This window comes from Labrus mixtus, chromosome 15 (genome assembly GCF_963584025.1).
Source record: "Labrus mixtus chromosome 15, fLabMix1.1, whole genome shotgun sequence".
Lineage (NCBI taxonomy): Eukaryota > Metazoa > Chordata > Actinopteri > Labriformes > Labridae > Labrus > Labrus mixtus.
In genome coordinates, this window is record NC_083626.1 from 7,617,682 (window position 1) to 8,194,397 (window position 576,716).

At 41.3% G+C, this 576,716-nt stretch overlaps 11 protein-coding genes, 1 long non-coding RNA gene and 2 other non-coding genes across 27 annotated transcripts in view; 8 read left to right on the plus strand and 6 right to left on the minus strand.

Annotated features, from left to right (window-relative positions):
* The first annotated feature begins 20,845 nt into the window (after window positions 1-20,845).
* trnar-ccu (transfer RNA arginine (anticodon CCU)) lies at window positions 20,846-20,918 on the plus strand. Its single transcript has one exon. It is a non-coding gene; the product is annotated as a tRNA-Arg (tRNA).
* Window positions 20,919-32,613: 11,695 nt separating this feature from the next.
* LOC132990072 (protein-glutamine gamma-glutamyltransferase 2-like) lies at window positions 32,614-44,416 on the minus strand. Of its 8 annotated transcripts, none has more exons than XM_061058110.1 (18): window positions 44,284-44,416; window positions 43,796-43,990; window positions 43,207-43,443; window positions 42,754-42,872; window positions 42,548-42,676; window positions 42,268-42,445; window positions 41,300-41,435; window positions 41,046-41,149; window positions 39,943-40,182; window positions 38,959-39,000; window positions 38,811-38,849; window positions 38,188-38,235; window positions 37,216-37,263; window positions 36,244-36,291; window positions 35,395-35,616; window positions 35,111-35,271; window positions 34,769-34,908; window positions 32,614-33,263 (listed from the first exon to the last, which is right to left on the minus strand). In XM_061058110.1, the coding sequence occupies exons 1-18, from the start codon at window positions 44,318-44,320 to the stop codon at window positions 33,107-33,109; spliced, it is 2,280 nt and encodes a 759-aa protein (XP_060914093.1). In that variant the 5' UTR covers window positions 44,321-44,416; the 3' UTR covers window positions 32,614-33,106. The 8 variants fall into 8 exon arrangements, with proteins under 8 accessions (XP_060914093.1, XP_060914092.1, XP_060914098.1 ...); XM_061058109.1 differs by having other exon boundaries at window positions 35,395-35,619; XM_061058115.1 differs by lacking the exon at window positions 37,216-37,263.
* A 2,598-nt stretch (window positions 44,417-47,014) lies between these two features.
* e2f1 (E2F transcription factor 1) lies at window positions 47,015-60,506 on the minus strand. Its single transcript, XM_061057146.1, has 7 exons — window positions 59,178-60,506; window positions 58,507-58,606; window positions 55,869-56,088; window positions 55,291-55,443; window positions 53,964-54,078; window positions 53,595-53,877; window positions 47,015-51,437 (listed from the first exon to the last, which is right to left on the minus strand). Exons 1-7 carry the CDS (start codon window positions 59,427-59,429, stop codon window positions 51,196-51,198), a joined length of 1,365 nt encoding a protein of 454 aa, XP_060913129.1. The 5' UTR covers window positions 59,430-60,506; the 3' UTR covers window positions 47,015-51,195.
* A 531-nt stretch (window positions 60,507-61,037) lies between these two features.
* znf341 (zinc finger protein 341) lies at window positions 61,038-70,205 on the plus strand. 2 transcript variants are annotated; one of them, XM_061057624.1, is made up of 16 exons: window positions 61,038-61,181; window positions 61,742-61,852; window positions 62,943-63,133; window positions 63,301-63,450; window positions 63,605-63,916; window positions 64,414-64,597; window positions 64,718-64,811; window positions 64,904-64,994; window positions 65,384-65,582; window positions 66,790-67,046; window positions 67,150-67,358; window positions 67,693-67,789; window positions 67,910-68,042; window positions 69,102-69,213; window positions 69,316-69,386; window positions 69,605-70,205. In XM_061057624.1, exons 1-16 carry the CDS (start codon window positions 61,151-61,153, stop codon window positions 70,162-70,164), a joined length of 2,802 nt encoding a protein of 933 aa, XP_060913607.1. In that variant the 5' UTR covers window positions 61,038-61,150; the 3' UTR covers window positions 70,165-70,205. The 2 variants fall into 2 exon arrangements, with proteins under 2 accessions (XP_060913607.1, XP_060913608.1); XM_061057625.1 differs by having other exon boundaries at window positions 64,721-64,811.
* A 2,504-nt stretch (window positions 70,206-72,709) lies between these two features.
* Window positions 72,710-97,162, minus strand: itchb (itchy E3 ubiquitin protein ligase b). The gene is made up of 24 exons (XM_061058703.1): window positions 97,020-97,162; window positions 91,620-91,711; window positions 91,178-91,319; window positions 88,825-88,949; window positions 87,840-87,974; window positions 87,503-87,554; window positions 87,227-87,408; window positions 86,648-86,864; window positions 85,575-85,670; window positions 84,351-84,525; window positions 84,004-84,073; window positions 82,795-82,879; window positions 82,578-82,706; window positions 80,032-80,104; window positions 79,649-79,720; window positions 79,319-79,407; window positions 78,965-79,124; window positions 78,746-78,879; window positions 76,844-76,984; window positions 76,598-76,718; window positions 76,383-76,487; window positions 75,911-76,007; window positions 75,548-75,620; window positions 72,710-74,877 (listed from the first exon to the last, which is right to left on the minus strand). The coding sequence occupies exons 2-24, from the start codon at window positions 91,687-91,689 to the stop codon at window positions 74,778-74,780; spliced, it is 2,643 nt and encodes an 880-aa protein (XP_060914686.1). The 5' UTR covers window positions 91,690-91,711; window positions 97,020-97,162; the 3' UTR covers window positions 72,710-74,777.
* A 2,766-nt stretch (window positions 97,163-99,928) lies between these two features.
* On the plus strand, window positions 99,929-130,517 carry calcrl2 (calcitonin receptor-like 2). Of its 2 annotated transcripts, XM_061057145.1 has the most exons (14): window positions 99,948-100,060; window positions 100,274-100,376; window positions 116,565-116,622; window positions 116,762-116,930; window positions 119,895-120,002; window positions 120,096-120,208; window positions 121,096-121,187; window positions 122,097-122,226; window positions 122,649-122,802; window positions 124,942-125,002; window positions 125,332-125,398; window positions 125,909-126,127; window positions 126,970-127,011; window positions 127,851-130,517. In XM_061057145.1, exons 3-14 carry the CDS (start codon window positions 116,569-116,571, stop codon window positions 128,115-128,117), a joined length of 1,476 nt encoding a protein of 491 aa, XP_060913128.1. In that variant the 5' UTR covers window positions 99,948-100,060; window positions 100,274-100,376; window positions 116,565-116,568; the 3' UTR covers window positions 128,118-130,517. The 2 variants fall into 2 exon arrangements, with proteins under 2 accessions (XP_060913127.1, XP_060913128.1); XM_061057144.1 differs by lacking the exon at window positions 100,274-100,376 and having other exon boundaries at window positions 99,929-100,060.
* Window positions 130,518-131,507: 990 nt separating this feature from the next.
* trnaq-uug (transfer RNA glutamine (anticodon UUG)) lies at window positions 131,508-131,579 on the minus strand. Its single transcript has one exon. It is a non-coding gene; the product is annotated as a tRNA-Gln (tRNA).
* Window positions 131,580-163,655: 32,076 nt separating this feature from the next.
* LOC132990305 (vitamin D3 receptor A) lies at window positions 163,656-252,247 on the plus strand. Of its 3 annotated transcripts, none has more exons than XM_061058481.1 (10): window positions 163,656-163,746; window positions 164,682-164,852; window positions 219,751-219,898; window positions 221,388-221,518; window positions 233,529-233,713; window positions 234,581-234,680; window positions 235,878-236,055; window positions 239,024-239,175; window positions 240,752-240,868; window positions 242,363-252,247. In XM_061058481.1, exons 3-10 carry the CDS (start codon window positions 219,753-219,755, stop codon window positions 242,614-242,616), a joined length of 1,263 nt encoding a protein of 420 aa, XP_060914464.1. In that variant the 5' UTR covers window positions 163,656-163,746; window positions 164,682-164,852; window positions 219,751-219,752; the 3' UTR covers window positions 242,617-252,247. The 3 variants fall into 3 exon arrangements, with proteins under 3 accessions (XP_060914464.1, XP_060914465.1, XP_060914463.1); XM_061058482.1 differs by having other exon boundaries at window positions 163,683-163,746; window positions 164,605-164,852; XM_061058480.1 differs by lacking the exons at window positions 163,656-163,746; window positions 164,682-164,852 and adding an exon at window positions 199,173-200,302.
* On the minus strand, window positions 251,831-414,929 carry LOC132990309 (uncharacterized). The gene is made up of 2 exons (XR_009676041.1): window positions 414,827-414,929; window positions 251,831-252,050 (listed from the first exon to the last, which is right to left on the minus strand). It is a non-coding gene; the product is annotated as an uncharacterized LOC132990309 (long non-coding RNA).
* LOC132990374 (histone deacetylase 7-like) lies at window positions 284,237-352,189 on the plus strand. The gene is given in 27 exon segments (XM_061058613.1): window positions 284,237-284,436; window positions 305,214-305,282; window positions 330,504-330,694; window positions 330,824-330,911; window positions 331,548-331,668; window positions 331,999-332,102; window positions 332,407-332,529; window positions 332,832-332,941; window positions 333,677-333,708; window positions 333,710-333,752; window positions 334,304-334,475; window positions 334,917-335,116; window positions 335,665-335,868; window positions 336,560-336,779; window positions 337,346-337,479; window positions 337,823-337,943; window positions 338,548-338,597; window positions 339,215-339,322; window positions 340,970-341,025; window positions 341,432-341,519; window positions 341,921-342,040; window positions 342,170-342,267; window positions 348,195-348,313; window positions 348,696-348,829; window positions 349,853-349,934; window positions 350,034-350,172; window positions 350,263-352,189. Coding segments are annotated over 27 exon segments (2,988 nt in total). The 5' UTR covers window positions 284,237-284,417; the 3' UTR covers window positions 350,306-352,189.
* Window positions 359,103-360,543, minus strand: LOC132989968 (twist-related protein 2-like). The gene has a single exon (XM_061057924.1). It carries the CDS (start codon window positions 360,074-360,076, stop codon window positions 359,432-359,434), a length of 645 nt encoding a protein of 214 aa, XP_060913907.1. The 5' UTR covers window positions 360,077-360,543; the 3' UTR covers window positions 359,103-359,431.
* LOC132990303 (E3 ubiquitin/ISG15 ligase TRIM25-like) lies at window positions 368,590-374,740 on the plus strand. The gene is made up of 4 exons (XM_061058476.1): window positions 368,590-369,417; window positions 371,044-371,183; window positions 372,699-372,866; window positions 373,414-374,740. Exons 1-4 carry the CDS (start codon window positions 368,800-368,802, stop codon window positions 374,120-374,122), a joined length of 1,635 nt encoding a protein of 544 aa, XP_060914459.1. The 5' UTR covers window positions 368,590-368,799; the 3' UTR covers window positions 374,123-374,740.
* On the plus strand, window positions 375,084-439,613 carry chchd6a (coiled-coil-helix-coiled-coil-helix domain containing 6a). Of its 2 annotated transcripts, XM_061058485.1 has the most exons (9): window positions 375,084-375,289; window positions 377,456-377,549; window positions 378,699-378,804; window positions 380,004-380,148; window positions 399,947-399,970; window positions 402,362-402,445; window positions 409,722-409,792; window positions 418,566-418,701; window positions 438,951-439,613. In XM_061058485.1, exons 1-9 carry the CDS (start codon window positions 375,206-375,208, stop codon window positions 438,972-438,974), a joined length of 768 nt encoding a protein of 255 aa, XP_060914468.1. In that variant the 5' UTR covers window positions 375,084-375,205; the 3' UTR covers window positions 438,975-439,613. The 2 variants fall into 2 exon arrangements, with proteins under 2 accessions (XP_060914468.1, XP_060914469.1); XM_061058486.1 differs by lacking the exon at window positions 399,947-399,970 and having other exon boundaries at window positions 375,086-375,289.
* Window positions 439,614-488,720: 49,107 nt separating this feature from the next.
* LOC132990301 (plexin-A1-like) overlaps window positions 488,721-576,716 on the plus strand; it is a 261,264-nt gene continuing 173,268 nt past the window's right edge. For both annotated transcript variants that reach the window (XM_061058473.1, XM_061058474.1), the window contains exons 1-3: window positions 488,721-488,911; window positions 526,423-527,823; window positions 546,128-546,310. In XM_061058473.1, coding sequence (XP_060914456.1) covers window positions 526,654-527,823; window positions 546,128-546,310 — 1,353 coding nt within the window. In that variant the 5' untranslated portion in view covers window positions 488,721-488,911; window positions 526,423-526,653. The remainder of the gene's footprint in view (window positions 488,912-526,422; window positions 527,824-546,127; window positions 546,311-576,716) is intronic.

Here is a 576,716-nt window from a genome sequence, read left to right on the forward strand (position 1 = left end):
CACTGGTGTGTGAGGAAAGGAGAGGAAACCAATTACACAGCTGGCAGGACAGCTATGTTAGCAGAGGATGGTTTCAATCCATCGACCTCTGGGTTATGGGCCCAGCACGCTTCCGCTGCGCCACTCTGCTGTAAACTACCTGAGACGGGACTCGAACACTCAATCCCTGTCTTAGGAGGCCAGTGCCTTATCCATTAGGCCACTGGGGCTTCACAGGACCTTGATTTATCAGTTCCGTCCACATACGGGGACTTCCACAACAAAGCAACAACATGGGAAGCATAATGGGTGCTTTCAAATGACATAACAATGCCCTCTCAGGCCAGTGTGGTAGTAACAGAAACCATGGAGGAGCTCACTTTTCTCAACCATCCTACTCCAATACAGTATGTCCCAGCTTTGGGCAAAGCCATCTACCCTGAATTTATCAAGAAGTATTTGACGGAAATCACACTGTCGCTCGAGATCCTTCTCAGGAGGTCCCGAGCTGTCTTGTTTGGGCTACGCCTTTTGAATAGTAAGAGTACACAGATTTTGCATACAGAATGACACTGGTCTGTGAGGAAAGCAGAGAAAACCAATTGCACAGCTGGCAGGAAAACTGTTTTAGCAGAGGATGGTTTCAATCCATCGACCTCTGGGTTATGGGCCCAGCACGCTTCCGCTGCGCCACTCTGCTGTAAGCTACCTGGGACGGGACTTGATCCCACAATCCCTATCTTAGGAGGCCAGTGCCTTATCTATTAGGCCACTGGGGCTTCACAGGACCTTGATTTATCAGTTCCGTCCACATACGGGGATGTCCACAACAAAGCAACAACATGGGAAGCATAATGGGTGCTTTCAAATGACATAACAATGCCCTCTCAGGCCAGTGTGGTAGAACCAGAAACCACAGCTCACTTTGCTCAACCATCCTACTCCAATACAGTATGTCCCAGCTGTGGGCAAAGCCATCCACCCTGAATTTATCAAGAAGTATTTCACGGAAATCACACTGTCGCTCGAGATCCTTCTCAGGAGGTCCGAAGATGTCTTGTTCGGGCTACGCCTTTTGAATCGTAAATTCTGTTTGAGTACACAGCTGTTGCGTACAGAATGACGCTGGTCTGTGAGCAAAGCAGAGAAAACCAAATACACAGCTGGCAGGAAAGCTGCGTTAGCAGAGGATGCTTTCAATCCATCGACCTCTGGGTTATGGGCCCAGCATGCTTCTGCTGTGCCACTCTGCTGTGCCACTCTGCTGTAAACGACCTAAGACTGGCCTTGAATCCTCAATCCCTGTCTTAGTAGGCAAACGCCTTATCCATTAGGACACTGTGGCTTCACAGGACCCTGTTTTATCAGTTCCGTCCACATACGGGGACTTCCACATCAAAGCAACAACATGGGACGCATAATGGGTGCTTTGCCAATACACTTTGTTCATCTTCATCTTGGCTCATTTTCCAACACCATATAAGCCTTTTCTTTTTTTTTACACTACTGACTGTTTAAGGGACCAAAGTAAGTTATTGCTGTCCCTGCTAGAAATGCCCTAGTTTTTTAATTACCCTATCACTATTGAAAAGACAGAGAAGATGAATTTTCCTCTGGTATATTGAAGGTCTTAAAAAGTAATTAATTTAATAATTATCAGGAATATTGTCTCTCAATCTTCTGTTTTCAAAACTTGAATATGTATTACAGCTATTAGCACACAATAATTTTCATAGGTTGTATAAAACAATTAATTTTTTGGATTGTGCTCATTTAATGTAACTGACAAAATATATTTTTACTGAATAGGTGGATTATTGTTAACATTATGTGTTGCTGATAAGAAAGAAGAACAAGTTCTTAGAAATGTTTTTAAGGAAGTCAGCAAATGTCTAACAGCTGATCTCTTCATTGTCTTGTATTCAAACTTGACACAGATAGAGGCCGGAGTCTGATGCCTAGTCCATCTATAACATGGACATGGAAAAAGACGAGAGATAGAAGGTGGCAAGAGGCAGGACACAGAAGATAAATATGCGCAGGAACAGTCTAGGAGGGAAGTAAAGGAGGAATGGAGAATTACAGATAGAGGAGCTCGAGAGTAGCAGGCAGAGATAGAGGAAGGGGAAGTAAATTAATTTTATCTACATTTTGAATATGATGGCTGCGTTGTACTTTAGTGGTGGCCTGCGCCTTTGGGTGATAGTATGCCAGGGTTAGTTAATAGGAGCCCCTTACACACAAAACACACACACACACACACACACACACACACACACTCTCTCTCTCGCTCTCTTTCACTGGATAAGCCTTCTGAAACATAATCTAGAACAAAATTTGAAAAAAAATAACAAACTCAAAGGATAGTGATACTGATGAAAACGTTTTTGGTGAATAAGGCCGTGTTCACACTTGACTTCTTTTTTCAACTGCCAGCGCCTTTTTTACATACAAGCCTATGGAAAAATAAAAAAGTATGACGCCTTCTTAAAAAGCGGACACCTTTTCAAAAATTATTTGACTTTATTATTGTTATTATTTCAACTTTTTAGCAAAGCGCTGGGTGACGTCAAGTGCCTTTCTGACAGCTGACCAATCAGGACGAGTAGTAACCTACGTCCCTAGTTACCTGTGCCCAAAAACGGCAAACTTCCACCAGATATGTGTGCATTTCGTGTCCGCTCTGGTCTGTTACGGGTCCATGCATCCTCATCCGTCAACACCCACCGGCTGCGTTCTCAGTCCGCAGCACGGAGAGCACAGCCGGACAGCTGGAGTACAGAGACAAAGGAAATTCTGTGGTAATTTAACAGATTCACTCGCAACAGCACGAGATAATACGATGTTCGTGGTATAAAACTCAATGAAAACCTTATAAACACATAAACAAACACACAAACGGTGGTTTTTCTGAACCGTCAAAACGGAGGGTGTTATTCTGAAAATAAACCGGATGTTTTAATGTTGTATCGGTGTCTGACTTCCCGTCCCGCTTGTTCTTTTTTGTGCTAAATTGATGCGTTGTGTTCCGGCCGGCTGCGGCACAATAAAATAGGATGGATATTAAAAAAAATTATTAATCTGCCAGCCCCCCTGTGTGGTTAGTGAAAAGTCAGTTTAAAGACATACAGCTACCAAAAGCAGGGGACGTCTCAATTTGAAAATAATGGAACATTTCGATTTCGGACGGATGTAAGTGATAGGTGGGTCGGGGTATTGAAAACAGGTGTGGCAGTAAGAAATGTATTTAGGCCTTGCTTGAGTTTCAAACAGTGTTTATGTATATGTACTCCACTCCAATATACAGACTCCAATATACTACACAATTTTACCAGACATACCAAGACAACATCTGTGGAAGAAAAGCTCCAACCATTTAATCTACCTAGATGTCTGAACCATTAGTAAACGTTTCATGTAAGCACTTTGAGATATAAGCATTTGCTCACAAGCTCCTCTACTTATCAGCTTTACAACTATCAGGACACTACTGCAACAACATGCATAAATGTATTTCCTCAGGCAAGGTGTGTGTGCATGTGCAGGATGTCATCTCTCCCTCCCAGACACCCTGAGGTGGTATAAATAGTTAATGCAAAGAAACCGCAATACACATAAAGCCAAATAAAAGCAGAAATAAAACAAATCAAACTGCACACAGGAGACTCAGCATGTAAAATACTTGTCAAAAAATGTGATACCTGTGAGAGAACAACTTGCAAGATGGGATGTTTACTGTCACTGTTGAAGGACGTAAAGGACACAATCTGCATTTAGGCGAGGGGAAGAGAAATCCAATTTCACTGTGTATACCGCAGTTGCATTTTAATGTCAGGCGTAAATGTACTCCAGCTGAATCATATCCAGAAGCAAACTAGATGTGAGAGGAATGTTAAAGTGGAAAAAATAAAAATGTTACTGCCTTCTAGCATACAATGGCTGTTACATACCTACTTTAATGATAAAGGCCTCTGCACTTAACAAGCATTTTTTCTTTTCTGTGACAATTTCACTTCATTTCAATTTCAATTTATGCGGAAATTGGACAATCGACATTATCTAAAGTGAAAATTATTTAATGCCAATTAACTCCGGGAGAGTTGGTGTCTGTCTGCATGTCACACTGACAGTCTGTCTGTCCTTCTGGGTAATCTCTACCTACATTTCTCTGCATTAGTGAGCCACAGGAGGTTGGCCTCTCTCTGTATGAATCTGATCCCCACCGCCTGTGAAGTCAAATGTTGACAGAGCATCATGAACCACATCAGAATACTAAAGAGGCTAGAGAGTGCCTTTATGTGGAAGAGAGAGAGATAAGAAGAGCAGGAGGGAGATTGTGTAAGTGTGTGTGCGTCTGTGAGTGCGCCCGGGTTGTAGTTGTGTGTGTCTGTGTTTTTATATTCCGGCATTGTAAAAAGTTACAAGCTTTGCAATGGTTTGAGTTGCCGCCATAACTTTGGATATCTTTGTGCAATAAAACTGCTGCTTTTCTCTTCAGTTCCACAAATTTTACTTCAGATGACCTCGCTCAAGGAAAACATTTGTGCAATCTAAATGGATTTGTATCATGCTTGGACTCTACAGTAGATTAAAGCCTGGCCCACATTAAAATAAATAAAGTGAAAAGCAGAGTAAAGCTGATCAGGACAGACATGAAAGGCCAGTGTTGACCATGGTGGCTGGGCTGCATGGCTTTGTAGTTTCTGAAGGGTGCTTTGGACTCTTTTGCAAATGGGCTCACATCTTATCAGCTCTCCTTGACACCCACGTCCAAATAGCGAATACTCGGCTATAGTGCTCGGGTGCGCTTGATTTGGTCTCTCTGGCACATCGAAACCGCTAGATTGAAAAGTCCTTAGCCGTAGTCACAATAAGAGTCAGGCTTAATGAAGTGTGTGCAACATCGAATGAAAAGATGTCAATTTTGTGCATAAAGATTTTGCATATATCAACAGTATTTTTCAGCTGTGTCAGAGTTTCATTTTCAGTCTTGGGTGAATTTAATGGACCATTAAGCAAAAGTTGCAACATGATCATGCAAAAAAAAGCACAGAATTGGACCTGTAAGAACAGTGTCTGTGTTTTTCAGCTGTGAATCTGATAACTATGAAGAGCTAATTATGCACACATTCACATCTGCTCAGCTGATGAAGATAAGCAGATATTAAAATACAGTTGTTATCAGGACACTGCAGTTTAATTATGTAATAATCAACAGTTATTCTTTGTTTTAAATTACAGCCATTATCATGTTTTTGCAGAAGGAAAAACAATGTTATTGTGGATTGAAGAATTAAATCTAAAGTAAAATAATTTGTAGCTTGGAATAATCTAGTTTTTTTTGTTCCTGTGTTATTGTTGATATAGATGTGAACCTTTTTATGGAGGGTAATTGCAAGGTCAGGGGATAATACTCTGTACATTTCTCTTTGCGGGAAACCTTTCACTGTACTGAACACTAATAGATTACCTTTTTTCTTTTTTCTGTCTTCGTGGGGTCGTAGCTCCATCTTTACCAGCTGTATACCAAAGTGATGAACAGATTAATGGATCAATCATTTAATGCAGTAAAATAAAACAAAATCTGTAATGAGCTATTCTGCTCAGTTTAAAAATCTTACTTATGATAAAAGCATATTTTTCGAAAATAACATTATGCTATTTATTGATAATATTATCAATATAGTTGTGAATGCAGGACTTGTAACACTGCGCTGTGTACTATTCTTAGGAAGATTTTCTTGGTGCATTTCCCAGCTCTTAAATCAGATTTCTCTAGAGTACTTAGTTGAAGAATACCTATGACTTTAAATTATTTTAAATACTTCTTAATACACAAAATGATCACAAAAACTCAAATCTTTTTTATTTTTTATTTTTTTATATCTTGTAATAAGATGTTTGTTTAGACTCATCAGATAAAAGGCCTCAAGTTTTTGCATTAAAATTAAAATCTTACTTAAATCAGGTCTCATAAATCTGGAGGTGCAAATACTCCACAAGTTTGAATGAGCATGACACGTGTGAGAGACAGAAATTAAATTAAACTTCCAGGCTGTAAAAACAGACTGGCGTCATTTATGATTGAAAATACGTATAAATACCTAAATGTTAATCAGCACTGTCCACTTAGTGCAGACATCTTTGTTGTCCTGATGCACTCTTACTGTTCCCTCACATGTCCTCCTCATTGTGCTCTCTGTATTCTGGTCGTCTTTCTGCAGTCATCCCTTATCCTCATGGCAATCATTTAACCTTAACCTTATCTTGAGATCACATTGATTTTCCCGCCGCTGTTATTGCTATTAAAACATCTACGTGAGGAGACTTGAGTCAATCTATGTGACATTTTCGACGTGAGAGGATGCTGCGTGGTTTCCCTCCTGGACGCCTCTTTTCCCCTGACATTATCCAAACTAAGGAGTTTGTTTACTAACAGAAAATGTGTGTGTGGGGTGTTTTTTTTTTCCTCTTAAAAATGACTGAGTCATTGCTTTGCCCTGCTGATGAAGTGAGCAGATTGGAAATGGGAAGGTTAATGAGATTTTCACAAAGTGTCCGTCTAGCGGTTTGAACTTAGATTAAATTGACACACTCTGATTAAAATTAATTGACCTGTGAAATGAGTGTGTCCCTCAACAGTTAAGGATTGATGGATATCGCGGAGGGGTCGAGAGGGAAGAAGACAGCCGTGGTTTAAAAAAGAAAATTAACTTAGGTTGGTGTAGGATGGACGTAAAGGAGAGATATGCTAAGAGACAGCTCATATTCCTTACTAATGATTAAACAGGAGAGTAGTGCTATAGTAGTAGTAGTAATATATGTCATGTGACCTTATCATGATAAAGTTTGATGAAGCTAAATGTGCTCTACCCAACATTTCGAGTGACAACGCTAAGAGTCGACAACAAGAAGCGGACATAGACAAATTAAAGTCAACCGACATTAACTGTTTTCTCACCAGTTGGCATCATCAAGAAGTCACAGTTGTAATTGAAAACACAATCAAATCATGCAACAACAAATAACTAAATCTAAAATAATAATAATAATAATAATCTAATCTTCAGTCATCAAACAAGCCCTTTAAAGGGTATAATATTGGACTCTTGATTTGGTACATGTTGCACTTTAGCACCAGTCTCTCAGATCAAAACGACCACCTTTAATTTCCTTCAATCTGAACCCTTCATGAGGAAGAGCTGGACAGACACATTTATAGAAATACCTCTGACCACAATAAAATACTGTTTGATTGGATTTTTTCTCGAGATAAGATCATCTTAACATGAACCCTGAAAAGTTTGACGAATACTTCTAACCCATTGTTCCATTTTCTCCCTGAAACTGATACTTGAAAATATAAATCCTTGGCTGCATGGGCGGTTCTAGGGAGGGGCCAACAGGGGCCAGTGCCCCTGTAACACTGAGCTTGGTCCCCCCTGTGGCCCCCCCTCCAAAAGGAAGAGCCCCCCTAATAACACATACACAACTACCGGACTCACATCTAGTATTAAATTCTGTTACTGAAACAAATATAAATCATGGTATTTAATGATGTGCGCCATTATTTGGCATAAAAAAAGTGATTATCTTTGTCTATTTTTCACCTGAGTTTAATGTTCCCCTCTGACAAAACATCTGGCCCCAGTTTGGCCCCCTCAGTAAAAGTGGTCTAGAACTGCCACTGCTTGGCTGGCGTAGCAATCACACATTTACATTAATATCTCAACATTCAGTCTATGTGAGGTTGAAACAGTCTTAGACATCATCATCATCATCATCATCATCATCATAACAGCCCAATGATATCCCCTGAAGTCAAACCCATTTTCTCTTCCTGAATGGCTCTCTTTGTGCGAAGAGTTGACTGCAGTTCATAGACTTCATTGTTGGGCTAATTCACTCTCGATTCAAAGTGATGGAAACTCTAATTGGACAACCATTAAGACAGTAATGAGAAAGCCACTTGAGGAATTAACTGAACAGAAACAGAGTTGGATATTTAGCCTGTGAAGGGGGAGAGAGTTTATCTCACTGCAGATCAAATGTTTATCTGAGAGATTGTAGCTGCGTAATTACAGTATTCACTCAAAGATATTGTCCTGGTTAAGACATGAGGCCGGTTTAAAAAAAGACGAAAGATGCTTCAAACCTTCCTGAGAGCAGCGGGGACATAAAAATCAATGTTCCTCGCGGTTTGGTAAGGCCATGCCTCACAAACATAACAAGGATGCTGATGGTAGTAGTGACAGTCCGATGAGTGGGCATTATAGCTGCAAGGACATAACTGTGGTCCACTGGATGGATGGCAGTACAGAGAGAGTGTCATGCTTGGAAGACTTTATTGTGTTTTTCCTGAAAGGATGTACTGCATGACTAGCAAGGGTCAGACAGGTTGATACAGCAGAGATGTGACTGAAATGTTCTGATACAAACCTCGACTTTTCACTCTGGCCTCTTATCTGTCTGCACAAAGCGCTCACCAAACGCTACTTCAATTCTCCCTCACACAGCCACTTATATTATACACACATTCTATTATCCAGCATTACACCGCCATTACCCACCATGTAACTTGTTAATATGCAGATCACCTTCCTCGGCTAGCTCGGTTGTGACACTGCATAAAGGGAAACGTAGCATGAAAATACAATTACCATGCAAATAAGTCATTTAAATGACACCATCGTAGGAAAGCTGCAGTCTCTATCACTGCCGTCCAATCTCATGGCTAGGAATCAATTCAGGGGAGGCGGTGATCATAAATTTATAGGTAAGTGTTTTAAACTCTGTCCGAACCTACAATCTACAATCTAAATCTTTTTTCTTTGAACATTGTATTCATAAAATGAAATCTAGTGTGCTAAATAGTTCCATTGGTTGCAACAGAAAGACGTTGTTTGTTAATGCGTCTTCACTTTTCCTTCAACACTCTCATCTTCCATCTCACTCCATCATTCCTTCCCCTCTCTCACTCCTACATTTATCCCATCTCCTCCTTATCTCGATGACCTTTTTTTGTACTTCTCCTACTCCTTCTCTATCTCCTTTCCTTCCCTTCATGGCCCCCCTTTCCTTAGATCACTGCTCACCAATTTCAGTTTTTCAACAGCAGTTCAAATGCTGAGTTGGCGAGGAAGTTTCAGAGACGAGCATCAAACTATGAACACGTTTTCTGTCCCCTTCTTTGTTCTTCTTTCCCCAGTCTTACTTCATGCTTTTTTCCATCTTTCTTTTCTTTGCCTCCTACTAGTCTTACTTCTTATCCCTTCCTCCCTCTATCTCTCCCAGGTGTGACTGATGTTGTATCGAGGTGAGGCGGGCTGACGGCGGGTGAGGGATAGCCCCTGCCAGCCTCTGACATTGGGCCACATTCAGGCCGGGGAAATGATCGATGTTAAATCTAATTTTAAACACCCTCAGTTTAACTCGGGCAGACAGACGGAAGGAAGAGGCTGGCGTCTGGCGACACAGCTGGGGCAACCTGATAAGACCTGCGGTTCAAGTCTACCTGCAGGCGTGTTTGTGTGCACAGCTTACTTGACACAGAGGCCATCTGTCCTGCACTTTAAGGGGAGTTTCTCTTAAAGGCGAGCCTACTTTATAGACCGAGCTGATGCTAAATCTATCAAGCTACACACAATTTACAAGCGATTTTAAAAAAAATGATGGTGCAACTTATTCCAATTTACAAAGAATTGGGTTATTTATTGGACCTTGACATTTTCTTTACAAATAATTTTGTCATGCCTGACTCTGCAATTTTTTAAAGAAAGAAGGAAAGATTTATGTTGCAGGAAAAAAAGCATTATTTATTTCTGCACACAGCAGCAGAGTCTTCCCCAGGAGGATAGGTGAGGCCACCTAAAGGTAAAGTACCCAATATGAGGTCTTGGTGGGTGAGTCACAGGCAGAGGTGACTTTCATGCTGTTTGCCCGTCATTTGAGGTTTCTAATCTCTCTGCAGGGCTGGGATGATTTCAGGCACTACCGGTATATGAACAGGCATAAATGTTCCAGACTAGACAGAATGCATATATACTCTGAAAGGTTGTTATTTTAAGAATATACTCGGTACAATTTTGTAGCTCCGATTAATACCAAATGTAATCTCAAGATACTTTAAAATTAGAGCAGGTCTGTGCACAGGGCATTGCTAGTCTATTGGCATTTTAATTCTGCTTCTTTTTTAACATATATTGTCCAGTAATCGTATCACTAAAATCATCAGTTATTGACATTGGTGTCAAAAGAGTCCTTGTGTATCTTGCAACACGTCTCTCGGCATCAGTGTAAGCACTTCAAAGTCATCTGAGGTTCACATGCAGATTGGAAATGTATTGGTGACAAAGGGAATTGATTTTCAATATGAAGATATCAATTAGTGAAGATAATTCTGTACTGTTTCATACTGAAATGTGTATTATGATTAGGCCAAAGCTGAATCCAGCACTAAGAACACCATTGCAAGCTAATGCTTACAAGAAGACATTATGATGCGTATTATGACATTAAATACGGAAACTCTGGCAGAGAAAGTGAGCCCCTTTGAAATCGTATTTTCTAACACATGGAGGTTTTTGGGCGTGAAGCCACACACACGTGTCAGGCTCAGACCAGCTGTGCCCAGAGATGTTTAAAAGAAATGTATCTCATCTTCTTTCCCGGTGAGAAACCAGCCAAAATGGCCGTTAGGTTGAGTTTCTAATTAGAGATTACAGCTGAAATCCAATTTGCCCATGTTGTTCCTTTCTTCAGCCTGTAATCTTTGTTACTGTATGCCAGCTGGTCCAAAGACACTGATGGCATGGACTGTTGAAGTATAGAGAGGAGGGATTTCCAGCACATTAAGGGAGTTCAATATAACCCTTTTCATATATACACTACTGCTCCGGATATTCTCCTGATCTGGCTGTTCACTTAAAGCTCCTCACAGCGAGAGACAATCCCTGTCACATCCAGAGGCAAGATGTAGTGTAAAAGTTGACGAGTTTTTATGCAAGTGTGAAAGCCTATGAGAACATGGCATAACTCAGTGTTTTATTTTAGTTTTTAAACAAACAATACATTTTTCTTAATATGTCTTCGGGAGAAGATCGGGAGAATCCTGCAGCTCCTTTATCAACAGGTGAAACTCTCATTGAAACTCTCCTCGCTCTTATTTAGTTTTCAAGACTAAGACTGTTTTTTTTTAAGGAGTGAAAGAACCACAAAATTATCTTCACTGCTTGATGACTCCATTTTGTCTTTCACTGCGAATTTTCGCAATTAATAGAAAAATAAACACAGCGGACTCTGTGCGTAATAGTTTTTTTTTTTTTTTTTTTTTTTCCGGATTACAGATCCAAAATAAACTGCCTCTGTGTGCAAAGGCCTTTAATGTTGAACTTAAAACTTTCATTTTTTTCATTTTTCAAGCACCACTTTAGGACTTCAACTCACCACACACTGGACCATGTAATTGTTTTATTTGGAGAAATAAAAAACATAGTTCAACTCAAACACAGAAATCAGAGCAACAAGCTTTTCCTGAATGCAGCATTGACAAGAGTTCTGGTGTTTGTCTGTGATTCTCCTCCGAGCTTTTCTAACTGCGCCTGATGATGATTTATGGCTAGCTGGGCGAGCTGATTAAATCACTGAACAGAACGCCAGGTAGCATTACCACGGCCCTCACCACTCTATGGCCGTCGCATGGCAACCACTATCTGCCTGTCTGTCGTCTGAACTGCCTGACTGTCTCTAACGCTTGTTTTTTTTATTGCTCCCCTCTCGCTGCCTCGTTCTTTCTCGACAGTCCTGCCTGCAGAGACAGCCCCGGAGAGTCTAATTAATCTCCATGGATACAGCACGACACTGCTGTTTTTATAATTGTATACTGTAATTTTGCACAGCTCAACAAAAGAGAGCAATGATGTGTGAGGGTTTTTAAATAGGGTTTACATGTCTGAATTAGTCTGACATGCAGGACTTGAGCAAATGAGACCATCCCGGCCTCAAATCCAAGCCTGCAATTACCCGTAAATGTGATGAATCTAATTCTGTGTAACCTTTTACAGTTCATTCTTTGTGTTGCTGCGTAGGTGTTGCATGTCTTGCATTCCTGTCTCTTTTCTGCCTCTCCTTGTTGTTCTCAGACAAAAACGCAGCTCAAATTATCGTCTCTCAACCTGAAACCTTTGCTTAAAATATTTGCATTTCAAGAGCCATGCTTAACGTTTTGAGCATTTGTGTTACACACTAAATCTCCATCAATTTATTCAACCCGGGTCCCAAAAGGCAGCATGACAACAAACAGCAGCAGAATTAAGTAAAATATTTGAGGATTACATTCAACTGTAAACACAATGCAGCTCAATATCAAAGGTTTTCCTAATGTGATGCACTCTTTGTGTTTTAAACGGCGGCTATACTTGCTGTAAAAGCTCTGTCATGTCAGACACCTAATATACCGGTTAAACAGCCTCCCAGCAGCCCCAGCAGTTGATGGCCTGTAAATTGTTGATCAGTGGCTTGGCACAGGCAGGGTAAATTGATTCCAGGAGAATCCACCAGGAGAAAAGCTGTCTCTACAAAGGCCAAATATACAGCCATGCATCAGAATGAGATGCTGGGGAGAGGAGGATAGAGAGAGGCTGGGTGTAGGTGGAGTAAGGGAGAGAGAGATAGAGGAGAAAGGAAAGACGAGTGAAAATGTCAGTGATTCTGTGTGTGTTGGAGGAGAGATATGCGCAAGAGACACAGAGGAGTGCTCACCAAAGAGGAAGAATAACGATGCAGAATCAAAGCAGTTGTGTATTTGTGTGTCTGTGTGAGTGAAAAAGTGATAATGTGTGAGTCAGAAGTTGAACATGCCAGCGGAACAAGAGCAGAAACATGTGAAATGAAACAAAGCAACAAAAAAAATCATATTTTTCCATAAAGAGAAAAACAGGTTTCAGATCAATCAGTATGAATTGTATACATTTTGTCAAATTCTTTCTCCCAAAAGTTACTTGAAAAGATCTTTCAACCTCATGTGCATTTTTCTTATACTTCTTTTTATTTTTTCATTGCAGAGTACATTTTTCTTTTGGACATTTATTTGTTTTTCCAATGTTCATGTTTAATTACTGAGGTTTTGTTTGGATAAAGCCCAGATAACATGCTGTTACACAGAAACTTCCCATCCATCCAACCATCCATCCATCCATACATCCATCTAACCATCCATCCATCCATCCATCCATCTAACCATCCATCCATCCATCCATCCATCCATACATCCATCTAACCATCCATCATCCATCCATCCATCCATCCATCTAACCATCCATCCATCCATCCATCCATCCATCCATCCATCCATCCATCTAACCATCCATCCATCCATCCATACATACATCCATCTAACCATCCATCCATCCATCCATCCATACATCCATCTAACCATCCATCCATCCATCCATCCATCTAACCATCCATCCATCCATCCATCCATCCATCCATCCATCCATCCATCCATCTAACCATCCATCCATCCATACATCCATCTAACCATCCATCCATCCATCCATCCATCCATCTAACCATCCATCCATCCATCCATCCATCTAACCATCCATACATCCATTCATACATCCATCCAACCATCCATCCATCCATCCATCCATCAATCCATACATCTAACCATCCATAAATCCATCCATCAATCCATCCATACATCCATCCATACATCAATCCATACATCATCCATCCATCGTCCATACTTCCAACATCCATCCATCCATCCATCCATTCATCCATCAACCCATCCATCCATACATCCGTCCATACTTCCAACCATCCATCCATCCATTCATCCATCCATCCAACCATACATCCATACATCATCCATCTTTTCATCCATCCATCCATCCATCAATCCAACCATCCAACCATACATTCATACATACAAACATCCATCGAAGTTGCTCTGACTTTGCTCAGCAACCCAAAGTTCTTCCATCAACAGTAGTTCTAATGTAACTTTGTGTACATTTTGCATAGCAGCTGATGGTAGTATAGTTTTTTTTTACTTTTGACTTTCTTTATGCTAAGCTAAGCCCAGACGTGTCCCAGCTAAGCTCCATAACTAACACTGAGCCATGAGATTTAACATCAATCTTCTTATCTTTCTTTTGGAAAGGAAGCATGAAAGCATATTTCTCAAATTGTTTGAGGACAGTTTTCTTTACACAGTTTTTGAAAAATACCGGAGAGCAGTGGTGATGTGCATCACTTCCCTGGTGACATCAAAATCTGATCAGCAGTGTTTGGGATTGCGTTTGTCAGTGCCAGATGGACGGATGAATGAAAACACAAATGAAAAGCTATCCATTGTCCTGAAGCAGAACAGGGAGAGAAAGATAGTTGTTGTCTTTATTATATGACACTGCATTTAATATATTTATCTATACCTCTCTATATTAAACATTTATAGGTTTTAAACCCTTAATGAATGTACTCTTGTATTAGTAAAGTCTGCAGGATTCAGATTAGAAGAAGAAGTTCACTGCTGCACGTCCGGTTGCATAAACAAGTAGGCACAAAGGCTGTCTCTTCTCCAGGCCTTTGCAGCCAAAGCCTTTCCTCTGCTGTTTGCTTGTGTTTCTTGTTAGCTGGCCTGTTGCCTTTCTATCGTGGAGCCCTGAGTCAAGACTGGCCTTAGCTTTCAAAGCCGAGTGAGGAAGTTGGAGGAGTGATGGTCCTCCTGTTGATCTTCTGCTGGCTGGCTTTAGACAAATATGAACGTGTGTGGAATCTTGTTCTGAACATTGTTTATGAGAGGCAGTTTGAGGTCTAATTGTAACAGTAGGACAACCCCTCCCCCCACCAAAAAATGTGTTTGTCACAATGACTTCATGCATGAAGGAAACTTATTGTTTTCCTGTGTTTGACATATCGATATAAACATGATAGCAACATTTCAAAATACAGAACAGGTATATGTATATGTATATAAGTTTTGTTTGATTTTTTTTGGCACAAATATGATTCCATAAACAGGGGGGATAATTAGTCTCAGAGGTTCTCATGCCATTGAGAATCCACTAGGCAGTGACTTGGCAGCAAAATGAAATGACTAAATTTAATGTAAAGAGACGCATACATTTCAAACTGTGCAACTTGTCACTGTGATATCCAGACTGCAGGCATGCAGTTTCTCAACCTGGGAAGTCATCAGACTCAGGCCTGCTCACAGAAATGGCTGGGCCCCTGACAGGTAAGGTAAATGGTTCCCTCCCCAGATGTCATTTAAGAATATCAGCGTGTGCAAATTGGATCAGTGGCACTTCCTCTTGCCTCCTGGCTAATCTTCACATCCTGCATCCTGGGCCTGGCTGAAAACAGCTTTTTAAGCTGAGTGAAAATTAGTTTGTTGCAGGTCCTGCCATGGTTTATACAGGCCAACATGACTGGTTTTAAGTTCAAAGGGGCTGCCAAGGTTCACATTACAAAACTAACTAACAAAGAATGCATACCATTTTCAGAAGGGATGCGATGGTTAACATTTTGAAACAGCCAACAAAAACGTGTTTTAGTTTATTTAATAAGTAATGGTGTGTTTATAGGTAAATTAAAATGTGGTTATCATGGTTTAAATTTAGTTTGGACCAGGTCTTTGCTAAACTCCATGGGCCCCCTCCATGCAGCTTGGCCCCAGAAAGCGTTCCCCCTTTCATCCCCATTTTGGGCGCCCTTAAATATAGACACAACTTAATTGATCACAGGTTTTCTAAATCAAGCGAGCAAAGAAATATTAGATTTCCATCGTAAGGTTTGCTAGAAAACATTTCACAATATTGGTTATGATTTAGTATCAAAACTCCTGCTAATTAGCTGTGTAAGTCCTGAGGTTTTTTTCCATCCATTGCTCTCCACAACTAACCTTGGCAAACTTTTCACGCTGCAACAATTTCTTATATCAAAAGTTGACTTTATAGAGAATGAAGCAGGGAAATTTGAAATGGCTTCTTTTGCAACAAGTAATTACATCTTAAATGGCATTGCATTTTTCTTGAAATCTAAGCTTTCCCTTTTAGAATACAAAGCATAGATAGATAGATAGATAGATAGATTTCAACAACACTTTCCTACAGCGCCCTGTGCGAAACCAATCACGTCTAAAACTCACCAATTAAAACCTCGGGAGTTGTGGGACTGTGCTCATTACCGTGCAAAGTTTTGGAACCAAACAGAGACCATATTCATCAAACAAAAGTTTACAATGTTGTTTCTGCAGCGCCTGTGTAATTTATCACGTTTAGGGAAGCTGTCACCGGTTAAGTGGATTGCCAGTAATTGTGGCTGGCCCACCTCTAAGCAGACGACCAAAGCAGCTCATCAGGGACAGCCTGGTGAAATGGAGGGGAGCGATCTCTTTATCCCTGGGCAGAGAATTGAAGGTGGCAATCTCTCTTTCTCTTTACTTGCCTGTCTTTTCCTGTGCACTGTTTTTCTTTATTCTCCGGCTCCCTGCTTAATGTCTGACAGCTCTCTGCCCCATAAATGTAAAACAGATGGATCACTATGGATTACTTTGTTTTTGAAATTCTCTAAAAGAGTCACTAAATGCAGCTGAATTTCTCCAAACATATGAACTTTAACCACCCATACGAGCTGCTGCTCATAATGCAGCAGCATTTATCGTTATTACCTTTTTGTGCTACTATAGATACATTCTGTCTTTACCTTTCTCAGAGGAGAGGAACTAATTTCACTGAATAAGTAAATGAGCTTCTTCTCAAAATGGCTTTGTTTTGCTTATATAAGCCAGGCTTTGTTGACATGAGGAGCAGAAATGTGATTTCTGACATTTCATCTCAAGTCTCTGAGCTCTTTGTTGTCTGCGCGTTCACACAGACTCGGCATGTTTGCATAATTTTGAGGAAAATTAAGAATCCAAAGCACGTTGATCTCTTCACACAGCAGCAGGCTCTCAGACAGGCAACCGCAGCGCTTGATTTGTCCTGAACAAGCCCTTTGATGAGGGGCGCCTGGGTGCCTGTATTAAAACAAACACAGATACAGAGCTTCACTCAGGCCTGCTTCAATTGCTATTAATTCAATTTTCATCTTGCTTGTGAAGCAGCACAACTGTCCACACCTAAAAACAATGTGAAGTTTGCTTAACAATTTATCATACTGTTATATTGAGGCAAAGGGTCCAATGACAGTAACCCAGGGAGTTTTCTCCAGGAACTAAAAAAGGTCAACACATTTGAAACCCAACTTAAACCATTTTTCAACCGTCCCAAATTCACTTATTGCATGATTGTTTGAGCATTCCTCCAAAGACTTTTTCCAGTCGTTGATGAAATCTCGTTGACGCAAAGAGGTAATTTCAACCCCTTTTCATCTTCATGTAAAAATCATGAATACAGCACTTTCTGGGCTGTGGGATGTGGTCAAGAAGGTTCAGAGGACAGTTTTTAAAATTCTCCGCAGACAAAGAAAAAAGAAGACCAATGCATGCGCAGGTGAGGCTATACAGCTCTGATTACCTGGACAGAAAAGACGTCGGGTTGTTTTGTTATTCGATACCTGTTATCACAGAAAAGTTGGTTACTGATGGTGGGGAGAATCAGACTTAAATTGAGGCAGCTGTGAGTTTGAAACCAGGTCCACTACCACTGTGTCTTTCGTTGGTCACTGTGATTCAATGATTAGTTTTACAATCATTTGAGGAGCTTAATCAATGAGATGCATCTTCAAAATATTTGTGTGAGAATGTGTGATGAAGCTGCAGAAGCTGATTTTTCAGTTGAAATCTGGTTTAATCAAAGTCGTTAAAAAAGCCTTTTTAACCAGTTTGAACATATTTTAGAAGGTGGCCATTATTTTCATTGAAACATCTTTTCAAAGGAAAAATGCTTGCTGGTAATGTAAGTGTCTGATCCAAAATAGACTTGACAAATCTAGTGATAAAAACTGAAACTGAAACCGGTACTGAACCAGTCCATACCATGTCCCTTTAAAGCTGAGTTGAAAATTTCTAATTTTGTGCCGAACAAGGGATAATGTGTTTTTTAATGATTATTTCTTGTGAAAACAGGACATTACCCACATTGCACAATTTCAAACACTGGTTCTTTTATTTCTCATAATTAATCTCTGTATAGCAACACTTTGGCCCTCTCTGGACTGTAAGCTAAATGCTCTCCCTTGTATACTGTCTGGTGTGCTAGTTTCAATGTGTTTTTGGATTTTAACATCCTTTGAATTGAAACATTTGCAAAGCCTGAGTCATGTGATTATGTGCAGTATGTCACATTTCCTTTTTATTTTAGGATGCAACTTCAGGCTGCTTGCTATATAGGATGAAGGCAGACACAATTGAGTGCCAATTGCAATGTGCATTTTGAAAAAGTGAGCCAACAAAACAAGCTAGCATGAGAACTGAAAACAGCTGTCGGGACATCAAGCCTCTGCCAGGTGGAACACGAAGAGAAAAAGAAAGTATGTTTAGACTCTGTGCAGAGAATTTGAATTGCAGAGTCTGTCGGTGTGCTTTGCAGAGAAAGTGTGAGGTGGTAATACCTGACTGCAGCTCTCTAAAGTGATTTAATTCCCCTATGTCATTACGCTGGCATTGAGGGTTGATTTGCTTTGTAGTGTTTTGTTCTAGCTCAGAGAACAGTTTGTTCATCAGCCTCTCTGCAGCCAGTTTTAACAGAAAGCTTTGTTTTCTTTGGGTTTGTCGGCGTGCATGTATGTGTGTGTGTGTCGCTAACACAAGTTCGAGATCTGAGCAAACTTCACAGAAAGACAAAGAAACAGACTTTCTGCAGACCTCATTTCTTTTGTCATCTCTGCTATATCGTAAGACTCCCCTTCAGCAGTCCGTGATGTCTGCATGCGCTGACTATCACACTCAATAATGATCTAAATTATTTCTGTTATGATGCAAAAAAAAATCCATAGAAAGAGAGGTGAAGATTGTAAAATAATTTAGGCTTCACATAAAAGTCCCATTGCAGTTTTATCTTAAAATTGCTCTCCACTTGAAGAAAAAAAAAGAGAGCTAGATATGCGCTCACATATAGTGCCCTCACTAGATCACACAGATAGAGAGACGAGGGCTGGCTCTCAGTGGACCCAATATAGTTTGATTTACCTGCGGCCGTTTTAAAAGGGGAGCACAATATTCCCCCTAATGTGAATTGAAAAGCACTGGAGGAGAAAATCATTTCATCACTCTATCTGTGATGGTGTCAGCAGAGGGAGCGTGGATTGACTAATATGTGTGTGTGTGTGTGTGTGTGCATGTCTGTGTGTGGCAGACAGTCGTTTCGGTGGATCCACAGAGGATAAATGATTACCTCTGTTAAGATGGAGCTTTGAGCTGAACAGACTGTGTGATGCTGCGATATTGAAGGCCCGGTGTGAATCCTATCGACCACACTGCATCATCACCCACTCAGGCTACCTTCATATAGACCTGTTAGCTGCATAGTGCGTGCAACTCCGTCTTCATATTGAGTTCTACTTTCTAGTGCACAACTAAAGTTTGCAGAGCTTTAAAGACTTTGCTTTTATCAGGATTTGAGTCCCCCTAATCATTCTTGTGGATTTTAAGAGTGAATAAATGTTTTTGCCCCATCATAATTTGTATACTTTAAAGGCTATATTTCTACTTGGTGCAACTACATTACTAGCACCAAATAGAGAAAAACCTGGTAAATAAAGGGTTAAGCCAGCGTACACTGTACAATTATGCAGAATTTGTGTCAGAATACTAAAAGCAACTGCAACTATTTTACCCCCTTGCCCCAAGTGAAGGAGTTTTAGTATCTCGGGGTCTTGTTCACAAGCGAGGGTAAGATGGACTGTGGGATTGGCAGGCGGATGGGCTCAGCGTTGGCAGTGAACAACGGGCGTTGTTCACAACCGTTGTGGTGAAGAGGGAGCTGAGTTTGATGGCCAAGCTATTTACCAGTCGATCTTCATCCCAACCCTCACCTGTGGTCATTAGCTTTGGGTAGTGACGATAAGAATAAGATCACGGATACAAGCAGCTGAAATTTAAACATTTAGCTGAAAAGTGTTGTGCTAAACATCTTATTATGAGACCTTACAGGCAAAAAAAAACAAGGCATGAGGAGCTTGTAATAAGTCAAAATAAATCTGACAATGGGGCAGTGTCTTGAAATAAGTTATCACATTTCATTTTAAGAAAGGACTTATCATGTAAATACTCTGCAGTCTGTCAATTAAATTTCCTTTTACTTGACAAAATTGACAAAATATCATAAAATAGAGCAGAAAATTCAACATCCTAATAAACCTTTGCTAACAGAAAGCAGTAAAGGCACGTTAGAGTGAACTCAGTAATATACTCCATCCTACATCTGCTGCAGATGTAGGATGGAGAACACCTTGTAGTCCATATCTTTAGTCTGCACTCTCGTCTCCTCAGGCTGTGCCTCAGGGAACGATCATTTCAAAAGGGCAGTGACCAAACAAGATACTGTATGTAGCTCTCCGCTGATGTTACTATAGCAACCCAGCCTCCTGTAGAATGTGTGCTGGTGCATCTCGACGCCTCTGTAGGATTGCGCATACTATGATTTGTGACTTTTTATTTGCCTTTATACAATTTGTGCGATTACATACTGTATGTATTCATTTATTGTATGAGCGTGCATGTGTGTGGTTAGTGTTTGTGTGTGTGCAGCTGAGAGTGAAGTTGTGTTCTGGCCTTTTGTTTGACATCACTAAAGGTTTCTGTTACTACCACACTGGCCTGAGAGGGCATTGTTATGTCATTTGAAAGCACCCATTATGCTTCCCATGTTGTTGCTTTGTTGTGGAAGTCCCTGTATGTGGCCAAAACCAAGAAGCCCCAGTGGCCTAATGGATAAGGCACTGGCCTCCTAAGCCAGGGATTGTGGGTTCAAGTCCCATCTGGGGTGGTTTACAGCAGAGTGGCGCAGCGGAAGCGTGCTGGGCCCATAACCCAGAGGTCGATGGATCGAAACCATCCTCTGCTAAAACAATTTTCCTGCCAGCTGTGCAATTGGTTTTCTCTGCTTTCCTCACAGACCAGTGTCATTCTGTATGCAACATCTGTGTAATCAGAAAGCAGTTCCCTGATCAAAACGTCTGTGAACAAAGGAATCATTTTTCAGATTTTGTTTAACCAGGGAAGAAACTTTTCAAGTGCGTCCTGGCATAGACAGGCAGCGGCACAATTAACAGAGTTTCAGACAACATGGTCAGGGTCACATTCTTACAGATCAAGCAGTCGAGAGGCGAGAGACCAACTCAATAAAGCTGTTTAATGCCTCAAAAGTGAGCAATCAAGTGGCTTTTTATAAACGTAGACACAGACCCACCGCTTTAGAATCAAACTGTGCTTCAAAGGAAGGCAGTTTAATCTCTTTAAGACCTTTTGAGTGGAATAATACCTTCTACTGTTTAAAGCACAACCACTTTCTTTGCTGAAAGACTTTTTCACTCCGGGTCCACTCTACATAAATGCTGCTTTGATGATTTTGTAGAATATGTAAAACAGTGAATATAAAAGCAGTGGTTCTAATCCAAACACAGGTATCACTGGTGATAAAAAAAAAAAACTGGTTTTGTTTGCTGCAATAATTACCTGATAAGTCAATGTCTGAATTTCCTTGTCATAAAAAGATGTATCTAATTTCAAGCCTGCCGACTGATCATGTTAGGTACATGCATACCTTTCAGCTACACTGGCTCTCATATTTGAAAACGCGACAGGTAGATAGGAACAGAACCAGACAGGGGATGTTGGATGAAGACGTTAGAGAGGAGAGAGGTGACATTTGTGTATATGTGTGAATTATCTCTGCTGTAATTGCTTTCTCACTTGTGCATGTAGAACATGTTTCTTGGTGCTGCACTTGGTTTATAAAGTCATCCATCATTGTCCTGTGTGTCATCACGCACTTTGTGGCACATATTAAACTTCAAAATGAGGCAGTGGGGAAGATGGATGCACATTTTATTCTGATGTCTACAATTTTCCTCCTTTGTGTGTCAGGATGGTAGCCTGATTGTGTGTGCTGTCTGCATTGGTCTCTTTGCAGTCACACTGTTGTGGTTCAGCTCTGTTTTGAATATCTGCAGAGTGAGAAGAAGCTGCAAAGTTAAAAAGCGAATCATGTATCTATGATGCTGCCTTTCATCTCATTGCATCATCCCCGAAGAAGAAACGGTTAGTGAGCAACTACTTTGGAAAAGGAATGAATAATGAAATAAGAATCAAACGTCAACACATTTGGTTTTAATGAAGTTTCATCTCCACTCAAACCAACTTAAAATGTTTTTCAGCAGCACTGGAATTTCATTTATAGTCTTTAACATGTATTTCAAACACACTGCAGGTTATAAAAAGGGAAAATCATCTCCATTCCTTTGTAAACATACCAGAGGTGGGCGCAGTAATCAAAAATTAAACTCTGTATTCTCTGTGTCTTCAGTGTTTCCTGTTTTATTTTGCAGTTCTCGTCCCCGGTGTTTCTTCTATTACTTCCTCTCTTTGTCTGGTTTCCCTCCAGTTTTGATTGCCCTGATTGTCTTCACCTGTGTCGTTAGTCTCACCTGTGTCTGATGACCTCAGTGTCTATTTAATCTCATGGTTACTTCCCTCTTGCTGTCAGTACATACCCGGTCATATGTATACCTTCCCTGTGTTTCTTTGTGGATTTTTCTTGTGACCTTCCTGTGAGGTTTCCTGATTTCCCTGTTTTCACACAGATTCTGTTTTGCTTAAATGTCAAGTTTTGAAGGACATTTTCGTTGGACTTGAAAGAAAGCTCTTGTTTTTGCCTTTTGCTCTTTTTGTATGGGTCCCACTCGTTGTTTTTTATGTCACTACATGGCCTCTCTGTGAGGATAAAAAAAAATGAGGGAAACAAGCACTCTAGAGTCTCAGTAGCACAAAGACAAACATCCGACACTGAATAAATGACATTTTTTATCCAAAACCAATTTCAAATTATCTCCAATCAATTTACACAAAACACAATCGAAACAAACCATTTCTCCAGTTCTGTTATCTTATTTTCCCTCTCTTCCCCATTGTTTATGAGTAGATCGACTTTAATTCTCTTTGGTGTGGTGACTTCTGGCAGAAAATTAAACTTCATACGTTCTCTCTCTGTCTCCTTCTCCGCCTCTCTTTTTTTCCGCCCTCTTGCTGGTATTGAAATGCGTTCAGCGTGAAATTAAAGCCAATGCATTTCTGACTCCGAAAATAAATTTGCCCCACTGATGAGGTTGGAGTTGATCCAAAGCTCGGAAACATTTTTTTTTTACACTCATTTTCCTTCATAGAGGAATTATCCACTTAGTGTTGTTCAGCACATATTCTTCTGATTTACAGGAAAAGCTCAAAGAGAAGAGAATAGACAATCCTTGTGAAAAGTCTATTGTTTGCAGCTGGAGTTTCAAGGATTTGACACAGACTACACATGAGCATGCTTACTCTGCAGAATTATAAAAGTACTTGAGCTTGTATATTTCTTTTCTAGTCTTCTGACTACTCAAAGCGCTTTTACACCGCAGGTCAAACCTACACATTCACACACTGATGGTAGAGGCTGCTGTGTAAAGAGACCATCAGAACTAATCCATTCATACACCACGGGAGTAATTTGGGGTTAAGTGTCTTGCCCGAGGACACATCGGACATGTGGCTGCAGGAGCTGGGGATTCTCTCAACTGTACCTTCCAGTTGAGAGATGGCCGACTCTACCAACTGAGCCACAGTGGTAATTGAAAAGAATAAAGGTAGCAGATCGAGTTGACTCGAATCATTAAAAATCAGAACCAGTCAATCAAACCCGACCTGTGCATATCTATAAGGTGACAAGGAGACGTTAAATGGGGTAAGACAAAATAAGCAGAGGACATTGTTTTGGTGATACCTGACAATCACATCACTAAAGAAATAGATAATTTAAAGAGAAAAATTCTAATAATCTCCCCTGAATCAACATAAACCAAGAAGATGCGATGCACTGATGTTTTGAGTGTACGATTTGCAACCAGCATCTTCAGGGAGTGCGCTACAACAACTAAACAAACACTCAGATTAAAGAGATTCATGCTTAAATCAACAGAAACAAATAAAAACAGACTGTTTGGGTGAGGACATGCAAAAATGTGTTCCGCTTCGCTCCAGTGTACATGTTGGAGTGCCTTGTAGTTTAATAAGCTTTCAAATTACAGCTGCCTATTTTCAGATTGGAAGGAATCGCCCGACCCCCAATTTGGGAACTATACTGGCTTAGCCTGTAGGGACTTGGGTTGAGAACCGGGGGGGTTGCTGACATGGAGAGGAACAAAATATGGAAGGTGGTGAGGTGCTCGGGCACTTTCAGAGTACTGCCAATGTACCCTTGAGCAAGCCACCAAACCCCCAACTTCTCTAGTGCCCTCCCTGTGCAGCAGCAGCCCCACTCTGACATCTCTCCACTAATGCATGTCCACAGGACCTGTTTGTGCATGTAGGGACTAGATGTCTGTGAGAATTGAACCTGTCTGAAAATATCTTTCCTGAGGTCATTAAGGACACGGTGTAATGCATGCTGTGTCTACTAAACTAAGTAACTAGAATATGAACAGGAAGTTTTCTGGTTTCTCTGGTGGAGGCTTTTGGACAGCTGTGGATTTAAATCATCCTGTAAACCTTCATCCTGAAATGACACATTCTCTGCACTGAGAGGCAGCGGATGCAATTTCCGCGCTGTGAGCAATAAGTAACAGTTTGAAAAGTATGAAAGTGTGTGGGGGGGGGGGAGGAGTTTCGGTAATACATTTAAGATATTGAGTTTCAGAATTGCTTCCTCTGAGGCAGCTTTAGTAATCGATCTGCTTTGAAAAGTCGAATAGCCAGACTCCGAGATGATCTATCCTGGATTTTTAGATGAATAAAAATGAGCTGAAAGGAAATTTAAATTACTCTGTATCTCATGGAGTATTGATTATAAAATCTTACAATTTCCCTGCACTCAAGGTCTACCCAGCCTTTTGAAAGCAAGGAAGAAGAAGTGTAAAGAATTACGGCCAGTATCTTTTTATTCATCACTTTGATCCTCATAGCCCCCGGAGGAATCATTATTGTTCAACTGGCAAATAACCGTCTCTGAACTTTTTTCCTTTTCCAATCATTCAGAAAAACAGTCCATAGATCATCATCCTCCGAAGGCTGAGAGAGTCGGGACCGTGTTTAAAACTTGGGGTTTTTATCCCCCCTTTAATCTTTGATGATTATGACTCACGCTGCTCCGCTCCAGCTCTCTGATGATGATTATTCACACACCGGCCCATTTCTCTCCTGGCTGAGGTTGCTCCCAGTCCAGTCGTATTAATCAAACGTCGCTCTAATTGACTGTTTAAGTCATGTCTCAGAAAGCCAAAATGGCTGACTGAATCATTAAACTGTGACATATATCCTGCTCGCAAAATGGCTGAATGCTATCCAATTTCCCCAGCTACTCTTCCCCTCTATCTACTTTTATTCCACAGCTTTTTTTTTTTTCTTGATTTGATGGCGAGCACCTGAGTTAGCAGCAGAATATCGTCTACACTGTCTCAGTCATGCATCGGAATTTCTGGAACTTACAACATTTAAAATAATTATTTGTCTTCCCACCCTTAAGAAACCAAATTGCGTTGTAATGGGAAGGCTGTTACATACTCATTCATACATTACTCTTCCTTCATGTCACTCCCTCTCTCATCCTGCTCAGGTGATCAGCTGATTAGGGCGTTTAACCCTTTAAGAACTCAACCAACCAGATTCTGCCACGACCACTCATCATGTTTTGTCATATTTTAAAATCTGCTTTCCTCTCTTTTGCTGTCAGTTTGTCATTTCAGTTTGATTGCTGCAACCCTCCTCCGATCATGTCACCTCGATTCCATCTCAACAAGTGTCCGGTTCCAGCCCCTCAAAGCCCACTCCTCATCACATCCTGCAAATAGTTAAGTCTCTCTTGATTAAATTCAGTTTTTACTTACAATTTAACATGACTTTGTTTCACCAGCCACATAGGAGGATTCTGATGATATACAAAAGTTTCACCATACCGGACTTATTATGTAAATACCAAGGTGTCTCCGGACATGACATGCAAAAGAAAAACAAAAACATAAAACGTGAATGCTGCATGCTATTTGACATCCTGGTGAGCAGAAAAGAGTATGAAGCAGCTTCGTCATGTGCACGAGGATCGAGTCTGTTTCTCACCAGTCGCAATGTTATCATCACCTCCCACTCACTCATTCGCTCACTGTGGTAAATTTTCCTGAATATCATCATCTGCTGCAGCTCGAGGAGGCTTGCATCCCACCTAAAAAAAATTGGAGTGCGTTGCAATAAATATGTGAAAGGGACCTGACTGAGTTGACAAAGTAATCTGTCCTAAAAGAGAAATAATAACATTCCCAATGAAACAAAGTGCACCTGCATGTTTGACTCTCAACAAGTAGTCACTGAGTGAACATTTTATATATCCTGCAGGCACCAGTAACAGCAAGTCTAGGATTGATTTCAGGGCCACAGTAATAACTATTACACCTGACAGTATTATGTTGATGAGTGGATTACCATTCACAAGATTTTTGTACAACTCCCCATTTCCTGTTCTCTGAATATAAAATATTTGGATATTCATGAATGACCTATGGTTCTGTGGTGAAATAATCAATATGTTTTCATGGGCCTCGGTCCCGGAGTGAGGATGAATTCGTCATATGGTCCCAGGCTGAAAAATAAGGCCTGCATTAGAGAGAAAATGTGTTATCGCCGAGCTGCCAAGTGCCTGCGCAGGAACCTGCTGGGGCCAATTCATTTATATTAGGATGCCCCATAGGCAGCAATAGGAAGGGTTTGTCCACGGGAAAAGGCAGCGACATCCATCTGCACTGAGCTAATGAGGCAGAGCCGGTAAGTGTTGGTCATCGAACACACTCACACACTTTCTTGCTCATGCACTCATGAACAAACACACTCAAACAAAGGATGCTGAAAAGGGACAAAATGATTGAACTCATGGAGAACAAATCACAAAAGCTTTCAAACCGGAGATGTTGCTTTTTTATCTGAGATCTTTTTTTTTTTAAATGTTCTCTTCTCTGAAACATTTTATTTCTGAACAAAGTGGTTTATGAAATGCAGTTTTTTAAACAAACAGAGCGGTTGTAGAAATATATTGACTTGGATAAAAACACTCTTTTACTCATGCATTAACGAACGGAAACCTAAACAAAGAGAACAAACACTTGACCAAAAATGTGCAGGCCCAGGGCGTAGATGGCCTAACGGTTAGGTTATGCCCCATGTACGGAGGCTATAGTCCTCCAAGCAAGTGGCCCAGACTCAAATCCGACATGTAGCCTCTTTCCTGCATGTCATTCACCACTCTCTCTCCCCAGTTTCCTACTCTATCCACAAGTCCCCAAATACAAATATGGAGGCCCTTTAATGCAAAAAAGTCTAATTTCTTGTTGGATTCAGGGATGGTTTACAGCTCATAAACTTTTATATATTCATGGTAATGTTGTATTTTCTTTGTTTTTTTCTGAAACGTGTTTACTGAGATGGTGTTTTGTTCTGAAATGTCCTGTTTTGCATATTGTTGTGTACACCTTCGCACACATTAAAATACAACTTCACACTCAAGGTCAAATCTTTGACTGAATATCAGCTGCTGTGATTCTCCTGCAGTGTTGTTTCTACAACTGAATCATACCAGTGCTGATATTCAGTAAAACATCACTCCCTCTCATGTCGCTCAATATAGTTTTTTTTCAAACAAAAGTTTAACAAATTGCAATCTTTTAGAATCTGTTTGTTTCAGATTGCAGTTCAGATTGTGAGTATCTCTATTTCTCAAAGGTATCTTTATTGTTTACACTTCCTGGTTTCGGTGCTGGTATAACATTTATTTGAACAATACCGAGCCCTGTCCAATGAATGAAAAGCACTGATTCATGCTCACACACACAAAGGCATGCAGCCCCCCATTGTCCCTCAGTGGTAATGAAACCTACACAGATCAATAGTGAAAGGCAGGAAAGTCAAGCAGCAATTCAACAACTGGTGAATAAAAAAACAAATAGCCCCAGCTGACCAGTGCACCTCCGGCTATTGTGGGCTACAAAACAGAGCAGCATTAGCCCGCTTTGCTAATGAGCTATTACAGCAATGACCTTCAGGACAAACTCATTACCAGGTGACAATAGACGGCAGACAGAAGCTAGATTCATTATCATAATTATCAGCGGCGCCTTTATTGCAGCTCGCGGGGGTTGCTGGTCGAGGTGCATGCTAGTGTGTTTGTGTAATGGAAGCAGAAGACAGAGAGCGTTACAAGCAGTGAAAGAACATCTCAATACAGTGAGAAATGATCTCCCTGAATATGTAATCGCTTGAACCATTTTGACTAGAATTCCCAAATTTTATATGTTAAAATGAGAAGGCCCGTACTTTGGAATGACAATTGGAAGAGTCCATTTTGCCCTCATAAAATCTCGAATGAATCTCTCTTTTTTTTTTTTCTTTTACAATCTCACGTCAAAGCTCCAGCTCTAAATCTGATGTATAGACCCCATTGCAAATCCTGCCTCGGATTGCTCACACAAGTTTGAGGATGGACGGCCACTTCAAGGCTTTTGCAGCTGTTCCATCTGTTCAGTGGTATCCATCAAACACACATCCATCAATCTGCTCCCTCGCTGCTTGCTCTCTTGTCGACTTGCAGCAGGAAGTTTACAGACTTCTGCTTCTAAAGGCAAGACAACAGGAGGAGCACCAAGCACTTAAGTATTTGCAGACTGTTTGGATATCAAGTGGTCAAGTATTGAAGCTTGGCCAGTCACCCAAGGCAGCAAAAAAAATGACACTTCATCCCCTGTGTCATTTCTTGTCACTGATCTGAAGAGTATTATTTTGATGTGCTATAATTTGATATTTAAAATAAAAGTGTGCTATGGTATTTAGCACCAAGACTTTAGCAGCAGATCCTTTAAGTCCTTTAAGGGTGCGGCCATGCATCAGACTTGGTTGTCCAGCACATCCCACAGACGCTCTAGTGGATTGAGATCTAGGGAATTTGTCGATCAAGTCAACACCTTGAACTTTTGAGCTTCATCCAGGCCACCATCTTCTCACGCACATTGTAGGTGCTTTCAGCAAAATCGACAGGGGGGTCAGCATGCGCACCATCCCCAGTATGCAGCTAGGTAGCCCTATATGCAACAAACTGTCATACCCTGTGTGTTCTGACACCTTTCTATCAGAATCAGCATGAACTGAAGAAGCTCTTCTGTTGTATTTGATCACACAGTCTACGGCCCTTTCTTTCCAAGCACATCGGTGAGCCTTGGCTGCCCGTGACCTTGAAACCGCTTCATTGATTTTTCATCCTTGAACAACTTTTGGCAGGTGCTGACCACTGCAGACCTGTAACAGCCCACAAGAGCTGCAGTTTTGGGGATGCTCTGACCCAGTCGTCTAGCCGTCACATTTTTAGCCCTCGTCAAATTTGTCGACATCCTTACCCTTGTCCTTGTCCATTTTTCCTGCTTCCAACACATCAACTTTGAGGAGAAAATGATCACTTGCTGCTTAACCTATCCAACCCACTGACAGGTGCCATTGTAAAGAGATAATCAATGTTATTGTCTTATTTAACTTCACCTGCCTGTGGTCATAATATTATGGTTGATCAGTGTACGTCCACTTGGGTCAAACAAACATTACATTCTCATCCAAAAGACCTGGGTTTGTAAGAAGTTAACTTTCTTATTAACTTACCAAGGTTACATTAGGTAACTGGCATGTGTTTACTAATACATATTTAAATCCAAACCAGCACCTTTCTCCTCCTTAGCCAAGTGCTTTTGGTGCCTAAATAACCAATCGTTTTGCACCGTAAACTGCACGTGTTAATAATTGTTGCAAGTCAGAAAACAACAAAAACCTCTTGGTTTTGGTGAGGAAACATCATCGTCATCCTTTTTTAAAAAAGGAATTGCAGGTCTGCAAAGGAATGCAAATTAATGTCTCCTGTATCAAATTCACACACCAGCAAGCCTTTAAACTCTCCATCCATGAAGGGCATTGGATGTAAAGTGTTCAAACATTGTTTCAAATCCTTGAGCGTTCAGTAAACCAGCATAACCAACAAAATGTTTTGCTTGTCTTTGATACTATATGAAAGAGGTAAGAGAGGGTAGGAGGTGAAGAAGAAAACACTTTGAAGAAAAGGAGACATAAATGGTTTAAAGATAAAGAGGTAGGGTAAAGAGATGGAGGATGGAATGACAAAGAAAAGGAGGGATATGCAAAAGAGGAAAAAGTGATCAAGATAAAGGAGGGAAGAGGTAATGAAGAGCAGCTGGATAGGAGGGATGGAAATCAGTGAAGTCAAAAAGGAGGCAGCGAGGAGGGGGGGGAGTGAGGGAAACAAACCTGGGAGACAAAGGAGGGAGGAAGGACTGATGAGAAGAGAAAGTGGTTGGCACCGATTAGGCAAGAAGGAGAGAAAGGAGAGAGGAGAGGAAAAACAAAGTGAAGCAGAAGTTTGAATACCACTGAGGAGCCAGGAGCGAGAGATGGATGGAGAACAGGATGGTTGAAAAGAGCGAGGGATGAAGAGAGGGAGGCCGTGACGGGGAGCCATTAATAATTTATGATAGCCTCAGCTTTTCAAAGCAGCCCAGCGGTCCCGCTCTCTGCTTTCCCCTGACGTTTAATTTGTCTGAAAATCAGCGAGCGTGGAGTCTGATTATCGTCTCCGTCTGCCAACGCCTCCGCCTCAATCTCCCTGACACCGAGGTGAGATCACAAGCTGTTCGGTACACACATGTCAGCCCAGCATACCTTGGGTGAAAACAATCCTTGTCTTTAAGCTGCAGCTGTACAGACACAGCGAATCTTTGTAAAGCAACTCTCAACCTCCTGGAATTAAATGTCCAAATACAGACCTCAGATCTTCTGTATCATCCCATTTATAAGACTGTAACATTGACATGCACTGAAGTGGCCCCTCTATAGTTTTACAGGCGGTTTGATTGGCCTGTTTTCTGCTTGTTGAAGCTCCCTCTTGTTAGAAAACATGCTCCAACAGTATAAAAAAGCAAGTTTCCCTTTTCTAAACTTAAGCTGAAAGTTAGAGAAAATGTAACTATGTGAAATCCCACTAATAGACGGGTCATAAAATGTTGAATTAGGACTCAAAATACCAATCTTACCAAGTGTTTCAGCCAAATATTACATTATTTTATTCTACAACGGCGGTTTTCAAATCTTAACAGATTTTAAAAACGAGGGAGACGTCAGACATGAGGACAGTTTCAACCGATATTTAACACTAAAGTCCTCTGATCGCACACACATATGACGATTCAGACAGACCCCGAGACCTCACACCTGCGCACCACAAACCATGACTCTTTAAAGCGTATGAGTGAGAAACAGGGTCTACTCATCACAAATGTTATCTGTCCTTCCACAACAAATCTGACTAGTCCCTGAATCAACGACTTCAGCTAATGAGCTCATCGTGTTTCTTTGTTTGATTGAGATTAAGGGAACTCTTCTTCACGTCTGAATTCCATAATTATAAACTAATGTGTATATGTTCTGAAAATGTTTGATTGAGAAGTTATTGCATCTTTAAATCCCAGTAGATCGGTGTCCTGACGTCTTCATGATGACATTTCAAGGCTGCATTGTGCCTTCAAAGTTCACTTGGTTCTTTGAAGAAAATACATCGACAAATGAGGTCAAATGCTTGTCCACCGTGTGACATCAAGCCCCTTCTATACAGATTACGATCCCAGAACCCTGACTGCTAAGAGTCATTTCAGAGCACAAAGTGATATTTTTTTTACACTTTCTCGTCTCATTTTCAGTCTCAGTGTTTATCAGAGAAAGTCGTCTGACATGGACAAATAAGATACTGCAATGCTGCCTCCTAGTGGTGTTATTTTGTATAGCAGCTCAGATCAGTCTGAGCCGTAAAATGACATTACAACAATTTACACATGATAAAAATAACTTAATTTACATCACCTGTGATCTCGTATTGGTTTTAGCTGAACAGAGAAGGACGGAGCACAGCAAATGTAAGTTTTGTAACCATGGTTACAACAATATGTAACCCTGGTTCTCTGAGGGTGGGGACTATCTCTCCAGCTCCGTTACATATTCCATAAGTAGTCAAAGCATTTCTGATTCTGATGTAATATTATTGATTAGTCCACGAGTAGCCGAGTATTCTGTGATACTGAAAGGATCTTATGAAATTGGGCAATATTTTCACGATTGCTCCCTGGGTTGTCAATGAAAATGGTCTGTTTTCATAATAATAGGGGAAATGGAATCAAAGTTCTTGTATTTTTATCGTGACGCGTGTTGTTATTTCTAAATAAATATTTCTCAGAAGTCCAACAGCTGTGTGACAGTGCATGTTTCTGTGGCTTAAGTCTTGTAACTCTTACTTGTTGGACAGGATTATGAATCTAGACTTACAGTACATTTGGAAGGAAGTCAAAATGTCCTGTCATACATGAGATACTAAAGGGTTAAAATCTCCTCTGACAAAGTTTGCACGATTGCTCTCTCAATCCGATCGTTGTGATAACGTTTTATTTTAAGGTCACATGAGGACAGAAGTGTTCTTTATACTGTTTCATATACACATTTTCTTTTACCTTTTTGTTAATACATATCTTTAATGTACCAAAAAAATCTAGTTTTATGTTACTTCCCTTTCCCCCCAACAAGCTGGGTCATAACATGTACGAGATGAAATAATAGCTTGAAAAAAAGAGTTTTCTGCCTATTTTCACACACATCATGCTGTGTTTAGTGTTTTAGCGTTTTAGAATGTGGAAGACTTAAACTAGACAGATGACAGTGTTTTATTTCCTATATTAAACATTCATTTATAAAAACACAAAATCAAGTATGGTTAAACTTCATCCGTTGTTAAGAATGGATGTAGATGTCGTCTTTGTTGAAGGTTTGTTACAATTACAAAGTTATTAAAAATAAAAAAGCTTGTTTCTGTTTCTTGCTGTTGATGCTTTTGGGAGGATGCCCTCTTCAGTGTCAGTCGGTCATGACGGACACTCTGTGGAAGTTTCTGGAAACAACACCGGGGCTGTTGCTGTGTGAGAAAGTGGCCATCAGTACTTTCGTCCCAGGTGAAGAGGCCACAATGGACACCTGCTTCTCTATCTTCTCTCCAGGCTTCAGAAAAACGAGGCTGGGAAAGACAAAAGAAAAAATCGTTTCAGAATGATAGGATTAACCAAGGCACACAGAGAAGCTCCAGGCCAGCTCTGACACAGTCTGGAGACTGACTATTTGCAAAGGACTCGGTTTTAATATTGGAAAACAGGCATATCCAAAATAACTGAAGTTTCAAATTACAAAAGAGTAAAGACAAGTGTGATACATGTGGAAAATGGTAAATGGACGTGAGCTTTTAGAGCAGTTTTCTAGACTTCTGACTACTCAAAGCGCTTTGACACCGCAGGTCACACCTACATATTCACACACTCATGGCAGAGGCTGCTATGTAAAGTGTGCATCAGTATGAACTCATCCACTTATACACATTCACAACTTGGGGTTAAGTGTCTTGCCCAAGGATACATCGACATGTGACCCCCGACCCTGGTCAAGCAGGTTTCTGCTGGTGGTTCGAGTGACACCAATCTGATGATTATCGTCAGTAACTTCACATCCTGCTGAAGTCTGCAGGTGCAAACTTACACAAAAAAACAGACATGTGTACATGCACTTTCATTTCCTTTAATAAGTACACATATTGAGGCGTCGGTAGCCTAGTGGTTAGTGTATGTGCGCCCCATGTACAGAAGTATAGTCCTCCAAGCGGACGGCCCAGGTTGGTTACCAACCTGTGGCTCATTTCCCAAACTCTCTCTTTCCCAGACTTCTGATTCTAAATAAAGGCATACAAGATTAAAATAAATAAATACACATATTAAGTGTATAATTAAGTCTTTTTGTGGGAAACACTGAAGCTGAATATTTCAAATAACCACATTTCATAAAGTATTTATATAAATGTGCACTATGCAGTTTTGGTAAAGAATTGCAAAAGTTGGAGAAATGTACAGATTATGTGGTATATGTTCATAACTCTTCACACAATCTGTCCTCAGAGGAAAATTTGGTCTCTGAAACACTGTTTGAAGATAAAATGCTGTGCGAGAAGTTATGGTGGGGGGTCCACAACAGACCGTAACTCTCCTGGTCGCTTTTTAACTCTAAACAGTGTTCCCAGAGACCCAATTTTCATTTGAATAAAGTTTGTGTATTAAGTTCAGAATCTAAAGCATAAAATTGTTTAATTTCTCTAACTTTCAAATTTCACCACCAAATCTACATAGAGCACATTTAAGGAGGGATGTCAGGAGGTCAGCTACAGGACAAAGAAATTAGTTAGAAATAGGGAGGTAGCTGCTTTTACTACACAGCTATTTGAACGCATTCAGATGTAACAACAATATTGTTCTTTCTGTTGCTGCAAGAACAAACCTGGCAGCATTCCCAAACCACATTCCTCTGACCGACATACTGACTTATCTATCAGCAAGAGCATGTGTGACATAACAGGAATGTGAGTGTCTTACCCATTGTTTTGTTTTCTGTCCTAAGGGGCTATGATTGCAACAACTAGAGGTGTGCCTTGACAATGAGGATTTACTGTATCTCTTTGAGTCCGGATGTAAAAACATTTACCTGGCCTGGTGTTTGCCCTTTAACAGACCCGATCCCTCTACAGTCAGCACGGCTCCATTCAGAGTTTTGGGAAACGTGTTGATGAAGGAAACCTGAGCAGTGTGCTCGTCCTTCAGCTTGATAGTGTCCCCTCCGTCGATCTGTGGATAAAACCAAATGATTAGACGGGGAGGTCCTTTCTGGCTTTGGTCTTCATTAAATAGTACCTTCATCTCATCTTGTATGAGTTACATCAATGGAAGAGGCCAAAGTGCACAAAGAGAAGTAGGAAGAGAAGAAATGAAAAACAATGCTTTATACATAAAATGAGCTGAAGATAAGGGACTCTAGATGTTTCCGTACCTCTATTGCTATCTGAGGTGAACTTATGTTGAACTCCTGTGCAGCCAGGATGCTCTCGTTGGTCTTTAAGTCTTTTATCACCACGGCAACGTTCACAATGTCATCACCTGCCAGGTACGCCTCGTACTCAGAGGTGGGGATAGTGTGCTTAAGCTTCAAAACTGCAGAGAATGTGCAGGATTTAAAAAAATAGAAAAATTAATATTGGAAAGCAAATGTAAACAGAAAGATGAAAATGATCGCTGGTGTTTGTTGCTAGGGTTTAGTCGAGCAGGACTCCTCACCTTCCCCGGCCTTTATATGTATCTTTTTGTGTGTTTTCCAGAAGCTCTCTTGTGGGCTTCCGTTAAATTCTTTGACCTGAGCGTTGAGGTGTTCCATCACGACTCTGGGGCTGCTTGACTGGTTTGTGAGAGTCACACACATGACGATACTGTTGCCCACTGATGGCACCCCATCTATGTTGAGGGACACCTCCAAACCTTGTGACAATCCTTCTGGAAACCCTGCTAGTAACACACAGCAAAACGTAATCAAAAGTGTATCTGTCTAACCTTAAACCAAAAATATCTTATTACACTTATCATTTCACTTTTTATGAGATGAAAAATGTTCACTAAAACAACGGACTGCTGCAGGAATAAAGGACCTCCTGAGTCTTCAAAGACACGCAGGTTACAGAGTCGCAGGCAAGGGGGCGGGGCCTCAGGAAGGTTGGCATCATATATATCCAAATGTTGACTTTGCATCAACCAGCAAGCAAAATTTACTTGGGTATCTTAAAATGAAATATCTATATCTAAATAAGTTTGTAAATCTCATTTCTAGACACTCAACAAGTAAACCTTGCTAACTACTGTTTTTTTTCAGAGCGTGCAGATCAATAAAGTTTTCTTATCTGATTTTATCTAATCTCGAGCTTTATTCTCAGGCACAACTCAAATGGGTGTAACTTTGGAGTGCAACATTGTTTTCTAATGCTACTTTGACTTGCAGCGCTGCAAAGATCCTAAGAGATTACAGGCCTCTGTGAATGGAGCCCCAGATAATGACAGTGTTTGTACTTGTACACTGTAAATGTCGACATTAACCCAGTGTGAGAATGAGGCAGTGTGAGAGGAATCAAAACGTACCTGCTCCATCCTGCAGTTGGCTGGACTGCATTGAGCTACAATACGCCACTGTAAGAGAGAGTCTGCGTTAAATGGGGAAAAATGTGATCGGTATTTCAAGAAGATAAATCATAAGTTTTGGGTTAGAGGGAAGAAGAACAGGTTTAACATGAATACATGCTTTGAACTTATTATAGGCTCCGTTCACATACAATGGACCAGGTCATACAGCTGAATTTATTGAAATGCAGAACTTGTTTCTGTTAGAGACGCACCGATTGGGAAAATCAGGGCCGATACCGATGTTTGTTTCAAGACTTCTTTTGGTGTAAGACTCCCACAATGCAACATTTTCTCTCATGTTTGACATGAAAACAAGTCAGAGTTTGTTCACCAGGTCACTTCATCTGCCCAATAACAAACCTTTACTCTGAATCAGAAGTTTGGTGTACTAGATGTCAGCATTACATTGATTTGGTGCAACAAATAAACATTGGATACTGACACTGGCTCAACAGGGTCAATATCGGCTGATACCGATGTTGATCTGATGCATAGGTGCATCCCTTCTTTTTTTTCTTGGGGGGGGGGGGCTTTTTGTGCCTTTATTGGAGAGATAGGACAGTGGATAGAGTTGGAAATCAGGGAGAGAGAGAGTCTGGGGAATGATATGTGGGGAAGGACCCACAGGTCAGATTTCAACCTTGACTGCCCCCTTCAAAGACTGCAGAGCGTGCAGATCAATAAAGTTTTCTCATCTGATTTTATCTAATCTCGAGCTTTATTCTCAGGCACAACTCAAATGGGTGTAACTTTGGAGTGCAACATTGTTTTCTAATGCTACTTTGACTTGCAGCGCTGCAAAGATCCTAAGAGATTACAGGCCTCTGTGAATGGAGCCCCAGATAATGACAGTGTTTGTACTTGTACACTGTAAATGTCGACATTAACCCAGTGTGAGAATGAGGCAGTGTGAGAGGAATCAAAACGTACCTGCTCCATCCTGCAGTTGGCTGGACTGCATTGAGCTACAATACGCCACTGTAAGAGAGAGTCTGCGTTAAATGGGGAAAAATGTGATCGGTATTTCAAGAAGATAAATCATAAGTTTTGGGTTAGAGGGAAGAAGAACAGGTTTAACATGAATACATGCTTTGAACTTATTATAGGCTCCGTTCACATACAATGGACCAGGTCATACAACTGAATTTATTGAAATGCAGAACTTGTTTCTGTTAGAGACGCACCGATTGGGAAAATCAGGGCCGATACCGATGTTTGTTTCAAGACTTCTTTTGGTGTAAGACTCCCACAATGCAACATTTTCTCTCATGTTTGACATGAAAACAAGTCAGAGTTTGTTCACCAGGTCACTTCATCTGCCCAATAACAAACCTTTACTCTGAATCAGAAGTTTGGTGTACTAGATGTCAGCATTACATTGATTTGGTGCAACAAATAAACATTGGATACTGACACTGGCTCAACAGGGTCAATATCGGCTGATACCGATGTTGATCTGATGCATAGGTGCATCCCTTCTTTTTTTTCTTGGGGGGGGGGGGCTTTTTGTGCCTTTATTGGAGAGATAGGACAGTGGATAGAGTTGGAAATCAGGGAGAGAGAGAGTCTGGGGAATGATATGTGGGGAAGGACCCACAGGTCAGATTTCAACCTTGACTGCCCCCTTCAAAGACTGCAGAGCGTGCAGATCAATAAAGTTTTCTCATCTGATTTTATCTAATCTCGAGCTTTATTCTCAGGCACAACTCAAATGGGTGTAACTTTGGAGTGCAACATTGTTTTCTAATGCTACTTTGACTTGCAGCGCTGCAAAGATCCTAAGAGATTACAGGCCTCTGTGAATGGAGCCCCAGATAATGACAGTGTTTGTACTTGTACACTGTAAATGTCGACATTAACCCAGTGTGAGAATGAGGCAGTGTGAGAGGAATCAAAACGTACCTGCTCCATCCTGCAGTTGGCTGGACTGCATCGGGCCACCAACCGCCACTGTAAGAGAGAGTCTGCGTTAAATGGGGAAAAATGTGATCGGTATTTCAAGAAGCTAAATCGTACGTTTTGGGTTAGAGGGAAGAAGAACAGGTTTAACATGAATACATGCTTTGAACTTATTATAGGCTCCGTTCACATACAATGGACCAGGTCATACAGCTGAATTTATTGAAATGCAGAACTTGTTTCTGTTAGAGACGCACCGATTGGGAAAATCAGGGCCGATACCGATGTTTGTTTCAAGACTTCTTTTGGTGTAAGACTCCCACAATGCAACATTTTCTCTCATGTTTGACATGAAAACAAGTCAGAGTTTGTTCACCAGGTCACTTCATCTGCCCGATAACAAACCTTTACTCTGAATCAGAAGTTTGGTGTACTAGATGTCAGCATTACATTGATTTGGTGCAACAAATAAACATCGGATACTGACACTGGCTCAACAGGGTCAATATCGGCTGATACCGATGTTGATCTGATGCATAGGTGCATCCCTTCTTTTTTTTTCTTTGATTAATTTACTAACTGGAAAATCAAGCTTTCCAGAACAGACGAAAAATGTTTCCACTGACCACTGCACATGTTCATCATCACTGTGTCAGTTTGCCGCTCTGAAAAACAACAGAAAAAAAAGTGTTAAAATGTTTTTGACACTCATGAGAAAAAATATATGGCAGAGAGGGAGGGGGGGGGAGTATGGTACTCTGTAACACATCGTACCACTTCTTGGTGTGCATCTTACAGCTCTTGTTGGTTGAACTCCTGAGAGAGGGAAGACATTGGAAAATAAGTTGATCACTTAAACAAATTGCTTGTGTCAGTTTGGGAAAGTTGTGTATAGAAAGTTAAATAGGCTGTTAGGATACAAACACAGACCTCAGGATCTATTTTTTTTTAAATATAAAATCAAACTCTTGAACGTTGTCAAAGGATAAACCAGATGAAGAGGTACATTTTTATTTTAACTTAAAGGAGCAATATGTAAGATATCTACTGAATGAAATGATAAAGTGATCTTACTATATGTTCAGACATTAAGGAAACATGCTATGTTGAAGTGCTGGCTTCTCTGACAACAATGCAGCAGCCAGTATGTCCTCCTTCTAACTTTAGATTCTGCTCCTGAATGATCTGGATTTGTTTGGACCAGAGAAGGTAGACGCTTTTAAGGCACACCCCCACACAGCCGTTTTGGACGCCCCTCAGTTTGTCAGATATGAGAGCAGTTATCAGGTCAAACCAACAGGTGTTGCAGCGATGGAAGCGGGCAAGAGAAGTGGTTCAGATAGAAGTGATTGTACCCAACCTAAAAAGCCTCTGCATGTTTCTAATAAGCTCCACGAGCAGAAACGTGCTCAAACTGTGATCAATATTGGAGATGCTTTTGAAAAATGGAGAGAGGTTAGAAGACAGAAAGGTTTACAGACCAATGCAGAGCTGGCTAAACACTGAAGCTTCAGAGTCCACCACATGGTGACCTGCGTGAGCATCGACTCTAAGGATGATACAGGTCTCTCCAAAGGTTTGAATCTGGACTCCAGTACCAACTTCTAAAAGCTATGTGTCAGTTACATATTGCTCCTTTAATTTAACTCAAACAATTAAGTTATTTGTCCTTATCTTTTGAACTTCATGTGAATCTGACCTATTTCTTATAACACTATAAATGAGAGGAAATCTTTTTCTAGGAGGATATTGTCTTACTTTTCTTGCTCTTATACACAGCTGTCAGATTCTCTGGTCGGTCTGAGCCGATGCTCTTGGTGTAGATCAGCTGTCCCACTGCCTCAGTGTCCACCGTCCTCCCAACCACCAGTCCATCATTCACAATCAGACGTATGATGTCAGCATCAACTGAAGCACTGATAAAGCCGGTGTCGTAGAAGGCGCCCAGGTAACGTTGCTGGATGGCAACAACAGGGCAAGGGCCACAGCAGTATATCCCTGCAGAGTAGGATATGTTCATTGTTAAGTACTTAGTGTTTTACACAATTATTTTTCACTTTGTAACTTGAGATCGTTGTCCAAATATGGAAAAATATTACAGAATCAAAGAATCAAATTCCAAATAATTGATGAAGCCAAATATTGTATAAATAAAAGACACATCCACCATGACATCATCCACTGGTTTGTGGACTATGAGTCTGAATCAAATAGTGTGAGAAAAAAAATAGTTGATTCTGTTAGTGTAACTGCTCATTACGCCATAAAAGGTCATATATATTCAACTTTTTTCAACAACTTTAAATAAGTCTCCCCAAAACATGTCTGTGAAGTGTCTTGTTAAAAATCCACTCTGATCCTGTACTTTATAATGACTATAAACCCCTCTATTTCAGCCCTGCTCAGAACAGGCTGTTTCTGTGTCTGTAGCTTTAAATGTAAATGAGCTGTGTCTGACCACGCCCCCTCTCTGGAAGGGGATGTGGCTCTGGCTTTCTTGCACCATGCCCTATTGTTTACGGGGAGAAGTACTAAAAATCTCCAAACGGTCTGTTTGAGTACACATTTTCAGAAAAGTGGAGCAGGCAAAAGATGGAGAGGATGGACTTTTCTCATAATTGGGGGGTTTGTAAACAGACTAGGGGGACATATTAGTGTTTGAAAGATCTTGTTGAAGTGTATATTGCATAATGTGACCTGTCCAAAATGTGTATGAACAATTCCCTGAAAAGACAACAACACTACTAACTAAACATGTGGCCAATTGAGGTACTGCAGTTTCTGACACATCCACCAGGTTGGTTTAATATTCTAACTGTAAAGGTTGCTGTTCATTGATGCCAGATGGTGCAGGTACCAACCTGCACTCTTCTCCTGGGGTGTCGGGTCCACCACCTGCCAGCCGTCAAACCCAGAGCCGAGGTCTGGTCTCCTCATCCAGCACTCCACCCACACATGGAAGTTCCTGCAAGAGGACGAACAGACATGAACAGCTGCACACATGTATTTTAAACTATCATATGATAAGTAAGTAAGCATTTTGAGAGAGCAAGACTTGAATATACTATTCATCCAAAATTAATGTAGGTTTAATTTGGAGGATTTTGAAACCTACCAAACGCTGTCCTTTGACAGGTTAAGCTTTTCCCCTGTGCTCGTGTAATATTCTTCGACTGACAAGCTGCCATCACCGTCATGGGCTGCGTTAAAAACTGTCACCACCCTGGAGGGAATCCCCAGCACTCTCATCACTAAGAGAGAGGAGAAAAAACACGATTGTGAAAACTAGAAAGAAGACGATTTTGAAATAATCAAGAGAGGTACAAAATGTTAGGCCTAATTAGTAAAAAATAAATATGTGGGGAAAATTTAAATGGAGTTCTCATGATCATGATGATCAGAATTAGTGATTAGTTATCTAACTAGCCATGCAGATAATTTGGAATTTCTTTGTTTTACTGCATTGCATCACATCATGACCTAGACAAAGACACACTCAAAGTGATAGATACACAAAGGAACAAACTTTTTAGATTTCTTATTGTCTTATCCATTATTTCCCTTTATTCCCTTCATCCCTTCAAATGCATGACAGCTCAAGTAACAAACCTACAATATTTGTCTTAAAATGTTGGGGTGTGGGGGGTTGTGGGGGAGTTGCTTATATACAATACCAAACCGATGACAATCCCATAGATTAGTGGTTCTCAACTGGTCTAGCCAAGGCCCCCCACCAACTCCCTCATGAAAATTGGGACCCAAATTTTGGATATTTTTTCAACCAATCAGATTTATTGAATGAAAAAGTGTGCAGCATGGACCTCCGACGGTACGAAACATGTGACGGCACAAACAGAAGGAACAAAACGGATTAATAGTGTTATTTTTCTTAAAGGATTACCAATTTACCGTTACAGATATCACAGATTAAATAAAAAGATGTCTTAGAGTTTAGTTGATCCTATCAGTAACCTGAACTAACTTTCTGAAATCCAAGGGACAGATGGAGAACACTTGATAAACCCAAATGTCATCCATGCTTTTGGCACTAATACATCCCTGAGTCCCAATTATTTAAAGTACCTGTGCAGAGGACAGAAGCAAAGACCCAGCACTGTCCGTAGCGCACAGGCTTGCAGCTGGATGTGAACCATTGGTGAAGGATGTCAGCGCTGCTGCTCCACTCTGTAGGCTTGACGCCATCTTTATAGCTGCCCTGCCACTTCCCCATCAAAATCCCCAGGTCGTCATTACAGTTTACCTTGGAGGAGACACATTACTGACCGTTTTAGGGGGCAATGATGGCAAGTACTGTTTGAGCACATTTACAGCACATACAGTAAATACATTATTTGTCTCTCACCATAGCGCAGAGCGTCCTGCTGAGGTACACAGGGTCTGCTCGCAGAGCGTAGTCTTCGTTTTTGTCCCTCAGGTGCTGTGGGCTGACCTGTAGGAGCTGCAGACATGCCTCCAGGACCCCAGGCTCATACTGCACAAACAGAACCCCATTGTAGCTCAAAGGTGTTATTATAGGTGATCTTTTTATTTAAAAAATGTGTGGCTTACCTGACCGAACGACCAGGGTTGGCTACTGATGTTGAGAGGAGTGCCCATGTACAGCATCCCGTAGTCACTTTTAATGTACTCTTGTGTTTGGACACCCAGGGGCATGTACACCGGGTCGTCTGAAAAATAAATTCAGTGTATTCACATGGCGGCCATTTTCCTCTGACATCATGTTGAGGTAGGAAAGTACAAATGCTGCTATAATGTAACGTTTAATCGTACTTCTGGGTCCTAAGTCATCACAATTTCACTGCTTCTTGATTGAATTGGATCAAAAAGAGGAAAAGTTGTGAAATCTTAGAATATATTTTTCTTCAGATTCCCTTTGTTTATATGACTTCTGAATCCAGAACCCGGCCGTGCAACATCAAGCATTTGATCTCCCAACCCTAAATGCAAAATAATTTCTTTGACAAGATGAAGAAGCAGAATTATGATATTACATGGACCGACCTTTCAGCCAGGGGTTGCAGAGCAGGACAAATGTTCCCACTAGGTAGCTCCTTCTGGTCCGTCTGGTTTCTATGTGGAGAAGGAGTTTATAAAGAGCCACTGCGGAAAGGACCGGGGAGCAGATGTGGACCGTGACTGACTGAGGATGCATGTCGCTTCGGTAGATTTTGGCTGACCATCTTAAAGGGTCGGACCACTCGTCGGAGAACTGGACTCTGATATTCTCTGACACATCCCCTGTAAAGAAAAATGAAATAACAGATAACTTGTGGCACCTTGAAAACACAAATTCAAAGTAAGTAACTCTTTGTTTCATGTCATTTGTTTGTGTTTTCTGACATTGTCTGTTTTGTCTGTTTTATCTTTCCTGTCTTTGCTCCATACTGTCCCTGGCTCTGACCCGTGTCTACTTTACAATTCCATAAGCTTTATTTCTTTGTGTGCAAAAAAATCTAAACAAAACTGAACTGTAAAAACTCCACCTCTGTCTCCTCATCCAGGGCCCCGTTTCTAACACAGGAACTTTCCACCAGAAACACACAACTGCTTCATTCAAAGGATTTAAATGCATGCTCAATCTCTTTGCTACCTAGCCAAACCTCCAGGACCAGGCTCTCGATATGAGGATTCCACGGCCGGTCACCAAACATCAGGGTGATTTTGAACGGTTCCCCTCGTCGCACAACCAGGTGCTTTCTGCTGAGCCCCTCCGTCTCATGGGAAATGTGGTTCTCGGGAGCCTCATAGTTGACCAGCTTCAGTTGGCACCGGCTCTCAACAGTAGCTGAAAACACAGATTATGAAAACAATGCTGATCTAGAATAAAATGCTGGATAAAAACAGGTTGCATGAGAAATTAGAATGATCCATCATATACTTGAGAAGTGCAGCCGGAGCTGGAATTAACATTAAAAAAGGGCAAATTATAAGAGGAAAGTTTTGCAGATAAAGGTTAAAAAAATGACTAGCAATATAAGTTTTACTCATCATGTGTCATTGAAAACAAAAACAAACAATAGTTCTTGACTAAACAATGTTTAATCCTATTATTCTCTCTCCTTCACATTGTAAACTCACCATAAGGGTCGTGTGTTTTCTGCTGCACGCAGTCCATGATCTGACACAAGGATTTACAAGCGTCTGAAGGAATGACAAGCAGGCTCCACCTTCACACTTATAAACATCTCAGACTCCCTCTTTTTTTTTTTGCTGTCTCTATCTACTGGTAATACTGGTCCTTAGTGGCAAACCAAACCTATCAACAGCAACATCGTTTTAACCACAGGAATGAAAGAACGAATGAATCAATCTTTATTTTCATATCCGACCACTTCCTTATGGGATGATTCAGACACATTAAAAGAAAAACATTTCCCACAGTGCCATCACACTGACAGAAAAAAACAATAACGAAATGATGCAAAAGTTACTAATTCAACCACAAAACGCTGGTATAGCACAATGAATACCTGATGCAAAAAGAGAGAGAAAGAGCGGAGAGAGAGAGACAGAGAGAGAGAGAAGAAAGAAAGAGAGAAAGAGCAAGAGAGAGGTCTTCTTCACTTCTTCAGAGAGGGAACGCAGGCGCTGTAAGAGGTCATACACAAAATATAATGAGAGAATACCAACTGACGAGAAGCAAGTGGTTGTCTCAGCAAGTGTAAAATGTTTGGTTGACTCTAAAAAAGAAGCTGCACAGTGTGTCAGGGACGTGGCCTTTCAAAGACCCAATCAGAGGTAACAAGTCAGCTCTCAATCCTGAGAGGAAAATGAAAGAAATGGGGGCGGAAATGAGTTGCGATGAGCAAAACGATGATCTGACAAGACAATATCAGTCTCCAAGATTTTTGGTGCAGCCAGACTTAAAACAAGTCAATTTGGCACAGATGGCCTAGTGGTTAGGCCGCACCCCGTGTACGGAGGCTGTAGTCCTTCAAGCAGGCGACCCAGTTGGGTATCAGACCTCTGGCTCCTTTCCTGTGTGCCATTCACCGGTATCTGACTCTATCCACCGTCCCACCAAAATAAAATAAATCTTAAAAATAAAACAAAAAAGTACATTTGGGAAACTGCAGGAGAATATTTGAGATATATTTGTTCTTACAAATTCCCAAAGTGTCTTGAAAAAAGGCTTTATGTTTAAAGGAGCAATATGTAACTCTGAAACCCAGTGTTTAAAATGGGTACTGCACTCCTTTAATACATTAGTATTTAAACCAGTAAAGCTACACTAAAAAAACAGGCAAAGATTTCTAGATTTTGTAAACAGATTAAGGAAATGTATTCTCACTTTTTTAACAAAATGTGGCTGAAATCTAGCATCACATGTAATCATCTTAAATTTAGGACATGGTCTTCTTTCAACGACTCTGATGCAATCACTTGACTCAGAACAGTCAATACAAAGGAATAAAGGCTTTTTGTAATCACACTGATTTTCACACGATAGATGACTCAGTGCACACGCCTTCAGTGATCTCACACACACCCTTATCATTTATTGGAGGGATCGTGTGCATACCTTTCCTCTGAAACAAAAACCCTTTGATGTTCCTTTCTTTGGAAAAATCACTGAGGCATTTCCAATGAATGTTCAAAGACTTGAACATTTAATTATTTATTTTTCTGGTGGTCATCCACCGTCATAGCAACATTTTTGTGTTATCTTCTGCAAACAATTGTCCATACATAGCCAGTAATTATTTTTTTAACAATGATTAAACTGGTACTGTCATGTGGGGAACATCAGCAGCCAGTGAAGGTTGGGCTTTAAGAGAATATAATCCCAATGCAATGACAAATTAGCTTTGAAGTCACTTAAAAAGCAAAAGTGGCTGCAGAGAGATATTTTACAAAGCGTATTGCTAAATGTGACTGCGAGGAAGAAAAAGGGAAAAAATCTGAAATAATACCTTCAAAGAAAATAGTTTATAAATTACATCTCAAATTCAACAATAATAGTTAGAAATGGTGGGAAATATTAATTTGCTATTGTGGGAAATATTTCAGCCGTTCGTTTTTATCACTTGGACTTTTTATGAATTAAAAAACAAGAATTCAAATCATTTGAATAGTCAATACAAATATTTGCTCCAGAGGATATTGTACACAAAACATCTAACGATTCATTAAAGACCTCAGATTACTGGAGGCTCTGTATCACAACAACGCTGATGTTTTCAAAGACTTGAGATGTCCTGATGACTCATTTTTTATTCTCTTTACGTCCACAAACTCACTAGAGACAGATTTGATTTGTATGACAGTTGAGATATCAATAAAGCTTTGTTGATTAGATTTTGTTTTGGTTGATCTCCAGGAATGGACTGAGGGACTGAAACACTTCATTCAGTATAAATCAATAACAGGAAACATTTCTGTAATGAATATGAATCTAAGGTCGGTCTATCAGCTGAAATGTTTTAATGCTTGTTTGCTTTCCTTGTTGTACAGTGTCAGCTGAAGAGTGCCCTCTAGTGGCAAAGGTGAGTAACTGTTCATAGTGAAGAAAACTGCAGGAAATGAGTAATGCACCCTTTTATGTTGATTTATTTTCTGTTTCATTTCCTGCTGTGCTCCCAGCTCTTGAGTTTTATTATTGTGCTAAATTGGGAGATAATTTTGATTAAAAGTTGTTTTTAATTGTGTGTGTCCCGGTCTCTCTCAGCTCCCCCTCCCCCTGACTTGATTTATCATCTAAATTTATTTAATTTTTCCCAAACCATCTTGCACTTATTCCTCCTTTCCTGGTCTGACACGTGTTGTATTTCTGTCTGTTCTTCAGAGACAGACGCTGTGTTTCGGAGGATCAAATCAAAACAATCCCTTTTTATTTTTGTTGAAGAAATCCGATACAAAAGGCCAGAGTGGGGCCAATTAAGAGTTCATAAGTACAAAACCTGCTTCTTTTTTTTTTTGCCAGTATGTAACAACAAAAATAACATTTTGTAAAATAACAGAGTAAGAGTGAATGATTGTTACGTGTTTCTTAAAAGCACTTTGAAAAGAGACTCAGTCAGGGCTGGAGTCAATTCACCTTCGACCTGTTAAACCAGGAAGTCCTGCCACGAGATCACGCTTGTAAACATTTTGTTTTTCTTCAATACATCATGAGACACCTTTGTATCAATTTGGAAACCGTTCAGAAGTGTAATGTAGCTGATGGTCGTTTCAGAGGATCATTATTATACCTCCTTACAGATTCTTTTTTTTGTGCATTTTGACTGAAGGTGATTTGATTTCAACCCTGGTGTGAAAGTTACTTCTTTATTCAAACAAAAAAAACACACAAACCCTGAAAACATTGCATTCGTTCACCGTGACCTGACATCAAACGACTTCCTGATTTGAATGAATTATCCAACATTTCACTTGAACAAGGCACTGCATTTGTCCTGCAGAGAACCAAAAATCAACACACACACATTTCACACATCAACTGCTCACACTCTGCAAATGAAAAGAAAAAAAAAAGAGGCTGGGATAGACGGATTATAAGACACATTATAAAGGTTACCATGGTAACAAAAGAAGCTGAACATTTTGAGTTGCTGTCAGTTGAAAACTTTTCAGATACGGACGAGATTTCAGGCTGGATTCGAGGAACCGAAACAATCACTTGAAAGTAGTTTGAATAATTTACACATACAGGACAGTCTGAGGCACCCAGGGGTGACCACGAGAACACATGTGCAGCCTCGGATAAGCAATGTTGCCTGCAACATCGAGATGTCTGCCATCACTAAGACATCTGTATTTGTGACGTTTTTTTGGGGGGTTTTTTTGCACCATTAGCCAATGCAAAGGTTGCACATGCTCAGAAGGAAAAACAGAGGAAAGGTCATTAAAGTAGAGGATTAAGAGGTAAAGGTGCTAGTAATGAGAAGCTAATTATAGACACATCTCCTCCATTGAATGACACATGAATCAGTCGGGAAGAAAGAGCGATAATCGCTTCCTGTCAGAAAAAAATCTATGAGAAAAACAAACAACAAACTGTACCATTCCCCATTAAACCCCCTCTTTTTGAATAAATAGAAAATTCAACAAAAAAAAAAAAAACATCGTATTTGTCACACATGCACCCGTACACACATCAAAAACTTCAGGAATGCAAAAAAAAAGAAGAGAAAAAAGAAAGTTAGCTTACTTAATTTAGAACAAGAAATCAAAAGATTTGACGCAGATGTATGTAAATATAACATTAAACGCACAACACATTGCAGGACACTTTTCTCCTCTCACACACCGAGTACATGATGTCTGTTACTTCAAATGAAAATCAATTAGCCACGTAGACGCATGTAAAGAAAGAGCCTGATGTGACATGTTGTAGAAAAACAGGGAGGGATTGATCCTCTATAGGGGCCACGATAAGATAATCCAGGTACCTCCTCTGCACACAGTAGAGGTCATTGATTTAAGGCATGAACATTAACTTTCTGAACTCGTATGAAGTGCATATAGCAGAACGAGGCGAGAGATGAACGAGCTCTGCGCTGATTTGATGAATGAAAGGATGCAGCTGAGCTTTGAATCTGAAGATCTGCTGAAGTGTATCTGTGAGTGAGGACCTGCTGGGAGCTCCTCAGCATGACAAAAACAGTCAGTCAGGGGACAACGATTTACAGGCATCTGGTGAAACTTTTCAGCTCTGAACCCTCGGCTGAGGAAAGTTGCAGGACAGTTAAAAACACGTCTAAACCTAAAATCAACCTACACACAACCCACGCACTGCATCTCTAACACTGGAACTCTCGCACGCTGCATCAACAAACATGCATGTAAGACTTTTCTCTGAACACCTGAATCTAAGGCCTAGGTCACTAATAGACAGCATTAATTTTTTTAACCTGCTAGCAGAACTGCAGCGGATTATTATCAACTTGTTTCCAACACAATAACGAACATATCTTGAGCCTTCAAATCTACATTATTCGTCTCCCTGTGGACACTTTGCCGTCCCTAAGATGGCTTTGGAAACATCCAGCGGCACAAGACATAACAACAACTAAAGACCATTGTAAAGGTCACTCTAACCCATCTTAACTTTTATTTGAAGAACTATGAAGGCAAAGCTCCCTAAAAGCATCTCAGCTTCTTGCCCGTGTTGATTTTTAACATGAGCAGCCGGGTAGAGACAGCTCATCTGTTGCTCAGCAGGGTTTGGAGGGACATTATGAAATGCACCTTTATCTATTTGAATAGACTGTTAATAAGAAGTGGACATATACAGTATGTTTGAATGTGGAAGGTCTTTACAGCTGCATTCTTTCCTATAACCAGCAGGGGGCGGATCCAAGAAATCTATGAAAAATGGAGCTCACTTCCACTAGCTTCAGTAAACTTCTTCCTGATAAGTTTATGGCAATTTTCAAATTGTTTTAAACACAGCGTGGTGTTCAAATTTGTACATAAAAGTTAAATTTACAGTGATATATAAGAGCATTTTTCAATTTGAGGTCAAAGTACCTCCTCTGGGTACTTTGGAAAACTACTGGGAGGTACTTAGTTTTTTTTTAAGTACATTTTAAAATCATTTCAGTCAAGCATTATATACAAATTAGAATTATTAAGATCTAATTTCAAATTTTTTGAAAAATACAAGTTAGTTGAACTTACAAATTGTATTTGATGAACTTATGTATTGCAATCGTAAACGGCTGTAAACTGTCACAAGTCAGCGAACGTTTAGCGGGTCAACAATATCTGAGCTTGTAGAGTTTGTTTACATTTGTGCAAAACAAGTTTCCATGTCAAGCCACATTAATCAGAAAGATGGATTTTGTGGTTGTAAATTAACAGTAATCCAGCCGTAAAGCGCTGTATGCTTTGGTGCATGAGAACTTGTGAATGACAAGTTGAAACCACAGCAACCAGAATGTGACTTTGTTGTTACACTTTGAGGACAAGGCAGCAACGTTTCTGTCTTTACATTTTGTTTGAATCCTGTTTTGAGCTAAGATGAGCTTTCAGTTAGTTGTGGCTGCACCTTGCTAACTAAGCTAGCAGTGGCTAAATGTTTGCTAACGCCTCCATCTTTACCAGCTCAAAAAAAAGAAAGAAAACGGTGACACCAAAGATGTAAACTTCCGTCTTTTTTTAAAAGGTAGTTCCACATAAATGAGTAATGATTAAGGTGGCTATGTCCACTTCTTATACACAGTCTCTCTGTCATTATAAACATTTAATAATCCGCCGTGGAACACGTGCAAATCGAGTCGTTCGATTGGGCAATAAAACCTCGAATTTCACTCCAGTCTTTAAGGATTCCAGTGTGTTTGACAAATCTGATTATCATGAAGCTTTTACCTTTGTGCTTATGATCATCTCTGTAGTTGTGAAAAATATATATTTGAAACTGCACCAAGAGACTTCTGGACGGCCCATCACTGAACCTGCACTTCCTGTGATGCTGGTTCCATAGAGGCAGCTTCTGTTGGGTGCAAACTCTCCGCCTTTGCCGAAAAATGCAACCTTACAGAACACAACATGGCCCGCAGAGACGAGGAGTATAAGTACTTAGATTTGAGCCAATCAGTGTTAAGGAAAAACCAGCCCTATGAATCCATACTCCACACACACACATATATACACACACACACCTACCTGCGCTCTCCACTCGGATATAACATCATCAATTATAACAAAAAAAGCTCACTTGGTACAAAATATCAAAATAGCATTCGTATAAATAATTTAAATAGCTATACTAGAGCTCAATTCTTGGTCTAAAATGTTGCAATGGCCAAAAGAAGTGCTAATAGTGTGCTGTACAATTTGGGGCCAGTTTGAGATTTGGGTGGTTGTTGTCGGGTTCACCACGGTAATAACTACACGTTCTCCCACAACCCACGCTTAGAATATGAAGGCTGAGATTTTGACAAAGATTTGTCCTGAAATTCCTGCACTCCTTGAGAAGCCCCAACAGAAAGAAGAAAGTCCTAAAACCTGAAGCCTGCAGCCTCCTCCTCCTCTTCTTCTTCTTCTTTAACTGTCGCCCAGAACTTGTGAAAGGTCTCCAAAGTCACAGTCAAACAGTTCACTGATGCCTTCATTGTCCTCTAGTCCAAAGTGGTAATCATGACTGTGAGGGGGGGATAGGTTGATGAAGCCATCCAGCGGGAGGGGAAAGCCCTCGCCGTTCAGGAAGTCCGAGGAGGAGAGGGGTGAAAAGTCAAAATCGGGCATGTCTGCGAGGCCGGAGAACGGGTCGCCTCCAAGGAGGGATTCTGTTACAGAGGTGAAGATGTGAAGTCACAGTGACAGTTTTAGATCAATAAATAGTTACACACAAATTAGGCATGCAACAATTCTCAATAAAAAAATTTAACCGTTCGGCACGGCATCCACGGTTCAATACTGACTTGTGAATTGCGGTTTTAACGGTTTGGCATTTAACTAGTTTCAGTGCGTTGTATTTCTCTCTAAATTGGCTCTGTCTGTGTGTGTGTGGGTATCTGGGTGTGTCTGTGTGTGTCTGGGTGTGTCTGTGGGTGTCTGGGTGTGTCAGTGAGTCAGCGTGCAGGGAGCCAAGTGAGTTAATAGCCAATCACCACGCGCTAAAGTTTGGTGACGCTTTACAACATTACTTTTAGCATGGCGAGCAGTGAGGAGCAGCCAGGCCCGGTGTGGCTAATCGGGAGAACCGGGACAATTCCCGGTGGGCCGGGCTGCCTGAAGGGCCGCCAGGGCCGGTACACTGACAGTCTATAGATCATACAGGCTGCAGTCATGGCTCAAGTAGCGTTACACTATAGACCAGTTTCTGATAGTGTGAAGCGAGCGTGTGCGCCTGGAAAACATGTACTGCGCAGTGTTTCCCACTCGTCCAGGTCTATTAACGGCCGCAAACGCCCTTTTTTCAAAAGCCTCTCTCCCTCATTATGTCAAAAACACGCATTAAAAGATAACTGTGGGTCTGCGAACGTGAGAGGGAGAGAGAGCTATACGGGTGAGCGAGAGTCGGGGGACGTGCCATTACGCATATAAGTGGACGGACAAGAAACAAAAAGTGAAATTGATGATCTGCTCTACAGTTTACATGTTAACCAGTGAAGTATGTGAACTACATGGCAGGCTGCTGTCTGTTAACTAACTGATGTCTTTCAACATCAACTGAGTGCTCCTCTGCGTCTGCGCATCACCCTCACTGCTCTTAATAAAAACTCTAAACTGGTCATAAAACACGTCTGAACCTTCAGTGTGAGGTTTGATGTCTTTTGAAATGTTCTTAAATCGTTTGAGCTGCTGTTAAAACTCAAAGTATTTACAATACTGAACATTACAAGAATAAGAGAGGAGCCATAATCGTAACTAAAAGAGAAATATGACAGTATGCCACCAATGCACTTTTTTGTTGACATTCATTGAGCTAATTGTAGTTTACTTCATGTTCAAATCTAATCTGACTTTGCAATAGGCTGAAAGGAGAGCACCTGAATTTGTTTTGCTTCAAAGTAAAATAAATAGCTTTAAAATGAAAAAAAGTAGCTCTTTCTAAATCCCTTGATGTTCTGTAAAATTTGCCTAGAACACTTAACACTGGAAACATTTTAACGGCCCGGCCTGTCAGAACCGAACCGTGAACCGTGACCAAAAAACTGAGGTACGTATTGAACCGTGGGCTGACTGTATTGTTGCATCCCTAACACAAATACTAAATAGTATTGAGCACGACTTTTGCTTAAACGTGAATCACATTTTTTCTCTCACACAATTCATTTGATCTTTTTAACTTCTAAGGGAAAACTGAGGATCCAACCTCACCACATTAAGTGTCTGCCTCCTTCCTGCTTGTCTGCATGTGCCACTATCTACACCATGAGTGGTTACTATAGTAACGGTGACTGACTGAATGGGAGAGGTGATTTGGTTGTATGGCGGATCAGAGGCTAGTCTATGACCTGATCAATTAGTTGAATGCGTGAGTGTGACTGATAGGAGTCTGGTCAATGTTGTGGAGGTGCACAGCTTTGTGTTGTTTTCTACAGTGGCCTTCCGCCCCGTCAGCGTTTTACTCCAGGAGGCATGAAAGTTTTGGTTGGATTGAAAATTTGCCAACATGACAACTAGAGCCAAGAAAAAGTAAAAAAAAGAAAGCTCAAACTTTTTCCTCAAATTAGCAAGCCAGGCTTTCTATATTTCACTTTTGTAGAAGTAGAATTTAAAGCTAATAGGGCACCCTGATGTTAAATGATATGTACGTCAGCGAGGATGAGGTTTAGGTCAGTGTTGCACAGAAGTTGGCTTCATCTTCTTGTAACACACTTGGGATATTTGTATATACCTAACATGAGTTCATATTAACCAGAGCAACACACATTTACAGTGTTCTTTAAAGTACTTCCAATAGATACAAACATATTTACAGACATGTGAGCACTCACCTGTGTCCCCTCCTAACACCAGAGACGACGGGTCCTGCTGGGAGGCTGCCGTCACCGTGGACGACGTGGACGCTGGTGATGATAAACCCACATCCAGGGCGTTTGTGGATGCTCTGGCTTGTGATTGGTCTGTGGGTTGTGCAGGAGGCGGGACAAGAGGAGAGTCAGCATTGGGTTTAGAGGGACTGCCGTCTGTCACTGGGCTGCAGACGCCGGAGCTGTCTTCTGGACAGAGGAAGACGTCGATAGCACCCCGCGTGCTCTTCAGCGACACCTGGTAACCCTGGGAGACAAATACATGCACAGCCATTTAAAACGACCTGGAATAAAACATGATATATGGAGTTAAGTAACGGACTAGGTCCATACCTTGCAGGGTTCTGAAACTTGCATCTGGGTCTCTGGTGGAGCTCTGATCACCATGACCAGCTGATCAGGGGAATCAAAGGATTGCCTTAAGTCCTGGCAGCGCACATAGCCCAACGTGAAGACCAAAATGATTAAGGAATAAAATGTATCCACGTGGAGACTGTGAGACTTAGAACAGGAAATATTTTCCTATTTCACAACCCTTTGCTCCCCACAGTGACGGTTTTGTAATACGCTTTCTTGTAGTTGAGAATATGTCTGGTAGAGGGGTGTAAATGGCGCTGGTGTGGTCAGCCAGTTGTCAGTTTTTATGGAATAAAAAAGGGAAAGTTGTGTGTGTGCTTTTCTCAGCGCCTGTTGATTGATTAGTCAAATTATTGTAATGTATGTATGTAAAAAAACACAAACACTACACAACAGCTGTAGTTAAAAATATATAGAAACAATTAAAAACAAATAGACAACAAACAAAATAAATGACAAAGTTGTCTGAAAAGAAGGAAAACTTATTTAATCCCACCCCTTTAATCTTTACTTTTCTTGTGCACAGCCAATCAGAGCGATCTGTCTCACCCAAACATGCCTTAAATTCACCATGACCCCCATCGGTGAAACAGCAGCGGGCACGGTTCAAGCCGAGCTAATGACGCATTAAACATCACCAAACCACGGCCTGCAGAGTCACCATTAACCCGGTGTGTTGGCGCTTTTGGACTGAAGAGTCTGGGACTTCATCCGTGTAAAGAAAAAAACCCCATGCCAGCTGGCAAATTAATTAGTAATGTTTGAGAAAGAGAATATAAAAATGAAAGAGGACAAGAACATGAACTCATGAAAAAGGCACAAACATGATGCCTGATTAGCTACACAGGCTGATACACTTAAGAGAATACTGTTGTTGTTTTCCCCTCAGCTACAGATGTCACACTATATAATATATACATGCTTTGATTTTCTCTTGCTCAAGGGCGCCATGGCAACAGTATCTGACCTGCCTGATTTGGTCTAACCTTTGACCATGCATCTGTTGCTATCTCTGTGTTTTGTACAGAAGACGTTCACTTCCTGACTAACATGTGCCATACAGAACATTTGCATTGAGTTTACATTTACTTTACATTAACACAACAACTGAATGCAGTTTGCAGTCAAGCCCCTTTGTTGCGTATAGACTCCCTTTCCATTCATCCCATCATGGGTCATCACGAGAACATACGACCTCTTATGTGTTATAAATCGATGTGTAGCAAAACGGATCTAGGCTGCTGTTGGTTTGTGGTGAGTTTAAGCATCAGTGAATAAACCTACAGGCGGTCAAAAAGGATATTTCTTGTTCTGTGGCTCCTCTGTGAGCAGCCGCAGCTGCAGGTTGCATTTAGTAATGAGCTCGTCCAGCTGCTCCTCGGCATCCGTGAGGTCGCACACCTCCCTCTGCAACTCCTTATGGCGGGCAACCTGCGCTGCATCAACTCGATTACCACTGCAGGGGGAGGAAAATGTAGAAAAATTAGAATGAAATTGAGAAAGGAGCATCCTCGGGGGCACACACACCTAGTGGTTATGCTGCACACCTAATGTACAGAGGCTATTGTCCTCGAAGCAGGAGTCCTGGGTTTGCCTGCAACACTTTACCCGTGTCATTCCTCACTCTGTTTCAGACTCAATCCACTGTCCTTCTCTACAATAAAAGGCATAAAACCCCCCCCAAAATAATCTTAAGAAAAGAGAGAGCACATCCTGCTTATGGGTTGTAATTCATCTTTTTGTTCTCTTGATTTGCCCTGAAATGTTTTTGTGTGTTTTACACAAGTCAGATGTTTTTTTTTTTTTTATAAGTATTCTTCATAAAAACTATTTTTATAACCTCATAAATGTTTCACACACGCATGGCCTTCTTGTACTCACAGCCATTGGATGTTGTTCTTAGACTTCTTAGAAATGAGCTGGATTCCCTCCAGGACATTGGTGATGTCGTAGATGCGCCTCTTCTGGACGTCAAGGACCTGCGAGGCCCAGTTCAGATCCACCACGCCGTCAGCAGACTGGGACAGCAGGTTCAGGAAGCGCTTGGTGGTCAGGTTCAAGGACGTGTCATAACGGGACTTCTCAGTCGTGATTCGAGGAACTGCGGAGACGGGGGGGGGAGAGAATGAAACAGATTTAGAAAAATATAATTCAACATCTTCCCAGCAACGAGCTCCTCCCTGAAACATAAGGCCTTTGAGGACCTTTAAATCTGTTTGCAGGAAGTCAGTGATGACACAATCCTGTCAGTATTTGGTAAAACCAACTTGAAACACAACAACAAAATGAAGGTCACTGTGGTGTGACCTGTGTGTTTGCTGTGTGTGGTTTGTTTCATGACATTGACAGAGATGGGAGAGAGACATAAGGACTTCACTTTTACTGTCTCAGTAAATCTTTAAAACAGGTTTTAAAGACGACTCGTGTTGACCTAATCAACTTCTGTTACATCACTCAGAGTTCCTCTTGTGCTGGGAGAGTCTTTCCTCTGAAGCAGAAGATTAAAAAAAAAAGTCATTTTAAATGGTCTTCTAAGAACATGTATGCTGATTTTATCCATCGTTGTTTTTTAAATGTTGATTGTTGTACAGTGTCCTTGTGTGTCTTGAAAGGTGCTTATAAATAAAATGTATTCTTATTATTATTATTAACATCAACCACTCCCAGATCTGTGAATACGAGAGGAGAGGCGGGGTCCTCCGACTACTCTGCCCGACTGGGACAGAGAAGAAGAGCAGTCGTTCTCTCCTTACTGAGGGATTACGGAGCGACAGGACAGGAATGATAACGCCTCTCTTTATTTGAATTATCCATCTATCATCTATACAGCTTTCCCCGTTTGGGGTGGAGAGGGACTTGAGCCGATCCCCGCTGTCATTGGGCGAGAGGAGGGGTACACCCTGCACTGTTCAATCACAGTGCTGACATATAGAGACAGACAACCAGCCACAATCATTACTCAATGACTATTTGTGTGTCTTGTTAATGTTTTATGTTAAATGTACACACATGAGATTCAATACCACACCATCTACTTCCAGGAAAAGATCTTTAATACCTCATTCCAGTTTAAACTAACCTACTGTCACACCCGTGGGTTCCTCCCCTATGTGATGTCTTAAGCCATTTTCCTGTTTCATAATAAATAAACAGTTTTGTAAAAAAAAAAAAAAAAAACATTTCCCTCCTTTCACAATCAGACTCCTAAATCCACAATGAAAACGTCTCTTGTGTGATCCGTCAAAAAAAGGTAACTAAATCCAAAATGTCAAAAGTAGGCTACTGTACGCTTACAGTTTGAAGTTAATTTCCTGTCACACAGAATGTTATCACTCAGACTATTAGTTCTTGGATCAATCTCAACCATGACAGCAATCGGCAGCTTTCTTCAAACTAACAAATAAACTTGTAAATATTTTTGTCTTTTACACTCCAGGTCTATCTAATAGGCACAGTTGGGCACCTTTTTCTGCTTCAATCCTCATTTAATGTATTAATGTCCATCAAATGTTCACATTATTTAGTGCTGTGGCAGAACTGAGCTGTGACGACTCGCACACAGTTTCACCGAGAACACTGAAGTCATTTTCAATGTGTAGGTGTTTTACTCAAGACTCAAGAGTTACCGATCATGGAGCAGGAGGTGTTTTAAATCAAGCCAGCTGTTGGTATGGCGTGTCTCCTCCTCGATCTACAGATATAACTTTAGCTCCACCTGGGTCTCTGTAGTAGAAGTATGTTAAGCTCTGTGCTTCGGTCTTGTAAGTTTTGCTTACTAAACATAAACAACAACTCACCACTTTATTCTTGTTGTTAAACTCGAGCAGAGGAAGCAATGTCGGTATTTCTGAGACAGAAAGCTCTCGGCTGAATGATCCACTGTCTGTGTTTGTTGACAGCGCGCAACGTTCTGTCTCCCAGGATGCTGCTGTCCTGTCGCTAGTGTAACCTCAGCCGCTTGTTGTCTGCCGTTTCAAATGAAGTGATGAGCAATAAGTGCTTTTAAATGTCAGTAACTGTTACAGATATTTCAGTCTGGAAGGTTACTAATTTGTTACCAGCACAAATAGAAGTGGCATTACAGAAACGTGTTAGTCCCAACACTTCTTAGAGGATCCCATTAAAAGAAAATTCTGGATTTAAATTGTGAAAATCAACAACTTACATACAGTAATTAACACATAATGACACGTTTTATCTTCCTGTGTGATTTATTGTATCCTTTGTCATTTGAACAGACCAGAAGTTTAATTACCAGTCCGCCCAGTGAAGACTCAGGCGTGTTGGCAGGCTGTTGTCTGCGCTCTCAAAAGGACAGCTGTTTTTTAGGACAATGAGGGCGGGAGCAAAGGTCACCGTGTGTGTGTATGGATGCATGAATGGATGTATGGATGTAAGCCACGTGTGCAGCTGACGTGTTGCTTCTCCTGCTGTGAATTTTCGGGGGGGGGGGGGGGGGGGGTGAAACAATGAAAGTCAGCAGAATAAGCTGGTAGCCGGTATGTGGTTGCGGCTGTACCTCTGGGCGGGGCGGGTGTGGAGGGCGGCGCTTGGCCTATGGACGGTCGAGTTGTGCTGACATACTGATGGTCACTATCCAAGTCCAGCTTCCTTTTTACCTGCAGAAATACAAACAAGTTCAAACAATACAATCTCTGTTATTTCAACGTTTGATATAGAATCTAAAAGTTCAGAAGCAGAAAACACTTCTTCATGCATCATATTTCTAACCAGGAGATAATCGCACTGTCTGAAGTGTACTAATATATTGACAACATATTTGTGCAATTTAGACAGTGTGCAAGAGTTAGCATGCATTTTTGGTCAATAAAAACAAGAAAGAAATGACCCATTATGGGTATTATTTTGTTGTTGCGGCACAGGAACAGATGTTGATGTTGTTCGGTTCTTAAAAGTATCATATTGAAGTTTAAAATTCTGGTTTCAGGACAACCCTACAGTAGACAGCATAATAATAAACAAGATATTATCACAATCACGTGTTTTCTATTTGTTAAGAGGTGGAAATGAAAGTGAGACGTCTTGAAGCAACAGGTAGCTGGACTTTGTAACACAGGGCGGAAGCACAATCAGATCGAGATTTCATCACAATGTGATTCAGGAACTGCCAGCTGACCGCTTCTCTTGTCTCTCTTTCACTTCTTCCCACACACTCCCTCCCGTCCTCACCGGAGGTCTCCCCAGAGCTGGACGTCTCTTGTCCTGGATCCCCACGTCAGCGGGGCCCTGCGGGGTGGCAAACAGCAGGATTTCCCCCGTGCTGGTGGGGGCGGCGGCCGGGTGGAGTCCCTCATTGCTGGGGCTGGTGATGATCACTATCTGGTGGTCTTCGCTCAGGTCGATGCTCCCAGAGTTCAGCAGAGTCTCAAAGTCAGCCAACAGATCCTCGGATGTCTGCCCTGTTATCAGAGTCTCTGACATGGCAGTGTGTCACTATGAACCCTTTAAGTTTGATCTGAACTACCAACGCCTGATTGTACTTGCTTTACTCAAAGACTTTAAGGCAGCTTTAATTTGAGGCAGCTTGAGCATTTCTCCATGAAGTTCCCTTTTCTCTAATGTCACTCTGCGTTTTAACAAGCAAGCTACGACAAAGACATGATTACTAACATGATCAGTAACCAGTCAGCCTGTAATATTCCTAATGTAAGCTGTGGGCTGATAATGACACGACAGCACAGGATGTTCTGCCAAACAGGAAATTTGGCAAATAAAACTATATTGCTAAACACATGCCAACTCAGCGACTTGAGGCTCAGCCGCTGACCGATTATAAAAAACCAAAAGGGTCGCAAATCATCCGTGGGAGGTGTACAATGTTGAGTTATTAGCGAGCTAGCAGGCTAATCTTTTGTTTTCATCTCTCCTGTCAGTTCAGAACAGACGTGAGGCCTGGCCACACTGTCCCCAACACAGCTACCGACCCCTGCTAACGAGCTAGCTTCTTCTGTCTAACAACAAAGAATAACAAGTGAACAAACAAACCACAAAACTACCCATGTGAGGGTAAATAAATGTTTAAGGTCTACGTACACATAAGAGAGAGCTTAGTTAATTGGCTATTAAAACTTTATAAGAGCTTTCCAATAAGTGAGCTATCGAAATAAAATACGTACTAAGAGTAAAGGGCATCGCCGCATTTAAAAAAACACACATATAAGAGTATAAATAATAAAGCGATAGTTAGATTAAATGAGTATACAGTTGTTTCCTTCAATGTGAGAATATAGGGCAAATTAGCACGCTAGCTAGCTAAGTTATTAGCCGCATTTCTTCTGCCCCCTCGTTTTGTTGGGGCACGCAGGAAGCAGTCCGACAAAACTGGGAAATGTGAGGAAATAAATCGGTGAAACACCGGCACCTTCTTTCCAAAAAGGAGCCGTAGGTCCTTCGGCGGATCGCATCGGGTGCGGTCCGGGTGTGAAAGTGTCTTCCGGACCCCGTTTTCGGTTGTTCTTGTTGTTATTGTCCCAGCTGATCTACATCTAAACAAGGGTCGGGACGGTTTTCGCGCGAAATCTTTTTTGCCGCGAAACAGACACGTGCGCCGATTCGAAGGTTCCGATTGGTCAGTGAGATGTTCTTTCCGTAGGGCGGGATTTAAAGGCTTTTGATTGGTGGAAACGGCCGCCTGTCACTTTATCGAACTCAGAGTCATCGCTCACATGATGCGTTCAGGATCTACCAAAAAAAAATTATTAGTTAAACATCGATTTAAATTGTGAATCCCATGCTGAGACTGTCATTCAAATGTTTACATATGTACTACAAAATGTTTGCAGATTTATTTAAGATGAAATTATTTATAATTTTGAGCTTCTTCTTATATATTACATATCATTGTATTCAAGCAAAGGTTTATATTCATTAATGTACATTTACATTAAAACACTTTAAAAAAATATAAAACGATACATCAAATTGATCACTTCGTCCAAGACAAAGAAAAAAGCCCCACAACTATTACATTAATTTCCTTCGGTCGGATTATTGTTTATGTGATAGTAATTTATAAAATTTCGCTTTTACTCAGTCTCTCCTTGTTATAGTTTTTGTTGTCTGTCCTCCGAGGTGAAGGGAGTGTACCTCAACAGGCAGACTCTGCTAATCGAGCGCCGATCGCGCAGCAGAAGAGCTCCAAGATGGCGCAGGCAATATTTGAAGTGCTTGAAGGTAGGAACAAAATTGTAAATTACCCCTTAAGTACAACTATAATTAAACGAAAATGTGAATTGTTGACAGAGTCGGCAGTAGAGGAACATTTCAATGTGCAGAGGACGATGTTGATGCTAACATCTCTGTTATAACAATGAGAATAGCACAGAGAGGGAAGAGGGGCTGTGACTGTAAACAAACACATTGATTATTATTCTGAGCTTATGTGACTCCACATTGTCCTCATCTTATTGCACTGAGGCAACATAACGACATGGATAAATATAAGTCGACTGAATGATAATGTTTTTGCAGCAAAACATTTTTGATAAAAACACAATTTATGTTTCCTTCATTATTTTAAGGACTGATAATAACTTTGTGTTAATCGTACAGGATTCACAGCAAGCTAAAAGCATTGCTTGTATATGGCTATAACAGCAATAACATCCCCCCCACAACCTACCCCTCTTCTTCTTCTTCTCCTCCTCCTTCTTCTCCTTCTTCTTCTTCTCCTCCTTCTTCTTCTTCTCCTCCTCCTCCTCCTCCTCCTCCTCCTCCTTCTTCTTCTTCTTCAGGCATGGACAACCAGACAGTCCTGGCGGTCCAGTCTCTGCTGGATGGCCAAGGCGGAGTTCCTGACCCAAACAACCAGAATGTCTCTGGGACGTCCACCATCCAGTCTATGGGTGTGTACAGCAAATACAGTCAATGACAGCCCAGCGGTAACAACTTACCCCTCTGATGTTCTGTCATTGTTGGTGTCAGAAACGTTTAAATCGAGCGTGTTTGTGGTCACACTCAACTCAGCTTTATTTTTTGTCACACCAAAGTGTTCCCTGAGGATTGAAACTAGACAGGAGACAAAAATACAATAGTTCAAAATAATAGTAATATAACATTTTATTTAAAATGCACTTTACATTTGGAGCAAATCTCAAAGTGCTACAATTTGAAAAATAATTAAAACAACAATTAACTAACGGGTAATATCAGGCAGAGGTAAAAACATGAGCATAAAACATGTAAGAGCAGTGACTTTTTAAGAGAAAGCTCTTTTTTCCCACAGTCTGTTGGGCCCTCAGGTGGTCAGGGAGAGAATTACAGAGTCGTGGGGCAGCAGAATAGAAGACCCTGTCCCCCCATAGAGCAGAGCTTAATCAGGGGGGTTCGGGGGGAGGTTGGTGTCGGCAGATCGGGGGTGAGCAGTTCAGAAAAGTTAAAAAGAATTATACATTTGTACGGTAAAACAACAAAGTATGCGGTAAACAAAGGGTGAGATATTACTCCAAATCAAAAGGCACATTCAAACTTTTTCATTTTAATATAAAAGATAGAGAGCTTGTAATTTGAGTGTCCAAAGGGAGCGAGTTCCACATTTTAACGCCATAAAAACAAAAATTAAAACGGTCAGTAAAAGCACCATGCTGTGTTGTTTCTGCTCTGACCTGATCTTTGATGATTCCTGCATTGAGTCTGTTTTACTTCTCTTGATAAGAAATACGTTAATATATATATATAAAACATAATTTAAAAAGCACCTTTAGTGCAACGATGCTTCCTAAAGTGCTTGACAGAACAATAAACACAATAGATGATATAAACACACAACAGAAAACCAGATGTCTCTCAGCAGAAACCAGCTATATAAAAACAGCAACCATAAATACATTTATTTGAATATTTCAAATATGTGAATAAGTTCTGCAGGTTGTGACAGTTCACAGGCGCTGAGAGTTTGTTATTCTAACTTTCCCCTCTTGTTCGTCCGCCCTGCAGACGACGAGGACGTGTTTCTGTGCGGGAAGTGTAAGAAACAGTTCAACTCTCTCCCGGCCTTCATGACTCACAAGAGGGAGCAGTGCCAGTCTAGCGCCCCCTCCCTGTCCACAGTGTCCTTGGCCTCCACGAACGCGTACACCCCCGTGCCCTCCATCAGCTCCGTACCACAGACTCCCGCAAACAGACAGGTAAGGAGGACTGTTGTTTTTTATTTCTCTGTATGATTTTACAAATTGTTTGATCACTACTGTTTTTAATGATAATTCGATCAGATGGTTGGCTCATACATTGGGACTGAAATTATTTACAACTTAAACATTTTCTGTATTTTTTCCCCATCCCTCGTCTCCATCAGGTATCGACCTACATCACGGTCCCTCCCTCTCCGCTGACACACACTCTGGTCCAGGGCAATGTGCTGGTCAGCGACGATGTTCTCATGTCGGCAATCTCAGCTTTCACCTCCATCGACCAGCCCATGGCCAGCATGCAGGCGCCCATACAGGTAAGACGGAGCGACACAAGCAGCAGATGTTTGGACTTCTCTCACATCTGTATGTCCTTAACCTCCATGAAACATCACATCATGATTCCAGGTTTATTTCTATTTGAAGCTCACACACTTAAAAAACATGCTTCCTTCTTTTTTTGTATTGCAGAGTAACCTGAGCATGCACACAGCTGGTGTGTCTTACCTGCAGCACCATCATCACCACCACCACCATCATCACCAGCAGCAGCAGCAGCACCAGCAGCACGCCTCCCACCCCCTGCCCTCCAGTCAGACACAAGCCCACCCCCTGCCGACTGGACAGCCGCAGCAGCAGCAGCAGCAACAGCCGCTCTCTTCACAGGTGCCATCCAGCCACAGTAACTCTGTGGTGCAGGTGTACAGCACGCTGCCCCACATGGCCGGCGGTGGCGGTGCAGAGATCCACACCCTCGGACTGCAACCTTTTCACCCTGTACAAGTGAGTTAAGCTGTTTTTTTTATTATTTCTTTTCTTTTTTTTTTGGTAGGAGTAATATGAGTTGAACAAGCTTGTTGATTGGCTTGTTCTTAAAGTCCCTCGAGCTTTTACTGAACGCGGTAAATCAGAAAACTCTAAGGATCGGAGTTCGTCCCTCTCTTCCAGAGTTTAGAATTTTGATGTTCCAGCTACTTTGTTTCAAATTGCTTGTAATGGATCTCAGTGGTTTTTGTCACTAATTCTGAGTGTTTGTTGTGTTTTTGCTTTTTTTTTTACTGTGCTTGTAATGTTGAAGGTGTCTCAGTGTCCTTTGGAAAATAAATAAAGGTTTGAAAATGTAATTAAATTAAATTTTGAACATGGCAAGTATGACAGAAATGTTCTGCATGTGGTCATAAATGAAACAGGAATTTGAAGAAGAATTTAAGACAGCTCGCATATGTGATCAAACAAAGGTAGAACAATGAAAAGTTCTGTGTCTGTGTTTCTGTCTTCAGGTTCCCAGTCAGTGTGTGGAGAGCCAGTCGTTCACCACCCCTCCCGTATACAGTCCTGGGAAACAATGCACCAAAACAAAGATCTGCAGCATCACCACCAACCTGACGGAACTCGGCGACTTTGAGAAGGTCATCATTCCCAAACGGCCGAGGAGCAGCAAAAAAAGCCCTGATGGAGCCAACGGTATGTGAGGATATTTTAAATGTTCTTTTGATCCAACAACTTGAGGACAAAAAAAACCCACAGATGGTCATAGATGTGAATAAAGTTCATAATGATCACAGATACATCTTCTCTCCTCAGCAGAGCAGCTGAAAGGAAAAGGACCGAAGCTGAAGTGCAACTTCTGCGACAAAATCTTCTCCAAAAACTTTGATCTTCAGCAGCACATTAGAAGGTGACTTTCATGCCAGCACATCAGACTGTATCTCTCTCCTGATTGGACGAAGAACAATTCAAACTTCTAACTCTTTTTTTTTCTTGTCAAAGTCACACGGGAGAGAAACCGTTTCAGTGCATCGTCTGTGGACGAGCCTTTGCTCAGAAGTCCAACGTGAAGAAACACATGCAGACACACAAGGTTTGAAATATAATCAGTTTTCTCTCTTTGCTGTACTCTGCACAAAAACATCATCTAAGCGAGCACAAAAAGATTGTCTTATGTCATATACAACACCTCAAGTATGAATTAAATTGACAATATACATCCTAACAAAGAAGTTCACTTCAGATATCGGCAAACGGTATGTTACCCGCCAATGACTGTTTGCTGATTCCCACCTCACTTAATCACAGCTGCTTCACTTGTCAAACTTTAAAACCACATTACCACATTTACCTCGCTGAACTCAGTAGGATTAGACCTGTGATTTAAGAGAGAAGTGGACAAAAACAGTTCAAAAAGATAGATACTGATGCAGCCAATTCCTAAAACACACTCACAGCAGCTGTCTTCTTTTGTTTTTGAAGGTTTGGCCGATGGGTGTAGCCAGCACAGTGTCAAGATTACCGATCACAGTGAAAGTGGTACCAGTGTCATCCAATGAGGAAGAGGGAGGCGGAGACCATCATCATCATCATCAGCAGCATCAGAGCGAATCTGAGGAGATGGAGGCGTCTCAGCAGCAGAACATTCAAACACAAGCAGACGAAGAAGCAGCTCAGACAGGTAATGTGATGTAACATTATCCAATCTGTGTTATTTATACAGCAGGCACATTTTAAAAAAACAACAAAGGTTACCAAAGTGCTGCACAGTGATTTAAACTATACGGACATAAAATGCAGAAAAATACATGGAAACAAATAACTGACAGATAAGAAGACTGTTACATATCGTTAAAACTCGGGCTGTCAACATTTCCGCGTTAAGGCATGTAATTCATCTTAAGCAAATTAGTCATACGACTTTCCCGCTTCATATGCAAATTTACACAGAGCGTCATTCACCTTAATTATCAATGAAATCATTAAATGAAGAGGACGAAGCAAAATGCAGACTCAGCAGGGAAAGCGATAGCGACCAAGTGGATCGTTCTGGACCAGAGTGATGACGTGAAATAAAAAGACTTGCTGGATCATGAAGCCTCTGCAGGGATGCTCCTCAACAGTTCTGTTGACTGTCAGTGAAATCTAAGACCTGCACTGCAGACTCGAGTCTCTTTTCATAGTGAAAAATCAAATGATCAGCGTCATTAACTCACAGATCGCCATTATGAAAACATCTGTAGTGGTGTGTGTGGTGAGCTGGAGGGATGCAGGATCCTTTTGCAAGGGGGACAAGGGGAGATCCAGGGGGTTGGTCTGGGTGGCCTGGGACCCACTTGAAATCTGATGTTGCATCCCAAATCCCAAATCAACTATTTGGGCTGTGTTGCAGCAGCCTGCTGGTGTCTTTCTTTGCATTTTAATGTGGCACATCTTTGAGTGTTTTAAAACTTTAAAATTTAAATAAAAGTATTTCAAACTTGTGATTCATCATGATAGACTTTTTTTTAATTTATTGACTGTAAAAAATACATAAATGACACATGAAAGCCCCTGCACACCCACTCAGGTGTTTTTAATGACTCTATATGATTAGACAATTTATGATGTAATAAATTTGAAGCAACAAGTAAGATAACAGGTCATCAAGTTCTCCTTCTCAAACTGTTTCTGCTAAATGAACAGGGAAGTGGAGCTGTCTCCACACCCACATATTCCTGAGCAGAGGTCTAACCACGGTCCCACTGACACCTGTGTGGGTGTGCAAAGGCTTTAATGAAGAAAATAAAAAAAGATAAGATCAGCATATACAAAAACAATAGCAGCTGCAGACCCAGGATCAGATTTATGCCTCCAGGTTTTAAAGCTAACACAATGTGTGATTACAGAAGCTCCGGGGGAGTTGGAGGAGAGCGCCGCCGAGGATTGTGCTGGTCTGGAGGGCAGCCGGGGGGAACCCGTTCAGAGCGGGCCTCCTCAGCTGCTGCAGCAGCAGGTGCAGTCCAACCAGAACCAGCAGTGCCAGGCTCAGACCAAACAGGTAGTAGTCGTGGTCGACAGCTCCTATCAGTGCCAGTTCTGTGCCAGCAAGTTCAAAACCTACTTCCAGCTCAAGTCCCACCTGACGCAGCACAAAGGGGAGCAGGTGAGTACAGAGGAGCAGACGTAATAAAACACCATAAGCTGTAGGTTTGTGGGTTTTTTTTTTTTGCATGCCAATAAAGACAGCCACTTCTACTTCTCTGCAGGTTTATAAATGTGTGCTGAAGTCCTGCTCTCAGACCTTCCACAAGTTGGATCAGTTCCTGGAGCACATCAGGACGCACCAGGAGCAGCTGACCTATCGCTGCCACCTCTGCAGTAAGGTGTTCCCCTCGCTCTTTGAGCTGGGAGTGCACCAGTACTCCCACTGCTTCTGCCCACAGCAGAACACGCGCAAAGAAACCGCCATCTACAGGTCAGCTCCAACACTTGTTGTCATGTTTTTATTGCACAGTTGTAGAAAAGAGGGGAGAACACCTGCATCCTTTTGCCCCGGTGTCTGGACTGCAAGCAAATAAAATAAACACAAAGTTAATGTGGAATAAGAGACACTGATTTACTACTCTCATCTTTAATTTGCAACCTAAGGTATTTGTTATTCTAAGCGTAATAAGTTTACCACAATCCTCTATGCATGTAAGGGTTTAACCCATTTTTATTTCATTAAAAAATCATTTATTTTAGCTGTGACAAAATCTCTTTCTGTAGTTGCTCAGTACACCATGTTCCCCCCTTATGTTTCTCCTCAGGTGTGTGAAGTGTCAGAGCAGATATTCTACCCAGGAAGCACTGGAGCAACATCTACTGACTGCCTCACACAACTATCCCTGTCCACACTGTCAGAAGGTATCCTGCACACTCACTTAAACACGTTACTGTTGTCATCATAGCCTTCAAGTGTGCTCTCACATGTTCAGGGTTTTTTACTGTCCCTGTTTGAGACCTGTTCTCTTTGTGGAACATCAGGTCTTCCCTTGTGAAAGATACTTCAGACGCCACCTCCCCACACACGGCATTGGCGGGAGGTTCAAGTGTCAGATCTGCAAGAAGGCCTTCAAGACGGAGCACTACCTCAAACTGCACACGAGAATTCACTCAGGTGAGAGCGGCTTCTAGAGGTGTCATCCTTTTCCCTCTGGTTTTGATTTTTTTTGAACAGGCTGGTGTTGATAGTTTAGCCGGTGATTCTCTTTTGATGTCTGAGTTAACCCTCAGGCATCAGTTTAATTTACTACCCTCTTAAATCACTGAGGACAAAAATGTCCACCTTCAAAAAACTGCTTTAAAAATAGAACAGATTGATATTTTTTTTCTACTTTTTTTTTTCTGCATACATCTCTTAAACAACTTCAGCCCTGCTCATGCCAGTTGATTACATGATTTTGGCAGTTTAAGGGTTAAATTCCTGATAATTATTCAATATTTCATAGTTTGGAGCAGGGCTGGAGTTGTTTAAGAGATTTATGCAAAAAATAAAAAGTAGAAAAAAAATATTAATCTGTTCTATTTTTATAGCCGTTTTAGTAAATTGGACATTTACGCCCTCCAATGTCCAAACAAGGAACTACATTTGAAATCTGATGCTACACAAAAACTAACAATGCATCAAAGTCAATATTTTGGATAATCTTTGACATATCCAAGACTGATTTTAAAAAAAATCCCCCAGCCACCAAATATTTGTTATATGGAAAATAAGTCATTTTTGTGTTTTTTTCTAAAATAACAACAGTGACATCATGTAATCAAACTGGCATTTAAAGGGTTAAATTCATAAAAATGATTGAATGTTTGGTAGTTTGAGCAGGGCTGAAGTTGTTTATAGCAGTTTTTTAAAAGTGGACATTTTTGTCCTTAGTGACTTAAGAGGGTAGTAAACATGTTTCACAGTGTTCAATTGATCTATTAAAAAAAAAAAAAAATTGCATTCCAAAATGTGTCAAGAGAGAGACTTTCTTACAAAAATGTGTACCATATGCACTAACACAGACACAATGATGGCCAGATAAAGAGGAAACATTTGCCCAAATGGACAAAAATGTCCATAATGATGCATGAGGGGTGTAAGTCGTTGATATTTTTCTGGACATGGTATCGTCATGGTTGTCACTGTCAAGTCCTGCATCACATCAGATCAACTTGTCGTGTCATTTTGTAGGTGAAAAGCCGTACAAATGTTCCCTCTGTGAGGCGACGTTCAACCGGAAGGACAAAGTGAAACGACACATGCTGATCCATGAACCTTTCAAGAAATACAAGTGTCCCTTTAGGTGAGACTTTTGTTCATCATATAAACCTCTCGGACGTTTCTTCACTTGTTCTGCTCGGTGTGTCGTTATTTGATTTGATTTTAACGTTCCTTTGTCCCTCAGGTCACATGTAGGCTGCACCAAGGAATTCAACAGACCAGACAAACTCAAAGCCCACATCCTGTCACATTCTGGTAAGAGAATAATACAAATAATAAAAAAGAACGACAACAGCAAACGTATCTTGATATATTTGTGATGGTCTGACATTTTGATTAGATTTAAATATTTAATATATAATATTTCTCGTCAAATGAGCCTGGATAAATTTTTTTGTATTCTTTAGAGTTGTTTGTTTTTAAAGGTCACATATTCTCCTCCTTTCCAACCAACTTCTTTCTCTCTTCTCCAGGTATCAAACCCTACAAGTGTCTGTTCTGTCAGAAGGCGTTCAGCCGCAGGGCTCACATGCTCGAGCATCAGCAGTCCCACACAGATAACTACCGCTTCAGATGCTCCACCTGCAACAAGGGATTCACCAGACAGAGTTATTACAGAGATCACAAATGTCCCGCAGCGGGGAACGGGACGGGAGCTGAAGGAGGCACAGAAGAGGGGGAGGAGGACGAGGGTGAAGGAGTACCAACGAGTGGGGAAAAGGATGAAGAGGAGGACGGCAGAAGAAGCAGGTTCATGAGAAAAGCAAAAAGGACAGAGAGCGAGGAGGGAGACGGAGAGGAGGACGGCTTAAAGGAGCAGATGGACACACACAGGGGGGAGGAGGAGGAGGAGGATGAGGAGGATGATGAGGAGGAGGAAGAGGAGGGGGGGAACGATGAGGGCTGTCAGGCTGCGATGTCGATCACACACACTGAAGGACAGACGGAAAGAGGGGAAGAGGATGACGGCATGGAACAGAGTCAACAGATTCAGAGCAATGACCAAAACTGTTTGCAGCAGTCATGTTTGTAGTTTCAAGCATCATCTTGTAGGAAAGTTCCTGGACACGGACCGATCACACCCAGTCAAACATAATTTATTAAAAACTGTCAGCGTCTGGGAATTTTCTAGGTACTTGTTTTAAATTAAAACATTATTTAAATTATTGCACTGTTTTAACTTTAATTACTGTGAATGAAAATGATTTGGAGAGGAGGAGGAAGAGGAGGAGGAGGAGGAGGAGGAGGGGGGGGGCTGATGTGAAGCTGCAGTTGTTCAGTTAAAGTTTCATGATGTCAATGGCAACATTTTCTATGATTTATGTCGCAAACACTAAATTATTATATAAGCTTACACTTGTGGCAGTGTTTCTTTTTCATATTTATAAATTCATTTTACTTGATGTTCAGTATCCGTGCAATTTATTCTATACGTTAGTTTACCCTAAAACCAAGACCACGCTAACCGAGACCAAGACATACCTGAGACCAGAGTGCTCAGAGACCGAGACAAGACCAAGACCAAGAAATTTAGGGTTCGAGATCGAGTCAAGATCAAGAAAAAGGCCGGGCGAGACTGAGACAAGACCAAGACCATAAATGTCACAAAAAAATCATCATGTGTTTAGGGGGCGTGTCACTCATTCAGATCGTGAAAATGGGAAGGTAACCGGGGGATAAAAATCTAACTATGAATGAATTTAAGTTATTTGTTCTTTTAGAAAGAGGAATTTTCCTTTTAATCACAGTGATGATGTGGACAAATAGCCTATCAGTGGTGGTCTTGATTTACAATCTGAAGTCTTCCCAATCCGAGACCGAGACGAGAACTAGACCTTCAAAAAGTGGTCTAGAAACCAGTATTTAGACAAAGACCGATTTATAGTACTACACTAGTTTACCCACCGTCCCGTAACTATCCTTTTCAACTGGGGATGCACCGATGTATCGATTGAACATCCTTATTGGTTAATATCGACCCTGTTGGACCATATGAAAATAATGAAGCATGCACAGATGTCAGTGGTCGATGTGTTTGTGTTGTGCTTCATCAGTTACATGCTGGTAAGCTTTTACATCTTATCTGTTGATTCAGCGAAGAAGTCACCTGATGGACAAACTTATCAAAGTAAAAGCTTTACGTCCCTTGAACTTGCAGAGTTTTTCAGAATGGTAAATCATAAATCATGATAAGAAACATTCAGGGACGATACACAATGTCTGAATGCTGACACTGGTTCCTTCATCCAAGACACGCACACACACATTTTTTGATTTAATTTATTAAGGTGACAATTTCTATATTACACATCTTTTTCATGTACATCAGAAGTTAAACCAGGGAAAAGAAAATATAGTGTTATAGCATTTAAACCTCTTATTAAAACCTCTCTTTTACAAAAGAAACTTTGTTATTGACACCATTTACAACTTGTTTGCATGTACAGGAAAGTGACAGTGGTTTAGTTTTACACTCTGGAGCAACTTCATTATGATATTTACACATGTTCTTATTCACTACATCCCAGGATTTTAATATGTGATCGACCCCAGAACAAGATTAAAACAGCACAGGGTTAAAAAAAAAACAAAACAAAGAATGTAAAGAGGCAACTTCACCGATTCAGTTTTCATCACGATACATTCATTTTGATCACACTCACTGAATCTGTCTCAGTAGTTGTCCTGCATCTTAAATCACAGTTTAAGCCACAATTCATCAGCTTCACGTTTTCTAGATTTGCAACACTGGTGCAGTTTCTTCAAAAGAACATGTCATACTCCTCGAGGTGTGGATACCTGACGACGCCTGAGGGTGAACATAAGGCTACCTGAAGGCTAATGACGGACGCGACAGACCACCTCGGTGGGCTCGTGGAGACAAAAGCACCCAGAGAAGGTGGAGGGAAATGGCTTCTCCTTGACAAACAATCAGCACCTGAGTTTGATGTTCCTCAGTAACCACACCTGTTATTTTCAGTGTTTGATTAACCCAATTCAAAAATAGACGCTCCAAAATGAGCAACCACACAACCGGCTGTTCTTCATTTTACATAAATAAACCGTGTTAATCTTCTTATTGAATGTTTCTGTTGATTAGAAGCATAGGGCCGTATATAAGAAGTGGATGTAGACTCGCGCTTTTAAAAATAATGCCAACGCTAAAGTGTCTAAAAATTGCATTATTTCTGTTGGCCAGCAGGGGGCGACTCCACTGGTTGCAGAAGTAGTCGGATTTTATGCAGAAGATAACACTCCTTCACTTGATTAATAACCTCAGAAAACACTTTTCAGGAGAGTTCAGATGCTAGTTTCAAGCTTTCTTCATGATGTTAATTCTGTAAAATAAATGATAAAGCACAGATGCTTTCGGGCGTGACCACACTGTGTATGACAGATGACTATCAAATGACCTGAAAAATGCCATATTGAGCATTTGATAACTTTAGGCTCCAAAAACGTCAGACGTTGGCGACATCCACCTCTTATATTCTGAACAGGATCAGCTGTTGTGTAAAGACAGATAAACCAAACGTCATGTTTTTGTTCTATATACTGTTCCACAGTCAACACCACAGTAACAAGCCTGACCTTAGTTCTTTAATATTGCTCGGGGAAAGAAAAGTGTTAAAAGAAGAAAGTCTGCCACTAACAGTTTCTAATGCTACATGTGTACAAGGAGCTCGTTTTTTTTTTTGAAGAGTTTTTGCAAAGTTCGCATTCAAAGTGTCGTTTAAAATGTGACCTAAACTGAAGAGAAGGGATTTGGTTTCACTTACATTTGGTTGTTTTTTTGTTGAACATATAAAGTAAGGTACTGAATACGATGCATTGAACACCTTCATTATAAAATACTCTCTCTCTCTCTCCTCCTCATAGATTTCCACCTCAGACCAAACTAAGATTTAAAGAAGGCTGATATTAAAACGTATAAGTTAAAAGTTTCTCCCCGAATACTTGAATCCAATTCTGCACCACAACAACTCCAGCCCTATAAAACTAGGGTCCTCTCGAATGTCCCTCCACTTTTAACAATGACGCTTTAAACACTTTTTCACCATCGTTCAAGATGGAGTCAGTAGCTTTTTCCAAAAAATTTTAATATAGACATGTACAAAAATAATGCCGCTGAGTCATCACTTCTGGGCCTCGATACATGTGTGATAACTGTCTGCAGAGACCCGGGCCTCTGTCTCACTTTTTTTTTCCCCCAGCCAATGACAGCGTACAGGTGAGTGTAGGAGTGGATACAATTCAGCGACATTCAAACCGGACCTGGACCTAGCCGCAAATAAGAGAAAATGTATAATCCTAGTGAGGCAAAACGGCAAGCTCATAAAGCTTGTTCTGGGGAGCCGGTGGCCTGGTGGATGGTGCGCATGCCCCAAGTGCAGAGGGTTCGAGTCTGACCTGTGGCTCCTCTCCCACATGCCGTTCCCCGCTCTCTCTTTTTGCACGATGTCTGGCTCTATCCACTGTCCTGTCTAAATAAAGGCATAAAAAGCCCAAAAGCAAACCTTTAAAAATATAGATTTTTAAATCTAAAACAAGGGTGAACCTTGTGATGGCTTTTGACCGCATACGCAGATGTTTTAGACAGGCAGGTACCAAACACCAACAGCTAGCTTGTGCTAGTGTGGGGTAGCTTGCAGAGTAGGTAAAAACATTAAACGTACACACTACGTCCTGCAGTGTGTGTGTGCTTCAGGAGGAAGGGCTCAGTTTGAATGTTGTGTTTATAAACTGCAGTGAAAAATGCTACTGACTCCACCTTTAAGATGATTCACAGATCAAATACATGACAACCAGAAGCTGTTATATGAAGCCTGTCATCTCGAAGAAGCACCGAGATTGTCTGTTACTAAAGTGTTAAGTTGGAACGCGCCACTCTCGTAAATTCAGAAGTTATATTGTTGCATTTTTCTTTGTTACTGCGTCATTAAAGACAAAATGCACCCTCGTGCCAAAACAGTGAGAAGTTTGAGGATAGGACAATGAGGTGGATAGAAAAGTAAGATGCAACTAATTCAAATGCAACAAACAATCTTAAAGCAACATCAGATTTTTTTTTTGGTGAAACTTATACCTGTTTTTTTTTTGTTTTTTTGTTTTAAGAAATCACATCCTTTCAATCCTGCCTCTCTTCACTTCAGACGCTTTAGTACAGACACACTTAATACAAAGAAATCAGTTTGTCAAAGACGCCTCGACAAGACACTGCTGTGAGATTCAGAGTCCAACACAAAGCCTACCCTGTTGCCTGTCATTAAATGATCACAGGTATGGAGGACACATCTACTGCATTCCCAGATGTCAGAGGGGGAGTTTTTCAGGATCCCATGCATAATGTGGCGCACATTCTGAGACCCAGGAGCAGCGTCGGTGTTTTTGGTTTGAAGAATGTGAAACTCTCAGACCTGCTGCAAGCACAGCGCACACAGTAGACGGAAGAAAAAAAAAAGAAATCCCAGCTCTGCTTTGCAATAACATGCAGGCCACAGTCCGATACACGCACCCGTGGAGGTAACCCTACAGGTGTGTGCATGCATGCAAGCATGGGCACAAACACATCAAACACCACCCGCCTCTTCTGCAGAGGCTCCCTGAATTAAACACTTGTGGTATTTTATTCCTTCAGATTCCTTCTCACTCCTGTCCGAAGCCTTCCGTCTCCTCAATGGCAAACATCAGCTTCTCCTTCAGCTGCTCGTAGCTCTTGTAGGGGGGCAGATCCAGCCTGTTGAAGCTGGGGAATGGAAATACAAAACGTGCTTTAAAATCAGCTTGACGTCAGATTTATAGTAGTCTGGTGGAGGATAATTAAGATGTCCTCTAAACATCACAACACTGTTGTTGTTCAGGGTCCACCATTTACAGACATTAGCCGTTTTCACTAATGCATTCCTGAAAATGTCTGAAGAGTTTCAGGAGAGGCTGCCCCTGACAAGCCTGTTCACATATTCACCACACAGCTAGGAGACTTTCCCTGTAGGACAGCACGGGCAGTCTCAGGAGGTAGGACAAGATAAGGAGGGCGTAGACATGGTGGACAAAGCTACAGCGCCCGACACAATAATGACAGTTTTTTGCTTCTATATCAATGCGATGTGTAATTGGACAAACTCACAGCATCGACCAAGCAGCTTCATTTTAACACAATGACCGAACGTCACAGAAATGTCATCACCCCACCTGCTTACTCACAGTGAATTCTCCTGAATTTTTTCTAACTCACAAATCTGTTCATCCCGACTTCATGCAGACATTTTACATGTGGGCTAGGGTTAAGTCGGGGTGAAAACATAAAGAGTTTGCATTGACACATGCAGCACAACCCGAACATCTTTGCGTCTATATGAAAACACCAATAGACTCGGCTCTGTCACAACCTCAGCAGAAAGTTTGCTTAAACTCACCATGTGTGACTTCTGGGGAGCCAGTTCTCTTTCCCCACCTTCTCAATACAGAACTTCTGGGGACCGTTGCTTCCTGCAGGGAGAAAAAGACAACAAACAGTCAAGGATCTACTTTGTTAAACACTGGCCCGCTTGGAGGACGATAGCCTCTGTACGTGGGGCGTGCACACTAACCACTAGGCTACCAGCGCCCCCCTATGGTGCAAATCTAAGTTCTTAATAAACAAGAGAGAAAAGGTGATGAGGTACATGGAAAATAAAACATAGTTAAAACATTGTCCAGCCAACAGCTTATATACATTTTTAATCGGTGTTCAAACTCAAATGCTAATTTCATAAAGATAACATTGCTTGATATTTTACCCATGAGGTCAGCAAAGCCTCCGACAGGCAGGCGACAGGTCCCGGAGACAAACTGCAGCAACCTCATCCTCTTCTCGTTGTCCATCTCCTTTATAAACTAAAGGACACAAGAACACATTGTGTTAAAATAAATAACTGTCACAAGACAGATGATACATATCATCAGGTATGATTTAGATAAACAGTATAACGGAAAATAAGTGCTGAAAGATGTGCTTTTTAAATCTTGTTTAATGCATCAATAAGCTGTTTTTAATTCATTTCTTTCAGTTTCTGTATGTTCTTCATATCTCACAATCTGCATAACTTAAGAAGTTTCACTCTGCTCATTCACTTTGAACATGGATACCAAATGATTTATATCCCAGATAAGGGTTGCTTGCAGGATGTCTGTTACCTGTACATAAACCCTCAGTATATTTCTGATATCTTTAACGTCTGTTCATTGAACTTAAGTTTGGTGCAAACTAACCTGCCAGAACCAGACGATCTGTTTGCTGCTTCGAGCATAGTGTCTGTAGATTGTGTTCCTCTGCCAGTCTGCAAGGTCGATCTCCTGCATACCACACAGCATCACCTGCAAAAAGACACAGGTTTTCACATTCAGACAACCTCTTAATCGAGCTCAAAACAGTGAAATCAGGTAATATTTCTGAAATAGGAATCCCTCTTCCAAACCGTCCTCACCTCCAGCTCTTTGGCATCAAAGTATTGCAGGTACTGCTGGGGGAGGACCTCGTTGAAGCCTTCAAAGAAAGCCTGCGTCTGCTCCTCCACTCCTCGCGACAGCCGCCACTCTGCTACCATCCTGCAGGGGGAGACATACAGCTGATGACTCCACATCATCAAACACACAAAACCCAACAGTTTTCTGCTCAACTCATTTTAAAAAAAAAACTCCATTCTATCTGAATTCAATCCAAACAAACCCACCTGATGTACTCCTCTTTGTTCTCCTCTGTGACCAGGATGTCTCCTCCTCCTGGTTTCAGCTCGTGGGTGGAGATTTCTCCCAGGATCTCTTTGTCGACAGAAAAGAACATCTCCAGCCCGCACTCCTCGATGTCGTTATCCCTGAAGAAAAGAGTGGACAGTTACAGCCCAACTCTAACGACCAGGGTTGACAAGATCGCAGGATTTTAAACTTACTGGTACCTGTGTTGATACCACAGCAACAAAAAGACAAGTCCTCATTTTTCGGTAATTCATTATTTTTATTTCCAAAAAATTGCAGGCAAACTCCTGCACACTGTCTAAATGTCATGTTCCGAAACACGTTGGCTCTCTCCAGCTTGCAGCAGCCTTTGTTTCAAAATGTGACTGAAGATCTGATGCCATAAGACCATTAAAGTAACGGAGGTCGAGTCGTTTTACAACACATGCTTCTGAAAAGAATCACAACATTGTAACATTTTGACAACCATGGTAACAAACGCAGTCTGTGAACTGACCTTCAGGTAATTAAAAGTTCAACATTAGGTCAGCTGCACATGAGAGCTCAGAAGGTCACGGCCTGTATCTTTCAGAGAGATAGAGCCGCTCTCTGTCTGTTTGGGATTAACAGCTTCCCTGATTGAACACGACTTGCTCTGACTCCCAGGAGATCGAGGTCTAAGATCGATACACTGCTTTTCTACCCCGACTCTCCTCCTCTGACATGCACTAGTTTGACCCGAGACACACAACCCGACAAAAAGGTGAGCTAAGGGAAGCGTGGCTCTTTGTTCAGAATCCAATAATCAATATTAAGCTGAGAGAAGAAGAGCCTGATTTGGACCAGCAGTAAAACCTACACGTCAAGTGTAAGGATGGAGACTATTTATCTATTTCCAGGACGAGAACCGTTAGATATAAGAGGCACTGCTTCATATCAGTTCTCCTCGGCCGAGCTTTAATACTTCTGTGTATGATACAGTTCTCCTGAAACTCATTCCCTCACAAGTTGAAGAGGCACTGAAACACTTAAAAATGATTTTCTATCATTAATACAAAGTCAGTCATTAATACAACTAAAACGGACAAGCACTCAGTGGAGACAGAATTCAGACAAATGTATCTCCAGGTCTGTAGTTTTAGGATAGACTTCATTTTGTTCATTTTGTTTATTGCAAGTTCAACTTTCCCCCCCAAAATATAGACAAACATGGCTACAAATTCAGAGTCAGACGTTTAACCTCCAGGCCATCTAGGTTTTTTTTGGAGAGGTAATTACCCAGAAGTCATCGTGCTGTTGAGCCCTCATACTCTGCTTCACTGTCTTGGTATCCCCATTATAAAAAACGCTGCCTCAAGTGAAGAAAATCTTCAGCACAATTTCTGCTTTCCTCCTGCTTATTGGTTACTGAATTTCAGAAGCAGGTTGGATCTTTAAGATTTGGGGAAGACAAACAAGAGGGTGCCAGATAGTCTAGTGGTTATGTTGCTCGCCCCATGAGGAGGCTATAGTCCTCATCGCAACAGCCAAGGGCTTGAATCTGAACTCTGCCCTTTTCTGCCTGTCATCCCCTACTCTCTCCTCCCAACATTTCCTGTCTCCTTTTCCCAAAAAAGGCAAAAGGCCCAAAAATATCTCTTTAAAAAAGACAAATAATTTCTGGATTAAATGGACATCAGCAGTGAGCAGCGCTTATACAGATAATTCAAATCAGACTTATACAGTCAAGAAGAACTCTGTTGTGTTTAAGAAAAAAAAAGACAAATATCTGAGGTTTCTTTGTTTTATCCAAGAAAACTCAGAGTCAGCCAGCCACAGGTCAGATGATCCACTGAAGCTGCTCTAGGTATATTAAATAATAAAACCAGCACTTTGCCGTCCGCGTGGCTCTGTGTACTCACTTGATCCAAATGAGGGAGTTGTAGAACTCGGGGTCCACTGACTCCAGGTCTTTGAGGGCCAACGGCTTGTTCAGGATGCGCTTGTAAAACGGCAGCGAGAAACCAGTGTCGATGAACTTTCCATGGAAAAGAGCCTGAAGAGACAGAAAGGGTTTTTTTGTTTTTAGATGTTGTTGGGTTTTATTTCAGGAGATGATTCTCTGAATAGAAATAACTAACCATGGCAATGAAGCGTCCTATGAACTTGAAATACTTGAGGTGGTCGGGGTTGATGTAGGAGGCGGGGTTAATCTGGAGGCAGTAGTTATCTTTACCGGCGTATTCGAACAGGCAGTACATGGGGTTCAAAACCTCGTGTGACAACAGGAAGAACCACTCTCTGGAAGAGAGGACAACAGACATGAGACACAGACTCAAAATCACAGATATCGTTTACAAAAGATCTGTGACATCATTCAGAGAACTACCACAAACACAACATCTATGAAACACAATAACACATGTTCTCCACCACGTGAGCACACATTTGAAACCATTTGTGTTCATGGATTTTTTTTTTTTTTTTAAACTCACCTGGCCACGCCTCCGTAGTCGAGGCCTTCTTCTCCAGGGAAGATGATCCAGAGTCTTCTTCTCAGATCCTGAGCGTTGAAGCTCATTATCTAAAACAGAGATTTCTGGTTTAAATACACAACTTTCTTCTCTGGTGATTAATTCAGTCGTTTGTTTGACTCATTGACTTATGACACTTCTATAAACACTCAACACATCCACAGCCAATCACGTCACTTGTCCTGGAAAAAGGCTCTTACTCGAGCAAAACATCAAACTCCGTAAAAAGCAAAAAACTTCATCGGCAAATGTATAATCACAACGTCTGCGTGTTAGAGCGGATCAGTCTACCTGCTGGAAGGAGTCCTCAAACAAGGTTTTTCTTGTCACCGTGATCTTGATGTGTTGAGGCATGGACAGTTGCTAGGGAGAAAAAAAGAAAAAATATCAGATGTGCTTTTAAGCTGATGAACCCAACAAGGTGACAAAATCAAATACAATCCAAGGAGGCTGCAGTGATATGAAGAGCTGTAGTCCTCCAGTGGTAGTTTCCAAATGAGTTTTTAAATGCGTTCGTCCTGCACCTAGGCAGAGTATATCTGTGCCCGGATGGCAGCAGCTTGTACTCTGTATAAAGGAGGTGAGTACAGTCATCTAGGTAACATGCATCGCTAGATTTAATAGAAACTCAGAAAAAAACGATTTAAGGAGAAAAACTCTTGTCATGATCTCACCTGGCACCAGAATCTGAAGTACTGTACTTTGGCTTTAAAGTCTCGAACGTAGGTGATGTGAGGTCCGTTTTCACTGCGAGAGAGAGAGAGAGAGAGAAGCAGAGACCGACTTTTACAATGGTTTGAACATCTTAAAGCATCAACATTATTCTGCTGAGGTAAGACGTAAAAAAAAAAGACGAAGCGCAGAGTCCGCTATATGATGCTATGATGAGAATATCTGCCTTTTTATTCATGCTAAGTATAGTTCAACAGAATCACAATGTCAACAAAAGAGCGGAGAAGAACATCTGTGCAGCAGTCACTGTATATAAACATCACTCCCCCCTCCTATTGGCTCGAGGTGAAATCTCATAATATCCTGCTGCATTCTCACATCAGCTCACTGACTTGCTTCAGAAAAAATACCAGGGGTCTGGGAGGAGAAACTCCGGGTGAAGTCTGAGTGAAAAATGTGTCTGTTTGCGTTCTCACATGCAGCTCCTCCGGGTAATATCAGGTGTTTTTCAGGAGATTTCTGCAAGTGTGAAAGCCCTAACTTCTTAATGCTCACTGATGAGTGTGCTTTTTTTGAAAACCTGACATGATAATTATTGCCATTTTAAAACTTTTCTCTTATATTTGGTATAAAGTATTCAAGCACATGTATATTATTTAAGGTTAGGTTAAACATGTCAGGAATGTTTTGCCCATTGTGCATTGTGCTTCTCTTCCCGTCACTTCATGCGGACACATTCTTCTCTAAAGTCATCAAACCGGTTCATCCGCCCCTGAAACCAAACCAAAGTAATTACCCTTGAGTCATGTTCTGCACATACATTATTATCTTGAGTTATCTGACGTGTTACATCAGAGAGAAGGACAGAATGAAAGCAGGTGAGATCAGGATGACGCGTCATGTGATCTTAAATAGAGACAGAAGAGGTGACGTGTTTCGATTACAATCTGCTGAAACTAAACTACCTGTTGAAGAAGAGTGACCAAGTGAAGTGCTTTATTATTGCTTATTAATATAATTATTATCAAACACCCATTTAACTTAAGGTGATTTTAAATAGATTTTCCCAACACTCTTTTTTCAGGGTTTATTCTTAAGAGTACGTTGGCATTAGCGCGAGGTGGGTTTCCCTGACTGGAAACACATCACTGAATCATCTGTGGCATGCAGACGTGCAGGAAAAACTCAAGCTAAATGTTTATTGACAGCGACTCCAGGCAACGTCCCTCCGAGATGTTATAGTTAATAAGGAGCTACTAATGCACATGACCTCCCTAAAGAAGAGTCTGCTGTGTTTGTCCACATGAATCTGTGGTTTTGGCTTCTTTTGCTGTTAGAGAGAGCTTTAATTTTAACACAATTTATGCAATTCATTTGGGTCCTTATTTAGTGGGCATCCTGGGCTTTTAAGTACAAACAGAGATGTTGATGAGAAAAATAAATCTACCAAAGTGGTCTTGCAGGAAACATGTTTAATGGTATTAAGGGAGGTAATTCATCTAATTCCTAAATGTTTATTGCTTTTTTTCTTCAATGCAGCCTACAGTACTTCCTTCGTGGAGGACAGCGGCTCTTAGCTTCTTTTGTTTTTCCACCTCTGTTTCATACTTTAGGAGCTGGTTACTTCTCTTTGTTCCTCTTTTTGTCGGACAAGGTCACTGACATTAACAGAAAAATGGCATCCATGATCCATGATGCTCTTTTAACCTCCTAGTTATTTAATCACCGGTGTTGCTAAGTAACCGCACTTCTATTTGCAGCAACTAGAAACATATCTAGTTACTTTCAAGATGCAATAATGATGTAACAGTTACGGACATTTAAAAGCATGCGTTACTAGTTACTTTATGTGAAACAGCAGACAACAAATGAAGGTGAAATGACATCGATTCAGCGCATGAGGTTATGTTAATGTCAGCACAGCAGCATCCTGGGACAAAGGGTGTAACACATTATTTTCCCCATGCTTGAGTTTTACATTAAAATTAAGACTGTAGCAGTGAGTTGTCGAATGTGTGCAGGAAAGAAAACTTCTCTCACAAGCATCATCGAGCTAGCCGAGAACGCTTCTACTAAAGTAGCTGACCAGAGACCCAAACGGTGACATATTTCATATCAACAGTTGAGTCTGTCGCCTTCAGAGATCTAATCAGTAAAATACCTACAAACTGAAAATGACTTCAGTGTTATTTGAAATGTGTGCAACACTAAATAATGTAAAAAATGAATACGAGGAGTGAAGCAGAAAATGTAGCGCTGAAGTTACTTTCCCAAGTTACTAGTAACTGTTAATCACACCCTGTTTTTATTTAAATGTGCTTCATCCAGTAAGATAATTAATAATTTATCTGATTGTCCTTTGAAAGCACGCCATTTTGTTTGATTCTGCTCTGAAGTTTTAGATTTTTATGCCTGCTTGGTACAAAGCAGCAGTCCATAAAGCCAACCAATGAATGGATGTCTCTTTAAGTGAGAAAGTTACACTGAATTGGCAGCTTCACATCTCAACCTTTCGATATAGCAGAGAAGAAAATGTTAGAGGACTTACAGCGAGGATTTTCCGGTGCGAGGGTCGATGTAGGTGGTCGTTCTTCTGTTGTGGTCTACGAAGTAAGGGATACCGTCTACAGTGAACCTCATCTCCCAGCCCTCAGGTAGAGGCTTATCATTGAGCAACCTGAAAGAAAATTCAATTACATTGACATTAAGTAAACTGTCACATTAAGCGAACCCCCCCTCCAAAAACACAACACACACACACTTACCCTTGTGTTCGTGGGTCCTCCCACTGTGTTGCCCTCGTAGGGTGATGTACAAAATAAACTCTGCCATTTGAATCAGTTCTCTTCTCTAAAAATAACAACAAACAAAAACACAGTCACGATCACATAATAAGGGTTCAGACAACTGTTAGGCAGTTCATTAAAATAAATTACTACCTTTAAAAAGCTTCACTTATTCAAAGATTGTGAAGTTTTAAGATATTACACTGCAGGAGAATTTGGGTAGCATCACACACATCCTAACAGATATTCTTCTCCATGATGCCAAGCATGCACACACTACGAGATATGGAAATCATGGCACATCACAGAATACAGGATTTCACTAAGATGATGGTACCCATTGGAGGAACACACCACCTCAAGTGAGGTGTCTGCAGTTAAATTTGCATTAATATTGTGTTGTGTAGAGAGGACTAAAACATTAAAAAAAACAAAAAAAACAAAGACGTTTTGGTGAAGAAATATCTCTCCAATGGATACAGTTGTCCGGTGCACCTGTGTGGGTTGCATCTTGCAGCCAGTCATCTCTACTGTCCTCTTATTAATGTCCTGCCTCGTCTCTCGTGGTTATTGTAGTCACACATGACTTCCTCCAGACCCTTTCATGGCTTTATCGTCCATATTTTAAATCAGAAAAATCAAACGTGTTTCAAATAATTTGGAGCATCCCCAATGATCTCCGAGCAGATCTTTGACGTTAAGATTGGATCTTTAAACGACTCACACCACAAGGTAATCTGGGAAGATAATCAGTTCGGAGCAGCCTTGAGTCGGGAACGACCCCGGGAGTGTTGGGAAGGAGGAATCAGACCTCAAATCAGGACTATCCTGCAGTCTGAGCCAGATTAAAAAAACCTTCATTTTATCGATCCTATGATCCTATCCTATTTTATGACCGAGGAGGGAAAGGGGGACATGGCTTCCTGTTTTTACATCACACATTTCATATCTTGTTAGTTTTTAAACTTTTACTCATGTGTAAGATTATAACCTGGCATCACTCCTTAATTTAGCAATCCATGGCTGAGATGACTTTGCACAAAAGGAGGTCTAAAGTTACACAGCTTCTAGAACTTTTCCGAAAATATATTTCCTTTGCTACATTTTAAAATAAGAAAGTTAAGTGGATTATTTTAACACACACGAGTAAAATCAAAGTCTCAGAAGGCTCTGCATTAAAGATCTTACCCCATCCATGTGGCAGAGGCCCGAGAGGATCAAACTCCTTATTCTGAGTGGCTGCAGCCTGGTCCTGTAGCTGCACATCGGAGAATCAGAATTATTGCCATGAATCAGAATGACATGGATGACAGCTGAAGTGTTTGAAGTAGGGTACAGTGAGCTTTGATGGCAGTAAATGTTTGAGGTGTCATAAAGAGTCCAAGAGGTCTCGTTTGCAAAACTCTCTTATGGTTGTGATGCATTTCGTTTTATCCATAACAAAAACCAGCAGGCTGATGAGTCAATGCTCGTCAGATTATAAACGCCCACATGACCTCGTGGTGTCACAGCAACAGATACAAAGGAAGTCTCACCCCAAATATGAACCTCTGGTTGAACTGCTGCATGGCGCCCTGCAGCTGGCTGCGCTGGTGCTGCCACTGCTCGTAGTTACGCACCGACTCCACCGTGGGGCGCTGCCACGTGGTGGTTCTTGTGATGTGATCGACAAAGTAGACCCGCCCCATCTGGTCGACGCGACGCTCCCACCTGAGGAGGAACGACAGGATTGTTTCAGCTACTAAAAGCTTTTCAGTTTATGTGAGTCATCATGTAGTTGAAACACACAGATACTTTGAAAATGAAGAACTTTTGAACGGCTATATTTAATTTAAGATGATCCCTGACAACTGAAAAGATAACGGTAAAAGTTAAGCATTTCCCAAACAGACAGACTTTATCTGCCTTCAGGTCGTAGATACAGGACTCTGACATGGAAGAGGGCATGTTTTAAAAAAGAGCTTTGTCCCCTCTAACTTTTAAAGCTCTTAACAAGCTTCCACTCTGACTGTTGTTTTGGCTTCTTTGATTTCTGTAACACCGTTTTTGTGATTCTTCCTGTTACGTGTTTATATGTGTGTCCATGTGTGTCCACAATGACAGGATTAAGCTCGTGATGGAGGGTTAAAAAAACAGACAAAATACGGTGTTATGGCATCCACATTAACTGATTCAAGCAGGAGGGTGTCGGACAAAGCTACATCAGTTCATGCGTCACAGCTTAATAGTCACATAAAAATTTTAATGTAGTGGGTGAACAGGTCACAGAAACTAGCTGCATAGTGCTCCGAGTTAATTATATCCACAGGTTCAAAATGAAAGGTAAAATATGGACCTCATGACTTAGAGTTCAGAATTTTACAGCTCAGATAATGACCTAACACAACAAACATGACTGGCAGACCGCCTGTGAAATGACTTTATGCCTCTCCATGTAATAAAACACTTAAAGAGTACACAAAGCATGCCATCAAAATCCAGTGATGTTTTAGAGTGAGGTAGAGATGATGAGGATTATTCTGCTCAGGTGTGGTTAGCAAAACTGGTAGATGCACAATATGTGTGAGAAAGTTGAAGGACACAGCTTCTGTTATAATCATTAATAAAAGGCATGATGCAGAGTCTTTTTATCTTTACCATGAGAAACTGTTTTCATTTTAGAATTAAAAAAGGGTGGGAGGGGGGGGGGGAAACTTGCCGAAATAAACTACCTGTGTGTGATTAAACAGAGAAAAGACGGAAGGGGGAGGAGTTTTTACCCAGGGGGCAGCGGGTCAGGGCGTTCCCACGTCGTTCTCTTCTCCACGTGATCAACGAAATACAACCGTCCGTTCTGATCCACCCTCTGCTCCCACCTGAGATCAAACAACAGCAGTAAAACATTATGTAACGCTAAGCCATTAAGGTTATCTGTGGATGTCAGAGCAGCCATTACATCATGAGTCATCCTCCTAAAGTCACAGTGTTGTCACGGTGACGGCACTGACACAGCAGTAATGACACTGGAGTCAGTTAGACACAAACGTAGTGACAGTGTATAATGGCGTAAGTGTGTTGGGTTTACTCATGTAAGGACACAGCTGTGTGGTGTTCTATGTACTTGAAAGCCACATGTCTGTCGTCCTGTTCATAATGACGAGCTCTGCGTGTCCGACAACATGTTTCCCACACTTGTCAATAACCCTGTAGTCCTAGCTGCTTTGTTAATATTTTCATAAGGATTTCAGCAAAGTTGAGCAAACACTCAAAGTGAAATTGAAACCAAACCAACTGGAAAAGCAACATTATTCTGGTCCTCAGCGTTCGTCTCTGTGCGTCTGTCTGTGCATTAAGAAGAGAGCCAAAAAGAAGCGCTCAAAGATTCTGTCTTTTTGTAGCGTCAGATTCTGTCTTTTTGTAGGGTAAATTTTTTCTCAGTATGACTTTTTGCTCAAAGATTAGCTTTTTATTTAGGATTTATTTTGGGGGGTTTTATGCCTTTATGTTAGAGGTAGGACAGTGGATAGAGTCATAAATCAGGGACAGAGAGAGTGGGGAATGACAAGCGGGAAAGGAGCCACAGGTTGGATTTGAATCTGGGCCGCCCGCTTGGAGGACTACATTGGGTGCGGGCTCTGACAACTAGACTACCTGCAACCCTCGAAATATTACCCTTCTTTGAGCTCTACTTTTTAGCTTGTCCTGTGTCTTTGCCATGCTGGCAATCCTGTCTCAGTCTAACTTTTAGACAACGTAACAACAGGCCAAGCGCCATCCTGTCAGCTACTTACCTAACTAGGCGTAACTTGTATCGTTCATAAACGGAGGGAAGGATGAGTAAATGAGAGTTTACCCAGGGGGCAGCGGTGCGGCATTGACAGCGGGGACTCTGGGAGTGACAGCCGGGGTGATGCTGCTAGTTGGCTGTCTGGTTGCCGTGGCTCCAGAGTTCCTGTCTGATCCCGGCGATGGACTCGAGTCCGGAGCTGATGAGGCCGCCGTTCGCACGGGTGTATCAGGAACTGACTGACCATCACTAGTATCAGCAGCAGAGCCGTTACTGGATAATGCTGGGGAAGGAATAAGAGAGCTCAGGGTCAAATCTTACATCCTTAGACCAAGAGAGTAAATACAGATAAATAACTAAACAAGAGTTAGACACAAATATAATATCATTTACCAAGGTGAGCTGGCTGCAGCTTCATTTGTCTTGATGTTAGACCAGTGTTTGTCTTCAGAGACTTAATACTACCATATTTTTTTCCAGTAGTTAGCTGTGTATGCTCCAGCTGAATAAATGTTTGTCATTGGTTGGATTGTTGTAAAGTCAAGAGTCGGCGCAGCGAGACGAGCACTTGATCTTTGATTCTCTCCTGTCCTGAGTTGAACAGTGTCTGAACAGATCAAACCTTTCCAACAGTAAAAGTCTCACCTGGTGAAGAGTTGGGTCTTCGGGGGGTTGGAGGAGGAGGTCTTGAGGGTCGGGGAGGTCTGAGAGGCCTTGAGCCCCCTGATGACACAGAGGGAGACCCTGTGTTGCTTGCTGACCTCCGACCTGCAGGAGATGACCTGTGCTCTACACCGTCAACGGCTGGAGAGCTGTCTCGACTCCGCCTGCAGGGAGGAAGAAGGGAAAGAAAATGAGGAACAAGGACTGTGATAGAAAGTCTAGCAGGGACGGGAATCACATTTTTTTTTTTGTTTTTACCTTATAGCATGATCGTCGTTAGGTTCATTCAGGGTTTCCCCATTTGATGTACCTGAGGTAAAAAATGACAACAGCACTGATTAAGCAGAAAAAAAAAATTTTTGTTCATCCTGATGATATGGAAACAAACTTTTGCTGGTTTAACAAATAAATGATACCAACCATTTTAAATACACTCATAAATATCCTCATGTTCTGTCTACCTGGGAACCCCACGTGCAGCAGAGTAACTGTTGTCACTGTATTTTTAACAGTTAATCCTGAACTTAAAATAGTCACGCTTGCCTGCTCCTGCATGCTTCTATAAGACTCAGCTCAGCTCTGCTGTGTGACTCACTGTGATTGTTGGCTTCGGCGGTAGCGAACATCTCGGGGTCGACGGTCATGCCGTCCAAGCAGACAGACAGGTCGCCCACCACGTCTGTCTGCTCTCTGTCTGCACACAGCTGTAAGGTCTGCACCACCTCAGAGACTGCAGGGAGGACACAAATAAAGGATGGTCAGAGAGTCGGGGGAAAGATGACAACTGAAATATATCGCCTGCTATTAATGACGCTGGTATAACTTGAGCCAATCTGTATTCAGATACATTGTCCCTTCAAATCTAATCTAAAAAAAAATGTCCTTTACCTCGCTCAGTGTAGAGAGAATTTAAATTACAATCAAATTGTCTGGATTAAAGACAGGTACAAATACTGCTTCTGCTCTTTTCTGATTGAATGTTAATCATTAGTAACAAATACAAAACATGTTCAAATCTGAAAAACAAACATTTAAAGTGCAGACTTCTGGGGATCAGTGTTTACATTCATGATCTGACATGTACCATCAGACACCTCTCTTGACATGTGATTGTTACCCAGATTTCACTGTCATTAGCACTGCTGGAGAGCGTCCATGCATTAAAAGTGAGGAGGCACAGAAGTGAATGGAGTCTTCATGAGAATCAAGAGCTATAAAAATACCAAAGTAAAGAGGGTGACAAAAGAGCCTCTTCACAAGAGTTGAGTGACTCACTGCCTCTTTGTGTTAGTAGAAACCACTTCTGATCTGTACATGTTCTCATTAAACCGTCTGTATTTTAGCTTTGCTGGACTGCTGCTTCAATTTATTGCTTCATTTGACAACATTTACAACCAACACTGATTGGAAAGCTGCCTAAAATGTGACATTTCACCTTCAAGGGTTTACAGGACTAAAAGAGGCATTACATCCTTTGTACAGCGCAGTATTCAGCTGCTTAAGGCAAATTCCCCTAGGGGCAATAAAGGTTTCATTCATGACACCCTGTGTGTGTGTGTGTGTGTTTATCATTGACTTACTTTTCATGTCGTTGGACTTGAGCGTTTCACTGATTTTCAGTGTGGCCATGCCGAGCATCGCGTCTGACTTCAGGGTCTGATGACTCCACACCCGGAACACGAGTTTGCTGAACGGGGTCACGATCCTGTGCAGAGGAAGAAAGAAAAATCACCTGATTGCACAATGTACTGACGTTCTAAGGAGACAGAAGGAGCGACGCTCTGCTCCTCTTAATTTCTCATCTAACTATCAAGGAATTGAACATTTCCTACATCACAGTTTGTGTCAGCGCTATTCCATCTTTGATTTGTTTTAAGATGTATTTTTGAAGCATTTTGAGCTTAAGTGATGGACAGGACAGTGGATAGAGTTGGAAATCAGAGAGGGGGAGAGAGAGAGACAGAGACAGAGAGAGAAGGGAATGAGTTGCAGGAAAGTAGCCACATATCAGACTTCAACTCAGGCTGCCCGCTTTGAGAACTACAGCCTCTGGTCTGTACATGGGAGAAGTGAACTAACCACTAGGCCACCGGCGTCCCTATTTCCTTTTTTCACCACAACACGATAATGTTAAAGGACAACATTTTACTCATCAATACAGCAGAAATCAAGTATATCCAAATTTGCTGCAAAAAAGGAAAATCAGCAGCTATGATTTGAAGGCATTTATGGGCATTTCCTCTGCTGTCTTCGTTGGTGTTTCAGAGTTTGATAGTTTGCAATCAGCAGCAGAGGCTGATTAAAGGGAAAGTGTCGTTATTTTCCTGAAAGCAACTCCCTAAGACAATAAAGTTCAAAAGCTATTCGAGGACAGCAAGTGTCCATGACCATCACTATGACGGTCGTTTAGATAACTGGCACCCTCAGCAGCCCCGGGACAAAAACATTTGTGGACACACGGGCTCAGGTCGGATTACATCCCATAGTAAACACTTGTTATGTAATAGCTCTGCACCCGTGGGTCCAAGAGAAACTGTAGGAGAAGTCTATATTAAGATGGACGCTGTGCACGGCAGAGGATCGTGGACGGGCTAAAATTAAGAGGACATTTGATGTGTGAAAATGTTGGGACTGTGCGAGTGCACTCAGTGTGCAGCATATGTTTCGAAACAGGATTCCTGTAGATGAACCGGACACACTCTCTCACCAGCGTGTTGCATTTTGCTGCCATGTGCCAATCACTCAGAGAAAACATATCTGTTCTTAAAACTGTTCAAACACAAGTTATCCTGCACCTGAGTGACACTACAGACAAAAAAAATAATCTTTCTGGGAAACACAGCGAGGATGAGTCAGTCAGAGAGAAAATTGCTGCAGGCCTGACAACGAGACAGATCACATCTTACACCAGCAGTTTTGCACCATTATAAGGAAGTTAACTTTTGATATGCTCTGTAGAAACTCCCCTTTTCTGTAAGTGAGTTATGAAATGCAACGTTAAACTCCTGAGTCAGCACTGTCATCCAAGAGATGTCTCTTCCAAACCTCCAAGCCAAACCTCAAAATAACCACACTCATTATGATAACCACATGATCCAAACTCTGGGGGGGGGGGGGGGGGGGGAACAAGAAACCTCACAGCTTACACAGTTCAAACACCAAGACCCTCAACAGATTTGAATACTGTAAAACTTACCCTCTACCATCAGGGTGTGAATGTGTAGGTGTGACCTGTGGTGTAAAAGCACTTTGAGTAGTCAGAAGACTAGAAAACAAATATACAAGCTCAAGTCCATTCACCATTCACCAGAGTCTGAAGGATGTAAATATTTGCTGCCATGCACTGGTGCTGATTATTGAGTGCTGTATACTCTAAAATATAGTCGTAATAATCTTCACAACATTCAGGAGAAGAAGACATAAAGCTGCTGTTACTGATAAAACTTCTTGTTCTAAAGCCTTTAACTCCAGTGTGTCTCGGCTGCTGTGTCTATAACGCTCAGAAGCCCAAGGACAAGAGTTTTAGTTCCTAGAACAGTGGGTTCAATTCACCATATGCTGTAATTAAAAAGAGACAAAAGTCCTGATATTTCCTTTCAAATCTTTAAAGTATAAATGTGACAGCTTCTGTAAAATAACAGAGAGTGATGTTTTGAGCTTCCTGGAATACCAGACAGGTGACATTTAACAAAACAGGGTGACTAATAAGAAAGGTTAGATGTCTATCAAGGCTCAGGAAAGGTTTCTGTTCAAAGTCATCATTGTGTTAGAAATCACTTTGTGATTTGTAGGATGCAGGCTGCAGAACAAAGTCTTCGACACAGATCTGGATGTATGAAAAATATAATCTGTTTGCAGTGAAGTACTGAGGGATCACAAATGTGACTGAATGTCATGCGGGCTTTTGGTAATCTCGGCTAGACTTTGACTCACACAGTGAGCGGCTGCTTCCATTTGGGACTGTGGGTGTTGTTGCATTTCTCTGTTTTCTTGGACTGGCCGTCGACCGTCACTTCCACATACGGACTGGGACCAAACCAGTTCTTCTTGTTCTCTTTTAGTTTCGCTGATAGCACTGAAACAAGAAGATATGGAGAGGAGAGAGGGCAGAAGAGGAGTCAGTCACGTCGGAGAGAAAGACGAGGAGGAAACAAATAAGTCAAGGAACAAGGATGCGACATGTTTAACACGTTTTGTTTTCAGTTTAAAGCAGACAAAGGAAATGAAAGCAATGAATCCAATAGAGCTTTCTCATACATACAAAGGCCGGTTTGTATGATTAAACAAAAGTGACCTCACTTTGAATGCGAGCTGAAAACTGTGTGAAAAACCACAACTACATGTTTTCATCTTGATGATGCCTACAAAGACTCACCGATGATTTGTAGCTGCGCCTTCATTGGGTGTCCATTGGAGGTGCCCGGCTTGGTGACTCCACTGGCCATGACATAGGGCTGGGTTAAAAGCCTGCAGCACAGACAAACACGTCATTAGCCGGATGACAAATTGGCTTCTAACGCTGCCTCCCATTAGCAGAAAACACATTAGGTCATTTAGATCATGGTATGACACACCTGTAGGAATATTACAAAGACAAATACACGTTTCTACCTGTACTGTACCTACTGTAGTCAGTAATAATACAAATTTCTCCTTCATCAGGGACAACAAATGGAAATTAACTAGTTAGCTAAATCTGGTATAAAGTATCTCTTCTCTTCTTAGACTAATGGGTTTTTTTGTACACTGTCCCTGATTCAAATAAACTAATGAACACAAACAAATCAATCAAACCCCCAGTTTAATTTTGGTATAACAATGACGCATGATTCATCTTTCAGAAAAGAGGGTCTGCCAAATGAGCGTGATATAAATTATTCTGAAGCATGAACTCTAATAGATGAAGAGTCTACAATTAACTATATTGTGTTACGTACCTGGAACTGTTCCTGAACAATAAGTCAGATAGACTGAATCAACAATATCACATCGAACAACATGGCTTCTCTGTTACAGTGACTTTGTCAAGGTTGTCATGTGACAGACAGACAGGGGAGGAAGAAGACAGAGGAAGGCTGAGGAAGACGCAGGAAAGTAACCGAAGCGTCATTTCAGGCAGTTTTTTTTTTTATCATCAAACAAGAGACAAAAAAACAACAACTTTGCTGCACTTTCAAGTTACACTTGGAATTCATTGTCCGTCATAATCCTCTCGGCAAAGGAAGAGGAAAAGAACATTTATTTTTTATCAGAGATCTTCTCTTTCAATAAATTTTAACAAGGTGCACCCACTTAGTTGTGTCTTATCTGCTCTCTGTTTTCTCCAGACCTGGCGTTTTCCAGTTTATCTTTGTGGGGAGCGAAAAGATAAAAGCTTCTCAAAGGAAGGAAAGAGGATGATGCATTCCCTGTGCCGAGGGCTCTGTTGACCCCGGGTCACACTGAACTGCAAGCTGACCTGCACGCCGAGAGGAGATGAGACTTTAGGAACAATCATCTGACTATTGACTCTTACTGACTACTCAAAGTGCTTTTACACCGCAGGTCACACCAACACATTCACACACTGATGGCTGCTGAGTAAAGTGACCATCAGAAGTCACTAATCCATTCATACACTCATCACATACGGCACGACAAAGCAGCAGGAGCAACTTGGGGTTAAGTGTCTTACCCAAGGACACATCAGACATGTGGCTTCAGGAGCTGGGGATCAAACCCCCGACCTTCAGACAACCGACTCTACCACTGAGCCACAGCCGTGCTCTACAACCTGTGCTCATGTTTCTGCTCTGTGTCTAAACCAAATACACCTGTCTGCAAACTCAACTGTTTACACAACTGTCAACAACTTCATTAACAGAGGTTGTACCTTTGCTTGTCTGAACAGTATTTACTTTGTATTGTTAATCGGACCTGTTCTATAACCTTGCAAGGAGACATTTTAATGATTACGGTATGTATCAGCATAACTAAAATCCTCTTTGCAAACACATTTTTTAAATAGCTGTCCACACAGGCTCTAAATGTTCCTCCTCCATCCTTTATCATCAGGTTTAGCAGCCAAACCAAGACTTCCATTTCTTCCCTAGTTTGTTATCTTCCTACATTTCCCAGAATGCCACAAAGAAAACCCCATAAAGGATCACAGTTCAGCTGCAATGAAATGTGAACATAAAGCTCTAAACATTGGAAATAACTTTAATCATCGAGGTTGCTTTGCTAATTCAGAGCTAAAGGGGACATTTAAGTAAATGATAAATGGACTTGAGCTTGTATAGCTCTTTTCTAGTCTTTTGACTACTCAGAGCGTAGAAAAGTAACTAATCCCATTCATACACATTCAAACACAGCAGACGAAGCAGCAGGAGCAACTTGAGGTTAAGTGTCTTGCCCGAGGACACATCAGACATGTGGCTGGAGCAGGGGATCAAACCCCCGACCTTCTGCTTGAGAGACGACCGACTCTACCAACTGAGCCAGTCGCCCCATTTATGTTGAAATGTGTGTTTGTATTCTCTTGTAATGAATTGTTGGTGGTTTAACAATTTCAGCTGGTGTAGCCACAGGTCTCACCACCTACTCCCTCATGAGAAACCACAAAACCAAGTTTCTGATATTTTCCAACCAATCAGATTTATTTAAATGAAAGATTTTGCCGTTTGGACCTCAGACAGTGATTGACCTGTGGCTTCTTTTCCTGCATGTCATACCTCACTCTCTCGCTCCCTGATTTCTGACTCTATCCACTCTGAACTCTTGACTCTCTTAATTAAAAGGCATGAAAAGCCCCAAAACAAACCTTTAAATTACAAAAAATCAGCTTGACAGTAAAAAAAAAAAAAAAAGTCTTGTCAACAAATGGGAGCTCTTAAAATACAATGCGCCGTCTTGCAGGTTGAGGAATCAGGTCCTGCAATCCTACCTAGAATCTGGTCTGCTACCTTGATGCGTCACTGAATAATGAATGTTCCTCAGTCTGTCTCGTCCACGATGTGCATGGCAGAGCAGGAGAAAGTGACGAGCTTCTGGGTAAACTTTCCCCTTCGGCTCCTGCTTTAGTCTCTGTCAATAATTAATTGCAACTGCTGACACTGCAGGCCTACAAGCAGGCGGACTACGTCTTGTAGATGAAGGTGCTCACTAACAGAGCTGAAAAACACCTCACCAAACACAGGCCTGAAAATGGTGACTGGTGAGGCAATGAGGCATTTTAAATCAAATTTAGGCTCAAATTACTCTCTACTGAGTATGTTAATAAGATTAAAGGGTCAAAAAGGTTCCTCTCTGTGATGCTTTAAGGAAACCGCACCGAAGACATTGGATATCATCGATCACTCTCCACACTTTGGGAACCAACAGGTGCATTCAAAACATATGGGTGAAATGTGAAACCAATCAGTAGTCGTAGTCGTAGGCTGTTTTACGGATGCAATAAATTCATTTTATTTTTAGCTGAAACCAAATATGGGCTTCTCATGGTTGTTAGGAATAATATAACCTATCATTTTGCGTTGTGGCATAAAGGCAAAGAGATGGGCGATGTAGTTTCTCACAGCTCTTTAAAGCCTGGTAGATCATGTTTTTTCATCGTATTGTCTTCTTCTGAAAGTGCAGGAAACGTGCACATCCTAAAAACATGTCACCACAGCAATCACAAGCTGCGTTCTGCAAGACAAACTATTTAAAACTTCATTTTCTTTTGAATGAAGCATCTATATTCTGCAACTTGGATTTAAAAAATGGAATTATTTAATATATGCACACATCAGAAAATAAGTAAACTGCAACAAAATAAACCCGATAGAGCTATCGGTACACAGATTGTGAAAATCAGGGCTGACATCAATAAAGAAAAAATAACTACTAAGCCGATAACTATATGTCACTTGAACATGTCTTACAAACTGCATGTTGCTGATCTTTGTTTGACCATGAAAACAAATCAGAGTTTGTCCAACAGGTGACTTCTTCTGTCCAATTAAAAAACCTCTTCTCCCCGAGCCAACGGTTAGCGGGACTCAACACAACAGATAAACATCAGCCACTGACATCGATGCATGCCACAAAACTGGCCCATGGGCCGATGCCTGCCAACAGAGCTGATTTCCTCCATATATTCTGGTCTCAAATAACCCATCCCTTATGGGACACATTTACAGAAAACATTTCCTAATGACGTCCCACAGACATGTAAAATCCGCCGCCAGGGGGCTCTCAATGAAAACAATAACAAAAGATGATGTTGAGTCTGGCGGGGAATCATGGGAGTGATTCTCTCTGTTGTAAACATTGTTAGATATTTTGTAAAACATTTCCCACAACAACCTGGCTCTTAGGACAGCATGCCGGCCTCCCCCTGTTCAGACAACAGTGGCAGCCGAAGACACAAACCAACAACACAGCCGACCTCGCCGAGTAGACGACCAACGACTGTGACAAATAGATCTTTGTTTTCTCTCTTCCTTTGCTGATCTGTTTCTCCCACATTACTTTCACAATGAAGCAAGGAGACAAAAGTATGCAATCAGAACAGCTGCTGCTTCCAGGACACTAAAAAGAAGGATGGGTCGTACTTCACAACAGGAATGTAGACAATAGACATCGAGCCGTTGTGCTTGAATCAGCAAAAATATTTCCTTTCAACCGGTTCACTCAATTCTACCATGAAGATATATACGATCCTTCTTAGTAACTTATGTTTACTCAAATTATTTATCATAGTTTCGGGGTGGCTCCAATTATTTTCTTAAAGTTTCTTGTTTTGTGTTTTGTAAATTGTGTAACTTTAAATACAAAACCAAACTTCTAGTTTATTCATATCTTAGATTAAATCAAGTTTGACTCTTCATGAGAGAACATGAAGCTAGCTCAGGAACATACGATCTTTTATGAATGGGATCATTTTGCTGAGATATACAAAATCCTTAAAGAAGATAACTGGTTGGTTTAATCATTTAGAAGTAAAAAGGAGAAGTTACATCTTTAAATTATAGGATAGATAGAAAATGAAATGCTGCTTATTTTAAGTAAAAATACAAACTTTTTAATTCAAAAGGACCAAACGGAAACAATGTAACTACAGAGAACAATTCTGAATAACATTTAAAACACTAAATTGGGAATTTAAAGGGACAGAAAAGTGGAAAATTAGAGAAAACTGTTGAAATATGAAAATATTTTAGTTGTTCTCTTTAAATTTTAGGTATAAAACATTTCTGTATTAATGCTTTGTGTCTTTTCCTGAGTTTATGATGCCAAACATGAACATCACATATCATAAATGCTGAAATGAACGCGTGACTTTAATAGGATTTTAAAAAGATCTGAGAGAAGCAAATGAAAAACAACTCCAGATTTAATTCACCTGAAGTTATTGACAGCGATCACCTGTTAGTAATCTGTGTCCCTCTACATGTCCGTCGTGGTCTGTTGATCATTTCATTATTACATAATTTAATCTCACTGGAGAGCGGGCTAGCTGAGTTAGCCGCGCAGTTATGAGCAGTATGTGCTGGTTAGCTCGCAGACATCACATCTACAGGCTGTTTGTTGTCAGTGTTTATATTTACAGTCTCTCAGGAGTTTCTCAGTACGTGTTGAACATCAGCTGGGCAACACTTCCTCTGACAGCCTGCTGCCATCACAGTCAAGCTAACTCCCTGTTAGCATGTTAGCTCGTGTCATCATCATGGCTGTCTGCTAAATCTAAAGTCCAACAGCTGTGAAAAACAAACAGACCACACACGTGGTAAACATGGCGTCTGTCACGTACCCGAATCCGAAGCGGAGTTGTGAAAACCAAATCCCCAGCTGTCGGTGTGCAGAATGTTTTTTTGGGGTTTCACTCTCGGTCTTCACTTTGAGGAAGAAGAAACTTCCACCATCTTCGTAGGCGCACGTCACTCGCGTCACGTGACCGAAACAAGGTGGGGCGCGACACTTTTGCCCCCGCTGCGCTGTGATTGGCCCAGAGTTGGGTCAGGATGGACCAATAGGTGAGCAGTAAACATGCTGATGCGTTTAAGGCCCGCGTTCGAACCATGTAAATGAGATAGGCGTGAAAATCGTGAATCGTTTTAAGAGTCAATATTTTAACAGTCTGACCTCAATAGAATAAACAAATATATATTTAAATAAACAAAAAATGGTTTTACTCGTTTTACTACGAAAAATGCCTTTTTTTTCTTTCAGTGTAATTTAACTAATTAAGTAATTTAATTACTAAACTTTTTTATTTTTTCTTATAAGTTGTGCATTTAAAGCCAAAGCTTATTGTATTAATGGTTATTGCTAGTGATTAAACTATTACGTATCATGTAGGCCCAAACTCCAACGGTGGTAAGGTCAACCATTTTTATTCCACTTGGGATAAATTAGAATAGAATAGAATAGAATTACTTTATTGATCCCAAACTGGAAATTGTGGCGTTACAGCAGCAGGTTATCCAAACACACAATATTAGCAAAAAAACACAATATTAGCAAATTTAAACACAATATAATATTAAATACAAAGTAAATAAGCACTAAAAATATCAAAACTAAGAATGGGAATATATACAACCAGGATTTAACTAAGCATTACTAGTTTTAAATATGAAAATATTAAATACAACATACTTTGCTGGAGATAGATGTAAATGTGCAAAAACAGAGTTGTAAATGGACCGTATTGACATGGGGAGCTGTCCAGAGCTGTGCAATCAGTGATACACAAGTTAAAGTATGTTACTTCTTAAATGCATTTTATTTGAGGGACTCTGAGGCGCTATAAAGTCCCCCTGGCAACTAAAAATGTATTTAAGAAGTCATGTATCCCAAGTGCATTAAACATCCTCAATTTTACAACTGATGAGAACTGAACTTTGATATGAACTGTTTTTAATGTGTAAATGTAGCTGCTATGTTTTTCTGTGTTATTGACTGCCTGAATGTCTTGTATGCTGGTCTATGTATCTGGGGGGCTTGAGGCAAATTTCCACCTCTGGTGGACAATAAAGATTTATTCTATTCTATTTAATTTTAAGAGTCATTTTTGTGACTGAGTAGTGGAATTACAATTCAACACACCAATTTATATATGTATTTGCTACAGAAACATTTAGGGAAAAACACAAAAGCAGAAGAAGACAAAGAACAAAAAGATTGAGCTGGCTTGATCCCAAATAATTATGAAGGATAAAGGGGCAAACCGATGAAATGAGATGCCCCTCATAGAAGTATAGTTTCATTCACGGCATTGCAGCATTTTGGGTTTGTTTGTTTGAATGATTTTGCTGCAGTGTTCATGTAATTCATTGTAATTGTATTTATTGTAGGCTAAGTCATGTTTAGATACAAACCTCTTTCATCATTATGATCATCTTTGAACCGTTTACCAGACTTTTGACTGAGATAATATTCTCTTCTACAGGTTATACAAACCCTATAACAGAGTTCAAATAAAAACATTTAAGCAGAATTTGTTTATGTGAAAATTAATGAGGTATTGTCAGCTGAAAAAGTAACATAAGAGTAACAACTGATCTCAGCAGCACATCAAGGCTTCTTTAATTTATATAATCCAGATAGCAAATGGCACCTTTTTTCAGTGTATGAATTAATAATTATTATTAGAGATAAATATGTTAGAGAGAAGTAATGTGAAGGCAAATAACTCAAATTACAATGTTTTTGTTGCACAACGTCACATTTACGTCATGTCAAAGGTTTTTATTTTGCTATATGCTGCGTTGTTGGACATCAAGCCAACTGCTACCAAGAACAACCAGCAGGTGGCAGTGTTGTACTTCGCGGCAGTACTGCCGGTTTCTCCAGAAGACTATAAAGTGAATAAATCATTGCGTTCGCTTCAATCATTTAACTGATATAAGTGATTCAATATTAAGAGTTGTTCTCCTTTAATTACACATCCTCTTGAATATAATTCATCACTATTAATGGATGTATCACATGAAGATGATTTCTTTAAGATGTTTTTAAAAAAAAATTAAATTTGAAGTTAAATAATGAAAAACAGCACATGTCTGTCTGATCTCTTGTTATGATTTTCTTTCTTGTACTAAATAGGTTTTGAATGAAGCAAAGACTGAGTTTTGTGATTTTGTAAAGTTAGACAAACAGGAGAACCGGAAAATAGCAGCATTTGACGCTGATAGTAAAAAGAAAAGCTTCTGAATGTGTCACGTAAAATAATTGGTTATAATCTAGGGAAGACTATAGAGCAATCTCGATAACTTTAAACTTTCAAGGCTCACTTGTATCCATTTATTTATTTTTCATTTCAAGAACCAATTTCTATCACCCAAAACAAATTCCCAGAATAAACGTAAAAACGTGTAGCCTAAATAAAACCTTTTGGTGTAGCAGTTTGCTGATAATGATGTTCATCTTTAGCCTGTTACTTCATATTTAAATGCAAAGATCAAATTGAATATCTTTGCTTATTACGTTTTTCCTGGGCTTTATTTCTGAACATGTTAAAAAAATCCTTAACCCTTGAATTTCAAAGTAAAAGCTTCCTCTATTGTCCTTTTTTCTATAGCCGGATCCAAGTACCTTTAATAAGTAGCCTACGTAATATACAGTATATTCCAACCTCAAACTGCATCGATTCTGTTCCCTGCTGGTGTCTTATTTTGACAGTATTAACAGGAAGCTTTGTGAACGCTGCTCTCAGTCTGACTGTAGCTGTGGTGGTCGCGGTTGGTCAGTGCTGTCAGAAGAGCTGCATGAGACCCTTCACTGCTCGGATCATGAAAACACGGGGATGTTCGGAGGAAAAGACAGTTTGACATCTCACTCAAAGAAAAGGTAAAACTACACATCTCTTTTTTTTAAATCCAAAGACTGCCTGAAAGATACTTTAAACTGTCCCAGATGTCAATTAATGCGGTGTTTCATGAAGCTTCACTGGTGTGTGTGTGTGTGTGTGTGTGTGTGTGTGTGTGTGTGTGTGTGTGTGTGTGTGTGTGTGTGTGTGTGCGTGTGTGCGTGTGTGCGCGCGTGTGTGTCGTGGTCACTCAGGATGTGATGCGCTTTGCTTGAAATAACTCTGACAGTGCAACAAGATGAAATGATTACTCTACTACTTCAGAGACATACCATGGAATTTATTTGATTGCAAAGTGTAAGTGGACAAAGAAAACTACAGTTTTTTACCATCACAATCCATATAAAAGTCTTCAAACAATATTTAAAGTTTGTATTGTGTACTACACGGGGTTCTCAGTGTATCATTGAGGATGAATGCAGGTTGAGGGGAAGGTCACACCCTCAGCTGGCTGCTTGCCTGCTTCTACTGTTGCAATTCTGAGTAACATATGAATAGAAATAGAAATAGAATAGAGTAGACCATACACTGTGTGCGACTCGGTGATTATCCACAGGTGGCTGATGAGTCCTTGGTCAACATGAGGGAGACTAGACATAAGTCAATACCGTGTTAAAAGTGACTGACCTGACAGTAAAGGTGGTGAATCAGTTATTTAATGGATGCTGATGGTTTTCCTTGTTGGTAGAGGATCACTTCGAGCTAGTCAAAAAAAAGGTTGTCAGAATTTTCATTACTTTTTCGATACCACATGTTTTAAAACAATACAATTGCCGTTATATTGCAATAACCTACTAGAGTATCAAAAAGTACCAAAGCTTTTAAATAACTACGTAAATTCAGTCAAGTTTTTAACCCAAAGCTGCTGCTGGTGAACGACAGAGAGAGAACTGTCAGAATTTCACAAATAAATTGGCAACCGGTACCAACATATTTGTGCAAATTGAGACAGTGTGCAGGAATTTGCTCGCAGTTTTTGTTGAAGTGTTGACCGATTGCGCTGATGCCAAGTTAAGTCGAGTTAAGAGGACAGCAGCTAAAATGAAGCGTTTCAGACCAAGACTGAAATTAGTTTTTTTACTGACACAGAATAAAATAAATAAGGAGTTTTTTTGAGCTGCAAATCATGCAAAGCTGCTCTATAGGTTTCACAGACTGACAACATGAAAGGTTAACATGGGATCTTTAAAAACTAGAAAATAGCAAATATCTGATGCCTAGGACTTGCAGTGTTATCGAAACAGGTATCAATGGAATTTGATTTCTACTAGAATCATATTGAAGTTTAAAAATCAGGTACTGTGACAACCCTAGGTCGTGAGCAATCCCAAAGACTCTTGAGCACTCTCTCTCAGGGACTTCTTCAGCTTAATAAACTAACAAATTGAACAAAGAAACAGGATTCCAAAGACTGAAACAATCATTTAATAGACTTCCTATAAGCGCAGACAGGGAGTAAAACAATGCAGAAACCTGGCATGGACATACAGTACATCATGAGCCTGTTTCCAGCAGGCTGGATGTCATGGAAAGTGCTTTGTCATTGACTCTATGTATTTGCATTTGTCCTTGGTGATTTTCATTCACTTTTACATGCATGGTAGCCGCCACCTGCAAACCCTGCAGACCTGCAGTATCTGTCGTCTTCATAAAATGATATGATGCCGCCCGATACGTTTAGAATAGGAGACCAATGTGCTGTTTATTTGTTTATGTATTGTTATTCCTTAGTTGTCACTGTCTGTAATAGATCCAACACTTGCTAATGTTATTCTAATACCACCCTAAGCCTCGTAGCTGCCTCTGCAATATTTGCAAGGCAGCTTTGATTTCACCAGCAGAGGCTATTTCCATGTCAGCTTTGTGTGTTTCTATCTGTGACTGGCTCTGTTTCAGCAGAATGTCTTCAGGAACACCCTTTACCCCTCTTCCGTCTGTTGCCAAGTTGTAATCCTCACACCCAAGACATCGATCTCAGACCAGCTCCTGACTTTAGGACAAAACCTAAACCGTGTGTGTGTGCCTGTGGGAAACTTTCACCCCCATCCCACAATCGGCCCAGCAGCCTTTGACTAGAACAGCCTGCTCTTGCCACGCAGCTATCTGTGTATTAATAGGCGCTGTGGCTGCTACTTTGGTCCCTAACCCCCCACCTCACTCTTCACTTATCCCCCCTTTCATAACACAAACAAGCCAACATGCACCGCCCCCCCCCCCCCTCTCTCTCCTGTGTAAAAACATGTGGTTATTTTAGGCACAGTTGGAGATAACTCACGCGTTAGGGTTTCACACTAATAGCTGCAGGGCTGCGGGGGGTTGAAGCTGTAAATTCAGGCAATGTTTGGGAAATTATGTTGCACAATTTTACAGTAAGTGACAGGACACTGGATTAAAAACCACAGCTCCCTTCATGTGCTCGGTATATCATTATCATGCATTAAGGTCATGTCATGCGATATAACAAAAAGTCATACATGTGCGTCTTTGGAAGAGCAGATTGTAGAATTTGATGGCATCTGCTGTTCTTGTGTCATGTCATTGACTTTTCAACCCGACCTAAACCTCATCAAGTAGCTCTGGATCAGACATTTAAAGTTCTACATTTTGTTTGAAAATACAGAATCTTGAGGAGACAGGCATGATGTTTGGTGTTGGAGAGTTCTGGTTCCGTTTGTCGTCCATGTAGTGTTGTCCAATAGTGTCTCAGTAAAAATTGGCTGCATACAGGTTAACAGTCAGTGTGGGGAGCAAGAGAGGCAGAATGTGTCAGCTGTGATTCAGTCCTGAAACCTGTCAGCCATCAAAATATTCAAAAGTTATCTGATCTGATTAAAGCTATTATTCAATCAAATCTTGAAAATGTTCAGATAAGACCTATCTAATCTTAGTTTGTATCTTGATAAAAACTTCCAGTTTGAGATGCTCAAAAGTTTTTAAAGAATATCAATAACTTTGATCGGGATTAACCTGACCCCATCTGAGAGAGGGCTGGGTTCAGGCCGGGTTACAGGAAACAAAATGTAAAACTGAGAAACCAGGTCAAAGGTGAGCGGGATAACCTGATCCTGGATTGCAAAAAAATTGATTCATTCACATCTGGATCAGTCACATACACGCTAAACCTTCTAATCAATGGAGCCCTGATGATCATTCAGTTTTTTATCCGTCCTTTTAAACAGAAATCTAAAGTTTCTCTTCGGTCTGTAATCAATGGCCGTCGATACGAAGAGGAAGTCTAGTCCAGAAAACATATCTGAATAACCACTGGCTACACCGAAATTCTCCAAAGGGATACAAGATTGACTAACCCTTACCGGTAAAATGGTTGCATACTGGTTTGGTATGTAAATTAGATTTAGGCTACATCTAATTTTTTTGAAGCTGAGAGTGGTTTTCATGTGACACGTTGAAGAAGGAACATGGAGTGTGCTCATTCTCAGCGGGAAACTGAGAGAAGACCTCAGTAGACTGAAATGAGAAAGGAAAAAAGGGAAAAAAAGGAATAGTAAATGCTTTTGTGATGAACGCAGTGTCAGGCTGACCATATCTTGGAGCCGTGTCAGGTTGTGCTGACTCCCACTCTGATTGATAAGTGGGGAGAACACTTGAGCTGGCATGGTCAAAGTTGTGCTGATCTTGTTTTCTGTCCTTGTAGCCTGCGGGCATCCGCTATAAGCCGCCTGCTGGCTGAGCATGCTCTCTGTTTCGGAGGAGTTTTGGGAATTGAGGGGGTGTTTATATCATTGGTTGACCATCGTTTCTAGGGAGCAGTGTCTTTATTTTCCCTCCTGCACTGCCTGTTGTCCTTTTATTGCCCCAGAGACAAGAAAATATAAGCAAAAAGTCAAAAGACACCACATGGCAGAGCTCCAAGCTGGAGGAGCTATTTTTGGGTCCGACTATGGGAAAATAACCAAGTCCTTAATCACTCATACATGGGGGACTCTGTTACTACAAACGCCGGTGCTGCTGGATCTCCTCAGTGATTTTTCTGGATCTGGACAGTCCTAAGAGAGCCCAGTTTACAGAACTCAAGGCCAGGGACGCTGGAGTTTTACACAGGGGACAGAAGATGTGAGTCAGAGTGAGAAACAGATCCAGATCCCCAGAAGCAAATGAGGGCTGTGCAAAAACTATATGAAACCTGAGATCAAGTGTCGCTCCAGTCCAGACACATTAATGTATGTCTCTTAAATGGGTTACTGGGAGTATTCACCCATACTGATTTGTTCTTTGAAAGCAAAGTGCACCCCTTCTTATTCGGTTACCCCCCCCCCCCCCCCCCGCCTGCCTGCAGGATCAAGCACTCAGTCTGACCTGTAACTGAACCTTCTTTTTGTCATTGCATAACAGGATCTTCTGTGTTGACTGATGTTTGGCTCTGAAAGTGCTACATGCTCGGTTAGCAAAGTTTTTATAAGTTTTCATTTCAAAGTGGATTGCAGTGTTCTGTGTTTGCGTTGCAGAAACATACTTCTTTGTGTTGCAGTGGTATAAAACAGTCACCATTATGGATGACTCCTCCTCCTGCATGCACTACCGATACACCAAACAAAGTGTCCTAACAGCTCAGCTGATAATGACGATCTCCTTGCTTTGAGGTGCATGTGTGAAAGGCAATTCCAGAAAATATCAGAGCCTGACTGTCCTGAAGTTATCTAGAAAATGTCGGGGGGTTCAGCTCATGTGTGACAGGGGTTGTGAGCGTCATGGCTCTCAGAAGCAGCTGGCGGCTTATTTTATGGAAAATGTTGCCAGCGGAGAACATCCAGCTAAGTGGTTTAAGATTGAAGACTTATTATTAAACCTGAGTTAATGATGCGACCAGAAACCAGATTATGGAAGAACACTGAGTCGATCACATGGACTTGAGTATCCAGGTTATGATCATATTCGGGATATGGCGTTAAAAACCTGGTTATTCATATCCCTGTATGATAAATACGAGTACAACCACAGTTACTGATTACTCGGTCTTATTTGTGCAGGATGTCTGTGATGTTTCTTTTTTACAACACAAACTGCAGCAAATTTGAAATAGCAGAAAAATGAGACCACTGTGGCTTATTGCGGGCTTAGCACTATTAAATGCCAACATCGCTTTGCAGATATGGCGTATCCATTTCATTTCCAGCAACGGGAGAAGAGAACGACAGCAGCAAATATCAAACATGTCCTCACCTCTGACTGGTGAAAACCTGTCACTGCCAACCGACCGAAAGACAAAACTCAGTTTCTTCTCCGCTCAAGAAGTAAGACACTCTCCACCGTATTTGTTTTGCTGATATTTCCCTTAGCCTAGGCCGCACCTGCACAGATTGTGGGCAGCTGCCTGAAACCGCTGTAAGGCGTATACATGCCACAGTATCCCTTATTCCAGCTAGCATAATCAGGATTTTTACTATCGGGATCAGGGCCTATCCCGGTTTCTGAAATAGGGATATGATGTTTACATGCACTAACACAACATTGGGATACTTAAAAAACCCAATCTGGGACACTCAAGTCCATGTAAAGACACTCACAGATGTTGCTCTGGATGTTTTTTTTTTTTAAGGCTTCAGTTTGATTACAACAAGTGCAAACAGCTGAGGCTGTGTTTATGATGCAGGAATGTATTAATCCAGCATGGACAATCCCCCATTATGGACTTTATGGACTGGATGTGCTGCGGTGTTGACAGAAGAAAATAAGGCTGGGTTTGAACTTTCTTGAAATCTTTATAACTGAATTGTCACATAGCTGTCTTTTTATGTTACAGAAGAGAGTAAGAGGAGGACTGTTAGAACTGTGCTCCAGCACCAGTATCTATTTTCGATTCAAAATGATTCTGGATTCATGATTCAAAGTCCATTTTTGAATCCAGTCATCTGTGAGACTGGCTGAATTTCTTGCTGCTCCATTTGGCATTCTGCTAAGTTAAAGAGCTAGCCTTAGCAGTTAGCAGGGAGTGACTGATTAGCCAAAAAGAAAAATAGATTTTTTTTAAATCTCAGAAGATAAGAATCTCTACTTTTACACAAATCAATTTTGTTCCCACCTCCCACCCTATCCTAGTTTATTTCATTTTGGCTTGATGTTGACATCTACTTTTGAGTGTTTCAGTAGACTTCTTTAGTCTTATATGTCGTTTCAAGCTGCGACTGTGTACATCTCTGTGACGTTTCGTCTTCAATCTGAATGTCGTGGAGACGTAATGGGGAAACAACATTTTCCTCGGTTTTATCCGTGAGGTCATCTTTGGAAACGTCTTTTTTTAAGAGAAAACTCTCGGCGGACAAATCAAAGCTGCTTCATTAAAACATCATCAATGATAAGAACCCTCATTAATTGCAGCTCAACTTCACTCATAAGTCTTTTAAAGTAATCCTGTTCTTCCTGACCTCTCGGTGTCCACCAGAGTCTTGTCTGTGTTGGTATTAAAAGGCAGTGAGGATGTTCTTTGTGTCCCCCTCACTATGAAAGTCCCTTCCATGTCCCTTTGTTTATGTGTAACAATGGCTTATTTTTAACCTGTTGGCCTGTTTAGAAGTGGACAGGGGAGAGGACGGAGGAAGTGGTCACAGGATGACAGAGGAAGATAATAGCAGCCTCCTCGGCCTTCATCCTTCCTCTGTCCTCTCTCAAAAGCAGACATACAAACATACACACACTCCTGAGGTCTGTGCTGCTTCTTTGTGCTTCCCTGAAACCCCACTGGAATACAAATCAGTTCAAATAAAGTGTGAGCTGCAGATGAACACAGACATGAAACAAAACACACACAAAAACCCCCCTCCTCCTCCGTGGACAGCTACGAGAAGCTCTGACAGTTTGACCTCTGAGATAGTGAACCAGGGTAAATAATAAGAGGGAACTTAGATGAACTCAGTGTGAGTGCTGAAACCTCAAGTAACTCTAGCTGAGACACTGAATGAGCCCAAACCATTTTCTTTTACTTTCTTATATGAAATCTACTAATCACAAGATGGAGGGTGAAGAAACTGTTTAGGGCATGAAATGAGGTGTATCAATGATTTAAAGTGCTGAAAGGAACAGAACTCCTTTCCTCCAGCACGCTCTTTAAGTACAATTTTGAAATATTTAAATTTAAAGGGGACATATTGTGAAACATCCACTTCTACAGTGTTTTTGAACATATATTTGGGTAACCTGAGTGTCTACTGACCCACAAAATGTGAAATAAACCCATCCAGTCCTTTGTTTGTGGTCTGCATAAGTCTTACAACACAGAGAAAAATGCTCCGTTTCAAATATGCTTCTTGTGATGTCACAGTGGGATTCTGGTAAAAAATTCCCTCCCCTCTCCTGGTGTCTCCACTCATGGACTCCACCCCCAGCCTAGAGCAAAACTTGTGCGCAGGTCCGTCAATTTTATTCTCTCTACAGAGAGACACATACACCAAAACGGAGTGTTCTGAGAGAGCTGGTTCATACAGGGTCACAAACCTCCTCTGGTGCTTGATTCATGTTATATTTTGACCAAAGCCCAGCACAGATGTTTCATTTAGACCACAGGGGGACTGTTTGAAAAGGTGGAGAAGGGGGATAATATGTCCTCTTTAACATACTCTTTAATGAGTATTTCTCATTTTTTTCTACTTTACATTGTACCGTTCACCCCAACTTCACATATTTTAGACATTGTTGATGGTTAGTTAGTTTTCCAACTCCATTAATCATCTTGTGTGTTCCCCCCTCTCCCCCCACACACACAGATTTATCCTCTGACCCTTTGAATTGACCTGAAAGTTGGTCATCTCTTGACTACTTTATCTAAAGTAGATAAACTACCTCCAGCTTGACCTGCGACAAACATACATTTCCACTGACATATTGTTGCGTCAGTATTAATGAACCAATGATGTCATATGTTAGAATATAAATGTCGGGTTGCTGTGAAACTGCGCTATATCAAAAAATTTAATCTCAGGGGAGCTTGTGCTGGAGGAACATTTGAAAATATGGCAAAGGAGATAACCATACACCAATTCAACAGCCACAAAAAAGTCCTCAGACTGAGATAAATGCAAAAATAGTCTCTTATATTAAGACTTAAGTGGTCGAAAACAATAAGAGCTCACAGTGCCACAAGGTGAATAAAAACAGCAGCAGTGCTTTGTTGAGGCTGATTGGAAAGATTGGAAAATAAAACCCAGTGAATAATACAAACTGAACTAAAAGGATACACACAAGTTTTAAATTAAAAAAATGCCGCAATGCAGAGCAACGTTTTTTAAAATGTCTCGTGTCAGGAAATAGTAAAGTAAATGTATTTCCAAACAGTTGAAACTATCTGAAGATCAGACCATTATTAGAGAACCAACACATAAATGACCACTGAATATTTCATCTTCAGTGGTCATTTATATTCAGCCTTCTTTGAGATCTGGGATCTGCGGGGGGTTTAAATCCGCTGTCTTTCTTCACAGCAGCGGCCTCTAGCATATCTCAATAATTGCTTAAATTTCTAATGTTACCAATCCATCACTGCATCACCATGGGCAGTTTGAAAGCGACACAGCACAGCATTTAAATGAAGCTGAAGGACATTATTTCTCTATTTGTCAGCCCTGTGTGTTTCCGCTCCCACTGCTTCTCTGCTTTTCTTCTTTTTTTTTTTAATCTTATCTCTGCCAAACATTCCCGTCTGCAGGACAACACTCTGGGATGTTTCATTTGAGTCCTTAGTGTTTGACTTTACTTCAGTTTTATCTTTAAAAAAAACGAAGTAATTATAGAAGCGTGTTTTGTCTTCTGTTGTTGACAGCTGCAGCTGAAGAATTACAAACAGGTTTTTGCTCTTGAGACTGCTACAAAGCTTTTCATTTTTTATTTTAAAGATTTAAGTCCTGCCTTTTGTTCTGTTCTTTCTTAAGCAAATGTTTTATGAGTGTCTGGATTTACTCAAAGTAGGTGCAACATTTTCAAAGTCAAATAAATTGAATTGGTTTGTCAGTACAAGTTTTCATCTCCCTATAGCCAATATCTATGGCTCCATCCTGCAGAAAAGTTTAAAAATGGTGCATATTCAAAGATATGCATTGATATTTTGTTTTAATAGTAAAGTCCATGTTGTAAATTTCTGCAGCTTGTTCTGTTGCTCAAGTGTCAGGATGAAATCCGGTTTAACGTCACAGCAGCATCTGCAGTCCATTTATCTGCGTTCTGGGGCCAATAAACCTAAATCTGGTGACACAAGACAACAGTGTTTAGGTTTCCCATCATTCTCTCTGATGACCCGTGATCCCATGAGAGCAGTTTGACTCTAAGGGTGCAGAGACGTATTTATTCCCAGAAAGACGGGTCACCACTTAAAGGCACAGCATATTAATTCCACCACCAGGGGCGCTCAGTGGAAACAATAACAAAAGGTGACGTTGCGGCTGACGGGGATGCATGGGAGTGATTCTCTCTGCTGCTCCCCCCCCCCACCCTCGAGGAAAACAAACTCCTAGTTAACTGTAGTTAAGAGGAATGAGCGAAACCGACCTGAGGAAGAGAATATGTTTGCAGATGAGCTAATGTATCCAAGCATCATTTGCATGGCGTTTTTATCACAGCAGCACATACAGCAACAGTACGCCAGCTTTCAGTGGTAGCTCCAGTGGTCTTTGACGTAACATCTGATGTTTCCACGGCAACGATAAATATGTCGGGGCTGTGACAAGACACGTCCCCGAACAACAATAAGGATTTCTCCGGCTGTTGGAAATATTTGAGGTAATCTGAGTACTTAACAAACATATATATATATATATATATAGATAACAACTTAAGGTTTTTGTAAACTATTTTAGATATTTTAGTGGAAAAATTTGACATATTGTGTCTTTAAAATTAAGAGTAGCTATCCACTATGTCGGTTAAAGATAAAGATGACAAAAGATATTTGAGCTAATTGTTATGAACAGTGACTATAAGGACCCAGATGCAGAACACAGAAAAAGAGGGGTTGACTTGTAATGAGGTTTATTGCAGAGAAAGGGAGATGGAGATGGGTTGATGATTCTGGAGGTTTTCAGATGGCTGACCAGAGCAGAGTAGGGGTGGTAGCGTTGCTGATTGAGTGGCTTTAAATCCAGAGGGCAGGTTAATACAGATGGCTGAGCAGGAAGGCAGGAGGCTGAGTGGTAAAAAAAAACAAAAAACAGGATGAGAATCAAAATAAAACTAGCACGAGAAACTTTTTGAAAATCTATCAAAATCTTTACGATAAGCCTGCGCCGTTGTCTTACCGCAGTAGCTGAAACAACAATCTGGGGATGAGTGGATGGAAAGCTGGGGTATAGTGCAGAGTTGATGGAGAGCAGGTGTGCAGCACTGAGCAGGTGGAGGGAATGAACAGCAATCAGGAGGGAGCCACAGAGTGCTACTGGGAAAACCACGTCGTCACAAACACACACACAAATAAAGTGGATTCTGATAAAAGACATTTCTTTGATTCAGAAAATCTTTTTTTGATGCCTCTGTGTTGTGTAGATAACCAGTCTCTCCACCTAGCAACCTGAAAAGACAGAGGTAGTAAAACACGCTGTGTTCAGTCCCTCCTCTTCTGGAGTCGTGCCCTGCTCTTCAATTCTTTTTGGGGCACTGGTTTAGCTCAGTCTGTAGAGCAGGAGCTCCATAAACAGAGGCTACAGTCCTCCACACATCGGCCGCAGGTTTGTCTCCTGGCAAACGTTACTCCAATCGCTGCTCTCTTCAGCTGTCATGTCCAATAAAGGAAAATTAGCCCCCCTGAAAAAATAAAAACAAATCCCTGCTACATTTCCCACCAACACTTTCACATCCCACTTCTTCATGGAAAATGAATTACCCTTACTTTAATGTTGTCCAAAGGGATTATGGGAAACGTTGGATGTCACTAATTGATTCAAAGGCAGAGACGGTGGGTGTTTTAATTACAGCTGCTCTCCAGTAAATAGTGGTTTGCTCTATTCTAACATTTTGCTCTGTCACTGTGACACTGTCCTTTATGTTGTCAGGAGTGTCGAGTCCATGTCGGACATTATCGGTCAGAGTTTCAGGATGGCGTACTGAGCAGTGCACTTTGTATTGGACCACAGTAAAGATGTGTTAACATGTTATAGCAACAAATATATATCCTTCATTAATGACCGCTGCACCTCCCAGCAAGAAGACTGTCTGCACTGCCTCCTATACCACACTCAAGCTTTTAGACAATTCTCTGGGTTTTTTTGTTTGTTTGTTCTTTCGCCTGCAGAAGAAAACAATAAGGAGGCATCTTTATGTGATGCAAAGCACAGCCAACTGAGAGCAATCACATTCTTCTCCCCTCTGAGGTGGGCGAGACTTTATTGCTCTCTGTCTCTGTGAAAACTTTTCACTCAAGAGATTTGATTCATTCACTCGGCCAAGGTTTTTCTCATTCAGGATGCTTCTAAATATATTCTAGAAGGACTCTAAAGCACAAACAAAAAGCCTTCCTAGGCTTTGTTTCTGATTTGTATGCCCCCTTTTTGATCAAACAAATCAATCAAAGATGCACTGACATACTGAGTTTTTTAGACGAACCTGTTAATTCTGCCATGAATATTCATGTAATTCTTCCTGGAACTATACAACATCGCTGCCAATCTTTGAAGCTTGGCAGTGTGGTTTTTTTTTGTAATTTGTGGATAATGGACTGTTTCTTCATTGTGATTGCTGCGCGTGTGTCATTAGGCGTGTTCGATTTCTGCATACAAAAGGTATTCATTCATCAGGAACATGCCTTCCTCTGAGAGCTTCAGTTGCCAAGAGACACCGCTACAGCTCCGTTACTCATACGTCAGAAGAGCTGGCTTTGACAGCAGGTTGTATTACACAGATGACCCTTTGTACAGAATCGAATTAACCTTTTTTGAACGCTGATATTCATGTTAATATTTGCTAATAAGGGCCACTCATAATGTAGTTTTTTGCTCCTGCAGATTTGTTCCTGCAGCTGTTACCCACCGGACAGATAATACATTCCAGTTAGACAATGAGCGCTCTCAGACCATCTAAACACACCAGAGACAGAAGTCAGAGCTCCTTTAAAGGAATGAACTGCACCATCAGGAGAATTATCAACAGACACTAACAACTCCTCGCGCTGATCTCCGACAACATTGTGTGCTGTGTTAATAATTCTTCAAGAGACACAATGTTGGCTTGTACTGAAAAGCTGAGAGAACTTGTAGAATCTCTGTGCAACTGAATTTGTCGGTGTTTGACATTAAAGAAAATGTCTCACAATGGAAAGTTCTGACAGATTTGCTGCGAGAGGCACACAGCTTGCTCATGGAGGCACAAAAGTCTCCTTCTAATGTGCCGTCTTCAATACATCAATGTGAATGTCCAAAGACGTGTTGACGGTGCAGATGACACCGGTTAGTGTTCCATCTTTACAACTCTACAATTCACTTAACAGACGCTTTTATCCAAAGCGATGTACATCAGAGAGTAAGTACAACACAAGCAAGGATCTAGAAAAAAAGGGAACAATGTCAGTAAGAGCAAACGATCAGCTTTGAGTCTGATTGGACACACAGGTGCTGACAGGAAGTGACCACAGGTGCTGACAGGAAGTGACCAGAGGCAAAGCACAACATTGACGGCAGTTCTTGAGAGCTCTAATCAGTATAGAAACCATCTTATAAGTCGTCGTTATCAAACAAAAACCATCGTCACTACCATCATCATCATCAATAATATGGAGACCATCATCATTAAGTTAGTAGGTATTCATGAAAGAGCTGGGTCTTTAGCTTTTTCTTAAAGGTGCAGAGGGACTCTGCAGATCCAATGGAGTTTGGAAGTTCATTCCACCACCGGGGGGCGTCTTAGGACCCTCTTAGGACCTCTTTGAAACCAGAGGTTAAAGACATTCATGGTTCTCCTGAATCCTTCCAGAAAAGTTCTATCTCCGCTGAAGGTTTTAAATTGTATTTCAAGATCAGAGAGCGATCAGATCCAGCGCACACCAGGATTGTTCAGATTCACTTCAAAGTTGAATGCATATAAAACATCGGAGCGGATAACGAGTTTCGCATAGTGTCTTGTAGAGAGTGAACCTGAGGAAGCCACTATGCAAAACGCGTTGTTCGCCACAATGTTTTATATGCATTCAACTTTAAAGTGAATCTGAACAATCCTGGTTTGTGACACGGTGTACAGACATCACTGCCATGTGTGTATTTATGTGTGTGTTGTGTGTGGCCGTGCATACACGATGTTCCACATAGCTAGAGTGAACTGTGTACATGACAAATAGAAAGTCATCCTATGTTTGCTTCTTACTGAACGATAATGTGATACTGTGGATGTTTGTGTTTGTTTCTGCGGGTGGTGGTGGTTGTTATCAGTGAAACTAAAGGAGGAAAAGATGTCTGAGTGCAGTGTGAGATTAAAAACATTATTTATGCTCTCTCCGTCAGGCTGTACCTTCATTACTAAACGTCTTGAAAACCTTCTAATGTTTTGTCTGTCTGTGTTTTAATAACAGAGGGCTCCTGCAGCACATTATTGCTGTGTTGTGTTTCTCAGAGAGGAAACTATTTAAAGATCAGATGAGAGGTAATTGCAATGGAGCTGCAATGAAGCTGCAAATTTAAGGTTTTAAAGGAAAAACCACATTCTCAACTTCACCTACCTGATGGATAGATAACTACCTCACAAGGCAATAATAATGTAAAATAATTGTTTACAGTGAGAAGGCAGACTCAGAGGGCAGAACGAACACATAGCTGTGGGAGTGTCACCAACCTGGGGGAGGGGCTACTGCCCTTTGTGATGTCATGAATGGAAAATCTCCAAACGGCCTGTTTGAGCACACATTTTCTGAAAAGTGGAGCAGGCAGAAGACCGAGAGGATGGACTTTTCTCATCATTGGGGGGTTTATAGACAGACTACAGACACATATTAGTGTTAGAGAAACATGCTGAAGTGGATATAGCATTATATATGACCTTTAAGACAACAACAAAACTCAGCACCAGTTAGCATTTTTCGCATCAGAGTGTTTAATAGAGAAGGAAACAATCACTCTGCTGTGTATTTTATGAAGCATTCTTTACATTTGTGGCATCAAAGCACAGATCCATGCCGACAAGTTTGCATAAATATTGCATTCTTTAACCCTTAGGAATTTTATACGACACACCGCAATGCAAATGTTTATATAAAAAGCTTTGTGTCACAGGGTGAGCCACATACGCTTCCTTCCTTTACAACCTCTGTACATTTCTCCCTGAAGGTTTGAGGCAGAAAATCACAGCACATGATGCATTAAAAGCTTTCTGAAACATTACTTATTGAAATGTTCTGTGTCCGTTAAATCTGGGTTACGTCTTTCCTCTCTGTCATCACACGCATGTGCTCTGTATCTCTGGCTCTGTATTCAAAGCACGGCTCCCCGACACCCTCACACCCCTGACGCACATTTCCACTTAATCTTCTCCTTTAACTCTCCACTCATCTTTCCAGGAATCTAAATGTTTTTATGTTACCCTGGACTCAACGAAGAAATCCTTGGCATCATTTTAAGATGTAACCACCTTAGACAAATATGTAATAATAATAATAATATAGCTTTAAGCGCCATAATGCTCAGGCTTCCAGGATACAACTTACATTTCCTCCACACTTATCTAATTAATTACTCTTTCTGAGTTTGAAAATTGCGAACCACCTAAAAGTTAACAAAAATGTGTTTGTGTATTTGCCCTCATTGGGTCATTTTTCTTTTGATTTTCCACTTTTCTTTAGAAAACCAAATACTGTTTCAATTTAAATATTAAAAACATGTTTTAAAATCATGGAAAAGAAAAAGTTCAGTTTTGTAGCATGTTGTGTTAAAAGGAAGAATGTGCGACTTTTTGATCCAGTAGATGTCGCCCTTGAGCACTAGTATGAAACCAAAACAAACACACCTCCAACCCCTGTCCACTCACCTTCCCACGAAGGAGTCAAGCAGCGGACAAAATGGTCCCTGGCTCGAGCTGCAATTACCTGTGGTCTGCATTGTTGTGTTAGCAGGCTAATGTTAGCACACTTTGGTTAACTCGAAGCTTCACATTGCATGACAAACTCTTACATGACATCCAATGAGCAGTGAGTAGGCTATGTTTTTCTTGTTTTCTCTAGTCCTTGACTAAAACAGCATTTATATGTAGGCTAACTAGAGCTGCCAGCCGTCCCGTCCATGTAAACACGGCTCTGACAACAACACAGCCAGCGAGACTCGAGCTTCTCACTCATTATAGACAGTCATGACTCAGAGATATTCACAGAGGATATATTTGATTTCTGCTTTATTGATGTGTAAAATGTTGCACATACTTCTGATTTTCGCCTCTCATGCCTCCTTAGTCTACATTTTTTTTCACCTTTGGTTGTTTCATGGGGCTCTAGAGGAAACACTAAAGGGAATTTGCCGCGCCTTTAGCCTAACAGGGGCCAAAATCATAACAAACACACATCTGTGTGTGTGTGACCCTGAGTGGACAGTGGAGGGGAATGACTGGTGGAGTATGAACTTCCTGTTCTGATTCATGAGATTCAAGTACCTACGCTGTAAATAAACACACATAAAGACACTTGTTAGGACACTCAAAACTTCTTGAGAAGCTAAAACTAAACCTGAGGAGTAAAAGTTGTGTACGCGATTGTATCCAGTGAATGGAGATTAACAGTATTGTGTGTGATGTAAGTAACTCCAAACTTCTCACAATTATTTAAGGCAGTGGTTCAATTGGTCAAGCCTCAGGACGCATCATCATCTCCTTCATAAGAAATCAAATCCCAAATTTCATTTTTCAACCGATCAGATTTATTAAATGAAAAATGGTGCGGGTGAACTCGGCAGAATGAAACAAACCTGTTTAAAAAAGTGCTTCAAAATCAATGATGAGGTGGTCACCTTACATGCACGGCCCCACAGACTGTGTAAAATATTGACGTACTCTCATTGACGTCATCTACTGGTTTGTAGTCCCAACGATGGCGGTCTTCAGTCATCTGATTAGGATGCCTCCTGGTCACCAGAGTCCACTGGAGGGATTATACTGTACATCCCTTCTGGCCTGGGAACGCCTCAGGTTCCCCCAGGAGGAGGTAGAAAAGATTACTGGGGAGAGGGCCAACTTCCAGGTCTGCCAACATGACCCAGCCCGGGAAGAGCGGAGGAAAATGGATGGACGGACATTAGTTCAGTTTTAATCATCAAATGACTGCCATTGAGTGTAAAAAGAGTTGGACTGAACTTGTTTTTTTTATTATTATTATTAGGCTTTTTTGCCTTTATTCACACAGGTCAGTGGGTTGAGTAGGAAGAGAGAGAGTGGGGAATGCTGCCTGCTTTTAAGGATGTTATGGTGCTCTGTGTTTGCCATTATTACCAGTTAAATCTACCTATAGATACATGTTTAACTAAAAAGTTTCTTGACGGTCACAAAGTTAAATAACTGTATTATCTGTGTTTCCTGTATTCCTTTTAGAAACATGTGGAAGACTCTAACCCTGACATGGATAGTTGCACTGGCGCTGGGTACAGAGGTGAGTTCATTCACATGTGCAGGCTTGTTGAAGTATTGCGTAGCCCTCCCTCGTTTATTCATTGACAAACCTTGAAATGTTGGAAGAGATATTTTCTGTCTCAGCATCTCTAATATGCAGATCACACATTTCTCCACAGGTGTCTCGGTCAGAGGATGTGGGGACGACGGGGGCTGTCGGGATAACGTTGGAGGAGCAGAATATCAGCAACGTATCAAAAGCGCCGGGAATGTCCCGACAACAGATCCTCGCTGCTCAGTTTGAGTGTTACCTGAAGATAATCCGTGATCCCCCTCGCACAGATAACGGTAAAAGAAACAAAAAAAAACAAAAAAAACTGCTCCTATTGTTTTCTCTGTATTAACAGAGAGTCGTCCCTCTGGAGCTAACACTCCCTAATGTTATTAACACGTTTTGTTTCTGGCGGATGGAGACAAATTGTAATCACATAATTCGCTCACTCCCTCTGCAAGTTCAGTCACTTAATGTACGAGGGGAAATTCAATCACAGGATATCGTTTTACTACTAATTTCATTTTCATTGTCCTCGTTCTGATAGCCTCGCCATTTATTTTATGGGCTCCGTCTTTAGCAGCCACCATGTTTAATTCCATTAGTAGCCTACAATGTGTCTCCTAAGTTAAATACAATTTTAAAATCATTTGTACATTTTCTTCCTGCATAAATGATATACTGCTCATCCAAAGGTTGTGTTGTCCAAAAACTACTAAATTATTATGAGGACATTTGGGGTCCCAAGGTGATCAGACAGACTTTGGCATTTCTCTGACTCTATGGTGTTACCACGATATTAACAGTGAGCTACTACAATACATATATATCTATAGTCCATGTGTAAATACAATGTGACACAACACTTCATGCCCCCTTTTAACTGCGCAAACGCATGACATCAGCCTTTTCAGCGTATCCTGCGATGTTTTGGAGCGTTGGTTGTGCACGTCGTCAGAAATGAACGCTACACATTTACAAGATGCGCTGGTGGCACAATGGTTAGTGCTCGAGCCCCATGTACGGCGGCTGTAGTCCTCCAGGCGGGCGGCCCAGGTTCAAATCCCACCTGTGGCTCCTTTCCCCCGCATGTCATTCCCCACTCTCTCACTCCCTGATTTCCGGTTCCATCCACTGTCCTATCTCTACATTAAAGGCACAAAAAGCAGTATGCATTTAACCACTAAGAGCAGTGCAGAGTTGTATGGTGATTACCAAATTTCCCTCTGGGATTAATAAAGTATTCCTGATTCTGAGACCAGAAATGAAAACATCGGAGACACCAGAGAGCTGCTTTCACAACAGCGGAAAGTTTCATTGCTGTGCCAAAATAGCTGGCGACAGATCATCTCTACTTCTGTGTTTAACGCTGTCTGATTTACGTGGTGCTCCCTCGAGAGGAATCCTCCAGTAACACTCATTGTACAACGTTTATGTTCACAACGCAGCAGGTTGTCTATGCATGGTTCAAAAGCAACAAAAAAAAGAGCCCTTAGAATGATAATAAATATACTCTCCTTTGACTCTTCATCTAATCAAAATTCATTCATCTCATCAAATTTGTATATCTCTGTACAAATCGGGTGGTAATGCTGCCTTCTTGCAGTCCTGACTTGTCACCCGTTGTAAGTATTTGGTGCATCATGAATCGTGCATGACGACAAAGGAGACCCTTGAACTGTTCAACAGCCGAAATCCTACATTAAGCAAGACTCGGACAAAATTCCACCTTACATATTTTATTTATGGAAGGTATACTATGTTTGTGTTTTAGCCCATTCATGCCAGTGTTGCTGGCAAAATCGGCTGTGGCTCAGTTGGTAGAGTCGGTTGTCACTCGTCCAAAATTGGGGGTTCGATCCCCAGCTTCTGCAGCCACATGTCGATGTGTCCTTGGGCAAGACACTTAACACAAAAGTGCTTTCTGCTACTGCATCAGAGGTGTTTGAGGTGTATGAATGGATTAGATAATGATGGACACTTTACATAGCAGCCTGGGGTAGGTGTGAGCCAATAGTCAGGAGACCTGAAAAGCGCTATAAAAGTCATTTAGCATTTCCCAAATCTGTGTGCTGCTGTGACAACCAGTGTCTTGATTTATTGCACACTGAAATGTTTACAAAAAAAACGGATTCTTTGGTATTTGTGTGCTTTGTTTCTCTTTATTCTCAGGTTTGTGTGAATGCAGATTTATTTGTATGTGTGACTGGTTGCACCTAATAACAGAGTTTAGTGTTTGCTGCGATAAGAGAGAGCGAGGGAGGAAGTGAGTTTGAAAGAAAGGAAACTTGCCCTTTGTCTCTTTCCCTCTGACTTTTCAACCTGCTCAGTATTCACTGCTTTGAAATGTTATTTTCTGCTTTGTTTCCCAACATGCCATGGTGCAACCTGGTACCGCCAGGTTTCCGTCCATTGTTGACAAGCTTTGTGCTCGCGGTTAGAGACGTAGTTTATTTAAATGTGACCCACCACTTATGTTGAATAGATAATTTATGTGATTCAACCTGCCACAGAGTTTATTAAGTATGTTAAAAAGTTGACTATCTTAATGATTGTCTGTTAACATGTGAGCTTCTGATAGCATGGACTTATTAAACAGATGTTACCTTTTTTTTTTCCAGATTTATTTTTGGGGCTTTTTATGCCTTTAAGTGGATCAGGGAGTGAGAGAGTAGGGAATGTCAAGCTGTAAAGGAGCCATTGGTCGGATTTGAACCCGGACCACAGCCTCTGTACATGGAGCGCACGCCCTAACCACACTGCTGCCAGCGCCCCACAGCTGTTACTTTTAAATGTTAGATTATAATTCATTACAATAGACTTTAAAACCTTTAAAATGTATTTGCTTGATTAACGTTAAATACATGAATCATATGATAGGGATTCACTTTTCTCGTTTGCTCTAAAGGGTTCACTATGATGAGGTAATACTGTTTGAATATGTCGCTCAAAATATGACATCTTCCATCTTTCATATGAAAACAGAAAGATAGAGTCAGTTTAATTATAAAGTAATGTAAACGTGATATTTCTATCTGTTTCAAAGATTCACTTGAATACAATTTTCGCCTTGTAAACATTTCTTCCTGAAAGACAGATAATAATAGTTCAATAGTTGGGAGTTTATGTCCACAGAAGCGATGTATTTTTGTTTTGATTTATGCTGATTTTTTTTGATTGAAGACACACTCACGAACACGTCTGTAAAGTTTAGAGTGTCTGCAAGCTTTACAAGTTCATGCGCGTGCTGCCCTCTATAGGTACGTTCTGTAACCGCACGTGGGACGGCTGGCTGTGCTGGGGGGATACAACTCCAGGGACGGTCATGCAGATGTGTCCAGAATACTTTCTCGACTTTGACCCTGCAGGTGAGGCTGTAATACACACACACATACACACTCACACATATTGCACAAACACATGTACTATATGTCATTTTGTATTTATAATGTCTTCAACAGAGAAAGTAACCAAAGTGTGTAATTCTAATGGCCAGTGGTTTCACCACCGGGAGAGCAAGAGAGTCTGGACTAACTACACCCAGTGCTCCGCCCACACCAAAGACAAACTCAAGGTAAACACAAAGCAGTGACACTTCAGGGTAGAAAAAAAAACAAGGATTTTAAATGTTCAGCAATGTGGAACATTTAGTTTGGCTCTTTTGACCAACGTTTCTTTTTTATACATTTTAAAATAGTTAAGATTTTGAAGTTTTATTGGGTCATATAAGATTTGGCTGTAGCTCAGGAGACAGAGAATCAAGTCGTCCACTAATCATAAACTGAACAGTTCAAGTGGTCCTCCTGTCTCATGTCTACGTGTCCTCTGGTGAGATACTGAATCCTAAAGTTCTTATCCTGTCTTGCAATTATGTATTCGAAGAGGAGTGTGTGTGTGTGTGTGTGTGTGTGTGTGTGTGTGTGTGTGTGTGTGTGTGTGTTTGAGTTCTCTCTATGGCCTCTTCCATTAGCGGATAAGTGCATGCATGATCTGTAGTGCTAAGCTCTTTGATTGGTCGGGAGACTAAAAAAAGGTGTCATAAAACTGAAGTCCATTTATTGCAATCAGAGCACTGCAAAACAAGACGCTTCAGTCGTCTACAAGAGGACTGATGCTTCATGATAATAAACAGACTTTCATCGATGCTTTCAAGTGCGGCCTCATTTTAACAGCGTAGGATTTATTTTCTCATGTGCATCTTTATTCTCGACCATTCAGGAAACACTCTGAATTTCCCCAGAAGGCTCTTGTCCTCCACAGATGTTTCCTTTGCTTCCTGCTTCATGCTGCAAAGAGGCACCGATGAACATGCCATAAAATCTTAGCGATGCACCAGCTTTACTGTGCTGGAGGTTACAACCTTTAACTTTCAGGGTAGCTGTTCTTAATCGGTGGTGAATGTATGTGTGTGTCTGTGTGTGTGTCTTAAATGAATCCCCCTTTTGTTCTTGTTTTCTGCAGTTTGCCTACAGTCTGTACTACCTGGCCATGGTGGGTCACTGCCTCTCTATCATCTCCCTCATCATCTGTCTCATCATCTTCTCCTACTTCAAGTGAGTCTTTGGGTTTTTAAATGTCTGATCGTAACTTAACACTCCATCGTTCTTCACATATTTGACCTACACGTGAGCTGTCTGTGTGCAGACACATTTATGGAGGAAATAATGTGGTATCGAAATCAGATCTGCTATGGTCAGAGATGTTCCCATCATATTAGGAATATCACTTTGATTCTATTTTAACTGTATGACAGAGATCTATAATTTCCAAATGGCTCCATTTCTACAAATGTTCACGGTCTTAAAGGCAGGGATGGTCATTTTTGGTTGAACTTGTCTTTAGGTCCTGACAGAAATTAATAACTCATGTTCTCTGAAAAAGGAACGAAGAAAATCCGTCATCTGTAGCAGTTTGTAAGCCTGTAAAAACGTCGACCAATGTCTGCCATGAGGTACCAATCTGATAAACCAATCACAGGCCTCCCTGTCTCCCTGCTTATTCTCTACCCCGTGCATGAACGAGCCCACACTCAAAGAGCGTCACCAATGACAGAGTTTATACTGTGAGTTTGTCGTTGGCCGTTGTGAGTGGTAATATAGTGAATGCATTTTAACACAAACACAAGTTTAGTGTTTACTTACTGCTGAATGAGACATGAGACGACGTAGTTTCTACACAATGTAAGAGATGAGCTGAGGTCCACTTCTGGAGCAACGGCGCTCGTGCATGTAAGTGAGGGGGCGTGGCTTATGAGGGAGCACAGAGGGGATAAAGGGGTTGTAGACGGAGCACTGAGGGAATGCTATTTTCAAAATCATGCTAGTTTTGGAAAATTGACCAACCCTGCCCTTTAACAGTACAAGTGAAGCATTACTTTTTGTGAACATTATCTTCACCAAGACTTCAAAGAAACATTGGCTTTGATATAAACCTTACCTTCCCCGTTTTTCTCTGTCTTCCAGGAGTCTCAGTTGCCAGAGGATCTCGCTCCACAAAAACATGTTCCTCTCCTTCATCTTGAACTCCATCGTCACCATAATCTGGCTCTCGCTCACTGTGGCCAACACCCAGGCCCTACATGCCAGCAACCCCGTGAGCCACCTTTCAGCTGTCTTTTTTAATCTGAATACACAAATTGATTTCACTTTGATTGCCTCATGTCCTCATGGTTAAAATGGTTCTACACTTAACTTTAAAGCCTTCAACAGCTAATTCATGTTGATACGTTAGTCCTTTGCACATAAATACATTTGCTATAAGTGATTTGTGTGCTCCAGTACTTTCTTTGGATTCTGCCTTTTTGAATGACATTATTTTTGACATCTTCCGTCCTTCTCTGAGCGCACCGACCTCCATCTGTGGAGGGGCTGAGGCTCAAGAATGTCCTTCTACTCTTCTGATTGTAACCCATGTCTTCTTGCATAACTCAAACTGAAAGTATTTAATCGTACTTTTAAGGTTTAAAAACCTGCATCGACTTTATAAATTGATGTGTCGTCATCTCTGTCCGTCAGGTGAGCTGTAAAGTCCTGGCTGTGCTGACTCAGTACTTGTCCACTTCAAACTACTTCTGGATGCTGTGTGAGGGCATCTACCTCCACACACTCATCATAGTGGCCGTGTTTGTCGGGGAGCAGCAGCTCTTCTGGTACTACGTCCTGGGATGGGGTGAGTTCAAGAGAAAACGCATTAACATGAAAGAGGCTCCTCAAACAATGAACCACCTTGTAACCGTCTCCTGTAGTACAATACAATAAATAAGGAAGGCAGTGATTGGAATCAGTCACAGATAATCAAATAAATCAGGAAGAAATTTTGAGAAAAAAAAACAAACTGTCAAAATCATCGTCAAAATCTCTTCTCTTTATCGGGGTCATACTGCTGAAGTGAGCCCGAGTGAAGCCGCAGTAAAGCTCAATTCTACCGCTGAAGACTCAACAGATGAACGGGTGCTACTCTGGGATGTTACAGACAAAGAGTTAAAGGTGTTAACATCGCAGACGTAAACGCCACACGGACGAAAGGTCAGGTCTGGAAGTCGTTAAATGCTAGAGAAATTAACGGTGTCCGTTTCCAGAGGCGCCTATCGACTATAAGATGATGATTGCAAAGTACAGGCAGATTTTATTTTCTAAAATATACAAACGATTCAAAACTAATCATGATCTTTTTTTTTAAAGAGAAAATGCATTACCATCAACAGATCCTGTTTCTAAGCTGAATGTTAATTGTGCAAAACATTTATTGGAAAGTTCACCTCCTGAATATGTGAGAGCACTTGGCATTTGTGACTACATTTTAGTCTTGAATGTTGCTGTTGCATTGAGAACATCAGTTTTCAACCTTTAGTACCTTTACCCTTTATTTAATACAAAGATGTGACCTTGAAGCCTGCATGTCCCTTTACATCGATGAGTGGGCGTTTCATTTTCTGCACTCATTCATGCATGCAGCTAATGGATCCTTTCATGTCTCTCTATAGCTCACATCTCATTTTCTTTATATCTGACAGTATAGCCTGCCTGTAAAGAGTGTCATCATGTTCTACTGTATATCTTACATTTACTTTTTATCTCAATTTTGAGGTTAACAGTTTTTAAAAAGCAGTGTGTCTAAAGTCAGAAAATGTATCTTGAGAGTGTGCTTTTTAATAACATAACCTTGAGCTGTTTAGTTGTACATTTTACATTTGGTCAGAAACAAACAGGCCAAAAGAAACGTTGCTGAAAACATAAAAATGTTGGAAATGTTTTTGTTACATGTAATTTTAAGAGGATAATGAAGTAAAGAACACAGACTCGGCTCTAGGTCTCGGGAAATATTACTACCGACTACCACAACAGAGAAGATTAAAAATGACATGTTCCCTGAGCTGTCTGCAAGTTTTATAAAGTGAAATGAGCCACTCAAAGATGCAGCAGTGTCTTTCTCTCTGCCGTGTTTGTGAGGTATAAAAGTATGCAGCTTACTGCCCTGACCGACACAGGTTCACAGGCTGGGCCTACTAATAGAAAAAGAACGCTGTTTAACAATTCACCTCAGATTGTTATCCCAAGGATTCAGGCTCACAGTTTGTTCCGTCTGTGTCGATTCACAGCTCACAGACTTCCAGATGCCCTCCATAGGGACAGCTCAACTCTCACCAATTATAAGAGACAAAGCAGGTTGCCATGTGGTGGACACTGAAACTTCAGTGTTTATCCAGCTCTGCATGGGTCTGTAAACCTTTCTGTGTTCTAACCTCTCTCCATTTTTCAAAAGCATCTCCAATATTGATCCTAGTTTGAGCACGTTTCTGCTCATGGAGCTTATTAGAAACATGCAGAGGCTTTTTAGGTCGGGTACAATCACTTCTATCTGAACCACTTCTCTTGCCCGCTTCCATCGCTGCAACACCTGTTGGTTTGACCTGATAACTGCTCTCATATCTGACAAACTGAGGGGCGTCCAAAACGGCCGTGTGTGTGTGTGTGTGTCTGTGTGGGGGGGGGGTGCCTTAAAAGCGCCTACCTTCTCTGGTCCAAACAAATCCAGAGCATTCAGGAGCAGAATCTAAAGTTAGAAGGAGGACATACTGGCTGCTGCATTGTTGTCAGAGAAGCCAGCACTTCAACATAGCATGTTTCCTTAATGTCTGATCATATAGTAAGATCACTTTATCATTTCATTCAGTAGATATCTTGCTCCTTTTAAGTCCTAAATAACTGTGTTGTTTATCAAAAACACATTACTAAGATTTTGTTATGTTTCCATGGAGATTCAGGATATCTCTTTGATATTTGTGTCTGTCTCTCTCTTTTCTCAAAGGTTTTCCCATCGTTCCTGCCGCAACATATGCTGTGGCACGTGGAGTCCACTTTAATGACCAGTACGACGCTTACTCTTCTTTTGTTGTCACGGGTGTGAAGCTTAAATTGTGCAGCCTGGAGGTTTTTTCTTTCTTCTCTGTCCCTCCTTTGACTTTCTTTTACTGTGTCTGAGCACTTTGACACTGAGAGGAAATGAAAGATATTGATTTGCCCCATCAAGCGGTATTAGTGTGAGCCCTTTATTTATTTTTTTTGCGAAGTCAATAATACCCCCATGAATAATTCAGACTTTAATCACGCCGTCAGGCTTCGGTGTGCCCCTGTGCATCCGAAACGTAGCAAGAAATGTGTCTGTGTTTTCTTTTCTCACTTTGGTGTTTTCTTCCAGGTGCTTTATCAGCTCTAACACACAACTGGTCTATATCATTCATGGGCCCATTCAGGCTGCACTGCTTGTGAGTAATCATCCCCGGCTCTTTCGTTGCCAGCTCTGACCTGCAGCAGTACTGCACCCTAGCATCCACCTGTAGGCTCATACTGGAGGGTTTAAGATATCATCCCATCACGCCTCAAATTTATGCATGGAAATTAAAAACTGGGAGGAGTTATTAGGGTGGAGCCTAGACACCAAACACAAACTGGATACAAACATGAGTTGTCTGACTGAAGTGAGGTTGTGTTTATAGCAGGGAACACATGTTTCCTATTTTGGGCCCAAATTGGTTTAATATTTCTTTACACAGGATATTGAAAACAAATACTCATCAGGATGAATATGGGCTTTTATCATTTAAATTGCATGTTGAGTTGCAGGAGAAGAGGCAATAAGGGACTACCTTCCTGTAATTTGACTGTGTTGTTATAGTGCCACCATGAGGCCAGTCATTGTAACTGACTGCAAAGATGTTGCCCTGTGTTTAAGCTTCACTATACAATGAACTGTGTTCCATCTCTGTCTGTCCCAGGTGAACTTTTTCTTCCTCCTGAACATCGTGCGGGTCCTGATCATGAAGCTGAGGGAGACTCACTGCGCCGAGTCCACGGTCTACATGAAGGCCGTGAGAGCCACCCTCGTCCTCATCCCTCTGCTGGGAGTCCAGTACATCCTCTTACCCTGGAGGCCCGAGGGACGCATCAGCCGGGCCATCTATGAGTTCTTTGTGAATATCTTCTGCCACTTTCAGGTACGGTCAACAACAAACTGCACACCAGAGTTTTTGATTTAAGGATGTTTTACTTTGCAACTGATTCTCCTTCAAATCAGACACAAGTTTTATAAAGTCAACTTCACTTGTACAACCTGGAGGTTGTCAATAAAGATATTGATTTAGAATAGTTTTGTTGGGATATGCATGGCGGAGATCAAAATGATGAGCGAGGTTTGATTGAGCAGAATATTGAGGGTGGATGGATGAAGGGATGAAGGCTTCTTCATTTTTCATGCATTTACTTAGAGACAGGACAGTGGACAGAAGAGAGAGAGAGAGAGAGAGAGAGGGGAATGACAAGCAGAAAGGGGCCCACAGGTCGGACCTGAACTCTGGCCGCCACGTCTAGAGGACCACTCTCTGAACATGGGGCACATGCACCAACCGCTAGGCCACATTGAATTATTTTAACCCATCTGTCGGTTGATATCCTCTGTTTATAAAAGCCTAATGTGGTTTTGCCCGTCGTTTGTTCTTATGGTCCTCTTAGTTGTAGCTTTCCCTTTTGTTGTGCGTATTTCATATTCATGCCGTTTTAAACAAGATTTTGTTTTTTACAAATGACTTGAAACAATATACAATACAAGGCATCATAGAGCCACTCTTGCTTTCTAATAATAGACATTCAGAGCCTTGTGTTAATATCAGCTAAATTGGCTACTTGTAATAGTCACTGTCACATGCAACAAGCAGAGTAAAAGAAACCATGTGTGATTTGTGCGTACATTTCCTGATCATCTACATGAATTATTTAGTGCATCATTTCACCGACATCTGTTCCCATATTAATATTTAATCTGTGTCCTGTTACTTTGCAGGGACTCCTGGTGGCTATTATATTCTGTTTCTGCAACGCTGAGGTGAGTTGAAACTCAGAAACATCATATCTAGTGTACATAAAATACAGAAGTTAAGAGACCACTCCACATGTTTCTTAAATCAGCATCACTACATGCATGGAGGCATCTCTCGCTCCAGTTAAATCTCAACACAAGCACAGCTCATTTGATTTATTGAGGGAAGGATTTGTTCAAGAGTGGAATAACGTTGCCCAGCAGCAATGTGAGAGACGGGTGAAGAACATACCAAAAGACGGGAAGCTGTGATTAACACACACATTAAAAGGATAAGAGTCACTTGTTGAAAAAATGGATGTGAACTTTTTCACTGAATTGTTGCAGCCTGATTAATTCTGCATCTATTTGTTGCCTTAACTAGTTGTCGATTTCTGCAAAGAAAACACAGAAATGAGAATACTTTAATTGGAAGTTGAGAGAAAAACTTTTTTTTTTTGTCACTCGAACACAAACTTAGTAATTGCAGAACCAGAGAAAAACATATGTATTTTTTTTTCATAGATACATTTTTTGGCTTTTGTATTTATTTTGATTAAGGAGTTGATAGAGTAGGAAATCTGTAGAGAGTGGGAAATGACATGCAGGACAGGAACTGCATATCAGACTTGAACCCAGGCCGCCTTCCTGGAGGACTACACCTCCGCACATGGGGCACAACCCAGCCGCTAGGCCATTAGCAACCCGCCATAGCTATACATAAAAACTTCTCCCAAAAATTAAGAATATAGTTACATTAGTTAATGGAGCCTCACATAGATCATGTAAACTGTTGTGTCATATTCAAGTAAAGACATGTATAGAAGTCTAAAACTAACATTTCAATCATGGTTGTTTACATTCAGGCGCAGACAGCTCTGAGGAGGAAGTGGGCTCAGTGGAAGTCTGCCTGGGGTAAAACCGGCTGGGGAGACACGCCCATCACCAACAACCACTACAGCTACCACCACAACTCCTCCATCACAGAAACCAGCCGGGTCACCATCAGCCTGGAGAAACCTGCCGCCTCGCCCTCTGCGGGACACGTAAACAGCGACGCCGTGTCCGAGGAGCAGCAAAAGAGCAACAGGGAAGTGGACATGCTCAACAAGCTGGAGACCACCGACATCTGAGTGAGGTGAAGACTGTTGTTCAAGAAACACACAAACACTCGTTCACTTACATGTTGATGCAGAAAGACGGAGAGGACGGAGAAATGGAAAGGTTGTCTGTCAAAAAAAAGGTGAAGCACACAGGGCGGTGTTGTACAGTATGTACAGAATATTTGAAAAGCACTTAAAAGTCATGTGATGTTCACACATACACACAATGAAGAGAAAGCAGTCGTGTGTTTTTGTACATGCATTTTGTAACGAGGGTGAAGTAATCCTTCTTCCTTTCTTTCTTTCTTTCTTTCTTTCTTTTTGTTTGGCTTGAAGAATGTATTTGATGTTAGAATTGAGACAGGAGCAAAGTTCCTAACCTGCTGTTTTAAATATCAAAGATTGAAGAGCACAGTGTTCAAATTTTTACAGTTTCACAGTTTTATAATGAGTCATTTGAGGTGTAGAATGAATTTAAAAAAAAGGCATGGTAGGGAGACGGTGAGCACCCTCTCTGTTAGAGAAAGTAACGTAAGTTAAAGCAGGAGAGATAACACATTAAACATCTAGCTTGTGAGGGAGTCACAACTAAAGGCTTAGCTGAAGGCTAACCATGGCCTGTTGACACTGTTAATTAGACTAAACCACTAAATTACTTGAAAAGTAAAAAAAGCTGACACAGAAGAACAGATGAATAGTAGTGCATTTACCCCCGGCATTTCTTGAGTTGTAAATACTACAGGCTCAATGAAAACAAATGTTCTGGGTGCTAAACAAGGCCTTTTAACATTTCTGTCAGTTTAAGTGTGTCCGCCAAATTAAAAGCTTTAAAGGTCACATATTATCCTCCTTTTCAGTTTCAAGAAGTCTCAGAGCTCCCCGAAACGTCTGTAAACGTTTTTGTTCTAAATCCACTCTGGTCCTGTATTTGATCATGTCTATAAACCCCTCTATTTCAGCCCTGCTCAGAACAGGCTGTTTCTGTAGCTTTGAATATGTAAATGAGCTGTGTCTGACCACGCCCCCTCTCTGGAAGGACTTGGGTGGCTCGGGCTTTCTCACTCGATGTCCTATTGTTTACGGTGAGAAGGCAGACTCAGAGGGAACATCGGTATTTCTTTAGTTTGTGTTTTGGTCGGTAAAATAATAAATAAAAGGAGATTATGAAGTTTGGACACTAATCCCAATACTAACTCTGTAAATAAGTGTGTTAAAGACTCTGGTCACTGTGTAGGCCATGTTTGCACCAATCTTAAGTTTACTCTATTAAAAAGACCTCATTACAAAAATTGAATGTAAAATGTAAAAAAAAGGGCTTTTGACTTTCTTTATTTACATAGTTATTTCCATGTAATTAAGTAGGAAATGAAACGGCAGCAACATGTATGTTACACTCTCTATAGTATAACACCCTGGCTACCACATACTGCATTTATGTGATTTGTATTCATGCTTCCTGGAATTGAATTATGTGCTGAACATTGTGCATTACAACTCTACTCATTCAAACTGTGAAGAGAGCTTTGAGTACAAGAGAATTACTGGTGCAGAGATAATGGAGCCGTGGAGTGCTGCAATCTCAGTCTTTCTCGTCATTCAGTCCATTAAAGACAAAAGGCCGGGAGATTTTTTTGCAAGAACAAAAAAAAAAATGCACACTGAACAGACTGAGAAAGAAACAGGTGAAATAGTGTTTGTGTTGAGTGTGTGCACGTGTGCTTTTAGAGAAAAGAATCAGTTACATAGCTTTAAACACTGAAACTTTAAAATCAAAACAGAAACAAAACAGAGCTACACATTTGGTTTTATACATTTTGATATATTGTTGTGGTGAATGTATTTTATGCAGACAGAACATTTAAATTTAGTGAAAAAGTGAAGACTGTTTTCATCATAGTGTTCCGACTGCTTTTTTCACATGATGCATTTTTATTGTTTTGGCTGTTAAAATGTGTTTTCAATGGTATGTACTGTTATTTTTTGTATGCTTTTTTTAGATGAACTGAAATGTGCCACCACTTCATACATTATTTAATATGTTTTTCCGATGCAAATGTACCATGCTGCATGCACACCTGCAAGCAACGCCAAAAGAATCCCCTGTTCTTCTGAAAAGTGATGTAGCTGCATGTATATGATGTTTGTTTTTACATTTGTTCTGGAAATACAGATGTTGTAATGTGAATACTGCAAGGCCCGCCCTCGAAAAGAGAATAAAAAAAGATGAATAGGAGGGGAAAGGTTATATTAAAGAGCGCTTTACAAGTATCCCAACCTGCACACTAAAACAGCTTTCATGGATATTTATGAATAAATTTGAGAAACATTCCAATAAAACATCAAAATACATTTTTAGTCAAGCCGAAATTCACTGTAAATAAATGTCAGCACTGCCATTTATGTGTGGAAATAAAGTTGTTTGAACATTCACATTTGGTATTCAGTTTGAATGTATTTCGTAGAGACGTGATGAACGTCTTAACAGCATTGTCAGAAGTTAGTATGTTGCCACTGCTGCTTTAGATATGTGAGGAAAGTATTTATTTATATATTCAAAAACCGGCTGTAACTGTCATTAAAGTTTTTAATGTTGATATTAGACTGATCAGTTTATTATCGTTTATTATTATTGTTACAGCTTATACGACACATACTTTTATCAATTATAACTGGTATTGTAGCTATAGGCTTACATCTATTCATCTCTCTTCCTGCATCTCCCTCTGTCTCCTCTCAGCCCCAACACAGTTTCTGCAGATGTCTGTTCAACACGAGTCTAGAAGTAAATTAAGAAGTTAAAATAAGCTCGAGATTTTACATAGTCATATTGCTCAAATAAGGTATACGCTCTTTGCACTTTTATCAGGGTATGCCCCGTGGTGTAGTGGTGCCTGAGGAAGTAGGTATACTCTTTTTTTCACCATTTATTTAATTTTCCCGTCCAGCGGAGGACAAATGACCTCTGTTACAACCGGTGACATAAGACTCCTCTTGCATATTTAGAAAGTTTGCCTGCTAGCCAATTAGAGACAGAGTAAAGAGGGTCAGTCCTTCATCATCCTAGGATTTGCAGCATCACATACTGAATATGGTCAATCAATTAATGGTGTGATTCAGAAGAGATTTAGAAGTGGGTATACCCTATGGACACTGAAAAATAAGTGGGTATACTCTGGATAGTTTACACTACACCACTGGTATGGGGTCATGGGGGGCTGGCAGGACCTATAGCAGAGAGGTCAATCTGGGGCATGTTATCGTTTAGATAACTGGTGTCATTTAGGAATTTCTCCCCTTAGCCAGAATATAATATGAAGAGGGAGATACATGTTGTCAGAGGCAGTGCTGTGGTTATTGGTGGATAAGATTTCTGTTTATAAACCATTGGTTCGTTTTTCGGTTTTTATGGGGAAAAGGATGAGGTCCCACCGAGATTTGAACTCGGATCGCTGGATTCAAAGTCCAGAGTGCTAACCATTACACCATGGGACCGGATGGTACCGCCATCACGACGCGTGGTAAAATAAACCAGGTGATGTACCCTACGTTATTTAGTCCATAAAACGATACAAAAGCCAAAAAGTGTGACATTAGAGTAACCTATCTGATGGATAGTTAAGATAATTATGTGAAAGTTAGCTTTAGCTTTAGCCCTGATGACACGAGCTAGCAGGGTGAAGCAACCACTCTTATTAGACGCTAACTCTAAGATACATTTAAGATCACACATTAATATATCCATTACTTGTTTTTAAACGTCGTAAATATTGATAAATGTTTCAAATGAGAGTGACAGCACGACGAACTACTTCGCCCCTGAAAGTGTTGACTTAAAAATGCCTGGGTATTGAATCGTGTTATTGTTTCTGAGTTGTAGTAATTAAATTGGCCACACGGGGGCAGCAGATTGTCTACTTACAGTAAACTCTGCCTTACTTTTCAGCTCACAACCATTACATGTAACTGCATGCTTGCGACCCCCAAATTGAGTGATTTAGCCTAGTACAGACAGGGTATACTGAGTAAAGGCCTACTCACTTATTTTTCAGTCTCCATAGGATATACCCACTTCTAAATCCCCTCTGATTCACATCACTGATTGAATGACAATATTCAGTAGTAAGCTGCATTGTTTTTCCTATGATGGTGAAGGGATGACCCTCCCTACTCTGTATTTAATTGGCAAGGATGCAATAATTAAATATGCAAGAGTAACCTTACATGTCACTGTATTCCACTCCTTTAGGCACCATACCGCTGCTGGTAGGCCTTCCCCCACTGTCCCTGAAAGTATTTAAGGCATAATGTAGGCTAGTGCACTTTTAGATCTATCTTAACACAAAATGACAACACAAAAGAAAACATGAGCGTAAAAACCATAAACTTATTGTATATAGAGTAGTCATTTATTGCAAGAAAGGTTAGAAGCAGAAAACATGAATACAATTTTGACTTTTTCATATTTATTTAAGATGAGTTTAGATTATTATTATTATTTTATTTTTTTGGAAGGCATCTAAAGTTCCTGACCTCCCTAAGCGGTCCACATCCCCACTTTTGGAAACAACTGGTCTGTGATATGACCCTGCCTTTGTTTGGGACAGGCCAACAAAACTCATGCACAGCAAAGATGAGAATGACTATTGTGAATTTACACCAGAAAATAATATTTAATTAGATACAAAATTAGGATTGATCAGCAAACTATTTCAACACTAAATGCACTGAGGCCCCGAATTAAGACCTGCCTGTATTTGTCAAAACATGCGGCAACACCAGACGAGAAAAAAGAATTGGGCCTTAAATTGGGATGGTCTTTTAATAGAAGTTTAACAGTATCTAGATCTATCTATCTAGGAGAAGCACCCTGCACTCTTTCTTGTATGTTGTATGTTTTTTCTGCACTGATGTAGTGGATGTAAACGTTGGCCTATATATCTTTAAGCACGTTTTTTTCTATTTCAAATGATGGCTGTATACATTCAACCTAAATCTTGCTTTACTGTTATTCAGACCATATTGTTTTCCTTCATGGCAGCGATTAAAGTTGCGTTTAAATCTTTTCTAAAATAAATCTGATTGTCATGGTCACTGAACCTCTGCATTACAGTCACAGATGCGTGAGAGCCTCTCTCTCTCTCTCTCTCTCTCTCGCTCTCTCTTTATGTATGTCCCATACGGCTCCATCCAGCCGTATACTAAACAGAGAGGTGCTGTGAGGACACGTTAACCCCATGTCCCTCAGCTTAGTCTATACTAACAGCTTAATGCACACACAGCCAGCCGTGCCGTCACAATCCCTAACACGTGAGCAGAATACTCCCGCTTGACCCGCCTATCCTTCAGCCCCATTAAAGATCAGCCGACACACATATGCACACAGACACAGAGATGATTAAGCACGCACACACTAACACATACACGGACACATATTTGACCAACTAAGATGGGTCGGTGTTAAATCAATGAATACACCCTATTCCTAAACAATCAATCTGGCCTGAAAGCAAGAGCAATTTCTTTTTTTTTCCTGTGATGAAAAATCTAATGATTCCTTATTGTGACAGAATAATGCGGTTCAGGCAGAATTATGAAACGGTTCATGAAATGGAGTGAAAATGTAAACTTCTTTCTGGCTTTTATCAGCAATTTCCTGTTGCTTTGTTTTCATGAGAATTGTCAAAGGTAAAAAAAAAAAAATATATATATATATATATATATAGAGTCCAAGTGGAAATCGGTCTTAAAGATGTATGCATATATGCAAATCCTCATAAACACACACAAGGACACATTGACCCACCCACATGTAATCCCAGCCTGACTGCTAAATCCTATTTTAGAGATAATCTCAACTTTTGCCTAATTGTTAGTCAACAACAAGTCCCAAGTCCTGCAGGATCATGTGGATTTTGTGCTTTACAGTACCCCCCACGAGCACACACTCAGAGCAACAGAGACGCAAAGATACAGCAGAAAGTTAACGATGTACCACATTTACATTTTTCTTCTTTTCTATTCACATAGTGTATATTTGTGTTTCTTGTATTTAAATGTCCTTGATCTTCGCTGCGTCAGTTGTATTTCTCTGAAATTCCCTGCGCCAAATATATAATGCAGATCATTTTATTAACTGTTTAATAAGGCTTATATTGTGTTGACTTTAAATCATTTTTTAGAGAATGATTCAAGTTATGGAGGGGAAAGCGAGTGTTTGGGAGTTAGGCTTTTATTTTATTTTTATTGCAGGTGATAAGAGACATGATTTTGTTCTGGGTAATGTTCAGTTTTCTATCTTGACTGTTAATATATTTTTCCTAATTTGACATGGAAATCTAATTTCTCTATGGCTTAAAGGAGCAATATGTAACTCTGACACCTAGTGTTTAGGTTGCCATGTGGTGGACACTGAAGCTTCAGTGTTTATCCAGCTCTGCATGGGTCTGATCACATTTCTGCTCGTGGAGCTTATTAGAAACATGCAGAGGCTTTTTAGGTCGGGTACAATCACTTCTATCTGAACCACTTCTCTTGCCCGCTTTCAATGCTGCAACACCTGTTGGTTTGACCTGATAACTGCTCTCAAACTGAGGGCGTCCAAAACGGCCATGTGGGGGTGCCTTAAAACCGCCTACCTTCTCTGGTCCAAATAAATCCAGAGCATTCAGGAGCAGAATCTAAAGTTAATTCAATAGATATCTTACACTTTGCTCCTTTAAGATTTATATTTTGGACTCTTTAAATCAGAGTCTGTAGACTTTAAATATATGTTTTTATTTATACTAAAGAACAGTCTACAGGCCTTCAGTTTCAGTGAAACAGTCAGTGTAGGATGTTTGGAAATTAAGACATGCAGAACACACTCCCAGAGACCATTCTGAAATAACGGCTGAACATTTTGACCACCGTGGTTTTTAAAACTACCGCTTACAAACGTGAGATTTTGTTGGTAACTACTTATTTATTGACAAAATAACTTCATTTTGTCACATAGATTAAAGGTTTGGGGTAAGTTACGACCACGTGCGAGTTAAATATAATGTTTCGCAGCACGTTTGAGCTGCTCTGGGAAAACCTCTTCAGTGGCGAGATGAAAATGTTTTGAGAAATGTTCCAAAACAGCAGAGAAAAAAAACAGCAATATGAGATGATACATTTCGGCAGTATTACATTTTAAAGGAACTCGATTGAAAATGACAACACCAGGCAAATCCAGCGGAAAAACACGAGTAAAGAAAGATGAGAACATACAGAAGTTTGAAAAGATTGAATATGCAGAATAGTTAAAAGATTTTTAAAACACAATTTTTAAATAAATGCATGAAGTGATAAATGCATCTAGTGAAGCTAGAACTTCAGTCATCAAGTTCATTTAAAGCAGAGAACTGCCAGTCATTTTTTTTTATTATTCTCAAAATCACAGACTGAACCATTAAGATAAAAGCAGCGGCCTGACAACTAGAGCTCCAGGTAATTACAATGGACGGGGAAATTTGAAAAAAAGAAAAAAGAAAAGTGATTTAGTCATTACGTGCACATGATAAGACACGACAGTTTTAAAAGCTTGTCAAATGCATGATGTGACTCATTCAATGACATCCCTCTCTCAACACGTTTATGGTTCTCAAGTCAAATGGCTGAAGTCGTTTCAATCAATTTAAATGAAAAGTACATCAGGGTTTTTTTCTCCACTTGTTAACTGACACAAATGTCATTTTATTTAATTTCAAACCTTTATTTAAGCCTGGAAAATCAATGACAAAGTAGAAGAGGACTTATCGCTGTTGTATCGAATCAGGTATATAGATATTGTTTCATGTTGGATTTTCAGGATGAATGATGAAGTTGAACTATGTGTTGTGTGATTGGTGAGGCTCCCTTATTGGCTGGATCACTTCTAACACAGAATAAGCACACAGAAGTCCTCTATCGCCTTCATATCGTCTTACCTGTACACCTGCAGCCGCACAGGGTACATTTTCAGAAATTGGCTCTCGTCAGATGGAGGCGGATAAAATGCATGACCGCTCAGAGGGCTGATATTTGGACACGCTTCACTGATAATGCCAAAGTAGGAGCGAGTCTCTTATCAGGAAGATAAAAAGGCTGCAGGGTTGTAAAGCAGTCGGAGGGAAAAGCTTCAGAGACACCTTAAAGCACACCTGGACTCAGTGATGGGGGTTATGTGAGGCTAATTTAAGTTCAGCCGAGGACTCAAAATGTCTGAATTCTGATCTGTTGTCTCTCTGTGTTCGATGTCATTTAGCTCAAACCCCTCGCTCACTTTTATCAGTGAATATGTGTACCAAAGAAGACAACACACTTTCCATGTTTCATCAAACGTATCACTTAACTTTTGCAGTTAAAGTTCAGTAATTTGAATCTGATTACATTTTGTGTGCACATATTGCATGCTTTTGTACCATGCTGCGCCCATCAGCGAAAATACGTTCCTGCGGGCATGGGCGGGGAGCATGCTTTACTGAACAAGTGGCTGGCTCGTTGGTATAAGAAAAATAAATTATCCAGTCTTTTAATGAAAACAAACTTCGGAAAATTACAAGTTAAGAAAAGACTGTGCGGATAAAAAACTAGCCACAGCTTAAGTTTCTGATATACTCTGTGTCTGGTTTCATTTCCAATATAAATGGTGTATTCAATAACAAACATTCTCAGCGGTTTACTAAGAAACCACCTCCACCACCTCCTGTCAGTCTCATTATATCCAACTCAAACCAGGCAAATCTCAGCGAGGTGCTTCGGCCAGTTGCAACCTGTGAACTTCAATTTAAGGTAAAGCTGCTGTTCTCATGTAAAGTGGGAGAAAGTTCAGCTGGAACAAACTGAAAAGTGATCCCACAGACGATGACATGCAGCTTTAAAGTAGCATCGTAATGAAACCCGGGGTTCCCCGTATAGGATTTGAACGTGACATTAAAGCCTAAATACCATCCAGGAACATCTCAGATGAGTTACACTGAGTCATATCACGATATAAGACGATGCTTTAAGACACACTAGCCACACGGCTGAAGGAGTGAAAAGCCATCATTGGATCCGTCCATCCATTTACTGAAATGTCGCCTTGAAATATCTGAGTGACGTGGATTCGTTTAGCAAAGCAAAAAGGAACCCCGATCAGATTTTCTACAGGGTTTTTATAGCCAAAAAGTCTCTCTTTTTTCAAGATCCTGTAACACCTCAACAATGCACTTTCGCAGAAACGTGATGCATCCACAGGTCATACCAAGTTCATAACATAGGTGATACCAAGTTCATATGTGGTTTCAGCTCGAAGACCGTGAACCGAGCAGATACACAGAAGGGCTGATACTCAGAAACACTATGCGCCTACGAGCTCCTATGTGGCCTTGCTTCAATGTATGGCACACTTATCTTGACATCACAGAAGCGTAGGCACTACGAGTGTGTGTAAGTTTAACAGGAAATGTTGAAAGCAGAAAAAGGTTATGACTTTATGACCTATGTATTAAATGATGAAAGAATTAAATGATAAATAAAAGAAAAAAACAAAAACAAATTCAACAATTGCATAACTCTTTCTGATCTTTCAACAAAGGCTTAATAGCAAGTTTATCCTGCTAGCGCACTGAGCTAAAATGGGGACTTGTTAAATTATTATTTTGCTCAAGGTCATCGGATTGACCTTTTTTTTTTTTTTTTTTTTTTTTACAGAGGCCATAAATAAATCTGTTTTGTCATAGTTGTTTGACAGAAAGAAAAAATAAATATCCCCTGAAAACAAGCGTCAACCTCCAGTGTTGAAAAATGAGGCCCAAATCCTGCAGTTCCTCGAGTGTCCACTTGAGGCTGGCTCCAAGTGCACAAGAAGTCACATACACACCACATTTAAAAACAGTTTTTACATGTTTACAACTTGGTAAGAAAACGATATTGGTCTGATTAGTTGTTGTCCTTATGGGCTGTACGGGGGGTGGACTTTTTTTAGTAACACATCCGTTTTGATATTAACAGTACATGTTATCAATAGTGACCTGCTGACCTGATTGACAGGTGTAACCGTTTGTCAGAAGGCTTAAAACTCATCTCAGCTCTCAGCCTGTCGTTAGGTTGACTGAAAGTTAGGATTTCCAGCATGGCGCCCCCTGCATTAACAGATGGATGACTTTACTCAGGCTTCATCGATTAATTTTTACGGTCTATGCTTGAAAGAATGGACCGATAAAATGAAATGACCAAAGGCAAGTTGTGCAGTTTTTCAAAAGGTCAACTGCTCCTGTTCTTCTGGATCACTTCCCACTTCTTTCCATCGTGTAGACGCTACATAAACACACGTCAACCCTCTGCCACACGGTGTTTCTGCAATGGGGTCACCAACTCTGCAGAGCAGTTTGCTCGCCTTGTGTTGAACCCCTTGTTGTTGGGCTCACCTTAATTAACTGTATCATGCTTATTATTGGTGTCTCCTCTTGGCTGTACAAGCTGGCCTGGCTGTGAATGTGACCCTGCATGCTCTGATTGGATCATGCAACCTGACTTCAACCTGGCTCCAAAGCAGGGACGTGTTTATGTAACACACACAGCCACAGATATGCACCTTCGCCCCCCCCCCCCCCCCCCCCCCCCCCCTTGGCCTCGCTCTCGTAATCTCTGTTGATCTCTGTCTCTCTTCGACACCTCTCCTGATCGCTTTTATTCTCTAAGCAGACCGATTCTTCATGCCATCCTATATCTAAGGCCAGTTTGCTTTTTTCCTTAGAATTGTTGTTTTTGTGGTAAAAAAAAATCCTGTATATGTGTCTTAACATACAGAATTTGAGCCAATGACAACCCCCCCCTCATTCCCCTGGGAGGTGACATGTCCTCTGTTCCTCGTCCTCGCTCTTTTTTTTTTTCCTGCCTTCCTCTCCCTCCACGCTGGTTGACATGCAACGTTCCTTCGCTGCAGCTCTGTCACATGTGATCTAGTCACTCGGTGTTCACGCCTGCCTGGCCGTGGTGAAAGTCACCCTCTTGGGGTTTCCGCAGAGAAAGACAGAAGCACTGAAGAGCAAACAAAAAACAGTCACCTGACAGCTCTGGAGACCTGATTCGTCGAGGAAGTCATTGCAAAAACACATTGTTATAGAAATTCCCCTCATACCCAAATTTCAAAATGATTCCTCGAGATTTTCTGAATCTCGAGGAATCTTTTGGCTATTTGTGCTGGGATCATTTAAGTGTTGTTATTTTGCTTAGTGCTTTGTTGCTCAACAGTTGTTTTTTTTGTTTTTTTTGTATTTGGCTTTGATTGAAAGAACCAGCTGAACTTTAGTCACAGTCAGACACAGGAACGGTGTGTTCTGCTATTGACAACATCAGAAAATGTCGCTGACAACTGAGCAGAAAATAACCGGAAGGGAAGCTGGAGGCATGTTAATCATTTTAAACCTACTGCGTGAGGCTTTTCACCGGTTAAAAAACAGTTTGAATTGCACAATAATTACACCTTGGGAACGACAAAAGCAAATCAGAGAAGTAAAGTGCCTATTCACTTCTGCTGCCGTCAAGGCCCATTCTTATCCACAAGACATTTTTTTCTGTTACTTTTTCACAGCCCTCTGCATCTTATTCAGATGCACATGGTACCCACACCTCTGTAGTTAACAAACCCATGGAGGTATTAGACGCATGGAGCCACTGCACCCACCCAGGACCTTCACCAAGGACATCTATTTTTAATACTTAAGAAATTGTAAGTTAAGATTTGCTACCTAACAGGAGGTATCCACAGGATATCGTCTCTGCCATAAGCTCGTACCCTATACCACATGCATTGGGTCTGTTCCTGAAGCGCAGCTGGGTGCAGACATGAGCAGCTGGACTTGCAAGTTCACAACATCACACACAAGAGCCACGTGATCACAAGATGTTTCTGGAATAAGCGACAATGTGCAAAAAAAATAAAAAAAAATGTTACTTCTTCTTTCTGGGTTAGATTTGCTCTTCATTCAGTGCCTGTTGACGTAATGTTGACAATGTGATGGGAGTCTGTGTACTATATGTTTTATTTTGAAATCGACCCCATGCTCTATGCGTTCCCTTGTCTGACTTCCTGTCCGGGTCGATCTGCTCTGTTCTAGCTCGCCGTGTGCTTGCAGCGGGCCCTTGTTATTGAGGCTATCACTGTGACCTTTCTATCAGGATAGAGGTGTAGCAATGTTTATGCTGTCCCAATATTGTCACTTTTGCTTCCAAAACAAACAAGACGATGGCACAAAAAAGAAAAGAAAATGAAACAGAACAACACAAAACTATACGTGGTTGCATTAGCATGAAGCTATACTGTTAGCTTTTGGCAAGGGTTACAAAAGGAAGACATCAGTAAGGTTTATTAAATTTAGAAAACAACCTTTGTGTCACCTCTATCTGTTACTTCCATCATCATGGCTTTTAACAGGACTTAAGTCTGATCCAGGTCCACATATTGGAAATTCCCCAGTTTCCTCTAAAGATTCCAAGTCCCTGTGGAAATCGCTGTGGTAAAAATGTTGCTTTAAACACCATCTGTGGTGTTCCATGACATTACAAATTCATGCTCTTTGTGTACCTTGTGCCCACGGATCTGCAGCTTTTCTGTTTTTTTAAAAAGTTACATTTATTTATTTCATCCTCCAGACTGGAATCAGCAGGATGTAGCTCACACTGATGATGCAACAAGGAAGAGAGGGAGGGCAACACTGATTGGCTTCCCTTCCCCAGAAACAAAAAGGTCATGGAGGCGTTCTGAGTCATCAGTTCATATCTGTCACTAATCTCAACCAGGAAACCCTTCACAGCAATCTGCTGCTGCCAAAACCCAGACACATTTAATTCATGTCCAACAACAATGGTTATATATATCATTCCTAGGACAAATGTATCAGGGAAGATGTGTCGCATATCCGGAAGGTTTCCAGAGAGGATGAGATGAGATAGACTTTGTTGTCTTGGTGAGAAATTTGCCTCAATAAGTGGCAATAATTGTCTGCTTGAATTATTTGCAACGTCACAATACCAGATCTGTATTTTAAGAAAGATCACAGATCTGGCAAAAGACATCATAGGCTTATTTCAGGCAAGTGCATACAAAAGATACAAAGTAATGTGATTATATTATCTTTACCGATATAAATAACTATCCCTTAGGGCCCTAAAGGATTGGAGCATAAGGAGAAAATTTACACGAGGTGTTAGCATGTTTATTGATATTGTATATATATATATATATATATATATATATATATATATGATACTATATCACAATAGTAGCCAAATCTATTGCAGATTAAAAATGTGCAAAATGAATAAAAAAGCACATCTTGAGTGGATTACATTTGCCAACATTTAATTTTTTTCACAGCTGGGTATTCCTTTTTTTTCCCCGATTTCTTTTTAAGGTCCAATCTGATCATTTTCAGGAATATCTGAAAATATAATCCCTGAAAGATCTGGTGTGAAATCTTGCAGATATTCTCCTTTTTTCTCAAGACCACAAAAATGTATTTATTTCAGAAATGACTACCAATTTATTTTCTGCAAAAAAAAAAAAATCCATTGTCCTCCATCGCAAACACAAATGAAGGAATAACATACGTTTATATAGAGTTTAATCATTTTATTTTTTTGATCATTTTCTTTTAACGTTATTACACTAAATGAGTTCATGTGCGTTTATTTATGTCTCAGTTTTATTTGTCTGACAGTCTTGCTATTACCCCTCATACACACACACTCACACACAAACCCGCTCTGGTAACAGTGTCAGCTTGTCTGTGGGAGTTCTCCTGGGTACAGTACGCAGTCTGTGGGTTTCTATCAGAGGTGTCCCACCTGGAGGGAGTCTGGGAGTAAAAACACGGCTTCAGACAGATTTAGAGCTCTTTCTGCTCCACAGGAATGAGCGAGCCGTGTTTGTGTTGTGTGGTGTTTGAACAGAGCTCTTTTCGGAGAGAGAGCCTCCCATTGGTAAGTGGCTCCTGGAGTGTGAGGATGCATAATGACGCTCTAAAATGTCGAAGAGAATTTAAAAAAAACCCAACAACAATAGGACAGACGCTTAGCTGTGTGTTCTTTTTTGATGAAACTTCATCAAAAGTTGGTGTTAGACAGTTCCTGAATGCACCTTTTTCCATTGATGACAATGTTTTCTGTAAAATGTAAAGCACTCCCTGCAGAGCTCCAGCTTTAATGGACTCAAAGACATGACTGATGACGGAAAGAAACGCTGCTGAATTCATGTTTTTTCTTGTTCTGGGGGTCATTACTCTTCCCCCTGTAGTTCCTTTTTCAAAACTTTTTGTTTCCTGGGTTGTTCAGCTCTCAATTTAATGCTGGGAAAATAGGCCACTTAAATGTGTCAGTTTAAGCGTTCAAATGAAAACACTGTGAACTGGAGCTCCAGGCATGTATCTATATATATATAATAATAAATGTATTCTCTGGGTGGATGAAGCAGACATGTGCTCAGCAGCTGTCTCTGTTAGAAAATTGTCTGTCTTCTTAAAATATAGCTCAGGACACCAGAACAAGTCACAGACCGGCTCAGCACAGCATGAATCATAATGAATGAAGGCAGACCGACTTTGAAAGCAAATGTAAAGCAGCAAGAATAAAAAAAACTTCACCTTGGGTTTGTTATCCATACCTTTGAACATGTGCTTGAATGTTTATACTTTTATGTAAAGCATGTGTCCTACCCATTTAAGAACAACACACGCTGTAACGTTTGAATGTGTGGGCAACATGACATATGGATTCTATTCTGAGTAACACATGCTTTAACTTATCATACAGTGATCACTACAATGTAAACAAAACACTCCAGATACACATCATAACATCTCATGACGTTACTAATATTCTAGAAAATAACATATCTAATGGAAAACAAACCTAATCCTGTGAATGATTAGGGTAGTGTGGTAGTCAGGACCACACTAACCGAGACCAAGACCCGAGACCAGAGTGCTCAGAGACCGAGACAAGACCAAGACATTTAGGGGTCAAGACCGAGACAAGACCAAGACCAAGGCAGGGCGAGACCGAGACAAGACCAAGACCATAATTAGCAATGAATCATCTTGTGTGCAGGGGCCAGGGGGCATGTCGCTCATTTTCTGCCCATGGACAACATTTGGAAATTAGCTAGTTAGCTAAATCTGGTACAAATCATCTCTTCTCTTCTGAACTAATGTTTTTTTGTACACTTTCCCTGACTCATATAAACTAATAAACTAAAATTTAGATTGAACAAAGGGAAGGTAGCGGGTGTAACCGGGGGATAAAAATCAAATTCTGAATGAATTGCAGTTATTTGTTTTACTTCTAATCACAGTAATGACGTGGAAAAAATACCCTGTCAGTGGTGGCCATGACCGGTCTTGATTTAATATCCGGGATCTGGCCAGTCTGAGGCCGAGACAAGACCAAGTAAAAATGTTTCGATCAAATGACAAGCCGAGCAGACTCTGCTGCAAGTCCAGGTCCAGCAGAGTAGTGAAACAGAGTAGCTCAATTAGCACAGGAAATCAAACAAGGGACCTCAAAGAGCATCTGGTCAATTTCAAAATAAAAGACAATGTACAGACTACTGGTCATATATCCCATCACTTTACCATCAATCCTTCATAAAATCAAAACGGATGAGTTATCAAAACATTCCCCTCCCTGCAGTGTTTGCTGATTGAGACATGAGCTAATCAAACCAATATCATTTTTTGATGTTAATTTCTGATGTAAAAACTGACTTTTTTGAATGGGGTGTGGATGTGACTTCTGGAGCTTCTGCAGCCAGCCTCAAGTGGACACTCAAGGAACTGCAAGATTTTACACTTCTGCATTGGCTTCATTTATCACTGGAGGTTGCTGAGTAGGGTGTTCATCCGGTCAACCTCAAATTCAGTCTGCATATTGAAATGCTAAACAGTGAGCGGCTTTGAGAAGCTTCACAGTGGATAAACCTTATCACTGTGATTTAGTAGAAAAAAACATTGTTTTTTTGACTGATGAGATTTGTTGAGGTTGAAAGGTATTACTTTACAACCTGAGAACCAAAAACACACACAATGAGTTGTGTCAATGCAGGTAGAAAAAGATCCTTTCAAAGAACAGCAGCGATCTATTATTCAAGATTGATTAGAGCGCAGAAGGTAAGTAGGCGAGACAGACTGAACGAAAGAGATTTGAAATGCAGGAGCGGATGTGACAACAAGCAGTCAGGCAGGAACTAAGGACGGTTATGAGATGATTTAAACATTGCAGTGAGAGGAGTGTGTGTTGTGTTTTCAGTTTTATGTTGTTATTAGATAATCTGTGTGGTCCTCTCAGTGCGGCTGCAGCGCTGTCGAGAAAGGCAGATGACACAACAATAAACAGAGATAAAGTAACATACTGAACACATTCATTCAGCAGGGAACAAAGTGTCTCACAACACAGAGCTGAACGTATCACAGATTCTCATGATTTCAAAGTAGGATTTTGGTCAGTTGTCAAGATAACACATAAACTGTGATCCTAGCATGAATTATAGAAGTACTGCTCACTACCATTAGTCTGAAATAATATGAATATATATGTTTATCTGAATATAAAATAGACTTTTTGTGATTGTAAATGAGTCATTTTTAAGCTCACATATTTAGCATTTTCAGGTAAGTGTTTTTTAAATCAAAGCAGCGAGTAGGAACTTTTATTTTGGCGGGTTTTGGCTCAGTTGGTAGTCGATCATCTCCTATCTGGAAGGTTGGGGGTTCTGTTATGACTATTTTTAAGGCATCATTAGTTAAGAAATGAACAAAACGCTGTATTAAAGAGCCCATATTATGCCCTTTTTGTGGTTCGTATATTTAATCTATGTACCTACTAAAGTATGTTCACAATAGCTAAACTTAGAAAAAAGTGTCTGTTTTCATGTACTGCTGCTCCATGCACCGGCTCGCTTCTGACTCTCTCTCTAAGGCTCTGAAGTGCCCACGTTCAGAGTCCCCACATGTGTCAAGTCTGATCTGATTGGTCGGCCTGTGGGCTCTGCCGTAATTGGTCAGTTGCTCAGCATGGTTCTCGGAAATGTCCCGCCCCTTTTACCATATTGGGAATGCAGTCACTGGCTCCGTCTGAGGGGAGCATAAACATTAGCACCTTAGCACTACTGTGCTACCGCAGGCTACGGCATATCGTGGGCGTGCTACAGAAGTTAACGGGCGTGCAACATGAGCTGCAGGGCTTGCCACAACGAGCCAATGGGCTTAGATCAGTGATCTCATAATATTGGACCTTTAAAGGTCTCTACCATGTACTACAATGCACTCTACCATGGATTTCTGTCCCTATAGCCTGTCCCTCCCCCCACCCCCAGTTATGACAAATGGCCATCCTCTCCGTCTTCTGCCTGCTCCACTTTTCAGAAAATGTGTGCTCAAACAGGCCGTTTGGAGATTTTCCCTTAATGACATCACAAAGGGCAGTAACCCCTCCCCCAGGTGGGTGACACTCCCACAGCTAGGTGTTTGTTCTGCCCTTTGAGTCTGCCTTCTTACCTTAAACAATAGGGCATGGAGGCACACACGCCCTTCCAGAGAGGGGGCATGGTCAGCACAGCTCATTTACATATTTAAAGGTACAGACACAGAAACAGCCTGTTCTGAGCAGGGCTGAAATAGAGGGGTTTATAGGCATGATCAAATACAGGATCAGAGTGGATTTAGAACAAGAAACTTCACACACATGTTTTGGGGAGCTCTGAGACTAATTTAAACTCTTTGAAAAGGAGGCGAATATGTGACCTTTAATGAAGAATCTAAATGAGCACCAGGACAGAATATGTCATTTCAACAATGTGTGATGTACAGATAATCACATCTCTGTGAACTATGACACTGCCAAAAGATATTTGAACATGTGTATGAATTAAACATGTTGATTTGGTTCCTGGATCTAGTTCCATATTTAGAGTAAAACAAGTGATTTTCCTTAATGCAAATAAATATTTTCATATGGCAAACATGGTCTTTAAAATGTTGTGTATTTATTATTTTTTTCACATCTGCTCAGCCACTAAAAGCAAACCATGACATCATTAGTTTTTAGGCAAATTATGCAGTTTCCAACTCAATCAATCATGCAGAACTCCTCCTGAAAGTATGGCTCTTCACACTTGACCTTAGCACTTTGAATAATATAAAATAAACACAATCTGAGCCCTGAGGGGAAAACATTTTGTCAGCCTCTTTCCCAAAGTTTCAATGATTTCTTCTCCTGTTGGAATCCAGGCGTGATAGTTCCTCTGGGGATTCCCGTCGTCTGATGGGCTTAGAAAGTCTTGGGCCGTAATCCATCCCAGGTTAGGGAGCGTTAAGTGGTTTGCCAACAGAAGAACAGCGTTAATGTTCTCATTTTAGCACTTAAAGACTTGTGCGACCACAGTGGACCTCATGCTCTAGATTTGTAAGAGGGCCATGTACCAGTCTGTGGTTAGTCAGCGCCCTGAGCAAAGACAGAATCTAACCGCGATTAAAGATTTTTTTCTATTTTTATGCCCCCAAATTACAAGAAGTGACTGTGTTTCCTGCGCGGGCGGAAAAGCCTCTGGAGCAGCATGTAGACCATCATGAGACATTAACGTTCCACTGAAACCAGACTAATGAGGCCTCTCTATTGCTGGCAGCTTCTTCAGGCAAGGGTGGGTGACCTCCTGTAACCATTTAAAGGAAGGGAACCTCTGCAATGCTCGATTACTAACCAGATAATTAATCCCTATACTTACAGGACTATAGTATTACGAGTAGACCCTCTGTGATTTAGAAAATGACCCCCATCTCTGTGTTTGGTTCTGTGCTTTTGTAAAGTCCTAATTTTCGTTTAATTTACTGACATTATCCTCCAGATTTGATGTCCAGGTTCTGCATGATAGTCCCTCTCTAACTGGCTTTCACATCAGAACAGTTCTGTTGAAAGATTGACACAGTTTCTTACTTCACGCTGCTTTGCATCACATCCATCTTTTCAATCATTTGGAAATGTTTTGATAGATTTAAGCTTCTTCGTTCAGTCAGTCTGTCTCTACTTTCGGCAGAAAGATTAACCTAATCCAAAATGTTGTTTTCCTTTATAGCCTCGATACCTCACAAGTTCTAAGTTAAACAACACAGAAGGTCCTTCTTGGAGGCCCCTGTGGTTAATGAAATGTGAGTAAGTGTTCTCCAAGGTGCCCTCTTAGTGAAACAAATGTGATATTTTCACTGGCTTCCTCACCTGTGCATCTTTGAGATATAAATGATTAACTAGTTTCTAGTTCCTGGAGTGTTTTATTACAGAAGTATAGTAGTTGAACTCATTTGCTATAAAACATTTAATCTTAACCAGCGTTTCTAACTATAAATGTATGTATACCGTTTTTGCCCCTGCCCCTCAAACATCCGGCAGTGATAGAGCATCACGTCAAACTTCTTTCTTTTTTGATTCTATATTTCAACATATTTTGTATTTTTATTAGGGCTCTCTGCATTTTGGTTAATCGTGATGTGATTAAGGTCCAAACTTTTTTAATCAAATTTTAATCACTCAATGAGTCAGAAGTAATTTCCTCCTCGTGACATCAAATAGTTCACTTTTATAGTTCCCTTTAGCAGTTTTGAACGGTCCTTAATTTCATTCAAAATAAAAGATGATAAAATCCAAACAGGAAGTAGGCCTACATAAAACATAGTTTAAGATAGCACAAAATACAAAATAAAAGCATTACAAAACTGACATTTCCAACATGCCATTAAACATGTGATTGATTTATGATTAACTGTTGAAATCCAACGATTAATCACGCTTTACAAATCGTTTGACAGCCCATATTTTTTGAATGTCTTATTTTGCTGCAGCTGGTCCTTCTCTTTATGCTCTGTGTTCTGTTTTTAACTCTGTAGAGACATTTGAATTGCTGTAAGTATGAAACCTGCTTTATAAATGAACTTGCCTTGCCTTTGATATAGGAAGTGATTAATCATTTGCAGTCAGATTATTTACCACAGTGTGTGATACAGTCACATCCTGCAGAAATGGAAGACTGACAGTCTTAAGATCACAGATGGCCTCTGCTATTAATTAAGAATGATTAGAGATCCCAGGGTGAAAACTGGTCCTGTGTGAAAAGGGCTTAAGTCTTATTACACGTTTTATAATCCCTATCACCACTGGCGCTGTTGATTGTTACGAAAGCAAGTACATTTGCATTGGGAAAAAATTGTCTTGTCACCCTTTGTCACATGCAGGAAATGTTAAAAGGGTATGAAATACTTATACACAAATTAATAAAAATCTTGGTTTGTGTAGAGGATCTAATTTGAGAATGAAGAAGATGACAACTTAATGAACTCAAGATGGAAGGATCTTGTAAATTAAATATATGGATTGGAAAAGATTACCATGAAAATCAGAAATCAGAAAGCAGAAAGCAGAAGTCGGGTTCATACCTTTGAAGAGAGATGGGAAAAATGGGCGACATACACACCTTTAACGAGCCTCTGGTCAAATGATATTAAAGTATTAAGTGTTAAACCTTGTTACATCAGCATATCGGAGATAGAATTAGGCGATACCAATAGTCACATGATGTGCTTATATCGGCCAATTTATCGGTCGGTTTGACAGCCCTGATCGGTTGGGCTCTATTCAAAATTGAGAATTTTGCAGCTTGAAGGAATGTGAAATGACAGCATATCCTGACTGGATTAAAGTAATTCTGCTGGTTTTACAATACCCTGGAAACATATTTGTGGTTTAAAATGTGTTGTAGTATATTGTATGTTATTGGAGACATGTCTGAAATGAAACATCTTTGCCTTGGAGTTATATTGGAACCATTGTGCAAGTAACAATGTAAGAGCAGGAGGAGGCCTGTAAATGTATTTTTTTTTATTTCAGACACACACGACCAAATCAGCCTAGAGAATAAGCTCAAGACAAAACTCAAATTGTTAAGATTTGTTGTAGTGCACAAAGTAACTGCATGCTAAGAAAGCACAGAATTGATGAAGCGGGAAACTAAAGTGACAAAGTACATAATGTAAGCATGTGTATAGTCACTGTAGCTAAGTGCATGCAGTAAGTGAGCAATACATTAAGCGTGTAAGTGAGTAAATAAGTGTGTGAAAGAGTAAGTGTGCAGTGAGGTGGGTGGTGAGTACATACAGGAGTGATTGAGTAAATAAAGAAACCATATAAGTACGCATGAGCTCAGTAAATACAGTGTACGCACAGTTTGAGCGGCCGTAGGAGGAAAAAGAAAATCAAACAGGAAGTCTGAGAAAAGTTCAGTTTAGGTTAATTCTGTGCGTGCTGCTCCCGGTGTCTGATTTCTTGGTGACATCAGAGTGTCCTCCCCCTCTCAGGCCTCCTCTGCACACTAGCGTGCAACAAATGCAGCGAGCAGGGACACTCTTAGTCAAACATTTACCCAAGGCAGGTTAAGGAAGCTCACAGCGCTGTCTGGGGGGGCCCTCAGCAGCCCTGTTTCTATTCTCTCTCTGGAGTCGGATTCGCCCGCCCACACATTTTAAATGTACTCTAAATTAGTCTGCATCAAACATTCATGCACAGGAGCGTAAAAGTTCTTTAGGCTGCTTTTGCTTTTAACCTAAACATGATGATTTATAGATAGTTTTGAAACATTTATTCACAGAATCGTGTGTCCTGCATGTCACACACACACACACACACACACACACACACACACACACACATAAACAAACAATTCCCTTTTCCCCGCTCACATGAAAGATTTAACCTGGGCATGTCAGGGAGCTTATTGCTTTGCCTGGAGAGCTCCAACAATACTTTTCCGCTCTCACCTCACAGCGTTTTAAAAAGCCGACCTTTAAAAAATTAAAAGCGAGTCGGCTTGCATTGTGTAATGGTTTAGTGGTTCTGTAGCAGCAGAAATACATCGGGCGGAGTAAATATTGAGACTAGGGCTGAAAGGATATGAAGATGTTCTGCTCATGTTGCCAAAACAAAAGTATAAGATATGTTCAATCAGGCCAATACATGCTTCACTTAATCTGACAGATATTTATTTTTAATGAGGCAGATTTATGTCAGAACATATCACTCCTTTCAGCTTGTTCCCCGTCATTATCCATCTATATATAGAAGGTCCCATATTCAGAAAAATACACTGAACCATTTGTCTCTAGTCTGTCTACAAACCCCCCAATGAGGAGAAAAGTCCATCCTCTCCATCTTCTGCCTGCTCCACTTTTCAGAAAATGTGTGCTCAAACAGGCCGTTTGGAGATTTTCCCTTCATGACATCACAAAGGGCAGTAGCCCCTCCCCCAGGTGGGTGACACTCCCACAGCTAGGTGTTTGTTCTGCCCTCTGAGTCTGCCTTCTCAACATAGACAATAGGGCATGGAGCAAGAAAGCCAGAGACACCTGAGCCCTTCCAGAGAGGGGGCGTGGTCAGACACAGCTCATTTACATATTTAAAGGTACAGACACAGAAACAGCCTGTTCTGAGCAGGGCTGAAATAGAGGGGTTTATAGACGTGATCAAATACAGGATCAGAGTGGATTTAGAACAAGAAACTTCAGTTTGTTGTATTTCGAGGACCTCTGAGACTTATTGAAACTGGTTGAAAATGAATATAATATGTGATCTTTAAGTTGTTACAGAGGTTTATTACTTCAAAGTGACTAAATGATTCTATTGAGAATTATCAGTGGTATACAACCTGCTTCATCAAGTTCTTGTTTTATGCATCCTATCTCTAAATTATTCAAATTTTAAGATCATCTCATTAGAAAATAAAATGAACTGATTTAATGTTAAATGCTTCCACAACCTTCCACTTATTTTTCCCCCAACTGTTTTGACTTTTGACTTTTTTTTAGTTCTGACATTTTACACTATGCTGATTGTTTTTTGTACAATGAAAGTCAAGGACGTATCATCCTGTCCTCACTCATTTCTGAATCTTTATCATTTGTTTGGGTTATTTATTTGACTGTATTTCATTAGCGTATGCATCTATGTGAAGTATCCCTCTGTCTGAGAGTGTGTCTTTGTATCCTTGTGCTGCAGGGTTAAGCAAAGAGGCGTTGGCAAACCAGTGTGTAATTTTCTATGTTTAACTCTGGCTCTGAGGCATTACGCTCAGGGTTGCCAGTTTATGTTTTTCTTCCGTTTTCTTTGAAAAAGAGATCCGAACAAACTCCACACACAAAGCAGAAAACACACACATTTTTCCCAGCTGTAAACACGTGGATTCAGACATATATTCTAGCTTGAGTTGTAGTTTTTGTCATGTGGCTATAGGAAGAACAATGCCACTTTTTTAAAATTCTACCAATTACCTTATTTAATCCTCCCTCTTTCCCTCTGGGGAAATTATGAAGGATATTGTAAGCAGATGAGCTCATACAGATTTGCACCTGTTTGTGGAGAAGAACACGGCTTTACTTTACAGAGGTGTGAGAGAAAGTAGAGGGAGGATAATCTCATGTACAGGCACATGCAAACACCCCCGTATAGACAAGCAAACACATGCAAACATGAATCCAAGTGTACTTATAGACCTGCAGTGTCCACACATGCAGAGGACGAAGACAAACAATCCTGCAATGTTTGCAAAGATCTCTTGAGTGTGGCTGCATCAACCTTTTATTAATTTATAGAATACCCATAAATGTCTTTCAGTTGTTTGACTAAATGTGTAGATACGTTACACAGCTAGCATACGTTAAGCTACAAGCTAACTAAAGTGTGGAAACAAACTTGCAGCTCGAGCCAAGGACAAATTTGTTTCCCGCTTTTTCTTAATAGTTCTTAATCATGGTGCGTTCTGTGCAGGGGGGAGTGGCGCTACTGGCATGCCCAAGAGAGGACGCGATCAGCTCCTGAGTGCGCAGTGCGGATGGAATGCGGTGCTCATAGATCCTGTGGAAACTGTTATATCAACCGGTGCACAGGGAAGTCTGGGTCAGCCTGCCAGAAATATTCAAGACATTTTCAGGAGTGCATTTGTGAAAACTGCTATACAGCTATGAATTGAGTTAAGTTCCACTCAATGAATAAAAGCTGTTATCCATTCAATTCAATCCGACCTCTCTACTGTTTGCTCTCTATGCTTCACAGCTTCACCTTCTTCCACAATATTAACTGCTGCTATTAAGAAACAGATATCAGCAGTGTGTCATGAATACACTCATCAATAATAATCCATCTCACCACCTTTGCTTTTCTTCTCCTCCCGTATGACCGTGCAGTCACATGCTTCATGCTCTCTTTACCCTCCTGAGAGCTTAACATGTGCTTCAGGATGTTATGATCTGTGTCACATGCGTCTGCTCATGAACGGGCTCATGCTCGTGCTAGGAAACAGAGTCATACATGAAGAGCAGAGGAAAATATATGCGAGGAGGCATCCGTGTGGTCGCACTGAAACTGTCTCCTGTTGTTTGTGCTCTCGTCTGAACAGCGGTTTGTCCAAAGTAAAAACGGGGGATAATTTTACAATTCTGCAGAAATCATCAAGAGCTGGGACTAAGCCTCTGAGTGGAAAAGGGATTTAAGGTTTTATGTGTGTGTTGTTCAATGAAAAAATGTTCATGAAGGGAGAAAAAGTGAAGAAATGTGACAACGGTGAATTCTGCAGTATGTGAGCGTGACTGGTGATACTCTCCCGGGCTTTTTGGGCAACAGAAAAGAGAGAAAAAACACGTAAAATGCAGAATAAATAGAAAGGAAATGGCACGACACAGCCACTAAGCCACTATGTCAACAAAATATAAAATAACTAACAATTGTAGGTTGAAATTGAACTTGTTGAAGGGAGAATGGCACCGTCCTCGTCTTTTGAATCTGCTAGTTTCCAGCTGTGGGGAACAAGTGTGGGATATGTGGTGTACTCCATAAAAAACAGATTGGTAGGAAACTGTCAGCATTGAGTGAAAGTGTATGATTTCATAGTTCACTGAAATGGAATCAAAAAGGGACAAAAAATGCCACGAAAAATCTAAAACGGGTGCCAAGAAATGCACTCTGAAAAAAAAAGGCAAAAAAATCATACCCTCTGCTGGGCAGCGCTGCTCGCTCTGTGTTCTAAAAAGGCAATCCTCATCTTTAATGCATGATGTTTATATTTTAGCATCAGTTGTTGAGCTTGTTCTGACTGCAGGTCCTCTTGAGGAAACGTGTCGTCTGTGGACCTGCACTTCTAACTTCACAATCGCACTCCTGTCATGCTGCCACCATTTTTTGGGGTTCTGATGAAATGCTGGAGAAGCGTTAACATTACAGAAATATGAAATCAAGCCATGATGACAGATTTTTTTTTTTTTAAAGATAATTATATGTGGTAAATAAAAGGGAAATCCTTGAGGCGTCGTCGTGCAGAAGAGGGCAGCAATTAGACTCTGATTATAACACGTTTCATTGTTTTAAGAAGTGATATATGGGACGCTGATGGCCTAGTGGTTATGTATGGAGGCTACAGTCCTCCAAGAGGGCGGCTCAGGTTTGAGTTTGATCTTTCCCGCATGTCATTCCCCACTCTTTCTTATGATTTCCTACTCTATCCTGTCTAAATAAGGAAAAAAAAAAAGCCCAAAGATAACCTAATCTAAAAAGAAGTCAAATGATATCCTCCCTGTTGGCTGTGGGAAGAGATCTTCAGTGTTTCCAAACACAGAAGGATTCATTTGAAGCTGTGATTTAGGCTTCCTCTTCACAACACTCGTGATGAATCCCAGTAGGGCAGAGGTCATGAGGGAGCGGAGGGCGATGGAGAGAGGGGGAGGAAAGAAAACAGCAAAGCGAAGAAAGGAGGGAGACCCTGCATTGTCCTCTTTAACTCTATAAATCTTCAGCCAAATGAGAAAAGGCATGTGAACTGAGATCTACTCTGCAGCATCGAGCATGAAGGAAAGTCCTCAAGACAACAGGAAACTCTCTGAATACTGATGTCATTTGATATTTCTTGCACAGGTTGGCTCTATTGTCGCAGTTTTGTGTTTTCACAACAGCAGGAGTAACTTTTGCCGTGCTGACCGAGCAGAGCGATAAAGACAGAATGCATGCAGGGAAGCGAGAGGTGAAGCAAGAAAGGGGGACAAAAGGAGAGGGGGGTGTGGTGTTGCGCAACAGCTTGACATTGATCAGGGTTGTCGAATGGTGACGAGGCAGCCTATTGTCTCATCAGTCTGCGGTGTGCGGACTCTCCCTCTCTGGTCTGTCTGCTCTCTCCTCCATTACATATGACAATAACACAGACTGCAACACAGAAACTTTTGTTTTACATTTGGTCAAAGATACAAAATCAATCGAAACTTATAACGGATAATGTAGGCCTTAACTTTCCAACATTTGTATCTGTAATTGTTGTGACGACTCATACTAGAATTTTATCTGTCAGGAGAGCTTTCAACGCTGTCTTCAGCGAATAGAAAACACTGATTGTTGTCTCTTCTGTTTCCAACATTTATAAACTAGACATTTCTTTGGATCAAATTCACCAAAATGCCACTGGTCTGACTTTAAACTTGTTGATTTGGATCAACAAATGCAAACACACATGTTAGAGCACGTCAGGCTTTCCCAACCTCGGGGACCCAACACCATGTGGGGTCGCCTGAAATTTGTATTTATTGTAAATATATTGAACACAGGCTGCAGTGGGCCATCGCCAAACGCCAAAACAAGAAACTAGCAGAGTCTTTGTCTGTCTGTCATCCATTATGCAGGAATGTCATCCCAGCCTTTCTTCCTCTGTGCAGAATAATTTACACAAAAAAAAGACTAAATGAATGTTTCATTTCAAAGCAGTAGAAGAACCATTACATGATTAAAAACAAGTTAATCTTTACTAAAAAAGCTGTATGTGTTCTGGATGTCTGGGGGCGGTCGGAGTTTTGTGAAGTCAAAGTGAGGTCAAGAGCCAAAAAAAAGGTTGGGAACCACTGACATACACTGTAAACAAATAGTTGATGCAACTGAAAAAAGATGGAGTCTGAGCTGCCTTTAAATTATAGATTGACTGAATATAAAGTTCTATATATAATGTGTATTCATTCATTAAAACCAAACCTTTCTTGTCAAATTAACTTGTATTTGTAATCCTTCAGTTCACTAAACATGTATTTATGATTTAGGCATTTTGCAGCTCAGTATTTCCTTTTCTTTCAGGGCTGAACCAGGATGTGAGTTTAAGAGTTTCTAACTATGAGGCGACAGCGGTAACTAGTGTTTTTAAGGTCTCAGTCTCATCTCGGAATCAAAAGCAATTTTACTGGGTCTTGTCTCGGTCTCTGACAGGGCGGACTCTGGATTTTAAATCAAGACCACCACTGACAGGCTATCTGTCCACGTCGTTACTGTGACTATAAGGAGATGCCCCTTTGTAAAAGAACAAATAACTTCATCTCCCCGGTTACGGCTGCAACCTTCCTGGTAAGTGAAGTGACTCGCCCCCTAAACACAAGTTGATGACTTTTTGGTCCTGGTCTTGACTCGGTCTAGATCCCTAAATGTCTTGGTCTTGTCTCGGTCTCGAAGCACTCAAGTCTCAGGTATGTTTTGGTCTCGGTTAGCGTGGTCTTGACTACAACACTAGCAGTAACCATTGCACTTTGTATAACCACTTCATATAATCTTGATTATATTTGTATATTTGTGATATGAAGTTTTTCCTTTCCTTTTTCCTTTTCCTTTCCTTTTTTGTAAGTTGGAAATCTTCACACCAATATTGAGTAATCAGAACATTTGCACTGCCTTCTAGTGCAACTGATAATGAATTCAGAGTTACCATGACTAATTGGAGCGTTTAATAAGCCCCTCCCACTCCCAAGGCAGACGTTTTGGATGGCACTCCGGTGGGGCAAGCCAGCGCACAAACAGAAGGTGTGCAGGGAGTGGTTTGAGACACACCCCCCAAAGAGACTGTATGTTCCTTCGCCTCCTTGCCATGTTTACTAGTTTGCAGCTTCCTGTTTGGTGCTGGTACAACCACTCCCACTGGCTGATGACAATAGTCATGTTACTGGAAAACACAATTTGCATAATACAGTTAAGGTCATGAGATGTTGCCAACACAAGAATAAAAGACCTGCCTTAAAATAGCTCAGACTTTATGCTTTATGACCAATGTATACCAAACGACTGAGATCACAACAGGAGCCACTGCAACTCAACAAAACTCCCATGATTTCATTCCAACCGAATTCTGTTCTTTGGTTTAGACATACAGTATGTACGCTTGTCAGATTTTTCTATATATATTGGTTTAATACAAATATTTATGGTCCAATGAAGTGATTTTAATGCTGACTTACATTTTGCCAAATTGCCTTACATACAGTATGTTTTTCCATTACTTAGCTCTCTGTTATTCATAAGCAGCTTTATTCTAACTTTATTGTTTTTTTAAAGTGATATCAACATCAAAAATCAAAGTCATCTTTATTGTCAATGTTTTTTATATGTACTGGACATACAGAAAATCATTTAATGAATAATTTCTCTCCCATCAAAAGTGCAAACTGTAAAAAAATGTGTTTTTTAAAATTAAAATATACTCATTCAGTTATTATTATACTTTATTTGGTAGCTTTAAAGGTATAGCATGTAGAAGTGTATGACAATGTTTACATTCAAATATCTAAATTAAATAGTAGCAGAAAGAACTCCCATGATTCCCCGCCAGCCTCAACGTCATCTTTTGTTGTTGTAATATTGATTGAGAGCCCCTCATACTGTGCGTTTAAGAGACATGTTTTGGGCCTTTTTGCCTTTTTATTAGATAGGACAGCTGGAGAGAGACAGTTGGAAGTTGGAAGGTTGAGGCAGCAAAGGGCCGAGGTCAGATTCGAACCCCACAGCCGCTGCGATGAGGAACACAGCCTCTGCACCTAGGGCATGCGACATAACCACTAGGCTATCATGTGCCCAAACTAATAATGTTTCTGTTCTTTGACTTTTAAGGGGTTCTGTTCACCGTTGTGTAGAAATGTTAAAAGGCTCTAAATACGTCCTCCGATTCTGGACGAGATGTGTTGTATATTAGATCAGAAATAAGTGAATATATAGTGAATTGTTTTCCACAGTGAAGGAAAAAAACATATCCCTTCATTCTAAAAAAAAGTAAAATTCTTCACATTCCTCTTTTCAAAAAATGATATAAAAATCCTTTATTTTTTTCCTTACAGTTCTTGGGAAACCGATGGAAAGTATTTTTGCTGACACTTGCTAAACACAGGTGGTGTATTGTGATTGAGCAGATTTATGACCTGTGTGTGCAGTCAGTCAGGCAGTGAGTGTCGGTGCTCGCTGTGTATCCTCTCTGCAGCCCAGACACTTCACTTTTAGAGCTGCCTCAGGTGCTAAAATGAGTGGAAATAATCCATCAAAAAATACTTCCCCCTCAGCCAAGTGGATGTTTAACATTGGCAGCAACGGAGACATGGAATATTCTTGAATGCAATAGAAAACATGTCTAATTGCTTCAGGGGTGTGGGAATATAAAGTGAACACAAAATAAGGTTTAATTTGGAGTCTGCATCGGTGGAGAGACGAGGGAAATGGCACAACAGCATAATGACTTTGACATTTAAAAATCAGAACAGTGATCTTTTACAGATCAAAGAAAAAGTTCTCTTAATGGCTGCCAGAGAAAGAAAAGAACAACTCAACAGCTCAATGTTCAAGACAGAATCATTCATGTAGAAACATTAACTGAACAAGATATGAAATACAGTGAAGTAGACAGAGCGACGTCACCCATTGGTTACTGAAGAGGAGTTTTGAATGCGCCAGTCAGATCATAAGTTCTCATCCCTAAATATGAACAAGTACCTCATATCCCATTCTGAAAAAAACCCAACTAACTATCCCTCTAAGCCTGCATGTTTTCTTAATACTGGAAGGGGGGACTCCAATGGTTGGGAATATAAGCTCTATTAAAGCAGCGACCTACAGTGATGAAAATATGAAGCCAACCTGGAGGTGCAAAAAAACTGCAGTTCCTCAAGTGTCCACTTGGAGCCATCCTCAAGTGAAAATACCCAGCAGCAAATTACAGCAGAAATAAACAGGTTAACCGCCTGGTGCAAAAGACAGTTTTGTCTGAATATCTCATGTCTTCATTGTTACACACCATATGAAGACTAAGAGTTATGGTAATAAGTGTATTAGCCACAAGAGACGCTGGTCAGATTAGCACTTTTATTGAGAAACTAGCCGTAGTGCTATGAAGCTAGGCTATTCAGTGCTGTAGACGGGGCCATCTGTACCACATGTTTTAGCTCATTTTAAGGGAAACAGAGACCTAAAAAACATACTTGATGTACGTGTAGGCTACCATTCTCAGCGCTTTAGATTTCTGCAAGCATGCCACATATTTGCATTATTTTTGAGCCACACATACTGTATGTGTTCCTCTGCCTGCAGCGCTCTGATTGGCTGTTCTGCTCCACCGTGTATGACTCAGATTGGATTTCAATCAATCAATCAATCAAACTGTATTTATATAGCACCTTTCAGACAAATGAAATTGCAGTTCAAAGTGCTTTACAATAGTGCAGAAAAGTTATTGACGAAAAAGTAGTTTATAAAATCATTGATAAAACCGCTTTTAGCCAAAGTATAGTTATATTGTAAATTTAGATATTGCATCCCAGACTGAGATAATTCACTTTTTTTGAAACCAAGAGGTTAATTCCACGTGAGTAAAACATTGCAGCCTCAGGTATTTCATGTGTCCTCGTGGCCTGTGTGTTCATGTTCCATAAAGTGGCCTGCGGAGTCAGTGCAGACTTGTTGGGCAGCACATATAGTTTTACTGCACCACTGGTGTCGAGCTTTACAACTTTCTTCATGTGCCTTGTTAGGATTCAAGCAGAGCAGAGAGAGGGGGGTTGTGTTAAACAGGTGATGTCTGAAGACTTAAATGCTCCTTCAGGTTTTTTAATAAGTTTTAGTGCAATGATGGGCCGCAGTGTTGCGTGCCAGTGTTTGACCGGTGGAATGACGGGCTGCAGTTGAGGGCCTCTTTAACTATAATGTGCTCTCCTATATGCTGTCGATGTTACATTCCTAATGTGTCCACATTCTTGGAACCTTTCCAGCAACTTGTATGTCTTTTTGATGTATTCCCACCTGCAGGAGCACAGGTAAGGCAGAGAACAAGAAGAAGAACGTGTGCTATGAATGTGGAATAGCATCATGCAGACATGTGCTCCTCAGTTTTATTGTGATTTTGAATACATGAATAATTAAAAAAAAAACATTTAAAAAAGATTTTTAAAAATCTTCCCAAGTTTTTTTTCATTTACTTCCTAATTTTCAGAGGATGCTTGATATTGTTTTAACTCTGGAACAGATTGATTTTGAAAATCCTGCAATCCACAATGTATTTCACTCGGATCCTTATAAATAACATCTATACGCAAATTCAATCCACACACAAGCACTTCTTTATAACATCACAAAATTAAACCTTAACAAAGGGGAATCTATCAGCTGGAAACTGTACGGACTGCGTACAGTATTTTGCTGACTTACTGACCCAATGTTCCAGTGTTGTTCTGCTATCAAATTCCCTCACGTCTGATCGGAAAGAATGCAGCTAATTCGTTGAGAGCATGGGTCATGTTTATTGGTGTTGACATGACATTGTTAAGGAGCATGACATTTTCTAATAGGGGACAGAGGAGAGGTCTGGTTGTTGCTGGACTGTGAGATCCTCTGTGTGGGCCATCGCTGCCAAAATATCCCAGAAAAACTTGTGGCACACGAGGGGTGACGCTGCTACCAATCATCTCGCCGCACACTGCGACGTTGATCAAAGAGTGTGTTTGCCAAACGCTGCAGCATTCCTTTAGGTTTGTGCAATTGCAACGCTCCTTGTGCTTTTGGGCTGCAGCTGAAAAATCAGTGTGAGGACTGCATTCATCCAAGTAAAGGTCCAGTCATGTGTGAGAGCCAGTGGGCCCGGGCTCGGCCTGCCTGCGACTATTTGCTTTTCCAGCTGTTTCCTAGACTCACCCTGTGAGAGGGAGAGAAAGTGGTGTGTACGTGTGTGTGTGTGTGTGTGTGTGTGTGTGTGTGTGTGTGTGTGTGTGTGTGTGTGTGTGTGTGTGTGTGTGTGTCAGTTTGGAGGTGGGGAGGAGATGGAGAGATTCCGGGAGTTCAAGGAAGCAGGGTAGTGAGGAAGAGAGAGGTGCGGAGAAAGTGTATCCGTCTGCAGAGTGTTTGCACAGTGGAAACACCCCGAATCAACCCTCATACAGAGTGTGCTCCCTCTCTCCGTCTCACACACACAGAAACGCAGGGGAAGATATAGAGTCCTTAGTGCGCATGCCCGTCACATAAACACGCCCATATGCCTGGCTGCCCCTCGTATAGACTGATCCGCCTCTCAGACACAAAGCCACAAGGGATGGCCTAGATTCCAGCACATGCACACACAGGCAGGCTGCGAGGAAAAATATCAAGCACACATATAGATGTCAGGGTAAATAATTATGCACTCACTGTCAAACCGTCTTTTATGCATTCAGTCTATTACAACCAACAGAGACAACATTGATTTATGCTCAATCCTTGTGTCTAATGTTCATTAAGGCTGGAGTGTCGCAGGATCTCAAGGGGACCGAGGGGTGTGAGCTGTACAGACGGAACCTCGCTGTTTTTGAATGGCAGTTCTGCGTTTATTGTACTTTAGTTTCCAAGGGTTTCTTAAAGCTGTGACAGCTTTTTGTAAAGCCACAACTACTGTATGACTATAACTTACTTGCCCATTGCCATTTTTAAGTATGACATTTATATTTGATTGCAGCCGTTAATGATTGCAGCAGTCCAATTGGCCTCAAGGATGTTAAAAATGAAAGACAGAGAGCTCTGAGGGAGAAAGTAGAGAAGAGGTCGTTTCACACACTTGTCATAAACAACTATGCAGATCATGCTTGTTACATTTTGCTCCAGGGTTGCTGCCTCGAAAATTTTCTGCCACAACACTACAGTTAAAGATTGAAAGTTGTTTCCACTGTGAGCGAAAAAAAGAAAATGAAAAAGTGTCTGTTTGAATTTGTTACGATGGTTTGATTTGGTTGAACTTACCCTCTTATAAAGTACAACCTTTCATTTTGTCTATTGTGGTCAATTCAAGTCATGAATGTTATATTCTGGCATATAAGGAAATGATGAGGTTTAGTTTAGTGTTGTATAATACTGAATGGTAACAAAGTCTAGTTTGTGTATAACAGTAAAGAATCACATCACAGTCTACTCTAGTTCAGATAAGCACAGCACCGATTTTAGTTTAAAAATATGATATAAGATGAGGTAAATTATGTAATTGTTTAGTATTTTGTAGTTTTCTCAATGTGGTTAAAGTATTTCTTTTTTTTAAGTGTTGTGGGAAAAGTCATGAGGAAAACCAGACACTCCAAGCATGAAAAAATATTAAAACAATAAGGAAGTAAAACCTTCAAAGACTTTCATAATAATGTCTAAATCATTTTAAATCATGTTGGCAGACATGGACACACGTGTTGGCTTTTTAAAGTCTATCAGAGTAAGTATCATTTATCACAGTTTAATAAATAATCTTTAATAGATGTAGGAGCCTGTTAACTGTGTGTTTATGTATGAGTTGTATTTCAATGGTTTTGGTTTATATGTTTATTTATTTACTTTATTTGGACACTAGGTGGTGATAATTGATCATTTGGGTTAATTGGGCAGGTGGTATAGTTGAGTGTTTATAGGTCAAAGGTTGAACAGGAAATGGTTGCATAGGTGGTGGGAACATTTGATTCTTCTTACCGTAATTAATTGAGCATAACGTAATCGAACGACAACAAACATTTATAATCTCAGTATAGTATAGCATAGTGTAATGTAGCATAGCATATAATAGAGTAGAGTATAATAGAATAGTGTAGCGTAGAAAAGAATAGAATAGAGTTAAGTAGGGTAGTTTAGTGTAGTGTAGCCTAGGATAGAAAAGTGTAGTGTTTTGTAGCATAGCACAGCTTAGCATATAATGGGATGGAATAGTCTAGTACAGTAAAGTATAGTAGCATAATGTAGCATAGAATAGAATAGAATAGTGTAGCGTAGCATAGCATAGCGTAGAATAGAATAAAGTAGTGTAGCTTAGCGTTGCCTAGAATAGAATAGAATAGAGTAGTGTATTGTTGCATAGCATAGCATTGCATAGAATAGAATAGTAGAGTGTAGCATTCTGGGATACTGTAATCTGCAGTAATCAGTCTACTCTAATGCAGTTTCATGCAGTTACACACGGGCATCAGGAGAAAGTTGAAAACAGCTGCTGGCCACAATAGATGTCCCATGCATCCAATTGTGATATAATCTTGTTGATGTTACTGTAACATCAAACTCCATCTATTATGAATACATCCTCACTGCCTGACAACAGCCCATTGCAGCCAGACAAACACTCATAAAGGTATTCTTAGACATGCAACAGTGCTATTCTGAAACCATTCACACTGCCTTACATGATGAAACCGTTGCTCCTTTCCATGTAATGACAACATGCGGAACAAGAACGTGGCATCTTTAAAGTGGCATTGGCATGAAGTGAACAAAACATGGAAAAAAAACAACTCTAATGCTTCGAGGAAAGCAGCTGTATGATGTCTGACTTGTTTTTTTTATCATTGCCTGAAGCAAGCTATGGATTGCTCACTGTTGACAGCATGGACCTTATTGGACTACAGAGGTCATAGGTCAGATACTTGTACAACTAAATGGCTTCAAGTCCTGTTTGTGAGCCTTTGATAAAACAGAAAGAAAGAACAAAACTCCTCCAGGCTGGCAAAGAATAAGAGATGGATAAATAAGAATACAATAACTCATAATGACAGACTGACAACCTCTTATTCACACTTCACAATACCTCTACTAAGTGAACAATTAGCACTGCTGTGTCTTTACGAACACACTATGGACACCAATCAGGAGGTTTGTGACATACATTTTCACTAACTTCTCATGTTCTTTGTGTGTGTATACTATCAGTTACCACCCGTTTCCAGGACTAGGGAACCAGAAAGAGAGAGGAGATGATGCTGGAACTTTCATATATTATGTATAGGTTTATCATGAATAATTCATGATGAAAAAAGTGGCCATACAACGTATATTTAACCGGCAAAATAAGCAGTGCAAAACTATACATTTGGACAACACAAAAATATAACAAAAATAACAAATAATTATTTCCTTTTTTGTACTATCTCTCTAATTTCCATAAAAATACGCAAGTAAACGCTCCCCGCATCATTTGCTGGAGATATCAATACACTAAATTTTACATTTATTAATATTTATTGAACCTTACCTTTTTATTCCGAAATGTTTCTTAGGCTGCCTGCAACGTCACGACACACCCCTATATGGCGAGGAGACAGCTGGAGAGACAACGTGAGACTGACAGGCGGCTCGACCAATGGGAGCAGACTACATCCCAGAGTGGAGAGCTGTGATTGGTTTACAGTGGGATTATACATGTATAGATTTGCCTGGGTACCCAACCGTGGTGGGCGGGACTTATGTGGTAGTGCACTCCTTCTATGTTGATTCAGATCTAAAGAACTGGACTAACCGAGTGTGTTGCTTTACGTTGCTCTCCACATGGACTAATGTAAGTTATTTTGCTCTTCTTGTACTTTTTGGGAGCGTAGTGAAAGGTGTTGCAACGCTGTTTTATCGTGTTAGTTTCACTCTTTTTTTTCTTTCCCGTGTCATTTTGCTGAGAAGTGCTTTCAGGGCCGAGTGGCACACGCGTCGTTCAGGCCAGCAAAGTGTGCGTAATGTAGCGTTAGCGATGTTTTGACATTACGCTGACGCAAACAATGCCTCGGTGTAACGCTGTACTGTTACATTGTAACATACAGTGGTCATGTCGCAGCCTTCCCTGCTAGAGTACCACTACAACAGTAAAAGGGTGTGTGACTATTAAAACGTCCGTGTTGTAAGTACTGATAGCTGCTAGTGTCCGAGCACGGTCGGTCCGCTCGCCCGCGGAGGAAGGGGACGGCGAAGCCCCTCTTTGAGAAGTCATAATTGAATAAAGCCGACTGTTGCTGGAAAAATAACAAACATAGTAACATGCATGCAGACATAGAATAAATGCTTTGGAGACACTCTTTAATTCGGCGCTTCTCACATTGTAATTATCGTTGTATTATCACCATGGAGAGCGGCACACAATGTAAACATTTATAAATCTCAAAAAAAAGTTTGGTTTGGATATCGACTTTCACTCATGGCTCTGTCGCCTTAACTTCACTGCCGGATATATTTCGTGTCAAAGAGTGATTCTCTCTCTAAAGTCTTGTCCTCAGCGGTGTTTACTTCTTGCCTGAATAAGGCTAACTATTGAATCGCCAGATTTATTGAATGACGTTTGGCGTAACATAGTGTCCATGCGAGAAATAACTGGCCGTCACCGCGGGTCTAACGTTACCCCCTCTCTCTCTCCCCCCCCCCCCCCCCCCAGCCCCTCCGGACTGACCGTAATATAAGCACGGCCTCATCACTCCTCCTTTTTCCCCCTCTCTCTCTCTCTCTTGACAGTTTTGTTTTATATACGGAGGAAAAGTTTTTCAGCCTGGGAAAAATTGTTAACAAGCCGCCTTCAACTCCACTGGCTCCGGAAAATCTGGCGCCCTGGCTCCAACATTTTGGGCCCCCCCACCCCCCCTCTCTCTGCTACTACACAAAGTGAAGGTTGATATGCCACATCAGGTATGAATAAAAACACTCACTATTGTCTTGTTTATGTTGTCAGTGTGTGACAGAAACGCCTTACTTTGGTTAGCATGTGGTGTTGTGGGCTAGCAGCTCTCTCTCTCTTTGTTTCCACGCTACAGCACGTTTTTTTTTTCTTTTTTTACGTGCGTTGAGGCCACATGGCATTTCACATCGCAGATTGATTTCGCATTTCAGCACAACTTCTACACCAGGTTCTGTTTTGTGCATGGTTGTTATTGTTAAAGGCGGGTGTGCTTCCCTCCACATTCCACATGTGTATGCCTGCTCTGCTCTGGCTGCAGCGGGGCCAGTGCGCAAATCCCCTGCAGATCCAACAACGCCGATAGGGAAAAATAAGACGAAAATGGAGGTCTTTACGCGGCATGCATTGAATGAACGCCTATCCATGGCTGTCTTTTACAAACTGATGAGCACATGTGATCGTGGAATCCTATAGAAGTCTTTTTTACATGCCTCCCGTCCCGGAGGTTGTCAGTCTCTGGAGGCTGCAGGAGGAGAAGACAAAGGACAGATCAGCATGGTGCTAAGTGGAGGAGAATGGTACCAGGATGGATAGACTTCAATCAGCCACAACAGTTTAGTTTAGTCCAATTTAAGTCCATCCCAAATGTCAAAATAAACATGGTAAATAAATGCTGAACTTAGCTAAAAGACTCATTATTAAATTATGTTAAAGACAGTATAATAAGTAGGAGCTTATATAGAATCCACATTGCAGGACTTATTGTGAGGATAAAGGGAGAGTTTAGTGCTGTCATGTATTATTAACAATCCATCGTTTTTATTTGTTATGTTGACATCTGCTTGGTTGTTTGATGTGATCTGGGATTAAATTCCACTCTCTTGAGCTTCTGACCGATCAGGCTGACTGACTAAAGACACCTTTCAGTGAAATAGGTCTTATAGACATCGTGATGACATGTTCAGTATCTCTACAAGTAGAGGGTGGAGATAAGCGATGGTTGACTTTGTGTAAGTACGACTCTACATATCATCCCAATTTAATTTGGAAAGTTATTGAAGTGCTTAAGTTTCCCATCTGTTACACGTTCTGTGAAATGTGTTTACTATCTGATAATTGCAACCATCAGATGAAGACTGTGTAACATCCAGTGTGAAGACAGGGGGCATTTGGTTGTGCTTTAGTATTGGTTATATGAGATTATTGTTGATAATTCAAACCATATCAAATCATGTTTCTCTTCAGTGGTTATTGCCTGCTGTCATTATGTAAAAATTAATCGTTATGCATTCCACTTTGAACAGAACCATCAATCTTGCTTTGGTGAGAATTTATGTTTTTAAAAAAACTGAATTGAAATAGTGGCATTAGTTTGGACACTGATACTTGTTCCCTTGAGCATTACTCCTGTGTTAGTGGTCTGAGTTGAATACATAGGGACAGTTCCAGCCCCCCCTTTTTTTTTTCTCATGTTGATTCTGTTGATATGATGAAAGACCGTCGTAGCACTTTGGGCAGATTTGGGGCAAAGGCGACCACACGATAAGAAAGTTAATGTTTTATTTATTGAAGAACATGCTGTGTTGTATTTTGCTACATTGTGGGTTTGTTTCACTTTTTGTAAGTTTGCTTGTTTTGGCACATTGTGATCTTACCGGGCTGCTGCTGCTGCTGCTCTCCTGTGTTGTGAGTAAACACACCATGCTACACCCTGCAATAACATGATTCACTGACCACTTACCTCCCACCGCTGCTCCACCAGAACCCTCCGTCTGAGAGAGAGAGAGAGAGAGAGCATGGTATCATGTCTGAAGTAATATACACTTTCTATTTCTCAAGATACACATCATACACTGAATCTACAGAGTCAACAAACAGTTTCTCATTCTGAAGAGGAACAATCGCTCTGTCACTTCACTGTGTCGACTCCTTCAACTAAAGGTTCCTCCCACCCAGCTTGTACCTCAGTGGGATACAAAAGCTCTTTTTCTGTAATGAGAACTTTAGTGGGGCACATTGTGCTCAGGAGGTTTGCTCTCTGCTGAGTTACAGGCTTGTTGTAAAATGATAACAGATGCATGTGGGCCTCAAGGTGCAGCACACTATTTTCAAATGTAAGCTGCAATATGGAATGCATGTGTGCATTATGAGAGCATACGAGCGCAGTCACAGTTTTTTTTTTTTTTTTTACATTTGAGTCCACACTCGCTTTAAAAGTTGTTTCTGAGCGAAACGTCTCGAGTGTGCTGGCTGAGTTCATTGAGTTCGAAGTTAGTGCGGCTTCTTTTTCGCCTGAAAAGTTGATCGCAGTGTTGTCTCATTACAACACAGAAACACAGTTTGCTAGATGACTATGTTGGTTTGTTACAGTGGTTCACAAAATATAAGGTGCAATACAGGAAGAGTCTTTGAGCTACGGGTGGACAGTTTCATAAACTGTGGTTGGTGAAACCGTTATTACAGTAGTATACCGTAATAACGGGGATGTTTAACAGGTCTGCAGTTTAAAACTGTTTTCAGTGGCATGGATGAGTCTGGTGAGTATGTTCCTTATTAACTGACTATTTGTTTGATCTACAATAGATCATTATTAATTATTAAATTGTCAACCATTAAACAAGTCAATGGCAATTTGTGATGATTCGTTAATTGTGGTTGTAGTTATTGCTTAAAAACAAACAAACAAACAAATCCTCTGATTCCAGCTTCCTGGAGATTCTCTGTTTTCTTCACTTTGCTTTGATAAAAACTGGATTTCGTTTCTCTGTGGATTGATCCAAACATTTGAGGTGGCATGTTAGGTTTTGGCAACCAGCGATCAACACTTTAAACCCTTTTTATGACTTTTGTAGGACCCAACAGCTTGTTGATCAATCAAGATGATAGTTGACAGTGTAACCACCCAAGAGTTGTGGCTTGAAATAAATACCTTTAAAAGTTAGCAGTGATGCCAAAATAGAAAGTGTAATAAAGCAATCTTGATAATCGATTTTTGCAAAGCGAACCATCGTGGGAAAATCTGTCCTGAAATCTTCAAAGAGCAGCTACCTTTGTCAAATCAATCATGTTTTTTTTTCTACTAAATTTTTTTTATTTTCACACTGAATAGATCTTTGAATCACTAACCCTCCAGGCAGAGTACCACTTTTGACCTACTTCTGGGTTGACTGTCTTCGTACATGGTGTGCAGGCTTTCCAGTGGGAGTGTGCCGTGCATTTCCATGAGATGTAGAGCACCCTGTTTCCAAGTGAAGGTGGAGGCAGATGCATGACGCTGTTGTCTCTTCACTTTCCCCGTGCTTGCTTACATTGTTTGGGGGTATTAGGAGGTCATTCAGTAATGTATTTATATTTGGCAAGTTTAGATGCTGCTTTGGCTCGGTGTGATCCTGAATCAACACTGTGAAAAAGGATTTCACCAGACAAATATTTGGAGACTGCTTCCACTTAAATCTCCACTGTTGGCAGATTTAGATGATTCCTTTGTCGTAGACAATAAGCTCAGGTTTTGGTTAGCCAATCAATGATTTAAATCAGCAATCATTGCGTCGGGATGTGCACATGAAGTTGTTTTCTTTTGGCTCTTCATCCTGATCTGAGTCCTTCTTATCGTTAGCTTTCTGAGTCTGATCTGATGCTCCTTCTCACTGAGATGATAATAACTCATACTGTATCCATCACATCAAAAGGTTATTCATGAAACGTTTCAAATAAACATCCACAAAGACGAGTGCTTGTTCCTTGAAGATAATTGCATTCAATAAATTGAATGTTTTGCACACCGCCCTTTGCAACTGATAAAGACGGAGCCGAGATGATAAATTGTTGGATTCTGACCTGATTTCTTTTTCTTTCTTTTTTTTTTTTTACCACTTAGGCAATCTTTTTTTCACATGCAGACTAAGATGGAAAACACAACAGTGGATCAGAACTTGATAGCCTTTATTTTTGCTGATACTGGTCCTTAAAAGTATGCCTGGAATGGCTCCCCTTGATCACAACAGCTCTGGTAATGCATCGAACAGAAGTCATGTCAGCAGTGAGAAATATCATCATCCATCAGAGATTTTCAACTGAATGCGCTCCTCACAGAGAAGAGAGGAGACATTCTTATTACAATACCATAAAGAGACATGGAGATAGACTTGAAGTAGAGTGAAAGTCGCTCTAATCACTCTTTCATTTTTTGATCGCTGCTCTGCACTTCTCAGCTCTCCTGTCCTGTCATTCAAACAGCTCTGTTGTCTTTCCTCTTGAATTTTCCCTTTTGTCTGTTGAACCACGGTGCTCACACCAGCCACTTTCTCTTCTGCTTATTTCAAACAAAACGCATCACTCCCTGTGTGTGGTGGACGTTTTGTTCCCAAAGGAAAAAGCCTACCAGGCACCAGGTGTTTGCAGTGACAAAAAAGTCACACGCTGTATGAACTTACCGGAGATTGGAATCAGCGTTGAAAAGAAATAAATTAGGGAAGGAAAAGTGAAAAAACAGATGCGTGTTTGCATTGTGACGTTCACATGTAGCAGATTACTTCATTTTTATTGTTCTTTTGTTCCCCCTCTCCTCCTCCTCCTCCCTCCTTAATGTGAACAGGGGCTAATGGATTCCTTATGAGGTGTAATTGTGTAGCTACAACATGAATGTAGTGGAGGCTCTGGTGTTGTGGCTGGTGTGATTAGGTCTCGTTTGAAGGCCCTAAGGGGCTTGGCGAGATAAACGTCAATAGCGGCTCACCCCGCAGTTTGAGGTCACAGGAATTTGCTTATAGAAATTCAAGTTCTAATGTTTCAACGACCGAACGGCTCCGTGGTGGTGAAAAGAGGCTAAAACCACATGAGATCATGAGGCTGGAGCTGCATGGGGTGGTCTAGGGGAGCTTAGCACAACATGGGCACTGACGGGGTTTGAGGTTCAATTTCCAGGGGGTTTGAAGGTTACGCATCATTGGAAATATGTTGCACATGATGTAGGATTTTATTGCAGTGAATTTCTTACAGATTACTCCTGACCTGTTAGTCATAGATAGTGTGTAGGGTTGTCACAATCACCAGATCTTTAAAGCTCCATGTTAAAAGTCACTATATCAATGCATGTTTCAGCACTGCAACAACAAAAATAAAAAGTCTTAGTCATCCAAATGCAAGCAAACTCATGCATTTTCTAAATTGCACAATCAAATTAGAATGTGTCTCCTCTTCTGCTCTCTGTTTGTTTGTGACATCAATGTAACCACGTCTTTATTAGAAACTTTTTCCAATAACCAGTGGAGCCAAATCTTTACTAATGACATTTTCTTGTTGGTCAATTGCAATAGTGACCAAGTTGTCCCTCCAGGCACAGAGCAGCCAGTCCTTCATAATGTTCATCAGCATCCATTCAAACTGTCAGGCTGACTTAAGATAAAGCACAGGCCCCACTTTTCTTTGAGCAGGGCTTAATGCGTCCAGAGAGAAGCTTAAATGCTTAACAAGAGTCTAAAATCACCAACAGTCTGTCTTTTTGGCGAGTAAACTGAGACAGGAGATCTTGATCAGCCTTCAATTCAGTATATTTAAAAAAAAGTTATTATGCTGGCCCAGGCTGCGATTTATTCCCCTTACTTTGCTTGATGCTACAGTAACCCCGCGTGAAGAGGTTAATTGTTTGCATCACATTTTATGGTTTACAGTTTTTCTGCCAGAAAGGTTTTTAATCCTATATTCATCTAATGACAGCACTGACTTCGGTCGGTAGTTTATTAGATAGAAGAATGGCAGGGAATCATGGCGTTGAAATTAAACATTATCACATCCTAAAACCTTTTCTCCCAACATTAGGTCACTGACTGTACACTTTAAGATAGGACTTTGTCCCATGTTCAACAAAATAAGTCATTTATTCAACACCCATCAGCGATGCTCGGCTGTGCTTAGGACGAGATGCACCGTCTATCCGATTATGTTTGAATTTTTATTGGCTCAGTAAAGCTGTATAGAAGTCTCTTCTTTTCCCCATCACCTCCAGGATTTGGCTGCATAAAAAGAAAATGGAATGGAAGGAATTTTTTTTGTCAACGTTAACGCCTTGAAATAATCCCTAAATTAGTTCCACAAAGGATGTTTTTATGTGACTGAATGGCGAGCAAACTAAGGTTGCAGTTTCATCAGAGGCCACTGGTTCGTTTTTTTTAACTACCCAATTCCACCGCAATTGTTGTTTATAAAAAAAAAAACATAATAGAAAATGAATTTAAAAAAAAAAAACCTGATGATTAGGCCCTGTACGAGTCAATTTCGAGGCGTTCTTTTGCAGAGCCCGGTCTGCAATATATTGGCATGCATGCTGATGAAGTCGACACATTGAGGCATGTAATCTGTTTTTTTAAATTGCCAAAAGATAATAATAAGAAAATCAGTTCATCAGCTGTGGATACAGTCACTTCCTGTTGCTGATTTGACCTATCACCACAACATTTTCCTGTGCAGTTAGGGTAAGGGTTAGAAAAACAAATTGGATTTCTGAAATTTTGCAACATGGGGGAATAACACCCCAGGCAGGCGAAAACCGCCCAGTCAACTTTTGCTCTGTGACATGATGGAAAAATAAATGGAAAATGTCTTAAAATGTGACTGTCTGTATCAAGCAGGGATCTCATTACTATACCACTGTCACACAAACAACAGGCATTTAAAACATGAGATAATCAAAGTCTGCCTCTGTTTCCTAATGTGAACGGCTCGCTCATTGACTCTGACCTCAGTTTAATTGGAATCAGACTACCAAGCTCCACGCTGAAGATATTTCCAGAAGGAGCCAAAAGTCACATTGTTACCGTCTCTGCCTTTCTGTGGGCGAACGCACTCGGTTTCCATTGATTTTTAAACAGGGGCCTTTTAATTAGACTGATGTGAGAGTTAACTTGAACGTGTTTTACTGCAACATTTAAAGCATGACTGCCTCATTAGTGCAGCCACCCATTAAACCTGAAGTGTGAGTATGAATTGGTCTTTGGTGGACTCGCAGCAGTGCAGGTACTTCAATATTCTGCTTTGTGGGCCATGAAAGAGCAGAAACGTAAAGTGACAGACAGATCATAACTTCAAACATTAAATCCAGCATGAGGAGGGTTTTGACTTTCAAAAGGTCGATGTTTTTGCATCATCATAAAGACTTTAAAATGCATGCATCATCATTAACAATGAATCAAATCTCCGACTTTAACAGGAAAGTGTTGTTAAATTTGGTATTTGAAATTGTCAATTCCCTCTAAAAGGCCTTCAGTCTACTGTGGTTCTTATTGAAATGAAAAATAAAATGTGCATCATGATATCAACAAGCATGCAGCATCAACTTCAGTTAGTCTGAAGTGAGTAATTTTAAAGGGGACATATTATGAAAAAATCCACTTGAACAGTGTTTTTGAACATATATTTGGGTAACCTGAGTGTCTACTGACCCACAAAATGTGAAATAAACCCATCCAGTCCTTTGTTTGTCTTACAACACAGAGAAAAATGCTCCGTTTCAAATGTGCTCTCCTTGTGATGTCACAGTGGGATTCTGGTAAAAAAAAATCCCCTCCCCTCCCCTAGTATCTCCACCCATGGACTCCACCCCCAGCCTAGAACAAAACTTTTGCGCAGGTCCGCCATTTTTATTCTCGCTACAGAGTACCAGGAAAAGTCAGGGGGGCTCATTGCATTTAAAGAGACACACACACCAAAACGGAGCGTTCTGAGAGAGCTGGTTTATACAGGGTCACAAACCTCCTCTGTTGCTTGATTCATGTTATATTTTGACCAAAGCACAAAACAGATATTTCATTTAGACCACAGGGGGACTGTTTGAAAAGGTAGAAAAGGGGGGTCATATGTCCTCTTTAACATTTTTTCAAGGACTAATTCATCCAATATGTTTTCATCTGTCTAATGATCTGATCACTGTAACACTGGTCACTTAAAGCTGATTTCACTACACTAGACATTCTTATGGATGTCTTTTTTTTAAACCAAAAAGCTTACCTACAATTGTGAACATTTTCTGTTTACATCTCCACCCAGTCACAGAAACGTGCAGCAAACCTGCAGAGCGATTAACTCCTCCATCACCTCCTTCTCTTGAGATTTGCCTGCCATGCTCTTAGTGTGTGCCACTCTGTGTACAATGACACTGTTGAAAGAATATTTTTGCTGTGATTAAACTTAAACCATATGAAATCCATACTTGACTGATGATTCATGTAATCAAGGTGGGTGAGGCAGCCCGAGATACTCTCTCACGTGTCATCATTTGGAGCTCCATGATTGTTATTGTAATGTGTCTGTACTTGCAGAGGAGACAAATAAGATATGTCTTCATAGGGAAAGTGAAAGCTCCATTTTTCCCTCCTGCCACACGTCATCTTGTGGCTGTCATCATTTAATAATGGTCTCCCAAAATGGCCTTTTAAAATTTCTACATTTTACAGGGAATCGCCCCGAAGTGCGACGGAAACATAAAACACTGGAGAATGAGATTCAGCTTCTCAATTCGCTCTTTCTGTGTCTGTCTGAGGCCCGGTGCAAGGGGCTCTCAGTGAGCTACTAACCCCTCTCAACCTTTTTTTCCCTTCCCTTCCCTTCCTCATTTTCTCTTTTTTTTTTCCCTGACGCTGTAGCTGAGAGAGAGAGCGAGGGCGAGAGAGAGAGAGAGAGAGAGAGCGAGGGCGAGGGCGAGGGCGAGAGCGAGAGAGAGAGACAAGCCCACAGAGAGTGATTGGTTGTAACACAGCGGGCCCCCCACAGAAGGCTCCTCCCATCTCATCCTGTTTGTGGGACAATTAGTCATCTAAATGTGATGTGGATGAGCGATCACCGCGCTGCATGCCCACACACACACCCTCTGAAAGCGCTTAAAGTCAATACCCTTTATTACCACTGCCATAAATATAGAAATATTTCATGCCTCACTGTCTTCCTGTAATTTCTCTTTCCTGCCTGCATCTTTTTTGACACGTGTACACGCGCACATTGGATGCAGAGTAAATGTAGAACAGCGGGCTAAAGCTGACGGTACAGGACCAAGCATGTTTCTCTCTTTCTCTCCCTCCTACACACACACACACACACACACACACACGTGTTTTCTCATAGTTTTACTGCCAGCATGCAGCTTTCTATAAAATCTAAAAGTCTTAAAAGCCACATTAGGTATCCCATTTTCACCATGGAACCACAGGTGCTTTTTGTTCTGCAGATATCTTCCAGATCCGTCAAGCTCAGAACAAACTTTTATATTCTGTGTCTTGTGTGCTTCACTAAAAATAGCAGGACTTCATGTCCTGTATGCAGAACACTCCTAACTACATAACTGTTCTCACATGGAGATCAGCACTGCGACTTTTGGAATTAAAAAATAAATCATATTTAACATTTACTTAAAGTGCGCATGTCTGTTTCTATCTCCCTGGTACTTTTAGAAACTTCTCTAAAATGTGTAAAAACTGTGACTTAAATCGTAGAAGTCTCTCTGATCTTTGCTGTTCTCCTATTGGTTTATAGTTCTGACGACACTGTAGCTTAATCTGAAACCTTTCTGTCAACTTTAAGATTTATTATTGCTCTTTAAATCAGTTCCTGCTGGAATTACAAATGTCTTGGAGAGTCCTAAAATTGGCATTTTGAATCCTGGTTTCTTTTTTATCTCTTTAAATAATTAACGTTTACAATTCTTGACTGTATCTCAGTGTCTACCTAATTTATAATTTCCTGTCCTATTAGTCCATCATTACAAATTGAACTACTTTATAAATTCAGGACGGCTTAAAGATCGACAGCATATGTGAATGAAATGATGTCTAATTAATTTCAGAGACATGATGTCTTAGTTTGTACCATTGATTAATTTGTTTAATGTCCTACATCAGTGTTTTTCACAGTGGGGGTTGGGACCCCCCACAGGGTTGCCAGGGGGCAATGGGGGGGTCGTGAAAAAATTGGAGGGAAGAGGGGGGGAAACGGAACAAAAGAAAATCAACTACATTATTTATAACATTTAGATTTATGTCTTTTTTTATGTTACTCTTTCAATGCAATCATTCAGTTGTTCTGACCTTTATTTAAATCTCAAAGAATCACTGAGGGAATTATCAAAGATGTCGAGAGTTCAACAAAACTAAATAAATACGCACTAAGAGAATAAATACAAATAATGGCAACAACATAAATAAAAACAGTTACATTCAAAAATCTTAGTTTGTAACTCACCCAAATTATTAAAAGACTGCTGCAAAAACGACAGAATGAAATACTGATTAACAAAATGATTAATTAATTATACAAAATAAGCAAACAACGAGGAGCAGTGTATGGTCCTTTAATGGTTTTTAGTTGTGTAGCAGTATATGGTCCTTTAATGGTTTTTAGTTGTGTAGCAGTATATGGTCCTTTAATGGTTTTTAGTTGTGTTGCAGTATATGGTTTTTAATTGTGTTGCAGTATATGGTCCTTTAATGGTTTTTACTTGTGTTGCAGTGTATGGTTTTTATTTGTGTTGCAGTATATGGTCCTTTAATGGTTTTTAGTTGTGTTGCAGTATATGGTTTTTAATTGTGTTGCAGTATATGGTCCTTTAATGGTTTTTACTTGTGTTGCAGTGTATGGTTTTTAATTGTGTTGCAGTATATGGTCCTTTAATGGTTTTTACTTGTGTTGCAGTATATGGTTTTTAATTGTGTTGCAGTATATGGTCCTTTAATGGTTTTTAATTGTGTTGCAGTATATGGTCCTTTAATGGTTTTTACTTGTGTTGCAGTGTATGGTTTTTAGTTGTGTTGCAGTATATGGTCCTTTAATGGTTTTTAGTTGTGTTGCAGTATATGGTCTTTAATGGTTTTTACTTGTGTTGCAGTATATGGTCTTTAATGGTTTTTAGTTGTGTTGCAGTATATGGTCCTTAAATGGTTTTTACTTGTGTTGCAGTGTATAGTTTTTAGTTGTGTTGCAGTATATGGTCTTTAATGGTTTTTACTTGTGTTGCAGTATATGGTCTTTAATGGTTTTTAGTTGTGTTGCAGTATATGGTCCTTAAATGGTTTTTACTTGTGTTGCAGTGTATGGTTTTTAGTTGTGTTGCAGTATATGGTCCTTTAATGGTTTTTAGTTGTGTAGCAGTATATGGTCCTTTAATGGTTTTTACTTGTGTTGCAGTGTACGGTTTTTAGTTGTGTTGCAGTATATGGTCCTTTAATGGTTTTTACTTGTGTTGCAGTGTACGGTTTTTAGTTGTGTAGCAGTATATGGTCCTTTAATGGTTTTTACTTGTGTTGCAGTATATGGTCTTTGGTTATGGTTATGGGGTGTGTTGAAGATTCCAGTTATTTTGTGGTATTTGTTTTATTTTGCATGGTTCTTCAATGGCCTTTTGTTGTGTTGTTGTATCTGGTCCTTAATGGTCTTTGGTTTTGTTTTTTTTATCTTGTGCTGTTGTATCAGTATCTGGATCTTTTGTGGTATTTGGCAGAAACATTGTGATCGGTTTTGTTGTCTGTATTGCGCAGCTTGTTTTCCGAATTCTACTCGCATGCCAAAGACTTTAAAATCTATTTGCATTTCCTTTTCTTTAACTCTCACTATCTTGAGCTCTTAAGGCCACTGCAGACATGCTTTTCTTTTATTATGCACATTATTCGACTTTAATGAAGTGCAGGAACAAGTTTCAAGCATTAATTATATTATCAGCTGTAGCTGTGAAGCCACTTCAGGGCAAATGAAACGGGAATGAAGGGATCAGGAGGTTAATGTTTAAACAGATTAATTTAATGTTATTTTAATTTATCCCCCGTCTCCTTTTGTAAGATATCTTTTCACTTTATGATCATTTGAACATCTATATATACTCCTTGTTCTCTTCCGTTTCTGACCGTGCTCATCAGCTGTTTGTCCATCGGCCTAAACACAGGCTGTGTGTGTGTGTCCTCTGGAGTGTCGTGCTCTACTGTGTATTATCAGGGAACACAGGGACAGTGTATGGAAAATGCACTTAACCCAGACTTTAATGACTCCATTATCCAGATGTGTATCCCTGATGATTGAGTTTTTAAGGTGCTTCGTCGGTGTGTTTGTCCCTGCATATAGTACAATCAGTACATACTGAACATACTGCGCTGAGTACAGTATGTACAGCAGGGATTACATAACGCTTGAGCTCAATAATCCCTGCAATATTCATTTAAATTCAGAGTCAAGGTGACGTTAAAGTCCAATAATATTGATTACATTGTAATTAAATGGTATGGAGATTACTGTTTTGGCACAACAGAATTCATTGTAAACCAAATATTTTTATTAACAATGCATAAAAAATGTAATTTTGGCATGCAAGGATTTTCATTGCAATCCAGCTGAATTTCGCAAAGATTAAAATAGATTTTTTTCCCCCGTATGTTGTTGTCGTGTCTTTCTGGATTCCCCTCAGGTGATAGGGCCGAGTTTTATTTGCATACTTTGTCCACTATATAGAACGGGCTTAATGCATAACAGCTTTCCCCCTTGTTTTTTGTTTAGTTGTTTTGGTTCCTAAATTCGCTCTTAAATCAAATTCCTGGTAGCAGTAAAATCTTAATTTGCCTTTAAACATGCTCTGTCTCTGCCTCACTTCCTCGCGTTGCCCTTCTTCTCCTCCACTGCCAGCATTTAACGCTTTTTTTCTCCCCTCTTTCTACGTTCCACTTCTCTTTCTCTCTCTCCCCCTCCCTCTCTCTCTCACTCCTTGTTTTGCATTGTTTTTTTGTTGTTGTTATTTTTCTACTGTGTTGCTCTACCCGATTCTCCTTTGTGCTCCTGCTGTGTGCTGCATTGTGTAGCGTTTAAGACTCTTATTTTACTCCTGGCCGGGGCAGGAGTCAGCTCGGGTCAGATTTGTTTTAGTGTAACGCTGATTGTGGCGTGCAGTAGGCCTGTATCCAAATGCCCCAGAGTTTACTGCAGAAGAAGAACGCATTCATATGTAGTCGCTCTCTTTCTAACACATGCACACTGCAGGCCGCCTCGTCCTTCAGACTGAGCCATTCTGAAAAATTATGCAACATGAAAACAATAAAAAAGATACATGCTTCATTTTCCTCAGACTAGACGCGTTCTCCTTCACATGGCTTGGCCGTTCCCATCAGTGTGTGTGTGTGTGTGTGTGTGTGTGTGTGTGTGTGGTCTACTTTGAATAATATGTTCCTTTATAACAGCATGTATTCAGGTGTGGTGATAGTGGGCCGTTGCTTGTGTTTCTGCTTTGAGATAGTTTGATTTTGTGTGTTTATGATTAGCTGATTGTTTTGCATTACAGCTCCTGTAGACAGTGGCTCTGTAGTTTATCATCTTATGAAGTTATAATAATGACAATGAAATGCACCAGTGTAGAGGAATTCATTTCAGTGAGAGCTTGAATCTTACTTTAATTAATTATTTATCAAGTAGAGCCAATAGATTGAGCATGCTTTATGTCTGTTTTTAAGGAATTAATATTTAGTAAAAAAGAACATGTATTTAGTTAATTTAAATTCATTAAATCTAAAACTTAAAATACAGTTAAAGTGCTCTAAAGTTAAAACAGCAGCAGAGAGGACAATCAGAGGCACGGCAGGAGTTTTTAATCTCAAACTAAAAGGGATTAAAAGTTTGAGATCATTTGATTTTATTTGTTTTTCTGACTAAATTAAACACAGAATAAAACATTTGCACTTTTGGCTTATTTTTGTGATGGAATCAGAAAACATAAAATCAGATATGCTCATTGCTAAGGCTTTTAAATACCAGAAACAACCCTGCTTTAAGAAAAGAGAGATGGACAGTGCTAAAACGGTGAGCAGTTTTTGGGGGAATGGCAGTAGTTCAGTCTGTAAAGGGACCGGAGGTTCACTTCTCGGGTTTGGCATTTACAGTCATTTTGATTCTTGAGGGCTCTCCTTACCTTATTTACATGCACTCAGGTACTCGCTGTGTTTATATTCTTTACTGTAAAAATAATGTCAGATGCAGACATCCCTGTGGTACGCACAGTTTTGTCTTCTGTGTGTCACTCATCAGTCTGTGTGTCTGCAGCAAAGTGGTCTTCAAACCCCAGTTCTTAATGAAATGACAAGTGATGGTAACATATGGCTCAGTGGTGAGATCTGTCTGTCAGTCTGCAGTAACAGACACTTTGCTGTGCTGTGCAGTTCTGCTGCATCTTTTCAACTCCGGTAGCTGTTAGCCGTGATGGTGACTTCTTACTCTGTATATTCAGTTGAGCAAACCCAGAAAGTAATAATGTAATAAAAAAAAAAAACTAATAAATCTCATACTGACCAGCAGCCTAAAGTCTATTAAACTATAAGCAGGCAGCTTGCTGCGTGTCTGCGTGTGTGAGTGTGTGTGAGTGTGTGTGAGTGTGTGTGTGTGTGTGGGTGCATATATTGTTGGCAGTCTTGAGGGTCAAGCCGTACTGAGAGGAAATAAACTGTCATCATTCTTAATTATTTACTACTTGCAGCTGCGACTGAGTGCCGTCATAAGCGCTGAATATCTGCTGACCCCAAAAACAGAGCCAAAAAAGAACAACAACAACAAACAGAAACAAACTACCACAGAGGCTCTGTTTGTAATCTATGTCGATTCCCCCCCCCCCCCCCCCCCCCTCCTCCTGTATTTACATGGCGACCACAACACAGACCGCGTTGTGATTTTCTCTTGCACCTGCTGCAGGTAAAACCGCAGGCCTATTGATTCCAAACCACACGGCTCAAAAGGGATGTTGCGATTACATTCATTGGCTTGAACAGTTGCATTACTGGTTTAACTTTCAGGCCTTAAGGCAATACCTCTATGATCTTCCCACAGAATGACTTATGTGTCTACTTAAACTATTTGTGAGACTATTTAACCCTTTTTCTAGTCGGTTATTTTTTTTATTTGAACATTTTAATTCCACCTAATTCTCTACCTATTCAGTGTTTACTCTTAACTTACTGAAAATCTGCTCGGCTCACCTCTCATTGCCCTAAAAAAACAACCCACTCAAAAATCTGTTATTTGGTTTTCAAAACAGCCGATAAGCCAAAAATAAAAAGGGATGCCAAATATGCTTTGGCGGCATTTAATCACGCCTGCTCAAGTAAACTTTGTGTTGAAAACATAAATAGTATTTTTTATAATAGTCGTTTATTTAAATAGTATCTGTGTCAGGTCAGATCTCTTCTGCACAGACTCGTCTCTCTCTCTGGCCGCTTGCGGGAGTTATGACACCAGTCATTTCAACTCGCTCCCTTCCTTTTCCAAAATTAGACCTGAGAGGTGCAGATGGCCCATTTAACAGCGCCAGCGCTTCAACACTCCCATCACTCATCCACCATCCATCCTTCTTTTGTTTGCTCGGCACGTTCCGATTGTTTGGTCAGATTTGGGATGCATGGATCGGTTGATATATGGTCCCATCTGTCCACGTCGATGCGTGATGTTTGCTCCGCCTGTCTGTGTGACTCACTTTTAGAAGCTGTCAAAACAAAGTCAGACGCTCCTGTGTATGGATGACATTAATGTTAATGCCGGTGGCTCTAGGCGTCTGATGGATGCCGTGTGCAGCCATGTTCTGGTGCCAGTCTGCGTGTGGGTCAGAGGTATCGCAGGGGGAATGCATACGTGTTTGATTTAGTCCGTTGTGTGTGTGTGCATGAGGTGTCCAGTGTGCACGCTGAAAGCTGACACAGCTGTTTCACAGTAAACCACAGTTTCTCCACACTATCTACAATTTCACTCCCTGGCTCTGCTCCAATCAGCTCCGGCAACTTCTCTCCACCGCCGTTTCCCTCCCTCTCACTTACTCAGATTCACTCTCTCTGTCTGTCTGTCCTCCCACACTGTTCCACAGATCCACTGTGTGGGTTTGTTTGTTGCGCGTTTTGGTGTGTTTGCACATTATTTTGTTCTTTTTGGTCAGTGTGTGTTGTTTGCCTTTTGTGTATTCACAGAACTGGAAGTTTCCTTTTAGTCTGTAACTCTTTTCAATAGACACTGTTTAGCATGGCCACTTCAAAATGTTACACTCTTAAGAACAGTGTTTTATCAAAGTTAGTTTATTGTTTATTTGATTCTTTTTTTTTTTACATGAGTCTTCTCCGTTGAAGTGAAAGCAAACCAGCTGGCTCGCTCAGCCTCTGTACTAAATACTGCTGTCAGATAGAGGACTAAAATACATGGGGCTCCCAATCCGAAAGTTGATGTTTCAAGTTGAATCTGTGCCTTTTTAATTGTTGGCTGCAAACAGACAGAGCAATGCAGGAGCAACGGCAATGCATTTCACTTCAAATATATGTTCATTAGACTTTTACTGACAGCTGAATTAAGTGGTGAAGCCGTGTCTTCAAGAACAAACTGATAAAGTGATTAAAACCAACAAGAACACTGGATAAAATATGTGTTTCTCCAAGGTATTTTGGGGGGCTTCAGGTGTTAAGAGCAGCTTCTTTCACTGATCTTCATGTCCAGTGACTATAATCCTTCATTCACTTAAAGGGGACATATTATGAGAAATCCTCTTCTACAGTGTTTTTGAACATATATTTGGGTAACCTGAGTGTCTACTGACCCACAAAATGTGAAATAAACCCATCCAGTCCTTTTTTGTGGTCTGCATAAGTCTTACAACACAGAGAAAAATGCTCCGTTTCAAATTTTCTCTCCTTGTGATGTCACAGTGGGATTCTGGTAAAAAAAAATCCCCTCCCCTCCCCTGGTGTCTCCACCCATGGACTCCACCCCCCAGCCAAGAGCAAAACTTTTGCGCAGGTCCCCCATTTTTATTCTGCTACAGAGGAGTGATGTCTACGGGGAAAACAGGGGGGGGGGGCTCATTGGATTTAAAGAGACACACACACCAAAACGGAGCGTTCTGAGAGAGCTGGTTTATACAGGGTCACAAACCTCCTCTGGTGCTTGATTCATGTTATATTTTGACCAAAGCACAGCACAGATGTTTCATTTAGACCACAAGGGACTGTTTGAAAAGGTGGAGAAGGAGGCTAATATGTCCTCTATAAATGATAAAGTTATAAAGAGGTAGAGGAGGACGCTGTGCTTCCAGAAAACTCTCATAAAGTGCATCTTGAAAAAGTTAAACTCTAATTGGCTGAATTAATCATTTTGTGTTGGGTTGAAGGCTGAGTAGAATAAAGCACTAAAATAGTAAAAAGCAAGTAATTGTTTAATCTTCCCATTCATCAGCCAAATCCAATTTAACTCAAAACATTGTACTCTACAATAAGGTAACCGGTTTTAAAAAAGCCCACATAATGTGCATCCGACCTGATGGCAGAAAATATTACCGAGAGTAGTGAAGGGTTTCAGAGTTCGTTTCAGTGGATATAAAAAAAGGAGAAGCTTCATTGTGCATCTTCAATGTATGAAATGTTTCCAACTGCAGGCCTTATGTCATTGTGGTGGAAACAAAACAAACCTTTTTTTCTGAGATCTCAAACATCTTTGGGCATTCATAAAAAAAAAAAAAATATGATGCTGTGTTGAGCAGCAGTGGGTGTGGTGGGATGGTGAGCTTTACAAAGCCTGGAGCCTGTGGGCCTGACAGAAACACACTGTTGAGTCTAGAGCAGCACCAAATCATAGCAATACATTTACTGCTGAAGCTCTATCCAGCTGGTGAATTGTACATTTCTCAGGCAACCGTTTGAAAGGTTTCAGGGAAAAAAAAGAACTGTAATGGATTTATTTAAAATCTGCTTGAAACACGAAACAAACAAATGTAATACTGATGTATCGTGTGGGTTAAGTAGCAGGGGAAAGGATGCATTTGTTTCCTTTTGCATGTTGACATGTCATTGATACAATGAGTATTACATTTCATCCCAACTTTGTTTAAAGCATTTCACATCCACATTGGGTAAGCATTTTAAGGCTTGTGTCCTTTCAATAATGTAAAGTTCTGAATTTTATAACAATCCAGTAGGAGAATCACGGTAAACAGAGAAAACAAACTATGGACTATTTGTTCTTGTGGCCAAAGAGAGGAATGTTTTTGACTGGTCGAGTTAGGTCGCCTGACCTCAGTTCATCTAACCACGTTATTCACTGGAAACCAGAAGTCCTAACACACAAACATTATGGTATGGATCACTTGGGGGGACACATTTCTGAGAGGATGTTACAGACTTTATTACTTAAGTACTTATCTAAAAACTAGTTCTGTATCATAGACTAGAAGTAAACATAACTTCTTGGACGAAGCAAAAAGGAGTCCAGGTTGTATTAAAGCAAATGAGAGAATCAGAATCAGCTTTATTGACCATGTATGCTTTGACACACACAAGGAATTTGTCTTTGGTGACTGTGCTCTCAATGTACAAAATATTAACATTAAATATTAACACAATATAAACAAAAAAGACTAATATACAGTATACAAGGCTAAATAAGATAATAGTAGTGCAGTTGTGAGTAGTGCAAAAATGAATGGCCTCAGTGTCACGATAATACAAGACATGCGATAAAATATCTAATTGAAAGGTATAACTTGGGGCAGGACTACTTTGTCATTGACAAGTTGCTTCCATTGCAACCTAAAAAAATGTCCTCTACTGCGTAGGTTGTATTTAAAGTCAAAGTTACTTAAGGTTCCTTACTCTTGATCACCTTCAGTTTGACCGTCTAATTTTAAATATGGTCACTTTTAAGCTCCAGAAAACGTAGGCCTCATTGTTGGTACATTCACTTCTTATTAATTTCTTCATCAACAAATACACTGAATAGAAAGTTTGATCAATTATCAGTTTTTGTATTCTCTCTTAATTTCCTTCACTTAAACTTAAGTACATCTTTGAGTTTGTTCAAAGACCTTTTAAACGAAGCGATGTGGAGTGACTGAGATAGATCTTTGAGCCTCACATTGTCCAGGCCGAGAGGCTCCTCAGCTGGCTGGGGGCCAGGGGCAGCAGGGAGGTGAGGTATTTTAATTCACCTTAGCCTGGAAAGGAAATTGTTTCGCACCAGAGTGAATTAAATACTGGAAACCACTTTAGAGACAGTACAGATGCTCTCTTACAGAGCTAATCTGACGGAGAGCTACAAAAACAGTCTAAGATGTCTCATTAAAACCTGTGTGGTCTGATAAAATGCAAAAAATACTGATTGAGCAGAAAAAAATAAATTCTGAATTTGAAAACATCATTATAAATACAGTTTTAAGAAGTACCCACATCAGAAATCTAATTTTGACCCTTCGTTGCACTTTTGGACAGCCAGACACTGTGGTAACTGCCAAACTGGGATTTGATTCAGCAGCTTTTCTACTGATCACGTATTAAAGTGCATGCCAACTAAGAAGTGTGTATAAATTATGAACAACTTCGCCCAAGAGATGATGTTCCTGATGCCTTAAAGGCGTTCATTCAAAGCTCTCGTGACAAACATGAAGTGTTACAGTATGTCAGTAATGTGGACAGGCACGTTTAGATATGATCTGCACGGTGTTCTGTGCGGCAAAGATACAAGCTGTGTTACGATCAGTTATATCCTTGTTGTGTCAAATATGCTTCTGACATGGTGATGACAGAGTTAATATACCATGAAGAAATGCAGTTATGATAGGAGATGAAGATGTAAGAAAACAGTTTTTGATGTAAGCAGTCGGGCGAGACATGCTTGTTAACATTTTATAATTTAAGGACATGATATGAAATGCATTCATATCAACAGTGAAGTGTAATTCAGGGTGCTCAGGGCATATTTTACTGTTGTTTATGTATGAAAAGACACTTTCAGAATTGTGTTTGAAGGTCACGTTTTGCAAAATACACTTCACCATGTTTTCAAACACTAATATGTGTCTCTAGTCTGTCTACAAACCCCCCAATGATGAGAAAAGTCTATCCTCTCCATCTTTTGCCTGCTCCACTTTTCAGAAAATGTGTGCTCAAACAGGCCGTTTGGAGAGTTTCCCTTCATGACATCACAAAGGGCAGTAGCCCCTCCCCCAGGTGGGTGACACTCCCACAGCTAAGTGTTTGTTCTGCCATCTGAGTCTGCCTTCTCACTGTAAACAATCGGACATGGAGCGAGAAAGCCCGAGCCAACCAAACCCTTCCAGAGAGGGGGCGTGGTCAGACACAGAAACAGCCTCTTCTGAGCAGGGCTGAAATAGAGGGGTTTATAGGCATGGTAAAATACAGGATCAGAGTGGAGTTTTAACAAAAAACTTAACAGACATGTTTTGAGGACCTCTGAGACTTATTTAAACTGGTTAAAGAGGAGGAGAATATGTCACCTTTAATGCAGGAATAGTGTTAGACTTCACGTTGCTGTATCCAGCTGTAGAAAAGTGGGGATCCTGGTGCAGACATTGTTATGAAAATCCTATAATTTGGTGTTTTTAAAACACTGAAATGTTATAGCACTGGTTATTGAAAACAGCTTCCAAACTTAGAAAATAAAATATGAGCAGATAATCCGAAATAATAAAAGGAAAAGCTTTTGAGAAACAAACAGGGCTCAGTGCTCGGCCTCACATTTCTTTCCTAACCAGCCTCCCTGCTGGCATCTTTAACTTGATTCATCACCCGTTACATAACACTCTCATTCCACGAATACCTTGTAACTTAGCTGATTTTTGTAAGACATTTGTTTTTTAAATCAAAGCTTTACGCAGCATGCAGGCGGATCAGGCGGACACCAGACTGAAAAACACATTCTGAACTTACAGTGTGATGTGAGGTCAGGGCGGCAAAACACTCCTCTACATGTTGCTGTGTGGATGTTTTTATTGTTTACAAATTATGAAGCATTTAAAATGCAGTTTTCTTGAGACTTTTGACTCTGAATTAATTAACATTTTTCTAAATACTAAATGAATTTACAACATGGACATTTGATGGAGATCTGGACTTGGTTTATCTCTTGTTTATGTTTAAAAGAAGAATGTTGTTGAACCAAAATAATAAGCTTTTCTTTTTCCGCATCACCTGAGTTATTATTATTATTTTTTTTCAATGTGTGAGGAGGCTTCTGGTTGCACTCGTTTCCTGGCAGCCTCGGCTAATTTAATCCTCATTCTCCTGACAGATAAATTCACATACAGTTTGACGTCTTCTGTCTGCCTGATTTCATGCAAATGCTGCAAAAGTTTGAGAACAGGCATTAAAGCTGTTGATGCTCTGATGGGCAGGCCTGGTGAGTGCTCTTTATGCTTCTAAACTATACAAACAAAAGTAAAAATTGTCAAGTAGTTTCTACTTTCAAAGGCTGCATGTGGTTTCAACATTTCAACGTTTCATGCACATTTGTCCACATTTGCAAAGACCTGGTATTGCATAAGGTGTTAATCTTTAGTGCCTTTCTGCACCTGAAACTACATAAAACATGGTTGATTTTTTTAATGGTTGACATGTGACAGTTTGTGGCAGTTTTTTCATGCATGGTTTAAACCCCCCAACTTTCTCCAATTGTTTCTCTTTTCCACTTCAACCACCTGTGAGAATTTAAAAGAGTTCAATACTATGAATTGTACCTCTTGTATTCTGATGTGGATTGTGTTGTCAAAACAAAGCCCTCTGTTCTCACCTCTATACTCTGTCTTAAACTGGTAACTTTGGCTAAAAATGGACACATTCTTAAGTGATGAACACATCACAATGTGTACCACGTGAATTCAGCTGCACAGCAGATGAATGGAGCTGGGTTTAGTTTGATTCCCTAAGACAACGTGTGTGTGTGGGTGGGTGTGGGTGTGCATGCAGACGCCAAAACTAGTGTTTTGTTTACTGAGAGATGTATGCTAGATAACCCAAAGAGGAAAAACAAAGCAACAAACAAGAGCCACAACAAGACCAAGTGGAGATAAAGATTCCCCCTCCCTCGCTCTACACATGGTGCTGGTTGCTTGTGGTTTTTCGTACTCGGGAAGGCTCGGCCGTAATTGCACATGAATCCATTAATTCGGGGACATTTACAGAAACAAAGCTCGACTAAACGTCTGCACACACACACTCTGCTCAGTTTGATCTCTTCATCGTCCCACTTGTTTACAGTTGGGCCGGTCACCGCAGAGTTGAAAATTGTCACTCAGGATCAGATTCCTTCTTTGTCATGTGGTCGTCGAGACCGCCTGTTTAAAAAAGTAGCAGTCACGTCTGTCACATGTGTACTTTACGGCTTTACCAGAGACTCGATTCACAAATCCTACTCTGACAGAGACAGAGAGAATGCTCTGGATATGTGCTAGTGCCCTGAAAAACAAGACTTTAGTTTCCTGAGGCTCTTGTGTGACTACGAGGGTGTGTCATTGTCGGTAAAGCCAGAATTTATTTCTTCCTACTTTCATTTCTCTCTTTCTCTCTCTTTCTCTCTCCGCTTGTAGCTGTGTTGCTGAAATGTGAATAAATCAAATCTCAAAAGCAGAGAGGAACACGACGATGACGAAAGCTGGGGGGAGCGTTGTATTTTCAAGGGATTTAAGGAGCTGCCGTTTCAGTCAAAGAAATGTCAATGTTGATCAGAAGAAGTTCCAGTCACCTGTAAAATTTCAGACTTTATACACAAAGGAAATCACTTAAACTCATAACAACATTTCTATCTACAATCATCAAAATTCATGAATATTACAAACTAGGAGGCCACAAAGGAAATATAGACTTTGTGTTGAAATGTGTCATGTGATCGTCCTGGTGAATTTTAAGAAATGTATCCGTCACTGCCATTTGAGGACATGTTTTGGTAGAATTGCATCTTTGCCCCGGACCTTTTTAAAGGTTACACTGAATTACAAGAGACATGGCTGTGGCTGCAGAAGTCTACACTGGCAGAGTTTGAACTGTGAAGCCTCTATGTCCCTACTTAAGATAATAATAGTTTTAAAAAAAAATAGCTTTATATGCATATGGCACTTTTCCTAATTCATGAAAATATCAAAAAGGCTTTTCAAAGTAAGATACAAATCTCATAAATTAGGGTAGAAAAAACAAGAACACCTTATAAAAAACGTTTTAAAAATGAGAGCAATTTCAGATTCAATGAAATAAAAGGAATTATACAATTTAAATAAATAAACAAGATAAACAACTTTTTGTTTTTTTCTCTTTTCTTATCTGTCTCCTCTGTCTGTGTTCTCTTTGATTTTCTCTTTGGTCAAAACAACTGCGTCTATAAATCCATGAAGCATATCAGCAAGTCCTGTGTCTTTCCTTTTTTTATCTTCTGAAAATGAACACTTTTCAGTCCCTTTTTTTTTTTACCCCCTCAAACGAAAGCAAATGTGCATGTTAGTTGTGCAACAGGCTCGGGTGCTGACAGGGATAAAGTAGGAGTTATCAGAGCAGCCGAGGCGGAGTTGTGTCGCTGAGCAGCTTTCACTGCAGGGGCCACACACACATACATGCACTTGTAAACACACGTACACACTTACTCAGAGACATCCCGCTGTTTGCAATCTGCAGGAACTCCTCTAATCTAAGTGGTGTGTCAAGAAAAATGAGGACCTAGTAAGTGTTCTTCACATGCGGACACTTAACTCAAACACATGCAAGTGTCTTTCAGTGTGACGTGTCATCAGAAGTTATTAGGTGGGACATTTTAAAGAGAACAAATTATGGCTGCAAAGAGATTCTGTCAAAAAACAATAACAGTTTGTTCATTATATGGGAGAATGTGCACGTTCACTTCATATTTTCTGCAGATTTTGAAAGCAATTTTTGCCACCAGTGGAAATGTAAGACTAGGGCTGGGACTCTTTGAGCGTCTCATTTTGATTCTTGGGGTCATGATTTGATTGAGAATCTATTTTTGATACGAAACAAAATGATTCTGGATTCATGATTCAAAGTCTATTTTTGAATTAGTAAATACTTCAGGATCTACTCCAGTCATCTGTGAGACTGACTGAATTTCTTGCGGCTCCATTTGGTATTATACTGAGTGAAAGAGCTAGCCTTAGCGCTTAGCAGGGAGTGACTGATTAGCCAAAAAAAATGTTATGAAAATATTTGAATCTCAGAAGATAAGAATCTCCATTTTTACATAAATCGATTTATTTTCCCACCTCTATGTGAGACTTTCTCGTCTGTTTTTTTTTTTTTGACAGAAGGGTCCTAGTATACTTTCAGAACCTGTGTTTAAGATTATAAGCTAATTTTGTCTCAGAATATCTTCTGTCTTCTTTTTCCAGGATTCTGTTTGATTTGGGTTCGTCTTGCTTTTGCTTTCTCTTTCTCTTTTTGTCTCGTGGCAATGAGTAGACCTACAATGCACTCTGATCCTGGAACATTATCATTCATGGTGTCATAAAAGCCAATGTATGTATGACACAATATTAAAACAATTTTTAATGCTAACCTAGTGTATAGCATTTACCTTTCAAAAATAATCACACTATATGTTAATAGAAGCTATGATTATGCATTTAGCAACAAGTGACGATCCAACAGAGAAACCAACCTAGAAGAACATTAAAGAATGTGCTGCATGTTTTGTACGAGCTGATGGTCTGTCAAAGCATCAATGTGGCTATGGCTACTTTAGTGATCATTCAGAGAAGTTCTCACACATCGATTGTGAACCGTCTGATGACTTTCTACAGACCACAGTGCAGAACCCTGTGCCCTCTTCCCTCCTCAGCCATGTTAATTTTTGCTCCACTAAAACCTGGAATCCCTCTTTGTGATGAACTTGCTGCCGCCGGTTAGCACACACTATAAATATCACTTGCTCGTCCTCCATCATCAATGGTATTTTCCCCATTTTTTGTGTGCCTTGTTTATCAACCACATCACAGGTATTTGGACTTCCTAACAAAAACTGTTACCAACACTGGCTTCCATTCAGCAAGCACATCTGCATCTAACACAACCTCAGCTGTGAAATCAACTTAAGATCAGCGTAAGAATTGGAGCTCAAGCTTCATAAGAAATGGAGGTGACTCACTGCCTCTTCCGTGCAGATCTTCAGTGATAACAGCATGTTCTTAGGTTTAAGGTTGTTTCCTATTCTTCCTCTCTCTTTCAGGTTGATTGCTGTTGTTCTTTGGTTGCATGCTGGGTTTAAATGTAATCCAAAATAATTCAAGAGAAGGACTCATCTCTCGTGGAAATAAGGTTGAACATTGGTGTCCTTCATGTGCTCCTCATTCTAGTATTTTTCAAACAATGTGCTCAGGCGTGTTTTGCATTCTATTTTCACATTGTGTTTATTTTCTAAACTTTTTTGCTGATCCGCCTCGTCAGTTCTTGGAACGGAGGGCTAAAGCATAATGTGCCCAGAGCCGGTGTCTCTGTTCTCATCAGAGTTCAGCTATGTTTTTATGTACAGGATGTGCTGGAGCCGGTAACTAGAAGAGAGAGTGCGAGATGGAGGGACGGAGCAGAGATGAGTCATTTTCTCTGTCAGACACTGTTGTTTTCCACTAAGCCCTGTTATTTTCACTCATAGATGGATGCCAGGTAGTGGGTGGAAAAAAGGAGTCTTCTTTTTTGTTTTCACATTTGGCATAATTTTATAATCAGGGCAGACTGTGGTTAAACTTGAAACATTTGCATGGACGTGTCCCTATGTAACCCTCTTCTTCTTTTTTTAAAGACTAAAACATGTATTGTGAAATGACTTGGAGCAACATTTCAAAATCTGTTTTTTTATATCCAAATGCTAAAATATGTCGTTGTGTTGGAACAAGTTAGGTCTGCTTGAAATTGGAAAGGCAAAGTCTCAAATTGACATAAATTTGCTTTTCACAGACGAAGCTCTACAGGAGCACTCAGGTGTTTTTATCACGGCTTATTTCAATTCTGTTCATGTTGAATCTAGTGGAGTGATGCTGGGAGTCGAGGCGTCATCCTAAAAGTTTAAATTATCAGGTGAGAAGTCTTTAAGTCTGAATCTCTGCACAATCTCTGCTCGTTGATTTACTTTATATTATTAGCAGAGCCGTGCAGGAGCAACAGCATGGCAGGATGGAACATTTTAAAACAAAGGACCATGCAGTGTTGTTGATTTGAAACGCTCTTTAACCCATTTAGACCAGATTTATATATGCATATAGCTTTACGACTGGATGAGATGCTGGCATGCTTCTACACTTCAGATGTGATGCAACATTGGCGCATATTGTTGTTTTTGTTAAAGCCAATGGTTTATCCTCTCAAATGATTTTAATTGTGTGTCTTTATCTGCTGTAGATGATGAGATGAGAACACAGATTTTAGTAAATGTTGGAGAAATGCAAAGTTTTTTCTGAAATCCCTCAGGTTTTGGGAGGTATTTTCAAACAATATGTGGGTTTTAGAGGTTAATTTTTGAGGCGGCCTTAGGCCTAAATGGATAAAAGGGAGATGAATTATCAGCAGAGGTCTCCACCTCTTCTAGAAAAACATCAGTAAACATTGTGATTAAACCAGTTTGTTGTTGGTAAAGACAAATGTTTCTCTGATGCTCATTTGCAGACAGAGGATGACAGGAGGGATTCCAACTGGAGCTCGTAATATTAACATGATTGTAGGTGACCAGATCATTTCCATGTAAGAATTCCTTCAGTGTGGAAGTGGCAGAAATATCTGTCTCCAAAACAAACAAAGGTAAATCATAAGACTCATTTAGGCTGATGTGGATCTAAACTTAGAGAAAGTAACTAATAGTCAAAGCTTAACATTAAGCAGCGTAATCTTAATCAGTCAGTTACTGCTCTACTCTGAGCATTGTAAGGTCAGGTGCCATTCGCTCATTTTGGCATGCTGCTTTTTTTGCACAGCAGCGGGGGCCGTTAAGTTGACGTGCAGGTGGAACATAATGCAGCAGGTAAGACGAGCTGATAGTTAACAGCAGCAAGTTAAAGAGAAGTGTTGAAATAATAGTTCCTATTAGACTCATTCATGCCGAAGCCTGTGGTGAAATATGTGATTATTGGTCTGTACAGAGCGGTTGCTGAAAGTTGGCACTGGCAACGTGTGTGTGTGTGTAGGTTAGGTTGTAAAAGAGTGGCTGCCACACACACCGGAACTAAACCCAGCACTTTGTCACACAGGTTGTCCTTTGCACCTTTCAGGTCATCAAAAGCCAAATATTCAAAATACCTAATAAGATTATGTCCCCCATGCAAGTCATCCGACAACTTGTCACAGTGACTGAGCTAGAGAGAGAGAGAAATCCACCTGCGACTGTAAGGGATGTATGAGCAAGAGGATAAGAGATAAAGGGGGACAGTTAGGATGAAGTATGTACATAATGTATGCAAAGTGCACACTTTCTAAAGGCATCTGCAGTATGAACTGTATTAAATTGAGAAGGTGTGAGAGATGTGAACCAATACGGTGCAAGACGCCCTGTCCCAACAGGTGCTACAGAGCTGACAGGGACGGAGACATAAATCATTCTGCACCAGTTTGGAGGTGTAACCAGTCAAATCAGGTGAATCATCTTGTGTGGAAGGACCTTTTATTTTAGAAGGTATTGAGTTGTAAGTTAGAAACACTGAAGCTGATGGCTGTTTGGTAGTAAGGAGTTGCGGTCATTTTTGATAACTGTATGAAGTTAAGAGTAGAGTTCTAGTTCTGACGTAATATCTAAAAGAATCACTCAAGGATTTCTGTGAATACATGTTTATTTATTTTCTATACAGGAGCTTGATTGACAGGTAACAATGGGTCAGCCTTGAAACCTCTTGAACACTGTGACACTGAACCATAAAGATTCTAGCTGTATTATGTTAGCTGTATGAAGCGTCACACTGTATGAAAAGACAGATGGATTGGATCTGAACCTGGATAATAGCACTTTGAATGGAAGCTTATGTCTATGTTTGGTTCTGAAGCAGCTCTTTCAAGAGGCCGTTTGCACCCTGTTAAGCTGCCTGTGAGAGTTTCTCTTCTTTTTTTTTATTAGCGACGGAGCGGAGGGTAATCTCTGGTCTGGCTGCTGCCATGTACGCGTCTCTTTTTCCCGCCATGACTCGTCTGTGATTAAGTCTGACCCTTTCACACTTTAAGCCTCTGTGGGGAACGGCTCTTTATAGAAGTCTGGTAATAATTCTGCCTCTAACCTGTTAGCGGAGGAGCTTGATAACGTTTTGACCGACGTAAACAAGCTGACGTCTCGTTTGTCTTTTCACAGTATCATCTGTTTTAATCTTCATGTGTCTGTTAAAGGTAGCATCCGTGATTTATTTTCATCAGGTCAGGTTGTTCTCTGTGTATCAGGATATGTTGACCTTAAATCGTTTAGTTTATTTTATTTTTCATTTAAATAAAGCATCTGTCATTACTGCTGCTTAATGGTTTTGCCATTTAATATGACTTGAACTTGAATTTGCCCTGTGATACATACCTGCATGCTGTCATTTACTTCCTGACTCACCAGCTTGGATCGTGGTGAATAGTTAAAAAACTCCAAAAGTTGCACAAACAACAACAAAGTAAAGAAATAAAGGCTAAATCAGTCGGTTTAAATCGTCCATGTTGCATGTTTTGTGCAGAATGAAGAGTGTTAAATGCATTGATTGTCAGATGTACGAACAGCTCATACTTAATTCAGCACAAAGGTGTCAGTCTCTTTCTTCAGGAAGCTTCTTAGGAACCAGAGATTAAACGTGTGGTTGGCTGATCTTTAGTCACCATACAGCTTAAATATACATGAGTGTGTGCATATATGAATGAGGAGAAACCCATGTGTTAAGATGTGATTCTTTATCGGATTAGGGACATGAAATTGTGATTTTGCAGCGTAGTGAAGACGCCTCCATATACATGAATATGTATGTCATAGTATCCACCCTATAGCTTCAGTCGTACTCTATCTTAACTACCACATAAAGCCCATACTATGTGTCCTACATCTCACATTCTTCTGTCCTCCATCCTCCCATTTATAGCATCCATTGTTCATGCCACTGCTCTGCATTCTGCTTTAAGCTTCGTTATTTCCTGCACCCGTCATTATTTGTTACCGTCAGGCTGCAACCTCCAGGGCTTCAAAATGAAGTCATCACCGGAGTGCCACAAAAGTGGAACAACTGAGTTCCTTTTAAGGAAGAATATGCAATTTTTTGATCCAGCAGATGTCGCCCTTGAGCACCAGCATGAAACCAAAACAACTCGCGCTGCATTGTTGTGTTAGCATGCTAATGCTAGGGCTCTTTTTTTTGCTCGTATCTTCACACTGCATGTAAATTTACACAAAATGACAACGATCTAAAACGGTTTATGAGACATTCAGATGAGCAGTGAATACAGTATGTTATTCTTCAAGTTCCTCAATTATTATTATTTTTTTAAGATTTATTTTTGGGCTTTTTGTGCCTTTAATGGAGAGATAGGACAGTGGATAGAGTCAGAAATCAGGGAGAGAGAGAGAGAGGAAAATTACATGTGGTAAAGGAGCCACATGGGGCGCTAACCACTGCGCCACCAGCGCCCCTCAATTAAACAACTTTTATACGCAAAGGATGAGCCGGCAGGCCGTTCCGTCCATGTTAACACGCTGTATGGCTCGGACAACTTCACAGACAGCGGGACTCGGGTGTCACACTCATTGTAGACAGTCATGATGTCAAACTGTCGCACATTCAGCCTTTAAAGGCCACTCGAGGCTGCCTTGAAAAGTGAATGGATATACATAATTTTTTACAATATAACAAGTTCTTTCCCACGTTTATCTTTATCATATTTGACATTGAATTGTGCTTATGAAGAATGGAACAAAAAAAGTGACTAACACTGGCAACAACTCCAGTCTGATTTGCTTAAATGAAGAGGCTAAGTGAAGAAGTCAGCCTCTTCTCCCTCAATTAGAGGCCCTTCTGCTTCCCCGAGTGCCAGGCCCTTCTGCTCCTCAGCTCTTCTCCTTTTATCGGCGTGCCAAGCCACATCAGGCAACGTGAAAGAGTCTGTTTTCAAGCACGGACTCAAGATCCATCTCTTCAGTTTATTGCATCCTCCTCCCTGCCCTGACCCTGAACCGTATCCCATATCACAGGCACCTGCTTTTTATGATGCGGCGCTCTTAACATCGGGCAGGTTGATGTCCACAGTCTGTTATCTATTTGTTTGTTTACTTGTTGGACGGTTTGTTTGAATGTTGTAAAGCTTTCCCAAGGACACGCCGTTGAGTATACTTCAAATTCAGAGTGTGTGTGTGTTGAAGGTGGACAGAGAGGTGTATTGATTTACACCTGCATTCTTGGCAGTCTAGACGAGGTGGGAGGAGTCTGGTGCACAATGCTGCAGTGCAGATTAACAGATACTTTGCTCGATGTTTCCATCATAGCTATTATTACCTGGTCAACAAAGGTGCCGGCAGACAGTGTGCTCTTATTGTTCCTGAATGACAGAACTGCAATCGGAGAAGGACAAAATAAGGAGCTCGTTTTGCTTTAGCTCAGGTTTCATTTTCAATGAATTTAAATTGTTGCAGTCAATTCTGTTAATATATGGTTTCCACATAACACAGTTTCACACCATTTGCTCGTATTTTTCTGCTCGACCCCGCCTGCTCCCGTTAACACGTGGAAATAATGCTCAAAGGAATTCACCTTTTTCTGCCTTTAGAGAGGATGAAAGCAGCTATGGACTAGACTTGCATACCAGGCAGGCTTATCCTGTACTTCTGGCTGTTAGTGGTCCCTTCACAGGTGGCCCCCCACCCACAAAGCACACCACACTAAGCTTTCAACTTAGGAAAGAACAGGGGTTACATATCCCCCCCCAGAGTCGAACTTGGAAATGGAAAATTTAGAAATCCTTCTTGGAAGTTCTAATAAAAACTGGAATCAATTTTTTTTTTTTTTTTTTTTTTTTAATAATCCCCAATAGACATTATTGGGATTTACTCCAGCAGCAGTGTGTTCTTTTGTTAACCCCCAGGTTTCATCTCCCAGAGATGAGCCACATCTTCATCTCGCTGTGGGTCTAAAACGCTGGTATTACACCAAGAAAGTTCCCCAACATTTTTACTGTGAAGCACAATTTCGCCGTGTTGGAAAATAATGCAAACAAAACCTGAGTTTTTGTGGGTTAAAACTTTCACAGCTTTCTTAAGTCGGCCTCTTTCTCATTTTAATATTCTGGTGAAATCCGACATGCATGGTCATTGCAATTTGCAAATAATGATGCTCAATGGCATACACTACATAAACAGTAAGGAACTGTCTTTAGCACCAAACAGGAAGTTGTGAATTAGACCGGAAAACAGAACTGGTTCAGTTTAGACAAGGGAGGAATACATTACCTTTCAAATGACTTCTAGCTTGTAATGCTAATCAAGCTAACATTATAATCTCCATCATGTAAGATAGCAAAAACAATCACACACGAGGGCAGATGGAGCCTTAAGCAGCTTCTTTGTCTGCTCTGTTGTTAGTTTAATTCTTGTTATTTTATTCCAGGAGCAGGATGGGAAATAACACCTGCTCACATCCAGTTTAAGTTTTGTAAATAGTGACCCTGCAAGTCTTTCCAAAGTCAAGTATTGTACAGTAAATGTGATTTTTTTTTTTTTAGCAGTCTGCAGTTTAGCCATCAATCTTTTTTTACATTAGGATGGACTCATACACACTCAAATAGTTTTTAAGTCTTCAAGCAGTGGCTAAGCCAATCGTTTGGACCTTGTCTCTGTGAAAATGTAACGTTAAAGGCTAAAGTGAAAGCTCTCCAGAAATACTCAAGGTAAGTAGGCATCATGTGTCCAGGCTCTGACATTATCAGGGAACTCAATCAGTTCTTTTGACACACCTTTTCTAACAGAAGTGTTTTATAGGACATTTACAGCGAGAAGCATTTTATATCCTGTGGGCTGTCAGAAACACACAACAAATTCAAATATCTAACAAATGCCAACCTACGTTATTGAAAGGAAAGTATTTACATGACGAGTCTGATGTTTGGTGCCAAAGAGATTGTTGCTCTGCTTCTGAGAAGAGAGGAGGTTCTTTCTGGGTGCAGTCTAGACACATTAAGCACCTTAAATTACAATAAGCTAATGTGTTAGTTTTGGCCTGATGCCTTCTTTTTGGCTTGGACATGGAGATGTTGGCAGAGGGCAGAGGATCACCTCCCCCTTTCACCATTTTATCCAACTGCAAAGATGAGAGGAAATTAGCGGCACCCGGCTGCAAGTTTGGTCAGCAAATGGAAAGATTAGAACCGTACGTCCCAATTTTTGGGATCAATATATAAAAAATACAGATGATTTCATATTCAGGTCCAATGATCAATAAGAAATCAGTTTGGGATTTCTGCTTTTCTTTAATAAAACTTACTCTCTCCCTGTTGAAAACCATTTCGATGTGTTGTACATTAGATTTCCTAAAAAAGCAACACACTTGTCTTGGCATGTTAGTTGTCATGTTGGGCTTGGGAGCATATATAGGTAGACCCTCCATAAACGGACTCATCAGGTCTTAAAAGATCAAGCTTTTTAACACGGAGAAGTCATTCAGTTTTAATCTTTTCACTTTTTAGAACATGAGTTATTTTTTTTCACAATATTTCTAGAGTCTGTTTTTGGACTCGTGATCCAGGAAAAATATCAAACGGACCATAACATGACTGCATCATCATGACTCCATACCATAATAAACAGTGTCAGCAGATCTAATGCCAGCTGTCCAAATATTAACAATCTACGGGAAAAGCTGCTAATTATGCTTCTAAGCGGTTGGGTCAAATAGTGGCTGCACTCTGAAGACCACACAGTCTGAAGAATAACTGCTTATTTGGTCAAATGATAGAATTTTTTATTGAAGGGCAAATACAAGACAAAGGCTAGACTTATTCTCATCCTGTTTAAAATGTGATTAACTCATTAATGCTGACGGCCCCATTTGAAACCTCTAAGTTCAGGAAAAGGCAGGAGAGCATCTAACCACCATCACCATCTGTATACATCCAAAAGGTAGAACTCTTATATATGTTGTTCACCACACGGCCTTTCATCTGCTGTATGTCTTTAATTAAAGCAGCTCATTTTGAAGTGGACTTCCTCTGGCTTAGGAAATTCCCTTTACCCAAAGTTCACTGCCCTATAGCATTCCAATGTCATGTGGCGAACGCCCTCAGCTTACGAGGCTTATTTTGCTAACTTAAAGCAGTCATCAGACCTTTCATCAACCCTATTATTTACATCTGATGGCTGATCATATTTTGACCAGCAGCCAGCTGGAGAGCAGAGCGGGACTAGATCAGTTGAAGAGTCTGATTTATGTGGATACCAAATCTTTAGATCAGTGAATATTACACATGCAGTATCTTGTCTGTATGTGTGAATGGGCGACTCTGAACACTATGAGGTGATAAAAGAGACTACTGCTGCTGTCACAAGCCTCCTGGAGACGAGTGAAAGCCATCACTTCAATATCAAAAATGTATGTAAACGCAGATTATGATGGATTATTTCACCTCAAAGGCATCATAGTAAACGTGGCACCTGTTTTCAAAGGCTTCAAGTCTTTTAAACTTGATTACACATCATTAACCAACAAGCCCCGATCAGAGCGCTTTAAAAATGAATAAAAGAACTGAAACATGAAACAGGAGGATTCAAGGGAAATAAATCGAACTTGAACCCTCAGCAGAGCTTTAGCACAAATAAAAACCAAACAGAGGAGTTTGTTCTAAAGCTTGTTGATGATGACATTAAAGAAGACATATTATCCCCCTTCTCCACCTTTTCAAACAGTCCCCTGTGGTCTAAATGAAACATCTGTGCTGTGCTTTGGTCAAAATATAACATGAATCAAGCAACAGAGGAGGTTTGTGACCCTGTATAAACCAGGTCTCTCAGAACGCTCCGTTTTGGTGTGTGTGTCTCTTTAAAATCTCTAAAAATTCTACACTGTAGAAGTGGATTTTTCATCATATGTCCCCTTGAAAGGCTGAAGAACAGAGAGAGATGGATGTTTTGACAACTTTCTAAGAGGCCTTTCTCTGTTACAGAAACATTTGCAACATCTGGAAATGTCTCATTGGTTGTGTTAAACCGTCTGGGCTGCTGAAGTCATTCTCCACATGCATTAACAGAAATAAATGAGAAACCACAAAATAAAACATAAGAATGTTGTTAGAACTAATCCATTTGTTGGAGAGGGAAGGAAAGGCCGCGGCCCACTTGCAATGAAGCGCAAACAAATTTAGTACCAATGACGTAGCTCGTATTGAGTCATCTTTGTTGCAGAATCCTTGGTGCTAATTTGTAAAGCTGCCTCCCCGTGGCCAAATAAATCAGGTAATGCTGTGATTCACTGGGTCGACTTGTATGGGATCCTTGAAAGGATGTTTTTGTTTCTAGAGTTTCATTCAGCCAGAGGATTTTTTTTTTAAAACAACCTTGTCCAATAGTGATTGGACTGAGCAATTTAAAATACACCCTTGAACTTAGTTTGACGTTTATCTGCAGTGTAGATCAAAACAAAATAATATTCTGTTTTATCAAGAAGCTCATTAATAAAACAGTCCTCTATCGCTGGCTTCAATAGGAAAGCAGGGTTGGTGTTATCATGAGCAGTTGATGTTTCTATATTTATCTCAAAGGTTCAATATGGACGTTAGGATTGCTTCATCAAAAACCAAATCTCTGTCTTCTTAGTTTCTGAACTGAACCGTTCTGTCAACACGTTCTTTTTATTCTTTGAAATGACAGTATTATTGGTTGTCAGACTGAGCTGCCAACAATCTGACTGAAGGTTTATAAGCTGTTATCACACTTGAAGTGTGGGAGTGTTTGCCCCGGAGGTTTCTTCTCACTTCAGGGTATTCTTCTTCTTCTTTTTCTTCTGTTTTTGTTTTCTTAACTTCCTGATTTCTGCTTCCTCTCAGTTTTTTATTTTCCTTGATTTCTTCCCTTATCTGCTTCTTGTGTTATTTTCGAAATGTTAAACCATGTTGACATCCCACCATTTCTTCTTTTCTCTTGCCCCCTTTCTTCCCTATGAATTAGTACATCCTTTAAGGTCATGTTTCCTCTTTGTTTCATTCATCAGTATCTTCATCTTTGCATTTTTTCCAGCTTTATATTCAAGATAAGTGGTTGCCCATTCCCCCCCCCCCCCCCCCTTCTTTAAGTCTTTCCTCAGGTCAGTCATGGCTTGCGCTATTTTGGTGGAGTTTGCCCTCTCCCTGCTGACTCTCAATTATCAGGTTGAACATTAACTCCCAGGTTTCACCTTGCTGGTCCTTGGCCCACTAACTGCTCGTCATCAGACAAACTACAGGCCGTGTTGTTTTCCGTACATGCACGCTGCTGACAGACGAAGGAGAAGTAAGAGGAAGTCACTGGAGTAGAGAGAGGAAACAGTCAACGTGTAAAGGAAGCGGCAAGCCGTGGGAGCATAGGGAGTATCAATGAATATCTGAATCATTGAAGCAGATCTTAAGCGGAGGGATCCGCGTTGGTTTTATACCTCTGGATCCAGTGAGATTTTGTGTGGAAGAGTATCGACTGTGAGCTACCGTCTTTGGCTGCGAGGAGGGAAATGAAGCTCGCTCTCTCATGGTAGTAAAAGGTCAGCGATAGACTGTTTCCTCTACAACAGATAATGCATGTTTTAATGTTTTTGTTTAGTTATTTGTACTGAGGCTTTTGCCCAGAATGCAGATAATAAGCTTGTTTACATCAGCATCTGTTTTGTTATGCAAAATGAAAATGATATGATTAATACAGTTTCATATGCAGAGGAACATTTGGACGTCACCTGCAGGATGAAAAAGAAACAGAATAATCTTTGTAGGAAAATAGATTGTTATTTAACTTTTTAACGGATGGTTCATAAAAGAGTGCTACATGAGTCACGTTTGACTCATGACAGGAGATGCCTGCAAATGATGTTGGTGTTCTTTCATGGCATGATCTGTTATGATGACTCCGCTCTGCAATCAAATTAGTATGCACTTTGGAAGAACAGAGCGGATCTACCCAAACCAAAGCGGAGGGGAATCATTTCAGCAGCAAATCAAAGCGAAGGACACAAAGTGGTTAGGAACTCACAAACAAACAGAATACGGTTTGATTTCAGCCTCCTTTTTGTTTGCAACATTTTAAGCTGGATAATAGTTTGTTTTGGAGTTTCCACATAAACCGAACAGTTTGTAGATCTTAACGCTAAGTTCATGGCGTATGGTACACTTATTGGTATTTTTGAGGGTTTCTCTGGAGTCAACTTTTTTTTACTCTTACAAGTCAATAAAAAAACCAGAGAGATGGACTGCAAGGGCAAACATTTATGTGTGTTGTGCTTATCATGCTTTTCATTTTTGTCAGCATTTCTGTAAAATAAGTGATCCATAACAATTACCAGACATATTCAATTTAAATTTATTACATGGAAACACAACAAGTTGGACATGTTTTTCCATTCCCATTCACTTTACTGATTATTTTAAATCTGAATGTACAAGAAAAAGAACATATTCATTTCAAAGGATTTTTATTCATTTACTGAGACATCCTCTTTTTCTGAGGAGTGCAGTAGGCTTTAGCTGATCTCCGCTGCATTAGAATCAAACATGTCATGTTCCTAAAAATCTGTACAATCTGAAGGTTTTGTATTAAATAGTCGATATCCTATTGAACCACATTTTTCTTACCCAGTCTTAGGCACCCAATTTAGTGTCGTTTTTTATCACCAGAAATTACAAACTCCTGCACAATGTCTAATGTCTATTGCACAAATATGTTGGCAATGTTTTGATACTGAAAAAAAAGTGTTGACCTTACATTTTCGGTGGCCTAGTGTTTTTTTTCTGCATGCCCTATGTACAGAGGCTACAGCCCGGGTTTGAATCTGACCTGTGGCTCCTTTCCCGCATGTCAAAGTGAGTTTCTATAAGTCGCTGTAAATGCTCAATAAAACACCTGACAACAACAAAGTGATATCTATAAAACCAACCTCTTCAGATGAGCTCCATGTCTGTAGGAAACTAAATACAGAAGGCAGATCTGACAGTGTGTGGGCTCTGCCTGCCAGCCGAGCTGCAGCCACACTGCATGTAGATGAGGAAGAGAAGCTCCTTTACATTGTTAAGTTGCTGCTTTCTGCAGTGTCTGTTATATGGATGTTTAATAATGCCTGCTCTTGTTTCCACTTGGTGGTAAACAACATTTTTTTCCCCCAGTCATGTTGGTTAATTCCTTAGATTGGAACCTGGATTTTGGCTGTAACATTTTATTTTACAAGCTTTTTTTCCATTTCCTTACCTGATGAGCCATCTAACTGGAGTAACAGAGTAATGATTACTTTAAAGACACCGTAGGTGCCGTACTGTCAGGGAAAGATAAACACACATCCAATTGCTCTAATTGCAGAGCTGCACATCACAGTTTTAGTACACACACACACACACACACACACACACACACACACACACACACACACACACACACACAGGGACCACACAGAGTATCCTCACAGTCTCACTGGATGAATGCTCAGAAAGCTTCTTCTCGCCTGAACGACGCTGCCATGACCCTTGACGAGGCGGAGCGAGGAAACGGGAAAACATAGGCTTAAACAGATCTTAACTTAAAACAACTAATAACTTATCTTCATGTTGACAGGACATAGCTCAGAGTTTAAATCTGTGTGTGTGTGTGTTTGCTTAGGCCATATTTTATGTAATGGAAGGTTTTTTTTTTTTTCCCGGGGCAGTACTGGGTGGGCTTGTTGGATTAGGAAAAAAGGAGGATTTTTTTGTGTGTGAAATATTTCTTAAAAACAGAAAATCTGAAAAAGTCGTTCACATTGGCCTTAACAAATCAGACATAAAAACAACTTTTTGTGCTCTTGTCATGTGTCTCAGTCTGATAATATTCATATTTCTAAACACAGCTGAGGAAGATGTTTAAACCACTAATATTCCTGTTTCCATGCAGCTGTACAAACGGTGAATAACCCCGGCTTTGCAATCTATTGATCATTTGGTTTGTTTACATCACACAGAGTTCACTGTGTGTCACACACGGCAGCTGAGACACACCTAGTGTTCAGAACTCTTTTTCTGAAAATGCTGCGGATTTAATTCTTATTCTTATTGTGTTTCTTAAGATAAAAATAGATTCTCAAAATTTCTCTTTTTTTGGGCTTTATATCCAAAAAAGGTAATTGTGGATTTTGTGGAACCCGTCACTGAGGCTTCAAGAGTCAGATGTGAATGAGTGGCGCTCGGTTAGTGGGGTCCTAAATCAAAATTTGTCATTTTCAGATCCAGGGAACAAAACAGTATCCATGGTAACAGGTGGAGAAATGGCCTTTTTAAGGGGATCAAAGGGAGAGATGTACAGTATGTGCGTTTCCAGGTTTGCATCATGAGCAGCGTCCCTGTTTCCTCGTGTCGTTGGATTGTTGCTGCTTTTACTCCACACAACGTGTTGCTCATAAAATCAGCTGTTGTCCTTTTGTCCTTATTTACATACTGTAGGTCAGCCATTGACAAAGTATCGATCAGCTGGGAAATGAGCGATCAGCAGCTCATGCATGTAGAGTGGGAGTGATGTGTTTTTCTCTCTTTGGTTTCGTCTGACTATAGTTTTGGTTTAAATAACTTCATATTAGCATATTGAAAGTATAAGCTACTAATAATGTAATGAGGTAAAGCTGAGACAGATGTAAACACTGAGGACAGTTCCCCGCCTGTCACCATACGTTTTGTGCAAAAACTTGACATACTTGCCTGAGGTTTGGCGGGGGCCCCTCTTCTCTTCCTCTCTCTCTTTTATTCTCTCCTTTCATTCCTCAGTTCCCGCCTTATTTTTTTTTTTCATTACTTCATTCCTTTCTTTACAAGCTCCTCTCTGTCTCAACCTCTCTTTTTCCATCTCGCTCCTCCCTCTCCGTCTCCTTGTCAGCCTGCCAACAGCCCCGACGGCGTGTTCGTTTTCATCCTCTGCCTAGAAAACAAGGTCTAAAGTTCAAAGCTGCTGTTGTGGATTGGCGGCAGAAGAGGGGAACACGGAGGGGGAGGCCAGGCCTGGGTCAGAACAGATTTTAACCAGGTCTTAAAGAGATGTATTTTTAATCTAATTAGACTCCTCACTTCGATGTCTGTGCACGTAACTAACCCCCTTGGGAATTAGAGGAAAGTAGGCATTGATGAGTCATACTTTTCACCAGAAAAGATCCAAATCACATGAGGATCCTGTTTGTTTGGATTCACCACAGCAGGCTTTCCATGCTTTTTTTCTCATCATGCCTCGATTACTCCCATCAGCCTTTTTGTGCCTCAACCAAAAAAAGTATCGATATACATGCAACGTCCAAGAAAGAAATCACATCCCAGTTTTAGCCTTTTCACACTGGCTCCCACTCCCAGCATGTTTTAGAAGAGGTGAAATGGTCTGACTGATCACTTTTTATTTTTGGGGGCCTTTTTACCTTCATTGGCTGGGACAGCTGAAGAGAGACAGGAAATGTTGGGAGGAGAGAGTGATGGGATGATATGCAGCAAAGGGGCCGAGGCTGGATTTGAACCAATGGCTGCTGCGATGAGGACTGTATCCTCTGTACACGGGGGCACACGACAAAACAGCTGGAGTGATTACTTTTAAGGCTCTTCATGGTCTTCCTCCTTGAGAAGACATTTTATAAAATTGTCTTAATGACAATCCAGCAGCTGGGATAGCAACCACAACAACGGCAAAGTCCCTTTTCTTCTTCTTCTAAATCTCAGCCTGCCCTACACTCCACTGTGTGTGAAGTGATAGTAAAATGGTTGCAAATTAAAGTTCAAAGTGTTTTTTTTTTTTTTTTTTCTGCAAACTGTTGGTTCTCCTCCAGTGCTGATGCAGTCAGTCTGTTTTGTAGAGGAAACATTGGCAGCTGCTCTGGTTGGGAAAAAAAACAAACAAAATGTAACTTTGCCAAATTGGAAACTTTTTGGGCTTTTTCAAACTGAAAAAAATAAAATAAAGAGACAGCCAAGTGAGATACAAAAAAACATGCATAAATCTTCACCAAAGAGGTGTCTGTGAAACGGTGAAAACCAGCTCATCTGGTTACCTTTAATATCCCACCAAGCTGAAAGTTACTATGACTGCATTCAAAGCTGCTGTTACACATTATTAAAGTCATCGAGATTGCTCCATTCATCTTTATTTTTATTGCACTCAAACGAAGTCACTTAAGTTATTTACAAAAAGAAAATAGAAGCACTTATATTGCATTAAAAATAAAACGTGGTTGCACCACCAAAATAACCCCAGGCGACAAATTCCTTCAACCCTGCTTTGTACAGTACGCGCCGGTATGCACTTTGAGGACTTTTTGTCTGATCCCTTTCCTTTGCAGCCTGTGACACAGAGGGGTTTCTCTCTCAGGGCCCTCAAGGCTCTGCAAGGATCTGCCCGAGGAAATCAGGCTGGCTGGGTCGGTGATCTCTTAAGTCCCGTCTTTAAACATCCCCATATAGGAGAGCCTTTCCTGATTTTAACTTGAGATTTAATGTTTTTTTAGCTGCTGTTTATTTCTTTCAAAATGTTTGTCTGCTTCTACTTTGTGCCTCCATTGTGTTGGTAGCTTTATCGCTGTATCACTCTTGTTTAGTTTAGCCTCCTTTGTAAACATTTTGTTATCTGGATTTTGAAAAGTTCTTCATAATTTTTGTCAACTTTAGGACATTGGGCTCCACACAGTGGAGTGGACTTGGGTTGTTGGGCGGGTGTGTTGTCATGTTTTTTAACATGCATGTTTGATAGTCTGTCCTGTTCTTGTGTTGTGTTGAAGGGAAGAGAGTCAGTCGACGAGCCCGTGGAGGAGTTGTTTAGGGTGGGAGGATCGGATCAAATATGTTATCTGAAGCTATGGCTCTCAACTGGTGGGTCGGACCCTGAGGGGGGTTGCGGAGCCATTTTCAGTTGGTCGCGAATGGAAACATATCTTATGTAAAAAGAAGTTGGTGAAATCCTTTTAAACATGTTTGTTTAGTTTTGTTTCGTGCTAATGTTGCATGTTTTTTACCAACTGAGGTCCAAACTGCACAATTTTTCAGTAAATAAATCTGATTGGTCAAAAAAAAAATCTGGAATTTGGTGTTGGTGGTGGGTCCTGAGGCTAGACGAGTTGAGAACCAGTGATCTAAAGAGGTGACAAAGGAGGGAGAAGCCACAAATATGACAGGTTTTGTGTGTGCATGTGGTCGGCGTGCATCTTTTTCTTTGTGCTTTTAATCTGATGAGTGAGGGGAAATATATATTTGAATGTGCTTGTCATTTCCATCTTCCCACGTTCTACCCGTTCTAACAGTGAATGTGATTTAATATAATTAACATGTTATTTCTTTGCACAGCTGGCTTCCTTTGGCATTTTCTCCTGCAGAGAGTCAGTGAGTGTGTCTGAGACAGACGTGTGCACGTGTCTGTAAATGGAGCAGGTGGAGCCCCGAATACACAGAGAAAAAAGAAAGCAGGAGAGAGCCATAATGCCCACCTGTATATTCCCAGCTCAGCTTTCTGCAGCCCTGTGTTATTATCGCTCCTAGATAAAACACTCCCCACTCCACTGGAACTCCATACAGACAATTAGCAGCATCTTCAACTGTTTTCCTGCCGGTGAGAGGCTGCGTGTGTGCGTGTGTGTGTGTGTGTGTGTGTGTGTGAAGGAGATAAAAACCATGCTCTGGTTTTGCTCTGTGTGTGGTAATGTGCTGCAGAAAAATAAGAGATCAGCACCTTCTAGTGAAGCCTGTATTTAAATCTCATACACAGAGACATGATGCTAAACATGCTGAGAAAATGTTCGGTAGTGGCTGCTTCAAAGGCTTGAAACTTCAGTGAGACTACTATCGCTAAGACAACTTAGGATGATGTGTTCATTAGAGAGTCAGTAGCCCCCTTTTCTGACTGCGTTTCTGCAAAAGTGCCGTAACTAAGATCAGCCGTCATTACGTCTTTGAACATTCATATTGATGTCACGACTCCTGCTTGTTCATAAATGCACCTCCCAACTCGGGGCAATAAAGCAACAGAGGGTCGCTATACAACACTATTTTCCTTTATTCTTATGCTATGTGTAGTCATCACAATATCGCCAAAAGAGCGCATAAGAATTTACTGGAGAGCAGGAAATATGATGAAGCCCTTCAAGTGCACGGGGATGGTAGCGGTCGTGTGCATACATTCTGTGGTCGTGCACCGATCGCAGGGAAAAAAATGTCACCACCCCCTCCTACTGGACCGCGGGGAATTCTCCTGAATATATCTTGCTGCGTTCTCACATCGGCTCGCTCTGACTTCATGCAGAAAAAATACTGTGGAAAAATACTCAGAGACAATTTAGAGTGAAACTACATTTGTTTTTTATTTGAGTTCCCACAAGCAGCTCACCCCGAAAACCTCTTGAGATTTCCAGAAGGTTTATGTGTGAACATGGCTTTACAGTCAAAATGTTCCATAAAAGTTAAAGGTCCTCAGTTCATAAAGCCATCCACTGACTGACTTTTAAAATGTAGGGCATCATACGGTTTTGTTGATTTAAAATTGGCACACATATCTGTTACTGGGGTCCGTTTCAAAAGGCTTGAATACATTTGATTGGTTGTTTGAGTGCTTTATTTTTTACAAGATGCACAAAGACCAAATTGGTTGAAGCGATTGTGCATGTGTCGGACCATGCGCCATGTACCAACCAATCAAAAATAGTCCCTCGTTGCAGCATACTTCTGTAGCCAATTGGGACACTCCATTAGTATCTTTCAAACAGACTTGGCACACATACTCGCTCAGAACCCCCCCCCCCCCCCCCCCGTTCCTTTAATGGCCTCAGGCTCATTTGTTGGATCTGCAGGAATCTGTTAGAATAAAAATCAGAGTGCCCCCCCGCCCCCTCCCCTCCCCCATCTCTCATGGCTTGTTGTTGTGACCCTGCTGTATCACATGGTACTGCACTGCAGCACAGTGAAGACTATTCATTGCTTGTTTTCCTGCATGCATCCTGGATTACAGTTTACATTATGAGTTCACAGCTCATTGGTATGAAAGGAACACCCTTTTCTTTGCAATGCTTCTCTCTATGAATCTTTTAGATCATGCTGCAGCCCTGATAAAGTTGTTTGCTTTTATTAATCTCCAAGTGAATATTGTTTGCACAGCGTTGTTTGCAGGGACTTATGCTGCTTAAGCTCTGCTTTATACTGTAGTGTGAACTGTAATAACACGTTAGGGTGCCAGATTATTTGGTACATGTTGTAGTCAGTCCAATGACTGACTGAGTTTAAGTCAAACTGTTTGAATGTTATAATCTTAATCACCATTGTTATCCAAACAGCCAAAACAAGTGGTGCGTGACTTTCATCCATGTCAGACAGGAAAAGTCTGCAAAGTCTTTATTACATGGCCGACCAAGTGTGCCGAGAAAACTTGTTCCTTTTATGTTTTTCAGGAAGGTTGACACAATTTTTGTCACTCACATACTACCACATTTTATAAAGTGGTACAATCTCGCTTTTTTATGTTTGATACTCTGATTGATAGTATTTAAAAATAGGCCCTATGAGCAGCTTTGGTCCAAATTCACAGGATGGCAAAAGCTGACTTTTCTCAAGTTCTTTTACCGTCTCTTGAAGATGCAATAATCATGTTGATGTATTTTACAAACAGACGGAGAGCAGAGAAGATGACGTTCATTAACATGCACAAATAGGCTACTCTGAAAACGTTTGGGTAAAGAAACATTGCCAATGTTTATGTGCATTTTAGGTTTTTGTGCAGGAGTTTCCACATTTTTTGATATTGAAAACATTTTCCAATAGTTGGTGCTTAGGACTGAACATTTTTTCCATAGTATTGAAGAAGGTGAGGAAATCGTTTTAATCTTTACAATGTTTGAAAGTCTGATATCCATAAGTTATTTGACCTTGCCTCTCTGATGTAAATGTGGTGGAACAAATATTACAAACTAATAGATTGAGAGACTGTATCAACATGAAAGTATTTTCTTGAGGTAAGAGAGACTTCAGGCAACTTTTGAGGCCTACCTGATGGAGGACCTCAGAAACACCTACAATCATGTAAACACCTGAATAAGAGGTTCACTTATTTCCACTCCTGTGATTTCTCAACATACCTTTGATGAGGATCTATGGAACCAATCAAGGACCGACCCTTTAGAAAGAAAAAGAAAAGAAAACCCTGCTCAAACAGAATCCCACCCTTGTTGTTCGTCTGTCTTTGCTCGGTCTTCTTCTGCTTGTTTACTGAGCTGAACTCTCCGTGTAACACCATCTTGAGAAGACATAAGGAGCGGCTCTTTGCTTTTTTGGAGTGGTGGGATTTTGAGTGTGTGTGTTAAAGCTCAGGCCCGGCGGCCGCTTTGTTGTATTGTACTGGACTGAAGTTAGCTGTTAGTGAGGCCCACAGTGAGGCAGCTGGTGGTAAAAGTAGGCCAGCCTCCCTGTTGTGCCGCCTATAGAGTGAACCCCTCTATACCCGACAGATTACATTTCCTATGGTCCTCTCCTATACTGAGTCGTATACACGACCCGGACGTACTGAGTTACTACCGAGCTTTGAAGAAAAGCTATGTGAAAGGAGAGAGCGGGGGGGTTCATGTCTCATGTCTCACAACTTTGAGTCTGCTGAAAGGAAACGTCGGTGGAAAATATCGGGCTGAACTACTTTTCCTGACATTTCTCCTGATGTACAGCCCACCTGAGAGAGCTCCGAGGAAGACGAGGAATCTCTTCTTCCTATTCTTCCTCTTCAGTTGACAGATTGCATATTCGTTTATCCTATCTTGAAACGCTCGGCTGTATTAAAAGCAGAAATCGGATCACTGAATATGATACGGGCTTCACATCATATCATCCCGACAAAATATCAGTGGGTGGTAGCTTCCTCTCTGATTCATCAAGATACTGCCTCACAGCAGGCCTGGCTTTCATCCATGTCTTTGTGGGATGTGATTCAAACGGCAGCTACAATGGCGTGCATCAGGGGAATATTCTGATATTTCAGTATTTTAAAATTTTCAAAAACATTTTGAGTTCTAACTGAACAAAAGGTACAGAAAAGTTTGGTCCTTAATTGCACAAGCCGATAACAGAAATGACTGCAGTCATAAATTCGGAGGCAAAAGCACCAAATCAGAAATTTTCATATGAAGAGAAAGTCAAGTCTGCCACTGACAGGCTCAGGTTGTTATTCTAAAATGATAGAAAGCATCCCTACACACAGCAGCCAGACTGGACGGACAAAAAGTTAAATATAACCTCAAAGAAAATCTAAATCTGCTCTGCCACTGCAACGTTTGGTCAATTCTTTGGTTATATAACTCGGGTGCTTTTAAAGGTTAGTTCAGATTCAATATTTCTATCAAAAGAAAAAAATGGAGGAAGGGGTAGACAGACATCTCACAAAGGTAAACTTTGTGTGTTGGTCAATGGCGTCTGGAGGCTTTGAACACAGCCGTTACAGTTTTATTACCGTTCCCTTCACCAATCTGTTTGAACAATTTATCATATATTTGTCTTTTAATCCCAAAACATGTGAGTATAAGGCCAAGGTATAGCTTGAGGCAAAGCTATAGCATATACGTGTAATATTATTACGCATCTTCTCAGCAGGATCCCAGGCAAGATGTCCATTGTCAGTGAAGGTGTGACACAAGTCATCCACTTGACCAGGCGCTCACATAAACAAAGAGGCTCCTCTTCCAGATAATTGTTCATCACTTGATTGATCCCCGCAGGGACATTGTCTCTTCCCTTTGCTGCCTCCCCCTTGAAGGTCAGCGGTCAGGGTCAGCCCTGGTGCAGCAGCCCTGCAGCATGTGGGTGTTTGAGTGTAGTGATTCAGGGCCACTTTGCAGAGGGCAGATACACGCTGGTATGTTGGTGTGTGTGTGTGATCTAAGGCCACTTCGTTAAGGGACAATCACTTTAACCTTTATGCTTCACTTCGCCAAGTTCAAACCGCTTGAGCAGCACCCGCGCTCTGCAAACACGCGATATGAGACGAGGGAAAGACACCAATGAGTCAGCTAGACACTCTTTAAGTGCATTTATGATGCAAGATACTGACAAAAAAATGGTAATTTGAATACCTCACTTAGTCAGAAAGCTATGAGAATTCATGATTTTTTGCAATTTATGACTTCACCAGAAATAAATGCCATTTGCTTGAATTTTGGATGGACTGTTAAATTAGTAATAAATAATAAAAATGTTGATGTTTCTGTTCATTATCACAATAACAGAATCTGCATTGTTTTAATTAAATGTAAACAAAAGCATTATAATGAAATACTGTAGGTCTATAGATCTTATTCTCTATATATTACAAAGTGCTCAAAATAACCTCCCCTCATCATTTCAGTGTTTTAGTGCTTTTCTTCTACTAACATCCACAGTAATGAGACGTGTGGCTGAAAACATTTCTCAAACTGTAAAAACACACTCTGGTATGGGCCTCCAGATCGTCATTAATTATCTGGCCCGCTCTCTGTGTGTTGTAGTGACAAAACGCTCAATCATGATGATGATATTCAATGGTGCTGCAGCGGGCTCGTCGATACATTGATAAGTCCGCCTCATGGCCCATTTAACCGAGAGCTTCACACAGAAACATGCACAAAGCAGACCTCAGGTTTATTATGTAGAGTACAGAGTCATTCTTATTATATAGCATGAGACATGTTCCTCTTTCCTCCCTCCCGCTCAGGTGCTCCTGTTGGTTTAGCAGCTCATGGACTGAATGGTTTAAAAACCGAGCGTCAGATTTATGATCGGAGAGAAGCATAAAGACAAACGCAGCACAGTAGCCTGAGCGGCCTCCCAGAGGCACAGAGGGACTGAAGGAGTGAAGAGAAGCAGACAGAAAGTGACCAGAGAGTTACAGGGAGCTTTAGAGGAGGGGGGGAGGGGGGAGGGGGCGTGTTTTAAGACTATTAACTGGCTGGGCGGGTTTTGTGTTCATGTTTGTTGAGTACTTTTCAATAAATGGAGGCGATATGAAGCTTAAATAAAGCTTTTGTTGATATACTGATGCAGTTAACTTTCAGCACAGCTCAGCTTTACAATCATTTCTTTATCTATAAACATAACAATTACAATACAGTAAAGTCACGTTCCTGTTGGTTCTCTTAGTTTCGTTTATGTCGTTATGAGGAAAAAGTCCGGACTCAAAGAATGAAGCCTTTTAAAACAGAGCTCTTTCTTTTTTAGCAGCAGGATGACGAGATGCTTTCATGCTTCATAAAAGTCTGCTCAGAACCGGTTCAAACGGATATAAACTAAAAACCACAATAGCAACACAACTTCCTTTTCTGTTCTGTTGTGAAGATTTCAGGGGTATGAAGCGTTCATTAAAGATTACAATCAACACAAAAATAGCAATGTAGGAAGAATATAACCCAGGGAAAATAACTGCCTTGATTCAAATGTATTGAGTATTGATGTAGCAAAAGTTGATAGAAAAATATGTACACAACTTATACACAATATTACAGGATATTTGATTGTGGATTATTTACTCAATCAGCTAGATAAATCTCATTTGTGGACCAATAGATATGGGCCTGCATGTGGTCCATATCAAGAGCATTAAAGAGAAATGGCTTTTCCAAAAATGACATCACCTCCGTTTGGTGACCAACATCAGCAACCACAGCTCATTTGAATCCCTTGTTTAATTGTGGCTTCATTATTGTCTTTACTGTGCAGCAGAGAGACTGTGTGTTTTTTTTGGATTTACATAATGCATTACTCACCAACCCCCCCCCCCCCCCCCCCCCTCCTCCTCCTCCCCACAAAGTCCCAAAATATCTTTAACAAACATGTTTTTTCAATGGGGAACAAGCAGTCCTCCACAGCGTTATATTAGCCGTTACGATCGGGTCAAGTCAAGCCTCTTCTGATGTTCCAGAGCTTGAATGGCTTCACTGCTTTAAAAACCGTCTTGGCTGTATTTTGATGCATTTTCTGAATTTCAATAACTGGCATTCCTTATTCGCTGAAGAGGACAGTTTGTTTTTTCTGTGAAATATCCTTCAGTTAATGTGCCTGGTGATGGTCTCCTAATGATCCGCCTCCTGGGACTCGGTGTTTACATGCATTGATGGCAGTTTATGAATTTTAAGTCGGCGAGATGGCACTCAGCTGCACGGCACTCCGGAGAGAAAAAATAACATCAGCAGAAAACAGACAGAGGGGGCTCTGTTGTAATCCGGGCCTGATTATCCCTCTCACCAAATGTTTCATGTGTTGACATTAGATGTCACTTGTAGTCGACTTTGCATAGCTCTCAGAAGCAACATGGACAGATGTGTTTACAGCTGTGGATGCAGGGTGAGATTAGTGAGAGAGGAGGGGCGATCGACAGCACAGTTAAACAAAAAGGGAAAAAAAAGAAAGTGAGCTCCAGTGGTAACAAATGAAAAAAAAAATGGTGCTCCATGGCTGGTGTCCAGTTCTATCGATGACTGTTTCTTCTTTTCAGTTGTTTAATTTCAAACGTTGCAGAACACAACGCAGATCCAGACTTTGTGTATTTAAGCCTTTTCTCTTTTTACTCCCTCAGAGTGTGATGTTGAACTGGGGGGGGGGAATTACAATTTTGACTGGATTACATTTAGTCAAAGTTGATTAAACTCAAAAAGTTTGCAAAGTCAGCGTTCTTCAGTCTTGGGCAACACTATTGACTTAGCATTGAATTTTGTTATTGTGTCAACACCAGCAAGGACTGTGGGCGTGGCGGCCGTCAGGAGTCATGAAGGTTGTAATCAGACGATATGTGCCGAACTGGATTGGGCTAGCTTGAGAAAAAACATATCCACTTCTGAATTTGTTAGCAAGTTGCATTGCTATCTATGTACCCATGGTGTTCTTCTTTGGTGATTTAAAAATCTACTTTTCTGTCATTTAGGGACCCCAAAATCCCAAAAAATAAAGCAAACCACCTAAATGAAATATAGAGGTAGAAGGTTCAGATTTCCTTTTTTAATTATTTTACAACAAAGCAGATTTAGTTCCTGTCTACACTGTGAAATATCAAAAGAATGAATTCCCCGTGAATTGCAAACAGCCCGTTTTCAGGAATTGTGCTTTTGAATGACTCATCAGGACTTTAATAAGCTTGTAATTATTAAATTAAATAAAAAATTAACATCAGGATCTAAGCAGCAGAAAATCCCTCTGAGGCCCCAAACCCATTTTCTAATCGATTATGGTAAAAGTGATGTCTCAGGTCAGCTGTGGCTTAGTGGTAGTCGCTTGTTTCTCTTCCGGATGTTCAGGGGTTCGATCCTCAGCTCCTACAGTCCCATGTCAAAATGTCTTTGGTCAAGACGATGAACCCCAAATCGCCACCAATGGCTGAATGTAACCTGCGATGACTGATCGGACAACTGACAAGAAAATGTCAGCTCAGACTTTCCATTATGGATTTTGACCCTTCGTTGAGCTGATTTAAAACATATTCATGGCATCACAATTAGACTAAGTTAAGTCTTATATACAGCACTCATTCAGTGAGCCACTTACTCTAGCAGTGAACCATTGTTTTGGCAAGTTAATCTTACATGACTGAATATTTTCCATCTTTCTGTCCATTGTCCAGATCTTTAAATTGATGATATATCATGTGTCATCATATTTTATTGTTTTCTTAACTTTAATAAAAGAACAACAAAGCAGTCGTTCAGCTGCTGTGATAACCAGCTTAGAGACACAGTTATTGAACCTTATAAATCAGATCCTATCCTGTCTATCTTTACACAGTTTTCCCATGTTTTAAGTCTTAAGGTTATTTGTTTGGATTTACAACCAAATGTAACAGTCCGTCCATCTTATTTCAACACTGACTGCCCACTCAAAGAGACTCAATTCAAAGCAGATTTCTCAGATCAGATCAGAACGCCCTGTTCTTTCTGAAGCTCCGGATGGGATTGAGAAGCTTCCAAAGGACGTCATCAAAGGGACATGGATGTCTGACTCACTCAATCATCAAAGATGATGTGTATTCCTGTTGCACCATACAGGTATTAAGTCAAAGTCCATTCGAGATGTGTGTGGATGAAAAATGTCACTCAAAGGTAACAATTCACAAAAATGTAACTTCTTCCAAAAGTTACTCTAAGTGATTTGGATTATAAATTGCTTTCAGCTTTTCTGATTGTTCTTGTAGTTGTGGAAATTTGGTGCGCTGTCCTGAAATACTTTCCATACATTTTTGGGTTGAGGATTCAGCGCCCATATAAGTTACTGAGGGTGATTGTTTTTTTGGATTTCCTTGGACCTGGACTTTTAGTTGTGGAACAGAGGAGAATTTGTTTTCAAGTAATACAATATACAGAACATTGCAATCGCATGCAGGTTCATACAGATACAGAGTTGTTATTGTGTTGTCTGCAGAGAGAAATACTGTGACCATAGCTCTGAAACACAGTTATTAGAAAGACTCTCCAGTGTTTTTACACACACACACTTTGAATAAGAGTGGATCCGTGGAGAATCCATTAAACACAGCTGAGTTCTGTTTTGTAGTGCAGCTCTCCTTCTCTCGTCTCTACCAGCTCAGTTCAATTTGTTTTCTTGGCATGGTTGATGGACATCATTAGCTGCTACTTCAGCATCCAAATAAACATGAAAATTGGTAAAATATTAAAAAGCAGCATCACAGCTTGGGTGAAGTGAAAATGAATCCGTTTCGTGATAGGAGGTTTGTTTTGGCCTCTGTCCCACACTGAGCCATTTATACAGCTCTGTCAGATACTGAATCTGATCTGATATATTTATGGGCAATTCACAGATACATCACAAAAAGCAAATGTTTCCTGATATAAGCCAATATTTATACATATACATTTTTTAACAGAACTTACATTCCAGTAAAGAATGCCTGTCAACAATGCCTCTGTATGGTTGCAGAACATAACAGCTGAGACAACGTTGGTCTGAACTCTAATTGGGGGAAAATAATGTGAAATTGTCTTGAATTAATCTTTTTCATTTGCCTCATGGATATCATTGAAAAGTATCTGATTGGTTCAAAATGGAAGAACAATGATTTTTGTGAAAGCCTCCAAGAAAAGGTCTTGTTTGGCTCTATTGTCAGTCATTTCACATTTTTCTAAAATATTTATTAAATGAGTTCCAGATTATTCTGGACATGACCGAGACCAGAGTGCTCCGAGACCGAGACAAGACCAAGACATTTAGGGATCAAGACCAAGACCAAGACATTTAGGGATCAAGACCAAGACCAAGACATTTAGGGATCAAGACCAAGACCAAGACATTTAGGATAAAAATCTAATTATGAATGAATAGAAGTTATTCGTTTCATTAGAAAGGTGAGGGGCGTTTCCTGCTAATCACAGTAATGACGTGGAAAAACAGCCCGTCAGTGGTGGTCTTTGACCAGTCTTGATTTAAAATCTGGAGTCCCCCTCGCCTGAGACCGAGACAAGACCGATTTTTGAAAATGCTTTTGATTCCGAGACGACACCTTCAAAAAGTGGTCTTGAGACCGATAGTACAAATGTGACACCACTGGGGTTGACACATGGCCTGATGGTTACTTCAGGGCCACCATGTAAAATCCATAATCTGCAAAAACAAGAGATTGTAATAACCACAAATTATAGAAGAATCAAGTTTCCATTTGAGATCATAAATGAAAAGTCATAAACAGAAAATAACACTTCCATAATTAAGTGAAGTGTCACAGGTAAGACTTTGTTAAATGGTCCAAATGTTAGAGAAAGACATAAAATGAAATTATGTGAAATAAATAAATCATATGTGGGTGTCCACATTCTGCCATGTCACATCTCTCACTGGTCTTTGTGATTGTTGATTGATTTGATGTCAAGGTGGAGTCACACACCATGAATAAAAACAAATTAAAACAGGTAAGGTGTAGGTGTAGAGGGCAGACAAAGAGAGAAATGGAGTTAACAAAAGTTTGCCCACTTCTCCCCAGCATCTGAATTATGGCGTCTATAAATGAATAACAATCTGCTAATTATCATCAGAGTTACAAATGAGAAACAAGTGGGAGAAACACATGAGGCAGGAAACAGAGTGACAGAAGTGATTGGATAATAAATAACATTGTATAGAGTTGTTAATTACAGTCCTGGAGCGCGTGCACACTGTGGTTAATCAGCACTACTATGAAGCCACAGCTCGTTTTGTTTGTTGTTTTTGCAAATGTGTTGAGATGCTTGACACCCTCCCTCTCTCCATCGTTTCATTATTCACCTGCTGCTGCGTCGGGAAATAAAAGCTGTTTTTTTTTTTTTTTTTTTGGTGACACGATGATTAAATGGTGTAAACAAACAATCTGTTCTGTGACCTTAAATCCCCTCCATGTTTGTGAATGAGACAACCTCCAGGGGGGGGGGAGGGGGGCGCTGACATTTTAACCATACATGGATGGTCAACATGCATTAAAGTAACACCTCCAGTCCAGATGCATTGAAGTGTGTGAGTCTGTGCGTGTCCTGCTCTCCCCGTGTGGGGCTTTGTGGTTAATGGGATTGATGCTTCACAGGTTTCCAGCCTCATGCGTGAGCTCGTTCTGCATCTTCCATGGGAACCGATGGCGGAGCTTCAAAACCGGCCAATCAGTAATGAGAGCTAATGGAGTCTGACGATGTCTCCATCCTTCAGTTGTGCTCTCACCTGCCAGTTCTTTCATTATTTCTGCCTTTCGTCCATCCATCGCTCCTTCGCGGCCAATCCCTCCTATCTATTTTGTCCTCTTTCGACTTCATCTGAGTCCTACTTCTCCGCACGTCAGCTCCCCACAGGCTGGATTCTGAAGACACGTGACCAACCCCCCCTGTGCCTAAGTTCATTGCATGTTTCCCCCCTCCTCTCTTTGTCCTCATTAGGTCGTCTTCGCCTCATATGACCTTTGGCTCGCTCACACGCATCAGATTTCTCTGGCGTTCTTTGTCTTCGATCTGTTTATTTAATCTTAATACAAAAAGAACGACTTAACTGAGTATTGTGCATTAAATACTTTGAAACAAACTAAATCAACGCCCTACAGGGAAGCACAGGAGTCTTTTTTTCAATTAAATATTAACGGTATAAAAGATGATCATTCAGTGTTTGAACACAGACCTGAGTAAGAAGTATCTGATTGGTTGAGGGATCTTTGCAGGACTAAATTATAAAAAAAAAACAGGAGTCCGATTTAGTTGACAATATAAGAATATATGAATGTTTATATTGAAGATATAAAGCTGTTGTATTGCATATTATTAAATGAAATGTCAATTTAAAATAAAAATAATTTGAAACTTCAAGACAGAAACTGGATAGTTCCTTAACTGCTATGTTTTTATCCGGTTGGAAAAAAAAAAAAAAATTTGCTTTAATCAGTTTAATCGGCAAGTCCACACTCAGTTCCTGTTTCACAAAACTCCTCCATCATATCATCCAGCTGTTGTCATGGTCTTCACTGTTTCATTAAAAATTGTTTTTTATCCTTTTTCACATTAACTTCTCAAACCCTAATCACTGATTTTACTTAAAGAAATGTATTTTTCCCTGTCTGTACCCTCTATTCCATTTTCTCTACATGTTAAAAACTGGTTACCAGAAAAACAAACAACTTCGGGTTGCCAGTTTTGTCATGATGGTTGCCAGTAGAAACTTGGAAGCTGTTACTGTCGAGTCCTGCCAACACAATGTGCCTCTCTGTCCTTCAGATCATTTCAGTCTGTTTTCTCTATCAGCTTTGTGATGTCGAGTAAAGAAACGAACAAAAGAAAGAAAAGACAGCAGCTTCAAAACACAATAGGTAGTTGTTGTTGTTGTTGTCGTCGCTGTTGTTGTTGTTTTAGCGATTTGAACTGGTCAACTTGAACTACTTAAAAATATTCATCTCTGGAGTTAAAAATCAAATGACATTGAAACTTGTTTTCATACCAAAGCAACTAAAAAGAAGAAGTCTTTGGCATCCTATATTGGTAATTTTCTTCGTCACAAGCTCACTCCTGCACACTGTCTGGATTTAAATAAAAACATGCAGTTTAGACAATTCTCTAATTCTCCTGAAGGCAACTCTTGATGAAAAACATGACTGAAGATGTGCAGATTTACAAAGTTTGGGTACTTTTTGATGCTAGCAAGTAGCCATCAACTACTTTGAATTTACTCTGTACATATTTTTTCTTTCCAAGAGTTCCTGCAATTTTCCAGTACACCTGAAACATATTTATAAGATCACATCAACAAAAGAGTTAGGATTGAACATAAAACAAGCCAGAGTGTGTTTGTCAGTGTTGTTGTGTGATACAGACAAAAACTCAGATCAAACCTTTGATATCCAGTGATACTTCCATTTCTCATTTCCCTTCTGACTGTCATGAAGCGTCCTCCTCGCCTCAGTCAGACTACTGACACAGGATCTGTCTCTGCAGACTCATATGGATTAGTTTGTTCACAGTTGACCTGTTGGTGTGTGTTACTCTACTGCTGTTTATTTCATAAGGGATTGGCAGATTGTGTGTGTGTGTGGAAATGAGCAGTGTGGTATATTTCATCTTGTCCGTATTAAATGTATCAGTCATTTCCCAGTCTTTGGCAAATGGCCCTCTAGCTGTCATTAATTCTGTTCACAGTAAACACTGTAATTTCACATTCTGTGTATGCACGTTCGTGTGTGTGTGTGTGGGTGTGTGTGGGTGTACCTGTGTCCTCTGAGTCATTCAGCCAATAGCTGTGAGATGCAGAGTGTGACTGTCAGTGCCTTTTGCTAAATATGTTAATGTCCCGACACCTGTTTGTATAAGAGGAGGAAAACACTCCCAACAACACACACGCTCAGGGGAAACAGATTTTTTTTAAGCTTCGTTCAGGTCGGTGAAATAGATGGATGCTCTCAGACAGAACACGTTCCTTTTCCTCTTTTCCCCCCTTTTTTTCTGTGTTTTCACTCTGAACCATCGCAGCACTCCAGCAGTATGAAACTTACCATTTTTCTCTTTTCCATCTTTTTTCCCTTCTGTAGTGATGGAGCCCATGACGGTGACGACGTCGGTAGTCGGACCAGAGGAGTTCGACCGCAATGCCCCGCGGATCTGCGGCGTGTGCGGCGATAAGGCCACCGGCTTCCACTTCAACGCCATGACGTGCGAAGGCTGCAAGGGATTCTTCAGGTGGGTTTTTCTTGCACCCTGATGTATCATACGTGTGTTAATGGTTTCTTTCTTTTGTGTTAAGTGGAGGGTGTTTTTCATTCTTTGGAGTTAGCCTGAGTAATGTGAGGTGTGAACAGCAGCCTGTTAGAGGGGTTCTCAGCATGCACCCACTTCTCTTTCTGCCATCTGTTAAACTTAAATTGATTTCTCACACTTTAAAGCACATTGAAGGCTGTCATGCTGCAACATAAGTCAATTTTTCTTGAGTGTTTTTTCTTGTATTGTGGTGTAAGGCAGCCCAATAGACATTGAGATTGTTTGGATGTTAATCTTACTTTCTTTTCAATTTATTCAATTCCCAACTTTTATTTATTATTAAAATGTACCTTTGTTCCCTTGTCCATCAAAGCCCTCAACAGTACCTACGCTGTAATGTGTGTGTAGTGTGCATGTATGAGGTGGTGTGAGTGTGTGTGTGAAGATGTGTAGATGTACCTGCACTGTTCCTTACTTTTCTTAACTATTACATATTTATGGTTTTAGTAATTCACTTTGTATGGAATTTAATGATTATTTAACTGACACGTTTGACCAACGAATGAATGTATTTTGTTATTTTGCTGCTGCATCAGAGCTCTGTGAAGTCCAAGACAAGTTTCCTACTGGGACAATAAAGTTAATCTTAATCTTAATCTTAAAATATGGATTTTTGTCAAAGCTGCCGTGATGTTTTGCTGCCAAAATGAATCATCATAAAGCTTCTCAGGAGTGCATGGAGCCTAAAAGGTCTAAGTGAACTACCTGGGTCTTTTTTGAGGACTTTTCATGACGCAGTATATTATAACTGCATGGTTATGGGCTTTCAAATGTGTGTCTCTTAATTGCACTTTATAGATACTTACTGTGTGTATGAGAGCCTGCTCAAAGTTTAAACTGGGTTTATTATGAGGTCTGTTTTTGTGTCTGGCTGCACAGACAATATTCAGTCTTTAATCTTTTTCATTCTTTTCGCCCCATCCCTCTCACATCCTCTTTCTCATTTACACACTTTCTTTTGTTCGTCAATTATTCTGAAGGGGACTCACTGAATAAGAAATGTAATTCATTAAATTCTGAGCAGACCTAAGGGAGCAGCAAAAAACTTCCCTCCAGCCCTCCAAACAAACCATTATTATAATTATTATTATGATTATCAGTGCCGCTAGTCGAGGTCAAGTTTAAGAAGTAAAGATTTAATTTAAAGTCTGTAGAATTAAAACAGAGTTCTCTTCATTGTTCTAGTCACAGATTGTATCATTTGAATCTTTATTATTGATTTTGTAGTTTGTATTTGTGTAAATCTGGGCTGCATTAACATACGAGAAAGAGGAAGAATGTGAAATATATATAAAGTCTGAACCCGTTCTAAACATTTGTTTTGGTCTTTTAATTACTTGTCATATCTTCAGTGTTGCAGCATGAGGAGTACGGTCTCCCTCTCTTATGTCCTCTGCATTGAATCCCACAGGCGCAGCATGAAGCGCAAAGCCTCTTTCACCTGCCCGTTCAACGGGAGCTGCACCATCACAAAGGACAACCGCCGCCACTGCCAGGCCTGCCGCCTCAAACGTTGCGTCGACATCGGCATGATGAAAGAGTGTAAGTTTTCTACGCTCGCCTGCCATTTTGGACTCCATAAAAGTTCACCAGCAAATACGTCTGTTTCCAACAAGGGTTTGATGATTACCTGTGAGACCTAACAGGTTTCTGACGAGCACACAAATAAATCATAGACTGACCAGTTGATTTGACTTATTTACAATGTAGATTCATTTGAGGAAAGTGTGAAATACTGGAGACGGATTGCAGCACTGACTTTGTCACAGGATCGAAAGATGTGAAGGAAACTATTCAAACAGCTAATCACTCTTTGACATGTTTCCCTGGAGACCAGTATTTAAAATCATGAAGGTGTACTCGACCTAACCTCGTAACAGGGTGGGAAAAACAAGATAACACATAATACTATCATGAGTTTGCCACATGCAGATGATAAGAGTGCTTGATACTGAGGTTACATGAGGTCAGGGTGCACCACTTCACCTCCTCTCCATATTCCTTTGATGTAATATTCATTTATGCATCTGAAGTGTTGTCGAGCAGCTGCTTCAGATGCTGCTTCAAGATATCTTCCACATGAAAACCCACGGCCAGCGATGCACTTTTTATTACGTTAAGTATTATACATTTTACACTTGACCAGAGAGTGTCTGTTGTCATGTTTTCCAAACATTTTACACAAACATTTGCTGAGAGTCGTTCTGCACAGAGTCCAGTGATCAAAAAGCATCATGTTGCATGCAGCAAAAATGTTGTCTGGATTTTCATTTTTTTTAAAAACATCTTTGAATTAGGAGAATAAAGTAAGAATGATCCAGTAATGAAATCAATACAAAGTCTGAAGCTGACCCATACACAAGTCAGAATAAAACCATGTTTCAATACATTTGAGGCAATATTTCTTTTAGGGATTTTATCAGAATTTTATTGTTTTTTGATGCTTTTTTTTTTTATCCTACTATAGAAACATCTTTTTTTTCCCTTCAATAGTCGATGATTCGATTTTCTGTATGCTCCTTACAGAAAAGCTCATTACATTCAAACTCCTGATGTACCGGCTGCCTGGAGAGATCAGTGTCAGGTCGGCCGGTCGGCCAGGCAGTTTCCTGGTTTCCTGCTTGCTATGCATATAATATAATACTTAAAGATATCCAGGAAGAACAGCAGCCAATAGGATCAATGGAAGGGTGTAAGTTGAGCTGAATAGCGACAAAGAGTCAGGCTGTAGTAGACATGCATAAAGCAGGCTGCACCATATGGCTAACACAGACTGGTGCTCAAATAGTATCAGAAAATAATAATCCAAATATGATTTTTTTTTTATTAAGAATCAAGTTTTCCTTCATCAGTACAGTTTAGATGATGTCATATCAAATGTGTCCAAACTTGAAAAGACGTCGTTGTGCACGTCCCTCAGGCTGTTTGACACACTTCTGCTCCTCTCTGATGGTTATGCATAAAGTGACAGTGTGTAATACAAGAAGAACATGCAGTGAAGAGAGACGGAAACATCACCTCACTATGTTCACACAAGTGAACACCTTGTCACAACTGGTTATTCATGATCACAATATACATGATAGTTACTGCACCATCACTCCTGCGTCCTGCATCCGATTAATTTAAATGTAAAGGGTTAAAAATGGTTTCAAGTCAGTGCACAGCTTAGATTTCAAACAACCTGTCCCTCCTTTAGAAAGCTGCATTGGTGGCCATTCATCAGCATAACCGTGAAAAGTGTAAGTTGACAAAAAGGAGAATAAGAGAGAGAGCACAAGGAAAGGAAGGAAGGAAGGAAGGAAGCCAGGGGGGGTTAATGTCATGTTCAACAATAGGGCTCTTTCTTTAAAGAGATGCACAATGGTCTGGCCCACATTTCATTCACAACCAGACATTGTGTGTATGTTTGTGTGTGTGAAACAGAGATGATGGAGGGGGCCGCGTTCAGACTGATGATAATCACTGTGTTAACCACAATTAGCCACATGACACTGGCGTGTCTGTGTTTCATTGAGAAAAGACGAGAGACAAGCAAGGCGGGAGGAGAGAGACAGAGCGAGACGTATCAGAATATAATGGTGTCTTTGTTTCTCACAGCTTGCATACATGTTCACAGGATGGAGGCGGTCCACTGTACTCACATGAGGACTCCCCCAAAAACACAGCAGTCCTGCAGGACATACTGTAGCGGTGCAGGCTTCTGCACACAAAGTGTTTGTACTGTAAAGCTTTTTCTCTGCCACACAGGAGGACGACTCATCCTCTGTCGAAACCAAAATACAAGGTTTGCATATTGTTTATGCCCAGACCAGGATATTCCTGCATCTATTTTTGTTTTTCTACCTAAAATTTGAACGTTTAAATCATCAAAACAAACATTAGAGTTTTATCAATATGAGGAAAATATCAAGCTTTGCGTCAAAATAAAAATCCATTGACATTCTGCAATGATGTCTGATTTAAAGACTTCCCCATCCAGGTAGGATTTGTTGTTGGACAAAATTTCAGGATTTTGTTTTTGCACAATTTTATTCCTACATATTTTTACAGTAAAAGGTTACAATGGTCTTCTTCAAAATGTCATGAGAGTCAGGTAGAGTCAGGTAAAAGTTACATATAAAGAATCAGGTGATAAGCATCATTTAATTTTGGTGTGTGTGTGTGTGTGTGTGTGTGTGTGTGTGTGTGTGTGTGTGTGTGTGTGTGTGTGTGTGTGTGTGTGTGTGTGTGTGTGTGTGTGTGTGTGTGTGTGTGTGTGTGTGTGTGTGTGTGTGTGTGTGTGTGTGTGTGTGTGTGTGTGTGTGTGTGTGTGTGTGTGTGTGTGTGTGTGTGTGTGTGTGTGTGTGTGTGTGTGTGTGTGTGTGTGTGTGTGTGTGTGTGTGTGTGTGTGTGTGTGTGTGTGTGTGTGTGTGTGTGTGTGTGTGTGTGTGTGTGTGTGTGTGTGTGTGTGTGTGACACAATCAGCGCCTCATATTCAAAGCGTAATTCAGGTTATTACCTCAGATTAAACCCCATCACAGTCAGCTGAAGGCAGCAGGTATTGCGGAGTGATGTGCATTGTTAAAATCTAATTATTCACTACTCAGTCTCTTGTTATTATGAATAAATCCTGGCAACAGTCACAAGGCATCTTCAAAGGAACCTCACATACTACTGTGCATCTGCGTGTGCACATTTAAAGGATCATTTCTGGTATTTAAGTCAGCATCCTTTTTGTGCAGTGAATCCGGCAGTTTTCTTTTGTTAAAAAACGAAAGAGGAACCTTTTAATTCTCCTGCTTCAGAGTAGGTACTCCAAACACAAGAGGGACTTTCAGGGACTTTTAAGTGCACAGTGATTGGTCCACAAGTCAGCTTATGTTGTTGACAAGAGCAAATTGAGTACCACCAACTCCCATTATTAAATTCCCACTATAAATGTTTGCAAATAAGAGTTAATAGCAGTCGGTAAAAAGCTCTTAAAATCATTACAAATAAAAGAAAAAAACTCTGGCAAATGGACCAGCGAGGCTTTCAAACTCAGTTAACTTGATAAACCCGATCACACACACAACAAACACACATCTCCCACCACGGCGGCCTCCATATTTTCAGTTGTGTTGCAGTAAGTGATGTTACTCTAGCAACTGTCGGCCGGCTTACATCACTTTAAGCTGCTATTAGGTCAAATCACAGGCATGCATTAACACATGCACATGTAGACTTTATAAAGACGACTCTTCTGTATGAGTCCTATTGATCTGCATGTTGCTGTGTGTGTTAGTTTGTATGTCTTTGGTCTTGTGACCTGACGCTCATATGACAGACTCCTGACCAGATAGAGAACACAGGAAGGTTTTGTAGGGGTCGACCATACATTGATTTTCTGTGGCTTATGAGATCGATAGCCGGTATTTGGAAGCAAAATGCATTTACAGAAAATGTGAAAATCTTTCTGTCAAAACTTAGAATTTTGATTATTACTAATTTCCAACACAAGACTTTGTTTAGATGCGAATGCCGAGACTCTCCTCCTGCTCCAGGCTGCTCTCGTCTCTGTGCATGTCTTCAGTGGTGATTGGCTGTTTGCTGTGTGGTGTCTAGCTAATCAGATGGTGTCGTGGTAGGGACACTAGGTGAGACAGAGTGGTGGGTGAAAACAGACCCAGAGGGGAGGACACATCTGCAGCAGAGCCAAAGTAGTGCACCTTCAAACGCTGAATATAGACCCTCAATCATTGACCAGACTGATTATTGGTCGAGCCCTAATGTGCTGTGCATAACTCTGGACGGAGTCACCTTGACGCCACCCATTTGTCTGTGGTTCATTTTGAATCCTGAAGTTTTTAATTTTAGTTGTTGCCACCTTTTTCCGAGCCTGAATGACCATATTTGTTGGCGTTCATTTTTAATCTCTATCCTGGTTGAGAGGCTGTTCAGTTTCAGACTTTTCTATAACAAGTTATCAAAACCGTAAACACCGTAAAACATTTGCATTGTCTATTTAATCTATTTTCCTGCTAGTGTTACCAAAATAAACAAATTGAACATCCTGGGTACTTTGAGGCAGATTTTTTAAAGATTAAAATCACAGTATCGTTTGGAAAACGTTGAGGTGATTCATGGAATGACAATAGATCTTTTCAACTTCCTTTACGTTCAAGCTTCTGGAGCTTCCAAAATCCCAAATTGATGATAAAATCCTTCACTGTAAGGACTTCATTTTTCTTTTTTCTTTTTTTGAAAGCGTCCTTAACATAACAACATTAGCTTTAACAGTAACATTCTGTTTTCCTCAGGTTGTGTTTGTCCGCCTTTGTTATTCTCTCTTATACTGGCAGCTTTGTCTAAGCTTCACCACTATTCAGATCACAACTGTGTGTATTACTGTGTGTGTGTGTGTGTGTGTGTGTGTGTGTGTGTGTGTGTGTGCCCTCTGTGAGTTGTGCCAGCACGGTTCGTAGTAAACACCCCTACGCTGTCCTTGTTTGACAGAGGTTAGAGAGATGCCAGGAAAAGACCTCCCCGCTGGTGTGTGTGTGTGTTATTTTATTTGCATACTTGTGTGTTTATGTTTGGGTGTGTATTCGTAACAGGATTAGAATCACAGGAGAGTTTCTGAAATGTTTTAGCCTTTAGATGAATGAATACCAGCCCCGGGTTCTTTTCAGGAGCAAAGCTTCTCCTGCCGTGCTGCCCTCCATTTGCCTCCCCTAATTCATATTCTTCATCCTCTCTCTGCAGGCTTTTGTATTCTCTCTCTGTGACAACCTTTAGACCTACATTACCATAAGAGCCAGATGCTTAATTTGACTGGGGAAAAAAAAAAAGTTTCACATTTTGAGTTGCATATGCATCAGAAAGTGAAGGCTGGTTCTTCAGAATATTTAGAATATCATTCACAGCGAAAAAGCGCGGGCATTTTTAACCTTGGCCTTATTAGATCATGTGTTGTTGTGCTAATGGAAACATGTTGAGATAGGTCCAGTAGATTGTCTTTGTCACAGACGGGCTCAGAATCTACTTTAAAATGTGACTAACCACATTAATGAGAAGGATCCCTACAGGGATACATGTATTTATTCATTTATTTAAATATATTTTACTGTGTGAAAATGTGTGAACGATACAAGAGCTAGAAAATATGAAGCATGCAAAACATAGTGTAGTGCGGAGGATATCAAAGACAGATGTTCATTAATCCAACATGGTGAAACCAGGCATTAAGGGGATATGGCGAACACAGCAAAGACAAAAATCTAGAAAACAAATGTGCATGTGTATGCAGCTTTCAATTAGGGGTGTCTCAAGATTCGATTCCATTTCGATTCTTGGGATCACAATTCGATTCAGAATCTATTTTCGATTCAAAACGATTCTGGATCTATGATTCAAAGTCTATATTTGAATTAGTACATACTTCAGGATCTACTCCAGTCATCTGTGAGACTCGCTGAATTTCTTGCTGCTCCATTTAGCATTCTACTGAGTTAAAGAGCTAGCATTAGCACTTAGCAGGGAGTGACTGATTAGCCAAAAAAATAATAATTTTGGAAGTTATGAATCTATTTAAAATCTCAGAAGATAAGAATCTCAAATTTTACATAAAACGATTTTTTTCACACCTCTACTTTCAATGTGTAGGCCGGTGTGTGTGCATGCAGTTGTGTGAGAGGTGATCGTTGAGGGGGCTGGGCGAGGCTCAGGATGAGGGGTTGATATTTGGTAAGAGTTTCAGCCTGATGATATGATGGTAGGGTTGATGGAGGGGCTGAGGAGCTTGAAGTGGTCATGTCTTTTTAGCCATGCCCAATAACAGCATTAGGTTCTCATTTAGAGGGAACCTGTAGGGCCCAGCCCGGGACATGTGGGAGGGAGCCACCAAACCCAGTGGATGGAGCTCCCACCTCCCACAAAGTACACAGATTCATTGTTTAGACATAGGAGGGGTAGATTTATATTTATTAAAGGTTTAGGTGTTAGTTTTTTACATCGATGAACACCATGCTCCATTGAAAATAAAATCTTATTTTACATTATGGGACTCAGGAATTGCTTGTCTATGATGAGATAGTTTCTTTGTGATACTGTGTGACTGTGCTGTCTTAAGTGGTGTCTTTGTCTAAACACAAAACATAGAAAATAATTGATCGAGGTAGCAGTAGACCAGAAACTTCCCTATTCTGCAAAGTGAAGTTCTCCATTTGTTATTAGAGTCTGGTGACTTACAGAATGTGATGTAACAGCTCTTTTCTTGTTTCGGAAAAAGAATCCGTCTCTGTAAATAAAAAGGTTTCACTCTTTAGGGGTTTTGTAGCTGTGTTGACTGACACTTATTATAACATTACAGGCCTACAATTGGCTAAAACAAGCACTTAGGTGGACATTTTGGTTTGGCACATTTGCAACAAAGGGTTTTATTGCAGCAGGCATTACAGCCGGGTCTGCGGCCAATCTGACAAAGCAACGCTGTTTATTCTTAAAAGTATCAGAACATTTTGGAAAATATGGGAAATCCTTTTCTTTGGGGCTTTTTTTTTCTTCAATTTGTTAGAAACCAGAAATTTCTAACCAGTTAAATTGAAGCTCTCTGAATCTAACTTGGAAATCGTTTCAGTCATTGAAATCTTTCAATGCAGCAACACGACCAGGAAATAAAAAATAAAAAAAAATGAAGGAAAGATTCTGAAATGTTGCCTCATAAAAAACTCAGATGCACGATTGGTCAGAATTCAGCTCATGTAAATGAAAAACCCAACAATCCATCGCCAGCTATTGTGTTAATGCACCCCGCCTTCCTACCACCGTGCACGCTTCCCTTGTGATCTATTGATAAGCCGCTTTGCGTCACACTCAGCATGTGTGGGTGCCCTGACGCCTGACTGACCTGAATTCACCTCTTAAACATCACAGTGCAAGGGCGACGGGGTAAAAAAAATATTGGCCCCGCACCAAATCCGGCGTGACATATATCACACCAAATCTGAGCGTGAGCAGAATCCATTGTGTTGGAACTGGTCACTCCGCTGGTTAATGAGTAAACCTGCTGTGAAACTCCAGCCTCCACGACAGGGACACTCTGCCTTTCCCCTCTTTCTCAGTGTCTCTTTGGCATCACTGATTTTGGCCAAACCCTTATTTTTGTTTGACCCCCCCCCCCCCCCCCCCCTACCCCCTCTCCAACTGTTTGTCTTTCTCTCTTGGCACCTCTCTGCCATTCAGGGCACCACATCCACACACCCAATCAGACACTTTCCAAACAGCAAGCTTCTTCTTGGTAAACTGCTGCGTGTCTGCCAAGCGCTGCGGGGTGGTCAAGATGTTCCCTTTTGATGGTCTGTTGTTTTTTGTGGACTGCTGCCTTAATGATGCCACAAAAGGGCTCAAACTTGGCTGGAGGCTGACTGGTTCAATCATGTTCCCGGGCCTCAGAATAGCCGCTCTGACGCACCGTGCCAAACTTTGACCAAACTGTGCCTATTCATGATCGGAGCTTGGTGCTGCATTCTTGGATGTCCTCACCACAAGGAGTGGGTTTTTTTGGGCAAGTCTGCTCCTGGCTCAGGAGGGCAGGTTGGACACTGGAGCGCATCCAGAGCCTAATTAATGACGCTGGGTTTAAAGAAGAAAAAAAAAACGATGAAAGCCAAGTAAATCCTTTTGGTTAGCGTAGCAGTCGGTACTCTTTCAGTTGCCTTTTTAAGCCTGTGTAACCAAAATGTTGGTTGTTGTTTTCTGCTTCACCACATTATGCGGTTATGTAACTCTGCTTCTGCGGTTGCAATCCAGAGTGCAATCAGTGAAAAGCCACTTCAAATGTGGTTGTTTACAGCTTGAAGGAAAAACAAACCAGCAGTTAGTATGAAGAGCCTGATCCGAGCACTATTTAATTTAGACTTAACCAATCTAATTTCATGGGTTTCTTGGATTAGCAGTTACTGTAAAGTAGGTATTTATTTTGTGTATTTATTCCGTTGATACAAATATGTACCTGGGTTTTAAAGGCTTAGAGTTGTAGCTTGCCTTGTGACAACAGACTTTGGAGGAATGTCGGTACCACCATCAGATAAAGACGTTTAACAGTTTAACCCTTTCACTCTAAATCAGAGGAGGCTTCTTCTTATCCCTGCTAAAGTAAAATGTACATCATTCAGCTTTTAGCTCCACCTCGCTGCTTACCAGTGAATTTAAGAGCTGTTTTTAAAATGTCCCATCCTTTACCCTGAAAGAACTGGCGTTTAGATCCCGCAATCAAGTCCTTAATATCGTGTGTTTGTGGCCAAAGCTGACTAAGCCTTCTCTGTTAAAGCTCCAAGACTCTGGTATCAATCCGTCTGAGGACCTGATGATAGCTAGCTGAGTAGCATAGATCTCTTTGAAAGCTGATTTTTATTAAAAAGAATCTTTTGAATATTAAAGACAGCAGGTTGTACCTGTAGTGATAGTTTATTAAACCTTAGTTCATATTTCTTACCTGCACTAACAGGATGTGCCCCCCTGATGCGTGTTTATATTTGTTTCTACACATTTTACTTTGTAGGGTAAAAATTATTATTACTATTACGGCCAAAGAAAATAATGTGCTTTAAGGAGCTTATATTCTGCATCAATGTTTCCCCTCTTAAAGGCTTTCATCCATGCCTACAGAAATAAACAAAGAGCATCGTTCTATGGAGCTAAATGTAATGTTGGTCAAATATGCGGCAGAGTGAGGCCGTTCCTCTTTGGCTTAAAACACGGTCAGACTTGTCGTATCGGTGCGTGTTGTGACCTCGTGGCTCTTGGCCCGTCTCTCGTTGGCAGTCGTGGTTCGTCTGGCAGTCGCGCTGTCTGTCCGTCAGTCTGCACAGTTGAGTGCTTCATGGGTAATCGGTCACTGTGGCAGAGAGTCAAAGGGATAATATGGGCCGAGGCATGCAGGGGTCAGTGCATTACTGCAGCACAGTGAACCCGAGAGCCAGGATTTTTTTCTTTTATACGATTGAACTGTAATTATCTAATGTGGGCTCAATGTTTGCTCCATGTGAGCAATTTTTAGATTGAAAAAAAAATGTGTGCAGTTGCCTTGCAAACCTGCAATCAAGATATGACATTTTATCAGCAAATATTGTCCCTATTTTCTTCTTGTTCAGTGGTAAATATTGATGGAACATGTAGCTGTACTGTCATCAGCTCTGTGTTCTCTGCACAGCTTCCTGCATGCCCAGGCAGCATGTCACTCTTTACTGTCTCCTATGTTCTCATTGTCGTCAGCAGCATGAAACCCTGATGACATAACCCTCCTCCTCCTGCGTCTTACTTTGGGTTCAACAGAAACATCATGTTCTGAAACGTACAGGAGATGAACCCATTCCTGAATAGAGCACAGTTCAATAGATGGTAGTTATGTTGGTGTGTTCAGTACATGCCGATGAGTTGTTCAGGCAGCACTGACGGGCAGATGTTGTTCATGCATGGTTTGAATTTCATGACAGGCATAATCTTATAACTCAATCATAACACTGACAGTGATACTTTATTTTCAAAGTGGTTTAACAGTAAAATGTTCCATGAAAAGGATCACTGTAGAGCATTTTATCACAGATGTCAAATCCACACACTAATCATTTGAGCTGCTTGGTTTTGCATTTGATAAACTCCTAAGAACCAGCAGATTTCCTGTTTCACACCATCAGCGGCCACTCTGCAGCACACGTGCAGATGTTTGGCTGTTTCTCACGGGGCTCTAAATGAAACTAGTTGTACTACAGTTTATTTCCTATACAAACCAAACTCAATCAGTAGGTGTGATGACAGCCTGATTGTTTCAGATGTGGGTGGATTTCGGTTGCCTCTTATATTTTTAGGCATAGAAACCACCTTCATTCAGTCGGCGCTCTGACCTTACCTTTAAATGTGACAAAGCCAATTGACAGAGAAATTACGAGCTCTGTGTTTCCCTCATATCCAGCTGTTAATCGCAGCTCTCCACAGATGACTGTTCAGTACTCGCTGCATAATATTTCCTCTTCTCACTACACTGCTGCTTATTCACACTGCATTTAACAGCGGTGGTGCCAGCCAGTGTTCTCAGCTCTGCCCTGTTCTGTTCACACATTAGTGTTAATGCATAAAGTCACAGGAGAGGCTTAAAGTACGTCATTATGTTTATCAAATGACAACATTTTAATAGCAATAGCAATTTTATTCATGCAGCACATTTCATTACAGCTAGACTCAGGATGAAAAAACATAAGAATATATGAGTTAAAAATGGTTTCCACAGTTGTGAATAAGATCAAGCTTCTTGAATTGAATTGATACATAAATCAAATCATATACACCTCATACTGTAGCAATCATCATACTACAACAAGCAATACTGCACATACAGTATTTTTTATTTATTTATTTAGCACACATATAAGAATACATCAAATAGGATTAACAAAAAAAATATAAAAGGTGTGTCAGGAGAGGTCAAGAAGCCAACAGGCTTATACAAGGAACCTCACCTCTTAATAGACAAATAAAACAACTAAGCAAATAGAATTACACAATTTCAGAATAAAATTAAATATACACACATATATAGTAAGCCCCCGTTTCCACCAAACGGTTTGGTTCGGTTCGGTACGGTACCCATTTATTGGCGTTTCCACCGTCAAAAGTTTGGAATGGTACCAAAATAAGTGATCTGTACCATCCTACTTTTTTGGCAACGGCAGTTTGGAATTTGAGAGTCTTTTTTGGAATTTAAAAATACTACAAAAACAGTATAGGTTCTTTATGTAGCAGTAAAATGTGTTTTGAATTCAGAGCTTAAAGTAAATCTGTTGCGATCTGCCATAAATAATAAGTGTTGAGAGTATGAGAAAGTAATGTAATGCTCTGGGACACGTGAAAGTGGCACGCAAACCCAGGAATTCCCAAGAGGGCCTCTCAGCTTGTCAAACCTAAAAGAGTCACTATAAACAGTATGTATAATCCATTCTGCACCACCGTGCTGCTCTGCCTGCTGTCTCTGCTCCTACTGCATGAATAAGGAAAAGGCACTTAAACATCCAACACCCACCGCATCAGCTGTATGAAGAAGAGAGCTGACATGACAGGCCTCTGCATGCTGAACTAAGAAGATGTATGGTCCATGTAGCCCGGGATGGAGCCCACATTACTGCTCCTTCACCTAGTTTTAAGGCTAACTTTGTTTAGGTATTGAAAAGTAGCAACATTCCCCCCGACGTCTGTCTCTTAGCGCCATATTCCGACCTGAAACTTTATCCCAGTTTGGCCAAATTTTATGACGTCCCTCCTAATTTTTAAATGCCATAACCGCTTAAAAAGTGATGATAGAGTATAAAAAGGATTGTAAAGAAAAACCTGTGCAACTCCATAACAGTGTATAACAACCGGGTGCTGAATCCCCAATAAGATCTTATGTCCACCGAGCGTTCTTCCGGGCAGAAAAGCGCTGGCTGTGTGCTCGGGAGCGTTTGCACACAGCGTCTGCTCGCTGTAAGAGAAAGCATCCTTAAGGATTTTTACCGCAGACTATTTGAATAATTTCTCCAACGTGTGTTATCTATTGCAGTCATCCTGACGGACGAGGAAGTTCAGAGGAAGAAGGACATGATCGTAAAGAGGAAAGAGGAGGAGGCAGCCCGGGAGGCGATGAGGCCTCGTCTGAACGACGAGCAGACCCGGATCATCTCCTCCCTGGTGGAAGCTCATCACAAGACCTACGATGCCTCCTATTCGGACTTCTCCCGCTTCAGGGTCAGTCCAGTGCAAAGTTTCTTTTGTTACATTAAACCACACCGCACATTGTTGACATCATCAGTTTGTTCATCTTTAATTGAATTTGGGTGGATGCGCTCCTCATGATGTCATGCAGCAGCAGGGAGGGTCTCCTGAAGCTTGCCATCAGCCCATCAGTTACTACATTTTCCAGTGCAAAGAAAATTTTGAAAAACTGAAACAAAACAGATTTTTTTTAATCAAAACAAGTTGTGTACTTCATGTAGTTCAGAAATAACAGCCTGCTGCCATGGAAACGTATTTCTTTGGAGCTGTAGAGGTAAAGATGTTTTTTTTTTTTTATACATGGGTGGTTGGGGATTCGGTGCGCCTTGGCTGTAATCTGGTCAGCCCCTCATATTTGGTCCGCCCCGGGACTTGAACCAGCGACCCGCCAGTTCCCAAACCCATGCCCCTACAGACTGAGCTACAGCTGCCCCCAAAAATAGTAAACCATCATTTACTTCTGGTATGATGTTTCCTATCATAATGTAAATGAATCATTGTTTTACAAAGCAGGATTTAATAGGCTGCTTCAGACCTCTAAAAGTGAGTTTGTATGCTCTACTAATCAATACGGGGGTAGTAAGTAAGTACATCATACAACCCAACTTGATACAAAAAAAACATCTGATTTATGGCTCTAAGCAGACGTCTTTGCACCTTGTCAAATGTGGAACGTGGTGGAGTCATCCAGGTAACCTGTTGATCCCGCAGTGCGAAAGCGGCTCCTGGTGTGTGCTGATTATCTGTTCTTGTACAGGATTAGAGTCCTAAGCTCCAAGGCTGCGGTGTACCAAGCTGTGATTGTGTTAATATTTGTGTTCCTTCTCGGTGCATCCACAGCCTCCGGTGCGTGAAGGCCCAGTAACGCGCAGCGCCAGCAGAGCCGCCTCCCTTCAGTCTCTGTCTGACGCCTCCTCTGACTCATTCAACCACTCACCAGGTGAGGCTCACCGACTCACTCCCTCTCCTCTGTCCTAATAATTACTCTGATAATGAACAAGGATGTATGAACACATGATTACTCACACACAAACTTACATAGAGGTACTGATCGTGTTCCATATTGTGGAAGTTTCTCTGCTTTGTGTGTCGTCCTTGGTGTGTCTGTATTCCCTCTCTTTGTTGTAGTTGCATGCGGAGTGAGATAGTCTACTGACGTATGTAAGTTTGAACAGAGATGCCAAAAGGAGGAGAGATTAGTTCAAGGTGTTTTATTTCTCATGTTATGTTATTAAATGTAAATGTAACATCATATTCACTTGCTTAGAACAATCTGAAAAGTAGAGGTGGGGGAAAAAATCTATACAGCATAGTATGGCGATATTTTGAGTATGATATCGTCTCATGGCCGCCAAGTATTTATTTTTTAAAATAATATTAAACGTACAGTTTAAAAAATCTGCCGTTGGGGGGCCTCTCAATCGAAACAATTACAAAAGATGACGTAGAGACTAGCGGGGAATCATGGGAGTTCTCTCTGCTACTCCCCCTCCCCTCCCACGTTTTTTTTATCACAGCAGCACGTACAGCAACAGTACGGCAGCTTCCAGCAGCAGCTCACGCTTCCTCATGTAGACGTCTTTGACGGAACATCCGGTGTTTCCACGGCAACGATAAACAATTTGTGTCTGTCATGGCGGCTCATCATGCCAGGCTGCCGCGACAAGACTCGTCCCGTTACAACTATAAAATTACAGATTTTTCTGGCTTTGATAACTGTTGGTAATGTCAGTACTCAACATAAATATATAACATTACATAACCCAGAGATATCCAGCTTTCTGTCGGAGGAGAATTAAAGAAACAAGGAAATATTAAGGAGCTGATATCAGAGAAATCTGACTTTTTAAAATATGTTTTTAAACTGATTTATAGCCAAAGAAAAGCTGGCAGTACATTTAATAGTTCACATAAATACTGCAGCTCTTCTTTGAAGTAACTGGGAATTGTTGTTTATATTGTATTCCTGCTGTCACTGAGAACTCACCTGCTGCTGTTACCTGGTTTCCCCCCACTCCGTCTCTTTGCTATTTCTGTGTGTAAACACATTCTTTTAATCCCTTCCTCCCTCCGCCTCTCCCCTCTCCCTGCATAACCCCTCCGTTCTCACCCTGTCTTTAATCCCCTCCTCAAACAGAGTCTGTGGACACCAAGATGAACTTCAGCAACCTGTTAATGATGTACCAGGACGGGGCGAGCAGTCCAGACTCCAGCGAGGAGGACACCAAGCTCTCGATGCTGCCCCACCTGGCGGACCTGGTCTCGTACAGCATCCAGAAGGTCATCGGCTTTGCAAAGATGATCCCCGGCTTCAGGTACAAACTACATGCACTGTGATGGTTCATTGGAGTGGAGATGGATTTTAAAACATAGAAGCATTGCTGTCTGTTAGTGTCTTTTTTATCCTAGCATCCTTAAAGGTAAGAAATTATGTTATTTGTTCAGTGAGGTTTCTTAAGAGATCTGTTAGTTCACACATTTCTCCTTAAACATCTGAATATATGTATGTACAATACAGCTGTGACACACTGCATGGAATCAACCAACAGTGAGAACATACAAAGCCATCGGCAAGTAAACAATTATTGTAGTGCATCACAACAAACAAAAGCATGATCTCTGTGTGTGCATACATTTATATACTTACCTCGGAGCTCAGCGTGTGTTCATGAAGCTACAGCCTGTTCCAGTGTGTTCCTGGAAGAGCTTGTTTGTTTGGGAGGGATAATAGCATCTCACCTCACCCAACAATGTCCCGCGAGTGCGTGGGAAGCGAAGCAGCGCGCTGTGCGTGTGGGTGGGTGTGGATGTACGTGCCGTCTGTCTAATGCAACTGAATTTAGCCGTCAACAAATGATTACCAGAAGTGAGTGAAACAGCAGATTGCTGCGGGGGTCATAAAGTTTAATTTTCAACATGGCTCAGGTATGATTTATGGTATCGGATAGGATAGGATAATACTTTATTGATCCCCAGAGGGGAAATTCGTGCGTTGCAGCAGCACAGACAAGTAAGCTCAAAATACAAAATACACATTAAACAGAATAGATTAGAGAAGATAGATCAGAGGGTTATCTTACGTATATCAGAGCCCTTCAGAGGCAATAAGAAACCTTCCTGCAGGTAGTTTTAGAAGTCGTATTGTTTATTACTTTCTCTTTTAATTCAACACTAACAAACAGAGCAAAGCTTTACTATTTGGAAACTGGAACCAGCAAACATTTGCATTTCTTTCCTTTTTTTTTAAGATTGATTTTTTTGGGGGCTTTTTGTGCCTAAAATTGAGAGATAGGACAGTGGATATAGTCGGAAACCAGAGAGAGAGAGAGAGAGAGAGAGAGAGAGAGAGAGTGGGGAATGACATGCGGGAAAGGAGCCACAGGTTAGATTCGGACCTGGGCCGCCTGCTTGCAACCTACGAGAGAGAGAGGGGAGCTGAGTAGAATTCTAAATACAGTACTGACAAGTTGCCCTTGAGCAAGGCACTGAACCCCCAAACAGCCTTGGTGCGCTCCCTGTGTAGCAGCCCCACTCTGATGTCTCTCCACTTATGCATGTCCACAGGTCTTGTTTTGTGCATGTGAGTTATTGAGGGACATGCTTCTCATGCACATAGTCCTGAAATACAGACTGTAAACCAGAATTTCGCTCAGGGATTAATGAAGTATGTAAAATAAATTTTAGTCACAACAAATGTCACCTTGGTTTCACAATGTCGTTTTTTATGTCCGTCTGTGTGCCAGCTTGCGTGCGTGCGTTTCTAATCAGCCCATCCCTGTCTGTTCAAACAATGAAATTCTTAATTTGTGATGTCATAAGTTGTTTATTTTGCCAAGATTTGTCAAACCCTGAGTACGATTTTTTTGGCCTCTACTCATCCACAAACCAACAATTACAAACCCTCATAGTTTAAATGAACGTGAGAATGTATGAATTCTTCCCTGAAGTGACTGTAGCTCAGCTTCATACTGGAAAAAGAAACTCTGTTCCTACAGTAACCATATAATGCAGTTGTTGTGCACGCTTGTCATACACACATACACACACACACACACACAATAACAAGTGTGGGTGGGTAAGGACAACTCTGACTGGAAAAAACATATCAGTTAAGTGGATCTTGTTAGGATGGAAAACATGATGTGTGGGTGTTTGTGTTTTGTACGTGTTGAGAGTGAGAATGCTGTGATAACATATCGGTTGTTTTTCTCCCGTGCCCAATTCAAAGTGAATCTTCATCCCAATTAAATTGAACCACTTCAGTTCTGATCTGTTTTTAATGCCAATGATTCTTATGCATAGCAGCTGTCACTGTCCAAGCACTAACCCTTTACCTTGCTTTGGTCAAATCTTCATCCATCTGAGACACTTTAGAAGTTTTCATTGCCATTAAACATTCAGACCACCTCAGCTGTTTTTTGCCTATTTAAAAAGTATTTCCTGTCAAAGGTCATATACACTCAGCGGCGACTTTATTAGGTATTAGGTACTCGGTTGTAACGAGGGGTTATTTGAGTTACTGTTGCCTTTCTTTTAGTTCCAGCCAGTCTGGCCATTCTCCTGTGACCTCTGACCTCTGGCATCAACAAGGTCGCTCACTGGATTTTTTTTCTGTTTCTGACCATTCTCTGTAAACGCTTGAGATGGTTGTGTGTGAAAATCCTAGTAGATTTGCAGTTGCTGAAATACTCAGACCAGCCCGTCTGGCACCAACAACTATGCCACGTTCAAAGTCACTTAAATCAACTTTTTTCCCCATTCTGATGCTCGGTTTGAACTTCGTCTTCGAAAGATCGTCTTTCTTGACCATGTCTACATGCCTAAATGCATTGAGTTTCTGCCATGTAATTGGCTGATTAGATATTTGCAAAAAAAAAGTAGGTGAACAGCTGTACCTAATAAAGTGGCCGGTGAGTGTATAATCCTCCTTTGCAACAACTTTAAATAAGTCTCAGAGGTCCTCAAAACAAGTCTGTAAATCTTCTTGCCATTAATCCACCCCACCTATAAACCCCTCTATTTCAGCCCTGCTCAGAACAGGCTGTTTCTGTCTCTGTAGCTTTAAATATGTAAATGAGCTGTGTCTGAACACGCCCCCTCTCTGGAAGGTGGCTGTGCCTTGGGCATTTTTGCACCATGCCAAATTCTTAATGGTGAGAAGGCAGACTCAGAGGGCAGAACAAACACCGAGCTGTGGGAGTGTCACCCCCCTGGGGGAGGGGTTACTGCCCTTTGTGATGTCACAATGGGAACATTTACCATGTTTTGGTTTTTTTGTTTCAGAGATCTGACGGCAGAAGACCAGATCGCTCTGTTGAAGTCGAGTGCCATCGAGATCATCATGCTGCGTTCAAACCAGTCGTTCAACCTGGAGGACATGTCCTGGAGCTGCGGAGGACCCGACTTCAAGTACTGCGTCACTGACGTCACAAAGGGTCGGTTTAGTTTCCTTATCTTATAGTAACACAGTAAAGCTAACAAACTATTGAATCATAACATAAACATATAAATGGTGTATTTGGACCCTGTCATGTGGCTGTACGCGGCCTGTCAGAGACCTTTCTTTTTGATGACACACTCTCCCCTTACTCCTTATACACCCTTCAAGACCCTCCATTAAGGACACTTCATCCAACACGTGTGATTGACAGAAACCTGCCTGAAAACACTCTCACTGATGACACAGCTGTGATTTTATTTCTTTACCATCTTATATAACAGACTCTGACATGGATCACCCACACACACTACTTTTCTATGCACACTTTCACATTACTATGAGGTTTGGACTTGGAGTATTTTCATTGATGCAATGAAAGAGCCACAAGCACACACTCAGGTCTCAGTCCTTCTCACATGTAGGTCAGGAAATGATGCTCTCTGTCCACCATGTATAAATACACACAGATTAATGAGTCGTCTATGGAGCCTGCTGCTGCCTTAAAGCAACAATATGTAACTTTTTAATCTTAAAATAGTACTTTTAAAGTTGATCTAGTGGTACAACAACACTCAACAGGGGGAACGGCGTCTATCCCATGTCTGCAAATCGGCCCGGTCGTGTGCTTATAGCACTTTGTATGTGTTTGGGCTGCGGTTCTCTTTGGAGAAGTGCATACAGCTAACTAGCTAGTACTGTTTGATACAATGGCTGAGCCTATAGAGGGCGGTGATCGACGAAGCTTAGATAAGCAAAAGAGAGAGCGAGCAAGAAGCAGAGTGTTCCTCCCTGAAGATATCGTCGTAACAGGTTGTGTTGAACTTTAGGCTGAATCGTTATCGGTGTCATCACTGTCTCGTATTTAGCCGCTTTACTGGGTGTAGAAAGTCATCTAACCCAAGTTATGAGACAACCCGAGTTGTCTCTACAATAGGCTGTAGACACTTGCAGAGTCATATTTGCTGTACTTTATTAGTCGACATGGGTTTTTCTGACAATACCATCCCTCTGCTTGTCTAGCACAAAACGACTTAGCTGTATTAAAATGTGCTGCTGTTGTGATTTCACCCTGGCTAATGGTTTTCCATTCCTGCAACAAAAAAAAAAAATGGGGTGTTGCTCTGCTGCAGTCTATTATATTGATTGGGAACGCTGGTTGGCTTAAAGACATCCAATCAAATAAGTTTGTGTATATTGCTGCAGTCTGAGGACTGAAGAGTTATCTCTTTTTGAATGGTGGGGGATCTGAACAAGTTATATAAGTCTGTTTTTTTTTGGGTTTTTTTCAAGGATCACCCACACACTGCTTTTTCTATGCACACTTTCACATTACTATGAGGTTTTCACTTCAGGTATTTTCATTAAAGCAGTAAAGCTGCCACAAGCACACACTCACTTCTTAATACTCGCACAGAAAGTGATGCTCTCTGTGTGCAATGCATAAATACACAGAGTGACGATTCTTCTGTGCCGCACGCTGCTGCAGAAAGGTTCATTAATTAGCACAACATGTGTGACCCTGGCTTCGTGCAGGATTGACTCCGACGGTGTGTTTGTGTTGTCCTCTGCAGCCGGTCACACTCTGGAGCTATTGGAGCCGCTGGTGAAGTTCCAGGTCGGTCTGAAGAAACTCAACCTGCACGAGGAGGAGCACGTGCTGCTCATGGCCATCTGCCTGCTCTCCCCAGGTACTGCTTGTGTTTGTGTGTTCACAGTGTAGGTACACTCCCAGCTGAGCCATGTTTTTTACGAGTCAGATTGTTAGCAGATTGAGTGACTAGCAACACAGAAGAGTATAAACAGTGCGGTGAAGGGATTTTGGGTTGCTAGATGACCTGGATTCACCCAAACATTGTTGTATGATGCAGCCGGTAATGCATGGAAAAAGCTTCTCCTGCAAAACAAAACATGCTGTTGAACAAATGAGTAGGAAGTGCCAAACACAGTAAGTAAGATCCAGTGACATGTTTTAAAAAAACAAAAAAAACAGTGAATGACAAATGATGCCATCATGCAACTTAGCCACCTCAGGAAAAAGATGATTCAGACTTGTCCACTATCTCCACATTTCAAAGATTGTTTGGTTCCACTGTTGATCAGTAACGTGAATCAGTGAGCCAAAGAACTTTAATTAATATGACATCAGAGTGTTTGTTTAAAGCCTCCTGCATCAAGCCTTAAGTTCATTACTTCACCTCTTTCAAAGTCCAGAAATCTTTTTGAGTAGCTCAAGTGAAATGAAGCTGCTAACGTGATCATGTCAATGTGATTACGTCTGTAACAGAAGTATTCAATCACTGCTCTAAGAGTGTTCTAGCATAAGAGGCAGCCTTTGTTGGGGATTTTTATTGAGTCAATTATGAAAGCTATTCAAAGGAAAACAATTCACACAAAGAGAAAAGAAGAAAACAAAAACATATAGGTAATATTTACTGTGCAAAGTTTGAAAATATGGTCATTGAAACTGGGGAAATATATAAGAATTGAAACCAGTTCTCCTGTAACCTCTCAAGCCATTTCCTCTTTTAATTGTTTCATACAACATGGAGATGTGCTGATGAAGTCACACACACAGATGCCTTAAAAAAAATCAAATTCTAAAGTAACAAGCTGATTTTTCTTTAACTGGAGTATCCGCTGAGGGTGAGGTACATTAACCATATCTGCTCTCACCTGCCTTCTCCCCACCATGTACCAAGTGACAGACTTACATGACAGCACCTTCACTAACTGTGGAAGATTCACACACACTTGTGCAACTTAAACATTAAAGGAAATCAACAAACTATTTTTTTAAAATCAATTAAGGACATGTCAGGAGGACAATAAAAACCCCATGAGAAATAGAAAGCAGTGGTGATTTACATTTATATATTGTGCATGAAATAACCATATTTAGAAAGTGTTTAGTGTAAGCAGTCAGTATAATAACATGGCTTGTGCTCTGTAAACTTAGTGCAAAGACCACAATTACAATCCACTTACTTTACTGTGGCATTGATTTAAAAGACATCAATCTGCTTTGACTGATGTTCTCTTTCTCCTCCCATTCATCCTCATCCTCCCCACCTCAACCTCTCCTTTGCTCCCCCCTCCACCCTGTGCACCCCCCTGATCCCCACCTCCTCTGCACACAATGGTTGCATTCCCTCCTCTGCATCGTCTCCCCTAACCAACGGCAGATCGTCCCGGCGTCCAGGACCACGGGCGCATCGAGCAGCTCCAGGACCACCTGTCTGAGACCCTTCAGGCCTACATCCGGGTCAACCATCCAGGCGGGCGCCTCCTCTACGCCAAAATGATCCAGAAGCTGGCCGACCTGCGCAGCCTGAACGAGGAGCACTCCAAGCAGTACCGCTCGCTCTCCTTCCAGCCCGAGCACAGCATGCAGCTCACCCCGCTGGTGCTGGAAGTGTTCGGCAGCGAGGTGTCATAGCAGAGGAGGAGAGGCGCACACACACAGGATGATTTAACAACCCAAACCGCCTTTTTCCCCCAGCCCTGATAAACCTGGACATGTGGGAGAACGAAGGATAATCACCTCTTCATAATCTGCTCATCCTCCTCCTCCTCCTGCTTCTCTTCCTCCTCCTCCTCCGCATCTCTGGACCTCAAGCAGCAGACACCTGGACCTCTGGATTAATGGATTTCAGACACCATGAAATGTTTCTGCAGTACTTGGATAACCGGATGATCTCTGACCTCTGGATTTGAAAACACAGTGCCGCATTAAATTTCATTACATCCAGATCCCTTCTACCGGAAACATAAAAAAAACCAACACCTTTATCATCACCACCTCGGAACCCTACCGCTGGACTCCTGCCTTTTTTCTGTTTTTTTTTACAGTGATGACAGCTCGACGGATGTGACTTCCACGTCCTTTAATACCATCAACCTCATAACATTGTTCCATGTTCACACCGTCGCGGTGACTGACAGGAATAGTCTCAGATTTACTTCTTTTAACCATGCTGCCACGCGTGAGGTACAGATATATTTCTAGCCATATTACTTCACCAGTGTTAGACAGCTATAAACATTTACAGATTTTTTAACAGCAAGGACATCCAAATATATATAAAAGATCTACTTAGCCAGCAAAGGAGCAAGCTTCAGAAAAGGCATGGAAATAAAACTTCAATTTACTTTGTTAAGATGGGAGTCTAGCAGGTGCGTTTTTATGCCCTGTGTTTCAGTGTTTTGTGCAAACCAAGAGAGGTTTCAGACAGTCAGCTGAAGCTTATGTTGGAGTGTTTTAGTGTAAAAAAAAAAAAAAGGAAGGGAAGGAAAAAGAGTAAAGGAGGTAGGATGGATGGAGAGGAAATGCTACGGTTTGAGTTCCCTGAGGGGAATTTCACAAAGCAAGAATGTATGTATAATGCTATATAAATATAAATGATACGTATAAGCTGATATATATATATATAAATATATATATAAATATATATATTTAAGAGAGTGTTTGCTTCTGAGAAAGCAAAACAGTTCTGAGTGTTGTATAATGTAAAAGATATGAAGGCGCCTCCTCAGCTGTGCGTGTGTGTGTGTCCTCTTTTAAACGACACACACACACACACACACACACACACACACACACACACACACACATTAGAGCGCACTGAGAAGCGTGCGAGGAGTCCTTCTAATTTTGGTGATGTGTGTACAGTTTATGAGAATATTGATGGACCACAAGGGGGTGTGTGTACAGGCTCTGGCGGAGGGTTCAGTGCAGGGAAGCACCTCTCTGTTGATGTTTTATAGTCGTGCGTGGACCTGTGAAGTTTGTAGACTGACATGCGCAAACACAACGTCACGTTTTAAGCCGATGGTAATTATCCAAAACGAAGCGTTTGTTTCGGCTGCTTAGATTTGCTGCTAAGACAGTTTAGAGCTCGATAGTTGGACAGAAGCCAACTACCCGGCTGTTGCCTCAGGGAAAAAGTTTGTCTGGTGTAGTGTACTTGGTGTTTATGGTGTGTGTGGCGTAAGCTTACAATCAGAAGACAGAGATTGTTTTTGAAGCTCTATATAGGCATCACTGTGATTTCTAATCAATACAAAATAACAGCATACGTAAGCTAACGGTGGAACCTTTTTTCAAATGATTACTAAAGATTTTCATTCCTGAGCTTATCTGTTTGTATTTAACTCATTTTAAGAAACAGGTTGCATGAGCATATTTGGACGTTATCGTTAAATTTAAAAGTCCCCCATTAAATGCTTTAGAGAACAGACATTTACATTTTATTATCATCATAAGCTTCGTTTCGTTTCAGGTCAAAGAAACTATTCTACAGATGGTAGCGCTGTACAGTAGTGAACAGTATATAGGAGCATCTAGTGTTGGTCGAATGAAATCCTTCTGATGCTCTAAACGGAGAGTTTGTAAACCGAGAAAGAAACTTTTTTTTATACTCAATATAAAAAAAAAATCAAGCCTCATACTTTATAGTCACATTTATATCATTTCAACACCAGCTACATAAGCGAGGTTTTTAGGATCTTACATTTCAACATCACTACATATCATATCACCTTTCTGTCGACACATTGCATGCTCACCCCCTCACGCAGGCCTGGATCGCCCCCTTGTGGACAAACTTTGTAAATACCACTTGCTACGTCTGTACATAGTTAGAGATTAATGTAGGCAAAATACGAGAATTCAGATGTTGACGGCAAGATGCTCTGGAGATACAGCACTATATGCAAATTAGGAGATGGACTCCTGTGTTTTATTCAACTATTACGGGACCTTAGGTGCAACTCCTGGTGAAACATCTGACTTGTTCTTGGGCGCCCAGTAGAAGACTGCTGGATTTGGGTTTGACCAGTTTGGCTTTTTTAAAAGCTGACGCTCAGTACATGAGACATTTGATCACAGATCAAGGCTAGGTCAGAATTGCCATTCATTCCTCCTGTGTCAATGTAGCTGCCCCACTTCCTTTTGGGGACTAAAGAAACAATCAATCAATCTTTAATTTAAGTATAGCACCCATTCATAACAAATGCTATCTTTACACTGCTTTACAAAAAGCAGTGAAGAAGTAGTCATTCCTCGAAATGCCCCCAACCACAAATCTGAAGAAAACTCAAAAAGAGGACTGACAGAAAAAGCAGCAGAATGCTTTTCAAACTGAGGAGGTGTAACATTGAACATGGCTTCTTCTGCAGGGAAGGTAGCCCCTATTTTTACAACTAATTATGTAAAATCATGCATGGTGTGTCCCTTCTCCAAGGTGAAGATTTAAACACCTAACTCTCCAGTTGCAGGCACCTAAAGACCCCTCAGAGGGGGGATGTAAGGATTGGGTTCAACACTGTTGTTGTCACTTTTTAAAGAGCCAGACTTGGTCACACTCTGTTATCGACGATGCTCGTCTTCACTCTTGCAATGATGAGACTCATGTGTTGTGATTGCAAAGGCTTTATGTGACTGAACATTCCCGGTGGTGGTCTCGTTGAGCGTTTCCAGCCAGCTGAGACCCCGTGCACGATCTAAACTAAAAAAAAACATCAGTCTGAGCATCAGTCTCTGCAGCAGGTTTTCTACAGGCACCCAACAGCTCAACCAGGAAGTGTCCTCTGTGTCCCTTTCAAGCTTATGGATGTACATCTTCTCTCTTTCTCTCTTTTTCTGAAGTCTATCGAAAAGCTTTTGACAATTATACAGTGTACCCATTATATCTTCATTTTGGTGATTTTATTTTATTTTTTCACTCAATTTTCTTTTTTTCTTTTCAAGATTGTCAATATTAATGCGTGTCAGAGTTTGCTGTCTAGCTAGCGCTTTGCTTTCTGCGCTGGAACGTCGTTTAAAATGAAGCAGAGACGAGCGCGGTGGACTCCTGGAGCCTTTTCCAAACGCAAATGATCGAGATCCCCTTCCCCCTTTTTTATGGACTGAATACAGAACAGCCCCCTTTTTAACCAATGGCGTGGCTTCCCTCTTTGTTCAGACAAGGAAGCTCAGTGGCAACCAATCACCTTCCTGTTTGTTAAGGGAGGAAAACACCTGGAGTTGTAATCTGAGGGGAAGGGGAAACGGCGGAGCTGAATCTCTTCATTTTCAATGGAAAGGCGGTCATCAGCTCTGTAAAAGTAAAGAAAAAAAACCGCTACATCTGCTTTTCCAGAAGCAGGATGTACCAACACAATCAAGTGATCGTGAACTAACACTGCCTCACATGACTGACACGGGATTCAGCCAGTGGCATCCGCGACAGCATGGGCGTGCCTCTACATTCATCACTCAACCATCTAACCGCCTCCTTTTCTGCAATAGCCAACTACAGCAGGATTACTCTTCATAGCTTTAACTCAGCAGCCATTCAGGCTCTGCTTCTTTGGAAGGAAAAAAGAAACTCAAGAAAACAACAACAACAACTCACCAAGGGCTGATAGTAAGAGTCGCAGATTTAGCTGCTTCAGAATGGGATGTGTCACTTTACTGTGAAATGGACAATGCAGGAATAGCTCCTTTTTTTTTTTTTTTTGCCCCCCAGGATGAAAAAGAAAAAGTTTTGGATTGGACCTCAAGAAGACTGTGTAGATCTGTATAGAGAATTCTTAGGAGAAAATGTATTTTTAAAAAGAAGATTTGCCACATGGGGACGTAGTGACGGTCTGTACAGGGCGGTGTGTGCAGTGACTGACGATGACATGTCGCCTCCTAAACCCAAAGTGTGACATTTACCTTTCTCACAACTCGGTGTCTTGCATTGCAGCTCATGGAACTTTTTTTTTTTTTTTTGGTTGTTGTTGTTGTTACACAATCATCATTTTGTTTTAGGAATAGTTTTTGAACTACATAAAAAAAAGGAGACTTTTTTACATTTAACTACAACTTCTACATTATCTGTTTGAAAAGGAATGCAGGACAGAGGGGGGACGACGGAGAGGCTGTGCCGCTCTTTTTTTTTTTTTAACGGTTCTGAGGAGTTCCCTCCAGATTAAAAAAGGCCATGTTTCTTTCCTTTCACATTGGGAATAAACGTGGCTTCACGATAGATCTGGCCTCACAAACTTACAGTAGGTGTGTGAGTTTTGTGAGAGGGTTCATTAGCGATCAATTGAACCGAAACAAGGCGGCTGTCTCTCCCCTCTCTCCCCCCTCGTCCCCTCAACCCAGGTCAGCAGCTCCACCTCAGTAGCCTTACTTACAAAACCTCACTCAGCTGGAAACATTTAACAGATACCTCAGTAATCATTTACAGGATGACTTGTTTTACAATAGCCTTTAAGGGAACCAAACATAAACCCACAACATACACAGAAAAACGACTTCCATCTCCTCAGCGACCTCCGCAGTGTTCTCTGTCTTTACCACAGTAAACTAGATGCCAGTTTTTTAGAAAGAAAGAGGAAGGTTGTCGGTTAGAATCCTCTGAGTCCTGAGTGGATCCCAATGGTTCTCGATGTTTCTAACTCTCACTCTGTGTGTCGTTCTGCTCTACTCACCTCGACCCTCATCGCTGCCTCATTCTGTGTGTTTTCTGTCTGTGTTGTCTCTGCGAACAGACGACGTGCCGCCAAGCTTCGGCTCTGCGTTTTTAACCCAACATACTACCTCTCCCTTCCGCACATATATACTGTGTGTGTGTGTGTGTGTGTGTGTGTGTGTGTGTGTGCGTGTGTGTGTGTGTGTGTGTGTAAAAACACACATGTTTAGTTGCAGCATGATTGTGTTTACGATTTTAACACTTACTTAGGAAGGTTTTTGTTTATATGTACAGTCTTTTCCTTTTTAACGATTTTCAAATGCTGGATGATCTTCTTTTTTTTTTTTTTTAAACCTCAAATCTTAGTAAAAGTCAGTAAAAAGAGAGAAAGGCCTCGTCAGTATCATGTCACCACTCAGGTGTGTAAATGCATGAAGCTACATTCACATAACTTTTATGACAACACAAAGTTCTTGAAGTGGGTAGGTGACACATTTCTAAATGTTTTAAAACATTTGTGGGAACACAGACCCCCTAAAGAAGCTTCAGAGTTAAGGTAGCTTTGCTCACCTGGCTCGAGCATACAGGAAAGGGAGACGCAGTAAAAAGAAAGACAGGTTTGGGTAGTTTGCTTACAGATGCAGTGTTTGCTCTTTGTTTGTTTCTCAAAACCAAGTGTATTCACCTGGTTCAGATTCAACAGTGAGTGAAACAAACAACTTCAAAATAAGCCGAGAGGGACAGGGGACTTAATGTGAACTACGGTTGAATAAGAAATTGATCCCACTCTCATGTCTGACCATTAAAAAAGTATCTAATGGTGCGAGAATGTTAGCGGAGCGAGAGCAGCAACTTCAGGAAAAAAGCTCAACTGACTGTTCAACAAATAATGAATTAAAAGCACTTCTTGTTGGTTTAAAAAAAACATTTTACTTGTTATGAAGTGAGTTCTGTAGAGTAGATTGTGTTAACTACACAATCGTCCAGGCTAGCTGTTTTATGCTAAGCTAAGCTAACCTACTCTCTGAATTTAGCTGCATAATAAACACGGAGGCATGAAAGTGATAAAGTGACATTTTGCTCCTCAGAGGAACAGTCAGCGGTTGTGGAATAAGCTATTTAAAGAGAATAATGACACTAAACTAACGTGAGACGATGCTGAATCTTAACCAGAGCAGGTTAGGGAATATAGAAATATTTTAATATAAGAAAATTGAAGGAGATGTTCAAGTTCATCGAGCACATTTTTGTCAGAAAATACTAAAAGAAAATAAAAAAAGAGAAGATAATGTTCTGGTTTCAGTCTGTTATATGAATGTAGCATGAACCTGCAGCGTGCACACTTCAGAGGCAAACAGTGTTACAAAGTCGTTTGGACTCCGGCGGAACAGGAGGCTCCTCCTTAAGATCGGGAACACCTTTAAATTATTTTTGATACTACTAAACTTACAGCTGTTTTGACGATGTCATCAGCTTTGACCAGAAGACGACTTGACTCGGTGACTCGGTTATACTTCTGGAGGTCAGGGTGCTCGATGGTGATGCACCGTCACAGTCATCTTAATCAGACCAGAGCGACCATTTTCAGATTAACTCGCCCGCTCAGCGACAAAGAGTTAGAAAGAGTTAGAGAGAAAAATACCGACTTAGATAATAAGGATGTTTGTTCGACTCTGATACTACGCAGTATGTGTGGCCCCCTCAGTCTGCTTCGTTTGTCTCTGACTCTAGCTTTTCCTCAAACCTCTGAAAAGGCTTTCTAACATTGGGATCCCATTTTTAGATAGTCTAGAGATACAAGTAGTGTTTTTTTCTGCTCCACAGCTTGCTGAGTCTCTCACACACACACACACACACACCTGCTCCAGCTCAACCGCGGCACTCGGCCTTCTTCACTCTGCTTCCGAGTCCTTCATCGGTCCGCTGCTTTCACTCTGCTTTCATGAAAACCAGGCCTTTTAAAAGACATGCTGTGAATGACACGACAAGCCTTTGGTGATCACTTTTTGTATCGTATGGACTAATGAATCACATTTCAGCTCACAGCATGTGCAAGTTCACTCTCTGCTCAGTTTGTATTGCAATCAGCTGAAGATGATGACGACGATGATGATGGAAAGCTTTGAGCCGTTATGGAAATAGAAAAGTTTCATTTCATAAGTGTGACATGTTTTATTACCTTTTGGATAGAAAAAAAAAGTGACTTAATTTGTCAGAATGAAACTCGTTTGTCTGATGAATTAAAAAAAAAGAAGTTTATTGGACTTAAGTGAAGTGATTCCTGAAATATGAAATGAGAATAATCTGGCTAACCTGAATAACCACATCCAAAACATCAAATGTTAGTCTGTCCTCAGGAATTGTCGAGTTATTTTAACACCTTCATAGAGGAAGGTCCGAGCAGTTTGTGGATTGTTGAAGTAGATCTCTTCAGCTGTCAGCCGTGATGAAGGCTGTCTTTAACGTTGTTTAATCCTTAGTGGCAAACGTGAAAGTATTCCAATAAAATATTGATTTTGATTTGGTTGCTTACAAAGCCAGAAAATAATGAAGACAACAGTTAATCAGTTATTCTTCCTTTAAGAACATGGGGGGGTTGGTGGTCTACCTTTTCTCTGGTCGGTTTGTTATTGTAATCGTGCTCCGTTCTGATTTATGGAGCGTTTGTTTGACAGACTCTAACACTACTCTACTCTAACACTGAACAAATGAACTGACTGAATCAAAGGTAGACAACCAACCCCTGTAATAGACCTGGTCAAATGATTATTCCTCTCTATGATATCTGGTGCCCTTCATTTTGAGGAGAACGATGTGATGTCTGTTTCTTGTTAAAGAGACATCAAAATGTTTTTCTCCCTGTGAGGATCTTTTCCGTGATATTAAGTCAACCTCTCCGGAGTAGTATCATGTTTTGAGATGACAGCTGTGTCGCTGCTGCCAGTGCCGCAGATCTACTGCAACAACTCCAAACCAATCCCAAAGTACAAGTTTAATAAGAAAAAGAAACATGTTGACATAGAGCTCGTGTTCAGAATGATTTCCTCCTCAAAGGTCAAATGTCTGGACCCTTAGGAGAGCGGGTAGACAGGAAGAGGGCTTTTCTACTGTCCTGACGGGTGATTGGCCGTCATTCAGGATTGTTGTTCATCTGTTGCTCTGATTGCATTTCTCTGCTACCTCTTTAAATATGCGCTTGCTCACACACACACACACACACACACACACACACACACACACACACACACACACACACACACACACACACACACACACGCGCGCGCACTGCAGAAAGACTGCGCTCACAAGCGAACACACAGACTGACAAAAAGACCAACACTGAACACTAAACACACACTCAGAAGGACAAACACACACATGTGACGCACACCTGTGTGCACTTCTCTCTCTCTCTCTCTCTCTCTCCCTCACCAGCAGTTTTTTGCCAATGATGCACTTGTTGTTTTGTCTCTATGCTCTGCAAAACATGTGACGTCTCAAAATGATTTGTTGTCATCATCTGTGTTTGTCTTCTTCTCTTTTTTTTTTAAATAAAAACTCTAATCTCTGTAGTCGCACTTTGGGCTAGCCGGGTGGTTAGAAAATAAAACCATGAATTCATCCAGTACAGAAAGAAAGTTTAATGTCTTTTTAAATAAATAAATAAAAAACCAACATAAATGCACATATTGCTCAGCTCAGTTGTAACCTTGGTGTGCCTAGAACCCACAGCCTTATTTTGGGACAATATCAGGGGTTTTAAAAGCAGAGTGCAGGACAACTTGTCTTTGTACTTCTGATGTTAAGACAGTTTCATTCAGTTCCAGTAGCTGTTCTGTTTCCCTCTCTTCACATCCACACTTCTCAAATTTTTCGTTTCGGTTTTTACGAGTTAGGGGTAGCTTGCTCACGGGAGGTTGCCACGTTGTCGGTCGTTCTTTAATTCCATTCAGCACTTTTATTATTTTTTTCTTGATGATTTCAGTGAACGTTTGTTCATATTGTAAGCTCTCCTGCTTCTAAAAACAGCATCTGGTGTAAAACCCCGTACTGTGCTGATGTACAGAATCTTAAACAACTTATTGATTTTGTTTAATTTGACTTGATTGAACTTTGTTGTTGTTTTTTAAGAATGACCAGCAGGCGGCGACCTCCCATAGCAGGAAGTGTTGTCATCATTAAGAGGACAAAATAAAAAAACAAACTAAAAGTTGTAGTTGTGTCCCAAGATAAGAACCTTTCCCCGTCACCCATGCACACCACCATGCAGTATATCTCACCCGACCTCAGTGCTTCTAGCAGAAACTTGTCTTTTCAACATATACAGTTGCCATGGCAGCGCTGTTGATGGCACCGTCAGCAGCCTTATTATAAACAAAACAAATAGTGTTATACAAACAGAATCTTAACCCATGTCTCTCTCTCGCTCTCTCTCTCTCTCTTTGTGAACAGAATCACCACCTGTTTATTTTTTTGTGTTGCTCTTTTTCTTTTTTTTTTGCTCTTGTCTTTGAAGTTGATTCATTGTACTTTGATTACATGCATTGTATGTAGTAAAAAAAACTGATAATGTTTTGGGGAAATCACAAATAAAACAGCTGTACATAATGATGCAAAACATCAGCCATGTTTTCCTGTTTGTTTTGTTTGAAGGTTACAAACTCTTGGATTTCAGAGAGTTCACTCTTATTGTAGCCCATTCCCTGAAAATGTTTAAGGACTGCCCCTGAAATCCTCCTCATCTGGTTGTTCACACATGCACCTCACAGCGGGAGAGAATCCCTGCAGGACTGGGGGCGGGGGACTCATGAGGCAAGACATGATAGCCGCTTTCAAATATACACTCCAGAAAATATTGAGATAATTTCAGGAGGACTACTCCAGATATTCTCCTGACCTTGCTTCACATATGCTCCTCACAGCGGGAGAGTGATATGTTTAATCTGTTAAAAAAAGCATTCTGGGTAAAGTCATTCTGTTTTGACACTATAATGAGAATATTTGCCTTTCTATCAATGCTGTGTGTAGTTCAACCAGATTACAATATCAACATAAGAGCAGAGAAGAACATAAATGAGAACAGAAAACATAATGCAGCCGTTCGTCACCCTGTCCCACTCTCTCAAGGTGAATTCCCCACATAAAATCCTGCTGATCCAAACTCTGCAGGAGAAACTCCGGAAAAAGTCAGCGTGAAATAATTCGGCTGTTTGCGTTCACACAGGCAGCTCATCTGAAAAAATCTGGAGTTTTGTGTGAACGTGCTTTGTGTCTTCTCAAGCATGCTTTTATGTTCTTATACCATCTTAAAAGAAAGGAGATGTGTTGTGATCACAGCACTGAATACAAAAGAAAACTTTCAGGATATACACATTGTATGTTCAGATATTAAATTGTTGTGTTTCTATTCTTTTGCTCCACAGCTGAATTTTTCCTAATTTTCTAACATTTGTAAAGCCTTTAAAATGAAAAAAAGAGTGCCTGGAGAAAAGCACAAATATAAACACAATGAATGAAGCTCAGCAGCATAGACCTTCAGGCTTTCTTTTTCTTTTCAAAGAGTTTGAGCTTTAGTATCTGGACATGTTAACAGACATGGGTTTGGTCAGTAGAGGGCGCTAAAATGCTGTTGAAGATAGGACAGTGTGTGTCGGTGTGTGAGTTTGCATGTAAACACAAATCATTTAAATACTATTTCACAGCATTTTTCATTTCCCATTTCAAGTCAAACGTTCAGTTTCAAGTGAATTCTTACTTTTACTGATAGTCTGAGTAATGACATATTTTGAGACCATCTTTAATTATTTGTATTTATTTTTTTATACTCGGGTACCTAAACAGGATGTGGATCTTAAAAAAGAACTAAACACAGATCTCACATCAGGAAGTATGTGTGGTGATAAAATCTCCAAAAACAGTCAAAGCTGTTTAATCTGTTTATGGTCACCTGCACTCTGTCCATTCATCACCTGAGTGAAGTGTTCGACTGGACTTGAACATGGTGCACATTCACGTCTTTGGTCAAAAGAGGGCGCTAAGATCGTGCAGTGACGACCAGCTGATGGACTCAAAGAAAATAATTTGTCAGTATGAATGAGAAGACACACAAAAAGAACTCTCTTCCCCTCTTTCCCTGAGTTAGAGTTTGATGGATGCTTTAGAGGAACAAAGAGGATTCTGGGAAGGATTAAACTGCGTATAACTTGGGTAAACATCCAGATCCATTTGGGAAATTATCATTCATCAGCTCTTTCTGTCTTTGTGGTCCGCAGAACTCATTTGGGAAGATTTCTTCATTGTTTTGTGAAAAGCGTTTGAGACTGAACGGCTAAAAGGATTTTGATGTTTTAAGTTCCTCTCTCCTGAAATGTAAAATCCACACATTCAAAGTCCCATTAGTGCAAACTTCATCAGTAGAGATTCTCCATACATATGTACCGATACCGAAACTGGATCCAATATTTCTTTAACCATAATGAACACTGTTTTAAATGTTGTTATCATGTATAAGGCTCCACAAAGCTGTAGTTAACCCTGCATTACATTTCTTGTTCTAAAAGCAAAATGACAATAATGATTGATGATGGAGATGATTTGTAGGCACTTCCTAAGGTTCAGTCTGAACGTCTTCAAAGTGAGACTGTGCGAGCTGAGAATGTTTAAAGAGCCCAACCATCTTTCTTGATCTGCGCCAACAGTCCGATATCCAATATGTAAATTACGTCAATATCAGACCCAATATCGATATTAGATCGAATCCGTCCCATCTCTATTTATCAGACTTTAGACAGCAGACAAAGGGACAGTCCTTTAAAGGCTACAATATTCATCTTTCTGGGCGCCTGTAGCTTAGTGGTTATTGTGCACGCCCCATCTACAGAGGGGTTTGGACCTCCAGGTGGATGGTCCAAGTTCAGGTCTGAACTGTGTCTCCTTTCCTTCTTGTAGTTTAACACTCTCTCTCTCTCTCGCCCCGATTTCTGAGTCCATCCACTCCTATCTCTAAAATAACATTTGTTTTCCATCTGTTTGTTTTCTCCTCTCCTTTTTTTCTAACGATGAGACGGCAGCTGAGACGGTCTGTTTGAAAAGATGAACAGGACCAGACAAATGGGGCTTGACAAGAGCTGAGAAGCTTAGAGGGAACGTTTGATATATATACAAATATATATAAACACTTTCCTCGTCCGCTCGTGTTTTCACAAACCTCACCCCGGCACTCGGCCTGTCAGTGATGGGAGTCATGCAAACAACATTAAGACAATTTCCTCCATGTGACACCTCGCATGCTCGATCTGTGGACTTCTTGGAAAAGACAAGACAAACAAGAAAAAGACGTAACAGAGAGACAAGGAGGGAGGTCATTAGTTGCCTGAGGAGTTATTTAAAAAAGTATATTTTTTCTATTCCTGCCTGGACGCCTTAAAGGTCGACCACTTTGTGACAACTCGGTTTAGAGAGTGTTTTCCTTTGTTTGTGTGAGTGACACAGCTCCTCATGCTCGGATGACTCTGCTCTCAGGCTCGACATAAACTACACCCAGGCTGCCATCAACACTTCCACTATACTGCTCACATTGTGGTTTCTATATAATAACCGTGTCCCTCATGTGAAGTCCTCCTCTGACCGCCAAACAGATCCTAAAGGCTCACTCTGCTCCGTGCTGCTGATTGACTCTCACAGCTCATATGTGAGGAGAGTTAAAGTGCACGGATGAGAAAGGCGTCTGTCACATTCCTGTGTAATTACTGCACACAGCTGTGTCGGGAAACATCGCTGACAACGATGTTACAGCATGTCGTAAGACTGCAACAAATCAGGACTCTCAGTTTGGAGAACTGGAAATGAAGTTTACGCCCCTGGAAATGTTTTTTTTAAGAGACGCTTGAGATACATTCATGTTTCCTTCAACCAATTACTGAAGAGGTCACACTCTATAAGAAACCCAGCCTCGTTTTTAAATGTCAGAACCAACGGGTTTGGGAAAAGGCCATTTCTAAAGGATCTTTAAATTTCCTTCAGTATTGAAAAGCCTCTTTAATCTTCGAGAAATATCCCCTGATTCCCAAAACATCACTTCATTTATCTGATAACAGAAAACGCTGAATATTCAAGCCAACTATGATGTTTCTACAAGTCAAAGTCAGGATTTTATTGCAATATAAGTTTTCTTCGATTAAAGTGCATGTTTATATATGATGGCCAAGAAGGACGCTCAACCTGCAACGGCTCAATTTACATTCAAAAAATGAGCTGAAAATTCAGAAACAATGCAATGATGGAAACCCGCTGCCAGTGAAAGCATCTCTCTGTGAGGTCTAACTGTTCTGTGTCTAGTCTTTCTTTCCATCTCTTGTCAATAACGAAGCTGTTACACTGGAGTCAGGAGCCTTTCTGTTCTGATCGATGGATCTGCAGTGTTTCACGTTTCGCTGTATTCTCTGTGTTTTAGTCTTTGTTGACTTTCCATCATTTACTCATTTCATTTAATGTTTTTGTAGTTGTTTAAGCATGTTGCCTATTTCCATTCTTGGCTTTGCTTTGGACTTTTTTTTGTATGTTTTTTATTACATTGCTTCTGAATTTGCAGCTTGTTTCTTCCAGTGTAAATCATTCTGCTGTTGCAGGCGAGTTGCCCCTTGTCAGCCACCGGACAGTACATACATACAAGTAGGAAGTAAGTGAAGGAGAGAGACTTCTGTAGCTGCTAAACTTTAGAAAAAAGGGTTTTTAAATGAAAACTGGAGATCTGCTGTTCACACGGACACACAGAGGGACTAATGTGTAATCTGCAATCAAGTCCAAGTGCAAATCAAAAGAGTTTTACAAAATTTGGAGGAGGAAAAAAGTAAACATTTTTTAATTTTACATAAATATACACAACAAGCAAACCACACATGAGCCCACACAGAGAGACACAAGCACACACACACAAACAATAACCACTCAGCTATGAATCAATGAAGAAGAAAATGTTATCAATCTTATAAAAGTGTTCTTTGTCCGGGATCTTCTCAGAAAGGGAGCTCTTTTAAAAAAACACTCTGTCCTCCTCTGCAGTCTTTAAGTTTGAGTTTTCAGTGTCACTTAATAAGAAATAAATGCTGAACTTCTTCTATTCTATTTTCAGCTGTGGATTAAGCCACATTAGAATTGTTCAGGCCCCAGGTCAGTGTTTTTGTGAGATCATCCAACCCCAGAAGGGAGTCACCTCCAGTATTTCTTCCTTGTCTCATTTTCACATCACTGTTGTTTCCCAGCGGAGGAGGAGTGTTTGACTCAATAAGAGTCTTGTTCCTCCTGCCAAGAGTCCGACATCCACAGCTGTGCCGGCAGACAAATGGAGGAGCAGCTCAGTCTGTGATATTACATTTATATTTATGCCTCCTGTTTCTCACAGTTAATCAGGCTTAGACTCACTCAACCTGCTGTCTCCTCACAATAGATGTACCTCAGTGTAACGTTCAGAGACCACCCTACTGCAGAACTCTCATCCACTCCATGTTTAAAATCCCCTCACTTCAGTGTGTACTTTAGTAGCTTCACCCTCATGTCATAGTCGGCTATAAGAAGCTGTTTTAATTGCTATAATTGAGTTGCATGTTTAGGTGCAGCTGTGCTATAGTGGTACAGCGGATCGTCTGTTTGATCCCCTGATCCTGCAGCCTACATGCTGAAGTGTCCTTGGGCAGGGAGCTGAACCCAAGATTTCTCCAGAAGACATAGCCATCACTGTTTGATTATCTGTGACTGCACTTTGTAGCCGTCCCTGTCATCATTGTAGGAATATGTTTGTGGAAGGCCGACTGTGACGTGAGTTGTAGATGCCTTTGGCTTGTCATGAGACTATAAAATGTCTCTGTCAGTGTAGAAATTGTACCATTTTACAATGTTCCTTGAGGATGTGGAAGAAGGAGAGCAGCTGGCAGAGGCAGACATTGGAGTGCACAAATGCTCCCTTATTGGCTGTAATCATGATGCGTGGCTCACTGCAGGCCACACTTTTTGTTTTTCACTATTTTCAGGCCCATTTCTGTGCACAAACACAGATCATTTTTGGGGCAATTCCTGCCTGTATTGGATAGGACAGTTGAAGAGAAACCAGAAAACGTAGGAGCAGAGACTAGGGCATGAAAGGGGTCACATTCAAACCCACGGCTGCTGCGACGAGGACTATGGCCTCTGTACATGGGGGGTGTGCAACATAACCACTGTCTATCTATCTGGCGCCCAAACAGGGTTTATTTGCAAGTCCCTCAAACCAACAGCCACAGACTTTTATTTTCTTTGAAGATATCTGGCCAATGCAAGTGTCATAAATATATATTTTTTGCTCAATTTGAGTCACACCTGGGTTAATTCCCTGGCTCTTTACTGCTCCACTTCTGCACTTCACCGTCTAGTCGCTGACTTTGTAATTTAAAGCCAGGTTGGTTTGCACGAAGTATGTTATTCCTACTTCCTGAAAGTACGTCTGCTGCATCTTAAAGCAGAACTGTGAAGAGGAGCGGTAAAACAACGAGTCTTTGTCGCTGATCTTCTTTGTAGATTTGATCGATGGTTGAAGTGAAAACACTAAAAACTGAAGCTTCGACTTGTTAAGATTGATTTTAGTGTTGTGATAAAAAGTCATTTCAAAGTGGTCTCGCTCTCCTCTTTCTTTCTGCTGTACATGAACATAATGATAAGGTGGCTCTCTGTTGTGATGTTTCTATCATAGACCTTGTATAGGAAGTGGAAGTGACCACCATGACATCATCAAAAGGTTTTTGGACTAGCGTTTTATATGTTTGGTATTTTGGTCGTCAGAATCGTTTTGTTAAAGCCAGAAGAGAAGGTTTGAGGAACTAAACGGTATGTCCTCCACGTGCTTGCAAAAAAAAAGTCTGACCTCTGGACTACAGGTTGTATTCTGACCCAGTTTAGATTTTTTGTCATAAGGAGGGGGGAGGGGGGGGGGGGGGGGGGTGTTGTAACAGATGTAGAGATGGAGAAAGAAAACAAGATGGAAGGAAAATGGACAGAAGAAAGCTGACAGGGAGGACAAAAAAGAGGAGGATTGTACATAAAAAAAGAGAGATGGAGTGAGGAGGGTGGGGTCTTTAAAACAAGGAGGATCATGGGGTTACAGAGAGAGAGAGAGGGGACGAGCGAGGCTGCGGTTACACTGCTGACGCACATGTGAAACACGGAGGGGAGGGAGGGATGGAAAGGAATCTCTGGCAGGGATCACCAAACCTCGAGACGAGGTCAGAAAGCCACTGGCGACATGACGAACACACACACACACATACAGACACACACACACACACATTAGGGCAATAATAATAAGAGTAAATAGTAGTTTAATAGGTGATAATCATCGATGGGGTTATGATCGTGAAAACCAAGAGGAGAGGGGGATCTGAGTGGTGAACCCCAAACCTCTCGCTCTCTCTCTCTCTCGCTCTCACTCTCGCTCTTACACACACACACACACACACACACACACACACATACACACACACACACACTCAAACACATATACAAATACACACTTTTTCTCTTGAAACTATTTTTTCCCCAAAAGAGTAATGATGGTTTCTCTCCTGTCTTTCCTTCTGTCATCGTTCTTCCGTCCCTCTTCCTTTCTTTGTGTGTGTGTGTGTGTGTGTGTGTGTGTGTGTGTGTGTGTGTGTGTGTGTGTGTGTGTGTGTGTGTGTGTGTGTGTGTGTGTGTGTGTGTGTGTGTGTGTGTGTGTGTGTGTGTGTGTGTGTGTGTGTGTGTGTGTGTGTGTGTGTGCCTTCTGACCTGAGCCAGTGTGTTGACTGGTTTGTGTTTTGCTGTTTGTGTAGTTGTGCATGCTTTTCACTTGAAATGACTCACACACTGTTTTATGTTGTGTATGTTTTCTGATATGTCAAACATTATGTGTAACACAGGTGCAGCATCGTGTGTGTGTGTGTGTGTGTGTGTGTGTGTGTGTGTGTGTCTATGAATGCCTGCATGACTCTACAAGTGTTTTTGTTTTTGCACGGGTCTGTGAATAAATGCATCTGTGTGTGTGATTCGTGCAAGTTAGCTGGAAAGCCTCTTTGGTATGTATGTTGCATATATCTCTGTGTGAGTGTGTGCGTGTGGTTGCATGCGTATATGAACATGTGTGTGTGTGTGTGTATGTGTGTGTGTGTGTTTGCTCTGGCCAGTGGGAGCGTGGGAATGTGGTGAGGGATTTCTGTGGTATTTTTAATGTTTGTTATTAAATATTACCACAAGGGACCATGACCAAACCCCAGACACTCCTCCTCCTCCTCCTCCTCCTCCTCCTCCTCCTCCGCCTCCTCCTCCTCCTCCTCCGTCTCCTCAAATAACAATGGAACCAAAAGGACTCACCACTTGGTTTAAATAAATCTGACACTTTAGAAAAAGGCCAAGCAAACTCAGCGAGAACCGCGGCACGGCGGGGGTAAGAAGTCAAAATAACCGGCGTAACACAAGGAGGCGCACACAGCAGCAGGTGGAGACGTCGGAGAGGGAATAATAAAGAAAATGAGTTCAGTCACACAAGCTATAAGTAACGTTATATGTAGTTCTTTCTTTAAAACTTCAAAGGATACAAGATGAGATGAATATAAACTCACCACCTGCTGACTCTGACTATAAATCCAGCGCTTTTTTTCTTTCAGATTTCCCGAAAACCAGCCTTAAATTACCTGGAGTACCCTGAGAATAATCGGTAATCTATGCTTCATGTAGTTTTATATTTTATAAACTCTTATATATTAGATTCACAGAAATTCTTCAGAAAAACGTATACTGATGACTGAAGATACTTCTTTGCACATCCTGTCCCGTCTATCCAGCTTCCTGCCTCTCCACCCGACACCTGTTTCCACTCGTCAGCCTTTCAGCCAATCCAGAGGGAGAATTCAACAATTTACTCTGTTATTGTGAGACACAAATCTCACACACATCGGCCCAAAAGCCCAAACAGGGCCTTTATTCATGCATATACGTACAGATAAGGCGGGCTGCTGCACAGGGTTTGGCGCCCCGAGCAGTTGAGGATCCGGGTCTTAAAGACACCTCGGCAGCACCCAGGAAGGGAAGTTGCACCTCTCCAGTGACCAGACCTTTTTTTTTTTTTTTTTTTTTTTATCAACCCAAGTTCAGTCTAACAACTCACATTTGTATCGTTTAGAGTATTTATTGCAGCAGAACATTGTTTGTGTTTGGCGTCCAGGCTCCGACCTCATCACTCCTCAGAGTTTTAATTTACATGCAGACATTTGAGGAGTGATGGGATGGTATATTAAACCCCTCCCAGTCAGAGCCTACAGGTGGATGCTGGGGGGGTTGTTGTTGGTTGTGGTGGGGCTGAGCATTTCGATGGGCCCCAGGGCGCATCAAACCAGATTCCTAAATATTGTTGCATTTAAAAAATACAATTTAATAAAAGATCATTGAGTTAGTCTCAGAGGCTTTTCTCAGTACTTACTATGAGCAGTTTCTCCGAGCATCTTATATCGCTCAAGATGGGTTTGCAAGATAGATTTTTTTGAAGGCTGAGATGTGGCATGTGATTCTGAATGATATGCAGAAGGATGTGGCAAAGCTTTAACCGTTTGACGCCTTTGAAATAAGACCGTGCTGGTTTCCTGGAACCACTTCTACCTGTACCTTTAAACAAGTCGACTGTAAGCCTGGAATCTCCTCCTGTCTTCATGTCTCATTAATCTACACCAGCTCTGCCTGATGATGAACCTTCCTATCACATATTTCATCATGTGGGGTGTGAATCACAGAGGGAGTTACAGTAAGTTAAGATACCAGACATGATGGTGTGTTTGTTCACTTGTAGTCATAAAAGCAGAAACAGCAGTCGCAGCAGTTTGTACAGTGATAAGCAGAGTAAGCAGCGTAGTGTTTATCTGATCCTCCCCGATCTTCCTCGTCTCGAACATGTTTCTAAATGGGTTTGTTGAGTCACTCCAGCTGAGAGGATCATCATCTCGTTTTTATGTTTCATCGCCGAGTCACACAGAGGTCTTTAATTGGTTCCCAGAAGTTCAGCAACAGTATCAAAGATTAGTGAAGCTGTTTGACTGAAACACACATGACTGTTCTCGTACTCATTGCAGGGATGATTACCGTATGTCCCGACTACTCTGGAGTCAAATCAACAAATAACTTTCCTCATTAGGATCAATAATAATTGTGTAAAAGGTAAATATGACTTTTTGTTTATTACAAAATACACTTCACCATGTTTTTCTAACACTAATATGTGTCTCTAGTCTGTTTACAAGTCCCCCAATTATAAGAAAAATCCATCCTCTCCGTCTTTAGCCTGCTCCACTTTTCAGAAAATGTGTACTCAAACAGACCGTTTGGAGATTTTCCCTTCATGACATCACAAAGGGCAGTAACCCCTCCCCCAGGTGGGTGACACTCCTTCCAGAGAGGGCGCGTGGTCAGACACAGCTCATTTACATATTTAAAGGTACAGACACAGAAACAGCCTGTTCTGAGCAGAAAATAATCCGGCTGGTTTAGAAAACAGTTTGGTTCTCAATAGCTCATGTCTTCATTCATACACTACGGGGGTTCAATTCTTTTAAAACCCGTCCTTTTTTATTTTATGAAGGACGTTTTTAATTTGCAGAATTAGGGTTGTGACTAAGGCAGGCTGTTTGCCAGGAGGCTTAAGAACCACTTCAGCCCTCCCTTCAGTTATCTGTATAGGTTGTCATTCATTCCAGGTCACCGTAAATGGAAGCCTGATCCAAAAGGCAACTGGACTTGGTTGAAGATCTTGACGACGTATCACCTCTCCTTCTAAAAGTTTCTTTAGTTCTGAAATAACTGCTGGACGGAGCTAGAAATGTAAGCCTCTGTGGATCAAGGATGTGATCAAGGATGACTCACATGAGAGTACTTAGTTGAGTCATTAACACCCCTGGTCGTCTTTGGGTCGTTTGGGGTAACATGTTCCAAGGTGGGACTGGGGCTTCAGTTGTTTTGAGCCCGCATTTCTGATATTAAATACATGTACAAAATTATTTGATATCTTTGAAATGTTGTTTATATGATATGCTTGGAGTCTAAAGGTGTTTTGAAAATTGTATCCGTAATTCAAAAACAAAAGCATGTATTGGCATTATTTTCTGATTTGCGATGTCATTTCTCGTAGTATCATCGAAGGAGAAAATCTGTACATCCTAAAGATTTATTTAGCTTTGAAATGTATTCTGTAGCTAACTCCTTTTTGTTTTCAATATAAATGTAGAGTGCAGCATTATGGGATCATGAGAAAAAAAACTAGTTTGGCTAGTTTGCTCTAAGCCCCTGCAGCCTCAGATTTCTCTCCATATTTTCTACCACATAATAATAATAATAATAATATGGAGAGAATAAAGTCATCAATGAGGGAATTATGTGATTATGTGTGGAAGAGCTTTGGCTGTTTTTTTACAAGAAGACTGAAGGATTGATTAGAACAGGATGATGCAGAAAATGATCTCCTGTCATGACCCAGAGATCATTTTCAAAGGGTTTGCTTTGGTTTATAAACTCATGTGAATTGTGAAATGTAGATCCTTGAAGTATGTTGTTATTTAGTTTAAATACTCTAACTGCACTTCTCCTCGTCCAGCATCTCGCTCTCTTGTCGTGAGAGAAGTTCAAGTTTTTGGGTGGAGCAGAGCGACGGAGGGATTCTACAGTAAACATCTTTTTTCACTCACCAAACACAGAACTCGTCATTTTCTCTTTTCCTGCAGATTTCTTCCATCTTCGGCCTCTCACATCATCTAAATGCAGTTCCTTGAGTTTTCTTCCTGCCTGTGGTTTTCATCTCCACTCTGAGCACCAAATTGAAGCGTCGTGTCCTGACCGGCTGGTATGCGTGTCATTGTGGTGAAGCATGAGGTTGATTTCCTGCCAAGGCAGATGTATACAGCAGATCAGAGGTCGTATAAACAGGAATTCATAAATACACTGCAGGAGGGCCTATTTTTAGTTTAATGTGAACGCTTACATTTTTCTTCTGTTTTCCAGAAACAGATGATGGAAAAGCTCCGCTGACACGAGCTAACCTGCAGCTTGTTCTGGAACAGTTTATCCTATTGAGAGTTTTATGTGTCACTGTAAAGTCCAGAACTTTTCCTGACAACATGTTTTTAATCATTAAGACCTTTATATTTATTTAAAGTTTCAACGGACGTTCAGGAGGTTTAAGCCGTTTATTGAGCTACACACAGAAGTCTCAAAAGTACACACAATCGTTCCTCTGGTCGAAGTACGGACTCTTAGAAAGAAAGAAAACTCTAGTTAAATCAACAACCTTTACATAGTGGTTTCAAAGTTGATCCTATAGTTCAAAACCCTTCATCGGGGGGATGGCTTCTATCTCGTGTCCACAGATAGCCTCGGTTGCCTGTTCATACATGCAGCACTATGTAAGTTTGGTAGTGGGCCGCGGTTCTCTTGTGAGAGGTACGTACGGCTTAACGGTACCAGCCCGTTAGTCCGTCTCTGTACTGTTTGATACAACAGCTGAGGCGAAGACGAAGAGGTTGATGACGGATGAGGGGAAGGAGAGATAAAGAGAGAGAGTGACTGAGCAAGAAGTAGAGTGTACGTCCCAGTAGATATTATTCAGAACCGATTGTGCACCATTTTTTGTTTTGAAATGTGCATTATAAACACATTTGTATTGGATTGATGTGTATATTAAGCCCTATTCTGATGATATTTACGCCCCTGTGAGGTTTCACCTCCAATCTGAATGTTACAGATGCGTAATAGTTGATCCTCCCTCTGTACCGCCTTCAGAGGCAGTAACAGAGACAGGACAGTTTCAGCAGGGGAGCGCAGCACTGTGTGTGTGTGTGTGTGTGTGTATGTGGAGCTCCTGCACCATACGCTGTCAAGGAATCAATATTAATGTGCAAAGATGGCATGATTGACAGCTGAGCTAAATTACGGCAAAAAAAAACAGTCTGCAAAAAAGGGCTTCACATTGGGTTCACCATTGACGTTGTCATGTTAGAGTAGAAAGTTCAGATATTTGTGTTTAATATAGTGGATGAAGAATACAAATAAATACATGCACACACCTAAAAACTCTACCGAAGTGAAATAACAGAGTATTCCTCCTGCATAACTTCCAATCTCTGCCCACATATTGATCAAATGCACGCGGCATGATTTGTATTTTACAGTCCTCAGTGCACTTTTCTTTCCAGTGTGTGTTCTTCTGTGTTTACATTAACTCCTCACATCCTCCCATCACTCCATGTTTTCCTTTTTATATCATCTAATTCCATCTTTTTTTCCCCAAACTTTCTCCAGTCCTGTGTTTGTTCCCCTCATCTCTCAGCTATCTTTCTTCTTTTTCTTCTTCTCTTTTTTTTTTAGAAGTATGTGAGAGCGCAATCACGGAGACTCCGAGCTTTTCCAGCATAAGCGGCCAAATTTATCCTTGTGGTTTTCCGCATGTTTATTTTGGGCTCTCTTGAGGGACGACATATCTGCGGGAAAACCAAACGGCCCGGAGCGGGTGCTTTCCCTCTGGGGATCATCGTGGCGCAGAGGTAAAAATAGGAAAGTCTTTTTTTGGGAGATAGGAATTAAGGACTTGGGTGAGCTTCTCCCGTGGGTCCCTTCTCTGTGAAGGCTGCGACAAGACTACAAAGATCACCACTCATTTATTCCTTTTGTTTGTTTTTTTTATTCCTCTCTTTCCATTCCGCGGAGCATGAGAAAACAACAATTTAGTTCTTGTTTTAGACACAATAGAAAAGCACCAGAGCACTCATTTACCATTTCTGATCCCACTAGAAGTTCTCAGAACAATTAGCAAGAAAACAAAACATAATGACTTTACCCAGAATGCTTTTTTAACAAATTAAACAAATCACTCTCCTCCTCCTCCTCTTGGCTCTGTATGTAAATCTGCTCCTCAGGGAGGATTAATCTCTGTCATCTGTCTCTAAAACTCTTCTGCACGTTCCCTCGTGCTCGTCTTTCAGCTGAACTCAGTGGCTGTCACCGTAGGATGTGTGTGTGGGTTGAAAGGAATTCTGAGATTGGAAAAAAACCTCCTCCGCTCTGACTTCTTGGTTTGACCTGTGTTTAACATGCTGTCTGCTACGGCAATCTACTACTACTACTACTACAACTATCCTACTACTGCTGCTGGAAGCTGCTCCTGTGCAGGGTGGGCGACCTGCTCACGTTGCATCAGGGGAGATTGTGGGCGAGTAAATTGTTTTGTTCAACCGTACTTTTTGTAAACCTGCAGAAGTCTTTATAAAACCTCACTTTGCTGATGTTGGACATCCTCCAGCGGCTGTCATCGATATGATGGAGGTTCCTCCCTGAAAAAAGACCTTCGACCTTTGATAATTCATTCTTCACTTAAAGCCGGTGAAGTGAGTTTTCCAACCAGTGAGTGAGCAGGAAAGCTCGCCTCGCCATGAAGCTGTCAACACACCGAAAAATAATTTTAGTACTCTGGCATTCAGAGTTTTTAGTGCTCCATGTAGGTCTGAATTCTGCAGCTAAACGGTGAATATTTTACATTTCTCAAAACAAAAGTCATTGATTTACATTCCTATATTGGATCCCTCATTTTCCCTCTTCACATCATATCTACACCTTTTCTTTGTATACGTTGTGCAGGAGCAGGCATCACACTTTATATTCAGCTCATGTGCTGTGCAGAAAATCTTAAAATACAAACCACTTTACCAATTCTATCCTGACGGTATCAGGCAGCTAAAAGAAAGATGATTCATGTGGTATATGAACATGACTTTCAGGATCATTTCTGAAGATTTTCTTTGTAAACATATCTTTTATTTTATTCAGAAATGTGAGTTCCCTGGTCACGAGGGGAACTTCAGAGCCTGGGAAAACCGTTGTTTAATCTGCTCTGTGGTTCTGGAGGCGGTTTCCAGGAAAATAAACAACAAGTGGGCATTTACCAGGCAGGAACAATAAGCTGCGACTAAGGTGCTTAAGATCAAATGTAGGACACAGGACTGCTGGAGCTGGACCCATATTAAGGACTTTAAAGCTGTGTGACCTCAACAAGGGACTCAAACGTTCCTCATGCCTTTTTGTTTGTCGTCTGGGTTTCAGCTGAGGTCTGAAAACTTGAAAGGAAGTGGCAAGTTTTTCTTCTGAAGTGTGAAGAAGTCATACCTGTACTACACCAATCAGAAGTATTCTGCTGACAGAGCCCACCATTTTTGACGGTATTTGATGGTTCCAGGGAATTTTTCAGACCCTTATTTCCCTGCAGTAACGCCCCATATTCATCTATGGGGGAAAGTTCCTGAGGTGGAAACACAGATCCGGTCTGAGGACCCATGGTGTTGTAGTAGGCACCTAACATTCCGCCTATTGTTGGGTTAGGGTTACCTTTACACACCAAAACCTGCTGACATGTTGTAAGTGGTTGAATACAGCTCAGACTACAAACAGAAACCAGGACACCTCACATGCTGAAAATCCTGACCCCTGTGTACAGATTCTACATTTCTATGCAGAAATGACAATTGAAGGGATAATTTCCCTGCTTGTGTCCGCTTCATTGCGTGGGCAGAAAGTTAGCTGGAAACAAAAAGAGGATGTTTGTGGTTGGCAGCAGTTGTTCTGTTGGCATCAGCAGATATTTGTATGATGCACAGAGGAGATATGTGGTGAACTCAGAAAGACGTGTGAGGCAGCGAGAGCTCTGGGAAAACTGCAGATTGAATGCCCAAACCACAGAAACAGCATTAATTGAAGGCTGAAAACATAACACAACACAAGTACTGTCTTGCTCTAAATGATTGAGGTTTATTGATTGAAATGTGATGAATGCTGCCGCTCACTTTCTATAGTTGGTTGCCTGAGAGCGACACGTCATGTCCACGTCAGCAGTGACCGCAGCTTTCTTCACTCAGCCGGTCACTCGGGTGTGGTTGGGACCCGAGCAGACACTGTGACTAACAAGAAACATGCACAAACACAAACAAATGTATAGACTGTTTTAAAAATGTACCTCGAGCTCTCATGCTTGAGATCACAAAACTGTTCAAGAGGAAGCTGCAGTGTGCATCTGCTCGTGTTTGCAGGAGAGATTCATATTCAAAACACAGTTTGGATCGTGTTTGATATACAAAGTGGTTGTGTGAAGGCTGCAGCTGTGATTGGAACCAGAAACCAGAAGAGCATAGAATCAGAGCAGCTAGAGAGAAGACACAGAGCTCACAGAGAGCATTCAAGAAGCAGTGGTGCTCATGAAGAGTATGTGGCAACTTGTTGCTTTAACAAGGAGTATGTTAGCTTAGCTTAGCTTAGCTTAGCTTAGCATGAACACTGAACTCCATACTGAACTGTGGCTTTTAGGAAAGGGCCACTTAGAAGGATTATCTACGGTGAGCCTAAAGAGACAAAATAGCATGAGATTACAGTTTTTTCCAATTGCTAACACACTAAAATGACATGCTATGCAAAAAAAATAATGTTTCAACAGCATTTGTGTGTATCTACAAATATTTCTGTGCATGTGAACAATCTGAAGAATTTTCTACAATTCAAACTATTTTAGTATTATGGCAAAGCATACTAAAGATGAGAGTGCTTTTCATTATGCCCAACAGTGTGTAGTTGGTTAGACAAAAATCTGGTAATATGAATAAAGTGTGTGCCATTTGGTGCAAAAGTTTGATTTTGATAATGCTATATGTAGTTTTGGTTGCAGTGCTTCATTTTGCAGGATATATGAGGTATTTTGCAGTTTGGGTGTGTGGTTTCGTGAATTGTGTTAAGTATTTTGATAAAACCAGCCTAGTTTGCAAAATTGTGTTTTAGCAATTGGAAAAAACTGTAATCACGGTTAAAAAAATGAATGCATTTATTTCTGACCTTAATTAATAATGTTTATCTAGTAAATGCTGACAGCCCTCATTTTTACTCATTGTTTGAGTCCAGACAAGAGAAGGTGAAGTTGAACTGTCTTCAGCAGAAATGTTGTAAAATGTAATCAGAGTAAACCAGTGACAGAGACGGGGAGACACTCACTTGTGAGACAGGTGAACAGAATCAACCTGATTATCACCCGAGTCTGCTCTCCTCACTCCTGCAAGAAAAAAAGAACATGGAGTATCGGTGAGTTTTTTGCAAAACAACCTAACAATCTTTTTTCACAGAGAACATTTGATGAGTCACAGGAGGAAACACAAATGATTAAATAATCCCAAAAATGATGGTTGAATTCTGTTACACTGCTTCAGTTTTTGGAAACAGATCACGTCATCATGGTTCACCGGAACTCATTTCTCATGATGCTAGTAACACACGCATTTGCCTACCAAGACTAAAGCTGGCCACACACTGGACGATTTTCAAGTCTTAACCCATTTTAAAAACATGGGATATCACAGACATAAGGACAGTTTCAACCACTTTTTTAACATTATAATCCTCGGAGCACAAATTATACAATTTGCAGTGCAAGCTGATGGTGAGTTGTCAGAGTATGCAAAATCCTGTTAGTGACGCGTGCAAGTCTGCTTGCTCTCACTGGCTGCTGTGGGTACAGAATCCAAATCGGGGAGGCTCCGATTGGGAGGACTATAATAACCGTAGTGATGTCACACACTTGAGGATTCTTGGGACTAAAAATTGGATACAACAAGCCTTATGCATTTCTGACCACATTTTTGCATACTTGACCTTGGAGCCCTGAACATGCAACATTGATCCTATATAGTCGGTTTCCTACAGTCCTAGTTTGAGGGCCAAGCAGTTATATTTAACGAGTTGGAAGTGCCAACAGGCTGTGGAAAGACATGGAGAGAGCATTCCTGGAGTTCCTATTTTTGCAGGTCAGGACAAGGTCTCCGGCCTGTGACCTGGAGAGAGGATTAATGAGTTTTTAAGAGCAGCTTGTCACCTTAGAGACCCAGTGTTTGGGTTAGAAATACTTCTGGACAGATAAAGGACAGATATCTTGACTCTTATAATTTACCTTTCAAATATTGTTTTGCTCCAAGTCGGAAAACCTCCGCACAAACAGACTGTGTGATATCAGTCAATTCAGCAAGTGGTTTCTGTTTTCTTTTCCTTTTAACTACATCATTTTTGTATCATTTCAGAGGTGATGACAGCGACTGGACCAGATGGGTTTTATGGATTTCAGTGGTCTAAAAGTACTATCGTCCCACAGTGAGTCCTGATCTAGAGGATTGTGATTCTGTGTGTGTGTGTGTGTGTGTGTGTGTGTGTGTGTGTGTATGTGGCCACAGAGTCAAGGTCCCCCCATCAAAGAGGAAATTACTTCACGAGACTCAGCGGCCTCTTCTCAGCCTGGAGGGAGGAGGGCTGGTAACCATGCACACACACAAACACACACACACACACAAACCCCTGCACCCGAGCATGAATGTGCACAGTCAGTCGACCCCCACAAATGCACAATTTGAAGTGTAAAGACACAACCAAAACAGCACTGCAGGAACACACATGTGGGCGCGCGCACACACACACACACACACACACACACACACACACACACACACACACACACACACACACACACACACACACACACACACACACACACACACACACACACACACAGTGGCCTGTCACCTCCCAGGTCGGCTGCTGAGTGTGTTGTTTATTTTAGCGAGCCTGTGTGAGAGTTAAAAATGGAATGTTTCAGCGACATAAAACGCTTCCTGTTTTGACGACTCCCTCGCTGAGCCGAACAGTCCCAGAGCTGCGCGTAATGACCGTCTGACACACAGGAGAAGTGTGTGTGTGTGTGTTTGTGTCTAAATCAACTGTGTACATTGACTCATGGTTACACTCTCCACACTTGTGTTGTTGCACATTTTACCCACTAGTCTGCTCGCCTGTGTACACAGTGCTAGATTGTACTGCTGCTCTTGTTTGTGTTCCTTTTCTGCCTGCACTTCTGTGTGTGTATACAACACTCTTATTTATTTGATGTGTCCCTCATACCTGTATTATTAAGAAAATGTTAATCTCATTAATCATGTCAGGTCACATGATTTGGACTCCTGTACCTAAAATTCTGAGCAGGCTCAATGTGTTGCTTTTCCTTTTTGCTGTAGAGTTAAAACACAGAGAAGAGTTGCTAAATGATTATTAATCTTAACCTATTGGATCACTTTTGATTACATCTAGCGCTGCTAAATAAATGCAAAAACAAACATAACTGATTGTCCGCCATTGCTGTCGAGGTTTCAAGTGCTTGCACACAACAATCACACTGCAGCCATTTTCCTCTGACATGACGCGGAGGGCGACAGGCTCACTTGCTGTTTCAGAAAAGAAAAAATGGCATCACTTCCTTTCAGGAGGCAAATCTAAAATACATGCAGGACATGACAGCTTATCTTTAATCATTGCTTTTTCATTAACCTGCAACTGAATAGACAATGAGTGAAACTTAGGAGATAATGGGTCACATGATAATGAGGATATGGGGGCATGACTGGAGCAAGGGTTGTCTTCACTGAGCACGTATCCTTTCATCAGGACAAAAGTCAGAACTGTACTTAAGTACACTCTTTAGTATCTATACTTTACTTGAGTATTCCATTTTCCTCTACATCTGCTCTGAAGTCGGCTGATGATTTTTTTTTTTTCGTTTCTAAAATCTGATCTGAAAGACAATAATAATCTGTGTTTGTGTAGTTCTGCGTGTAGTTTGTCTAAGTGGTGTTGCCGTACCTGTATGTCGCGCATCTCCATAGTTGAACGTATCGAGCAAACGCAGAGCAAGGTCAGGCTCACTCAGGTCAGGCTGTTATTTAAGTGGTGGTAATGATGGCTACAGCAGAGAGGGATGACGATTCTCCACCTGAGTGGACATATCTTTATCCAATGTTTCAAATCTGGAAATCTGGAGCATGTGAGATGAAAAAATGTAAATAAACGTAATGTAGCAGAATTGTTGTCAAGACATTTTCATCAGGGAAAAAGTGACTTCAAATGGATTTGTAATATTCTGTATGTTTGAAAAACTTGCAACCTGGAATTCTGTTGCAAAACACAAGTTGGTAAACTTTCCTTTTTATGGGCCTCTATCTTGTAATTGCATGGTAATTATGGTGTAATATCACTGGAAATAAGAAGGTAATTACAGGGAAACTACAGCTGAATTACAAAGAAAGAACTCCACTATTACGGATAACTTCAGTGAAGTAGCTAAAGTTAAATGTGCTTCTCAGCTTCCTATCCTGAGTGTGAGAAGAAAAAGACCACCGTCTGAATTTGGTAAAGGGGTGTGTGCGTATCAATGTGATCACATCATTGTTTCCTAAACGTTTGATTTTCCCTTTCTTCATGTCTACACTTAAAACAGAGTTTCTTTCACCAAATGTCCCCCCCGAGGGTTGATCAAATGTTTCTGATTCTGACTCTGTTTCTTTCTGAATTTCTTCACTCTGCAACAAACGTTCCCAAAGCTCAACTTTCAGTGACCTATAGCGCACAGTTTGCATATTCAGACAAAAGGCCAAAACACATAAAAGTGATGTTTTATGAAATAGCTGCGTACGTGTAGACTGGGCCTAATTACTAACGCACACTGTCTTTGTGTAAGATTTGTAATCGGGCAGTTATCTCCATTTGTTCCAGATAAATAATTAAAAACAGATAATCATGTAATAACAAAAAAGAAAAAATCCCACATCCAGATGTTTACTGATGTTATTTCTGGCACAAAGCGAGACTGTTTTCTGTCCAAGATCACTCACAGGTTTTGCAGACCTTCTGCTGACAAAACCAAAGTAAACATGAAGTTCTGCAGAGAGAAGCGAGCTGCTGCAGACGAGAGCTGACTTCACCGTCGCTCTGTGACATTTGTGAAATATGGCTCCGTGGAGTTACAGGTGTTTGCAACAACAAAGTGAACCATAACACACCTAGCAACCACTGCACACACACCACAAGCCCACCACTGAGACATACAGACGCTCAGTATAGATCTGTCAGATGTACACGTTGTGTTGTGTTATCTGGGTTTGAATCTTCACACATACACACACACACACACACACGCAACCTGCAAGAAGATGCACTGGTATGCACCGACATGTTTGGTTTTTCTCTTTCCGTCATTTGACACTTGTCTTTCTCACCCACAGCTCCTCTCTTTGTCTTCTCTCACACACTAACACACACACACACACACACACACACACACTCTCACCCCCTTTCCTTTCCCTTCCTCGTCTGTAATCCCTGCAGCTGTTGCTCTTACTCACACTGCTGCTGCCTCCTTCAGACAAACCCTCAACTGTGTGTGTGTGGGGGGGGGGGGGGGGGGGGGGGGGGAGTTTCAAAAAGGAAAAGCTACATTCTGAATGAAGGAACTGCTACAGAAAGAGCGAGGGTGAGATGTGAATGAGAGGATGGGAGATGGAGTAGTTTGATGAAAAATCCCCCTCCGGTCCCCCCCCGAGAGAGCCTCCATCCTCCCCTTTCTCCCCCGAACCCATTGTGTTCCCTCTTCACCTCCTTCCTCCGTCCATCCATGTCCGCATCCGCAGCAAGTACGTGCCCTGAATTCGGATATCACAAATCTATCAGCCGCCATCTGACTTCATTGGGAATGTCAAGTGGAGAGTTGGCTGTGTGCAAATACAAACTAAATATACACCAGGAGTGTAATGTCGGGTGGAAAGAGTTCATTTCAGTCGTGTTCTGCGTGAAACACTCGGGTAAAGTATATATGTTTCCAAATCACAGGAAATCTGTTGTTTTAAACTCTCATTTGCATTTATTTCCATCTCTCTGCGTCTTTAGTCTGAGCAGGATTGGCTGAAAAAAAAGCCAATTCGGCTCTGTATACTCCATCAGAACTACTTATCGGATATTTGAGCAGTTAGGAAACCCCCCACACCTTTCTCATAATGGAAATAAACTACACCGCATCCAACGATTTCATTAACTTTCCAAAACCAACAATCTGACCTTCACTCCCACTTCCCACTGCCGTTGGCAAGCTCTGCAGAAGTGAGAAAGTAAACCAGGTTTGAACTTCTCTTTCTGGACTCTTGGATAAGTCAAGAAACAGCCACCTGGTCCGGTATAGATCATAGACTCTATCAAAGAAGTGGACCTTAACTCTGGGTCTGTGGGTGTCGATTGTGAATCCAATCGGAATAGCTTTATCTTGAATTATTTGTAGTTTGAGTATAGTTTCTTCTCACTTGGTTTATTACCTCAGCAAACTTTCCATTAATACGTTTATGTTCTCATTGGGTGGTTTCAAGTCTTAAATAAACCATGCTGTTAACTTTGTAAACGATCGTCTCATTGAAAGAGCACGAGAAGATGAATCGTGGTATGCTTATTGAGGGCATGACTTCCTCGTGATTGACGAGCCACTACCAAGATAAGCATCCCAATCATCATCACATTAAAGAAACAGATGCATGTGCCAATTAAGCAAGTGCTAGCATATTTTGGTAACATGCCTCCCAAACTTGAGTTCCTCTACAGCTCCACCCTCTCAACCAAATATGGACACTTTCAGCTAATTAAAAAAAAGGATCTGGACCACAAAATTGATTTTTTGATGGAGAGGTGACGAATCAGGGCAGGACACCTTGCATTAATTGGTGGTTAGGGGTTACTGTTTATTTTAATTGAGGCACTTTGTGTTACATTTTTGTTGTCTGAAAAGTGCTTTACAACTAAAGTCTGATTGAATTATTGATTGATTGAATTTGTGACAGATTAGGCCCATTAAGAACCTGATTGGGGGTCATTAATGCTCTGTTACCCCTCGCCTGCAGTGTAAATGTCACAGAGGCGTATTGGTGTGGTACCTTTGTTCAGACGCTGATCCGGCATCAGAGGTCATAACAGAGGGATCACTATAAACGTCTGGGCTGACGGGACAGAAGAGCACATGTCTGGTTAAGAGACGACCGACTCTACCAACTGAGCCACAGCCGCCCCAGATGCAGAATGCTTTAAAAACTGGATGTGATCTAATCTCTCCTTGGCTTCTGGTATAGATTTAAAATCAGCATTTCAAGTCCCCCAACTTTAAGAGTATGCAAAAGCTGCTCATCAATATCTGCTTTCAACCACGCCGCTAATGATTCCTAAATCTACTTATGCATTTTAGTCACTATTTAGCTACCAGGTTCACGTCCCCTTCGCTCACCAAGGTGCACTCATCATGTTTGATTCCTGCTGGTAAAATGAACCAAAAGCTACCGTTCAGCCCAGTTTCTGATGGTACAATCTGCTTGAAAATTACTACCAGGCCCTGAGTGTCATTGCATAACCTTCTGTCTCTGTCTAAATCACCTTCAGGTGCTGTCGCTGTGGTCACAGAGCTGCTGTTAAACTCTGTGTCATTTTAATGGACCATATCAAATGTGCATGTCATATCCAGATGTCTAAATACACGCATGCTATCAAACAAAAAGGCCTTAAATTAAAACCCATCTGTTCATACTTGCAGCCCAGATGCGATCAATATCAGTCATTTATTTGATTTTCTAAATATTGAATGATCTTTATGTGATTTTTATCTAGTTTTTTTTTACTTAAAATAGTTTATCTCATCACCCTCATCTGATCCCGTACTTTCTGACCCTGCTCTCTGACCCTGAGCCTGTTGCAACAGCTGTATTATGTTGAAATGAACCATCCTCTTTGAAGCTTGTGTACATCACTGGCAGCATCATGTACACACTGGTGTTTGGATGAATTCAGGGTTTATTTACGTGGAAGTTAGGACATAACAACAGGCTGTTAAACACACTGAAATATGTCTGTTTGTGTGGACTGTTGTTAGGGGTTGATTCATCTCTGTTTTCATCCGTTTGCAACACAAGCGGGGAAGTTGCTTTCCTTGAAAGTACGGCAGGTTTTCTGTATGCTACATTTGAGTCTAGATCTGTGAGCTCAAACAATGTTTCCCTGCTCTGCATTCATGATGTCATCGAAGAGTAAATCCTGGATACGCCTCATTAGGAGTGCATGAAGGAGTGAATAGCGGCTTTGTAGCCTCAGCAACAGCACCCATGGGCGATTTTGGACACATCCTCTGCTTCATAATTCACACGCTCAGTCTAACATTTTTACTGTCAGTGCAGCAGCTCTACATTCAGATGACCTCATGCAGTTTGCGCTATAGGTTCAGAGCTGTGTGTGTGTGTGTGTAGTTGTGGTTGAAGTAAAAGACGTGACCCATGTTGCCTGAGAGGCCAGAAGCACGCCACTTAACCTCTGCGTCACACTGAGTCCTCACCACATCCATTCAGCGTTAAATCCCCCAACATATGGATGCTATAAATTCAAACAGACCTATAAATTCTTGAGCAATGTGTTTTTTTTTTTTTCTTTCTGTGAGATTGTTGGGACTCCTTTGGGTTCTCTGCTGGCTTTTTATAAGAAGTTAAACCCATAATTCTTCCCCCCAAAAAAGACAGCTGGCATGTGAAAGAGAGTGTGATAAAGACAAGGCGTTCACTCTGACACTGAGGGGAAACAAGCAGCTCTGTTACTGTCACATTTTTGATAAGAAGTAAGAAGCGTCGACTGACTTTATGTGCTCACACCTCTTCCAAGAAGTCAAATTTGCTTGGGGATTGTTATTTTTATGAATGATTCTGGTCTTGACTTTGCATTTCATTCTTGGCTAATAATAGAAACAATGAACTGTGCAGATGCCGCACAAAAAAACCTCAGTGCGGCTTTAAATGTATTAGCTCAATAATTGCGGACATAAAATTGATGAAAAAGGGAAGTCCATGTGGCTAAAGTTTAAGAGGCAACACATTTGAGGCTTAATGACACAGTCTTTGAGGAAACGCTAATTAAACAAGAGAACTCAACAATGTGTGTTATTTATGTGTCGGGTTGAGAAGTGAGAGAGTGAGTGCTGGGAAGTCTGGGAGTATTTCATGACATCTTAAACTAACATTCTTTAAGTAGGTCAAGTAGAGAAAGTGATTCCCAGCCCTTTTCCATAAACCTCCTGATGTAATGCTGACCTACAAAACAGCAGCAGCTGCAGGGATCAGGGGTCTGGACCCCATCTTTTCCCCTTCCTTCTTCCTCCCCCTCCACCTCCTCCTCCTCCTCCTCCTCTTTTTGTCCCTCAGCTCCTTTCCTTTCCCTTGCGTTCCTTTCCTTAGTTCCACTTTTACCCTGCTGGAACTCACCAATCCTGTTACATCATCATACATCAAGTATTTCTGTCAACATGGTTTTACCAAACAAAACAGTCGGAGTTGCCCAATCTTAACCCTAACCATAACCGCGACTGTTTACTTTGTCTAAACTTTGACTTTACCTGCACAGTTTCCCTTCAAACATTCATTGATATGTTTGCCTTTATTATTTCACTCATGCACAGCTCGTTGGCGCAATGAGCCAACAGTGTTGATTGAAGTTATTCCCATGTAAGGTGTTTGGAAAATGTTGATTTTTAGGTTTACATGACAAGGCCACAGTGTTGACATCTGGATTTCATTGTAGTGGTTTTGTAGAGGAAGTCCCCATCCCGTCATTGGATAGATGGACGGCCATTACTGATCCAGGTGCTGATACCAGCTGAGGGGGAACCAGGCAAAAGGTAAAGAACTTTAATTAATATGTTTTGCTCTCGTATAGCAGACGTTGAAAACATAATATCAAACACAAAGTTGGTGAATTAATTAATTAATTTATTTAATAGGGACATTGCAATTTAACATAATTTCAATACAAAGCATGAAACTGATGTGCTGCATAAAGAGTATATAGCTATTGCTAATTTCCAAGGTGTTTCCAGATTCTGTAGACAGATTTTTGGTATCTGAATCATCTGGTTTGCATTTGTAGTGCAAGTGGTATCTTCTACTAGCAATTCAGTGGATTTAAAACTGTAGGAAAGAAAACAGTCGATGTGGAGAGCCAAAGAAGTAGAACCCGTTGAATTTAATCCAATTCTGAATCCCATCTGCAGTCATCTGATGACTATTATGCTTTTTATTAATCCCCAATGAACAGATATCTGAGTATCAGCTATGGTGTGTTGCCTCTTAGGTCCAACTCCTTTCTCATTTCTGAGGTTAAACGAGGGCTACGCACAGAAAAGGATGCCTGAGCTGGAACTCGTTTATACTGAACCACTGGCCACACCGAAAGCCGGAAAAAGGTCATGGCCTGAAATGATATATTCTTGTCAGACTACAGCCGATGGGTTCTGAGATGCTTTCTTTCTAGCTCTGTTTTGGTGTCCACCAGCTCCTGAGACTAGTATCTGGGTCTTCACTACTATATTTAGCGTACTTTAGCATACAGCAGGTTTATTAACGGCCAGATGAGAGTGAATCTGAACAGAGAAGTTGAACCAAAACAATGAGTTGAAAGAGTCAGCAGTGAGTCAACGCCCGGTTGGACCGCTGGTTGGACCGCTGGTTGGACCGCTGGTTGGACCCCTGGTTGGACCGCTGGTTGGACCGCTGGTTGGACCCCTGGTTGGACTGGACTTTTTGTAGATATCATCCGGCAAGTTCCACCTCTCACAGAAAACAGTGTAGTTTTTTAAATATGTTTTTATCAAGCCACAAATCAAAGCCATCATTAAACAGAACCTCTATTTGTGTATTGATTAGGAGATTAAGTTTTAAAGCCACAGTTGTGTTTGTTGTGATTGTTCCTAGCCCACTAGTGATTGGAGGGATACGCCCCATCACAGTTTTAATACAATAATATTTACTCTCTTTTTTTTGTGACTTTTATCACTATTTTTTTCCGATGTTCTTAAAAAAAATGAAAAAGAAGTGGCAGGGAGTAATCTAAGATGTTGTAAATTTACTGTTCTGAGATTTCTATGGTGCTTTGGAAATCGTGTGATTGACAGGACAGTCCATTGTCTGTGAATTTGTGTTTTAGGCCTCGTCCATGTGTTTCTCTTCCTGACAGCAGGGCTGATTAGTGAGATTTAGCAGACAAGGCTGGTAACCAAAACAGAGGAGGGGAGGTGGAAACACACAAGACAACACAGTCACACACTGTTCACTGTGTACAATCATCTCACACAGACACACACAAACACACACATACACACTCCCACGCACATCTGGAGGCATCTTTATGTGTGAGTTAGAGACAGCAAGTGTGAAAGCTGTTTAGTCAGAGAGAATGACGGAGAAGGTGTGTGACAGTTTGTTTGACGGCCTTGACAAAGATATGTGTGTGTGTGTGTGTGTGTGTGTGTGTGCGGGTGTTTGTGTGAGTGAGTGTGTAATCACAGATGAAGAAGCCTTCCCTGTAGCTCAGTGGGAAAACCCACTGCCAAGTTAATCTGAAGTTCAAGGGTTTGATTCCCTAGACTCACTTACAATGGAAACCTGTACTCGTGTGTGGTTAGAGTATGTATTAACTTGACTAAAGTTAAAGATTGGGGCTGTGGCTCAGTGGAAGAGTCGCCCGTCTCTCAACATGAAGATAGGGGGTTTAATCTCCAAGCTCCTGAAGCCACATGTGCATGAATGGGATTAGTTAATACTGATGCACACTTCACAAAGCAGCCTCTGCCATTAGACTAATGTGTGAATGAGGTGTGAATGGGTAGGTGTAAAAGCACTTAGAGTAGTCCGAATCTGTAATGAATAAACCTGCAGAGTTGTACACTTTGCTTCTTTCTCTGTCCGATCTTTTTCATCTTCTAAGCTTCATCCGTCCCCGTCCACATCCATCTCAGCTTAGCCTCAATTATTGTCTCAAGATGTAGGTGTAGGCACAGTGTTGTCAGAAAAATGACCCAATACAGATCTTTTGTAGATGCTCTAAAAGACATGCCTTACCTCTTCCAACCCGAGGATCAGGAGAGTAACATCAGCTCAAAGAGTTAATTTGCATTATGTGTGTATAGATATGCATCTACCCCGCCCTCCGAAGAGACCTCGCCCTTGTATTCAGTCATTTTAATTATAAACACACTCTGCTTTTGGACACACGTTTTCTTCATGCACACAGTCCTTATGTTTGCAGTGCGTTTGACAGTGATGCACTGCATTGTTTTACGCGGCCAAAATGAGACTCAGATGTGTTGAGCGGCTCTGATAAACAACCTGCAGCGAGCCAGCCGCTTCATCGATGGAAAAGCCTGCAGATTTGACCTCTTACTTCTAAATTAAAGCAGGGAATGTTATTAAAACATTTCATCCCCGGGGTCCAGATGAGAGTTTAGGGTCTTACTGTGGGAACTGCAACTACTTGTTGCTAGTTTGTGAAGGCCTGTAACCTATCTAAGCCCCAAATAAAGAAACCAAGGACGGAAACAAAGTCAGACAAACAACAGACTCTCATCAAATGCGATGATGTAGCTCTGCATTGTGCATCTCCACCTTGATTCTACTGATTTTGACTCATCATTTTTCTTTGGAGGCTGTGAGAGAAGCCTCCACAGAGAGACCTCCAAACCACCAGAAAGGAAAAAAAAGGTTGAGTTTTAATTTGTGTTTTGTGCTTTTACATCTGGGCTGTAAAGCTTTAAGTTAGGATTGTTGATTCAATTAAAAAAAAAAAGTTGATGTTGGATGGTTTTCATTCCAAGCTCATACTGTATGTGGTTTGAATCTACGCTCCATACTCAAATTGTCTCAAGAGAGTTTGCATAAATACAGCAGTGAAGGCTCGTTCATCTGAACAGAGTGATCTGTCATAGACTTAAACAAAGAAACTAAAACACACTCAGTCTTTTTCTATTAGAGCTGGAAAAAAAAGACGAATCATATCTGTGCTTTGCAGCTAAATCTGTACTGTGTCACAGTGCTGTTAGAGAAATATTTATAGACTTTAAACTCAACAATGTATCTCTGGCATATGAACGCTTCTTGAGCAACATGTTCTGAACTGTATACTTATAGAACATGCCGGACATTTGCAGCTGAATACTCTGCAGAAACTTAGGTCTACCTTATAAGGTAGAAAAAGAAAAAGCATATTAAGATTATAATTCATGTTCAACAATTTACTAACTTACCTATCAATACACAGTGATTAGGAGGGAAAACTCTTAGTTAATGGCCTATTAGCTAAAGACTATGGTCATGTAGAATAAGGTACTACTAATACATGCTTAATAATGACAGATTTTTTTTTATATCCTTTTATTAATTTTGCACTTGTAAGCTAATAAGCAGCCAGTATGCTAATTAGGATGCTAATAAGCAACTAGTTATTAGTGAATATTGTGACCTTAATTTAAAGGTCACATATCATAAAAGTGTAAATAAGTCTCAGAGCTCCCCAAAACATGTGTGTGAAGTTTCTTGTTCTAAATCCACTCTGATCCTGTATTTGATCATGACTATAAACCCCTCTATTTCAGCCCTGCTCAGAACAGGCTGTTTCTGTGTCTGTACCTTTAAATATGTAAATGAGCTGTGTCTGACCACACCCCCTCTCTGGAAGGGCTTGGGTGTGCTCGGGCTTTCTCGATCCATGTCCTATTGTTTACGGTGAGAAGGCAGACTCAGAGGGCAGAACAAACACCCACCTGGGGGAGGGGTTACTGCCCTTTGTGATGTCATGAAGGGAAAATCTCCAAACGGCCTGTTTGAGCACACATTTTCTGAAAAGTGGAGCAGGCAACAGACGGAGAGGATGGACTTTTCTCATCATTGGGGGGGTTTGTAAACAGACTAGGGACACATATTAGTGTTAGAAAAAGTGTTATATATTTTTTTCGACTGAGTGATTCAACATGCAGGGTTCACCTCCTGTTGATGGCATAGCCCATTTTATTGAATTTCTACTTAATTATGTTTGTCATCTTCTGCTCTTACTAATAACCAGGTGTCAGAAACATCAAAGTTGTATTTTAGGTTTAACTCTTTCCAGAGGAGGAAAAAAGATTGATTTTAGCTCAAACAGAAAAATAAGCTAACAAGTTTTAAATCAGTGTAATAACTGCTATCAGCCGTTATAACTGAAATCTATTCTGTACCGGTGTAGCTGGTTTCCAGCCCTTTTACGATCCAGGAGATGAAGTTTTTCACTACAGCCAGAAATCTTAAGAAGTGGATAAATAGTTCTGGTATTGATGAACAACAAAATCCACCCTCCACCTTATTATTATCACCACCACATTTATGTGCAAGCAGCTTGTTTCCTTCAATAACTGCTTAATCAGTTCCTCCTCATGTACACACACACGCGCGCACACACACACACACACACACGCACACACACACACACACACACACACACACACACACACACACACACACACAGACACAAAGGTTGACCCGGGGGGGAGGAAATTGAATTAGCAGGGTGTAATGCAGCTCCTTGTGTGTGTAATCAGAGCAGGCTCAGCATACAGATCCATTGTAAGTCAGTGTGGTTGCAGTTTGAGAGCCAGCGACCGCTGGGGGAAGCTGCTCTTATCACTAGATATGATTACAGCAGGGGAATGTGTGTGTGTGTCTGTGTGTGTGGGTGTGCATGATGGTGAGACCTGTGTGGGAGTCATAGCTGAAGGATTGCATGGAGAATGTGTGTCTACATACTTATAAATCCACACAAGTGAGTAACAAAGTAAGAAAATGATGATGATGTGATGTGTGTGTGTGTGTGCTCGTGTATATGTGTGTGTCTATGTGTTCCACACTGTAAAATCTCATGAGTTCATACAACTCAAACTGGAGTGTTATGTGATTGTATGAGGTTGTCTTTGGTACTGTTAGTGAATTAGCAACAGGAGATGCCGGTCAGCTCGGCCCCTTTATTGAGAAACCACACAAGGGGGGCCTAGCATTGAAGTTAGGCTGTTCAGCCCTGCAGACGGGGCTGATTTCATTACAAAATTTAAAAATGTAAGCCACAAAACCTTCACCCTAAACCAAAGTCAGCATAGATGTACGCTATATTTAGAACATTTTCTGCCCTTTACTTTTCCGTCAGAAGGCCTCTTTGTTTTGCTCAACACATACATGTTCCTTCGTCTGCAGGGCACCAATCAGTGTTTCCATTCGGCTCTTCTGGTCTACCGATTTCATTTATGAAATTAAGAGGAAGGTCCGTAAAACAGTGACCTTCAGACGGCAGGAACAGAACCAAGTGTGAGCCTCTGGTATCTCTGATCAGGAAAGTGCCTGAGTCCAAGTAGTAGCTCTACGAGTTCATGGGCAGTTTCCCCCTCTCTCTTTCATACCTGTTGCATTTCTCTGTGCACACCAGTTCATAAAGGTATCCTCTTGTATCCTCAGTAGATGGCATGTCATCTACTTTTTTTTGTTTGCTTGCATGGGAAGCCATTTTCAAAGCCTGCAGAGCTGATCAGCTGATCATTGCGCTGCAGGTGTAGGAACATGTAAGCCTATGTGTAATGTCTCCAACACAGTGCCAAACAAAGATTCTTTCAGACTGCAAAGTAAAGCATTGAAAAATGAGTGTTTCTTAGTTTGGTTGTATTTCTATATTACGTGGTACAAATGGCCCTGTCTATAGCGATGTTTAGCCCTGCTTCAGGACCGGTGTTATGCAGAGAAATGCATGCCTGCCGAGATGTGCATGCACCTATAAGAACAGTCTTTAAACAGCTGAAGTCTTATTTCTGGGGGCAGATCTGTGATGACAAAGTATCTGAGGTGTGCACTTCATAAACGTTAAGTGTCCTTATTGTTCTAAAGACTTGGTAGACACATTTTCATTAGCCAAATATGAGCTTTTTTTTGACTCTGTACAGAAACTTTAAGGGTGGATGCACGGCAGCATAGAAATGTTTCTGCCATGTTTGACATATTCCTGCATGATCCATGCAATTCTCACAGGCATGCATTTCTTGGTACAACACCGTTACTCGGCTCAGTTTCTCCTCAAATGGTCTGAGCTGACCGGCATCTCCTGTGGCTAGTCGGTACTTTATATAACCTGACTTAAAGAGAGACTTATCCCTTTAAATTGATTGAATGTTACGTTTATAGGAACACACTTGTACTTTTCTTCAGCTACTGTAGTGATTAAAAACACTAAATGAACTACAGCCTTGTTTCATTTTTTTCCGTCTGGCAACAACAAAAAAAAAGAAGCATTTTCTGCTTGTTGTTTCCACTATCATTGTTCTGTGCAGGCTGCAGGCTGTGTTTTCCACTCTGGATGTCATTGTTTTTCACTGTCTGTTAATTATTTTTGCACTGGTATTTTGCCTCCTCCTGATATAGTGTTTCCTGCTATTGTCCTTTTCTACCAGGCTGCCTGCGCCTGGACTCGAGCCAGCCGGTCCCTCCTACCTTAAAATACACACACGCACACACACGTGCACACACACACACACACACACACACACACACACACACACACACACACACACACACACACACACTACAGTACTCACAACCATGACCGTGAATACACACACAAACTCTCTCCCTTCCTCCTCTTGGCACTTGAGTGAAAACACAAGAAGTCAGTGATACGGCAAACCCACTGTGTGTGTGTGTGTGTGTGTGTGTGTGTCTGTTTCTGTGTGTGAGGGAGGGAGAGTCCAGCAGTTAGTTCAAGGGGGCTAATCTCTCTCTCTCTCTCTCTCTCCCTCTCTCTGCCTCGATCGCTCCCTCCCCTCTGTTGCCTTTTGTTGCGGCCCCTCACTTTCTCAACACTTGGACAGAAGGAACTGATACTGTGCCTGTGATTTTGTGTGTGTACATGTGTGTGTGTGTGTATGTGTTTGTACTTTGGGTGTCTTCCTGAGCACTCTCCGGACTGAACTGTACACGAACATGACTGACGGGACTTTCTAACACACTCCTCATGCTGAATGTTCACACCACAGGCTGGTAAGACTGCGCTCCTGTTGTTAAATCAACCTTCTTTATTATAGTTTGTGATTTTAGGTTGGAGAGGGGTGTGTGTGTGTGTGTGTGTGTGTGTGTGTGTATGTGTGAGTGTGTGTGTGTGTGTGTGTGTGTGTGTGTGTGTGTGTGTGTGTAAAAAAGCCACACGAGGGTTTTGTGTTTGCACGAGGGAAATGCTTTCTTGAATGCAACAGGTCATTTGCAAATTAATTCTTTATCTTTGTGAGCTTTGATTTCATATATCAAAGATATGGAGGAGTATAAAGATAGAAACTCAAATCTCTCTCCCTTGCTGTCTTTCTCCATTTCCCTCGGCTCCTCATTCCACTTCTTTTTCTTCCCCTTATCCCCCCCTTCTCTGCCCGGTCCGAGTTACTCAAGTTACCGGCTTCCTCCTGTTGTTATGAGCCCCGTGGTTTCTATGCAGCACTCTGAGGGCGCTCCCACGCTCTCCCAAGGACTAAGAAAGGAAGCAAAACAGCGATAATCATTTCAGACGCACAAAAGAAGTGGCAGCAGCATGCTTTCTCTCATCTCTGCATCTGAAGTTTTTTTTTTTATAACTTGTTAGACTGTCTTCTCTCCTTTGCATGTCTGGTTTTGTCACTTTTTTTTTGTATTTTGGACAAAAGTTTCTCTTTTCCCTCAGAGGTGGTGGGGTGGCTGAGGTGGTGAGAAAATTGGAAACAGAACCACCCACAGTGGAAGTGAGTCAGTCCGGCATTTAGTGGTGTGTTGACTTTGGAAATGGCAAGGATTGAGGGGGTTGTGGCGGTGTTGTCTAAGGGGGGGGCAGATGACATTGTCAGAGGAAAAGTGGTACAAACAAAATGTCTCAATTTGTTCATACTCTCTGCCGAGAATCCCCACAAGATTCTTTGCAGAGAGAATCTCTGCTGCTCTTTTGAAGGGGAGAAAAAGAGATGGATGGAGAGAGGGGAGTTAGAAGCCATGAGCTGTTTATAAAGGGAGGGAGCGGCTTGTGTCCATCTGGGACAATCCCAAGTGCTGAAAGCTTCCCCACCCTGATCCCAAACATCTCTCTCCCCCACCTCTCCCTCTGTCTTTCTCGTTGTCTCTCTTTGTCTCTCACTTCACAAGAAGGTGCAAATCGGTACATTTTGTTTGCAGCCTGCAAACTTGTTGACATACTCTTTCTACCTTATCGTCTCCTGATTTTCTTCACTCAGAGAAATGTGTCGCTATATTTCCTTGCTTGTATCAACATGCTAAATGTAGTTACACAGATGAATACCTACAAGGGACACTCCACTGCTTACTGAATTTTTATGTTTAGTATTTATTTTCTCAAGTCTAACTGGCATGGAGCATAATGCAAGGGGGAATCTGTTTTTTAGGTAATTTATCTGTAAGCCATCTCCAACAATCCCACTGACATGCAGGTTGCATGCATTGATAATAATAAAGCTCTGGATGATTTGTCTTTTGGTTTGCATGGACATGCACGGGTTTGATTGTAGGACAAATAACCCTTGATGAGTATAGTTTCTTACAAGAAAAACATTTTTTTTATTGATTTTAAGTGATCAATGTTTACAGCAAGAGGGCAGCTTGTTACAAAATTTGCAAGAAATTAAGAGTTAAGATAAAGCAATTCATGTTCTCTATTGATAAACTTAAACATCATTATTAGAACAAATGCAGATCTAGTTTTCAATCAGGCATTTAAAATATATTCTTCCCACCGTTTCCCTTTTTTTTTCCAGCCAAAAATAAACATTACAAATAAATGTAAATAGCTTGTGCTCAAGCCATATCTTCCTCATCGCTCCTCTCTCTTTGTCCGGCCCGCTCCACCACCCTCCGTCTCCTTCTCCTCTTCCTCTTCCCTCCCTGCCTGCCTTCCTCCCTCCGCGCTGCCTGTGTATCCAGCGATAAGGGGACAGCGACGGTAGCACTTCCTTTCGCCACAGGAAGCAGGAAGTGTTGATTTCCAGCACAGCCCTCTCTGGGCAAACCCTGAGCTCCAGTCCGCTGGGATCCTCAAACACACAAGCAAGCAGCAGCATGCACTCCCAGAAACATGCACAAAAGTGTGGATATGGATTCAGGAAAGCATGTGCTCGGTGTGTGTTTGTGTGTGTGTGTGTTTGTGTGTCACCTGTCTGCACACAATAGCTCCACTATATCTCCACAGCCTGATGGTTTTCATGGGAAACCACCTGGGAAATCGTCCACTCGGTGCCTCTTTGACCTCAGGGTTGGCTCTCAGGTCAGAGGATGATTGGCTAATTATTCCTCTAATCACAGCTAATGTTTTGTTTTCAACCTCTTTGGCCGCAGAGGCCAGGGGGGGCGCTGTTGAGCTTAAAAAAACACAAACATCCATTCATCAGCTAATGGATTCCAGTTATACTGCAGGGTGGGAGGGCTGGGGGTGAGAGAAAGAGGCAGAGAAGGAAGCTGACATTAAGAGAAGAAGAAAGAAGAATAGGGCGACTGAGGGCAAAAAGCAACACCGGATAACGCTTTTTTCTTCTTTCTTTTTGCTTGGTCTTAGATTAACTTCTCCTTGTAGCTCCATTAAGATTCTTATAATTCTGCCGATGGTTTCCTTGTATGTCATTCCTTTAAACGAGTGCTGTTGAAAGTTTAGTATCCTGAAATATTGTGAATCACAGGAGAAATTCTGAGAAAGCTGCTGTTCATTCAGGAAACTGTTGGTCATAAATCATTTCAGGCTCATAGAGAGAACTCATGTTTGACAGCTCACAACACACATTTAACAAACTGTGCAGGCCTGAGTCAATGACAAACTGTGGACTATATTTAAGGTTCAGGAGTGGAGGAGTGTGTTGTAGAAGTCTACATTTCCCTGATGAATAGTTAATAAAATGATCGTCTGTACCTGGATATGGATAAATGTTTATCTTTGTAGTTTTAACTTTAACTAATTGCACACACAGAAAAAGAGGCATAAAGTGATTTATCCCACTCTGAGAATCGAGGTTACTCAGTTAAACTGTTCGGTCTTGCAGAAACAACTACAGAGTAGTGTTGCTCCCGGTGCATAAGTTAAATCTTTGCAATGAAATGTATTTTTAATAATGATTTGAGGCAACCAGTCATAAGTGACAGAAGTTAAAAAGCATCACAAAGAGTTGACTTTACGGGGATTAATCATGGTGTGTGTTTAAAAGAATATTTGGATTACAATCCAGTTACAAATATTTGATTTTGCTTCAAAGTGTCCTTTACAAAAAGCCACCAAAAGTTATTTTAACAAGGTCTCATTTTCCAATTTGAGAAGCTGGAACCATGAAATGTTTGACATTTGAACATTTGATCAAAAGAAAAGTGAAGATAAGTCAAGCCTCTGATTGTTAGTGATGCCTGATTGCCCCAAAAAGAGAGCTGGTATTGAGGAGGCAGAAGAAGGCTGGCAGGAGATCGAGTGGGAGCAGACAAAGGAACAAAGAGGAGAAGGAAGGAGGGAGAATTAAAGTGACACCTGTGAGTGTGACAGAGGAGTCAGCAGGGAGAGAAAGCAAAGAGGCTGGAGCTAAAGAGAAAGAAAATGAAGAGATTTGGGGCGATTAGGAAACGATGGAGATGTGAGCCTAAACTCTGAGCGGGTCAGGGATCAAGAGGGGTGAGGAGGTCAGAGTGGGCCCGGCAGCTCTACTTAGAACAGGATATCCTGCGAGGAAAACCCATCTGTCTCTCTGCCTAGCTCTCAGTCTGTCTCTTAAATTCCCACAGCGGGGCTGAGCGCAGAGCAGAGGTGTAACCTTTCACTGAAAAGCAGCAGAGAAAACACAAGTTCCCGACTGAGACGCTCCACTTTCATCAGTCATCGCTGACAGAGACAGATAGCAGATATGATCGCCCGATGTGCGCTGACCTGACAAACCGAGGGTGTATGAAGTGTGTTACAGTGTGTGATGATAGCTGTGTGATGTTTCCATCCTGCGCTGCTGTTTGTTGCTGTTTTTCATCCACTCGCTGCGTTGGCGACATCAGCCAAGATAAATTTCCCTGCAGGGACAATAAAGTTTATCTGACTGTATCTTATCAGAGTTACACAGACAGTGTGAAAAGTATGAAACACCCCTCTTCTATTTTGTATACAATAAGCCCACAGACTTTATTTAATGAAGTGGACCAGGCCTCTGGGTTTTAAGTGTGAAGCCTTAAGCCTGCATTATTGTTTAGGAACAGCAGGGGGCGACTCTACTGGCTGCAAAGAGAAGTCCTATGAGAAAAAGGCTCTACATTGACTACATTTCTAACCTCATTTAATATTTTCCAAATAAGTTTAACACCTCAATTACAAGTTTCCAACTTCAGGATCTTCACATAAAGCTGATTATGCTTGAGGTGTTGTCTCTACCAAACAACATTCGGACTACAGAGTCCCTTAGCACCTTTGAGGAAAAGCTAAAGACCCAGGCCCGTATTCACAAAGAGCTCCTAACTAAGCTTAAAAAAATCCTTGCAAGGAGTCTTAGCCTAGGAGTAATTTAGGAACAATATCAGGGCATCTCTGATCGAGGAAAAGACAGAAACGTTAATCTGAGGAGGAGTCGTTGCTAGGTATGACACATTTTTTCCAGAGGCTGTGATTGGTTAATCCAAAAAAATCTAGAAAAAAAGTCAATCATAGAATCTAGTCAGACACTGTGTAACTATGAAATTAGCATCTGTGTGATAATTTGGAAGACATACTTTAAAAGTAAAAAGCCTACAAGGTGTTTGAAATCACATGCCCACTTGTGCAGCAGCTTCTTCACATGCTGATTGTTACAACAGCATGTAAAGGGTCTTAATTAGTGATTGGATGCACCTGTGGAGGTGAGCACATGTAGAGAAACGCATCATGCACGTCTCACTCTGTGCTGAAAACAGTCAGAGATGGATTTAAATGTCTGCACAGAAAGTTTTAGTCTGTTCTGCCCAACTATGAGTCAAAAAGATTATTCATCATTCAGTGTTTGAAGAACATTTCTCTGTTTTCTCCTTAGCTTGAGAAACTCTTAAGCCTCTTAAAAGTCCTCCTCACTACTCCTAACAATTCGTCACCTTAGAAGCTCTCTTAAGGGCTAAGACACTTTGTGAATAACTTTTATCTTTACAAGGATCTAGTCTTTACTTTGAGGGAAAATTCTTAGAAAACGTCCTGATTCTAAGAAAGAAAACTGCCAGAAAAAGAGCTGCTAGTGTAATACAATGACACTTAAAGGCTTTATATGCAAGTTTTCACACTTAAATATAATAGAAATCAAGTATATCCTCTGAAAATAACTCTGTGAGTAATAACTGTCTACAATGGGTGTAACACCCGATTAATCGGTCAGTTGTTTCCTCCTCTCTACATCCTTGCTGTTGTTGATCTTACTCTCTGATGTTTGTTGCTTGGGGTAAAAGCGCCTGACACATGAATTGTATAATGGTGGATGTGCGCTGACCTTAAATTATTTAAAGCTATTCTGAACCACAATTCTTTGTACAGCGAAAGTGTCATCACAACAACTGAGCTTAACTGGTACCCAACAGATTGTTACACATGAGCGAGAGAATCAAAGGTTGATACTGTATCAGCATGTTGTTGTATTTTTTTCAGGTTTAATACACAAGTTGAACCCCTGCAGGCTCCACACTGCTGTTTGGCTGAGCCTACCCATCCCGAGTAGATACACAGGGATCGACAGAGTGCTTCATCATAAATTGCAAAATGGATCAGTTTAATATTAGATGAGTTTTTTGTGCTGCACGGTAAAGAGGTTGGTCTTTACTGGACATGGTATCTAAGGCCACAAGATTCTCCTCTGTCCAACAGCATCGTTTGCTTGTGTTTTCCCCTCCATCTGACCCCCGTGAGAACAATATTATTCAAGCTGAAGTGTCACCAAATATTTACACCCTGATGGCAGGAATTGTGAGGCTCTTCTAAGAAATGTGTGCAGCGGTCTGTCGAGCGAGAGAACAATCTAATAACAGGAAATAACTCAGAGCACAGGATTTTGAGTTCTGACAGCGGAGTTTTTTAGGTCTAAGGATTTTTTTTGGGGGGGGGGGGTTAAAACACGTGAAAGCACAATAAGTGTTTAGCTTAAAAATGCTAATAAACAAGATCATGTTAAGCATTAAAAATAGACTTTTGATTGGCATGTGTGAGCCGCTACTGGACCACTCATGAAATCAAATATTCAGTTGAGTGATAAAAGGGTTTTTATTTTTATTTTTACCATCTAGTAAAGGTTAGGTAACACAGCACGTGGCACAGGGAGGTGTCTCGGCTTCTAAAAACTTGTTGACTCATTGTCCATACTAGCAGGGCTTGTTGATGAAGTGTAGATGGAAAACTAATCCCTCTTCAGCTACTTTCTGTGATATTTTGATCTCCATTGTTTAGCATTTTTGAATCAGGAAATATTAAAGGTATGGTTTGTGACTTTCGCTCCAGTAGTTACCACATTTTAGCACCAGTCTCTCAAACCAAAACAAAACTCCCTCAGCGCACTATACCAAAGTGCCTACAGCCCCGTTTACACAAAGCGGTCCGGTTCAGATCGGTTCTGTACCCATTCACTGGAATTTCCACCGTCAAAAGTTGGGAATAGTACCAAAATAAGGGATCCGTACTATCCTACTTTTTTGGTACCCTTCTGTTGGGGTGCCAAGGTTACTGATCAGACCCTAAAGAGTCCCTTTTGTTTACTGTGTCCCGTTCTTCTTCTTCTTTGAACTTCATTAATAGAAACACAAGCAAGATCAGGGTTTACCGTAGCGAACTCAACCAAACTGTACTGAACCAAAGCGGACCGCTTGGTGGAAGCAGGGCTTAGGTTATACACTCCGAGTTTCCCTGCTAGCTCACACCTTGTTGGCTTTATTTAGCTCAGGATGTCACTGCAAGAGCAACACGTCCACTCCAATATAACCTTCCTTATTTATCAAGTCTGCAATCAAATGTCTTAAAAAAAAGCCTGAACCTGCAGGATGACAGGTTACTAAAACGGTCCACTATATATAAACATGTTACTGCAGAGTCCATTTTCTCTTTCGTTTACAAGTCCAGCTTCACTTCTAATTGGGCGTCCTGAAAATAAACAAACTGACAAAGTTGCCACCTCGGTTTGGAGAAAGTCAAATATCTGTGGGTGTGAAAGCCTCCAAAAAATGTAGCACAATTAGGATTATCCTAAAACCTGCGAGAGAAAATAAACTGCTATTTTCTGCCTTATTCTCGAGGGATATTTGACTTCCCCTGTCTCGTTTGTGTGTCAGACAAACAGACGATTTCAACCTACTTAACTTTCCCTCCAGCAAGCTGCTTTATGTTTCCCCCTGTGCAGCAGTCAGGGCCTCCCTCCATGCATTCAATCATACACTCAGTCTGATTTTCTCACATTTTAAGTGGGTGATATTTTCCGCACGGGAACATTAACTTATTCCCTTCGTTGGTTTATAATGACACAAGCGAGAGACCTAGACGTGGAGTGAGAGAAGAAGAGAAAGAGAGTGAGCGAGGTACATTGAAAGCGAGAGATGGGGACCGAGAGTGTGCAGCTATTTTTGGCCCGTCTGGGTGTTTCCTACACACACTCACGCTTCTCAGGCTTGTTGTTGTTCAGAATGGTGGGTGTTAAAAGGGCGAGTTTTCATTTGATTTGACATTTTGTGTGTTAGGGTTGGTGTGTGCATTTGTGTGTGTGTGTGTGTGTGTGTGTGTGTGATGTTGATATCCCTGGGATTTTCCTGCGGTTTCTATGGTTTCTTGCTGTGTTTTTGAAACAACTTGCCATTACTCCAAACATCCTTCAGGGGTGTAAAGGATCCTCGGCTGTTCATTACACACTCGGCTTGTGCTGTCGCTGGGGTTGACCTCAGTTCACTTTCAATTTAACCGGATCAAACGTCCAAACAACCATCGTTAAATTTAAGTCTTTATCTCCACCTTTGCCGTGGTGTTTCTGCACTTTACTACTTTAAGAAGTCCTGTCAGTCAAACCGTTTTGGTGGCTTTGTTTACTTGGCTAAATCTGCAGAGGAAAACCAACTCAAGACGTTATTCAGGTTAGGATGGATTGGAATCTGTTATACTACTCCAGAGATTGCAGCTAGTGCATGCATACATGGGAAGAAAAAGTCATCTCACTTCTTTTTTTCTTCACCTCTCTGCATTGGTCAGTGATGACTAACATACATGACACCGTTGCTCTGTTGTGGAAAATGTCTGTCAGCGATCCATTGTTTGTCTGTGGACCGTTCATGTCACCGAGTCTTTCTGAAACCTGCCTGTCATTTTTCACACGCAGACACAGACGAATACATACCACGGAAACATAAGAACGAGCTGGTGTGATTTTAGTCAGGGAACGTATAGCTGTGCCTCATTCAGGTTTTCCATACTGTGACTACATGGCTGATATGATAGCATGTAGGCGTGGTGCGCGATTCTTTTTTGACAGATCAGGTTTGAATACATTACTTTGAAGAACAGCTCAACACAAATGTGGCAACAATGATATAAAAAATATTTAAAGAAATACTTTACTTCAGAGTAAAAAAAGAATTTAGCAGAAGTAGACGAAGAAGCAGAGTCTGCCAAATGACGCTATAATGAGAGCATTTACCTTGATATGGCACAATATCAACAAAAGAGCGGAAAAGAACATAATGGAGAACTGAAACCATAATGCAGCAGTTTAACAACATGCACCGAGATTGTACCTTGTTGCTTGTGTACAGTCTATGGCTATGCATCACACGCCCGAGGTGAATTCTCCTGATGATATCCTGCCTGGGGTTTCTCACATCAGCTCTCTCTCGCTTAGACTTCATGCTTAAAAAACACTAGGGAGCTGGCAGGAGAAACTCCGGATAAAGTCAGACTGAGAGATTCGATTGTTTGCGTTCACACATGCAGCTCACCCCGAAAACTTCCTGAGTTTCTTCAGTAGTTCTGTGCAAGTGTGATAAGCACAGTTAAGGTATCTGGGACAAGGGCAGCAGATATGACCAGAATGCAGTTGACCATATTCAACACTTTTCACTAACAAAGTTGTAGAACAGTATGGGAAAGAAAGCAGATTTAAGGTTCAGAAAACAGGCTCCCACGTATTCTTCTCCAGCAGCATTTTGTGTATTTGGTTCTTCAAATAACCTTCACTTTATCTTCCATGCAGCAGGAGGGTCACACATGATTTGAGTATTTGAGGCTTATGTGCAAAGTCCTTGTCCGTCTGTGTCTTATGAGAATCTTCTGACTGCCACAAGACTGAAGCAGAGTTTTACTGAAAAAATAGAATATTTTCTGCAGGATATCACAGGTGTCAAATGTCTGCTGCTGAGATTACTGGCAGAGAGGGAAAAAAACCCAGATGCATTTAGAAAAAAACTTGAGTCTGCAGCTGACCACACCCTGTTCCTCTTCTACACATAAACACACATGCAGACAAGTATGTAAACACACACAAACATATGGTTGTGTGTGTGCTTACATGAACATCTGCATGCATAAAAATAAAAAAAACACACAAATAGCGCTCAGGTTTTTCCTGCCAAATATTTTCCCGCTGTATTATTTTTATCTTCTTTGTTCTTGTGTTTACTCAGCTCGCTAAAGATAATAAGTCTTTTCCTTAATCCCCCTCCTCTTCCCCCTCATATTTATTCATCTTCCTGTCTCTCTCTCTCTCTATCTTCATCTGGATTCCCCTCTTCCCTCCCTCCTCCTCCTCCTCTTTCTTCTTGACATTTCCCTTTCTTCACATCATCCTCCTCTGTTTCTCCCCCTCTCCTCTGCTCCTTCTTTTTTTTCTTCTCATGCAGCATTCCTCACATTCCTGTTGGCTTCTTAAGGGGAAGGACCCTGCTGGCAGACCAAGGCCAAACATTATTACAGTGCCTCTCTCTCTCTCTCTCTGTTTCCCCCATCCTATCTCTTCCTCGTTCCTTTTCTTTCTCCTCTTTTTTTTCTCTTCTCTTCCTCCTCCCTCATTTTATCTCCCTGATCCCTTCCCTCAATCTTTCACTCCCTCATTTCTTCCCACTGAAACCTCCATCCCCAGTTAATTCCATTTTCCAGATAGCGTCTGTGTGGCTTGTGCTTACTAACTTAAGTTACGACAGCTTACTGAGACCACTGTGTTTCATAATTAGTGGAAATAAGGGTCATACCCTTCTCTGTTATGTAAAACAGGCTTGTTTGTGTTTATACAAGCGCGTGTGCTTTTTAACAACGACACACTGTCAGCACATGGGAGATAAAGTATCACACACACACACACACACACACACACACACACACACACACACACACACACACACACACACACACACACACACACACAAACACACACACACACATGTTCACAGAAACCCTCAGAGCTCAACAAACAGCACACTCATAAAGCTCTGCAGTTTTTCTTAATCAAATGGAAACTGTTAGTGCATCATAAATTAACTCAAGTAGTCACATTTGGGCTGAATTTGACGGTAAATTTCCTCTACATACATAAGTGACCCAAATTGTCTTCTGATTCTACTTTTGATGATTTCATTATGTTGCTCTCTGAGGAGAAGTGAACCAACAGACACAGATGGTCAAGAGGAAGAAAAGCCAGCCGCTAAGTTTGATTTGTAGTGTGCTGAAGTCGGGACATTTTGAAGGACACAGAAAGGAGAGTTAAGGTTTGGAAAGGATTCTGAAGCCTACAGTTTGTGTCTTTTTCTGCGTCGCGGTCAAGCCCAGGTATTATTAAATAAAAGTACAGTGCATTTAAGATGTTGAAGTTATGCCGTGTTTTGGTGCTGAACCAAACCTACACTTGAAAGCGCTCAAGTAAAAGATAAAATATGAATATTATTCAGTGAATAAACCGCAGCTGAGGTAGTCCCAACGTAGGCAGAAGTTACAACTTAACACCTACAGTCTCCTTATACTGTAGGTTTTAAGTCGTCTGTAAAAAATGTGGTTGTCATGGTGAGTTGTTTTGAAAGGTGGAATAAAGAAGAGGGTTTTTACCAGCTGTTTAGGGTTGATAGTGTGTTCCCTGGATACATTACATCCCTCAGAGTTGTGGGATGACTTTGATTTGTTATCTTGTTGCCCCGCTTTCCACTGATTGGCCGCATGAGGTGAAAAGGTCATATCTCATATCTGTGACAATATTTTTATTAGTTCGGACTAACCCGTCTCTGTGATGCAACCAAACAATAATTAAACTTGAGTAAGAACCTAACTAGTTTAAACGTAGGGTTTAGTGTTGACTTCAGATTTTTTCTTTTGGGGCTTTTGTGTCTTTATTGGAGAGACAGGACAGAGAATAGAGACGGAAACCAGGGACAGAGAGAGTGGGGAACAACATGCGGGAAAGGAGCCACAGGTCGGATCCGAACCCGGGCTGCCTGCTTAGAGGACAGCCTCTGTACATGGGGAGGTAAAGTAACCACTTTAGCCAACAGCGCCCCTTAAACCAAGTCTAAAAATGAGATATATAATGGAAAAGGTAAAGCATAATAAACAAATCTATCTTTTATTCATATCAGCTTTTTCAGCTTTTTTTTCAGCTTTTTTTATGCAGACTTACTTCGATTACCAAAAGTTTAACATTCAATACTGACCTGAAACCCTAACCCTAATGCATTCTGGGAGACGTGTGCATTTTGAGCGGATTTCAGTGTCGTTTTTCAGACATCTTTGTTTTTTTTTACGAGCGAGCACTTCATGTACTAAATGTTGTGTTGTGGCAGGAGCCGATCTCTGCAGGTGGGAGGCAGCTATGTAGAGATGTAGCACACAGCTGACCACATCCTGCCCCATAAAGTACAAACAAAAAAGCTACACGCTTCACGCTCACCGTTTATCGCTGTTTCATTTCAGGGTAATTGACACTCCGGTTAGTCTGGTAACTGATTTTGACTGTGAGACTTTTGCACGAAAAAATGTGCTGAACCTTCTGTTTGACAACAGTGAATGAGCAGGGATTTCCTTTGTGTCTGTGTATTTGAAGCAAACAGCAATAATTCTTTCATTTTTACAGAATATGCCAAACCCTCCTGAGTTGAGGGCTGAGTCGTGAAAAGTATAATCTTGGTGTTTAAACATTTTGTTATATTTAAATCCATTGAATAATTACTGCTGTGTCGAAGCTTGATCTTAAACAAAATATTCCTCCTTTCATCACAAACTTCTTTTTAAACCTTTATGTGTTCCAAGCAAGAGGTGCAGAAAACCTAAAAGCTTCCTTTCATAACTCCTTTCTAACTTTGGGAGCAACAAATTGCACCAAGAACAACAAACTAGTGTTTTAGTACTCTAAATCCATCTTGGTCTCAAGACCAGTTTCAAGACCACTTTTTGAAGGTCTCTGTCTCGGAATCAAAAGCATTTTTGCTCGTCTTGTCTCGGCCTCATACTGGGCGGACTCCGGATTTTAAATCAAGAACGGTCAAGACCACCACTGACAGGCTCTTTTTCAGCGTTATTACTGTGAAGGCAAACGCCCCTTTCTAAAAGAACAAATAACTTTTTAACCCCCCGTTTCAGCGCGACCTTCCCAGTGTTACGCTCTACAAGCCTGCTGCACACAAGTTGATGATTTTTCAGTGATATTTATCGTCCTAGTCTTAGTCTTGTGTCGATCTCGCCCTGCCTTGGTCTTGGTCTTGTCTTGGTCTTGGTCTTGTCTCAGTCCCGCCCTGCCTTGGTCTTGGTCTTGTCTTGGTCTTGCCCTGTCTTGGTCTTGTCTCGGTCTCGGAGCACTCTGGTCTTGACTACAGCGCTAAAACTTAAGAAGGTTTTGTATTCTGTCCTTCAAGATTAAAAGAAAGGAAAGGTCAGTCTGTAATCAATCCTAGAAAACCTTTGTAAATGAAGATATACCAATGTCCGAGTCGGCGTCTACTTAAAGCAGTCTAATTGATTTCAGAATATAAAGTACAATAATGAGTTGACTTTCTTAAGCTGAACTCGTGATGTTCATGGTTCTGCAGTCAAAAGAAGAGTTCATCTAATACGTGGTTTCAGTCAGGATGACAACCAATCAAAACACAACACTCACTTCCATCATTTCAATTCAATCTCAATTTTGCAGAGCCCGAGCACAAACCTGTCCTCCTCTGGATCCATAGAAAGTAGATTTTCATAAAAAGTGAATGCATACTTGATATATTTTAGATGTGATTTCGTTGCTGTTACTGCGAGCTGATGCAAACGCCACGTAGAGACTTTAGCAATCTTCAGAGTGACCAGAGGACGAGACGAGAAAACAGTCCACAGCTCTGTCAAGCAGAGTTCTTTATTTTGATGAAGAAATGTTGTTTGTGAAAAAAACGTTCTGACCAGGCCTGGGTTGTGTGTGTGTGTGTGTGTGTGTGTGTGTGTGTGTGTGTTCCTCTCTTCCTGTGGGCGGTTGCCTGCTGCGCTGCTTTTCTGTCACCCTGTGGTTTTGTTATTTTCAGCATGAAACCGGATGTGATTCAGACTGCATGGTAGATTGTGTAATTGAATGGACCAACCACACACACACACACACACACACACACACACACACACACACTTATATATGTGCTTGTACACACACTTTATTTCAATGCATGAAATCACACAGTACTGCAGCTCTCTACACCCACACACTGAGGGTTTCTGGGAACGATGCTGGGTTCCCCCCCTCGTTCACAGACGCACCCGAGGGTGAGCGAGCGAGCGAGCGGACGATGGCGCACCACCAGCAGCAGACAGACTCAGGCTTCTCGGTTTCAATATTGGTCTGAAACATCAGTTGTTGACCTGGCTGACGCTGAGATCGGAAAAAGGATAAAACACACAACGATAGAGCTGTGTGGAAAGAGAAGGGGACGGTTAAAAGTGGGGAAAAACACCAAGAAGGGCCTCTGGAACTGAAAATATATTCTAGTTTCTGCCCTAAAAAAAAGTACAAACATGCAGATAGAGTTAATTTTAGAAATGCAAGAGAAGAAAAGATCAGAGGTGTGATAAATAGACGAGCAAGTTCTGTCATATATCCAAAAATAGAAATGCTATTGGGACTTTTTAAATTGGCTATAAAAAATAATTAAGAAAGTTTTAGGATTTATTTTGTGCAATAAATGTATGAAGATATTTATGTTTTTATAAATCCATGACTAAAAAGATCAGGACATTTAGGACTTTTATCACGCTGACCACACTTCAGTTAACATGGAGGGACGTTTTGAGGATGCAGACGGTCTGTAACAGGGTGCGAGCGGCTGCTGACAGCAAACAGCCTCTTGATTCTGGGAAAACTCAGGACTAAAAGAAATGACGACCTGATGGCCTTGCGTCATGAAGCCGCCACGGTAACATTCTGAACACAGAGGCGTACACAGACAGGATGCTCTGCTTCCTCCCTGCATGGGCTCTCTGGTTTTCCAGCACAAGATGTTCTTACAATAGGGAGTAAAGACTTGCATGTGAAATGTCAGAAAATTGTGCAATCTGCATTTTAATCCCAGTAAGATGTACGTCTATGAAACGCAACAAATGAGAGTCAAGAGAGGCTTCAGACGGTGCCCAGCAGTCCACCATTTCTGGCTCCCGGTGAGTTTTGGAGTGAGTTTGTAGTCCTCTCCCCTAAAGTATTGTCTTCCATGTTTTGGACTCGGTCTCATACCACATGAGGCCGGAGAGGTTTTGGGTCAGGCACAAGCTGTCCCGACACATCAAGCCCAACAAACTCCTGCTACTGTGTGAAAGCTGCAACCAAAGCGAGCGTTTCCTACCAGCAGCGAGGGACAGACTCATAAATATACACCCAACATAAATGAGTCATTATTCTCCCATTTCTAAAATTGAGACTGAAAAATTATGATAGCGATCTCGGTATGAAATATGTGAGCATACAAAGGTGGTGCAGGAAGATTTACATTCCACACATATCTTATTATACAGTAACTGTTGGCACCTTTCCTCGGCCATATTACCTCAATACATTCCTCCTTACGTGTAAAAAAAAGACTTTCAGTTATTCATTTGTAAGAGCACTAATGGATTCTGTCTTTTTATGGGCATGAATGAAGTGCTATATGACATGTTTCGTCTGCAAGTCCACTGTGATTTCTGCAGAAACTAACTGTCAGCACATGATGACTAATCGACTGTGCTCAATATTAAAAATAAAACGGCAAAATGAAACACAACCATTTATTGACACTGTACACTCAGATAGGTTGATTTTATGTAGAAAATTGCAGTAAATGTGTTACCTTAAAAACCTGTAAGTAATGGATAATGAAGAGATTAATTAACTAGTTTTTTTAATGTATTTTTTTTTTTTGCTGCCCGCTCTCGAGGACTTCAGCCACTGGCAGAGTCACTGACAATAGTTAATTGTTTTTTTGTTTTTTTTCAAATATCTTTATTGATTTTCTGATATACAAGTATATACTCAACAGTTTCACAAAGGCGATCCGTGTGATAAGTGGAAGAAATAAAGGGAGAGAGATCATATCTCCGGCAGACCATACACAGACCAGCAACAAAAACAATACAGAGAAAACTGAATTTTAGTAGAACCACAGATATAACAAAAAACAAAACACGGGGGGGGGGGGGGGGGGGGGGGCAAACCTCAGAAATAGAAAATTACAAAAAACAAATAAATAAATCAGAGACAGCATCCATCATAGCATCACAACACACCAACATATATCACGATATGTGTAGCTCCATAGGGAATCAGTCACATACTCCTATGATCAAAGAGACCCTTCATTACAATGCTTGTCAGTCTAGTACCAATATATTTTAAGAATGGGGACCAGATATCGTAGAAAACCTTTATCATACACTTAGATCTGTAAGTCAGATATTCCATGGGTAATATATCAAAAACAACCTTGTGCCACCTAGGACACATAAAAGTCTTTTGGAGTGTGTGTTTTTAAGTTGTGCATCCAGCAACTTCCAAACAATAGACACAGAGGATCCTTATTCAGTTCAATGTTAAGAATTAGGTTTAGTCTATCCGCTATGTTTTTCCAGTAGTCCAAACACAATGAATAAAGGTCCCGATCTCAACATTACACTTCATGCACAGTTCAGATTTATTATGATCCATTCGATGTCTAAGTTGGGGAGTAATCTGCAGGCGGTGTAGAAACCTAAATTGATTTTCTTTTAACCTGTTGCAAACTGAAATATTGTTTGCTAGTTTCCATATTTGTAACCAGGTAGCATCTGTTCAAGTCCCCATTCCAATTAGTGGCCATAAATGCTTTATACCCAAGCCCCAGTATGCCCCTTTTTCCTTCCAGTAGAGACTAATCTCTCCAGTGGAGAGGGTTGATGAGAAATACCTCCGTCTTTCCTGCTATTTAAAAAGCTTCATATCTGAAGGTACTTGAAATATAATTAAAAACATAAATGGTCAAATGAAAGTAGTGTTTTCTTTTCATATAAATGTCTTATGGTAACAATCCCTTTACTGTCCCACATCTCAAAGCCCTTGTCAGTGGTACCAGGAGAGAAGTCTATGTTGCCCCAGACAGGCGAGAAAAAGGACAGTTGTCCCTCTAGTCCCTCTAATTTTCTTCCAGGCTTTAATAGTTGGTTGTATAATTATATTGTCACCAATAAGAGTTTTCACCTTCTTTAGTTCACAAGCAAACAAGAGGTGCTGATTAACCTGAAAAGATTCTAAATCAAGCCATACAGAGTCACTGTCATTTCTAATCCATTCAGCAATGTAGCCCAACTGTGAAGGCACCCAACTTTCCTGAGGCTTCATGAGTCTAGCTAGGCTCATACGAGGTTTCTTCCTGCTCCAAACAAAACTACTAAACCCGCCATTTATTTCCTTAATTACTCGTTTTGAAAGGAGGATTGGAAGCATTTGAAACACATACAGAAGCTTAGGCAGAATATTAATTTTAAGTAACGAGATCCTTCCAAACATAGATAGTGGTAGGGAATTCCATCTCTCAAGATTCTCATGTATATGTTTCAATAAGGGTGTGAAATTATCTTTATATAACTGATGAAGCAAGGGAGTTATCACTATGTTAAGTTAACTTTTTGCAGGGAGAATAAACCTTCTTATTTTATTTGTTTTCAGGGGATCGTGCTTCAGAAAGCTAATCCCCCTTTTGGTTCCATATGTTAGAAATATCCACTCCAAGCCGGGAGCGACCTTGACTAGATCTGGTTTTCCAAGGTTTTCCATAGGAGGAAAAGTCTACACAATGAAAGGCATTGTTTACCCTTCATAAATAACATGTTGGAAGTGTGCTGCTTCACACAAAGTGAACACTCCCTCAGCCTCTCTCATCTTACAGCTCTCTGTTTCAGTCCTCCTTTAAAAACCTGGTCAGCTCACCAAAGAGGAGAGACAACATGTCTTTATTTTTCTGTTTACTCTTTTACAGTACAGGTGAGAGATGATGGACCTGAATCAGCTCAGATTTAACACAGATCTTTAATCTTTAATCCCACAGAATACGAGCAAAATAGTCTCTGTTTGAATCTCTCTTGTGGAATGATTTGAAGCTTTTCAGAGAAAGAAATATAATGTTCCTAAAGAGCTATTTATACAATCAGCTCGACAATATCTGACGTTGTTATTTGACCTCCAGAAACTATTCCAAACATTTCCTCAGGACGGCTGTGCTAACAGGATTTATTCTGCTGTTATTGAGGACATGGAAACAATGTTGAAGGAATCCTGAACTCTACTGCACATATGTGAGGAAACAAGTCATGTTGTTATTGAAAACATGATGCATGAATAAACATGAATCTAAATGATGCTGAATTTACTTATCTGCAGTGTTAAAAATAATAATACAGTGGTGTTACATTTACAAAAATAAATGCAAATGTGTCTCTCAAATCTATATTTAAAGCTCTAATCAAAAGTGCAAGGAATGTCAGAAATCACATTAGTCCCAGTGGTGATTCTAGTGTCTGATGGGGCAAAAATTGACCCTCCAAACAGCGTTCAGCGAGGCAACAAGAGTGAGTTCTGTCAGATGGGAACCCCCTAGGGAGGTTTCATTTTCGGCCGCTGCTTTGGGGACCCCTTATGGTCTGGGGCCCAAAGCTGTTCTCTGCCTTGCCTGGTGACAAGCAGCACCTCTGATAAGTCCATAGAGGGTCTATAATTATAATCATGTATTTAGCAGTAACCACTGGTTGATTTTGTTTGGTAAAAGCTTTTTTTTATTTCTGCATAATGTTTGTAATATGATAAAATATTACTGCACATTAGCAGTAAATTATTACAAAAACAAACATTATGTTTATGAGTGCTTTAAGTCATAAATGCAGTAAAAGCAAGTATTATAATCAGAAACATTATTATATAAAAATACAGAAAAAGTTGGTCTTAGAGGGTTTGACTTATATATTTAAAATTCTATGTGCAGCTACATGGATATAAAGATTTTCTGACATTGTATTCAGAGATTTGCACATAAATTCAGAGATAACTTCTGCCTAGAATACAGGAACAACAGAATCTGGGGGGACTGAAAGGATGTTTTAAAGGGAAAACTTACTACAAAAATCACTTTATGTATAGCCTATGTTAGGAATTAATACAAAGGTCAAATGATACGTGCATATTACAAACCAGATCATTGCAATGAGTCATGTAGACCTATGTGATGGAAATTCACTCTAAGTCACCAGCACACATTTTGGGGATAGTCATATGCAAAAAGAAAAGAAATGGCGTAATTATGGGAAGTTGAAGTCTTGCAGTTAAAGGCGTGACAAATAAAAAAGGAAACCCTCACTTTCTGGGGGGGCCCCAAAGAGATCCTGAAGGGCGTCAGGACCCCCCAGAGGCACATTACTCACCTTGGTGCAACAACAGCGCTGGTTTTGGTCACTTTGACAGCAGATGGAGCCACAGTGTTGAGGCCATTTTTTATTTTAATTGACACAAAAAGTTCACACTGTTGACACAAATACTGCTGTACAAAGTTATACTGGGGCAATGCGCGGATTGGCTGCAGTGAGCACCCAATGGGAGTCAAGTCAGTGCAGGAAAACAATAGTTCTGAAAGTCAAGGGCTATTTTTGGTGGGGCCCGCCTCGCTTGCTATTTCTGTCAGCAGGGGAGCGAAGCGGAGTGAAGAAGGGGAGGGGGCAGCCACTGGAGGGGCCGGGCTTTTCTTTTCTGCAAGTTGGTCTCCGATAAGTCGCTTTTCTATTCCTCCTCCTCCTCCTCTGTACTTTGTGCTGACAACACCAGCGGAGCTCTCAACATCACCTCCCGGCAGCCTTTTCTGTCGCTGTCTTTGGATGCACTAGGACTTTATTTCAGCTGGATTATTTACCTTTCACATGTTGTGACTCTGACTCCGCTGAAGAGGCTTTTTGAGTGTTCACGGGCTTTGTCTTACAAGGTAGGAAACATAAAGTCTGATGTGGGAACTGAAAGGAGTTCGTTTAATCTCCCTCCCTTGACAAATGTGTCACTTTTGGTGTTGTAATTTTGCTCTGATACAGAATATATCAGCGGTTTGCTGTTTGCGCAGGTGTTTGCGCTGTCTTAATTGCTCGCGAGCGCTCGAAAGTGAGGCGTTTGAGTCGCGTCAGAAAAGTGAACTCTCAAACTTAAATATTCCTCAAACATGTATTTATTTCTCCCTGAATAGCTTAAAAATAATTATTTGAAGGAGATATTTCAGCGTCCTTATAGTGGTACACGCGTGTCTGCTCCAACTGTAAAGTTATTTTAACTCCTTATGTAGCCACCATAGACAAGGTAGCTGATTAAAGTGAAATTAACAAGCCAATAAAACAAAAACAAATTAGCCTAAATATTGTATTCTAACACATCTCACCACACACTATAGGTTCCGTTAGAAATATTGTAATTTGTGTTGTATGTGTTTGACGTGTGTTTGACGTGTGTTTGACGTCTGTGAGCGTCAAATCTGTTATTTCTTATCAGCCATTTCTCCGATTTTATCCACCTATCATTAATCAATAAAGCACAGATGTTCACCTGCATCATAGTTCAGCTGTTAAAGGTTTACCTCACAAATACACAGACATGATATGAGGGAAAGTTCAGCCTATTTGGGATTTAAAAAAAAAAAAGCATATGCACTACTTACCTTTTCCATTTTACTGTAGTCTTTTCATTTAAGTGTGTGTGTGTGTGTGTGTGTGTGTGTGTGTGTGTGTGTGTGTGTGTGTGTGCTTAATTTCTGCACTGCCACACACACGTTTGGTGGTCTTTCTCCTCAGATGTGGGTCAAATATTAGACATGAGAGGTTACATCACAAGAGCAGATCTCACATCGTGCCCAGCCGCACCCTTCAGGTGGCCAAGTCTGGAGTTAATACAAACCTTTCATCATGAGCATTAACTCATCCATGGCTGTTAAAATTGCTACCTTATTACGAGGATAGTAGCTATATGATGCCCTGGGATGGACTTCTACACAAAAAAAGGAGAATTTTAGACAAAATGGGACAATATTTTGATGCCTGTTTGCAACTTTGTGCTGTCACTTGGGATTTCCTAAAAACATTTTAATTTAAAATTCCCTCTTGAAGTTGTCTTTGTCTGAATGCAAAGGGTTATTATGAGTGCTGATGGGTTGTTGTTTGCGTTTTGGGCTCATATATACATATTAAAGGTGAACTTTTCTGAATGCATTTTCCTCTTTAAGACACCTTTTTTTGCTTGGTATGGTTTAATTTGTTAAATTTAAAGCACTTTGAAACTTATTTTTAAATTTACAAGTTCATGACATGAATTTGACTCATGTTCTTCTCTTTGTGTCCACAGATGGAACCAGCACCTCTGTTGACCTCCTAAAGACGGACACACAGAACAGCGTTTTTCATCCAGTAGCAGGTAGGACGCTTTAACTCTGAAGAAACTTCTCTGAATACCAACTGTAGCCTAATAAGTAGTTGTGTTGTGGGGTTTTGGTAATATTTTACTTCAGCGTGTTGAAGTTCGGCCACAGCTGTCAGCACTGAGTGGAAAAATGTTGCCAGTCTACAGACGACCGCCTCAGGACTACAGCTTGTCCTCTTTACAGCATTTTTTTTTTTTTTTTTTTACAGCGTACACATGCATTACACAGCCTGGGTGACAGCAGTTTTTCCAGTGCAGAAATGATCTAAGCTGTTTGAATCTCAGAGAAGTGCAGTAAAGTGCAAAACAGGTGTTGGCCTAGATGGAAAGACGTACTCGAGGTGCCATGTTTTTTAACGTGTGTGTGTGTTTGCTTATGAACATGCAGGAGTTGAGTTATATCCTTGATTGACTGTATGCATGAATGGCTGGATTTGTTTGTATTTTATTTATTAGGATAAGCCCCTTGAGATGTACCATCTTGTTTTGAAGGGGATCCTAACAGAAGACAATTCACAACATGACATGATGAGGAAAATTTACAACAATTCAGAAGAGAAAATAACAGAAAAAATGAGACCAACTGCTAACAATACACAAACAGACAACAAAAAGCAACTAAGACTAGGGATGTAACGATTCACTCAACTCACGATCCGATTCTCTCACTATTTATTTTACAAAATGCTCCTTTAGACAAATTTTGACTGAAACAGATTCCTTTAGGGGCTGCAGACCCGCTTGTCAGTGTTTAATGTTTTTTCTCTCAACAAGGGGAGGTGATTGGAGCTTCTCATCGTTGTGTGGATTAAATGCTGCATCATGTTGGTTGTGCTATTTGTGTAGTTCTCTGTCTTCTTGTAATATTTGCACACAGTTTTTGTCTCGTCTGTTATCTTCTCACCTCTTTCATTGAGCGTCCTCAATTTCTAAATCTTGCTCTGCAGGTGCTGACGCTCAATATATTATTGGGATTCATTTTTCAGAGAACTGATGTGACTCTTGACACCTTCATTCATCTTTACATCCCTAACTGAGACAGAACAGAATAATGGATGAAAAACATTACAACCTAATGATGGCCAAAATGGCCAGGAGTAACAGAGGAACGAGTATGAGCGGATCCAAATAAACAAATCCAGACGGTGACAGACTTAGCGGTAACAAGGACACTCCATCTCTGAGAGAGAGGACAACACATTCTTAAATGATTTGACCATCACTATGAAAATATCTGAAGTTATTCTTACAGAGCACGAGTTTCAATAAGTCATGCAGAACGCAAAGTTTTTCCAATATGACCCCCATGACTGTGACATTTCCTCTTTAAAAGGCAAATGTACCAAGATGATTTTCAAATGTAAAATCAAACCGAAGAAACTTCCTGACTCAACTAAAATAAACATGAGAAATGTCTGGAGTTATCCAAACAAAAATGTCTACAAATTGAAAAAGAAACTTTTTCTCTTGTGTTACAAATCGGCTGAATATTTATTTTAGTGTGGTTACCGGGTAGAAATAGAAATGTCAAAACTGACTTGTGCTTGAAGCTAACAATTGTTTAAATCATTGATAATTTTGCTGATTAATTTTGTTTGATTCGTCAACAAATGGTTCAGTGTGTTAACTTTGTAAAACATAAATAAAAAAATGAGCTCATTGCAGTTACAGGGAACTTAAAATAACGCCATGTAATTGTCAAAAACTCCCACACTTGATTCACTTGATAAATGACAGAGAAAAGCAGGAAGTCGTTTCATTGAAGAAGCAGCCAATGTTTGAACATTTGTGCTTAAAAATGACTGAAACGATATTCAGATATACAAAGAAGCAGCTCTAATTGTGACTACTTTGTGCACTTTGTCCACTTTGGTAATATCAGAGTTTCCAACTAAATATGAGACTATTACGAGCATCTTTATGAAAATTATAGTGATGTATTGTTGTGCCATCCTGCTTCCCATCACTGTGTATTCTTAACAAACATCACCTGGAGGACTTGGCTTCGTCCCTGCTGACTCACATGGGAAACACTCCAAATTTTTTCTTTTTTTTTTCTTTTTACCTGAGATCAAAACCTTTTTGATCCGCTGCTCCGCCCATCAGAAACAAGTCACCCAGCGGCTTCTTTGTGTGCTGGCTTTTCAGTTTAGATTAGCATTGTGCACTGTGAAGCATGCCCGTGTGATCGCACTGTGTAGGATTACAATGCATGACTCTGTGAATGGAAGCTGGTTCTCTCTGTGCCAGGCTCCGCTGACTGTATGCTCACCAAGGGCCAGCTATGTGCTCTTTTTGTGTGTGTGTGCGTGTGTGCGTGTGTGCGTGTGTGTGTGTGTGGAAAAACCCGGTGAGGTCATGGCCACTGCTGTAGGGTCTGGTTACATATGTGTTGTCCACGCAGGGCAACTGACACTGTCTCTCTCTCTCTCTCTCTCTCTCTCTCCTCTTTGTCTCCATCTCTAATCTCTCCGATCACACACATCCAACCTCACATAAAAAAAAAAAACCTTATTAGTGTCAAGCACACTGTCCTGATGTCTGGAGTCTCTGAAGTTGGAGACTGGTTAGCAGTCAAAGGTGGCAGCAGTCTGCACCAGATGTGGAAGTACCATTTAAAAAGGTGAAACAGCCCTTTAAAACCAGTCAGGAGTACTTTAATAGACCTGCAGGCCCTCTTGGATTACTTCCCACTGACACTGTATGTTTTTCTTGAACTTACAAACAAATAAAAAAAAATTACTTGAAGTCACTCTGGTTGTAAATGACACATTTAACATATTATAAGATACGATTTTATATCAGTCTGCCTCATTGAGGGTTTGAATTGATTGAATTCAGGGGGCAGAGATCAATATGAGATGTCTGTTCCCTAAACAGTTGGGACGCTGCACAAGATGTAAATACAAACAGAATGGGATGATTTGCAAAACATTGCGCCCTATAATGTTCACTTTTTTCAACTCAGAAAAAAACCTACTTGAATAGGATTTTAATGAGTCTGCATACCTCAAGGATGAACATGTAGATGTTTCTTTTTTTTTCTCTTTTGGGTAATATTTAGAGATGCACCAAATGAGACTATCAGGGCTGATACCGATATTTGTTTCATGAGTTCTTTTGGTGTAAGACTCCCACAAGGCTGACATTTTCAACTAGTCAGAAGGAGTAGTTTGTTGAACAGGTGACTTCTTCTGCCCAATAACAAACCTCCTCTCTGAATCAGTAGTTAGATGTCAACATTAAATTGTATCTCCAGAGTCCCACTAAGAGAAGAAAACAGGATTGATAGTAAACTCAGAGAGGACTCCAGGTGAAGGGTTCCCTCACCGTGTTATCGTCTTAGGCCTGCTTGTGTTTAGGACACAGTGTTAGCGCAGCAACAAGCTCCTGTAAAAGTTAAAAGTAAGGAGAAAGAATAATTAAAATGTTTTATAACACCAAGACAACCAATATCTTTTTCACCTAAGTCACATTAAGATTGTCTTCCTGCTCACAAACACATTGATATACACACAGCAGCCTGTTAGTTTGGTTAACTTTTGGATAGTGTTGCATGTAACAACGCAGCTCCTCCATGAATATATAAATAGAACAACGTGAACCTCACTCAACAGAGTTAGGAGATGCTTTAGCAGCTAACAAAAACAGTCATGATGGTAATAGCTGCAGTGGTCATATACATAGTTTTAAATAAACAAAAGGTGGATATCTACTGTGTAACATTAGATCTTGTATTTCCAGGCTAGTTTCAAGTTTATATATTTCTCCTATTGTTTTGTAATAGCAGCAAAGCAGTGATTAGAGGGAGTGAATGAGCTTCAGTTAAGCCTAAACTCCGGTTTAATGTTTCCTTTTTCTCCCCACTAATCTTTCTCACTGTTGTGTTTGTCTGAGTAACCTGACCTCACTTTAACTTTTAATCAACAGGTCTCGGGTTCATTGAGAGCAGAGCTAATGTATCACTAAACAACATCATGGGGGATGTTAGCGCTGCTGCAGCTATACAACACTATCCATTCAACATGTTCAAGTGTGTGCAGCATTTCTGTTCCAAAAAAACAGCATAAAGTTCCTGCAGCAACAAGACCTGGTTGACATATCTTTGCTGATCATCGACCGTATTAAACTCTGCAGATATATTATGTTTGTGTTGAACTTAGGGGCCCCTTAAAGCTGCAGTGCAGACACAGTAGTTGTGGTATTAATGGCGGTAATTGTAGACGTCGATGTACGAGGCAGTTATTTTTGACCTGCTGAACAAATGGCTTTATTGTCCTGCCTCTAGGTGCGTGAAATCACTTGATATGTCGCGGTAATGTTACATAATACCCTCCGAGGGGCCCCACGGCCGTGTGAGAGAAAGTGTGTGTGTGTGTTTGACTATTTACGTCTTGTTATTTTTGTGGGACAGTGTTGTATTTTTTCTTTTTCTCCGTCACACAGGCTGCAAGTGTTTGCGGTGCTGCCTGAGGTAAAGTTGTCTTAAACGTTTTATTTGCGTGTCAGATCAAATCTTGTTGCATTAACCTTTGAGCTAAAGGCTCCTTGCTGCGGTCAGCTGGCCGATCGCTCTGTTATTGGCCTCCAGTCGCGGTCTGTACACCCCGCAGGACTACTCTCTCTCTCTGTCTTTTATACACACACGTACACACTTAATCCTGCTGAAATTTATGAATGTTGATGGAATTATATTCTTGAGGATTTACTCTTGGGGGCATGTGGCTCAGAAAAATGTACTTTCTCACCCTGTCCGACCCACTGTTGCAAACCAGAGGACTCACACCTAGAAGAGGGATATTTTACCTTTTCTACTATTTAAAGGCGGCTCAGTGGTAGAGTCCGTCATCTCCCAACTGGAATGTCAGAGGTTTGATCCCCAGACAAGAATCACAAGGACAATATCACTGTACATCATAAACCAAAACAAATTTAAAAAATCAGACAACACAACAAAATATAACCAAATAAAGCATTGCAATAAAATCAGTCAAGAGCTCATACCAAGATGGGAATTCCTACCAAGTTATTAAAGTGCAAAGTGGAGGTGTGCAAAAGTGAAAAAAGAGCAACTAAAAGGATAATTGTTGTTTAACATATTAATTGCACTGGGTACAAATGCAATCAGTAGATCGTCCAATGATCATTCACTTCCATTAAAGTTAAATTTAGTGAAGCATCGCAGCATTGACTCAACACTCACAGCCTTGTGAAAATGAACTACATAACCAACAATACAGAATGCATCTACCTTGCATCTCAAGAAGCCTTCTGTGTATTATTTTACAATTTACTTCAATTAATGGTGAAAGCATGGGGTTATCTCACAAAGGCTTGTGAACAATCATACAAACACCACAGAGATTGTACATTTCTGTCCATGAATGAACAAAAACCCTGCATCCAAAGGGGCCTCCAGGTGTTTGTATTTTAATATTTACTCATATCAAAACGCAACATGACTTTTGCAGCATTGCATTATGGGCTTTGGGACTGTTGGGTTTCTGGAAATTAAAACGATACAGAATCAATGAATTATGCAAGCTTTAAAATGCTACCATGTCATCAAGGCATTTCGACAGAACTTCCTCATCCAGTGAAAATAAAAGTCTCTCGTTCCTTGATTAAAGATTACAATAAACTTCGCTTCTGTTCTGCTGATCATAAGTGACTCTGTCAGGAAGACTCCTCATCTTGCACATATTGATGATGTGACAGTTTGACATCTGATATCTGATAAAAGGCCAACTCCAGCTCAATATGTCAGTCTAGCCCCGATCACATGTTTTCTGGACCAGACTCGTCGTTGTATTTCGATCTCGCTGACCTCAAGCTCAGCGGAGAGTAATGACGGCTCACATTCACTCCACATCATAGAAGGGGACCGACGACACTGACCTCGGATCAGATAGCCTGTTGTTAGAGCAGATGTAAGAAGATCTCCTCCCATCTGGGTGGACTCCTGACTGTGTGTGTGTGTGTGTGTGTGTGTGTGTGTGTGTGAGATGAATGCTCTCAAGTGACATTTACAGATTCAGACTAATTTCAACAACCTCGGGGAAGTGTAGGAGGAGAGAGACACAATGCATGTTTATTTAATGTGTGTCTGTCTGAGGGTGTGTGCACACGTCTGGGTGTTTTGTGTGTGTGTCTGTGTGTGTATTGACGGGTTTCTTAAAGACGCCCTTTTCAGATGTGCACACAGACGGTGCAAAAATCAGACAGTGGTGCTTCCCAGAGTGGAGGTGAAAAGAGTTTAGGAGAAGTTAAGGATGTTGTGCAGTAAACTACATATCACAGTTACACTGTGTTGTGTAACTTAAATATCACAAGGAGAGAATAAACTAGAAGCAAAATTAAACATGTGCATCGATTAATAGGTATGGAGGCTCTCTCTTGTCCTTATTAGCTTATCAAGGTTGCATTCAATCTTTTTGTAGTGTCTTTAAGTTGCCAATAGAATATTTAAATCCTGTGTTAACTCAGGAAAATATTGCCTAAATATATTGAAGTTTTTTTAGTAGTAACAATCTGCTTATTCCATCCTTGTACCTGTTTCATGATCTTAATTTCCATTTTAAAATTAATCTTCTGACTTCTCCTAATTCAAATAATAACTGGAGCCACTTGAAGTTTTCACAACTTTTACTATCTGTTGTTAAGATTACATCATCAGACAGTTTTAGTTGGAGTGTCATGATAAAAATGTCGACCTCCTTCCTGCTGTTGAAGTTTTTTTAGTAGTAACAATCTGTGTAACGATGTTAACATTTTCCTTGCAAACAGAATGAAAACCAAACGAGCACAGAAAAATGCATGACTGCCTTTTTGGTGTTTAAGAAGCTTTATAAACCTGATGATTTCTAAATAAGGATTATTGGCCTCATGTATTTATCTGATTACTTACATTTTGCTGTGTTGGCTGTTTGTTTGGATGTACTTTTGTCTTTTTTCTCTCGTTCTGCCTTGCCGCAAAAACCAATCGCCCTTCAGGGAGAAATAAAGCTGACGTTGAATTTGAAAAAAAACTTTTGTACTATAAATATTTCATTTTTAGGAGCTGACTTACTCAAACTGGTTGTTTTGTCTTTAACAGCTGTCAAAAACTCACCAAGACAAAGAAAAGGAACCAGCTTATACACTTCTCTGAGAGGCTTGAACAAGAACATTTCTGGCATATTTTTCATGATAAAATCGGAAACTAATTACTAATATGAGGATTTCTGCTTTAAACTGGAGGGATTCATTTTCTCATCAACCTGAAGTTGTTGAAAGAATTCAAGAGTTTTGGTCAGTGTCCTTCCTTCTGGAGAAAGATATTAATCATTGTTGCTACAGTAAAGAACTCTTTCTAAATATTGAAACAGTTTAAATATTTAATTTGTCACACGCCCGTCAATGTGGGCATGTCTCAGTGTCAATATGTTTGTTGGACTGACATTGTGTTAATGTCTGGATTTTTCTTGTCTGCATATCTGTGTATATATACATGTTATTGTATGTGTGTGTGTTTGTGTGCTTTCCTTCCTGACCAGAGTGCAGAGCATGTGCAGGAATTTTAATGTCTTCTTCCTTTGTTGCCCGTGCAGACAGTCGAGTGTGACCGTGCATATTCATGAAGCTGCCTGCCTGGAACACGTTAACTTTAACCACGAGAAGAAGAACCGAGATAAAATAAATAAGATGAACATGTAGGCTCAAAATATCTCTCGACCTACCGTATCATTTAACAAACACTAAAACAGGTTTCTGATGTCACAAACACGCTTCAATTCAACGATCATTTGCAGAGTTCTTCTTCCCTGTTCCAGACTCTGGCAGCCAACCAGCTCCAGGTTACTTATGAGGACTATAAATAATCTCCATGTGAACCCGTCATGTGATCCAGCATTGCTATATTAAATCTGTTTAACCTTCTGAACCCTGCATTAGTCTGACGCTGGGATTTGAGCTCATTTTTACATCTTTCCTGTGAGTATCTGTACATTCTTCATATCCCTAGAATCGTTATCACCTTAATTAAAAGGTGTGCCAGTAAACCATGAGAATTGATAAATGTATTGAAGCAGTACAGAACAAGTTTTTCATCAGCCGATGAACACAAAAATCATTTTGATTCTGATTCTAAAAACAAAAAGTTTCAGATGTTTTTCAAACTCTGTTCAACTTGTAAGTCTTCCATGTTACCTTTTTTTAAATGAGCAGAGTGAAAAGGCGTTTGCATAGGCTAAAGGTTTAGAAAAACAGCGCCTACATTTGTATTTCTGCTTATTGTGATATCATCCTTTTATGTTTTATATCCTTAAAATCTGAACAGAGAGTTTAGATGAGATCCATGTGCTATGATCTATTTTTAGATCAACTTAAAGGTTTAATTCGCGGCTTTTTTTTATGCCTTTATTTAGAGATAGGACAGTGGATAGGAAAAGGAGCCACAGGTCAGATTTGAACCGGGCCGCCCGCAGCCTCCACACATTGGGCGCGTGCACTAACCACTAGGCTTCCAGCGTCCATTTTTAGATCAATTTAAAGCAGAGTTTGCAAACCCAGATCTCCCGTTTTTAATGCGTTGTCACAACTTTGTAAAGTGCATGAAACACTTTAATTATGTCATCTACCACTTCACAATGTGATGACGTGTGCAATCAAAAATTAAGATTTCCATTACAATGAGAGAAATTTAGGATTAAACAACCGGATGCTTTTGATACAGTAAATATTTCTCTGTTGGTATTACATGACTTGTTTTTGTTCCTTTTGTACACGTCTTTTATTAAACACATGAACCTTTAAATTTGAACACAGGTTATTTGTCTGAAGCGCCTGTCTAATGTCCAAAGTTAAAACCGTCTTTTAATCAAAAAATCAAAGTAACCCCACTTGAGTGTGTGTCTAATTTTGTGACTTGAAATCAAACAGTCTGGTACCTGCAGGGTAGACGAAAGCCTTGCTAAGATTAGCAGATATCGTCTCTCGGTTTTTATCAGCAGGAAAGCTTTAGCTGCAAATTTTTGCAGCGACCAATCTCTCCGACACCACCACAGGTTATCAGCTTTATCAGTCAGTCTGTTTACAAGTCACCACTGTTTTCATGACTCGCTGTTTGCAAAGCTGAATCACTGTGATGTCTGAGTATCATCAGAGGAGTGAGTATCTGAGAGAGGAGATACAATGACGGACACTCCTGCATTACTGGACTGAGTGGTTATTGTGGGTTGTGATGATAAAGGGGGAGGGGAGGGGGGGGCTGTATCTGTGTGACTGTGTTTGATAAGTGTTATAAAAGATAAAATAAGGGAGACCCTTTGAGTGAGCTGCTGCGTTGAGCGGCTTTATCAGTGTTGGAAATGTGGAGAATGTGTTTGATGTGAAGGAGAGCAGAGTGACTGTGTTTATGTGAGAGGGGAGAGTGATGAGAGACGGGAGCCTGGACCGACGAGGGGGACATGAGGAAGTCAATCTGCTAACTTACATTTTAAAACATATGCTTCACTTCTAACTGCACATTCAGAACATTGACAAAGACACTGAAATAACAACTTTACGACCCATGCAGTCACAAGTTGTTTCGTCCTAATATAGCCCAACCAATATTACATTCCTGAGCCCAATACAGAGCAATTGTAGACTGGAAAATAATGTACCTATAGTGAATTTGTGTTCTGATGTTACTCTACCATGACAATATTTCTTAATCAAGCTCAGCTCTGTTTCTGAATTAGATTTCCGTAAGCACTTTAACATAGGACAGCAGTTTGGTTTGATTCAGGCACCAGAAGCTCTTTTGTAGTCTTGAAAAATTACAAATTTTTTGTGCGACTTTGCGGCTCCATGTCGTATTCTCCTGGGTGAAAAGTCTTCCATCCTCGTACCTGTTTCATGAACTTGGGCGGGTATATCCTTATCTTTCAGTTATTGTACATTTTAAAGAGATTTGTTGCCACAGCTGTGTGATTTGTGACTGTATTGAAGAGATGAAAAGCAAACATTTATATTTTTTGCGTTACCCTTTTTTAAAATTAGGTTTAAAATTAATCTTCTGACTTCAAATAATAACTGGAGCCACTAGAAGTTTTCACCATCTTTACTATCTGTTGTAAAGATTACATCATCAGACAGTTTTTTTTTTTTGGACTGTCATGATATTGATATTTTTCCTGCTGTATTGACACTATTTTTTTTTTTTTTTATACGTGGCTGCATTTGATGAGCGTGTTGACCCGATGAAAACTTAAAATGGAGACAGACTTCAGTCTCCATGTTGTTGACCAATGATTTCACTGCTCAAGTGTCCTAAAGCAATACCTGCCCTCCAGCCTCAGGACTTCAGTTTATGACTACTATGACCTCTGATCCCAATGTGGAGGAGCTGCACCATGAAAAAAATAAATTCACCCAGAGGGGGCAATAAACGTGTAGATCAACAGCTGATTCTGAGCAAGACAGAGGAATGTTTTCACATAAGTTCTTCAAAGATCCCCGACATGACGCTCTCATGCAGCATGGAGGAATTATGATGCACGGGATGCAAATTGAAGTTAAGGTCCTTGTGTTGTAGTTTGAAAGGTTGAAGCACAACAGAAACACACAATCTGGACAGCAACAGGCAAAAACCAATAAATATCTAACCTCTGAATTTAGCCAAGTCATAAGATCATGTTCTGATACACATAAGACACACATACCCACACACTCCTGTTAAGAGACCACTTGTCTGTCCAGGAAACTTCTAGTATGTTGTAATTGTTCAGTGTGGTGATTGCCCATAAAAGGATTATTGGGTTGTTATAAAAGAACTGCTCCGAGAGAAATAAACAGATCCTCGATTCACAAGCCATACATCTGATTGTTCAAGAGCATTTACTCTTCTACATAATGGCGCTGCGAGCACACTAGGAAGAATGACCAGACACCTGCGGCATCCAGGGCTGGAGTGACACTGCACAGTGGCCACAACAGAAGGTAGGAGCTTTATCTTACCAAAATGTATATGTGCAGTCTGATTCCATGCCTGGGATGAAGTAATAGGTGTCTAAAAATTCTCCCGAAAAAAAATTACATTGTCAAAAATAGTGCTCCTTTCCTTCTCTTTATGTGCAGTCAAACTGATTAGAAATCTATCAAAATATATAAAGAATTTAAATTTTCCATCAGAGAACAATGCATAAACTAGATGGTTTAAATTCCTCCTGAGTTATGAATCTGCTGTTGTGTTTTGTTGAGCAGTGTAACACTGGCGACCGCGTTAAAGACAGGAAACAGAGATGAGAATGTCAATAAGCCCTGAGTGGGACTCTTAGCTGTGTGTTTGTTCTCTGTGCAGCAGCAGGAGGATTTACTGTCATCAGTCAAAGGGGACAGCACACCTGGTGTCTCATCTGACACATAGGCATGCACATTTATCAGTCTGTGTGTGTGTGTGTGTGTGTGTGTGTGTGTGTGTGTGTGTGTGTGTGTGTCGGTGGGTGTGCCCAATGAATGAATTGTCCTACATTTTTCAGCTTCAGGTGTATTGCAACACCGAGTCTGAGTGAAGGATGACGGAGACGCATGGAATGTTTATGTAATTTTTTGTGCAACATGTGCGTTATGTAAAGCACGCATCAATGTGTGTTAGAGCTCAGATGTCTTCAATAAAACTGAGTGAGAGGAAGAAATGGAGACAGATTAAAAAGCTGCAGTCCTATTGATGCATAATTGGTTCGTGTCAAGCATATGTTTGTGTACATTGAACAAAGCCCTGTTGGAATTTATGACGGCTTCTCCAGTCAGTTTACCTGTAAAAAGAAGAAACATGTTTGTGCGTTGTGTAATCTTTAGGTCCATTTTGTTTAAGTCAGTGTATGTGTCTTGAGCCGGACATTTCCATTATGTCAACACCCGCTCTTTATGTCACAAAATCCTCTTCAAATATCAAAATACAGTCTGATTTATACTGATTTAAAGTCATGCAAAGCCAACTCTATAGCCCAGGTATTTGGACATTTACAGCAATATAATATAATATAGGACAAAATTACATTTCTATATTTGATCTTTCTGCAGAACTCATTGCAATATGAAAAACATACACACGTCTGTTCTTAAAGAAGAGCGATGGGAAACGAGAAACTGCTGAGATTTTCTTTTGAAAAAAACTAACAGCATGACGTGTTTAATGCAAATTGATGTCTTGCAATGGGACTTTTACTCAAGTGAACATCACAGATGTGATGGTTCAATGATATATTGTTCACCCCATAAGGTGTTTGTGTCCCTCGGTGTTAGTGTGCCATTGTTTTAAATCTTAGCAAGCTTTTAACCTGTCCTCCAAAGAATGTTGGACTCAGATTTAATCACAACCTTTAGCCTTTTAGCTTCATGGGGTGGAGCAGCTAGCTTTAAATCTAGCTTAACGTGGAACGTGTCACAATAACATGAGGTTAAATACGATGTAAACGATGAAAAGATAGCAGCTGTTGACCAAGGCGCATTACAGAACAAGGTACCTGTTCATCAGCATACTTGCATTAGCATAACGCTTAAAGCACTGTTCTGCATCCTCTGACTGTCAGCCATCGTGTCTTTATGGCAGCTACGGTTATAAAAAGTCAATCTGTTAAGTCATCCACCAACTTGTTTGACATGTTTAAACAGAAATGTAACAAAGACAGTAAACAGACATTGACCTTTAGAGTGTTTTAACCACCAATCAGAAGCAGATGATTTTCTGGCACAGCTTCACCAACTGCCAATGTGCATGAAGAGTGAAAGGCATGAAGAGGTGAAAAAGCTCCAGCAGCACTTTGTAGTATGAAGACCAACTTTATTAACAAATTAGACCGACGCGTTGAGGAGTGCATGAGTCTCGTACAGGACGATGTCTCTGGACATGATAAGAAAACTAAATCCTCCTCCCCCCTCTAAGAAAGCTCACATGAGCCGGAGATCCACCGCAGATATGTGGATGAGTTAGGTGTCCTCACTTAACCCTCTGTGGATTTGAACACCTCCAAAATGTTCTCGCTCAAGAGGGTCGTCCTCATGTTGCTAACCTTTGTGACAAACGCACACACGCACACACAAATACACTTGCACTCTTGAACTTGTCGACAGCCACACACACACACACACACACACACACAACCATTTACACTCGCAACACTCAAGTATGCACTAACAGAGCAACACCGTAAATATAGAAAATACTTTGGCGACAGTTGTAGGCAGGCAGTTCAACACAGTCTCACACACACACACACACACACACACACACAGTCGGTCTTGCCAGCTGCTAGTGGAAGACGAGAGGTTTTGAATGGGAGTGACAGCTGTGGATTCCTCAGGACGAAGCATGGAGTAAAAATGTTAGAAACCAGGAGATAAGTTATTCGTTCTAAGAGAGGGAATGAAGCGGAGAGATTCAGAATGTCAAAGAGAGTGAGAAGACAATAAAAGACTGGAGGAATGAAGAGGTTTGTTTGGATTTAAAGAAGCAGTTTGAAACAAGTTTAATCTGAACTAAAGAGGAGAATTGACCCTCAAGAAGACAGGAACACTTAGTATAAATCACTTTTTGATTACGGATACTGTGTTGATTGTTTTGTAATATTTCATGCATCGTTTTTAATTGATAAGTGAGCTGCAACATTTTGAGGCTATCTCTGACACAGCAGCAGAAACTCAGATTGTCTGGAGAACATAATCAGTAAAAAAAACAAAAAACAGAAGCTTACATTTCAATACATTGAATCTAAAGATCTGTATGGTAAAACACTATTTAACTACTATTTAACACTGTTAAACCTCCCCCACATTTTCCCAGGGGAAACAGTGTTAAATCAGGTTGTAGGGCTTCAGAGGAGCGACCTGAATTCATCATTTATGTAGTCTGCATGCCGTTAACATAATATCCTAACAATAACAATACATTGACATTAGTCCAAGTTTATTATTATATCAATATTTGCAGACACTTTCTTTTGTCATTTAGTTTCTCAGTTCCTCCGCTGACTTCTCCGTGTGTTCCTGCATTATCTCTCAAGCCGTGTTCAGATGCAGCGCCTCGTCAGAGTAAAATATTTGATTGGCTGCGTAGCATCACGTGATGATTTCAGATGAACGCATTGGTCCGTGACCTTCCCTGCCTTAAAATGATGCCACTGAAACTGCAAATGTCAAGGCAAGAAAAGCTAAGGCAGGTTTTTGACTGTAATGAAACTGATACTTTTGTTATTTTTAAACATTGAAGGCTAACAGATTGCTGGAGTCATGCCAAAACTCAACCAGTACAAAGTAGAACCTAAACTCAGACACTAATATTACATTTGTACATTTTTAATTAATCACTGTCCGTGATAAATCTCTTTGAGTTAAGAAAAAACTGGGAAAAAATTAATGTATCAGCATATTTGATGACTCAGGAATCAAACTAAACATTACTTAATACTTGAGGTTTCTTTTAAGTTTGTTTCAACGTGCACAGGATTCTCCAGAAGTATGGATGTCTGATGTGAGCGTAGAGAGCATGTGATCCCAACTGTCAGGAGCAGACTATTCATAGAGATCATGTGTTGCACAAGGCTGATTTTGCAAACCTCTATGAAAATGTTGTATGAGTTTAACACTTCCAGAAAGAGTGATCATGATTTTGAGCAAATAGAAAAAATGAAGTGGGTATTAGGCCTGCACGATGTTAGAAAAAATAAAAAGGCTGTGCCGTATCATTGTTCTGTAATGATCTGAATTGTGATAAATAAACAAAATTAAAGATTGCATATTAACTCCCCGCTTCTATGTCTGACTGCCGTTCTTCATGTTTTACTGAACTTTTGGGTTTGCGACATGTCTCTTCTAAATTCAACATGAATCCAAAGAACAGTTTTTTCTTCATTAAATTGGCACTTATAAACTCAAGAGTAGCTGATAGTTATAGGTTCATGTCTGCATCAAACTGGTGTGGAGGAGAAACCAGTTTCTGTATTTCCCCTTCGATGTTTCTTGCTTAATTCTCTGTGATTTGTTGCATTATGGGAGTATTTTTGCCTCATATCCAGTCTGCACGCAAAGCAAAAATTACACAATCAGCTAAACGTGTAAATTCTGTTTTTATGTGATTTTTTTTTTTTTTGTTTGAAGCAGAATGCATGAAGTTCACTTGAGTTTATCAAAGTTCATCCTGGACCTGACTTCAGTTAAACATGACTGAGTCGGGCCCGTTCAGATGCACAACAGATGAAACACAATCTAACTGGAGTGTCAATAGTTTACGTAGTAGTTTTCCATGCTTGTGTGATGGTTGTGTTTGTGAGCAGTTGAGTGTTTGGTACATTAGTGTGTTGCCTTCAGGGTCACTGTTAGTCATTAATCTGATTCGTTAATGGATATCAAGTTTGCTTTAAAGCCACACTAGTAAGAGAGAGAGAGGACACAGACACTGATTTTGGGAGTGTTTGTGTGAGAAAAAAAGGTGTGTGTGTGTGTGGGGGTGGGGGGGGGTTCAGAGACCCTTGCCCGTTCTCCGAGGGGAACGCTTCACTGTCGCCGGGCTCAAGGGCACCGCGGCAGCGCAGGGGGGAGGAGAGGGCAGGAAATGGAAGTCTAAACTCAGCTCTTAAACAGGAAGCCACCCTGCTTCTCTCATTGTTGTGTTTTTATAGACTCGACTTCCTGCCGGCCCTGCTGCCCCCGTTACCATGGTTACAATCCCTGTTGTTTTATGGGATGAATTGTAAACGATGGTCATCATCACTGATGGTCAGGAAATTTGAGCTTGTTTTGCAATATGTTGTTGAAAAAAACTGCAGCGGCTTTTTGGAGTTTTAAAATGTGTCCTTCAGTGTTATTAGAGGCCTCTAAGCTCTTCATTATATGAGCACCTTGTTTCTGTCTGCAGGGTTTTAGTTTCTGACTTCTCATGACTCTTAGTTTTTAAAAGCTTCTGAAACAAAATTTAAGATAGAATTTAAACTCTTTTCTGTCTTGAGGCGGCAGGTAACACCTATCAGCTCTCAGGCCAGGTACTTCTACTGTGTGAATGAAATGATGAAATCAACAGTTTGGTGTTGGACAGAGTCAACAAACAGAGAGAGGGAGGGAGGGAGGGAGGAGAAGAAGAAAGAGAAGGAGTTAAAGAAAAAAGAGGATGTGGCCGACTGTAAAAGATGACTGGAGGGGAGTGGAGCTCTCCGTCTAATTATAGATCCTGCTGTGAGCTGGCCGAGGCAGAAGTGCTACTGGGGTTTTCAACATAGCCGGATATTTACAACACAAGCACAGGTATGTGTCTTTGGCTTTATTTATTTATTGTTTTCTTCACATGTCTGCAGTTTGCCATTTCTGTGCACATTTATATATGTGAAGAAAAGAAGGACAAAACCTGGCCCGGCAAACTCCTGGGATCTTTCTGCACACTGGAAGCCTGCTGTGGTGTGTGTGTGTGTTTGAAACTCTGATGACCGAGGGTTATCAGTGCAACGTGGAGTTTAGAGAAAGAGGGAGAGAGACATTGTCTTTGCTCTGTTAATCCTCCAGTGTCTCCTGTTCTCTGATACTTTTTTATCAGCTGCTAATGATACTTCAAAATGTTCTTGCAGCAGCAACATCATCCAAGAGACGTCCTGTGACTTTGTGTGTGTGTGTGTGTGTGTGTGTGTGTGTTCTCACGTGTTTGTGTGTGAGTCTGCTGACCTTAGAGACAGTGGTCTTGGATGTTTATGGAAACTCAGTCAGTACTTGGGAAACTAGACCCATGTTGCATTATACATCAACCATCCTCTGTTACTATCAAACACACACACACACACACACAGACACACAAGCAAATACACTTGTAGTCCAGTGTGTGAGATCATTCATGGTGGTCTCAGCTGCAGGAGAAAGTAACTGCGTCTAAATGTTGTGTCAGCCATCTTTTTTTTTTTTTTAAATGTTCAGATTTCATTTAAAAGTTGGATCAAGTTAAAAACAAGAAGTAATCCTTGTGTCGAGCATTCAGTAATTTGAGCATTCTGTTCTCCAGTGAAGACTTCTGCAGTCTTGTTAATAGTGCTCTCTCTGCATGTTGTGACCAGAGTCTGTTGTTTTCTGGACATGATTCCCTCTTCACCTCTGTGATGTCAAAGGAAGGCAGTATTTTAGTCGGTTTGGAGGAAGGTTAAAAATGCACTTTCAGCACAAAGTTTAGGCTTTGCTGTTGTAAATCAGGAAGTGAGGAATAGTAAGATTTAACTTAAAGTTTTCTATAAGTTTTTGACTCTTCTTGTGCTGCATGAGGAGAGTAATACTTAGGCTATTAAATCAACTGGAAATCATCCTCACAACAATAGCAATTAATGTTGGTTTAAATAATTCTCAATGCAAAAAAATGCTGGTTCTATTTATTTAAAATGGCAAACCTACTGTATATTATTCTGTTAAAGCTGTAAAAGTCACTTTTGGGCATAAAAAACACAAGCATTTGACTACAATAAAATAATCATTGAAGCCCTAAATATAACATTTTCAGATGTGCTACTCAGGAAACAATAAATCCTTTTTAAGACAAATATCATACAACACCTCTATATCAGTATTAAATGAGGAAATGTCACTTAGATGCTAAAATATTTTGTCATGCATGTCAAGAAACAATTGTCCAAGGTATAAATAGTCCCGTATATTTATGTTTGTACTCTTTGTTGTTTAGGGAATAATCCGACAATCAACACTTTTTTAAGAAGAGGAGCTCCGATTGTTTGCTGTTCTGTTCTTTGGCAAAGAGCTGAACAGACACGCTCTAAACTAGCATCAGCAATTCCTTGAGATGCATGCATGTGTTCATAAACACACACATGCAAAGTGTTCCAAGTTTGTGCAATCCTTTTTTGCTCTGACGTGACCGGGAAACAAATCGCACGTGCACCTTTTTATTGGAGGGGTGTAAAAAAAAAAAAGAGAGAGATAAGATGATAAGTGTCAGGTTGTTGTTGCAGCTTGTGTCATGTAAAGAACCCTTTCAGCACACTCACTCACACATGTTGATATTATGGTAACACAGATGCAAGCCACTTCAGGCTCCAGGAGACAGAGATGAAGGGAGAGAGAGAGAGACTGGGTCAAGAGGAGACGGTTGACTTTTCCCAGCGATGTCAGGTCGTCCTGTCACTCCTTGTACTCCATTCCTCTTTTGCTTTTCTCTCAGTCCCTTTATTTTCATCTGCTTGTCCTCACCTCTCTTAGTTCCTTCTTTCCTTTCAGTGCCTTAATTTGCATCAAAGTCTTTTTTTTAAGGTTCTTGTGGCCTCACACACACCCTGAGGTAATGACATCTTTATCTCCTGAAAGTCGCTGTGGCCTCTGAAAGCTGTAGTGTGATTTAGACACACTCACACTTACACAGTATAGTCAAAACAGAAGAAGGCGTTGCAGCTATATTTGGATGTGTGACAAGACAAAGTGGTGGCGTCTGCTTGGTCGGTTGTTGACTTTGTACAGCCTGAGTATCACTAGTGGCACTATGCCGGCTTTCAGCTCTCCTTCAGTGTGCATATAGACTTCACTGCCCTGCAGACTCGCCTTTCTTGTATCTTAACTTCCCTATCCATCTTTTTAACTGATTTCTTTTTATGTCCACTCCATGAGAGGAGTGTGAAGGCGGTGAGAGAAAAGAGCAAAATCTAAAAAGAGAGAGAGAGCGACCTTTGTGTGCCCTTGCCTTACCTGTAAAACCAGTCCTGACATAAGCAGAGCATTACAGTACAGAATGAAAGAACAGAGAGGGGAGGAATCAGGAGGAAGGGATTAGCTAAATGCCGGGCCGTGGGACAGACTCATGAGTTTCAATTCAGACACTTTTGATTTGTCACATACAAAGCATGTTGTTGCCAAAGCAGTTTACACAACACTCACACTGTAATTAACCTACTGCAGGTGAACCATATAGAGGTTTTATATCATAGTGATGCATTCAGGGATTAATTGCTATACGATACGGTAAACAATGATTATTGTCCTATAACGTCTGTGAGTTGTTTGTTTTTTTGCGTTCATACTGACAGAACTTGAATGTAGTCTGTAAGAAGAGCACGTGTTTAATCTACATAATCTGTCAGATAAATCAGCTCGTTCCCAACGGTCTCTGCAGCCAGACGGGCTGTATCGCAGTGTGTCGTTGGAGATTTCCATAATGACACACTGACTGTGTACTCGCACACACCCACACACACCCACACACACACCCACACGAAGGCACAAAGTAGGTGAAGTTTGACGGAGCATTGTTTCAAATGTCACTGTTTGATATCTGTGTGTGTGTGTGTGTGTGTGTGTGTGTGCTGAAAGCAAACTTTAAACTCTATTTGTGTCAGATACTCTTTAAAGCCCCCCCTCCCCCACGAGCAGAAACCCCTGCACGGCCTCGCTCTGTTAACTTACAGAGCCAATAGATGATGGTAAATGCATCCTCTTACAAAAAGAACAATCAAGTCGTCTTCTGCAGTGTGAATAACATCATGTTCATGCATGCATCTTTTCATGACGATCCATTTTTCATGGGTTATTAATTTGGCTGACTCATCCAAAAACAGTGGAAGCTCTTAAAGGAGAAGCAGTTACAAAAGTCCAAATGGATTGCAAAATAATAACTGCCAACCATCTTTAAATAGTATCAAACTCAGGTTGAATATTATGCAAACGTTTCACAGTGATCGTTTACAGCAGGCAGATCTGAGTGAACTGATCCTCACTTCAGAACTTTGCATTTTACCTTCCTGATTGTTATAATAATAATAATAATTATAAATTAGATTTATATAGCACTTTTCTAAATACTCAAAGACGCTTTGACAGGAAACAACAAAAAAGGAAGAGAACAATACAACATAGAAGTAATGTCGAGGGAAGAGGATGAGAGTCAGTGGTTGTAGGCAGTGATGAAAAGGTGAGTTTTTAGGTATTTCTTGAAGGAAGTGAGTGTGGGGGAGTCTCTGATGTTTTTGTAGCATTCCTTCAATGCAAACCATATTTCCTCCTCTTCTCACATGTAACTTTAAAGGTATGTCTACATGTGTGTACATGTTTTTGGGTTATTCTAACACATGCCTTCCCAGCTCTGATCGTACTGAAATACTGTTTTTTTTATATATTTTTTTAAAGAACATCAACACAGAATCACAAGCACAGGGTCACAATCTTTTTTTCTTCTATACGGCAAGCATATATAACATACTAACTAAACTACATCATTACACATTTCTTTTTAGATAACTTAAACAAATTAGAGCCTCGTATTACGTCGACAGACCCCGGAGAGAAAGACTGTGGGAGGATTAAATGTGTTGGGATCCAAAGACTAAACCAGTTTCTGTACTTTAAGTCATGTTTTCTAACTTCGAATTGTGTACTTATCAGATATTTTATTCTGAAAGGCATCGGCTATACAATCACTGGGCAGCAGGGAGGCTAGGTGGTCCCTTTTTATTTAATGCAAACGGGTCACAAGACACTGAGCAGTTTGTAGAAGCACTAAAGCTGGTCTGCACTCTCCTGAGTCAATCTGATGTGGCTAGATTCAATTTAGAAAATGCAGCAGCTTAACAGTTAACTAATCAACACATTAAGTCAAATACTGCGGCCAAGTAGACAAACCCATGATGATAAATGACACATGAAGCCTGCAGGGCATGAAGATAAGCTGTGGAACAACAATGCTCTTTATTGACATGATGATATGACGTTCAATGAATAAAACAAAAAGTATGCTTGTAAGTTAGCTCCCATTCCACATTTTTTTCACCCCTCTCTTCTTCATTGTGCTAATTAACGTCACATAAAGTGTTGAGGGCGTAGCGAACAGTTTTAACGCAGTGGAACCCTGAAATGATCAGCTGACTAAACAAATGATAAAATCAGGCCTGCAGGGCAAAAGCAATGCATGCTCTCCTAATTGACAGCATGGAAGGAAATGTTTACATTATGATTTAATGTACACCTGAATGACATGCTTCAGTCGTCTGTTGTAGAAATCTCCCTGGACTGGTTTTGTGTCTGTTGGGATGATGTCATTAAACTCTGTGTACACCGTGCTGGAACTGACTATAGGTCTTTTGAATGCAGTTAAACTCAACCGCTTCTTAAACCATATCAAACTAATAATGTGGCCCACGCCGTTTTCTCCTCTGCAAAGTATTTTTAGTTTTATCTTGCAAAGTGATGATGGTGATGGAGCACCGTGAAGAGGTGGTTAAGCGGCCGTCGCTGTCGGAGAACTATAATTAAAACATTCAACATCCTTCATTTTGCTTTCTTTTTCTGTCTCTGGTTTTATTCTAACCTCTTTTTTTCTAGCACTTCCTTTCATATTTTTTCAAAAACAAACTGGAAACTGAAGGTGACATCACGGTCTTCCGCTTTAACTGTGTGTGTGTGTGTGTGTGTGTGTGTGTGTGTGTGTGTGTGTGTGTGTGTGTGTGTGTGTGTGTGTGTGTGTGTGTGTGTGTGTGTGTGTGTGTGTGTGTGTGTGTGTGTGTGTGTGTGTGTGTGTGTGTGTGTGTGTGTGTGTGTGTGTGTGTGTGTGTGTGTGTGTGTGTGTGTGTGTGTGTGTGTGTGTGTGTGTGTGTGTGTGTGTGTGTGTGTGTGTGTGTGTGTGTGTGTGTGTGTGTGTGTGTGTGTGTGTGTGTGTGTGTGTGTGTGTGTGTGTGTGTGTGTGTGTGTGTGTGTGTGTGTGTGTGTGTGTGTGTGTGTGTGTGTGTGTGTGTGTGTGTGTGTGTGTGTGTGTGTGTGTGTGTGTGTGTGTGTGTGTGTGTGTGTGTGTGTGTGTGTGTGTGTGTGTGTGTGTGTGTGTGTGTGTGTGTGGTTTTTCCTTGCAGAAACAAAAAGCCCTGTGTAGGTTAATGTTGGACCAGTGTTTTTTTTTTTCTATTTATAACCCTCAGGAGGGAGAGACACCGGTGTTCCTGACTCTGACTCTGTGTGCGTGTGTGTTTGCGTGTGTGTGCTGTAGCAGCCTTCTTTGTTTCCTTGTATAAGCATGCCGTCCTCTCCTTCGCCTCAGAATAATGGCTTTGTTACTCCTCTGCTGTCATTACCAAGAAGATGTGTGCACAGCGCTGTGTGTGTGTTTGTCAAAGGATTTGTGTCATTTCAGCCATGGTCGGCATTCAGTCGGTCTCTCTGCATTTGTATCTCCTAATATGGAGACTGACACTTCGCAGACAAACACGCACACACACACACACACACACACACACACACACACACACACACACACACACAATCTCACACACTGCTATGTCACATTAACCAAAACAAAAATGCAAGACCAAAGTAACTCGGGCTCTCTTTCTCTTTCGGGCACATATTCACAACCGCAGGTAAAATGTCTGTTATATTCTACAGTTTTCTGTTCCCTGTCGCCATTTTTTCTTTTTTTTTTGGATTCAGTTGTTGGCATCAGACCAAGCCCCTCTCTCTGAGTGACATTTACTTCACACACTGCAGCCTGCCACACAAGCAGCACGGAGATGATGTGAGCCCGAGGTTATTTCAACGCTCGCTCTGTGTGCGTTAGAAAGTTGTGGTTTTTCACAGTAAAAGGCAGGTTTGTGCAATCGGGTGTTTGCTTCAGCCTGTTGTGCGAGTGCAGCTGTGTGTGTGTGTGAGTGTGCAGCAGGTGACTGTGTTAATGCAGGTTTGTGTGTGTGTTGTTTATATAACTGTTTGCATGAATGTGTCTGCAGGTGAATGTTTACGTGTTGATTTGAATGTAAGGTATGTGGATGTTGTTTGTTTGCAGCAAGTGCATCTGTATGTGTGCAGAAATGTGTGTGCAGATGTGTGTGTGTGTGTGTGTGTGCATGCAGATGTGTGTGTGTCATAGTCAGAAACCACCCCCAGCCTTTTCCCAAGCTGTTCCCTTCCTGGATCCTGTTTTTAGCCCCCGATGAGGCAATCTTTCCCATTGACTCAACCATGCAAATAACCCCAACAGCATGCAAAGAGCATGGAAATTCATGTGTGTGTTTGTGTGTAAAGAGATAAATACACTCCCACAGACGGACAGAAAAACAGACACAGCGAGAGACAAATATGCAGTAGAATAGTTTGTACTTGTACTTAAAGTTGTGTTATCTGTGCCTTGTATGTTTACAAAAACAGACCCATGTACATTTAGTAAAATCTCTTTTTGCTCTAAGAAAACAGGGTTTGTTTGCGTCATGGTTTTAGTGGTGGTGATCATTTCCACTGGAGCAGTTTGGGTTTCTAACCCCTTTAAGTGACAGCTGTTTGGGTGGGCGCGTAAGAGCCTTTGAAAGTTAAAGTTTCCATCAAATTAAATGTTCTCAGTTCGGATAAAAAACTGTGAGCCAGACAAGTGCTTCACCTGTTTTTAATGGACCATCTTGTAAACTTCAATAGGCAAATGTTGTGGTGAGACAAGTGGCATTTTGTAAGGTCCGGTGTAGTGTCTGGTGTGTTTTACAATATGATCCAAAAAAAAGGGGAAATTATTATGATGCGAAAGGATGTCACTGTTTTTATTATTGCACTGAAAGAGTTTGCCTAACAGCTTATGACGTTTTGAAAAGTTGAGTTAAGTTTCAGTCTAGAAAATCATCTCTCTCTCCTGAAGCCCCCCAATAAATGCTGTGGTTTTTTTGTTCATTTTCACCTTGTCATTGGTATCTTCTTCATATTCAAACTTTTGACATTAAATCCTTCAAACAAAGTGGAAAAAACAAAATTCTTCGCTTGCCTTCATAAGCTTTTGTACAATACAAATCAGAAGTTTGAACACACCTGATTGAAGTGCATGTTATTATCTTAAAGACATTTTCATCTAAAGCCTCATGCATTAATGATTGACATGTTTCTTATAGAAAAAGAAATAGGGAAGTTGATGCCTACATATGTATGCATTTCTTTCCAAACCAAAAATAAAATGAAATGTTTTATTTGCATTGTTTTAATACCTAATATTATTCTAAAATGTGGAAAATAGTAAAAATAAAGAAAACCCTTCTATTAGCAGGTGTGCCCTTGATACAGCTTACAGTAGTTATATTATAATAATATAGTAAACTGTGTTATTGATAATACTGTGACTGATATGTGTTCAAACTTTTGACTGATAGTGTAAGGATTTGATTTAGTCACCAAAAGTTTAAAGTCATGAGATATGCCAACCTGATGCGCTGACAAAACATTTTTTATCTTTAATGAAAAATTAGAAGTTAAAAACAGATCTTTCAGCACACTTGTAAAGTGGATAAGAAGTCACATTTAAAGGATAAAAACTAAACATGCTGAGGAAAATGCAAGTTTAAAGAAAGAAGAATGTTATTACAGTGTTTATATTTCTGTATAGCCAGTAGTATCGAGTTTATTCATCAGGTTTTCATTTCAATTATGATTTTGTTTTTGCACGATCATGAAGATAATCCAGATTAAACGTTTGCTTTGCCACATGCTGGGTTGCTCCTGTTTTGTCCAGAGGTTTTGTCATGTTGTTATAATTTGACCATAAGAGTTCATCATCCTCTCAAAAAGTTTTATTTGTAATCTTTTCCGCTCTTTGTCATGTCTGGATTGTTTTGTAAATTGTTCTGAATGTTAAAGTGTTTACGTTTGATAAATGTGTGTCCTGCAGACGTTGTAAAATCATGTTTCATGATGACTGTGATTATGATTTTTGCCGTATCCTAGCAACCTCAGCCGTTAGCTTTAATTATCATCATGACAGTTGTAATGAGTAATGATCCTCGTTGCTAGTTGATGTTTTATTTGTCTTGGTTACAGAATAAGTTGCAAATGTTTGTTCTACCTAATTGACTCTTAAGCCACAAATGAAAGTAATCATAATTAAATAATCGTTTACACGCTGATCTGGCTTCTCTCCTGTAAACTGTTTCAATAGCTGCCGTTTAAACCTCCATCCCAGACTAGTCACTTACCTAACACAAGACGTTTCTGACTGACTCTACAGACATGAGATTTCTAGTGAACTCTGTATGGTCAGCCTACTTTTATATCATCAGTCCTCCCTGGACGTTTAAGATTGGTGCTGATGTTTGACAGCTGCAAAGTTTCTCTTTATATGAACATGTAATGCTAGTGTTGCTTTCTCACATTCCCTCCCCACGCTCATTTATTTGGTCTCTTTGTGCAGTTTGTTCACATCATTTTTTTTTTTAAAGTTCATCAGCTGTCTCGGGTTTGAAGATTGACACTCCTCTCCTCCTCTTCTTTCTCTTTTCCCAGATTCCTCTGTGGCGCTGCCGTTGTTGAACACGGCCTTGTTTCCCATGGACCTCAGGGTGGGAGAGCGGGGGATGCGCCCTTGCTCGGACACGGCGCTCCTCACCCCGCTGCACCCACCTTTACTCCTCGCTCCGTTCTCCCCTCCGCCCCGCACCTCCTTCTCACAGCAGCAGCTGCACCAGCACATCCGGGTATACAAAGCCACATTTACCTGAGCATAGATTCTTGAAATGAACTTGTTCCTTCATTTTGACCATCATGTCTTTTTTTTTTTAAATTCGTTTCTATATAACATGCATGTGTGTATTTGTTTGTGTTAGTTCAACATGGAGCAGAGGAGGCGGGAGCAGGAGCACCATGAGAAACAGGAGCTGCAGCAACTGAAATACAAAGAAAAGAGTCAGCAGAGTGAGTCCATTCTCAAAAGCTCAACTTTAACTACACTTACATGTTACTACACCTTTCAGTTCAGGTGTGATCAGGTGTGACGTATCAATCTTAAAAAAAAATATGAGTGCTGACAGCAGCTGGAGAAGTCCCTGTAGGTGAACTCTTGTATCTTTATGGGAAAGTGTGACTCCGCCTTCAAAGCTGTTCCTTTTACTAAATATATCCTGACAAGTGGAGCTACGACAGAGGGGTTAAATATAGCCTCGGGTCTGTGCGCATAAAGTCACCGGGTCAATATTGACTTGATCACTGCGAGCACCTCCTGTCACCTCTCTGTGCACACATTTGCACTCGCATGCAGACAAACACAGACGCACAGCTGTGGCAGTGAATAGACTCCCAGATAAACCTGTGACCTTAACCGGCATCATGCAAAGGGCATTCACATGCTCCTAAATGACACACTGCTCATGTAAATCCTGAGCCCCCCCCCCCCCGCACTGACTTTTTGCAGTTCTTTTTGACATGAATCCAGGAGTCACTTATTATTTCCTCATTGCTCATTTCTTCCCTGGCGCCTCCTTTAATGAAGAAGCCGTTTGTGAGTCTTTCTATGTTTTTTTTAAAGTAGCTGCTTGTGTTACTGATTGACAGGCGCGGTCGCAAGTTCTCTGGTGAAACAGAAACTCCAGGAGGTGATTCTCAAGAAGCAGAAACAGGCGGCGCTCGAGAGAACGAACTCCAACACTCTGACTTCAGCTCCTGTAGCGTACAGGTGACGGAGAACGCACAAACACTCACTGTGCATCAAGCACACAAAATGTATATCGTTGTTTTTAAGATTGTACATCTTTTAAATTCTTAATAAACTTCTACAATGTGTTTGTGAAGACATAATCTAAATGTTTCATCTGTATGTGTGTTTACATGTTACATGTTACTTTATTTGTACCTGTAGGGAGATTTGTGTTGCAGCCAGCGATCCATTATAGCACACTAACTACAAAAACAGATGTAGCAAGAAACAACTGGCAAATTAGAGAGAATATAAATGACCAAAATGTGATTTATAAATAACCCAGAAACCTGTCTTTGTGTTGTGCAGGAAGCTGGGCCCAGACCCGAGTGTATCCTCCCAGCCTCTTGTCACTTCTCCAACACATCCTCCTTCTTCTGAGGGTTCAGAAGGGACGCCGCTACGCAGAGCAGGTAACACAATCTGACCTTCACGGTCACTTTCTGACTGTGACCAGCGGGCAGAGACTGAGGAAGCACAACTGCATTTTCTGTTATTATTCAAATTCAAGAATAAGTGACTAATCGAACGATGGTGTGAAATTTTTTTTTTTTATATATAAATGACAAATCACAGTCTTTTTTTTTTTTAAAGTGACAGTCTTCATTACCTGGAAATTGGTCGGATGGTTGATGTGGTTTTACAGTCTGAACTACAGGAAGTCATTTGCATACTAAAAGATCACTGACGTATTTCTCATATTGCTCTTTTTTTTAGCGTCTGAGCCCAATCTAAAGGTGAGACACAAGCTGAAGAAACACCTGAACACCAGAAAGAGCCCCCTGACCCGCAAAGAGAGCGCCCCAGCTACTGTCAAACACAGAGTACCTGACACACTGGGTAACTACACACACACACACACACACACACACACACACACACACACACACACACACACACACACACACACACACACACACACACACACAGACACACACACACACACACACACACACACACACACACACACACACAAAATGAATGCTAATGCTGACTTTTTGTGAAATATTTCGGTTTTCATTCTTTTCTAATATGTTGCATATATTTAAATGTTATTATAATGGTTTGGATTAAATGTGGTTTTATTGAAATGCGATCAATAAGCTTTAATCATAATGTAAACTCTCCCCGTCTCTCGTCAGACTCGTCCCCCAGCAGCAGCAGTACTCCCGTCTCTGGCTGCAGCTCTCCTAACGACAGTCTGCCCAATGAGAACGGTCTGCTGCCATCTGCAGGCGGCCTCTCACATGAGGTAGCAACTACACACACACACACACACACACACACACACACACACACACACACACACACACACACACACACACATTATGTTTTCAGCACTTTCCAGATCTTGATAAATGTAATCTAGGCAAACATCAATTGAAGTTAAAACTCTCACTGCAAGAAAAAGCTGAAATTAAATAACACAAATCGGTGCATTACAATAGAAATGAGAAGTTACTTTTTGATAGGGTTTGGGAAAATGCAGATGTTGCGAAATCTGTTCAGACAGCTTCAGCTGACTTTGAGAGGTGTAATAAAACGTTTGCATTATTAAAAAAATAAAAAAGCGAGGTCGTTTCATGTTCATGAGCTGCGCAGAGACGCTGAGTAATGACATGTTTTAAACAACGACACAGGAGCGGTGTTTGTCAGCCGTCGATACATAATTCATTTAATCACATAAAGTCGACCTTTGTCACACCTGCTGCAGACGTCTGACTCACGAGTCCCGCAGTGACCGCACAGCTCAGAGAGAAACACCAGCTTAGGTTTAATTAAACCGTGCAGGTTTGGATTACTGTGTTGGATTGACATTTGGTCGCTAAGGCAGGAAAAGTCAAGACAAAGACAAACTGCATGAGATGAAAATGAGCTCTGAGGCGTTTATGCCGGACAGTATTTTTGTTAATTACAAAATTAACTTTAGTTTAAAATATACACAAAATAATATCATTGAATTGCCTTTTATCTGTGTCATTTTCAGGCCCAGAAGCTGCTGCTTCGAGACGGCACTCTGGACCCTGCCCACCATCACACTGGGACTACCAGCCAACGCCAGGGTAAACACTCAACTAAAACAGTCGTCTGTAATGACAGCTGATTTCTTCTTCATCACATCTTCTCCTGAAAATCAGTCAGAAAAGCGCTCTCACAACATCTTTAGGTGTCTGACAATCCTGACCAAACATTTAATTCAGACTAAAATGTTTGGAAATGGGGATATATTTGAATATAAAACCAGAATATAGATTACTCTTACTGATTTTTTTCAACAAAAATATTTCTGCTATGAGAGTTTTGCAGACTAAATGATGGACAAATTGCCTGCAGAAGATGTGTTTTAAGCTGCAGTGACTGAAGCTGCACCGTGTGACAGTGAACATAGACCACTTACAAAGCTTTCTTTGCATTAATAAATCCCATGACTGTGAAATCACGTTGAAATCAATGAATAAGTGAATGAACTGGACCACCTTCACTGTCATTTTGCATGAGAAAATACAATAAATAAAGGAGGGATTATGCTTTAAAATACTGATTCACTATGACCTTGATATGTGTGTGTTATTTTAATGGAAGTGTCTAACTGGGTTAATAACCGTGTGTGCAGGCTGAAGGAGATATGTCCTCTCTGAAGCTCGGTCAGATGCCGCTGGTTACAGCCGGGGGCTCGCCGGTCTTCCTCCCTCTGAGCAGAAAGGATCAGACGGGGCAGCTGAACCCTCACCTGCCTGTCATCATCCTGGAGCCCTCTGGACTGGTGCACTCTCAACTGCTCTCTGGTGAGGCACATTGTAACTGGCCAAGATGTAAGATATATGCAGATTAAAATGTGCAGTAGGCTGCATAAATGTACACATAGTTCACTTTTATCAATTTTAAAGGGAATGGTTATTTTGGCAAAGGGGTTTTACTTTGAGTCCAAGATGAAAGAGCACTACCCAGTGACATTTAGAATAATTATGTTTACTTCAATGGATTAGCAATTCAATTATTTATGCACTGTTGTACTTAAATTCTTTAAATCTTCTTTTGTCTCATCCCCCTCAATAATGGAAAACAACTTCTCTGCGTTGTATAATTTGTTCTTGTATATTTCTATATTTGTTTAATGTAATTAGTTAACAAGGAAAAAGAGATAATTGTTACTGTTTGAAAACCATATAATTGAAAGTCATGTTTGTGAAACGTACCAACTTTCCTCTCCTTTGTCCCTGAAAAAGTTCCAGGCTTAGACCCCGTCCAACTCCAGTTCGCCCCCCAGTTAGACCACCTGACTCCCGGAGGCGCTCAGCACCACAAGCCCCTGAGCAGAACACGCTCGGAGCCCCTCCCTCAGAGCCCCCTTCACACACATCTCCTCCAGCAGCAGCACAACACACAACTACTAGAGAGGCTCAAACAGCAAACTCACCTGGGCAAGGTACACACCCCTCTTTATTTATAGAACAGAATAAGCCTGATAGGCAGTTTTTATTGATCCCTGAGGAGGACTTGTTTTTATAGCAAGTTCCCCCTCTCTCTGAAAAATGTTTGAAATGAAAAATTGTTTATTTTTCACATCTTTCAGAGATGGTCAAAATTAAAGAAACGGGAAGTGAACAATACAAAAGAATTGATTGAGTTTTGCTTTTTGCAAGGCGAGAAGCTTGTAGATGGTACTGATGTATTTATCAATAATGAAATTGTCTACATAGATTAAAAGATTATTTGAATTGTTTACCATTAATGGAGGCAGTGTTTCTTCCATTAAGACTGTCTGTCTCTTGGTAATTTGAGTCCACACAAGTTCCCTCATTACAACGGGCGTGTGTTCCCACTGAAATCTTCACTCACGCATCCATTCCTCTCTTTTTTTTTTAAATCCATTCAACACATTTGATGTCTTCTTGAACTTGCAGTAACTCTTCTGCACAGAGTCTGATTTCTTGCATTTTTTACAACCTACAGTATATGACTGTATATTTGCAGCTGATGTCCAAGTCCAGCGAGAAGCCCAGACTGCATCAGATCCCCTCAGAGGACATGGACTCAGAAGACGGCGGCGGGACATCGCCAACAGAGCCAACCTATCAGAGCAGAGCGAGGGCCGAGTCACTGAGGGAGGCGGGGCCAACAGCATCCAAGAGCCATGAGGAGCAAATGAACCTGCAGCACGCACTTATACTCAACCAGGTAGGAAGACGTGGCAACCAGATAAACAGACATATACACAAACTGATCTTCATCAAACAGTCCTGTAGGTGGCAGCATAACTCTTTCCCTTCCGTGATCCTATCTGCTGTTGCAATGTTTTGTGGTTTAACAAGTGCTTATTACATCCCAGTGGTTATTTCAGTGTATGATGTCACATGAGCTGTTACTCTTTCAGAATGTGTGCAAGTTACTAATCTGACAAACCACACAGTTAGACGTTTTTATTTGAAGGGGTAAGAAGAAGAAGAAGAAGAAGAAGATGTAATAACAACAAAACATAGTATGCTTAATTTCAGTCAGAATTAGAAACAGAATAGAATAGTTTGAGTGACCTGATTTTTAAGGAAGATCAGAGTCAGCTGTATCTCTGATTCAGAGCTGAATGCTTGATACTGGCCGAGTCAGATTACTCTGGATGCTAAGGGATAATAAGCTGAAGAAGTTCTGTTACTTTAAGTGTGTGCCTAGAATTTAAATCACTTATTAAAAGGGGTGTACAGCTGCAAATCATGAGCAGAGCAATCAAAGTGATGTCATGTGCACACAATCAAACCATGTGTCCTCCACAGTGATTTATTCTGCACTTATCTTTGCCTTCTGTTATATGTATGATATAAGTTTGATTATATTTATCAGTTAAGTATCCTTTACACCTTCACTCGTTCTGTAGTCGTTGCTATGGGAGCAGCAGAAGCAGCTGCAGCAGCTGCATCGACAGATGGAGACCCTGGCAGTGCCAATGATACGCGGCGGTGTCGGAAGTGGATTGGGTGTCCATCGTCCCCTTTCACGCACGCAGTCATCCCCCGCATCCACCTCGCTCACTTTGCCTGAGAAACCTTTGAGCCTGACCACGCAGGACGCCAGCAGCAAACCACGCTTCACCACCGGTGAGTTCTCCAAATGGACTTTTTAAACATAGAGTGTTGGGTGTGAGGTCACAGATGTTTGTTGCATGACCTTGTGCATCTCTCTTCTGAATATCAGGTCATGTTTTTAATCCTTTTTGAATCATTCTTCACTGTCATTATCAGAGGGATTGTGTGTCTTGTTAGAGAACTTGAATAATCCTTGTATTGTCCGAATCAAGCCCCATGCACTGACCTGTTGAGGAAAATGTCAGTCACAGTAGTAGGAGTATTGTTTAAAACTCTTGTGGTGCATTTTAATCAGCGGTAAAGGATGTTATCTGAAGCAAAAACGTCCTGTGTGCATACGATACAGAGAGAGAAAGCTGAGTTCTAATACTCATAGAGCTGTACTGGCATTGCCTACATGTCCCAGGATGCATTGCTTGTGAGCAGCTGCAGCTTTGCCCTCTTTGCATCTGTTAAACTTCCTCCCAAAGCAACTCTCTCCCATAACATCTGGATCACATGTTTCTTTTAATATGTATTATTAATTGTTTATGCAAAATGTCATAAAATGTAAAGAACACATGTGTGTGTGTTTGCAGGTCTGGTGTATGACTCTCAGATGCTGAAGCACCAATGTACATGTGGAGACAACAGCAGTCACCCAGAGCATGCTGGGAGGATACAGAGCATCTGGTCAAGGCTACAGGAGAGAGGCCTGAGGGGACAGTGTGAGGTACGACACAGGACACACACACACACACACACACTGACACACACTTATCTAATTAAACCATTTACCATGAGTGTATAAAGAAACAAACTCTCTCTCACGAGGGAGTCCAGGTCAAGACAGCAGCGTAAAAATCAGAGATACAAGAACATACAAACGACTGAAAAATGAATTATTAGCATAAAAAATTTGATTTCATGGGTTTATCTGAAAATAGAAAAGTTCAGATTACAAGTCCATGTAATTCAGTTGAATCAGTATGTTCCTGTCAATGGTTGTGTGCAACAATATGGATATCTTTCACTACAGTATCAATGTCTTGAATGCAAACGTCCTCTTCACACAGAGTATCCGCGGTCGTAAAGCCACTCTGGAGGAGCTCCAGTCCGTCCACACAGAGCGCCATGTTCTGCTCTACGGCACCAACCCGCTCAACAGACTCAAACTGGACAACCGCAAGCTGGCAGGTATGCAACAACGTCGACTGATTTATCGATTATGAAACGATTTTCTTAGAGTATGGGGAGGCAACTTGAAGAAACAGGTATGATTATGGTAGGTTTTTAAAGAAGGCAACAAAGGTAGTAGCACACAAAATGATTGCACAGACCTATGACCTGCCTGCAGCAGCCACAGATTTAGTTTTGTGTGAATGAATTGCCTTCCCCAAGCCAAAATGTGTAATTTAAAAACACATTAAAGTTATTTAAAAGTGAATTTAACAGCCTCTTGATCAGAAACATAAATACCAAACGGTGCCCCAGATGTACAGATTTAGTCAGTAACAGAACCAAAACTATCGAAAAGTGAAGTTGTACAATTTAAAACACAAGTCAGACACTGTGTTCATTACTGAGTCTTTGAAGTCCATAGATTATAAAGAAACAGCAAACATATGTTGGTGCTACAAAGCGTCACTATTTTAATAGTTTTCTCATGACATGAAGAGTCTTTAATGGATTCTGCACGGTCAGCATGAGCCGACTTTGCATAAAGTGATTATGTTGATCAAAGACAATAACTGAAATGTATCTGATATAAATATGAATCTTTTTCTGTTTGTTTCCTCAGGAATACTCTCTCAAAGGATGTTTGTCATGTTACCATGTGGGGGTGTAGGGGTAAGAGTAGCACACGCACACACGCACACGCACACGCACATGCACATGCACGCACACACACACAAGGTACTATTTTTGACCATAGCGTAATTCTTCAAAGCCTGTAGTGAAAGCTAACACAACACAATCACTGCATTGAAATATGATATCGTTTTCAAAGATGAGCAGCAAATTGAAGAAAGAGAAAATTAGAAAAAGGACGGGATGTGAAAGAGGGAAAGAGAGTTGGCTAACGTTGGCCTGACAGTCCGTGTCGGACCATGACAATTCAGACTAATAAGAACAACATGTCCATGACTGAGGAGGATGAAAGAAATTATTTAATTGTCCAAGCCAGAGGGACAGTAATGCCACATTGAGAACAAACAGAGGGAAGGGGGAAAAAAAAGCGAATGGAAAGAAAATAATCAGAAATATGGATCTGACCTCAGCCTGGGAGAGAAAGCTGATGATGTTTTTACTTTTGAATCAAAGCGGAACGTACGGTCCTGCATGCTCGAGGCAGAGTCCTCGTTTTCACTTCATTGTCCCAGAGGAACCTCAGACATAATCAAGATTCATACAGTACAGATTGTGAATAATATGACATGTGTTGTCTATTTACTTTTGATTTGCAGGTTGACAATGACACCACCTGGAATGAGTCGCATACCTCTACAGCATCTCGCATGGCAGCAGGCAGCGTTGTTGAGCTGGCCTTTAGAGTGGCTAAACGAGAGCTAAAGGTGAGGAAACAATAGATTTCACCTGTTCCTGTTACCTTGCACTCTTGCTTGAGGCACTCACTGCACATAATGGGTTAACAGATGAGCTGTTCCCAAAGACTGAACAAAACAGTATTCAAGCAGTAACACCCAAGCCATTGTCCTCACATCAGAAAACTATGGATGGAGTTAATAGAAATGCAATCATTATAGCATGGCTGTGTTGTAAATATTTATTGCAGGAATGTTGCAACAACACAAATGAAGAGCAGCCCTTACACAGTTCATTAATAACAGACTAATCATGTGAAAAAGTTGGGACAGCCTCATACAGTATCTTTTGGAAGAGATATATTTGCAGATTTAACGCTACCTCCATCCTCAAGGAGTTCCTGCTTTCCATCCCTAATCACAGCAAGAAACTCTTAAGTTACAGTGAGGTTAAACGTCATCACTGTGTACTAGTGTATGTTTCCTGTGTGTCGGCTACAAGGTTAAGAAAGACGTGCAAACTTAGACAATGCATGTGGCAAATGACTGTTGTTCACCCTGCCTAAAGGAGCTGCAGGACCACTTCAGAGATGAACCGCAGGGACATAATTTTTTCTCCAAATTTGATTTATACTCTTGGAATTTTTCATTTTCATAATTTGAAACCATTCTAAAAGTTAAAAAAAAACGACCTGAAAAGAAAGAAGACCAACAATGCAAGAACAAAAGGATAGAAAATGAAAAGCATCATTTACCAACCTGAGGCTCTTTTGATTCTGCAGTGGTTGAACTCTTTTTGTCACACTACAGTTACAGCGACTCAGCCTAAACTTAAAGCCACTGAGGGGCTACATAGACGGGCTAATTTACTAATAGATACGCGTGTCTTGGCTTCGCTCTCGAGTGTCTTGTGAAATAAAACAGTCAATTTATGAAAGATTGATTTCCCATTAATAATGGTCTATACTTTCATTATGCAAGATTCCAACATTGTCTGTAAATTTCCAAACAAAGATTCACTCATAACACTCCGTATATATCTCCTACAAAAGTTAAACCACATTATGACCTCTCCACTTCCAAAAAGCTGTTTTTGAGTTTTGCATGTTTAAGGGAATGTTTGCCAAAGGTATTAATTTACAAGACAACAAAGCAAGTCTTATGAGTGTCCTCCATTGTCTCACATCTCCAGAACTTGAGCAGTTTGGCTTTATGTTTAACTCACTGAAATAATACTGTACAAATACACGCTGACCCTAATTCACTGTCTTTGTAATATTAGTCAAAACATGAAATCAGCACAAGATTTTCTAAATCCTTCATGCTGTATGTGAACCTCCAAAATAACAATGAATGCTCATAAATCAATGGTTTTAGATTTATTCTGGGCTCATAGTCAAAAGGAGTAATTGAAAACCATAAAAAACTGAAGGGAATTCACTTCATTTAACTCAAGCCTTTGATCATGACTGAAACAATCTTTATCTTTTTAACAGTAGTTCAGAGTTTTGTTCAACTTCTTATTAGATTTTTTTGACGATTGCATTAAACCTTTAAGGAAGATCTTTCTTCCTATAACTGGTGCCAAAAATGTTGCAAAAGCAAAAGAAAAGCTTTTTTAGCAGTCCTTTACATCCAGTGTAATACTGATTAATGGTGTCTGTTTCTCCTGCACAGAACGGCTTTGCTGTGGTCAGACCGCCAGGGCATCACGCAGACCCCTCTAATCCAATGTAAGTGTGTGTGTGTGTGTGTGTGTGTGTGCATGTCTCTTATTCTCATGTGCAGCCTCATCAAAGACAGTTGCCCTCTTGGTTTTTGCACTGTCAGATGTTATTAATGCAGTGATATGGAGGAGATTAAGGAACAAAATAAGGACGATTTATTACGAAGATATTTTCTCTTGTACTGATGCTTTGATGACTCATCTTCTTCTTTTCATTTGTCCTGACTTAAACTCTGCTCAGCCGGTGTACTTTATTGAACTTATTTAACATGAAGTTATATATGCATCACGCTAAAACAAACAACAAACGATCAACAAAAGAGGGGCTGAAAATCAAAGAAACATGAAGCTTTTGTCCTCTCCAGGTTTTACATTGCTCAATGTTGTTAAACTTCTCCCGTCTCTTTTTTTAGGGGTTTTTGTTACTTCAACTCTGTGGCCATCGCCGCCAAGCAGCTCCAGCACAAACTCAGCGTCAGCAAGGTCCTCATCGTTGACTGGGTAAGACGGCTCGTTCACTCTCGTCTCATGTCGCGTTCATATTGAGGAAAATATGGTGACATTCCCAGAAAACTCTTATTTACTGGAAGAATTGATGTGAAACTCAAAAGTGAATATATCTTCTGTGATACAAACTGAACGCTGAGATTTTAGCACTCGGAAAAAAATAGCTAGGTGGTCACGGGGCCTAACATTAGCACACTAAATCCTGCTTTTTCTTTTAGTTAACCCAAACTTTTCTCCACTCTAACCAGGCAGTGCATTAAACAACAATCCTTAACCTTTTCATTTTGTTTGCATCAAATTGATCGTATGTATTTAGCCAGCTTTTGTTAAGAAACTTTATTTCTTATATTGGTATGTAAAAAACAAACTTATGTTGACCATTATTCTGTTGCTAGGACGTTCACCATGGTAACGGAACCCAGGAAGTGTTCTACAGTGACCCAAGTGTTCTCTACATCTCGCTTCATCGCTACGACGACGGAAACTTCTTCCCTGGCAGTGGCTCTCCAGCTGAGGTCAGTGACCTCCAGTGAACTTTGAGGCGCATTCACAATTTTAGAGCCGGATTACAAACAAAAACAATCATAGGTCACTTGTTCATCACATGACTCATGACTACAATAAAACACCGGTTCTTGTTTTAGGCCGGTTCTGGAGCAGGGGAGGGCTTCAATGTGAACGTGGCGTGGACTGGGGGACTGGAGCCACCGATGGGAGATGCTGAGTACATCGCTGCTTTCAGGTAAAACCGACTGCTGCTCTTTTTAAACGATGCAACACAACAACAAGACAAAGAAAGTGATAAAGATGAGTGACATATTAAAGGGGTGTCTTAAGCCTGGCTCAGACTGCAGAATAATCTGGCTGGTTTGAGGTCCGATTCTTCTTTCCCAACAATCGCAGGGTCGCTCCCGACTCGAGGCTGCTCGGAATCGATTATCTGCTCAGATTATCTTGTAGTGTGAGTCGTATAAAGATCCGATCTTAACGTCCCCGATCTGCTTGGCGATCTTCTGGGACGCACTGATTTATTTCAAACATGTTTGATATTTAGAATTTAAAATCTTGATGATTTTGTTTCACCATCCTCCTTGCAGCCTAGGCAGTAGACATCAGAGTACATTTTTAAACTAGCTGTCTTCTAGTTTTATTGATCAGTTTGAGGACATTCAGTGAAGCAGTAATCCGACAATTGATCTTCTTTCCTTCTCGCTGACCCACAACAAAGACGCTTTTTGAAAATCCAGCCTCTGACGTACTTCCTTACGTAGTTAATAATCCTCGTCATTTGGAGAGCATGTGTGTGGCTCACCCTGCTTCCAATAACTTCAGATGCTTTACAGTAAATGAGCTCAAGGGTCCCGTGTTTGACAGATTTGGGACGTTTACTTCCTGCTTGTGGGTTTGGATAATTGTCATCGGTGGGTGTGTTTGGCACCAATAAAGTTTCGGTTGTGTGGGCTGTTTTGGTCGTCTGGTGCATCAAACCTAAGGAAACTGTGGTGACTGTACGGTTACAGGAAGAGGGGCACAGTGGCAAAGTCACAGATGGAGGGAGGTGGTGGGAGGCTGCGGGGCTGCGGGCACAAGCATGCATAATGTTTATGTACCTAACCTGAGCAGAAACACTCATGTTTAATCATGCACAGGGGGGTTGCCCATATCATGAAACTAATGAAATGACAAACCGGCTTCAGCAATGATCTTACTCACTGAATGTCTAATCATTACGGTGTCCCTCCATGAGTACACAAGAATATTATATTAATCAATGTGTAATTTAATCAAACATCATGCTGCTTTTTGAAGAGTTTTGATACCTTGATGTTAAAGCTCCTGTGAAGAACTCTCAGGTTGGGTTGCTTTTGCTTCCACCTTCAGACAAAACAGAAGTCAACTCTTTGCTGTTATTGCACTTGTGTGTGTGTGTTTGTAAGAAGTGTTTTATGACAATAAAAAATCAGATCCTTCTTAATTTAAAAAGTCTAATGTGACACACACGTGAATCTTTCCCATGGAAAACTTAAAGAGAAGATTTTTCTGCAGCATGCTGTTGATCGCCCCGTGCAGCAGGGTGACATGCAACTATAAAGATATTCTCTCTGATATTCTCATTTTCTCTTGAGCTCTCATATAGATACCTCAGTATGAATTGCATAACCAGTAATGAACTCCTTACAGGAGGTTTCATCCATCTGAGGTGTTTCTGAGCTAAACAGTGATTCACAGGCAGCTCCGGGATCGTCTTTGTGTAGCATGACCCTGACCTCTGACCTTCCTGTGGAGCAGAGCGGTCCATTTCTCTCGCAGGGGGGGTTGCACCAGAGTGTTTATGAGGTTGAACAGCTCTAGTCCATTAGAGTGACGGGTCAGATTTATCCATATCTCTGTAAGGCTAGACAAAACGATAAGTCTGCAGAATATGTCTCATGTTTACCGGGCTGCAATAAATGCAAACTCTCCTTATAACTGTTTGTTCTGAGTGAGTGGAGAAAAACAAGATTTACATCCTCTGGGTTTAGATACAAACTTTTCTTTTTCATAATGATGTCACCACGACAACATCTTTGAATGCAACTTTGATTTGTGATACTTTTGATGTTTGCAGATCCATCTGCTCGTAGTTTGGATTAAAAGTTTCACTTCACATCAAAACTAAATAGAAGAAAGTTGTGAGCACAGTGTTTCGAGGTAATGCCTCCTTCAGGGTCTAGTTTTCATACTGAGAGACCTCCCTAAAGCTTCAGACTTTGAGGAGTTTCTGTGTTCAACAAGTGGAGCATTAACAGTGGGGTTTGATCCTTCCACAGCTTGATATCATGATAAATATTTAAACCAGAAAATGTTTTGAAAACTATTTAATGACTAAATTGAGTTAGCAGTCTTCAAAGTCATCAGAGGGTAAAGTTGAGAGGAATGTGCCTCCTTTTCTAAAATGGGAAAAACAACTCATCATACGTTCTTATTTTTTCTTACATAATGCCGATCATATGGTCCGATATTCAGATCCGATCTGGACCTAATAGAAGCTCTGAGTAATTCTCTGTTTGTTTCTATCTGCCTGCAGCCTCTGATGATGACAGTCCACAACATCAAAAACTTCACAGACAATAATATTCATTTTAAGATGATGTGAGTTTGGATCCCGGATTTTCAAACTCAAACAGTTTTGCCACAGAAACTCACATTTCCACCAGTGCAGTAAAATATAAAAAGAAATGCACCCTTTAAACCACACCATCAGTTTTTGTGGCCCCTGAGAAACTTATGAAAAGTGAGTAAAAAATAGTGAAGGATAACTTTCAACAAAGGTGAACAAAGGGACAATGTGATTGCATGTTAGCATCTCAGCCCAGAAGTTATAACTATGTATCATCATGACATTTGTTTAAACTGGGCATACACTTTACGATTTCAGGCCGATTTCGACCTGATCCAGAGTTGTTAGTCGTGGGGTGTATAGCCAATCACGGCCTGATCAGCTGTTCCCGACCAGTCAGATCATTTCTTGGCATGTTTGATATTTTGATCATTTGCGCAGCGAGAGCAGAGCAAAGCACACACTGGTAGACAACGTTCAAAATCACCATGGCAACATCAGTCATGCCTGTTTAATCAGTCTTCCACCTCCTTTAATGAAAGAGACATTGGCAGGAAATATCTTCAGACCTCCAGCTGACAGGGAACATTTCTTATGATCCAGCTGCTAGTTAGCTTGTGTTTATTGGTGATGCTGGGGGTGTGAGAGAGGAAGAGCGATTCTGCCGGTGTGTGTATTTGAGCCATGCATGAATCAACTGAAATACACATCTATTGACAGTTGTGAATGCTCAGCCCAGATTTAACTCGTATGCTGTGAGCTCTCAGGTCGTGCCCGACAATCGGGTCGTACAGTGAGAGCACTGATTGTCAAATAAACCAAATTGGTGTCAGTGCATCAATCTGAGTTCATCTGTGATCCATTTATACTGACCCCAAAACATCAATTGGTCCAGCTCTAGTATATTATGAGTAAATAACTGCACTACATTTACTTATTAGTCAAAGAGGCACGGGTTAAACCGATGCTAATGAGATGTTTTGAAATGTAATGTATTGATTATTATTATGATTAGCCTTTTGGTAATTCTATGTGGAGCCACGTTGAACATTTTAACGAGAACGTTTCTCCTTTCATGGCTTTAAAATCTAAACAGCCCACAATCTCCTATTCACCACTCACCCATCGCGCACCCCCTCACACACACACACACACACACACACACTCACACACACTCTGTAATTAATACAGTTTGCAAACATGAAATGGTCTGTGGAAGGTGGAAGAAAATAACAGTCTCTTAAGGTTTTTAATGGAATACATTTTATGGGTTAAACTTTGGGAGCGCTTGAACTTCAGAATGGGGAGCTTCGGTGCATTTTCACCTTATCCTTCACTCACACCCCCCCAACCCCCTCCCCTTCTTTCCATCACCCCTACCCTCATCACACACACACACACACACACACACACACACACACACACACACACACACACACACACACCCAGTCTCCACTGATTGATCTTTAATAGCCCCCCCCTCCTCCTCTCTTGTCTGTAGTTTCTTTCTCATGGAAGCAGCGTGGCAGCTTTAATGGGTCTACAGGGGGGAGCTGGTTTCTGGGTTTTGCGGTTAGGTGTGCGCCTGCTCTGCCGCATATCCACGTGAGGATGATGAAGTTGATGGAAATTATCTAATTAATCAAAACTCGACAGGATGAGCCAGGGGGATTATGTACCCTCTACCTATAAAGTTTCTGTTTGCATGTTTGAAATCGCGCTGGAATGTGTTTGTGTGTTTCATCTCGGTGTCCTCAATTTTATCTATGAGCTCATGTTGTCCATCTGCATGCGCTCATGACAGCAGTATGTGTTTGGATGTATGTGCGTGTGTCCAGATATGTGTGTGTGTGTGTGTGTGTGTGTGTGTGTGTGTGTGTGTGTGTAAGAAGCAGAGGGAGGGAGGGAGGGAGGGGGGGGGGGTCTCCACAGTCCCCAGGCAGAATAATGAAGGTAAATGGATCCCAGATGGACTGTTTTTCCTCTTTTCTCTGTGTTGTCAATGACGTGAGGAGAGTGACAAGCCTCTAATGCGAAACAGACTCACACACACGCCGGCTTTGAACTCGGCCGGCATCATCGAGCCGCAGAGCTGAGCCTCTCTCTCTCTCTCCGCCCAGGGACAGTACAGCTCTCTCTCTCTCTTCTAAACAACAATAGCATTAAGAGAAATCTTCATCTGTTTGAAGTCCACAAACAACAGAAAGCAGACGTGAGAGCCGATATATAACAATACGACTCTGTCAGGCAGACTTGAGCAGCTTTTTAACAGAGAAACAATAAGTCCTTTGTCCGCTGCCAAGTCTGGAATCTGCCAAACTCAGGTTTAACTTGTCATGTTAACAACTCTTTAATTTGATTGTTGATCTCTGTCGGGCTTCTTGTGAGCAGACTGGTGAAATAAATCCTCCATGTTTAAGTCTTTCTATCATTGAATCAGCAGAGCTACAACTGGTTTTAAAAGTAAACTCTGTACTACCCGTTTATTTACCAATTTTAGCAAACAGTACATTTTAACAACATCACTTATTTATTAAATTAATCTGAATGTTTATGCTGTAAGATTAATCTTCCTTTTGCTTTTGATTCAAATGTTTACATTTATAAAACCTAATAATATTAACCTGCATGCTTTTACATTTTTATGTTATTTCTTATCTTTTACTTCTTTGAAATAATCTAATTCATTTATTGATCTTGATTCTTTTATTTTTTAACGGACCAAACTTATCAGTGTGTGTAGTGTGCTTCTGTAAAGACCGGAGGGATGCACTATGACGCAGAATTTGGGGTTAGTAAGTAACTTTAAGTTTAATCCTGCTTGTTTAGTTACATTGGTAACTTGCTGCAAAGGAGCAATGCATGAACCATCTAATGAGCAGTCAGCTGCAGGAGGACGCTGCTGAAGAGTTAGTCTACAACTGTCATACACACCTAATTCATTTAAGTCCTTTGGTTTAGTGCAGGGGTGGGCAACTGGCGGCCCGGGGGCCACATGCGGCCCCCATCAACCCTCAACGTGGCCCTCAGGTCAATTTTCACATATCAATTAATTTGAAACATGAAGAAATCTGCCATGAAATCATGAAAACCAGAAATATGTCCATGACAATATTGTCCATGACAATATTTGATCACTGGTATATGTTGACTTAAATTTGAGACATAATTGACTGTAATCGTTTTTGTATTCTACAATTTGGCCCTCTGGCAGGGAGAATTAAATGAACGTGGCCCTTGCTGTGACCAAAGTTGCCCATCCCTGGTTCAGTGAGTCCGCCCATCTTGTTGTTTCTGAACCCTTTAATGTGTCCTTCTTCAAAGATGGCGGCATGTTAAATCCAGAAGAGTCCAAACTTCTGCAGCTAAACAAAGATAACATGTCAAAACCCAGGACGCTTAGCATTACTGCTCAGTCAAAAATAAAATTACACACTGGAGATGTGTAATTTATGACTTTGAGCAACCCTTTACTGGTAACCAGTAGGAACCGAAACAACACACACACACACACGCACACATGTCTCCGTCCCTTGAACTGACAGTTTCCTGTGATTGTGTCCCTGCAGGTCTGTGGTGATGCCCATCGCTCAGGAGTTCTCTCCAGACGTGGTTCTGGTGTCTGCTGGGTTCGATGCTGCAGAGGGAAACCCCGCTCCTCTTGGAGGGTACAAGGTCTCCGCCAAATGTAAGCACAGTCCTCCACCACAGACGGAGCGTCCTTTACCTCAAGGGATCTTTTATAGGAGCGGCCAATAAGAACTCTGTGGTCCTGTGTGTATTTAGAGTTATTAATAGATCATCACAGCACCTGTCCATCATGGACCAAAGAGCTGGAGTAGTGCCTCCGACTGTGCATCTCTAATGTGACCATAATTATAGTCATTAGTAGCTCGTAGATTCTGAGGGAGGATCCACAAGCTTTAAATATACGTTTGTTTTCAGAGAATATGAACTCATTTGGGAGCTCATGATTGACATTTACTTGCTAAACTTTATTCTTATTGGCTTTGGCTTTTATTCATGCTACATGAACTTTATGGGTGTGGTGTTTTTTTTTTCTACCTCAGGTTTTGGCTTCCTGACCCGCCAGCTGATGTCTCTGGCAGGAGGCCGTCTGGTTTTGGCTCTTGAGGGAGGTCATGACCTCACAGCTATCTGCGACGCATCAGAAGCCTGTGTCAGCGCACTCTTGGGCATACAGGTAAAGCATGCTGGGTAATTGACTTCTTTTGGAGGGCGGTATTTACATTGTGTGCTGAGAGTTTAGAGTGTGAGTGGGTTTGGAAAGGTCAGGGAATGACTCGCAGAATCAAGAACAAATCAGGGGATTTTTTCTGTTTTTTGATAGTTCATTAATTTATTGTTTTTCTGGTAATACACACTAAACTTGTCCGCTACTGCTTAAGAATTGTCATGAGGTCACAGCTTGTCATGAATGCAACTGCACTTCTGTACATATACACCTCTTTAGACACCCATGTCACTGCCTGGATATTCACACAGACGACTGTCAGAGCAGTCACAATTATCTGCCACCAGGATAGTTAAAAAATATAAATTTTAAGGTCAGATCTGTAAATGGACTCTGAAGGAATTTGTGTTTTACTGGCGAGAAATGTATTTATAGTTTGATCAGCAACTCGGTTTACCCCTGCAATGTTGTTTTAAAGTTTACAAATGATTTGTGGTCTTTGTTTTTATATTTTCATGAACATTAGAGGTGGGGGGGAAATAATTGATTTATGTTAAAATCGAGATTCTTATGTTGACATTTTAAATAGATTCATAACTTCCAAAAGTCGATTTTCTTTTTTGGCTAATCAGTCACTCCCTGCTAAGTGCTAAGTCTAGCTCTTTAACTCAGCAGAAGGCCAAATGGAGCAGCAAGAAATTCAAAAATAAACTTTGAATCCAGACTCGCTCCAAGAATGGAAATTGAATCGTTAGACACCCAAAGATTCCCAGCCCTAATGAACATAGAGAAATACTTTTCTGACATATTTTTAGACACTACTGTTCTGTACTCCACATAGTAGTTTATGAGTTTTGTTACCTTGTTGAGTTTGTTATTTTAATTTTAATCTGCATGTTTGTCTACTTCTAATCTGATGACAGTATAACACTGAACCTCTTCAGTGATTTAAAAATGATTGACAAGTTGCCTGTGATAAAGGTCTAAAGATGGTGATTTAATCATCTTCATGTCCGTCTCTCCGTCTTTCAGGATCCACTGGCAGAAGAAGTCCTCCTCCAGAAGCCCAACGCTAACGCAGTCCGCTCGCTGCAGACCGTCATACAGATACAGAGTGAGCAGCACTAATCTTCATTTTGGGTATTTTGACCTTTATCCATTCTTAAAACTCAAAAAAAGCATCCTTAAAAATGCATCCCTTTGGTTGTTGCAGGTCAGTACTGGCAGAGTGTGAAGGCCTCCAGTGCATCAGTGGGTCTGTCTCACCTGGCTGCTCAGAGGAGAGACTGTGAGGAGACGGACGCTGTCAACGCTTTGGCCTCGCTCTCTGTGGGAGTGCTTTCCAACAAGAGGTACAGCTCAGCAAAAACACACGCAAGAACTTATAAACACACTTAAAATGACAGAGATAACCATTCAATTCTTTCCCTTTTTTCTTCCAGCCTTCCAGATGAGCCGATGGAGCACGACAGCGACTCCATGTAGACGACCAAAGTGACCGATCACCTCTCGCGTTCAGGATTTTGGGGCCCCACCGACTTCTTGCGCTGTTATACGACCATAAGGGGACTTTTGTTTTTTTGTGATGCCACTGAGCCCCACCCATCTGCCTTATTCACACTTCATCCACACATCGAAAAAAAAAACACAATGCTGAACCTCGACGGACCCGCTGTACGACCACCTCAATGCTGGTGAGCACTCAGCTGACGCCAGCAGCACTACCTGCAACCGGGGAACCTTCAGAAACCTCACCAAAGAGCAATACAAGAAGACATTTTTGAATAGACTTTTACATTTCTGGTGACTAACGGAGGAACTTTGTGTGTTAAGTACCAAACCTTTGAGCTACAGACAGAATTCCAAGGAGCACTATGTTTTTACCAGCAGCTGTTTTAATCGCCTTAACTTTGCCTTAACGTCAAACATCAGGTGCAGAAGGAGGACACTTTGGATTATAAATTCCTTTTTCCTTTGCCACTTTGAAATTTAAAAATGCAGACCAAACAAGATGCAAAAAGGCTGACGGGGAGACAGACCCTCAAACGTCAGGAGAAAGCACACACACACAAAATATCACAGAGAAGGCAGCAGCTTCAAATTCCCAGGAGGCGCAGAGATTATCTGTTTTCATGATGTCATAACTCGCAGTTTAACCACTAAAAGAAGACGACAAAGAACTCGACAAAGAAGGAACGAGAGGAACATGAAGATTACAAACTGGTTTTTTTTGTCGAAACAGAGAAAGAGGGCAGATGTCCTCGTTGTTTTTTATTGCACTGTTCATTCCATAATGTGAACCATGAGAAATTCCAAAGCTCTGTGTGGGGGGAGGGGGAGGGGGGGGGGGAGAAACACAACTTTGTAGGTTATTTAATAGTTTTGGATACGATTGTGTTCCCCCACGCTTCATCTGACATGTCTTATGAAGTCTCTGACTCAACTCAAAGGCCGACATACTGTAGAGTTGTATTTGATATGAAGTGAATCTGTAGGCAAAAACATTTAAAAAGCAGGATGACTTTCCCTCTGCTGTTCTGTGTCTTAAATACATTTATACTGACGCACACACACACACACACACACACAATGATGAACTGTGTATCTACCACTAGTATTGATTACTGTATATTCTTGTTTATCTTTGAGACTAAAGGAGCGCTCATTCCGCCGCAGCACCACTTGAGGACCATCGTATTGTTTGATATGAGCAATAATGTTAATGCACTTAACGACACCACCCAAAGACGAACGCCTCGAAGCAGCCCGCTCTCCCCTAAGAGCCTGTACAGAGGTGCACCACAAGGGACCGGTCGACGGGGACTCGACATGTGAAAGACGTTTGAACCTGTGGATTCTGATGAACGTCACATATGCAGACTTTTGAGTACAAAGACCTGGGCCTGGTTTAAACGCTGTCTTTATCATCTAATTAATCCGATCTGGAGTTTGAGGCTTCATTGCGGTCTAATTAAGGAAACTTGAGGCTCGTCATGTTACAATCAACCTGGACAACGCCATAATAGAAATGGCGGTACGTCATCTAAGCTGAATGATGTTTGGAGTAGAGATGCACCATCTTTGATTTCTAGAGAAATCCAATTTATTGATATTTTCCATCTCAAATTGGCCGGTTGCAAAACTTATTTTCCAACCTATTTTTGTAAAGACCCTTAAGTCTCTCTTGCAGTTTTGTATGCCTGAAGTTATCGGTGCAAGGAAAGGAATCCAGCCATCCATTATCTGTACCACTCTTATCGTTTGGGGTCAAGACGGGGATGTAGCCAGTCCCAGCTGTCATTGGGCGAAAGTCGCCAGTCAGTAGAAAATAATGCTTTTCAAAAAAAATTAATTTACTGGGAATAATACGACAAAAAACATTTATTTTAGGAAGCAGGATGAAAACATTTCGTATTTGGTTTAATGATTTTGAATCATTATATAAACCTTTCTTACATTTGTTTAAGCCACCTCCCCTTATTGGAATAATCCAAAACTCGTTTTTCTGGATTGTAGTTAAATCACCAACTCCAAAAATGTTATTGAATGTTGATGACCATGAAAAAAAAGAAAAGCCTTCATTGACAGATACCATAAAGACAGATATCATCCTGCATCCTCAGTTTGTAGCAGAGGTTTTACTTTTATTTATTCATTCGAGCAATTCCTCTGACTGCCCTCCCTCGATGATCATGACGGCAACTTTGCATTCAAGAAGAAGAAATAACAACATCATGTTACATTAGAGGATTATTTTGTAGCAACCTAAAGCCTGTCAGAGTTATTTTGTATGCACACTTCGTTAAATCTTTTAAGGCCTGGATAACCAAAACTAATATTTGTTGAAGAGCGCTGCAGATCGACTAGTATAAAAGATTAAACAAATAAAGATGGTGGCCAAAATAATAAAGAGTTTGTGTTTAAGACGTTAGAGCTTCTTGACTCTGAAACCTTCCAATGAAAAATGATTTTTGTGTTTGTGTGTAAATGCATCTTTTGTAAAAAAAAAAAACCTACACGGGTCGATTTGACCAGCCGAATGAAGAATTGTAATCTTAGCGTCCAGGTAGGAAACTGTTCTGTTCGCTTTACTTTGTCAGACTCTGGGCATTTTCTGCCCACCAGAAGGCCTTGGAGCTTAATATCAAACAACAGGTAGGCAGTAGAAACCAAAAAAAAAAAAACCACAGACGTCCAAATGCTGTCCATCCCAGAAGGCATTATTGAGAACATGTTGCATGGAGGAGGATCGCTGTTCTGTGATTGGTGCAACTGAGAAGTGTGTCATTAGTTTTATTGTTTGTTTATAGTGTTGTAAACAGGATGTTAGACTTTGTGTCTGTTACACAGCGTGCCCAGCAGGTGCATGTGGTGTCTATGAAGTAACCGTAGTGTGATGCATCTTCAGTGTGTGTGTGTGTGTGTGTGAGAGAGAGAGAGAGTGGGCAATTTACACATCTTGTGTAGATTTCCACCATGTAGTTGTGCATGCATTTGCAAGTGTGTGTGTGTGTGTGTGTTTGTGAAATACTGTAAATGACCTCTCCTGTATCATACCCCCAGTAGCTGTTTTTTTGTGTCTTATGCAGAGGTCTGTATCGCCTCACATCTTAATTCCTTTTTATTACTGATGTAATTTGTACCTTTCTTAAAAAAATTTAAACACTGTAAATAGAAACTCCCAAGACCAAAATACACAACACACACACACACAAGTGCCTTAATGCATTGAGTAGTATGTGTGTGTGTATTGGTAACTCTTAACTAACTGGACTTACAGTAACTCTGTATCTATAAACATGACGTTGAAATCTTTGTTTCATGCTGTTCTTCTATCATTTATCTATCATGTGTTGTTTTTTCCTACACATTTCCTACCATGTGTATGTATAGAAAGATGGTCTATTTTGTACTTTGTATTTTTGTCTTCTCTTGATTAAAAAAAAAGTTAATTTCCAGTCACGCTGAGTTTTGTGTCTGTGTACACATCCTAAAAGAAGTGTTGATTTTGTTGATTTTCCACCAATCAAAATAACAATTTTTATCTCCAACATACCTTTGTTCTTGCTCTTGTTCATTTATCCAGTGACTAAAAAGAAAAATGCAAAATATAAATGTTTTTTTGAGCTGTGTGTCAAAACGTTGTTTGAGAAAATGAACTGTCCTTGAATGGTTAAAGATTCAAAAAACGTTATCATCTCTCAGTGACAGAAAATGACTTTTGGTTAGAAGCTCAAGTAACATAAAAACAGTCACACCAATTAGACTCACATAAAATCATACCAAAAGTTCCATTAATAGGTAAAATGACATGTGCTCAGCACGTTAAAAAAGTAGTGTTTATCTGGCCTTGTTGAGAGTAATAAATAAAGTAATAAGAGTTTCTGTAAGATTTCACGTTAGCCATACTCTGAAACGGCTGCCCGAGAGGAGCAGATGAAACCAGTGGTGAAGGGGATGTGAAGGGACCTCAGTGATGCAGACCACTTTCCATTCTGCTGCATGCATGAAAAGTTCTAAAAGTTGTATTTGGGTGGTGTCAGAGGTGATTTTAGCTGCATGCTAGAGGATTCCAGTGAATATCTTCTTCTGCTGTTTGCAAAAATCGCCAGATTGCAAGTAATGGCCAACATCCTCAGGCTCTCTACACATTGGGCCTGACCACAGAAGATAACTAGACTCACATGTATAAATTAGAGTTTAAAAACTGTCTTGATGTCCTTCATGATGGACATTAGCACTTCATCTGCTTTCTTATGAAAATCAAGGTGTCATGTGGATTTGACTGAGACAGAGAACATTTTGCAAATGATTGTGGATCTAAAATCAGACTCTAGGTTTTCAGATGATGAGGAAACATGTGAAAAAGTGTTTAAAGTACATTTTTCAGAAGGTGTGTTAATTTTGAAAAGCTTTGCTCTGGCTGGAGGGGTTTCAGTTTAAGTAGTATTATGTTCGGTGCCACCCCGAGGAAAGTCTGAAACTTATTGGCTTCAGACGTCTTGCCTTGACTGACACGAGCTTATCCAGAGAGGCTGAAAATTATTGTGGAACATGGATCACAGTTTACAGATTTCTTATGAAAGTGAGTGTGGCCTTTTAATGAAGTTATTCAAATAAGTGGAAAGAAAACCTGATGTTGTTGATATGAAGTTTATCTGCTGCTAAGAACTACTGGAACGGCCAAAAGTGGGGAACCAAAAGGTTAAAACCCCTGGAGTGAACTCTCTTTTTATTAGATTTATTTATTCTCCATGATTGTTTTTGTTGTTGCTCACATTGCTGCAGTGTTTTGAACTGAACCAAGAACATGAGAGTACAAGAAATATGAGAAAAAAACTCCTCGGAAAAGTGTAAATGAAGACATTTTCATCCATGAGACTCCATCATTTATTCTGAAATGACTAAAATTCTCAAACTTAAATTTTTCTTGGTCTAGTCCACATGGCGGGTATATTTTTAAACTGAGGTTTTCCTCCTCTGTTCCAAAAAATAATCTTGTCCACACACGCTAACTTCTCAGAAACATCTTTGTCCACATGAAAATGCAAAACTCACTGTTATAACCATGTCAAAAACGATGTGCTTAAAATGTGCCCCGCCATTCCTCTGTAGTGACCAAACCAAGTTGTCCAATGAGGCGTCTCGGCTCGTCAGCATAGTGGGAGAGTAACTGTGTATGTATGTGTGAGCATGTAAAAAGTCCAGTTAGCAACGTTAGCACCAGTGCTAGTGCCATCGCACTAATCTCATGTTAACAAAAAGAGACAGCGCCGCACAACGACGTCAAACGGAGGAGACGTTACAAGACCAACACTCAGTTTTCCCTGTCTACAAAAACCTTAATCTGAGTTTCTGTAAATTCACCCTGGAAGGAGTTTTCCAAAAGGTGAGTTTCCTCCACCTCCGTTGGACTCAGGAGGTCGAGTTTCAGGGGGTTCAACAGTAAACGTGCAGACCATGGAGTAACTAAAGACATCAAACTACATCCAAAGGGGCTCAAAACAGTGCTATAAATTTTCCCACAGCCCTTAATTGCACATTAACGTGTTCTTTTAGGAGGAATTAACTGTTCCTGACTGACCAGGCAAAGGCACACAGACCTCATTAAAAGAAAAAAAAAGAAAAAACGACCGGGGGAAGGAGGAAGTGAGAAGAAAACAAGGGAGACAGTTTAACAAGAGAGACAGGAGACACACAGGGTGTGGTGGCTGTGTAAATGTGTGCACAGTTTCTCATCAAGTTTAACACAAAACAAGGACAATCTCAGGAGGAGTTCGAGGACCGCTTTATTTTTCAGACAAATAACGAGCCCATGTGATGAATAAATCACTACATCCAGTTTACTCTTCACTTTTCGGAAAGCACCACACTCTATATACTTCAACTAATGCTCCTTATAAAAACCCCAAACCCCTCCCTCTCCATCATTAAACTGCTGCAAAACACAAACACACTAATCACTGTCTGACACTGAAGCTTGCTTTAACAATCAGACGGAAAAATACTGAGCAATGAAACGAGAAACCAACAGGACTTCAGCTGCAGCTTGACCTCGATCGCCCGTTTCCGTCTCGATAAGTGACAGCTTCTGGTGCAGAGAAATGTCTTCCCCCCTGGCAGTCTGCATCCTGCATGATCAAGTGACTCTTGTAGCGTTCTTAAATATTCCTTTTCTTCACAGGTGAGGTACGTTAAAAGAAACAGTTCTGGTGCATTTTAGTTCAGGTGATTCTGAGCGGCAGAGACGTACAGGGGAGATCGCAGTGACTTCATTCAGCAGCTGCAAAGAGAAGAAAACAGACGTCAGTGTTGTAAATAAATAAAGACAGTTAGGAGTTTTAAAAGTTACACAGGATAACTTAGTGGCCTACAGGGTGCCCCGTGTACAGCCTAAACACGTTCTCAGGTGCGCACGGTTGCAGGAACATACCACCGTTTGCTCACAATAAAATATAGTAAAGTTATTTTTCAGTGTGTCATAGACTTTTGATTTATTTTTTGAGTTTAATAGAAAATTTAACAAATGTCAAAACCTGATGTTGAGCATTGTAGCATCAATGTGCCAAGTCAGAAAACAACTTGATTTTAATGACGTAAAGAATGCAAAAGTAGGGAGTGGAGCTGAATAGAGAAACGACATCCTGTATGGAGGTAGACTTCTAGACTCTGCAACATTTCTGTGGCCAGAATTGACCAAATTTCACATAGAAACACTGTAAAAACAATGACGTTCTAATGTGGTAAAGTATGCTCTTCAAAAAGTGTAATGAACAGATTTTGGTCTTGTCTAGTTTTGCATTTTGTATATTTTCAGAGTTTAGATTTCCTTTTTTGTCTTAGTTTGTCTCAGTCTTCCCTTGTGTGCTTCTTTATTTGAATGTTTCCTAGTTTAGCCTTTAGTGCTTCCTGTTTTATTTTGTAGTTCTTATCCCCAGTGTTTCTTCTCTTACTTCCTCTCTTGGCCTGCTTTCCGTCCATTCTGATTGACCTGATTGTCTTCACCTGTGTTGTTAGACTCACCTGTGTCTGATGACCTCAGTGTCTATTTAGTTTCAGTGTACCTTCCCTCTTCTGGTCAGTTCATACGGCCAGTTCAGGTGGCACCACTGTACCCACTGTAGTACAGGTGAAGCTGAAAGCAAGCTATAACTCGTCTTATTTTCTTGTCTTTGTTTTAGTAGTTGTTATGTCTGGTTCATTGTACTGTCAGAAATTAGGGCCCGGGCCCCAACCAAACAAAGGTCAGTATTTTTGCTTTAAAGGTGAGAGATAATGTATCGTTGGAGCTCTGATCCACTCTGTCCCATTTTAAAGTTGCAGTGGTTATCAGACTGTCTCTGTAGTTATAAACCAACACATATTAAATCTAACATGCATTAAAGTAAATGCATCTCCTAGAAAAGAAAGGCGAGCCATTCCTAAACATACAAAAATTCACAGGGGGCTGCCTTTGGATTTTGGCCTGAAACTGGATCTGTGTCTTTCTAACATGTCAGTGAAGGTTAGCCCTCTGAGACCACTCCTCTGTGGCTGTGGGACTCACTCAAATGTTTTCTATAGTAAGTCTTCACAGGAGCTGGAAACATACCTCCCTGTGACACTGTAATGATAGGTTCCCCAGCTTCAGGCTAATGGGCAACAAAGTAAGAAGTGCTTTTTTTTCATGGTTAGGATTTAAACACAAACAACATGTCAACATGGAACTATTTGGAGTTTGTTGTATGAATGAAATGAAAGCTGAATCCTTGCAGGAGAAGCTCTTTTGCTTGGCAGTAGTTCTCCTTCTTATAAGACAAAACTATGCATTTTGTTGTTTTTGTTTCATGTGTATAATTATGAATGTTGACTTTTAAAGGAAATAGCACTCAGCTTCTGTTTCAAACCCAAAATGTGGGGGTGGTGTGTTTTTTTGTGTGTGCATGGGTGCATGCTACACCTATGCATCTGTGTGTGTGTGTGTGTGTGTGTGTATAAATCAGCTCTCACCTCCTCCATCACTTCCAGTGGTTTATGGGGAGCCCAGCAGGGAGCCACATCAGCCTCCCCTTTGATGGTGACACACATGATTCATGGTTTTTAGAGACCGTTTGTTTTCATTACGCCTCCTCGTCAGCTCGCTGAAGCTGCATCACGGCTTCGTGCAAGGCAAGCACATTCGGGCCAGAACGAGAGGGAAAGAATTTCAAGAGGAGGAGAGTTTTTTTTTTTTTGGCCTCAGAAGAAACAAAGGGGCTTGGTTTGGGTATGAAGAGGAGAAACATAAGTCGGGATAACTGCTGCTGCCCACCGCTATTTTTTCCACCGTTCGCTCGGGGTTCAGAGGTGGTCGGGGATTCATAACATGTCAGAGTCTCGGAAAGAAGTCGAAGTAGACGAGTGACGGAAAAGTCAAAGGTCCCAACTCTCTTGAAACACATCATTTGTCTTTTTGCAGTTCCTCCGGTCGCTCATCTGCAGTCTCAAGTTGATGCTGTTTCGATATTAAGATAAAACACTTGCTAGCCTACTACAGAGACACAAAAGATAAAATAGATTTGATTTTGGCTCTATGCAAGCACGATAACAAAAGCAATGATGGTGGTGATTTAGATGGGAGAGAAGGTGATGGCATTGAGGATGAAGCCAGAGGTCTAGCCACAGAACCTGAGAGCATGTAGGGACAGGGGGGGTCCAAGACCAACAAGTTGTTTAATTGAAGTTGTTGATTGATGATGTCCATCCTTTGGGATCTGCAGTTTATAGTCAAATCTCTAAGAATCCCATTTTCCCTTTCTTCCAATGAACCCTACCATGAGTGACTCGAGCTGCTTTTGACAAGAAAATTATTTAGCAAATGATCCGTAGATGGATCCGATACAAAGGTTTACAACACTGAAACTTCAGTTTTCACAAAGGGGTCACATCTCAACAGAGTCTCCCAACAAGCATCAGATTGCCAATCCTTCATCAGTGAGGCAAAAAAGATGATCTAACTTGAGGCATTTAAATTGTGTCATTTTCCTAGTGAGCAGCCATAGTTCAGACTTCCCCCTTCGCTCTGAATCAAGTAATAATATTTTCCAGTCACGAGGAATTCATCAGAAGACAAACCTCGCTTCAGGTCGTCGGCTATCGACCAGCAGACATGCTCGACCAGGCGCCCTCCATCCTCCAAACGGAGAAGGCATAGCTGAGTCTCTCGTGGGCCAGGTAGTTACATCCGGCCATCTTAGAGTCCATCTCATCGCTCTGCAGAACCTGATACAGAAAGTCGATGTAGCGCGATGCCAGCTTCAGGGTCTGGATCTTGCTCAGTTTGTCCGACGGCAGCGTCGGGATTATCTTGCGCAATGAGGCGAAGGCGTCATTTAGGGATTGTGTCCGCTGGCGCTCCCTGATGTTGGCGATCACCCGCTGGCCGTGTGGGTCCTCAAGACCCGAGAGACTTCCAGGACTTGGCCCAGGGACAGGAGAAAGGGACTGGCTGGAGGAAGGCGACCGATCTTGAGGGCTATTCTTGATTCTTTTGGGTCCAGTTCGGGTGTAGATGTGGATGTCGTCCCCTGGTGTGACCTTACCGTCTGCTGAAGTGGTGGGAGTTATTGTGGTAACGTGGTCCACCATGTGTGAGTCTGTCTGCCGTTTGCGTCCATTGATGCCTGGTGTGGGTACAACAACAGGACAGGCGTTGGAAGGTGGTTTTACCATGTTCTCCTCATTAGACACCACCCCTCCCTCAGGTTGATCATCACTGGAGGGCTCCTCCTCTCTCATGCTTGGTCACGTTATTCTTCTTTCCACTTTTCTACTCTCCAGGACTTGGCTCCTTAGAATATCTCCTGTGCTTTTCTCTTTCCTTCAATGTCCCTCTCCCCTCCTCCTCTGCTTCAGTTTGCCTCTGTTCTGTTCGTCTTTAGAAACTCCCTGTTGTTGCCGTGTTCTTCTTCTTCTTCTTCTTCTTCAGCAGTTATCAGCTTGACGCTTTGTCACATCCCAACATAGCAAGCCAACGCAGGTGACCTCTCAGCATTCAGTTTTGGACTGCCACAGTGATTCTCCATCCACACGCGAGGAAAACTGCCAATGATCTCATCTCCCTCTCTGTGAAATGCATCAGGAATCCGTGCTGCTCTTATGTCCTTCTCCTATAGCTGTCTGTGAGACAACAGCAACCTGAATCTGACTTCTTAAAGGGAGGGGACCCGTGAAACTTTCAGCTGCCCACCCATCTGACTCACTGATTGGTCTGGAGAACTTCTTTTTTTTGGACAGCTGAGCTTAAAACAACAGGAAGAATGACTCTGAAGCGATTGGTCCGATCAAAGGGACGAGGCGGAGACAAAGGTGCGTCGCACAGCCAACCAAATTGGAGCGTTGTGACGTTTGCTTCTTGTCATAGAAGTTGCCCAAGTTTATAGGTTCCAGATTTCCTTCAAAGCAAGACGCTACCATCCCCCCTCCGGCTGCCTGGTTCTCTGCCCCCCCTTCCCCACCTCTGCTTCCCATCTCAGAACCAACCTCAGTTGCTTTCAATATAGTTCAGAGAAAGGGGGGAAAAACTTTTAAAGCAGCTCCACAAATGTTTTTGTTTCTTTGAAAATTGGACATAGTTCATCTGCGTTTTTATTTATCACATGGTAGGTATGTATATGAAGTGCCAATAAATGTGATGTGATCCTTTTTTAACACAGCCCATTCCAGCCCAATGGAGTCATGGTTAGAGGCTTAGCTGATTACTCTTTCATTTTTAATTTTCATGCGGCCAACCATAACGATAATATCCTGATACAGCGATTCTGTGATAGACAAAAGACAATCGTATAATGATACATCACCGTGTCTGATTAACTGAAGTAAACAAAATGCCCCTTAAAGGGTCAGGCTTCATCTCTTAACTTCTTCTCACTGCTGTCCAACATTATCTGTCTTTTTCTTCTTCTTCTTCTATCCTGCCGTCAACTTCTCAAACATGTCACATGCCAACATCAGGAGTCAAGAATTGGTACAGCAGTGTGTTAAATTGGCAAAGAAATCTTTTTAAAGCGCAATATTTGTTTTTAATGAAATACTGATATTTCGTACCAGCGATTCAGAAATGGTGTCACTTGTCAGGGCTACAATATTTTGCCATTTCAATTTTTATTTTGTCCCACCCCTACTCTTAAGTAAAGTTAATTTGGCAATTAAAAAAATAAAGTTTGCATATTTAAAGGCAGTATAAACTCTGTCATCGGTGACGTGCTTTGAGTGTGGGCTAGTGCACACAAGAGGGAGAGAGCGAGCAGGGAGACAGAGAGGCGTGTGATTGGTTCATCAGATTGATACCTCGTGGCAGACATTGGTTTAAGTTTTTACAGACTTACAAACTCCTACAGATGACGGATTTTCTTTGTTCCTTTTTCAGAGCACATGAATTATTAATTTCTGTCAGGACGTAAAAACAATTTCAACCAAAATCTTAAAAAGTGTATCTGTATCTGGAGTTAATTACCAACCCTGCCTTTAATTCAAAGAAGTGTTTTCTTGTTTTCCAAACAGCAGAGACAGTGTTTTCTTTTGTTCCTTCCAGAGACTTGGCTGCGGTTTGTGAGGATAGACCTGGAGGGAGGGGAGTCTGGCACTGAGTCAGCACTGCAGCCCGGAGGTTTAATCACAGTATTAAGGAAAGAATGAGTCCTGTGGATCAGAGGAGAGGATTGTGGGAACTTTTTTGTTGCTTTCCTCCACTAAGCTTGCATCTACAACAAACCTTGGTCCAGGTTCAATGTGGACTTTACTCTCCAAACTTCTGGGGTGATCCTACGGCATGGCCCAAAGCCACACCCCATGAGTCTTTTGTTAGTGTTGTGTTTTTTGTTAAAAGACACAGTTAGGACTCAGAACTTGAAAATCTCAAAGTCTCTCCAATGAGTCAACCCAAAGATTGCACAACAAGTCCACAACAAGAAGAAAACCCTCTATTGTCTAACCATGGATGATACAATTTCTCTTGAGTCTACTCCATGGCAGTTCATGTTTTTGTTGCCACAACAATACTTCCAGTGGTAGGTGTTATATTTACACATACATGAAAGAAGTTGTTTGAGTTTTTTTTTTAGCCTGAGTTGACCCATTGTTGGATTTCAAGTACAGTACCTGGATTGACCTGGTTTATGTTTCAGAGGCCTCTAGAACATGGTGTGTTTGGTGAACTTAACTGTATTTACTTTACAGAACAACATGGTCCCTTCAGCCACTGGAAACCCAAACCAGAACACATCAGCCTTTAAACTATTTGTGATATATAGAAGGTATCAAATAGTGACATAGTTTTTGTGACTTCATCCATTGGTTTCCAAAGAGGCATTATGAAGCCCAACAGTGGCAGTCGTCAGATTTGAAATGCTGACTCTACCTAACCTTTCATTCGGTCTAGCAGCAGGCTTAGAGGTGGAGTTGAGGCAGGTCTTTAGCCTCCTGCCAATCATCTACAATGCACACACCTGTCACTCAACCAGGCCACACCCCCAATTATGCAAATGTTTGAAATGCTCTAATTTAACCAATACAGTTGAAACCTATGAATATTGTGAATACATTTTTATGCTTTTGCCTTTATTAAGTTAGGACAGTGGATAGAGTGGGGATGACATGCAGGAAAGGGGGCCACAGTTTGTACTTAAACCTGGGTCAACCGCTTGGACGAACATAGGGTGCAACCTTATCGCTTGGCCATCAGCACCCTGATTTTTGTTTAACCAGGCTGTAAATATATTGTTCTCTGCTGTAAAAAAATAAAAAAACGTTTTAATATAGGACCTAATGGGTTTTTCTTGGATTTTGCAACTAGCCTCAAGTGGACACTTTAGGAACTGCAGTTTGGGGAACTTCCACATTGTCTTAATTTTTCAACATCGGCAGTTTCCGCTTGTAATGTAGTCTTGTCTACAAGGGCTACAGAATGAGACAAAAACTCTGTATAATTAATCAAGGTTTTTTATATACATGCAAGCAATGATGCAACAAAAAAACATCGCTCTGCCTCTTCTCCAGACGAAAGCTGCTGTCTCTTCATCCTCTTTTATTTGATCCATTATTGATATTAAACATAATATTGTGGAGATAATGTTTTTAAAGAGACATGTGCAGTTTCTCAAACTTCACAAGACAAATCAAGGCATGAAGTCTCACAATGATCACTTTAATATCAACACAATCAGTCTGGCTTTGAATGACTCGAAATATTTACTTCACAAAGCCTGACTTAAAGTAACATCCTGCTCTCCTACCATGCTCTGAGTTGTTGTTTAAATGAGTTTCCATAAATACTCCCGTGGACACACCGCTGCCAATCGGACGATCCCTTTTCATCTCTCTCTCTTCAAACATCATCAGTAAGTGCGTCCTCTCAGTGGGCGATGGTACACCTGTGATCGATCACAATTATTTACATATCACAGCTCTCATGAAAGTGTTCCTGCCTGCTAAAAATAAATACCTCTGAGCTAAGGGAGTCGTGATTGAAAATGGATATCAGGCTTTGACATAAACACTCGTATATTGGGGCAGGGAGGAGCGGGCCGCGCTCACAATGCTTGGTGCTGTATGGGAAGGCCCCCCGGAGGCTTACTGCGTCTGGAAAAAGAGGAAAGAACACCGGACCCGCTCTGTTTGAACTGCATGCTCAAATGAGGACTTAGCATAAATATTTCCACCAGAAGAAATGGGAGAATGTTATCACATGTGGAGCTTATGTATACACACACACACACGGCACACACACACACACACATGCTTGGACATTCATGTGGCATGCATTTACGCAGAAACACAAATAAAGAGGATACACTTTACAAACAAGTTAGTTAGAGGAGATCAGGTATAGAGTACCGCAGTGATATTTTGTGAAGCTTATTTTCCATCCAATGGCAACGATTGTCCTCTATATGAACAATTTAAAGAAATATTTACCCTCTGAAACCACAGACCATTCACATGTCAAACTGTTAGTATTTGTTTCAGGGCTTTGATTGGATAAAACTAAGGTATATTTCTGTAAATACCAGAAATGTTGCTGGTTGTCTGACTCTATATGACAGCCCTGTTTGACTGGTGAAAAGACCAGGGTGTGCCCCGCCTCTCGCCCAATCACGGCTTGGATCGGCTCCAGCCACCTGCAACCCGGAACAGGAAAAGCGGTATAGCTGATGGATGGATGGATGGATGGAAACTATTTTTTGGGTGATTTTGATATCGGCTTGTGAAGGGACTCCCTAAATACATGCTTGTTTGTGTGAATGGGTAGTTTTGTGTTGTGCACATACCAGTGTGCCCAGTTATTGTCAACGTCAAGTTGTTACCTTTAACCAGTCATGACTGCACTTTCAAGCAGCACTATAGCACTTTATTTTAATTGCTACCATTCCAGGGACATTTTTAACAAACAGAAACATTTTTATTTTTCTTGGTTGTATTCCATCAGGTTGTGTTGCTTTGTCTTTTTATCTGTTGTGTTTTTGTCCACTGCTGTAAATCAAATTTCCTTACCACGGACAATAAAGGTCTGAACTGAACTGAACTGAACTGAACCACAGGGTTTGTATTTGACGTTTGCTCAAATATCTGTAACAAACCTGTGAGAATACACTGACTAATCATGCTGATAAAGCTGTACAGAACTTGTCTGTGTCTAAATATATTTTCCTTAACTGGATATTTTTAATTGGAATTATTCTGTGCCAAATTCCCCTCTAAAATAATGGAGTAAAATATGTTAGTGCCACCCACTGGATGATAAGTAAACAACCTATAGGGAGACTTTCTTCAGTATCTGGAAGGTTTATATATTTCTCCTATTGTGGGAGGTGGGGGGAGGGGGGAGATGTTTAAAGTAAGAGCTCCTTTTAAAATGTTTGCTGATGTGTACAACAGCGCTGAGTTCCACACTGAAGGACTTCAGCCAAAAATGTAGTGTCAGACGGAGTCTTGATGAAGGAGTGATGAGATCATTGCATTGGCCGGAAGTTGAACCCCGTCCTCCTGCAAGAAAACATCAAATCACAATTTGAATGCTGCTGCTCAAAGGATGATATTGAAGGCTTCACCACAAGTAACAAAATTGAGCTACCTTTTAAATCGAAGTTGAAGACACATCTGTTTACAGCTGCCTTTAATTTAACAGCTTTAATAAGATTTTAAACTTTTACTCTGCACTGTAATTATTATTATTATTTTGCATCTTTTAATTTATTTAATTGTATTTATTTATTTATTTTTATTTAAATTAATTTAATTTGAATTATTTTTATTTTAACATATTTTCAGATTTAATAATGATTATTACATTTTCTATTTGAATGTTTCTTTTCTTTCCTCTGTCATGATGCTTTTGATGTCTTGTGTGAAGCACTTTGAATTGCCTTGTTGTTGAAATATGCTAAAGAAATAAACTTGCCTTGCCTTGCGTTACCATTAAATGAAGTGAGCATTTTAGTTGTTGTTGAAATGACTCCTAATGTACACAAGGTGGCGCCAGAGGTGACTCGTTGTAGTCTTATTCAATGTGTTTATGATGACTTGTTTAATATGATCATGTAAACACAAAGCTGCATGCTCCTCTGATTCAAGATTATTCTCATCGTGTGTACAAAATATTAAGACTACTTAAGAATGGAAACTGTAGAGTTCAAAAAGTTCAACCTTGAGAAATATTTAAGAACTGAACTGAAGAAATACCTGACGGCCCACCACTGTGCTATGAAGAAAAATGTATTTCTTTAATTTGAGCAAAATCGAAGTTGAATTTCATTGGTAGAATACCTAAAAACGAATCATTCTTTAATTTAATCAATACAGTTGGAACCTATGAATATTGTTTTTTGTTTTTTTTCTATATTAATGTTTAGGCTTTGCATTTATTAAGTTAGGGCAATGGATAGAGTGGGAAATTGGGGGGAGAGAGAGTGGGGATGACATGCAGGAAAGGGGGCCACAGTTTGGACTTAACTGGTCAACTGCTTGGAGGAACATAGGGTGCAACCTTACTGCTTGGCCATCAGCACCCTGATTTATTTTGTTTAACCAGGCTGTAAATATATTTTTCTCTGCTGTAAAAAAAACCACATTTTAATATAGGACGTAATGGGTTTTTCTTGGAAAGACTAAAGATAAAGTACCTGCACTTATCGGGTATTATGGAAACAGTTGGAGTCACAACTTTCAAACAGTTCGGCTTCTAATTTTAGAGAAAATTTTCACTTTCACAGAAATGTTGCAATATTTTCTTTTTCTTTACCTTTCATGTGTTGTTGATCGTGATAACTCAGCGGAAACTTCTTATTGATGTATCCCTCTGGGTTTTAAAAATATAAAAATAAAGAAGACAACCACAAGAAGGGAGGTGAAAGTGTTTCCCCTTGAAGTGTTTACAGTCAACAGGCTGCGTCGCAACACATGATTGTACTGTGTGTACAGTAGCAGGCTCCTCCATTTACTCTACATCCACGCTATAAACAGGAACAGTGATGCTGTTGGATCAAATCAAAACAACGTCTCAGATGCATGTCTTGTTCCATTCTAATAACTCTTTCTTTATTTTCCCTTTTTCCAATCTTTTATTGAGATTTACAACAAACGTTTCCACAGCAGAAATCATTCAAATGTATAAATGATACTTATGTGTACCAATAAGACAATTATGCAAACAATAAGCCATGTGTTAGAATTCAAATTAAGATGAAACTCTTCCAAACAATCAGATGTTATATCCTCCATTTAGGGCAGAGAGAGACATCGATTGATATTTTGTTTGATTGTCATAAAAGCACACCAAAACAATTTCCCCATGCGGCTTGTTCAAAAGGTTTAATCACAATAAAAATGTTCAGAATTTGGATAACCACTCTTTTTCTACAAAGGATCACATCATCCATTTCACTTTAATCCTGGTTGTTTAAAGAAAAACTGGATAGGATCACCCTGATCCAGGTCCAGACTGTTCAGGATTACCAGTTCTTAGTGCTACTTTGTCCACAGGGGGCGCCAGAATCCACACAAACAGAAAGATCCTCACAGCTGCTTTAAAGTAAATTCTTAATGTTTGTGAATGATGCTTTTTGATGATTAGTAATTGAACAAACAGGAAGTGTATCCGGATCAAAATCAGGATTGATGAACCTGATCCCATCCGATTAGTTTCTCCTTTTATTCTTTTGAACAAACGGATTTCAAGACTTACTCTTATCAGATATCTTAAATCCTGTTGGATTACTTTTGAACAACTGAGCCCAGGTCAGTGTGCAGATGCTACACAAGATAACCTTGCCTTACCTTAATGTTTTCTCTTGTGAAAGCACTGAGGTCAACCATCATCGTCATCAGCTGCTCCTGAATGTGCCTAAGGGAGCACTCACACTAGGCCCAGTTGCCCCCTCTCCCCATTCCCCCGTTGATCTCCGCTCACACTGCTCCAGGACTAAACGGGCCTGAGCACGGTTACCTCTTGTACACAAAAGTATTGCTAAACATCATCATGAAGCGTGCTTAAGTTTAAAAGACAGGCGGAGTCCAAGATAAAAAACGGTCAAGTCCGCATCAGGACATCCAAAGTCAACACAGCTGGAACTTAGGGGTCAAAGTGCTTGGACACGGTACAGGTTGCCTTATGTGAGTGCTTAAAGTCTTTGCAGTCGCTTTTTCTAACCTGAACAGCTTACCACTACCATATACGACCTGGCCTCACTTTTGAATGCTTTAAAACCTTTTTGAAGACACATCTCTTCTCTCTTCAAGATGGGACAGATGAAACTATTATTTTGATGTATTTTGTTATCTTGTTGTACCTTTTTAACTTAGTAAATCCTGTTGCTAAACCTTGGTTGTTCTCAAATGTGCTTTATAAATAAACTGGCCTTGATTTGACTTATATGGAAGCCCTAAGCGGATATACATCAATACCTTTCTTTTACTCAGTTTCCCTGGCATAATGAATACAATTCTTGTGTTTTCTTGAGATCTAAACTCAGTTTTCTTTCGATTAATCAAGACTGAACAACAAAATGATCAACATTAGACTTTGCATGGAGTATTTGTGCTCTGTAGCTTCCAAGGAGGAAAGAGTACTCCTGACATTTACAGTAACTCTTTCTCAAATTTCCAAAATGAGTTCACATGTCTCATATTTGGACAGTCAACAGCAGCCCTTATGCTGGTTTGTGTTCCTGCGGCACAGGTAGCCGGGCCTCTTCGGTAGGAATGCTGCTCTGAACACATTTGTAACTGCACCTCCTGCCATTCTGATAAATAGTTAAGAGGTGCAGACTTCCTTGTTTGCTCTGCATTCTGCCTGTTGTTACCTGTTGTCACTGTCTCTGTTGTTTCAGTGCGGTCAGGAGGAAGCGACTGAGAGAAGAAGAAACAAGAGATAAAAGGTGGTGGTGAAGTCGGATGGAAAGGAGGTTTTGACTAAAAGAGTGCGAAGAGAAGAAAACTGATCGATTAAAGCTTCATCAGCTCCCATCATGTCTTCTTGCAAGCCGGAGGAGCAGTTGGCCTACGAGCTGAGCTGCCCCATCTGCCTCCAGCTCTACTCAGATCCGGTGGTTCTCCCCTGTGGCCACAACTACTGTCGAGTCTGTATCAAGATGACAGCGGACTCTGTCGTCGAAACACTTCCACGTTGCCCGGAGTGCCGTGTGGAATTTCAGAGCGTGAATACCCTGCAGAAGAACTTTAAACTCTGCAGCATCATCGAGGGTTACCAAGCCACTGCCTCCCTCCTGAGCAGGCGGACTGAGACCGAGTCCGAGGGTGCGGAGGTTTTCTGCGACCACTGCATCGACGAGCAGTCGCTGGCGGTGAAGACCTGCCTGAAGTGCGAGGTGTCGCTGTGCTCCAGGCACCTCCAGAGGCACCAGGAGAAGGAGTCGTTCAGGGGTCACACTGTGGTGGAGCCCGCGGGGGAGCTGGGGATGAGGGGCTGTGAAATCCACCGGCGTCCCTTTGAGTACTTCTGCTCCAGCGACATGGCCTTGCTGTGCGCCACGTGCTTCGTAGAGGGCTTTCATCAGACGCACGACATTCTTACCTTCAGTGTGGCCGAAGAGGAGATGAGACGAGCGCTGGAGAGCCGCAGCAAGGTACCTCACTTTAATGACAAAGAGATTCTTCATACTGTAGTCTTGAAGCAGTGCAGCTTCATCTACAAATAGAATAACATTACTAAAGAATACAGAGGGCCGTGTTTTAATAATCAGATGAATGCTTTATTTTTAGTTATAATATTCTCAATACCATCCTGGAGCTTTCTGTGGGGGGGGAAGCATCTTAAACCTGCATTTTTCCTAATGGCAAGCAGGGGGCAACTCCACTGGTTGCAAAATTAGTCAAACTGTGTGGAAAGTGTTTTAGGAAATAAGCAATCTTCTCACTTGATTTATAATATTTCCTAGTGTTTGTGGTCCTAATCGCTTTACTTTCATGTTTCCATCAGTACAGAAGGATCTTCATCTTGTATGATAATTACATTAAGGTCCCATTTAGTGAAGCATACAGCAGGATATGTTTTAGTGTGACTAAGTCTTTACTAAAGGGACCAGAGAAAAAGTCTTATCTTTGAACACTCTGAGAAGTTTGTTGTTGGTATATTTGTTGTTGTTTGTTTTTGCTAAAAAAAAATTTAAAAAATCAAACAGCACACAGATCAGAATCTTTGGGTGCTGGGTGCTAGACAAACAGATATAAATGTAAAAGCAAAAGGCAGACTAAGTCAGCACAGCAGCAACTGCTCCAATTCTCATTTGATGAAATGCATCACAACATTTGAGGTGTCTCCTAGCCTGTTGGAGCAGCTCCGACTTACTCTTCCTTTTAGCTTTGTATTTTTGCTAACCAAAATGATAATCTAATATTACAGTTACCATAAACTATAGATGTACCCAATCACAAATCGGTCCTTGCCCCGGTAAAGCCCCCTCACGTATTTTGGTAGTTTTGGTTTCTTTTTAAATAACCTGTAAAAACAGCCCAACATATTAGTCAAGCTCCCCCTTAAGCACTGGGAGAAAAAAATCCTTCTGCCATCCCTGGCTAGCAGTGGTCTTAACTGATGACTTAGTTTTTCCTTGCCCCCTCCCTCCCCTCAAGATCCCACCTGTCATCCAAATATGGTCCATAATGGCTAAAAAAAAACTCAACTCAACAAAACAAAACTCATGGCAGCAGCCAAACTCAAGGTTTCAGAACATTTTTCCAGAAAACCAGTGGTCGACACCATGGTGGCTAAATTGTCCAATTGTAGTCTATGAATTTAAAACACATGAAAATAATGTTGAACGTTTTCTTGGGTTTGAACCAGTCGTTTAGTTTCCTTTTAGAAGTACTTCATAAGATTGGTTTTCATTAAATTCAGAAAACAGACGTGTAAACAGACAGAGTGGTTTAAAGAGTGCAGATTGTTTTGTAATGTTGACGAGGCCTTATGTTGTGGAATGATTCATTTTCAGTTTTGAAAGTGGCCTGAGGCACATGGCTCATGACGCTTTAGAGCGGTTAAGTAAAAAGAATATTGACGTGAGGGCATAATGACTTAATGAATAGGCAAAAGGGAGTTTTCTGTTTTGTTCCAGGTGACAGATTCACATTACTCATGTGGTTATGAGTCCCTTCTTAACACCCTGTTACCAGAAATAACCACCTAGTCCTTCCAGATTTTCTTCTTACTGGTGAACAGACAGCTGCCATATGTGTTACATGTTTGTTTGCAGATGGTTTCCAGTCGGCTGCAGGTGACTGAGAGTCTCCTACAGAAGACGGCCGAGGAGCAGGGAGCGTCTGAAGCTGTGGGAGACAAACTGGTGAACACGGCCGTCACAGTGATGGAGAATATCGCTGCTCTAGTGGACAGGTAATAGTGCACTCAGACCATACTGCCTCTGAAATGCAGATACACTGAAACACTTAGTTCCTGAACACAGTTTTCTGATCTGAGATCTGACTTTGAGCAGTGTCAGATTGTTTGTTTGCTTTCCGTGTCCTCATCCTGCTGTTTGGATCATGCAGGGCCTAGCTGGACAAAGGAAAGGTGATGCCACAAACATTTACAAACCTTTCCAGTCTAGACTTGATTGCAATCAGGACCTGCTGTTTGTTCAATTTAAACGAAATCTGATCAAACCACACCTCAATTGTCCTGATGGAGCAGATAGGCTGTGTTTGGACTATTATGTAAGGATGTTTTTTTTTTTTTTTTAACACAACTAGAATATATAATGCTTGAAGTCATGTTTCAGAGGCTTGAAGTGGACGTCCACGAGAGCTGCTTCCCTTCTTTGTGTGGATAATAACACTTTAAAAACACACAACATCAATTCATTTGAAGCAACATCCTGACACAACAGGGTGAATTATAAGATATCTGCACGTGCATGATGTTAAAATTCAAGTCGATACATATGATAACATAAACCCAGAGATGTTTTTTCTCTATAGTGAGTCAAATATAAAACATACTTATTTAGTAATACAATGAAGAGCTGCCCCCCCCCCCCCCCCCCCTCCCTCTAGATTTACAGTACATAGTAGTTGAACTGGTTTATCACCTCACACAGTAGTTAGGCTACTGTGTGAAGGCAGTGACAGTGCAGTATAAAGTATTTATATCAGAAGAACTTTCCGCTGTCAGGCTTGAAGAGCAGGACCGGGCAGTAGCTCCAACAAATAAAGATGCGTGCTTGTGTGAACCGATCCTTTTATGTAACCAATCTCGTTCATCAAGATATTATTTACACATGACCACATTGCTGGTGAAATGCACATGAAAAATATCTAGTTTTTAGAGGCTAGCAGCACATTAACTCTGAGATCAGTGGTGCTATAGGCTAACATTAGCATGCTTACAAGCTAGCAAAACAATGCAGACATGCTGGCATTAAGAAGGATTTTTTTTATATTTACCTAGGCTAGGTATGTTTGCTAGCATGATAACATATTCCATTAGCACTTAAAATAAAGTTGTGGCTAATGGGAGGAGGGTCGAGGTTTGCTCATAAATCAAAGCAGGCTCATGAATAAATTGAAACTTGAATGTGGTCGTGGTGCTAAATGAAGAGTTGGACGGTCTCTGCAGAGTTCTCACAATAGTTTTAGAGATTACATTTTTAGCACATTTGATGGCGATGTTCACCAAAGTTATAGAAGCATTTCACTCGAAACAATAATCACGATGGCGCTCGACGGGGACAGAAAGGTAACATGAACAATGCAGGGAAGGAAATAGAAGTTATGATGCAGGGCTAGTCTTTGTTTATCTCTGAATGATTTTCATCAGTCTGGTTGTTCTGTTTACTTTGTGAGCACAGAACAAAAAAATAACTTCCCCCGAGTTGACCTTCTTTTTAAAATGCTGTTGTGTTGTGTTCAGGTACAGGGAGCGTCTACATGTAATGTTGGAAGAAGAAAGAGGCCATCGCAGAAACAGCTGGCAGCAGGGACTGGGTGCACTCAAGATGCAACAGCAGCAGCTGCAGGAAGCCCAGCAAAGCGCCCTAGAGGTCCTCAATGAGACGGACACATGCGTCTTTATAAAAAGGTACAACAGAAGACTTATTAAACTTTAAGATGGGATAAGATAAAGATGTATTTATCCAACAATGAAGGGGTTTTCTGTGTTAACAGCATCAAAGAAACCACACAGATAAATGCATAGATATTCAGATAACAGTTGAAGAAACTGTTTAAAAAAAAGTTGCAAACACTGTAAAAAAATGGACATGTTTAACATTGCAAATATTAAAGAAATAAGTAAGAAGCATGGTTGTCATATCAGCTTGCAAACAAAAGGACTCTGCCGTCCCCTGCTGGCAGGTAAAAGAATGACGGTCCAAGTCATCTGCTTAGCGTTTCAGACCTGGAGGCAACATCCACTTCTCAAATACAGTCTGTTATTGTTACACTTTGTGCAGATAAGTCTGCACGCGCACATCCAGAAAACATGTTTGCATGCACTTAAGATAATGACTGTGAAGTCACTCAGCCTACTTAAGTACAGACATGTGATGCTAAGTAACAAAGCAAAGCACATGGTAGCTAGTTATGTCAAAAGAGATCAGCTGAATGAATTCTTATCCTCCCTCTAGGTTCATGCAGATTGAACATGAGCTGAGAGAAGTTGTCGCAAGTACCACTCCTTCAAAGATCCCCTCAAAGGCTCCGCTCATCACCAAACGTCTCCAGGTGGGCCTCAAAACCCAAGACTTCCGCTCAGAAATGACCCACCTCGTAGACTCCCTCCACATCCTCCTTAACCCCTTGGACCTCACTTTTAACCTCGTTACCGCCCACCCTAGCCTGATAGTCTCCAATGATCTGCGCACAGTCAAGTACAGCTCCACCAAGCAGCCGTATTGTGAGCACCCAGAGCGTTTTATGACTGCACCCCAGGTCCTGTGCAGCCAGGGATTCTCAAGTGGCGAGCATGTGTGGGTGGTAGAAGTCGGTCCCAATACCCAGTGGTCGCTGGGTGTGTGCTACAAGAGCATCCTTCGCCGTGGTGATCACAGTCGCCTAGGACACAACTCTGTGTCCTGGCGGCTGCAGCGGAAAAACGGAAAGCTGACGGTGTGCCAGTCCTCCTGTAATGTGGCTCTTGGAGAAATGACCAATTATCCACTGACGATTGAGGTAGCTCTGGACTATGAGGGAGGGACAGTAATATTTCACAGCACCAAAGGGCGCAGGGAGCACCTCCATACCTTCAGGACTGTGTTCAGGGAGCCGGTTTACCCAGCGTTTAGTATCCATTCCAACACGCCAGAGTCCTGGATCACTCTGCAGAGTGGGATGTAAACTTTGTTTGTTATCTATAAATTTCATGCAAAAGGGATCTTTGTGTGGGCTGTTAAATCAATTAAATTGGTCTCCCACTTACGTTTTTTTTGTATTATTGTATTTACAACATTCATTATTGAAATATGTATATAAAAGTTCAGATTTATTTAAAAATTCAATAAAAAAAAGTGTATTCATGTGTAGCCTTGGTGGACAGATTGACTTCCCTTCTCTTAGTTACGAGTTTGAAAAATGAATTTTATTTTGCAGCTGTCAATTCATAGTTTTGCTACACTGAATACATTCTCAACTACAGGGAATCAACACTTTACTATTTTATGCTTTTATATAAAAAGTGTTTTTCTGTCTAGTATGACTGTAGTAGGACTGTTTACATGACCTTGAATTATTTTGTTTTTCCTTCTCCTTTGTTTAATCTGTCTAATTTGGGTAGTTTGACGTATAATAAACATTTTAAAAAATATATATATTTCTCCTTTTGATATTCACTTTGTCTCTTTTTTCTAAATGTTGTATGAATGTTTTGTGTTTCCCCAAAGTTTTCTCTATAAAGTGAACACTGATGTGTGGACACTGATGTTTATGCTAAATATCCAGACATGCTTGTAAAGGATGTAAAGTGCTTGTCTTTCGTGAGAAACGTTCATGTATCGGAGTTTTAAATAAGTATGACATTACGTAAAGTAAGCCTATTTTTGGTATAGGTTTGTATGTGTCTCTTGACCGTTAACGTAATTCAATCAGGTGTTCTTAAGATTATTACACTGGGGTTGCCATGTTTGACTGTAAATGGGTAATAAACAGCATTTGAACCTTTTTTATTGAACCTCAATGGATGTGTAAAAAGGATGAAGATTACATGTGCAACAAATAATTTGTATAAGTTCTTGTTCAATTTCATCACTTTATTAGTCTACAAGTCTTTATTGCAAATGGGGGTTTGCTCACAAGGTATCTGGCAACCCATATCCCATCTGTCACTTATTCTGTCATTGGGCAGGACAAAACATTATTTCATGATAGTAGCGTTATTTCACGTTAGACAACTTTCAACACTATTACCGTAAAAACCCAGAAGGTATGGGCTCAGGGGAGAGTACGACCAGAAAAGTGTCTTTCGGTGTGGATGATGAGGACAGGGTTCGGATTCTCCGTGGAGTCAAGGTAATGCTAATTTAGCTAGCGTTTGATAAACCATGCTAACATTACTTTTATGTGACGCCCATTGCTATCTGAGCTAGCTGTTAGCATTATGTTAGCATGGGTTAAATTAAGCTCCTAGTTTCTTCTGAATGTAATAATTATTAAGTGAATAACCCATGGGAGGGCCTCTGACATGAGGAGGATGTAAAGGGATGCAGGGGCTGGGGCAGGTTGACAGAAGACCTGATTTAACCCCTTTATTTTCGCTACGCCAAACTTCATGCGCATAGAGTGCAAGATGTAATCATGCTTTGAATATTGGCAAATTAAAATAGCTGGAGAATGGTTAACATATTGATGAATCCCCCAGGTCCCTGTGGTAAATTCGGCTTATTAACATTTTACTTACCAGCTTTTATTATTTTACAATTCACTAACAATGTTTGCTAGCAGAAGAGGTAACATGCTCACCTAGCAGTTTAAAATGCTATACAGTCGTCACAGCTCGCTGGTGGTTTGTCAGAATGTGTTGGTGAATTTAAGTGAGTTTCCTTTTGCTTTAACAACAGTATCTTCCTTTGTTAGATATGTCTTTTGCTTTGGGATATTTGCCTTAAAACCAGCGTTGCTTTAAATATGAAAATGTATAATGGAGATGGCTATCTGTTCTCCTCTTGACACTGCTGCGTTCACATGCTGCTGTAAATATCGGAATTCTGCCTACTAAAATTATTTAAAAACAACGAATACAAATTGACATCGTCTTTAAAAATGATGCATGTAATTATACCTTCTGTGCATTGAGGCTGCAATATAAATTTTTTTTTTAAACTAGGTAATTTCATACATTTGTGCAGTAATGTTATAACGTGGTGAGGTTTCTGCTGCATCTGCTTTAACAGGCAGATTAGTTGCAGAAACCAAGAGCACCTAATCCTTAATTGCTTTAACACAGTAGAGTAGAGTAGAATTCATGTCCCAACATGACTACCTGCACATGAGCAGGGAGAGTAAAAACAATAGGTGGATTGTGTGTTATAAAAAAAACAGGAAGAGAAAGATGCAAACCTTAAAACATATTGTGAAAATGATTTTAGATTTTTGCATTGCAACCTCCATCATTGCATATCATTACAAAAATGGATTAGATAGGTATGTCATTTCATTGTTGTCCTATGCAGACTGTCTTAACTCGTCATTTTTCATGGAAATGAAACTACGTTCTATGGAAGCCCAAATGCAAGTAAAAAAAAGGATGATATTAACTAAGCCTTGATTATATCATGCTCTCATGGTAAGTCAGGATTTCAAATTAAAGGTCTAATTTTGAAAAATAGTTAAAAAAAACAAAGCAATGTTATGAACTATTAAATTATAAATCTGAAACAAAAAGCCCTAACGAAGAGATAATAAAGTCAAAAGAAATTTGTGCTAGTTTTACTACTGCAAGTTTTATGATTTTAGTTTTTGACTTTTGCTGTCAGAAATGATCTTCTGTAGGTTCTCCACTAGCTGTAAAGATGGAGAATTGTTGTTAGTGCACTTTGAACTTCACAGCCTTTTGAGTGGGATTGCAAGAAGAGCAAATTTTTAAACACACCCAACAGCGGTGATGAGTTTATCCAAACTGAAGTACAACAAGACAAAATAAAGAAGATACACCTATGCAACTCATGCATGTTAAATGTTGTAGTTGTGTCACTTGACTTGGGTGCATCATAATCATAATGATCATGAACTGTTTGTAAAATAGTCTGTTGAAGTGAAAATGACAAGCCGTACAGATAATCCTACTTCCCAGCGCTGCCTGCACATTCAAAAGCACTGAGTCATAGAAACAGTGAGTCAGGGGCTGTCTACAGTGGTTTTTTGGTGTAGCTATGTTTAACAATTTCCTCTCTACCCGCTCCACACTTACACACACACATTAAGAAGAGTTGAGTTGACCCTATTTCCCGGGAAGTTTCCATTTTGACCCAAACCCAAAGAACATTAAATGATGATATATTTAAATGAAGACGTCTCATAATGTGCACAATGCTTCATTCTCGAGTAGACTTGTCACTAACTTTGAAAGAACACAAACCTGTAGGGTGAAACTAAAACCTTTATTCTCAGTCTTTTTTTGCATCTTTGACCTTAACATCTCCGTCTTTTGTAATTTGCTCTCTGTCCCTCTTTGTCTAGCTATCAGAAGACGTTCTCCAGAGGATGAAAGGAGTGGCCAACATTGCTCCAGAACCCAAACCATCAACAACCTCCAGCCCTAAGAAAGACACAGGTATCATGCAGCTTTCGCTGAAGCTCTCCCAACAAGTTGATTTGAGAAAGGCTGAACACACCAAAAGTTTCAGACTGACCACAGTGATTCTTACTGCACACGGCGTCCTGAAAGGGAAAAAGCAAAAGCTGTTAAACTTGTTAAAATTGTAGTCTTATGATTATGCAATAAGAAACGTGATGGGAACACCTCAGTCTTCACGCACAAAGTTTTTATATTTAAAGGAATTCCAACAACAATGAGGCGTTGAGTGTCTATGTTGGGAACTTTTTATAAATCTTGGAGCGTTATCTGACCGTATAGATTGACCACTTACCACTTTTTTAGAAGTCTTGAAGACTTTTGAATTATGAAACACTTTCCTTACAAATCCTGTCAGGAAATTCTCCCTGAGATACCGTTGAGGTTTTTGGTTCATGGCTCTTAATTCTCACCTGTCGGGAGATGATGATGTCCTTTGTGCCAACAATGCATATTTTACATTAAAGCCATATGCTATGTTTTACTTTGATAAGTTAACATTATTATAGAACAGAGACACTATAAATAGACGTTGTTTGCCTAGAAACATTAAGGATAAACAACCTATAAATAATGTGCATGTTTTTCCACCCCTCCCCATTCCCCCCGCTGGCCTGCACTCACACTGCTGCAGGACTAACCGGGCCTGAGCACGCTTACCACTTGTACATAAGGTCGTAATACAACACATGAAATGCTTTACGTGATCATAAAGTGCGCACAGTTTACAAGACAGGCGGATTGGAAAAAAAAAAGAAGCCAAAAAATAAAAGAGACGTGCGGTCGAGTTAGCGTCATCACAGAGAACAAGACAGCTCCATCACTAACGTTGTGTCTTCTATTGAGTCTTGTTAGTCAGATACAGACAGAACACTGCAGGATATCTCCATAATGAAGGCTGTCCACGTTGTGTACCCGTGCTTTTGCTCTTGCTCATGCATGAACTGTACCTTACCAAAGCACACCTCTTCCAAGTGTGCCAGGGCCAAGGAAGTGTGCAATCGGGGCACTCACACTAGTAAAACTTTAGGGGTGAAGCATGCTCAGTAACGGTACGGACTGCCCAGTTATCTACTGTTCAAATGAAAGAGTTTTTCCCTTTTAAATCCTCTCTTTGTCATTGTCCAGGTGCTTCGAGCCCTCGACCCCAGAAGAGCCCACAGAGCCGGCCTCAACCCAAGACCCAGTCCAGCACCAGCAAACCCACGTCCTATGCTAGTGAAGAACAGAAAAGGCAAGTACAAGAAATCAGGGACTCTGACAGGTGCACAAATCCATCTCCAGCCACCAAGTTTCATACTTCTCCCGGGAAATCTACCAGCTTAACCCGGTTACAAAGTAAAAGAAGAGTAGGCGTCTCAGGGGGAGGTGGGAATGAAAACTAAGTTAATGTACCATCAGAAACATTTTGATGTAAAATAGTTATATAGGGATGCTTTAAATATTTAAGTACAAGAATAGCCTCTCAGGTTGAATCAGTATGGAGTCAGTTCAATCAATCTTTATTTGTATAGCGTAAATCATAACAAATGTTATCTCAAGACACTTTACAAAGAAGCAGGTAAAAGACCTCACTCTGTGTTATATTATAAATCAGATTCAAGGGGAAATGTGTTTTGCAGTAGGAGCACACAGAAAACTACATATTCAAAAACAGCATCAACAGTTAAATCAAAATGTATACCGAGTTGAAATCAGGACACGACACAATATGTAACAATAGAGAACATCGCAGTGAAGTCAGTGAAGAGCTCATACAAAAAAAAAAGAGAGACAAAAGAGCGAGTAAAAGACCTTACTCTTTGTTGTATTATCTACAAAGACCCAACATTAACCCACCCTGAGCACAGCACTAAGCAGCGTTTAGCAAAGTTACAGAGGAGAGTAAGGAAGAGGCAGAAACCTAGAGCAGAACCAGACTCATGTGGAACAGCTTCTGTGCTGGGACTGAGTTTGGGTTAGAAAGTTGTTGTGGGTTTGAGACCGGTAAGCAGACATTAACACGTTACAAAGGGAGATTAAAGTGAAGGTCAGCATTCAAGGTTTCCCTGGTATCTTCTTCATTTGGCACGCCTCTTCAGGTCCAGATCAGACTGTCTTTAGGCAAAAGTTATTTTTTTTACTGCAGCCCTTAAAACACAAAAAAAAACATGTTGAGCATAAAATTCAAAACTTTGGTCAAATAAAACGAAAACTAGAATTTAAGAGATGTAGAAAAAGATTTAACTCAAGTTATCTCAAAGTCTGTGTCACTATTAGAGAAAAAAATAAAACTGTAAAAGTTGTGCATGACATGTCAGAAATGTGGTAAATGCTGCCCCCTGGTGGAAATATGTGTTCAAGAATTTAGACTGTAATCAGAGGACTGTTGAAAACAGAAACTGATCATTCGTGTTTGTTTATGTTTGTTGATTTTTTTTTTTTTCTTTAAAGGTTTGAACGTCAGCAGACAAAACTGAAGGAGGACTTGGCGAGGGCGGCACAAAAAGACAGCGAGGCAGCGAAGGAGGAGATGATTAAAGCCATGAGCCGGGATCGACACAACAAACGCCAGGAAGCAGAGCGGGCCAAACAACTGGTACGCACACACACACACACGGACATGGACATACACACACACACACACATGCAGAGGCTCACATGTGGTCAAACACTTTGTTTTCTCATTCCAATGTAGCATAGACGTCATAATGCCTGATTTTTGAAACAGAGACTTTCACTATAATCTGACTGTTTTGCCTGTGCACCCTGATGAAGGCTCTGATGAGCTGTAATGCGTCGGTCTACCACACGCTTTTAACTTTACCTGTAGGCATGAAATAATAAAGACTTTTTAACTTTTTCCTACTGGACAGAGTGCCTTGGATACCGTTTTGTGTTTGCATACTTTACTCTTTAAACAAATAAGGCCAGCATAACTTAAATCTGAAGGCCCTGAACCTGTGTTGACAGTTGGAGATAAATGAAACCTCCGAACAGCCAATCAGAGAGCTTCCTCTCCCTGACCGCCAACGCCGATTCAATATGGCGAATCAGCCAAAAAAAGGCAGACGGCGGCCGACGGGTAACACCGCTAAAAAACTAGGGCGACGACCGCTCACTGACGGCCGGTGATCTCCTTGGTGTGTCAGGGCCTTAAGTCATGGTGGGAGTTTCTTTTTTGACTGTTTTGTGGACATGTTTTGCTTTGTGAGTCCACCGGGGCTTTAAGCTGTGGCAGTATGTGTAGAAGTTGTATGCAGATTAAAAATGTTTAGACTGAATGATACACTGGGCATTGCTGCTAATATTCATTCAGATGCTTTGTGTTTTTAATGTGTGTTCATGTTGTTATCCTCACATGAATATTCAGGGTTTTTTGTTTCTGTTGCAAAAAAATCATCCACGCCTAATACCAACGAGTCATTTCTGACTCTCTTTAAATGTTTTTTTTATTCATTGATATAATAAAAAAACATCTTGTCCATGTTTGATAAGAAAAATCAAATTCCTGATGAAACATCCACTCGTGACCTGTAAGCGGAGCTGTTGTAGTTTGACTTTTGGACAGCTGTTATTCCTGCACTTTTGACTGAAGACTAGTTTTACACGCCGTGATAAGGCTGTAAAAGCGGATTAATAATTGAGTGTGTCTCTCTTGAGATAAGTTTGTCGACAGTCAAGTCATGATTCAGTCCGCTCAGGTTCTCTCTGGTGTAATCACGTGTCGGAGCATTTGCACCGACACAAATTGGGTTCCGGGATTGCATTTGTAATTTCCATGGTGATACTCCCTCTGCCTCCTCCTACTTCTTATCCTCCTCCTCCTCCTTTCACCTCTTACATCCCTCTTCTCTGTTTATCTCCCCCTCTTGTTATGTCTTCTCCCTCCCTCTTTTCCCGTCTTCTCACTCTCTATCTGCCTCTGTCTTTCCCCCTTTTTTCTATCCCTGCCCATCACTCTCTCCTTCCTGCCCCGGAGACAGTATTATCAGTGCAGTGCAAGCGTTAAATTGTACCCTGAGAGTTTCCTGAAGCTGGAGATAGGAGTGCTGCGGGGCCTGGAGGCTTAATCGTGGGAAGGGGAAAGCTTGTTTTACACGCCAGCCGGCGCCTGTTTCACCTGATTCTCCCGCCCCCTCTTACACCTGCCTCCCCCTCCCCTCCCCTCTTGTCGAGACGAGCTGTAGTTCTCGTCTTATCTCCACTCCGACACACTCCCACCACTAATAAAAAGCCGCTGGAGGGACGTCGTGAGCAGAATGACCGGTCGAGCGGGACCGGACCTCCTGATGCTGAGGGCTCCTTGTAATTACTGTTGCGTGTGCTATGAATACATATACGTGCATACACATGAAGTGCAGCAAAGTCTGGAGCGAAATGAGATTTTTCTTCCATGTTGTAAAAATCAAAAGACACGATCACTCATCATCTGCAGCTCTTTGTTCTGCTTAACCCCTTAAAAATCAGAGTGCTGTCAAGCTTTTTTTTTAAATGTTGATAACTTGATGGATCATTCAAACTCCTTTTCAATCAACTACAAAAAAGTTTATGCCCAGTATATATATCTTTACTTTGGGGCGACCTTGTTAAGGCTTGCTTGAAGCTTTCTGTTGAGCTCTCTAAATCCTTTTTGCCTCAGCAGACTGTCTGCATTTTCCAGCTTAGTAGTCACTTCCATATCATTACTCACAGGTAAAGGTCACTGAAGAGACCTATATGTGATTTTTGTACTAATGAGACCGAGTCCTGCTCATTTGGCTAATTGGTGACTCTACATATGTAGGTATGAGTGTGAGAGATAATGTTTGTTTGTCTCCAGCTGTGTCTCAACTCAGAGGCTGCACACTTGAAAGGTTGCATTTCAAGACTGTCACAGCGACCCATAAAACTATTCCACACGGCTGTGGATCAGTGGTAGAGCCGGCCGTCCCTCAACCAAAAGGTTTGGAGCTCGATCCCCAGCTCCTGCAGTCACAAGTGGAAGTGTCGTTGGGCCTCGCTGCTTTGTCAGCGACGTGTTGTGAATGTATATGAATGGGATTAGTTAATACTGATGGCAGAGGCTGTTGTGAATGAGGTTACTAGGCGACAGAAGTGGAGCAACAAAAGGTCAAGGGCAGGAACAGCTGGTGATGCAAACAGGAAGTCTTCGGTAGATCCGACGATCTCATTTCAGGATAGCCTGAGCGGCCAACGCAGGCTATAATGGCCGTGTCCATCATGGGTGGGGTCCTTTTGAATGATGTTCCCCATGAATTGGATCACGGCAAGTTGTACCCTGCCTCTAGTCAATGACACCTGTGATAAGCTCTGGCCCAGATTTTTTTTGCTGAACTGGAAAAAAGTAAGTGAAATCTGGTTTGAGTGACACAATCTTGAGTTTGGTACAGTCCTCTACCAAAACACCTTCTTGAATTCTAAACACCTACAGCATTGTGCAACAGTGTAAATGTACTGAGACACTCAATTTCCATGAATAACAAATTAGAGAATGTGGCAGCATGTCGAGTCGAGTGGGCGTTCATGGTCAGAATCCGGCTACTTTGGGCTGATTGCCCCCGTTGATTTCATGCCGCGAGGGAAACGTTTCCAGTGATGCAATAATGCCTGGAGAAAAAACAGGAAGAGGAAGACTGGATGTATGAGAAGATGAAGAGTAAGAGGTGACAGCTGATTAAGCAAGAAGGATGTGAGGATAAAAACGAAGTGACTGAACACTCTGTGAAGGGGTTAGCATGAAGAATCAAGAGGAGCTGTGAAGGAACGGCAGTGAAAGAGGAGATGATACGCGTTTCCTGCAGAATTGAGCTGAGGAGGAGGGAGTGATCATAAGTGATGAAACATTTCCTGGAGGATCACAAGGAGGAGGTGGAGGAGGATGAGAAGGAGTGACTGTTGCTAATTTCACTTCTTTGACCCTTTTAGGAGGATGAAAATAGGGAAAAAGGGAGGGAAATATAAGACTTAATAAGTCTTATAAGATAATAAGACTTTGAGATGACTAACATTTTACACAATTAGGAGAAGTTATAAAAGGATGAGAAAATGGATGTGGCGGGGAAAAGGGTGACAGAGAGAACGTCATGTATGGTGAATGAGGAAGACTGGGAGAGAGAAATGATGCCAGTGTGTTCTACGTTTCTGGAGATACAAGACACAGAAGTGATTTTTGAAGGCTGAGAGTGAGAAATAGTTGGTCTATGACAGATGATCAACATTGTTTTTCAAATTTACAGCTGCTCATATCACCACCAGTCACAGCACTCTTCTTTTAATCATAGATTGGAGATTTCCAATCTATGAGTCTGCCTTCTTACCGTAAACAATAGGGCATCACAGGAATGAGTCCTAAAACCCGGAAGTAAGTTAGCATTTGAGCGCCATGGGGTCTAACGTCTAAAAGTCAATGGAGATTTTGAATGGCTTTAGGGTTAGACGCCTGAAATAAGGTCTGTGGTTAACACAACCTTAAGAGATGTTGGTGTTTTGTTAGACCACATAATGTTAGGTAACACCCCCACTTGTGAATTTTGAAGTTTTTCCACGTCTTTAAAAAGGCGGTTGCTAACAAGTGGCTAAATGAGACTACAGTGGTTGTCGGGGACATTAAACGTCATCACCCTGGACACAAACGCCAGGAACTCTCTCACTAGTCGACCTAAAAGCCTCTAGTCGTGTTTTTCATTGCTCTTGGAAAAATCTTGTAGATTTATCAATATATAGTATTTTCCATTTATAGTTATTTAAGGCAAATATTAGCTTAATAAACAATTTATTAAGCTACGCTGATTAGCTTATCGGAGATCGTCTGAAGCATAACGTCAAAATCATCCGACTATGTAGTTAGCTATAGCATAACGTTAGCTTTTGACTTCTGTCGGCTGCATTAACACTTCAAACATCAGAGAAATTATGTTCATCTGTGAAGATTATCCTGCTGAACAAAACGCCTGTGCATCAGAAACATGCGTTTGCCACAGAGCTTATTTTCTGCGATGATCCAAAATCCAATGCAAAAATCCCATAGGCGAATTCTCACTAGACCCCATGGCGATGCTACATCCGGGTTGGCCTACAAAAATACGTCATTTGGTTTGTTCTCTATAGGGCATGGAGTGAGAAAGCCTGAGCCACCCAAGCCCTTCCAGAGAGGGGGCGTGGTCAGACACAGCTCATTTACATATTTAAAGGTACAGACACAGAAACAGCCTGTTCTGAGCAGGCCTGAAATAGAGGGGTTCATAAACATGATCAAATACAGGACCAGAGTGGATTTAGAACAAGAAACTTCACACACATGTTTCGGGGAGCTCTGAGACTTATTGAAACTGAAAAGGAGGATAATGTGTGACCTTTAAAACTGGAAGAAAGTAGTCGGCTCGGAAAGTCTAGTGTTCTTCTTATAGCCAGTGCTGATAGAAAACTGTCTTGTTTATGTTTCTCACCACACACTAGAGCTACAGTCCTTAGCATCCTTACAGTTTCCTGGGCGCCGAAAGCATTGCCGCTAATTCTGGGAATGTGTAGACAATTAAAAAAGAAACTCTCTCCTGCTCCTGTGCTTGAAGCTTTTGCCAAAAGAAGAAAAAAAGGTAGAACAAAATAACGATTCAAATAAAGTGAATCATATTTTACCAGCCTTTGGGAGTACTCGGAGATGCAGGCCTGGATGAGAGAGTTTTCAGTACGAGTGTGCACCAATCACCACCTTGTAAAGAATCACTGAGGAGTAGACCGACACACGAGTTTGGCCTTGAGAGCAGAACAAAGGTGTGAGGAGCAGGGAGACAGGTGACTAAGTGCTTCCTGTCCTGCATGCGTGGGTGCAGCTCTGAGTCACTCATCAGAGGGAGCCACACAATGATGTGCAGCATCTGCTATTTAGTTGTGTTTTTCTTCTCTCTGCCTTTCACTCCCTCACTCATTTCATCCTGCCTTTTGTCCTCTTCTCGGTGAACTGCCTGATCCCGCTATTCCTTTGGCTCTGTCTTCATCTCTGAGCCAGAGGCCCTCACCCACTGTACCGCGCTCCGTGAATAGTCTTTGTTAATAGCAAATCTTCTGCAGATTAATTTCAGAATGAGAGTGGGGAATGGGAGAATGGAAAGAAAGGAAGTCGAACTAAAGGGCTAAAAGGGATTTTCTCTTTTTATAATGTATTAATGGCCTTTTGGTTTCTGTTGAAAGCCAAAAGGGGTTATAAGTCACATTAGCATATGGTAAATTTGTCTCTTTCTCTCTCTGTTCTTGCAGAACAATTAGTAAGCCTATTTATTAGCTGCCCTTTAACTTCCTCTGATGGAGCTTCAGCTAATACAAAATGCCATCCATGCTTTTCTGATTCTTTGAAGTGAACCATTTAGCATCCTACAATAGCAGAATGTATCAGGGCAACATTAAGACGGTTAAAAAAAATCAGCATTTTGTCATTATTCTTGCTGCACATATTTTGATTTTGAGGACTTAGGAAGCATTTGTTCAGAAAGTTGATGCACTTCATCACTGCATATGAGACCTAACTGCTTTAAAAACGTTTAGCAGCCCAAAGGTCAGAAATTTAACACACATTATTTTAAATCCGCAGCCAGGGGGCTCTCAATCAAAACAATTACAAAAGATGACGTCGAGGCTGGCGGGGAATCATGGGAGTTCTCTCTGCTATTCCCTCCGACCCCCTGGTGAAAACGAACTCTGGGTTGATCGTAGTCAAGACGATAGGCGAAACCGATTTGAGGAAGAGAATATGTTTACGACGATGTTTCCAAGTATAGTTTACGAGACGTTTTTATCACAGCAGCACATACGGCAGCTTTCAGTAGCAGCTCATGCTTCCTTATGCAGCGACCTTTGACGGAACATCCGGTGTTTCCTTGGCAACGATAAACATTGAGTGTCCGTCATGACGGCTCATCATGGCGGCTGCCTCGACAAGACACCCCCCGTTACAACTATAGAATAACTGATTTCTCTGGCTTTGATAACTAAAAATAAACAGCATCAATATGATATCTAATAAAGGCAAAGTTTTTAGTTTTTAAAATGTCTGCAGGTTTTACAGATATCCTGTGGGTGTGTCTGTTGGGCGGAGCTTGGCAGAGCTGGAGGGCTGATTGGATTTTTAACTTATTAGCAAGCATTGCTTATTAAACATTCAGCAATAAAAGGACAACATTATAGGCTGGATTTGACCTCCAACAACAACTACCAGGTGCGCTGTGAATGTCTGAACTTCCCCAAAATGCACCTTTTTTTATTTTTTTTATGCCTTTTTTGATAGGACAGTGTTAAGAGTAGGAAATCAGGAAGAGAGAGAGAGTGGGGAATGACATGTAGGATCTCAGCCACAGGTTGGAGGACCCTACCGCTAGGCTATCTGCACCCCAGAATGCACAATTTAACCGGTTTAGAAGTTTGAGGTACTCTCCAAGGTACTGAAATCTGAGCAATGTATCCTACAGGAGATTGCAATTTTACAGTATGCTCTCATTTGCAGGCTTTATATTGCTAAACAAAGGCAATTTGTTATTTCACTAATACAGGATTTCAGGACAAAGGTTCATATTTAGGAAAATTGCTAAATTAGTGTATTTGACCATGTGGATTTTCTGCCACAGCTGTTTGAAATGCTTGATCAACCACTTCCTCTTTCGGACACTAGATGGCAACAAAAGCCTACGTTTGACTGAAGGTGGACACAGCTCTCTCTCTCTCTCACTCTCTCTCTCTCTCTCTCCTGGTCTTTCCGACTCCTTTATTCTCTCCTTGTCCCTGTCTCTCAGCCCATTATGCACACTATTAAGTTAAATTTCAAGTGTGAAATTCTCTCATTGGAAAGCCGGTCACAAACGTTATTGCACAGGTTAATCTAATCTGTCCTCGCACGGATGACCTTTCATCCCTCCTGTTACTTTTATTGCTTCAAAGTTGTCAGTATAGTGACACATTACAATATAGTGTTTTTATTGTAATATGTTTAAATGATGATGCCCTTCAAGGACAATGTCACATGTCACAACATTGACGTATTGTTTCAGTAATATGCTGGAAGTTGTCTCCCCCCCCCCCCCCAAAAAAAACCTCCCAAATCTAAATGAATAGAATTTTCTCGTTGTTGTGTATTACCCAGCCCACTTCAGTCAAAATGCAATCAGACACAGTATTGAGTTTAGGTCATCTGCGTTTTGGCAGCAGTCATACCACAAGTAAAACACAAGCTGTTACACAGCCTGTGTGGACAGCCGGGTTTATTAGAAAGAGCTCTTCTGTCAGACGTGCAAAGACGTATGAATGAAAGACTGAGCTTTGTAGACATGCTGTTACCAAGTCCAGATCGTGAAGTAGTCAATGTGAGCAAGTCTTGTGTGTCTCAGAATGAACCACACTTTCTGAGTCTCAGAGTCTACCCTTACTTTGCAACCAAATATGAACAGGACATACTTAACACCTTACCTTTTAGCTTTTAGCTTAGTTTAACACCATCAAGGTTTGCACTTTTGTTTTTTAAGTCATCGATGCATTCTTGGCATTTCAGTCTTTCTAAAACTACAATAAGATACAAGAAGACACTGGACTGACCCTGATGCTTCTCATCTTAAAATATCTTATTATCATTAATGTTTCCTGAAGCTAAAACATTTCTCAATAAAAAACATATAAATAAATATGGCTCTAGCTTTAATTAGCACCTGTTCTTCCTGTTCCTGAAAGTGTAAAGTGTATCAGCTGGCCGATTAATCAGTCGGGCTCTAATTAAAGGGCCTGTGGGTTTAACCATTTATGGATTGTTATGATTTACCCCAAGGCTAAGAAGGTACATCCATTGAAAGGTAATGTAAAATAATTCACAGTTAAAAATATTCAGATATTAATTGAATTATTAATTTGGTATATTAATAATATTGGTAAACTTTTGGATTTGGATTTTGTGGAGCTCTTGTATTTTGCTTTTTGTGCTTTTTTTTGTGTGAACATATCTGCAGTTTCGACTATTTAACACAAGCAGCAACAAAGGAGACCCTAAATGTCCCTGAACAATACTCTACAACAGAGACCATAGGGGCCAAAGGGAAGACTAAATTCCTTGCGTTTCATTCCCAGATGGTATTCAGACGGCTGCACTGCTCCAGATTAATATTGTGTTGGGATCTCTCTCGTCTGTCTCTGTTTGTTAAGCAGCCCTACAAAATGAGCCAGATGTTGTCTCTGATTGGACGAACCTGCCTCTCTTGTTTATACCTAAACCCACGTAATCAGCCGCAGATTCTCGGCTGATGGAGCGACAGTGTTGTGTCTCTCTCACACTTTCAGAAAACTCATTCAGACTCTGGTTAAGAGAAGCAGCTGTGTTCAAGCACACACACACGCACGCGCACACACACACACACACACACACACACACACACACACACACACACACACACACACACACACACACACACACACACACACACACACACGTGGGAGAGCAGCAGACTGAGGCAGATGGGGACACGCTTCATTATAGCAGTACATATGAGCTGGTGAGTGGCTTGATGTTTTATCATGTACTCCTCTGACTGCTTATTTAGTCCGACATATGGTAACATGCTGCTATTATGCCATTTAGAAGAGTGAAAAACAGGTTAAATTAGTTGCTTTGCGGACAGGTTTAGGGCTTGAATTTCAATGGATTTACATCCTTCAAGCAATGTAAAGATTACGACATGAATACATAACACACTTCTGCTTCAATTAAGAGACAAGAACTCACACACAGTTGATCACAGAGCATGTACTGGAGCATGAAAAAGAAAGTGTAGCAGGAATAAAGTGTGAAAGCAGTAAAGGCAACAAAAGTTTCTTGTCTTGTTTGTTTTGTTTTTTAAGATTTATGTTTTGGCTTTGCCTCTGTTTTTTGATAGGATGGTGGATAGATTAGGAAATCTGACAACAATGCAGCAGCCAGTTTTTCCTCCTAAGTTTAGATTCTGGTCCTGAATGCTCTGGATTTGTTTGGAACAGAGAAGGTAGGTGGTTTTAAGGCACCCTCACACGGCCATTTTGGACGCCCCTCGGTTTGTCAGATATGAGAGCAGTTATCAGGTCAAACCAACAGGTGTTGCAGCGATGGAAGCGGGCGAGAGAAGTGGTTCAGATAGAAGTGATTGTACCCGACCTAAAAAGCCTCTGCATGTTTCTAATAAGCTCCACGAGCAGAAACATGCTCAAACTAGGATCAACATTGGAGATGCTTTTGAAAAATGGAGAGAGGTTAGAACACAGAAATGTTTACAGACCCATGCAGAGCTGGATAAACACTGAAGCTTCAGTGTTCACCACATGGTGACCTATGTGAGCATCGACTCTAGAGAGGAGGGGGCGGGGGCAGACGGCTCTGCTCTGTTTTGAATTTGGTCTGCAGTACCCATTTTAAACACTAGGTGTCAGAGTTACATACTGCTCCTTTAAAGACATTCACAATCTTGTCTCCTTTGGAAAACAAAAATGACTAACGCTGAACTAACTGCTTCCTTAACCACTAAGAATGAGCCATGTGTCCTATCATTTCATTATTTTGTGCAACTGGTTAGCATAGCATAGTTATTGTAAGAGTGGCAGAGGATGAATGTTGGGACGTGAGGATGGGGAGATGGCAGATGTCTCATGGCAGGAAATGGAGGAAAAGAGCTGAAAAGAAGGAGTTGGTGTGCTACAGATAAACGTATGGAAGCGATTAGTGATCAGAATTAAAATGATAAAGCTAATTTGAAAATTCAAATGCATTAACAGAAATTATTTTTAACTTTCAGAATATGAGTGTATTATTTGACTCAAAAATAAAATGATGATTAATTTATCTAATTTGAATTTTAGTTTTCAACTTCAAAAATGCACATTCTTTGACTAAATTAAAATGAAGAAGAAAATGACATTTGCTTTATCATTTTCAAAAAATGTCCCGCTAAATCTGTATCATAATTCAAATGAAAAAGCTCATTTTAAAATGAAAATACAGTAACAGAAACATGTTTTAATTTTCAGATTATAGGTGCATTATTTGACCTATATTTAAAATGAATATTCAGTCATCCAGTTTGCATTATACTTTTACTCTCTATGTATGCATATTGTATGACATCATTCAAATGAAAACTAAAAGGTCTTTGGCTTTTCGTTTTCAAACTTGCCGTGCTAAAAAGTGATCATAATTCAAACAAACTCGAAAACGAATTGGCAAAGTGGACGACGCAGGAAAGTGACGTCAGACTCCAGCTCACAGGCAGGCGAACGTAATATTTACAGTCTATGAGGCGAGCGGGCAGAACGCGCAGTACGATGGGTGGCGGGGTGAATCTTTAACGCTGGTACAAGCTCCAAACTAGTTGTTGCCCTGATTTTGATTCAATTTTAGCCTTGTAGTTGATTATTCTTTTAATAACTACAAAACAATCTCTGAAAGGGAGAGAGAGCTCATACAGTCGGTCGAGAGGGAGAGTGTGTGCCATTACGCACAGAGGATGAGAGACACTTTGTGCACAGAGCTGGAGAGATTATTTAAAACAGAAAATTCAATCGATAATCTTTTTTAATGTAACTAAGTTAAGCAGAGAAGAGAGTGATCTATAATCTATCAATAAACCGGTCTTAGGACACGTCTGTGTGAATTTCACAGCGTGCAGATGCTGAGTGACTCTCACGGTCAGAGATAGTGGGCATGGTGTCATGCGTGAGACTTGGCAGCTCGGGTTATAAAGCTGCTGCGTCATGCTCGCTGAAAGTTCAGTGTGTGCTGAAAAAAACACTCCGATCGTCACCTGTATCACAGTGTGAACTAAAGTCTGCCCTAGTGTTAAAGATTCACCCCGCCACCCATCGTACTGCACGTTCTGCCTGCTTGCCTCATAGACTGTAAACATTACGTTCACCTGCCTGGGAGCTGGAGTCTGACGTCACTTTCCTGCGTCGTCCACTTTGCCAATTCGTTTTCGAGTTTGAATTATGATCACTTTTTATCACGGCAAGTTTGAAAACAAAAAGCCAAAGACCTTTTTGTTTTCATTTGAATGATGTCATAAAATATGCATACATAGAGAGTAAACGTATAATGCAAACTGGATGACTGAATATTCATTTTAAATATAGGTCAAATAATGCACCTATAATCTGAAAATTAAAACATGTTTCTGTTACTGCATTTTCATTTTAAAATGAGCTTTTTCATTTGAATTATGATACAGATTTAGCGGGACATTTTTTGAAAATGATAAAGCAAATGTCATTTTCTTCCTCATTTTAATTTAGTCAAAGAATGTGCATTTTTGAAGTTGAAAACTAAAATTCAAATTAGATAAATTAATCATCATTTTATTTTTGAGTCAAATAATACACTCATATTCTGAAAATTAAAAAGCATTTCTGTTAATGCATTTGAATTTTCAAATTAGCTTTATCATTTTAATTCTGATCACTAATCGCTTCCATATAAACGAGCAGTTGTATCAGTAATTGTAATCTGCGGTAGGTGACATGGTTCTGCATGTAGAGCTATTAGGCTTGCTCTCTGTTAAAAAGCAGGCAACCCTTAACTCCCTCATCTCCCTTATTAAAAGCTGGGTGAGGTGAACAGAATAAGAAACCTGGCATAAAGGTGGGTTATCCAGTACATTTTGAGATCCTTAAAATTCCAGCACATATAAAAGAATGGTCATCAGAGTAGTTTGTATTTATCTGTATTTATCTGCATTTATTTAGCCACAGTGTTGGTGCAAAGTCATCCAGTCACTGGCACATTTGCACTGGTTAGTTTTTGACAGATTTCCACCTAAGAGATGAGAAGGCTGTACCTCCCAGAAGGTAGTTAAAGGTGTTATAGTGTATCATTATGCTAAAGAAGGTATTTCAACTGTAAAATAACATTATTATGTCTTGGAAAGGTATTCCAGTGCGCCCTAATTGACTGAACTGTGCATTTTATTAATGCAATATCAATATTCTCAACACTTGAAATGGAAGCTCACATATTAACCTTTTGATCTGTTCTCTTGCTGCCTCATTTTCACTTAGAAGTGATTTTCTGTCTGATTTTTACAACTGTACCCAAAACTGAAACACCATCTCATGCCTTGGCCTTCAACACCAGTCAATACGACCTTAGCTCACAACAAGACACGGACTCTAGGGACAGAGGAGGGGATTTGTAGCTGGGTTCATTGAAATAATTTCCCTTTAAGTTTGGTTCTTTACTAGCAATGATCTACATACTTCATGGCTGAGAGATAACACAGAGTCTCAGCAGTGCATCCAGCAAAAAAACAAAGTTGCTACAGATGAGCTCGTATTTCTGGGAGGGATATAAAAATTATAGTGTTGGTGTTAAATTGCTCTGTATAAGATTGCATCAGAAGAGAAGTCTAACACAGGGTATGATGTAAATAATCTTCTTAATGACAGCTGACAAATCCATTTTCTGCTTCACTCTCAGTGTCCTGCTTTTATCCCACTGTAAAGACACCATGCATTAAACTAAATGTGTAGGCATAATGGAGCACCATGAATGCAAAGGCTTTATAGTATTATTAGGAACATATGCGCAGGTCCTACTATGACGAGTCATTATGTCAGCAGAAAAGGAGAAAAAACTACCACAATCATGGCTGAATTTCTAAAAACAATGCAATGCAGTATACTATTAGATCTCAGACGTCACCAAGATGATTTCTCTCCCACAATTTAATTGGGAATACCAGCAGTTTGAATTACATTTTAAATAATTATTAAAACTTGCAATGTTGTTAGATATACCTGGTTAAAATGCCTGAATGTTGCAGATTAAACATGCATATGAGATAATACAAACATACTGACATACAGGCCGAATTAGAAGCAAAGATGGTCTTCTGATGAGAGCAGGCTGTTGCACCAACATCGAAGAGACATTAAAATACAACTTAGGGACTCAGGAGATCCAATTTCGGTACTTCACAAGACTTTTTTAAGGATTTATTTTGGGGGTTTTTAATGCCTTTTTTTTTTAGAGATAGGACAGTGGATAGTGTCAGAAATTGGGGAGAGAGAGAGTGGGGAATGATATGCGGGGAAGTTAGCCACAGGATGTATTCGAACCTGGGTCGCACACCCTTACATCTGGGCTACTGGAGCCCCATGACAAGCGATTGTGATCACTGAAATCTTTGTTAAGAATTTAAGACAAACATTAGATGTGTTTTCTTAAGTTGAAATAAACACCCTCTTTTTAATATCGCTGATTTGTTTGACCCACTGGATACATGACCCACTGGATACATGGTATACTGGATGTTGAATATTAAGGATGAAAGTATTACCAAAAGAAATGGGAGACAGAGTAAAAGGAGTGAACTATAAATGGAGAAGAACCAGTGGCCCATATTTTTCTACTACCTCCCCTGCTTATAGCCGCCTGCCTGTAATTATCAGTCGGATTATTATTGAGTGCTAATTTATTGCCTCGCTGGGAGCTATGTGTTAAATAAACGCAGCCGAGTAAATAAAGAGAGGGGGAGAACGAGGGAATGGGAGAACAGACTGCTGCTGCTATCAGATGGCAACACAGCCCTCGCGCTGCCCACAGGGGGAAGAGTGAGATGCGTGAGTGTATATTTATACGTGTCTGTCTCAGGCACACTCACAAGCCCAAACACGAGCCCATGTGTTGTGTTGATGATCCATTGGACTATTAACATTGGGGCGCTGCCCTCGGATGCGCACTTCATGTGTTCCTTCTGTACTGGATCAGGGAGTTGGCCCTCCATGGCTGATATCACTGCGGTGTCTGTACCCAGAAAACACACTGACTAACAGCCGAGACAGACGCCATCTGTTGTCCCTACAGCTTAGCCTCAAAACCTTTAGTACAGTATGACTGTTGAAAAATGATCCTGTACTTCTACTGAGTCCAAGTAGTGGAGGTTTTATTAACAAAGCCTGACCTACTTGTGTTTTTACAACCAAAACATGAGTTTACAATGGAAACTGTGCATCTTGAGTATTTATACTGTGGAGACAAAATTACCTAAAAGCATCAGCCCATATCGACTGGGGCCTGACCGATATGATATTAGGAAGAGAAAAAATCTAATACTGGTTAATCGGCCGATATCTTTGTTCAATCTTAAGAGATAGATAGATATGCACATTTATTGCGATTATCCTTCAGATGCACTTATCAAACACTTGTCACTGTACTGGAAAGTAACTGAGCATGTACGATCATCACTACTTGACACTCTAGAAAGTGATGATGCTTGTCGTAATGCAAGAAGCAAACTCTGCTGGTGAAGGAGAACCGCTAGTTGAATACAATGAAAATCAATTGAAATTATATTTGACTTGTGATTGAATCTGGTCATATCGGTGCATATCTACGTTAAAATGAGCCGATACCAATAGTGGCTGATTAATCAGTCGGGCTCTAATATCGACCACCATTTGAAGACCAAATATTGTTTACTGGTTCACGGGACACCTCTTAACAGGAACAAGGCCAACTATTACTCTGTGTGCTATGAAGTTTAATCCATGGGGAGTTTTTTATTCGTCAAACTTTCCCGGAAGCCCAAAAAGACATTTTGAAGTGCATGGAGAAAACTTAGTTGTCCAATTTTGAATCAGATGGATTGGAGCATTGTTGGCGTTCTGTACCCCGTTCTTGTAAAACATTGATGTCTAGACTGGACCAATTGGACTCCAAAGTAATTTTATATGTTGGACAACTTTGATGGCCTGTCATTGTTCGTCATCAGAGCGACTCAGACAAACAAAGTTGATTCATCTAGCTTGGCTGCAGGTTTTACTGCACTTATCTCTGATCAAAGGTTGTACTGCTGACCTGTCTGGTGGTCCAACGATTAAAGAGATAACAAAGGAGTTCCTCATAAGTCGGTACTCCAACTCTACATGGTTATTGTTGATGGGACTCTGGAATCAGAAGGAGCATAGGACGTGTCCGACCAATACGTGATGGGGTAACATTGGAAATATTGTTTAGCTTGAGTGTATTTTATCATTTTAACAGAATCCTGTGGTCATTTGGGTTTTCTTCTTACCACTATTGAACCGCACAGAGGTTCACATGGAAGCGGACCGACACCAACATCACAGTGTGGTTGCTCGCTTCACGACAAGAAGACTGGCAGCGGGACTTGTAGACAGACAACTGCAGCCAATTGGCAAACATAAAAAACAAGAATTGGCTAAAGAAGCATTGGAATATCATAAGTCCTCTTGCAGACTCATTTCACATCATTTAAATTACATTTGTCAATAAAGGGCCACAAGTGTATTCAATTAAAGTGCTGCCTTATTTTGAGGCTGAAGTGTCGATCTATTCAGCTCTCAAAAGACGTTTTTTTTTTTGGTTTTTTTGAGCCTTCAATTTGGTAGTTTTGTGGTGGGCGAAACTAAGAACATTTTGCATGATTGTGTCCTCATGAAACCAAGGGTCAGACCACAGGAAGGGAAGTTTAAGAGGCCGTCTTCGGGATCAAACACGCCGATTGCACGCCCTGCCCAAATCAGGAGAAAATGAGATCCCCAAAAGAGAGAGGAACTGGCGTTAAAAAGAAAATGTGATGATAATTGAAGATGATTTATTGCATCAACTATCAAGCAACATTAAGAACCAGCATTTCACCGTTGATGCTTTACTGAGTCAGCTTTAGAAATGACTGTATCGGTGTCACCCTTGATTTAGATGTTAACATTTCATATAGTGTTTTACATTTCAAATCGGCCATTTTGAATAATCTGTATTCCTTTTTCTCTTGAAGCTCATTGTTGCTGTGATTTTAGCTTTGAGTCACTTTTTTGTTTAGACTTTTATCTCATAGTTAGCTTTAAAACCTGTCTCCCCTGTTCCCTCCCCCATCCTTTTTCTGCTTATCGTTCCCTCCCTCATGCTTTCTCCGTCTCACACATTCACACATTTATCCTCTGTGTGAGTAGCTTCTAAATAGATGCTTCACACCTCTAGCTTTGTACTGAATTGATTTATATGCAGGAGCTGCCTGAAGCGGGAAGAACATAAGATAATAAGTTTGTAAACTAATCTCCTGTTTAGCTCATGGCTAGCTGCTGCCGTATTCAATTATGCACCTTGTGAATAATTTAAAGGATTTCTGTTAACATTTCTTATACGTTTTGTCTTCCTCTTGTCTCCTCTTTTCTTCAACCAGATGAGTTGCTTTTATTTGAGTTTCCTAGGATATGTTTAGAGAAACTTTGAAGAAGTATTGGGAGTGTTTGCAAGCACTGTTAAGTTTCATAAAACTAAACAAAAATGAACATTTTTGCGGATTAAGTACAGTCTGTACTTAATCCGCAGCAGCTGATTGGGTAGTTCAGATAATGGAGAGGAGATGTGAAGTTAGTGTTCTGATAGAGTCTGTATGTGGACTGCTGGGTAGCATCTTGTTTTTTTTTGCATTTACAACATTTCCAGCATCGCCAAAAAAAACAAAAATCTGCAAAAGGAAGAATGCAACAAGCCAGTAGAATCAACTGCTGCTGAATTTATATCCGCTCCAACTCCAACATAGCACGCTTGGTTTCAGTCGTCATGGTTACCTGCACACAAACAATCATAGGAACAGAAAACTGGCGATATAACAAGTATAGAAAACAGACTGACATCTAGCGATTGAAGGCGTAGTATTGCCGAGCTACGCAGACACACTAACACACACGTTTGTTTGTTTTTATAAAGATGTTAATTGCCTTTTTAGTAGATCGGACAGCTGAAGAGAAACAGGAAATGTTGGGAGTAAATCGGAGGATGACATGCAACAAAAGGGCAGCGGTCAGATTTGAACCCACGTCTGCTGCGACGAGGACTTCAGCCTCTGTACATACAGTAGGGCGCGTGACACAACCACTGGGCTACCAGCGCCCCATTAACCTACAAGTTTGTAGTGTTCAAGTAGTAGTAACAAGAAGTTTAAACCAGGCTGAATGAGTACAGCTCAAGCTCCTTTGCATGAGGAGGTCATGCAGGTGTGAGGTCATAACAACAATAACATTTGACCGAATGATGTTTAAAGATGAAAGCTCACATTGTAGCTATGTGTTTGACAAATGAAAGAATACAGAATTCTTTTGTCACAGTAGTGTTCACTTACAGGACAAGATCAACAATGGCTAACGAAGTATCGCTTTGGCTTAATGGGTCTGCACTGCTAACACAAAAAGAAAGTTCCTCAGAGTGGAGACACACACTCACTGACACACATAGTGCAGACAAAAAAAGATTAAATGAATAAATAAATGACGGAGACGACAATGCCATGTATCCCCAAAAGAGAGACTAACAAACATGAGCATGTAAGCCTCAGCCATCCTCTGTATCTGTGTGTCTCTTTGTGTGTGTGTGTGTGTGTGTGTGTGTGTGTGTGTGGTGTGTGTGAAGTCACGCCTGGCTGCCTGTTATCTACCATAGACTCGCAGGCCCCTGGAGGGACACCAGAGGAGTCATCTGATTCACTTGCAGTTTCTTCTCTGACTGCAAATTAAAACAGGACCAACACACACAGATAGGAAGGAGAGCTGTGCTCTTTTTTTAAATTAAATCCATTCTGTTTCTGCTTAATCCCCGCCAAACTGATTCTAGTCCAACATATAAAATGAACACTTTGAGCAGCTCTTTTCACCTACATTAACAAGCAGCTGCAGCTTCTGCCCGGCCGTAGAAGTATCTCTCCCATCAGACGCTGCTCGCTCTTTGTCTCTCCTCAGTTAAGGTCTGTTCATGAAACACAGACGATCGGCTCTGATTTGATTTGGTGTTCAGCAGCCCTCATAATTATGATGAATCTTCCTCCTTCTGTGTGTTTTGTGTGTTTGAACGTTTGTGTACCTTCACCTTTTTGCACCGGTGCTGCTTTTTCAGTGCCACCATGCTGTTAGTCAGACCTGGGACCAAAGTGATTGGTTGATTGACATTAATTTGCCGTGTGTACCAGATGTGTAGGGTTTAGTACATTAGAGTAGTTCCAGAAGTGTTTGACAGGCTGTCAGTCTCTGATAATCTTTGCAGTTACTATTAAAACTTTCAACTAGCTGACTCTGACAGTGTGACAACAGACCCATCTGGTCTGAAAATAATTAAAAGTCAGAGGTTTTTCCCGTGATTAAACATGTTGATACCATAAGGTTAAATTCAGTCTAACAAGTATGATGACACTCTCCTCATCTGACATTTATGTTGTCAACATTTTTGATAATTGCTTAAAAAAAACATCTTAAGTTTCTGATTTATTTTAACCCAAAGCTGCTGCAGGAGAGAGAGATGGAGAGCACTGTCTAACTGCCAATTTCCACTTTGAACCGCAATGCATGATGGTATATATTGCTTGGAAAGTGACCATCGGTTGTACACTACTTTTCACAATGCACTGGGGGGATACAATGACTGCCCTATATAGGGTATGATTATGATCACTCAGAATTTGGACACCACTACAAAATGGTGTATTCATTCCGATTTATTGGCTGACACCTTTCTTAGACCTATGTTCAATCTGTAGAGCGAGATAGATATACACATTTATTGTGTTGATCCCTCAAATGCACTAATCAAACACTTAGATTTGATTTGTAATGAAGACTAGATGGTCACTCAACTGGAAAGTAACATGTAGCAAGTACGTGCATCACCGCTTGACACTCTGGAGGGTGATGATGCTTGTTGTTGTAATCCATATAGCGCCCTCTGCTGGTGAAAGAGAACTGCTGTGATAGTAACTAGATATGCTAATTCATCTGTCAGGCTCTAATTCATAGCATATAGTGCACTTTGGTGAATAGTGTGTGACTTGGGAAACAGCCATTGTGTATGATTTGCTGGTTGGAGTAAACATGATCGATGTACCACATTTGAAGAAATCCTCAGTATACAATGTTTGTTTCCACAGCCCTCCTGTACAGTATATATTATAAAACGATGCTATATACGACTCACGATACTGCGTGACACATTCAGGGATCTTTGGGAATTTTTTGGATTGCTGCTTAAAAATAATGTGAATCATTTCTTCAAGATTGAAAACCACCTGAGTGTGTAGGGCCGTCCTGCTGCTGGGTGTATGTTTGAAAGTTTAATAGAAAAATAAATGAAAGAAATTTGCATTACAACATCATTTGCATAGATTCCCTTTGGTCACTTATCCTATAATGGTATTACAATTAAAATACAAACATTAAAACCTGTTATGGTTTTCAACTTGACAGCTCTCTCATTTCTTTGATTCTTTGCAGAGCAACAAACGTGCATGAAAGTCCTAAATGTTTGAGAACCCTGCAGGTAGACCTTGTGTCCTTATTCTTCTGATTACAGATCCCTCTGCTCTTTCTCTTCCTTTGACCTTTTCCCCAACCTTCTGTAGTCTGCAGATGAGATAGAAGTGATGGTAAGCTTCCCCATAATGTTCTGCTCTTTTCTACATCCAACCCGATCCTTTCTAAGTCACGCATTATTATTTTATTATTTTATTTTGCTCATATTACTGAGGGTCAAAAGAAGGAAGTTACACATTTCTTGCCGCTAAACGTGCGGCTATATACATTGAATAGAGCTCTGGTCTATTCTTCTGTGGCAAGCTTCTCGAAACTCGCCGCAACGATCCCATAATGCATTGCGCAACTGCCTCTCTGGCTCTCCATAGGAAATGAATAGAAAGCGTCGAGATGTTATCCGTCGTCGGAACCACACGTATTGGAACTGAAAAAAGTGGATCCGTGCATGACTATGATTATTTTATTTCTTCATCTCTCTGTTATCCCACTTTGTCTCTTTCTTTCTCTCAAAACCTTTCCTCTCCATTTCTTTTCCTCTCCTCTTACTCTCCCTTTTTATTCTTATCGCCTCACACTCCTCACTCATGCCGTTTTTATTTACTCAAGTCATTCAGTCAGTGGGAAACGTGTTTGCATGTTTTTATATATATGCGCCTTTTTGTCAGCTTGCTTCAAAACACCTGAGCACGTGCACGTTTCTGTGAATGCTGTGTGTATTTATCCCCTTCAGAGCTTTATCACTACATGAAAATTGAGTACGATGTTTGGTGAGATGGCGTGCTTTATAATTTTCTGTGCCAGCAGCACAAACACAGACTCCATGAATGGATGGAGATAACAGGTATCGGTATGGGTAGGAGACGAGGAAGAAAGACACAGGTGGACAGTGAAGAGTTTCAAAGAGGTGTAATTTGAGGGTTGTTGATTTCTCTTTTTCTTTTAATGTGGGGTGTCTTATTACTGGTTTGCATAGTCCTGAATACTGCATGTTGACATGGTTTGTGCATGCATGTGGTTATGTTCTCTATGTATGTTTGTATCATGTGTCTTTTGTTTTCTGTACTGTGCGAACAGTTTGTGGATGTTTTCATTGTTACATCCAAAGGAACAGCAGATGAAATTAGCTTTGAGATTAAAGTCTGTGAGGGTTTGCCGTCCTCCAGGTGATGGTAATGTCACAGCAAACACAACCCTGGGATTATCGTTTGTCTATAGGGCTTCCAGGCGCCTGCTGCCCTTGGCATTATTGCTTGAGGCGGCCAAATAAAGTAAGGGAGGCGGACCTTACCTGTTGCAGCCTCGCTTAGGCACCGCGATGCATCGCTCTTTACACCAACAGGGAAGCAATGAACAGTTTCTCAACCAATCTCCCTCGAAACATCTCACAGTCCCAAACATTTTTCCCCCTTGCACACCTGCGCGCCTCATCAAGAAGGTGGCTCCCCAGCCATTGGCCGTATGACCAGACAGGAAGGCCCGCCCCCTCACTAGCTTGACAGACATGCAGTACAACCTATCAGGGACAGTGTTGCTGTAACAGTAATTCAGAGGGATGTGGTTTCAGTGTCAGTCCTGTTAACTGGTCTGTCACAGGGAGAAACGATGAAGGAGAGGGTCGTCATGGTGGAGTCTTTCACTGTACGTTAAGTTTGTATATGTCCCATGATTGTAGGATGAGTCATGGATGATTGTCTTTGCTTTCCATGGGATGAAAACGTTTAAAATACAACTAAGAAAAACAAAACATAATTTTTAAAACTGGATTGTAGCTGTTAGAATTGTGTAATAAATGAAGCTTAGACATTATTTTATTGGTGACATTGAATTTTCTCCTTTCCATATAAAAAAATGTTTAAAAAGTTTTCGTCTATTGGTCTCATGCTATGATGTGTATGAATCTGCATCTGACTCCAGGCCCTCGAGAAAGTCTGAATGTTGATATGTTTTATTTTGAAAATCTTCTACTTCTTTGAAGGACTGAAGGTTGGCTTCACTTGTATTCCCTTTGTTGCATTTTCATAAAAGATTGATTTACTAAATTCATCCATTCTGACACTGGTGTACTGCTCAATGGTGTGTTATCGTGTTCTGCAGGTGCATAATATGTATTCATAACATTTGTGCTAATAACATTTTATTTTCTTCTGCTGTCCCACATTAGCTTGAGTCTTTTGTTCTTTAATTAACATGCGTCGCTTTGTGTACCGTGTTAATATCAAGGTTCTAAAAATAGGAAAAGTTCAAATGCTTCAGGGACATTTATTATTAAACCTGTTAACATATGAAGTATCCCAGATTGGACCCCAGATTGGGAGCCGTTGTTGTATCATACTATTACAAGAGAGTAGTATCGCTGGAATTTAAATAAATCATGTCTCATAATATAAAAGTCAGCATTATTACTTCACTCTTAAAACTTTTGGTAAAAGAAGCAAAGCACAGTGTTTTATCCCCATATCGCTCTCTCTCTCTCTCTCTCTCTTTCTCTCTCTCTCCTCTGGCAGGCTCAGAAGCTACAGACGAAAGATTCACAGCTGAAAGCGTTGGATGCTTTCTACAAGGAGCAGCTGGCACTACTGGAGAAGAGGGTACAACATTTAAACATACACACACACACACACACACACACACACAAAGACATTAGAGGTTTCCGCAACCTACCAAGTTGGACTTAATGTACACACACATACAAAAATAGATGCATAAACACACACAAACGCATATACACAATTTCTACAGAACCCCCAAAAACAAACAAACTATTGCACACTATTTAATAAATCACTATTCCAATTTTCCAGGAGAACTGTTTTTTTATGCAGAAAATTTGTTTAAACTCAGAATAACAGAATAAGCACCAAGTGAGAGTATCTGGAGAATAATACGCTATGTTCAAAGCACAGGTGATTGAATATATAGACAATATTTACAAATATTAGTATACAAAATGTGCTGTGTTTAAAATGTCCAGTTGTTACTTTATTGTATTTGGGGAAAGCAAGACACTTGTAAAAGTTGAGCTTGAAGCTGCCTGGAAAACGGAGCAAGCTGTGTCACAGCTGTAAAGATACATAGACGTTTAAAATCCCAGTGTTACATTCAAAAGAACTGCTTTGTGATAGGGGGATGGTTACCTAACTTTCAGCCCATTTTCTTTTCTTTGAGACCACACACTCCCATATGCATTTAAAGATTAAAATGTGTTAGAAGTACATTTAACTAGTTGCTACTTACCAGATAAGAAAGAGTTTTTTTTCCCGGAGCACATAAAAAAACCTGCAGGAAAACATTTAATCAGGTGCGTCTGTAAATTAGATTCAAAAGGGGAACCCAGATTTCAGCCAGCCTGAGCGTCCCCAGAGAGCCCTCATGAGCCTTTTTCTTTCCCTTTCATCTGTCTGACATTCTCCAGGCAGAGAAGGTGTGGAAGCTGTCGGGCTCCAGTTAAGTCTCAGCTTCAGCAGGCTGCCACACAAGAAGGACCTTTACACAGGTTCTCTGGGGGAAGCCCCTCTCTGGTTCTCAGATTGAAGACCTTTACAGGATAGAAACATGTAAAATCAAAGTACTGCGTTCTGTTTATCACGGCTAATTCAAGCTTGTCCTGCAAAGGGAGTGGGACTCGCATGGGGGCAACTGTAAGAAAAGAAGAAAAGCCTTTTACTACAGCGATATAGTTTCCCTCTGTGGTTCATCTGTTGAAGGCGAGGAACGATTTTATATTCAATTAGCCTCAACATCTTCCATTGGTGACAGAAAGTCAGACAGAAAGTTTGGAATACATCTGAGATATTTGGCCCTTTAAAGACAACGTGTGCACGTCTGCATGTGCGCATGGTTAGTAGAGGTTATATCGAGTGTCTGCCATAAGCTAGCATAAGCGGATAGAATTCTTGGTGACCACTGACTCGAGCAATAAGCCTTTTTCTGTTTGGTTAGGCTTTTTAGTCAAAGCGTGTCCAATCCTGTTCTGCTAAAGAAGAGACAAGAAAGGGGTCTTCTTTCCTATTCCTCTCCTCTGCTCCCTTTCTCTCCTTCCTCCCTCCCTCCTCCCTCCCTCCCAGGAACCTGTGGCAAACACACAAAGGCTTACGTCGCCGAGACACAAAATCTATATTGTAATTAGCATGCAGCAGTCCGAAATACAAACAAATATAACCTCAATAAATAGTCAGTTCACACATTAGAAGCACACACAGACACATGCAGGTCTTGGTGTCAGATGCTGGCTATTTGTGTTAGTTTCATTAATAACTGGTTGGGTTTGCTGAGGGAGCAGAAGACTGGCAGGCCGACACACGGGAGGCACAAGCTGTGTTTGCTGTTGGGCTTAGGATGTTTGTAGAAAGACCTCCATGTGTTGGTATGTGTGTGTCTGTGTGGCGGAGACAGAAGGACAGAGAGAGAGAGCTGAGTGCACACTGTATATTCAGGTGTACTGTATATGTAAATGTGTGAATTTCTGTGTCTATCTGCAGGATCAGTGTGTTTGCAGACGGCACCAGAAGCCCCTTAATGCCTCGGCGTTAGTCTGTTTGACTGCTCAAAATGTTCTCAGTTCTTTTCAAACTGCACGGCTGAGCTGATCCAAGATGAGTCAAGTCAAACTGAGGAAGGCTTATGCTAATGTTATGTAACCCTTTGCATTAACATACGTCCCGGATCGGGATGTAAAGAAAACTGAAAATATGATAACGTGGAGTTAAAAGAGAGGTTTTTCGATTTAAGCGACAGTCAAACTCCTGCGAAACAATCTGGATGGGACTTTTTGTTTACCAGACGTCTCTGAAGAAATCAAAGTAGAGAGAGTAGTCTTTTTTTGTAATATGAAGATTTATGTTTGAATCCAGAATGATGTAGGTACTGCTCAGTTTCAGTGCACATCAGCTGTGACTTAAAATACTTCCTGAAGTTCTCTCTTAGTAACACATTGTGTGTGAAGTATTAGGATATCACTCTGTAGTTTTCAGAACACATGGAATATGGCTGGTGCCTGATCCAACCTTCACAACAGGGCCTCAAGTCTCAAGCTAGCAGAGTCCCTTTGCACCTAAGGATGCTGGTAGCGTAGTGTCGTCCCCCACTCTCTCTCCCTCTCCCTGATTTCTGACTCTATCCTACCTTCTCTGGTCCAAACAAATCCAGAGCATTCAGGAGCAGAATCTAAAGTTAGAAGGAGGACATACTGGCTGCTGCATTGTTGTCAGAGAAGCCAGCACTTCAACATAGCATGTTTCCTTAATGTCTGATCATATAGTAAGGTCACTTCATCAATTCATTCACTACACATCTTACAGATTGGACCTTTTACTTTAATAACAGATGCAATTATTAAATCAAGCTAGCGCTGCTGTTAGCTCTTAGTTAAGTTTTTGCCCCCATCTCGCTCCTCTTCAACCAAAATCCATGATTCCCAAAACAGAAATGCCAAGCTCAAGGCTTAAAAACAGAAGGCCACCAACCAATATAGACGTGACACTTGCTAAGTCATTGTTTAATACTTTCTTTGATTTGACATAAAAATGTGTTTCATGTGACCAAAGAGCTGCTGTCTGTTTCACATACTCCCTACCAGAATCAGTCAAAGTCCTCTCATGTCTTTTATCTTTGCTTTCTTTTACCACCTGTCTTTGTCTCTCACTCTCTCACACACACTCCTTTCACAAAAGAAGAGGATAGTTTGAAGGTAGTGGAAATGGAGCGTACACGAGGAGATAATAATCCTCATCCAAGTCTGACAGTTTTCTTGACACACTGTCAGCAGGAGCCTCCATGTATTGGCACCAGGAAAATATCTGCACACACACGACACACACCAGAAACGCTTTCCTCCAAGTATTGTCAGTGGCAGTTCCTTTTTTCTTGCACAAATAGAATGACAGAGGACTTTATTTAAGAAAGAAACACACAGCACTCACAGCACGACCAAATATTTACATTTAAACACAGATTAACAAAATGCTGTATGAGTGTTCCTGACTTGGTGGCGCCTTCTAATCAGAAAGTTTTTTAAAATACTTTGTTAAAAAATTCCACTTTTTTGCCGTGTTGCACTTTTTTATGTAAATGCATACACTCTGGTCCCTGTGCAGCCCGAGTCAAAGTTGAACACTTTCATCCTGTGGAAAGCTATCTGCTCAATATGCTGCAGAGAGAGCTTCAAGTCTGCTTATTAGTTTAGCTTGTTAGCAGTATTTCCACAGACGCTGCACCCATCTGGAGATGAAGATATGAGTTTTGTAACATTACTAAACAGTGCAGAAATGCGGCTTACATTAGAGTTGCCTCATTATTTTTGCCTGACCAAGAAAAGTGCTTGTGTACATTCCTCCAGAGCTGTAAACAAATGTAAGCAGCTACATTTAACATTACACATGACCCTGTGAGGAGTTTTTAGCTGAAAGAGACTGAAATTAATACCGATGCCTCTATAAGCTTACAAAAGCTAACAGACATTCAGGGAGTAGATCAGATAGGAGAACTATTTCTATATCGCATATTTCAGTTCCTTTTACTGCTGCCTCGGGGTCCTTGTTGGATTTGTTTATTAACAGTATGCTGCAAACAAATGGTCTTTGTTTGCATTGTCCACTAAAAAGATTCACAGAGAGTTTGACACTTTAAAGACAACAGGATAATTTGTCTTGTTTTCAGGATACCACTCAGACATATACAGCCAAGATACACAAAAGTCAACAGGGGTCACCAAAATAGACGCTACATGAAAGTTCCTCACATGAGCTTTAAGTACAAAATGTCAAGATTAGGCATGTGCACATTTAATCGACAAAACGATTAAAAATTAGGAATATTTTTACCAGTGTTTTTCATAGAATCACGCTGTACCTGGGCGGTGGATTTAGCAGGGGTGGGGTGTGAATCACTACAATCACAGCACCTGCAGAGAAATATTAAAACAACAGTCTAAAAAGCTACAGGTTCAAAATGAGACGTAGTACTGTAGCTCAAAGATCGTTGCATTCACGGGAGCGATCCACGGGGCGATGTACGGTCAGCGGGCTTCTCACTCTCTTTCTCTCTCTCTCTTGTAGTAATTTTATAGATAAACCAAAAAGAGTTTGGGAATTACACTTGGGCGTCTATAAATATAACTGTTTCGTTAATGTGTGGGACACACTGTCTATATGTTGACTCTCAGAGCCGGTGAGTGACTCCTGCGACCCTCCAAAGGCGGTACAAGAGAAGAATACAAGCCAAACAAGAGAAGAATAAAAAAAGAGAAGAGAAATATATAACATAGATTATGACAAGAGGACATGTTTCTCAAAGCTCACACACACACAGTGTACACACAACATGGTCAACACAAAGCCCAGGTATCACAGTATGACACCTTAGAAAAGTATTTTGTGTTGTTTGTTGAATGCTGCCTAGACTGTAAGGTCAGACCGAAAGGTTACATGAAGTGGGAGAGTGTGTGGGTTAAAAGACTAGATGAAAGAGCTCCCTGTGTGCGAGTAAGGGCTGTTATTCTTTCAATAAAACAACCTTGAACGCATTTAAAATATCACACATAATCCGTCTATATCCATTTAAAGGTCCTATATCATGCAATATACACTTCACCATGTTTTTCTAACATCAATATGTGTCAATAGTCTGTCTACAAACCCCCTAAATGATGAGAAAAGTCCATCCTCTCCGTCTTTTACCTGCTCCACTTTTCAGAAAATGTGTGCTCAAACAGGCCATTTGGAGATTTTCCTTTCATGACATCACAAAAGGCAGTAACCCCTCCCCCAGGTGGGTGACACTCCCACAGCTAGGTGTTTGTTCTGCCCTCTGAATCTGCCTTCTCACCGTAAACAATAGGACATGGAGCGAGAAAGCACCGAGACACCCAAGCCCTTCCAGAGAGGGGACGTGGTCAGACACAGCTCATTTACATATTTAAAGGTACAGACACAGAAACACCCTGTTCTGAGCAGGGCTGAAATAGAGGGGTTTATAGGCATGATCAAATACAGGATCAGAGTGGATTTAGAACAAGAAACTTCACACACATGTTTTAGGGAGCTCTGAGACTTATTTAAACTTCTTAAAAAGGAGGAGAATACGTGACCTTTTAAGGGCATTTGACTTGAAAAACTGCATTACAGAATATGAGGCCTGTCTCATAGTTGCAGGGTGAAGCAAACGACTGGAAGAATACAAACTATACAAAAAAAAAACTAATTTTAACTCCTAAATTATGTTTAAAAAAATAGGACCATGGTTTAAAAACACCCACATTTCCATCATTGAGTGCGACTCTTTTCTTCATACGCACTTACAGCATTTGGACTGACTGTCAGGGCTTTAAGTCCCATCTGTCAGAATCCATTCACATCGGTAGCCAACTGTATTTATTATTAACGGCACAGTTGCAATCAATATTGTGGTCCAATATGGGTTTTGGCACGTAACACACTCGTATGTTTGACAGTCACTTTGCTAGATGACAAGCCTCGGTGTAGAAGTCGGGCGTATCGAGGACTGCTTTAAGAACCAGATGTTTTCCAGATGCACTTTGCTACAGAGAGGAGCACTTTGTGGCATCTAAATGTGATTTAAACCATATTAAGCTGCGTGTTGTGTTGTTCATGTTTGCCTTAAGTACAGTCAGATTTAATAGTCCCTGTATACGAGCCATGAGTACATCTGTCTCAGGCAGAACTTCCTTTTGTATCTCACGTACCTTCTTACATTCATGCACTCACTTATCACACACTCTCTTCATTCTGCATCTCGTCTCTCTATCCTCTTGACTCTTACCGCTGTGCCTTCTGCTGCTTCTCTTTTCTCCTACTTCTCTGCTAGCTTTTCTTTTTTCTTCCTCCGTCTCCCCCTGTCATCCTTCCCTCCCCAGCTGGTACAGTTTGCTGCTTAAATATTTGGGGGGAGATGCCGAGTGCTGGAAGGCCTAAGGAGGATCAGCAAAAAGGAAAGGCTGCAGTTGTTGTGGATTAGCTGCTTGTTTTATCATAATACCACTGCCTGCTCGCTTGGAGTTCGGTGCTCACCGGGCAAGCTGCAATATCACGATTTCTTAAAAAATGCATGAGTAACGCGGCTCATTACTACCGAGCTCTAGTTTGACTGGAAGAGGGAGGAATCTCAAAGCATTCCTACGGCTGAAAATTCAACTTCAGTACTTCCTCCGTTTACTGTAGGTTTGAGTTCAAAAGACAAATGACAGCAATTTTGGCAGCCGAAGGGCTGTATCCTGCAGAGATCATACATTACAAAAAAAATGCAGATCCATGTTGGACTCACAAAGAGATTTGTTTCTCGATATTTCAATGACGAGAGAGAAAAGCAGACAGCTGAAGATGACAGAAAGAGAGTGATGAAGAATTGCATTATGGGAAAGACATTATTTGGTCATATGGGGGATCTTTAAAATGTAAACCATTAGAATATGAGTTTTGGAAAGAAGCGCTATTTGATGGAAAGGAGGGACAGAAGGGAGGGATTACTTCAAAAGTTGTTAAAGAGAGTTTTAGTGATTAGTTTGTTTTTGTTTATTCATAGTACACGATAAAGTCTTCATTCAAGCAAGAATAAAATCTGTTTTATCAGGAAGTTAAAGGAAGAGTTTTCTCACCGGTTTGACTTGTATTCTGGATGTAACAGATTTTAGGTACCAATGTAATGAGGTTTTCAATGAATACACAAGTTATGTTTGTTAAATTAAGAATGTCTTCATGTGTTTATGTGTCTTTACTTACAATTATGCTGTGATCATATACATCTTTCTATGAATTTGACAAAAAAGCAGGCCCCCCTCTCTGTTAGGAAACACACTAATGCTCATAATAAAGACGGGACATTCTCTGTTTTTGTCCCCCTGTGTATCTTTAGAATTTGGAAAGATATCAACAGAGCAAGGACCAATTCCACGAAGGTGCCAACAAGACTGAGGCAAGCGTGAGGTGAGACACACACACACACACACACACTTGCACGTACAAACACACACACAAACTAATTTGCAGTTCCAAAAGTGAGGAGATATTATTCCCTGGGGCCTCTGACACCCACCCACCAATTCACCCGGGCAAACACACAGCAGACTAATAAGCAGCGACGGATAGCGATCTGCTCTTTTCCTCGTTTTTTAACCATTTAAATGCAAATGTTCTCCGGAGCACACCTGACTAATGTGATAAATGCTTTAATTGGCTGCTTTAATTAAGCAGAATTTAGCAGTAGCATGTTTTTCCAATCCTTGCTTCTCACTGTGCACTCGTAATGAGCTGCAGTCAGGGAAAGGTAGCTAATCATGGCCGCTGTAGTGTGTAAAACATCCCACTGAAATCCAAATTAAAGACCCAAGCCTCGACCGGCTGTTGAACTATGTGTCACACAGGTAAACTGTTTTCCAATCACAAGAGGTACAGATTTCAACCTTTACTTTAGTGAGACCTTTTTAAAAAATCACCTGCAAAAACGTAAGGCAAGCTGGAAAAATGTAAAATGATATTTTAAAAAAATCTTTGTGTAAGCAGTTCAATCGGTTGGATGAGTAAACAAAAACAGAAATACAATGAATAAAACGTGTCGCTTCTTTTATCTGTCCCTCGTTAATGAACAGATATTTACTGGAAGCAAATATGACAAATGTTTTAATTTTGAAACCATTCAAATTAATTCTTCCTGAAGAATCAACCAATTTTTAGACATGTTAAATATTCACAAGCGACGACGGGGTTGAACGACAACGACAACTGTGAACTACAAATTCACACAAAGCCCTGTACTTCAGTTTAAAGCCTGATTCAGACCCTTCCATATTTAAATATTCATTCATACACACAGCCCAGCTTCAGATAAACATCCTGCACGTTGTAACCAGGAGTGACGAGATGATGTCATCAGGATCTTAGTTTTATGAAACCTTCATTACAGTCAGACTTAAAGCAACAACAACGAGGTGATTCTGATCTGTACTGATGTTAAAATCCAATTTACCTTTGAGGAGTACAGTGAGACTGCTAATCCTCTATACATGCTCAGTGTGTGTGTGTGTGTGTGTGTGTGGCTTCTAAATTCATGAGCGTTTTATCAGATAAGATAACATAACCTAAGCTTTCTTTATGCTCTTACCTGTATAATCAATTATATCCCGTTTTCACAGGTTTTATGGGCTAGATTAGACTCTCATTTATTCTGTAATCTAGTCCCACCCTGACCTCTGGGGGATTAAATAGTATCACTTTAATCAGTGGATTAAGGTGCGAAGATAAGTGTGTTGGTGTGCCTGCTTTAAAGTATACATTATAAGTGGGGTTTATTTAAAGGCAGAGTCAGTGCCTTTTATTCATTGCTGCTTGTAAACACAGAATTCAAACTGGGCCCCTCCTCCTGGGCTCATCAAACCAAGAAGCGCACACTCACTGCAGGACGTTTGACTGCAAGCTAACGCACGCTAGCACAAGCTAACATCGGTTATTGGCACCCACCTGTCCAACAGAAAGCAGGATAACTCAGCTGTCAATCATGTAAGCTACGCACCTAACTATGGATAACAAGTATCGTTCATAAAATCAAAATGGAGGCGTTTTAGAGCTGGGCTGTATATGTATGGGAAAATGTGGAGGGGCTTTTTTGCCTTTGAATGTGATATTGAACTCAAGTTGAGTTATCTTAAATGTTACATGTTAGTTTTGAAAAATATGTCAACGGCTTGAATTGATAAAATGTTGAATGCAGAGAGCCTGCTATATAGAGTCATAGTCTGTGCTGCAAAAAAATCAGAAGAAGGAACCATATTCTAACATTTTCTTTTTCCAAAACAGTTGGGTAATCAGTGAGAAACTTCAGACTTTGGTTTTGTGTTATGAACTGTTGGAGTGAAGCTGCTCTCTGTGCAGAGCTGTAGAACAAAGCCGTGTGTGTGTGTGTGTGTGTGTGTGTGTGTGTGTGTGTGTGTGTGTGTGTGTGTGTGTGTGTGTGTGTGTGTGTGTGTGTGTGTGTGTGTGTGTGTGTGTGTGTGTGTGTGTGTGTGTGTGTGTGTGTGTGTGTGTGTGTGTGTGTGTGTGTGTGTGTGTGTGTGTGTGTGTGTGTGTGTGTGTGTGTGTGTTTTGCGTTAATCCACAGTTTAATCCTTGGAGCAAAACAGGGCTGCCAACACTCTGAGGTTCCAGAACCAGAGTGTGTGTTTGTGTGTGTGTGTGTGTGTGTGTGTGTGTGTGTGTGTGTGTGTGTGTGTGTGTGTGTGTGTGTGTGTGTGTGTGTGTGTGTGTGTGTGTGTGTGTGTGTGTGTGTGTGTGTGTGTGTGTGTGTGTGTGTGTGTGTGTGTGTGTGTGTGTGTGTGTGTGTGTGTGTGTGTGCATCTTAAAGACTGCAACCTGTAGTTCTCGGGATTTTCAAACTCAATGGAGCTTGATAAAACAGCCTCAAAAACATCCCTGTCTCTTTTTCTCCCTCTTTTTGCATCACTTTATTCCTTTAAACTTTCACATTTTGCCAGAACATTTTTATTTTTCTCCAAATCAAATCAGTTCACTGAACACCCTGTCTCTGGAAGTTATTCTTCATATTAAGACCTCTTAAAAGTGGGTTTCAGCTGTGGGCCATTATGGAATTGACCAACAATAAAGCCCAGACATAGACTGTATAAAACCTGGACTTAGTCTCAGCGATGTCACCCATTGGTTACTGAAGGAGAAATTAAAATATGAGGCCAAAAGACGACTGTCTCCATGCTGCCTCAAACTGACTTTCTGTCAACCAGGCAAAGAGGTGGAGTTGATGTGGCCCTTAAGCCTCCTAGCAAACAACTTCAACATGTCCGCTTGCAGCCAGATCATCCACGCCCCTAATAAGACATCATTCTTATCCTACATAAAACCAAAAGGGAGGAGTTAGAAGTCCACAATCTATTAAGAGAAGAATTGTTTTTTTTGTTTTTTTCTGCTGATAAAATGGGCGTTTTAACAAGGATGTTTAAGTGACTTCTGGGGTTTTTGAAGCCAGCCTCAAGTGGACACTCGAGGAAATGCACTTTTCTTTTGCACGTCCACATTTGCTTAATTATTTTGACACTGGAGGTTGCTGCCTGAGACCATATAAATATGTATAAATGAAGACAAAGCAATGGTATAATGCGTGAGCTTACTCAACAGGATATATGTGGCTATGGAATAACAGCTGAAGTGAAAAAGGCACCACTTTGGAAACTCTTTTATTTCAGTTTAGATCAATTTTGTGTGAGAAAGTTGAAAGTAATAGAATGATAGCAAAACAAGACAGACAAGAGAGATACCCACGTCAGTTCAGCTTTTGAGGCTTTTTAACAAGGCCGGCTGTCTGTTGCAGAAGTGGTACAACTAGCCTTAATAGTCGGCCTTTGTCAGATCCTCCCAGTCTGTGTACCAGCCTACGGATATCACTCAGCGAGAAGGTGGGAAACTTTGACAAGCTCAGAGTCATAGTTTCAAAAGCAGACTACAAGGCGGCTGTTTTTATGCTGTTAGAGAAGTTCTGCAAAAAAAAAAATGTGGTGTATGGTTCACTGACTGTAGACCACAGTGAATTTCACATTTATACATTTCATGCCACTAAACATTCAGTTGGCTGCTGAGGAGAGGAGCTTTATAGCAACCTGATTTGGATATAAAGGGAAAAAAAGATATGTCGGTGAGGAGGATATAAAGTGGACTGAAGTGGTACACTTAGTTTCACAGCAACTAGATACACACATATTTTTAAATTGGAACAAATTGGATGCCAAAATTAGAGGGACTACTACTGGTGTATTCCACATTACCTTAGGAACATATTTCATTAAAAGTACTTTTTCAGTCAGAACCACTTTGTCAAGAAAATTACTTTATTGCAATTATTTATATTTGGCCGTATGGCTCTGTTCTGGGATCTCCCTGCCCTTCCAATTGCTTACTTGGAAAGCATTAGGGAAGGAAAAGCACACACTCCAGCCCTTCCCATGCATACAAGGAAAGCTTGAGACTGGGACAAAAGCAGCAAACTCCAAACAGAGCAAGCGTCAATGAAAACAGCATGACATTGATTTAAGTCAGAATAGCATGAAAGGAGAAGCTGGGGGGGGGGAGGGTTACAAATGCGGCTTGCAGACGGAGCAGCAAAGAGTAGGCAGGCTAGAGCAGTTTAAATAAGGCACAAACGTACTAATTGGCCAATAGGATTCTTTGAAGCAAATCAGCTGGCCATCAGCTGATGAGGCTTGAGATCAGATGTTACCGAAACTCTGGCATGATAGTAGAGCGTGACTCTGTGGCCTGCCTGAACTAACATTAGTTCCTGACTGTCACCAGGAATATGGTTATGGTCATATTGTTGCTCTCCACGCACTATAGGAACAAAATGGTTCAATCTATAATTTTTTGATGTCGTGTGTGGGATCGCTCCCATATTTTCCACGTCTGGAGACTTTTAAAACTTTCAGTCTGTGCCAGGCTTAAACCATATTTATTGATTGGAGCCACTGAGGAAACCTAAAGGAAAATATATCCACCTACACAGCGCTGAGTGGCAAATGTGAGAGGCGTTTGAGAAAGTACGATCCCTCCAATTCGATGTTTATGAGAGACAAAGTGAAGAGAATTTACTCGTACATAGAGGAGCCTCTCACTCTGGTTGCAGTTGTGAGAGGGATGGAGAGATAGGAGAGGATGAGTGAAGGAGATACAAGATAGGAGAGGAGAGGATGTGTGCCCTCAGTCAATTGAAAAGCTGTCAGGGTACAGGTGCATACAAGCTACAAGCGAGAGATAAGAGGCAACTCTGTCTCTCTGCCTGTTTTCCTCTTCACCTCTCCTGCCCTTCTTCCTCTCCTGTTATCCTCACTCCGCTTCTCTTTACCTCTCCAGCGCTCTAGCATTAATCAATCTTGGTGATGTTGAGGAAGCGTGTTCAGTAATTCTGACTCTCCGACATGTCAAATGCCATTTCCAACCTCCGCAGATAAGCATGGACCTGTTTACCTCTCGCTCTCTCTCTCTCTCTCTCTCTCTCTCTCTCTCTCTCTCTCTCTCTCTCTCTCGTTCTCCCTGCAGAGATTTTAAGGTTATTTTGGTTGAATGAGAATCCTTCCTTACTTCTTTCCTTCAGCACCTCGGATTAAACATTTTTAATTTTAGCACCTAAGCTAATTATTTTAATGTTGCAGTACTGAATGTGACAGCTCTAAAGTGATAGTGTGACATTTCTTAAATATACATGCTCAATTTCTTTTTAATAAAATAGATGAGAAGATTAATTACACTTTCACACTTGTCAATGAATATGAACTCCACCCAAAAGAATAACCCATTTGGTTTAGTTTAAAAGTTCAGTTTTAGGAAGAAGAATTGTCAGGAATGGAATAAAGTTTTATTGTTAATATTTTTTTCAGTGTATAATCTCTAGAGCCCGACCGATTAATCGGCTATTAGCGTATCAAGTGACTATCGGTGTCGGCTAATTTGATCACAGATATGCACCGATATTACTAGATTTATTGACCAGTCTATTACCAGCAGAGGGCGCTATATGGATTACAACAAGCATGATCAATCTGCAGCGGTGATGCATGTGCATGCACAGTTACTTTCCAGTTGAGTGACCATCTCATCTTCATTATATATCTTTTCCACAAGTGTTTGATAACAATGTTTGAGGGATCAAAGTAATAAATGTGTGTTTCTGTCTCTACAGATCGAAGATAGATCTAATAAAGATATCAGCTGATATATCGGTTTCTGATTTTTTCTTTCCCCAATGTCGATAGCTGTATCGGCCCCTTGGAATACATATCGGTCAGGCTCTAATAATCTCTGAAGACACACTCTATGGAGCATGTATGACAGTGTATGTACAGAGTGTTGGAACACTTTGCAGACTTTTACTGAAACGGTGTTGTAGCCCTGAAGTCAGGCACATTGATGGATTTTCTTCGTTCTCCCGCCTTTGGTGTTTCTTCTTGTGAGATGTTAACAAGATTTTCTAATTAGTTTCCTGAAACACAGAACAGATACCGACACTTTGTGGTTGACAAGATGGAAATAAAATGGTATGCGGGACAAACAATGCTTCATATGTACAGCCAAGGCTATTAAGGAAAAAAAACAGGAAAAGAATCCATCAGTCTAACTCAGAGAGAAGCGTGGTTTGGAGGCGATAAAAGCATCTTCCTTATCAGTCTCGTAGCCTCGCCAGAGGCTTTTGTAGTCGGTGGTGTGTTTTGTGTCTTTTTCCATTTTCCAATTCCTCCCCTTTCATTTCTCTGCCTCTCTTTGTCTCGGTAAGCCGGGTCTGCGTGCTCCACGAGTCTGAGGCCTCTGTGTTTCAGTCCGCCTCCGCCTTCGCTGGCGGAGATTAAAAATAATGGGCAGCACCATTAATTAAGCAACTAATCTAACTGTTTATGTTTTGTCATATTTCCCGCTCCTGGGTGCGTGGAAAAACTCCCCAAAAAAAAGATTGCTAAAATGCTTTTGCAGCACCACACACATTAAAAAAAACAACAACATCCCGGTACATGGCTCAGCGGGCTGTCAGACGCCGCTTTCCCTCGTTTCAGGTTTTTATTTTTTTATTTTTTTATTTTTTTTAAACCAAGGCCTCCCTTTCTTGCCTCTCGCTCTATTTTTATTTATTTATTTTGGTAAGCGGCTCAGTTAATATTGTTGATTTAAAACCTCACCTTCAATTTGTTGTAGCATGTGGACAGAGCTTTAGCTTTCGCAGCGGCTGAGCCAATTTTCTGCTTCAAGCGCCTTTAATAAACCACGCAGCGCTATCAGGAGGCTTTGGCTTCCCTGATGAAGGCCATTTATTTCAAATTAAAGGAGAGTTCCTTATCGTCTGCGGCCTCAAATGGAGAGCGAGATAAAGATGGCGCGCCTTGGTGTCGTTCCTCTCTGTGTTGTAAATGTGATGGGAGAAGGGGGGGAGAGAGCGAGCGAGGGGAGGGGAGGAGAGAAAAAGGAGACAGAGTTTGAGAGAAGACAGAGAGAAGAAATCGACAGATTAAAGGGGAAAGATGAACCATTGGAGGTGGTGTGGGGGAAACGGAGTAATCTGATTTGCTGTCATCTTTTTTAAAATGGTCTTGTGATAGAACACCAATGGATGTTTCATTCCTTCCCCCTTTCATCTTTTTATCTCACTCCCTGCCTTTGTATGTTTTTCTCTTAGTCTCTGTTCGTTTTCCTCTTTAACCCTCCATCACCCATGCTCAGATAAACTCCATGATACTGCTGCCTAGCTGATGATGAATGGTGTGTGCGTGTGTTCGCATGTGTGTGTGGACATTGGTATGCTATAATTGAAACGCTGAGGTCAGCTCTCTTCTGTGAATCAAAGCCTAAAAGAGCCTTTAATTTGGCTTTCAATTAAATCTGGTGTTAAATGCTCCTCACAGAGAAAGTATTTGCAGGGCGCAGTGTAGAGTAGTTTGGCGCGTGTGTGTGTGTATGTGAGCACTGTTTACAGTGTTTTACAAAGTGTGTGTGTGGGTGTATACATTTGTGCATGTGCCTTTCCATACCTGCGTGGGCGTTCTTAACTGGCTTGTCTCTGCTTCAATCAGTCAGAATCCATTACAGCGAGGCGCCCAGGCAGCAGCAGGCCTGTCATAGTTAACAATCAACACCGATAGACGGGCAAAGACCAATTATAATACAGCCCACATATCAAATTAAGCACGGCTGATTCAATCTCTCAAAGCACACTTTTCTGCTGTATTTGATCAGAATGATCCTACCCACTCAATTAAATGAGATTTAGCACTAATTGCGTGATTTGCAGCGAAGCACGTTCTCTGCAAACCATAGGTTGTCGAACAGGTTGCCGTGGGTGAGGTTTATATATTTTCTTTTCTTGTCTCATTATTGGTGGATATTTTTTTCTCCTTCTTTTTGTTCTTTCTGGCTGAATGAAGTTAACCCTACCAGACTCGCCTCGGCCCTTTGATGCATGTCTCCCCCACTCTTCCCCACCCCCTCTCTGTCTCTCTTATCAGCTGCACAATTATTAAGACAAAATGGCCCAAAAATGTATCTTTCAAGACATTTTAAAGAGGACATGTTATCCCCCTTCTCCACCTTTTCAAACAGTCCCCTGTGGTCTAAATGAAACATCTGTGCTGGGCTTTGGTCAAAATATAACATGAATCAAGCACCAGAGGAGGTTTGTGACCCTGTATGAACCAGCTCTCTCAGAACGCTCCGTTTTGGTGTGTGTGTCTCTTTAAATGCAATGACACCCCCCACCCCCACCCCCAGTTTTCCCAGTAGACATCACTCCTTCGCTAGCAAGAATAGAAATGGCGGAACTGTGAAAACGTTTTGCTCTAGGCTGAGGGTGGAGTCCATGGGTGGAGATGACAGGGGATGGGAGGGTGTTTTTTTTTAACCAGAATCCCACTGTGACATCACAAGGAGAGCACATTTGAAACGGAGCATTTTTCTCTGTGTTGTAAGACTTATGCAGACCACAAACAAAGGACTGGATGGGTTTATTTCACATTTTGTGGGTCAGTAGACACTCAGGCTACCCAGATATATGTTCAAAAACACTGTAGAAGAGGCTTTTTCATAATATGTCTCCTTTAAGTCTGTATTAATTTCTTGAGGCACAAGTGTTATATGATCAAGAGGGACTTGTACTTTTAAAACATGTATCTTAAAGATGTATTTTCCCCTCCATTCATGCATCTTTCTGTATCTCTGTCTCTCACAGGTATCGTAGCACAGACCCAGTGTGTGCTGGCCTGCAGGCTCAGATTTTATCCTGTTACAAAGCCAACGGGGATCAGACCTTAAAGTGTTCAGACCTGGCCAAAGAGTACATGCAGTGTATCGATGCTGCAAAGAAGGTGAGAGCTTACTTCAGATCTTAAAGGAAAGGGATTTATATTATCTGCTGGGCAGATCAGAGGAGTTCAAGTAGTAAAGAAGCATGTTTTCTCACTCTGCTGCAGTCATTGCGGATGTTTTGAATGTGTTATGAAGTTTTTTTTCTTGAGTCTTATCAATAGCAACTGTCGACCCACAATAATAAAAGAATGTTAATAATAGTAATGATGGTTATAATAATATATTGTACTTCACATGGCCCCTCAAAGACATAAAACTCTTTTTTTGAGTGATGGCGTTTGATGTTTTCCGTGGAGAGATGTGCTGTTATTTTTAAAGCAGCGCTCTGTATGATGTAAAAGAAAGAAATTCATTTTTTCTCATGTTCTCCACATTATTCTGGTGTAGTTTAGGAACCAAAAAAAAAAAAAAAAGAGTCCGATTGATAGGACGTCGAGTGCTGTCACTTTAGGTCTTTACACAAAGAGAAATCTTGTCATTAGAAACAGCTTTCACATCGAGCGTCTGATGTAAAAGTATGAAATCCAACTTCTCCACAGCCACCAAAGTTGTTTTCCTGCCACTTCTAAAAATGACACCTTTTTAGAAACACACTTTGGGTTTCTTTGAAATAGGTCTTCATATAAAGTTCGGCTTGTCAGTGCAACCTGCACCATTAGGTTTCTAATTTTAAGTTGTTATGAACACAAATCCATTGACAATACAGTCTGCACCTTAAGAAAGAAAAGCAGGTGTGCAATTTGTAGAAATTCTCCATGACAACATGAACTATGTGTTTGATATTTCCTGACTATAGGATCCTGCACAGACGCATTCTCAAATACCGTTGATACTTGTTCATTTTTGGGCTTTTAATAACTTTATTTAAGAGATAGGACATGGATAGAGTCAGAAATCAGAGAAAGACATGCAGAAGAGGAGCCACAGGTCGGATTCAAACCCGGGAGAACCTCAGCCTCTGTACATGGGGCACACGCACCAACCACTAGGCTACCGCTGGCCCATGCTTTACCAAGTTACTTTCCAGTGCAGAGACCATCTTGTCTTCATTATAAATCTTTTCCGCCAGTGTTTGATAACTGCATTTGAGGGATCAACGTCTGTGTATCTAATTTTTTTTCTCGCCCTTAATCGATATAGGCCCATAAAAAAATCCCATATTGGTTGGGCCCGAGTTTTATCCACTTTGAAAGAGGAAACAATAGAAGAAAAAACCTTACTCCAAGTAAAAACTAAACAAAACAAACATTACTGAAGGTGAGCTATTGGTGTTTGATTTCCCGTGAACAAAGTCTTCCAGTCAGTCCAGCCTTCCTCTCTGCACACTGATCCCTTATTCCAGGAGAGTTAAAGAGCAGAAGTCTTGCTCAGTATGCTGTAAACAGGATTATATAATCTCAAGGCCACTTTAAAGCTTCTTCCATCTTATTTGCATATCATTTTTTTTGCATTTATTAAGACTGCAGCTTCATCCTTTTTACACAGTCTGTCATCCTTGCAAACATGAACACATACTCTTTCTGACAGTCTTATTTTAATCTATCTCTGATGTTAGCTGGACTCGTGTATTGTGGGGAATCTTCAGTGTCCGGTTGATGTTTGACTTTCAAATGAAACAACAACTCCAGCACACTTTGTCTGTCAGGGGGAACTAGTGAGTGAAAGATGCTCATAAAACGAGTGGCTGTAGGGGGCGCCGGTAGCCTAGTGGATAGCGGGCGCGCCCCATGTACTGAGGCTGTAGTCTATCAAGCGGGCAACCCGGGTTCAAATCCGACCTTTGGCTCCTTTCCATCACTTTGTCTCGCCCTGATTTCTGGCTCTCTCCACTGTCCTATCTCTAAATAAAAATAAAGAGTGGCTGTAGAAGATTGTTATATCTTAAAATAATAGAGGTAAATAATGAAAAAGTTTAGCAAAAATAAATATAAAGCTTTGTCCTTTTTATCAAACACCAACTATATTTGCTAAGTGAACATAAAAACTGTGATTTAGTCATTAAATTCTCTCTTCATCGTTTGTGATTACTATCATCTTCTCACCCGATCGTTATCCCACTCCTCACTTCTCCAACTTAATCGTTTCCACTTAAAAAAAATAGGAATGAAAAATTATTAAAAATAAAAAGTTATTTTGTTAAAAGATGGAATCAATACATTTTTAATGCAGCAGCTTTTTTTCATGTAATAGGGAAGAAAATAAAACGTTGCATCATGGACAAAGACCGAAGCCTATGGAGGTCCCCTGTGGTTTCATGAGAGCTGTTTATGTCTCTGAGCAGGCACGTTATTAACTATGTATTCTCAGAGTCGAGAGATCTTGCCTTTTTCCCCTCTGTTGCTGTTTCATATTTTACCCTCCATGAAAACCAGTGAAGATCCACTACTTCAGTATGCACTCAGTAAAACCTAGCCTTTGTACTTTTCATCTTAGCTGGGTTTTTTTTTTTTTTTGCATTTCTCTTTCCTGAACTGGCTCCACAGCTGTATTATTCAACAGCAAAAGACAACTTCCTCTGCTCGAGTATGTGCTTCACTGCCGCAGTTTTTAAGTTACAAATTCACAGAAAGTTGGAGGGAGGAGGAGGGAGAGGAGGAGGGAGAGGAGGAGGAGAAGGAGGAGGAGGAGGAGGAGGAGGAAGAAGAGGAGGAGGAGGAGGAGGTGGAGGAAGGGAAAGCTGGAGGACAGAGTACTGGAAGCTTGTCCTTCCAGAGTTTGCACAGCGGAGACATTTGAAGGTGTAGCTGCTCATCATGCAGCCGAACAACGTATCACTCCGCCTCATGCTGCTCTCTGCTCACATCTCCTCTGCGTTGCTCAGGGGCACTGAGGCTTCCCCTGGCATACAGTAATACCGCTTGTGATAATCAGCTCGCCGTAACATGACTCCTCTGCGCTTGTACTGTGTGTGTGTGTGTGTGTGTGTGTGTGTGTGTGTGTGTGTGTGTGTGTGTGTGTGTGTGTGTGTGTGTGTGTGTGTGTGTGTGTGTGTGTGTGTGTGTGTGTGTGTGTGTGTGTGTGTGTGTGTGTGTGTGTGTGTGTGTGTGTGTGTGTGTGTGTTTTATATATGCATCAGTATCAGTAGCTTTGTATCTGTCTTATATAAAAACCAATATAGACACCAAAGCACAAAGTATACACACAGCCAAACCTTTGTTTTTGTTCTGGTATTTCTACCCTTATGAGGTCCTTATAAGATTGGCAGCGTGTATGTGTGTGTGTGTGTGTGTGTGTGTGTGTGTGTGTGTGTGTGTGTGCAAGCTTCATCGTCATATTAGCTGGTGTGAGATAACGAGGAGTGAAGTGAAGACTCTTTGAAGACTGTCTTTAAAAGAGCACGGCAGATCATACACAATGTGTGTGTGGTGTGTGTGTGTGTGTGTGGTGTGCGCATGTGTGTGTAGCTCGCTACATTTCAGTCTGCTTTAACTTACACATCAAGGTCTTGCCTCTTGATTAGCCCCTGAGGCGTCTCCCTGACTTTCACCCCGTATATATCTGAAAGTTTACAAAGTTCTTCCTCTATTTTGTGTCTTTTTAAACACTGTCAGTTTGCTGATCACTGATAGCTTACTTTTTCCCTCCACTGAAGAAGAAGATGTGTACTTAAGTAACCTGAAAATGTATTAAATGCTTTAGACGGCCAGAAACACTGAATGAAAACCAACCAACAAAGAAAAACAACTTGGATTAATGATGAATATAAGTACGCTTTGTGCACAGATCTTGTATAAAGTCTGAATGCTTATAGAAGCTACAGTCTCACATTTGGGGGTGTGATTGTGAAGCGGTCGTTAGAGAGCCACAGATCCTGGACGAGCCTAAACTCTCCCTGAGGATTTCATGAACACACACCCTCTTCTTCCTTGCAGCTCGTCTCCTCCTCAGCAAAGGAAAAGGTCAGGGCTTTCTTTTTAATACTGGTCAGATACATTGTGCTGTGGCGACTTTACCGACTATTGTCTCGGTCACCTAGCAACCTGCGCCAGTTGATTTGCATGCTCCCCCCCGCCTGCTCTGCACCCTACCCCACAGCGAGCATCCTTTCTGAAAGGCTCTTAACGTGGGTCTAGATCTGTCTTATGACTTTCAAAACTTAACACAGACACCTGTCATATCCTCTGTGTAATGTCATAACAGGGAAGTAGAGTGAATGAGTAAGTTATCATAATCATTTGGAGGATAAATGCTTGGGATCGACAGACGTTGTTGGTGCTGTGAAAGTTCTACTGTGTGCATTTACTGTAAGCCAAACATCTTCTCCTTCTCTTCTTTGTAATGCATATTTAATGACTGCATCTTTAGAGAAGTCAGTGTGCTGAGAGTCTGGGGAATATTTGTTTACTTTTTTCTTTTTTCATCATAAGCACAGATCAGGATTGGTATCTTCTGTGATAGACGTTTACGTTTCAAAATGATGGGGACTGCAAGAGGGATTTTAGGTTATGTAGTTAATTAAAGTTAAAAACTGAAATGATCTAAGAAAGCCCCAGAGGAGAGGGAGCTTCCTGAGCTTTTAAACTGAGTGAAAGGAGACTTCAGTGGGACTGGAAGCAGTCTAGTTCTTGTTTTGTCTTTCCAGCCTCACAGAAGAGACTGTGATGTGTTTTGATCAGTGTCACAGCGGGTCAGTGCACAGGCCAGCATATCACAGACGTCTTCCTGCTGCGTAACACTGCCACATTTATGCGTGTGTGCGCGTGTGTGTGTGTGTTTGATGGCAAATGAGGGGAGAATACCTCCGAGCCTGCAGGGACGGAGCAGACATCCTCCAGTCATTATCCTCTGGGAGGCTTATCCCGACATGGGCACAGCTACATGTGACACACACACTGTCCAGACACTCAGTGGGATTTTCCAGTCATTTATCTGTACACTCTCATGCAAGCACACACACAGACACACACACACACACACACGAGCTGTATGCCTGGTCCTGGTGGGATTTTGGAGTCATTTAGCGCCAATCTCTGAGAGAGCCTGGCTTTGATTCGGATCAGTGTCAGAGGCTCTGCTCATGGAGCGAGGGGAGAAAGAGATGTGCTGAAAAGTGAAACGACAAAAAAGACATTTTGAATATCTGGGCAGAAATGTGCAGGACTGACCAATATTTAAGGTATGACGAGACCTGAACAGAGAGTCAAACCGTGCAAAGGAGGGAGTTGAAAAACATGCAAAGAAATCCTCTAGAAGACGGCTGTTGCAGCAGCTTGTCAGATCACAGATGTATACTGAGCTGCAGCAAGGTCAGGATCTGTCCAGCAGCAAGTTGAGACCTTTGAAACTTTAAATGCTGTTATTTTCCCCTTCAGCAAGGCCAACTACTCAGGCGCAAACACACACACACACCCACACACATACACTTGGACGTATATATCCGAGCCCTGCTGCTGAGTACAGGCAGGCAGTGCAGGTTTTTAGGTCTAATACCCAGGGAGTTTCTCCTGGAGTTAACAGCTGCCTGTCAGAGTGGAGAGAGAGAGGGAGCAAGAGAGTGAAACAAACCCAAAGTGAGAGTGAAGAAAGAATGAGAGAGTGGACAAAAAGTAAAGCAGAAAGTGCTGAGGAGCAGCAGAGTGAGAAAGAAAGAGATTACCAAACATTTTGGCTTTGGTGTGCCTGCCCCCCCACCAACCCCCCCCCCCCCCCCCCCCCCCCCCCCCAATCCCCACCCCGGCCACCTGCCCCCTTTATTACATCAAGAAAGTCTTCTGCTGTAAAGAAGTGCACCTATATTTTTTTCCTCCGTTTCTACTTAATAGGATTTTCCAAATATTGCCATTTTAATGTCCTCAGTTCTCTATCCAAGTTGTTAAACGCCTCAGACGCTGTCAGTCAGAGGAGTCAGTCGCTGAAGCAGGAGTAGCTGATGAGATGTCATACGATAAGACATCTTCCAAAATTACCCCGTGCATTAAGATTGACTGTCCGTCTCCGGCATGAAGGGCGCTAATTTACACTTTAAATCGCTCCATTCTTACGGTTAGCTTATAATTTGGGCTGTTGGACTGTTGAGTGGTTGTCAGTCATGACACCCAGGGTTCAGGTGGATGAGACCGTGGGAAGGGGCTTTGACTGATGACGTTTCTGCTGTCCATCAGGGACCGCTTCGCAGACGATTAAGTGCTCAGAGATGACAGAGCTTGTCTTATGAGGGACAGAGAGGGGTGCTCAACCAGCACAAGGTATTTTTGGTAATTAAAAAAAAAAGAGCCCAAAGAGTTCCTAAAAAAGCTTTCATAATTGTGTTGTGTTGTCAAATATCTCCCAGCTCGAAAGCCACACTTCTACACGGACTACAGATGGAAATGAGCGAGTTAGCTAAATCTAGTACAAAGAATCTTTTCTTTCCTGGTACTGATGTTATTTAGTAAACCGTCCCTGAGTCAAATAAACAAATAAACTAAACTTAAAGCCTGGAGAGTGTTGCAGCTTGTTGAATATGTTCTTCCTTACACTACAGATGCTGTGTCAGCGTTTTTTTAGCTTTCTTTTTTAAACTGTAACTGTTTAAACCACAACTACATTTTCCTTGATTTTTATGATTCAGTTCCAAAGGTGAACAAATATCATTTTAAACGTTGTTGCTTTGTTTGCGACATGTGACACTTTTGGAGAGTTAACAGTTTCCTTTGAAAGAGTTTTGTTAAATGTTCTTTATAGAAGCTACATTTACACATTTTTTTCTTTTTACTCATTATATTATTCTTTTTTGAATCATGCAGGAGTGATATATTTCACAGTCAAAGACCCCCTTGCGTTCTGTAACGTACTCTTTAAAAATAGCACATACCCACTTGACCTCAGGGTTTAGCGGACAGTACCACGATCTTGGTGTTCAGTTATTGACAGTGACTGTGATATTTTTTGTAGCTGTTTTTGGAGAATAAGTAACCCAGAACGTCCACCAGATAACATGGTATAAAAACCCTTATGAACACATCAACAAACACACATAAGGTCGTTGTTTTGAACCGTCAAATTGGAGTGTTTTATTCTGAAAATAAACCGGATGTTTTAATGTAATTTCGGTGTCTGACTTCCCGTCCTGCTCGATCTTTTTGGTGGTTAATTGAAGCATTGCGCTTCAGCATCTGGCAAAAAATAGAAGTCTTGCTGCGGAGCTGGTGGAATTTAAGGGTAGGAGTTTGTTTCTTGGTGTAGAAAGATGCTGTCACCTGGGCAGACTACTGAGAATATCATCGCCTTGCCATGGTCTCGTTTCCTTGTAAGGTGGTTGTAGAGGTCTGAATTGCCAGGCTGGGTGTGGTGATCATGAAGGAAAAAACAGCCTCTAAATGTTATTCTGGCATCAAATAAGAAAAGTATCATAAACTTCACTTATGAGTAGAGGAAAGGGTTGGACAGTACATTCAGTGCTGCCGTTGTTGATGTATTGCAGTTGGAGATTTCCCTGGATCCACCGAGGAGATTGCGTTCTCATTTTTAAGGAACACTGTTGTGTTTGGAAAATGTCCAAGCGTTATTGAACAGGAGCCTCTGAGCCGTTTCTGCTGCGTGCTTAGTGTGCAAGTTTGATTCCCCGCAGACAGCAGACGAGAAGATAAGGCAGAAAGAGAAAATAGTTTCATCAAGTTTTGATAAGTCCATCGTGAAAGAAAAAAAACCCTGCCGACAGCGCTCATATGCTGATAATAAATCTGTCTGCTGCTGATCTGAATGCACACCGACTTTGACTGAACCAGTGCATCACAGCGGTATAAACCCAGTATTGATTTCTTTTTTTTCTTTTTTTATCTTTTACCTTCGGTCTTATTGTTGATTGAACAGGAGTCGTGCGGGTACAGAGATCACAGAAGCTACTCGATGTAGATAAACAAACTGAAAGCAAATTTAAAAAAAAGAAGGCTGAGGACAAAGACTCATGTTGAAGAACAGGACGACGTGTTGTAGATGTACAGACATCTGGAGACTGTTAGACCACGTGAGAGGATAGTGAGACGTAAATGGAAAGACCTTCAGAAACACTGGGCATAGAAAACGTTAAATAAAATGGAAGAAGTGAAGTGGAGGAGAGGTAGAGGAGAGCGCCAAAGCATGACAGGAGAGCGCTCTGAAAGAAGGAATGATTAGGTCTAAAGTGGAAGCTGAGATTAAATGTTGACAAGCAGAAGCTGCAGATCTGTACAAGTCAAACAAATAATGGAACAGGCTTCCCTTATGGGCAGTATATGGAAGGGGGGAAAAATGAGAACGAATTTGACCGATAGTACAAACCTGGAGAGACTTAACAAGAAAACAAACCAGGAAAATGAATGAGAGATGGAGGAGGGGGGGGGAATATGAGTATAGACGGAGGGAGAAAAAGGTTTGAAAAGAGAAATTGAAAAGGCGAGAGGGAGAATAAAAAGATGATGTGCAGGAGTGGAGAGGAAAGATGAAGAGAGGGAGGAGAGCGGCTGAACAGAAGTGGAGGCAGACGAGGGATGAAGGGAGATGTTGTAGAGAGAGAGACTCAGACTGATGGCAGCGAGGGGAGAACTAGGGGAAGTTATGAGGAGGCTTGTCAGAAGGGAGTACCCTGAAGTAAAACAAGAGAGAAAGTAAAAGATGCGTAAACCCTACGAGGAGATAAGTGGTCATGGAGAAAGGCTTGGAGATGGACGGATTATGAAAAGATGCAGAAGGAGGGGAAAGAGACGGCTGGCCCCTCAGCGGTCAGCCCTAATGAAGAAGAATGAGGGTCTTCAGCTGCTCTCTGGACCTGCTACTGACCACACACACAAAGCTTCACACATAATTTGTGTATGACGCTGTGAAGAAGTAGTCACAGAACTCCACACTCACCCGTTGCTATGCATGAATAAATATTGCAAAGTGTCTCATAGATTTCTTTAAACACGGGCTAATTAAGGGACAGAATTTCTCTCACTTTTTATATTTGTTCTAAGAGATTCAAAACATCAGGCACGGGCGTTACATGCAGAGCTTCTAAGTAAATGTGGGTTTGCTTTAATTGGAGCTAAAGTCTTGCAGTATTTTTTTTTTTTATCCTCTTTTCAAAGTGCATAACTTTTCTTCAAAGCGGCTGCACCACGGAGCAGACAGCACTGCTTCATCCTTTTGACACTGACTTTTGTGACTTTGTGCTCCGACTACGTTTTTCCCCGTCTCGGCCCACCTGAGAGAAACAAGAACAAAAATGTTTCAGGATTTGATCATCTTAGCAAATTGTTCAGTAGTGGGTTTTCTGTATAAAGAAATGATGCAGAAGGTGACTTTCATTTGGATGACATGTTTGTCAGACTCTTCTGTTCTGCTCTTAGTTGAAGGTGTGTCTCTGCCTCGCTTGCTGTGACTGCCGACAGAAAAGACAAAACTAAAGATTCAAAGAATGCTTGAGCTAGGGCTGCAAATATCCTAATCACGATTAAAACATGATAACTTGTTGATTTTACAACATCACATGCATTTATCAAACTTAAACACTTTAAATGCCCAGTATTTATTGCCGCCAATAGGGGGCGCTCAATCAAACAACAACAAAAGATGACGTCGAGGCTGGCGGGGAATTATGGGAGTGATTCTCTCTGATACTACTTGCCTCCTGAGATACCCCGCCCCTCCCATCCGACAGGAAATTCTCCCATTGTGAGGTGCATGTGTGAACAACCAGCTCAGGAACTTTAGGAGTGCATGTCTGCATCCTGTTTACATCTCACATTGACTACTGCAGCTCGCTTCTCTTTGGTCTCCCTCTCAAGTCTAGACTTCTGCTGCTCACATCATCATCATCTTGAAGGAAAATCCTCCGTACATGAGGCTCACTAACCGCTGTGCTGCCGTGCGACCCCTGACCTCTGCTTTCTGAGGCTGTCCTGTCATTCTGGTTTGTGCTTGTACCAAGAGTACATTCAGAACATTACTGCTGAGTGACTTGGCATGTGTGTTTGTTGGATCAAATTAAGAGTTAGCCATATGGTCAGGGTTTCTGACTCTGTGAAAAACAGGAGTCAAAGTAAGAAAATACAAGTCCGAGTCCAAACTGTCATAAGTCATTATTCCATTTCAGCAGCATATTTCGATTTCTGAACTTCTGTCATGAATTAAAATGTTTGTCAGGACATAAAATATCACAGACTGTACGAATACACTGGAAACAGGACACTCTGTTCATAACACGGGAGGCTTTTAATAAGAGAAAGCTGAGACGCTGTGTCCAAATGTTAAGTGCACTCATTCTCCTGCATGATTTCTGGACATATATTCACACGTAGGGACACATTAGATACACATCAGGATGCACGTCAGCATCCAGGGTTTGCAGAAAAGAAGTTTGTTTATTTGATTGTTCACCAGTTTGTTTTGCCGTTGCCTCTTATTTTATCCATCTTTAATGAACCTTCCCTCATCTGTCAATTTAGTTTTTCTGCCTCTGTTTTCTTTAAACCTTCCATCTAGCTTCCACGTCGTTCGGGGGAAAAACACTTTCTCTCCTCCGTCTCTTTGTCTTCTCTGCTCTCTTTGTTTCTCTTGTTTAACTTCTTTCTTTCTTTTTCTAAACCCCTCTCTTCTTTTTTCCTCCCTTCATCTCTCTCTCTCCCTGCTCTGCAGTTGACTTATTGATTTCATTTTCATAGTGTTGGCAGTTGTTCCCGCCGTCATAAACCATCAGCGTTGCCTCCTTTCAAGCACGCATTGATCGTTGTACAGCCGATCACAACCAATCACCGCTGAGCATCATTATCTGCCGGCAATCTCTCTCTCTTTTGTTGTTTGTCCGTCTCCTATTGTGTGCTCTGCTGGTTTTAGTTTTTAATCTTGGGATTCTGCACTTCTGTTTAAAAAAACAACCCTTTATATATTTTGGGAGTGAATAAAGCCTCGCCTTTCTTATCTTAAGAGAAATAGCTCACTCAGATGGAGCGCTGAGGGCTTCAAAGAAGACGGCGTCACAAAAAAACAATTGTTGCAAAAAAAAGACAGTTTTTCTCTCCATGCGTGTGCCTCTTTAAGACCACATCAACGAGGAATACAAATAGCAGAGATCTGCAGAGGTGCAAAATGACGGCCCTAAACTGAACTGTACCGGCGATATATAGCTCCCGAGATCATATTGAACCTTTTCATTTTTTAAAGGGGACATATTATGAAAAATCCACTTTGACAGTGTTTTTGAACATATATTTGGGTAACCTGAGTGTCTACAGACCCTCAAAATGTGAAATAAACCCATCCAGTCCTTTGTTTGTGGTCTGCATAAGTCTTACAACACAGATAAAAATGCTCTGATTCAAATGTGCTCTCCTTGTGATGTCACAGTGGGATTCTGTTAAAAAAAAAAAAAAAACTCCCCTCCCCTGATATCTCCCCATGGACTCCACCCCCAGCCAAGAGGAAAACTTTTGCACAGTTCTGCCATTTTTATTCTCGCTACGGAGGAGTGATGTCTACAGGGAAAACTCAGGGGGGGCTCATTGGATTTAAAGAGACACACACACCAAAACGGAGCGTTCTGAGAGAGCTGGTTTATACAGGGTCACAAACCTCCTCTGGTGCTTGATTCATGTTATATTTTGACCAAAGCACAGCACAGATGTTTCATTTAGACCACAGGGGGACTGTTTGAAAAGATGGAGAAGGAGGCTAATATGTCCTCTTTAACATATATGTACTGGACTCTGTTTCTGCCTGAGATGTAACAGACACAGCCACTCGGTTACACATGTAACTCTTTTCTACATTCTATAACCCTTGCCGAGTCTTACCTCTCATTCGGTCCCCCCCCCCCCCCCCCCCGTATTTGCCTTTTTCCGTCTTTTGTTGCACTCTAGTGTTCGATTGAACGTCACGTCAAGCCGAGTCTGGAGCCTCTGTTCCCTCTTTCATCTGCCTCGTGGCCCTCACGCGTCAAAGCTTTCAAACGCGGCGAGAGTCGGGGAGTGTGGAAACACAGAGGAGGGGGGGGGTAGTAGAGTTCAGGGTACTAACAGCCACATTTCCACCAGCTTTTGTAACCCTCTCCGTACCCTGACCTTTCTGAGCGCCTCCACGCCTGTCGGCTCGCACCACCAGACACCCCGCTCCCCTTGCCTTTTTCCTGCACTCTCTGATGGAGGGTCTTGATAATAATTCAACACGACCCTGTATTGTGTCCTGCTGAAAGCCACCACAGCTGCATATGCAATTGACACAGTGTTTTTTTTTCAGACACATTTCACAGATATTCAGGTCAGCGTTTGGTCGCCCCCGCTCCCTCGTGCGCTTACAGCATGTTTTGTGCAACCGCGACCACCAGCTGGGATAAGAGGGGACAGCAGCAGGGCTTTTAGGTGGGTTTTTCACTCGCTTTTGTTGCTGCGAAGCGACTGCAACATTATCGGAACAGTCCACTTTGTAGCAGCTTCTCTTTTGTGTCCCGTTGTCACCCGATCCATGTGTCCCTACCTCCTCTTTCTCTTCAGGAGCTGAGGCCGGCCTCCCCTTTGTGATTGCTCTTCAATTCACTCCCAGTACTCCCAGAGAGATTGATTTTTTTTTTTCTCTGGCCTTTTTTGTAAATAAATAAATACAATTGTGTTATTATTATTATTTGCTCCCAGAGCTCTGATGACTAGTTCACTTCATGGAAAAACTTTGAAGTTTCTTTGTTATAAATGTTCTTCAGATATTTACTTTACGTCGCAAATGTACCAGAAAGCACGTTCCTATTTATATTGAGGTAAAACAACGGCTTTGTCTTCATCTGAGCTTCTCTTGCATAGTTTACCGTCAACTGATGACTTAACTGATGGTTTTTGGGACTTTCTAGCCCAGATTTTGACACAGAGGGAGAAGTGACACAACGCTGAAATGGGATTAAAGAAAATAAATATCTAGGAAATACATAAAAACTAACATCTCAAGCGAAAGACAGCTTGTCGCCCATGGCAACAATGCTGCTCTGTTCATCAGTATTTTGTATTCTGTCTCTATATCTCTCAGTCCTCCACAGTTCCTCGCTTTGTGTCTAGTTCCAGTTTAGGTGTGTGGTATGTAAATACAACTCATTCTGTGTAAATATAGGCCGAACACTCCTTGAGCATCACTCGATATAATTGCCTTTAATTGGACCCTGTTGTCTCATAGTGGGCTAACAGATTCTGATAAGTGCATCTGCATTCTCTGTCTTTTTATCTTGTTAAGTGGCTTAATTAAAATAATATGAAAAATCAATCATAGATGAAATTATACATTTACAGACAGTTCACCCTGTGGGAAAACTAACCACAATAAAACCTCTGTTAATAAAATGTCAGAAGTCAGGTTTGTTACTACCTACAACTCTACAATTCATTAATCAGACGCTTTTATCCAAAGCGATGTACATCAGAGAGTAAGTACAACCCGAGAAAGGATCTATAAAAGAGGAAACAATGTCAGTAAGTTCAAACGATCAGCTTTGAGTCCGATCGGACACACAGGTGCTGACAGGAAGTGACCAGAGGCAAAGTACAACATTGACAGCTGTTCTTGAGAGTTTTAATCAGTATAGAAACCATCTTAAAATCGTCCTCATCAAACAAAACCATCGTCATTACCATCATTAAGGCCGTAGGTGTTCATGACAGTTTTTGATACTCATTTGTTGGTGCAACCCCCGGACGTGGTTTCCTGCTGCTCTGAACTAAATGTTACGAGAACTTTGTGTGGTTTGGCCAAAATCTGACGCCAGGATCTGCCGACGTGTCAGAGCAAAGCATGGAGCAAAGATGTAGGACACGCCCACCCCGGCAGCTCTTTCAAAGCCACGCCCACCCGATGCCTCCTCCTCCTTCTCATGTTGTATCAAAGCATCATTCAGCCCATCCTCATATATTGTTACAGCTGCTATTTCAGTCGCAAACCGGGTCAAATCTACACGCATTACCAACACTGCTGCCAAAAGAAGCCGTCGCACGCATTGCAACCACAATAGAGCAGGACATCACCCATCCACTAAATCAGCACCTTACTCCTCTGCCCTCTGGGCAAAGGTACAGAGCTCTGAGGTGCAGGAAGGCTCGCTTCAGGAAAAAGCCTGATGCCTGCAGCCATTACTGCCCCTAAGGACTCGCTGAATCAGCCGTGTGTTTCTCTATGTTGTGTAATGGATGCTGTTGTTTCTCTCTGTGCTGTCACCATGTTTTGATTTCTGTCAAACCTGTACAGCTCTGTGAAGAATTTCTCATTTGGTGACTAAGTGTAAGTTAGCTGCTTTAGTATTCTATCTGGTGTTTTGTAGAACCAGTGGATCGATGGTTTGAAATGAGGACGATAGGCCAGGGTCTTGTGTTTAACTAATGGTGTACCTGTCCAGGCCACGTCATGTCAATAAACACCAAATGAGTGTGGTAAAGATTTTCAGTTACGTTCATCTGAATCAGTTGAAGGATCATCAGAATTGAAGTGTTTTAATGGACAAGAAGTTGTCTTTTCTTCAGTTATGTCCTCAGACTGCCGGTGTACTGGATGTGCCTGTGTCTGACTATTTCTGTATCTTTATGCATCCAATTATCTGACATTCACACTCACTTCACACCGTGAATGACCTGCTGTGAGGAGGTGAGAAAAGGAGCCACAGTTTGAAACACCTCTATCAAGTTCATAGTCGTTACTAAACTATTTGTGGCACTTTTTAAAGTGAAGGCTTCGCTTAGTCTTCAAATAGAGACAGTCTGGAAATGTGCGCTGTTGTTCTCATATTTAAATGTTATCTCATCTTTCCCTCTCTCTCTATGACAGCAGAGGTTTTTTTTCCCCACCACCTTCAAGTGCTGTCAATCAGAACTACAATGTAGTCTTTTACAATAGACAGCCCGTCATGTGAACGACTTCTGCTCAAGCTGCTGCTCCAAAAAAAAAAACACTTAGGAAATGTTTTTGTTAGAAATAAGGAACGATTCATTTAAACCCTTTGCTATTGGTTATAAAATCATAAACAAGCATTTTCACAGTCAAACGTTCAGTAAGGTAGACATGGGGATTTATGTGTGATGCTCAAGTTACACTGTGGCTTTTTAAAACTTGTCAGTTGTCTGTCGGGCAAACATTACAATTACTGCTGATCTACAAGAATTTGGTTATTAGAACAGTTGTTTCTGACGTTCATGAAGAAAGGGCTGCACGGTGGAGCAGGGTTTGGCCTCATGGTAGGGAGGTTCCTGGTTCAAATCTCCAGCCGAGTTAGCTTATGCCTCTCAATGTGGAGTTTGCATGTTCTCCCTGTGCATGTTTGGTTTCTCTCCTGGAACTCCAGCGCTCTGCAAACCACTTGGACTCAGCAGCTCCAAAGCCATCCGGCCTGTTTGCTGATGATTCCAATATTTTTCTATCTGGTAGCGATGGGCAAAGATTGGTGTCCAAAATGAACAGTGAATTAAGTAAAGTTGACACCTGGTTTAAGGCAAACAAATTATCACTCAATGCAAAAAAAAGCTCATACATGTTATTTATACCCAGAAACCTACAGACCAAATTTACTTTTCCCAATGTATATATTGCCAATAATATCTTACTCCGTTACTAAATTTCTTGGAATTCTCATAGATGAAAATCTCACCTGGAAAAATCATATAACACTTACTTCAGGCAAAATAGCAAAAAATATTGGAGTCATCAGAAGTATAATGCACTTGCTTGTAAGGTTAATTAAGGTAATGACTGCAAATGCAGCTGCCACTATTTTTATTCACTTCACCTGACGGATTGAAAATTTGCCTCTATTCGTAGCGGGATACCTGCTGGGATACGTAGTGGCAGACACAGGCTGGTGGCACCACCTTTCAACAGCTCATTATGTTATTATCGTGCATGGTTCACACCTTGTGGAGGGCAGGTTTTGATTGAAAGGATTCCTCGAGGACAGAAAGTGGCCTGTGGAACACCCATTTGACGAAAACACTAGAAAGAGCTACACAGCTGCACAGAAACTGCACATTGCAGACCTCGATGAATCCAATGGAAATCTTATGGCAGGATAATGGTGGTCATTGCCTCAAATGTGACTTATAAACCGGTACGATTTATGTTCCAGATTTGACAATAAATGCAAAACAATTAACAGTTTAGCTCATAATCAAAATATTTGTAAGTCACCTCTTTGGTTCCTGTGTTTTTGAAGGAGTGGAGTCTGACGGTTATCTGGGTAGGTAACCTAAAATGAACTTGGGTCAGTGGAGGCAATCTTTGCAGTATGTGTTCTCCTCCATCTCCATCCCTCCATCCCTTCAGCAGTGGAGTAGGCAGGCCTATCAACCTCCGAGCCTCAGCCTATCACCAGGGAGCCCCAATTGCCTGCCAGTCATCAGATAAAATGGATTTCCAATCGAGTCAAGGCTCTGATGCTCGGTCTGGCAGAGTGCAGTACAGGCAGACTTCTGCTCTTCCTCTACCTCGACTGACTTTCTGTTTGGTGCTTGTTGTTCTCCTTCTATCTGCTGCTGTGTTCGGCCTTCGTCCAGCTTCTTCTCTCCCCACTCCCCCCACCGGCACGTCTCCCTGATCTGCTGCTCGGACCCTCATGACATGAAAATAGGCTTTTTTTTTTTGTAAAAGCCCAGATACCAATATGTTATCTTGGAGGCAGTGTGATTTCACTCTATACTGAGTCTTAAGAGTGAGTGACTACTTTAACGCAGGAGGGATCTTCAATTAGAGCAACAGGTTGGAAATCTATTGGTTTGTTAGCATGTGTGTGTGTGTGTGTGTGTGTGTGTGTGTGTGTGTGTGTGTGTGTGTTGTGAGGTGGTACCAGTTATAATACAGAAGAAGGGCCTCGGACCATCTTCAGAACCTGTCAGAAAATGTTTTGCCGTTACTGGTTAATTGAAAAAATAATGAACAGATTAAGTGATAATGAAAATACTCATTAATACCCTTCCAAGTTCCTCCATTATTTATAAAAGCGGGAAAGCTGATAATGTGTTCGACCGAAAATGAACTTTGAGGGGACAGCCTTTGTGTTAACTTTCTCCTCCATGTTCCCCTCTGTCTCTATTCTTCAGATGGTGTTACATCTCTGCAGCACATTTTATTAAACACATATTATCCTTTGTTCGATATATTGGTCCAATTTCGAGCAAATTAAATAATTTGTGCTAGGGCCACGGCACCGATGTAATATGTATCTATCTGCTAACTAAGAGGTTTGGTGTGTTTTGTAAAGCCCAAATTCTGCGTCCTGGACACACGATGTTGCCCAAAAAATATTGCCCAATACTTACTACTTACTTGCGATATTACTCTGTAGAGCATTTTCTTATGTTGCAATCCAAAGGAGAAACAATATTTTGCATATCTATAAAGAAAGAATGTAGAATGGAGGGATAGACGAGAGGAGAAGGTAGCCGTAGTAGAGGAAACAGGAGGGCTGAGATAAGAGGACAGAGGAGGGGAGCCGTATTGATCAACCTGCTCTGTGAGTCTCTCTGTGGTTTAAATGGTTTGAGTTTCACAGCTGGATTGAACTCTGCAATGCTTAGAACAGATACTAAGACTCTGTGCACACATGCAGTACACACAAGCAGTGTGTCTCTCCACCTGCTGGGTTCAGGTCAATGCACCCCAGAAACCCGGTCAATTTAGCTCATCGCATCGTTCCACATGGGCTGCTGGAGCTGTCGGACTTCACTGGGACCAGTCTCCCATTCTACAATAAACCTCCTCCCTGCTGCTGTCCGGTCTCTGCAGCCTGGCAACAACAACAGATAGAAAGGGCTAGTTTATGAAAAAGAAGATTGCCTTAAAAACACGTTATTCTTTAAATTATAATAACTCACCGTTCAATTAAATGTATCTTAAGTACAGGGGATCGTTTTTCTGTAAATTATTTTAGCATAGCTTGTGTTATACAAGGTTGCATTCATGAAAATATTTGGCACATACCTGCAAGATTTAGAGAAAATGTGGTGATACCTTAATTTCTCCAGTCCAAACTTCATGTGAAATGTAATTTTGTTTAAGTGTTGTCCTATCAAGTTTGTTGGCTATGCCCACCATCAGCATCAGTTCCAAGTGATGCCATACCTCACTACAAAAGTCACTACTTTCACAACTGTTGGTGTGCTCACTTTAGGTGCAGATGTTGTTTAGGCTAACACCTTTACTGATCCCACAGCGAGCGATCAAACGATGGCAGATGAAGTGGCATTAACTGTCCTAATATACCCATAGATATGGTGCATGATGGTAGGAGGGATACCATTTTGTTTTCTGACATTTATGATACCTCCCTCTGAAAATGAGAAACTTCCTAGAAATGGAACCAGAGCGAGCAGTTCTTGAAGCAAGTCACACATTACTTAACCTGCGAGCTAACACACACAGAGCAGGCTAAGACATCCTCAATGGGAGATCATTGAACTGTTAGTCATTTGCATCACTTCCTGTTGGGAATATGTGTCGTTTACCTTTACGTTTTCCACCTCATAGCTTGTGTAAATCTTGTGTGTGGTGTCTTTCTCATTAGAAAAGGCTATTTTTAATTACAGTGACATGACTCTAATCAATCCAGTGGTTTCATAACCACACCGTGTCAACATGTGCACATCTTCTCTTTTCATGAACCTTTGTTAAAGACATTTGCCGTAAAGACGAGCACAGTTAATAAACCTCCACTTCAGCCGTTGTGCAGCTGTGAAAGAACTACACTGCTTGTCTCTGAATGAATGAGATGAATGTGTCACTTCTTCTTGGTCTGAAAAACAGGCAGAAACGCCTTACTTCATCTGGCCTCCCATTTATTGTGATTCTGTGTGGGAGGTGTAGTTGTCAGGGTCAGGCCTCCCTGTGGTAATTAGCTTATATAATCATAGCTAAAAGCTGTCTTGTTAGATCCCGTCTCTCTTGGAAGGCATTATAATAACTAATGCGGCTTCAAAGAGTTGATTGACCTCCACACAGAGGCCAATCACCTACTTTAAAATGCCCATGAGCATCCCCTTCACACCCCCATAACTGACTGTGTTTTGTTGAGACCATCTCACTAACAAGGTTCTTTTCATCGCCAAGCTCATTTTAAGAGTTTGCATTCCAAGGTTAGAGCATTGTGTCCACACGCCCAGGTTACCACGTTTCTGTCGTTGTGTCTTTGTCAGGATTGCATTCCAGGATTTAAAGGTGTTAATTGATCACAGCCGTTTCGGACTAGAGCACAGGATCTAAGTGAAGCCCCCTTAGGCGTTAAAAGACAAAAGGTCGAACGCTGTAGCTCGGAAATCGTGATGTCACACCTGTTGTGTTCTCTCAGGGACGATGAGTTTCTAGGGTTTCAAGGACCTCATTGATCTTTGGTGGAAAAATAGAGGTTGCACTTCTCGGATCAATTGTCAGTAGCAGTTTTCAAGTCGAAGTTTGGAAGGCCAAATAGATTTCTCTTGGAGGTCAGAGCATACAGAGCTTCTTCATAAAGATTTACCTGATGAGGGGCTTGTGGATATATTGAAAAAATCTGCTATCATGGTGTACTTAATGCCACATTCATGGTGCATACCTCAAAATAGAGATAATCGTGTAAATGCACAAAACACTACAATGAAACACAAATGACTTTCAAATGGATTTACAAGTCTTCTAGGAACAAGAGTTCCAAATCTTCCAGGTTGTATAGTTCCTATTGATGCCTCTTCCTGCTCTGAATATACTTCCCTCTCCTCCTCAACCTTGTTATCTTGTAAGGAATTGCTCTCTCCAAATCCACAGTATATTTAAACATGGTGGGTTTTGTGTTGTCTTTTTATTAGCACTGTCGCACAGGAAGTAAAGAGTCTTTCGACTGATCAAAGGATTGCAGTGTGTCTAGCTCCAACCTTTAGGGTCGTATCGGTACGGTTGGCACCCCAACAGAAAAGTACCAAAATAGTAGGACGGTATGGATATGTTAGTTTGGTACCCTTCTCAACTTTTGACGGTGGAAACGCCAATAAATGAACCGGACCACTTGGTGGAAATGGGGCTTCACAGACTGCATCTGCAAAGATTTTTTAACAGGCACAAAGTGATAGCAACAAAGCAGGACATGTTCATTATTTTTCTCTCCTTTTGTAACTCTATGGACATTAAGGTAGAGTCAAATCAGTCAGAGGTCACTTCTCTCCCTTCCTGAGCTAATCCCTACTATTACCAGGTCTGACCTTTCAGTCGTCAGTTATTTCTGGACAACTCTTATAGTCCTGCACCTAAGAGCATCTCAAAGGTCACAAGGGGGAGTCACAGTGCAAAATGGACCAATACCTATTTATTTTTTTCTCTTTTCTTCCCCCCCTCTCAGAACCTGCTGGTCAACCATGGATGAAGACACGAAGAAAAACGGATAAAACAGTGATTTGACGACGGCTTTGTACCTCTGCACTGAGAACGGCACATGTTGTATCCCTGTTTTGAAATATAAGAAAGTTGCTTTTAGAATGCCTTGATCTTAAAACTTTCTTTTTATCATATTTATTTGAGTTATCATCTATTGAGGTTTCTTTATGATTCTGCACAGCTACGTTATACGGGGAAGCTTTTGAATAATACAAAAAAAAAAGTGTGTATATTAGATTCATGGCCTGAAGCCGTACTCTTCCAAGTCAGCCTTTTTACAACATCAGAGGAAAGTATTTCTGAGATCTGAGTTGTAAAGATCCATTCAGGATGAGTTCTTCCTCCCATCATCTGAATGTGAGATTCAGTCCGTCACGTCCTCTGCTGCTTTTGTTGAGACGAAGAAAAGAAAAGTCATTTCAGGTAGGAATTTAATCGGGTCCATTTACACCGTCCTTGTTTTGATCTCCGACTGCAACAGGAGCTGATTGAGTTTTATTGCTTTTGAGTTTTATAGTTTTGTATTTTTTCAAAGACAGGAACAAACTCAGGTTATCCTGGCCATGACTCTAATTCATCCAGTGTATGGTGTAGTGTATGATTTTATTAAAACGGTCATATCCTTTGACAGTCTTGTTTGTGTCTTTATTTGTTCCTCTCAGATATCCTCGACCTAAGTCTTTCTTTCTTGTCATTATAATCGACATTTCTGGATTTTTCCTTTTAATATGAAATTGAGAAATTGAACAATGTACAGCAACATTCAGCTGCAACGTGATCAAAAAGGTTCACTGTAATAAAAGATTAACGATTGACAGGAGAAAATTCTACCTTGAATTATCTGCAAGGATGTGTTTAAAGGATTTTTTTTTTTCACCTTCCGACTGTTTTATGAACCCGATGGCATCATGTCCAGGTCCTTGCATCATTTCAAGGTGCCAACTGTTAATTTACCCGGCGTCTCCATGGAGAGTATCCGGATTAACCGCTTGCTTCATCAAGCTACTCAAGGAAAAATATTTCCCAGTTTAATGACCTGTTAACTTGGTCAGACTCGAAGCTTGATCCAAAGACAACTGGACCAATTTAAGATCTTGAAGATGTTGAAGACTTTCAGTAGAGAGGTGAAATGTCTTTAAGATCTTCAACCTGTCCAGTTTCCTTTGGATCAAGCTTAGAAATCACCAGGACCTATATGACTGAGAACCTACACAGACATCAGAGTTTCTCCGATGGAGACCATCCAGCAGTCGGTTTCAACTCCAGAGCGCCTGTCCATCTATTTGGTAAGTGATATCTCACTGTGTGTAGCTATGATGGCTACATGTTCGCGCAAATCAGTCTTAAAACTGCAATTAACATAGCCTGGTATTTTGTTCAAATAGATTAGATAGACTTTTTGTAATGCAACCACTTGAGAATCTCGATGTTAAAAGGCTTTCACAACTTGGTATCAGAGGCAAAGCCACATGAAAGTTTATAACTAGCATAATGCAGATGACTAAAAGCATCATACTGCTTTTGATTCTGAACTAAAGAAGAAATCAAAACAGAGAATTTGAAACCAAAATCTGCCATTGTATTTGCCATGTCAGTACAGAACAATGCAGATAACTGCTTAGGAAACATTTAGAATCAGAGGCCTTTCAAACAGTGAATTTAAAGGAGCAGTATGTAACTCTGACACCTAGTGTTTAAAATGGGTACTGCAGTCCAAATTCTAAACATTGTAGAGAGCTGTGTCCTCCCGCCCCCTCCTCTCTAGAGTCGATGTTCACTCAGGTTGCCATGTGGTGAACACTGAAGCTTCAGTGTTTATCCAGCTCTGCATGGGTCTGTAAACCTTTCTGTGTTCTAACCTCTCTCCATTTTTCAAAAGCATCTCCAATATTGATCCTAGTTTGAGCACGTTTCTGCTCGTGGAGCTTATTAGAAACATGCAGAGGCTTTTTTGGTCGGCTACAATCACTTCTATCTGAACCACTTCTCTCGCCCGCTTCCATCGCTGCAACACCTGTTGACCTGATAACTGCTCTCATATCTGGCAAACCGAGGGGCGTCCAAAACGGCCGTGTGGGGGTCGCCTTAAAACCGCCTACCTTCTCTGGTCCAAACAAATCCAGAGCATTCAGGAGCAGAATCTAAAGTTAGAAGGAGGACATACTGGCTGCTGCATTGTTGTCAGAGAAGCCAGCACTTCAACATAGCATGTTTCCTTAATGTCTGATCATATAGTAAGATCACTTTATCATTTCAGTCAGTAGATATTTCACTGATTGGATCTTTAAAGGAAGGAAATCTGCAGCACCTTTGGCTCCGCCTTCAGCCTTTTAAATAAAAGATGATTTGAGTTCAAATGAAACAAAAAATAAATAGTTTTACATTGAACATCTTTAGAGATATATTTAAAAAACATGATAAATTAGGAGGAAGTGGTTTTTTTTCCAAAGCTGTATGGACTTTTCAGTGGCAGGTGTGTGACCGTTTCAGTAGGAGATATCTCCTTTTGAGCAGCTCTGAGGTGTACCCAGGTGTGCACTAATGTACTTGATTGACTTAATGTAACAAGTTTGACTCAAGTGGCGGCGTCTCCTCTGCTCGGCTGATTCTCTCCGAGTTGTAGCTTTCAGTTTCGGTAGCGAGGCGGTGGTAATTGGCTCGGAACACGCTCTGCTGCTGTGCGCCTCACGGAAACACACACACATTTGGGCACCGGCGGCCAATCTTAATAAAAGAAATGACACGGCGGTGGAGGAGGGGGAGTCGGAGGATGCGGTCACACAGATGTTGCTACGGTAACAGCGGTGAGCGAGGGGCTGGGAGCTGGGAGGCAGCAGGTTAGAAAAGAGAAGTGAGGAAGACGACATTCAGCGCATTCAAATGCGTCCTCGCTCTCTCCCTGTTGATCCCGTGTCATACCCAATTACCACTGCAGCGAGGGGAAGGAGGGAGCGCAGAGCTGGGGGTGCAGGGGGTTGTACAGAGAGAATACAGAAAGAGAAAGAGGAGTATTCTGGTGTCTGCTTGAACCTTTGAGAGAGATTGCTGCACATGCCGGTGCAGAGGTAAACACCCACGCCTGTCTTCACACGTTTCTAAAAGGAAGGTTGTGGCAAGAATCTTTTCTATCTGCAGCTTCAAGAGAGTGTGTGTGTCACACAGGTGAAGATTTTAGCGTGTGACAACTTCTCTGTGAAATATAAAAGAGTGTGGATGGAGTGTGTGTGTGGACTACAGATTCAGCTCTGTATACACAACTGTGTTCTCTATAATGTTGAGGAAAGTGTTCAAATATTCAAAAGGGGAAGAGACCTATACTGCTTCTGGGTTATTACACCTTGGGTTTGGCCAACCTTTTAAATCAGTTTTCAAAACATTGTTTTTAATAAAGTGCTGCGATCTTAACTGACTAATGCTAACCATTTACTACCAGTCTTTCATTCACTTTAAAAGGAAGTTCAAGACACTTAAATTAGACATACATTCACATTTAAAGACAGTTTAGTTGACACCAACATTTTGCAAACCCTAGGAAGCTTGCAGGGTCACTTTTACAAGAGTGCAGCTAGCTTTCTGTTGCAATCATTTTCTAACAGGCTCCAGGTAAAATGTAGAAAAACAATGGAGCACCCGAGCCATAGACTGTAAATATGATTGGACGAGGCCTGAGTGAGGTAACCAATCTGTAACTGCAGCGGGCACCTTTCAGTCTAACCTAACGACAGGCTGAGAGCCGGAGCCTCTTAACAAAGCGTTACATCACGCCTGCCTGTCAATCAGGTCAGCTTATTACGCCTTATTGTGGAAAAATTCTTATCCTTCATCAAACTCGAGACAGATGAGTTACCAAAAAATCACCCCCGTTCAGTGTGTGCCGATCGAGACATGAGCTAATCAGACCTGTTTAGTTTTTTTGTGCCAGGCTGTAAACATGTTCATTTTTACTGTTAAAAAAAGGCTTCTTATTTTGAAATGGTGGGTTAAATGTGTATGTGACTTCTGGTGCTTCTGCAGCCAGCCTCAAGTGGACACTCGACAAGCTGCTGGATTTCGCATTTCTGCATGGGCTTTATTTTTCAAAACTGGAGGTTGCCACTTAAACCAGACGCAATTTTGGCAGACCCATAGGGAGACATATATAACTCATAAATAATGTTAAATAAACCTTAAAAGTGTTTATGGATCAAATGTGTAAAAATAATTATTTTGATGTTTGGGTGGAAATTATTACTTTTTCCCACACTGTATCCTACCGCATATAAATAAACACACACACACACACACACACACGTATGACATGCACACTGACTTATACACACCTGCCTCAAGGGAAATCAATGACTCTTTCTGTTATCGCTCTTCTCCATCAGATTATCAGAAACACTGACATCTATTAGCTCGACACTCCATCTGTTCAACAGACTCTAAGTGTGTGTGTGTGTGTGTGTGTGTGTGTGTGTGTGTGTGTGTGTGTGTGTGTGTGTGTGTGTGTGTGTGTGTGTGTGTGTGTGTGTGTGTGTGTGTGTGTGTGTGTGTGTGTGTGTGTGTGTGTGTGGCCTCCCTCACTACATTTATGCTCCGATTAAAGACGCCACCCCCCCCCCCCCCTCTCTAATGCCATTAGAGGGATGAGAAAAGAAGGAAAAAAAGTGGTTGAGGTGATGAGAGAATAGAAGAAAAGCAGGCAGGGAGAGAACAGTCTGTTTAACCTCCGCCGTCTGACGGCGCAGCAAACGTGCAGCGAGAGGACGACTTAATCCCTCTGTAGTGGCCCCCGGATTAGTCCTCAGATTTATCACTGCCTCGCTCTTTACTGTGGGCCACGCTGTCACTGTCTCTCCCCTCTTATCCCTTTTCTTCAGTCCCTCTTTCTCTCTGGGTAATGCGTCTTGTACTGAGTGGCTTAATGCTGTTTAATGTGGTGACTTCCCTTTATCTGCCTATTGTCATTGCTCTCTCTCTCAGGGACAGACGACTCCCGTAGTGCAGCTTCTGTGGAGCTAAAGTTGTGCTGACGGAATGAATAAATGTCCATGAGTACAAAAAATAGGTCTGATTACCGGTAGTTATTGTCCTCATGGGCACAAATGGGGTGACTTTATTTATAACATATCCATTTTGATTTTACAAACGAAATGTGTCATGCATAGTTAGGCGCGTGTCTGACCTGATTGATAGGTCACCGTGATGTAACGGTTTGTCAGGAGGTTTAAAACCCGCCTCAGCTCCAGCTCTCAGCCTGTCGTTAGGTCGACTGAAAGTTAGACTGAGACTGTGTCGTCCCCACAACCACCGCCGCCCTCATTCATGCACGTCCTGCTCCAACTTCCACCTCAGCGGCGAGGAAGTGTGGACAACAGGAATACAAAGGAGAAATCCTTCCTGCTCATTTGTAAAGCATCTCAAGATTACACTTGTTATGAACTGGCGCTACACAAATAATGTGTGATTGATTGATTGATTGATTGATTGAGACATGATTCCAGCATGGCGACCGCCATCGAGTGGACTCCAAACCCCCCTGCGGTAACAGATGGATGACATCTCTCAGACTTAGTCCATTATTATTAATAGTCTATGGTACAGCCTCACAGTGCTAGCATGGTTTAAGATGTGCTGGATTTTCACACCACATTCATCAACATTTGCTTAAAAAAACCCCAGCAAAAACATCACCCCAACAATGCAGCAGCTGGACCATCAGGGACAACACCTGTCAGTTTGTTCTGACCTGTAATTGTAGTTCACGTCCTGCCGTGGTACTTTCCAGTAATCTTGTAAGCCAGTGACATGCAGCATTCCCAACAGGCTTGTCAGAATCTGATCAGCGGTGTCGGAGGTGACTCCTGTGACTGACAGGACAGTGAACAGAGAGCGAGCCTCAGTCCACCATCCTTGTTAAATTTGAACAAACTGATTGCAGCTCACATGCTGTCAACATGTTTGCTCTCGGGCGCTGTCAGCTGGCTCGCATTATAAGGAATCCACCTATTGGCAAAAAAATAAATAAAACATTGTTCAAAAAATATTGTTTTTTTAATGAGGAACTGTGCAGAGTGCATGTAGATGTAATGTCCAGGATCCTTCCATCTTCCTGCCTGCTGGGTGTTTCTGTGTTAAGCTGCGGTTTGAACTGCAGGGACCTTTATCAGCAGAACAAATCCTTTTATACAGGGTATGCATTTCATACTGTACATCCTATAACTTTTATAATTTACCTATGTGTAGTATATAATGAAATAATGTCAAGTCTTTACATAAAGAGAGGCCAAAAGTTTCCAATTTAAAGGTTCACTTAATGTAACAGTTGGCGTTTTTACTCATAGAGCTAGGGTTACATCTGGTAACTTTTATAGTAGCTACCTTACCTTTGTTGTTTCTGACAGCAGACATTCAAACCACTTCAGCTTGTCAGTGCATTTCAACATGTAGGCCTATTGATCACTGTGACACCTAACAACAATCCACAAATTGACCCTATTAAAGCAAATAAAACACCTTAACACAGTGAAATTGAAGACATGAAAATAACTAAATAGTGCACAAAGGACTAAATCAACGAGACGGCACACAATCCCTGACTGAGAGGGACCCCACAGAAGTCCTGACTCCAAAATCCTCTTTCCTGTTATGTAAGGTGGACAGAACCGTCCCCACTCTTTATCTTCAACATTTTCCTCTGTGCATGGACATATTGGCCCCAGACGTGTTCCTGCTCAAGTTTGACTTGGACCTTATCAGTCTGCGGCTATTTTAACATGTTTGTTGCTGTGCAATGAAACACCTGTACAGATGTGAATAATTGCAGATTTGGTTCTGTCAGCTCGTCTTCAAATCTTTCGGCCATTGTCCCTGCCGATGTGTCACATCCCCTCTGGCCTTACACTGCCCCCTACTGTCCATGTGCACAGTGCATACATACGTTCACACAGCGGCGATTCTAGAGTCTGTTTGGGCCCGAGGCAAAAACCAATTGGGGGCCCGCCAACCAGCGTTCATCACCATCATGTCTGCCAGCGTCCCGGTGCTTACTCCTCTTTTTTTCCTCTTCCTTTTTCTCTCCTATAGACGGATAATTCCTCTTCATTTTTCTTTGTTGACTTTCACTGACAAACTTTGGTTTTCACAGCAATAGTGCATGGGACGCTTTGCAGGGCAACAAGAGTGAGTGCCGTAAGATGGGGCCCCCTAAGGGAGGTTTTATCTACTGTCGTTGCAGAATTTGCACATTGCAAACTGCCCCGACGCAGTTGCCTGCCTTGCCTGTTGACAAGCAGCGCCTCTGCGTTCACATCACATTCATTTTTGAGGAGCTGCACAGCCTTGTTAATTGTTTAGCACCAATACACCAAGTCAAACTCCTTGTATGTGTAAATGTACCCAGATTCTGATTCTGATTCTGAGTGAACACTTCAAACAGAAGCAGTGGACGAATCAGCCATCATGCACATGCTTAGTTCAAAGCAAGTGCATCTGACCTTGTGTCACAATTAACCTGTGATATTTAACACACAGTTTTGAGTTCAGTCGGAGAAATAATATGATATCTTACAAACTGAAAACATCCAGACTGAGCTTTCTATACTATGAGCAGAAGTTTAGCTCGTTTGTCAACATGTGAAAAACAGATCCTTTAAATCATCACTCATAACGTCTGCTCGACAAACGTCTACACTTTGAAGCACATTCAGCTGTGTAGTTTTCTGGTTTTCTAAAAGAAAATAATAAGTCACACTTTCCCCCCCCCAAGATGCAGTCTGTGAAACATGCTGCCGTGTGATCCCACTAAATGCAGATTTTTCAAAAGGCTAACGGTAACATCTGTGATGTTCTTTGCATGTGTCCAAGTGCGTTTCTATCTTCACACAGTGGGATCAGATTTCATGCAAGTAACATGAGAGAAGAGCGGTGAGGAAAAGTGATAATGATTGTGAGAAACTGTTCATGTCTGCCATGAATGACCCACACACACATACATACACACCTCGTCACATAGCAACCTCTTACTTTGAGTTGCATCATGTCATTATATATGAGGGTGTGTAGGTGGGTACGTGTGAAAGAGAAACTCAACATCTAGTAAAAATGTTTTTTTTTAAAAACAGAGAGAGGAAGAGTTCATGTTTTGAAGAAAGCCTTTCATACACACTCATTATCGGTTCAGGTCTATCCTTTAATTGAAGACTAAAACAGGAGATTCAACATTTAGTTGGCAGGTTTTACAGAGATACTGGATTTACCTTTTTACAGTTTGAATCCTAAACCCAATCTTCCTCCGCACAAGCAGAATAAAACCTACAAGAAAATTAGTTCAAATGTATCCCAGCTGGGATGGTGCTGTGGCCTCACAGCGAGGAGGTTCCTGGTTTGAATCCCCGTCTGACAGGAGCCTCTCTGTGTGGAGTTTGCATGTTCTCCCTGTGCATGTGTGGGTACTCCGGCTTCCTCCCACAGTCCAATGACATGCTCGTTAGGTTAACTGGAGGCTCTACATTGCCCGTTGGTGTGAATGTAAGTAAGGCTGGTTGTCTCCATATATCAGCTCTGTGATTGACTGGCAACCAGTCCAGAGTGTAACCACGCCTCTCGCCCAATGACAGCTGGGATCGGCTCCAGCCCCCTGCGACCCCGAACAAGAAAAGTGGTATAGATGATGGATGGATGTATCCCAGCATGTGTTTAGCATGCACCTGTTATCTTTGGAGGATTGGAGCCTCCCTATCCTTAAAACATACAGTATATATATTTCATACATTTTTAATTGAGGCTGGGCTGAGGTGCCGTGGTTAACGCTGTTGCCTCACAGCAAGAAGGTGCCTGCTTCAAATCCCCCTTCTTCTGGAATAATGAGCTCAACTTTTGCTGCTGCTTTCTATTTGTGTTATCGGATTGAAATGAAAAACTGTCATTTTAGTTGCTTGTGAATACTCCTTCTTAACAAGATGTTGAAATAAGCCACCACAGACGTGTCCTCCCATTATGCTAGAAAGCTAAGATGGCAAACATGTAGGGTGAGAAGTGTCCAAAGTTGAACAGTCAATGTTTGGACCATTATTGGTATTCTGTGTGCAGACTCAGTGCAATGCATTTGACCATCACCGTAAGTGTGGACATGCTTGGGCACTCAAAACATTAAAAAGTAAATGCAGACAAACATGAATTGAGACGCAGAATTGGTGTTTATCTGCAGTGCTCCGATGTGACATTTTGAAAGCCTCCTTTCCAGAAAGAAAATTTCCAGTAATGGTGGAGGAGGGAAGAGGCTCGGATGGCAGAAAATAAATGTAGAAAGCGTTGCATTTAGTAATCATAGAGACACTGCATGTTTGCCTGAGAGGGTATGGACTCAGACACAATAATTGAAAGTTGCAGCACACCTTTCCTTATGCACCATGACACATGGATTGCTGGCAGATCAATAGAAGATGATTCTTGTCTCGATACATAAAAGATGGTATCAAAAAAAAAAAAAATTCTTGTGATTGAGCCGTTACCAGATTGGACTAAACATGCAGCATCCTTGTGTTTCTGCCCTGCAGAGATCCCTGCAGAAATCCAGTTATTTGTTCTGATGCTGTATGATGCTGGCTTCAGATGTGCTACTTTTCAAGGCAGCAGAAAACACACAATCCATATGTCTGATCCCTGTTATAGAGAGCAACAAATGTTCAGTGTCAAACACCCTTTGAATTTCTCATTGCACGTCTCGCCCGACTGTTCAGAGGAACATCCTTGACTCGTGATGTGAGTTTTTCTCTTACTCTTTGTGTTTACATGCACGGAGAAGTTGAGCTACGGTTACAGCTCGATTAGGACATTTCATTTCACTTCTGTCCTTTTCCTATTTTACAAGCACAGGAGGAGAATCCATATATTGATTGAAGTGTGTCTGACTGCAGCAGGAGTTAGTAATATGACCGCTTTCAGATTTTGGACCGTGTGTGCGTGCATGACTGGTTGATTTGCAATTTATTTATTTACTTGTTTAAAGGGACAGTGCACATTAACAAACATAAATATTTAAATATCTCAGATTGTAGCCATACTGTAGGCTCATTAACCATCTCTAGTCCCTTGGCAGGTTGGTGGTTCACTCGTATACAGATTTACATAAAACCACATGAGGAGCAATTCTTGTGTTTTTTTTTATTTAATTGGTTGTGCTTCATTGTGATTGCATCCTTTTATTATAATTAAGAGTCGTTGTTCCTACAGCCCCTTCTTTGGTGCTTCTGTGTCTTTGGTGTGATTTGCTGCAGCGTGGATGATAAATCTTGGACAAATACTCCTGAAGCCTTCCTCACATCTCACTGACATTACGTTCTGAAGAGACAAAGATGCACCATGTATTTATGTATTAAAACCAAAGAGAGGCGTTAATCTACTTTTGTTCAAACATCAGTTTCCAACATGTATAAAACCAATTAGCAGAGGTTTATACCGAGGCTCAGATGTACAAAAAAAATTATTCTCCATTATCGGTTGAACCAGATATTTATTAAGGAAGCAGAATGTGTAGGCGAAGGATTTGTGGTGGTGGAAGTGTTGAAGTCTCCGTTTGTAGTCAGGGGACTTTTGACCGATTGTGTTTGAGCAGACTTTGGTCGCGTCAACAAAAACGTAATTGTCTGTAAGGAGAGCAAAACGGTAGAGTTGTGTCAGCCCAAAATGCAACCTTGGAATCAACCCATTAAATGATCTATTTCTTAAGACAAAATGTATTTGAAATGAGAGTGATATTTACGTATGCATTCAGGTAATAACTTCAGCATCGTATTGACCTTTGAGGTTACTTACTGGATTATAAAAGTGGACCATTGGACAGAAGAGGAGGCCTTGACCCACATATCTGATATCAGGGTCCAGATATCCTCTTACTGCCCTGCAAACCTCAAAAGTATTAACCATCACTAAAGAAGCACATTTTTTGTATCCTCTGTAAATGTCTCTCTGAGTCATGACTGTCTACAATGAAAGAGAAGCTCGAGTCCCTCCAGCTGTACTATGCTGTGTTTACTTCATGTTTACAGCCTTTTGTATAAAAGCTGTTTTAGTCAAGGACTAGAGAAAAGAAGAAGAACATACTCACTGATTATTTGGATGCCACATAAGTGTCTTTAGAGCTCGGTCATTCCAAGATCTTTCTTTGTCTGCCGGGAAAGTGAGTTAATCTGTGCTTCATTGTTGAAAACAGCTCTTTAGATTAGCGCAGAAAGTGAACTAAAACTGTGATTTTATTGCGCCAGGAAAACGACCAGTCAGACGGGAATTATTTCCCCCTTTAGCATTAAACATTGTCCTCTCACATGTGATATAAAAATCAGGGAATATATAAAACCAGGTCTAATAAACCTTTGTCTTTAACACTGCAGTAAATGTGAGTTCATAAATGTACTTGTATTAAAGTGCTGTTGTTGCTAATTAGGGAGTTTCTGTATGCAAACCTTCTCGAGTAGCGGGATGTAAAAATATGGGAGCAACCCTCCTTGTTAACCGATAACAATAATAACAAAGTAAAACAGTCTGTGCTCTCCTGCACCTTAAAAAAAACATTATTAACGAGAAACCAGGAGCTAAAAAACATTTATTTATTTCCTCCAGCCGGTCTCACTCTCCCTCAAACTGCCCTGCGGACATGTCATTATACATCCAATTATAACAAGACCGCTTTTTTTATAATGCTATATCCACAGCTTTCCATCCAAGCCCTATTTAATGATGTATGACACAGCGTCTGGTTTGCCTCCGTTCCCCCCCTCTGGACCCCCCTGATTGGCTGACGAGCACTTGACACAAGACAATAGGAGAAAACACACCTGTTCATTCTTTGTTTCTCAGACAATCACTTTGTGTCTTCTTTAAGCCCCTCTTGTTTGTCAGAGAGTCAGTCATTGTATTTTTTTTTCTCCTCTTATTAAAGATCTTTGCAGTGACAAAAGTCTTAGATAACACACACGCACACACTTTTGCTCTAGGTTCAGATAAATACCGTGGATTTTAGCCTTGATCCACTCACACAGCTAATCATTTAAGCTTTTACTCTCTGACAAAATGTGCAAACTTACATTTGTGGAAGAGAAAAAGCACTCTGGGAAGCATTTCTGTGCGATCTCCTTTGTGGCCTTCTGAATTTGTTTGGGCCGGCTTAATTGGGGCCAAGTCTTATCAAAACACTGGACACTGTTTTCTAGCTTAACTAGAGGTTGCTATGGCGATGTGCCAGTAGGTAACACAAGGTCTGACACACAATTGGAGAAATAATAAAATATCTTACAAGCTGGAGACACCCAGACTGAACTTCCTCTACTTGCTAATGAGCAGAAGTTTATCTCGTTTGTCGACACGAGAAAAACAGATTGTTTAAATCATCACTCCTAACGTCTGCTCGACAAATGGCAAGCACATTCAGCTGTAGTTTTCTGGTGTTCTAAAAGTAAATATTAGACACACAGTTCCTTAAACATGCATCATGAGTAAGTTCTTTATTGAATAAGTTCTGTAATACTGTGTCACGAACGAACGTTTGAACGAACATCGCATTTCGCCTGAGGAAGCTACAGGGCAAAATGCGTTGTACGCTAACAATTAAAAGACGAATACAGCAGAAAGAAAAGTCTCTCCTGTGTCAATGTGTCTCTGAGTCATGACTGTCCACAATGAGAGAGAAGCTCGAGTCCCGCTGGCTGTGTTGTTGTCAGAGCTGTGTTTACATGGACGGGACGGCCGGCTCCTCCCCTTGTGTATAAAAGCTGTTTTAGTCAAGAACTAGAGAAAAGAAGAACATACTCACTGATTATTTGAATGTTAGTAAGAGTTTTTAGATCACGCTCATTCTGTGTCAGTGTATGTGAAGCTACGAGCTAACTTAAGAGCGCTAACATTAGCATGCTAACACAACAATGCAGGACGCAGGTGATTGCAGCTCGAGCAAATGACAATTGTGTCCGCTGCTTGCGCTTAAAGGTGTTTAATTATGGTCATTCTAGTTCATAACTCCTTCGTGTGATCTGAGTGTGGAGGGGTTGGAGGTGTGTCTCTGGAGGAGAGCAGAGGCTTTGTTTTGGTTTAATTCTGGTGCTCAAGGGTGACATCTACTGGATCAAAAAAAGTTGCAGATTCATCCTTTAAGTGACAAAAAAGTAAATCACAGTGTGCAACAGTTTGTTGTTTGTTTTAAGGGTTTTTGTTGCCTTTATTCGATCGGACAGCTGAAGAGAGACAGGAAATGTTTGGAGGAGAGAGTGGGAAGATGACATGCAGTAAAGTGCCAAGGTCGGATTCGAACCCACAGCCACTGTAACGAGGACTATAGCCTCTGTATTGAGGGCGAGCGACATGACCGCAAGGCTTTCAGCGCTCCACAGTGTGCCACAGTTTTTTTGTTTTTTTCATTGTAAGTTCCTGTAACCGACCAGCACCTGAGGACGTGGGTTGGCTGTGCACGGGGTACCCAGTTGGTCGTTTGTATTAAGTTTAGAATAGATTCACTGTACTTTAAGATCATGCTTCGACCTCAAAACCAATATTTAAACAAATCACAGCACCCACAGTAACTGTGATAAGAAAACTGTATGTGAAGAGACAAATTGCCTCCACACAGGCTGTTTATTTTTTTCTCTTTCCAAAGCTGCAAACATACATTTTTCAAGAGAACTCCTCCATTAATTTGCTGCAACATCTCCAACCTAAGCCCTCAAACATAATCCAGCAACATTGAAGCAAAACGAAACAGATAATTTCTTTTTACTTTTTTTTTTTTTTTTTTTTTTGCTTCACCACACGTTTAAAAAGGAATGCAATTTTCTCCTGGAGAACTTTATTGAGTCAGGAGTAAAGAAATATATTGGTTTTTGACTCAGAGGCTCAGACTTGCCAAACATCATACCGCTCTTTGTGCTCAGATGTTGCAGCGCATATCGGATCTTTAGGCAAACAACCTCGCAGCAGAGCTCTAAAGAAATCTGAGTGGTAAAAGTTTTGCTCCCTGTTTCTGCAGAGGGGATTGGCCCACAGGCAAAATGCAACTTTAAGTATGTGTTCACGAAAGTCTTCGTTATGTATTCAACACGGTCATGTATATTTAGCTGCATCATGACTACATTCACTCATTAGATCCACTGCTGTCAAAACTCAGCCTGGAGAAAGACTGGCTGCAAATCAATATTAGACGATAATTCATACTTTTATACTCTCCAAAGCTAAAAATCATTTTAAAGAGGAAAAAAAAGAACAATATTAGTTTTGCGCAGCTGCAAGACATTTTCTGCAATGTAAATCCATTACATTGTTAACACAACATCACTGTGGACTTTTGGATAACGTTGTTTGTGGCGACCCCTCTGGACAAAGCAGTCTTTGCAGATCTCATCCAGTACATTTGTTCCTTGAAAAAATCATTGAGGAAGAGGCACAACCGCAAACAAGCTCCATGATTCAGTTTCTGTTCCATGAAGCTCGGTTGGCTTCTCTTGCATGCAGCATACTGTTCTTCAAAACGTCGTCATCGTATGGCTAAGCTAACCGCACACAGACACAGTAAAGCCGTCTCTGAGTCGAGACAAGTTCAGCAACAGTTACTTCAGTTTATCAATCAATCCAACAAATGCATCATAAATTCAGGTTAGGAATTATCTAAAGTAATTCAAATATGGAACATTTTAATGTTTAGGTAGATGATATAAATGATAATTAAACCTAAAATGATAAGTCTGCAAAGAGAGAAAACCAAGAAAGAGATCATTTATTTGTAGAATTAATTCACATTTAATTTAAACATCTGTCAGTTTTATAAGCAAGCAAGACACGTTTAATAGTCACATAGCTGCAGAGAAAAATAACTAACAGGAACATTTTTGAAAAACACTTCAGCTGCTTTCTGGAGGATTTTAATGTTTGCAAAAATAATTTTAAAACATTCAGTTTATTTACCTTAAAACAGTTATTCAAGCTTAGGGAATGTGATGACAAAAAAATAAAGAAGGACAAATTGTGATTAAAGTGATTAAATGTAGCTCTGTGTGTCTCCTCAGTGGAAACCCAAATGATGCATGCACATCTGGTGAGATCACGAGGAAACGATAGATGGCAGCCTTGCCTTCAGTTTACACACACACACACACACACACACACACACTAATGCATTGTCCAGCAGCACAGTGCTCACCCTTTCTTTCAAATATGTATTTTTTTACTTTATGCGTCAAACATTCACACTGAAAATATTCAAATGAAACCTTGACATCAAGAGAAAAAATAATTTAACCTTAAGAAAAAAAAAATCAAGCATGCATGCAAAGCTTTTTCATTAAGGTTTGATACATCGCAACATTCATTATCCAAACTGTTATAAAACACAATCAAGGAGAGACATCCTGGAGGCACAAGGTTACATTTCATGAAGAATACTCAAAACCTTGACGAGTAACTGTTGAACTATTTTAAATTCCTTTCTTTAAGCAGGCAGTGACTTCTTTTGAGCATCTTTAGTCGTGCTGCTTTTAATTCTGCAGCATTTATGTGTTGAGGGATCTGATCACATCCTGATCAACAGATTTCTGGGTACAAATAGTTGTGAGGAGGAAGAGGAGGAGGGGAGGAAGAATCAGATGCAGAGAAAGGGAAGGCGAAAGAGCGCGGGATCGAGAAAAAGCTAAATACGGGAAATTGAAGACAAGAAGTGAGGAGAGGAAATAGGGGGATAAGGAACAGAGAAAAAGGAGGTTGAAGAAAAACAAAAGGGGGTGTAGACGAAAGGAAGTGCCAAAAGAAATGAGGTGCAAAGGTGCAAACTTTAAGACAAACTTAAAATAAGCAAGGGCTAGAAGAAAAGTGTGGAGATGCAGAGAGGAATCCATGAGACACAAATATGAGAAGATGAGATAAGTGGTATAAAAAAAAGAGAGAAGAGGGAGAGGAAGAAGGAAACAGGAAATAAAGGAAAAGGGTGCAGGAGGTGACAAGGAGCGGAGAGGAGGAGTTTAAAGCGAACAGAAGCACAAAGAAAGAAAAAGAAAAGGTTAACAGAGGAGATTATCTCTAAAGGTAGGTGAGGAAAGAAAACTGATGCTCAAACATGGTACAGAAAAAAGAACGATGAGCACAGCGGAAAAAGGATGATGTAAAAAATATATGAATGAGGGAGAATTGGGAGGAAAGGTAGACGATAGTAAAAACAAGTTTAAATAAAAGTAGAGTATGAAAAAAAAAAGGAGGTGAAGAGGAGAGCAGAGCAGATGCCAGCTAAAGCAGTGCTCCACTAATCTGTGTCTGTCATGCTCCGCATATGAAACACCGAGTGATGACCGCTGTGATTCACGACTGCTGGCTACAAACCAGCCACTGGCCTCTGAGTGTGTGTGTGTGTGTGTGTGTGTGTGTGTGTGTGTGTGTGTGACTTTCCATTCAGTGCGCAGCGCTCCTTTCAACAGCAGATTTGCTCTGACATGATTCATGACGACCTGCCTCCAGGGGGGGCACAAGGGACACACACGCTCTCACAAACACTTAAAATGCTCCAAGTCCACAGAATGAGATTAGAGTTTTACATAAAATTGAATTCCCGCAGGAATACGCCGTCGCTCGGGGTAACGCAATGTGTCTGTCCACGCACGCACGAACACACACACACACACACACACACACACACACACACACACACACACACACACACAGAGGTGATGAGAAAATGAGTTCAGAGCTGCACTTTCCTCCTGTGAAATCAAACGTTGTCACTCATGCACAGGTGTGTTTATGGCACGTGCGTCTTTGGTGTTTTGTGCCTGTGAGTGTGAAGCTGTCACTGTGGAAGTGGGGAAGCTTTAACACACACACACACACACACACACACACACACACACACACACACACACACACACACACACACACACACACACACACACACACACACACACACACACACAAATGGAAAATGTTTATATTGAGGGGAAAACACAGTGCTGTCATCTCCTATCTACATCTACAGCAGCCGACCCTGAGCCACCCAGCCAAGTAGCCACTAATGGAGGCTTGATTGACAGGTAGGGACACACACACTATCCCCGTGACTCACTCTTTGTATGCTCTGTGTGTGTGTGTGTGTGTGTGTGTGTGTGTGTGTGTGTGTGTGTGTGTGTGTGCATGTGTGCATGTGCAACCTTTTGTCTAATGGAGTCAATGGTAGAAGGTAGAGATGAGAAAAGATGAGAAGATGAGTGGAGATGTATGAGGGGGGATGTGCATGTTTCATCAAGTGGTTTGATGTGGATGTACAGATTTTTAAACAGGTAGTATTCTAGTTTAGACAGCCGGCTGTATTGATTTAGCGTAATGTCTGTTTTTTTTTTTTTTTTTTTTTTTTTTGCCCATTCTTGTTCTAAACTTGTCAGAAATTGTCACCTTAGTCACTGGCCCAACGCTTCAAAACATGAAGCTGCAGGAGCTCCTCAAGCAGAATTGTTTTGCTGCGCATTTCAAGCAATAGGGGCTAAAGCAGGGGACGATGACACTGAGGTGTGTTTACGTAGGTAGGCTTGTGAATATCTGGATCCCATGAGCTGAATATCTATAGCCTTGTGTTTACCACAGAATGTTTCAGAGCCGGTACCTATATGTGTGTCGCGGCTGGTGACCGGCATGGGGAACACTAAAAACATTTTTAAAAAGCAAGTTAAGCAACCCAATAGCACCAGCAAAAAAATAAAAATTCTGGCGCCGCCCCCGCCCAAAAGTGATCCATCCAATAGCTGAGGCTAAGAGGAAGAGGTGACAGATGAAGCTAAGGAGAGACAAAGAGAGAGAGTGACCGAGCAAGATGCAGAGTGAACATCCCTGCAGTTATTATTCAGAACAGATTGAGACAAAAAGTTAGGCTTTATCGTCTCAGGCTTGTATACAAATGAATTAATGAATCCATCTTACACCAAAAGTCGTCTCTACAACGTTCTGTAAACACTAGTTGAGACATATTTTCGCAAAATCTGGTAATAGTGAGTGTGTGTTTGAAGTGAGTGTGTGTTTGGAGTGAGTGTGTGTCAGAAATTTTCCACTGCTGAACTTTTTTCTTTTCTCCTGTTTCTCTCCTTTTCTGTTTTTTTCTGCTTCTTTGTTGTTTCAAATGTGTTTAAAAAAAACCAACTGAGATAAAGCAGCTATTAAAAATACGAACAAGGCTCACCTGTCCTCTGTGCAGTGTTAAAGTTGTTACTGTGTACCTGATGCATTCAAATGTATCTCTCATTTACACGGCAGTAAATTATTTGACTCGTGCTCACCTCTTAGAAAGAATCGGAGATGAATGATGAAAGGCTGTCTGTGCGTCATCATCGCTGTATTCACATACTGTGGATGGCCTTGGTGAAAAGAGTTATTCATGCTCCATGGCGGGGAAAGTCTAAGTTCAAAAAAGAGTAACAAAAAGAAAAAGTTTTTAAACCAATGTTCTTTATAAACAATAAAGAGTGATCTGATCGTGACTCAGACACTTTTTTTTAAGAAGAAGAAGTGTTACGACTTCACATTTCTGGCTCCAAAGTTTTCTGTTTCCTGAACCGAAACCTGAGATGCAAAGTTGACTCAATAATGATCAATGAGTCAATGACGACTCTGAAGTTTCCTCTTTGCTTTCCTGAAAAAACGTTGCCTTTAAATGCCAGGAAATGCCTGATATAGAGACAAAGGCCAATAAACGAAGTCTTGGCCTGGTGACTTGTTACGACCCAAAAACCACTGGAGACAGGACTCGCATGCACAACTGCATAAAGTATCTCACTTGCAAAGAAGTAATACTGAGAACAGGCAACCAAATCCCAAAAAAACTGCAGAGATCAAGTCATAGAAGTCTAGGAAGTACTGCTGGTAAGCTTGAGACAAAGACGAACTGGTAAAGAAGGAAAGGGAAACACTGGCTAAATACTAAGGTGAGGGAGAGACAATGAGATTCAACTGGTGACAATCAGGGCGGGTTGCAGAGGAGCTCGCTCACAAACTTTAAACCACATCAGCGACCCAAAATGTGCAAATTTTGCAATGGCAGTAGGAAACCTCCTAAGAGGGCCCCATATGACATCACTCATGTCGTTGCCTTGCTAAGCGTTGTATGCATTATTTCTGTGAAAACCAAAATTTGTTAATGAAAGTCAACAAAGAAAAATGAAGAGGAATTATCTGTCTATAGGAGAGAAAACAGAAACAGGAAAGAAGAGGAAGAGGAGTGAGCGTTGGGACAATGACAGACATGATGGGGATACAAGCAGGTTGTGCAGCCCCCATTTATTTCTTGCCTGGGGCCCCAACAGACTCTAGAATCGCCAGTGGCGGGGTGGACAATCGGGAAACACATGAGGGCAGCAAGTGGAGGATCTGAAACAACAGGAGAGGTAAGTAACATCGTGTCCCAACAGCATGCAGGCGTTATATATCGTGTTGCATTGCACATGATCGCACGCTGGCTGTCCACTCTGCATCCGTTAAATATATAATTCATTGCTCTGTGAATTTCAGTTTCCCCTTGACAAACAATATGACATGTAGTGCTTTTGTATTGAAGGTGGACTAACTGAAGTTTGATGCTTTGCATTTAGGGGGCCGTTGACTCAAATCACAACTCAGAGACTCGTCAATAAACGGCTCGCGGTGCGCAAAAAAAAGTTTTTCTCCGGTGATGTTAACACAAGTCAAAGCTCAACATTTCAAAAAGGATGTGGATATTATTTATGCACTTTTATCTCCACTTTGTTAAACAAGCTAACAAGCTCTGTTGAGTGAGAAAAGCGAGTGTCAGTGTCGTGTAGAGCGCCCTCCTTCCTCGTTCTTCGTCCGTCTACACCAGCGACAGAGGGGAAAATAGAAACGTGTCGTCGGGGTAAAAACTTTGCTTCAACCTGAGTCACTCGCGGGCCGTTTAGACACTCCAATAGGAAGCAAAAGATTCAGGCTGATTTTGTTGCTAATGCTCACTTGCGTCGCGTACTTACACAAAATAAAACAGGAAATAATGAAAAAACATTAAGCAAAACTCAGGATGCTGAGCTGCACATGACACTTCGATTATTACCTTTTGTTTCAAAATCTTGTTCATTTAATGTTCAATAATTGAAGGTATTTTTATAGCAGTATCTAATCAAATACAAAGGCATCTATAACAGCTCCACATCCAGTGTTAAAATGAACATTTTTACACCCTGAATTTACATAATTGAATAGAAGACTTTATCAGGCAGATTTATGTCAGTCAGTTTGCAGCCCACTGAGGCAGTAACACGTTTAATATCTTCAGTGCTTCAGTTATTAATCAAGCAGGATGTTAAAGTTTTAGCTGTAGAATAAATTAAAACCTTCAACGTGAAGGGGTTGAGATTTGGTCGAGTGTAAGCGCACGATAAACGACAGAGCCAAACAGCTTTGAGTGAACAAGTGATGTGCAGCACTCGGCTGTTTTTCAGAGTCTTTTCTGCTCCCTTCTTTGTTTCTCTTGTTGTAAAATTGCACTATGGAGCATGATGGGGGGGGGGGGAAACTCAACTGGAATCTTGTTGTAGTCTTATAAATTATGCATAACCCCGCAAAAACCTTAGTGCTGGAGACTCTTGTAGTCTTTGACTAAAATGTCTTTAGACATGAGAGGGTTTTTTAGTCTTTTCAAAGACTTTTCAAAGTGTTATTTCAAAGGCATAAATGTAAAACAGCCACAGTTAATGATGTTATTTACACCTGCGCTTTTCCTGCTGTCGCATGTCTAAGAGTTTCCCGTGAAAATGGCCTTCGAGCGTGCAGCAGAGCATACACCAATCAGAGGTGTGACGGATTAGCAGCGTGCTCAAAATACCTTTAAACAAACATACATGCCTGCAGTTTGGAGGAGCCCTTAATGTGTTGCATAAGCAGATCTAGTTCATGCTCGTCATGAAAAGGGAGCATCAACACTGAACGCCGCTGTTGCTGTTGCTGTTTTTAGGGGTTGCAGAGGGCATGTTGCACTCCTGTCTAATCAGTGATGTCACAGCAGGTGTTTCTAATCAGCTCTGAAGTGAGGACACCTGCTGCGAGACCAGGACACAAAGTTTGAGCCCACGCGTAGCGGGAGTTTTCAGGCTTATGCGGTTCAGTGTTGATGTACCATTTAATATTCCATTTAGATCCACGAGTATAGCATTAAGAACGTCCCCGCTGTCAGGATGCTATGTTGTTTGTTTCAGATAATGTCCCTCAGGGGTGGGGGGGGGGGAGGGAGGAGACACTAGTTGAGTAGCTGCACATACCTGGTTAAAAAGAACATCATTACAAGTTCATAATGTGTCAAACTGAGAGGTTACTGTGGTCATTCATGATCAGAAGTTGAGGAAGAGTCACAGAAGCAGCAACAGCAGCAAAAGTCATTTCTTTTCATGTTGCCTTGCAGAGGAATGTGGAAGCACAGCAGACATATTTTATTTAGCAGACAACAGCTCTGGAGTTCGTGTTGAATTGAGATGGAAAAAAGGAGATCTTTCACCTTGGTCTGACACGGAGGAAGATGTTATCAGGCTGACGCAGAAGGTAAGAATCCTCCAAGACAAACGGGAGCAGATCTTGTAGAAAGCGTCAGGATAACCAAAGAAATTAACAGTTTTGAACGTATCTGTGGTAGACGTGGGCGTTCAGTCACTTTTATCAGTTTTAACAAATCACTGGTTTCAAGTTTTAAATATAAAATGAAACTTGCTCATCACTTTTACTTTGATATTGAACTGAAGCTACCTCCCAGACCTCCTGTGGTTTTGAGTAATGCACGAGTTCTCTTTAGGCAAAACAAAACAAAATGCACCATGGTGAGATGCACTTTCTTTCATCATGTCCTCAGAAAATCTAGGTATTTTAGATCATATGACCTATAGTAACCCCACTGTCCATTGTAGAAATTATCTTAAGTCTGTGTCAGCTTAAAGTAGCATTATAGCTCATTTATTTGTTGACTGGACTTGAATAATTCCTGTTTAAACCACACACTGTGCAATTATATTCATATTTATTAGTACACAAAGATACCATCTTCTCCTCATGTTGACCTCTCATGTTGTCAGTCTGTGAAACCTACAGAGCATAGCTTTGCATGATTTGCAGCTCAAAAAACTCCTTATTCTGGCGACAGTAATTTTAGCCTCTGCCTGAAACGGTTAGTTTCAACTGCTGTCTCTTTAAGGCCCCCCTCCCCATGTACCCACTTTCTTCTGATTGGCCAGCTCTCTGGAAGTCCTCCAGTGGGTAGAACACTGCAGAGCTGCCAGGGGAGGACTGCTCTCCAGTGCCCGGAGAAGCCTTCCATCAAACACTGTAATATTTTATTTTCCTGTTGATTGTTTCAAGGGAAAAAAGTATTTGATTTAAATTGAAATATAATGCGAAAAATAAGACATTTTACTCTGCAGCCATATCAGTATCACCCGGTCCTGATGTGAAGCTTTTGGATGCAGTTTTGAGTAAGAGTCCAAGAAGTCCAGGAAGCTCAGTGATCAATGCAGGGCTACCTCAAGGGCATGTGACTGAAGAAATAAAGGAGGTTTTTTTTGTTTGTTGCTTTTTGCCACGGCTAGAGTCAGGGTAGTGTTTGTGAATTTCCAAAAAGGGCACTTACTGGCAAGGTTACTTGAGCCGTGTGTGTGTGTGTGTGTGTGTGTGTGTGTGTGTTTGAGATCCAGCATTTACCGCTTTGAAGAGCCGTCTAATAATGCATCCTCTTGTTCGGGCCTTGCAGCTGCTGTTGTGTTTGTCTTGGCAGTCGTCAGAGGTTGAGGTCGCTCGAAAAAGCCACAAGGTTTCCAGCGTCACACAGTGTGTTCATTCTGTGAGTGAGCTTTAAACCTCTGACTTGTCCAATTGCTGTATGATTGGCGATGGAGTTGGCACGAGGGGATGGCAGCTATGTTAGGGCTTAGTATTTTGGCTTCTCTGTGAGTTTTAAGCAGGAGGAGGAAAATTTCTGTCAGACCAAAAAAAAAAAAGTTGAACTTTTTAACTGGCATATTTCCTCCAAAATCCTGAGGCTTTTGCTTCAAATGACTTGCTTAACTTGCTGCAGTCTGTCAGAACGTCTTTCTTTCCCTCCCTCAGACTTTCCCGCACTAATTCGAGGGTCACTCTGGTGTAAATGAGAGCATTGTTCCAGAACGGGGGGGGAGGCGGGCTTTGCGAAGGGGATTATGTGTTGGTGTTGAGCTGTGGGATTCGGTTCCTTCTGGAGCATGAGCTGGTCAGCGAGCTGCATCACTAAGCTTGTTATTATTGTTTTGGGAGAAGGAGACTGAGTTCAGAGGGAAGCAGAATGAAGAAGGAAATGAAGAGGATATGAAGTGAGTAAGACAGGAAGCAAAAGACAGAGAAATGGAAAAATGCAGGGGGGGGGGGGAGTGTGTTTAGAGACAGTGTAAAAACCGAGGACAAATCTTTTAATGATTTACTGTATTTGGAAGGAAGGGCAGAGATGAGTAACTGTAGGAGGATAGAAAATCACTGCATCTGCAGAAACCTGCGTCGGACACAGGTATTAATGGGGAAGAGGCAAAAAATGCTTAGATGGCCTTTTTTTGCACAAGCAACAACTGAGGGGAGAAACCTGAGGAAAAAAGCTCAGCTATCTCCTCCGGAGCAGCAGACAGCTGAGACAGACTCACGGTCAATCAGACCGACAGGAACATGAGTGCATGAAGGGGAGAAGATTCACAGAGAGTCTGGATGCTGCAATCCGTCTTTCCAGAAACAACAGTCTTGCATGACTTTCCAAAATACATTTGGAAGGCCCAGACAATTGCATCACACTGCAATAGCACAACTATGTTCAAAATATAACAATACTATATTTAGTGCATATTATAACTGGCAGTGGGTCAGATAATTGGACTTGCATGTCCTGTGTTTTTTTCTTGTGTCTGCATAGATACATATGAACACACACAATGGTAACCTGGTTGTAAAAAAACCTGAATCCATTGTGTGCATCAGTGGAAAAACCATAGATTGTGTATAAAGATGGAGGCAGAATCAGGCACCTGGGAGTGAAGCCAAAATATTTTAAGCTCCCCCTGCTGACTTGCTGCAGTAGTTCACAAACCCCGCCTCCTCCATCATGTTAACAGACGGGTCATGGGTCAAACTATAAAATCAAAACGCTCGTCAGATATATTTTTCATGCCTGGTTTCATCATGATCACTATCATCACACCATTTTGTGTTTAAGTTCTATTTTTTCTTTCTTGTTTAAGTGTCTCTTTAATTAGTTATTTGATGCTATAAAGCGTTGTATAATGCCATGTTTGACAGCTCTGTTGACTCCTGCAGATTAGCAAAAAAGACATGAAAAATTTTAAAAACACCAACACAATAGTCATTGAGTCTCTGATCTATGAGTGTCTGCTTCGAGAATCTGTTCAGGTCTGGTAGCAAATTCACAATATGTCAGCATCTGTCAGGGATATTCTGACTTCATCCTGTTTGACGGGAGCAGGTTGAGGGACGCGATCCATTTGTAAACACTGTACTGTCTGCAAATAAAACACATTATCAAACAGTGCCAAAAAAATGGGTTGCCAAAGGAGATGCGGCTGTGATTGGCTCATGCATGGAAATGCAGTGTCTTTGATTCAGCAACATTATTGCTTAAATTGAAAATGATGGCAAACTGTTCTTAGAAAGACAGAACCAACTGCTTATAAGATTAAATTCATCCACATTTTAGCAAAATTAACAAAAGTACCCACTAATGTTTGGCAAAACCCCTTAAAACATGCAGCCCAGCACAATATTTAAAGGTAAGCTAGAAGTAAAGGCATGCAACCTTTAAAGGCTGATTCTAGAAAATAATTTGCATCAATGTAACCAGGAAATGCTCTGAGATATTTGCAGGAATGTGACGGTGTTATCCACATTTGTAGTAGCCAGTCTCCAGGCAAACTCAAAGACTTCACTGAAAAAACTGAATTCATGCCAAGACACAGTCCTGCAGATATAGAGCATATGAAGAGTAACACAACCTGGTTGCAAGAAAGTTAGCTTTGGTCGCTAATCAAAGAACAGATGAAAATAAATATTGAAGAAATGTCATCCCAGAAATGTCTTAAAGTAATTTTTGTGCACATAATCTTTGCTGACTGAGTGGCTGGTTGCACTGCTGGTTGATTCCTCTCCTCATCTCCCATCTCTTCAGCCTGTCAGCGTTTGGACTGGGGCTGCTTCAGGTACTGTACTCTGCTGACACTGATGGTTGCACCGTGCACATCCCAGGCACTCAGGCTGAAAACTCAACTTGGCATTTTCCTGGAGCTGGATTGGAGACGGGGGAGACAGAGCACTCTCGCACTGACAGGCAGGTCCAGAGCCGTATACTTATGACACAGTCAAATCAGGGAAACCAGTGGCCGTAAAAATCCTGAGGATCTCATGCTGCATGGGGGGAAAAAAATGCAGCTAAATTTATTCTCAGTCTTCACTCTAAGCCATCAATAATTCTCTATATGGCATCAGAGAATAGGCCGATTTTCGTTCACACCAAACAAAATACCTTCCTTTCTGCTTGAAGTTTTTGGTAATAATTTAGTTTGAATGAAAAACCTGCAGGCTGTTTGAGACCAGACACCACCTGCCAAGAGGAAACACTCTTTCAGACGGAGAAAAGTATTCAGTGTGATTTAAAACTCTCTCTGTGACTAAACTAAGAACGGAGTCACACAGTCAGAGACAGAAAACTAACTTGCCTGACAGCAGGAAAGTCGGCTTATTGTTCCAAATATTAGAAAGTAGTCTCTGCTTTTGAAATTGCATCGCACTTCTTAATTTTACATCATTAAATTGATTGATTTACATTTAACCCTAACCCTTTATTTTGGAAACAAAAACAGCAACTGCATGGATGCTACTTAGCCAAAGCACCCTGAGACATGAACATAATCAAAGATGTATTTTGCAGAAATGTGAACTCAATGCACAGGAGGAGAATAAGGATATTCCATTATAGGCTACAGCGGTTAAGAAGAATTTATACTTTATTGATCCCGCGAGGGGAAATTTGTTTTTACACTCTGTCTAGTAAACATGCTACACAAACATAGGCTGAAATACACACACATGCACAAACAGGATCCTATGGACATGCACTGATGGGGGGGTCTCGGGGTGGGGGGGCTGCCCGCGGCGGGCGCTCCTGGGCTTGTGGGGGGGGGGGGGGGGGGTTGGGTGCCTTGCTCAGGGGCACCTCGGCAGTGCTCAGGAGGTGGCCTGGCACCTCTCCAGCTACCAGACCAATTTCTGGACTTGGTCTGTGCCGGGACTTGAACTGGCGACCCTCTGATTCCCAACCCAAGTCCCTACAGACTGAGCTACTGCCGCCCACAGACGTGTTGTCTGTTAGCACGCTGTAACTCACATCCTCTGACACCTACCCCCTGGCAGTGATGATAAGCATTAAATATGACTATCTGGAAAATATCAGCCTTGTCGCTGACGGTCTTGTCTGCTTTTGTAGGTCACATGGAGCCATCAGTATTGTTTTAAGTCTGTTTCCTAACCAGCTAAAAAAAAATCCTCACAGGAGCTTTAATGTTAGCCCAGCTAAATCGTCTCTTTTCAGAAAACAGATTCAGCCTCTCTATGAATGTGACAGAGGAGTACTGGTGGGAAAAAGTGAACCGACCTCTGTGCCGGAATCAGAGATACAGTAACAGAGGTGTTACAGGGGGGAGACGGGATCCAGTGGAGCCAGCAAGAGTGTGTGTGTGTGTGTGTGCCTGAATGTGTGTGTATGTGGAGCTCCGACGTGTGTTAGCATGTCATGCTTCAACTGGCCGTAATGCAGATGTATCCCTGTGCAAATATTCACAGGGGACACCAATGTTATGTTGTTGTGAAATCAATATGAAAGTACAAAGACAGAATGACAAGATTCAAGTTATTGTCACTTCCATAGTATACTCTCAGCATACATGTGAACGAAATGCTGTTCTCCCCAAACGGCATTTCAGGGACAAATCAGGCCAACTAAGAAACAGAGATGCATGCATTAATGATCAAAGAACAAGATGCATGATGCTTTGTTTCGCTACTGTTATGGATTCACACTCGTAAAAGGGATAATTAAACTCAAGCCATTACGCTATGTTCCCTTTTGCACCCCTCCTGATGAGCAGCAACTCTTCGTCTTTTCATCTCTGTCGTCTTGTGGAAGACGTGAAATGTCATAAGAGAGAGTTCATAGGATCAGTGATTTTGAATCTTGAACCAGAGGAAACTGGACTGTGGTTGAAGATCTTGAAGACGTTTCACCTCTCCTCCTCCGAAAGGCTTCTTCAGGTCTAAACTTTCTGGTGGACGGATCTAGAAATGTAAGCCTCTGTGGACATCAAGGATAACTCACATCAGAGTTGTTAGCTGAGTCGTTAATCTAGTTGCGTAGAGTTTTTTCCACCTCCTAGTCATCTGTGGGTCGTTGGAGTCACATATTAATGGTTTCCCTGCTGGTCTGGCTGGAGGAAAAGCCAATGCTAAGTTAAATCCTGGATGTATATATTCTCATTCTTAGTTTTTATATTTTTAGTGCTTATTTACTTTGAATTTAATATTATATTGTGCATATTTGCTAATATTGTGTGTTTGGACAACCTGCTGCTGTAACACCACAATTTCCCAGTTTGGGATCAATAAAGTAATTCTATTCTATTCTATTCTATACTAATTCTCTGGAGAGTTTGAATGTTTGGACGTTATTAATGGAAATCGATCTGAAGATTGTGCAGGAATGTAAGTCTTGATGACAGTCTTAGACTCGACCTGAAAAAGGGTTAAAAAATACAACTCTCACTGTGCAAGAATGACGAGTAAAAACGATTTTCTCATGAGGAAATAAGTGTCTGATTGGTTAGTTTTTGCATTTTTGTGGTCTTATTTTTCTAATGTTTCACTCATAAGAAACTAAAAGCTAAAATTGCACTTAAAACTGATGACATGTGTATGGAGGCATGTTCCCTGGATTGACAAGTAATTCAAACTTCATACTCATATTTGCAAAGCTTCCACTTTCACCTTATCTACCTCCTACCTCAAGATTGATTTACTTATCATTCTACACAGGCTTGTACAAGAGTCCCTATCATTCATCTCGCCTCCACCTCCAGCGCTGTCCTCGCTTCACCCTACATCTTCTCTTTTTATGTGTGCTCCCTCCCTCTCTCGCTCTCTCTCGCTCTCTCTCGCTCTCTTTCACTCCCTCCTTCTCCAACACCACCCCGTGGTCCTCTCCCGTGTTCTTCCTCTTCCAGCCCACCGTCTCTCTGGTGTTAATCACGGCATCTCCATCTCGCCACGGGGGAAATCTCCATCGCTACTCCTCACTTCATCTGGAATTAATGCAGGATGTCAGACAAGGAGAGGAGATTCTCAGCTGCCAAGAATAGATAGTCAGGTCACTCAGAGAATTCACAACAAGTAAAACAACATGATGATTTACATTAGGGTGTTTCCATCCATGTTATATCGTACTCACTAAGAGAAAAAAAAAACATGTTTTGTTTTATGACATATGGCGTGCGTAATCCTATTTATAGCTTTTATTTTGATTTGTTTTATTTTGAAGGGCATTTAAATACTAAGATGGACAGAAGAAAGGGGGAAAGAGATGGATTGGAAGCTTAGGAAGTGAATTACACGCTGGAATAAAAGGCTGAATAAAATGCGAGAAAGGTGGATAAATGCATTGAAAAGGATGGTCGAGGTAGATTAGGGGGGAGAAGGGAAGGTTTAAGGGTAACAGCATTGACTCAGCCAAAAGAATAGCTCGGTTTTCTCTGAGGATTCAGAGCGTGCTCGCAGCGCATCGAGCCCTCTCATTGAACCTTTTTTGCTTCTGTGTAAGGAATTATCCAGGCTTGATATATCAGCACCACAGGCGACGATGACTACAGAAAAAAAATAGACCACAAAGACAGTCATGAATAACGTAATTCAAAGACTCACAAGGTTAACAAGTGACTACGAGGGGGGGGGGGAAACAGATCATGGTCCCACCAGGCTCCGTCCAGGGAAGCAGGTTTAATATGAGTAAAGTTGATTTAAAAGCAGTTTGGAGATTTGAACACCTTTTTAAATCGTTTAGCGAGCTCAAGAAAAGTATCTTTCAAATGAGATAAAAAAGTAAAGGTTTTTCAATATTCAAGGATCGTAGCTTTAGACCACTCACATAACGGCAACCTTAAAACCAACCAAGACCACACTAACAGAGACCAAGACATACCCAAGACCAGAGTGCTCCGAGACAAAGAAAAGATCAAGACATTTAGGGATCGATACAAGACCAAGACCAATCAGGGCAAGACCAAGAAAAGGCAGAGACATTTAGGGATCGAGACCGAGATCAAGGCCAAGGCAGGGGGTAACTGGGGGATAAAAATCAAACTATGACTGAATTGAAGATACTTGTTCTCTTAGAAAGGGGGAGGGGCATTTAAAAAATAGCCTATCAGTGGTGGTCTTGACTGGTTTTGATTTTAAATCAGGAGTCCGCCCACTCTGAGACCGAGATGAGACCAAGTAAAAATACTTTTGATTCCAAGACGAGACCTTCAAAAAGTGGTCTCAAAACCGGTCTTGAGACCAAGACCCATTTAGAGTACTAAAACTACTACTAAATAGTTTTCTGGTTGCTGATTGGCATTCAGACTCTGTTACTCTTCTTGCTGACTGTTTTTTTCTGCATAATCACATCACACAAGTGAATTTACTTAGCACATTTAAACTAACCTAAGTTGACTAAGGTAATGTACAAGTATAGATCTAAAGCCTGGATGGATTGCCACAGGGCGGCTGTGCGATACACTGACCTGCTTACTGGACTGCAGATTCGTGCTGAAGGACATTTGCGTTGTAAACAGGAAGCAGCAGGTATAAAAATCCAGCGACCCTGTGGTTTATAGATGTCCCACTCTACCACCTGATCCTCAGCCGTTCTGAATCTCCAGCTGTCTTTTAGCCTTGTGGTTGGATTTCTGTTTTGTCTCAGAGTGTGGAAGAAGTTTTATCCAGCATGTTGTCTGCACAGCTTGTGGTACCATAGCTGTGGTGGTTTCCTACTGAGGGCAATGTGTCCAACCTTGGTGAAAATTACAAGGCTGTGTTCGAGAGGAAGCCAATTTTTTTTTGTTGCCAGAAATGAGCCATTCGGGTGCATTTGGTTGTTTGTCGTCTGCCACCTACACACAGGTTCATACCTTTCTTGAAACTAGCACTGAAAAAAAGCAAAGATCGAACTCAGCTGTGAACTTAGCAAACTTTCCAAGCTACTTGTTTTGCTGAGTGGACCCCACTTAGCTTCTTCATGACTTTCTCTCCAAGTTCTAGCTGCCCTGATGTCTCTTTTTTTTTGGCACAGCTGTGTTGTTTTTAAATTGTGATCCCTGAACGAAAGAGAGACCAAGAGTCAAACTGTGAGGGGAAAGAGAGCGACATGGGGCGGTGTGCTTCCTCGGGTCAGACTGTTATATAAGGATGACAGATCTCATCTCAGATAATTCACATGGACAAGTCTCAATCAAAGTTGTTTTGACTCGCCAAGTTTACATTTATGCTTCATCATGCCATACCATGGGTTAGATAGACATAACTTAGCAGCCTTATGATATTCCACTTACTGTACCACTGCCTAAGTGAGCTACTGAAGGGGGTTTAGTATTACACTGTGCTCGCTTAGTGTTTTTTAAATGTTTTTTCATGTGACTTTCTCTCTGTTATGTCCTGGCCTAGTCGATGTGACTCTCAAACAAAAGTTGCTCAATTGCTGACTAAGCACTTTTAAATGCAGACAAGGCGTTGCACATATGGTGTAGCCACCTCATCTCCAGCAACGGGAGAGACAAAACTCACTTTCTTCGTTCCTCTAGATGTAAGAAGCTCTTGTTGCCGCCACCATGTTTGTTTCTCTTATAAGTCACCTGGGCAGGTAATGTTAATTTATTAAAACGTGGGATCCTCTATCTCAGGTTTGATGGAATTCCAATTCACTGTTCAGAGCGTGGTTAAGGTCGGAGACGATGTCGTTACCCAGCTTTAACATGTTTTTATAGTTGGCTGATTCATAGAGGTCTGGAGGGGTTGGCCTTCAATTTTTGAGCAACTTTTTAATTAGTGGTGGGTTTTTTTTTAGACTTTTTAGTGGACAGAATCACTTTTAAACTGGTCAAAATATGTATTTTTTTCAATCAGGTATTGTTGTATGATATGTGAGCTGCCAATTATCTCTTTATGGTTGAAAATGAGGAGGAGCACTCTTACTCATCCAGAAGTTTACAATAGTTACTGCACCCTGCCAAAAAAGAGTCAGTCACATTACATCATAGAATAGTCAATTCTAACATTATATTTTGTGTACGGATTTCATGTGATTTTATAAATAGGAGAGCTTTACAGGAGTTGTCAGGGTGGATTTTGATATCTGTGTAAATAGGAGGAAAGAGTGTTTCCCTCCAGTTTGTATGCTACATGTTAAGCCAACTAGCTGATTACTGTAGCGTCTTACTTACTGTTAAGACATTAGAGCGGCATTAATGTTGTTGTTTAACTGTCAGAAAAAGAAAAAAAAGGCCAAATGATAAGATGAGATAACACTTTATTATCCTCACATAACAAGTAAAAGACAGATCATAAAAACAACATAAGTTACATGAGTTCTTAATGCTTCTCCTAAATGTTAATTAAATCCTTTACCTTTAAATATTGTGCATGCATCATGTAATCTGTATTTCCCAGGATTAAACAAAGCGTTTAGTAATGTTGTTCCTAAACCCCATAAAGACTGATATGTATTGAATCAACTGAACTGATATAGTAAACCTGAGTACATTGTGATTCTGCTGATGCTGCAGCCTCCTCTGTATTGCTGCAGGCTGTAGCTTAAGGGCCTTTGCTCGCCGCAGAGCTTGCCTGCCACCCCAGCTGGCTAGAACTTAGCCTGACCCACATCATCAGATACAGAGGATGCATAATGAATGCACACACAGCCAACTAGCCATCCACAGAGACGGCATGCCAACCTTTACACCCGTCAAGCACCCTGTCAGCCCTCCATGCTGCTGCCCACCAAGCCAGCCTGTTGGCCAGATATCCAGTCAGTCAGCCATGCAGCCTGCAAGCCTCGGATGTAGCCAGCCAATGACACGGCTTCCCTCTAAAGCAACCAGCCAACCAGCCGCACAGCTGGCCTCGAAGTCATGCCCCCACTTGTTTCCCTGAGTCCCACTGTGACCCCCTCATTGTCCTCTCCTCACTTTCTTTCCTCCCTCACTTCCTCTTCTCTTGTTTGCATTGTTCCCCCACGACCCTCGCTCTCCACCACCACCACCACCCACCTCGACCCACCCAGCGCTCTGTTCTCCCTTCTTCGTCTTCCTCATGTGTAAAAAGGGCAGGCCTGTCAGAATAGTTTAGCTACAATGCGTTGTTTTCTCTGAGGCACAGGCAGGGTCCCCTGACCCCGACTGTGTATTTACTGTCAGGAAGGAGAGGAGGGAGATTTATAGCACAAATATCTAACAGCAGCTGAGTGTTTGACAATTCTGATTTTCTTTTTTTTTGGTGATTCCAGGCCTCAACACACAAACATCCCAAATGTGTTTAAAGAAGGAAATTACATAACCAGAAACAAACAATAGGTTAGCACACTGTGGCTGAATTCAATCTAAACAAATGCAATTTCGGTCCACCTAGTTTGGGGGAACATATAGGGATTTACCAATTAGAAAATAACCACCTTTACCTGTTAGTTTCTGCTTAGTGTTTTATATTTCACAGCTTATGTTACTGTCTGAGTGATGTTTGTGTGCTATGTGAACAGTGACATCAGTTTACAAGTTTAGCCTGATTCCTATTTATGTGTCTTCATCACTTTTGCAGTATTCTCCTTCATTATTGATGTCTTTGGGATTTAATTTTTTCTTACATTTTTGGACACAATTCAGCAAATAGCAACTAAAGGTCAAAAAGGCTGTGTCTGAGGGCTGTATGCAGGTTCTAATAATGCAGCTGTGGCTCAGTGGTAGAGTTGTCTCTCGACTGGAAGGTCGGGGGTTCGATCCATGAAACATACTGACTCATAACACTCTTGAACTGACCTTAGAACACAAGTTGTTGCCTTGGCTCAGCAAGTTCTTTCCATGTCTTTACTTGATGTAGATTATGTCCGACTGTTCACTATATAAACTAATGCAGGGAATTTATTTCAGACACCTCATGTTTGTTTTTGTTTAAATTGTTGATTCTACATTAAAGGCTTTAAATGCGATTTTTCACACTTAAATATAATATAAATCAAGTATATCCTCTGAAAATAACTCTGTGAGTCATGACTGTCTACAATGGGTGTAACACCCGAGTCCCACTGTCTGTGATGCTTTCAGAGTTTTCCAAGTCATATCTTCAGTTTGTTTACATCACCTGGACGGCCGGCTGACTCCTCCCCTCACGAATAAAAGTTGTTTAATTGAGGGACTAGAGAAAAGAAGAATAACATACTGTACTCACTGATTAACTGTGTTTCTAGATCACGCTCATTTCAGGTAAATTTACATGCAGTGTGAAGATACGAGCATAATAAAGATCGCTAGCATTAGCATGCTAACACAACAATGCAGCGCAAGTTGTTTTGGTTTCATGCTGGTGCTCAAGGGCGACATCTGCTGGATCAAAAAATCACATATAAAGCCTTTAAGGAGGTAGAAAAACTGTGACATCTCTCGATGTAAAGTAAACTTTGAGAACACAGCCTCCGACGATGGATTTAAGCGGTTATGTCATAGTCGAGAACAACGTTATAACAGAGATGAGAAATAAAAGACATAAAGCAAAACAGTCTGCGGAGTTATTCTCTGCATGTTCAATGTGGATTGATTCTGTGCACCGGGCCGTGCCGGCGCGCCAACCCCGAGCTCAAGTCAAGCACGTCCCAGTTAAATTGCATAAGAGGCTGAGCTGCCTTATGGGCAAATTAAGCTCCTCTGTCGCCCCGCTGCTGACTGCTCCAATCCTCCTCTGCCTGGTTCACACAGTTTCCTTCCTCTGCCTCTCTTTCTCACAGTCACTCTCTCATTCACCCTTCTTCTCCCTAATACTCTCCGTCTCCTCCCTCCTTGTACAGTACGTACCCACACAGCTGAGCCGAGCCGGGCTGAGCACGCCGGGCCCGCCTGCTTGCCGTGATAGTAACAGCTTTAATAAAAATACCGTTTGGGGGATGAGAATTGAATTTCATACTTGGACGCCCTGACACTACATGTGTTTCTTTTTAATAAAGAGAGAAGCACGGGCAGAGTGAGAGAGCAGAGCGGTGCACAGCCACTCGGCCAGAAGAAGATAGGATGCAGCTTTTCTCATTTCTTCGCACATCTTTGCTTCCTTAAGCTCGGCTGTGCGCTCGCCGTTCCACGGGGGGAGCTGGAGGGGACATCTGGCCTGTCAATCAGAGCCTTTCACACCTTTTTCAAGATAAGGCTGAGCGTTCGACCAACTCAAAAAACTGCATCCAAGATTTGTTTCCTTTCTCTGTCTCTGAATCTTAAAGTGATTGTAAATCATTTAATGCCTTCTTTACAAATGTCGGTCACTTGAAGCTGATAATGTAACACAGAATGAAGTCAAATACACAGAGTTTAATTCTAATGTGAAAGTTGTGATTTGTCTTACCTGTAACAGAGGAATACATCAGCAGGAAGCATTTGCAGTGATCTCCAATTCACCGATTAAATTTCTCTTTTGTAATGGTCACAGTAAAAGAGCTGAAAATTAAAACTCACTTATGTTCAGGTAGGATTTAAAGGCTGCTGATGACGTTTAATGTGTTCTTCTCTGCATCTATTCAAACTACCATTAGATCATTGAAATATTTAGAAAACCATGGCGATACAGTGTCAGACTGTTTTATTTCATCGTTCAAGAGAACCCCAATTGGACTCACACCTCTGCACCTTCAGAGTTTCTGAACTTTCCGACTTCATTGTCCCACAAAGGGAGAAACTGGTCTGGAAACTGGTTTGGAGTCCCATCTATGGCGGTCACCATATTATCTCACCCTAACTGAGCCCCATTTTTCTACATTGGAGGAGTCAGGAGAAGTGAGGAACAGGGAGAGAGGATGATATTAGAGGTGGGAAAAAAAATCAATTAATGTAAAAATCGAGATTCTTATCTTGTGAGATTTTCAATAGATTCACAATTTTCAAAAATCTATTTTTTGGCTAATCAGTCACTCCCTCCTCCGTGCTAAGGCTAGCTCTTTAACTCAATAGAATGACAAATGGAGCAGCAAGAAATTCAGCCAGTCTCACAGATAACTGGAGTACATCCTGAAGTATGTACAATTTCAAAAATAGACTTTGAATCATGAATCCAGAATCATTTTGAAATAGATTCTGAATCGAATCGTGACGCCAATAATCCAAATCAAATGGAGTTGTGTGACACCTGAAGATTCCCAGCCCTAGATGATATGCAGTAAAGGGTGAGGGTTGGATAAAATGGACGCTGCTGCAGCAAGGACTTAAGCGTCTCTACATGATGTTCACAGTCTACCAGCTGGGCTAGCCTGTTAGCATTTTTGTGCTGCTGTTAGCGCTGTTATCTTCGTCGTCAGTAATGGGATCCTAGACACAAGGGGCTTCCATTTTTGTCATTAAACTGACGCTCTGTAGTCAGTGTAGCTTAAGGATGTGTTGTTAAATATTCATTTGATCACATAGTTAACACCTGTCAGTAAATGACTCTTATGGGAATTCCAGAGTAAAACACAACACAGGAAACCGTGATCAACAACAGAAAGGCTGAAAATATTAGAAATGTAGCATTCTGCAGATTCCAGCCAGTCAGTATTCAGAGCTTGTAGCGGAGGTGCACATAAGAGGAACAGCTTCTAACTACAGTCAGGCACAATCCAATCCTTAACAGTTTGTCTTTGATTTCTCTGTTGATTTATTTAAAATCTAATCTTTCTGCAAAACTGGTTCTTTCTTTTTCTTTTTTAACAGCTCGGTAGTTAATTTATAACGACAAGACTTCTCTGAATGAAGTCTTGTGACTTGTCTGCAGTTTTTTTGAAGAAAGGCGTACAGCATCTGTCATATTGGAAAAGGGAGACAATTGTTCCAATAAACAAAAAAACAAAAATTGATTTGTCTCTTTGTCGTTTCCATCCTGAGATGTGAGAAAAATCAATTTCCCAGCCGTGTCTGGTGAGATAACTACATGTCAAAGATGTTCTCGGGCTCTCTGCAGCTTACTGTGCAGAAAAACAGAGCAGCAAGATTGTGTTTGTGCAGATGTGATTTCAACGACGGAGAAAAGACCACAGCAACCCTGAATTACCTATTGCTTGTTGGAAAAGTTAAAGATGTGAGCCGTTCATTGATCTTAGTTCGCCGTTATTTTGGGAAAAAACTGTTAAGATGATGATGTTAGAGAAGAGAAAATATCTGCTCTTTTGAAAGTATAAGGAGTCAAAGATCTATCTGAGGATTATCTCCTTCAGAGCTGGAAACTACAAACTCACAGCTGGAATGGCTGCTTTAATAAACATGATAACGCCCTGAGTAACCGACCTATCTTTAAACATGTCTGACCTCCGACACACAGGTCGAGGAGCTCAGCCTGCTGTGATTCCCGCAGCAGCTGCCCTCCAACACATGAGCTACAAACAAAAACACCAAAGGAGAGGATAAAAGGTTTAATAAAATGTTTCTGATGCTTTTCCAATAATCTGCAGACACTCAGTAATCAGTAGTGAATTATCAAAGAATTGGCAGAAATAATAATTTACCCTCCGTCAGATAACCGGTCAAACTTCCAAACACACCAGAATGGTTGCTGAAGGCGCTTTAGTAGATTTTTGTTGAGTCGCTGAAAGACGAGAGAACAGAGTGATCACTGTATTTGAGAGGACGTATGAGTGGCAGCAAGAATGAGAAACAACAAGTGTAGATGAAAGAAATGGATGGACTATATAGGGGAGATTGGTAGAAGCAGACTGTAAAGCTCACACAAGACCCACCTGACACATGAAAATAGAGGAATTATTAGAGAGGATTGTGGACATTTCCTCATTGTGTCCTTATAATGGATTATAGATACTAAAAACTAAGTGACAAACAGTGGTACCATCAATCCTCATCGGCCTCTAATGTTCTCCAACAGAGAGAGAGACAGCTGGAAGAGAAGATGGCTATAGGAGGAGGGGATGCAAGAGAGAAGTGTGTGTGTGTGTGTGTGTGTGTGTGTGTGTGTGTGTGTGTGTGTGTGTGTGTGTGTGTGTGTGTGTGTGTGTGTGTGTGTGTGTGTGTGTGTGTGTGTGTGTGTGTGTGTGTGTGTGTGTGTGTGTGTGTGTGTGTGTGTGTGTGTGTGTGTGTGTGTGTGTGTGTGTGTGTGTGTGTGTGTGTGTGTGTGTGTGTGTGTGTGTGTGTGTGTGTGTGTGTGTGTGTGTGTGTGTGTGTGTGTGTGTGTGTGTGTGTGTGTGTGTGTGTGTGTGTGTGTGTGTGTGTGTGTGTGTGTGCTAGTCCTGTGTTGCAGGTCATCATAACAGCCTGCAGGCCTTAATAGAAAATGGCCGTTTTGTCTCTCATATCATTTGAGATGTGTTGCAGGAGGACAGTTTTTAAAGTTGCATGTCATCTTGAGCGAGAGAAAACCTCTTAGGGAACCCATATGTACACACACACACACACACACACACACACACATCTAGACGGTCCTTTTGAAAGCTGACCAGGCTATCATGGGAAAAATGAATAAATGGATGAAATGTGGCATGATTTTGAGGATACAGAAAAGACACCTGGGTGAAGAGGCAGATGAGAGGAGCAGGAGAGAGAGGGGGGGAGGGGGGGGGGGAGAAGGAGGAAAAAGATTACGAGATAGAAACAAGAGTGAGTGACGGTGGAAGCAGACGAAGAAAGAGGAAACTGGTGACAAATTGTAAATGCTCCCCAGCAGCTCTGACTGGCAGGCCAATCATCTTGCTTGCACATCTTGAGGCGAAGCCTGGCTGACTGTTATTAATTGAAATGTGATTGGAGGATAGAGGGAGGTGGAGGGGTGCTGGCGATGCTCACATCTAATCCACATCACAGCAATTAATAACGCACTCACTCCTCTCCTCTTTTCTCCTCTCCACTCTCATCACCATTGATATTTCCAATGGTGTCTAGAAATGAGAAAAGGAGGGAGACATAATTGAAAAGGGATAATTCCGAAAGGGGAGCTAGGGGGCGAAGGATGGAATTGGGAAAAGGGGGATTAATTTGTGCTACAATTCAGGGGGCCGCACAGGAGGGATTTTGTTTTTAAATTTTTTAATTCCCTGAAAGAGTTTGTAATGGACGAAATCTCACGACTCACTTTCATTCATTACATGTCCAGGGAACGGTAGAGAGAGTAACACAGAGTGCAAATGTAATGTGTGTGTGTGTGAGAGAGAGAGAGAGAGAGGGCTTTTGGAGTACATTAACTTTCTTCCTCCATCAGACTTAAATAAGCAGTAATGTTAGCAGAAGTACTTATCAGGCTAAAGTCGGCTGCAAAGTAAAGTTAAGGTCAGATTACTCCTGGTCCTGCTCTTTTCTTCTTTTTATGATTTCTCCCTGAATTAATGTTCACCCATTATAACAAATATTTTCAGTCTCCATGATACTGATTTGCCCTGTGAAATTACACAACAGGAGATCAGGAGATTGTGTGGCAGCCCCAACGTTCTTCTGAGCAGATAGATAGATAGATACTTCATTGATCCCGAGGGAAATTCAAAGCATCCAGTAGCAGGTTACAAAGACGTACATGACATGAAACATTTGTTACAAATTAAACCGCAGATTGGATCATGGAGACCACACGCCTGAAGTTTGCAGTGAGATGTCACAGAAACTGTGAGAAGAGAAGACGTGCAGATATGTGCAGATTTATACAATTTGTATAATGTATTTGCCAGATAAGGGTGAGTTGTCAACGCTACTTGTTGACGCTTCCAAGTTTGCTTGCTCTCATTGGCTGCTCAATGAGAGGCGGTCCGACAAAATCGTCTTGTATGTAGCCAGCTTTATCAAGATCACCTTTAAATCATCCAAAAATCTGCATTTTCAGAAGGGGGAATCAGGGTTCAAATCAGCACGATTATCTTACTTCCTCAGGTTACGATTACTAATGAACCCCCCCCCCCCAAAAAAAAGATTATAGTCCACTTGGCGTTATGAATTTCCATCCAGAAATAGGGGGATGTTAGTTAACACAAGTCCACTATTTCAAATATTGGCTTCTGAAACAAAGTTTTAAACAGTTTAGATGACTCTTGTATGTTGATGACTGAAGAGAGAGAGAGAGTTGGCGAGGACACGGTAAAGGCTGAGTAGCCTCACCCTGCTTGTTCCCGCTCGGTGAACGTTAACATTTTTACATAACCTACACACATAGGGGTTTGTGAATAAGTTCTCATTCTTATGACTCCTCTATTGTGTAAAAAAAAAAAAAAAAAAAAACTGCCATTATAAGTGAAGGTACTACATCTGTTGTAACAGGTGAAACGGCTCTGAAAAGAGGCGACGTGACACTTTAGAGAAGCTCCACAAAACGGAAGGTCGGCGCTCTTTCTCGGCAACCTCGCTCCTTTATATTCTGAAAAGGTCTATTTTGTGAGGCCTTGGGATCTGAATACTATTTGTAAACGGATTGAAAAGATGAGAGAGAACAAGTGAAGCGGGAGTTATCTGTTGGGTGACTCAACACGAGGAGCCCGGCACAAACATTCAACTGGGTTCTAAAGTTTCTGACTTTCCCATCCATGCGGCTGTATATTCACATCATTTGTCACCTAACAGGTTATGAAAATATCAAGAAATTCAGTGTGAGTTTGATGTCAGCCTTGGGAAAGTTTGAAGTCAAACTGAACATTTGTGTGTAGTAAAGTTTGGTTGTCCCTGCGCTAAGCCCTGGTGAGTGTGGTGCATTTAAAGGCCGTCAGGTGAATCACATTGCTGTAGGATTTAAAATGTTTAATAAACCAATCATGAAATGGACGAAGAAATGGTAAACGGAAAAGGATGGAAGAGGGTTGTTTTTATGTAACATGATGGAAGTCTGTTTTGCTTTCTGCGTCTAATTTCAGGTGAAGCTAAATGAATATACAATTATCATCAGTATTAAAGTGTATGATTTGTAGTCACTTGGCAACGGGTTATTTAAACCCATAATTTGGCAAAGTTCTCTAACAGAAGAGAAGGTAGGTTAGATGAATATAAAGTCTGGTTGTGCCTCTCTTAAGTTAGAAAAGAAAGGCTTTTCAGGGAGTCCCAGTCCCAGTCTGGAGCGTGTCACCAGCGCCACTACGCTCTGCTCCATTTCAAACACGCCGCAGGTCCATTTACGACGGAGTACGCTGCAAGCAGGCGTCCAGCTGGACTAGAATAGAAACGACCCAGATAGGAAGTCAGACAACAAAACGCACAGAGCGTCCGGTCAATTTCAAACGTCAAAACCGGCACAGGATGAACAACAGAGCAACCTCAGAAAGAAAAAGCAACATGCTGTTTGCACGTTTTTCTTGTAGTTCTCCTGTGATGAGTGTTCAGCTGCTCATGGCTGCGTTCACATTCCACGAACAGATCCAGTGGGGCGAGGGCGCCCACCGTCCAAAGGAGTTCAAACCTGGCGCTGATGGACCCCGGCGCGCACTGACTATGTGGAAATTGGGGGTACAAAAAAAAGGCCTGTGTGGTTATGGTTAAATTAAATCATACAGCGCACTTTAACATGGCTCCAGTGAACTGATGTGTTGCGATAGCTTTAATTAATTTTCAACTCCTGTCTCTGGTTGGGCCTTTCCTTTTACAGCGTAGTTTAGTTTACAGTAAAACAAAAATCTTATTACGGGGCACCATATAGCTGAGGGGTTATGTTGCATGAACAGAGGCTTCAGTCCTTGTTCCAGCGGACGTGAGCTGAAATCCAACTTATATAGGCCATTTGATGCATGTCGTCCTCCACTTCCTGTCTCTCTTCAGCTGTCCTGAAAAAAAAACTAAAATTGATAATGCCTCAAGTTTGCTTTTAGCCAGCACCTTACCATCTTTGTAAGCATTCAAGTCAACACCTGCTGTATGGAAGACAATACATAATCCAGTAATGTTGACTGAAAATAATAATTTGCTCTTTTTGAAACTAGAGTCCAATGGTTTATTCATGCCTTGTCAACAAGTACATAAATAGTGACAGTATGTTAGATGTAGGTCTATGAGAGGATGTCTGTAATGAGTAGGTACTTCTTAAGACCCTGTGCCCTGCTGCAGAGGAAGACGTGCTGTTAGCAATACAGGTCTGGGCTCCTGTGTCTGTTTAATCACAGCGACTGACTGAAGGAAATCAATGAGCTAAATGCTAACACTCTGGCCAGGACACACACAGACAATCAGGTTGTTAGCAGAGGCCGAGGGGTGACGCCTCCACTCCACACGAAGAGCTAAAAGGCCAAAAAGAAAGAGAGTGATCAGTGTGTGTGTGTTTCTAGTGTTACTTTCAACACACTTCTCTGGATATCAGCTTTGCCATGACAACAGTCATGCAGAGATCTGATGACATCTTTTTCTTCATCTTGTCAAATTTTTGCACGAATAACAGAAGATATTTGTTGCTTTTTCCCCATTTATTTCTACCTCTAAAGACTACACACATGCACATTTACCCACTCAAGAGGCACAACAAACACGACCAGTAGGATCTCCATGCACATATTGAACCTTCTGCATTATGTTATCTGTTCTCCAGTATGTTCTTCTCCACTCTTTAGTCGATATTGTGATTCTGTTGAACTACACACAGCATCGATATATCGGTAAATATTGTCTTTAAGGTGTCGCACAGCGGACTCTGTTGCATCATCTACCCCTTCTGCGTCATTCTTTTTACGTCATATCTGACACTCTCACCACCCCTCCCATCTGACCGCTAAGGTCTCTCACTGTGAGGTGCATGTGTGAACAACCAGATCAAGAGGAGTACAAGGGTCCTCCAGTCCTCCTAGAAATCTTCAGGAGTGCATATGTGGAAATGGCTTTTGACATCAATGTATTTCTTCCTTTCCTTCAAGTGGTTTTGCTATGCTGTAATAATGTCATTAGACTTCCTGCTTTGGTTCTGAGAGTTAAGCATCCTTGTTTAAAAGAAGCGGTTCTTGTCAGGGTAAACGTACACACACATTGACTGGTGAACAACCCATTTTTTCCTTTTTACCGTACACCTCTCTCTCAATATTCCTCTATTTTTCTGCTGTTTTTGTTTTCCTTGTTTTTCTTAACTCTCACCATCCTCCTTCTTCTTCCTTGCTCTCTTTTCACACTCTCTCCAAACCCTCTTTTCTTATATCTCTTTTCTCCGATCATTCATCGCCCAATTTATCTCTCACCGCTGCATCACCTCTTGTATTTATTTATTCTCCCTCTCCTTATCTCTCATTCTGCTTGTCATACAACCTCAGCCTCCTCCTCCTCTCTTCTCCTGCTGGTACCCCCTCCTTACTTCTACCTCTCCCTCCATCTCCTGGTCTCTGTAGTCGTTTACTCCTGAGTGCTATTACAGCATCACTTTGCATTTAGATAACCATCGCATTGCCACCCCAAATTGGTCCGGAGCAGGAGGAGGCGAGGAATAAAGAGAAGGAGGGGGGGGGGGGGGGTAAAAGTGGGAGGAAGAGGAATAGAACAGGGGGGGACAAGGAGAGAGGTGATATTGAAGTTTAAACGAAATCTTTCCCAGAGAAATAATTGCAGATGCTGGAGCTCCTGCGGTCGGTGACACGCAGCAAAATTTTAGAGGGAAATACAGACCAGCAATTTCACCACCGGCAATTATTATCAACACCATTTTTTTTTTATTTTTTTTTACACAACACTTTCATTTTGCTGCTTCTCCGCTGTGTCATCCCACTCACTCACATTTGTCCCACACTCCCTCTGAACCCCTGAGCCGGTTATACCAAAATGAGTTGTGTTACAATCATGACGACTGTTGAACAAAGGAGACACAACTGAGATGACATGAGATGAAAGTTGTAGCTTTCAGAATATGTCTCATACGCGTCGTTGATGCACAAGTTGAGCTCACATTGTGGAAGAGGCAGCGATACAGATTAAAAGTCCTGACTGTGCTTTGCTTCCATGCCAAGCAGTGTCTACGAGCATGCTAACTACAGCATCACTCTCATCTCTGTAACACTAAGCTCCTTCCAAGTGTCCAAATAAGCGGTTTGTCTGAACACTCAATCAAGTGATCTGATGAAGTTTGTGTATCCGTGCATCACAGAATGTAATTGGAATAAAATGAGGAGAAAAACGTCTCCAACTCTCTTGGAGGCTCACAGGTGTCATTTACACTCATTGAGCTAAAGCAGTGTTTCTCAAATGCGGGTACGTGATAAATGTAAAAAAATAAAAAAAGTTGCACCACAACAAACCAATACGGTGATTGGAAAAGCTTCAATTTAAAGCAAACTTATTCATTTAAAGCTGCAGAAAACATACACTACAAAGGAAATGCAATTCAGTAGCACCTACAGTATACTGTACAGCAGGTGTACAACATGCTAACCTGACAGATCATTGGAAACAGTATCAGTGGATGAGCAGGTCATGGTTCAGGAGGATTACCGTGTGCCTTCTCCTGAACTCTCTTGATAAGCTTCTACGGCAACTCCAGTACATCAACAGATTATTTTCAGACCGCAGTTGCGCCTCATTTTCAAACTCTATCATTTACCTATACAGTGATCAATGCAAACAATATGAAAACGGATGACCAGAGATCAACATCAACCCGTGTAGTTGTGTGTCAATTTTTCTCTTTGTGCTCTCTCTGACGGCAGTCACTCATTGGCCGTCTTGCTTGCACTTGCACAGATTCAAAGGTTACAAGCTTCCAGTTAGCCGTAGCACTAGCAGCCTCACACTGCTGTTCATCACTGACCAAGCTGTAATTAGAGACACATCCAGAGGAGACAAAAGGATGGAAGCTCGGAAGAAGTCTGACCTTTTAGCCTATTCGCTGTGTGTGTGTGTGTGTGTGTGTGTGTGTGTGTGTGTGTGTGTCTGTGTGTTTGCGTGTGTGTGTGTGTGTGTGTGTGTGTGTGTGTGTGTGTGTGTGTGTGTGTGTGTGTGTGTGGTTCCACCTGTGCAATGTGCGTGGGTGTGCATCATGTGAACAACAAAGAACAAGCAGGGACAAATCAAATGCAAAGAAGCTTGCTTGTCCTTTGAGCTGCTGCACTAAGAGTCCCTCACCACCCACACTCTCGTTCTCTCTTTCTCAATGATTGCCAGCATCTTCTTTTTTTTTCCCTTTCACTCTCCATCTCTCCGTCCCCTCCTGCTCACATGTCTTGTTTCCCCATCCACTGCTCGTTCTCTTTCTCTCTGTAATTGCCGCTGCTCGGAGTAGAGGATCGCTTCAATTTGATCACTGATCAAAAAACAAAACAAAAAATGACACAAATAATCAGGTGAGGGGAACACAACAAACTGAGACGGAAAAATGTGCCTGATTCAGACAATCGCACGAAGAGACCTCGACCCTCCTCAGAAATATGAATGGAGTTAATATGATTTGTGTCTAAAAGCACGGGGAAAAAAGGAACAAAAGCAGAGTTAAAAAAAAAAAATCCTAATTAGCTCCTTTTTCAGACACTTCTCCGTGGAGATTTTAATTATGATTTGGCATCAGCCGGCATTTATGGGATGAAATGGACGTTGTTGATCAAGGCTCTGCTGGAAGGTGGCAGAGATGGAGCGAGATATTAGCAAAGCAGAAAAGAAAAAAAACGAGATACAGATTGTAAGCTGATCAAAGGACATTTCATTCACACCATGCTCAGCTACATGCTGACAAGCCACGCACACCAAGACCCATGACAGAAGCAGAGCCATTTCGCTCGCTTCAAAATCTGCACTTTAAAAGTCAAAAGCAACAACAGTTTTGTAGAAAAGTCTGTTTGGCTGCTGTCTGCTCTTGATGTCGTTTGGACTAATCCTTTTATGCACAGGAAGGGATGGGTCTTCTGTTGGTAGTGTGTTGGAAATATATTATAAAAAGTGTGTTTTGAGAAAGCATCTGGATGGAATTCAATCTCGAGAAATATGCATGTTTTTTTTGTCCCTGCTGATCTACCAGAGAGGGGAGTTTGTGGAGGTCACTGAAGAGTCAACATGCATACGTCCAGTATGAAAAACCCCCATGCACAGCTCTGCACATCAAACAAGCTGATTGGCTGATTCAACTTCCAATTGGAAAGTCTGTTTGAAAAGGGGGAAAAAATTATAATGTTCATGTTCATGCAATTTAAAAAAAAAAAAAAACATCAAAGCCAATGTCTCCAAACACCTATGCTGTCATCCGGTCCTGAAGAACCGCGCTCAGGGGAAAAACTGACCCTGAAGGCAACAAGACTGATGAACTGTTGAGCTCTATCGCTCACCATGCTGACCCTTTGCTTACACTATACAGATGTCACTTTACCTTTTTAGGTGACTACTTTTACTTTGTACGCTCTGCCAATGAAAGGCATCTGATCCAACTTTCACCACAGGGCTCACAGTCTCTATGTAATCCGCACGCTTTGAAGAGGTGTGCTTCGGAACGGTACAGTTCATGCACGATGTGGAAAGCCTTCATTATGGAGAAATCCCAGAGTGTTCTGGCTGCATCTGACTAAAATTACTCAAAATAAGACACTGTCATGTTCTCTGAGTTGTTCCCTGATGTGCGGACGCGGACTCTACCGTGCATCTCTTTTATTTTATTTTTCATTTTTTCTCGAGTCCGCCTGTCTTGTAAACTTGGGCTTCATAATAACATAAAGCCATGCATGTGTTGTATTACAACCTTATGTACAAGACGTAACCGTGCTCAGACCCGGTTAGTCCTGGAGCAGTGTGAGTGCAGGCCAGTGGGGGGAATGGGGAGGGGGGACAAGGTGCTTAAGCACAGTACAGGATAACTTTGCTAGCTTGAGTGCGCCCTTTCTAGACTAGACTCTTGTCTGTCGCAGAGTCCCTTTGCACCTTACCTTTGTAGTTAGCATGCTCATAGACGCTGCCAATTTGTAACAGTGGCAATGTGGACATAGCATCACCTTTTTGTGTAAATTGTGGGGAATTAAACATCACAGTTATAAATCATTCTAAGAGTTGTCACTGGTGATGAACTCACAGAGAATCTCCCCCCCCCCCCATCCCCCAACTCTGCAGTTCCTCTTCCCCATGCAGAGCTTTTAAAGAACTTGTAATGATTTGGATGAAGGTTGGGTATGTAGTCTTAAAACCCTTTAATCAAATAACTTAACATGTCGAGGCCAAGTAAATTTCCAAACTGTGAATTTTCTGAAAAAACAGAAATCCTGTGTTTGTTCTCCGTTCACAGAGTCGTTGCTGTGCACAAACAAAGTGGCTTGGACTGAGCAGCACACCATAGTTTAAGCCAGTAACCAACAGGTGGTGTTTGTGTGCTGCAGTCCTGCCTCTGCGTGATCCACACTCTCACCAAATGAGGGACGCACTTACTCCTTGACAGCATTAAAGATTGCTTTCTCCCTTTGAGGCTAGCTCACCCTTGGATAGCTGAGGCTCTGGGAATTTTCTTGTTATTAGTGAGTTGTAAGAGTCATTGCCCTGGCAGTAAGCCTTCATGAATTTGAGGGCCGGAGCTTACGAATCAGCATAATAGCAAAAGAGGGGTTTTGTTTGCAGCTGCTGACAGTGTGAAAATAACTGGGATGAACACATTTTACACTTCTTTCCTATAGCCAGAAAAGGAACAAATAATAACCAACAAGGATGGAAGCATTGTGGAGCATTTAGCTGATAAAAAGAAGGATATTTTTCTTAAGAATTGGTGGACAGCGGATGGACAGAGAGCAGATTCTGGACTTAAATCTGTAATATGAGTATGAAAAATAAGTTAATGCCACTTTATAGTAGAGGCAGAAATGACTTGCTTGTTTTCTAGAAGCAGTTGTGCCACTTTGAAAGCTGCTGTAGTGTTTAAAGGACGCCGTTTTGACAAGGTACCATGATATAATATCTTCCCAGATGTAAGCCAATGTACCCCCTAAAGCTAGTTATTAAAAAGATCCCATATTCTCCTCATGTTCACCTTTCATGTTGTCAGTCTGTGAAATCTATAGAGCAGCTTTGCATGTTGTGCAGCTCAAAAAACACCTTATTTATCTGATACTGGTGTCAGTAAAAAAACATCATTTCAGCCTCTGCCTGAAACGGATTGTTTCAGCTGCTGTCTCTTTAAGACCCCCCCTCTTCTGATTGGTCAGCTCCCAGGAAGCCTTCCGGGTAGCTTCTCTCTTGCTCTGGGAGAAGAGAGTCTATTTAAGAGGTTTCAATGGCTTACGTCTCGTAAAAATCTTGGTTTCATATCGGGGAACTATCGCATGATTTGCAGAACAAGCCATTTAGCGCCCTCTGTAGAGTCATCCTGGGATTACTCCCACATTCGTTTACCTCATGATCTGGAACTTTGCCCACGTTTAGTCTGGGTGTCCATCATTGTAGCACTATATGTGGATTTTAAAATGGGGATCAGAATAATAGGGCAGCTTTAATGGAAGAAGATGTACTTCTTTTTGTTCTAGTGTAACAACCAGTGAGTGATCATTGCAAAGCAAACATAAAAGTGGATGCATATCATCTTCTTCTATTGTTTTATTCACTCAACTGAGACCAAATTAAACTTCTGAAGAAGTTAGCTCTGCACCCAATCAAGCAGTCGTAACTTTGAGCTGACAGAGAACAGCTTTGAACCAAAAACAAGGCTTCTTCTTTTTTCTCTTTTTTTACTAAATATTTAATTCAATGCTGACTTTAATTGATGAAGATTTAATTTATACAAACAAAACAAGTTCAAGGTGGATGACTGAAGAGGTCTTGAGGATGACAAATGAACTCTGTGACCTGCAGTGCTACATGGAGCCACATAAGACCAAGTATTCACACACACACACACACGCACACACATACTGTATTCTCTCTCTCACACACACACACACACACACACACATTCTGTAATCTGAGTGCCCGAGTATCATCTGTGTAACCACATCCTCTGTGTCTGTGTGGAGGGACACCTGACACCCCGTCGCCCTGTATGAAAACTCTCGAGTCATCACTAATATGGGCAGGAATGTCAACATTTAATCTGCACAAGGGGACCGCAAAGGTCATAGCCGGCAGCTCAGGAGTCTGAAACTACACAATCCTTTGTATACGAGCAGAAAAAAAAACACCTTTTTCTTTACTATCCACAAATCCTTCCCTGTGTCATTTTATTCATGAGTTTTATTCTCCAAAAGGCAAAAAAAGATCCTTTACACATGCAGCTATGATGTCAAGTTCAGTGATTCCAATAAGCTGAGTTGACCCTAAAGATGATTAACAGTACCCACCTATCATTCAAAGGACACGCCCCTAATTATGCACACGTTTAAGCTTAATACAAACTAATACTTTGGACTAATACAACTAATACTTTGGACTTACTTCTGTTACAGTTTTCCTGTTAATAAGCCAATAAGTATTTTCCTCGACTGTACACGTTTAATTCTGATTTTAAGTTTTTCATTTTAATGAGCCAGCCACAAGTGGACTATCTGGGTTATTTTTTTACGTTGTGGGTTTAATAATAATGAGACACACCCATTTCTCTCTAAGTTTAACAGAGTCTGATGAGCGCTGTCCTCAACTCGAAAAGTAAGGCATCGAAATGATGATTGAGTGTGTGTCTGTTTCAGATCCGCCTTAAAAAAAAAAACACTTTTGTTTTTATATTAATAGTTGTTCAAATCTGAGGATCGAAGGATTCAATCAACCTCTTTGTCAACATGGATCTTTATTCTCTAAATGAGCTCCAGCAGGATGTTGTCTTTGGTGAAGTAACGGACAAGGCGATGCAGAGATGAGATGATCTGTGAAGTTTCAACGGAACTGACCTTCAAAAGAGAACGCTGTTGAATACACGTGTAGAGACACACACGCATGCTATTAGGTTACACACACTCACAAACACATGATTTGCACATATGCATGCACAGACCCTGATGTAGTAAACACAAAATGCATACATTTTACATACATACATGCTGACAGACAAGCATGCCCTTACATAAAAGAAGACAAAAAGCAGAAACACAAAGAAGAACATAAGTAAACACAGAGATGAGCGCGCACACACACACACACACACACACACACACACACACACACACACACACACACACACACACACACACACACACACACACACACACTGTGAGCAGCATGAGACATGAAAACAGTGAGGTGTCTCTCTGAATGCATTATCAGACGACAGGAGCAGTCACTCAGGCTGAATTGACGCAGCCTTTTATCAGGAATACATCAAAGACTCTGATTCCACTAAAACAACCTTTCTCATGTCATTTATGAGCCTGAATCGGACCAGAAGCAGCGCGAGAGCACACGGTACCGCAGCCTGCCCCGCGTCCAATGCTGCCACCTATGCGCGCCACGGAGAAATGCGTCTGGTGATCCGCTGTAACCTGCTACAGCAGCCAGGGGGCGCACTCATGACACTAACCTTTCTCTCTCTCGCTCTCTCTGCTCTCTCTCTCTCTCTCTCTCTCTCTCTCTCTCTCTCTCTCTCTCTCTACCAGGGGATGCCGGAGTCTAACCGCAGCTCCTCTCCCATTCATGCTGAGCGCTGCTCTCCTGTGCGCACGGAACTGCAGAGCTGAGCTTTTGGAACCAGTGCTGCTGCTGCTGCTGTCTGACGAACCCGTCGGGAATGGAAATGTCTTCTGCTGCAACTCTGATATCCTAAAAAAAACAAACATGCAGAGCAGGACGGAGGCGATGGGCTGTTTGATAAGTAAGTACAGCCAAAACTTTTTGTGGTTGTTAATCGTCTCCTTGCTGGGTTTGGAGTCTTTTTTCTACATCCGAAATGTTTGTGACATTTCCCCGAAACCCCTCACTTACCCTTTCCCGCTCCTTGTCGTCCTCCGTACCTTACGCCAATGTCTCTCTCTGACTGTCTTCGTTCCCATCATACATGGACCAGTTTGTGTTAGGGGAGAAATCGGGCGTTCTGTTGTTTGATTTTTTCTTTTTTTTTGCGCTTCGTCACATCGCTTGGCTTGTTTTGCGCACATGAAGGGGGAAGCAGGCAGACGCACGCCGAGGTTGCGGATCCCCCCCCCCACCCGAAATGACTGAACGTCCCTCCTCGTCTTTGTGGTAGGAATTGGCCAAGTTGTTGAAGGTGAAGCAATTGCCGTGAACATCAGTGACATTCTGCTGCGGATATTGGATGCACACTTGGCTGAACGAATCGGTTGAATGTCGTGTCTCCCAAAATGTTCCAGCTTTATTATCTGGTACATTTCAGATCTCGGGAGTATTACAGGAATTGTTGTCGCAATGGTATAGTGATGCCTGTGGGCTTGGTCACAAATTGTAGCCACAAATAAAGCTTCTGCTTAAGGGCACACAAGCCCTAATAAGAATATTAGTAGAGTTGAAGATGTGTGGCTGTGGGTGCTGATTGTTCTGTGAGAGCAAAAAAAAGGACTGAACACAGAATTTGACCATCTGTGCACCTGCGCTTAAGACACCGATTGAACTTGCCTTTACATTCCCATGCAGATACCATGATTATGTGTGTGCGTGTATAAGTTTGTAAATGTATGCAGCTGGGTGCCTATTTGTGCTTGTTTACACATAAGATGTAAATGTTTTAAAGTGTGTGTAAGTGTGGAGAATGTTTGACCTGTCAGTGTGTGTGTGTGTGTGTGTGTGTGTGTGTGTGTTTGTGTGTGTGTGTGTGTGTGTGTGCTCATGCCACCCCCACACCTAAACACACACACACACAGCATCATCATTTTGGAGTAGCATCAACGTGCTCTGACAGTTTTGTGTCACCTTATGAATTTTTGACTTGAAATGCGTAGGTGAGGCAGACAGGCTGATTTGGAGAGACTACGGGCGCCCAGCCACCAGTTTGGCTGCCAAGGAAGCAAAAAAAAAAATCTCTTTAGATTGAGTGTGTGTGTGTGTGTGTGTGAGAGAGAGAGGGAGAGAGAGTCTTCTCTTTGCATGCTTCTGAATCTCCTCTCATCTCTCTCTCCGTCTTATCTCTCTCCCGGGTGAACTTGCGAGGATGAGTGTGAGATGATGTGGGAGCTGTGGAGGAGATGCAAAGAGATGTATGGAGGGGGAAGAAAGACTTCTCTCTCCCCCTCACTCTGATGATGTGTGTGTGCCTGTGCTGGGACGCGTTGATAAGGCAGAAACCCTGAGCATCACCTCCACTTTGGGGCCGAGGCGTGACATGCAAAGTGACTGCATGCATAGTTGTAGCGACATTAATGACTCTGGAACATATTAGTTCCCGTTTTCACCCGCAGACACACTCTGTTTTTCAAAGGTTTGAGCCTGGAATGAGTCAGAATCATAAGACCCCCGATGATAGCTCCTGCTGCATGCGCTTTGAGCTGCCTGTAACCTAATTACCTAGTTTATTCTTGGAGTCTTTTATTATTAATTTGTTCTTAGTGGAGATCATCCTTCCCCCCCCCCCCCCTCTCTCTCTATGTATCCACCTTTCTATGTTTCAGAGACTGTCTGTGTCACATTCACAGGAGGCAAGACAACCTCAAAGAGTCACAATTGTCCTGGGAGGTTAAAGCAACTGTGTCACACTTTGTCACCTTTTTTCATCTCCAAAGGATCTGACTACACTTACGTAATCTGTGTGCAGAAATAGCAGCGTGATTGTGGTACCTTGAAGGGCTCAAAGATCTGACTTTCACTCAAGAGAGTATGAGTTTGTTTCATGTGTGAGAGCAAAAGGTCATGTCGACATGTCAAATGTGTATTTTTTTATAACCCTGGCCAAATAGCTGTAATGCATTACCCTTAGCTTTTTGCAACAGTTGAACAACTTGAATACAAAAGTAGGGATCCTTTTTGTCTCCTTCCCTGTGCACTGTGCATTGGCATTGTTTCTTATCCCGTGGCGTTAGATTTAACCATGAACATGTACTGCGTTGCTAACGAGCTGTGTTGTCCTTTGGGATTCAGGCTGGCTCCATAGCTTGGCCGTCATCACTGAAACTGTAGGACTCCTTCTAAATGAACTGATGGAAATTACTAAAGTGCTCTTTAGATGAACTGATGTGACTTCATTTACTGTTGGCTAAAGTGTGTTCCTTCTGGAGCCTCCTTGACATTGAGTGTTATGAGCCACATTACAAGTGAGAATGGACTCTGTGGGCTCACTAGCACGCCAGGCAGCGGTGTGTGTGTGTGTGTGTGTGTGTGTGTGTGTGTAGGGGGCTCAGGTGGGTGTGTGGGGGGTTGGTATTGTGTCAGTTTCCCTCAGCGGCTCAGTGGCTCAGGCACCAGCTGAGCTGAGCGCTGCAGACAATCGACTGTGCACCCCGCGGTCCGCCTGCGTCGAGCCTCAAATGCCTGCAATAAATAAAACCAAGGAGGAGAGACGGCCGTAGAATGACAATAAAGCAGATTGATAAAGCAGTTTCAACTCGCTCCATCTGAGAAACACCCAGAGGAAGGGCGTGCTATCATAAAGAGTGCATATAGGATGTAATGAAAGCGGCATTTAGCTGAGGGTTTTTTTATTTTTTATTCAGAGTGCCTACATTTAAATGCTGCAGCAGCGGCCCCAGCGGGAGCTGAAGCAGCGATCCAGCAGTGTTCGAGGCACGCTCCCTGCCTGTTGAGCTGCTGAAGACTTGACTGCCAAGTAAGCTGATATTACACGGCAAAATAAGCAGTTTGAATCCCACCTCAAGCGCGAGTGTTTTAACCGCTTTTGAAAGGGCCATTTATCTGATCAGCCCAGATAAATCAAATAAAAGAGTGACAGATTTGCTGAAATGAAAATATGACACGTTGCCGCTAAATTACATAATCAATTTGAACTCAAATCCATGAGGTGCTCACAGGCTGTTTCGCTCTCTCTACCTTCTCTTTGTCAGTCATAAAGAGAGATTATTATAATGATACTGACAGTTATTAGAATAGCAACAACAGGATAAAGCGCCATGTCACAAAGCTCATATCAAATCAAACTGGTTTCATGAACATGACAATGAGTTCACTGTACTCAAACTGGCCTCCAAATGTCACCAGATCTCGATCCAAAAGAGCACCTTTGGGATGTGGTGCAGCGGGAGAGATTCGTCTTATGGATGAGCAGCCGACAAATCTGCAGCCACTGTGTGATGATATCATGTCAATATTGAATAAAATCTAAATCAAAAGAAACAATTCTAGCACCTTGTTGAATCTATGCCAGGAAGCATTAAGGCAGTTCTGAAGGCAAAAGGGGGTCCAACCTAGGGCTGGGAAATATATTGAGTTTTTAAGATGTATTGATATATTTTCAAACAAGATATAGGGTAAGACAATATCGTTAATATGGATATAGTTTATGTTGCATTAAAATAACGTTACAGAGGTGCCAGGTCACCTTTTTCTCATCTCACTGATGATGACTGACTGTCTGTCCCTCTTAACCCTGCTCCTCCTCTCTCTCTCTTTTATTGTATTTAAGGAACATTTTTATTTTATAATATTACTTTTTAAATTCACAAACAAGTAGTTTATTTTTCCATGTGTTTTAATAAAATACATATCGATATATATATAGAGTATCGCCATTCAGCTAATCAATATCAAGATATGAGTTTTGGTCCATATCACCCAGCCCTAGTCCAACCTGGCTGAGTGTATATTCAACGATCATTATCGTATCGTATCATATTCGCGATCATTTCAACTGATCACATGACTCATATGGAGCCTCTTCACATCATGTATTTAGTATCTAACAGTACAGACATTGCACAATTGTAAATCTTTACACTTTTGTTGGAGTAACCTCAACATGAGTGTAGGTGATGCTGCAGCAGAGGAGACAATTTGTCTTGTTTTTCTTTTCTTTTTTTTCTTCTTTTTTTTCTGATGAGGCAGTGACAAAGTGTTCACAACATCCAATTTCTGTCTGAACAAAAACAGACGGAGAGAAAGAGGCTGAGAGGAAGATGAGAGCCCGAGAGAGAGAGAGAGCGATGGAGCTTTTAAGTTACCCACATCGTTTTGATGCAGCCTCTGCAGTGAAAGGCCAAGGCAGATCAAACGGGGCATAGCAGATTGAAATAGTTTCTCTTGTAAGGAGGCAGAGATGCTCAGGCGGCTGCACAGATGTGACAGGTAACCACAAGACGGAAGTGGCAGACACTTTTTTTTGACACACCGACTGATTGCAAACACTCACTTCCCCGTGTTCAAAATAGGACTTGCAAGGAGCTTTTTTGATTGTCGCTAAAGCATCCGAGTTTTGGTGTTTTTTAAAAGTGAGACAGAACAGCGGGGTGGGTGTGCGGGGGAGTTGTTTCCTCTCCTAGTGTGAGCAAGGATAATTCTGCAGTTGTTTTGTCAGCAATTAAAAGAATTTCAGCAACCCATTTTCCTCTGCTGCTGCGGAACATACAGCTTGTGTTTGTTGTCCCAAATGGCCAATTTCTGCCTTATGTTCTGCGCTGTCTGAACAGTTGAGGCAGCAAAATAATCAGTGTGTGTTTGTGTGTGTGTGTGTGTTGCTGAACAAACCAGCATTACTGAACTTCTTTGCGTTTCCTGTTCTTCTTCGACATTAGTCCAATCAGCAAGTATCCATATTTCTTACACACACACACATGCACACATTCTGACATCCCCGCTTTACCCTCCCTCCTTCCTCGTGTATATTTAGCGCTGGACCAAGGTCAAAGTTAGATCTCTCCCTTCTTGTTTTTTCCGTACATGGCTCTTAGATGCAGATCTGTCTTCTGTTATCTATAGTGCTGGTTAGACGTTCCCCAGATCTTGTGGATTTGCAGGAGGGAGGAAGGGAGGGACAGCAAGAGGGTAAAAGAGGAAGGTAGGCGGCGGAGGGGAAGCCAAGGCCAAACTGCAGCACCACACTCTAACCTCTGTTTGATTTGAAGAGTAATATTGACAACTTAATTTGGGCCTCGCAGCGCCAGATCTCAATCACCATAGAAGCCAAAAAAGACTGCGGTTAGGTTTTCTGAGAGGAATGGTTTTCATCTGTCTTGTTCATTTTAAATTTTACCCCGGGCGATCCCATGTACAGTAAAGCCCTTTGTAAAAAGAACGCCCCTCTGCAGACTGAGAGAGAGGAAGCTCTCTGAATACTTCATAGTCGATGTACTTAGATTTCTAATCATGATGTCACAACTTGCACTGCAGGCTTACCTTTATTTTTACATATATATTTGTGGGCTTTGTTTGCATTTATTTGAGAGATAGGACAGCGGAGAGAGAGTTGGGAAAGACCTGCGTCAGATTCGAGCTGGGCCTGCCCGTCCTTATGACAGCAGCCTCTGTACATGGGGCGTGCAATCCAACCACTAGATCATCAGCGCCACCACGACTCAACAAATGTAAGTAAAAAAAGAAAACCTGCAGCAGTTTGTACACAGGAGCAAAATCTGTGTTGCAGCCTGTTTAGAAGCACGACTATAAGAGTGTCTTGACCCGACCTTGACTCCTCGTGTAGACATGGTAAAGGACACAGGAGAGAGCAGAGGATGAGGAGGGATACGAGAGGTCTGTGATGGGGAGAGGTCCCAGAAAGTGTTGTTCTGCTGTATACGCTCTGTCTCTCTGAAGGAGGGAGGGAGGGGGGAGCTGAGCGGATGTAAGAGGATGAGAAAACTGGAATGTTGTCGGGGTGAAAAGTTTAAAGGGAAGGCAGCGACAGATGTTACAGTTCGGTCCAACTTTTGAGCAATTATTTAAAAAAACAACCGTGGAGCTGCAAGATGTAAGTTCAAACTAATAACATGTATAAAGAGCGGAGGATCTGAAAACACTATCAGACTATTGTCAAATACTATCAGACAAGGGTTCTCTTGTTCCTATTCTGTATGTACTGCAATATCCTACTGTTTAGGGATGAAAACATCAATAAATCCTGAAATACTTCAAACTGAGCGAGCTGTATTTTGTGCTTTGGCCTTTATTAACGAAAAAGAAACTACAGAGAAAGTAGATAGTGAAGTCGTGGAGAAAACAACTGAGGCAACGTTTTTCTAAAATGAAAACTGGAGGAAAATGAGAGGAGAGAGACAGGGGAGCTGGAAGCAGCGAGGCAGAGAAAGAGAGAGAGTGTCGGTATTTCTGACGAAGTGACTCAGATGAGACGACTCAGGAGGAGGAGGAGCGGGCGGGCGGGCGGGAAGACACAAAGGCACTGAGGATGAGGTTGTGCAATGCAAACCGTGGTCTTTCTGGAAGTGATTAGAGAGAGAGACGGTGGAAAGAGAGAGTTGAAATATGATAATTGCTCATTTGGGTGAATCGCTTTAATGTTTTCATTTCGCTGTCTTTTCTTGTTTTGATGACTCGGCTCCATAAGGCGCATCGATCATGAAAGTGCAGCAGGCTAACATGATGCTAACTGTTGTGCTTTTGGGTCAAATTTACCTGTGAACAAAATGTTACTGATATAAATCGGGGTGGCTTTGGCTCAGCTCCTGCAGCCACGTCTGATGTGTCCTTGGGCAATTTGCTCCCGCTGTTTCCTCTGCCTATGAGTGTGTATGAATACATAGAAACCTCTGCCATCAGTGTGTGAATGTGTAGGTGTGACCTGCAGTGTAAAAGCGCTTTGAAGGCACATGCAAGATGTGTTTTTGTTAAAAATGTGGTGACTCAGAAAAGTATAAAAGACAGTTTAAAGTTCTAAATACTTTATTTTTCCTCGTATGTTGAAAATCTAATTGTAGACCAAGAGGCTGTAACTTCATTGTCTTACTCAACTGTTTGTTTTCTCCCGCTGTGAAAAGTGAAACAAGAGTTCTGTCGTTCTTCATACCGAGGCACCAAACAAAGCTCCCCAGGAGTCCAGAAAACATTCAAACCCCTCAATTTCATCTCATCCCCCCCAAAAAAAGAAACGGACCGTGACAAACATAAAGCAGCGTTTGTATGATTAGTGTTCCACCGTGCTGCCAACAGAAACTGTTTGCCAGCTGGGGGAAAAGCACAAGGTAAACACAAAGTGCCATGGATCTGGTGTTTTAAACATTTTGGAGAGGGATCTCATGGCATGGTCCCCACTTTTGCCCCCCAGCTGCGAGCAAAAGCTGCAGTGAAATGACAGGAATGACGGGGCGCTGCAGAAATGCTGAGTCGGCGAGAACAATGACACACTCCTCCCATCATCCCCAGCAGCACACACACACAGAGAGGCCCCATCTCATTTTATTGAGTGCTTAGTCAAACACAAAGCTGCACGTGTGAGGTTTTGTCTGTGTGTGTGTGTGTGTGTGTGTGTGTGTGTGTGTGTGTGTGTGTGTGTGTGTGTGTGTGTGTGTGTGTGTGTGTGTGTGTGTGTGTGTGTGTGTGTGTGTGTGTGTGTGTGTGTGTGTGTGTGTGTGTGTGTGTGTGTGTGTGTGTGTGTGTGTGTGTGTGTGTGTGTGTGTGTGTGTGTGTGTGTGTGTGTGTGTGTGTGTGTGTGTGTGTGTGTGTGTGTGTGTGTGTGTGTGTGTGTGTGTGTGTGTGTGTGTGTGTGTGTGTGTGTGTGTGTGTGTGTGTGTGTGTTCAGAGAGGGGATGTGTCCTCTCATGTGTCTCTTGGCTCGTATCATGAAGCCCCCAGGTTCAGCGTTTCTCTCAAGGACACAGAAGCAGATGTTTTGCATCCTTGCTTTAGTCTCCATAAGCGCATAGAAAGTTTGGCATTTGATTAATTGGGCTTTGAGTGTTTTATTGATCCTCCACCAAATTGGGCATCATTGCTGTCAATGTCTTTCTGGAGATTTACGCTCCAGGAGGCCGATACTCTGAGTCAGAAATCCCCCGGGGGAACATTTATCTCGCGGTAGATTTTGAGAAGGAAGCAAAGGTACGGTACACAAGAGCCTGACTCCTGCTTGTAGGTAACTGGATTTGGCTTTTTTTTAGTGACGGATGAACTTCCTGCTGGAGTTGAGAAATGAACTTTCTGGGCTCGGCTTAAGCCCCCATGAGAGCGAGGTTTCTGCCAATCCAGCTCTGTTTCCTTCTCTTCTATTTGTCTTTTTATGTGATTGTGCCTGCTGTAACTCCCTCCGCTCTCCGTCTGAGAGAAGGATACGGCTGGTAAGACACAGAAACGATGTAGTGTTGATAGTAAACGCTTCTACTCCCCTCGCAACAAAGTAAAACCGCCGGGTCAAAAACATGTTGAAATCCATTTAAAGGCACCTGAAGGTTTCCTGCGTGAAAGCGGCAGCGCTCGGGCGTGTCCTCGGCCGTCGAAATCGCTCTGCGTACCGCTACCTTTTTCTAGGGTGGTGATGCATGGGAAACCATTTTTAAGGCAAAACGCAGACGGGTAATTTAGCTTTTAACAGACGCGGAGGGGTTGCAAATGGACCCAAAATTGGAGAGAAAGTGTGGAGGTTTGGTGGAAGCAGCAGCGACACGATCACAGGAGACGCTTTTGTCTAGTGAGATGAATTTACTCAATAACCTCGGCTTAATGGGGCTGTCTATTATTCTCTGTTTTTGTGCCTATCTCTCTTTCTTTCCTATCTTCACAGCTTAGGATTGTGTGCTATTATTAAGTGTGTTATTCTTTCCCTGTCTCTTTATTCCCTTCTGCCTCGCTTTCTGTTATTTTCTCATCCACCGGGATATTTACACGGCTCTGAAAGCTTAAAAAGGATTCTGTGAATTGATTTAACCCCATGAAGAGATTTTTAAGAGGTTTGTTTATTTAAGGACTTTTTGAAAACTGTTTTAACGTGGGATCATTTTTACTCTTATTCAGACCAGACTAAAAAGATAACCACTAGGCCAACGACCTGCTGTGTTTCCACCATGTTTTCAGCCTCTTCTTCTTGTTTTTTTTTTTAAACCCAGAAGACTGTAGTGATTTAAGGTGAATCACTTTTGTCTCTCACTAACATGAGTCATTCTCTGCTCAAAATAAAAACTGAAGTCATCTGTGCTTTAGCCCTGACTTTTAAAGACAATGTGATCGAGGGATCCTTAGAGCCTGCAGAATATTGAAAAGATGACATGGCTGCCAGATTATCAGTTAAATGTAATCTGAAACTTTATTTTATTGGTTTCACCTCCAGGTGGTGTTTGGTTGTTCTCTGTGTGATGATGTTCTGCTGTTGTTGGGTCATGTTGCTCAAGTTGATCTTCATCACCTTGAACTCTTGTTGTGGTTTTCAGTCTGGCATTAAATTCCAATTTGAAGGTTAAAAGGTCAAATGAGTGTATTTGAAGATACAGAAGGTTTACTACTTAGAACTTTTAACCTTTTAAGATTCCTTTACTTACTCCTCCATTCAGTCTCTTTGTGAGTTTATTAATTTGTAGCTGCTGCATGACTTTGATCTCTCTCTCTCTCTCTTTCTCTCTGTCTGTCTCTCTCTCTCTCTTTCTCTGTCTCTATCTCTCTCTCCCTTCTCTCTCTCTCTCTTTCTCTCTGTCTCTCTGTCTCTCTCTCTTCTCTCTCTTTCTCTGTCCCTATCTCTCTCTCCCTTCTCTCTCTCTCTCCTTTCTCTCACTCTCTTTCTCTCTCTCTGTGTCTCTCGCTCTCTTCTGTCTCTCACTCTCTGTCTCTATCTCTCTCTCTCACTCTTTCTCTCTCGCTCTCTCTCTCTCTCTCTCTCTCTCTCTCTCTCTCTGACTAGTACTGTTGGTTTTTAGAGATCTCAGCAGACTGACGAGATGAGGCTTTCCTGCAGGCAGCTTCTTCTCCCTAATGAGAGAAATGGAGCCATCTCGCTGCATAAACACACTTTTACACTCTTCTTCGTCTGTGTGCATGTCGGTGCACGTGTGTGTTCCTCGCTGTATGTGTCTGTGTGTGCGCGTGAGGTCGACTGTTTATGTATGTGGTTTCGGGGAAATTGGTCGGATGAAATATTACGAGTGTGTTTGAGTCAGCGTGTTTTGTATGTAGCTATGGGGTTTGTTTTTGAGCAGTTAAGTGTGTGTGTGTGTGTGTGTGTGTGTGTGTGTGTTATGAGTTGAGTTTCATTCCTCTCCGCTCCACACACTGCTTCAAATACTTTCCTCTTGTGAAAGCGAGAAAACTGAACAGTTTATATGGCTGTCGAGCCCAACGCGACTTTTCATTCTTCCACTGTGTGTTGTTTTAGTTTAATGGCTTCTCAGAAATTCCGCTGCATGTTTCTTCTTCTGTGGTGCTTTATTAGAAACTCATTTATCCCTTAACGCATAAACATGAAATTAAGAAAATTATCTTTACATTGATATTTCAATTTGGTATTCAATCTACACCACTTTTAATCTGTTACACACAAAAGAAATCAAATTAAAACGTCCTGATCCTGGAGAAGAAGAAGAAGAAGCTGTAAAATCTGTAGCTGTAATCAATCACTTCTCTGTCCATTCAGGCGTCATATTTAGCACATTAACCCTCAGTGTTGTGTGACTGAGTTGTGTGTCAGTGTGCTCCTGTGTGTGTATGTTGTATGTATCACTGTCGCTGTGTACGATGACTCTATTCCACACGTGTGTGATGTTTTGCCACAGCTGCTGTGGGGATTACTCTCCCGGCTACACAGAGAGGCAGAATAAAAAGCATGAAAGTGTGTGAATTGACCATAAAGCTGTGCCACTCTGAGGGGATTAGAAGGGGTTAAACTGCAGGGTGCGATAAAAAGACTGGCATTTCTCTGTCACACACTTAGGCCTCCGCTGTGCGCGAGTTAGTGTGTGTGCCGGTCTGTGAGGGCGACAGAGAGAGAGAGATGTATTACTAGCATGACCTACACTCACCATGTTGTCATGCTTGTAGATGTGTACATGTGTGTGTTTGAGCGGGTGGGTGGGTGGGTGTGTGTGTGTGTGTGTGTGTGTGTGGTTCAGATTGTGTGTGAATGACCTATAACTACCATGGGGCAGACAGGCAGTTCCAGAGCGGAGCAGCAGGGGATTACTGATGGGTTTTGCTCTGCATGCTGATGCTCAGAACCAGGAAAAAAAAAACATGTTGCATGGAGAGAAATACTGAGAGGTGTGTGTGTGTGTGTGTGTGTGTGTGTGTGTGTGTGTGTGTGTGTGTGTGTGTGTGTGTGTGTGTGTGTGTGTGTGTGTGTGTGTGTGTGTGTGTGTGTGTGTGTGTGTGTGTGTGTGTGTGTGTGTGTGTGTGTGTGTGTGTGTGTGTGTGTGTGTGTGTGTGTGTGTGTGTGTGTGTGTGTGTGTGTGTGTGTGTGTGTGTGTGTGTGTGTGTGTGTGTGTGTGTGTGTGTGTGTGTGTGTGTGTGTGTGTGTGTGTGTGTGTGTGTGTGTGTGTGTGTGTGTGTGTGTGTGAGTGTGAGAGAGATGGAGAGAGTGGGAGAGAGTTAGAAATCGCTGATCGTGGTGCAGTTAGGAGTGACTTAGTGGCTATTTGGGTTGTAACATACTGCAGGAATACAGTAGAACTATTCAATCCATCATCAGAACTCCAAACACTGGTGAAGTTTTTTACATTTTATGAAATAACCAGACAACAACAACTGGAAAAAAAATCTATTTGTCTCGCTATTTGAAGTGTTCAAAGTTTACCGACATTCACTGGAAAACAGATTTATTTCCAGACCTTTTTAAACTCTTCTGACAAGTAAATGCAGAATTATAAAATTAGCTGTGTCATACTTACTATGAACTAATGAAAACATAGAAGATAAAGGCCTCTGTGTCATGCTGTTAGTGCTTCAAAATAAGCACGTCGAGATTCTTATCTTCTGAGATTTTAAATCGATATTTTTTTTTTCTAATTGGTTTCTCCATACTAAGTGCTAATGCTAGCTCTATAACTCGTATAATGCCAAATGGAGCAGCAAGACATTCAGCCAGTCTCACAGATGACTGGAGTAGATCCTAAAGTAGACATTGTAATTGTTTTGAATAGAAAATAGATTCTGAATCGAATCGTGAGACACCCAAAGACACCCAGCCCTACGTCTCCTCTTCTTTATGAGGATCTTGACTATTCTACTACTAAGTATGTCTCTGGTTCTCAAATGTTTTTTTAAAGTATATGAGTTCATCTATTGCATTTCTTTTTTTTGTAATATTCTATAATAAGTATCCCCTGTGAACACTTGTAGCTCTTATGTGTTTGTTGCAGTTCAGTTTGTTCGGCTTTCTTCACGACGGCTTCACCGATCAGCATTTCAATGGTTGTATCCAGAAGACATATAGAAGTATTCCTGCAAAGTTAAAACTGCAAAACGTTTAACAGTCCACACATTTAGTGAGTTCTAGCTGCAGTGATAGACGGCCAATCATTCATCACAATACATCAATGAAAGCTTAGTGTGATTGGCTGGGACCAGAGGCTGTAAAAAAACATATTTTATTGACCTGGAGTCCAGAATAATCAAATCAGTGTGTTTGATGAAGACAGGTTTAATACTGCGTTCTGCTGGATTGCATTTGAGAGTATCTTAAACATATCAGGTGTAAATATTCGGCCTGAGTAATGAGATGCATTCAAGCGTTTGTTAGACCTCAGAGATACAGATAATGTGTTATTGCTGTGAGAAACACCAAATGTGTAAACTAAAGTTTTTTTCATTTCCAATGATTCTTTTTTGGGACTTTTTTACTTCTGCACACTCTTAGCTTTCTTTTCAGACTTCTTCCACAGCGATTTATCCAAAGTCTTCCTTCACCATCTGCAGCTGTGTAATATGTAATGTTTATTCTTTATGGGTTAAAAATGTTTGACTTAAGTTTGATTGTTTTATCTGAAAATCATTCAATCTACAGACAGATTTCATCTCAAGCAGCTTGTAGTGTTTTTCAGCACTCATGCTTCAATCGGCTCATTCTTGCTCCTCTCCTCTCTCTCTCTCTCCCCGCCCCCCCTTTTCCTCCTCTTCCCTCCCGTTTTTGGCGGCCCCTTTTTTCAGTTCTGGAAATGATTACCGTGCCAGACAGACCAATCAGATAAGGCTGCTGCAGCGGCCGCAGAGGGCCATTGGTCGGGGCGAGAGGTCGCATTCCTCCCTCTCTGATTAGATCCACTCTTCACACTGTTTCACTGTAAACTGTCACAGCTGTGAGAGTGCACACAGGCGCCCAAATCAAGGCTGTAACGTGCTGCGTCGTTATAATTGCTTCAAGAAGATGCTTTGCTGATGTCATCAGAAGTCATCGGGAGTCTCCTGCATAATGTTACTGCATTGATATTTGGTGTTGGGACCCTGCAGCCCGGGGTCCTCACAGCGATGAAGATGCAGACAAACGTCTCTTTATGACACATGAAGTCTGCTTTAATCAGTGATGTCACCCTCATACACGGACATATGTGTCTTTGTGGAAGATTGAAGAATGGATTATTTTTTTGGAATTTGTTTTTTCGTATGCAGCTGTTGTTCTGAAAATCCGTTTCCTAAAAGCCAAAGTGAACCGTACCGAGCTGTGCCAGGCTAAGCCTCCCAACACAGCTAATGGAGCCATGGGTTTTTATGCGTTTGTCCTGGTTTAGCGTTTCTGGCACTTTGCTTCACGCTTGGAGTCACAGCGCATTTTTTCCACATTTTGCAGGCTGGGAGGACAAAAAAAAAAAAAAAAAAGAGGCTGCAGGGCCAGAGCGGGGGCTTTTTTTTAACTCTCCACACACACACATGCAAAGACACACGTTTCTGTTCAGGCCTGTGACCTTTGTTGACCTCTTCACATGCATTCTTGCATACATGCACACACTATTAATGAGATGCTGTTTTTTTTTTTGTATCCTGCATATTTTCGCTTACACAAAATGAGCCTGCGTTGTAATCAGAAATCAGGATTGCTGTCGAGCAGACATGTTTGACATCTGTGTGTTGATTATGTCTTTGCATTTGACGGCTGCTGATGTCTTGTTTATGTGAAATGTGCCTCCTGGCGAAAAGAGTTTGTCAGCTACATTGACACAGTGATGAGGGATTACTACTCCAAATGCGACCAGTTTATCAACTTTCGTCCAAACATCTGGTTCTCTGTGTGAGTGTGAATCAGTGGTGGAGGGCCTGTGGGGAAATGAATGGGGCTGAAACAGTGCGGTGGGGGGGGGGGGGGGGTGGGGGGGTGGGGGGGGGGGGCAGGGGCAGCAGAGCCAGATTAACAGATTTTTATCACCGTAAATGGAACTTGTTTTCACAATCTCCGGAGCTCTCCTTCTCTCTTTCACTCACCAAAAACACACACAGTCACGCAGACATAATTAGTATGCATGAAAGGAGCAGTGTTAGTGTTTCTCTCTCTTCCCACAGACCTGCACTGTTTCAGCAGAGGTGGCTCTGGTATCATGGGTGCTGTTTTTGGTGCGACACCTTTTGGTTAGGGTGATGTTTGTATTTCTAATCAGAAAAGTAAAAAAACAATCTGTTTGGTGATTCAAATTTTAGATCGAAAAAGTTAACCATTACGGATATTGAAGCCAATATTTTGAATTATTTAGATTAAATTGCATGTTCATGGATTTTACACAGATGACCATACAAATAACTGAGAAAGTTTGCATTCCTTGAGCGTTTTCATGCCTAACCTGTTAGGTGTGGTTAAAATGAACTTGAGTCTGATTGCGGATCATTTGTTCTGGTGTGAAAGCTGTCAGTCGAACCCTGGTGGGAACCAAACAACCGTACCGAGACCGTTTGAAAAGTTGGGTCTCAGTCCAATTTTTTATGACTTTTGATGCGGTTCATTTCGTAATAAGAACCCTCTCCATTCATCGCTGCTGAACATGTGTTAGAGACCACAGGCCGTGATGTGACCTGACGGGGCTTCAGAAAACCCTTTGAGTGGATGAGCAGGTCCTGGTTCAGGAGGATTAACGTTGTGTCCTGAACTGTCTTGGTAAGCACCTTCAGCGACTCCAGCACAGCAACTTATTATTTTCCAGGCACAGTTGCACCTCGTTTTCAAATTGTATCGTTTGCCCACAGTGGTAAATGCAAATGATATCTGATGACCAGAGCCAACATCAACCCGTGTGGTCGAAATTGTAAAGTGTCTTTGGAGCAGCGTCATGGAAAACAGGAGTCAACTCGTCTTTGTTTACTGATTTCAGACCGATTAGAGCGCATTACACATTTTAGTCCCTGTATGAACACAGACCAAACTAAAGAGAATTGTGCAACAATAATATTAATTGGTGCATGATTCAGACCAGAGCAAACAAACTACAGGTGTGAAAACACACTCAGACAATAAACCATCAACTAATTATTAACATCATTATTATTAATTGTCAACCACTTCCAGTGCATCCAGGGTTTTGTAAACAATCGAGGTTTGAGCTTCAACTGATGAACAATCATTGAGAGGATAACATTTCTAAATCATTCTATGCAATGTTTTCTGCAAAATCAGAATCCTTTGAAAAAGTTTAGACAAGACTGATGTTTATCTGCGATAGACCAGATCATGTTTGACAGACATGAGTTCAGCTTGTCTTGTTTCTGTTTCTAAGGTTTCAGATGAATGTAGTTTCATTTTGCTTCCACCAGCTTTTTAACCAACATGACAACTGTCCTTCGTAGCCCATGAAAGAATCTCAACGCATGAAGATCTGAAAATATAGCTTCAGACATCTTCTTGTAAAGGAGCTCTTGTCTTTGTAAGGATACTCTTTAGAGAAAGTGCCGACGCCTTCAATCTGTGTGAAATGACACTTCTTTGTGACTTGCTTCATAATATTTCAAAATGTTCCTCTCCCCCTTTTTTCATAAGAAAATTAAAAAAAACCCCATCCTGGATATCTGACAGGACTGCATTTAGACAGAAACCGAGCCAATCAAGTAGAATAAAAAAAATAAAGTGCCATTGAACGTGTTAATAGTTTTCCAGTGCTCTGTGACGGAAACGTTCAAAAAGCTTATGGAGCCAAGCAAAAACAAATCAACACGCGCAGCCTGTGAGAAGTAAAAAAAGTTGGCTGCTGCTGCCTTCCAGGAACTCAAAAAAGTGTAACATTAGCTGATTGAAAGCGAGCCAAACAACTAGAATTTGGGACGCAGGCTTTTTTTTTTTTTTTTTTTAAATGGGAAACTGTCGCGTTTCTAAAACTGGTAACAGCAAACAGATATATGTTTGTTAAAATGGATTATGGCCCCTCATTCTGTGCCAAACACGTCCTGGCAAATAACACTAATGCTTGTTTTCAGGGTGGTGCTTTCACTTCACACCAACGTTTGTCAAAGGCAGAGCTGCTCTAAATACAGGTTTCTTTTTTTTAATAAGTCAATCTTTACAACCAGTTCATCCTGCAGGGTTGCAGGAAGATTTCTGGTGTTGTTATTTTTTCTTTTGACCAGACCGTTCTTGAGTTGCTCTTCTCCATATCTTCGGGTTTATACGTTTCATTTCAACATTGAAGGTCAGCTTTGATTTGATTCGACCTTTATGACTAAGAATTACTTTATTAGCCGCTTCTTTTAGAGTTCACTGTGTCTCACTCTGCATCCAGAGAAGTGCTGCTAATTAGTTCACTCAGCTTATTATTAGAACAGTTTTAAAGGTTTATTTATACAGCTTTTTATGCTCATGTTTAGAGATAGGACAGTGGATAGAGTCAGAAATCAGTGAGCAAAAATACACAAGATTGTGGATTGCATTAACCCAGCGGGGTGATAAAGTCGATTAATCGGTGGGGCTCTAATATTTTTTGTCTTCATTCGATAATAGCTCTAGAAAGAAGTACAGAGTGAGCATATTAACCCCTTAACTTCAGGAGCATTTTGTGATTGTTGAAACATTTTTAGTTGAGCAGAAAGAGGTCACCGCTAAAGCTGAACTTTTTTCCAGGAAGTAGCAGCGTGTCAAGGCTTTAAAGTGTGCAAGCCGATCTAATAAACTTCAGAAAAGTAAAATATTATGACTGATAGGAAGCTAAACGATCTGTCATGATGGACTCTGGTCTTAAGAACCTTGTGAACTCCTCAGGAGATCTTCTCCCAGCATCCTCTGGGGGTCTTGTCTCCCAGGTTTTTAGGGTAGACGGCATGTTTACAGGATTGGATTGCTGCGCAGAGCTCATCCACAGAGGCAGGATCCCTTCAGCCTCTGTCTCTGTCCGTCTCTGTCTGTGCTCTCACGCCCTCCCTGACCCCCAGGCCCTCGGGTGTCCCCCTTCACATGACTGAAGGAAAAACTGTTTAACAGCAGCATCAGGAAGGACTGTAGCTGTAACACAGTCCGACTGAGTATTTATTCAGCAGCAGCAGGTCTCCGGGTGCGGATGGATGATATGAGTAACTCCGATACTTCCAACATGGAGCAGTATTTTCATTTTCCAGCATGAGCCTAGCATGAGCTGCATCAACCGGTCACCATGAGGAGCGCCTGGGGTGTGTGTGTGCTCCCCCACTGACCTCTTTGGCAATCCTTTCAAACAGCTAGAGTTACTTTTGTAAACAGTTGAAGAAAACTGCTCTTATGGAGCTGGGTGGTCATTTCAGGTCTTTTCTAGAGGTCATTCTAAGGTCATTTCCGTCTTCATATTTGACCTACATTATTTGACCAACATATATTTATCGAATCCCTTTTTTATGCACTCATAAATCCACATTCTCATTAGCAACCCAAGAGATAAAACCACGTCATTAAACTATTTTTCTTCTAGAATTCTAGGAATTGATCCGTCCTATTCTAACTCATTAAGTCAGCAATACGGTGCCCTTATAAGGATATTACATGTGCCTATTATTATTATAGGCACATGCACTGTGTGGACTTTCCCACCACAGCAGCCACAAGCTACGCATCCGTCAGACCACTAGTCAAAGATTTACTGTACTCTCCAGATTTAGGTTTTCCAACTAAAATGGTCCTGCTGCATTGGCAAGGGTTCCCATTATCCAAATCCAGGGACAGTTTGAATCCAAATGCATCACGGTATGCATGGTCTGGGTGTGCTGTGGAACCGAAGTGCCCTCTGGGATGAATAACGTTTTCTAAGTCTAAGGCACATCCATAGAGACCAACAGATTCCTTCTCATTTGACACCGCTGTACCAGTTTCCTTCTGTATTTTCTGTAATGGCCGTGAATGAATTCATTTGACTGTGTTTCATCAACGTGCCGACCACACTCTGACCTTTCCATTGTCACCTCACTCAAACCATTTACAACCTTCCATCCACTGGTCCCAGCCTATAATAGCCAATGAGAGCCTCAGTTGAAAATAAGTACCTGCCCTTGTTCTGATGCATCTAATTATTATCAATGCCATGGTATTTCTTTTAGCCAAGGAAATTCTGAAGGTGTGGATCATGCATCTTCAATCAGGAGAGGTGACATTATTTTCAGAGTTGCATTGAAAGTTTTGATAAGTTGATATTTATACCAAGTTAGGATATGAGTCCTGATTTATTTGGAGAAAAAGGACAAATCTATGTAATGTTTGACATTGAACACCCCTAGATAGCTGGGATGGACTGATCCTGAAACAACTGTTAGTTTCTGAAGAAAATAAACAGATCCGGACCCTGACCAGTGTCGGGTTTTCCAAAGTTTCCACAAACTAATGCTAACAGTCTGAAGACTAAACCTCATGATATAACTGAGAGAACATTTGCCGTATCAAGTCGTATGATTTCCACACGCAAAGAAAAGCAGCAAGTTCCGATACATCAGCACTCTCAAGCAGGACAGCTTACATATGCAGCCGATTATTTATGAACCCCCCATGGGCGTATGCCTGCCAAAGTCTACACCTCAGCGCTGCACCCTGCTGAAATATGACTTTAAAGTTTACAAGAGCAAATCATGAATATCTATAGTTGTTACATAGAGCTGCTGAGAGCTGGCCTTCTAGTCCTTATGACTGATATGTATACAGTCAGAGAGCGGGGGGCTGGGGGAGGGGGGGAGGCTTAGGTTAAGAAGTTATGTTAACACGAGCAACTAAAGCATTAGACTGTTCAGAAATCAGATGTGTGTGTTATTGGAAGTGATGTGATTCACAGATGTCTCTACAAAGTCCATGTGCTGCGAGTTTCTGCATTAAAAAAATATGAATTTCTGTCTTTAATCATAATGTGTTTATTATTGTAAACTGGACTCACTGGTCTCCTCCCAGTTGTTTTTTGGCCAGGGCATATCAGGTTAATTCTCGCCTGTCTCTGTCATCCGCTACTCTCCTTTCAAACTAAATTAAATAAAAGTGGAAATCCTTCTTTAGTTATCACGATTTATCATTTCAGTCATGTAGATAAAATCAAACTTATCGGCAGATGCTAAATTGTTAAGAATAAATCCAAAGATCAAGGCACTCTCTTTTCAAACCTGGATACCGCCTTTACTGTCACTGTTTTCCTGAAGACAATATGGGGCGCCTGTGGCTCAGTGGTAGTGTCAGTTGTCTCTCAACCTGATGTTTGATCCCCAGCTCCTGCGGTCACATGCCGAAGTGTTCTTGTGCAAGACACTGAACCCCAAAGTGCTCCGGCTATGCCAGCAACCTGTGAATGTGAGTGTATATGAACGAGACACTTTACATAGAAGCCTCTGCCATCAGTGTGTGAATGGGTGAATGTGACTTGTGATGTAAAAAAGCGTGTTGAGTATCATAAGACTAGAAAAGCACTAAACAAGTTCAAGTTCAAGTCCATTTAGCTTTTACAATTTTGACTCCCTGATGATGTCATAGTTTGTCCTTTTCCAAATTCTGTTCAAACTTACTCACGTCAGCTATGATATTGCTCCTCACTCATTTTTATTCTTCATCGAGTTTAAAAACACAGACTTGTAATGTTTCTTGCAGTGGTCATTGTGGAGAGGGGGATAATTGTAGATAATTAACTTGAACAATTCATTTTCCTGAACTGCTCATGAACCACATCTCAATATGTCTCTTATTTGTCCGGCTGCCCTACATGTCATTATCCTGCAATAACACAGTTGTGATACTTTATTACTCCTTGTGGGTAAATTATCTTTCACTCGCCCACAGGGAGGTCAGAGGTCAGGTTCAGCTGCAGAGCAGCAGCTGCTGAGGAGTCAGCTCTAAACAGCTTGTTTGTTTGCCACCGTGGAGTTAGCTCATCTGGTTCAAGAAGGAAACATCGTCTGCACACCTTCATCAGCTTTGTTTTTATCCAAACAAAAAACATGTAATACTCTGAGATGTACACATGCACAGAGGTCCACCCCTCCCCCCCCCCCCCCCCCCCCTGCAGCAGAGCTGGAATGCTGTCAGCTCTCAGACGTGATAATCAGAACCAGACGCAGCCGCCCGGCATACCGTCCAATCAAAATCAGTCCAACTCAACATCCCCCTCTTCCTCTGTGACTGTAACCTCATGTCAAAAATGTAGATCTACTTTTGATTAGAAGTAGAATCGGAGAACAGTTTCTTCAATGTTTTTCTATCAAGCCCCCCTGGGTGAAGACAAATTAGACTCCAGTCCCTCATTTGATAAGATTCTGTCCCGTAAGGAAAGAGGCCTGTTGTTGATTTAGTGTCAAGTTGAGACTTAAGTGAATTGTTCATCCGTCAGAAATCTGATAATGGTGCTCAGATTGACACATGAACAGACATCACAGCTCGTATTTTGTAACTGGAAACATTTCAATTGAATTACATTATAGTAATATCTGATTTTACCCCATTCCGTGCAGAGCACCTGGATCCCCCCTCGGGGACTCCTTAGGCTTTTAGGGACCAATTTACAACCACAGCATCAGAATATATTATCTGAATATATTGGGACAGGAAGTGAGGGTAGGTCAGACATTTCCTCTGTGGACGCTGGTCATATAATTACTGATGGATTTATGCTGAAACTCTCCTTTAAGAGATGATTTTTTTTGGTTTGGGCCACTCAGTGAGCTTTACTGGTTCAAGTTATTCTATGTGCAAACTGTCGCTGCTGAATAAAAATAAATAAATAAAATATAAATAATTTGTAAAATACTAGTAGAAGTTTTTGAAATTGAATAATTGGGACGAATATCTCGGCTAGTGGAGTTATCTGCTGGCTGAAAGGAGCCAAAAAGAGATGAAAAAATGCTGCTGTCACCTTTGAGTTTGTTAAAGAACATGACTAAAAGGTCACATATTATCCTCCTTTTGACAAGTATAACTGAGGCTCAGAGCTCCCCAAACTATGTCTGTAAAGTTTCTTGTTCTTAATCCACTCTGATCCTGTTTTTGATCATGTCTATAAACCCCTCTATTTCACAGAACAGGCTGTTTCTGTACCTTTAAATATGTAAATGAGCTGTGTCTGACCACGCCCCCTCTCTGGAAGGACTTGGGTGTCTCGGTCTTTCTCTCTCCATGTCCTATTGTTTACAGTGAGAAGGCAGACTCAGAGGGCAGAACAAACACCTAGCTGTGGGAGTGTCACCCACCTGGGGGAGGGGCTACTGCCCTTTGTGATGTCATGAAGGGAAAATCTCCAAACGGCCTGTTTGAGCACACATTTTCTGAAAAGTGGAGCAGGCAGAAGACGGAGAGGATGGACTTTTCTCATCATTGGGGGATTTGTAGACAGACTAGAGACACATGTTAGTGTTAGAGGAACATGGTGAAGTGTATTTTGCATAACATGTGACCTGTAAGTTGGTCAGATCCTGTGCACTGAATTTTGTATTTTCATGCCAGACCAGGGAAATACAACTAAGGGTAGCTCATAAAATTTCAAAATTTCAGAAACATCACCTTTTCATCCCCTTTAAGTAACACGACAGTTTATTTATTAAAAAACTACAGGCAACAGACAACTCTAGTGACATGCTTTAAGGTGGTTTGTTGTGGCTGCCCCAGAAATCTGATGACCACCTTTACTGATAATACTGCTGCCTGGTCTGCTACTGCTGTGAAAAGTTTAACTTTCATATCACTGTGAAAAACCAGGGAGACATTTTGTAAATATCAGAGCTCCTACTAATAAAGCTGATTTATTCATACGTGTTTGAAATCTAATCAAAGAGTCAAACCGGCATCATTTCAGGTTGAGAGCTTCTCTGTGTAATTGAGAAAATCACTGATATTTGGTTCTGTGCTGCTGCTGCTGCTGTTGCATGACCATTGTGAAATCACAGCTTTAGGTGTGGGAAGATTGCAGTCTTTTTTGTGCCTTTATTTTAGAGATAGGACAGTGGAGAGAGTGTGGAATGACATGGAGAAAAGGAGCCATAGGTCGGATAATAACCCGCGTCACCCGCTTGGTGGACTATAGCCCCCACTAACCACTAGGCTACTGACCCCCAGGACAAGCTTATTCAACGAGGGGATTGTTTCTTTTTAGAATGTATGCTTTCTTGTACCACATTCACTCTGAAGATGATCTCACAAAGCCTCTAACACCGCCTGATGGTCACACGGTGCTTAAACACTCAGCTGACAAGCAGCATCTGATTAATTGATAACCAAAACACAAGTTTGATTGCAATGTGAATATTTCTGAGTTCCAGCCTGTCGTCAAACAAAACAAGCAATCTGGAGACGCCACCTTGGGTTCAATTGAACAAAAAGTGCTGTATGAGCAAGCTGATTCATCAGCGTGACCCCGGTGGAGAAAAGAAGGTTGTGTTTAACAGAAGGGAGGAGGAGGAGGAGGAGGAGGAGGAGGAGGAGGAGGAGGAGGAGGAGAGCGAGGGGTTAAACGCTCTGGATTTACGCAAGCTCTTCCTCCATCCGATCTGAACTGCTGTGTGCACTTTAATAAGCACTTTCATTTATATTAAAGATGCAAATGTAGCCTTTTCAGGGAGATTGATATGCATGTGGGGAACGTCTGTCTGTCTGTCTGTCTGTCTGTCTGTGTGTGTGTGTGTGTGTGTGTGTGTGTGTGTGTGTGTGTGTGTGTGTGTGTGTGTGTGTGTGTGTGTGTGTGTGTGTGTGTGTGTGTGTGTGTGTGTGTGTGTGTGTGTGTGTGTGTGTGTGTGTGTGTGTGTGTGTGTGTGTGTGTAGCACTCTATCAGGGTCCTCTGTTCATTAGCCCAGTGTAATTGTGTTAGCCGTGTTGCTGGCAGGGCGGCAAGAAAATATCTGTGTGTAAAGGTCACATCAGAGGAGAGATGACATACGGATAGATGACACACACAGCATCCACAGACAACCCTGCACACACACATCAAACATCTGCACACAGACACACACACTGCCTCACTCTTAGATGCACATGAAGGCATCTTTGGCTGTGTTTGTGAGTGTGTTTGGATGTTTCCTCTTGCCCTAAGGTATGCATATGTCTTAATGTGTGCATGTGTGTGTGTAGGTGTGTGTGAGTGGCTGATTTAAGTGGCAGTGCTTAATCAAGTGTGCTATTCCTCCTCTGTAAGCTTGGCATCTGCAACGTAGGCAGCCGGCTACATTATCTCGTGTGTGTGTGTGTGTGTGTGTGTGTGTGTGTGTGTTGTGTGTGTGTGTGTGTGTGTTCTATATGTGTGTATGGGTGCCTTTTTGTTGGTATTTTTTTTTAAATATACAACATTCAAGTAGGAGTCCTGCTAGAGCCAAGGAAATGTTGCAGTTGAGAGATAAAGGCTTTGAAGAGAGAGGATTAGAAGCATAAATAGCAACATAAACGACAGTTAGAACGAGAACATAAATACACAAACCTACTCGTAAATAACCTCCCTGGGTTTTGCAGATTGTGGGTGTGAGAGCGCTCTTACGTGATCAAGAGTTGCGGCTTGTTATTCTCCATCTGAAACCAAATAACATAACATTCTCTATCATCAACAAGTATTTGACACGATATCAGTTAGGTTTGTACTATTTCCTATCCCGCCTACATGTGTGGGTGAAGAACAGTGTCTGGTTATTGTGCATCTGTGCTGTATTAATACAGGGTCCTTGTTACAACAGCTCTTACAAGTACTTAAATGATGACAATATTATGATTCTTTACTTGACGGGGGAATCATCCTCTGAAAGGCAGCTGTCTTGATTTTGTCTTAGCCCGGCTTACACACCCATGTTAGGCACGGGTTTGGAGGGCTTCAACCGGGGTTGGGCTGAGAGTGGGTTTTGTTGGGCACATAATCAAATGCCAGTTTCAATTTCGATTCTGGCTTCTCAAGATCATAAAAATAAGATAATGGAGATTAAAGGAATCCTGTGCTACATGTCATGTTGCGTTCATTTTGTTTGTTGTTGTTGTTGTGATATTTTCCACTAGAGTACATCACCACTACTCATGAATTGGTCATGATCTTGAGCTGACCCACCTTTTGCAAAAGAACGCCAACAAAGACATCACATGCAGCAGGATGTGCTTTCAAACACAAATCAGTTGGGATTTGACCCTTAAAGTTTTGCTTGTACAGACTTCCATTTTTGTTTTCGTTGAGTGTTTGGGACTCCCACTCCTGCTTGTCCCACCAGCACAGAACTGTGACAGTATCACTCAAGGGTGATGTCAAAGTTGAATGCATTCTGACCTGACTTTTCAGACTGAGGTCGCATTGCAAAAGAGCCAATCCTCCGATTTAAGGCCACTTATGAATCTGACTGAATGTGCTGAAAAAACCCCATATCTGAGTTACATACAGTATGAGCAAAAAAAAAATCAGATTTGGGTCACCCTTGCCTGCTAGGCTGGTTGTTCTTGCCGACATGTGGTCATACATATTAATTAGACCATGTAAATAGAAAACATTAGTAACGTATGTGTCCTTAGTGGGTTGCGTTCTACCCTATATGAGCCCTATATACAGTAAAACCCATCATCAACCCATCTGGGCTGATCCGTGCTTCAACGGAAACTGAGGCCAAAAGTGATTAGGTCCCTGTTGGGGTTTTCTATATTTGGCCCTGTGTTGGTCTACTGGGGGGGCTGGTTGATTGCAAGACTTGGGAATTGTTTTTTTTTAAATAAAATATACGCATGTTGAACGACCAGTTGCAGATATTTTGGTTGCATTTCCATCTATGGTTACATATTAGGCTGATTGTTGTTTTGCCTGTAGTCGGTGTGGTCTCGATGACGAATGGTGCGTCAGCCTCAGTCTCTATCACCAGGGTTAAGATTAAAATAACCACATTTATTAAAACTTCATCATCCATACAAAATGAACGATGTTTCAAAGCTACGTAGCTTAGCTTAGGTTCTCAGATTGTGTGATGTCCTTCCCACAAAGCCACTTAATTAACAGTCAACTATCTATCTATCATTACAATGTGGTATCATTGTGATAATTGATCATGGAGACATTGGGATAGTCATTACTTTTTGTGTTTTCATATTTGGTTCATGAGATTTGGTAGAAAATGTATAATGTTTTTCTGGTAGATTGTAAACTGTCATGGGGTGTTTTTTGGGATGGCTCCATTACTGAAAATATTGATGTTTCAAAACTATACATCCATCAATCCATCCATTATCTACACTGCTTTTCCGGTTTGGGGTCGCAGGGGCCTGGAGCTGATCCCAGCTGTCATTGGATGAGAGGCGTGGTTACACCCTGAACTGTGCGCAAGTCAATCACAGGGCGGACATATGAGGGACAACCAGCCACTCTCACATGTGAGAGTCACCAGTTAACCTAACGAGCATGTCTTTGGACTGTGGGAGGAAGCATGCATGGGGAGAACATGCAACCTCCACACAGAGAGGGAATTGGAACCAGGAACCTCCTCGCTGTGAGGCACAAAACTACACAAATGTACCGAACTTCATGCTTGAAAATAAAGGGAACATTCCTTTACATGCATCCTGCACCTTTGTAGAAAATACTTAAACCATCAGGACTTTTTTTTCTCTATGCAAGCTTCCTCTCTGGCTTCATAGGAAATGAGCAACAGGTTCATGCTCAAAGTCTGCCAACCAATTTTTTTACCAAGCAGCTTGATTTTTAGAACCATGAAGCACCCTCAAACGTTGGTTGGTGACCTGCCTGAGTGGCTGATGGAGTAGGCAATTACCAAAATTTTCCAGCATTTGGCTCAACACTGCAAAATTTTTTCACTCTTGTTGCACATTACAGCCAAAAGGCTTCCATCAAATTATCTGCAGCAGGAGTTATTTTAACCCTCGTGCTTTCTCTCTAACTGATTTTAACACAACAATGGGGCTTTTACATTTGCAGAAAACTAAAAAAAAAATAACTTGCAGGAAGCAGCTGTATGAACGTCTGATTTTTAGTCTCCTGCAGTGAGGTGCATTATGGGAAAGGCCAGGTCAGGAGAAATTATCTATATATTTTCAGGAGTGCATGTGAAAACAGGCTAACCAGTTGATATCAACCCGGTATATAGTCTGTGTTACAGCTCTGTGAGTTTCTTTTAACACAGCGTGAGAAAAAAGTCTCTGAACCAAGATAAAGTGTGATGCTCCTCTCGCCTCCAGATATGAGACTACATTGTGCACTTAGTTTCCCATCTGTCTCCTCACAGACCTATCAGCATCAAGACCTCCCTCTCTCCCTCCTTTTGTCCCTGTGTCACTGTTTCTATTCTACTGTCTGTTTTTTTTCCTTATGCATGTACACACAAAAGCACAGATTTCATTGCAGCGATTTTTTCCCTCTCCCTCGCTTGGAATAATTTGACTGTGCAGTTTCTCTTTTTGTTTTCTCTTTCTTTCCATCTCTCCATCCTTCATTGCTTTCCTCCTCTCATTTTCTTAAACTGCAAAATTGCCGTTCTGCGGTTGGGAGCCAGCTTCGATTATCTACGCCAAATTCCCTGATAAAGAACTGTGTTTCTGGGCCTATTCAAGCACTTAAAGCCCCTCTAAATGGCTTTAGCTGCAGGGTCTCCTCTTTGGAGACTTTATACACACACACACACTCACATAAACACTCCAGTGCAGCGAGTTCAACACCCATCATGGGAATGATCCAACTACAGAGTCATTTCTCTTTTTTAAGGTTTGTCAGCACATACAAATCTTTCTCTCTCTCTCTCTTACTTCCTCTCTCTTTACCACACACACACACACACACACACACACACACACACAAACACAGACTGTACCATTCCTACCCGTTCACATCAGCATCTGTTGACAGGCTGTCGGACAGTCAGTGTGTTTGTCCATGTGTTGACAGAAGAGTTTGTGCGTTAGTGACAGGAAATGTTTGTGTATTTGAATAAAGGAAACTGTCCTCCTGGGGGAAAAGAAAGCATGTATCATTTGTTCAAACAGCTCGGATGTTTAAATTAAATTAAGTGTTTATGGGGCTATGTTTGTGACTGATGGAGAGTGTTTGACTTTGAAGCAGGAAATGACCTCACCCTGCCTGCTTCTGGGTTTTATGCTAAGCGAAGAACTTCCCTTTAGAAGACATGAGTCCAGACATTGATACAGCCCATCTTTTTTTAAGCAACTGTGGGACAACAGACACCAGATAAAAAAATCTTAAATGTGTACTCTGTACAGCTGCAGCAGGAGTCAGAATTTCGTTCATTGCTTTGGGGAGTTTGGGAAATTGACCACCTGCAGTCACTGGATCAATCTTCCTTTTATTAATACCTGAAGCTGCAGGGTCATTAAGAGGTTGTGTCTGACCTGCTTGACCCCCATTTCCCCCACAAAAAAGTACTTAACCAACCAAAAGGTATCAAACGATGGGACAGATAGTGACATCAATGCTTCCTCAATAACTCTTTTAAAACATTAAGTGATCTGTAACAGTGGTGTTGCTGCAGATTATTAAATGTACTTATCACAGAAACGTTTTTTTAATCCCAGAGGCTGGATCAGAAGTCTCATAAGAGTTATTGTCAGGACACTTTTTAGTAATACTGAGAAACTTGTGTCACTTTGTTGTTTGATATAAGGACAGTTTAATTATCTATGTCTTCAGAAAACAAGCTTTCACTTCCTCAGATAGACATTTTAATCTTTTCTATATGGAGGTGGTTGATTGCCCCCCCCCCCCCCCCCCTCTCCCCCTTCACCCTATACTTAGCAGCATACTGACCTGTAGTCCTATAGGGTAGCAGTAATCAGACATGTGCTTCCTCTGATACACCAGCACAACATCAGCTTCTTATCCGTACCTGCCACAGAGGAGCTACATCTGGAGAGCATAATGCGCGTATGGTTTTATGCTAGCCCCCCCCCCCCCCTGATTCAGTCCCAGAAACACTGGACAGCTCTACCTCCATGATGTGGGAATTCATGCTTTTGGTTTTACTCGTTTCTTGTTTTTATGTTTGTTTGAGTAGCTACTCTGCCTTTACCCTCCATGCTTTCATTCAGCTGAGATAAATACTAGAAATGTGTCGGCAAACACTCACACAAACACATCAGGTACCAGTTGATGGATCCAGAGATCTGACGCAACAAAGCACTGTTAGCACACTCGCAATTTCTGTGGATGAAAGTTGCTATTGACATTTCTGCTGATAAAGCATCCAAACAAAACCATTGAATTTTCAACAACTCTTATCAAATCTGAGTAATGTTGTGTTGTGGTGGAGTAGCCTGTTGTGTTTTTTTAGAGAGACAGTTGCATTGACAGAGTTAATGATACAGCACAACAACCATTTCCATGCATATGTTGTGTAGGAAGCAGCACTGTTACTTTTTGGCCTTTTCAAATTCTCCATTTCTACAAATTACTGGAATGAAAGCCGTTTCCTGGCTACATGCACGCTATGCTTTGGCCCAGTTGCCATTTGATTAAATTAATCTTAAAATAAAACCAAAGAAGAAAGTCCTCTTGGCTGTGTTGACATTCAGAAATCCATTTAAAGGTTCCAGTACCACTTGGCCTTGCTGCACTTTTATTATAAAACCAAAAAAAGAGGGCTAAAATAAAAGGAACAGCTGGCCTTTAAAGAAAGAATGTGAGACTTTTTGATCCAGTAGATGTCGCCCTTGAGCCCCAGCATTAAACCAAAACAAACTTCTGTTTGGCCACCTTCACCATACTGAAGCCTCCACTCTCCTCCAGGGACACACCTCCAACCCCCCTATCCACTCGTGCTCACATGAAGGAGTTAAGCTCAAGAGGCGGACTAAATCATCCTTTGCTCGAGCTTCAATCACCTGTGGCCTGCATTCTTGTGTTAGCATGCTAATGTTAGCGCTCTTTAGTTAGCTCGTAGCTTCACATGGCATGTAAATTTACACGGAAAGACCTTGATCTAAAGACACTTATGTAACATTCAAATGGGCAGTGAGTTTCTATAGTCCTTGACTAAAACAGCTTTTATACACAAGGGGAGGAGCCGGCCGTCCCGTCCATGTAAACACGGCTTTGACAACAACACAGCCAGCGGGACTCGAGCTTCTCACTCATTGTAGACAGTCATGACTCAGAGACACATTTACACAGGATAGACATGATTTCTGCTTTATTTATGTGTAAAATGTGGGACATTCGTCCTCTAAATACTTAACTGGTATGTTGCACAAGACGTTTAATTTGGGCAAGTATCTATAGCTAAACCTGGTTCATTGCACAAAAGTAGTTTTTTGTGCAGCAGCTAATTTGTAACAGCAGACAGGATGAGTTCTCGATCAATAGTGTCACTGGTTGTTAAGCAGATATCCAAGCTCATGTGATTTGTCCATTACAGGGTGCAAAAACAAGCTTACCACAGTTGTCAGGATTTAACTTTATCTGAAAAATCCTTAAATCCCTCCACTCTGGAGAGCTGGGAGACAGAGTAAGCGTATTGTAGAGGAGACTCAGTCAGATTAGGAATGATTAAGGCTCAACCACTCAACCCTGTTCAGTGTAGATTTACAGCGCTCTGTCTCAATGAGTGATGGCTGAGCTGCACCTGTCAGCCTGTCTAAGTGAGTCTTTGTATCTGCGGCTGCACATGCGCCAGTGTGTACAGTATCTGTGTCTGTGTTTATGAAGGTGTTTCCATGCATATGAATGTGCATCCGGGTGGGTTTTCTGTATGTGTGTCTGTTTTATTACAAACGTTTGCATAAATGCATTTGGACGCACGTGTTCCTACAGTATGCAAGCATCTGTTTCCCTGCATGTGCTTGTGTGTTTGAATATTTTTGCTGAATGGAGCCGAGTCATTGTACCGTCTGCGCCTTCCTGCTAATCCCTTTAGTGGTTAAACACACGACGACACACTGGGATGCACATTGTTTTTTTTTTTCCCCTTCCTAAAAACAAAGAATTATTTTACGCTGAATGATTGCCATATAAATTAAGTGTGTGTGTGTGTGTGTGTGTGTGTGTGTGTGTGTGTGTGTGTGTGTGTGTGTGTGTGTGTGTGTGTGTGTGTGTGTGTGTGTGTGTGTGTGTGTGTGTGTGTGTGTGTGTGTGGGGAATGAGGTTAAAGCTGCATGCTTTTGCTTGCTTGTGCATTCAGCTGTCTGGGTATTCAGTCCAGGAATGCAAACTGTAAATGAAGTCGCTGTATGCTGCAGCAGCCCACTTTCACAAACCACATTCTCTTTACTTCTTCAGCCTGACACAAAGCACTTACTTCATGTCATTCCCTTCACATGCGAGTAGAAGGCCCAATTAGTTGAGTTGAAATGGCACTCGTTATCTAATTAGTTTTTGCTTAAAAAGCTTAAACATGACAAGCGGCAACAGCATGTGTGTGTTGAGTCGAGCTAACCTGGCGTGGAATATAAACAGAACATGAAAGCCTTTTATTACATCTCAAAATCTTGTTTTGTTTCCTAAAGTGTGACAGCATCTTAGAACAAAGCAGATTACACCTGATAATCTCCCTGAATGTGAGGAACATGACACTTCTTAGATAAAAGTTTAGTCCTAATTGGGAGTATTTTGGCTCACCTTTCTGACACATGTATAAATAAAATACAGGGCCTTGTTCCAGGTCTTTTTAAAAACAGGCAGTGCGTGTGTATCCTTTCACCTTAATCAAGCTGCTTCCTCCCTTCCTTCCTTCCTGACTGTATTTTCTTATCGGTCTGGCTCTTAAAGCCAGGAGACGATGCTGTGAGTCGACTACAGTCTGCAGTGTTAGCACTGGTCAATATTACGTCTTTCGAGAAAATAGATTCCAAATAGAAATCTCCTCACGTTCAAGTGCATGTCCGCCTCCTGGCCTTCGTTCTCATCAACTCTTTCTCCTTCTCTCCTCCGTCCTCGTCTGACCTCAACTGTAACTTTGACTCCCGGACCATCTGTTGCAGGAGGCCTGCAGTTTTAAAACAAATTGATGACATTAGATTCTGTACACATGCAATGAGACATCTGTTGCAGCTAAGAAAATCATGTAATTGTCAGACTTTTTGTAAAAAGTGATATTAAATACTGTCTCACTAGTCCCATCCCCGTCTCTTCAGATTTACAGTCAATATACAATATCATTAATTAAACCAAAAGGAAACAATATTATGCATTTCTTTTGATTTGCTTTTGCATGAACATTTTTTTTAGTGTTTGTAAATGAGACTGAACTGTTTCGAAAGATGTTCAAGATGTAACAAAAAGGGACAGCACTTGTAAAACAGCTGCAACACCAGTATAGGTCACAAGCTCCATATAGGTAAGCTTCAGGTTCACATATGTTTAGCTTTATATTTTAATGGGACAAAACACAAAGGTTCAGGATGCATGTATGCATATATTTCTGTGAGTACTTATTTACGGCAATTCTTGAGTCTCTTGGGGCCCTTCGCAAATTTCCCAGGGTCCCCTCCAAGGGTGACTCTGACTCCCGGCAACTCACACTTTAGTCAGTCTCGACAAGCATAGCTGGATACACACTAGGCTGCTCTGCTAGTGATAGGTAAAACAATGTTTGATGTCCAAGAACAAACACATAACATCATACAAGTGGAAGTTGTCTCACCTTCATAGTTAATGTTAGATTTGCAGCATTCAGTAATTTACTATTATTTTAAATTGTCATTATCTGCTCCAGTTACCACTGCTTAGCATTCTTTGTCCTCTTCCTCTTTCTTGTTTTCTCTCCCCCAGTGTGTGGGAGTGAGCAGGAGAGGATAATTCCTCTTCATTTCCCTTTGTTGACTTTCATTGACAAACTTCGGTTTTCACAGGAATAACTCATGCGACTCTTTGCAGCTCAACAAGAGTTAGTGCTGTCGGATTGGGGGCCCCCTGAGGGAGGTGTCATCTCCGACTTTGCACACTTTGAGCCACTGCTGTGGTTTAAGATTTGTCAGCCCTTCGGGGCCCCCCTACTGTACTTGGCTGAGGCCCCAAGCAGTTGCCTGCTGATGTGTTCCTGTTGACAAGCCTCTGCTTTGAATATGGCGTCTTTGACCGTGTTGCTTCTGGATCATGCTATTGACTGCCGGTAGACAACAATTTGTTAAACACTCCTGTGGACAATACTTTCTGAATTTACATCCCAATCATCCCAAATTATGAGTGAGTGTTTGTGTTTTTTTAGCGACTTTGGGATACTAGAATCAAAATCTATAACCTCTTTGATTCTTCAATTTGTCCTACTATCTTAAGATTTAGTGGTTTTATTTTTGAATGTTGAGAAACAGTAATGTTTACCGGACAACAGAGAACATGTCGCCCCTTTTTAATGCACAAAAATCTCCCTCCAGCTCGGTCATGATGTTGTCGGTGATTATATTTCCAAAGAGCCTTAGGTGTGTGAGTCAACAGAAGATCCTCTCTGGGATTTCTGTGGCTCCTCACCCCAGTTCTCAAAGTTCAATTAGTTCAATCAAGTAATATCTTCATTTTTGATGATCTTTAAAAGCAGAGCCAATCAGATGACAGCTGTACACTGAGTGATATAAAACCAATATCTGGTTTCATCAACTCAAAATGATGCTTGTGTCCTTTATGTATCATTTGTCTTTTGGGGGATGATTACCAATTTCTACCTTTGTGTTGAACTCAATGTCATAATCCACAAACTGATCAGATTTCCAATTTAAATGTTAATTATTTCAATAAGCCGTTGTCAAATGTCTTATACTCGACAAATGTGCCAGATATTCTTTGTCATAAAGTTCAGAGCAAAGAAAAGCTTATAATCTTCACTTTTTAAAACCTTTCTGGTCTCACACTAAATGATCGATCAGCGGTCATAAAGCTGATCAGCGACTTCACTAAATGTTTCAGCTATTGAGGTAAAACTTCTGCACTGAGCTCTGTGACACCTTGGGGTTAACATGTGTCGAGCCTTCAGGGCTGCCTTCACATGATCAGCAGTCTGAGAGGCCCCTCACTGTTGGCTTTGATGCAGACTCAGTCCTGAAAACACAACTCAAGGCTGCAGAAAAGCCAATAAACATTTCATTTTTAATTCTCTCTCTCTCTGAGACTCTCGCATGATTTCTTCATGTTCGAGGACCTTGGTAAGCCGTAGACTGGCTGCAAACATTTTGAAAATTCAGCAGCAAACAAATTTAAAGTTTGAAAAACTAATTTAACTTTCAGCACGGGGAGGCAAAACAACTTGAACTTCTGTCATGAGATGTACAACCAGAGCGTTGTTACAAAGGATGAGCCGCTAATGCTGCTGTAGGCGCAGTGTCACGGGTTGACTTCTGACTTCATTATACATTTCAAAGGTTCATTTGACTCCATCAGCTGAGTCATACAAGCTGCTATCAGGGTGATTCTCCAACATTTTCTGTCTTCATTGCACTTCTTCCAGAGCAAAAAAATGTTTAAAATAGATCAATGTAAATGTTTAAATGTTGCCTTTGGTCTGCACAGTTATATATGCTTTGTGTACATACAGTTTATGCACAGGCGGATATGTTTGGACGTGTGTCTGCGTGTGTTTTTGTAGTTAATAAGATTGAACAGATGCAGGATGCACACACACACACACACACACACACACAGACAAACACACAGTCTAGCATGGATCGACTGAGGCCAGCAGGCAGCGATGTGAGCTCCATGCTAAAGAAGTGGTGTGTATAAATTTGCCTAAGTGTTTGGCCAAGGTCTGGGGCTGTGTGTGCAATCGATGTGCCAACAGCAATAAATCAGAGGGATGGACCTGAACGCCTCGACAGCTTCATCTGATGTGGCAGGTGGGCTTCAGGATGGCCCTGACACACACACACACACACACACACACACACACACTCTCCCAGAAGTGAAGGCCCAGCTAGTTCAAGGTTCTCTTGGATCAGATGAGATGCTGATCAGTTGGAATACATTTAATGATGCGATACATCAAGTGATAACATTTTGTCACATTTTTATGATAAGAGAAAGAGACTTTAGAAGCTTGGATTCAAGTATAGATGGAATTATGTCGGGTTGCACAAATGCTATGGTGTCCCTGAGCGTGACTGAAAACATCCTCTATGAAATATTTGTCGAATAGAGGGATTTATTTTTTGAATATTTGATGTTATTTTGGCTTTTATGCCTTAATTAGAGAGAACAGTGGATGGAGTAGGGAATCAGGAGAGAGAGTGGAGAATGACATGTGTGAAAGGAGCTGCAAGTGACTTTAACCACTTGGAGGAATGTCTGTACATGAGGCACGATTTAACCGCTAGTCCATCTGTGGCATGTGCTTTTTCTCCTTATTCTCTGATCCATGAACTATTTCGACAAACAAATATGTAGGGGCCTCTAATTGAGAAAATGTCTTTATCTTTCTAAACGTGCAGCAACACCGAGCTAGGAAAAGGGGCTGGGCCTTAAATTGGGATGGGCTTTTATTTTGAAGTTTTACTGTATTTATTTTTGTATTATTAACATGACAATTTTAAGAAAAAGTCCAACCATAAACTTGTGGTCACTGGGGACAGCACTGTGCCCCTACTGCCTACTTCATCAGTTACATGGCACCACCTGTAGATGGAGTGTGAAAAGGTTGTGATCATTCGGCTTTATTTGAGAGACCATTATGACTAATTTCCAAATATCACAGATTCACCATGTTGAAATATTTTGTCTTATTTTCCTTTCCGTCGTTGTCGATACCGTGAGTCACTTTCCCCACACACATGTCTTTCTTGAAAAACTCTTTTGTGATCTAATTCAATCATTAAAGCAAACTCATCTCTCATCTTTCATCTTTTTAGTTTCAGTTTCGTCAAACAGCTCCTCGCATTATCGGCTCTCAGCGCCACTGGCTACTGAAGCTCCAGTACGGCCACAGAGTCAGTGTGGGCTGCTTTGTTTCAGATTATTTTTAGAATTTGTAAAACACATCAGAGAAGATGAGATGAAACGTGCTGCAAAAATAACCGTCTTTACAGGCTTTTAGTATCAAGAGTGTAATTTACTCATGTCTACTGAAGCTTCTGTTCATTGTTGTGTAAGTGCATGGGTGGTGCATGAGTGTGTGTGTGTGTGTGTGTGTGTGTGTGTGTGGGGGAAGGTCTGTTTTATGTCAATTATGCCAAAGAATGAGCGTGTAATAGTGTATGAAAATACTTTTGACCACATACTGTACTTGTGTGTAGTACGGTCACATTTGTGTGTGTGTGTGTGTGCCTAACAGAAGCAGCATTGTCCTGATGGGACAGCCTACAGCATCGTCATCCGGGGCCACTATAATCATGGCTCGGCTGGAGATGAAAGACACTATTGACGAGAGGTGAAGTGTCTTAGACAGAGAGAGGGAGCGAGAGAGAGAGAGAGAGAGGAATGTAATGAAAGGAAGGAATGAGAAACGGCAGCCGAAACAAGAGATGGGAATAATTTGCTGACCAAACTTCATTATGAAATAAGCCCTTTACCCCGTGCTCTGCGTTTGGCCAAACTTAAAACGATGATCTAATACAAAGGAGGCTGGACAGCATCAGGCTGCGCATTACTTTTTTTATAACAGGCTGACACCATGGATGATTGTGACAACCGGATATCCTTGTTACAAGATGATGCCAATTCATTTTTCATTCGCTGAAAAGTTGTCCTCCCTTTCTGGTGGGCTTCCTCTCAGTCTGGTTTGGGAAATAACTTTAAATTCATTTCCCCCACTTTATTTTTGAGATGATGTTCAGAAACGTGTGTTGACTTTTGGCTCGGAGAATGTTGTAGAAATGATGCATCATATAATTGATGGAAGTTTATAAGTCCACATTGAAGGATGTCAGGAATGTTACAGGTGTGCTGCTTTTAATTTGGCTGTGTGGGCTTTTTTTTGTGTGTTTCAGTTCCCCTAGTTGAGCTCTGAGACAAACTGTTTGCACGGTTGACTCTGTAAGGGTGTCGAGCTCTACTGTTACTTAACGATGGAGATTGAAATTGAATGAATTTGGTTGTTTGGATGATTACATTTGAAGTGAAATGAAGATGGAGCTTAGGCATATAAACAGGTTTAGGGTATTTTCTGATGTTGTTTGCTGTTTTGACATGGGATAAGACTTCCTGATATCAACAAGTTTCAGTAAATCTTCCCAAAATGGAATCCAATTGGATGCTGAGGTTGCAATATTTGAACTAAAACTGTCGTCCCTGCATTCTGAGTGTTGAATGCTTTGCCTCTGTTCAACCACAAAAAGCATTCAATACCTCAAAATGAATCTTCAGCCTCACAGGAAGTGATGAAAAAAGGCTCAAATGTGTAAACACATGTGGAGCCAACATGTTCTTGCAGGACACTATTTCTTGCTCCTCGGTGCATTCAAGGATAGGCCCCAGCCTGTGGTGACCCTGAACCTGGAGAGGGGGATATAAAAATGGATAGATGGTCCGTCTCCCTTTCTTTTTTCTCTTCATATTTTTCTTGGTTTTCACCTTTCACAATCTTTGCCACCATCTCCACGTCTCTTATATTGAACTGGTATGAAGCCAAGTAGCTTTCACTTCCCTCTCCTTCTCACTGATTCTTCTGTTTTTATCGCTCTGGATCAGTTCTCTTCTCTTCTCTTTCTTTTTCAAACGCAGATCTTTATTTCGCTGCTCTGTTGCTCCCAAGTACGTATACTATAGGATTCTCCCTGCAGCCGTACTTGTAATTTATGGATGTTTGTTTACCTGCTCTCACTATGCAGCACATCACCGGCTCGCCCTGCATTTTTGTATGATGGTCGGCTTTTTTTTATCTTGTATACACCTGCTGTTTCTCAGTACACCTACCTGTTTCCCTACGTGCTGACACTGTTGCGTCACAGGTTGCACTTTATGTGTATTTCTAGCGCTTCTGTATGTCTGTGTGTGTGTACGCGCGTTGTCGGCTAGATCCTTTTAATACCTCCAGACAATCGATACGCTGAGGAGAAATGTTCGGCCCTGTCTGCTTTTTAAAAGATGCACTCCACAGAGTGGTGCGAGCCAAGAGTCGAGAAGTCAATAAAACAAAGCCGATAGTGCCCTCATTTGTTTTTTTGGTCTTCAGCACCGTGGCCTCCGAGTCTGGGGGCCGTGGGCGAATATTTAGTGTCTTGTCATTTCGCTACAAACAAATAAATCCTTTTGTCAGATCTGTGGAAGTGCAGAACACAAGTCCATGAATATATTGACATCTCTGTTTGCTAAGATTTTTCCTTTTCTCTCTCTTTTATTTTATTTTTTCCCCAGGGCTGGCGGTGGACGAGGCTGAGGGTCAGGGGACGAGGTTATAAAAAAACAACAGCGGAGAAAGGAGGAGGAAAAGACAAAAAAAGGGAAGTTGATTGTTTGGAAACTCTTCTTTTGTATCATCGTACCCTGCAGTCCTGTAAGGCGCCGACTGACCCTGAAGAGGATTACACACTGAAAAATACACTCCCAACACCTACCCGCTCACACCTCCCCTTTCCCCTCACCATCATGTCCTCCCACCTCCCACCTTTTCTCATCCTCCCCGTCCTCTTGCTTCTCCTCTCCCCTTCCATGCCCTCAAAAACCGTCCCTTCCTTCTCCTCCCTCCTCTCGTTCTCCCCGCCAGAAGGTGGTCTCACGCATTTAGTCGTCAATAACAAAACGGGCGAGGTCTACCTGGGCGCCGTCAACTGGATCTACAAGCTGTCCAGCAACCTGACCAAGCTCAGAAGCCATGTCACCGGCCCAGTCACGGACAACCCTCGCTGCTACCCTCCCCCTGGTGTCCAGTCCTGCCCCCATGAGCTGGTGCTGACCTCTAATGTTAATAAACTCCTGCTACTTGACGCTGCCCACAACCGCTTAATCGCCTGTGGGAGCACTTCCCAGGGAATATGCCAGTTCCTGCGTCTGGATGATTTGTTCAAGCTTGGCGAGCCCCACCACCGCAAAGAGCACTATCTATCCAGTGTTGCTGAGGCAGGCACCATGTCTGGAGTGGTCATCTCCCCGGATCTCTTCGGGGGAGGTGGCAAACTTTTTGTCGGCACTCCCATCGACGGGAAATCCGAGTACTTCCCAACGCTGTCGAGCCGGAAGTTAATGTCCAACGAGGAGAACGCTGACATGTTCAGCTTCGTCTATCAGGATGAGTTTGTGTCCTCGCAGCTGAAGATTCCCTCGGACACACTCTCCAAGTTCCCCGCCTTCGACATCTTCTACATTTATGGCTTCAACAGCGAGCAGTTTGTGTATTATCTCACCTTACAGCTGGATACTCAGCTGACCTCACCAGATGCGAGCAGCGAGCAATTCTTCACCTCCAAAATTGTCCGCCTGTGTGTGGACGATCCCAAGTTCTATTCCTATGTCGAGTTCCCCATCGGCTGCACCAAGGATGGAGTGGAGTACCGCTTGGTTCAGGATGCTTATTTGGCCAAGCCCGGGATTCGGCTGGCTCGTTCGCTCGGTATTCAGGAGCACGAGGAGGTTCTCTTTACTGTATTCGCTCAGGGTCAGAAGAACAGAGCTAAGCCGCCCAAGGAGTCGGCTTTGTGTCTGTTCACAATGAGGAGGATAAAAGAGAAGATTAAAGAGAGGATTCAGTCGTGCTACAGAGGAGAGGGGAAACTCTCCCTGCCCTGGCTGCTCAACAAGGAGCTGGCCTGCATCAACTCGGTGAGTGTTTGAGACAAGTCGCTCCGAGAATATTTACTGTGGTCATGCGTTTTCATGAAGAATGTGTTTTATTCCAAATTTGGTTGTTTGGTTTGTTTTTGTGTGTGTTACAGAATAGGCTGGTTCACGTCAATCACAACAAGTTGAGGTCACAGATGTTAGGACGTAGAATAAGGTTGGGTTGGACTCCTCGTCTTCACCTTGAAAGTTACCAGCAGCATTTAAGTTGTGATGCCTTTAGGGTGTTTTCAAATTTAGCCATTTAATAAAAGTTTTGCCCAGTTAAATAGTTAATTTACACAAGTGGTAGAGGTGCACCGATTGTGAAAATCAGGGCTGATAGCAATTCTGATGTTAACTGATTGACAAAACAAAATTTGCCCCTGTTTCTCTAATGACCAATGCCCAAATCTCCACCCTGGCCAAAAAAAGTTTTTAAAGGTTTATGTTTGGGCTTTATTTAGAGATAGGACAGTGGATAGATTCAGAAATCGTAGAGAGTGAGGAACGACATGCAGATTGGTAGCCACAGGTCGGATTTGAAACCGGGCCGCCTTCATAGAGGACTATATCTTTCATCTTCAACACTATAGGCTACATGCACCTCCCCCACTCCTGGCAAACTGGCAGATTACTAAGCCTCCAAGTTGCTTTTATTTATTTCCTTGATAAACCAATAAAACAGAAAGTATGAAACTCAACAAAATCTTCAACATTACCAAGGTCTACATTCCCGTTTCTTATTTGGCCAATGTAACCAAATGAGCATGTGCCTTTCCACATTTCACCACCTTGTCTCAGTGGCATCACTGTTCCATAATAGGAGGACGACGCTGGCAGAAAATACTGTCAATAAGCTGAAGAAAAAAGGCTTTATATTAATGCTCAGAGTTTGAGTGGAAAGAGGGCTGACACCATATAAAGTCATTATAAGGCCCAGTCTAGCGGAAATACAGTCATCTCTCTGTTTCTGTCTCTTGAGTCCTAGAAAAACATGGTTCTCCATCTTTCCTGCCGCCTCTTCAGTGTTTAATGCTTCAAGCCAGAGAGATCATTAGGGAACTAAAGGAGTTCTGGTTGTTACTTAATGCAGGGTTAAGTGTTTTTTAAAACGTTAAAACAAAAGGGATAATTGTGTTTTTTTTTCTCCCATCATGAATTCATTTATTATATTAGTTGGTCCTTGCTCCAATGACAGCACTTCTTCAGGCTGCAGACAGGACAGCTGCCGTCTAGCCCCTGACGGTTTTTCAGGAATAATTCAGACTGTCCACAGGCTGTGGGTGGCTTGTCTTTCCTTCTCATTGTAGTTGCCTAAGAGTGTCTGACGTTTGTGTTTGTGTGTGTGTTATACCCACATGTCACACACACACTTACACACACACATGGCCCTGTGTCCTCGTGAATAATTCATCTGGTCTCACCTTCTGTTATTCAGTCAGTGCTCCATAACAACCTGCCATAAATCTCTGGACCACTCTCCACCTCTCCGTGTCTCCATCTCCTCTTTCTCTCTCTCTCTCTACTATCACATCGCTCTCACTCTCTCTCTCTCTCTCTCTCTCTCTCTTCCTTGTCTTTCACTCGGGGCCCATCATTTGCATAAAGATTTCATTTCATTTTTCTAACCCCACTCTCCCTCTGCTGATTCTTTTTATCTTACTTTTTACTTTCTTCGCTTTGCTCTCTTCCCCTTCCCCAGCTCCTCTCCCTGACCTCTTCTCTTTGTCTTTAATTTTCAACCTTTAACCCCCCCCCTCAGTTTTACACTCCTCTCCAGCTTCCTCCCTCTTGTTCCCCCCTCTCTCTCTTTCAAGCCTTTGCTCTTTCACCATCCCTCTCTGCCCTCTCCTTGACTTTCCACTGAGTGATGAGGTAGAGAGTGACTTAGTGTGTAAAGCCAGTGCCTGGATGTGATCTGAAAATACAATGTGGAGGGGAACAGATGATGCAGTGTAGGAGAGGAGCAGACTCATAGCACATGAAAGAAAATGGAAGTCTTGGGTTTTTGTTTTTTTTATGGGAAGTAAGGGAGGATGTGGATAGAGGACAGGTTTGGAGACGAAAGGAAAATAAGGAAGGGAAATTCATAGAAAAAGTAAGGAGAGTTAGACAGATGGAAATGTATTGGTGTGAGGCAGGAAAAGGAGTGAGAGAAGAGAGAAAGTTAACAGTAATCATTCAAAGAATTTGAAGGCAAGGGGAGGATGGAGAAAGATGGAAACATTGGAGGCTGAAAGGGAAAGAGACAGGCATAAGGGAATCTGCCTTTGACCAAATGATAACTTGATAATGTTGTTCTTTGCTAAATGCTAATATTCTCATTATAGCTTCATGTAGCGGACTCTGTTGCTTTGTTTGCCACTTCTGCATCATTCTTTTTCTTACCTCAGTCCACCCCCCCCCCCCCCCCCCCCCTCGTTTTGACAGGGATAGTCTCCAGCTGTGAGGTGCATATGTGAACCACCAGATCAGGAGGATTTCAGGGGCAGTCCTCAGGAGATTCTGTTCAAATTTTCAGGAGTGCAGATGTGAAAACGGCCTAAGTTACTACATAGTTGGCAGTAGAAAACAATCCTCCTCTTATCCCTTTTCTGCCTTTATGTGTTTATAACATGTTGGCCACCTGTGGTCTACTGGTGACAAGGCGTGGGGGACATGGAATGAGCATATTGCACCTGTCGGGCTCAAACCTGTAAGGATACTCCAACTGCCTGTCCAATAATCTTTGGGGTACATGTTTCAGAAACCTTTGCTCTCCTGCCTTTCATTTGAGTCCTGTTGCCTCTGTGTGCTGGTCGACACTGACACTATGTTTTTCCACATTCTACACGTTCTTGTAATGTTTGCTGATTTAATTTTCATTTTTTTTAAGGTCTCTTGGCTCACGCATGACAATAACAATGCTACATCTCTGTCATGGGGCCCAGCGGTTGCTGTGCGAGCGCCATGTGGCCTTGTAGCATAAAGTGCACTGTATATGCATGGGATTATGCTAATGAGCGTACAGTTACATGATTGTCCTTTATGGCCATCTGTCGTTCCGCTGCGATCGATCAAGGTCGTGTCGGCAGCAGAGCTCGCTCTGGGACGCCGCCGTGATGAATTCATCATCTCCTCGAACAGGCACGTTCAGTGTTTCCTGACGTTGGCGGCCTGACAGCTCGTTGCCTCTGCACCACTGTCATGTGGAAACTTTCATAGCGGCTCATTTCCAGAGACAAGGTCGGGTCAGTCAGTCACTCAGGCAAACCTCTCTACCTGGAAGCCATCAGAGTTCATCACCGTGTGCAGGAAATCATTTGCTGGAAACGGCTCTATATGAAGAACTATATAATTTTTCCAATCTTTCCACCTTCATTACAAATTATTACACAACTCTCACTCTCCTTTGGCAGCGGCTCGTCACCGAACACTTGTATCAGCGTTATAGCCGCTAAAAGGAGACTCTTTATGGTCACAATTGGACACCTGATATGAAATTGACTTGAAATCAGTCCAGGTCCAATTTCAATGTTCCTAGTTATAGTTTAGGTAGTATAACTCGCATATAGGAGAGAAAGTCATTTGCATGATGTTCCAGTCCTTGAGGGCCTTCACAATGTCATCCATGATACGAGTTCTGCAAAGGCGGAGTGTATTCAGAACCTGTGGGATGTAACTCTTATGAAACACACAAACAAGAGAAGCACAGGACCAGTGAGAGGGCTGTGTTTTTATCCTGTATCTGTGCTGCAATACTCTCTTACACTTGAAAGGTCTCTTTGCTCAGCTTGCATGATTGCCTTGTGATTGGTAATGGAACAAGGAAAATGAAGGACGACAGATACAAAATCGTGACTGAGGTGGAATACAGTGAAGAACTAAGATTTGCAATAGAAGTTGATAAATGTGCATGCTTACATAAAGACTATGGGTCTCTCCAAGTGTCAAAACATACCTTCATCAATAAGACCTGCCTAATGGGGGCGGCTCTCTATAGGGACTTAGGTTGGCTGCTGGAGGATTGCCGCTTCAAGTGCTGGTGCGGACCAGAATATGGAAGTTGTTCTGGTTGCTGGAGAGATGATTGATTATCCGTCTAGGTGACATAATGGTGATGAACGTTGGTTGGAGGACGCCCATTAATTTTTGCCTAGGGCCCCAACCGACTGAAGAATCACAACAGATTTTTGGTGTGCATGACTGAGTCTTATCGTAGATCACTACATTGGATACACTCCCAAACAAAGACCAAAAATCTTACTGTGTAAAAGGGACTAATAGCTGTAGCTCACAAAATTACTGAGAGTTTCCAAACACCAATGAAGAAGAATATGAACATCAGACTTAGACACTGAACTAAGGATTCTATTAGCGCTTTTTTCTGTCCACTAGTATTCTTGCAGGGACTCAGTCACTTTTAAAAACAGAACTGCTCAACTACAAACATTGAAACCTTGACTACTTCAGACGGAGATTGATCAGTGTGCGCACAAAGATATATAAAGATATATCTCCTGGCTGTGCATCCTTTGCAAAACGGTGACTCCCAAAAGTCTTCAGCAGATCACATAATCTAAGTGATGGTAGCACTTAGTTTGTGTGTCTGTGAGTTGTTTTGTGATAAAATTAGCTACTTTCTCCACTATCTAAACACCATGAAGGGTGTGTCTCAAACCTCACGTCTCTCCGTGTGCATCTTTTATGTCCGCTCATTATCAGGAAAGCGGTCGGTGTTGGTCATCTGGGAGCTAAAACGGAGCGGTGGGTGACCTTCGCTGGCTGTGGGCTGCCGTCCAGCTCCACAGCTCTGTGAGCAGGCCGAACCCGGCAACGCTACAGCCTCGGCATGAGTAATGAGACTGATTCAGACAGAGGGAGGGAGATACTATCCTGTGTGTGTGTGTGTGTGTGTGTGTGCGCCTTTATCTCCCTTTTAGCTTTCTCTCCTTATACTTCATGGAGAACTCATTTGTGTGTGTGTGTGTGTGTGTGTGTGTGTGTGTGTGTTATCCGGCTCCCAAAGAGGAACAAAACAACGGTGCAAACAAACAGAGGAAAATGGGCTGATAATCAGCAGAGTTTGTGTGTGTGTGTGTGTGTGTGTGTGTGAGTCCACATTGTCTGCAGAGCCACAAGGTGGACGTCACAGGGAAAATTGCCTGCAATAACAGAGAGCAAGAAGACTCTCTTGCATTGTGATTGCCGTCGCTCTCACTGCGACTCTACCTCTCTCCACCTTCCTCGCTCTATCTTTTCTCTCCCTCTCTTTTTTTCTTCACTGAGCATAATAGTGTTTATTAATATTTATCAGTGTTGATCACTGCTGGCCAGGATTACAGTCTATTTCTGTGGCATTTTGTATTCTGTCTTCAAGGCTGGTGACTGGTGTGTGTGTTGTGTGTGTGCGTGTTGTGTGCTTCATTCTCTCTTTATCTCCCCATTGTATCTTCAGTCTCATTAGCGTTAGCCTGTGCCTCAGTGGATGGATCACCCACATTGCATCAGGCTTTGGGCCTGCTGGGTGGGGAATATCAGGGCTCTAATGGCTGCGCTTACATCATGCACACTAATGTTTGCTACGTATTTATTAAAGCAAATGAGCTGCCTGCACTGCATGAACTCCATCACCTCTTATCCTAGCTTCCAGCAATGTGGATAAGAACCTTTATATGTTGTTTGTCTGTGCAAGCTCTGTCACTTGTAGAAGGTTCAGTGTCAAGTCAGAGGAGCTATTCCAGGCAACTGGGACATCATACATAAAATCACCATTGACTTTTATCAAACACTGTTTTGTGACTTTCAGTTTGAGCCACTCCTGTTGGTGTCGATGAGTATGAAACTCTTCTGGTTGACTCATCAGTTCTTAAGATGAGACAATATTTCCGCATGTAGCTGGTTGTTTGAAAACAAAATGTCAAAGGTGGCGCTAAAGAGTACCAAACGAAGATCTTCAACCAGGAGTCTACATGTTTATCACCATCTGTCTTTTGCCCGATATTCTAAGGAACAGGTGAAACATCTTCAGAAATTGAAGGTCACAGGTAGAACTAACCCCTCTTCTTTTAAAGACTTCCAGTTTTTTTATGACTCACGGGGAGACTAAGTGACTTGTAAAGATGATTTTGTTGCCAGCGCGGTGATGAATTCACGCAGCGCAGAGGTGAATTGCTGTCAAATGCTGTCTCGAACACAGCCCATTGGGGGGAAACACTTTTTGATGAGGTGCAGTTTTCACTCCCATCCACTGAGACAGTTTGATGCATGACACAGCAGAACACATCCCATACCTTTAGCATTTTAATGACTTTGGCTGTAATGCTCTCCCCTTATGTTTTTGTCTTGAGGTATCTTCAGGCTGTGAAATCTTTCTAATATACAGTGAATTTTCAACAGGGAATTTATCAGATCCAACTATAGTATGAATGTTGTCTGTGAACTAAATTTACTGCACAGTGGTGCTCATTGTTAACTCTAGCACATGACAGAATGGATTAATGGCTGCTATAGGCTCTCGGAGAGCCAGCTTGTTATGGATTTGGAGTATTTTGCTGCTTGTTGCTGCTTAGCCTTCAAGCTGTGTGAGTTTGCCCAGAAGTGACCTTTTTTTTTAATTCTCTGGCCGACAGTCTGGAACAGATGTTTAACCTGACACTGAGCAGAAGTATCGACAGTGATACTGAAGTGAAAGAACCTCCTTATTAGAGTGTCACATTAGATATGAGCAGCTTTTATTTGACTAGAAAGGCTGGAATTAGATGTGGTTAAGTAGTGCAGCATTTCTCTGAAGCCTAAACTTTACTCAAGGGAATGTCAAATATCTTTCACGAAGTTGACCAGCTGATTGGCTACAGAGGGAAAAAAGCGTTCCCACTCCTCTCATTCGTATCCTCTCTAGTGACTTCTTCCCTTTACACACACCCGAGCTGGTCATCCAGAACACAAATCTCTGCAGCACATTCACAAACTGCTGACCTGCAGCATCTAATGAAGAGTGTAATTATTTATTGATGCACATTTATGCTGCGTTTGTATAGGCGTATGTGGTCGTGTGAGTTTATGACCGACATGATTGTATGCATGTGTGTTTGAGTAAACACACGGGTTCATTAATGTGTATTTGTTTCTTCAATTATTCATGTAATGGGTTATCTTTGCATGCAGAGGTGCACATATTTATGTGTGTGTGTCCAGTGCAGTCTGTCCCAGGTGTGTTTGGGCTCAGACGATTCCTTTTTGTGTGTGTGGTTGTTAAGATACTCACCCAGATACAGAGATTCCCAGCACCAAAAAAGAGTGCAGATAAAATGCATGGATAGAACAGTTTTACTATATTTTGATCCAACCGAAATTAAGGCCTAGCATTCAAAACTCTGTTGATTGGTGCATAACAATTTCCTGCATTTCTCAATGCTTGCAGCCTATGTACTGCATGTTTTGTAAATGGTTAGGGTGTGCACCCTTGGCTTCACCAATTGGTTTGTGGACCACCTTTTTGACTTGAGTTGTTTTTCATTTGATCCATCCCCATGTTTTCTTTTTAGAGCCAGAAGCGACCACACTAGATATTGAAGCTAAATAGGAAGCAATGGGCTAGCAAACAATTTGTTGTTTAGCTAATGCTAATGCTAGCTTGGCTAAAAACGTGGAAATCAGTGAATCTTTTTTCATGCCTCTCTCTCTTGCTGTAGGTAGGTAGCTACAGTATGCCCTGATGCAAAACATTCCTCTATCTATCTATCCTGCTGGTTCTGTAATCATAGCTTTTTGCAGTAGACTTGAAACGAGTGACAGAAACTTGTAGGAAACTGTCTGCTAAGGGAAAAAAAATCAGCTAAGAAAAGGGTAATTTGTCGGTTAGCTTCCCGACAATCTGTTTCTGCAACCTGTGGCGTTGCCCTCTGCAGGTTGAATGCACAACAGTGTTGGCTTCCCTTTCCAGATCCCCAGGCTTCATAGCCTTCTTTTTCTGCACTCTTTGCTGTACAGTCATGTGCAATGAATGTGCACAGCTGGAGCTACACACCGTCCTCTGTATCAGTTTGTGCCTGTACCACTTTCACAACACAGAATAACAGTATTTTCACAGGCGTCCATATTTGGGTGAATCCCCGGTATAGTGGTCTCTTATAATTGGATTATAGCTGTCAGGAAAGGCTTTAGTTCAGATTACACAGATTATGGTGGGCAGTGCTCAGATGGACAGCGTGGTTTAAAGAGCCTCATCTGGCTTGTGTCACATAGATAGAGCTTTTTGGCAAGTGTGAGGATGTGATCATGTTTGCCTATTTGGTGAATGCAGGCCAAGAGCAGCAGATGTGTCCAAGCAAGATGAGGCGCACCAAAGACATTAGATGACAGTGAAGAAGAGACGGCATTCGATCATGACTATTATGGTTGAACCTGGTCATTGGCAAAGTTTGTGGATGATCCTGTGCTTTTTATCCAATCAGCTAGGTGATATCCCATGAGTGCTGAGCTGATACCAACAGGGGAAGTGAATACACCAATGATTGCTCAGATTGAATCATCTCATCTGCCTCAGCTGGACATGGTACCAACCCACCACTTGTTATTTTGGTGTGGTGATCTGCGGCATAAACTTTGCATTGCATTATTAAAATAAAAATGCCTGGCCTACAAACTTTTTAAACCTATAGCCAAGCGTATGTACTGTATCTATAGCTAAATGTAAATTGCCTGTTCCTCGAGTCGACATCTATTTACGATTTACCGGCCTGTGTGTCTGTTTGATGACGCAAATGTGACACACAAGCACAATTCTTGTGTTGCTGCTCTGATACTCGGCTAATTACTCTGCCTACGGTGCAGTTACTGTGTGCCGGGGAAAACTGCCAACGCAGTAACATTCACCAGTTATTAGTGAGTAGAGACCAGTAGAATCAATACCTTACTGTGTGGAAAAGCTGCACTTGATGAGGCATCACTGTCAACAGAGAAACTACAGTGTGAACAATAGTATGAGCATGGAATAACACATTTGTTTTAAACGCAAATGAAGCCGACATATAGACCATTGAAATTGTACAAGCTGTCAAATACTTGACATTGAAGGATTGTGGATTTGAATCCTTGATTAAGTTAAAAAAAATAAAGGTCTTTCAGGTCCTCATATTTCCATTTTTCCTTTTAATCACTCTCTCCTAAAGAGACAGATACCCATTTTAAAGCAGAGCAGGAAAATGTGTGCTTCACTGCCATCACAAATGTCTACTGTGCCAGAAAAGCTCGATGCCAGACTGGAGCTTTCCATGTGGAATTAGCTCGGTTGACGGCTGAGGTTATCTGGGGTAAGGCGAGCTCCTGTCCCACTGTGGCACATTAACCTATATGACCAACTGACACTGCAGCATTGGAGCCAAATGCCCTCCCTTCCCACAGAGCTCCGTCTCCCTCTCCATGGGATTCTGCTACTGTGTACGTTTTGTTTTTCCTGCACACCTTCCCTGAAATAATGACCCAGAAAGGTTTCCCCGGTGGGGTTCAGTTGTGACAAATGCAGAGAATGCCAGGGGTTTGAAATCCTGCTCCACCTCGCTTTACGTTTTCACCAGTTTGGCAGTTAAAGCAATAGTCTCACTTCCCTGATCCAACCTGCTCTTTTAAACTCCCACAATTAAACTAATTATCCCAAAAGAGTGTTTCAAGGTGTTTCAAAATATATTGAGTGTGACTAATATCGGAGCTGATGAGGCTTCCTGCTTGCACAGAGCCGTGAGTTGAGTGATGGGAGAGGGCTCGGCGTTGGAGAGGAAGTTAGACAACTGAGAAATAATGTGATTATTAGCAGGCCTGGAGAGAGCTTTATCTCCTCGCTTCTATTCACTTGTTTGTGTTGTGCAGTTTTTCAGACGAGTGGAGAACAACAGAAGAGAAATGAAGAAAAAAAAAGTAGAATAGTTGGAAATTGGGGAGTTTTTAAGATGAGCTTAAACACACATGTCTGAAGGGTTGCCCCGTTAAAGTCCAATTTATAGCCAAATCTTTTGTAATGGTCTCCTCCACTCCAAAACAAACAGGTCCAACAGTTTTGTGTTGGAATGTTTCTCAAAACACTTTTTGGAAGACAGATGGGATCAGAGATGGTCTGCTAGCTGAGCTGCCCATAGTACATTTGTTGTTGCTTAGATCTTTAAGTCAAAAAACGAGTTGGGCAGTATCCAAATTTTGATACAGTTAAACCTCACCTACATTTTCCCAGGTTATATGGTATTACTGTGACTAATCAAAAATCACACTGTAAGGCTAAATTTATATAGTCAGCATGCGGTCAACATGATATTGATACCATACCAATATAGTTATGGGGCCCCAAGTAAATTATTATATTTGCAGACCTTTTGTATCCCTAACTGATTCCACTGACAGAATTCAAAACGTGGTCCTTAATCTTAATTAAAAGATGCAACATCCTACACTGGTGAATATTTATTTCAGGTCCATGTTCACAGTAAAAGGTCAGCGGTCATTTGAGTTGTGTATGTTTTTCATTTCAGATGTTTCAGCTGCTCACATCTGTTTACAATCACAGGGTGGGAGTAACAGTTATGGAGAAAAGGGAGGGAAATGAAAAGACCAAAAGAATCAAAGAATGAACGGATATCGGTTTCTGGTAGAGAACGATGAAACTAACAGAGAACGGAAACTGTGTGGAATGAATCAAACTGCGAAATAAATGTTGATCTCTTGGTATCCTAGTTATTCATCTGACTCTGAATCCTCTGACCTGTGGGGCTGAAGTCCCCCCCCCACCTCCACCCCTCCTCTCTTTATCGCCTGCAGCTTTCCGTTCCACCAGAGCACATCTCCTCGCTGCCATCTCCATCTTTACACTCCTCATTTCACCAGAGCCAAAACAACAGATGCTGAAATGTCGAAGTGCCTTCTCTTCATTCATGAACTCACAGAAAATAAATTCTAATAAATCAGAAGAATCGTTCTGATTATATTTAGTTCTGACTGCAAAAGTGATCTGACTGCAAAAGTCAGGACCTGATCGTTTTACCTCTTCTTTGAATAATTAGAAAATCAAATAGCAGCCTTCTGTTGGATTGGAAATCAGACATTGTTATTTAGCAAGATAGGACTACATTTCAGAATGTTAACTTGCTAAGAAAACACATTGCACCACCAAAAAGTGGCCAAAACCTCTGCAAAGAAATCAGACATTATAGAAGCCATTCCTTTCATGTATTGTGATTGGTCCCTGTTAGAGGTTACATTCTCTGCCTGAGCCCGACTCGGCCCGCGGCCCAAAGCTGGGATGGGCCAGGAGTTGTGACGGAAAGATTGAGATTGCGGCTGGAATGAGTTTCCTCCGAAGGGTGGCTGGGCTCAGCCTTCGAGATATAGGGCGAGGAGCTCAGACATCCAGTGGGAGCTCGGAGTAGAGCCGCTGCTTCTTTGCATCAAAAGGAGCCAGTTGAGGTTGTTGGGGGGCATCTGATTAGGATGCCTTTTCCTTTGGAGGTCTTCCGGGGCACGTCCAACTGTGAGGAGGACCCTGAGGTGGACCCAGAATGTGCTGCAGGGATTAAATATGGGAATGCCTCGGGATCCCCCGGGAGGAGCTAGAAAACGTTGCTGAGGCAAGTGAGGTTCAGGCAACATGCTGCTTAGCCTGCTGCCACTGCGACCCGGCCCGAAAATAAGCGGGAAAAAAATGGACGGATAGATTGATGGAAGTTGGGCAAACTCAATTGCAACTTGTGCGTTTTTAAAGCAACTGGAAATGTGTGTGTAAGTGAGAGAGAGAGAGAGAGAGTGTGCACATGTGTGTGTGGGTGTTAGATGCAGATGTTTGTAGTTCTGTTGCCATTAGAGCAGACTGCACAGCCAGATGTTTGCACAAAGTGCGCTCTGTATGAGAATGTCATGTAGAGGCCGCAGACTTTCCCTCTTTCCTACTTCCACGACGCTCACTCTCACACACACACACACACACACACAGACACACACTATATCACCCAAATGCACACAACTGCAGATTAAACAACAATAGGGTGTGTGTGTGTGTGTGTGTGTGTGTGTGTGTGTGTGTGTGTGTGTGTGTGTGTGTGTGTGTGTGTGTGTGTGTGTGTGTGTGTGTGTGTGTGTGTGTGTGTGTGTGTGTGTGTGTGTGTGTGTGTGTGTGTGTGTGTGTGTGTGTGTGTGTGTGTGTGTGTGTGTGTGTGTGTGTGTGTGTGTGTGTGTGTGTGTGTGTGTGTGTGTGTGTGTGTGTGTGTGTGTGTGTGTGTGTGTGTGTGTGTGTGTGTGTGTAGGTCAAAGCTTCAAGTGTCCCAGTCTGTTAGACAGATGTTAGAGCTCCCTGCTGCACCCGCCCCACACTGTCAAACACACACACACACACACTCTTACACACGCTCTCCTTCATATACTGGCAAACAAACATGCACACACACACTTCCTCATTAACAACCAATTAGAGAGCAGATATTGGCTCGCTGGGGGAAACTAAAGGCCAACCAGTGCTGTTCTCCGCTTCCAACGCCAAGTCACAACAAATACCTGGATGCAAGCCAGGAGTGTGTGTGTGTCTGTGTGTGCATATAAGTGTGGATGTTTGCGTGTTTTAAAAACAAAATTCCCAGTTTGGCAGTTCAATCTCGTCTCCTTTCTTTACTAAAAAAAAAAACAGACACACTAACCGTCACGCAATTAAATGCATTTTGCCACTCTGCAAGTCTTGTTGTTCATTGCATCAGCGGGGGTGTCTCAGTAGTACAACTCTCACTCTGACATTATCTCTCTCACATGGGAATGAGGCCCGAGCTCAACACACACACACACACACACACACACACACACACACATGCTCACTCTCCATGGGATTGGAGCAATGTGTTTATGCCAGTGTTAGATGAGGAGATGCTTCAGACATTTGGCTCTCCAGAGACCATTTTGACAACATCTCTCTCTCTCTCTCTCTTCCTGTTTACCTCAATCACTCTCCCTCACTCGACCATTCTCTCTCCCTTTGTCATATTTTTTCCAGCAGGCTTACATCCCAGTGAATCAGTGAAGATTTGAAAAAGACAAGAATCTTCAGACAATTTGAGTTGATTGGACAGATGTAGAAGCTTTCATACCCAATAAACTAGTGAAGTGAACACAGGAACAGCGAGAGAGAGAGAGAGACAGAGAGAGAGAGGTGTTATGTGGTGCAATAGAACTGGAACAAAGCCTCCTCAAATATTTTGCATGGTTTAATTGAGATTGGCAAATGTTTTTCTGTAACTTTGGATCGAGCAAAAGCATGAAGCTCAGCTAATTAGGAAGCCATCATGGGTGAAAAGAGACCATCATGACCATTATATAATCAATGCAAGGTCACACTCCAGTCACATTTGATCTGGTTGGTTCCTCTTTTCAGTGTCATTTCTGCACAATGTGGATTTGAAGCCAGCGGAGTAGTAGTAGTAGTAGAAGATTGTGTTTATCCAGCTCTGCATGGGTCTGTCTGTGTTCTAACCTCTCTCCATTTTTCAAAAGCATCTCCAATATTGATCCTAGTTTGAGCACGTTTCTGCTCATTAGAAACATGCAGAGGCTTTTTAGGTCGGGTACAATCACTTCTATCTGAACCAGTTCTCTCGCCCGCTTCCATCGCTGCAACACCTGTTGGTTTGACCTGATAACTGCTCTCATATCTGGCAAACCGCAGGGCATCCAAAACGGCCGTGTGGGGGGTCGCCTTAAAACCGCCTACCTTCTCTGGAAAGTGGAGGAGGAATGTGATGAGTGGGGGAAACCTTAGCATGTTTTTCTCTTTTAAAATCACCGCCAGCCACTGCAGCTTTTTTTCTACACGTTTTTCATTCAGTGAGCTAAATTCAAACTCTCTGTGTCACTCTGTCTCGTTTGCTCTCTCTCTTAATACGTTGGGACTCATTAGTGGTGACAAGAGCGCTGTTGACCCTTCCCCTCGCCCTATGTCTCTCCTCCCTTTATCTCCCCCATTTTTACCCCTTTTTTCTCTCCCCATCTCCTCTGCTCTTTCTCTTACGGCACTTGCCCCTCTCTCTCTCCCTCGTCGCCCCATCATCATTCACCCAGTATGAGTTTGGCAGGGGTCTGTGTGTCTGTGTGTGTGTGTGTGTGTGCGTGCATAGCCAGGAGCTAGCCTGCACCCGTGTACATCAGAGGTCTTCCACAAGGACAACACAGGGGACTCTGTCCTTGTCTAACCCCCTGGAAATAGAACAAAGGTGTGTGTGTGTGTTTTATAATGTTATGTACAGTGTCCTGAGTATGAGCTATAGCTAGTAATAATAATAGCACGGTCAGAGGTCCAGTGGGCCAACAGGGACAAGCTACATAGGGCTTATAAAAGCAGCAATAAAAGCCGACAGCAGGTCACCTTATGTTCCAGACACAGTGAAGGATTATTAGACAGATTTACAGCAAACACTGTAAAACCATCCAGGCAGGTGACGACAACTCAGTCGTTGAATTTAAACATGAAAAGTCCAGGTCTACTTTGGAAACGGTGCAATGAAAACCCTGGTGGCAGAGCGCAGACACAGAACATATCTGTTTGAAATAACCCAGAGGTTTGATTGATCCAACACATAACATGACATATATTTGATTTTAAAGAGTGTCCTGAATAAAATGTGTCAGGACTGATGGTCTGCCGGCTTCTTTATATTTTAGCAAGGGCCAGAAAGAATCTGCGCTAATAAAGAGGCTGAAACTGTAAAGAATGCTTGCTCCCCATAGGCCTACACACATTTCTAATATTTTGGTCTGATGTAATAAGTCCTCACTAAATAAGCATTTGTTTTTTTTCTGAACTATAGTTGTAGTTCTTGTATGTTGACTTGAGTAAAGCCAACATGTCACTGACAAACCGTCTCCATGACGACGTTCAGACGAGATGGAACAGCTCCTGAGTTAAATTCTTAGACTTCTGATTGAAACTTTTAATTTGAAAACCTGACAGTCGCTGCTTCCTGTTTGTGTGCCGGGTTTAATACAGCTTTGTGTACCCTCACACATCTCTATACATCGTAGTACGTCAGGACGTGAGTGTTGTTGGTTTTGACCCGCCTTCACCTGTTAACAGTGATTCATATACTGAAGCATGATACGACACGCTGCTCTTGTTTAGATGCTCTATACAAGGTTTTTCATTCACTTCCATACTGGCTGCTGAAAAATCCTCGGCTTCTGCTCAACGAGCTGCTGTAGAAGAATGATAGAGTAAGCACACTGTAGGAATTACATGTCTACAAGGCGCACAACAGCTAGCAGATGTCAGGACTGTGTGAGGCCACATTTGTCTGCAGTGAAAACACGTCGACTGAACGCTCCACTGTGCCTCAATCTGAGCTGTTGACTCTACGGTAATGATGCAAGTCAGGCTAAACATAACAAACCATTAGCGTCCTCAGCATGCCGGCAGTGGCGCTGGGAAGATGGCGATCTCACTTCTGTGTGTGTATGTGTGAGAGCTTGACAGACACTGGGAATGCAGATTAGTTTACAAGAATGAGGCGCCAGGCATCAATAAATCCAGACTAAATTGTGTTATTAAGAGCTGCTTTAATAAACATTTGTCTCTGGTCTTGTTAAAGGTTCGGTTTGGACACAGATGGGGGAAGCAGGCCGGGTTTTTAATGAAGTAGAGCATCAGCGGCTTTGATGTGAAAATGTTCACTCGTGCTTCTTTTTTGGCTTTAAACTCAAACTTCTTGGTGGAAATATTCACATTTGGTTACATGTCTCAACCATCATATGGCCTTTACACCCATGGAAGTTGTTATAGTTGTCATAGTAACATAAAAAAAAGAAGGAAGGGAGGATGATTTCAGAGAGATTTAGGTTCGCGAAAGCAGGAAAAAGAGAAATATCCTTTGGGACAGACAGATTTTCCCCACTGGCAAGTCCTTTGAATATTTAGAGAAAAAAACAAGAAGAACAGGAGAGAAATATGTGGAGACAGAGAAGAAACAACACAAAGGAGGAAGAAGAGGATTAGGAGGAGGAGGAGGAGGAGGAGTAAGGTCGTCTGGAATAAAAGAGGATGGAGACAGAGAGAGGGAGCGAGTGAGTGAAAGAAAGGATGAAGGTTCTGCTCCGTCTTTATCAGAGGAAACAGGGGAATCTGTGTTTCAGGAACCTGAGGCCAGGGTTCATACTTTCACTGAGCCATGACCATGTCTCTTTCTGCTCCTTACCTCCTGCCTATCTTTTTCTTTTATTTTCCCGTCTCGTTTCCTACATTTTTTTGTCTCCATCTCCTCACTTCACTTGCTTTCCCTTTTTTTTTTGCTCTTGATCTTTGTCCTTTCTTTCTTCCTCTCATATTACTTGCAAAACAGTTCTGAAATTGAAAACATGTTTATGTCAATCAAATGAAAGCCAAAGAATGTGGTGTGCATCTCTCTCTCTCTCTCTCTCGCTGTCTCTCTCTCTCTCTTTCGCTTTGTGTCCCTTTGTATCTTTGCTCATTCATTGTAAACTTTTCGATGTTTCTGGCTGCCTTTGAAAAATGTGAAAGACAGCAGACAAAACCCTGCAAAGCCACACCTTGGCTTGACTTTATCAGTCTATAAGGAAAAATGTCTGGTCGAATAAAAACCGCTTGATTGATTGGTTGATTGTTTGACTAATTGAGTGAAGAGGGAGCCCCAAACGGGGTAGATAGTAACTCAGAGGAGTCCTGAAAACCTGCACTCAAAGAGCAGGTGGAAAATAATGCCTTAGCTGGAGTGTATTTGTAGTTTTGTAAATAGTTAGATATCAGTCTGAAAATAAAGTTAAAGTCAGTGACTTATCTTCTCTTCTTGTACGCAGGCCACAGAGAGGAAAATAGAAATGAGGTGTTGGTGTAGAAATGGCGCGCTGCTTCGCTCTGGGTCGCTCACTGTGAGTTAGGAATCTCCCGTAGTAAACAGAAGAGTCAAGCTGATTTTGTCGCTGACGCTCGCTTGCGCGCTGTTAGGACAGGCTGTTAAGGAGACGCACCAGCTGCTACATTTCCATCCAGCGTCCTCCTTGGTTTTCATTCAGATGAATACGACTGACGCTCTTTTTATTGCAACATCTCCTCTTGCATTCTTTAAAATAAAAAGACACCGGAATGAAGGATTACATGCCACTTTATCTCCATGAGCCAACCTCTAGACGACACAAAAACAGCAGTGGAAGGAAACATGAATTGTTTAGTTAATTCATTTTTTTGGCAGATTTTCTAGAATAATTACTCCCATTTGTTTAATATTTGCATGTAAAGTGCATTCTGTATGTTCTGAATGTTCTTTAGTGTTTGCATATTTTTGTGTATATGCGTGTGCGCTGATGTGATCCTTCAGGAGATATGTGGAGCTGTCGTTTTCCAATGCCTCTCAGAATGTGTGTGTGTATGGTTGCCACGGTAACTCAGATGCTGTCGATTAAATCTGATACACATGTCAGACTCTGGGGGGGTTGGGGGGAACCTCCTCGCGCGTTCATAGCTATCACATGCTTTTAATGACATGCCTATTGCACACACAAACACACACACACACACACACACACACACACATACGTTCATAAATCAGGTATGACATATCTACATATCAGCGTAGCAATGTGCCCGTACCAGACACTTTGATTATGATATGCTAATCTGACCTATAATTTACTTCCTGTCATTTCTCTGTCATCTCCTCTGCTGTCCTGTTCTCTCTCTCGCTCTCTCTCTCTCTCTCGCTCTCTCTCTCCTCCACGTTTATTCCAGCTCCGTTTGATTTACTCACTGTACCGGCTCGTCTCTTGTTAGGAACTTCACTGCTGAAGCCATACACAAAGAAATCAATATTAAAAACATTAGCAAACAACTGTTCATCCATTCAGACCCTGCTGAGATGCTTAATTGCATGCTTTGACATCATGTTCTATGAAATAATCAAAGGCAGTAATGGAGGGAAATCATCAATCACAGAGGCTCTCACTGCAGACCAGTTACACTGTGTATTTTTGGGGCTTAATTAAAGATTTATCAGTCTTTTCTTGTCTCAGTTTTTTTTTAGAATATGAAGAAAAGAAATGGAGTTAAGCAAACTGAACTTAATATTTCCAGTGACACCCATTTATTTCACACCATTTCCCTCAAAAAAAAACTGCAGGCTTGGCTCTGCTCCAGCTCTATAAAAAGTGTGCTAAGTGCCGAGGAGATCGAGAGCCTCCCCCCTTCTTTAAGAATTGATGTTAGTTTAACGAGAAAAGGGGTTTAAACGGTGTTAATGGTTGATTTAATGCCTCTTTTTTTCTTCTCCTCCTCCTCCTCCTCCTCCTCCTTCATCCTCCCCAGCCTCTGCAGATAGACGATAACTTCTGCGGCCAGGACTTCAACCAGCCTCTAGGGGGCACCACGGCCATCGAGGGAATCCCGCTTTACGTCGACAAGGATGACGGCATGACCTCCGTGGCAGCCTACGACTACAGGGGACACACTGTGGCGTTCACTGGCACCCGTGATGGTCGCATGAAGAAGGTAGGCCTCCTGGCGGGTTTCTCTGTGTGTGTGTGTGTGTGTGTGTGTGTGTGTGTGTGTGTGTGTGTGTGTGTGTGTGTGTGTGTGTGTGTGTGTGTGTGTGTGTGTGTGTGTGTGTGTGTGTGTGTGTGTGTGTGTGTGTGTGTGTGTGTGTGTGTGTGTGTGTGTGTGTGTGTGTGTGTGTGTGTGTGTGTGTGTGTGTGTGTGTGTGTGTGTGTGTGTGTGTGTGTGTGTGTGTGTGTGTGTGTGGGCTCGCTCTATCAAGCGTAGTTGTTTGGATGTTTGGAACTAAACAATCTCTTCAAATTTGCTAATTTTTATGCCAAATGCTAATTTTCTGCAACATAAGCTATGGTGCAAACCCGTGTTTGCAGGCCCACATGATGCAAATAGTCACAAATAATATCTAAGGTGGAGGAAAGAAACTGTTAGTTTCCTCCTGACAGTGACAGTAGTATTATTTTGTTGTGCTTTATGTGGCTTTTGTCATGGTGTGACTAAAAGTAGGGAATCAACTGCTCCTGCTAGATTACAAAACTGTGAGTATGTGTGTGTACTTGCGAGCGTGTGTGTGTGTGTGTGTGTGTGTGTGTGTGTGTTAAAAGCTTTGCAGAAAGCCATTTTCACTTTGCAGCAATTTTGTGTCATTTCATGATGTATTCTCGATGGTCATTGCTTTTGGCGCCGCAGACAAATGGTTTTATCATCAGAAATCTCATTGCATCAGCTGTGAATGTGTGTGTGTGTATCAGTGAATGTATGTGTGCTCTTCTTCTGAAAATTGCTTTGTCATTGAATGCTGGGAACGTAGCACATCAGACACATATATACAGTATGTTTGCAAGAGAAAAGTAAAGAAGTGACTCTGGAGACGCGAGTCGTGAGAGCCAGACAGTTTGTGTCTTATTGGCTGATGCATCGAGCTCATGCTGTGCGACAAACTGGAGCTGTGTGGGTTTCATCTCGCTGGCGTCGTTTTGCCGTCTCGTCGCAGTGTTTTCTAAGAGCACGGGTGTGTATCAGAGGGCTGTGAGGTGGATGAAGACGATTTTTTGTGTGCGTCTCCTGAGAACGTTTGATAAGAAAGCGCCTCATGCTTTGTGTGCGTTTGTGTAGACGTGTGTGGCATCACAGAGAAGCACTAATTTCCTATCATGTTCAGCCACCACACAGCATGCAGCACCTTCGAGTGTGTCTTTACAGTGTGTGTGTGTGTGTGTGTGTGTGTGTGTGTGTGTGTGTGTGTGTGTGTGTGTGTGTGTGTGTGTGTGTGTGTGTGTGTGTGTGTGTGTGTGTGTGTGTGTGTGTGTGTGTGTGTGTGTGTGTGTGTGTGTGTGTGTGTGTGTGTGTGTGTGTGTGTGTGTGTGTGTGTGTGTGTGTGTGTGTGTGTGTGTGTGTGTGTGTGTGTGTGTGTGTGTGTGTGTGTGTGTGTGTGTGTGTGTGTGTGTGTGTGTGTGTCCTCAAGAATCCATGATGAGTAGGCCGCACGGTGCGTGTGCCAATCAGCTGCTCCTTCATCTGAGATGTGACTGAGCCGCTTCTCTGGTTTGTCTCCTCTTTGTTCCTCAGCAGGACTTCTCCATGAGTGTGTCACCAATACAGTGGAGACTAAAATCAAACCGTTACCTGAGGATACAAATGATTGCATAAATACATATGTAATAGAAATAAAAGAAAAAAAAAACAGTCATGTCTACATTTCACTGTCAGCTGTGTTCAACTTTCTAAAGTTTTAGATCAAGTTCCCCTGAGTTTTTTCGCACGGCTCGTCGTCATCCGTCATTTTTTTTGTAGGTGCTTCGGTCTTTTATTTCAAATAGTCTGGAAGTCTTTGCGTTTGACTCATAATGTCTGTCACATCCTATTAAAGCCAACCAGAAGTGCATTTGAAATATTCAGCTGCTCCGCTTTCTGACACAAGTCTGACAGTTCCAGCGTTATGGCCTGCGTGTTCTTTACAGTCGCTGGAAATATCTAATGCACTTATTCTGCTGTCAGCTGCTTCTATAGTCTCGTCATGTTGTGCATGCGAGTGTGTCTGACTGTGCCGACAATACACCTGAGACCAAAATAAAAGCTGTTACCTCGGGATAAAAATAATTGCATAAATACATATGTTGTGCGAAAACTAACTAAATAAAGAAGTTTCATCCACATTTCACAGTTGGCAGGATATCACTTTGAAAAGTTTTACAGAATTTTTTTTTTCCCAGGAGGTTTTTTGAAGTCGTTTGTCAGAGCATGATACTTTCAAGTCATCCATCATTTTGTAGGTATTTTTGTGTCTTTTGTTTCAAATGATGACGTCTTTGTTTGGGAGTCTTATGTCTTCACGTCTTCCTTTCTGTCACATCCTGTTACAGCCAGAACTCCGTATTGTGTTTTTAAATATTCAGCTCCTACAATTTTTCAGACGTGAGTTTGACAGTTTTGGCATTAGGGCTGCGTGTTTCTGCAGTGTCTGGAATATCTGCTGCAGTAATGCTGCTGTCAACTGCTCTATATAGGCTATGATAATGTGCACAGACACACACACTCAGACACACACACATGCCTCCTTACACAGCTTCCTGTCTCTGGTGTTTTGCTAAGTCGACTGAAACCCGGTCCACTAGTCCTTGCGCCTGACCCCTGTTCTGTGTCTGAGTGTGTGTGTATGTGTGTGTGTGCGCAGACAGATGATTTGTGTGCGTGGGGTCAGCAGATCCTGGATGATATCCCGCCGATCGGAATCCCATTTCCCCTCAGCCGGCGTGTCTTCCTGTGCTCGGTGAGGAAGGTGAGCACAGGAGGTGGAGGCGGGCCAGTGTCCTCACACAGATCAATGCAGATGCTGCAGTAACATGCAGTCGTCTGTATGAGCAGGGGAACGGCGAGACAGAGCAGTAATTACAATACATCAGCAGTGATTACACCTATAGCCATTTTATGAGGCTTTTATATTTGTCGGCGCCTGGTAAATCTTTTTCCTCCAACAGTGGGAGTGATTAGTTTTTAGCTTTAAAGGCAAAGGAAACCCAAAGTCACAAAAGCCTTCAAAATGTAGGGTCTTATTTATATAAAACAAGGCATCAGGAATAAATTAAGAAATTGGCTTCAACCCATTTTGAAATGTTTGTAATTAAAGTTTCAGTAAACTTTCTTGAGCTTGGTTTAGAATTAGGCGTGGCTAAACTCAGATATTTGCAATTCTTTTCAAACCATTTATAAAAAAAAAAAAGTCTCACTGCAGCTATTCTGATATTAACACCTTTTTCTTTTAACATTCTCAAATTCTCAAATGTGGGTCCACAACATTTTTTTCCAAAGAGTTTAGTGTGGTCTGTAGATCATCCATTTACAAATTCAAATATTCTGCACTATAGTTTAGAAAATAGCTAAGCCACAAGGCTAGGGATGCATCGTATCAACATAAGTATTGTCTAATATTGGCCCTGTTGAAAGATATCGGCACATCAGCAAATAATGTAGCATGAACAGCAGTCAGCAGCCGATGATTATGATGTGCCAAATCAGTTTAATGCTGACACTTAACTACTGAATCAGAGAAGAGCTTATTTTATTGGGAAAATTAAGTCACCTGTCTGACTTGTCAAAAGTGAGGGAAAATGGTGCATCTTGGGAGTTTTGCACCAAAAGTAGTCATAAAACAAACATCAGAATCGGCAATCAGCTAAGTTGTTATTTGAAAAAAATGATATCAGCAATGGCCCAGATTTTCCCAATATCGGTGTTTCTCTACTACAAGCCGACACTAACCATTGCATTCAAATCTTTAGGACCTATTAGCTGCACCTCAGATGATGTTGCAAGTGTATGCTAACTGCTAACTCTTATACTGTATGGTTGCACAGCATTTTGTAACTCATCAAAAATGAATATCGCCAGATGGCAATGCTTCAGTTTCCTCCTCTGATTCTGACTTGTGCCACTCGGACACATAATTTTGCATACATTTCATTATGCTGATTGCCACATGCACCGTCGGTTTATGCCAAGTCAGGGACGTGTCATTCAAAACGCGGTCTTCCATGTCCACACAGTACTTGATGAGACTTTGATATCATGGATCCATTTTCACGTTTTTTAAACCCAAATCTCCAGAGGCTTCAAGTTCTGTTAAATAAATGGAGTAAAACTGTTCAATTACTGAACTGGGCTTTGTACATTTGAGGGAGGACGAGGGAATGTAGCAGAGATTAGGAAGAAGGTGAAAAAGAGAGCGAGGCTGCAGAGGCAGAGGGAGACGGTTTCAGGCTGTGTGGTTTTATTGCTATTCATTGGGAGTTAAACTGTGCTCCTCTGGCCTAATGAAATGTAAAGCTGCGGTGTATCAATGTCTGCACACACGCACGCTCATCAGAATTCCTACAATGCCACAGTTGTTGAATGTGTGTCTGCCTACGCGGACTCGTCTCGCCTGCTAGACTCCCAATATTGATTGATCTATGAATACATAATCACTAGTGTAAATCTTAAACCTAGGCAGTCCATTTGATCGGTGACGCCGTCTTTGTGTGTGTGTGTGTGTGTGTGTGTGTGTGTGTGTGTGTGTGTGTGTGTGTGTGTGTGTGTGTGTGTGTGTGTGTGTGTGTGTGTGTGTGTGTGTGTGTGTGTGTGTGTGTGTGTGTGTGTGTGTGTGTGTGTGTGTGTGTGTGTGTGTGTGTGTGTGTGTGTGTGTGTGTGTGTTAGACAGACAGGGAGAGAGCGGTGACGTAAGACGGGGTAAATCTGTGCAGCTTTACGTCAGACTATGACTAATCACAATAATTTGGCTGACTAAGCACACAGCATGTAGGTGCAAAATACCAGCTAACATCTCCATTAGCCCTCTGTGGAGTTAATGGCTTTCCTCTCTGTGAAGGTTTTGAATGGGCGCGTTAGGAATAACATCGTTGCATTAATTGACCTTCCACTAGTTAATTCGTTCGTTGACTTTAAATAGTTTTATGTGGCAAAGTGGAGAGCGGGAGCTGTAGTACTTAAAACTTCCTTCTTAACTGTTTAGCTACTATTGAAGCTGAGTCAAGACCTGATTAAGTCCATGTGACGGCTCTTTAAAGCTAATAAACAACCGAAACCTTCAAGTTAAATCACACAGGTGGAACTAGATCTGGGCAATTCATCAAATGTCAACTTCATTCATGATTTCGGCTTCCCACGATCATGAAAAGAACATCGTGCTGTGTTGCGCTCGTTTTGTGCATTCTAATGTTAAATGGTAAATGGACTTGAGTTTGAATGGCGCTTTTCTGATCTTCTGAATACTCAAAGCGCTTTTACACACTGGTTGCAGAGGTTGCAATGCAGTGAGACCATCAGAAGTAACTAATCCCATTCATACACATTCATGCCACTGATTAGGCAGCAGGAGCATGCCCAAGGACACATCGGACATGTTACTGCAGGAGCTGGGGATCGAACCCTCGACCTTTCGGTTGAGAGACAACAACCCCAGCTTGTGTAAATCAGTGTACTTCTTGTGATGAAAAGATACAACAGAAAACTCAAAGTACTTGTCAATTCTCTGATTTTTTTTTTAATTTTCAAAATCCAAAACAAAAAACGCCAATCAGAATTTACATTTTTAGACACTTCAAAGCCATTATTACCCCTTTACCTTTTCTGAAGATTATTTCCTTTTTAATATAGATATACCAACTGAGCCACAGCCATCCCACAGTATTAGTGTTCAATAAAGTTCAATAAATGCATGGGATGCAGATGTTGGGAAACCAGTGAGTATCATATTTAACAAATGTAATCCCAATATCACCATGATTGAGCAACCTTCATGAGCCATATGTCCAGAGCGGCCAATGATTTAGGATTCCTTAGGTTGGCATGAAATATTAAACAGTGAGTTATGAAATGAGTTATCTTTGTCATATCAAATTTGAGAAACATCCGCTCAGACCCTGTTTACACAATAATGATTTCAGCCGAACGCAGACCGATCTGCTGTTGAGCAGACCCTTGCTATGTGTAATTGGCCAATCACAATCAAGCATTTAACACAGCCGCGTAATAATAAGACATTTATAGTTGAACCTGAGAGTTAGCGTTAAATACTATTACAAACAAATAAATAAACAAGCGGACTGAAAAACGAATACTTAGACGTTGTTTCAATGATGATACGGTTATCTATGTTTAGCTAAAGCTAAGCTATAAAAAGATAACAGAAGCGACTGCAGGAAACCCAGAATGTCTTGTTACTGACAAAGTTGAACTTTGTATAAAAAATGAAAAAAAATACATATCTTTTGTTTTATGTAGACATTGCTCTCTGCTCCGTATTTCAAAGTCAGAAAGGGAAAACATTTCCTGTCTGTTGAGAGACGAGGCTGCAGGTGGGGGTACTGGTAGCTTTGAGCAGCGTGAAATCGTACTATGGGTCTGCTGTCTGTGCCGTTTGCCAGAAACAACCTTAAAAAAAAAATCCCCCTTTAGATCTCTGTAAAAACCTGGAAATCCTTTCATTCCTCTCATTTGGTCTTCTCTTTTGTCTACCTGGGAGAACAAGGCGTTCTCGCCACATCAGGTGAGATGAAAAGAAGCTCTCAACAGCCTGAAGTATTTCCAGATTTCAGAAACAAAAAGAGGTTAGCCAGACAGACAGAGAGAGAGGGGGGGAAAGGGGGGATTTACTCAGAGTAGTGTATAGGTGTGTGAATGTAGTGTGTGTGTGTGTGTGTGTGTGGTTGTTGAAGGGGGGTGGTGGTTTCATGTCATTTCATCATTTCCCTGCTCGCAGCGAATCCAATTACTTTCCCCTTTCCTTTCTATCTTGGAAGATAGCCTGAGTGACAGGACTGATTGGAGCAGCGCTACTGAGGTAACTGTGCCAACCGTTTGATTGACACAACGCTGGCACTTCACTGCCTCCAGACAGTGAGACGAGGGAGTGAGACTAGTTAGACTGCAGGGCATCTCAGAGCCAGCGAGGTGGACAAGAAGTTCACTGGCCCCGCTGCTTGGATCCTACAGTCGTTCCCACTCAGAGATTATCGAACTCAATCTCTTGCAAGATGCTTCACATGTTTGTCGTGTGTTCTGTCAGCCTGCATCAACCTCATTCTTTCACTGTTAACTCTTAAAGGAGTTAGCCCGCTAAAGAGTTAGCCATCGACAAACTTTGATGGCATAGCATTTACAGGCTTTAGTCCAACTCTTTCCAAATTTGGTTCCAATTATGGCTCCAAAAAAAAAAAGAAGATGGCTGACAAAAATAAAAAAACTGAAGGATTCATAACTGCAGTTCCCAAAACCAAATGTGTCCTCACATTGGCCGCACCTTCTTGTGTACAGTCAATGTTATCCTACAACAAATAGAGCAATGCCTACTTGCAAACTCTGGAAACAGTTTTGCATATTTACTTAGATAGAGAAGTTTTACAATTCATATATGCTGCAAAAACTAAGAAAAAATCTAAGAAAGTGTTATTTGTTCAATTTAGACTTGAATCAAAGAACTGAAAAATCAGGCCTGCATGGTAATAAATCAAAGTATGCCAATGGGTTAGCAAATTGTACTTGTTAAGTTTCTGGAAATGAGAAGTACAATCTAAATGTGTTGGTATATCTCATTTCAAGACCCTCAACGAACCAGATGTGCTTGCCCCTGCAGATATGTTTCTTCAGGCCTCATTTTTTTTTTTAAATCTTGAAATTAGGTTTTCATCTGGACATGTCAGGTGACTGTGTCTTAAAATAAGTGTAATTATATAGTGTGATAGGAAATGTGGGGAGAGAGAGTGGGATGACATAGGCTAAATTCCATCAGGATCAGAAGTCGAGGGACCAGTGTGACCAGGACTCTGTAGCCCCTGTAGAACGGGATCCTTCTCTACCAGCTGAGCTTAAAGAGCCCATATTATGCCCTTTTTGGGGTTCGTATATTTAATCTATGTACCTACGTTTTGTACGTTCACAATAGCTAAAGTCCAAAAAAAGTGTCTGTTTTCATGTACTGCTCCTCCTTGCTCCCTCTACGCTCTGAGTCTGTCAGCTACACTCTGCTGAGCCCACACTGCAGAGCCCCACGTGGGCCAAGTCTCTGATTGGTCTGCCGATCCGCTCTGTCGTTATTGGTCAGTTGCTCAGCACGGTTCTCGGAAATGTCCCGCCTCTTTTACCATGTTGGGAATGCAGCCACTGGCTCCGTCCGAGGGGAGCATAAACATTAGCACCTTAGCACTACTGTGCTACCGCAGGCTACGGCATATCGTGGGCGTGCTACAGAAGTTAATGGGCGTGCAACATGAGCTGCAGGGCTTGCCACAACGAGCCAATGGGCTTAGATCAGTGATCTCACACTGACAATGACGTCGGACTGACACATTTTTGTCGAGGGGGGCTAGAACCGAGCGTTACATGCGGCTAATGCTACAGCTAACAGGAGGAGGTAGGAGAAGCTGCGTTTCCGCGGACTTTGCATTTTTGCAAGTAGATGTGCCTAAACATGCACAGGACACATGGAAAACACACTAAAGAGCATATAAAACCAGAAAAAGCATAATATGGGACCTTTAAATAGCGCCCAGGGTTAAAGTGAAGTGAAGTTTTTCAGGCCTCCTGTAACATTTCATGAGTCAATTTTTCCAGAAAAGTTTTGTATTTGACGGACTTTAAGAGGCCTGAAGAAAAAATGGTAGCAGAAAAGCCATTAAAAATTAATTTTAGTAAAGCCCTTGAAAAATCTTGAAACAGTTTTCTTATTAGTTATAGCACTCTATAACAATCAGGACAGTAGGCTCTCACATCACAGCATGCAGTCAATACGTGCTCCTAGGATCTCTTCCTCGAGCTCGAGGTGGTCGTGCTCGTGTTGGCTCTGCAGGCTTAGCAGTAAAACTAGCTGTCAGAATGATTAAGCCTAATCAGGAAACATCGGATGGGAGGTAATTTAGCATGTGAATGCTAATTAGCACTAGCATTTAGACTGGCAGAAGATGATTGAAGCAGCGCATCGGCTGCTCAGCCTGGTTAAATGGCAAAAAACACAAGGCTGGTAGAGATGATTGATACTCTTGGGTTCAGGGCTGGTGTGTGTGTGTGTGTGTGTGTGTGTGTGTGTGTGTGTGTGTGAGTGTGTGAGTGTGTGAGTGTGTGTGTGTGTGTGTGTGTGTGTGTGTGTGTGTGTGTGTGTGTGTGTGTGTGTGTGTGTGTGTGTGTGTGTGTGTGTGTGTGTGTGTGTGTGTGTGTGTGTGTGTGTGTGTGCCTCACTTTCTCTTCTCTCCAATATAAACTCGTAATGAGCAGATGAGCTCAACACCTGAACACACTAATTTCATCTTTATCCCATTAACTAGAAGTTAGTGGAATAATGTCTTATTAGTTTCTCAGAATGCACAACGGGCATTGTGTTTGTGTGATGTTGTCCGGAGCTGCTTGTCTGTGTGACGCAAATAAAGCATATGCACATACAGTATGCATTTTAACATTCATGCACACATCCTTAAAGTGCATCTTAGTGTTTGTTAAATGCACTGTGTCACACTGCATCTAATACTCTTCAAATAATTAAGTCTTCAAATGAAAAATATGATCTCATTCAGCTGAACATGTAGTGCCAGTGTGGTGAGGGTGGGTTTGTAGTGGTGGGTGTGCTTCTTTGCAAAAGAGAGTGTGTGTACCCGTTGTAAGAGCCTGTTGAGGGAAGACTAGTGTGTAAATCTTTCTGAGATTATATTACTGCTGTAAGCGTTGCTATTGTTTGAGTGAATTATGCTTCCCATCCTCTCCACTCGTACTTTTCTGCACTCTCTCTCTTCAGCTCTTGTAGTTTTCCTCTCTAAACCCCCTCCTCTCTCCCCTCACTCATATGTCACCTTCAGCTCTCCCTCTCCCAACTGAGGTGGGCTGCATGCCCGCAAATCTGCCTCCCTCGAGCATTTCCTGGCCCAGCTTAGTGCGCGTGTGTATGTATGTGTGTGTGTGTGTGTGTGTGTGTGTGTGTGTGTGTGTATTTTGGGAGGGGCATACTGTCCTTCTCTCCTCCACTCCTCATTCCCTCTCTCTTCCTTCTCCCTCATTGTCCTTATCTCCTTTATCCATTAGTGCATTAGTGAACGTCAGCATGGCAAAGAGTGCTATCTCTGTCGAGGCTCTCACAAGAGAGAGAGAGACAGGGACACAGAGAGCAGGAGAAAGACAGATGACCAAATATAAAAGAGGTATCATAGACCTTACAGTAAATTATATTATTGAGCATTACATGACGCTTTGTGCATGTGTTAGACTGGGAAAAGAGATTTGTTGTAAAACTAGTTGAACATACTTGCAATGACTTGAGCTAACAGCTACATTTCGAGGTTGCTTAATGGGCTGACCTCACCGTCCTCCGTCCTTTAGCTTTATCTCTTACCCTTAAGACCTTGGCTGGAGCTGATCCTCGTTGATATTGGGCAAATGGTCGGGTACAACCAAGGTCGACCTCTTGTGTTGAAAAAAAGAAGCTAATGTGGAAGTCCAAGAAACCGCAGTTCCTCTAACGTCCACTTGAGGCTGGCTGCAAAAGCACCAGAATTCAATTTGATGCCGATGATAAAATGCCCATTTTTGCAGCAGTTGAATAAATATGCGCACAGCCTCGTTCAAAAATGTTTTGGGTCTGGATAGTTCATTTCTTTATTGGTACACATATTTTTGATTACATTAGAGTTATTCATAATTAGGGACATGGCTGATCTGAATGACAGACAGGTATTGTAGATCGCTCGGCTCCAATTACTTGCCTGTTGCTAGATTGACTGAAAATACATTTTAGGAAGCATTTCCAATATGGCGACCATCATTATTGGGCTTCAGTTCTCCACTTCTCAAACCAATAGGTGGTATCAATGAGATGAGTAGTCGTGTAACAAAACGTTGTTGGATGCATTTCCAGCTCAGACAGACAGACAGAGAACATACCCATCAGTGTAGATTTCATTTAGCTAAAAAAGGTTATGCATAGGATGAAAACAAATTTGAAGAATTTGGAAAAATCTGATCAGAAAAACACATCTAAAGCACATTTGGCTCTTTTGAAAAAACTCAGCACTTCTCTCTTTCTTTCCGACTGCTTTAAAGATTAAATGTGGAGGGGGCGGGGGGGGGGGAATGCCCGAGTGTGAATATGAATTAATGGGACTATACTTCCCATCCTTTAAAATGTCCCCTCTATATTCATTATCTGCATTAGAATTCCCCAGCTGTAACAGGAGGAGAAAAATGGACAGTATGTAGTGAAAAAGGAATGAGAAGTCAGATGAGGAGGCAGTGATGGAGAAAAGGTCCTTCCTTTAGCACCAGCAGAGTGATCTGAATTACAAGAGCAGGATGTCTGACACCTCGGGGACAGGAGCTGATATGATACTGTGCTGCAGCACTTATTAGAAAGCAGCCACTGCTAATGTGCCATTGTGGTTGTGGGTTCAATTCCCAGGTGGGCTATCGCTTCATGTGTATTACCCCCCGCGTCCTTGAGCAGGGCATTATCTCGGCAGTCCCCGTGGAGGAATATGGCGCAGTGTTAATGGGTGGACGATGTGCATGGAGGGCTAGATGGATGGATTAGTGAGCTAATGAATCTTTGATAAGAGGGAAGGCTTTGTGAGTGTCAAGAGACAAAAGGGAAAGATCACAGCCTAACCTATCAGCTGTAGAGTGACTTCAGCTCATGTACAACCCCGTCAGAGTCTGACTTTGGGATGTCATTATGAAAAATAAGGGAAGTGTCTCTTGGTTAAATGTAGCAAAGCCGTCTGTAAAACCACTTCAACATCGAATGTTTTTGCATTAATTAATTTTGCAAAAAATGTTTTAATCGGGAGGAAGAGGCTCAGCTCTCTGTTCTACATATAGACATTGATTTTCTTTTTTTTTAAATGCCTAAGGGTTAAATTTGCAGGCTCTTCCCTGTACGGCATTTTACACAATTCAATAACAAGAAAATATAAGCTGTGTCACTTGAGTCTGACTGTCCCAGGAGATTATTTGAGATGCAATTGTGACACAGTAGTGGTAGCATGCAGGCACAAGAAAAAGATGACATCACCTGATGACCTCTGGGTGAGGCATTGAGTAAGTGCGCAGGCCTATCTTCTTCTTTTTTTCCTTGTTGCTGTATTTGAATTACCCTGAAGGGATATGCATATTGCCACTCTTCTTTAAACACACAACAAACTGTCTTACAACTTTGCCTCTAAAAAGATTTTTTGCAATCTGACTGGCTTCCTGACAAAGTGGAAGTCCAAAATTCAGCCTCCCTTTTGCTCTGTTTTGGTCCAGACCAACTCCCAAGAAAAATAATTGTAACATTGTTATCACAAGCTAGCTTCTTGATGTCTTTTATGCTCACAATAAGGTGGTGTTCAGTGATTTAGTCAAAGCTTTTCTTCGGGAAACAGCTCCCTGCTTCGACTGAAAGAATGGTAAAGGGCCAAAGCACAAACACAGAAAAAAAAAAGAAGAAAGGATACGTGCAGCTGTGACATTGTCTTTGTGAATCTGAATATCTGAATGTAAAACAGGAAATTCTTAGAGTTGCTTTATCAAAGGGAAAGTTTCATGTGTGCACAGTTGGACACCTTTACCTTTATAACTTGAAAAAACATAAACAGCATTTTTTCTATGTAGCTCCATACTGATTACTTGGACAGTCCAAAAGATTCCCTCCAAATTCTCAACAGTTTGCATCTGCTTTTTCTCTCCCTGGAAGGCCTCACCCTCTGATTTAGTTCACAGTATGTCTGCAGTATGAATAAAGCATATATTGTAATTGCAAGTGGAAAGAACTAACCCAGTGTTAACCTGTAACTCCAAAAAAAAAAAAATCAGAACCACATGTTCTGCAGACATCAACATGTCCCGCTGTTGGGGGGGGGGGGGGGGGGGGGGGGGGGTTTAGGCCACAGGTCCAGACAAACAACAGACACAGACACATATGCAGACGTTCAGTAACAGCCAGCGATGTGTTCAGACAGCTGTTACGCTGATGACCGGTGTCAGGTGCCAGTGGCCTGATTCAAGCTGGCTCACCTCCTCACATCACAACATGTGTCTGCGCGGATGCAGGAGGCCATTGGGTGGACATGTGTCGCTGTACAGTGTGCGGCGCGCATCTGGAGAACAACTGGCATGGTTGAGGATAGCTGTGGTTAGGTGATGTCTCGGTGTTGGTTGGTGTGCAGCAACTTAGTATTTGGTTAATTGTGCAAGAGGGAAAGACGCAGCTCGTGTTTCAGGTGCTGCATCATGTGGGTTGTGCTATTTGTATTTCAATTCCTTGCTCAATGTTTTTTTGGTCTTGTCCATTTTCTGCTCACCTTTGTGTCGACGCTCCCACTTTGAAACACGATGCAGATGCATGAGATGTCGTGTGACGCCCCTTTGAGCGGTCAGAGGACTAGAAGATACCAGATAAGGGCAGTGTGTTTACATTTTCATTCGTCTTTGAGGTTTCTTAAAATCTGGAGAATCACAATCTCTCAAAGTGTGTGTGAAGATCTTCATCAGTTTGCGTTGTAATGAGTGAAGGAATAGTGTGTTTGCGTGTGATAACAGCTGTGGCCGTCTTCATGGAGAATGGGAGCTGCACCCACCTGATGCCAGGGCAGCTGCCACACTCACAGAGCACTAAACACACACACACACACACACACACACACACACACGCACACTCCAGTAGACCTTTTCTGTATCCCTGAGTTTGTGTTGGCTGCAGAGCGGAGGAGAAAGGGCCAGCTGCAGTGTAAAGCCTTCATCAACTGTTCTTCTAGACTGCCCCATCTGTCTGACCATTATTACTGACACACACACACACACTTACACTAATGCATACACACCGTCCTTCTGTGCTCTTATCAGACACACATGGCGCACACTCAATCAGGTCTTTCTACGACTATTATGTGTATCCTCTGATGTCTAACGTGAGGGAAACGTGCGTAATCTGTGTTTGACACCGTTCAGTGAGACCTTGTTGTTTCTGTGGCAGCATCTGCTCTCATTATGTTCCTCCTTTCTCTGATTCAGGATGTTTCTACTTATTGGTGAAAGACAGTTAAATAGATGCTTTTAAAGAAACTATGAACAGCTCCCCTAGGATATAAACGGTTTCATCAACGGCCACCTTCACTTTTAAGGGTCACTTTTTTTTTTGGGGGGGGGGGGGGGGGTTTGTGCCTTTATTTGAGAGATAAGACAGTGGATAGAGTTGGAAATCAGGGAGAGAGAGGGAGGGGAGTGACATGCGGGAAGGGAGCCACAGGTCGGAATTGAACCTGGGCCGCCTGCTTGGAAGACTACAGCCTCCATACATGGGGTGCGCGCACTACCCACTGCACCACCAGCGCCCCAAGGCTCACTTTTTAAGGAACACAGTTGAACACGGTGGTTCAACCTATCGGGCAGGTAGTCCCTGTGTCGCTCTCACCTTAACATTATCCTCACAAACACAAATCAAGCTAATTAAGTGACCCGCTGTAATACATTTAAACCATGAAGACTGATTATTGATTGCTCCTGTCTCTGTTGCAACCAGTCGTCGTCTGCCATCCTGGACAGACGCACTGAACCAGCTAACTCCTCGAGGTATCAGTGCATCAGCTCTCTTACACGTTTACTCCTCGTAGATGGAAATTAAAACAATCTGCTGTCTACTCTACTGAAATGTAAGACTTCTTAAAGACCTTCTTTCTCTTTGTATCTTGCGTGAATTTGTTGATTCAGGGCTGTTGTCAGAAAGATGATTGGTTGCGGGCTTGCAGCCACTTCCTTTTTAAGTTGGCATGCCCATTTTGACAAACTGTTTGCCTGATGAAGGTCTAGTACAGAAACGATGCCAATACATGTTTACTTGCAAGTTAGACAGTTTGCGGGACTTTACCTTTTTTAAATGATTTACGTACATGTTAACAAAGTCTCAGATCTGTTCTTTTATGGCTCTGCTTGTTTTTTAATGTAGTGTGAATCTTCTAGTTAAATAATGAAACTGACACTCTGCCTGCCGGGCGTATCCATCCTCTGTACGAATCTAAAGAAAACCTCCCTCCCTCCCAGTGTTTTATTTAAATCATAAACATATATTGAGTCTGCCGAGTTGTTGTACTGACCTTGTTTTTTTGAAGGCTAACTCAAAGCCAGTTTGTGAGCCAGACACAAACATGTGAGGCTAGAACTGCAGCACCCATGTGTTAATGAGAGGGATTGTAAAAAGAGAGAAATACTGAGAGCTGGTGTTGGGGGGGGGTCAAGGGGATATAATGAGATAGAAAATAAGAGATGAATGCCTGTGTGTTTGTGTGTGTGTCAGAGAGAGCCATAGCATTGTCCTTGATGATGTTTAAAGCATCGATCGGCTGCTCTCCAGAAGCTTCCTGATTTCTGATTTGGTCATTCGTGAACATTGTGATTGCAGCGTGAGCTTCTCATGTCTTGAGTGGCTGCTGCAATCTAAGGACAATGACCCTTCACTTCAGGCACCCTCTCATGTCACCCACAGTCTCTCCTCTCTCTCTCTCTCTCTCTCTCTCTCTACCTCTCAAACACACACATGCTATATCTTACATACTTTGAGTTCAAAGACCATGTTTTCCCCCTCCTATACTTTGTCTGTGTATGCAGTTTATTCTATTGTTGTGCTTTCAGATTGTGTGTGACTGCACTGACAGCATATATGACCTATATAACTGGGGGAGATTACCAGTGATAGACATTACAAACCGCCTTGCTTCACTAAGAATAGTTGAACTCTGCTTTCCTCTCCTTTAACTGATCTGCTGAACTAAACAAAAAAATCCAGGTTTTATCCAGTGGAACTGCTTTGCTTCATTGTTCAGCTACAGTGACTGTGAGCTGAACTTGAGAAGGAGAGAGACAAAGACACAAACATGCGTTTAGACGGACGGACAAACAGATATGTAGACACACCGACAGAGAAAACACACAGACTGAACAGAGAGAACAGAGCAGGACAAAGAGCAGACCCAGGGCCGGTGTGGTTCAGCCATCTGCTGTGTGTGTTTGTGTGTGTGTTCGTCTGCTTCTATTGTATCTGGATGCAGCGGAGAGAATGACTTAGATTACCAAGACTGATATCAAAGTCACACTCTGGGACACGCTGATTGTGCCAACCCTGCACGCACACACACACATACACACTCAAACTCGGCCTCCATGTGCAAAGCATTCAGCTGAAAGACAGGCAACCGTTATATTGTGTGTGCATGTGTGTGTGTGTGTGTGTGTGTGTGTATGTGTGTGCCAAGTCCCTCCTCTAACTGAAGTATACAGTGACTTGGCAGAGTGCCGGATATCACAGAGTCATATGAAGGAATAATAGAAGAAGACACAGAGAGGGAGTACGAGAGTTCAAGGGAAAAAGAGAGAGAGGGAGGATGAGTTGTAGAAACCGATGACGGGAGAGGAATGGAGAGAAAGGACGGAGGTGAAGGGGAGGGAAGTGCAGAATGGGAATGAGCTCAGGATGGAGACAATAACGCTATAACAACAGAACTAATGCAGTTAGTCTGTCCCCACTGGATTGTAATGCAACAACATTACATTTCACATACCGTGTCATATGTTAGGAGGCATATTTCTAAACGGGGCAGAAATATAGTCAACGGTGGCATTACTTTTTTAGCAGTTTTATAAAAGAATAATGAAATAATCATGTGTCATATGACTCTGGAGATGCTGCAGAGCATGATTGCAACCCATTAAACACAACTTTTTTACAGTTATGTAAACATTCAAGACAAAGATGAGAAGAGTGCACGTTCATATCATCTAATGTCATCAGCTCATGAATTTTTGTAATTAAGACTTTTGATAAACACATTTTATTGTCTTTTAAGTGCAGTCTGAGCCTGAGGATGCATCATAAACTTTTTTTTTAATTTTTTTTTATTTAACCTATATTTAACCAGGTTGGTCCCTTTTTAAAGGGAGACCTGGCCAAGACCGGCAGCAGCAAAAACACAAAGTTACAGACATAAATAATACAAAGAGAGACACAGTACAATTTACAAAGCACAACATTTTGGATTAAAATAGAACCATCTATGAGTCATATCTGGGAATCAGTTGTTCAAACAGCCGAGCTAAATCATCGACATTCTATAGAATCTGCTTCCATGTCTTTCATTTTAGATTTAAAAACATTTAAGGACATCAGCTCCTTGAGCTTTAAGTCATTGTGCAACAGATTCTAGGCTGAGGGTGCAGAGTACCCAAAAGCTCTTTTTCCAATTTCTGTCTGAGCGTTTGGGACTATAGCATGTGTAGAGACTTGTGTTGGGAACCGGAGGGTCACAGGTTCAAGTCCCGGTGCAGACCATGTTGGCCTGTTTGCTGGAGATGTGCCACTTCCCAAGCACTGTTAAGATGCCCTTGAGCAAGGCACTGAACCCCTTAACCATCTCAGGAGCAGTCGCTGTGAGCAGCCCCCTCACTCTGACATCTCTCCATTAGTGCATGTCCATAGGATCCTCTTTGTGCATGTGTGTGTTTCAGCCTATGTGTGTGTAGCATGTTCAACGACAGAGTGTAAAATTGAATTTCCCCTCGTGGGATTAATAAAGTTTATCTTCTTCTACATGTATCACATGTTACCACTGCTAATCTGCTTCTGCGTCTGCTCCGTTGTTCAGTCAGTTTTTTCTTAAAATACCACCAGGAACAGGAAGTGAAATAATCTTAACTGGAATCTAGATTTAGTCTCATAAAGAGTTGTGGCCCTGCTAAATCGTATAAGCTGTGACTAAACACTCTGTGTTTTATGACACATTTTCTGCAGATTTGGGAAGGTTTCAGACTTGGGTCTCTTAAAAAGTCTGAAAATATTTCAGTCTGAATGTGAAGGACAGTCGTTAGAATTCTTTAAGATTTGTTGTCTCGGTGCATCAGTTGTGCTTCTGTGTGACAGCTGAGGTGTTAGCTCTTACACACATAAATACACACACTCAAACTAATTAACACACCGTCTCCAAAATGGGAAGGTTAATCCACTCAGTGTTGTTGACCTGTGATGTGTGTGTGTGTTTGTGTATGGTTTGGTCTCGTGCTCCTGATCACCTTCTGAACTCATGCGAGTGATTCAGCCTTTTAAGCTGTTAAAACAATACATGTACAGTACTCCCAGATGCTCCCCTTGGTATATATACTCTATTTAATTCAATTTCTCCTTTTGAATTTTGTTCTGTTTTTCGGGGTGGATGTGGATCAATTGGTAGAGTCGGTCGTCTCTCAACAGGAAGTTGGTGGGTTTGATCCCCAGCTTCTGCAGCCACATGTCCGATGTGTCCTTTGGCAAGCGATTAACCCCAAAAGTTGCTCCTGCTGCTTCGTCAGCGGTGTGTGAATGTGTATGAATGGGATTAGTCAATACTGATGGACACTTCACACAGCAGCCTCTGTCATCAGTGTGTGAATGGGTAAGTGTGTCGAGCTTAAATCCATTTACCATTTCACTATTTTTCCATCTATCCCAACCCGAAATCTGCCTCTCAGTTTGCAGTATTTTACATAAACACACATCAGAACTGTGCTCACACGAGTGAGAGGTGAAACCGAGCAGCCGGGGTTGACATCACAGCACTGAACCAGAACAATCGGCTGATGGAAAAGAGCAGCAGAGTTAATCCTTTCAGATTACAGCAGATTACAATGCGCCGGGGATCCCTGAACGGGGAGATTATAGCAGCGAGATAAGGGGGGAGAATAATGGATGGAGGGATGATGGAGAGTGATAGAAGTCAAAGGATCACATCTACATAAGGGGGGTGGATTTGTGCACTTGTTTTGCCGATATCGACTCTGTTTAACCAATGTCTTCTAAAAATAGAATAAATGTTGGACGACTCTTGGTTCAGCTTTTATGTGTCAGGATGTCACTGCAAGAGTTCAGAGTTTAATCGAGTCAGCATCATCTTTCAGGTACAATCATTTCCCTGTCAAGAAGTTACTGTATGAGAAATTAAATGTGAGTGTGTGTTAAAAGTATTTCCTGTTTGACACATTATAGTTTATCTGACATTACCTCCTTGGGAATCAGCTCAAACAAGTGTAGGAACATACTGGGGGCGCTGGTCTCTTTTTAAAAGGTGTTGGAGGTTGAAGATGCTTTGAATAATGACTTGTCTGCTCTGTGTCTCGGGATGTGCTGAACTGTGTTTTATCTCTGTAACTTGTTTATTGTGATGCTGCCCCTCTCAGCCAGCCCACTCTTGCAAATGAGATTCTTAATATCAATGAGGTTCTCCCTGTTAAATAAATTTGACCAAAAATCTGATATTTGGGGGGGGGGGAAGAAGGAAATTGGATGGGAAGTGATGTGGATTGTCATTCCTGAAAGATAAACTACCTTGGTTATGGAGATGCTAGATGAATAAATGGTTGGTAAAGATCAAAATGTGCAGTATGCTCCAATTAGCCGACTTAATAAGCAGCTTGTGAGGGACTGTTGTTTTTCCAGTCTGGCCAGCCTCATTGAAACTCTTGGTATGTGGAAATTCTCCACTCTGACCCAGTGTCGTGACATTTAATCCATGAGCCAGTCACACTTTGTGGTTAAATAGAACCATGAGACCTTTGATACTTCTGACCGGGGTCAGTGGACCGCACGACCGCCTGCCACTGAGCACCACAACACAACGCACTGTATGACTTCCTCACCCCACTGGGAATAAAGAGACATTCGCTGGGGCTTTACTGGTATGATTTCTTTATAACTATGTACCACTGCAGTTGAGTGGTTAACCACCAATGCACCACAGTGAATGTAAAAGCGTGAGTTTTGCTTACTTAACCGACCGTCATGATCGAAGCAGAGAGCTTCAGAGCCGCCAGCAGACTGCATAGGCACTGCTCTTTGATCCCCTTTCTTCACCTTTGCTTCAATCAAAGTTACTTTCGTTTCATTTTGAGACTCATTTCTACAGTTTAGCGTCTGTTCTTCATCCCTCTGCATGCAATGCTACAAGCTAAGCTGATATGCTGTGAAGGAAAGCACACAATATGATGAGTTTAAGCCGGCAGTAGGCGTAGGATGACAGTGGTATTGCCATCATGCAGATAATGTCGGCTTAGTAGGTCGATGAAGAGTTTGTTGTTGTTTTTATAGAACAAACTACAAGGCCACCAGATGTTACCATTGCCTCTTGTTAAGCTCATACTTTCCATATAATCTTGCATCATCATGCTATTGCACACTTCTTAATTCGCTTAAACCATTTTCTTTCAACCAAGAGGCATATTGTTTTCATGTCTGATGTCCTAGAACTCAGGGAACAATGTTAGGACAATTCATGGCCAATTACACAATAATACAATTACATAATACCTCTTTTCCCAAGGGGCCCACTGGTGCCCATGCAGAGACCCTTTTGCTGTCCCCAGGCTCCGCTTAAGACCAGTGGACAGGATCAGTGTAATCAGATTAGCACAGTATTCACAGGCTGCAAAATAAAGGCCATCAACAATAATTCTATAATTACATTTCAAAGGCTTTATGAGCACATTTGGGGTAGAATTTGGCCAAAGCTTCAAAGTAAAAACATGCCCAAATATTTGGTCAGTTCACCAAAAAACAATTCTTGTTCAAAGACCCTTTGTGTCAGTGTTAATAGTCTGTTACTTTACTTCAATCTTAATGTGAAGTTTCTTGTTCTAAATCCACTCTGGTCCTGTATTTGATCATGCCTATAAACCCCTCTATTTCAGCCCTGCTCAGAACAGGCTGTTTCTGTGTCTGTACCTTTAAATATGTAAATGAGCTGTGTCTGACCACGCCCCCTCTCTGGAAAGGCTTTGGTCGGCTCAGGCTTTCTCGCTCCACTTCTTATTGTTTACGGTGAGAAGGCAGATTCAGAGGGCAAATCAAACACCTAGCTGTGGGAGTGTCACCCACCTGGGGGAGGGGCTACTGCCCTTTGTGATGTCATGAAGGGAAAATCTGCAAACGGCCTGTTTGAGCACACACTTTCTGAAAAGTGGAGCAGGCAGAAGACGGAGAGGATGAATTTTTCTCATCATTGGGGGGTTTGTAGACAGACTAGAGACACATATTAGAGTTAGAGAAACATGGTGAAGTGTATTTTACACAACATGTGACCTTTAAGATTTGATGTTTTAGCATGAACTTAACCACACAGTTTTACGAGTACAGGTGAAACTGTTGCATATCCATTGGTAGATCTCATAAAATGCTCAGTCACCGTTTGGAAAACCCAGCAAATAATGAAGAGTACAAAGAAGAGGTTGAGCCAGATGAACAGACTGATAGAAAGGATGAATGCCATAGAGGAGGGGATAGCGAGATTAGAAATGAAAGGGCTCTCCACATTCTCCCGTTCTTGTCCAAACAGACTGAGAGCCAGCCAAGAGTCCCGCTGTCGGTCTCCCTCTTCTTCTTCTCTCTTTCTTTGTCCGTCCTCCTCTCTTTGCCAGACAGATGAGAGAATGTGCAGAGAGGGATTAACAAGACGAGATGCAGGGAGAGCAGATTCTTGGACAGCATGGGTGCAGAAACTTCCAGAGAATCCTTCTGTTTGTGTTCGCTTGCATAGATATATGTACTTTTTTTTAAATGACCATAACATATTTTAGAATAACTCTTTATCATTCTGGTATCATAAAGGTTGCTCCCATTTAACCAAAGTGGATCACCATGGCGACCTATGCTGCCAGACTTAACCGCTCTCTCTTTTTCTCCCTCCCTCGATCAGTTGAGATTTTGTGTGTCTTTGATGCATCTTCCTCCATTATATCACCCAATCTCCATGTATAATCCTATTACATTAATACAATAAATCAGTGTGAGTGTGTGTCTCTGTCTGTGTGTGAATGTGTGTCTAATGTGTCTCCCCTACAAGCTTTGAGTGTGCCATGCACTCACACAGATATTGCTGCTGCTCCTTTCTTGTCATAACTTTGTTCCCAAGTTGCACAAAACTAAAAGTGCAGAATAATGAGGCAGGTTTGAAAACTGTGGGGAAAAGTTGAAATGTCTTACTTTGTCTCTAATTTCTTTAAGATCCCATATTATACTCATGTTCACCTAACATTTTTTCAGTCTGTGAAACCTATAGAGCAGCTTTGCATGATTTGCAGCTCAAAAACTTTTTATTTATCTCATACTGGCGTCAGTAGAAACCCTCATTTCAGCCTGAAACCTTTTGTTTTAGCTGCTGTCACTTTAAGGCCCACCTCCTCACATGCCCACTTTCTTCTGATTGGCCAGCGCTCTAGATGTCTTCTGGGGGGCAGAACGCTGCAGGGCTGAAAGGGGAAGGGTTGGGAGACGAGAGTCTATGTAAGAAGTTTCAGCAGCTTACGTTGAGGCTTGAAGCCGTCTTACGAAATTCTTGGTTTAATATCAGGGAACTATCGTTGTTGCGGTTCTGCACTCCTTCTCTTCCACATGAGCTATCACAGCTGGATTTTAAAACCCAGTAAAGAAAGCTGAGCCAGACTAAGATGAACTTGCTTCATGATGCAGGCCACAGCTTTTTGTGCTTGTGTCTGCAAGCACTGTATGTGCTCTACACTGCAGTCCCATTATGACTCAAAAACTGCTTAAGGATAAGAAATTTTATATTGAACACCCCTCTGAGTAAGTGTTTTATTATCTGAGACAGCTCAGCATAAGAACAGAGGAAATGTTGCTTCGACTGCTTGGCATCAAGCAGGATTGGGGCCCATGGGGGACAGCAGTCTGTTTATATATATAGTTTTTCTACCCTTTATTGTTTATTTGGATTCAACCAGCAATCTGCAGTGTTGCTCCCAGGTCGGCCATTGCCTGTTGTTTACTTCTGCTGAGAAAAAAGAAAAAGAAAAAAAGAAGTACTGTGAAACATTTTTAAATCGTCAGTCAGCCTCGGGGCGAAAAAGCCTGTAGACCGAGTTCAAAAGGCAAAAAGCTTCACTTGTGGAACTGCAGGGAGCTCCAACAGCGAGTCAAAGGTCAACAGAGAGGAAGTTTAATAAAGAAAGAAAGGGAGGGTGAGAGGGGGAGGGAGGGGAGGGTTTGATTGATTGTTTCCTGTCTGTGCACCGGTCGACTTTCTCCACTCTCTCATCCTCCTTTACTGCCTGGCTAGCAGAGGTGGCAAAAGTACACACACCTTTCACTCAAGTAAATACAGATATGTTTGCAAAAAAACCCATATTGACTCAACTGTTACTTCACTGAGGCTAAACCAAGTAAGTGCAGACTCTCAAATAAACTCACAGTATAATATGCTAACTGTATCAAAGTATAAGGTCGGGATGCAGAACTGTATCAGTGGATTATCTGTTGACGATGGGGGTAAATATATAAATGTTAAGGAACAATAAATACTTAAAGGCAGGGTTGGTAATTTTCGAAAACTAGCATGATTTTGAAAGTAGCATTCCCTCAGTGCTTTGTCTGCACCCCCTCCCCTCTGTGCTCCCTCTAAAGCCACGCCCCCTCACTTACATGCACGAGCGCCGTTGCTCTAGAAGCCACGCCCCCTCAGCTCATCGCTTGCATTGTGTAGAAACTACGTTGTCTCATTTAGCGGTAAGTAAACTCTCAGTATAAACTCTGTCATCACTGACGCTCTTTGAGTGTGGGACGCAAGAGGTAGAGAACGAGCAGGGAGACAGGGAGGCCTGTGATTGGTTCATCAGATTGGTACCTCGTGGCAGACATTGGTCAAAGTTTTTACAGGCTTGCAACTGATACAGATGACAGATTTTCTTCGTTCCTTTTTCAGAGAACATGAGTTATTAATTTCTGTCAAGACCTAAAGACAAGTTCAAGCAAAATCTTAAAAAAGTGGATCTGGGGGAAAATACCAACCCTGCCTTTGAGTACAGATACTTTAACTGTACTCAGCAGATAACAGCTGGAACACAGAGCCCACAGGGAGCGGATTCATGATATGGCTTTAAATGTTTACTACACAGCAGTGTATTGACGCCAATAACTATAATAACATGAAGAGTCCTAAAAATCCATAATATAGAGGAATAACATCATTCAAAAACAAGGAAGGGCAAATCGGACACTGCAGTTATTGGAGTTTGTGTGTGTGTGTGTGTGTGTGTGTGTGTGTGTGTGTGTGTGTGTGTGTGTGTGTGTGTGTGTGTGTGTGTGTGTGTGTGTGTGTGTGTGTGTGTGTGTGTGTGTGTGTGTGTGTGTGTGTGTGTGTGTGTGTGTTTCTGTTTTGGGTCAACTCATGTCTCCCTCTTTCTCTCTCTTTCTCTCTCTCTCTCCTCCGGGTAGAGCAGCTTTTCAATTCAATCCTTTGTTTAACCTTCTAATTGGAAGACGTCTAGTAGGAGCTCTGGTCTCTTTTAGCACTGCGATCTCTCAAACACACACACACACACACACACACACACACACACACACACACACACACAGTGTCTCCCACAGCGGCTCTGAGAAAGGAACAAAAAGACACAAGACAAAAAGATCAAATTATCAGCTACATTTAATTACCCACAACTAGACAGACACAATGTGCTAAATCCAGATTTGTCTGCGCTCGAATGATGGAGAGAGAGAGAGAGAGAGAGAGCACCATCTCTCTCTCTCTCTCTCTGTCTCTCTCTCTCTCTCTCCTCATTCCTTTGCAGCATTCTTTTTTTCCTCTCATTGCTGCAGAGTGAAGTGATGACAGCTTATCGGATTAGGGATCGCAGGATAATAAATACCCTTGTTTGATTTCTCCACCCATACTCCTTAAACGTGATTACTGCTTACTGTTACAGCCAACATCATATTACAGCGCGCTGCACGGCGGCACACACATTTGCATAATGTTTATAGAGATGGTAAGAAGCGATGGCTGCAGAAGGGGGAAGGATGCTGAGCCATTGCATTGAGCCGTCACTCCCACCTTTTCCATCTTTCTTTCTCTTTATCATTTTTGTTGCCTTTCTGTTTGACCTTGTTCCAATCTCTATGAAAACACGTGGAGCTGCTCTGCCCGCCTCTTGACACTGCATGATGAGCCAACTTGTGAATGTCTGCTCCCTCCTCCGTCATGATTTACTCAACAATACCTGTGATAAAACGATGAATAATGCCTACATGAGTTTTTATTCCTAAATTTAATTTCCCACTTTGGATCCAGGTACGTGCTGGCAGGATGCCTGGAATCACTGAACTGTGAGGCTCGCTGATCTACTCTACGAAATTTGTCATTCTTCTTTTTCATTATCAAAGAGCAATGTCATTTGAAGTCCAAACTCGCCGTCTCTTTCACCAGTTTTCAAGACAAATGTCACTAAGGGCCTATTGTATCAGCCGTATCCAATACATACTAATTCCATCAGGAAAAACTTGACCACAGGCCAGAACGAAGGTGGCTTCTTGTCAAGAATGGCTCCAAGCAGATAGAAGCAGAAGCACATTCCCAACACATTGGTGTGAATGCAAGTGGAAGGAGTTTTTGTGCAGTGCAATGAAACCAAACAGAGTGTCAAGTCGCCTTGACATAATACATTCAAACCATATTGAAAGTTTGAGCTCAAAAGCATCATAGTTCAGATTTAGGAACTTCTTTATTTGAAACAAGTAACTCATGAAATGTGAGATTTGGAGAAGTTAGTGAGCCGTTGTAATCTTTAATATCAGGGTAGACAGAATGGGAAAAACGCTACCCTTTATTGGATCAGACAACTTAAGAGAGACAGGAAATGTTGGGAAGAGAGAGCGGGGCGTGTCCCGCAGCAAAGGGCTGAGGTCAGAATTCGATCCCACGTCTGCTCGATGAGGACTTTTGCCTCCGTGCATGGGGTGCACAACATAACCACTAGCCTATCAGACGCCCCTTGAGTCTTTATTTCTACACAACTATCACCAACAGAGTTACACTTGAGAGGGAAAAGAAGAAGTATGTTACAGTGGAACATTTCCTCCAGCTTGTAGGACCTCATGAAGGCTGTATAAAGGACCAAGACAAGAAACAAAGACCCAAGAGTCAGGTTTATGTCAAACTGTCTTTTCTCTGTGGTCCACCAGGTCAGAGTGTGGCGCGTTTGTTGGGCTGTGGTCTTAAGTTGTGCACAGAGCTAACAGAGCTAAACGAGCTGACAGAGCTAAATGAGCTGACAGAGCTAACAGAGCTAACAGAGCTAACAGAGCGCCTGCTCCACCAGTGACACTGAGCAGACACCCTCACTATCTGTGTGCATGTGTGCAACATGCATGTGTGTCTCTGCCTATCATCATATATGTGTTTTATCAGTGTGTGAATGTATACCTTTAAACCACATGTATAACATGAATGTGTGTGTGTGTGTGTTTGTGTGTAGTGTGTGTTTAGGACACTTTCTGAACCTGTGACCTTGCCGTGAACTTCCCTCCATTCTCATTCAGTGAGCATCACAGAGGGCCTACTAGCAGCATTAGCTAATTAAAACTGGGACACTTGTTGGCTTTATGTCCCCACAGATCTTGTGCACACGCATGAGCACGCACGTGATCCCTCCCCTACCCAACCCCCCAACCCCTACCCCAAAGCATGACTCTAAGGAATCACTGTCTAGACAGACATCACCATGATCCTTTTTTCTCTCTGGAGAAACAGACAATCATCTGTTAAAGTCCGTTGTGTCTCTTTTTGAGTTAGTAGCACTGTTGTCAAAAAAACAGCAAACTGTTGGTTGGGTGAACAGGGAGCTCTTTTTTCAGCCGTTCTAGTTAATTTAGAACAGCTGAGAAATTCTAGAGAAATTATTTTAAACTCCCCATGACATACTCTCCATGTTCTGTTTCCTGGGGACTTTAAGGCATTTAAGTCGTCACCGATGTTGTTACCTTCAGCTTATAAAATGAGATGTGAAAGTTGAATAATTTCCTGAATATTGGGTCATGTAAAGTTCAGTTCAAGCACAAAAAAGAGACTTTAAATTGACCCTTAAAGATATACGGCGCAACATCAAAGATATTACCTTTTGTTATATTGTTTGCCAGAATGGGCGTCTTTATTGTCATTCCAATTAAACTGTTTGGATTTTAATTGACTTGAAGACTTGAAGGGGGAGAGCGAGAGAGAGAGAGAGAGAGAGAGAGAGAGAGGGCTGAGCACTAATGTGTAAGATAAAGAGAAGATGGAGCAGAACAGATGCAGGCAGACAGAGAGAGAGAGAGAGAGAGAGAGAGAGAGCTGTTGTCAACATCCTCTCCAGGGAGACAAAGGTCTTAATTGTAATTCAGTTGTTGTACTGCATTTTGTTTTCATGTCCAATCTTTTGGGCTTTGTGTTGCTGCCAAAAAATGTCGGTGTGAATGTGTGTGTGTGTGCGCGTGTGTTTGTAAAGATCCCCATACACCAAGCTGGCCATCAGCTGCTGTCATGGTGACATTGTGGCTGATTGCCACAGGTAGTTCTATAGTTGTATAATTGGATAGCTGATGTTGACGAGTTTAGAAAGAGAAGGCTTTTTGTATTTGGCTGGTTTGGCAAAAAAAAAAAAAAGCTTATTTTTACCCCGTTTTGTTTGCCTTTTTAAAGGTTGTTTCGCGCCTTTTTATGCCTTTATTTTAGAGATAGGACAGTGGATAGAGTCCAGAGAGAGTGGGGAATGACGGGAGGGGAGTCACAGGTCGGATTCAAAACCTGGTTGTTAGTTTCAAGTGGTTCTTGAAAGACTACTGCCTCCGTACAGGGGGCGTGCACACAAACCTCTAGGCAACTGTTGCCCCCACTTCATTTACTTTTAGCCTACATCTTTTCTTTTTCTTTTCCACAACCAAAGCTAAACTTTTGACGTATCGTCATTTTGCATTTCCAAAATATGTAGAGACGGTAAAAGTGGTATAGCACTTACGTTCACTCCAGTCTTTTTTCCTTTTATTTGAGTGTTTTTTCTCTTCAGTATGCTATTTGCCATAAAATGCATTCCCAACAATATGTTTATTATTACAACTTTTGATCTGCTACTTTAACTGCCTCCAATTTTGCTCTAGCTTTTAAACCTTGCAGCAGTAATTTGCTCCTATTCAGCGCCAAGAGCATTAGTGAGGGCGATCAGTAATGTTCTGCATGTGGCCTAGTATGCCTTTCAATTCGCATGGGCACTGTTGGGGTGGACTTGAGGTCGAGGCTTTGCACTTATCCAGTCAGGATTTCCATCTCCACAATCAGAATGTTTTTGTGTATTGTTTTTGCTAACCCTAACCCTGCCGTCCAGCTGGTACAACAAAGTTTGAATCAAAGTGTTGTTGAAAATACTATTGCATCATTGTGACTAAGGCTTTTTCTTCCAAATCTGTTTGTTCTGATTCAGATTAACCCAAGTACTTTTGTTAGTTTGTTTGTTTCTGCTTGTTAAAGCTGCTTTAAAACCCTAGACTGTCACTATGAATGGATGAAGCCTGAGTGATTACATCATTCTGCTGATCGTGAACTATCAAAAAGGTCCGGCACATGATCTGTAGAAGTCTTTCATGTTAACACAAATCACCATGAGTGCATAGCTGTCCAGAACTGAAAGGAAGCACCTTGTTTTGTTTGTTGCAGACTGAATATCCGGAATACTGCATTTTAGTCGTGCCGCTGCAGAATTTCTGTCCATAAATTGGGCGGATCAGCTGGCCGTCATCTGTAAGCTCTGCGTTGTGTTCCAGTACATCTTTTAACAGAAGATGTGAGGCGGTGCAAAACGTTTGATCAGTCAGCTTTTGTCAGGGCTGCTTCTTTTGAGCCCGGCTCGGTGTGTCAGAGCTCTATCAGAGAGTGAGGAGGGGAGCGGGGGGGGGGGAGGCTTAAACGTTAACTGGAGGCAGTCGTCACAGCTGGAGACAGCCTCCGCTAGAACAAGTAGTTTCAACGTCTCTTGTGGCAAAAAATAATATGTTCACTTCACAACAAAAGAAACGTTTCCTGTGCCTGCAAATATGGGAAATGCATTGTTTTTGTATGGATTTGACAGATAGCACAAGAAAGCAGCACGTGGGACACATATCTCCCTGGTGACGCACGCCATGTTCCCTCTCAATGCTTACTTTCACCTGAAGTACATGCATTTAAAAAAAAAAAAAAGGTTTTCTGTCTTTCCATTTGTGGATTAAAAAAAAATGAATATGCAAGCTGTAGTCTGAGAGCATTATGAATGCTGTAAGCCTCAACAGCACCACCTAAACTGAATATCAATATACAGACTATAGACAGCTAAATGAAAAGAAGGTATAAATTACCACACAAATATGACCTACCTCTGTAATCCGAGTTAACTTTTGAGACTTTCTGAGATTTCAGGAAACAATGCAGATGCGTTCCCCTTCCTGTGATAGCATAATATTTCATCAAAGAAACACTGAGTAACTTTTAAAATCCTCCAAAAGGATGTTTTTGTGTTTTTGTGTCATTTTATATTCAACGCTTTCATCTAACTCTGCAGCAATCTGATTTGATTGAGCTTTTACTTGCGGGCGCTGCATAAATCTTTCTCCAAACACTTCCTATTAAATCCATTTAAGGAAGTTCAGATGAGCGAGCAATTAGAGGAAGAAGGCTGTTTGGCCATAACATTGTTTATACGTGTGTTTGTGTTTGGCGGACGTGAACTTCTCAACCCCGTCGTTAACACGATTAGCTTCTAGCCATGTGGCCTATGTGTTCTCACAATACACACAAACACTCACACACACGCACACCAGTTCAGGCAAACAGTGCCTGTTACTCGGAGTGTCCTGGCGTGGAGACCCAACAGAAACAGACAGCACCAAAACATCACTGCAGGGTTCCCATGTCAACACTAGCAGATGCAACATTAATTCAATCAGCCATGGAAAGCCACCGAGCGGAATGGCTGTGAGAGGGCGAGCATCCCAGAGCGGCAGTGGCAGTGCACGGGAGACTCGAGGGACATCAGACGACATTTTTTATATTTAATATAAAAGATTTTCGGCAATAATTCACCCAAATAATTAGCTAATGAATGTAGCTGACATGAGCTGTATACCTACATTGGCCAGCAGGGGGATACTATAATCAGGACCCTGAGTCTGTAATACAGTTTTGATTGGTTGATTGGTTCATTGATTGATTGATTGATTGATATAATGGTTTCCAAAACTGGAAGAAAAAGGCCCTATATTTCTTTGTTGATTGTCGACTTGGACAGAGATGTAACAATATGTCCAAATATGGTCATCACTTCTGATTCCCCCAAAGCATACATATCATGTGTTATCCCACCTTCTCAATCTGTGTTACCTTTGTCTTTATTTTTGTTGCTGTACTTAATCATTTTTCTGTAATGTCATGTTTGTAATGTTAATGTTATTAGTTGTACTTCATGCATATTTTTTCTGATGCGAAGTCCAGCACGGTTGAGTTGACTGCCGGCCTTGGTTTGTCATGGAAAGTTCATGAACAGCAGCAGCAGAAGAAGAAATCACACCGTGTGGTTGGTTTGTTGGTTTTGT

Excerpts from the sequence above, each read along its gene's own strand:
- LOC132990072 (XM_061058109.1), bottom strand. The coding sequence starts at position 44,320 with ATGGACTGCGTGCAGCAGAAAACACACGACCCTTATG. Across the intron at positions 40,183-41,045 it reads ACCCCAGGAGAAGAGTGCAG|GGATATACTGCTGTGGCCCT; the intron begins GTTGGTACCTGC and ends CCTACTCTGCAG. Across the intron at positions 37,264-38,187 it reads CCAACTGCAGGATGGAGCAG|TGGCGTATTGTAGCTCAATG; the intron begins GTACGTTTTGAT and ends TCTCTCTTACAG.
- e2f1 (XM_061057146.1), bottom strand. The coding sequence starts at position 59,429 with ATGTCAGAGACTCTGATAACAGGGCAGACATCCGAGGATCTGTTGGCT. Across the intron at positions 58,607-59,177 it reads CAGCTCTGGGGAGACCTCCG|GTAAAAAGGAAGCTGGACTT; the intron begins GTGAGGACGGGA and ends GTATTTCTGCAG. Across the intron at positions 54,079-55,290 it reads GAGGAGCCACAGAACAAGAA|GTTGGGCTATGTGCGCTGCC; the intron begins ATATCCTTTTTG and ends TTTGGTCTTCAC.
- znf341 (XM_061057624.1), top strand. The coding sequence starts at position 61,151 with ATGGCGCAGGCAATATTTGAAGTGCTTGAAG. Across the intron at positions 63,134-63,300 it reads AGACTCCCGCAAACAGACAG|GTATCGACCTACATCACGGT; the intron begins GTAAGGAGGACT and ends CGTCTCCATCAG. Across the intron at positions 67,790-67,909 it reads CCTGTCCACACTGTCAGAAG|GTCTTCCCTTGTGAAAGATA; the intron begins GTATCCTGCACA and ends GTGGAACATCAG.
- itchb (XM_061058703.1), bottom strand. The coding sequence starts at position 91,689 with ATGGCCAGTGGAGTCACCAAGCCGGGCACCTCCAATGGACACCCAATG. Across the intron at positions 80,105-82,577 it reads CGCACCGGAAAATCCTCGCT|TGAAAACGGACCTCACATCA; the intron begins GTAAGTCCTCTA and ends TCTCTCTCGCAG. Across the intron at positions 75,621-75,910 it reads AGGCTTTGCTGACCTCATGG|GAAGCAACGGTCCCCAGAAG; the intron begins GTAAAATATCAA and ends TTCTCCCTGCAG.
- calcrl2 (XM_061057144.1), top strand. The coding sequence starts at position 100,017 with ATGTTCGGAGGAAAAGACAGTTTGACATCTCACTCAAAGAAAAG. Across the intron at positions 100,061-116,564 it reads ACATCTCACTCAAAGAAAAG|AAACATGTGGAAGACTCTAA; the intron begins GTAAAACTACAC and ends TATTCCTTTTAG. Across the intron at positions 122,227-122,648 it reads CCCTACATGCCAGCAACCCC|GTGAGCTGTAAAGTCCTGGC; the intron begins GTGAGCCACCTT and ends TCTGTCCGTCAG.
- LOC132990305 (XM_061058480.1), top strand. Across the intron at positions 219,899-221,387 it reads GGCTGCAAGGGATTCTTCAG|GCGCAGCATGAAGCGCAAAG; the intron begins GTGGGTTTTTCT and ends TGAATCCCACAG. Across the intron at positions 239,176-240,751 it reads CGTCACTGACGTCACAAAGG|CCGGTCACACTCTGGAGCTA; the intron begins GTCGGTTTAGTT and ends TGTCCTCTGCAG.
- LOC132989968 (XM_061057924.1), bottom strand. The coding sequence starts at position 360,076 with ATGAGAGAGGAGGAGCCCTCCAGTGATGATCAACCTGAGGGAGGGGTG.
- LOC132990303 (XM_061058476.1), top strand. The coding sequence starts at position 368,800 with ATGTCTTCTTGCAAGCCGGAGGAGCAGTTGGCCTACGAGCTGAGCTGC. Across the intron at positions 369,418-371,043 it reads CGCTGGAGAGCCGCAGCAAG|ATGGTTTCCAGTCGGCTGCA; the intron begins GTACCTCACTTT and ends GTTTGTTTGCAG. Across the intron at positions 372,867-373,413 it reads ACATGCGTCTTTATAAAAAG|GTTCATGCAGATTGAACATG; the intron begins GTACAACAGAAG and ends TCCTCCCTCTAG.
- chchd6a (XM_061058485.1), top strand. The coding sequence starts at position 375,206 with ATGGGCTCAGGGGAGAGTACGACCAGAAAAGTGTCTTTCGGTGTGGAT. Across the intron at positions 399,971-402,361 it reads CAGATGAGATAGAAGTGATG|GCTCAGAAGCTACAGACGAA; the intron begins GTAAGCTTCCCC and ends CTCCTCTGGCAG. Across the intron at positions 402,446-409,721 it reads TGGCACTACTGGAGAAGAGG|AATTTGGAAAGATATCAACA; the intron begins GTACAACATTTA and ends GTGTATCTTTAG.